We start from the raw sequence: 576,716 nt of genomic DNA, 5'->3' as shown, positions 1-576,716 counted from the left end.
GGCACTCAAGAAAATCTAACAGTGTTCCTGGGTTTTATAAGACCAATAAAACTTCTTGTTGTGCACTACAAATAGCTTATTCAGGTTACTCTTTGCACCAGCTCTAAACCTGGACAACATTTCAAACATTAATATTCTAATCTTCCTTTGGATTATAAAATATCAAACATGCAACAAAACAACACAGTGAAATCCTGCCTTGGATTTCTGATGGCAGACTCTTCAAACTTCCCTCCTGTGCTTAATTTCAGTACCAGATCTCTTCTGTTAGTAATTGATATCCTCATGGTCTCCCACTGGTTATTACTCATTGCTATATTTATTAGAGGTGGTTTTAAAAAAAAAAAAAAAAATTACATTTGGAGGTCTTTTTAACCAAAAGAGAAAGCTGGGAATTGGCAACAGGATGGATCACTTGATGATTATCTGTTCTGTTCATTTCCTCTGACGCACCTGGCATTGGCCACTGTTGGAAGACAGGATACTGGGATAGATGGACAGTTGGTCTGACCAGTATGGCCATTCTTATGTTCTTATGTAGGTGGGGTGGGCAGGAGGAGGGAATTGTGAACATGCTTGCAAAAAAAAAAAAAAAAAAATTCAATCATGCTGTTTTTTGATCAGCTATAGATCTTGTCCAAAAAAAATGAAATTTGAAAATTTTCAGAACAGAAAACTATTTCTCAAAAATTTTCCACAAATATGTTCTCATTTTCCAACCAGTATTTATTAAGTGCAACTAAAATCTAATCCAAATATCAATTTTTCAGAAGGCCCATATCTGAGTTAGGGTCACGTTCCCCAACCCTGTCTCAGATAACAGAGATGCCTGGATAATGAATGTGGTTTACCCAAGTCCAATTAGCAAGATTCAGCATGATGGACTGGAGGAGTAGGGCAGATGGGCAGTGTGCAGTGGGAATGGAGCAGCTGAAAGCCTTATGCACTTACAGATTTGAATTGGCTCCACTTCCCTTTCTTCTGCATAAAGTTTTATGCAGTGAAATCTTTAAGTACTTAGGGGCTTTAGAGGATTCCACTGCCTTCTATGGCATCTTTTGCTGAATCTGCCCTGCTGTCTCTCTGTAAAACATCTGCAAAGCCCACATCCCAGATTATCTGACCATTCTGTGTCCTGAGGGTTTCAGGTGCCTCCTACTAACGAAAGGTGTACTGTATGTGCATGCATGTATGCATTTGTGTCCTCATTCTACTTAGTGACCTGTAAAGCTATGGGTGCCTGTATTTCTGCAAATGCGCTTTTTCATCTTCTGTTTGAAACACTTGACTTTCTTTTTAAAGGCAAAACTTGTAATGCCATATGCCAAGTGGGTCATTAGGTTCATACACAAGAGCAAAGTTTGTGAAAATATGGGGCCAGATCCTTGCTGGTGTAACTCAATGCAATTTTATTTGAGTTAAGTGGATTTACACCAGCTGAGAATCTGGCCCTATGAACTTTTGGGCTCACAAACTTTCATGGAAAGGTCTGCATTTGACAAAAACACAGGGGTGCACCATTGTACATGCAGATTTAGTGGCCTGGCCAAGAACCCTTTGAAGATTTGCTCCTTTGGGTTTCCATTATATTAGAAAGTTTACTGACAACTAATACATAGTATGTGCATATGGACAGAGCCTTAAATGAATAGATGGGCCCAAGTTTTCCCAAATTACAGAGTGGAGGTTCTGATACAGGATTTCGGTTCAACCCATTCACATCTACATTTATTTTATGGGAACCAAAACTTCACTTAAGGTGACAATATGGGCTTTATTCTGCTGAATATGAAAACATTTAATGCAGGATGTCCTCTGTTTAGGAAGATTTCAGCAATGAACTTACTGGAGCATTAAAGAACTTATGTAGGTGGCAAAAATATATATCCTGGATAAATCATATAAAAATCATAAATAAAAATTAACTCCCTCTACTGCAGGGCAAAAAGTAGCACTTAATGGGAATCTAACATTCACAACTTCTCTGTCTTGTGTTTCCCTTTAAATGCCTAAAGTGTAGCAGCTTGAGTCTTGGCACAAGTTAAAGAAGCAGCTGAGATGAAGGCGCAGTCCTTGCATGGTGTTATACTACCATCTACTGATAAAAGAATGCTACTTCTCTGATATATCTCCTGTCTTAGTCACATTGGTACAGAGAGCAATATTTCAAGTCAATCAGGGCTAGAGAATAAGCTTTAACTGCTGCTTTAAGCATCATCACCTCAAAGCTCTTCAGGTCAATGTGTCTATGTATTCATAGAGTAATCAACAGCATTCCAGATCATTGGTGGATCGTAAGGTATTATTCTCTCTCTCTCTCTCAAGGCAAGAAAACCAAGGAAAAGTCAGTTATCAAAAGCTTTTTCTGAGGTGTGGTGCCTTAATATAAAGGATAAAATATTAAATCATCAGTTGAAAAGAAACTCTTCAGTCAACTGCTATGTGAGCCAAATTATTTGTTAAATAAAAAAGTTAGAGGTGAGTATTGCGCACTCAGTTATGAATGGAATGAAAGATAGTTGAGGGCTCTCAACCGTGTGCAATACTGCCACTGTCCTGAAGGAGGAGCTCAGCATCGCCAGGAGTCAGGGCCTGCCATCAGTTAAATAAAAACCCAATCAGTGGAGATGATTGTTCTGCCTGAATAAGGAATCTACCCGCTTTATATGTAAAGAGGAAAACCAGGGAACTGTCACTGATTCATGCTTCAGCAATGTTTTCGAAAGGCAACAAATGCGTCATTTGGCTTGTATCCTGCACCCTTCTGGTATGTACTGAAGTAGAAAGAGTGGCAAGCACCTTTTCTTTTAATCAGCATTCCATAATGATTTGGGGGATAATTAGATTCTGGTAAAGAAGGAAGAAGAAATGAAGACGACTTTGAAGTTTTTACAGGTTGCATTGTTGATCCAAGACAGACAACCATTCACTTTTACGTATGGTCAACCAGATTAGTTTAGTCTCAGAGAAATTAAATGTCAGTTTTCTGTTGATTCAGCACAGCTCTTTAATCAAGTCAATGCATCAAATCCCCCTATCATTCCTCCATCAAACTGACCTGGAAATCTAACATTAAGACCTGGCCTACACTAGGAAATTAGTTCAATACAACTACATTGCTCAGGGTGTAAAATATCCACACCCCTGAGTGACGCAGTTAAACCGACCTAATCCCTGGTGTAAACAACACTAGGTCGATGGGAATTCTCCCATCGTTACTTAGTTACCACCTCTTGGGGAGGTGGATTATTTACGCTGACAGGAGAACTTTATTTCACCTTCCATCTTTTAACAAAAGAAAGAAAAAGTGCTGAAGACACCTGCCTTTTTCATGTAGAAAAACAGCAGCAGGAGCGTAATAATGATTATTAAGATAACTGACAGACTGGGCTATGTTACGGTTACAGCCCAGTCCTGCAACACTTCACTTGCAGAAGTATAAAGGCTAGCGATCCAGGCCCTTACTCTTATAAAGTGGTGATGAGATTTTATATTAGGGAAGAAAATAGCTTCCAGTTGTCAGATTATAGGAACAAAACAATTGTATTGTTGTGCTGAAACGTAATGGTTGTCATGGGGGGGTGGGGGATTATCTTGGATCCAAAGACAATAACACACCTCATTAAAGCTGCTGGATGTGCCCTGCACTCTTAGGCTCATCCAAAGGAGCAGTCAAACCCATTTATGTAATAGAAAGCAGCTGCAAACTGTGGGCTACTGTACAAGGAACTAAACCCAGTGTCCAGGACTGAGGTAACCCAGATGGATTAACAGGGGTATCTCAGGCTGCAATCACAGGGGCTAGCAGATTGACTTCAGCCTGTGTGGGTTGGCACTTGGTAGAAAACCAACAGAAGGAGTTGTGAGTAGTTCTGGGTGGAAGATTTTGACCAAAACTTTTCTTCGGTGAAAAATGCAGATTCAGCAACACCCAACAGTTTTGTGAATTTGAGATGGATTTACCTTTGGGCAACACCCGCCACCCCCAAAAAAAATCCAAAAAAAGTCAAGCCATTTTGACGTTTTCAAAATGAAATGTTTTGATTTTTTTTTAATCCAAATGACTTTTTGGTTCAAAATCGCCTTCAATTTAATTTAAATAAAAAAGATAAAACCCATTTGAAATCCAAACAAAACATCTGGGGGAATCAAATAAAATGTTTTGTTTGCCACAAAATGAATTTTTTAAAATTATTTTTTGATTCACAAAAAAAAAAAAAAAAAAAAGTTTTAGTTGTTTTCAGGTTGACCTGAAATAATTTTTCTTCAAAATTCTCAGCAAATAAAACATCAAGTTCGGCCCGTCCTATTTTCTGCCTGTGTCACGTAATAGTCTAGTCTCCTGCGGGTTACAACTTTGGCCTCATTTTAGTTATTGGGTTAGTATTCAAGTGCTGGTTGCTGTTCGTGGCCTGTGTGACGGAGGAAGTCAGATTAGAAATCGAGTGGTTCTTTCTGGCTTTAAACTTTAAATTACTTGTACTGCTCTAGTTATGAGTGGCACCCTAACAGGAAGCAAAGAGACAGAGCTTCTTGGGCACAGAGTTCACTGGAATAGCAGACTCGGGGATTTCCGAGCAAGGAACCTGCCTGCTGTTGCTTGTTTCTGTTGTGTTCAGAGAAGCAGGCCTGCATGGACTGTCTTTGTAAAGAAACAAGACTGTACCTGACGCCTACCACTAGATTCTCATTCTAATGGAACCAACCCTGCAAAGCCCAACCTTCCGCTAACTGCTCAGGTCAAAGGGCCATCAGTAGAACCTATGAGCGAATGAGGACACCTTCTGTTCAGAGCCAATGCCGTTCCTGCACACACACGTACTAATCAATGTAAGCAGAGTCTGTTCACTTAAACAGGATTACTCATATGCTAGAGGCTCAGGGCCCCTGCACGCAGAGTCAGCGCTCTATTGAAAAAGAGTGGACAGGGCAAGGATACTTTTATCCTAATTTTTTTTTCATTTCAATTATTTTTTTCCAAAAAACAAAAGCTTTCCCTGAAAACACAAGAATTTTTTTCAGCAAAAATGAGGATTTTTTGAAGAAACCTCATCCCCTGGGGGGGGCGTGTTCACCTGAGGGCAGTGCAATGCCTTACTGCACCCAACATGAGTCAATGCCTAACAGGCACAGCCTGGCCCTAGGTGGTTACACTGAGGACGCACAGTTTGTATTTCACAGCAACTGAACCGTCGTGCCTTCCCCCTACCCTGGCCATGATGGGGAAGGTGTATGGCCTTTGTGCTTAAGGCACTGGATTGGGACTCAGGAAACTGGGTTCAGTTTCGATCTTTGCCATAGACTCTGTGTGTGACCGAGAGAAAAAAAAAATCACAGTCTCTCTGCCTCATTCCCTCACTCTTTAAATCAGAGATATAATTCCTTAGCTCACAGGGGCTTTGTCAGGGGCTGCATGGCAATGGAGGCGATATCAGACTGCAGATAATGTTCATATTTCTTTCGTGTTACTTTATCTAGTGCATATGTCTTCTGGAGTACCCTGTGGCCTTGATTCAACAAGTCACTTAAGCACAGCAGTAGTCTCACTGAAGAGGGAGTATTCACATGCTTAGAGTTAAGCTCAAGCTTAAATACCTTGCAGACTTCAGCCTTGGTGCCCAGCAAGTTATAGTCATGCCCATAGCAGATGAAATAGAAATCTTCCTACTGTATGTATTTTCATCCTGTGTTTTGGGGCCAGCTCATAAAGGCGCTTGTGCGCAGAAATGCCTAAGCAAATTGGGCTGATTTAAAGGGATTGGAGACACACTTAGCTCAGAAGTTCCTAGCTTGGGTTACTAGCACTCACGGCCTGCACAGTCTATTTCAATCTCAGTGTATTGTTTTTATTCCCTTTATCAAATTTGCTTTAACTTGAGTTGATGTTTTTGTCCCCTTCCTACCCAATCTCCCTAGTGTAAAGATTCCATTTGCTGAATTGTTTTGCTGTTTGGTTCAAAAGTAGCTACTAATGCAATCATTATCCATCTTTTAAAGATCTTTGTCAACTTGCAGTGAAATCAGGCCGGAGACTCAGAAGCTACCATCTCATTTACCATCTTTGGGTTGAGGAAACCTATCAAGACTCTTCGACTTCACAGACTTCGACTTCACTTAAACAGAATGATTCAGGACTTGTTCTCCAAAGGAAGCCACCAAGTTTCTGAAAGTGACAGCCACTAGTTTCCACAAGAGCCCTGTCTACACTAGCACTCACACAGGAGCAGCAGCACCAGTGGGGAATTTTAGTGATTAAAGCTAGTGTAGATAAGGGTATATATACAGCCAAATTTTCTAAGGATGGTTTCCACTTGCGTGCACAGAGTTTTGCACACACATGCATTTTTGCGGGTTGATACTGACATAAAGGTGATAAGTTTTCAGTATGTAAGTTCTATTTGTCAAAGTGGGCCATCTGTAAATTGCACACTGATTACTTTCTGCCTTTGGCAGCCATGTTTCACTGCAGTACTTCCACTTTGTTCAGAAACAAGTTATTGCCATTTAGACTTCATATTAAGAAGTGTCTGAATGGATTAGGTACAGAATGTGGGTTTTCAAAAACTGTGTTTGGAAAAATCCAACCTAACTAAAGCCAGCTGGGATCCAGATTCCATTATATCCAAAGCACCAAGGTTTAAAGCAGCAGGTGGTGGGAAGAGAATGTCAAAATAAAATATATCTTTGTATCTATCTTAGCGTTTTCTATGGTGCCAATCACCACAGTATCTAAGAGCTGTACACGAAGTCCATAGTGGAATTTATGGAGTATTTTGATCTCGCCCTACCCAGCTTCTAAGAGGAAAGATTCTGGCTTGGGCCTCTCTCTATGATATTTCATACCAATTACACAAAAGCACAGACTCACTAGTGACCCAGGAGGTGAATGAGACAGCCTGGATAATGTTATGCATCACTTTAGTAGCGCCGTGCAAAATAAAAGAGGAATCAAAGCTCACCAGTTAGGGTTCAAGGGGCATACCTACAGAAGTCAGATGGGCATTACCCCCAAACCACCCTCCTCATATACAGCACCGCAAAATTGACCAGATGTACTTATAGTTTTCTTATCTCCTTATGACACATCACATTTTGATCCCTGCCAAAAGCATAATATTATTCATGGTTTACAGCAGTGCTTATGGACCAACTAGGAATGGATCTCATTGTGCCAGGCACTGTTCAAACACAGAGGAGAAGACAGGCCCTACCTGGTATCTTACTAAAGGGACAAATGCTCTGATCCCATATTAGAAGGTCAAGGTGGATGAGGTAATATCTTTTATTGGACCAACCTCTGTTGGTGAAAGAGACAAACTTTTCGTGGAAAACATTATCTCCCCCACATCATCTCTCTAATATCCTGGAACCAGCATGGCTATAACACCACTGCAAACAACTGATTCCCATATTGGTATTTTTCTAAGCCTTATTGTACACACAAACAACAGAAGCTGAAACAAGCAAATTCTGAGGGAACCATCAATATTTCACTGTTTTCAGTGGGCTCAGGTACTGCTGAATTCCCAACAATTTTTGCTCTTACACACTACTGATGCCTCAGTGCAATCTTTAGGCACAAGAGGGTGAGTTAGGAACAGGCAGCAGCTGTCACTCAGAGATTCTTGGCATTCCCTGGTTTACAGTAAATTAGGCCTGTCACTTTATTCTTGCATGCATAGTTTTGGTTTGTTTGGTTGGTGCTTTTTGTTTTTGTTGGTTTTTTTTTTTTTTTTTTTTGGGGGGGGGGGGAAGAGAGGGCGTGTTTTTGGTTTATTGGGAAGCCCAACCGCTAAAATGCTCTTCATGTTAGTCTAGGTGAGCAACAATAACCGCCACAGGAAATGGTAGATGACCCATGCCGAATTCAAAAGCTTCTGAGAACCACAGTCCCTGGCCCTGAAGGAAGATAGAGATTCATGAAAGTTATTTACTCCCCCTCCCGCAAAGTTAAGTTACAAGAAAACCAACCCCATGACCTTTCACTGGCACTGACCACCACCCTTGAACTTGTGTCACAGCGTGGACGTATTGCCTTTAATCCACTGTACCTATGCCAGGATTTGGTGCTCATCTGGAACTCATCTGTCAGGATCATGCCCAGAGTGACAACCAGTCTCAGCCCATCCCACTATGAACAGGATTTCCAACCCCACGCATTCGCAAGTCGTGAGACAGGCCCCAAGAAAATCACGAGACTGGCTTAAAAAGCATGAGATTATTTTCAATGCATACGTGTTGTGTTCTTCTCATTCGCTTTCTTGTTCCTGAGCCTTCGGGGTGCACTGGCTTTCCAGTTTTAAGTTTTTCTCTACAGTCACGAGGCTAGAAACGTTTTTTTTTAAATGAGATTCCCATTCATTCTCTTGATTCCAGCAGCTTTAGCTTTAAGAAAAAGACTCAGCCCTGGTCTACACTTACCTGGCGATTCGGTGGTAGTCGATGGGAGTTACGCAAACTACACAGAGTAGCTTGCCTAACTCCCATCGACTGCTGTGCTTGCCTTCTGAGCGGTGTCTTCACTGCACTGCGCCGATGGGAACCGCATTCCCGTCAACGCAGCACTATGCCACTTGAGGGGATGGTTTTACTGCGTCAACTTCTGGATTGATTGAGCAGGTCTTTACTGACAGCTCAATCAATCAAGATACGTCAATCTGACGGCGGCAACTTTGCCACCATCAGTGTAGACGTACCCTCAGTGTTACAAGATTCTTGATTAAATTGCCAGAGTCAGCAGTACTGTATGAAATGACCTATGACAGTTGCCCTAGTCTAAGGCTGTCTGGACATTTGCCATTGGACAACCCCAGGCTGGCTTTGGCAGTGAACAAAGCTTACTCTGGGATCCCTCCATGGCCTGCACCTGTGAAAGTAGAATTCTCTTCGGCCTGCAGTAGAGGCTGTACGAGTCTGCAAACTTGGAATCTTTTAGCAAGGCTTTGTTTTGATGCTGCCCTGTAATATGGGGCCTTGATCTGTTCATGCCCTTGTGGCTGTATGGGGTGCTACACCACCTGACTCCATCCCCCTTAGAATCATAGAAGATGAGGGTTTGAAGGGACCTCAGGAGGTATCTAGTCCAACCGCTGCTCAAAGCAGGACCAACACCAACTAAACCTTCCCAGCCAGGGCTTTGTCAAGCCACACCTTAAAAACCAATAAGGATGGAGATTCCACAACCTTCCTAGGTAACCCATTCCAGTGCTTCACCACCCTCCTAGTGAAAAAGTTTTTCCTAATATCCAACCTAGACCTCCTCTACTGCAACTTGAGACCATTGCTCCTAGTTCTGTCATCTACTACCACTGAGAACAGCCTAGTCCCATCCTTGCTGGAACCCCCTTTCAGGTAGTTAAAGGCTGCTATCAAATCCCCCCTCATTCTTCTCTTCTACAAATAAACAAGCCCAGTTCCCTCAGCCTCTCCTCATAAGTCATGTTCTCCAGCCCCCTAATAATTTTCATTGCCCTCCTCTGGACTCTTTCCAATTTGTCCACATCCTTTCTGTAGTGGGGGGCCCAAAACTGGACACAGTACCTTATGCCACTGCACCCAGTTCCATGTTCATCAAGTCCTTGTTATGACCCAGCCTTCTGGCAGGTCCCCTTCAGGATAATGAGGAATCAGAAGTTCCGTGATTCTAGTGTGGTCTAGACAGCCCTACGTTTAGAACCTTCATCTCCAAAGTCCTTGGCCGGGGTATGTAGGGGAACCAGCCCCACACTCTCCACTAGGTTCCAGCTCAGGGACTTTAATTGGAACAGCCAGAACCAATCCTTCTCAGTCCCATGCTGCTCCCTGAGCTACCTCCTGCCTCTCCTCTTCTATCAGCTTCCCGGGCCTCTTGCCTTACTTATCCCTCTCTGGAGTGTTGGCGTCGTAGGCAGCTCCTCACCAGTCTACGGGAGGGATCCTCTTTGTAATCTCTCTCTCTCTTTCTCCTCAGGAGTCCTCCCTCTAACTGAGGGTCTGAACCTTTTGTCATGCCCAGCTGCTTCCCTGCCTCATTGACGGCCACCCAGTTGCTCAGTGAGTTAACAACTCCCAGGTGAACGTGATCAGCCTCATTCCCCCTTGTGCAGCCCGTCAGAGGTAGGCTAGGCCTTGCCCCCTTCAGTGCGCCAGCTTCCCTCTGGCATGCCTCTGTGAGTGTGTGGTGTATTTGGAAATCCTCTTGGCTGGTAACAGCTTCCTGGAAACAACCCCCTGCTCTTTTTGTCATTAACCAGGCCTAAAGCATTGCTTTAATTTGTACTCCCTGTGGCACAATTCCCCCTAGGAAAGGGCTCATGCCCTGATTTCAAGAGAGACAGTGAAGACCTATTGGTGAAGTGGGACCCAAGCATAAGGGCAGGGAAGGTTTGTGCTCCACCTTTTCCTTGGGGCTGACTGGAGGAGGAGGAGGAAGTCTCCGGCTGGTTCTTCCCTTCATGGAGGTGAAGCTAGAGAAAGGAGTTGTCAGGAGTGGTGAAGCAGAGGCAGATGAGCTCGGTTCTGCTCTCTGGTGGAGATGAGAGCATGGGTCCGGTTTTGTGCTGTCCCTCCCTAGAGTCCCAGCCCAGAAGGCAAAAGTGACTTGAACAGTCTGGCTGCCTCAGGGACCAAAGCACCCCTGCTGCTCTAACCTAGAGGAATTTCCCCACAGCTGCCAATGGGCTGACCATTCCAGTGACTCTCTCGTCCCACTAACCATTCTCCCAGCATGGTGGAGCAGCGTAGAGGGAGGGAGGATGGCTCTGGGCTGCTTCGTAAGATGCCCCTTCACCACCCTTGTATTGGGAGTAATCTCTGGGTATTGTTTCCAACCCCTTTAAGGCTCCTTTCTACCCAAAGTGACAAAGGGTGGCAGAACTGGTCGCCCCACTGGCTAGCACACTGGAGATTGGAGCCTTGACTCTGCTTACCTCTCACTCTCTTACGCTGGCCATGCCGGGAGGGCAGCAGCCAAATCAAGATCCAGGTAACTCTAACACAGACTCTCAGTGGGGCATAGATTCATAGATTATAAGGCCCGAAAGGACCATTCGGTCATCTAGTCCTACATAATGAAGGCTACAAAATTTCACCCAATTACCCCTCTATTGAGCCCAGTAACTTCTGCATGTGGGATGGTTTCCTCCTCCCCAGCCCTACCAGGGCTACTTACAATCTAGCCCAATGTTGTCACTGCAGTGCTTGGTGTCGTCACTGTAAAACAATGTCGCTTTGTTGTTTTAAAGAGGTTAAGGTATATGAAAGCTCTTAAAACAGGAGGTATGCTGATCTGAACCCCAGAAACTTTGGTGTCCCCCACCACCACCACTGGCCAGCAATATTCTTCCAACTGGCCTACATTTCTTTCCTCAACTATCACAGAAATTGCTGATCCTCTAACAAAAAGAGCAAATCTGGAATGTGTGTTAAATGACTGGCTCAGATTAATCTACCCTTGATCTACCACAGAGCTCTAGACGGGACGAATATGACATTTTGATTTTGCTATCCTTAATAAACCTGCTAGAGCAGGTGAAGGTCCAGTAAATATGAAAGCCACCAGAGCAGAACACCCTTTGATTCTTTGTTTATCACAGCCTAATTAAAACAAAAACCACACCATAATTCCCGTAAAACACCGTAGTTACCAGATGTCATTACTTGACCATACTTGTTGGGAAATCCATATATAATAACTATAATATTATTAAGCAAAGCCGTTTTGCCAGAGGTAAGGGTGTGTCACCTCTTTAATAACACAGTCTGTATCTTAAGGTGTTTTAACAACTAAGGCAATGTTCTCTCTAATTAAGCTATGCATTCATGTTATCATCCCAGGAGCGCAACTTTGCACATATGATACATTTGCACAATACATGACTATACACCATTAGTACTAAACTACAGGCAAGTCCCCAAAGGAAAATTTTAATTCTTGAATTAGATAAAGTGTCCCAAATAAGCCAAACAGGTTCAAAATGCCAAACGGGTCCAAATAAAATGAGAACCAACTAAACCTTCACCCAGACCTCAAACTGACCCCAATCTTTGTGGAAGTTTAAAATAATTAAGATGTATGTGTGGGTGTTTATTTTCAAACACTTCTTGGTTTCAGACGGGCCATGAAAGAGAAGTGCAATGACATCATAAGAAAGGCTATTCTGAGAATTTGTTGCATATTTCTAAACTAGAGAACATTAGTTCTGTTTGAAACCAAACAACTAAACATTTTAACATTCTCCTGTCATTAATTTCATCCCATTGTCAATCAATTTTTCAATCCACATGACAAAAGTTTTCCAGGCTAGTCTTCAATGTCACTGAAAGTTGCTATATTTCTACGGAAAAAAAAAAAAAAATTCAAAAAACAGACTTCAAAGAGAAACTTCTGAGTTCGAAATTATCTGCAAACTTGACACATTCAAACTTGGTTTAAACAGGGATTTGGAATGGCTCTCTCATTACAAGAAACACAACGAGAATTCTGTGGCACTTTAAAAACTAACAAATTTAATATTTGCAGGCATTTAAAGTGCCACAGAACTCTCGTTGTTTTTGCTGTATGCAGACAAACAGGGCTCCCCCTCTGGAATTACTCATTACAAGAAGTAATTTGCTCTGATCACCCATTCTCACCTCCTACTCAATTGTTGTCATTAGGCCTCAAGTACCCAGCTTTCATCCACCTACCCCATTGTTGTCTATGCCTTTGGATATGTATATGTTGCCTCCTATATATGTTGCCAAAATTTGCTGTATTATTTCTACCAACTGCATCTAAGGAAGTGGGCTGAAGTCCACGAAAGCTTATGCCTACTGAAATTAAATGTGTTAGTCTTTAAAGTGCAACAGAACTCTCGTTGTTGTTAATGTCACTACAGTAGCTCTGATGTGGGTGCAATTTGAGAAAGTGTTCAGTGCTGGTTTAACTGTGCTCGCACTGAAGTCACCATTGACATCAGAGGGAGCAGAGTTCAGCCAATGCTGACTGTTTTTGAAAACCCCACTTTGTTGCACTGTGTGAACACACATTGTAAATAGTAGACCTCCTTTAATCAGCACTCATTTAAGGGGAGACCATGACAGACTACCCTGTTTTTAGGTTAGCTAGTATATTTAGAAGAGCAAAGTAGATATATATACTGAAAATAGTTGTAGATTTGGTGTAGATAGAGAAACAGAACACATCAGTGTGTCCCACACAAACGGACCATTCTTACAATGTAGACATTACCTTTGGCTAAAAAGACAGCTCAGCCCAGCATGTACAAAGGATTGAAGGGCTGGGTTTTCTACCTCAGATGCAATTAACACTTTTGCAATATTTCCTCTGAGTTCACCAAGGCCAGCCAATGAATCTGACTAATAGGAGGAGAAGCTTTTAACTCCAAGGCTGCCAGACACCTAGATATAGCCTCAACGATATTTATTTGGCCGTCAGATTGAAAGAAAGGCAGCAGATTCAGGGTTAAACTTTGTTCCTGTCATGACTGCCCTGAACTTGCCCAGTTAAATTGCAACAGCATGGGTCTCCATAATTATCTAATTGTTAGTGTTGTTCCTTTACGTAATTTATGATGTAGCATTAAAGTCTGACCTCTGGTTTGAAATGAAGTGCAGTATTGCTGACATCCAAGCTCAAATTAGTAGGTAAGTAAGCACCCAATTAACGATTATGCTACTGAGCTTTCATTTCAATCTGACCACACTGCTACACTAATCAGTTTTCTAAGCCTTTCACCTTCCCCATAACTAATAAGCATTTCTCCAGCTTTTTATGTCTGCAAATGTCTTGTTATCTTCATAAAATGCCGCCTCCAGTGATTCTGCATTAAGCTGCTGGCCCAGTGATGTTCCACCAGCTCTCTAGTCGTTAGTGCCAGCAAAATCCAAGGCAAGTTGGATGGGCAACCACTGCCAGACTGGCTCCCTTCCCTCTGTAACTCTAATTAATCTTATAATCAAGAATCAGTAATCTGGGAACTGTGAAGATGTAGTTCTGATCCCAATTATGCCAACATAAACCTGGCATAAGTCCAATGGAGTTGCTTTGGATTCAAGATAGTGTAACTGAGAATAGCATTTGGCCCAAGGAGCTCAGATAATTCCATTTGGGAGCATTAAAATCTAGGACAAAGGGATTGAATTTGAAACCATACTGTGTAGCTAACTAAATTCTGTCATATTAAGAAAGATGGAGAAATGAGCACAGGCTTGGGCATCAGAAGGTCCTGAGTTCTAATCCCAGTGTAGTCACTGAGCCACTGCCTGACTTTGGGAAAGTCACTTTACTCTTCTGTCTCAGTTTCCCCAACCTCTGAAATGGGGATAACACCACTTATCCACTTAATTCCCAGAAGTGTCTGAGGATTAGTTAGCTAATGTTTGTACAGGGCTATGAATATGTAAAGCACTATAAAAATGTAAAGTAGTAGTATTTGCTTCATCATGCTCATGGCAGTCACTGTATTACGTGATGAATGTGGGAGATATCTGTAATATTTTTATGACTATTGCATGACCCTTTGTTGGTCATTGGTTGCTTCCTAATGGATAAGTGAAGGTTAAGTCTGCTGGAATCAAAATCAACAGGTTTAGATAGCCCAGTCACCAGTGCTTAGCTGACAATTCAGATGTCAAGGCCTTTGAAGATTTCTCTTTCCAAGCGGGGCACAACACCCCATTGGCTTGTGACAAGTGGGAGGCACGGGGTGGGCGGTGTGTGGATGCCGAGAAAAACACTCCATGAAGATCAGGGGAGATGAAGAGTCAGGACCCGCAGAGAAGCAGACTGTAACACAGTCCCCAGAAGAGCAGGGGTACCCAGGAAAAGAGCTAAGGTACCTGAAGGAAAGTATCTGGATAGACTTTTTGTTATGTTAACCTTTTTCTCATTGATGGTGACATTCCTATGGAAAAATAAATGATATTTTGTTTTAAAGAATTTCTTTAGTGTTACTGTGTTTTCGTATTGTTCACAGCTCTCGAAGGAAAATCTAGAGTAGGAGCTAACCCCAGTTGAATCTGCTGTAGAAACACAATTGGTAAATTGGGCTACTGTAGCTTGGAGACCCAGACTAAAAGTGGGGTGACTTGCGATATTCCACTCAGACGGAAGTGCAGACATTGGCCTGACAACAGAAAGTGGTGCCCACAGACAGACCGAGAAAAAGAGGAGAGGGAAAATAGGCCAGATCAATGCCGCTGCATAACAACAACAAGCTTCACCAGTTAGTGAAGAGATGATTCAGCAGGGACTCAGGAGGATTGGTTCCCTCTCCACATCACCTTCACCCTAACTAATGCTATATCTAACAGAACTAATGCTATATCTGACTTATTCTTTCTAGAGATGGGCACCAGCTGCAAAGTTTGTATTCAGAGGCAAAGTTTGGAGATGCAAACCAAAGTCTGGGGTTAGACCTCATTACCAGGCTGAGGAGAGGGGGTGGACAGGAGGGACAACAGTAGCGGGACCCCAAGCTCCAGGGAACAACCAAAATGTATGTAACACCTGCATAAATAAAGAGAAATGGGAAAGGGTGGGGGCCCAGTGAACATGATGTACCAGAGCCCCAAATTTATCTTGATGGGCCTGCCTCAGGAATGAATAGAAAATCCCAGTTGAGGTCTGAACTTCCCCATACTTTGGATTTTCCTCAGATCTGAGCTTAAGTTTGGGACATCTCCCTAATGCTTTCCTAAAAGAAGGTAATATTTACATGGCCAGGGTGGGCATTAGTGTGTGGATTTTTGAAAGGCATGGGGTATGTGCATAGATTCGGAGTAATGAAGAGTCCAGACGGGATTTGTAACACAATAAGAAATTATTCTAATAAGAGCTGCATATGCTGGGGAGAAAATTCCATACTTTTCCTCAGAACTCCATATACATAGGACTCACCTGCAAGATATCTAATGGGTACACATTCAAACAATGAAACACCAGTTCAGAAACCTTCTCTCAATCGAATCAAACTCTCATTGGCTGATAATGCCTTGAGGGCATGGCAGTTTGTAGCCAATTCTGAAAACTGCTAGCCTTCCATGGGTGGCAGTCACACACACACCCAGTGATACTGAGGATTCAACCCATTCTCTGACAGTTATACCAGTCACCATATGTTTTTCAGTGACACTAATGAGTACCCAGGTGGATGAGGGGCTGGGCCGCCCACTCATTTCTTACAGAATTACCACAAATTTTTTTTAAAAATTAAGGAATCCATAAGGATTTAAGTCTGGGTTTCATAGCCACCCTTGCCCTGGCTGAGTCAACACAAAAGCTCTCTCCCTGACTAATTGGGAGCCACTGTGCCTACTGCCAATTGTGCCTTCAGCTTTCATTCTGAGCTTGTCAGAGGGGATTTGGGAAGGTTTTAAATTATTGATGAAGAAAGGAAACCCGTCTCTGAGATGCCTTTAGCAAACTCTTAATATGCTGGAGTTTGATTTTGCAAAGACAAATGCGCAGGCTGTCACACTCTCACCCATTTGCTCTCGTTATCAAGCTGCAGCTTCCGATTAAGCCTATTCAGTACTAGGCAAACGGAAAGTGCATCATTTAACAGCTCAGAAATCTTGGGTAAGCCAGAACCTGCAAGCTCTCTCCACTCACAGACCTTCCACTGAGGTCAAGAGCATGAGGGCTTTCAGGATTGGGCACAAAGTGATTCACTTTTATGGTCCAAGAAGAACTGAATAGCTATGTAAGATTCCTTGGGTCTCAGGGCCAGGGCACCCACTTCAGCAGTGGCAGAGAAATCAGTGCTCATGCTGGGTGGGTCCATCAGGCATCCTGCTTCACAGCTGAGCCACTGGGAAACTGGTAGTCCTGGCCTTCGGGATGGGCGCTAAGCAAGTAAGCAGTCTGTGGCTCAGGCCTCCTGGCCTAGCAATTAGCACTAATCCAGCCCCACATGTCAGGCCAGGGGCCAGGGGAACCCAGGTCTGCCCTGCTCCACTGGGTCCCAACTCAGGACTCTAGAAGCAACGGGTGTGCCCACCATAAGGTGGGCGGGGAAGTATGGGGTTGCTGCCTTGTCCCCCAGTAACAGAGCCGGGTCAATGTCTCACTTCCCTGGGCTACTTCCTACCAGCATCTGGTGGGGCTGCTTCGCAGCTGCTGGGGTCTGGTTCTTGGTCTCTGCATTAAGCAGCTCACTCTCTTCTTCCCCTCTGGGTCTCTCCATCTCCCGGGGCAGCAGCTAGCCTTTCCAGGGAGTCATCATCTGCCAAAGCTGGTCAAGGGCTCTGTTAGTACTTCAGCTCCCTGGAAGACATCTAGCTCCTTCCCTGGCTTGCCTCCAACTGAGCTGCAGGGCCCTGCTCTTATACTTCCTGCCCCGCCCCCGTACTTTTTGCAAGGGGGATGGGGCGGGGTTAAATGAGCCCAGTAAGGTAAGTTAACCCCCTCTGTCCCAGAATGAGGCCACTCTGCCTCAGGACAATAACATGTTAGGTTCTATACAGAAGAGAATGCAAACAGGGTCCTGCCCTGAAGATCTTAAATGAACAAAATATGCAAGAGGGAGGGTAGGAATGAGATGAAAAGCAGTCAAGTGAGTGCCATGCGTTAGGTTTGAATTTCAGAGAAGAATTCTGGTTGTCAGTAAAGGGATAATTAGAGTCTCAGGCCCCTTTGGAATGAGAACGGAGAAAGACTGTTCACTGCATAGCAATCTGACATTCCTTCCTCTCTCCCTTTGCCATTCATAAGTAGAGGTTTAGCCAATATTCAAACCATACAAAGCTCTGGATAAAACTCCTAATTACCACCGCCACTGATCAAATCCCCAAATCAGCTCAAACTCAACTGGGTTAAGGTTATAAACACTTCAGTTCAGGCCAGTTAACTGAGAGTTTGTCAAAATTGGGAAACCACTCAGCAAAGTCAAGGTGAATTTCATATGAGTCTGGGCTAAGTTTGACATGAAATTAACAAATCTAGGAGAATTTAGAGTTTGTGGAGGAAACCAAGCAAAACACAGTGGTTACAGCTGTTTTAATTTTGCGTGTCATGAGAGCTTGAGCCACCAGAGCAAAGTTCTGGAGATGAAAACTCCTGCTGAATGAAACTAACAAACAATAAATGTTTCTCACAAACCCCTGAGAACTGACGCTGCTAAATTACTCACAGATATCCTGCTAGCTCTTCCTGACTGTTGTCCTCTCAGCATCTGCAAATCTACCTAGGTTCATATATGACCCGCATCACTGTAACATGTTAGCACCTCACAATTACTAAAGGACTTTATTCTCACAGTATCCCTGTGAGGGAGGGAAGGAAGGATTAATCCCATTATATAAACTGAGGAATTGAGACAAAGGGTAGATTAAGTGACTGGCTCAGGGTCAGACAGGAAGTTAGTAGGTGAACCAGGAATTGAACCCAGGGCACTTGAATCCCACTCTGGTGCCCTCTCTCCTAGACTTTGTTTAATAATTGTCTCTGCCATACATTCAAATCCTTACATGCAAAGGATCCAAACACTTTCATTCACAATCCGTGAAAAGAATAGATCAAGATATGTACAGCCCACCTTGCTTCACGTAGATACATTTACCTGGACAAGGACACACTCCCATAGTTCTAGACAGAGAGTGATGTAGTCTGAATTACTCTCTAACCTGTAGATTTTGTGAGTGTCGATGCCAAATAAAGTGTTTTTCATCTGGTTGGCGTTCTGGCCATTCATTAATCTCCCATCTTTTAATATCCATTAGTGCACATTAAGCTAAAAAGATAGATTTAGAGTAGGGATCCCATTCTTCTTGTCCTTTCTAATTTTCTGTTCTCAGAGGAAGTTTATATTTTTCAGCCTGAAGGGGATAAAGTTTGTCCAAAAGTGGCTGTCTGCATTGACAGATCAGCTATTTTCTCTTTTCCACCAGCTGGGTTATTATTAGAACTGGCAGAATAATTCATATTGAATAATTTGACACCTCTTTTTCTGTTCACATATCACAAGTTTCTCAAGTTTATTTGTTACTCAGAATTATTTGCCACAGAATTTCTGCCAATAACTCCCAAAGGAACATTATCAGTACAATCAAAACACATTCCTTTTTCTCCTATCAGAAAATCCTTTCACTGAAGTACAAGTTGGATGTGTGAATTATTCCTGACCTACAGGAGATAACTCATTATCCACAGCCTTTTCCTATGTGTACCTTTAAGAGACATGACCTCAGCTACTCCAAAGTTTGTATCCAGAATTGGATCTGAATCTGAATTTACTTAGAGATTGAGAAACATCCGTTTCAGTTTTCTGGTTCATGTGTGTATAAGAAAAATATCTTGTTGGATTTTGGTCTTCTTAATCATGATCATGTCCATAAAAGTAAATTCCTCGCAATGTAAAAAATTCACACGGGAACCAAATATGTTATTTAAGCCACTGGGATTTCTTTTCCCCTGCCCTTCCATTATTTAGTAGAGTTGATTGGGATCTTTCCAAGAACACTATTCATCCATACTGAGACTTTTCACAGAAATGTTTCAGTTTTGATGCCGCTTTCTAAAGGAAGGTTTCTCAGCTCTAGGATGCAATTTATAGTCAAAACAAGACATCTCAAGAGATCCAAAATATCTAATAGACTTGTGGTTAGGGTAATCATGTGGGAGATCCTGTTAAAAATCTTGCAGACCAGAAACTTGAACCATGGTCCCCTACAAACTAAATAATAGGGGTGACTTGAATTTTTTACGCAAAAAAAGAGACTAGTAGTCCAGTGATTAGGATATTCAAAATTTTTCACAAAATAGCATTCTTGTTTTCCAAAGGTCTTGGTTTCGTTCTACCTCAGAACAAAAACAATTACCAAAAACTCGTGTGTGTGTGAGAATGAGAGAGAGAAACAGAATTTTTATTTTCTAGCCACTCGTTATTTAGTTTGGTTACCTTTGGTGAAATTCACATCTGGGGAGAGGGTGATCACTAGGCTAATGTACCACATAAGCCTTATTTTCAAGCATTAAATATGACTTAAGAAGTGCATCGACCTTGTTTTGGATCTCTGATCAAGGATGCATTTTTTCCTATGTGCATTTGCATCATATTATGTGTGGTCAGTTTCACTTTATTTTGTGGTCAGTTAGTCAGTTTCCAATCTTGCAGGTACAAGCTTTCACAAAGCTTCAGAGAGAAAAATATTTAAAAAAAACAGTAAAATGTGATACCTAAAATGGGCAAATGGATAAAATAGTAGAATGGATACTTAGCCCACAGGTTAAAACAAACAACATTACAAAAAGTTGGCCTATGAATACAACCATCCAACCCTCATAAGAACGGCCATACGGGGTCAGACCAATGGTCCATCTAGCCCCGTATCCTGTCTTCCGACAGTGGCCAAAGCCAGGTGCTTCAGAGGGAATGAACAGAACAGATAATCATCAAGTGATCACTATCGATCCATGCCTATTCCCAGCTTCTGGCAAACAGCAGCTAGGGACACTTCAGAGCATGGTTTTGCATCCGTGCCCATCCTGGCTAATAGCCATTGATGGACCTATCCTCCATCAATTTATCTAGTTCTTTTTTGAACCCTGTTATAGTCCTGGCCTTTACAACAATGTGAAAGCTTGTACCTGCAAGATATGCCACTTGAGGGGGTGGTTTACCAGCGTCAACTTCTTGATCGAGTGAGTGGGTCTTCACTGACCGCTCAATCCATCCAGATAGGTTGATCTGACGGCGGCGACTTTGCCGCCATCAGTGTAGACATACTCTGAGTCACCTTTGTCCACATGCTTTGTTGATGAACTCAAAGAATTCTGGTAGCTTGCTGAGGCATGATTTCCATCTACAAAATCCATGTTGACTCTTCCAAAACAAATTGTGTTCATCTAGGGGTCTAATAATTGTGTTCTTTACTATAGTTTCAACCAATTTGCCTGGTACTGAAGTAAGGCTTACCAGCCTGTAATTGTTGGGTTTGCCTTTGGAGCCTTTTTTTAAAATTGGCATTACATTAGCTATCCTCCAATCATCTGGTACAGAAGCTTATTTAAATGATAGGTTTCATACCATAGTTAGTAGTTCTGCAATTTCGCATTTGAGTTCCTTCAGAGTTTTTGGGTGAATTCCATCTGGTCCTGGTGACTTATTACTATTTAATTTACCATTTATTCCAAATGACATCTTCTAATGACGCCTCAGTCTGGGACAGTTCCTCAGATTTGTCACCTAAAAAGAATCGCTTATGTTTGGGAATCTCCCTCACATCCTCAGCCATGAAGACCGATGCAAAGAATTCATTTAGTTTCTCTGCAGTGGCCTTATCTTCCTTGAGTGCTCCTTTAGCATCTCAATCGTCCAATGGCCCCAATGGTTGTTTAGCAGGCTTCCTGCTTCTGATGTACTTTTAAAAAAATTTCCTGTTGTTTTTTGAGTCTTTGGCTAGTTGTTCTTCAAATTTTTTTGCGGCCTTCCTAATTTTGGCCATTCCTTCCTCAGCTGAAGGACAAATGGACACTTTTCATTTCTGTTAAAGATCAAGTGCCCTCAAACCCCCCATTTGTGATGCATTTGAAATGAATCTGCACTTGAAAATCAGAGATTGGATCCAGATACAAACTATGCAGCTTGATGCTGACTTCCCTAAAGTTGGCATCTGTTGAGAACCAGAGTTTTGATTTGTGCCCCTCTCCAGGGTAAACCAGCACTTATGCAAATCAGCCTCTTAATGGGGAGGACTACTTTCACAATTCCCTCATCCCTTGCTGAAATATTGACCACTTTACTGGGCAGCACAAGAATGTATGCCATTGACAAAAATCAACATTCCCCGGCCATTTTACATATTGGCATCTCACCTATCTCAATTTATTAATGTGATATCTCAGCATGTAACTCAGAAAATTAATGTGATATCTCCGCAGAGTACCTCAGCTGGCAAATGTCAACTTTTCAATGATAGACTATTAACTCTGTTACTTTGTTCTTAGCTAATGTTGCACCCTTTTCAAGACACCTAAACCTACATGCAAAATCACAGCATTGCCACAGTTAAATCTTTAATCACAACAGTGGTTAAAAGCCAAAAGTAAGTTAAATATATTGGCATAATATGCTGAAGAATATGTAAAGTGCTGCAGAACATAAATATATGTTCTTGGTCCAACATAACTTTAAACTTAATGTAAAACTTTAAGAACCAGCAGGGATGTATATCCCCGATATTAACCTGCTGGTGCAAAGTCAGAACATCTCTTTATATCTATAATCTATAGCTTGTACCCATCTATTCAAAGTTATGATGCAACATACGCATATTACAAAGACATAGTAAACAAACTCATCATGAGATCCCGGCATTTTACATAGGATATTTAGGTAGTAACCTGGACTCAGCTATCCCTCAGACACAATACATGACATTCACACTGAGAGAAATGCTTAAAGAGTGTTTCTTCTTCAGAACAAATTGCTCCTTTTTTTGGCAAGGGCAAAGATGACAAAAATATAGAATCTTCATATACAGTGGGCCACATTCCGATCTCATTTCCACGGTTATAAATTAGATTTAACTCCATTGTAGCCGGTATAGTCACACATCTGAGATCAGAATACACACACACACACACATGCACAAAACCAGGAAACCTTTTGGCATATCTATGAAGGATAGGCCTTCCAAAAACATCCACTATACAGATGAGCCCTCAAATTAGTACAGGAAGCATGACGACTCTAGTAGTGGTAGCTGATGAAGAGACACACACATATACACCTCTGCCACCAATTGTGCTGCTAGGGCATTCATCAAATTAAGTACCAAGAGGAACAACACCTCTGATATCTCTTCATTTGGGGCTCCAGTAAATGAGGCACTAGATTAGGCCTGACAGAGGCCTAATGCAGCCTGAGCTTTTCCTGGTGTAATTAATTGGAACTTCGCCAGCTTGACAAATTGGAATGATGAATCTATCTTGTATGAATAGAAAAAAAAATGCATAATCAGTCAAAGATTTAGTTAAGACAGCTTCTCGCTGACTCCCTGCCATAGCTAAATCCATTAAGGCGAGGAAACATCACTTTAAGAAAAGGCACTGTTCTCCGTATGTTCAATTTATAACTTTTTGTTCTTGAATTTAATGGAGCAGTCAACCTGGATAGATTTGACTTTGGACAGGGTGGGGAAGAGGGAGGTGGGAAAGGTTGTTTTATTTTTATCATTCTAATCTCCCATGTTCCTAGATGCAGTATGGAAGAAATCTCCATTTTGCTTTTAATGGGTACTTGTTTTTTGAAAAAAAAAAATCTTTGGGGTTCGAGGAAGGAATCTAATAAGATTGCCTCACATACTTTGCCACTTAGATGATTCTGTGATAAAACTTGCTTGTCAAGTTTTTCCCCCACTAACTTATTTAATTGCTGGTAACATTTAGACTTTGCAGTATGTGATGGATTGACTGCTATGCGGAGCTCGGCTTTTTCCTCTCCAATTACCAGCCAGTTTTAAAGGCACTTTCCTGATACGTTGAATGGAGAGGCAGAGGGAAAACAGGTTTGCTTACTTTTAAAATATACTTTTACCATTCAGCAGTTATTTTCCATACGTATGTAACTTTGAACCATATTCTTTCACTCCCTCTTCTAGATGGAATAGCCATAAACCTAAATGCTGGAGAATCAATTCAATCACCAATATTCCTATTTGCAATGAGTGTTTAGAGGAAGTCTACATTTCCTATTAAAGGCAGGTGATTGTGGTTTTGCACAATAAAAGTTACTTACATAAAACAGGAGAAATGCTGATTCCTTAACTGAGAGTTGATGATAGTTTTCATTTCAAACTCTCCCTAACTCCTCTTCATCCGTTATGCTGGAAAGTGCTAGAAACATGTTTAGTTTTACCTGACGCAAATGATGGGCCCTCAGAATCTGTCTTATAAACAGTTTAATACAAAGAGCCAAATTTTGCACCCAAACAGCCCACTGGGAGCCAATAGGATTGTGCTAGTGGGATTGAGAGCAGAATGAGACCCAAACACTGTAATTCATGCAGTAAGCCATTCACTCTTGGCTACTAGCCAATCTGACAGCCACATTTAAACAAGCCACCTGCTGAGTAGGGAGTTTATAGAGCTAAGTGCTCCAGAGAGCATTATCCGAAAAGTATATTGAACTTACGCAATATGGCATAAAGTGAAAGGGTTTCAGTGACAGGGAGTACAAGAGGCTATATTATGGTCCTGACCTGTTGTACTAGGGCAGTTACTGTGCATTTTTACGACTATCAGCTTTTTCCCTCTATGCTCCAAACAAAAGTCCATACAAAAGATCTCTCTGAAATGGCATTAAATACCACCCTGGAAAGAGATAGCCCTATCCTGTACCGTATCTCATGCATAAGTTGCAGTGACATTCCTTCTCACTATCATCTATAAGGATGTTAAAGTTCAGGAACATTAAAACAGGACACAGTTAAGCTTTCCCCCCCCCCCTTTCTAAATAATTTTGTGTGTGCATTTACTGCTTACTAAAGATGTTGGATTGACCATGCTGGAGACAGAAGTTCTCTGTTTAGCCACAGCCAGAAGTAACAGTATAAGCTTTTCCTGCACAACTCTGCCAGTGGGCCACAAATCTACTGTGAGTAACACCCCAAGATCTGTTCACCATTCAATTCTTGGCCTCTGGGTTGACTTCCAACAAGGTTGCCCTTAAGTGCCAATGATGGCAGTGTTTTCTTAATGATGTGGGCATTGCTCATTAGAAACTAAATTGAGATCACACGTATTTTCACCTGGGCTGCTAGCCAGTGGTAAATGATAACAATTTTCTGTAGCTGTGAAATTAGGGCCTAAAATTTGGCCCATGGTCATGAACTGAATAAGGTAACCTAGAGGTGAAGGACTCCAAACATATTCATCTTGCAGTTTCATTGGTGTACATCAGTGGAGTTAATCTGAGGGTAACATTTGGCCCTACATCATGCATTACTGATCCCTAGAGCTGTCCAAGTCAAGTCCCTGATTCAAGTCTAGTCTACAGTTGCCAACCCTCCAGGATTGTCCTGCAGTCTCCAGGAATGAAAGATTAATGTTTAAAGATTATCTCATGTAATGAATCCTCCAGGAATATGGCCAACCAAAATTGGCAACCCTGTTCTAGTCCCTAGTTTCCATTTCTGTGCCCATGGGCAAGTCACTTTGTGCCTCAGTGCCTCATCTGTGAAATGGGATTAATAATACTTCCCTACCTCAGAGGGATGTTGTGAGACTAAATCCATTAAAGAGTGAGAGAGAGAGAGAGACTGTAAAATACTTTGAGATCTAATGATGAAAAGTGGAATATAAGAGCCAGGTAATTAGTAGTAGTAGTAAATTACCATAAAATCCCCTGAAGTAAACAGAGCTAAATGACACCTGCTGGGAATCTGATCCATTGTCTTATTATGCTTTACTTCTGTCAAAATGGATTTATAAAATGGACTTCTTGGACTATATTCTTGGCCACAGTTTGTGAAGACTGGGTTATTTAATCTGAAGTTCAAAAGCAGCCATTGACCTTGAGTAGGTATGTGTATACGTGGGTGTATTTTATTTGAATTTGGATTCTCTCTTTCACACCTTCAACCTAGAATGTTATTATCCTTTATATGGGACTTCACATAAATACAGATGCTGCATCATTTCACCAGGTCTCTTCGCAATACTGCTCAACACCCTTGCCTCATTTCATTATTATTGTTATGGTCTGTTTTTGTTTGCTGCTTCCCAGTCCCCATACAAAAAATTGATAAACCCATCTTCATCTACCAGGAGACACTACCAGTATGATGAGCTTTAAAGCACATTTATATTTTTTACCCTAAAACTGTCAGACTAGTGCCTTCTGACTCCGTGGCAGATAGAGATTCTGATGTAAAGATCAGCAGCTGACTCACAGCCCATTATTCACACCGTTGCCAGTCTCCTTTTAACCCCACTAACCTGTGTTGAAAACCCATCGGCCCCATTGCTGTAGAGCTATAAAATCTTGTTAAAAATGGACTCAAAATTCAAATGTGGAGAGTAAAGGGCATATTGTCAGTGTGAAACACTTCAAGGTGCTGCAGAGTTCTGGCTTAGTAATTGGAGACGTTATAGCACAGTATTTAAAACCATCAGCCTGGTGAATATGTACATTGCACTACTTCTATATAATGGACACGCGAGGATTAATAATTAGCAATGCCAGAGGTGTAATCAAAGAAGCTGTGGAAATACTGCAGAAATACTTTGTGTCAAATAGTATGTGGAAGACAACAGCGGGTTCAAATAATCCAAGTCCCACCCTCGAAAGGTGATCCTCAATGCTGAGAATGGTAGCCATGTCTGATCTGGACCTCAGCCTCTTAGGTCTTTCTGATCCCACCTCAACTCCTCCTCTGATGGAGGAAAAGATGCATAACTAGGGCTTTCTATACCCTGTGGATCATCAGCTACATTTTTGGCCCTTTGGTTAACAAACAGCATGCTTCAGAGCAACAGTTAGGATGCATGAGGCAACCTGGCACGGGGGACGGCCATGCACAGAGCTGCAGCAGGATCAGGAGAGTGCAAATATAAAAATCTAAGCTACCTGTGTGCCCAAACTCCTAACCTGAATTCTGCAGATCAGCCACGTCCCAAAATCTGCCCCAGTAAGGAGGTAATAGTGACTGGAAAGAAATGCTAAATGATGAGAGCTATAAAATTTGGATTTGGGTTCAAATACTCACAGAAGGACTGTGTGGCTCTGAGGTTTTGTATAGAAATTTAGAAATATATTTGTATAGAAAATTGTATAGAAAAAATTTGTATAGAAAGATAGAAATTTGGATGCAAGTTCTGATCTTAAATACCATCTGGGGTTCAGAATTCAGAACTGAGGCCTGCATCTATGGGCCCATCTCAGAATTGAACCTATCTGTATCACCTACACATCTGTCCCTCTATTGCAGAGGAGAGATTTTTTTTTTTTTTTGGCTTTTTAATCATCCCTTTTATGCAAGGATAATCAATTGTGTCTCTCCATAGCCATATTCCTATTACAAAAGATCCTGCTCCAATAAAGGATTAGTATGTGCAGAATGTATTAAAATGAATGATAATGGCAACCTGATCCACGATGCCTCGGCAGAAACTTTCCATCATGGGTGACAGTCTGGTTCCCTTGGGTTTAGTACTAAAGAAAGAGACAGAGACCTCAAAAACTTGATCCAACAGCTTCCTATGAAGCTAATGGAGTACACAGAATGTGCAGTCCTTCTGTTGTCCCTGAATTAGTTACAACAGAGCTGAAAGGAAACTCAACAAGCTAGTATCACACAGCCTTCTATCAAATACACTTAAATGCATTTTTCCATATATTATGTGATTACAGCCTCTAACAGCCTATGGTGCTATGTTTTATTGCAGGCCACCAAAAATAATTAGTTGGTGACCCAGAAAACTGATATATAAAATCCTTTTAATCACCAATATGGCTTTCAATTATATAGTGTAAACTTATTAACCTTTTTACAGCTGAGATTTGATTTATGGAATTCCAGCTGCATTAATGTTACAGGGGGAGATAAAAAGTGTATTGGATGACGTGTTAGGATTAACAACTGAGATCTGGCTGGCCTGTTGAGAAGGCTTAAAAAGCAATGGCGACATCCAGTGTATCCCCAGGGACTCATTTGCACTGGAGCTGTGTGAAAAGTTTGGTCTGTGGATCGAGCCGGGTAATTTCTCTTGCTCCGTATATAAACTAGAACATATAGCCAGTTATAGCTTTCAGAATGAACATGGATTGAGTGGGCTCTGCATATGGTAAGATGCATGAAAAGAAAGACAGGGAAGCACTCAGGTCCTTCTCAATTTGAATGGTCTGAAATATCAGTACAATGGATGACGAGTAGCTAATGATCTGTGCTAGGTGGAAATATATCATGTTGACCTTCTTTGTACAAAGGTGGAATTGAGGGGTAAAAACTTATTTGCTGATTTGGGTGTGTTCATTTTTGCCCTGCCTGGAAAGCAATTTTTACAGATGTTTCCTGCTATCTGCTTGGGCAGATGAAAACTCTATGGGTGAAATCCTGGCCCTGTTGAATTCAAGGGCAGTTTTGCCCCTGACTTCTATGAAGCCAGGGTTTCACCTTGTGACTTGGTGGAAAAGAAGGACGGTCTTTTAAAAAAGGATGCTGAGCCTAATACTCATTGATTAGAGCAGGACTAACTACTCTCAGCACACACTTGAATACAACTAGACGGAAGTTAAGGAGGGTGCCAGGAAAGGAAAGAGGAACAAAAGTAATATGGTGAGAGAGCTGTTTCATTCACATGAGTTTCACCCAGTTTACTCAGTGCTTGTTTACATTAGTCAAAATAGAACAGACTAATTTACATTCGAAGTGAAAAAGACTCCTATAGATGTAAAGCCTATGGCAGAAGGTCTAGAGGGGAAGAGCTCCTTCTATTGGTGAGAGGGAAAAGTGCTGATACAGGAAGCTTCATTTGCATAGTTTACCTGCCCACAAATAGAACTGGGCAAATAACTGATTTTTCCGTTCGCTAAAAACTGTAAAGAAATTTCAGCAAACCAAACAGTCAAAAAAATTAATTTCAGATTCAACAACATTTTGTTTCATTTGAGCTTTTTATAAAGCTTTTCAATAAAATTGAAGTGAGCGTCAAAATGAAAATGTTTTGTTCAGAAAATATTGAAACAAAATGTTTCAATTTTTCTGACTTTTCAAAAGGTTTTTTTAGACTGAAACAATTCAGTGAATTCGACACAAATTTTCAAGAATAGGTTAAAAAAAAGGATAAAAATGTGCGTCCAGCTCTTTGAACAATTCATCTAGTGACACTTACGACACCACCATCACTACCCTGGAACTTGGAATTGTGGGGCTGGTGGGCTCCCAGAGAGAGGAAGGAGATCTTCTTACCTCATGCCAGAGAGCTCATTTCCAAGCAGCCACAACACTGTCCAAGGGTCCTAAGTTCTCATCCCCTCCGGTGAGGCTTTGCTGTGAGAGATAATTCAGACAGAGGACTTCTCTGCAAGAGATGATGCAAAGAACAGTAGCAGTGATGAGTGGAGTCCTGCATACCCGGGACCTTAATAAAGCTGGATCTCATAAGAACAGCCATGCTGAGTCAGACCAATGGTCCATCTAACCCAATATCTTGTCTTCTGACAGTGGCCAATGCCAGGTGCTTCAGAGAGAATGAAAAGAACAGATAATCATCAAATGATCCATCCCCTGTCACCCATTCCCAGCTTGTGGCAAACAGATGCTAGGGACACTTCAGAGCATGGTTTTGCATCCCTGACCATCCTGGCTGGGTTAGGTGCTGGTGCCTTTAGATGCAATCAGGCATCTCGGGTCTGGCAACAGACCTGCAAAGAGACAATGGGACTATTTCTACTCACTGAGCCATCCAGGACTGAGGTTTGGTGGATGGGTGAGATGGTGTGGCCAAGGGGATATTCTCACTGGTGGGTGGGAAGAGAGGGTGTTTTACTTTTCATTTCCATATATATGCTGTTGTGTTTCCCCAAGTTTACGTCTGTGTTCCCTTCCCCTAATAAAGATTCCATTGTCTGTACACAGTCTCAGAGTGCTTGAGAGTGGGAAAGCTCTGCCTGTTAAGAACATCCAGAGAGGCTGCATTTAGTTTTCCCAGGTCTCTTGGGGGACGGGGACAGCTTAAGCCAGTTTAGTTATTGGTCAAGAGGGACCCTAAATATATTGAACTTTTTGCTGCTATTAACCACATGGTAGAAGGGTTACATATATCCCTATGTTTATTCAAGGGCCAGAGAGAAATTTCTGCTCTCCATGTCCAATGTTGTTTCATTGTTTCATTCACTATGGCAGATTTTGCCTTTTCATGAAGCATCAAGCCACTGATGGAGTCAACAAACCAGAGTTGATGAGCCGATGGTTCAGTCAGCTTTGACAGATCTTGTGTTTCTAGCCATGAGAATAATCCTTTAATGGAAATGCAAAGTATCCACACAAAAAAAAAAGGCCAAAGCCTTAATTGGTAGGTTCTTAGTGTTTCAGGTTGATTTCCCTATTTATTGTTAAGTGGCAATAACATAGAACGATAATGTTTCAGAAGATCATTTTTGTAGTGAATAATACTACTAATAAAATAAATACTTTCAGTTTCCCCATCCTGTGTATATTAGGCAGTCCTCAACATTTTACTCATCTTTGAATCAAGCAATACTTAGTCCTGTCCAATGCAATTAATGTTTCCCAATCTTGATAAGCAACAAAAGAGCCAATGCAGTGGGGGCTGAGCTGGTAGTTGTCATGGCGTACCATGATCAAACCAACACCTTTTTACAAGGGAAATTTGCAGTTCTTATTCTCTTTACTCATTTTTTGCTACTAAGTACTAACATCCTTTACTTCCAGGAATTGTGTGGGATTTATTTAGAGGCAATCTGCTTGGGGCTCACAGCTAGTATCCTGTGACTGGCATCTCATCATTAATCTGAACAAAGAGGTTATGAACAGATTACACCAATCTCAAGATGTTGTTTCACTAGTAGGCACTGCCCTGAAAATATGGCTAGTCTCATCCTTCTCAAAACAAAACTCAGCAAGTTACTGTTAGTTCAGTGCCTGACTGTTCCCGGTATCTCTTTGCACATTTGCATAACACATCACATTCCTTTTACTTTTCTCTCCCTGGTCCTGTTCCCCTCCTCTGTTGCTGGCCTCCTTTATTGTAGAGCGAGTTGGTTGAGAGTGCCCTCTGCTGACCAGATTTAATGACTGTTCATAGGCTTGAAGGCTGAAAAGGATTTAAGAGTGGTTTTCTAGGGTCCCTCTCTTCCATTATTACTTGTACTAAACCAGTGCCTAGGAACTACAGTCATGGACGAGGACCTCACTGTGCTAGGTGCTGTACAAACACAGAACAAAACCACCCTGCCTCAAAGAGCTGACAGTCTAATTACAATCTTCCTTGAGACCAGAGTTTCCTCCTCCTTACCCTCCTGAGAAGCAGGAATCCCAAGGTCAACTCTCAAGCCACCTTCTGGATGTCTAGCATAGCAGAACAACATGCACTATCATCATCCAGACCCACCTCAGCTCTTCAGAGTGCTGTTAATGTCCATAACATAGCATGAGCAGTAGGATTTTTATACATATTCTGTGAAACAAGAGAAATCAAATCAGTGGCACTAGATAATCCAGTCTTTGTTCACAAATCTTCATTTGGTCAGTTGAGAAAATTATGAACTGTCTCAAAATAATACAGTAAAGACAGTCAATGACAATTATAGCATAAAGACTCTCGTATAGACTGTGGTATGAAATTGGTATATTCTGTTCTGTTGAAGCCCATTTTTAATTTTTAACAAAAACAGTAACACTTTACAAGAAGTGGACAGCATTTAATGCTCTATAATGATGACATTCTTTGGGAAATATATATTAAATGCAGAAGCTCTGTATTAATGCCAGGAGGGTTCCTTGAGATTGATGTTATCTCAGTGAATACTAGGGGAATGTCAAGTACAACAGTGGTGCATTCAATATCCCTGCCCTCTAGGTCAGGTACCCTTTCCTCCCCCGCTCTGACATTTCAGATGAGCCCTTATCTAAGTAAAGGAGAGCCACATGAATTATATAAACGGTGCATTTTTAAAGGAATTTGCAGTGTAGGCTGGGGAGGCTTTTTACAATGATTAACTAAGTGAGACATTTTAAATAACAATATGAAAGTTACAGATTCTAAACAGACTGTCTTCTCCTAAAGGCCAATAGATTTCTAAGACCATAAAACAGGCTATATTTCAGATCAAGCGCTAAACATTTATACCAGTACTAATTTCCTTTCAATTTGCTTGACAAAGAGATCTCAGTAATTTAGCAACTGAAATATCTCATGCCTTTGCCTTCTAAGTAGCTTCAAATCTTTTTATTTGATAACATACCTGGGTACTTCTTCACTACAGAGTTAACCCCGCCAGTTGGCATTCAGATCCGAGCACCCAGGTTCACCTAGCCTAGGTGTGAGTAGTCACATTGCAAAGCCATAGTGATCAGGTTCAGACTGGTGCTGGACTCACCCACGTGCATCGCTACAACTTCTAGGGGCATATCCCACAGTTCTTAGCGCTGCAGTAAAGTGAGCGCTCTGTGATTCTTTCCCAGTGAAATCTGGGAGAACTTGTCAGCCCTTCTGGGCACACAGGGGAAACGGCGTGAAGGCATTAGAGGGCTATCCCCACTTAAGTGGTTTAGCCTGCACCCTCACTACAAACTGGGTAGTTACCAGCCTGAGGTAAAGTAACACGGGAAACCCTGAGGTTCTGGGGCAGTCCTCAAGGCATGGCTACCCAGGAGCCAGGGACTCTGAAACCCCAGGCTCCCCAGCAGACTGCTAGGTGAGTTGTCTGGGAACACCAGGCAAGGTTTCACAGGAACTTGCCTCGTCTTCATTGGAAGTTCATCCAGACCAGCTGTACATAACAGGCAGCAGTGTCAGCACACCAGCTGCGTAACAGTTGTCAAGTTTTTTTGTAGGTCTCGCAGCAAAGGAGAGCAAAGGATTTGGAGGAGGACAATGAGGTTGCTTTGTGGATGTTTACAGGCAGCATCGGAGAAAGCACAGAGGTGCTTGTTTGCCAATTTAACAAGTGGGTAATGAAGGTTGGCATCACTGGCAGAGTGTCAACACCTCAGTGGCATAACAGAGATGATTGGTAATGTGGGGATAGGCTGCAAAAGGCCTTGAAAGAATGACTCCAGCTTCTTCACATGCTAGGGTCCACATGTGAGGGTTTTAAAAACAAAACAAAAAACCAAACCTCCAGGTCAAAAGTATCACAAGTTGCTTAGCAGCTTCGGAAGCAGAAATAGGCTATCTAACAGTGATTCTTTCAAAACAGATATGTGCCCTGCCAGGACTGATGGTACTTCATTTCTACTCTAAATCATACCTTAGCGTTTCATCCTATATGTACTACCAGAACCCTGGCGGTCCATTCTGTGTCATACACGCACCTGATGGAGCCTCTTCATCACATAGTACAAGAGTCCACTGATAAGTGTAGCGTGGGGGAAGTCTCTTAATATCTTTCCCTTAGGTACTCCTATGGCCCGCGTCACTGGTGCATCTTTAAATGTATTTATCCCAATAACACCCCTGTGAAGTAGGGCAGTGCCCGTTTCATACTTCCTATCTGTGATTTCCACTTCATGCATCTGACGAAGTGGGTTGCAGCCCACGAAAGCTTATGCCCACAGAAATTTGTTAGTCTTCAAGGTGCTACAGGACTCTCGTTGTTGAGGCTAAATGATTTGTCCACACAGACAGTATGTGGAAGAGCAGGGAATTAAACCAGGACCTTCCACTTGCCAGGCAAATGTCCTAGCCTCTGGACCATCCTTCACCTCTTAAGCCTCCCCAAAGCTTCTATAGTCTGAACTGAATAAATACCACCCATCATCTCTCAGTGGTATGTGGGAATGGGGCTTATATCTTTTTTCTGGCCTACAGCCACTGACTCACTGTAGAACCTGGGGAAGTTATTTAAAATTCTCTATGCCACACTTTGACCTATCCAAGGGGATGACACCACCAACTTTGTACAATGCTTTGACATCCTAGGATGAAAGGTGTTTATTTAAATACAAAGTATATTGGTACCAAGTCAGATATTTCAGCAAGCACCCCTGTTAAACAATTCCCATAAAAAATGGAAGCTATGTGAAAGCAAGCTGTATTCTAATTGGATACAGTGAAAAACAGTAAGGCTAATATATATCTATATATACAGCTAGATAAATATATATGTATCCCTCTTGCCAAAAAGAGACGCTCGTTATATGAAGGACACATTATCCTTTTCTCTTCCTATGATTCAGCATGGTAAGTAGTCATTCCTAATTGGCTTAAAATTTAGTATGAAATATTAGAATACCAAGTGATGTAATGACATAGCTGTATTCCTGTGGGAGACCAAACACTGATCTGAGATCAGAAAAGGGACAAGAGCAGATGTAGGTCTGAGAAAAGAATAGTGTAACTTACAAAATAGTGTTTGATTCTTTACTTTCCTCCACCCATATATAAACTTTTTATGCACTATGCCACATTTATGATGAAAATACAGGGTAGATATAAAAGTTGGGTGTCACTTTTAATTTCCTTTTTTCCAAAATGAAATGTCAAAACTTGTTTGTTGGGAGTAACATAGCAGGAAAAGGGCAATGTTCTGAAAAATCCAAGCCAGGTGAGTAATTTGTAGTGAATACTGTATCCCACAAATTTCTCCTCTTTCAACCCATTGGATTATGATTTTCTCAAATTTATTTGGGATTTGAAATTATTTGCAAAATTATTTAACCAAACAATCTGTAACTCATTCGCAAGAGTTTAGCATTTGAAATCTGAACTATTTGGCTGGGCACAAAGGTCACGTGTTATATTTTTTGTTCCCGGATCAGGGCCTCAATTGAGACAGGTAATTAAGGTAAATTACCTTAATTAAGACAGGTAAATGTGCCTCAGGTCAATGGGGCTACTCACAGGTTTAAATTTAGGCACCTAAGTATTTTGCTGAATCTGGGTCTAGATGAACATGATTCTCAGAATTAGGTTTCCACTACAAATTCTCATGTTTATTCATTCAAAATTCACTTTTCCACAAGTATTTTTCAATAGTCACTTGAAATTAGCTATTTCTACCAACCTTCCTGCCAGGAATTGTGATAGACTATGTGTTCAAAGTGAACATAAAGGAGCCTTGAACACATGTGAAATTAAACGCACACATTCAAAGCCATATATTGTGGAAGAAATTGTAAATTTCACCCAGCTATAATGCAAATAGTTTTGAACTAAAACCCCAGGGGTGAGTACATATCTCTTTGTACATTTCCATTTTACTACATTAATAATAACTGGTTTTGCTATCACCAAGACAGCTAATGATGTAGTAGTAAAATCAAATTGATGCCCAATTTGTCCAGAAAAGGTGGGACAATTTTTCAACCACTCTCAAACCAAGCTCAATTTTCCACACCCTTTTTGGCTTGTGAAACTGATTGTTCAACAGCTTTTGCTTGCACTCCTGTTTTAAATACAGAAATCACGTAGTTGGCTTTCTAGGCAAAAACGATGCATACCACCCGCTTATGCTGCACAAAGACGTATGCCAGGCTGAAAGAACCTCAAGACCAAGCAGAAACAAAACACTTGACACTAATGGGCTGATTTTGGTGGCATTTCCAATTGTGTTGCAACAATGTAAATCCACTGACTTCAGTGGACTCACACTTGAGTTATATGAATCAGTGAGAACAGAATCAGATCCTTTGGGTCTACATGCATGATCAGAATTTGGCCCTTGGCCCTGGATCGGACAACAATGCACTCAGCATAGAATCCATTTGCAAATAGGCCCAAAGCAAAAATCAACATTTTCATGCATCTCTAATATATAGCGTTGGCCAGGTTCTCCGGTATGCTAAGGCTGCTTTGTGCCACTCCTGCAGCGCAAAGCAGCCTGGGACCAATTTGAGCAGGTTTAGAGGAGGTTTAGATCCCCCATCTGCTATGCCACCATTCCTGGCTCCCAGACTAAAGGGGCAAATGAGGGAAAAGGGGAATGGGGGTGCATCCCAATCCAAGGTTGAACCCCAGCAATCTTCCCCTCCATCGGTGTCTTTGGCAGCCAGTGTAAAACAGAGCAGCCTTCAGACTGCTTTAGTTTATGCTGGAGACAGAGCTGCTACCTGGTGCCCAGTGACTTTGGGAATCAGAAATGTGGTATAAAGCCACCTTTGCTTCCCATGGGAGCGCATGCCCCACGCTTGCCCCAGCCAAGTGAAAATGGGCTGGTACATTTTAATTAAAATGCCTCACTTATGCCTTTTATAGATGGGGCCGTACATGCCCTCAAATCCCTTTTATTTAAGCCGCAGAGCAAGGTAGAGGAAGACGCACAAAATATATCCCGTGTGCTCTGCACAATTCTTTACATCCTCTAGCTACCCAAGGAACAGTCTGTCCTCTTCAAAGATTTTGAAATACTGAAAGAATATTTTATTTCTACATATCCACAGGGTACAACTAATGACTCCCATTCATTGGTATCATAATTTTTCCCCTGCTTCAGGAACCTACAGTGCTGCTAGAGGAAAGTCATATACAGTCGATGTTTAATGTAGTAGATGTGTCATACGCAATCGAGGTCTTTGCTTTAAAGAACTTCCACAGTTTCTTATTCTAAGGGTAATCTTGCATGGAATAAGCAGACTTTCTTCAGGACTAACAGAGCTTTGAGTTTATAGCTGTGGAGAATGGGATGAAATAGGATAAAATTAATTATGTAACAAAAAAGAAAAGACTTTTCTATCCATCTAATGAAGTCAGGCAAATGAGAATCCTAAACACTACTGAGACTTCACTTAATGTTGGTGGCCCCTAGAAGGCAGGTCCACTGACTATGACAGTGTCTTTATTATCTGCTGGCAGGGCTCGCAGTGGCCACTTGTAATAATGATCATCTTTCTACATCATATTTGTGTGAGCAGAAGCCATTGAAGTGTGACTGACAATTTATCATCCCTTACAGATGCAGCGATCATAGGGTTTTGTTAGCTCTTAAATCTATTGACTTCATTGTCTATTACTGATGCAGATGGCATTTTTAGAGGTGCTGCTGTTAAGGAAAGCAAATCAAATATTGACTTGATTGACAGCTGCCATTGGCAAGTTTTCCCATGCACCTACAAAGCTAAATAATGCAGCCTACATGCAATTCAAGTTTCCAGGCAAAGAAATGATTTTGGCTTGTGGATTACCAGTGTGAGAAAAGAGGATTTCCTTTGTTTTGAAACTTCTTGTCATGTGTCATGGAAATTGGTTAAATGCTCATCTGGCCCAAGGGTGGCAGGATTTTTAGGGAAACCAGATTCCTAATATGACAAATCAACTAGTGCTCAGCAGAGTGAATAGCAAATTACTAAGTAGCATGTCACACCTCCCTTTAGATTTAAAAATAATAAAATAAGCACTAGAGAAAGGCTGGAATCACCAACTCACCTACAAACAACCCCAATACTCTGGGGACATTCATAGTCCACTCAGCTCCAATCTGTCTCCCCATACTTCTCACTTCATGTGCAAAGAGCTTCACAACATCTAATCAACTTTCACAACATCCCTGGGTGGCCCTGTAAAAGTATGGTATTCAGATATCATGGAGATGGTACCTATAAATGCTTAGACAGATAGAAATAGATTTTGCAGTAGGAGACACAGACAGATATATTAAAGGTCTGTGATGTAAAAGATGTGCATTTTTGTACCTCTTGATTATGCAATAGGACTGTGCTGGCATGAACAAATCAGGGAACTCTGCATTCAAGCAACCACTTGGATGCACAGCTGGCTCTTTGTATGGGCAACTACCAATTTTGTATGAACAGTTGTGATACCTGTGTAATCAAACGAGTTATGTGATCACACAATTGTATTTGAAAATGGTTTATTAAAAACCATGCCTAAAATGCCCAAGGCCACTGCCAAAATTAGAATTAATAGTTCCTGATTCTCAGGCTGTGGTCAAGCCACTAGAACCTCCTTCTCTGTCTGTCTCACACACACTCTGTCCTTTTCAGTGGCACAAAGCACCGTACCTTCCAAATCCACAGTTCATTCTGAAGAGCAAAAACGTCCCATCTTAAAGAAAACAAGTAAAATACAAGCTGTCGTTATTTTTTTCCTCCAACAATATATCTTTTAGAATGATTGTTTCATTTTTATGCCTTGGTTTCCAAAGCAGGAAATACATATTTAAAATTTCTAAATCCTCAGGCAATATTGTGAGCCGGTGGATTATTGTTTGAGTGCTCAAGCCTGGTCCGATCAATGAAAATACCAACGGTAACAATACATTTAAACCAAACACAGTAATAGTGTAAAAACTCAGATCATTCTACAAGAAAAATCCTTTTCATTAGCAAGTGAAGGAAAAAAAAAAAATCCCACAAAGCAAGCAAGAGGATTCAGCACAAATCCCTTCCCATATCGTAACGTGGGTATTCAGAGAGATCACTGGGTATAATTCCCTCCAGTTTAATACATTTGTTTTTCATACACAAAACACTGAAATGGTTTAAATCAGAACTGAGAGGTCACATAGCCCATTGTGCAGGACACTGGATCAATCAGAAGCCAGGGTTCTATTCTTAGTTTGGCCACTGACTTTGTGTGACCTTGGACAAACCACTTCACTTCCTAACCCTTTATCTGTCTTCTCCATTTAAACTGTAAATTTTCTGGGGCAGGACTCTCACTCACTCATCAGATACAATGGTGCCCCAATTACATTTGGGGCTTCCGGGGGCTTATTATAATATATACCACAACAAAACTTGGCTGGAGGAAGACTTATTTTTAGTGTAACACCCTCTGCCCCCGAATAATCTCGGATAATTATACACCACCCCCAGGCGTGTCTAAGAGTCAATACTTCCTCACTCGCCAACATTGAGTCTGTGTATAAGAAAATTAAAGTTTTATTCAAAAGGAAAGAGAACCCGGCATTCATTTGGGAAAACACAAATAACCACAATTCAAAAGCATGTCATCGTAAGCAAAACACCCACCCCACAGTGCATTGGGCAGTATCCTTTGCCTCAGTTTCCCACCTGGCCATGTGAAAGTCTGATGAACGAATGTCCCTTTTACATGCCACTCCCCTTTCCCTCTGCTGCACCCCACTGAGTTGATTGTCATTGGTCAACGAAGACCCAGAGTTTCATTCACATGGGTTCACCTCCCTCCTCTGAAGGCAGGGAGCATCGAGCACTGCTGGCTTACTGCTGCCGCTGTTATCTCTGCCACCGCTTCTGTCGTGGCGGCTGAACTCTGCTGCCACTTTCCATTGCTCTCTCTGCTGCTGTTGGCTTCCACTATTACCCCTGCTACTGCCTGACGCACCCTGCCACTGTGATCTCTGTCACCACTCAGCTCTGATGCTATTACTGCTGCTGCTCACTGCCCCTTCTGCAGTGTCACATTGTGAGGTTCCACCACTCAGTGATTTCAGCTCCTAGTGATTTCACTGGGTGGCGGGGAACCTCACTGCTAGTGCATTCTTTGCATTGTCTTCCACAGCAATACTGTCCCTGCCCAAGGTTTAAGGCTTAGCCCCTAGACCTGTTCATCAGTGATACTGGCTCCAGTAATCACTGAACCGAAACCAGCCAAAGCGGATCACTCTGGCAAAGCAGCTCAGTCTGAACACCTAGGCAGAGTGGGTGTCTCTATGCAAATACGGTCTGCTCCTGAAGTCTTTTTCCCCCATCGTCACTAGATGTCAGAGGAAAGCTCATTCAGACCCTGCTTACCTCAGCTCAGCACGTGTGTTTCAGCAAATGATAAAGGAACTTCAAGAAATATGGCTATGGCTTTGGTTAAGCACCCTCGTGTTTGCGTGCTTCTTTGACGCTTCCTTCCAACTATCCAAAATAGAGTCTTCTGAAGCTGATCTGGAAATCCAAAGAGAACTGTCTTGTTCATGAGATTTCTGGCACTTCCATTCCCAACGCTAGCTGGAGAATATCACAAAAACAGATTTTCTTGGAAGGTTTTCTGATATTTCTCATTCCAAAAGCCCCATTTCTGGCTGGAGATGGGTACCACAAAGGCAGGTGGAAATGAAACTATTATGTTGCCCGAAGATCTCAGAACCTAAAACAAGGTTCTGTTCTAAATATGAAAAAAAACCCTCATTTCTTCCAAATCTGTTAGTCCACTCTTAATCCAAGCGCCTCTTTGCCTTTAAATCCATTCCTCATATTCCTATTCGGGGGACTAGATTCAGCCTATATTTACAGTGCTGGAAGCGGGTTTAAGAATGGGCCTAGAGCTTCAGCCGTGGAAATTCCACTCTCTGAGAGTTTATGACAGTCCACAGGAACCACAAGCTTCTGTCTGCCAGGGTGAGATCCCAAATAGGATCACAAGTAAGCTGTACTAGCCAGAAAGGAGCTATAGTTAACGTTGCCGTAGGACTTTATTCATGGCAGTTTCTGCTGGTGAGGGGGGTCCATACTATAACAGAGCTGTTCTTCCAAAGGAATACAAGATACAAGTGGGATACCACTGTGTGCCCTTCCTCAAGGTGAACGCGCCCTAACTCCTTGGGACTCAGGCTGACACAGAGTTGTGTAATCCCCTTTCAATGACTGTGGCAAAACTAGAACATCATCTACCCAGGAGAGCATGCTTTCCTTGTCTTCATTAAGTTCCCCTTGTAGATCCGTCCCAAAGAAAACCATGTAGTCAAACCATCATGGCCAACTTGATTTTCTATTTTCTCCATGGCTTTACAATCATTTTCACAGTCCATTTGTCACCTAAATGCAGTCTCAAATTTGCAGGTAGGGTGTAATTGTACTGAACGACTCCTAAGTTATCTTTCTTGGACAGGATACCGTAGCATTCATAAGCAAGTAAACAGAATGAAGAAATATCGCAGAATAGGGTTCCTTGGGTTTCTCATTCTTAATCCTGTTACTTGAATAGCTATACATTTCTTTTCTCCTTCCTCCCTTCTGGCGAACATTTTCATGACCAGAATTCAATTCAGCATCACCACAACAATCAAATGTATTCAGCAAAGTTACTAGGACATTTACAGCTGAGCAGGCTCTATTGTACCACCAAAAAACCCCAAATATTCTTGACAATTGCTGACCCAAAAGGATGATTTGATCAAATACATCCTTCTATGACAGAAAGACTAAGGCTACAATCAGTGTTACCACTTTAAGGGAAATATATTCTAATCCTTTACCCGTCTGTGGTGTTCCTCTAATTGCTGTTTCCTTACATGTTCTAACATCTACAGTTTAGTACTGTTGTTTGATGTCACTTGAAATCAAATCACTGTTGTGGGTACAACATCGTTGAACCTTTTAGTCCAGCTGTGAACTTTAGGCTTAATCCTTGAGGGCACTCTTGTCTGGTAAACTTTAATTTATATTAAATTTTCTAAAAGGGGAGCAAGAGTGGTCAAAGCAAGATAGCGCAAGATTCTGTGTTTCATAAATTAATAAGCATCACCAATTGCATTGCTTGACCCTTTAAACTCTGTGAAATTAATACAAGGAGACAACCAAAGTGCACTTAGCCCCAGAAGAGCCCTGGAAGTTCACTTAAGCGATCCAAGTTTCCTGAAAGTTTTATAAGCCAGCTTTTAAAGCAAGTCCTTTGTACTTATTAGTGGTGACAGTGAGCATTACAGCAGCCAATGAACCTTCGCTGACTTCCGACCCCAATATGGTAGAGCACAGATATCAAGGGAAATATCAGAATCAAAGCTTATATATTACACTGAGGTCCTGACTCCTGAAAGAGCCCCCCGTAGACTCTTCAGAGTATGTCAGCGAAATAAACAGCTAATATTGTGAGACATCTACTTATGATGGTCTGATATTATTGTTTATTTAACCACTTTCGGCGCAGTAACCCCCACTTAAAAGCCCATGCCTCTTAAGGAGAAAGCTTTGGTGCACTCGGTTATATTGCAATCAGACAATATTTTTAGGCTGGAAAAATACACTCCCTGCCTGTGGTGAATCAAGCAATACTAAGTCTTCATCTTCACCGATTAATGGATTTAAATTATTAAACAGCAGTGCTTAGGCATGGCTTGGAATACAGGGTCTTACCTTAGTCACCAGCACTGGGTGAGACTGCCTCTAACGATGAGGAACACGTAATCCACACCAACCAGCTTTCAACATTAATCAGGTAGTGACGTGTAACACGTGAGTTAACGGCCTTTAAAAATGAGATCTCACCCTTGCCAGCTGATTATATTTTTCATAATGTAAAAGGCTCTTGCTGAATTATTCAGGTGTTGTTTCCACTGTTTAAAAAAAATGCCATGGCAGGCTTTTCACGGGTACACTAGGAATGGCCAGGCTAGCATACAGTGGAGCCCAGAATTATTAATTACTACACTGTGTACAATGCAATTAATGCTGAAGTTCAAGAGGTAGCCAGCATACTACCTCAGAGCAGGCACTATACTACTCTAGCTACTATATCACAATCAGGACAGCTGATGAGGAATCAGAGTGACCACCAGTTGAACGACATTGAAGCTCCTTCTGAGTGTGTTCCACAATAGCGGAAAAGTTTATCATCTGTTCTAACCAGCTGTTTGGCAAGTTCAGGCAAGGCCGTTTGGGATATCTAATATCACTGGTCCCCATTTGCTTAGCTCATCTCTCAGACTTGATCTGGACTCTCAAAGACAAAACCATTCTGGCACGGACAAAGATGGATATAAACGAAAAGTTAGAGGGGAAAAAATCCTCCATGTAGATAGAAAACACTCTTGAAATGTAACTGATGAGGTTGCATAATGTAAATACAATTAACAGGGAGGGGTAGGACAAACCAGACACTATCTAGGAACATGGTTCACTCTCTTACCCCATGGAGTCCATACAAAACAAATGTCAACAGGCACAGCCAATGACAGGAATGTGATCCCTGCTAGCCAGACGTCTCTCCTAAGAGCAGTGAAGTTTATCTAGAGATTCTCTTTTTATTAAATATAAATTGGACCATAAATGAATCTTGAAAGGTTTGGGACTATTCCGGGCTGTTTCTGTCTGATTTAGCTTTATTATGAGTATAATCAAGCAATAATTTTTGAAGGGGAAACAGCACAGCTTGATACTAATTGATAACATAACTAATTTGAATTGGTTTATATTTATATCCATATCCATCCACTGTGTGATTATCTGGTTAATTGCATGGGGCAAGCATAAAAGAAGTGTCAGCATGTGATCTCATTGGTTAAATATTCTAAGGGGGCTTTTTGAAGCTATGTAAATAAATTAATACGAAAAAATATTGTGATAATGGAAGGGAATTTTACATCGTTCTTTGTATTCAAAACTATTTCACTTTGGGAACCACTCACTCAAGGGCCTGCTGTATGTCATCTCCCAATGCTATCAGTCTTCATGCTTCAGGATGAAAGCAGATAACCACCTGGAGTCAGGACAAAATGTCTATCAAGGTATAGACTTAGGTGCATATGGGGAGGAAAATATGAGGGGAGGGCGGTTGTGTCACCTTCTGAAGAAGCCAGCATTGGCCACTGTCAAAGAGAGGGTGCAAGAATAGATGGAATATTGGTCTCTTTTCATATGGCAAGTCATTGGTTTTTGTTCTTCCTAATAAACACAGAGGGCCAGTCTGCCAGACTGCAGAAAAAATCCCTGTAGGAGACAGGACAAAGGTTACTCGAAATCCCACTCCACCCCATCTCCACCCGCCTATACTCATACGAAGAACGTGTCAAACTCATCGTTCTGTTAGTAAGGGATCAAAGCTCAGATATTTTTCCCTCATACCCAAGGAATGGGCAGAGTAGGCTTTGCCCCTTGAATCCACAGCTCTCCACTATTCATGAAGGCTTCAGGGACCTTTGGCGGTCAGGTCTATCAGTGCAGTCACCAATGTTTCCTGTTTTCCCTTACGCAGCTTCCATGTCAGCATGATTCCTACAGGAAATGGGCCCCCCTACTGGCCACTCTGCCCCAAACAGACCCAGGGAGTGTGAGATGACTCACACCATGGGGGAGTAGGGGGAGAGAAAGGAAAAATGAGAAAATGCTGCCTGGAGTAGCATAGTTTGTCCTGTTTATTTCCCACTGGTTACTTGGAGGCAGGGCTAGGGCGGGGGGGACGGGGGAGGGACACACACAAGGTCACAGAGAGCAGGCATCCCCGTGCTTTTGTTCTTTCCTCCCCACAGGGCTTACTTCCTGCTGTTCACTCATGGGGGACTTTGAGAGCTGCGAGGATAATGATAGAAAGGAATGGTCTGGCCCAGAGTTAATGCCAAAAGGATTGTGCAAATATGGGAAGAATTTAGCACAGGCCCCACTGGTGCTCTGCACTGGTAAATGGAGCTGTTCCGATGCAGAGAGGGTAAGGAGAGAATGCACACCGGCCCCTGTAGAAGGATGGAGGACTGAGACCTCCTATTTCTTCTAGAGGCACTTCTAGGAGTGTGCCTCTAGGAGTGTCCTCCATCGGAGCTTAGGCCCTCCTCACTCCCTTGGACAGTGGATTAAAGCAGCTCTCTTGCCCTGATATTTTGCACAGTTCTACATATAACTATAAGGGTGACACTGTCAGGTCTAAATTCCCATCTCTGTTACGCCATGGCAAATCCCAAGTAACATGCTTGAATTCAGTGAAATTACTCTGGATTTACAGTGGTATAGTTCAGAGCAGAAGCTGCCACAAAAAGAAAGAAGGAAGGTAGATACACATCCTGGAACATAACTCCTACCTCGCGCTCTCCTTGAGAAAAAATTTTGTGTAACCATCCAGGTGGGAGAAAGGTAGATTTGTCTGTACTTACCTTCCTCCCTTTGAATGGTTCAGTGCTAAAGAGCCTACAAGAACTTGGAGAAAGTTAATTTGTTTTCCTTCTTTCCCTGGGAGAATTCTAAGCCTACAGAACTGATGAATGAGCGCTGTCTACTGGAATCCCATACTCTTCAGGCCAGTGACATATCTTTGCTTTTGGTTCCTCAGATGAGAAAAGCTTGTTGAGTCTGGGGAAGGCTCAGAACTGCTATGCCAATCAGTAAGATCTTCTGCAGACTACCTTTCATTAGCCAGCTGGAAAAGAAAGAGCCCCTTTTACCAGGTTCCCTCATGTTGAAAATCATTTGTTCCTCACCACTTTTAGATACAGGGTTTCAAATGATGAATGAAGAATATCATCCTTGGGGGTTTGGTTTAGGGGGAGTTATTTTATTATGATTATTTTAAGTGAGTTCATAGTGAGTTTGTTATCTTTGAAACTCCAGGACTAGGTTAACTGTTACTTTCGTTGCACTTTCCCTAATGCACGGGACGCAATGCACATTGCAGAAGTAAAATACACACTACTTTGTAGTAATGAAAGTGAAGATTTAGAACACTTGTGTAATTAAAGTAACAAACTAGCAAGATCTTTGGGGCAGGGGCTGTCTTTTTATTCTGTGTTTGTACAATGCCAAGCATAATGGGGTCTTGGTCCATGACTAGGGCAAAACAAACAATAAATAATAATAATATGAACTATCCAAAATTTATCTGATGTTCAAGGATGTTTCTTTGGGAAGGGGAGGGGGAGCTTGTTTGTTTGAACTAGAAGAGCAGTAGTTTTCAACCTTTTTTCATTTGTGAACCCCTAAAAACTTTCAAATGGAGGTGCAGATCCCTTTGCAAATCTTAGACAGTCTATGGATCCCCCAGGGGTCTGTGGACCACAGATTGAAAACCACTGTAGTAGAGCACCCTTGAAGGTCCTGTGAAATATTTGGGGTGGAGGGTTAGTGCTGGTCAGAAAATGTTCATATAAGAATTCATTCAAAAATATTTGCTCTTTTGAGTTGAAATGTTAGTAAACTTTAGATCAGTTCTAGTTATTTCTCAGCCAGACTTGAATCAGGATGAGTAAAAATTAGAGCTGCTTGAAATGTCCAGCTTTTTGAGTTTTCAACTACTTTTCATTGTTGTTGTTGTTGATAAAAATGTGATTTTCAATTAATAATTTCTTTTAAAAATTGGGGTTGACCAGTCAGTCAAAATGTTTCAACTGCCAAAAAATATTGATTAAATGTTGACATTTTTTAGAACATCTCTCTAAAAAATTCCCACCCACATTTAATTTACTGTTTTTTCAACCAGCTCTAGTTAAAAGTAGGATTTCACTGCTAATATGTTAGACAAATTTTCAAGTTAAGGGGCAGATTTTAGCATCTTACAACACAAATACTGCACTTTGTTAAGACAATTCAATTTCCCCCATAGGTTTTTGTATTCGATTTTAGAAGTACAAATAAACTTAGTAACTATGACTGGGTTTTGTTTAGTGGTTTTTAGAAATATAATTGGGTTCTGAAAAGCATTAGATAGGTTCATGGGGGATAGGTCCTTCAATGGGTACTAGCTAAGATGCTTAGGAATGCAACCCCATGCTCCGGGTGTCCCTAAACGTTCAATTGCCAGAAGCTGGGACTGGATGACAGGAGATGGATCACTTGAAATTGCCCTATTCTGTTCGTTCCCTCTGAAGCACCTGGCACTAGCCACTGTCAGAAGACAGGATACTGGTCTAGATGAACTATTGGTCTGATCCAGTATGGCCGTTCTTATAACAAAGCTTGGTAAATATATTGCCTGTTGTATGATATGCACACACACACATTCCAGTGAGACACAGAAGAGAATTCTGTGATCATTAGTGGTTTGCATTTTAATCATTTTAGCGTTCATTCAGAAGCAACCAATGTCATGCTGTTTGTTACATGGTGCTGTCAAATGTTATGAAAAGCAGAAGAGAGTACACACATTATTTCATGTAATATTTAAAATAAAAAAATAGGCCTTGATCATGAGGTCTGGCCCTGGAGGGGAATAGGGTCTGCTCATGCCAATATCTCCCCAGCCATTTCATGAGGGAAGGAAGCAGGATTTGCATGCCCTTCCCTGTTTCCTCTTTCCCCTTTTTATAGTTTATGGAGGTCACTGACAAATCATGTAGATCCCAAGGGCCAGAGCCTTCCACACTCAAGTTCTGGTCTTCCACAGCAGCTCTGGCCCTTCAGGTTCTGACTCCACTCCCTAGCAACATGGCTCCCGTAGAGCCGCACTGCCAGGTCTCTTATAGCCCACATCTGCCTCCAGGACCCTCCTTAAAGGCAGATCTGTATAGGGACACGGAAAGAAGTACTGATAGCATGTTGTGGCAATGGCACTGACAAGCCTGGCCTACCTACAAGAGAGAGATTGCAATTGGTTTAAGGAGTATAAAGTAAGGAAAAGTTATCCTCTGACACTGGGCAAAAATCCCTACAATTACTTAACCAAAGTCATGCTATGGAGGACGCAGTGCATGCTGGGAACCTCGAAGAAGTGAACATCTGTGGAACTCTCTTGAGACTGTTTTGCATTGGTTATCAATCCCTGGGGGTCTTGAGTAGACGTGGCCACTGGAAGAACAGCTATAAAGGTTTGGATAGATTTCCGTGGAACCTGTTCATATAAAAATCTAATGGTCTCTAAAAGATAGTGTGCTTTTTGTTGGCATTGTAAAGTCTGGACTTTTCCTTTGCTTTCTACTGTAAGTTACAGGTGTAATGGTGTAAAGCCTACAGGATGTTCAGGCCATAGGGTTTCTCAGGGTTAACAACACACTCTAAAGAATCCTGGATTTTGACCCTCATCTTTTTGCCTGAAATGTGGAAAGAGAAGGGCTCCGTCTCACCCAAGAACTAAAGGAGATTGTCCTCATTTCCATCCTTTTGACCTCAGAGGGACCAAAAGACGACATCCTGCCTAATCAGCTGTGGCCTGAACTGACAATAATTGTCATCTTCCACTCCTAACCATGAGGGAAGTCCTTTCTTTTCATTTTTCCCTCTTCATGTGTCTTTCTGCGTTTGTCTGCCTAGAGAAATTAATATGACAAAACTAGCATCTCTGAGAGTGAGGTGAAAATGTCTTGGTTGTAACCCAGTTAATATTTCCACTGTTTAAGAGGAGGGTTAAAAAGGAAAATCAGATATTTTCCTAACTATCTAAGTAAATACTAGACCTACATCATGAAGATGATAATTTAGGGGCGAAGCCTTCAACCATGGAACTCCTTCCACCCCAACTTTAGCACTAGTTGTGGATTGGACTAAGGAACAATTAATTAATCCATTATCCCAGTGCAAACATTGACCCCAGCTCATTCCTTTGGCTTCTGCCTAGGCAGTAAACTCAAATATTAAGTTAACTACCAAAAGAATCTCCCCACTAAAAAAGAGAAAAAGAAAACTTTACATCCCCCACAAAGCAACCGAGACGTTTCCACAACTTCAAAAATATTCCTGACAACTTTTATTTCCTCGGCTAAAGCTATGGTAATTGATCTGCTCTATTATTTTTTCCCCTTTCTTCCTCTCTTGTATTTAAATACGTCCTTCATATTTCTGGGTGGGGGTTTCCCAACCTGTATCTCTAGTATTACATTATTTTTTATCATCTCCCTATTCTTCAAGTGTGAAAAGGGTGCTCTGTTCTCTAATATTCATTTCTCTTTTTTTATTCTCCAAGTGCTTTCTTTCCCATCTGTAACAGCCCCTAATATGCACCTTCATTCGATTTTCCTTACCCAGCTTGAAACCCTCTCATTCTAATTACCTTTTCAGTTTTCTTCTATTTCTCCCTTGAGATGACTCAATTAGTGTACTTTTTCTTACTGCCTGTCACCTCTGTGCTATGAGGTAGGTCTAACTCCAACTTAAACCATGCAGAAAATAAATGAGGAGCCATTCTTGGCGGCCCTGCTGAAGGTGGTGTTACTTTACAAAGTAGTGCCCCTTTAATAGATGATAAATGGACAGAAAAGTGGCCTTGTTAATGCAGCAGCTCTTGATTTGGTTGACGTGCTGTGTCCTTTCATTACTCAAAGATACAGAAAAGCCAAGCTATGCTAAGTCCTGGGTGATGTACTTCCATACAAAGAGAGTGAGAAGAGGCTAATTAACATAGCTGTGGTCAAAGCCTGAAATTAAGTCCTGTCTTTAAAGACCAGAGCTAAAAATGTCATTTGTCTTGCCTGTAATTACATTTATAGGTAATTATGCTAGCAGAATAACTGCCAACAAAATGAATCTAGTTGTGGGTTTTCCCCCCCACACCTTTCCTTTCTATAGAATAACTCTAAGTTCTATTTCTGTCATAGAGGTCTGAGTAAAATACAGGGGACAGGCATAATACATTTCTTTGATTAAAATAGGCACATTCATATTGAACTTCACACAGAGCTTTCAGAACCTGAGGAGTAAATTCTCCCTGTACATGTTTGCACACTGGAAAGAAGCATATCCCACCCTCCCCTTAAGACTTGTCCCGAGCATTTAAGGAACGGTACCTGTTCTCTGAAGAACAGTCTTGTGATTAAAAGCACTAGTCTGGCACTCAGGAACTGTGGGGTCAGTAATAGGTAGAGCTGCTGCTCGAAAGTTCCCCACTTTTGAGTTTTTGAACAAATTTTTTATTGAAAATTTGATTTTCAGTTAAAAGAAAGCCACCCTGAAAATGTTCACACCATTTCTTAAATAAAAATATGTCCAGCTATGGGACTGGCCATCATTGCTGACAATTTAAAAATATACATATTATTTTTAATCTCTGCAAATTTGTTTCTCCCTTTTTGACCATCTGTAGTTTTGGGCTCTGTTTCTCAGAGGCACTTAATATGGCCCTTGTCTCCATGGCACCAGAGCACCTCACAAACTTTAATAGATTTATCCTTACACAACTCCTGTAAGGTAAGGAAGCACTATTACAGGAATTATTTTAGGGAAGTCCTGTGCAGGTGCTCAGACTAGTCCCACAGTGGGCCCTTCTGGTTTTAGAATCTATGAAATTATCCCCATTGTACAGCTTTGGAATTGAGGCACAGGGATGCTACCCAACATCACACAGGAAGTTTGTGTCAGAGTGGGAAAATGAACCCCACTCTCCCAAATCCTAGACTAGCCCCCAAACCACTGGAGCAATCTTCCTTATAGCCCCACCATAGACTTCTTATGTGACTTTGGGCAACTCACAAACTACCCTGCACCTCAGTTCCCATCTGTGAAATGGCCATAATAATACTTATTTTTTCACCCTTTGTCTGGTTTGTCAATTTAGATTGCAAGCAGGGACTGGATCTTACTACGTGCCTAGCATAATAGAACCTCAGTCTCAGTTGCATCCTTTAAATGTCCCCAAAATACATATAAATTATATCGGCAAACAATCATATTAACGTTACAAAAAGGCATTTTGGTAAAATTAAAGTTGAGGCACCAATTTATTTAAGCCAAGGAAATGCAAAGTTAAAACTGGTATTCACTGTCCTTAACTCTTCCCTTTGTGCCTAAACAAGATATATCATGCATTAGATGGAGATCCCTCCTAAGAATAAATGAGCCAGACTATGGGTGGAATATTAACCAGTCTTAACTTTGAGTCACCTAAATTTTGTTAGTCTAATTTTCTTGCTAATGAAACAGATTGTATTTCTGTTCATTTTCTTTTTTAATTTAACAATAAATGGAAGTGTTCTTCAAGGGTCTGTACAACTTGCCCTAGAGGAATTCTATTTAATCCGCTGTACAGGTGAATCTGAGCCATGAATTTTGGATCTAGATCCAAATTTTCCTTAAGTTTGGGAATATTTGGATCCAATATTTAGTATGACACTTGGAGACGGAGCAGAAACCAGACTTTTCCCAAAGCATTTAAAGAACATTGGAACTGGGGTTTTAGTTCAAGACCATCTGTTGTGATAGGATTGATTTAACAAGCAGAGAAAAAGTTATTATTTACCCAGTATCCATCACCTTCATCTATGATCTTATCAAAACTCATAGGGTCCAGTTCTGCTCTTACTTAAACCAGTATAAATCCAGAGTGAGTCTGCACACTTCACTGAAATTACTGCAGATTTACATTACGGTGACTGAGAGCAGAATTTGGCCCTGTCACAGGGTGCAGACTGGCACCTCTTCTTGGTCACACCGGGGATTAGCTCGAGGCTGACACCCCCTCCGCAGTCTGCACACCATCACTCTGTCACTGCTCCCAACTCAGCTTCCAGAACCGCAGTGGTCCCCTTCCCACTACTCTGGGTCGCAGCCCAGGGACGCTGTAAATGGCAGACTCATTCTGCATCTCTTTAAATTCCCTCGATACTGCTATGTTTCTCAGGGCCACTTCCCCTCCCCAACCCCAACACCCTTACCTCAGGGCCTCACCTTGTCAGTCCTAACAACCAGCCAGGAGCTCGCTCTCCCAGTCCCTGCCAGCAACTGCTTTGTCCATGGTGCTAGCTTCCAGCCACCTGTTCAGAACCCAGTCCTCCTCCTTGAGATTCTGGCAGCAACAGACTACCTTTGCCCCTGCAGCCCTTTTTATGTGAGCCTGTTGGACCCTGATTGGCTGCTCCTTGCAGCCTCTCTCCTATTGGCTGCTTCCCACACAGCTTCTCTAGGGCCCTATTAACCCCTTTTATGCCAGTGTGAGGTAAACACTCCATCACAAGCCCACACATAGATGGATGCGAACTGGTAATGCATGAAGTTGTTCTACTGAGTCAATCAGAGTCTCTTCCATCAGAATTAGTACTGAAACAATACCCCAGAATGGTGCTTGGGGTCATTGTATTGCTGGTATCTTATACATTAGATGTGAAATCAAAGTTTAGCTATTTGAATGCCACAACTGGTTAGCCCTGTGCCCTGGCTAAATTCTAGCACTTATGTACCTGTAGTTAAGTTGTTATCCCACCAAGAAATAAATCTGTCAGTACATTCTAAGTATCCTGGAGCAAAATGGCTGCCACAGCTGTATCACAGAGGTGGCTGCATTTCACTGGAGAAAGAAGCAATCCCGTACTAGACATTCTGAAAAGCACTTGGAGATCTTTTGAGATAAAAGACTCCGTAGGGACTGTTATTAATAAAAATTTCCAATTTTGTGCATGAAAAATTAAAGTAACACATTTCTGTAGGGACCAACACTTTGTACAAATGCCTTATATTATAGTTAGTTAGTTAGTTAGCTAGTTAGCTAGTTCATTTATCTAAATAATGTTTACACTTTGGTTTTCTACTACTCTGCAGCCAGGGATTTCCAAGTGATGTGTAGCATTCACCTACGGTAGGCATCTTGAATTTTTCATGAATTATTGGATCTGTCCCCAAAAAAGTCATAAAACTATAGTGTAAATGCACATGAAAGAGCTTCCTTTTGTTCAAATAGACAGCAGTGCCTTCTCTGAAACTCTTACTATTACAATTGATCATGTAAATCCTGCTTAATTTGTGAAGTATTGACCCAAGAACCAGAAGAAACCATTACAGTCTACTGTGTGACATGCCTGCTCCGCATAAACACTAAGGGGCATATTCTTCCTTCAAGCCATAATCTTATTGAAGGACAACTATACTGTGTAATCCACATTCTAATTGCTCTTTTGACCTACTGTCAGAAGCAATGGTACTCCACATAGATAGCCACCACTTATCAAAGAGAAACATCTCTGCCATTAAAAACAGCATTCCAAGGTTTTAGTGCCAATTATGGAGTGACAACTCATAGCAGCACTAGATGAATAGCTGGACATAGATGAGAGTCACCCTTCTTCTGAAAGGACCACAGAGAAGTTTCAGTCTCCATGGCTCACAGAAAAATCAAAATATAGAAAAATCAAAATTTTTCTTTCAAAAAAAAAATTGACATTGTTGGAACTTGGTTTGTCCCGTTTTCTTTCAAAATTAAATTCTAGCAAAATCTACCCTATTTCATTAGCATTTCTATTTAGACAAAAATGCATATTCCAGCAAAATTTGATTTGGCTGAAATTTCACCAACCAGCTTTAGTGCCAGTCGGGGCTACGTATAGCCATGTTTTTTGTAATGTCCACTGGAAATTGAGCAGACACCCCCTAAAAACATTTCACATAAGCCATCAGATTCTAGCAACTTTCAGTCATTACCAGGCCTGGATAGAATGTGAACTGATGCCATAGATGTGGGACCTAAGTTTAAAAACGCAGGGTCAAGGAGGTTATGCCAGAGGTGAATTTGCTTCATTAAATAATTGATGTCACAGGAAGGGAAAAAACACGTGTACATTTTGCATATTGCGGGTCAAAGCCTTTCACACTGACAATCGCTAAATAACTGGGCTTTGCCCTTGGAGTTTATCAGAGTCCAGGGAAATATAATCATTCTGCAGCTTCTGGAGAACTTATACAGCACTTCAGCTGTCACTGCTAGTACCCATGGACTATGGTAGTATCAGCATAAAACCCTATAGAGACCAGACTTAGACTATCTTCAGCCATTACATCCTCCCCACTCCACTAAGCCGGTGGATCTGTGTATAGACCCGGGAGCCAGATACGCCCCTGAAGTCACAAATGCTGACAGTGACATAAATCTCACCCTTATAAAATGCAGAAATGTCAACTTCACTGAAACAAAAGCAACAGCAGATTTCACAGGAAGGACATAACTGCGAACACCCATCCAGTCATGCAATTAAGTCCAGTAAAATTATCCAGTTCTTTATAACTTTGACTACAAAGGTCCCTATTAAGTGAACACACTGCAAAGAGGTTGAGGCCGTGCATTATCCTGACATCAGTTCTATCCAGTATATTTTCTGAGTCCTTGTGGTTGAACATCTTCAGTAAGCAACGGTTGTTATAAGCCACGGTTGCATTCCAAAGGCGTGGGTCTTGCAGTTTTGCAGCTTAAGGGGCCTCGTAGGTAGCACTCTCTGCACAGGTGGTAGGGATAACAAGTTTCAATTCATATGGGCCAAAATACTCTTCTGTAGTTTTCAAGGCATACGTTGAACTCCCTCTGGAAGCCAATGGATGGGCCACCTGTGCCATGCATGCAGAGCATGCAACAGGAAGCCATGCTGGGGCTAAGTGATCTGCAGTGAACAGACATTAACTCTGACACTGTGGCTTGCCCGGTGAGTTATGTGCTCAGCAGAAAACCTGAGGGACCAGCTGAAACCCAAGGTAGAAGTATTCCGCCTCAGTTCTGTCTCTCATCCCCCCAAACGTCCACCTACAAAGAGGCTTCTCTGCAGCCCTGGAGGATTTCCTGGGTGGGGTCCATGGACTGAGTCATTGTTTGCATGGTTGTGCACAGACTCCCTATATTCTAGCAATATCATCTATGTCTCTCCATCCCGGGCAGATGATTCCTGGCAGAAATGGGAATAATACGCAGGAGGGGGTTGTGTTTAAGGCTACCGTTAGCCAGAATGTGGCAGAGTAAAAGGGGTAATCATCATACTTCTTAGTGCCTTCAATATCCATTGAAACCAAAAGGGATAAAGGATGCTCCCAACAGGTGCTCAGCACCTCATGGGATCAAGCCCATTCAATTCTGCTGTGATTTCAGTGGCAAGCTCGAGTGTGAAAGGAATGCACGAGTGGGCCACGAGAGGAGACTATTTGCCCCCCATTATGCCAGCCCATTCTGTCACTTTCACTCTCCTGCTAACAAGGGAGAAACATGTTTTGAAACTCTCTGATCAAAAAATAAAAATGCTTCGTGTCATTAAACCATGAGGGTTCCCAGCCCCTGTGGAGAGCGGCTGGCAGCTGGCACCTATTCCTCAGTATCACAGTGATTGGCTTCTGACCTGACGTGTTTCCACAAACATCGCAGTGTAAAAGTGTCGCCATCTCACCGAATGTTCGTTAGTGTTTGTTCGTCACCGCCATGTCACCGAACATGTTAGTGTTCGCCATGTCACCGAATGTTCGTTCGTCAGTGCACATGGCACATCTAATCTCTCACTGAGCCTGTAGTCTTTATTAAGGATATTTTGCGCCTATATAATCAGTTTCTTCCTAGGATCTCACACTGATCTGGATACACTAAACAACCAGCATTGCATCTCTTGTTGCACCCGCTATTGCACAGGTATAAGCTGAGCCAGATCACACAGCACGTGAGCGTCAGTGCTGGGAACAGAACGTAGGAGATCCGATTCCCACTTTTAGTCATGGAATCGCATTCCCTCACTGGACTGCTGTTAACATGCCCGCAAATTACCTGCATTGCTCCCCTGTCTACGCGAGGGAGAATAGGCTCCAGAGTGTTTGAGCAGATGTGGAAATGGGATCCAGAGGACTCGTGTGTGCAATCACTCAGGGAACACATACAGTGAAATCAGAGGGACTACTCAAGTGAGTAAGAGTACAGCAGCATTAGTACAGCGGCACCAGCCAGACCTTATTGACAGGAACTCATGAGGTCAGGCTAGATAATCCCAAGCATCCCTACTGACCTTAAATCTATGAAATATCAAGAAAAATGAGATTTTTCTGAGTGCCTTCAACTCCCGTTTGAAGTCAAAGGTGGAGGATGCTCCCAGCTGGTGTTCAGAATTAAAGCCCATTTAAGACAACTAATGCTGCTTTGGTTTCAGCGGCAGCTTTGAGTGAAGATTCTCTTCTCCCATATGGAAACACTCTTAATTCAGCCCCCCGAAATTTCAGCGCGAGCTGATTTATCCGAACCACCTTGCTATTTTTGCTTCTTTCCGACAGCACCTCAGTCTTTGTAAAGCTGCGCAAACCAACGCAGCTGGCCCTAAAATGCGGCGTGTGGCAGCTCCAAATGCTTACAGTTTGTGTAAAGCATGGAGCCAGCATGATAAGATCTAATTACCCAGCGAATTAGTAAAAAAACAGCTGCAAGGTTTGCAGAAATGTCTGCAAGTGCGGATAAATGGCCACAATTGATAGAGTTATTGCGCAGGCCTCCTGAGGGCCCATGCTGCATCAGCGAGTCCTACCCAAAAATCACTAGCAACAGTTGCTGTTTCCCCCATTCCATTAAATGAAAAGAGCATGAAAATGATCCTGCAAACAGCCATTTAATATTCTCATGCACATGAACTGCAATTATCAGCAGCAGCAACAACAAACCCTGCTGTAATGTGTTCATGGTTAATCAATTCAATTCATCACTGTTTATTAAATAAAAACCTTCTTTCCAAACAGTTCCTTCCCTAAATGGGCCTTTAAATGAAAACAAAAAAAGATACTGCTAGAAAAATCAGGAGACTAATTAGCACTTTTAATTTAAATGCAAGCCAAGGAAAATGCTTGGACCACATAGTGCATTTAAAAACGCATTAGCTCAGAGGTGGCTTTGGAAAGATTAGCCCCTCCCTGGAAAGTCTGCATTGAATCTGATTGGTTCCTATTTTAAGGGCTTTCATCCCATGTTAGCAACAGCCAGCTTATTTATCTGAGTCAGAGGCAGTCGTGACCAGGTCAGCCCAGGATATCAGGAAGCGCCGGGCCGTTGATAATGCAGATTATGGGGCATGCTTTAGTCACATCACTGCTGTTAAATTGATCAGCCGCATTGTGCACCTTTAGAGACTGAGCTGTAAATCAATGGATCTGAGGCTGGTGAGGTGCTGGAGATAACTGACCATAGATGATGTTTTGTTATCTCCCTACACGGAATAATGATCTTGCACAGGCTTGACTGCTTTCAATATAAGCAGAATACATGCTGCAAGTTCAATAAAAGATTGATGCCACCCTGTCCGGGGTTTAGGCAAACTCCCCAAACCCAGTCTTACCAATGGATTTCAACCCTGCACCAGCTGTGCACTCACGCCATGCAGGAGCTCGCCTTGCCCCATAGCTGCTCCAACGCGTGTGCTGGCATTTTTGATGCACTCTTGGGATTTAATTGAGACCACTGAACTCATGTCACTTGTAATTTATTATACATTTGAGCCCAGGCTTCTGGAGGGGAAAACCAGGCTATTTCCAGTAGATTAGCTGACTTCAATAGGAAGTTCAAATCTGATGTCCTGTGACCCTGCGACTGAATGAAAACTAATGATTCCCAGTTATTCCAATTATTTCTGTCTAGCTTCATGCAATGCCTACACTACTCTGGCATCCAGTCTCACTGCCGGTACCTGCCTTAACAGGAGGAGAAAGGTGAAGTGCTCTCAGTGCTGAAAAACCCATCTCACAGAATATTAGAACCCCCCAGCAAAACCGAGTCGCTAATGACATGATTCCATAGAGAATAAGTCCCAGGCTGGGTGATGGGCATATTCCAACCCTGCACCAGAAAGCGTGAGGCTTCCACAGAGATCAATAAAAGTCTCATAAAAGCCAAATGGAATTTACAGGGAATTTTAAAAATAAGGACTCTACAAATCCTTTGTGAGATGCTAGTTCTGAGTAGTTTGATAATATATTATTAAGGGAAGAGTTGCATCTGAAGATTGAGCTGTCTGGCTGAACAATTCTGAAGCCAACAACATCAGAATGAGTAGGCTGAAAGCAGCAGCAGCAACCCTCTCTAGTTTGATCTGTTCGAGAGACAAGGGATGATTACAGAATGAAATCAAATCCTTTCCATACAGGTTCCATAGCCAGTGAGTTTAGCACGCAGATGTCTAGTGACTGTGTTAAATCCTTCTTTACCCATGGGCTCATCAAACAGCATCAACTTAATTAATTCCTGACCGTTCTGATAACATAACTGACAGGTGCTTACAGGAAAGACAAAGAGAGATGCAGAGGGAGCTGCGAAGCGGGATACTGTCTAGAACTAGGCTCTGTCGGTTTGCTAAGAGTTACAGGGTTTGTGTCTGGCACATTTGGCTTGAGTTGCATAATTTATGAGTCACAACATCTAATTTTTGGGGGAAGAAATTGGCACTGTGAAGTTTTGATAAGAGCGATACTGCATCAAAGAGGTTAATAATTAGGTACAAATTCTGCATGTAGTTCAGCAATTTATATGGATTAGCGGCAGCTGACCTTCCCAAGGCCCCTAAATGACAATCTCCCATCCCTTGTCATAGAGTGACCTCTAGTGTTAAAAAGAATGATACAATCCATCTGCCGTCCTGGAGAACAGACTCAAGTGTCATTATCCTTCATATTGAGTGCTTCAAAATCCTCTCTTGTTGCTTTTTTACTTGACAAGAAAAATCCTCCAGCCTGAAGATCATTATCAAAGCTCTGAGGCTGGTGAAAGAGCTAAGCTGCAGAGACAGACTTCTTTCAGGTCTGGAGTTTGCAGGAGTTCTCATTGGCACAGAGAATATTTCCACTTCTATTTATGCAGAGAAGTTCTAACAAGAAGTTCTTTCATGCTACCCAGGATGAGAGAGTGCTCTAGTGGTTACAGCAAAGGCAGGCCAGCTCCTCAGCCGACATGAATAGGCACAGCTCCATTGACTTCAAGTGAGCCCTGTTTGCTTAGATCAGTCGAGGCTCTGGCCCTTAGGCTCCACCTGCAGCTCCATCAATGATGCGCACTGATTGCTGAACATCATACCACAGGCAGCAAAAGTGAGGCAAGCAAAATGCAGCTGGCGCTTTTGAACAAATGGCTCTCACCCTCTCTGTGCCTCCATGCCCCCCATATGTAAAGTGAGAACAACAGTTCTGAACCTGCCCTCACAGCTTGTTGGAAGAGTTAATGGATGACTATTTGCAGAGCCCTTTGAGAGTCTCTGATGAAAGCTACCTCGTGCAAAGTACACCGGAGGAAGAGCGGAGCCGGGCTCTGTGGTTCTAAAGACTCTTAACGTTCCTAAGGAAATACAGAGATAGCGATCGTTTTAACCCATTCAGTGCCATTCTCTAAAGCCCGCTTCTTTGAGCGTTCCATGCCCATTCCTGCAGATGGATGAAGTTCAGTTTAGCTTTGGAGAAGCACAAGTCGTTCCAGTCAAAACAACCCCTCCTCCCCTCCTTCACCCTGCGTCACTACTGTCTGCTGTATGGCAGCACACACTGAAGGTCAACGTCAATCATCGGGCAACTCTGACAATCGTATCTGAGGCCAGAAATACTTCCTTCTCCCTGCCGTCCGCTTGTCCTTGGGACTCACAGCAGCAGTGCAGATTAGGAGAGCGGGAGGAAGAGTTCAAAGTCCAAAACTGTGCGTATTCCCGGCACCACCTCTGGCGTTGATCACTCTTTAGTGATGATGTCAATGGCCCTCCAGAAAGGACACCCGCAGGGAAGGAGATGGATTCTGTAGTACAAACGGTTCCGTTGACCAGCCCTGCACCTCCACAACTTTGAGTTTCAGGTTACAGACATGTGAAAAGGAGTTCAGGGATCTCATCTCTGCATATCACACATGCCCAGCCATACATTTTTTTGACATTTCACATGACATGCACTCAAATTAGCCAATCCTAACTGATCAGAAACCTGTCAACCCAAAAGGGGTCATGCCCCCAAGTCATTTTAGTAAGGTGCAGATAAATGAGTTCCGCCAGGTCTTATTGCGCTGACCAGCAATTGGTGGTGAAATAGGCCTAGATTTTTAAAAGACATTTGGCGTTGCTGTGCTCAGCGTTGCAACACTTAACTAAGTTGGGAAGATAAATCTCATTTTCGAAATGGATTGAGGCACTTATGAGCCAAAATTACATTGACAGTGTTGTTGTGGCCATGTTGGTCCCAGGATACAAGACACAAGCTGGGTGAGGTAATATCTTTTATCAGCTTCTGCTAGTGGGAGAGACAAGCTTTCGAGCTTACAGAGAGCTCTTCCTCAGGTGTGAGGAGAAGAAGAGCTCTATGTTAAATGCAAAAGCTTGTCTCTTTCACCAACAGAAGCTGGTGCAATAAAAGATATTACCTCACCACCCTCGTCTCTGTAGCTCACAGCTGGTGGCATGTAGGCTCCTAAATCCCTTTTGAAAATGAGGTTAAGGCTCCTAAATCCATTAGGCATTGTAACACTGAGCGCAGCAAGTACCTTTAAACAGCTGGGTTGAAGTCCATATGTACCTACAGACTTCACATCTATCCAAAAGTGCGGGTGTCAGTGCCGCGTGCTTTGCAGGCTGTGTTCAGGGGCCATCCTGCAGAGCTGGACCCCGATTATCCAATGTCTGGAGGTGCACCACAAGACCCTCACATACGATTCTGTGCTGTTTCGTTACCACAGCTAAACCCCCTTGCGTTTGCATGAACGGTTGTCCGTCGTCACGAGAGGCGCAGGACTGGAGTCACAAGGCGGCAAGTCTAGAGCGAGGTGCATTGGCCCTGTTTTGTGGGATGAGCTCGTGAAGGACCTGCCTAGACAATGCCTGCCTCAGGTCAATGCTACTGGGTCCCTCAATGTCAGGAGAATTAAAATAGAGTCATAATGACTTTAAAACCAATAAAGGGTGGGAACAACTGTCTGGAAGAGGAAGGATCAGGGAGGTCAGGCAAGGCAAAGGGGAGCGGAGGCAAAAGAGTAAGAAGGGAGAGGAAAAGAAAGAGAGAAATTCTGGGGGGGGACAGGAAAGGATCAGGGAGAGGATGGGAACATCGACAGGACTTCTGTAGATTTAAAAAGTGTGGTTTATGATGAATTGTGATAAGCCGTGTGTTTCTAAATTGCGCCTTCCCCGAGTGCCTGGGCAGCACATGTACCTCTTTGCAATGATGGTTTAATTAGACCTCCTCCCCTTCTCTACTCTCAAGGCTTCTCCTAGTCTCCATCCACACCCTTCCCTCTCTGTTCCTGCTCTCAGAGCTCCTCTGCTACTTCAGAATTGCACCTCCCTCATGCCAGTTCGTCTCACATGTGGTTGTTCCACTTACAGTGCCTCTAACTGCACGCCTCTGCTGCTGTGCATACAACACTCCTACTGCCACCAGTGCAGCCCATCTACCAATATTTTTCTCTCTCTACCACCACCACCACTCGGTGGTACCATCATAAACTGGTTGGCTGACTGAGGATTTGAGAGGCTGCTCCCTCAGCCACATCATCATCAGCTAACCTTAGATGAGCAGCAAGATGATGTGAAGTTGGTCTTCAGAGTGTTCTGATTCCTAAGGAAATAGGTCAGCTAAATTAAAAATTGCCTTGGCTTAATTCCTTCCATCCAAAATCAAATAGGTGCTTGCTCCATGGTTCTTTTCCCCCCGCCCTCCTCCCCCATTCCCGAGCCAACAAGTAAATCTGATCATAACAATGCTAGCTTCATAATAAATATTCAGCATGGAGAATCCATCTAAGCAACTCAAAGCACTTTACGAACATAAAGGATCGTGGCCTCTCCACACGACAGAAAATCATTGGTTTTTGAACCAAATCACAGAAGGTTTTTCCATCAGAGAACGCCAATTTGTTGGAATTGAGATGTTTCATGGAGACAGGAAAATGATATCGCCAGCTCCCGAGCTTGTGGCTCATCAGCGGCCCGGGCTTCCAGGGTCCATGGCTTCAGGGCCACCCTCCAAGCAGACAGCTCCAGACCTTTCCCTGAAGAATTCTGAAATTTGGAGGGTTTGTTCCAAATCAGAACAAAACCAAATTTCAGAATCTTCCACTGAACAGAATCACTTTTCTTCTGCACAGCTTTAGTTCTATTCCCAGCTCGGCAGCTAGCCTGCTGGGTGACCTTGAGCAAGTCACTTCTCCTTCTCTGTCTCAGTTTCCCCAATGGAGGTTATGATACCGATCTCCACTGTAAAACACTCTGAGATCTACTGATGAAAAAATCTATATGAGAGCTAGGTATTAATTATTATGATGACGATCACCCCCAGCTTACAGCTGGGGAAGGAGCAGCCCAGAAAAGATATCTGCTGGAATGCTTTTCTCATCTCTCCAAAGCAAAGGATGAAGTTAATCCCAGAAAAAGACAACATTCCAGCTGCAACAAACGTGACAACCAATTGCTCTTCATTTAGGTTCTTTTACTAATTCTTCATCTCACACAACCCAAGGTTAACGATCAGAGGTTTGCTTGTCTGAAAATAAATCCCTTTTAAATTTTCGCTGAAATGTCTGATTAATTTTCCATATCAATAAAATATAACAATTCCATTGATGCTGGAGGATGGACTGTATGCTTCTCTTATTGCTGGAGATTTTACTACAACTTTACTGCAACTTCATTGCAAATAATATTGTTCATAAGGAGGAAACTGTTCATAGGACCAGACTACCCATTAGTGTTTACTGTCATGAATTACATATAGGAACTGTTCCCTCCTTCAGCTTAGAGTTAAAGTTGCCTTTGACTTTGTCTAAAGTTGAATGTAGGCCTATTAACTTTGACCCTAATTCAGAAACATACTTATGCACACGGTTAACTTTACGCACAGACTATAGGACTACTTCCAAGCTCAAAGTTAGGCATGTATTTAAATACCTTGCTGAACCGGGCCCTGTATGATGATTGTGTTGTTCTACACCTGATTTTTTTCTTCTTCATCAAACTTAATGAAAAAGCTTTGGGCCAAATTTATATGGGTGGGGTGTAGTCTGGGAGGAATTTGACCTCTTACCTAATTCAGGGCTAATGCAGAGTTTCACTATTACAATGGGTTAAGTGCTTCACAGAATGCTGCTTCTTCTTTAGCATTTCTAGATTCTTCATTTTTGGTTACTGTCTCTTCTCTGTCGCTCACCCTTATTGTAAAGAGAGTTAAGAAACATCATAAATTCTGAGTGACATTGCACTTCAATCCACTGTTAGGCTTTTGTTTTCCCCAAAGCAATTATAGGCCATGTTATGTATTCCTTCATGTGAGCTAAGGGAATTTTGCATAAGTCCTGATTAATTAAATTCAAATTTTTTTAAATGATAAAGTGTTAATTCCCCACTGAAGAGTTGATGAGACAGGTGCCTATTTTCAGCCAGGAAAAATAGGAAATCCACCAGTAGCTGACATACCGGCTTTTCCAGCCGAAATGAAGACATGCGCTAGTATGGCATGGACTGCAGTGTTGGCAATCTTGTATGCCACGTTTATCACTTATTGAGTTACCAATGTACCAAGCCAGCCAAGTGGTGCAACGCATCATACGGACACAGGTCTGCGGGAAGCTTTGGAACTCTTATTCCCCAGCCCGGGTGGACGGGATGCCTTTGGTTGGAGAAGAAAGACGGACCTTTGCTGTTCAAATCCCATCTACTTGCTGGTCTCTGGATCACATACGCCTCAAAAGGAACCCCTGTCCACTGGCTAAAGACAAGATGATGCTTTAACAGACATCAGTGTGGAATGGGGGATCCAATATAAGCAGTGTTAAGGAAATGGCTGCTCAGAATACAATATATTTTTGTTTGGCACAGTGTTTTTAGAGCTGGGATCCAATGCCGGTGGAAATCACTGAGTATTTCCATTTAGTTCAGCGGGCACTGGACTGGACACTTAAAACACAGTGAGCCAGATAAACTGGGGATGAATCTATGTCCAGTGGCGTTACGCCAGGAATGAATTTGGCTTACTATCATCTGACTTTTTAGAGAGAATCGACTGGACATTCAAAAGAGAAGGCAAGGTTGGTAGCAGTTGAAATTCAGTACTGAAAAGGGAAAGATAATGCACATAGGGAGGAATAACTTAAAGTACTCAGATGTACTGGGTCCTACCTGAGGTGCAACCACTTCAGGAAAGACACTGAGGTGTCATTATGGAAAGCTTCCGTGGAAGAAAATGAGAGGGTTCAAGAAAAGCCCACAAGCAAAAATCAGACACCAAATAACTAGACAGCTATTAATGGCCCCTGCAACAGTTAGAAGTTCAGCCAACTATGAAAGTTACAAAAGGCCAGTCGCAAGAAAAACCAGATGGTGGTTTTGTGAACAACACACTCCACAGATTGCAAGGCACTTCACTTATTCATGATTACTTGAGAAAGAAAAGACTGTTATAGTGACAAAACCTCCACATTTTGGGCCATATTCATCCGTCACCTAAGCAGGTGTATATCACTACTGAAGTCACTTACGTTAGTGGTTAATTTGGCCCTTTGTCTCCCATGATCTTTGCCAAGGGCAGCCCCATAGAAAATACTAGGACTGGTTCAAAAACAGAAAACATTTCTGGAGATATTTTAAAATATTGTTTTCCCTCTTTTTTGCTGAAATTTCGTTTCAGCTGAAATGTTCTGACCAGCCTAGGATAGTAGAAACAATTGCAACAGAATGTAACATAGACAGAATTGTAACATAGGCAGTTAAACAATTGAAACCGAATGAGTGACCGGTAAGGAGAACTCACATCAGGTGTGGACAAAAACACAATGCATTTATCCACACTCCTTTTCTAAACTTCCTGGGTGTGGATAAAATGGGACTGAAAACTAGAACCACGGTTTTTCAGACAAAACTTTTTTCAATCAAAAAATGCAGATTCAGGGCAAACGAAACATTTTGTGAATTCACATCAAAATCACATTAAAAAAAAAGTTTTGTTTTGCCATTTCTAAGCAAAAAGTTTCAATTTTTCAATTTAAGACAACTTTTCATTCCAAAGTTTAGTTCAATTTTTTTTTAAACAAACCTGAAATGTTTAGTTTTGGGTCAAACAAAATATTCTTTCCAATCCCAGACTTTATTATTATTATCGTACAGTTTTTCAGTTTTCCAAATAATTCAAAACATTTTTGCTTCAAATTGACATGAAATGAATTATTTCATTTTTCAGTTCAACCATCAAACCAAACAAATCAGTTATTCATGCAGCTCTCCTCAGAACTGCACCATACTTGGTTTGGGGTTCGATTTTCGATACAATTTGAGGCTTTGCAACACTAAAACCCCTAGTGTGGACAATGCTGTTTCTAATTCTTAAAGCAACATGGGGAAGTGGATAAAGAGATGCTGGGAAAGGTCCACATCAGTGAAGACATTTTTAAAATGTTCCTTTTACTAATAGGAATGGGCTGGTCCAATACTCAAGATTTTATGTCTTCTAATAATTGATTGGAGAAAGGGAGTTCAAAGCTATTCAGAATCAAAACCAAGATTTGGAAGGTAGCCCCTTCTCTTAAACCAGAACCCCAGATCTGAGCAGCCCCAAACTTGGAGGTGTTTAAAATCTGAATCTGATTTTTGCAGCTTGAGACACTTTCTAATTAGTCTTGTAGCTGAAATATTTCTGATTTTTTCTTGAATATGCAAAATTCTGAATAGGTTAGGATATTTGCATTCACATTTGTCATGGATGCTGGCCTGGAATATTTTGTCACATTGTTTTATATCATATCAAAGTAGCCACATATGATTTTGTTGGAAGACAGACGTGCTGGAGAAATCGACAGGTCCGTGGTTACCGACCACAGTTCATGCTCAGATAAATTTAAAACAACAACAACAAACTGGTTCTACTGCAATTAGGTAAAGTAGTATGCATTGTATTGCTTGAATATTACATATGCTAGCAGGACAGAAGTGCAGCAGTGTCAGGAACACCTCCCCTCTTTGTCTTCATTAACTTGTACTTTGGGCTGCATGATCCCAGAGGTGTGCTGTGAAGAGGAATGTGCAAGCTTGAAAGAGCTCAGCTGGAGCTGCAACCCAGTTCTGCCATAACATGGCTCAATTTACTTTAAATAAAAGAAACCCTTCCTCGCCGCAAGGACTGAGTGTCTTGCCATTTTTCCCTGCCTCCCGATGAGGACGTATTGAATTCAGACTGGTCTTCCTACCTCATGCGGTAGCCTGCCTTTTGGTTAGTGGAAGAGGGTCTTAGAACATAGACAGCAAAACTATAGAAACCTCACACTAAAGCCCTTTACACAGACGTCTTAGAGAAAGCAGAGGGCCGACAACCTCAGAAATGTCTATTGATTGGAGAGGGCCCCAAACCACAAACTTCAGATCAGGACCCGGATTTCGAAGGCTCTGAACATTTGGCAGTATTCAGTTCTGGAGTCAGTTCATTATTGAATTAGGGTCCAGCTGCAAAACACTGATCCAGAGGTGGTTATGACTCCAAAGCCACCTAAAGTTTAGGGTTGTTGAGATGGTGTCTGTTTCTAGTATGAATTTCTATGATGCAAAACACACAGGTGTAAGAAGATTTCAGAGGTGCAAACAAGACTCAACATATCAAAGTAGATCCCTTGCTATACTTAATTAGTAGCACCGGGTGAATGAATCCTAGAGAATAATTTAATTGATTAATTTCACCTCTGTGAATTGTCTGTGAACGGCTCATGATTTTCATAATTTATTTTAAAATTTTGCTGAATAATTCCAACAAATGATTCTTGTGCCTGAGCCATTAGTATGAGTTGTGAGTATTTGACATTCAGAGTCTGAGCTGTCTTGGATGGTTTTTACTGAGCTCCTGGGTCACCTCTTTGACTGGATGAATGTAACTCTTAGAATCAGGTTTTTGGCACGAAGACTCATGACAATGACCTCAGAATTCACTTCCTGTGAACATGCTCCGATATTTGGTGTTTCCCCAAGCCAATAAACCTGTTCATTAGAACATTCGCAGCAACCTAACCCAAGGGGGCATGTACACAGGTATAGCATATTTGCTTTGCATTTCAAAGTAATGCTTGCAGAAACATTTTTGAAGCCTCATATTCATCCAGCCCTAGTCACTAGTTTAATACGTTGCAAGAAGAGCATACCTGCACCAGCTCATATTCTACACCTCCTGATTCTGGGCTGCTCCAGAGGCTGAACTGTCCTCCTGCATAACTCAGAGAGCCCACAGGGCTGCTCTAATTTATGGCCTTCTCCCCAGTGCTGCATATGACTATACCTGCACCCTCCCACTTACCACCCTTATGCTATAGCTGGCCCAGTGCATTTCCTGTGCCAGGGGAAATTCTTCCCCAGCCCCTTACAAGCCTGTTTACAGCATCTGTACACCACTTAGGGAGCAGACAGGAGCCGGAGCAGGCAATGGAACCCTTTTACTGCTTAAAATCCTTTCTTGGGTTTGACTTTCTTAAATTGAAATGATAAATATCACCACAACAAACTTTATCTTACACTTTCTCCCTAAGCATGGCTACTCCTAAAGTTTCCCTGCAAGATCTCTCTGTCCCAGACCTTGGTTCCAAACCTTCTTATACCTTCATTGGACCTAACCGACCCCACCTGCTAATAAGACTCTGCAGTAACTGTTCATCTTCATGTAGAGTTCAGGCACCTGCTAACAGGATGATCCAGCCAGAGAAGTCTGCATCCCTAGGCAGGATCCTTGAGTCTACAGCCCTGTAATGTATGCACAGGGAAATGACAGTGAAGGGAATGTTTCCTCTTTCCAACGTTTGCCGTTTTAGTCTGGATGTGATGAGTGAATCTGGGTCTTAGATGCCCCCCACTGTCCTTGATATCAGCTGGTTCAGCATCTTGTAGTAGTGCTGTGAGCAGAGCACTGGAGCACTTTGGGGAATTAAATATGCCAATACCTGAGCAGACACAGGGACATCCCTTTGAAAGGGAAAATGAGGCAAATAGGGCACAGGAGGGGAGCTGGATTAGCATCTTTGAAAATGAAAAAATAATGGGGAGCTCAGAGTCTGAGCTCTAAGAATGGCTCCATAAAAGTTCTGTGCAATATTTTGGGTCGGTCGTTTTTTTTAAAATCAAAACTCACTCACTCATCCCGCCTGGCAACCCTCTTCCTGCCCCCTCTCTTCCCCTCCTCTCTCCCTCCCTCCCCCCATCTTTCAATTCACTTATAAAGACCTAACCTAAAAAGGGGATGGGTAGGCGGATAAAAGTGAATGCATTTGCTCAATTGAGAGAGGGGAGAAAGGTATCATCAGTCACTCTTACTACTGCAGGGAGGGGTAAGCCACACCTCCCTGCACCAGCCTGTCCACCATGCCCCCCCATCTTCTGCATTTAGGGGCCATTCACCCCATAAGGAGCTGACACCACCTTGCCCTTTCTTGGAGTTCCAACCTTGGTGCCCCAGCCATACTGCTCCTGGGTTATACGTACACACAGGCCCCTGGGGGTATGACGGCCTCTTTAGGACCCTCTGCAGAGAGAAGGTTGCAGCTGCTTTGCTGGCTGATATTTCATTTTGGGGCCTTGTACCTGTGGTGATGCCACCAGGAGCTACTCTAGCCCCGAGTGAATCTAGCCCATAGTTTGGCGGTTTGAGGACAGGACGGAGAACATAGAACTGAAGAATTGCAATCAGGCATCCTTCCTGTTCTATGGTTTGGATATGACATTTAAGAGCCCTGTGCCTCAGTTTCTCCATCTGTACAATGGGAATAATTTTACTTGCCTACCTCTCTGGGGGGGAAGAAGAGGGGCTCTGAGATTAATTATTTAAAGTTTGTGCGATAATTTAAAAATTAAAAGCATTAAGCAACAGTAATAGAAGCAAATATTTCAGCAACAGAAAAAGGGTAGCTGCTGGATCTAAACACCATCTCTTTTTATTGCACAACCGTTTCAGTTCTCTCTGTTTATCCATATAAGGGGTTTTTAGTATAAGAGCATACAACTGGCAGGGTAATTCAGAGAACGAATTATACCACATCCCCATAGAGACAGAAGACATCCCTAGGAGGCATTTGGGTTACATAATCAATTCATACAGAGTGTATATACACACACAAATAATGCTGCTATAGAAGCCTACAGCCATTATTAATATGAAGGCAAGCATTCTGTATGCATTATTTCTGAAATTTCTCAAGTCCTCCTGCACTAGAATGTTGAATTATTTAATACCAGCACAAGGAAGGAGGTTGTGGTTTAAAGGGGAAAAAAGAAACATTACCTGTATCTGAGCAAATCAGATTTTGTTTCATACTCAATTGCTCACAAAGAAAGTTTATAACCCTGGTTTGACCTTACCCAGAGCTGCAATTTTCCATCTCACAGGGTGACAAAACTAAGTTGAAACATACATCTGAATACACTGACAGCAGTTTGACCCTGGCTTTAGTTAAACTGATTTTTATATCTAAAGACAACAATCATTTTTTATGTCGTCAGTGGTAATGCAGGGGGACAACTGTGAGAGAAATGTCACAACATGGGGTGCTATGGACTGGAAAGAGCAGTTCTTCTGTGGGGTCCTCTGGTCTCTGTTGTGCCCCTGGTAAAATGATCTAAGTGATTCTGGCCCATTGCTACAAGCTGCCTTCTCTGCTCTAATGTGCAGAGAAATGTGTTCCAGGATTATGATCATGTCACTGGCATTGTTAACAGCACAGAGCGAAAACCTCACACATCTTAAATGCAGTGGATAGGAGAGTGTGTAATTCCTTTCATTATCAAACATAAGTGAGCCAGCTTTGGTTTCCCAAAGCCATTTTAAACTGGACTGTGCCTTTCCCATTGTCATTTGCCATTTGTTGCTGTGTGTACTTTTGTCTTTCCCTTCTCTCTCTCTTTCCCTTTCTTTCCCTTTTCTGGATTTCTAAGCCATCCAACTGTGGTGACGGCAAATAGCGAGAGTGCAATCTGACCGGAACTGACAGCTATCCTCCCTGTTTACTCTTCAATCAACATTGAGCCCTGACTCCCATAACGCCTAGTCATCCTACTGTACTCAAGCTCATGGAAGAGATCAGCTTGTTAAGTCTTTTGCACCTTAGATCAGAGCTGAATGCCTGCAACGCTCAATACAAGGTAGGAAGAACAAGCAGACGGTGGTGAGCTGCGTGCAGTAGGTGGACAAGAAACAGAGGGGGTAATTTTTCCAGTAGCTAGGAATGTATTAGGTCATCCACGAAACAAATACTGTGGATCAATTGAAGTACAATTATTCCCGTAACACAACACACAGACACATACGGGACATTTGCTTCTACAGCACATGTATTAAGCCTGGAATGATACAGAACAGATTGCATAAGAAAAAGACTAGATTTAAATGTTCAGACGATAGCTGAAAACTCTCTTTTACAAATCTGATCAGGTTTTATGATGAAACAACAGACATTTTATAGAGCAGGGCTAACTTTGCAAGGAAGCTGAAATTAAACTAGCAATGGACTTAAGTCTTGACATTCAGAGAGAGAATTAGATTCATACCTGAAATTTACCCTCAGTTCAGGAGTATTTGGCAGACTGGGCTTGAGTCCAGAATTAGGCCTGAAATGGAGTTGGGCGAAATATTTTCGCTGAAACTCTTTCCAGTGAAAAAAATACAGATTCAGGGATGCGTGAATTCGTGCTGACTTCACTGACCTGAAACAATTCAGAACAGTTCATTTTGACATTTTCTAAATGAAATGTATCAATTGTTTGGGGTCAAAACGACCTTTCTTTTCAAATTGTCCTTTAATTTCTATTTTAAAAAAATAATGCAAAGAGTTGTTCTTGAAATCAAAACAAACTGTTTAGTGGTGGGTCGAACAAATTCAGCCAAAAGGAGGGTGTGTGTTACTTTTCGGTTTGCTGAACATTTCGAAAATCTTAATTTTCAGTTCGACCCAAGACACTTTTCTTTTTAATTTTTATTTTTATTTTATTTTTCAGACTTACCAACATGGACAATGGGTCAAAATATTGTTTGTGGGGGGGGAAATCATACATGGAGATCTCTAGGCAAAAGGGAGGCTCTGAGGGGTGAGGAGGTTGTAGATGTGGATGTGGAGAAGGAACCCACCCTGCACTCACCGCACACTGGTGGTTCCTGTTCCCCATCCTCCAGCCTGCGGCAGCATCACATGACATGCTCATCCACATGTGGAGGGGCCCCACCCATCCCTACTCCTGGCCCTGACCACCACAGCATCATAATGTGATGTGCACCTCTGTGTGCAGCCCTCCACCTTCCCCCTTCCTGGCCCTGGCATTGCCAGGCGTGGGGATTCTCCTGCCGCCAAAAGAGGCACACACACAGGATGGATCAGCCAAAACTGGTGAGCTGGTAGATAGATTGCAGGGTCTGGGGCCCCTCCCGCCCTATATATCCAGCCTATGATTGCCAGCAAATCCAAAATTTAATTATTTGGCCAGCTATAGCCTGAAAGGCTGAGTTACATCGATTATTATTGCTTGTTTTATCGTAGCACCGAGGAATTCCAGTCATGGACCTGGATGCCCAGGAAAGGAATAGACACTGAACTGATAAACAAGGTTTACATCTTTGGGCCATTCCAAAGGGGACACGCACCACAGGGAAAGTGGGTACTTTACTGCAGTCCTTCCCTCAGCGGCCTAAAGTAATTGCATCTGCGCTGACTGGAAGAGTAGTAACAGTAAGAGCAGCTAGTACCTATGGTCAGAATCCAATCACATTTCAATTAAAAGTACCCAGATAATAGCAACCGCGTTTCCTTTCCTCTGGGCAAATACAGATGATGGGTAAATGTCAGATCCAGCGGTTCGGATCCATCCCATCACCCACAAACTCCGGCCCTTCACCAAGCCCTTTGCCTGTGGGCCTGGCTGCAAATGGAGATCTGACAAGAATAGGTTCCACCCCACTCAACTGTCCCCCTCATGGCTCATTGTAGCCGTGGAGTTCCCGGTGTTCCACACCGATTTGGGGCCTCTCCCCTCCATTTTGTTGTTGGCAATCGGTTCACAATTTTCTATGACGATTCCGAAGACGTGGCGGCAGCACGGCATATCCTCACCAGGCCTGCAGTCGACACCAGGCCCCACAAGATGCCTGAGCAGGGAAAGTTCACACTAGGCAAGCTCTCCACCAGTTATATCCTTCCCCGTCCGACTCCCAGACCACTCTTCCCTCCTTTCTTTCTCAGTCCCATCTTCCCTCATTTTTCTGTCCCAATCCTTCCACCCCCTCTTGCTCTGTGTCCACCCTACTGCCAGCCTACGCCAGTGGCCATTTCCTGTGGGTAACGGGTCATCTTTCTGCCCTTCTGAGCCACGAGGTGGAACTAGAACAACAGTCATTAGCTCCCATTAGTTCTGTTTGGAACAGCCTGCGCCATCACCAGTGCAAGACCTGTCGCCGCGCGTTGCATTCTTCGCAGGCTTCTTGTACACGTGCCTGCCCTTTAGAAGCCTACGCCCTGGGTTCGAACCTGCTCTCTTTTACCTCCTTTATTTCAGCCCTTTCACCAAGGCCTGACAGGTATCAGGGCAAAGAGGCTCAGCGGATGCTGCCAGAGAAGTCTGGAGATGTGAGAGGATAAGCTGCTGACATAAAGGACATGGAAGGCCAAGTTTAGAACAGAACTAAGGAGAGGTTTCATCTGTTACCATCACTCAGCTGGATGTTGCCCCAGGCAGTCGAGGGTTGTAGGGGCACAGGAATGCCGTGGGTTGGTTTTTGCTGTTCATCTCACTTTGGGTCAGTCACTGGGGTAGCTCAGCTGTGCCTGAAAACAATTGTTTTTAATATACACGTCCCATTTCTTGGAGAGCCGACAGTGCATAACTCTCCGGTACCAGCTGCCAGTTGTGGGGAGTCCGTTTATATTTACCAACGAAATACACAGGCGGGTGCTGGAAGCCAGCTTGCTAGTTCCTGGCATATTTGCTATTCTGTCGTTTCCGTTAGGGTTAAGGGCCTGATCTTGAATGCTTGGTGCATTCGCTTTTTGTGGCACATACACTAAATTAGAGCAAAGGAGAGAAAATTAACATGGCCCTGCCCGAGATTCCCATCAATTTACATAGGTAATAAGGGCACTTAGCACCTAGCAGGATCAGCCCCTTTGATCATAATTTTGCAGAGTTCTCTTCTTAGGATAGCTCCTGGACTCCTGCTTAGCTCAAAGGAGAGGGGAGGGACTGGGGCAAAGGTGACACCATTTTTATATTCCTGGGCCAGCGGGGGCCCAGACTGATCTCTGGCATGATTCAGAGCAGTGGTAAGGTTGCTGTAAATTATGCCCTGCTCCGTTCACAGGTCAAGAGATGATTTTCCTAACTGGTGGTAATTGTGGAAGTTGTACTGTGGCAAGGGCTCTGGGCTCAGGCATTTGTATCGTGATGCAGCCCCGTGAGATGATAAAAGAGCAGAGCACTGTCTACAATACGGTGTCCACTTGGAGAGGTGTCTTGCTGGACACCAACAGTGAATGGCAGGTTTTCTAGTGTAGGATGCAAAGTGAAAGTAAAGCCAAAGCAAAGCGTTCTTTGCTTCCCATATTTCATCACTGCTAATAAAGTTTTTGCAAGGCAAATTATGCCCTCACTTAAATCTATGGGCTCCCATTGTCTCCTCAATCATGCTCACAGCTACATCTATGCAGCTCAATTGTCTTCTGATTACATCCTGAGATACACCTGTTCAGCCTTCCTGAAGGCTAGCGGGGTTGCCCCGGGACGCGTGTGGAAAGCATCTCACACATTGCGGATGCTACTTTAAACCAAATAGTAAATCATAATAGTGGTGACAACTGTGGGCCTGAATCAACCTGCAGAATTTCAATCAGTGCATGAAAAAGAAGCAGCCCAGATAACTTTCAGACCGCACAAGGGCTTGCAAGACTGTCGATTGTCTTTTTACTAAATTTAACACACGGTTATTAAGAGACAAGAATAATGGGGCTCAATAATTTTTACAGCCTTCTTTGAGATCAGGACTGCACTTAAAGATATTCCTTTGTATTTCTGATCCCAGGCACACCTGCCTTTTATTGATCCACTGCATGGCTGGAATGAAGCTGGCATACCTGCCGTGCAATCCCATAAGTGTAGCGTGATGCTCCATCAGACATTGGCCACCTACCCATTGTCATGTACCCTGTATTTGTCACTCACCAAATCAATCCCATGCTGTTCAGCACATTTAGGAACCCAGGCTAATAAATCATTTAAGTGCCTCTCACTTCCCAGATGGTAAGTGCAGTTCAATGCAGGTAATTATAAAAAAAATTACTTTTGGAGCAAAAAAATCAAAACATGGGAATATCCATCTAATAGAAAAGCCCTGCAAAGAGATTTGGGAGTTCTAATAATTCTGAGGAGTAGGTTAAAGGTCTGAGTGCCTGACAGTGGATTTTCCTTCTGATTGACTCAATCGATCCTCTCCTCGCATAACAGCTCTGGGCCCCTGTATCTAGTGATTTCAGGACTCGAATGCTGCACCATGGGGAAGCAGTGCACTGATCATACTTTTCTTGCTGTAATGTGTTTGCAGGAAAACAACGTCCGTTACCAAGAGCATCAGGAGAGGGAAATGTGCAGGGGTAACAGCAGGGTTAGGTAAAAGTCAAAGTGAGAGCTGGGCTCTGACAAAAATGGCTGGTTCGATGTGGATCCCCCACTAACCTTGTTCTTTCATACACATTTTCTGTTTTTGCTCTGAGATTTTAACAGAGTGTTTGGTTAATTCCACAAAGAAATATCATTAAAATGCCCTGAAGCTCTATCCCACTCAAGAACGGTGAATTCATATGGAAGCAGGTGCAGCGAAGGGATACTAGGATGATCGGGGGAATGTCAAGTATACCCTATGAGAGGAGACAAAATAAGAACTGGGCTTGTTTAGCTTGCCCAAATGAAGGCTAAGGAGGGATCCGATTGCTCTCGGTAAATACATCCGGGGGGGTAAACACCAGGGAGTGAGATGGACAATGATGGCAGAAGAACAACCAGGTATAAACTGGCCATGAATATATATTTAGGCTGGAAATTAGAAGAAGGTTTCTAACCATCAGGGGAAGGAGGTTCTGGACCAGCCTTCCAGTAGGAGTAATGGGGGCAAACAACCTCACCAATTTGACGATGGCCTTTCAGAAGTTTATGAACAGGATTATATGACGGGGTTACCTCCGCCAGCAGGGAACTGGACTCAGTGACCCAGGAGATCCCTTCCAGTCCTATATCCCTGTCCATCCACTTGTATTTTACATCGATCTTCCAGAATCTCTCACTGCCCACATGCCAAGTACTTAACTCGTTAGTTATTGGATTTTATGCTACAACAAAAAGGGTGCATCTCCCAGGCAATGTCAATGGAAGATGCATGTGCATAGGGCCAAACTTTCTGCCCTTCTCAGGTGTACAAGGCACTAAACACGGTGAAACCTCCACAGTGCTGCTTCACAAGAGAAGGCTGAGAGGAGAACGCACAATCCCTGCACGCTGTGGAATTCTGATCCAGGAACTAGCAAGCCAAAAGTAGTAGGGAGCACACAGGGGCCACAATTGCTACTGCATCCCATGTGCATAACAGAGGCAGAAAAACAAGAGTTCCCAGCCACTCTGCACTCAGCCACCAGCCCCCCATATATAAAGTGTACAAGGCCATTTGTTTGGTCTTTGCATGGGGAAGGGGCATCCTTTACCAAATCTGGAGGAAAAGGAACATATTCCTTTCCCCTCCCCAACCAAGTACTCTAGTACTTCTACATGCAGGTAACAATATAAACACTGCCCACTTAACCAGATGTACTAGACAATCTTTAGAGATCATTCCTTCATGCATAAGGAAGCTTTTCCAAAGAGCATTTTTAGCCACGGTTTTCAAACTCTCATCTTTGCCCCTTTCACAAGTCATTCATATGATGCCACATAGTTAGCTTTATCTATATGTTGATTGTTACCAAGAAACAAAAAAAGTTCTTTTTCAATTATCCAAATGCTATTGAAATGTAACGCTAAATCCTGAGATACTTACTTTTCACCTAACATACTAATATTATATGATGGATTTGTATGAAATAAGAATTGACTTGAAAATTCATCCAGAACTCAAACGAAATCCAGATCAAAGGTCTGAAGACATTTGATTACCATTCTTCTTCATTAAATATTTTTCATCTAACCGGACTAGAAGCAGAAGCTGGTGCAATTTATTAAGTTGATACCAAATGTTAGTCTCCAAAGCCTGCCTGTTTTCATGTTGAGATTAACATCCCACAAGTTTAACAGACTCAAGAGTTTTACATGATTCATGTAAGGCTTGCATAAGCATTCAGTATTTTTCATGCTTATCTGAACCAGATCTCTGACCCTTCACAAGATCATCATCATCTTAACCCAGAGACATCATTTTAACTATCAGAGTGTTATTAATTTGTTTGTGGGAGCTGTTAGGTAAATACCAGGGCCTATGTCTCATCATAAAAGCTTTGAGAGTAAAGAAAACATTGTTGAATGGAAATACAAGTCAAACAAGACATCAGTGCATTCCTAGGGAAGTTTAAGTTGTAATGTAAGGCACAAATACGAAGACCTAGTGAAAAATCCACAGCTTGGAAAATCTTAGGAAACGAACTATTGGGGCAAAATAAAGAAATAGTTGAACTAGGACAACTGTCGGCCATTAGAGTTTCAGGAGGATTTCACTGAGAGCCAATCAAGAAAGCTTCCTTATAGTGAAGAGTTCTGATGTCAGCTTAGCCATATTGGAGGCTCAGTAAGACAGAAAGAGAGAAGGGCTGTTCTTCTGAAGTGTCTGACCGGGCTAGAAGCAGGAAACACTGACTCTCTCACACAGGGCCTTGTAATGTCAAGTTTTTCAGCACACTCACAGATTCAAGAGATTTTGTGCAAGTCATTCCAGCTTTTGAGTAAGCATCCAAACCAAATGACTCAGCTTCTGGAAGGCCATCTGCCATGGTTGAGCACAATGGTTCTCAAGCCGGGGGTCACGATGCCCAGTCTGGGGGGTCGCGAGCTGCCGACTGGGTGGGAGGGGGCTGTAAATTAGCAGCCCCAACTCCCAGCTGGGCGGGGGTGCTGCGAGAGCCCCTGACGGGCGGCAGGGTGGCCAGCAGCCTTGAATGGGCAGCGGAGCTGTCAGCAGCAGCCCTGACCCCCAGCCAGGTGGTGGGTTCTCACCAGCCCTGACCCCCGACTGGACAGTGAGGCTGTGAGAGCCCCTGTTAGCAGCAGCCCTGACCTCCAGCCGGGTGACGGAGTTGGCAGCAGCAGTCCTGACCCCCGGCCGGTTAAGGGGCTGTCTGCTGTCCTGCCTCCTCTCCGGGCACTGGGGCTGCCAGCAATAGCCCTGACCCCAAGCGGGTGGGGCTGTGAGAGCTCCAACTCCCGGCTGGGCGGGGAGGCTGTCAGCAGCAGCCCTGACCCCATCTGGGTCAGAAGCCCAGACCCGGCCAGGAGACGGGTCCTTAGAACACCCGACCCCAGGTAGCCCTGACCCTGGCTGCTGGTACCACCCCAGTTTGTGACCGGTATCGGTTTCTGCAGCCCAGACTGCCACCAGTGAGGCTGTGATTGAGCCAGTAGCCCAGCCAGGTGCGGGACTGGGAATGACCTCCCCGCCAGCCCTGCTCCACCTTCAAAGAAAGGGCACCAAATAGAAGTTTGCACAAGGCACCACTTTTCCTATGGCCAGCCCTGGGAGTCCTGGACTGAGACAACAACTATACAACATTAGAAGGCTTGATTTGAAGAAGTACTTCATTATTTAACAGTCAGAGACACTGGCGCATACTTTGTCCTGAAAATAATGACCACTTCTACTGTTAAAACAGCTAAAAGCCGAAAGCATACGGAGTCTTACATAAGGAGTTTTACCAGCATCATTACCTCTGGTGCTGAAAAACCACAATGTGTCATTCGCTGCGAAGTTTTGTCTGCTGAATCAATGAAACCATGCAAACTGCAGCCACGTCTTGAAACTAGACACCCCGAGCGTAAAAATCAAAACGTGGATTTTTTTCAAACAGAGAGAAGAAGCAACAAAGAAAGCCAAGCTTGATGCAGACTGGACATTTCCGACAGCAAACGTCCTCAGCTGTGGAGGCCTCTTATGCTGTGTCGCTACGAATCGCCTGTACCAAAACACCGCCTACACTAGGTAAGGAGCTTATTCTGCCAGCGTGCAAAGACACTGCATCACTTATGCTTGGCAATGATGCTGCCAAAAAGCTTAATATTTTTTCCATGTCGAATGAGACTGTGAAACGCAGAATATGTGAGATGTCTGAAGACATCAAAAAACAAGTTGTGCACGAAATTAAACATTCTGCTTTCAGCATGTTCAGCCTGCAGTTGATGGAACTACTGATGTTAGTAACTGTGCACAACTGATAGCGTTCGCACGGTGTGTTAATGCTGGGGATGTTAAGGATGAGTTCTTATTCTGTGAACAACTTGAAACAACCACAACAGCACAGGCCATTTTCAATGAGGTGAATGCCTTTTTAGAAAGCAATGGCATTGAGTAGAAAAATCTTTGTGGTATCTGTACTGACAGTGCTCCAGCTATGATGGGTGCACGGTCTGGCTTCCAGCAGAAGGTAAAGTGCGTCTCACCTAATGTGATTGTCACTCATTGTGGAATCCATCATCAAGTCCTAGTTGCAAAAGACATTGCCAATGTTCCTGAATGCTGTGATGGATGTTGTTATACAAGCAATGAACTACACTAAAGTACATGCTCTGAATAGTCGTCTCTTTAGAGAGCTCTGCAACAAAATGGGTGGTGAATACGAAGCTGTGCTTTTCCACACTCAAATCTGATGGCTTTCTAGAGGAGGTGCATTAAAGCGTGTTTTTATACTTTGTGAAGAGATGGCAGAGTTTTTCCTGTGAAAGGACAAACGAGCTGAACAAAACGTTCGGTGACAAGAAATGGCTTCTCTGTTTGGCATACCTAGTTGATATCTTTGATAGCCTTAATGACCTCAATCCGTCACTTCAGGGAAAACATTCAACATTAATAGACCTGACTAATAAGTTGGATCTGTGGTGCAGGAAGTTGGACAAAGACAGATATGGCATGTTTCTGATACTTTCCTCATTCAGCGAAGAGGAGGAAGACACCATTGATAGTGCTCTCAAGTCAGCTATCAATGAACATCTGAGAGCCCTTCACGAAGAGTTCTCACACTACTTCCCAGCACTACCAGAAGCACTTCATTCCTTGGTGAAGAACCCTTTTAGTGTGACAGCAGAGCAGTTACCTACTGAGGATATTCATGCACAGGAACAGTTTATCGACATGATCAGTGATGATGAAGGGAAAGCAAAATTCACACAGCTTCCTCCAAACCAGTTCTGGTGCTGTTGCAAGTGAATACCCACTGGTGTCTGAAATGGCCCTGAGAGTCTTTCTGCCATTTCCCACCACCTACAAATGCGAGAGTGGATTCTCCAGCCTTCTCACAATAAAGACGAAATCTCAACACCGGCTTGATGTGAAGGATACCATCAGAATCGCCCTTTCTAAAACAACGCCAAGAATAAAATTTCTTGTGTCAAACAAACAGCATCATCCATCTCACTGATTTTTGTCTGCTTCTGGTGATTAATTCCTGTCAAGTATTAAAATAAAATTCTACTTAAAAATAACTTATGCTTATAACAATAATTTGATAAATATGTGTTTTAGTCTTAATTTAAAAGCAGTGAGAAAAGGTACATTCATTTTAAGCAACAGCGTTTAAATTTGGTATTGAACATAGTGTTAAATATTTAAAATGTCTTTTAATTTCTAAGGGAGGGGACACACTCAGAGGTTTGCTCTGTGAAAGGGGTCACCAATACAAAAAGTTTGAGAACCACTGGTTTAGCATAAGTTTTGTGATTTCATAAGTGCCTAAAGGTCTCCCATTTAGTTTCACTAAAGTCATCAAATAAACTAGTGTGTCAGCTAGCTAACCCTGAACTCTCACTTCCTCTCCTCCTTTGACAGCAACTTCAATTTAATTAGCCCCTTATCATGCTGAGACATCTCAAGGCACTTTATGAAAGATGTACAGTCATACCGTCTGCAGTGCCAAGGTAACAAATGAAATCAGGCAAGGTAAAATAAGAAAACCCTCAATTTAGATTTATAGAGCAAAAGAGTAGAAAAGGACAAAATGGACCAAACCCTTAGCTGGTGCAAATCAAGGGCTGGCTTCAGTGAAGCTCTTGGATTTCCACCAGATGAGGATCTGCCCCCATAACTTTGGAACGATTTTAGGTTTCTCTATCACAAGTGACATTATTCATTCATAGTTTCACTAGTTAGAAATTCAAATACACAGCTAAAGAAGAAAATCTGAAAACAGAGTCTTTATATCATTGTTTTAGAAATCATGGCTTCCTGCCCTCCATTTAAACTCAGATCAGGGACTCTCAGTAAGGGAATACTGTACATGTGCAGTAAAAATAATTACAAATCCATTTAATTACTCTTATTGAATGTCTCACCTGTGGGTCAAAAAGTTGCACAGTTCAAGCCCCACCGTAGGAAGTGGGATTGCTGCAACCAATGCTGCAACCATAGCATCATACTAGTGGGGCTGTCATCAGAGGTACCGTCCTTCAAATGAGTATTAAACTGCGGTCCGATCTACATCTCTCATGGCTGTCCAGGTGGACGTTAAAGATCCCATGACACTCTTCAAAAAGTGCAAGGGATAACCCCAGTGTATTGGCCAACATTCCCCTTCTCAATAAAACATGTCCCAGGCTGGGAACAGTTGCCAAGCACAAAATAGCTGCTGAGTTTCTCAAAAGCATTATTATTAAGCTGCACTGTGGGATAAATCCTGAAGTCCGTACTCAGCTTTTAACCCAGGCAAAATTCCCATTCAAGTCAAGGGTAAAGGCCTCTCTTTACCAAAACCTGATTATAAAAGCCCCATTTCAGGAAAATATCCCTATTCAAGATAGCGGTTAAGAGCATGCTTTACCTTACACGTTGACATCCATTGGAAGTAAATGTAGTTAATAAAATGGGACTTAAGCACAGAAATTTAAAGTTAAGAATGTGCAAAAGTGCATTTCTAAACTGGAGCTTTGCAATACCTTTGATAGACAGACAGACAGCTAGGTATGCACTCTATTTTCTTTTCTAAACTACACTGCAAATACCTTCTCAACACTTTTCTAGATGTTGATTAAGTTTAAACTTACCTTATTGCATTTTATTATTTATATTATATCCATTGGCTAAATTAATAAATTGAGTTTTCAGTTCTCAGACAATACATGTTGAATTCTTTTTTTTTTTTTTTTTTAACTTTTTATAGGGGAAATTAACTCAATTATTGTGACAATCAGAAGAAATTTGAAAGGATCAGGTTTCCTGCTGCTTGATTTAAAAAAGAAATCAAGAGCCCAGACATCTTCCTGATGCACAACAATGAATCAGATAAATTATGTTTGCAGTGCTCTTGTAGCTGTGTTGGTCCCAGGATATAAGACAGACAAGGTAGGTGAAGATCACCTTCTGTTGGTGGAAGGTAAAATCTTTCAAGTCTGGGGAAGGGAATTTCAGACACTTTGATATCCTGCCCTAAGCCTGTAGAAGAGTTCTGTATAGCCCAAAAGCTTGTATCTTCCACCAATAGAAGTTGGTCCAATAAAAGATATTACCTCACCTACTTTGTTTGCCTCAAATAAATTATACATTTGAAAAATCTTACAAGAAAAAAGGACTGTTCAGCTTAGAAAAGTGATGATTAAGAGGGGATATGAAATCATGAGTGGTACGGAGAAAGTAAATAGGAAAGTGTTATTTACCCCTTCACATATCACAAAAACTAGGTGTCACTTGATAAAATGAATAGACAGCAGTTTTAAAACAAATAAAAGGAAGCACTTCTTCACTCAGTGCACAGACAACCTGTGAAAGTCGTTGCCATGGGCTGTTGTGAAGGTCAAAAGTATAACTGGATTTAAAAAAGAATTAGATAAGTTCATGGCAAATAGGATCATCAATGGCTATTAGTCAAACTGGTCAGGGACGCAACTCCATGCTGGGGTGTCCCTAAACCTCCAACTGCCAGAAGCTGGGACAGGACAACAGGAGATGGATCACTTGAAATTGTCCTGTTCATTCCCTCTGAAATATCTGGCACTGGCCTCTATTAGAAGACAGGATACTGATGGACCATTGGGGGGGGTGTGTGTGTGTGTGTGTGTGTGTGTGTGTGTGTGTGTGAGTGTGTAAGTGAGAGAGAGAGAGAGAGAGAGAAAGCTTAATCTGATTTCTTGTGCGCAGTGAGGGTTGAGTGAGCACATAGTATTGGATAGCTTCAAGGATAACAGGCAAACAGCAGCTGAAAAGATGTAAACAAGAATTTCTCTCTATATATATATTTGTGATAATAATAAAACTGAAATGTACAATTGGTCCAAAGCAAGTTGTATTTTTGCCTGAAGTCACTGGTCAGGTTCACAGGTCTGCTTTGAAGCCCAGATTTCTCACTCTAAAATGCATTCACAGCCTCTGATAGGATGCAAAACGTCTTTGTATGTTGATGTACAGAAATATAACTCCTGGACACGATTTCACATTATTTTCTTATCTCCAAGTTGGCTTCTGTTCCCATGATGCAATATATCCCTAAACCTAAAGTGTATTTTAGACCAGAAAGATCTACTGACCTGTCAACTTTCAAAATATCAAATCAAGCTATTATTGTAATATGGTGGGGCGAGAGTGGGGGGAACCAAATTTGAAGGATGTGTCAAAACTCACGATAAATCATGAAGTGAACAGAAAGTGCCTTTGACAATAAGATAGAAATTTCTTGCCATGTGTCATGAATAAAGACTATAAACCAAGTAGAAACTCTAAAGTTCCTCACAGCATCTTATCTAGGGATCCTTGAGCAATTCACCATGCCCCTCTACACTTAATTTGCCTCATCTATAAAATGGAATTACTGATACTTACCCCACCTTTGTGATCTGTGGACGAAACAGTCTGAACCACTGTTAATTATCACCATCACTTTTATCCTCTACCGACGATACGTTATGCCAACCATTAAAATTATTTATGTATTAATGCAGCACATAAGAGTACCAGCCATGATTGGGGCCACATTGTGGTAGACACATAATAAGAGACAAGAGTTTGCAGAGCCTTCAAGTGACTACAGTCAAAATGGACAATGGATTCATTATTATCCCCATTTTACAGATAAGGAACTGAAAGCACTGCAAGTGTGTGGCAGAGCCAAGCGCTGAACCCTGATCACCTGAGTCACAGCCCAGTGCCTTACCATCCCCCCATCACCCAAGGATTAAAATAGCACCCCCAACAGAGTAACGCGAATGGGCAGGTTTAACTGTCTCACAGAAACTGGCAAAAGATTAGGCTGGTTGAAATTTCTGTTGAATGTTTTTGACAGAACATTGGGTTTTCAACTAACTGACAGTTTTCACACAATGTGTCCTTTCAGCTGAACATTTCAAATCATTTTGAAAAATGATTTTTTTTTTTCATTTTCTGACCAAAATATTTCAAGTTTGGATCACTCAAGGAAAAGTCAGAATTTTCCATGCAAAATTTCAATGCAAAGGGGAAAAAATGGTTTTGGTCAAACTTTTCCACAGGACCAAAACCCCATTTTCTGACCAGCTCTATAAAATATCTAATGGGAAAGCTAGTCCACTCTGGGGAGATCACTACAAGATTATTTTCAACAATTCAATGCCCATAGCTTTGTCCAGTCAAGTCTTAAATGAACAAAGTGGTAGATCTTCCCCTACCAGCCAGTAAGAGATCACATCACATTCTAAAATATCTGTTCAAAAAATGCCCTCTGATTAATTTTATCAAATTACCCCTGGTTATATTCCATCACTACATTTCCTATTCTTGTTAAATCTTTCCCACTGATGGAAACAAAGTGGTAAGAATAGGAGCATCTGCCAAGTTGCTCTTCAGTTGCAAATTTCCTTACAATTCAGTAATTAAAGATCAAATTGCCTGTCTTGATGGGGGGAGACGTCAGGAGTCTCTATCCTGAAGAGCTTACAGTCTAAATAGACTAGACAGGGAAGAGGTGAGGTGAAGGAAAAGAGAGGTGAAGTAACTTGCCCAAGTTCACACAGCAATGATGGAACCCAGATTTTACAAATCCCTATCCAGGGCCCTATCCATTTTGTGTCTAAGCTGATTACACCTTAGCTCCATGTTAATAGCGACACAGAATAGGTGATCACCATTACCGTGGAACGGAGGGCTCAACAAGTCAGACAAGAAATGGGGTGAGTGTCGGAAACTGAGACCTAGAGGGTCTGGCCTAGTGATTGAGCAGTGGCAGTCAGGCCTTCTAGTTGGTGCATTGGCAGCTAGGCCAGGAACCAGACCCAGAAGTCAGAGCTGGAGTCAGGAGTCAAGGTGGGATTCACAACAAAGCGAGAGTAGAGCTGGGAGCTAGGCTGGAGGAGGTGAAGGCCCGTAGAGTCTGTCAGCACGATCAGGCAGGGGAGAGTTCCAAGCCATGACGTGACATTGGGCAGACTGAGCTGCTGCTTCTCCTATGAGACTTGAATATCTGCTCTGAGTCTCACCAGACCAGCTCCTGGCATGTGGATTGGCTGGAGCCTAGCACAGGAATGGCTCATCACTGTGTGTGGCTTAATCAAGGTCTAGTTCAGCGATGACTCATCACCTCACCCTGATTCTATATTAAAGGTAAATAGTTTATTGGTAAAGGGTGTTCTTGTAGCCTGGCCACTTGTCCCATCCTGTAGCAATAGGGAAGAAACGGTTCTCTATCTATCGAGCCTGCTTCCCAACTCCATTGCACCATGTGTATTCATTTCCACCTGCATACAGTGAGTGCAAATGTGTTTAAAATTATACCATTCTGTGCTAGTATGGCAGTCCTTTACTACAAAATCCCAGGATTGCTGGGGAAGAGCAGGTTTAAGTGGATGTGAAATATCAGATAGATTGAATGCAAGACTGTGAGCCCATAGCCAGGTGATGAAACTTCAGAAGAGGCGGCAATGTGTGGAAGCATGTAGAGAGAAAGCATCACAAACCAACATATGAGTAATGAATAAGAAATGGCTAGCATTAGCCTGGCCAGATTCTTGAGAGGGCATGGGTGCCAAATTAAAGGAGCAAATAATCACTCATTTGGGCAGTCTTATGCAATGGAGACTGTAGAATACAGTACTTCATAGTTATGCTTCGCATAGATTATTATGACAAGAGGTGTCCAGTTTTAGCACCTTGAGTACAGTTTTCAGAAAGAGCAAGACACCCAGTGCATTTTCCACTTCTGTGCCGTGATGGAACAGTGTTCGAGGAAGATAAAACATGTCCACACACTTGAAGTGGAATAACCATTTGCAAGTGGCTGTTGAGATGCCAGTATCACCTAGATAGCACTGAAAAGAATTAAGAGTCAAGCTTAAGTGGCACATGGAACAGCTTAATTCAGTGGTTTATGGATTGTTTTCCAGACAGAGCTGAACATGAAAAACTTAGATTTGGGGAAGGAGTTAGAGTTTCTCTTCATAAGACCAATGGTATGCAGCTGATTACAATTCCCCCTCCTCTTCTTTTTTTTCCCCCTTTAGAAGAAGGGGCAAGGTGCTATACAGTAGCTAGAATGGATGGCACTTTTATGTATGACATCTCCATCTACAGTAAGGTTCTGCAATTATGAAGACCCTGAAGTAACACTGATTCATCCTCTCTCTCATTCAGCAAGTGAAGTTTATTACTGTATTGACAGCTTGATGTATTTGGTCCCTAATGCCATCCTTGATCAGTTAAGCTGGTCAAAGAAATGCCAGGATAAATGTCTTCTTGTTCAGTCCATCACCTCTGAATCTATCTTTCAGCTACTACTAGTAAAGCTAAGTGATTTTATTACTTATACAAACTTTGGGGGTTTTGGATCAGTTTGAATTTATCAACACTACTCAGGGCTGCTCCACTATTTGCACAGTTTTCAAAATTCAGCACTTTTTTTTTTTCTTTTAAATGTTTCAAGGTTCAACATTTAAATAGAGTTTGTATCATTTTTTGGATGGTTTCTTGTGTTTGTCAGCCCAAGGTCAGAGTTTGGATGAATGCCTTATTAGCTTAAGGGTTTCTAACAAGTAGCAGCGGGGCTGGGGATTCCATTAACAGCAGGCAAGCTGCAGAGTTCTCTAATGGTTAGGACGTTACTTGGGATTAAATTGTATTTGGTTGCCACGGAATGCGTGCTCCCACAGGAAACTTAAACTAGGGCACTTCAGCCACGTTCTGGGGCTGCACTGGCAGCAAAGAATGACCTTGTGCCAGTCACGGGCTTTGCACTTGTACCACATTTTACATGCAAAAAGCTGGAACCGAGAGAAATGTTTGAAAATGGCTTTTTAAATGTTACACCTAGACTTCGAAAGCTAAGATTAGTGCATCACCTTGTACACTACACTGTGGATGTTTTGTTAGCAGGGTGAAGGCTGTCAACGCATCCAATTCAAACAACTGTTCTCAGTACTACAGAGACAAGGTGGGTGAGGTAATATCTTTTACTGGAGCAACTTCTGTTGGTGAGAGAGACAAATAAAAGATATTACCGCACGTACCTTGTCTCTCTCTAATATCCTGGGACTGACACGGCTACAACAATACTGTTCACCCAAGCTCCTCTCAAGGACTTACTCTGAGGATGTAATTGCAGCTTTTTCCTGCATCTTTCTTCCCATTGCCTCTATGTGGTTTATGATACAGATGGAGGAAAATCCAATTTGGGGAGGGTCAGGTTTACATCATTGACACAGCACACTCTTGAGAAGAATGGTTTTTCTATGTAGTGATTGATGGGGAGCCTGGAGCTATTAAGATGTCCTTATGGTTAAAGTCCAGGACCAGAAGATACAGGTTCTGTTCCCACCTTTGCCATAGGTTTAGTTTAACCATAAAAATAAAACAAAGAAAGATCCCTTCAAATTATGATCATCTAGTCTGATATCAATAAGGTATTTCTTTAGGGTAAGGAATTTTGGCATAACCCATACATTTTTTTTATTTACGCAGTGCACTGGACAGCTGCCTAGCTTTGATGAAGCATGGTGGTGTATGGCCAACTGGCTCACTTTTTGGCGCAGATGTAATATTATTTGACTGTTACTTTGATCCTCCTATTCTTGCAGGTAGGACCCACCCTTTAGAAAAGGACAGATTCACTCACCTTGCTCACCCCTCGCTCCCTGCTTAATCCGTTCGAGTTCACTGGGTCTTTCTAAGGTACTGCTCATGATGAGCATAGGAATCTGAATCCGACCCTTAATGAATGTATTGCTTTCATTCAAATAAGAGTACAGATCAGGTGCATTTTTAAGGGCATAAATCACTTTCCCAGTTCAGATTCATTAGACTAACAGTAGTGATGTGCGCAGGTGCTCTGCCTAGTTTACAGTCACCTTTGTGAATATCAACTTTCTCCCCAGTCAAAGACTCTTTCTTTATGGCGCAGATGTAATATTATTTGACTGTTACATATATAAATCACTGGACTCAGAGCTGAACTGTGCAAGGCACTTTCTCCTCCAGAGACCCTGCTTCAGGTGTTATATGTTCCTCCATCATCCCTCCAACTAGGAGGAGTTTGAAAGGTTCAGAGGTCTGGGGCAGCTAAGTTCCAAACACTCAGATCTTAGCTGACCAGATACAATCCTTTACCACTTGTCCTGTCATGCCAGAGATTTCCACTGAATAACCTTGGAGTTCCTGTAAAAACAATACTATTTTCCTCAAAACAAGGGGGAAATTTAAAGGATGAGGACATGAGAAACTTTTTGAGATCTCTCAGAGAGTTACCACCTGTAATTATTTGCCCTGTCCATTGTTCTGCCATGACGTGATAATGCTCTATGGACCCTGAAAATAATTTTGAGACTAAAGGTTTGCAAGCTAATGGGACTGCCCCATTTGCATTGGGATGCTCTAATAAAAAAACGGAATGAGAAAATCTTACTCTTCTTTATTATTCCTCTCCTCCTCCTCTGTTCCATCTGAATTTTCCTACCTCTTCCCTTGACCCTTAACTCTCTCCAACATACTGTCCTCCACAGTCCCCCTATTCCAAATAGATTTCCTGATGCCCCACCCCCAAGAGGTCACTCAGTCTCCCCAGCACCCTAGAGACCCTTATTATTTAATGGTATTTCATCAGGACTTCTCAGAGTCCAGAGTCACAAAGTAGAAGGATCACACAAACTTTTCCTCCCAAAGAAACAAGGCACTTGTAATACTTGTCAAGATCACACCACAGAGCAGATCTCCCAAGACCCCAACATGGATTTTAGTAAACCAAGGAGGGCTGTTGGGTGTTCGGGAAAGAGAAAGGGAGACTAATCCAAACTGGGCTAACAGTGGGAGAAGAGTCTAACAACTTGTGTTGTACGTTTCTTGTGAGTTGACTGCAAACTATTACAAGCCCCACAGAAATGCTAGCAGATGAGGTGAATGATGTGCACCCATCAGACAATTAAAATGCATAGACAGAGGAGAAAGGAAGTTAGAAGTCCTATTAGCTCCCAGTCCACCCACTCCTCCCAAAAAGTTCCCACTCAGTATCCACATTCAGGAAGATAATTCAATTAAAGTAATGAGTAGGTGAAATTTTCTGTAGAAATTGGTCATTTTCTCCCTATAGGTACAAAAGACAGCAACTGCAGTTCAGGCTTATCTGTCTGCCCCCCCCCCCCCCCTCTCTCTCTCTCTCTCTCTCTCTCACACACACACACACACACACACACGGTATTTTCATGTAAGAAAGAAGAGCATTCATGATTAAAATAGTAGGACACAGCATAGTACTGTACATCGCTAGTAGAGTCAACTCAGGTTATCCAAGGCTTTCTATGATTAGTTAAAGAACAGAGACCATACTGAGCCTGGAGCAAAACCATCTTTAGGTCATGGGAGGACAACTTGCAGCCTGTATCACAATAGTTTAGTGAAATTTTTTTTAAAAATCACATTAGCTGCAGAGATGTGCTAAATTATTTTAAGATTTTACTGGTTCCTGAATATGATAAATATTTGAAGATTCCAAATATTCATGTTCTAAGCCCATTGCGGTAGATTTTCATTGTGAAATGTGGGGAATGAGTTTATTATTCACATGACTCCCATTCATGACAACAGCAAAATGATGTGTGCCTTTGAGCTGACAGTTGCATACTCCACTGCATAGTAACACAGTGATATGCAACAGGGTGTGTTTTGTGTAGATCATGGTGGGGGAAACCTATGGGAACAACACAGAACACTAGTAAGAATGACTTTGTGGACCAGAACACAGGATTTTCCCTATTGGTCCCAAACTTTCAGTCCATGAAGTCTGCCTCAAGCTTCAGAACAAGACCAAAAAAAAAAACCCAACCTATAACACATCTAGTCAGTTATGCAATGCCATATGGAGACACATGGGGAAATTCTCTCCTGCTCCCCGCAGGGATCAGTTTAGAGATAGACCCAAAAAGCAAAGTGCAAACATTGTCAAAGTTCAAGAGTCTTTGGATCTGGGGTTTTGGTTTAGCCCAGTATAGAGGAGTGGGCCAGCTGCAAAATCTGAATCCTGATCCAGATCCAAATTTCCACAAGGATTGGAGGAAGGGCGAGATTAAGGCTTAGACACTATTGGCCCATGAGTAGGTCTCTAACTCCTGGAGTCATGCATCATCTTCAGAAATTCTGCTTTCATTTAAAAAAAAAAAAAAGGAATTATGTCTCCAGTTCTCAAGGTTATGAACAAATAATTGAAAACATGACACCAGTGTAACCAATACAGTGTTTTCTGCCTGAGTCTGAAGAAAGCCTGAAATAATAGTTCTAATAAGTGTGATCTACCCCAGTCATCATAATGACTCGTTAACTCGAACACCCACTACTACTCTGGACAGGCCTCCATTGATGTTGCCCTAGTGTGTAAGATTCACTGCTATCACCCTGCCATGGCACTGATAAAGCAGTGTGAATAGGGGCCTAGACACAGAGTCATCAGGTTGGTGGGGGCTCCTTCTCCTGGCTAGACCCCCAAACACCTAAAGGCAGAGTGGTATTCAGGAAGGCGGAAGAGCTAGGATGTCATCTTAGACTATTATAATTGTCCCTTTTTTGCCTGAAAATCTATGACTTTAGGCTGCCCAAAGAGGCTCGTGTGCGGTGACTCTTGCAGGTGTGGAATAGGTTCTCAGCACTGAACTAAGGGTATGGGGGACCTAAACAGTGGTGTTCCCAAAGCCCTGGATTGCCTTATTCTGGCTCTGATTTGAGATGTGTGGATCCCAGTGCTTGATACAGGCCCACTTCCACTCATCTTAAGCCTGGCCATTGGCTACCCCTTAACCTTGAATAGCATGAATAACTAACGACACATATTATTAGTCACCATTACATGATTCAGCCCTTAAATTTGACTCTGAGACAGTGAGTTCCACAGGCTGACTGAACCTTTGAAATGGAACAGAGTAATAGATAAATAAAGTCTGATGTGTTTCCAGAGACATGTAACTTGACATAACATAGAGTAATGTAAAAAGCTGGGGAAGTCTGAAGGAGAAGCTGTTTCCATTTGGATTAGATACTAAAACTGAATTAAGGCAATCGTGAGCCCTTGGTACACACCCCATGGGGTTCCCAAAGGCTCCTTCTCCATGCTGTGATCTGGCCCCACCTGTAAAATGTGGCTCCCACCCTGTCCCCTCACCTCCCCATCACGGCCCCACTCTTTCTCAGAAAGGGGGTAGATTTCAGGGTTAAGATGCGTTAAGCAGTTCACATTTCTCAGACTCACTATTAGCTCAAAGTCAGAGGTTTGTGCTGAAGGTCCCAGGTTCTCATGCCATGGTACGGAAGTTATAGCAGCACAAGGTTTATACTTGCTTTCCTGCCTGTGACATTCTCAATGACCATATCAAATGGACAGGGAAAGTTAACTAAGCAGGCACAATGTGAAATCCTGTTCCTGTTAAATCAGAACCACTGGTTTGGGCTGATGTTTTAGCAAGTTTTGCAGCTAAATCAGGATCTTAGCAGCCTTCAGGGAACGGACAAAGTGTTCTCAGATCAGATAGGCCATCCCTACCATATTTCAGTAATACCGTTATGAAGCCGGCAATCATTTACTGCCAAGACTCAGCATGCTTTGTGATTGCATGCACACAGGTGGCACCATTTTCTGATACGAAGAGTGGATCCAGGGATGCAGAGATCAGAGACTTAGGGGCGAGACACACTGCAAATTTGGTGTCACAGCAGGAGTCTGAAAATGTCTAAGAAGTGTGATGCTCCTCACTGTGACATCCCTGGAGTGTAATATTCTTTTCAGAAGGTTCTCAGAGCAAGGTGAGTCCATAAGCTTTTGCATCCAAATCCAGAGGGGAGGAAGTAGTCCTGCAGCCAGGAATATAGTCCATAACAACTGTTACACTATTTTTATTTATTTTAAAGGTGATCTGAGGGAGTATAGAAAAGGAACTTCCTGAGGAACAAAGAACCAAGGAGCTCTAGAGTAGTCTTTATGTCCTACTATTTGAAATCACAATGGACTATAAGTGACATGGACATGTGGGTGGGAAAAAAAGGAGTCAGAAAAAGCAAGAATTGCATGAGGGTTGCCACCCACTAGGTTTTGCAGCCTGACAATAAAATGTGCAGGCATTGCATTCTGTGTCAGGGTGAAAACAACATTTTGGAAGTTTTTAGCTGAGGGCAGTGCTGGGCAGGGGATCAGAGAGCAAACTTTTGAAAACACATAACAGTTTGATTGCTTAGTCTTATTTTATCTACACATGTTCAACAAATCCCGAAAGGTGCTCAAACGTCATGGTGATGAGCATGGTGTAAAAACATTAGGAAAGAGACAGAGAGAAAGATAATCGTACTGCAGTGCAGAAGATGGATTAGGTGGGCATTTTTGAAAGCCACACCCCCTTTCAGGAAAATTAAACCAATCACAAATAAACCTCCTTGGACCCTGTCATGTTAGGAAGGCAGCATGGGGGAAATTTGCACTGCTCCATTCTGTGTCTGGCCTCCACCATTAGTACTTAATGCCCAACCCCGACAATGAGCACATTTTGCAAAACACTGTATTAGGTGAACCCTAATTGAACTTCCATTCCAATTGTTTCTTGTCCTGAAATTAACACAGACATATTTCCACTTAATAATTAGCAATTAAAACAGCAACAACAGCTAGTTTGTAACAAGTTTTAACAATGAAGCAAAAGCCAATAAAAACCCAACCAACTCCACACCCTCGTTTATCACATCCATATGAAAATCTGCCCCAAGTTTCACATCATTCATGCTGCAACTGGAGATTAGTTCCCAAAGTTTATAAAGAGGAGATGAACACAAGGTGTTACATTTGCCCTGCAGGTGCCCAGCTGAGCTGGAATCTGTTCCTGTCCATCTGCCCAGTGCATTTGCTATATTTGCATTTGATAGATGAGGTTGAAAGATTAAGGATCAGCTTGTCTCCTTTATAGTAGGTAACGCTGGTTGATATCTTCTGGAGTGAACGGTATCAGGATTTTAGAAACCTGTACCGAACACACAAACCTATAGGCATGGCACCCCCCACGAGGCTTCATAAGGAGAACAGCAAGATGACAAAAGAACTCTGCCACTGGCTAACTGGCTTCATGATTTATGACTCAGAATGAGTCTTGGATAGTGTGGTTAATTCTGCTTGAAGTGTCAAAGAAGTATTAGAATTAATGATGGGTTAAGCCTAAATGTTCAGAGGCGCGTTTCTCTTCGGATGGTATCAAAATGGTGGACTATTAGCTAAACTTTTGGCGTTCTCCTCTGCTGCTCCCCAGTTCTCTCTTTCCCTATGATAAATAGATCACTCACCTAAATAGATCCCAGTTCTCCCCTGCCTTTGATGATCTGCTGGCGATAGGTTTGTCAGGAGACGCACAGCTCTGTCTACTCCATCCAGCAACTTCTTTTTTGTGGGCAGGCTATGTAACTACAGCCTACATCCGGTGAAACGCCTGTTGAGAGGACGTTCCATGCCCCATTGGTTCATTTCAAGCTAGTTCGTCTATTGGAGACAAAGTCTAGAAGCAGCAGTTGGGCCTGGTCATAGGATCGAGCAGACCCTTTCCTAAGACCACCTCCTATGTGGACATAAGTCATTACGTTTTAACAGCTATGTTTTGTGTTCGGTGACTAGAAGTCTTACATCAGTAAATCTTGCCTTTTTTTCCTCTGTGGTTAAGGGCACTGCCAAGTATAACATATGCAAGGGAAACTTTAATTTGAGAAAAACCCAGCCCCTTCCAGTTGGCTCACAAGGAGATCATCTTGCAGCTCACTGGGTATAGCTGCTATGGACCATGGGAGACTTTGTTTTAGCTCTTGTGACATGACTTTCTCTCTCTCTCCTACACACAGAACAAGAGAAGCCATCAGATGGGAACTCCTCTAAGCTAATGAGTGTGCTCTCTGAGTACCTGGCTGCTTGTTGGCAGCCTCAATACTGAAGGTACCACGAGCTTAATCAATAGTCAGCCAAGTTGTATAACAGCACAGGTTGGAGAATGTGGTTGCTTCTTCTATGTAGTTCAAGAGAAAATAAATGGATGATTTAATGAACTGAAGGTCAAATTTTCAAAACAGCACAAGCAAAATTGCAAGCCCAAATATTGGTCAAGAAATTTTGGGTGCCCAAATTATTTAACCATATTTACCATAATCTTGAATAGAGCCATAATGTGGTAACTAATGCAGAAATATTGACGATCAGCAGCCAAACGACATCTCTCTCTACTGCCCCCTTAACTTATGATTAAATAAACAGACTGGGTTGTACATTTCGATAATGATCATCTCACACAGTCACAATAGCACAGACCAGTTTTCTATAAACACCTTTGTGTATAAAGGTGCTGGACTAGGAATTTAAAGGTAGAAACCAGATACTGAGATGGGTTAATCAAGACAATCCTTCAAAGTATATTTAGTGAAAATTTACAAAAGGAAACAGTCACAGTAAAACTAGGATCTATTTCTATGTGCTGTCCACATATATAACCTCTGGCTTTTTTTACTTACTGCTTGAAGAGACAGTACACGCCAAGTTTACCTTAATCTGACTGCCTTATATTCATCCATCTTTGCACAATATTTATTCTAAAACATCCTCCATCTTAGAATAAACAAACTTTGAAGATTTTATTTCTCCCTGCTTTAGTTGCGATCTCCTTTTAAAACTTTGTCAGGCCCTTCTTTATAGTGACACAAAAGACCCATGCTCAAGGGACAGGGCAATTGACAGAATAACAACAACAAAACAGAGATGCAAAACTTTTATGCCCCAGTCTCCAAACTAATATGCCCCAATAATGTATATGAAAGGGGTAGGGAGAAAATCATTGTCTGAGCTAACACATCCGCCTTCGCCATTATTTATCTAACTAGCTCCATCCCCAGGCATATCAAATGGAATGCTATGCCAATTGAAAATATTATCTAGCCTTCAGTGATGTGAAACACATAAGCTCTAAGGCATATAGTTTGGCTGAAGACGCCAGCTGGCACCGGTAGTTTTATTGTACTGTGAAAAGCATTAAAGTCCTCAGATGCCCTGCTGATTATGGAATCTAAGAAACTTTCCTGTACCTATTTGACAAATACTTCAGTTGGAAAATTAACACCCCTGCCTCCCCAAAGCCTAATGAGAAAAATATTTGGGGTTCTTTTGTCAAATTGCTAAAAAATCTGATGCCAAGTACCTCAACTTTCACTTGAAGGTGGCTGCAGCTCACGCAGAGCCCCTTAATGGCAATGTTTGTCTTCCTAACTTTGCACAATTTTTGGTCCCTTTATGACATGTTTATTGGTCTTGAAGGATGAGGAGGGATAACATAGGAAACTGAGCTTCTGCATGTAGGGCTCACTCACCTATTGTGCAATGAGGCCTTATTTAAGGGCACACTGCACTCTGTATGGTGGCTGGATGGTATGAGCAACTGAAACCATTAATCCCCACTTACATCAGATTCTCTGTAAGACCTGGATCGGTGGATCCGGGGCAGCTAAACATATCTCTTGGGCAATTAAAAAGGTTACCAATTAATATTATTTGATCTGGGTAAAAAAACTGCACAGGGTTTTGGAGAACAGTACCTGGAGGATTGCAACTTATTTGTGGAACTGGTGGAAGAAATTGTTAATGATGACACTTGCACAACGCTCTTTGAATTGGACCCTTGGGATTTGCTGCCTTGTCTGTAGAAGTTAGCCAAAGCCTGTGGCTCTTAAGCCACAGCCATGGTCATAAGTGAGAACAGAACAACCAACCAGGAGGCATTTGAAACCTGGCTTAAGAAATAGTAGTGTATAGTTTAAACATGGCTGTTTATCTCCAAGTTGAAAACAATCTCAGTGCAGAGGACAGTCCTTTAAAGGAGTCTTTACCCTTCAAGTTCAAACTGCTGTGAAATCATCATTCATGAGCTGACCCATTTCGATGGGGCTTCCATTCCATGGTGGATATGTATGCAGCATCCGTTAAGTAATAAGGAAACCAGATGCAGGTTGATCTCACAATGTTATATAAATCAATTCAAGCAGTCTCCTCTTCCGCTTTGCATGCTGGGTGAAATTCACTCCAATGCACAGGGCCTACCTATGCACCAGTTAAGTCTAATTTTGAGGGTCATAGTGGGCATGAAGTGGTGCATCAGCTTTGTATTGCTCCTCTGCAAAGGGTACATTTCAACCCATATGCCTTAAGGGCCACATTTTTAGAGGTGGCTTCCAGTACCTGTGTTATTCCATGTTTTTCAGCACAAAACTCCAGCTTTTTGCCCAGACAAAAGCTAAGATTTTGCCCAAGCAAACTGCATTTCTGTGCGCATCTCAAGCAGATGTTTACTCAACATGCACTCACAAAAACAGAGGGTTTTGTACGCACAAAAACCCTAGGTATGAAAAAATGGATGCACTAATAGGCGTGTGTTCGCGCAAAACTGAACCCACAGCGTGAGAGGTCAGAGCGAGGCTCCTGTGACAACTAGCTGCTGAGTGTCATCTTGTAAGTGGTATAAGTGGGCCAACCACAAAGCAAAGCCAGGAAGCTGTCTCACCTGCACCACTTATGAAACACTACTCACAATACAAAAGCTATCCTGAAGAAAAGTACTAGTCCATTACAAATTTTTCTTTTTAAAACGTTTATGCAGATTCAGGACCCTAGGAAAATGGCCAATACCCCTGATAATGTCAACATCCCTTTGAATGCAACAGCTCTTCTCCTAGCCTCAGGAATTAAGCTCTTCTTCTGTTGACAAAGTGCCGCTGCTGGCTTCCATGTTCAAGACTTTTTGGAAATTCTGGGTGATGAGAAGTTAATAATCAATCAGAATCCCAAACTTTTATATGATGCGTTTCATCTGCAGATCTCAAAGTGCTTTGGAAATGAGTTCAGTATCATTACCCCCAGTTTAAAGATGGACCACTAGTAAAGTGGTCACCCAGCAGCAGAGCCAAGAAGTAAACCCAGATCTTTTGAATGCCTGCCCAGCATCCTTAGCCACTAGGCTACTCCAAACTTCCCCCTGTACTACCATAATTATAATACCATTCTACCTGGCGTGGTGCAGGTCATCTGCAACCCTGCCTTGCTCTTCCTGACAGAATGATGCCCAATAAATATGAAATGTAAACACTTCTTGTCATTAGGACAGTGGGGGTTGACAGGAAAGCACTTTTATCAAGCTGTCATACAGCTTAGCTGTCAAGTGGGGGAGGGATACTCCAAGAGGGGGAGTTTTGAACAATAACACATTTTTTCAAGTCTAAAAGATTGCAAAGATACCGTATTTTGTCACAACAAGGGCTTCTGCGTCCTGGATAAAATATACCTAGAAACATATGTTTGTAGAACCAGTAGCATTTACTTTATTCCTAAAAAAAATCTTAATTTTCCCCTCATTATTATTTGTACTGCTGTAGCTGCTAGGAGCCCCAGCCAGGGGACATTGTGTTAGGTGCTGTACAAATAAGAACACAAAGATGATCCCAGCCCCACAGAGTTTACAATCCAAGCTCTCTCCCATCCTCACCCTGAATTTCTCTGACCAGATGTCCCAGTATTATTGGGACAATCCCAATATTAGGGGCTTTGTCTTGTATATGAAACCCCTCCCTGAAAAAAAGTGGCCCGATTTTTCACACTTGCTATCTGGACATCCTATTTTCTACACACTCCAGCCCCCTTCTCCTTCCCAATACATACACACACACACAAAAAGGAACATTAACCTCCTACATCAGTCAATCCCATTACTTTCTCTCTCTCTTCTTGCTCAAATGAGATTGAAATGGGCTTCTGCTACACAGTCATGTACTAGGTGCATGGAAAGAAAGAAGGGAAGGTGGGGGGAAGGCACACACCAAATCCCACATTCGCCTCACAAAGTAGCAATGGTAAGGGAGAGAATGGTGCACGCCGCAATACAAAAAGTAGTTTTTGTGCCAGGCTCATCAGTGTGGCAGGGTAATAAGGTCAATGTGAAAACAACTGGAAGGCACATTCCCCAGTAAACATGTGCTGAGTGAAAACGGCCCGACCTTATGTTGTAGAATCCAAACCCATTGAGTCAATTGCCAGAAAACATGACATGACCTTTCAAATTCAGTGAGCATCAGTTCCAAGAGCAGGCTGCCGTGCTCTTTTCCATTTCACTGCTGCCCCCTGAGGGCCTCAAGTCACCGGAAATAATAGCTCAGGCTCAAAATCTGCACTCCTTTAATGAAAAAAAAATACACATGGCATCCAGTTTGACCCTGGTGGCAGATTTTTTATATGCTTAGCTCAATTTCGTTAAACTTAACAACCTTGCTTTTTATATTGTTTATCTTATTTTTTTACTTTTTTTTTTTAAATCTTCCTAGCGCTCCGATTTTTTCCTCCTGAAACCATTTTTGGTTAAGCTCTGGCAAAAACAGAAGCCTCTTGTGTTTGTGAATGAGGGAAAAATTAATAACTAATGAGACTCTTCAACAAATCTGCAAACCAAGCAAAGCTCCGCTGATCAGTATTTCTACATATTTACTATCCCTTCCTAGCCTGAGAAACACAGATGGGAACATTTTAGGCCCTGATCCAGCAAACATTCAAATGACTAGCTACGGAGTGCTCAATGTGGCTATTGCTATGACTAGACTTATGTACATGCTTAAGTGTTTGCGGGATCGGCCCTTAGACATTACCTGTAATTCACAATTTATTTTCTCTTCTATTGAATTCCCCTCCCCCCTTTATATCCTCTTTAAAAAGTTCTCTTTCTTTTATTACCTCCGTAACATATTTACGGCTTTGATTTGTAGTCAGTGTAGTCTGGATAGTGTCATGCAAGCAAAACGTTTATTTTGGGGTTGACCTTGCGGGTGACTTTTTTACACTGTACAGATTTCCCCCACTCCAGTTGAAAACTAAAGAGAAGAGGCAAGGAGCTGAGCAGTCTGGAAACTATTTATTTTGACTAGAGCTGTGCCAACCTGCAGTATACAAATACTCAGTCAAAACTGTCTGCCATCTGTGTTTATTGTGGAAGAACAGCAACATCCAATGGCCAGTTAAATGCAGGTTAATTGCAGGCATGTATTGAATTCCCTGGATAGCCAAGTACATAGTTTGCTCCCCTAGTGTAATCTGTTTCTGTTACATGGAGGAAATCAGAAAGAAAAAGAACAACAACACCAACTCACAGAAGAGTTGGATGCCTCTAAGCATGGAGGAGGTATGTGTCGGGAACAATAGGAGTCTCTCACTGGCACTGGAGAAGTAAAGTGAACATGAAACAATCCAATACAAAAGATGGGTCAAGTTCAGCTCTTCTTTGGGGCAAGTCTATTGAAATCTATGGCGTTGCAGGAGGGATGCATTTGACCCAAACATCTTTAAATGTCTGCATGTTTGAAAGCAGCTTGTTGAAAAACTGTGCTTTCTTAAAAAGAAAGAGAGCCATTACCTAGGAAATGGCATACTTTTACTATCCCTGGGCAGACATTTTCTCATGATATTGATGTTTAGTATTTTAATTCTTCAAATCCATAAATATATCGGATTTTCAAAAGCAACCAAGGATTTGAGGTGTCTCAATTTTCAGTGCCCAATTGGAGACGCTTTAAGAAGACCTGACTGACAGAGGGCAGGTGCCCAGAACTTTCTGAACACTCTGAGGTGCCTCAGGCTAGGCACCCAAAGACTTTGGTGACTTTGGATAAATCTTGGTTTCTTTCCATCCCTGCCCATCCTATCCCATCTGTTAAAGCGCACAAAATGGCGGGCTGCCCATAAATATTCACTCAACCCTGCCCCTTCCCCTCATCCAAAACCTGAGAAAAACCAGGGGCTTTGTCTTGCACCTGGAAGATGAGCAAACCTGGGCTCGGGCAGAGTCAGTAGAGCTGGGGAGAGGAGCAAGTTCCAAAGCAGAAATCTCCTAAGGAGACTGCTCGCCCGGCATTCCTATCGAGCGGGGCTCGCTGACTGCATGGCCTGGGAAGAGAGGCCACCTCTCAGGGAACCAAATCCCAAACCGTGTTGAGCTCTCAAACTAACCGCTTGCTGAAATACAGACACGCAGCCCTTACTAACCGAGGACTAGATTGAGCCTTTCGGCACAGCCCCAGCTAAGGGCCATTGGATCAGCTGCAGTGCCCCAGGTCCATTCCATGGCAGAAGGGTGACTCCGGCAGCCATTATGCCTCCCAGGGCATCCATTTTGATTCTGACAAAGAAGCAGCTTACACCTCCCCCAACCTATCCAGCTGGCTCCACAGACTGGCCCATAGGGGAGGTGGAAACATGGCTCACATCCACTTCCTACCACTTGTTCAGGGACTGCAGTGGCTGTGCAGAACCTGTACTCTGCACCAGGCCCAAACTCAAGATCTAGGCAGATGTAGCATAGATACAAGCAGGGCAGGGTCAATCCTTACCTCCCCGACCCCCCGCTCCTTTGTACAGATGTATTAGGGCAATTGGCATGTTCAGGAGTCACTCCAGATCCAAGGGGCTTGAAAGAGATCCTCTCTACTCAGTGACACAGTTCCCAAGTGCCTCTGCACACCAGAACATGGGCTTCTGCAGTGCGCACCCCTAGATTTCCTGTCTGGGATGCCAAGCCATGTAAAAGCTCTGTCCCCAATATCTCATCTTCCTTTCCTAGCCAAAACTTAACAAAAGCACTTAAACAACATTTATATAACACAGAATTATACATGCAAATACCTATAACCAACCTACTGGCAAAACTTACTGACAATGTTCGACTAACCTGTGAAGCGCCTTGCACTGTCGCTTGGACTTGTGGGTCTCCCTTGAAAGAGCAGTACTCTTGTCATCAGGAGGTTGTGAGTCCATTTGTTCTGGCAGGGTTATATCAGGAGGCTCGGTTGTCTTGACCTGTTGTGGCTGTTGCCTAACTCAGACATCCTTGGGCAAAACAGCAAACTGGACACCCCTTATCCCCCTCCTTTCTAAAAGTTGGAGAAGGTGTCACCAATTCTTTCTTGGCATACGTCCATCTGGGGTGATGACCTCACCAGTTGGATTGGGGAGAATGAAGACTAGCAGTTAAACTCAAAAGCCACATTTCACTGCAAATCGTTTAAACTCATGCTCACTAGACTGAGGCCCATTGTCAGACATGACTAAGTAAGGTACACCATGTCTAGCAAAAATAGATTTGACATGCACAAATCCCCGTTTCCCTGTAGCACCTTATAGAAAAGCAATCTCAGGCTAGTGAAAATAATAGTCTAGAACGAGTACATAGCTTTTCCCAGTCAACGTAAATAAATATGTGCCTACTTTGCTCTAGGGGGTCAATTTTCCCTATGCCACCAACATGGGATCCTTCGCTTGACTTGGCCTGTATTTTTGGCATATGCAACAAGCCTTAACAATATCTTCAATGTCTCTGTTCACTTGAGAATATAAAATATCTCCCATCCTTCGCTTAGATTTTTCAGTCCCTAAATGACCCTCATTTTTTTTTTCAGTATATTTTTCTGTAATACTGTAGGGATCAGAAGCCTGGTGCCTTTAAACAAAATCCCAGTTGTCTACACAACACTTGTCTACACAAACACTTAGTTCATGGCAAGCTGGGGTGTAATCTAGCCTGCCACAGACTACCTGTCTATGTGGAGCCTACTGATGCACATTAACAATTTGTTAATTAATGAACTGTTAGTGTGCCCCAGCATGGTCCATGCGGACTGTAGTCCGCAGCAGGTTACTGCGTGGGAGATTCACACTGCAGCTTGCCACAAATTAACTGTTCATGTAGACAAGCCCCTAGTCTCTTGCCAGGGACTTGGTTGGCTTCTGAAATTGTAAGGCTGGCTCTTCAGCCTTAGATCAGTCCCAGACTCTTTTATAGTTTCACTTTATTTTTTGTACCCCCACGTTAAAAGCATCTCTCTCAAATGCTTCATTTGTACATGGAGTGCCAGGTGTGGCACTGGGAATTGCACCTGTAATAGCTTTACCTTTCCAGACAACAAGTCTGCAGAAGGGAAAAGCCCATGGAAACTTGCAGATATAGGAAGAAGTGCTGTTTAAATCTCTTCCAGGTGTTTTCCATATTTCCAGAGAGTTTCAGCTCTTGTGGAGCATTTAGCTACTCCATCCTTCCACTCAGGTGGTTTTCTTGATTGTCGGCTTACTGCTGGTACCGCGAGGTTTCAATAATCATCACTTGGGGCTCCAGGTCCTTGAAAAAGATCCTCTTTTTCAGTGACCCAGTTCCCAACTGCCCCTGAATAATGCAGTGTCCCTCCCCCCAACTTCCTGTCTGGGAAGTGAAACTGCTTAAAGATTCAGTCCCCTATACCACGACCATCTAGCCCTTTGAACTTGTAGCTTCTTTTAGCAAATTTTCCTCTTCCTTTCTTTATCACCCTTGGCAGTTCCACTGTTCTCCCTGCCGCACAGACTACATCAAAACTGTCTCTACATCTCCCTGTCCACCTCTATTCCCAACACTAAAGCCCTTTGGCCAAGCCCTGGCCACCTCACACCTCCTGTACTGCAGCATCCTCCTGTCCCATCTCCTGCCCTGGCCTCCATCAGTCCATTCACCCCAAGGGCTGCTTCAGAAATCATCTACCTTGCCTGCCACTGTGACCATACCAGACCCCTCTCCAGATCCTTTCCGCCGCTGGCTTCTTTTCCCCTCACTCACCAAATCCAAGCTCCATCGCTTCACATTCAGTGCCCTGTATAATTTAGCATTTGCCTATCTCTCCGCTGCCCTCTCTCTCCACTCTCATTTTGCCCTCTTCAGTCCTCTCATTAGCCAGTCTGTGTGTCTTTCTTCTTGCCACCCTCCTGACTCAGTTTGCTGTGGGCCATCATCTCTTCAAATCCATTCTGCAAAAAGTGGGACTACTATCAACCCTAGTCCCCCATCACTGTGAAGCACTAAATATAGCAATCACCATCATCCATGGAGCTAACATGACTCATGCGGCACGTCTCCATTCCATCACCTAGGTTAGTTACTTCCCATCCCCCACTTGCTCACATTCTGTTCAGTTCGCAAGCTCTTCCAATGAGGTGCCATGTCTCCTTTTTGTCCGGTAAGCACCCAGCAGAGCTTTGGTGCTGGATGGCACATAAATGATAATAATTTTGAAAGAGCAGGATCAAGGACTTTCAGTAGTGGCTCCATCTCCCTGAAACCTCCTTCCTCTTATGCTTTGCTCTTTTGCCCTCCAACTCTCCCTTTACAAATCACATCTTAAAACGTCTCTCTCTGCTACAACCTTTACAGTGGCATATTTGCTGTTTATCAGACAGATCCTTAATTTATACACACCAGAGTAGCTTTGTAGATATCAATGGAGCACAGTTGGCGCTATTAACTTCTCTAGTGCTACACCAATTTATACCAGAGGACCTGGTCCTAGAACTTAATAAATTCCTTTACATTTTCAGCACCTTCCTTTAATCTATTTTTTTAAGTGGTAACAAGTGGATAATACAGAGTTTAATGCAAAAGACCCACCTTGTTCTTGGGATTTCCAGTGACATTATCTATTGTAGAAACACAAGTTGAAAAATAAGGTTTTCTTCAGTACAAGGGTTTGGCAGAAGCTACATACTACACTGCTGCTTAAACAGCTATGCCAATGAGCAGAGTATTTTATCCCAAGGCTGATCCCAATTGGCGTGATGCACAGTGCCCTAGTTAACATGATGAATTAAAATACAGCTTATCATCAACATGTTTCCCCTTGTACTCTTCATATGGTCTCCCACACATGGCTGCAGATTGCAGAAACTCATCATTAATGAAACTATCCCTCAGCAGCAAGTTCCACAAACGCAGAGCAAGGTGCTAAAAGTCTAAGCTCCCACCGCGGATGACATTACAATATGCAAAGGACTTTCAAACAAGCTTACCCCAGGCAAATGATAAAAGCTAGCAGGCATGCTCAGCATGTGTAAAGTTAAAAAAAAAAAAAAAAAAACCTGCAGTAGGTGCAGGCCATGCATATTTTGAAACAGTCCCCTTCAACCGCCCTCCCCCCCATCATCAACAAGAAGTCAGCAAAAGCTTATTTTAGCACCACAAAAAAAGACGGAGTTCAATCATTTGGCTGAACAGTGTGCCACTTCGGGACAAGCTTATTAAAAACACCAGACTAGTTTCTGAAGGCAAAATGCAGACATGCACTTCCCCATGTAAACCAAGAGCTTATTGAATTAGAAGAACTGATTGTAATGGGGCATTCAAGCTGAATTATACTAAATGGATAGAACTCTCCAGGAGCAGGTAACAACTGGGGGCAGAAGGGAATGCTCAGACAGATCAAGAGACCACTGACTCCTGTGGAGTTACTCCTGGCTGTGAATGACCAGACTGATTCCACAGGCCCGATTCCGATCTAAGGGCACTATAGAAATGTACAGCGTTTTCTCAAAAAAATAAAACAAAACAACCCAGACTTCTAATAAGCATAGGAAGGCCCATAGCTATGAATTCCCTCCTTGTAGATAAGGAAATAATGCCTGTTCACATGCCTAATAGGTTTGGCACACTATGTCCCCCTCTCCCTTCCCCTCATAAAAATATCAGATCCCTCCCCTGCAGCCCAAAATACCACCTGATCAGTTCAAAAAAACCTGTTATACCTCATCCCCTACAAAGAGAGAGAGAGTGTGTATGCACGTACATGCATGCAGTGAGTAAGTGAGAGAGTGTGTGAGTGTTGAAGGTCAGTGGGCGCGTTAACAAAAGACAGTTTACATTTTTAAACTGATGACACATTAATAGGCCTGATTTCCCACAGCCCTGAACCTTACATGGTAATTCACAGCTGTTCCAGGTCAGCACAGACCACTACCAGATCAGAATGGTAACTTTTTCCACTCACTCGGCACAGGGGCAAATACTCACACAAGCACTGGAGAGCTGGTTCACCGTGGCTGCTTTGCAGGGGTCACATTTTCACAGGGATGAACCATGAGCAAATCTCACTGACGCGCTCAGCCCAAAGATGCTCTTCCTCAACATCGGGCATCATTGGGTCTCTCTTCCCAGCTGACTGTTTTCTTTCCTTCCCCGGAATGGGCACTGTGGCCCAGTGCAGGAGAAATCTGGGGAAATCCCATGCTGCATTGCCGACAGGGGTTCCCCATTTCCTTATGTCACAGTGTCCTGGGGTTTTACCGCTAGCGAATGCTCTGCTCACAGAGCTGAATGAGTTCATTAGAATGGTTAGTTCTTGGAACAACAAGCTGCTAACCTTGAATATAAAGGTATCTGTTTATCAGGCTTGTGTCCTCAGTACCCTCCTTTACAGCTGTGAAAGCAGGGTCACATACTCCAAGCAGGGGCAGAGATTGAACATCTTCCACCTTCACTGTCTCAGAAAAATCCTTAGAGTCACTTTATCACTAACAACGAGATCCTCGAGAGAACCAGTGTCCAGGCTACGCAGACTATGCTGGATGCTCGCAGGCTTCGCTGGCTGGGATACGTGGAGCACAAGCCTCAAGATCCTCCACCAAAGGTTGTGCTCTATGGCCAACTCAAGAACTACATGCGACGCAGAGGAAGGCCAAAGCTCCAATACATCAACAAGGTTAAGCAGGGTCTCAAGAAATTCAGCATTCCCACTGAAAACTGGGAGAGCCCGACCCACAACTGGAGAAGCCAGGTCAAGGCTGGTGCAGTCATTGCAGATAGTCATCAGGTTGAGGCCCATAGGCAAGCCAGGAAGCGGACTGTGGTCCAGCCTCCATCTGGCGGGTGGAGCTGCAGCCACCGTGGGAAGGTCTGCCGCTTGCACTCTGGGCTCCTCTCCCACACTATTGCCAACCACCATTGACTGACTGACTTTGTTGTGTTTCCTTTCATCTGTCAATATTGGCCATAGAATTGTTCTGAGGGGCTTTGGGTCACCGCTCTCCACACAAAGATGGCCTCCCTACACCCTGATCAGATATTGTCTCCTGAGCACAAGTCCACTAAAGCTTCAGCCTGTCAGGAAGTGCAGGGAGAAGCTGTGATTCCACCATCAGGTGCGAAGGGTGCACCTGTGTAGATCCTACCACCGAGAATTATGTGGAAGGCTTTGGCACACTTTACTCTACAGACATTCGGTTCAATAGAATTTATCTTCTAAAGTAAGTTATGGCTATCTGCCAAGGCAGCTGCAATAGCAGAGTACCTGGAGCTTTCCTGGGATCAGGAAAATTGTCATAATAGTGTGGTTGGTCCCTTTAAAGGCTCAAACAGTTGGAACCTGAGGACCTCAGCTCTGCTGGCACTTGGTTTGGTTCAACTGCTGTTGGAGCATGCACCAGGCTTGCTGGAGCTTTATAAGATTTTATTTATTTACTATTTTTCAATTACTATCCCCAAGTGGTGAAAATGAGACACAAAAAGGTCAAGTGACTTGACTAAAGTCACAGGTGAGGCAGTAGCAGGGCTGGACGTAGACACCAGAACCTCCTGTTTCCCCATTTGTGCTCTAAACACTAGATAAAGTTCCTTTCCATGCTTTGTTGATGATCAGTTTCTTGGATATGCCATACTAACCCATGACTACTAAGCCTTGATCCCATTAATGTGGTCCTATGCTGTAGATTCAGCCACAAAAATTAACAAGAAGGCATTCAGCACAGTTCATGTAGAAATGCATTCCCCTACTGTATTATTTACTAAAGTGAAACTACATTATCCTTATCTGAACTCTGTAAGATTCAGAGAGGAGATATTTTAAAAAGAAAGACAGAATCAGATACAAGTTCTACCTCCATGTTAAAAGAAGGGAGCGGAGCACTGAACAAGCAAGGCAAAGCATGTGCAGAACTGAAGCTGCCTACTAGATTATTTATTGTGGCCAAAAATTCATGCTCTATCCTGACTTGAACTGCAAGGTCTTTGAGAAGCAGATATTTAGAAAGAAAGAACTTGAAGCTCTTGCACACTCAGGCACATTGAAAAGGGGAGACTCAGAGAACACTGTGTGAGATGGCAGGGAGGCACAAAAGGCTACCCAAATAGTAGAAATCTGTTCTAGAGGCTCTATTCATCTGAAAAGTTAAGCAGGTTCCCACACTGCAATAATAATAATTATTTATTAAGTGCCTATCCATCAAGCACTGCCTTAGGTCCTTCCTGCAGTTAGAATAGAAAACAAATCAGGTTGCCATGCTCCATAAAAAAGGTTTTTTAGTCTGATTTTTAAAAGCAGCTATCGCAACATCGAGATCATTCTAAGGCTAAGTGGGAAGAAAGGTCCATAGAACTGAGGCCACAATAGAGACGAAGATACAAACTGTACCCTGTTTGACTCCAACTACTTTAAGAGTAAAGTCTGCAAGTCACAGAGGGCAAGATGGTATGTCAAGAGTGAGAAGCTCAGGAAGATATCTTGGACCCTGTCCTTTAAATATCAAGACCAACATTTTAAACTGTACTTTTATCAGCATCATGTCTGGTATAGAATGGTATTTATCCTATTCTCTTGTCAGCTGGGGGCTAAATATTCATTGGAGTGGGATGAGCCGTGCATTATATTGTATTTTGTGCTTTGATGATGAAAGATCATTTCCATAACAGCATCGAGAGCATAGGCATTTCTGGATGGTTTTTAACACATCCAAAGATTGTATATCTGGCTTTTGCATCTAGCTGAAGCATTCTCCAAGAGTTTTGAATTTGGGGGTTGGGGATTATTCAATTTTGCTTTTTCCCCCTCCTTATATCTATCACTTTATTTTACTTTTTTTTACGGTGAGGAAAAAAGAGGGAGTAATGTGAAAGTAAGTGGTGGGGGAGGGGAGGTGAGAACAACTTTCACTTTTCCCCCACCCCCACATTCCCCCCCCCCCCCCCAACTATTTCCTATGGGGAAACGTAATTAAGAGAAAGTGGGAATTTTACTACGATTTTGAAATGAAAATTTATTTGAAATCTCAAAGCATTTAATTTTATAAAAAGTTGTAATTCAAAAACAATTACTATTAAAAGTATAGTCAAATAATTACATTTTTTCACAAGGACATTCATTTTTCATTAAACATATAGTTCAACAAATAAATGTTGATATTAACATTTTGACCAGCCCTACCAGAGAATATTCATCGAGTCCTCCAGCACTGTTCATGTCACCAATATCCTTTTTAATCAGTGGTTTTCAAAGTACGGGTTGCGACCCAGTACTGGATTGTGGAATGTTAGGCACTGGGTCATTTGCAAATTTAAAAGTCATGATCTCTTAAAATGTCTTTCATTACAGTTTTCAAACAACAATCATTTAAATGTTGGACGTTTTACTTATTTCCAGTAAGCCTTATTTGTTTACAAAGAGTTTTTGACGCACTGCACACATACTCGATTTAGCCATTTTGAATGTAATCACCTAATAAGACTGCTTTCCTTTTTGTTAATGCTGTGGAGACACAAGTTGCGAGGCTTAATCAACAAACCTTCATCTTAAAAAAATGGATCATTTTGTAATAAGAAAAAGAAGTTAGGAAATAGAGTCGTCAAATCCATCTACATCTGAAAATGAATACACAAGTGTAAGAACATTGTCTTCAACAGAAAGTTCTAGTAATAACGGACAGATTTATGCCATGTCAACCTCATCGGAACCACCTATTAAAAAAGAAAACCAAAGTGTGGCAGTGTAGTGATGGCTTTTTTTAAATGTGGTTTCATGAATTGTGCTAACGCAAACCAAAATCCAAAGCCCCGGTGTGTTTTTTGTAGCGAGGTGTTTGCAAATAAGAGTTTAAAACTGTTAACATTAAAAAGACATTTAGAAATAAAACGTGAGGAACTCGTTGATAAGCCTCTTGAATATTTTCAAAGGAAACAGTGGAAATTAAAGTTATCAGCACAAGTTGTTAGTCAGTCAACTACTTTGAATGATAAGGCACAACTGGCATCATATTTGGTTGTATACAGTATGACACAAGAAAATGGCCCATACAGTTGCCTCTCTGGACATGGTGCATATAATTTTTCGGCCAGAAGTCTGCTGAAGAATTGAGAAGTATTCCTCTCAGTGATAAAACAATGTCTCAGCAAATAGATGATATTGCAGAGTATTTGGAAGCCCAGTTTATTACTCAGGTACAGTCAGCTGGGGATTTTGCTATCCAACTTGACGAAAGTACGGATACTTAAAATTGTGCAACACTGTTAGTATATGTGAAGTATGTATGGCAAGATGACTTTATGGAAGATTTGCTATGTTGTCTGACTTTACCAACAAATACAACAGGAGCACAGATATTCGAAGCACTGCATGATTGCATATTTGGAAAATACAGATTGGACTGAGCTAATTGCAAAGGAATTACAAGTGATGGTGCAGCAAATATGACAGATAGAAATAGCAGAGTTGTGAACAAAATATCTGAGGCAGCTGGCAATGAAATCACTGTTTCATTCACCACAAAGCTTTAACATCCAAGGCTATTTCCCCTGATTTTATGGCAGTAGTGAAAATTGTTAATTTCATGAAAGGAAGCGCACTGAACAGCAGGCTTTTTGAAATGTTATGCTAAAAAACAGGAGTGAAGTATACCCATTTCCTGCTTCACACTGAAGTACGACGGCTGTCCTGGGGAAGGATGCTTACAAGTGGGTACAGTCTCAGAAAGGAGAGTCACATTCTTTTGGTAGAGAAACAATCTAACTTGGCAAAATCTGTTTGACGATGACAGCTGGTTAATAATGTTGTCATATCAGCTAACATTTTCTCAATTTTAAGTGAACCAAATTTGCAGTTACAAGAAAGAGGCAATGATTTATTTCAACACTGTGAACAGATACAAACATTCCCAATGTCATTAGCACTGTGGCAAGCATGAATGAAGAGTAATCGTCATGTTCCCAACAGTGTTTGTTACAACACACTGAGGAGAACAGAATCAGTGAAGAAAAAGTGAATGAAATGAAAAGTGTCATACAGTTACACCTCGCTGCTCTGTCTGACAATTTTTGTCACTACTTCTCTGCAGAGGGGTTTGAAAATTGGAAGGAAAAGCTTTGCGTGAAAGATCCTTTTGCTTTTTGAAAATCCTGAGTCACTAATGGAGCTAAACTTGATGACTGAGCAAGAAAAAGAACTGCTGCAACTCATTGTGATTCCACATTCAAAACATACCACAAGTCATTAAATTTGTTATCATTTTGGATAAGCGTTTCAAAGAATATCCACTGTTAAGTAAAATTAGTGTTCTTTTGTTGCTACGGTTCACAACAACCTACATGTGCGAACTGGGATTTTCAACTTTGGCAAGGTTAAAAACAAAAGAAAGAAACCGACTCAACAGCGCACCTGATATGCGAGTAGCACTTACATCTTGTGATCCAGATTGGAATGAGATCATGAACAGCAAACAGGCCCACTCATCACATTAACTAAGTGAAACTCAACCTGATTGTCTTTTGTACTGTATTTTAAAATGTTTTACAAGTAACGTCGATGTCTGATTTTAGTTATTACTGAACGTGAAATGGTTAAAGCTAGCATGCACTGTCTTTTATTGTGATTTTATGAAAACTCTTGTCAAAAGATAGTATTGTTTTGGGTCATGGAGATAAGTGTTTCTCTTCGGGTTACGAGAAAAAAGTTTAAAAACCACTGCTTTATATACCCACACGATCTGCTGCTACAACATCCACTGAGTCTAAATATTGACTACCAGGCACCATTTTTGCATATAAAATGATGATGCTGAGTGAAGCCATCCTTCACTCACTTTTTCATCTTGTGAAAATCATCCTCTATTTTAATCCAATATTTCTGCAGATCCCTAGATAAAATTGCTCTCAAGAGTCTATATTAGAGAGGCACATTGTGGGCAATCAGAAGGGCAAGCCAAAAGCAGCAGCTCTGGAAGAAAAGTCTTCTCTCTCTTTCCTATTAAATCTAAAGGAACCTGTCATCCAGTAGGTTTGGGTAATAAAGAGTCTTGACATCTGCGGAGAACAAGGCAACATTATCCACAGGGAGTTAATTCACCGCTATAAGTGGGGAAGCACAATAGCTTAGCAGGAAAGCCAGAGGAAATGCGAATTGTTAGCCCCTGACGTGCAATGCCCACCATTATGTATTTCTGCTAAATGCGTATCCAATTCTGGAAGCAATGTTCTTGCTGACCAAAAAGTGAAACAGACCAACTAACTCATGTGCCTGCATATCGTCTCAAAGATAGACAGAGCAGCTTTCAGTGTCTCTCTCCGCTGCTGTTCACAGGACCATTCGTTTGCCCTAGCAGTGCTCTCTTGTGCTGGGAACCACCACCAGATCTTCTGTTGTACCTTATATCCCTTCGGTTGAAGAACGCCAAGGGAGATAGTGAGCTGGTTTAGAATGTGATCCCCGTCATCTGCTGCCAACACCTGGTTTTATGTCTCTTTTGCATCAGGTACCAATCAGGAAAACCCTTTGCTTTCCCAATGTCTAGGTGGGAATCAGTGCAGATAAGCCAGAGGCGGTGCTTGTTGCTTAGGGAAGCATCTGGAAAGTGTAGCAGAGTTAATATCTGCTCTCATGACAGATAGGGGGTGGAGAATGTACCCAGCGAACCTCCGCGGTGACGGTGGAGCACATGGAGAGAGGTTCCTGATTTATCACCGTCTCCGATGGTCTGCGGACCAGCAAGGCCCAGGTTGCACAGCACCTTGCAAGAACTAAAAAGCCTGTGTGTCACGCTGTGCTTTTCTGTTCCCGCTATTGATTGAGCAGTGAATGCACTCATTATCACCTGCTTTTCAGAGCCCAGGAGACGTGCAGCTCCCATTGTCTGGAGGGCATCCTTGCTTTCAGGCTGTAGTCTAAGAACAGTTCTGAGACTAGCATTTAGAAGAGCACTGTGGGTGTGTCTGGCTTCCCACTTGGTTTCACCTCCTATTCCAAGGATGCTGTCTGTACATGACAGAGTTACTTTCCTATATTGTTGGCGAAGATACATGTACTGCGTATAATTGAAACACTGGCTCTTCATGAACCTTTTCTATTATATACCCGGGAGTCCGTTATTTTCAAATCAAGGCTTAATAAACCTTGTCTATTATTCTGCTCGTCCCCTGCCATTAGCACGCTGATCTTCTGTGTACAGCAGCACTTATTTACAACTGAGTCATGAATCAAACAACTTAAAAGCTGTTTTTCAGCTTATCCTTCAGTTCCCTGCTGACAACCTTGGCAAAGGAGAATTTAGCCATTGCTTCAGTTGTTCCCAGTGTTCAGCTACACTGACTGCTGGATGGAGGGATGTGGTTCAGGAGCAATAAAATGTGTCCTCCTGGTCTGAGACAGAATAGTAGTGCCAGGAGCTGTCTGGCTCTTGGGGCAACCAGAGGGGAATTATTAAGCTATATGACAGACTCTCTCCACATTTTTCCATTTGTGTGTGAAGTGTCTCTGGCCTTAATTTCACAGAAGACCCCTTTGTCCACGGCTTTCACTCTCCCAGCTATCACAAGAGTGTCACAGGGCTGTTTAGGCGGAAGGGAGCGTTAGTATTTCTAGAGATAAAACGAAAAGGAAAAAAAATCACATTTCTCTACACCGAAAGCACTGAAAATTTGCAGATCCTCTCTGGACCAGCCTTTAGTTCCAGCCAAATCAGTTGATGGAGAATCTAGATTTGCAGCCTGTTGTGTAAACTCATTTTTTACGAACCTCGTTCTGTAAGGTTTTATGTGGTTTGAGGCCTGCCTCTCGCCTTATGCAACATCCCTGCAGCTAAGATCCATTGAGGCATTTCTGCTTCCAGTCCCTAGATCCAATAGTCTAGGTGCTGTGGACATGCACCTGGGCCCTGGAATTTGTTTCACCTCAGCAGTTTGTTAAAGTCCAATCTGCTGACCTTCAGTCTATGGTCATAGACCTCTGTTTTCAACGGCTTTTGCCTAAGTGAGCAAAGATATTTCAGCTCAGATCTGGGGGCCCCATCTTGGTCCTCAGTACAGCCCCTTTCCACCACTCCATTGGCACAAAAGGGATATAAAACTGCCGGAAGTTGGCAGCTGGTGATTTCCTCAGCCTGGAAGAAACTCCAAGTAGAGTAAAGCCAGGGGGAGCCAGCCGTACATCTGCTTTCCTTAGATCCCCTCAGAGGTGGTGTGTCAGGAGTATGCCCTGGGGAGCAACTGTGGGCAATATACCACTTCACTCTTGCAATCCCCAGCTAAATTAAGGCCCCCTTCAGTATCATTATAGTTGGTATAAGTCAGAGCAGTTCTGAGGAGCCAAGCTGTCCCAGAAATCAGGGGAGGACACAAATGGCAGGCAGTCACCTTTGCCCCCTCCTCAGGTACTGTGCTGAGCAGAGCTGAGCCAGACCAAAAGGTTGGGCCCTGAATATGGCGCAGGGGCAGAGTCTTCTTTGTTAGCATTGTTTTTCATTGACATGCTTTCTGTTGTGATTTGAAGTTCTTGTAGCTGGGCTCAGAGAGGCTTCCCTCCCATGGGTGCCTTCCAACTCCTCAAAACAAACAAATGAGTCTGAGTTATTTGGGTTTCTTAGTGCGTAATCAAAACAGAGTCCGTGTGCATTTCCTGATGCCGTTACCATAGGTTTACTGTCACCCAAAACGTATGAATAAGGTACATCTGGATGATATAAAACGTGTTAATTTGTTGCACTACGGTAAATCCTGAACACACTAATCTGCTCACAAAGACAAAGAACAAATTACAGTTTTGATATGATAAGTCTCTTCTTCTACGGTACCCCCAAGGCGGGTCAGCGACACTGCTCGGTCCTCCTCTCCTTTGAATGATACTAACGCCAGAATAAGCATAAATGCCCTCTGGCATTGGATACAGTGTGTCATTCTGGAGAATGAAGCAAGAGCCCTACACTGTAAGATGGACCTAGCCTGACCAATGATCATTCACCACCTAGGTTAATATCAGCAGAGAAGGCAGCTGCAACACATTCCTAACTGTGTTTAATATTCTGAATAGCTCTACGGTGGCAGACTGGAATGAAGCAAAAAGAAAGGAACTAAAACACAACAAAGGAGATCAGTAAATAATTGAACAGGTAAGAAAGCCCAAGACTCCTACCTTAGCCCCAGAAATTTTCATGGAAGCCTCAGGAATATGATTTTAATGTTTGCAAAGGAGTCGGACATTTTCCTCCCTGGTTTGACAAAGGGATTGAATTGTTAGCCTTGTGCAACTGGAAGAGAAATGCAGCACAGGCCATATATAATTTTAATATCTTCTACAGTGATGCCCGACTGCATCTGGTATACGGGCACATTAGTTAGTTACTTCCAGAAAACTGAGATGTAAGGTTTGCTGTGGTGGTTGGAAGTGAAGTAGACTGGAGTAGCAAGTTCAAAAGAGACGGGGGGAAAAAATCCAAGAATTCAACCGAGAAGCTGTCTGGAAAAGTCGGAGTGAAGATCTAAGTACAGTAGGTGGACGATTCACTAATGAATGGAAGGCTCATTTTGACAGCTTGGGCTGCCGTCCAAGCTAATTTGTTTCCAAGCCTTCAGTCTGCCAACTGAAGTGGCTGAGAAATAATAGGCCCCAAAAATATTTCTAAGGAAGAACAATGCCCGTTATCACTGAAGGAGAAGGTATCTGCACATTTCAAAGAGGAAAAAGAAATCTGAGAGCTGCCAGTTTGACCAGTTCCAAACGACACAGCGAGGAGCTGTTACAATTCAGTAACGGAAAAGAACCAGAGTATTGCTCAAGAAATTCAAATTAGAAGCCATTATAAATAAATAAAAAAACAATAAAATAGAAGTAATAAGTGAAGGAGGTTTCTTTCACAGAGAGCTGATTCAGTGGTTGAGTCTGTTACAGACTCAGGCTATGTCTACACTGACGGCGGCAAAGTCGCTGCCGTCAGATCGACTTATCTGGATCGACTGAGCGGTCAGTGAAGACCCGCTCAGTCGATCCAGAAGTCGACGTACTAAAACCACCTCCTCAAGTGGCGTAGCGCTGCATCGACGGGAACACGGTTCCCGTCGGCGCAGTGCAGTGAAGACGGCGTGCAGAAGCGAAGCACAGAAGGCGACAGGAGTTAAGTGAGTTCTTTGCGTACTTTGCGTAACTCCTGTCGACTGCCGCCGAATCGTTGAGGTAAGTGTAGACCAGGCCTCAGCCTCTAATATGAAAAGAGCTTTGGGTGGTGGGAAAACGCAAAAAGCAAGTGGGATAATAAGAAGCAATGCGTAATAAAGCAAACAAAGATAAACAAAATGAACAGCTGATATCTCATTGACTTCATCATATTTACAAACCCATCAGCTAAACTAGTCCAAGTATATACAACATTTTGGACCCTAATTGTCTCCCCCTCTCCCCTCCACAACCCCACGCTTTACACCCGTCCAACTTCATTGCACTCAAGCACAGCAAGAAAGGTCTTGTGACTGAGATCCTGGACTGGGACTTGGGAGACCTGGGTTCAATTTTCCATCTTTGCTACAGACTACCTGTGCAACCTTGAGTGAGTCACTAAGAACCACATCCACAAAGTTATTTAAGAGTTAAGTGCCTAAATACCTTTGAGGATCTAACTGGGCCTTGGTCTCTCTGTGCTTCTGTTCCCCACCTTCTGCTTGTATGTTGTATTTCTCTCTCCTAAACTCTTCTCGTTCAATTGTAAGCTCTTCAGGGCAGTAACTGCCTCTTGCTATCTATATCACTTCTGTGCCTAGCGCTACAGCATCTTGCTGTTGGTTGGGGTTTCCAGGTGCTGCTGTGATGCAAATTAATAAGGAATAAAGGGTGCGTGAACAGTTGTAAGGCAGGGTAGAATTTTTCCCTCCAGTTTTGAAGGATATTTGGGGTCATGGTTTTTAATTTATAGGAATACACATACAAAAAGGTGACTGTGATTTGTAGGGATGGTTCCTTGTTATAAATCCTTTCTCCAGAAGATAGAACGATGAGTTGTTTCACCAGTAAATCCCAGCTTGCTTTTGTCAATATCTTATCGAGCTTGGAGTCCTATTCAGCAAAATATTGGAGTTCCATGTCTCTAGTCACCTTGGGTTTCATTCAGGAGCTGGATGTTGTCCTTCCTCACACCCATTGCAAGGATACCCTCTCTTTTTGCCAGCACTGAGCACAAAAGCATGACTTCTCTTTCATTCCTTCCAGTGCCTACATAATGAACACTACTGTCTAGTCCGAAATCAATGTGCAGTGCTACAGTAGTATGCAGCATAGGGTGCTATTGGCTCTCGGGCCAACGTACACCAGCAGCAAAGAGAGTGTTTCCGGCTCTGCGGCTGCACAAGAATAAACTGCCCACTCCCAAATGATGCCAGGACAGGATTTGGGAAGGAGGCATAAAATGGGCCACCTGGCCACCTCCAAAGAGCTGGGATGGGGAATCAGCTACCCCCCTCCCACACACACTCTAAAGAAGCAGAAGGGGAGATTATAGGAGGCTACCTAGAAGAGAAATACTTAATAGAGAATCTAGACACTTCGAAGGAAAAGAGTCATGAGAGAGGGTGGGAGGGTCTCACAGTGACCCTGGTCATCTTTGAGGTCGTTAAGGTTTAAATTCTCATTCACTTATCAATATTGGATGCATTTATCAATGGATGACGACAAACGAAATGCAGCTGCAGTGCTTGGCGTGCAGCTGAGAGAAGACCACAGTGATTGGGGGAGCTGCTCTCGACATGCTGAATCAATATGCTTTACAATCATGGGCTTAGTTTGGGGGGGGGGGGGGTTGGAGGAGGCATCATCCCCCAAACTGCAAGCCTCAGGCAGGTGTGGAAATTGCCCCCCCACTCAGCCCTGTTGGCCTGACTGGAGCTGCCCCGCCAAATGTAGAAGACAGGCTATGCCTGGGTTTACAATACACATTTCAATGCCTTCCTCAGACACTTAGCGATTAAAATATGAAGATGCACTTAAATATTATTTGCTTTGCAGTATAGTAATGCTTTGTGCTTCGATAGCACCTTCCACCCAAGGATCTCAAAGTGCTCTACAAATATTAATGAATTAAGCTTCCTTTGGAGATAAGCTGGTACGATCGCCTCATTTTAAAGACAGGGGCACGACTGTTCAGCCCGTACTCACACTGGTGAACATTTACATTAGTAGTATTGCTGACCCCACCAGGACTGCTTATGTGAGGAATGATTGGATCTTAATGCATGAGCCTCTACTGCCTGAGCTAAAACACCCAGCTCTCTGAACCCAAACTGTGGCAGGCTAATCTATAAGTAGCCTAGCCATGACCAGAGGGGGACAGAGAGCCAAACCACGTGGGTATGGCTTACAGTTAAGTGACTTGCCCAAGTTCACACAGGAAGTCGGTAGCAGAGGTGTCACAGAAAAATAGAGTCCAGGACTCCTCTCTCCCAAGGTTATGGCTCAGTCATCCTTCCTCCATAAGCTCTAATTTTTCAAGCTAAATTCATTAGGGCCAGAGATGTAAGGTGGGAGAAAGACTAGACCATGATTTGCATATCGCACCTAGGAAATCATCGTTTAACTTGAGCACATGTATTTCAGCTGGAATCTCTGAGGGAGAATAAATAGGGACCTGACCCAATGACTTGTTTGCAGTCACTTTTCTGACTCCGCTGGGGCCATAAAGAGTCAGGCGGGCTCAGAGTGAAAAGTAAGCCTAAAAAAACCATTGGCTGAAGATGGTCGAACTGAGCTGCCAGCAGACATCGGTGCTGAAAAGCTGCGATGCCATTTAAAACAACATGGCGGTGCTGTGCTCTTACAAAGAACTGGATTTCTTTTTGGAGTGGCGAAGCTGGAACCAAGACAGACTGCAGATGATTCCAGCAGAGTGACAACATGAGGAGAAAGCCTTCCAACCACTCTCGATGAAGAGGACACACTACCTTCTTCTCGCTCCAACAAATGGCAGATATTGGCATGTCTTTAATACCCCTACTAGAAATGCTACGGCCAACAGCAACATTTCTTGAAAGAGGTAAAGGCATTAGGACAGTAGCTGTGCCAGCAACAAGCATTTTCCTTAGAAGACTTGCCAGTTTCTCAGGAAGTGCTGTTTTCGTAAAGGTGGCTGAATTTAGGAAGGGCTATTCCACTATAGAAAGAGTTGTTTCTTAGTCTCTTTTGTGCATCTCCTGCTTTATCATCTCCTTTTCCTGTTATTTTATAGTTGGCCTTCAGCCTTTAAGTGACATAAACAAGAACAAACTTATCTTCAAATTACAGGCACCTGACAGCTAGAACCATTTGAAAATCTGAAGTAGTTTTAAGCGCTTGTATCAAGTTAAATCAAGAACCCTACATTAATGGATTTATGCAGATCCATGATGCCTACATTTCCAATGACTAGAGAATTGAGCAACAAAGGTTATATTTTCTGTGTAATCATTTTATACACACAGACACAAACTTTGTGTCCATATATAAAAATAATACTCCTAGGCAACTTGAATGGGCATTGTCTCAAAGCCAATGCATTCCAGTGGAGAATCCAGTCCCCTTAGTGATGTATATTTGATTGTACTCTGATCCCCTATGCATGTTTGGATATCACTTTTCACCTTGGATTATAAACTCTTCAAGGCAGGGACTATGTGTTTGTACAGCACCAACATAATTTTGCCCCAACCAGGATGCTATTGCAATAGAAATATTAATAATGTTTCTGGGAACAAGGCTTTTCTTATGAATTTCACAGGCTGCATCGTTCACGATGTTCCGTTACTTAAAAACCAAAAAGTATTTTAAGAAATTGACATGTCTGAAGAACACTGATAAGGCAAGCGGTTTAGCTGATAGATGAGCATTAACTCGACTCACTTAAACAGCTTAATGTTTGTGAATTTTGACATAATTACTGATTTCCTCAACAGATTTAAAGTCTAAATTTATCTTCATGTTAATCCAATTTCATGCCTACAACAGAGCAATCACAACAGAACGCCTTTCGTAACCCTCTGATATCATTAATTATTGCTACATTGGGAGTAACCGCATGGAACAAACAGGTTTTTAAATAGAAATCATTTGTCTCTCAGCAGGGAGACGCAACGGTTTTATTTCCTTCAACTCAAAACTGTATTCGAATAATCTTGTTTCACGGTAATCCTCCCTCGATGACCCCCAAGTCAATGGTGAAATCCCATCTATTTTGTCCCTGGATTGGTCCAATTTGCCACCTGTAGTGGGAGTGTCTATTTCCTCTCCTAATGGCGGAGGAAGGGTTTTCAACATGTTAAGGCCATTCTTTCCTCAAGCTCTGGGCATTTGGTCAGGCTTCCTGGTGTTTTTCTGCAAAAGGAAATCCCCAAACTCATTAAAAAAAATAGATTAATTGACCAGTTCAGAAACAAGCTGCCCCAGGACCCAATAAACTTTACGAAGGATACATTCCAATTACGACTGGGCTCAGCATGAACCCCATAAGTAAACTAGCATTCCCCAGCATTAAGGAATTTTTTTTTTTAAACTTTTCCCCCATTAACTTAACTCTTTCCCATCAGCTGTGGATTGACTAGCAGATGGCATTTTCCATTCCCACACACCCTTGTGCAGCTGAACAACCCATGTTAAATGAAGCCTACTGATGCTCCATGGACCCTTTCCTACCTCTGGCCTGCCTCTGGGTCAGCCACATTTCCCCTTCTATAACACTCTGTCCGGGGTCATAAAAAGAAGCCAGATCTCAGGCTGGGAGATGGAAGAGGGAAAGTGATCTGCTCACAGTAGAAACATCTGTTGGAGCAGTTTGCTGGCAGAGCGCAGCTGCAGGTCCCTTCACTGTGTGAGAGGGTTGGAGGGACACAGGAGTCCTTGGGTAACAAGCATAATTGCAAAAGCAGGAGAAGAAAATAAGAGGCAAGTGTCAACCCAGGGAGACAAAGAGAGAGGCTTTTGGCCACCACCAAGACTAATATTATTTATTATTTGCATTGCTCCGGGGCTCTGTTGTGGTAGGCACTGTACAAACAGCTAACAAAGAGACAGTTGCTGCTCTAAAGAGTTTGCAATCTAAGAGCAATTGGGCCTAGCACTATACCATATAAATCATGGTCTTGAAAGGAGACTTATGGACTGTCATAACATATTGCATAAAAATTACGGTTTGCTTTTATTCTACCCAAACTGCCATGGCATTACCCTATAAAGCCTTACACATGCAAAATAGTCTTTACTCAGTCAAGTTTGTTCTTCTGAAAATGTTAAATGCATGACTAAATATTTACACTTGGTACAGGATTCCTTGTCTGCAATCCTAGCAATGGCACAGTTGAGTCATCAGACTGGTCCTTCAATGGCGTTTTCACACCCACCGTGTAACTGTTGCAACTGTACATGCACCTGCCTTGGTAGGGAGTATATTCCTGAAAAGGTACACACAGGCCTACTCCTGCCATGATCTAGAATATTGTTTGGATGCATTTATTACACCCAACCTATGCTACATTTCTTAAAGGGACAGGGGACAAGAATAGCTGTAATTCTTGTTTTCAATCAAAGCGTCTCTAAGGTCTTCGGCTTTACTGTTCCAATAACTCATTTTTACCAGTGCCAAATGTCTTCAACAAACACCAGAGCCTAATTTGTAGTTTGGTTCCTTTGTCATTTTCTGAATCATCTTGGTAGAACGCTGTGAGGCAAAAGATTACTTGGTGGGGGAGTAGGAGGGGTCATCTTCACTTTGTTTACATCTGAGGGTTGTTAAGAAGTTTGGTGTGACATTTAGTTTCAATAATAAAAGATATTACCTTCCCAACCTTGTCTCATTTAGTTTCAATAGCACAGATGTATCCAAGGCACATTGCAGGTACCCGCGGTGCAATGAAATACAAGATTTTCGATATAAAGCGAATATATGATATATTGTTCCAATTCAGCCCAGTGCAAGCAGGTGCAACTGTTATTGGTGTCATTGGAATTGCAATGGCTTACACCTGTGCTGTATTTAGCCCAGGAAGAGTACATTTTTCACCAGCAACCGGGGCTTGATTCGGATTACACATATGCTGGTGTAAATCAGAAGCAACTCCACTGACAACACTGCAAAACCAAAGATAAGAGTCAGCCCTTAAAGGGCAGTCACCCCTCTCCTAAAACAAACATGCTGCAATGTTGATAAATTATCCAGATGTATAGATAATTGGCGGGTTTTTCGTGAGATTCTTAATCAGCTGTCCTCAAAAGGTGCTAGCATAATCAGGGATGAGATATGGATTAAGAGGAGGAAAATATCACAACCCCACTCTTATAATAAGACAGGCCTTACTCTGGAGTCGCCAGCAAACAGCTCCACTCTTTGGATCGCATGACATTTGCTAAAGCAAAAGTCTCTTCCTAACTCTCTGTAGTACTATATAGCACACTGCCATGTCTGCTCTTCAAAAGGCCATATTTATCCCCTGGGAAATATAGCTGTAGTAATATGACATTTTGTCACAAATTAATCTTAAATGGGGGTAATATTTTTGACACAGAGCTGCAACTGGTATTAAAGGTGGTTAAACTGGCGATATCCTGTAGCACCCTAGATTCCCCCAAGATAATACTGTGCTGTGGTTGAATTATCAACGTCCCAGGACTCTGTGTAGGGGAAGGACCACACAAAAATATTTGACTCATTTAAACTACAGATATACAGGTTTCCTTGGTCTCCTAGTCATATATTGTTATTCATTATATTAGGATAGCGCCTAGGGACCCGAACTGAAATTGGGATCCCATCGTGTGAGATGCTGTAGAAACAAAGAATAAAAGGACAGTCCTGCTTTGAAAAGTTTATAAATTAAATGAACAAGACAGACAATTCACACCTCAGGCCCTGTGATGATAGGCTTCAGTACAGAAACCTAGATACATCCTTTCAAATCTGTTGAAAAACTGATTTTTCATACAGCACTATGAAAAAGTGCTCTATTTTTTTATTAAAGTATCACTGGACAAATCTAATGGTGACATAAGCAATTCCTATTCCTTCCTCCTCTGCTGTGGACATTACACTGGCTTTGCACATTCACTGACGCCACACCAAATAAGACAACACTATCTTCCCACTTACACCCATTTCCCAGCCCATTTGTACCAACTGTGCAACTTACACTGTCATTTAAGTCTCTGGTGAATTTACACCAGGGGTGAATTTAACTTATCTGTTTCATCCTGGCATAGATCTGATACTCTCCTGACAGGACTGGCAGTAATGCACAAGTAATGTGTTATTGGCACCTCCATGCAAGCCTCAGCTCTTTTTCATCATTTGCATACGTCCTCATTGTTTTGCTCTCCTCTCTTACTTGGCTCAGTCACTAATACAAATTCCTCCTCCCCCTCTGCTGGACAATATTAAATTCCCTTCTGAATCCAGAATTTAAGCTGCAACACCTACCATCAGTCATAAGGCAACATATGTATGCAAGAATGAAATATGCACTCTAGTGATCCGATTAATATCCATCTTCCGGATGTGACATATAACCATGATCCAACCACTCGTGGTCATTAAAGATCTCATGGCACTTTTTGCAAGAGTAGTGGGTATTATGAACTCCAGGATCCTGGACAAATTCCAGTTTGGGTAATTACATTCTACCTCACTAAAATTCCCCCTGCAGTTTCAGTCGGAGAACTTATATTCTTCACTTCCTCTACTAACAACTGGGGTGTAGAGTCGCTGGTGCTGAACTGCCAACACATTGCATCCCAGAGGTGACTGTATGTCAGGGGTGGGTGAGCTGATCCCGTACGTATACATTCTGTAAAATGCCTTGGGACCCATCAGACAGAGGTGCACAACATGTGACCCACAAAGCCATAAAATGGCCCCACACTCAATATAAAAACTGCAGGCCAAGAGCAATGCTGATCAGCTGTAGGATTTTATTTCTGGTGAATGCAGCCAAGATGAAATTTCTATTAATCTGTCAAGGAAGAATTAAATATTGCTGCGGCATCCAACCCCCATACACTGGACAAATGGGTTTTTGCGGGTGAAAATTGTATCCCCTGCTCAAGTGGGAGTTAGAATCCATCAGCTGTGAGCATGAAAATATTAATGGTGGAAAATTGCATATGTACTCAGTTAAATGTTTGTTTACCCTGCTGAGACGGCTGCTCCTGATACCCACTGAGAATTTTGTCTAGGCTAAGAAAGCAGCTAGGAATGAAATGCATCTGTAGACAAATCACAAGAAAGTTATATAATAATGGCTGTCAGCCTGGAGTTCGAACCAGTGCTTTGCATTCACAGGCATTATGCTATTGGCATACTAGGGCCGGTGTTATTTTAGCCTGCTGGACAGGGAAGAAGCAGAGACACACAACGTTGGGTGGGAGATGGCTGTGTAACTTGGTCCAGATGGGAGAACAGCTTCCCTGTGTTGTCTCTCCTCTCTGGTTTAAAGGAAGCTCTGACTGATTTTTTGTAACAGGAAAGCCATTTGAAAAATCTGAGTATTGAGCTCTGAAACTCTGATGGATGGACAGGCGCCTGCTATAGTAGCTTTACTTTTGAAGCCCCACCGCCACCACCGTCTTGGACTTTAATTTGAGAGTTACTGGACTAAGTAGCCCAAAACCCCCTGTCTGAATTTCCCCCAGTTTCGGGTAATACTGTAAGTTCTATTACTCCAGGCAATTCCTGAGGATCCTATTTAACCTCAGTTGATTAGACCTACCGTTCTTTGATTCAATGATCTTTGGTTCAAATCCCATTAAGGGAAAATTCCTCACAACCACTGGGCATAACTTTTAAAGTGCACTGCTCAGAAAAGCCTTATGCTTGTGTTTTAGGAGTTACTATAAACGAATGCCAAATTAGAGACCTGTCGCTTTGCTGCCAATGTATTATTCGCTTCTCTTTAAGCCTACCATCACGTCAACTGAATTGGACACAAGACATCAATATCTTATATTCATGTATCACTTGCCATCTCAAAGTCTCCTGCTGCGTTTTATGACTGTAGATGCCTCCAGCTACCAATCACCTGACCAATCACAGAAACACAGCCACCTCTGCTGTTAGATGTGGCCACCGCAAATCAGTGCAGTAGTGTCTGACAGGAAGTGAAAAAGATCACTATCTGCATCTGAGGCTGCAGTGGGGAATTTCGACAGACAGAACACCTGGAATTGGATCAAGACTCTGAAGCAAACATCTCTACTGTTTTGCAGAAGGTGCTATCAGGGCACTGAGCTTGTTAGCCTGGAAGTTCAGGATACATCATACCAGACCAGTCTACTGATCTATTTAGCCTGGTGTCCACTTAATGGTGCAAAAAAACATGGAGTCAGCCATCTGGGAGAGTGAAAGAAACTATCTTAAACAGGAACATCAGGTATCCATTCATGAGACAGAAGTCCTGAAGTCCTCATTCCAGCAAAACTCCTGAACTGAGTCTACCAGTAGAAAAGTAACAGGAGCTGTGCAAAACCAATATATTCCGAAAAAAATCAGTGCAGCTAGTCATCCAGATGCTTTACTAGAATAAGCCAATAGCATTTAATGCCCCTCTCTCTCATTAATATCAATATGCACTTTTAATTGTCTATTAATATTGGTTTAAGATAAGATTTTTTTTTTATTTATTTTATTTAGAAATCTGAATTCCCTTGTGCCGTGCTTTGATAGCTTAAAGCATGTGGGAGGTCAGAAAATATATAGGTCAATGAAAATAATATTGCAACAAAAAATTAATTGCAAAGAATGTTTAATATGACAGGGGACTACATAAAACCCTATTATATTTCTTCACTGCTCTACTCAGTAAGTCTGTACTATTGCTATATTCAAAGGCCAGGGCAATCTCCCAGGGTAAATTGCTACATTAGTTTGACATTTCTGGCTCCAATTAACCTTACATTTGAGCGATTTTAGGAGGTTTTTTTTTTCTTTTTAATTGTGATAAGATTACGTTTTTCTATTAGAGTTTCAATTGCTTATACACACTGGCCAGTTCTAGATGCAGATCCTTGTTTAAACACATCCCAGGTAAGAGAATTGGGCTTACCTAGAAGCAACTGGAAGGCATAGGGAGGATTCTGACAAGCTCTTTAAAGGATTTACACCAGGGTAGAAGACACTGAGCTATCGGCAGAGGCCCAGATCTTCATTTGGTGTAAACTGGCACAGCTCTGCTGAAGTCAACAGAGCCCAACTGAAGACATGGCCCAGTTACCCGTATACAGGAATAGGGTCTTTTGAGCCCAAACACGTTGGCACTGCGGTAATGGAGGCCAGATAGGAGGACAAGATAACGGTGAGCAGGATTTGGCTCTCGCAGGCTGGTAGTCACACTATGACATTTTAGGGGTTCTCCCAGGCCAGTAAGGGGTTGTGTCACTGCCTGCCCTGTAACCCTGGGTGCCTTTAGGCTCTGACCCTGACACCGACAGCCTGTTTGTTCACAGCACAGTGCTCTTTCACCCTGAGCATCCACCAGCCCCCTTACTCCTTGCACTGTAACCCCCAAGTCCCCCAAAGCTGTTTCCCCGCGGGGCTTCTCTTATCTTACGCTCACAAAAGTAACACCAACATCGCTGCCTCCAAAGCGTCAGTGCATACAACATCTTGTTAGCAAATCTGGGGTATGTATAGGGTTGCCAACCCTACAGGATTCACCTGGAGTCTCCGGGAATTAAAGATTAATCTTTCATTCAAGGTTATGTCATGAAATGAAACCTCCAGGCATCTGTCCAACCAAAAACAGCAACCCTAGGCATGTGCTCCACTTCGATACATGGCACTGAGGCAGTTCGTCATAAAACTACCATCGAGTTTATTAACGAAGAACTTAGACGTAAGTAATTTCAAGCAGGTGTGATAGAGCTATGAAAGGGTAACAAACCAGACAAACACAGCAGGCTTTCTAGGGTCTAAAACTTAAGTCTAGCGGCATATAGAGTCACCTGCCATCGTTTCTGACTCACACCAAGTTGGCAGCCTGTTTCGCAGATTCAGAGCCCTGGCTTCTTTTCTTTCAGGTGAGGCTCCCGCCAAGTCTGTCAGCAATAGCCTCAAAGTTCCCTTTTGCCTTCCAGGTCAGAAAGCCCTCCTTGCAGCTCAACATTCTGTGTCCACCAGGGAACCAACACCATGTTAATTCTGCCATCTCCTGTGATTTGCAATACAAGTGATCTTCCTGAAATCTCCATTGCAAATAAATAGCCCAAAGAGGTGTTTGCCTTTCTCTTTGGTCTGGAAAAAAAATGTTTTGCCTCCTTTGCCTCCAAAGCATAATATCGGAGAACAGCTATAATTTCTCATTCAGCACCGTTACATAAATTTTACAGAGAGAGTAATGATCAGCGTGTTATTAGCTTTCAGGTGATCCCTTACAATACACCTTTGAAATAAATATCCAGACAACAGTGTGCAAGCTGCATTGAACTGGTCAGATCAGCTAAGATTTACTCTTCCATACAAGGGAGCCCCTTGCCATCTGGCATTGGAGTGCTTTTAGGGTCACACACACACACACACACTACCCACAAGGTGAGGAGGATTTATCTCCCACTTTGTGACACACTAGGCCTAGACATGACATCAGACAATGCCCACAGTTGCCCTGACTGGGAGAGAACAGGACAGCAGGCAGGGGGCGTGCTCACCCTAACACCAGCCAAACATGAACAGGTTGGATGCCTGAGTCAGAGACACCCAGAGCGGAAGAAGTCTACAACTGGTGTGAGTTCCAGTAAACCGCGTCCACAGCTGCTCAGCTGACCAGGTCCATGTCAACCCAAAGCCGTGGAGAGGGCTTCATAACTTCATTCAGGAAAGTCTTCTCCATGTTAATACGCTGTATAACTTGTAATGAACAATGTTATCAATGAAATTTACCTTTTTTCCTCTCTATAAATTGTCTGTTGGTAGCCTGTGTTTCTCTTTAATATATCCATGATTTGAACTTATTCACCAAGTCATTTCTGTGAATAATTCTGAGCCTATAATTTGCCTCTGAGCCATTCATCACAAGTATGAAATAGTCAGAACAGGAACTTCAAGGTACAGTCACCTTTGTTTGGCCAGAGAGATCAAATTGTGTGTTTCTGTTCCCCTCTTAGCAGAGTATAACTTTTTATCAGGTTCCCAGGATAAATGCTAACATTCATTTTCTATGAATATTTGCTAAAAAACAAATCTGCTTCCCAAAACATTCCTGCCACCCAGCCTTTTCAGTAGAATATTCACAGAAAGCAAACACAGCTAGAGTGATTTATCTTAAATGTATTTATTTAGTAATTTTTAAATGCAAATGAATATTTGCAGTATTCACCCAGCTCTCATATTAAGGGATTGAAATTAACACCTCATAAAACAATACAAAACGCTGTGTAAATACAAGGGGGCAAGTTAAGGTTGGCATGAAAACCACACCTTAGGATACCCTGGACTTTTCTACCTATAAAATCTCCACTATACATTCCATTGACTTCAATGAGAGCAGAATCAGGCAAATGCTTAAGGACCTAAAAAAAAAAAAAAATTAGCCCAAGTTCTTCTTTGAAATAATAAAAATTCCCTGCTGTATCCAATTTAAATCAATGGTAAAATGCCCAGTGTCTTCAGGCCCACTGCCAGCAATTCCAGGCCCCAGGGCAGAACAGTCGATGGCCCCTCCAGAAAGGGATGGCTGAAATCCAAGTAGGCTTCTGCTGGAAATTTTTACTTATTTATTATGTGCCATGCAGGTTCCCGGGCAGCTGAGGAAACGGTATCTGCTACTCAGCTTCCTAGGTCCCATGGACTCCCCAGGGAGATCACGGATGAAACCGGGAAGCTGAGTAGCTGATACCACCTCCTCAACTGCCTGGGAACCTGCATGGTACATAATAAATAAACTTGGCTCAAAGGAAGGGCGGAGAGCGCGAGCGGCGGGAGGCCTGGGGGGAGGGGATGTGTGGAGGAGAGGAGGATACGTATCTATCCTCCCATCTGCCTGGATCCTTTTAAAGCACCACGCCCCTGGGCAATTGCTCCCCTTGTCTCCCCTGTCGGCAGGCCTGAGTGTCTTCAATGGGAACAGAATGTGGCACTTGATCCTTTTGACGGCCATTGTGCTTTTTATCAGCACATGAGGGAGTGATGAAATATGCTTGGTCGGCAACTCACCCTACTCATTATTTAAATGAAATGGTTTTGGAAATCTACAGTGGGAGAAGAGAACATTGTAGCCATGCTTTTAAAAAATGGGTCTTTAAAGTCAGCTCATTTAAACAAGCGGCCTGGTTTTCAAAAGTGATAAACACCAAGTAGCACCCATTGAAATAAGTGGGAGCTGTTGGGTGCTCAGCCCTTTTGTATATCAGGCTACTTCTTTAGGTGCCTAAATGAAGCAGGCTAACTTTAGGTTGCCACTTTAAAAAAAAATCTTGACATTACAGTGTTACGTACATACTACAAAAATCCCTGAACGTGAATGTTTCATCCCCATGCTGAGATCCCGCTTAGCACCCGACTGTAGAAGAAAGTAACATAAAGAGATTACTGAACCAGAGAAAAACCTGATGTTTGAAACCTGGTGTCTGCACAAGACTGACAAAGTGCCTTTGAAGAGATATGAAGACGTACAGCCGAATTAAAGGAATTTCAGCTGAATTACTTAGCGCTCTTAGACTCTTGCTCACTTCCTCATCTCAAAACGACAGGATCAAAGAATTCAACTTCAAAATAGGTGTGCTGTTTTGGAAAAGCTTTCCCAGAACTCAACTCCAAAGCTGATTGTATCTGGTGCCTTTTGGCCCCACCTGGCCAAGTATATTACAGTGAAGAGACTCCTAATTTCAAACCTAAGTAGACAAGGTTGGGACTGAGATCCTTCACTCTGCATAACCTTCTGTGCACTCTAACTAACCTCTTACCACACATCTTCACACCTACTAAGATATGGATGAATTTTACGGGAGGTTAAACTAAGAATTAGCTCCAACACACTCTGTATCCCTGTTCACCACCATCCAATAGATATGGCTGTTATGTAACCTTGGGCCAATTTGCATTGTCTGAGCTTCTCCTCATCCACCTGGAGGTTACCAGCATATCATTTATTTATCAAGCTGTCTAAAAATTATCTTTAGAAATATAAATGCTAATTTGACTGTAAAAAGGTTGCATCGATGCAGAGATTTAGATGTGGGGTTTTCTACATTCATTAATGCAAAATAAACTGTTCTATTTTTCAGTAGCTAAGGATCAAGGATTGCCTTTTCCATAATTAAAACTCTGAAATTTTAATATTATCTTCCCTGCACAGGATTCAGAAATCAGGAAACACCTCTCTTTGAGCATTAATTGCCCACAATAATATAGCTGTCTGTCTGTATGATCTATGAAACCTTTGATGTTTAAATTGATCCCAGTATACTGGAGAGACCTTCTGCAGAACTGATTTCCTTGCCTTTATTTTAGCTCAGTTCATTCAAAGGGCAAAATATCTAAGCGCTCAGCTTTTGACCCTACTAGCAAATATTTAAAGTGTGAATTAAACTGGACAGGGCTTTGCCAGAAGCTCTCTTCATGTTTTATTTCTGAAGCTATTTTTACCAACATTTAATCGCTTAAATGTAAGGAGATAAAGACATCTCTGACAAACTGTGTTTATTGAGCTAAATGCCATCAAGGAAAGTCCCTTTTTTTATATACATATAATGGGTTCAGTGCACTCGGCATCTCTAGCTTTATTCTGAAAAGCAACCTTGCAATCCGAGGGGATGATACAGTGGCTAATGTTATCACTAAATAAAATGCACAAGTGGATGGGCACAGGAGGCAAATCGACAAAGATAGATGGATAAGCTGGAAACAGCCTTTAATAGGCTCACAGGAAATAAAACAGCAATGAGCAGCTACATTTGAGTCCCGGCCCTTTCTGTATACATTTACAAGGGACAAGCCCATGAAAACTAGCACCAGGTGAGCAACAGCCAAGCGCCTCCTTCTAGGTCAAAGAAGCGGCAACAAAGCAAAAATGAAAAGGGGAGCACTGATTTTCACGGCCTCACTCCACCCAGAGGAGATACTAGTGAGGGGATGGAGGGAGACAGCTGCCTTAAACATTTTGGAAGATAATGAGGGCAGGACAGCAGGGGAAGAATAGGAGCAAACAGTCAAGAAGTAGAGAAGGCAGCAACAGAAGGAAAAATAACAAGAGCCGGCCATGGGCAGGTGGAAAGGGCATTAGAAGCAGACGCGACCATGTAATTACCCAGGGGAAAGTAAAGCCGAAGGTCAGTATCATGCTGGTGGAAGGGCAGTAGGAATGTATTGACCCCCTGTTAACCCAAGGGAGGCATGCTGCTCAGAGTCAATTCTGCAGCGCAAACTGCTGGATCCTGCAGAACCTTTACCTCCACTCTGCAAACTGCTGCGTCCTCTTTCGCAATGGACCCACACCGCTTTCTTACAGGTTCCACTATGTTCACTTCCTTTTGAAGGAGCAAGTAGGACTTCTTAAGTCCTAGGACAGCAACTGAGAGGAAAGGTGCTCTTCACATTGCTCAGTAGTGCTAACCCGACATACGGACAACGGGCAGACAGCTCACCCTGATACATGCGCTAAGGGCAGCTAGACATTCCCAGTGTTATTTGCAACCTATTTGCAAACATTTCATCTAAACACACCCCCCTGACTGGTCATATTGGACCAAAACATCTACACTTACTCCGATTATACTCATGGAAGAAGGTATTACCCACTGGGAATAACACAGGTAGATCAGACTCAAAGATAGGTGGATACGCTGGAAGGAGAAGGGAATTTGTATACTATTTCTGAAAGGTGCCAGTTTGACGGTTCCAGTGATTGGAGAACGCAGTCTCTAGAATGGCAACAGCATGGACGGTGGCAGTCCAAACTCCCCCATTGCATTTTCCAAAATGTTGCATCGGCCATGATGACAAAGTCCCAGTCAGCCATCCAAGAAAGGCCACCTGGTTGGGAGATGGGGCCTGTCACCAGAGTCCAATCAACCTTTGATATCACCGCTGAGGCTGCCAACAGGATGTCTGCCTGCTACAGTGGTAATTTTTGTCACGGAAACAGTTGTGCCACTGCAATCTGAATGGAGGCTACGAATTCATCATGCAGAGGTTACAACCAACCAAATTGCTTGATGACAACTTTGGGGTTTTAGTACCCACGGGACTGAACTCAAAGCAGTAAGCTAGAGGTGAAAGACTTCGTAGCACTGTGCCTTTTCCCCCATGGTTTAATTGACTGGCTGAGATTTCAAATGATAGTCCTTTCGAGATGATCCAAAGGGATCTAGCATCTCAAAGGGAAGAGCAAAAATGCTGACAGTCTACAAGGTCATCACTGGTGACCCAGTGTGGCTGGGATCACTATGACGGGACAAAAATTGATCTGTGAGATACTGAGGATCAAATTCACGTATTGGTCCAACTCCATTGACTGCGTCCAGCCTAGTATATCAGCCTCAGCAAACTGGTCAGCTTCCTTCCACCTGCTTATCTTATTAAAGACTTTGCACCCAGTTATTAATATTCTAACAGCAACTGAAAGAGTCTCAGGTGCCTCTCACAGCAGATAAAAGACAAGATTCCTTTCCCCAGGGAGCTTCCAAGCTAATTTCAGACATGACCCAATAAGGAGGCCACACGACAGACAGTCAACAGGTTTATGAGGTCATTCAGTGAGGTCAGTGCACGGCATGGTGGAGATAAGTGGACAGAATGAAGTTTTACTGATGAGATGACCTGGCCCCTTATAGCTGCCTAGTTAAATACTATGCAATCAACTACCTGATGGACAAACTCTGTCCATCACTTCCTCCTTGCCGACAGTGACAACCACACTATTATCCAATCCAAGTTCCTGTCAGGCGTCTATTACCAGGATCTAGCTATCAAACTGACACGACAAAAGTCATGGTCTGGAGGCATGAAGCTGAAAAGAAGGACATTCAGGTATGTCCAATGGCTGAGAAAGATTTATATTTGCAGCTTGAAATGGAAATGGCACTGCAGTGCAGTTACTATAAAACCATGCTTTATTTTGAAGGCTTTCACATCAGGAGATTGAGATGCCAAATCTACACCACATTCGAGAGGCAGCACGATCTAACGGCTAAAGCACAGGACTCTTGTGTTTTAATCCTGGTACTGTCACTGCATAAGCATGGGCAAATCACTAAATCTCTTGGTACCTCAGCTGCCTTTGTCTGTAAAGTGAGGCCAGAAATACTTCTCTGTGTCTCAAGGGCTTTGTGAGGTTTGACTAACATTTGCAAAGCGGATTGGGATCATTGGATGGAGGATTCTGTAGATGTGTGAAGATTATTGCATGATGAGGAAAGTAGGAAAAATTGTATCAACTGGAAGTTGAAGGCCTTCTGCCTATTAATTTGGGTTTCCAGACATGGCAGCAGCTGAACCTTTGGGACCCATTTAATTTAACTCAGCTCCATAATACACTGCCAAAGACTCATCCGACCCGCAGCCAGTCCCCTGGAGCAGCACGTTCTGAACAATCATACTTTATAGCCACCTCTTTTCATATACATTGCAAAAGGTGAGCAATATTTATTGGTTTAGCCGGGATCAACGGCTGACATTAAACAAATTTCAAGGGTTATTTGAAGTTAATTGAGTTTAATCATGTAATGGTTGTATAATTAGTCATAGTGTTCCCCGTCTTGGACTGATAAAATCACACTTGGAATTTAAAAAAAAATATATAAGGGGAATTCACCAGCCAGTTTGTATTAAACAGGAACAAACTACACGAGTGGTTGGGGGAGGGAGCGTCAGGAAGGAGTAGTAGATAGTATGCTGGCTAAATGCACTAACTGTTTTAGTGCACTGATCTTCTGCCTTTCAGCGCAGTGAACTAGAGTTCCAGGTGGGGACATGAACTACGAGTAAAGACAGCAGTAAATTTCTGAATTTTAGTCATGCTGACTTGGTGGTATTTCTCACAGGCAAATGAGATGGATGGTTACCCCCGGGGGGAAAGGAAACTTCAGAGTTTTTCCATATCAGTGGAGCCAGGTGCACTTAGCTGATTCAAAAGTGAGCAAAGGCCAACAAATATATATATTCCAACCTACAGGACTTTCCCAGTGCTAGAGGCTACTGGAGCCATGGCTTTTACCAGGGAATGTAACTCCTGGTAGCTAAAAGACGGCACTTGGAACTTTATTCTGATACCTAGTTTTAAAAAAAAAAAAGTCTCCCGAGAAATAAATGGGACCCAGACAGAGAAAGGCAGACAGATTGAGATCAGGTGTAAGCAGATGGAATCCCTTTGACTTCAATGAAGTTACAGCATTGATGCCTCTGGCCCACAAAGTCTCCCACGCCAGAGTTTGGTGCCGTGCCAAATACCACAAGGGTCACACACCACCTAAGACGGTGCAAATGCATTTGTGCAAAGGGGTAGTGAGGGGTCAAATGAACTGACACATCATAGATACACTTGCCTGGCTGAGATTATGTATCACTATCGTCTACTTCCTGTTGCCCTGGGACATCCTTGGAATAGAGATGTACTATCTCAATGGACAGCGGACCAGCTGGTGAAATGAATGCAATGTGCAGTGGAATCAGTTTGCAGCGTGCTTTGATACAGGGGAATTCTCTTTATAGTGAAGTAGAATGAAAGTCAGTCCCACATTTTTTTACTGCATTGTAATGTGTCTGTGTCAATGAATCTCAGCTTACAGGGAAAAATCCTGGCCCCCAGCGCACAGCCAGAGTATCCACAGACAGGGGGAAGAGAGAAATGGAATTGACACCCTCCCTCCACCACTGGGAATCTACGCAATTTTAGCCCATAGGTCTTGTCCCTTCCTCCAGTCTGTCTCCAAAAGGCTCTGTACTCTGGTATAGAGGGATCTCCCACCATAGAGCTGCACTCTGGAGTATGCGGTAGATGCAAACACGGTCACATGCTCCTAGGGTCTTGCCCACCCGCTTCACACCAACTCCACTGCATCTAGGGCATTCCATGCTCATAGGGACTGGATTTTCCCCAAAGAGAAGTTGATCTGTGTGGGTAGGTGGGGAGAGAATTACCCTTGTTTTAAGAAGTCCCATAGTGAAGCAGTTTAGCATTTATACCTAAATGGCCTCTGAAGGCAAAGAGTGATCAAAGGGCTGTGGGAATGGATAACACCACCACTTGGCCCTTATACATCACCTTGTATGATCTGCGTACACACAGGCCCTGTATATGAGGCGTATTGTATTGTATTCTGTTGTGCGAGAGAGTTGTCCAAGGTCACCCAGCAAGTCAATGCAGAGCCACGATCAGAACTCAGGACTTCCTTCCACACTCCCATCCTGCCCTAGCTCCTCCTCAGACTGTGCTGCCTCCTCCCAGTCCCGTGGAGTGGGTGAGGGGACTGTTCCTAGAGGTAGATAAACAGAATGGGAAGTCAGAATGTTTTAAATGCTCCATCTTTTCCCCCCATGAATTATTTCAGGGGGAGTTTCTTCCTTTTGCTCTTGGAACTTAGTTAAAATCCAGTTCCCGCAGTTCTGAACACATCTCAGCCCTCTGAACTCCAGGGAAGTTCAGATCCTGGCCTTTACAGCTGCCTGAATAGCTGAATATTTGGCCCTGGATCTTTATTATGTGGCTTGAGCCCTTCCTTCGAAATGAGCAGTAGGGAGCAAAGACGCTGGAGGCAATGGGGGTGAATGCTTCTTCACGCGGATGGCGATACACCTCAGCGCAGGGGGCAGCTCGGGCTTCCCTAAAAGTAGCTTTCTGCACAAAACAGAAAAACAAACAAACAATGGTCCTGGCCTTAAAAAGGGTATGGACGAGAGACCCAAAACTATCCAAAGCAACAGCTGAGGGGAGTTGGGAGGGACCCCTTGGCTCTGGTGACTGAAATTTACCCCTAACATATTGTGATGACTGATGTGTCCTTTGCCTTCCTCCTTTCTGCTCAATGTTACAAGAGACACAAAGAGATTTCCAACCCAGACTAGGACTGATATCCAACACTCTGTGCTTTCTTAACCTGTATGAGAGGGCACATTTCCCCTCTGGTATGTCTCCTGGAACCATACCCCACGCTGCCGCCTCAGCTGAGAACTGCTGGGACACCTCTGCCAAGAGCCCCTCAGCCTAGTGGGCTGCAGACATGAGGGGATCAGAGGAGAGCCCTCCATGCTGGGAATTCTCTCCACCAGCTGGTCTGACAGAGCCCAGAGTCTCTTGACCTTTGCTTATGTATCTACTGTCATGGGGTGGCCTCCGTGCTCCCCTGGAGCGAGCGCTTTTCACTGTGGTGGGACACAAAATGGCCACCCGGGACTCCCACCAGTCTCAAGATGGCGGCCGTCTCTCTTCGGACCAGTCTTCCCGCAGGTCTTCGCAGGCCGAGTAGTGCCCTTGGGACCTTGGGTTCTAGGGTTTGGGGTAGGGGGTGTCCGAGCCCGCCCTCTCCTTCGGACACCAGCCCAGAGGCCCTGGCTGACAGCAGTGGCTGGCTGCTGCTCTAAGGAAATGCGCAAGTCTTTTCTCTGGGCTGCTTCCCTACCCTGGACCCCGTCGGGGCTAAGTGGCCACTCCATCGGGGAAACCCCCCTGCTTTCCTCTGGCTTCTGCCACTCTGCTCCTGCTCCTGCTCCAAGAGCACACTGCCTGGCTGGCAGGGAGCTCATATCTGCTCCCAGGCAGTACTTAATGGGTCTCAGCTGGCTCTGGCCTCAGCTGACCCTAATTGGTCCCAGCTGGCTTTGGCCTCAGCTGACCCTGATTAGCCTGGAGGGAGCCTTGGGCAGCTGCTAGGGGAACAGGGCCTTGATCATTCTTGGGCTAACGTAGCGCCCTTCTACCACCCTCCGGTAGCCCCTGTCACACTACTTAGACCTTTGCTTGAGGGCTGTGAATCAGGGGGTACCTTAACAGCTTAGACATCAATCCCTCAAAGACACACACATGCTTAACTGTAAGCACATCCATAGCCCTATTGAAAACAATGGGAGTCTTCACGTGTGCGTAAGTCTTTGGAAGAACTGAGCCCTTCATTGGTGGAGCAGGAGCCTCTGTGTGTTCACACTGGCCAGTGACAACCCTGTGGCCACTTGTCACTGTGCTGCATGCTGCAGCCATTCACAACTTCATGATTGCTGTGAGCCTCCTCCTGCAAAACTACAGGCCTCTTTACAGGAGAATCTCCTTAATGGTTAGCAATAAAGGGCTTATGAGACATAGCTGAGTTCCAGTTCCTTCCACTAGGTGGCAATAGCGTGCATATTACATATGCACTAACCTGTATTAGAATATTAAGAGGGGTGTGTGTGTGTGTGTGTGATCTCAGCAAGTCTTCCTAAAGCTAAGGCCCTGGACTTGTGAAAGTCACTCTTAAATGATGAGGCCACTCATGTAGGCAACCTTTGGAGTTTTTTTCATTGTTAAGCACAGTGGTATCTACAGTATTCTTGCCGTATCCCTGCAGCTATAAATAATACCAGCTCAATACTTAATGATGACTTATTTATTATTTATTTGATGATTTATGAAGAGCCTATGGCCTTCACAACTATAATGATAACGATTCTAAAAGCAGACACAACATGAAAAGGAAGTGAATAAATAATTAAAAGCATCCCTCCCTTCCTGAAAGAGAGTCGAGGAGCAGTGTGTTTTTCTTTCTTTAGTTCTCCTGGAAGTGAAAGGGCAAAACGATACTGTTTAAATCCAGGCTTAGCAAGGGAATGATAAATAATAATAATAATAACCAGAGCTATAAGAGCTCATATCTAGCATTTTTAAACAGTGCATCTCAAAGAAGGGGAAAGATCACAAGTCCCATTTTACAGATGGGTAAACTGAGGCACAGAGGGGCCAGTGACTTGCCCAAGGTTGCCTAGCAGAGTAGTGGCTAAGCCAGGAATAGAAACCAGACCTCCTGACTCCCAGTCCTGTGCTTGTTCCAGTAGGCCACACTGCCTCCCTTTACCATCCAAGGTGCAATACCCAGCCTGGAGAGAGAAGACAGAGCTGGACTGTAATTTCCCTCCTGGCAGCAGCAGAGGACGCAGTCTGACTTTTTTTCCCCCTCTTTGGTAGCTGATGGGGCAAAAGCGCCAGCTGGGGGGTAGGATCGAGCACCCCGTAGGCAGGAGGGGACAGTTCACATCTACAATTAGCCCTCTCCAAAATACCCAGCGGGCAAGCAAAGGTGTGAGCTTCCATGATCCCTCCTCAGAGACAGGCAAGCAACGTGCCCCGAAGAGCTGGCTGTCGGAGCGGTGCTGATTAACAACATGTGACACAGCTGGGGAGAGGGGCAGGAAAGTGATTTTTGCTGGCCATGCAGAGAGGCCCGTCAGATGCCAAAGGGCCTGTGTTTGTCCGGTAGCAGCTTGGCCCAGCCTGAGCTCCAGTGTCATACCACAAGTAGGTCCCTCCTGAAACCAGCCCCTCTTTTCTCTGGTCCTGTTCATCATACTGCAAGCTAAGGGAGCTCCCAAGGATGAGCACCCACAGCCAATTAGGTGCCAGAAGAGAGATTCAGAGCCTGCAGGAACTGCCCATTTGGGCCCTGATCTGCCAGCTCCATCCCATTGCAAGCCACACTCCCACCAGCCCCTCAGCTTCCTCCCAGGGCCAGTCTTCCAGTAGTTGAAGAAATGGGGACAGGGACCAGCCCTGCTCTCTCCCCCTTTCTGAATGTGTGGGGCTGAATCCCTCACTGGGTGGGCCAGAGAGCTCAGTGGGATTTGGGCATGTGGGAGCAGAGCACAGGGCTCGCCTGATGTGCTATGGTTCCCTACTTCAGCAAAAAGGAGGTTGGAGTCTGAAACTCAGTCAGGGCCAGATTCCAGGAAGGGATTTACCCCTTCCTGTTTGTAGGCTGGGAACACAGGCAGGGTTTCTGTGACTGGACACAGCCAAACCAGAATTAAATTATACGGATCCAGACACTGAATAAAAATGACTTCCTAGGACTCAGTCAGTTTCCTCTTTTTTCTTTCCTTAGTCTCTTCCCATCTTTTTACTTAAATCTTAGCACATCTTTCAGTCACTTTCAGCAACTGACTTTTCCTCTCAGCTTCATTTCATGCCCTTTCCCTTCCCCTTCAGATTTTTCCTTTCAAGATTTCCTCTCTTCCTTTTCCCTCACCACCAGTGCCTCTTATTCCCCTCTCCTTTCCAGCACCCCTCACACCTGCCCTCAACTCCCACTGTTCTGGTCCCTCCTTCCTTGGTCCCGTCCCTCATAGTCCCAAATTCCTGTCTCCAGCCCCCACCTGGCCCCTCCCGGTTTTCCCACCTCATCCAATTAATTAGCAATTTTCCAAACCGGTTCTGCAACTAGGCAAATACTTGGCAGTTGAAGTTTCTCACAGTACCAGCAAGTAATTGAACACAGTTGTAAGTGGGTTATTGCTAAACTAACTGATGTTTATGCAATATGGAAATCTCATGAGAAGCAGAGCAGCATTTTCCCAGGGTGCCTTACGATTCAAACACAATAAAGACAGTGTGAAACATATTCAGATTTTGATTTTAAAAACTGAAACAGATGCAAACTTTCTAAATGTAAAGCGGAAGCAGATTCCCCAGTGACAGCACATAAACACATGCTAAAATCTCAGTCTCCAAATGTTTCCACTGGCATATTAAGGGGGAAACAAATAAATCAACAGACCTAGACTAGTTTAAAGAATAGCTGGGGCAGTAAAAAAAAACAAAAAAACATAAAGATGATCTGGACCGTTACTAAGAACCATAAAAGCAAACAGAAGTGCTTCAAAATCAATACCGCTAAGCAATGAAGGAATTACCAAACTGGACTGACATGATGGAGACAACTACATCCAGCGAGCACTCTGACAGCTGCATTTCTGAACGCTCAGGTTGCAAACACATATTGCAGAGCTTTCACAGAAAGGCAGTTCAGAACGCATGATCTTGGGTGGGAATCTCTAAAACTTTCCTAAGAATTGCGGTACTGGATCAGACCCAACACCCATCTAGTCGAATACCCTATCTCTGGCAGCAACTTAGAGTTGTCCTAACTCTTCTCCCACTGAAGTCACTGAGAGTTTTTCCTTTGACTTCAATGGAAGCAGAGACAGTCCAGTGCTGAAAACATTTGAAAAGCTCACCCTATGTATGCAAGGCACCAGACAGGCTTGGAAGATCTAGGTTCAATTTCCAGCTCTACCACAGACTCTCTGCGGCCTTGGGCAAATCATTTAGCCTCCACGGACTCAGATTCACATCTGCAGAAATGGGGATATAACCATGTTCCCCTGCTCCCACCCTTTGTCTATTTTCTCCTTTTTAGGTTGTAAGATCTTCGGGGCAGGGACTGCCTCTCAGTACGGGTTTGTGTACTGGGTAGCACAATGGTCCCCTGAAAATTGCCAGCAGATTGAGGGAAGTGATTATTCCCCTCTATTCGGCACTGGTGAGGCCACATTTGGAGTATTGTGTCCAGTTTTGGACCCCCCACTACAGAAAGGATGTGGACAAATTGGAAAGAGTCCAGCGGAGGGCAATAAAAATGATGAGGGGGCTGGAGCACATGACTTATGAGGAGAGGCTGGGGGAACTGGGCTTGTTTAGTCTGCAGAAAAGAAGAATGAGGGGGGATTTGATTGCAGCCTTTAACTCCCTGAAAGGGGGATCCAGGGAGGATGGGGCTAGTCTGTTCTTAGTGGTGGCAGATGACAGAACAAGGAGCAATGGTCTCAAGTTGCAGGGTGAGAGGTCTAGGTTGGACATTAGGGAAAACGTTTTCACTAGAAGGGTGGTGAAGCACTGGAATGGGTTACCTAGGGAGATAAAAATCTCTAAGGATGGAGATTACACTAAGGTCCATCTTGACAAAGCCCTGGCTGGGATGATTTAGTTGGGGTTGGTACTGCTTTGAGCAGGGGTTGGACTAGATGGCCTCCTGAGGTCCCTTCCAACCCTAACCGTCTGTTTCTAACAGCTACAATAATACAAAGCAGCAGCAGCAGCCAGATTACAAATTGTTAAATTCAACCAATCTGGAAGGATAAACATACCATGTGATTTATGCATCCAATCAAAACAGCTTGAATATCAAAGATCAAATTCTTAAATAACTACTCACAAAAAAATCTGCAAACCAAGAATTATTGACATAAACAGGTAGGGAATGACTCTGAATAGGTGATCAATGTAAGAAAGCCTGTTTGGAGACATACTTAGAATGCAAAAAGATGTGAACTTCGGTTGACATAATTCCTGACAAAGGCACCTCTTTACTCACACAAATACCGAATAAATGGAATGACTCATGGCTAAGGATTACTCCACTGTGGGAGCAGGTGGGGGGGGAGGGGGAGAAGGAAAATGCAGCCTCTCTTGCTGGAGAGGGTCAGTTGCAATGATTCCCAGTATTAAACCAAAATCTGGCACCTGATTAAATATTAATAAGCTGTCAGGGTCAAAATCTTTGGCTCTTCCAGACTCAATCGCTATTTCAGCTCCACTTCTCGAGAGCTATTCATTTGGAATTACTCTTTTCTGTCTCCCTCCCACCTTGAAGGGGAGATCAAATCATTAAGCATTGTAAATGACACCCTCCCCCAGCCAAATGACATTTTTCTCTCCTTCGCCCTAACTTGTATAAATATTGTTATTTTCAGTGATCAACAAGACTTGCATGCAAGAAACAGAATGACTGGGAAAGCGTGGTGGCTTAGCAAATCTCAGCCATGTTTTCTGTAGGTTAGTATTATTGATTACTGACACCTAAGGGCCCGACACATAATCAATAGACCTCATGACCCACATATGTGACATGGCCTGTAGGGGCTTTAGAAACAAGAACGAAACATGGCAGCTCCAGCTGAAGCTTTTCAAACAACTTTTTTTTTTTTTTTTTGTAGTCAAAGCCATTTCTACTCAAATTACTGTCAGGGCGCAAACTGGTAAGAGAGGAGTTTGTTCATTTTTTCTTCCCTGCAACTGAAGACCAAAGCATCAATAATAACGGTCAGTGAAAAGCTTTGGGAGGGAAAAAATCTAGCTAGGCATTACCATTCTAGGAGCTGTGAAACCCATGGGCCAGCGACTCAAAATGACATCGTAACCAGCCAAAGCAGAAAGAATTTTGGAATGGGATTCTAATTAGAGGAGGCTAGTAGGTATCTCCCCAAGTTACTATCAGTTGTCTGAGGCCATCTGTAGGTTAAACTGGCCTGTCCCCTGAGCTCAGAAAGGTGTGAAACACAGCCAGAGGCTCAGATAGGCCCTTTTCTCAGGGCTTCAACTTTATTTCTTCCACATCAAATTAGTACAACACATCCATCATGCCTTCCGCCTGACTTGGGGTCTTCTGCAGGGGCTGTCTGTTCTCTACAGGTTTCCCCTCTACAGGATGTTTGCCTGAGAGTCCTCCTACTTCCTGCACTTCTCCCCCTTGGCCCAGAGACTTCTTGCTCCTGGTAGTTCCCTACCTCAAGTGAGTCTCCTACTGGCTTTTTATTACCACCTGAGCAGTCTCAGCTGAGACGGAGCTGAACCATCACAGGTGAAGCTGGGTCCAGCCACCCTGTGACTCCTCGTCTTTCCGTAATATGACAGCATGGAAGGTATCACTCCCTAAAAGCAGAAATTTGGCCTTAGCACGGTGGAGTGGCCTCTGCACTAGTAAGTGATTATCCACTGAACCGCACTTTCTCAAGTGTTTGAGCAGGTGTCTCATGGATACCAGGGCATGCTACAACATTACTTTATTGGCTGAGAAAAGCCTCACTGTTAACTTCTTGAACACAGAATTGCTTTCACTCTGCAGTGTGTGGGTTACCAGTGTCTCAGGCTTCTCCAAAGATCAGAATTCATTGCTTCACCATTGTCTAGCTCCCGTATATGTTGATAACTAGGTAGAATTAACTGATCTCAAGGGCAATTTTCAAGAGTGCTGATTTCCTGGTCTGTAGCATCCATTTTCACTTGCATCACTGCCACCTTACAGCCCGGAACCTTTTCTCCTTCTTGCAGTTCACCATCTTGTCTTCTCCACGGGTATATTTTTTCCCTCAGCTTTCTTCATTTCTAAGTTTGCCAGTAGAGAGGAATTTCTAAGTTTTTCTAAGTTTGCGGAATCTCAGACCTTCCCTCTCTGGTATCACAAGTGGTCTCCAGTTCAAGACCAAACTCCAAGGTTCTCGCTCAATTTTCACCTGCTGCTGCGTTTCTGCTCCCATTCCTTCCAGTTTACCTTCAAGGATGTAACTGTTTGTTAATTGCCTCTCTAGTGCACTAGTGGGACACTTACCGGCATCTATTCTATTTCTATAAACCATAGATACTGCATTGTTTTAAAATTAATTTCTCAATTTTCAGGCAGGACTTTACAAGAAGTATCTTCATCTCTCTCTCATTCTCCCTCATACACTAGGGAGACCAGATGCCCTGATTTTATAGGAACAGTCCCAATCTTCGGGGCTTTGTCTTATGTAGGTGCCCATAACACCCTCCCTCCCCTCCCAATTTTTCACATTTGCTATCTGGTCACCCTACCGTACGCACATGCTGTGCGACAGTCTCAGCACAGAGGTCAAAGATCAAATGAGCACAGATCTTGGACAAGCCTCACATGCCAAGATTTGCTTTGCTGGGTCAGGGTTAGGGTCTTCATCACCTTGGAAGATCAGACCCCTCAGGAAGGGGAATGCAAACACCATGCCCAATTGGAGGGAGTGAATCCTCTAGTCAGGGAGCGAATGCTGGCTGGAGCAGCACTGACCTCTGTGGATCTCAGCAACACATTTTGTGCAGCAGAAGCTCACTGTTGTTGCTCCCTTCCAGCTAGCCACGCACCCTGATTTCAAAGCCCCAAGAATGCATTGCTCACATGGTGGGGCTTTCTTAGGTTCTGGGGGAACATGCATCCCACCTACCATTCCTCTCTACTGGCACTTTTTTTACCCCCTGTCCATACATGTTGCTTCCCTGACCATGTCAGGCAGGAGAGGTTCTCACCCCAAACTTCTCCAGGCTTTTGTAGATCATTCCAAATCACAAAGAGCAAACCATGAATTGAATGTGGAACCAAAGAAATACCAGCGATAGCAGATACCCAACATATAAACTATCTACTGACGCTAAGACTTCCCAGCAATTCCTTGTTAAATTAAATACCCTATGATGGCTCCTAATCTTGCGCGATCAGTCAGTGGAAGGCAATTGAGGGGCTGTTGACAAGTCCCTCCATAGCCCTACTCTCAATGCCAGCTTTTGTGCAATGCAATAAAATCTTGGCCGCCATGAGGGAAGTGGCTATTAGGTCAGTGAAGCATGCCGTCTCTAATGCATGCAATGCACTGCAGTGTGTATTGTAGTGGGGTGAAAGCAGTTGAAGACGGAGCTGGAAATTAAGCATCGACTCTGAAAAACCTGACCTGGTGACCCTTGGGCTATACAGTATGTAGCCACCATAACTCCTGCATTGGTGGTTGAGGAACTCGTGGCACTTTTCAGAAGAGGAGGGATGCTAAAGCCCTGCGTCCTGGCCAAAAGAAGGGTCATTTCACTCCATCCATCTAAAATTTTCCCTGAACTTTTAACTGGATACCATATTTTACAACACTGCCTGTCTTAAATTCTTGTATAGTGCGGTTATGTATACTGCACAGCTGCTGTTTCACCTCAGAGGTGGGTGTATTTTAATGATGGAGTCAAGTTATTCTTGGTCTATAAAACACTTGGAATCCTTCAGAATGCGCGCGCACACACACACCTGTCAAAGGGCAGCCTCCTTTGGAGTGCCCTCCTGCCGCAGACACCTGCCTGCCTGCTGAGGTCACCAATAATTCCATTTCAGGCTTTCTTGTCTCAGGACCACCCCTCCTTGGGGCTGGCTTATTACAGCAACATAGTCCAAACAGTCCATAACAAAAGCCCCACGCATTCGTCCATTTCTCAGTCCATGCAAGCAGGCATTAAAACTCAAGACACCCGTCCCTTGATGCCCCAGATATCACACCCTGGGACCTTTGACCATGCTGGGACTCTCCTCTCCTGTCCTTTTACCAGGACAGCCACCCTGGCCCTTCCAGCTGGAGTGCAAGCCTGCTCTTCGCAGTGAGAACCCTACCCAATCTCTCTGCTGGGAGCACCCTTGCCTGGGGACCCTCCCTCACTCATGCTGGCCCTCTCACATCTCCTCTCAGTCCAGCTCTCCAGCCCTGAAGCAGTCAGTCAATAAGCTCCTCTACAGATCCCCTGCCTTCCGCCCTCTCCGGCCCTCGGCTCTGGCTTCCCAGCATGGAGCCAACAGGCACCCCTTTGCTGCTCCCCTACCTTCAGCGCTCTGACTTGGGGACACGAGCCAGCAAACCCCTCTTGCTGCTCTCCTACCTTCAGCCTTCTCCCAGGGACCATCACCTGCTTCCTTTCTCATCTGGTAGTTCCAGGGGCTCAACAGGGGGAGGGAATTAGCCCCTGACGGGATGACAGAGGGCTACTCGGGCCAAATTTAAGTGAGTGAGGTCATTACTCCGTGTGCCAGGAGGCAATGCCAATCACTCAGATTTCGCTGACATTTGAGTGGCATTGTGACCTGGCGCACAGGGTCGCAACGTCACTCAAGTTTGGGGTGGCCAAGCAGGTAACCTGGGCAACCTCGTTAGCAAAATTCTGGTTGTGCCCCTGGGCAGTTCTCACCTGCTCTTCCCGACTGAACCAACCTGCTCAGACTCACTGGGGCTCCCTCTCACTGGGTCATTCCCTGCTCCTTCATAGTCCCCAGGTGCTGCTTTGGCCAAGTTGAAGCATCTGCTCTGGCACATGGGACCTGCACCTACTTCATTTGCTGGGGCCAGCCACTCTGTGACAACGTTATACATAGGTATAGTTATTATACACATGCCTGCATTCAGGCATACAGCCCCCTCTCAACAGCTGCTTACTTTTCTGTCTGCCCTTAGAATGCGAGTTCCTGGGGAGAGACCATCCCTCCCTAAATGGCTAGAAAATATCTAGCGCATTGCAGGTACCGCCGTAAACAAACAATTAAAAAAGAATAATGCTTTAGGACATTGCTGTACATCGTAGAAAGATTTTCTTCTTTCAGAGGTATCCAGCAATGCAAGCCTTCTGCACCAGATCTGGCCTGCTGCTGTCATTTCAGTGCTAGAACAGCTGTTCTCCCCTCCTCCAGCTGGAGAAAATTCTGCATTATCTTACAGGCTGTTTTCTGCTTCACCAAGTTATGCCACTTGGGGCAGCACAAGCTGGGCAGAGTGAAGGGGAATAATCTTCCTGCTATCTATTTAATGCCCCCAGGAACTTTCCTTCAGCCAGTGAAGCTTTTAAAAAATCACCGTGGCCCTTTCTATGAACAATCACAGAGTCTGAATAGACAGTAGTTATTTATAGATAAGTCAGCAGCATTTGTGGCCTAACACCAGTCTACGGTCTCTCCTGTTCTCCAGAACTCACTGTTTAAACTATTTCATTGTGTAGGGTGGAGTTTTGAGACAGTACCTTGGTGCCAAACAAATATTTGGAGATATATAGCATATACCCACACGGGCAGCTATGTGCCATCCATTTTGTTTGGATGACACAGTCTCCTACCACAGCATATTTCATTTTCAGAAATCACTGACCTTAGATGTCACTTTAATCTGAAATCCTTGTCCACCTACTCAGCCTTATAGTGCGTAACACCATAATTATAACCACATAATTAAGTTTAGCTATTTGTATAGCACTCCTTGCCATACTGTGTAGCCACCACTACAGTATCTGTCTGAATGCAGCAGTCTGAAGGAAGAGGACATGCTAACTGTGAACTCTATGGAGAGCACCATTCAGAGCTTTTTCAATCATGTTAGGAATCAAACTGATGGACGGAGCTGGTCAGAAAACAGATTTTCTGTCCTGTGAAACATTTTCAAGATTTCAAAGAATAAAAGCATCCCAAATTGGGATAAAAAACCAAAATTTCAAAAATGTTCACAAAATGAAATTCCAGATCAGTCAAAACATTTCATCTTGAGTTCAACCCTTTTTAATTTTTTTAATTGTAAACTGAAGTAAAATTTAAAACAAGAAAAAAAATCAAAACTTTTCATTCAGAAAATGTTAAAATAGGATGTTTTGACATTTTCTCATTTTTTTCCAATTTTTTTTCTGTTCAATATGTAAGTTTTCACCCCTTTGGTGACACAATCAAGAGTAGAATACACTGAGAGAGATCACAATTGAATCCAAACTGGTGATTTTGCTTCCAGGACTCATGTGCTACCTGGCTTGATGCTACAGAAGTTACACCGGAGTCACTCTGTAACCCCGAGTGCTACAAAATTACCAAACCGGCAAATGCTCCTTTTACAGGCCTTGGTGCAGGATTAGGTCCTGCAGTTTGGGTTCCCAGGTTTACATACAGGGCTCCTTGTGCCAGTCGTCCAAGCAGCTTTGGATTCAAAATGTAATTTCAAATTATTTTTGCTTCTGGAATTTTTAATACACCATGTAAGTGAAAAATACTTTTGGAAGCTGAGGGGAAAAGTTCACGGCCCCTTTTTCTAAGGTGAAGATTCACAGCAGCAGGAACACTGGAGCAAAGTGCAATAATGCCATCTACTGTACATCCCAGAAAACGCTGGCTCTTCATCTAACATTTAACTGCTGATGAGATCAATGTTTCAGGACAAGGAATCTTTTAATCATAATGAAAATGTGACCTTGACTGATCTGAGGTCACCTTACATTAATACAGTCTTCACAGCTTTTTTAATAATACAATTAATGATTGCCACCATACCATTAAAAGAATTAAAAACCAAAAAGTTTACAGAGTATTGACCTATTCAGTTGCAGTTTTAAATATAACCTCAGTGCAACATAGACGTTTCCCTCCTCCCCTCAGTTCTTAAACTCCAAGATACATAATTTCTTAGATGCCTTGTTCTGCTTGTGCTCATGGATATTACAGTTTTATGGAAGATTTGGATAAAGAGGGTATCTCCTTTCTGATTGGCCTCCCCTTTTTATCTTGGGAACTTACGTTGTGGAGCTCAGACTAGGACAGCTTACACTTCAGTAAAGAGAACATAACATTAATTAGGAAGGCCCAGAAGCACATGGGCCACCTGGATTCCCCAAATCCCAGGGTCTCACTCTTTTCCTTAATCTACTAGCTATTTAAATCTTTGCAGCCTCTTTGCAAACAACTGGAAATCTGAAAGGACTTTACAAAAAAAAGTCTGGGATATTTCCAGACGTACGTTTGTCTTCAGAGATCTCTTTCTTCCAGCACAAGTGACCCAGCCATTGACCCTACATGGCATTCCTTAATTGCGGGGGCAGGGCAAGGTGGCACGACACGTTACTGCACTAGCCTTTCACCCCTGCAAAACTAGGTTCAAGCCAGTTCTTCATCCGGAGCGTGGTGGTTGCTCCCTTGAAGTTCCCTTCCCCCCTTTGTCTCTCTACAATCTGGCACAGTTCACAACCAGACGCAGTTTGAGGTCAAAAGCTGGTATTTCAGGCCTGATGCACGTCGGCAAGGCCATGGGGAAGGGGGCATGGCACGGCACGGCACGGCACCTGCCTGCACTGTAGCCGGTGTGAGCCCCAACGTTCATTAAAATGTTTAATTTTTAGGAGGACTGGCATTTTTCCATGAAGTTTTATGTCAACAGAGCTGCTTTCAAGGCTTTTGATACACTGTGTATACAGACTGGCAGGACAGGTCAGTCCAGGGTAAGGAATTTGGAATGGACGGCAGACATTGGCCGGAAAAGTATGGAAAAGCAGAGATGGCGCAGGCTCACTGCTGTGCCGGGATGCGATTCGGAATGCACTACAAGCAAGTGGAAGCAGAAGCATGCGTGAGAAAGGCAGATGAAACCAAGGGACTATGAAACATCTGTAACAATGAAAACAAGACTAAATTCATGTCCTCCCCCAATCAGCTACTGTCCTGGGTTTGGGTTCATCTTTGGGCTTCGGCAAAGTTGCTTGTTTCTGATCTGAGTCACACAGATCCACAGCTCTGCATATATACTCTTGTATCAAACCTCCAGAACAAGGGGGTGTTTTACACTGGCACTGCGGGGCCCTAAGCGACTGAGCGCTGGCTTCCTCCATGCATTTCCAGTGACTGTGCCTTTTTTGTTTGCCCAAGGTTGGACTAACCGATTGCCCCAATTGTCCAGTGGGGTGAGGACAAGAAGTGAGATATCAGGTCATCCACTTAGATTGTACATTCCTTGGGGCAGGTGTCTTTTTGTTCTGTGTTTGTACAGTGCCTAGCACAATGGGGGTCCCAGTATATAAGTAGGGCTCCGAGTTGCTTTAATAAAACAAAAAACCAGCAACAGTTACATCCCCTTCAGACCCCATTGCTGAGAAGGAAGAGGAAAAATTACCTCCCTCTCTAGTCCCACTGAGTGAGAGATTGGCCCAGCTTCTGAGTTGCTAAATCAGCATAAGCCTGTGGACAGGCAAAATCATGGAGGCCCAAGAGACCATTGCATTTGCTTCTGTCTAGTACTAGCTCTGTTTTTGGTACGACTCCATCTTCCCGTACATCAGCACTCTCCTCCAAGACTGCAATATCACTCCACGAACCCAGGGCCACACCTGGAAAGAGCATAGCCTCATCCTTCTACTAGAGACCAAAGCACTTGGCTCCGGCCACCCCAAACGTTCATCCCTCCCTCCCGTCTCCAGCCTGGCAGCAGTGTACAATGAAATACATTCGACTTCCCCCAAGAGTATTTCTTACCTGTAGGTGCTGGTGTCTCTGACAACTTAACTGCGTAGGCAGGACATGCTCAATATCTCTTACAGAAGCTTCTGATGTCTACAGGGAGCAGGATCCCTTCCTGACCTTTTCTCCTGCTATTCTGATAGTTTTGTTCAGTATTTCGCAGAGCTACTCCTCACCATTCCATACACACAAAGGAGGTCAAACTAGCAGAAGTGACTTGTGCCAAAGGCTTTGGCCTCCTCCAAGCAAAGGATGAAAATGAAGATATTTGTGCTTGTGACATGCAGCTAAAAGAGAGACAATATAAGCCTTTCACTCCAATTGATTTACCCACCAGCCATCTACACAAAGTAGGATAAAAGCAGCATTTCAGCCTGCATTACAGCAGATGGGCTCTGCAGACAGCACCAGAGAAAGAGCTTTAAAAGCGATTGAACCAGCCCCAGAATCTGGAGGTGGGGGGGAAGCGTGGAATCGGGATGTTATTTAATATTGTGCAGTTTGGAGATGTTTTAGATGCATCTTAGTTAAGATAGTCACCAAAAGAGCCGACCAAGACAAAAAAAATTAAACAAAATAACTTGGAAAATTAGCCAGTCTAAACAATTGTTAGGAAAATGTATTTCTCCCTCTGCCTCCCCAGGTCGCACAAAGCTGGGAGAGGGATTATTATTTCCATGCAGTGAGGTTTATGGACATGCCGGGCATCGGTGTTCTCCAAAGGCAACCAATTCAGTTAAGTGGAAGTCAGTCCAGCTGACCAGAGGCTGCATATACTGACAAGGCGTGCTCATTCTCTCCAGGTCACCGAACTTTAACATACCTTGGGACTGAGTTATTAACTTTCAAATCAAATAGCAATGGCAGGATATTTATTTACCTTCAAATATATTTACAGCATCAAATGTTATGATCACGACAAATGAAACATTTCTCAGCCAGGATGATCCTCTCAGACAGAAAAAAGTTCAACTTCATCTATGCACCAGGAGGATGGGAGAAAAGAATCTTTCTGGATGGAGATTATTGATCTTCAAGAAACTATACCTTCATGTCAAATTAAAACTTGAAATAAGCTCACAATGGAAAAGCTCAATAGAACAATGATAAAGGCTAAGGCAAACAGAGGTAATTAAAGTGGGACTTTAGCATCAAGTCAGAAAACAAGTGAAAACTAACAAAGAGGTTTGTAATGAAATTGTAGTTTTGTCTTCAGTGCATTTAAATTATGTTGGATGGTTGTAACAGCAGAAGTATAAGGGAAAAAATGAGCTGAAAAGGATTTTCTCCTTGGAAATATTGATTCCTTCTTGGTCTGCAGCATCATCAATACGTAAATCTTGTCAGCGATCCTGTTAGGCAGACAAAACTTCAAACTCTCCCCTTCCCTTCTTCATCCATAGCAAAGGACACCAAAGATGTGATTTAATGGATTAATATTTTCATATTTAAACCATCCCAATTTGGTTATTGAGCTAAATGATCTATCTGGATCACCCCTTACTTAAGAAAATGGGTCAACACAAATCAATCACAATTAAGGTGGACACTCTGTTCTGAGCACAACATTGTACCTTTTATTTGGGCAGTAGCACAAGCTGAAGGTGCGATGTTAGTCTAGTTCAAGTTCACCACTGACTCACCATGTGACCTTGGGTATCTCACCGCGCTGAGTCAACTGACCCATATGAAAAATGGGTAGAATACTTGCTGAATTCATAGGAGCTCAATTTATGCTTCTAAATCGCTGAAGATCCTTACGTTAAAAAGTGTAATAAGAGTGCAAAGAATTATTCACTTTGAAATATCTGCCTTAAATATCTGAAGATGGTTGGGAAGGAGGGTGCAAGAATCACCAGTCAGTGCATCCACCATAACACTCGAATTTAACTATTCATTTAACTATATCATTCTGGTTACATAACATGTTTTCTCCTAATGGAATGGACACAAAAGAGGTTTAGTTGCTAAGGAAAAAAATTGTCCTGAAAAGGCCCTGGCGCCCCATCTTTGCTTTCTCATACAGAGTTCGGAGTCATAGCACGTTAGGTGAGGGTAGTTACTATATTCAAGCAAATCAAACATTTTCATGACTTCTGAAGCAAAGGCTGAGGTAGGCAGGGAAGGATCAGAAACAGATACAACATTTCGGGCATTTGTCAACCATAATAGGCTATTGATCAGGTGATAACTTTAGAGAAAGTAGCCAGAAGGCTCCAAAGTATATTTTGCATCTCTCGATATCATTCACTGATAGGCCTGAGAAAACTATGAAGGGCATGGAAAACTTCAAGTCAAGCTTCTTTCTACAGGGCACAGTCCGTGTATATTGAGTATTCAATCTGACTCCGTGACTTTATCTTAGACAGCCTCTTTTGTACCCTATTCATTCCTTCCGTGTTCCAGTAATGCTGCTAAAAGCTCAGGTAAAACAAGATCATGTTTGAATTCCTGGCACCATCACGTGCAGAGCATGCTAGGGCACTGTGGAGTTTTTAAGCTGTACTATGGTGCCACCTTGTGGTAATACTAAATAAAATACTGGCACCAACTCAGGATTAACGTGTACTAACCGTGACAATTCTGGCTGTAGGAGGAATGCATGGAGAATGATCTATAGCTCCAAATTTCTTGGCATCCTGTTCAAACTTTACAGTGCATGCTCATTGTTAGGACACTTAGGGATCTGTGGTATAAAGATACGACTGGTATCACATCTTAGCTCACGCTCCCCCTGCTAGGATGCAGGACTGTATCCTGGAAAGCAGTGACCCAGAAACAAATTTAGGGGTTCTGGTGAGTAACCAACTGAACATGATCTTCCAGGGCAATAGCATAGCTAAGAGGGATAAAGTAATCCTTGGACGTATAAAGAACGGCATATCAAGGAATGGTGTGATCTCCGTGTATGGCATTAGGGAAAGCATTTCTGGACTAGTATGTCCATTTCTAGTGCCCACACTTCGACAAGGATATTGAAAAACTGGAAAGGGTTCAGAAAAGAGCTACAGGATTGAGTCAAGGTCTGGGAAAAGCTGCCTTCCGGTGATGGACCAAAGAGGCTCCATTTATTTCAGTTAAGAGGTGACGATGACAGTCTGTGAGTGCCTACATGGAGAGAAGATTTCTGATCGTACAGGATGCTAATCTAGCCAAAAAGGCATAATATGATCCATCACTGGAAGCTGATGCTAGATAATTCACACTGGAAATAAGGGGCACATTTTAAAAAGTGAAGGTACTTAACCATTAGAACAATTTACCTTGGATGTGGTGCATCCTTCATTACTTTAAGACTTTAAATAAAAGACATGCTCTATTTCAACCAGAAGTTATGGGCTCAATGCAGAAATCAATTGGTGGAAGTCTCTGGCTTGTGTTATGCAGGAGGTCAGTCTAGATAATCATAGTAGAATCTATGAATCTACATTTCAGACCCTTGATTTTGTTGGCATCCACCATGGGTATCTACCTATATGACTCTGCTAGTGCTTACTTCAGAGGTGAACTGTTTTATTTCTGGGTGAATTTTTAGCCCTGATGTTCCTAAGGACTAGCAGGAGGCAAATTCAGGGCAAATTTCACCTCAGATCTGCCAACAGTCCTGTCCTCACACACACAACTCTTCCTCTCCACTCTCCCCTAAGCAGAAGCACTAATTGTGTTGTGATGATGGAGATGTGGACACCACTAGGGGGTAGCTTAGGGGCCAAGATGAACATCAAAGAGCTTGGATGCTTAATCCAAACTTTTGAATCTTTATTCAAACTTCCAAGCACTACCAAAGTGTTCTCTTTCTAAACAATTCAGGTCTCCATCCTGCAAAATGTTTTAGTCCTGAGTGAAAGGCAAATTTTGTGCTGGATGTTCTGTTATGAGAGGACAGTTACTTTGGTTTAAGGCCCTGAGATGGGACTCAAGAGATGCATATTCTGTTTCTGCCACAGAAATCATGTGACTTCATTTCACCTCTCTGTGCTGCAGTTCAGTAGCTGCAAACGAGATATTTCCCTACCTTACTGAACTGTTGCGAGGATAAATCCATTCCCGCATGTGATGTGCTCATTGACACCCACCATACAAAAACCTATCAATGAACAAAAATTAGTTCAGTCCCATCCCTAGTTGAGATTACCAAACTACATGGACTACAGAGCTGAACAAATGGTTCTCAAAAATGGAAGACTGGCGCATTACCCTAATGCATCACGTAAGACTCTAATACACAAACAGTTAAGGCTAGCCAAGAATCAATTGCAGGTCTTAACTCCTAAATGCATCAGAAACCTTAATGCACACAAAGGAGGTTAGTACTCAGACTGGGACATCCTTTAAGTCAGATGTGCTAAAGAGACCCTTTTGTAGTAGTTCTATATCTCCGATAATATACAGATTACAAAGAGAGAGACAGAAAGCACACGCATGCTGTGAGGGGGAGAAGAATGGGTAGCAAGCCTACTTTCTTATGTAGCATTTATCATTGAGACAGATGCAGCCTGCAGCATGGCACCCTTGGTTTGCTAGCTCAGAACCCCCAGCTGTGATGCTCTATTGGGTGTAAATAATGGGTTAGTTTCTGTCTTCCTTTGTTTTCAATGCTTGTGTTTGGTCTCCTTCATTTGATGGGAAGGGCAGATGAACCAAACATGGGACCTCCTTAAATCACACAATCTGGAAGAGAATTGTTACCTGTGGTTAGCTGGCATTTTGTCTGTGGTAAGAGAAAGTGCAGTGAGTTTACTAGTTTCGGGGCTGTTGCTAATTACAAGCCAGCCTGCAGTCTGTCAACACACAGAGAACTTCGTCCCATCAGAGTTGAACCTTGGCTCACCTTTAGGATATGCCCATTACCTTGTTATCCATTTCTCCTGAAAGGTGTGTTACTTGGAAAATAAAGAGCTCAATCAGCAAAAGCAGAGGAAGAGAATCCTTTCACGCTTGGAAAAATCATCCAGGAACAACTAGGAAACCAGCATGTGGCTCATTGGGCCCCAGAGGGGGAGAACAGAAATTCAACTTCAATACACTGACCACTTGATGTTTCGTGTTTTACTGCAAGAGTTTCTAGGTATGGAATTAATTTCACCAATTAGATGTCTCCCCACTCCACATATACTATATTGTCCATCCCTTTTATTCCAACTTAACAAGTTCAAACAGTGCACTGGGGTGAATTTCACCCACAGGGAACATTAGATCCATGACAAATGTTGAAAACCTTTAAGTGTCCAACCATTAATGTAACATCCACTGTAGCGACACATCCAACCGGTGCAGCAGCAGAGGCTGGTTGTAGGGATAGAATTAAGCACTGCCTTGCATTGACTTATGTATTAGTAAATAAAGCATTGCTGATACATCAGTAAGTCAAGCTAGTACAACACCACACCCACTACCTTGCAAGGCCACTGAAAGGTGGAGGGTTTTTTTTTTAACCACATCATAACTTGTGCAAGCTGGTGAGACGCATTATCACTATATTTTCTTTTATTGCAAAGCATTAGGAGCTTGTCTACATGAAATACAATATATGAGATAAGCAGTGCACACAAAGTTCCTGCATTTGTGACTTAAATTATATATACAATTTGATCTCAGTGTCTAAACTTAAAGGCAATTTATGCACTGTAGCTTTCTCTCTGTGTCTCCGTAGCAAACTTCCACATTGAGGTAGACCATGGGGTTTTTGTCCCTCCTCCCCATCCACTTTATAGCTTAAGGCACATTTTTCTGCTGGAAAAGCTCAGCTGAAAGAATTTCCAGATCAATTGTTCTTTTTGAAAGGGAGGTTACACAGCTGTCATTCTGATACCAACCTGTGTTGCGGTATCTCCCTCGCATAATACAGGCTGTTGTTTCCATAGAAATATCTTCTTACATCAGTATCTACAAGCTTCCTAATTACTCCTTTCTAGACATCTCACGCGATCCATTAAAATCTTTTCAGAGTAAGGAAATAACTAGGCTCGACTACTATTTAATTTCTTGGAAGGAAGGAAAAGAAAAGGACAATTAGAAGAACAATAGGGTTATTTAAAAAAGCACCCAAGATTCAGAATATTTGCCTTGCAAAACACTCCTAATTAATCCGGAGAAATCTTAGTGTGTTTAAAGATTATGATTATTTTAGTCTTTTATGACTGCACAGTGAATCTTGTTCCTTGAGTGAAGCAATTAGGGCAACATTCGGAGATGCTTAGCACCCTTCTCTTCAAGCAGGCCCACTGTGCTTGCTCTTTTCCTGGATCCCTTACATTGCTGCATATCAGCTGCATCTTGACTAAAGTCCTCTTCCCTGGGAATTTGCAGGTGTAATGTCCCTGCTTCTCCTGCTGTGTTATCTTTATTGTCTTTGGCTTCTTGTGCCACTTTCCTAATATTGGGAATGCATTCACCTCCCTGAAATTAGAACCAAAACACAAGGATCATCCTGGTGTTATGAAAGCTATATACGGACAGTGTAAAAGCAATGATGGGCTCCTAATCCGAGATGCCCTTATAAACAGAAGGGACTTCAAAACATAGCCATTTGGTTTGTATATAACAGATCCCTGCTGTTCTGCACACATATTCAGAGCTGTCAGTATTAAGAAAACAACAAATTGATTTAGTTTAAGTAATTGTTGGGTGGCAACCTAAAGGAGAGAAGTAAGCACAATAACCATGGCTCTTAAATTTTACTCTTTGCTTTGTTTCTGACTCGCTCCTTATTTATTATTTGAAGAGCTTCATTATTTTGACTTGTTTCCTTGAGTAAATTTTATTGTGTTTATGGAGAACTGGTCCATTCAAATTGCCAAGATCATTTTAGGGCATGCTCCTGCAATGAGCTCTGTGTAGGCAGACCCCCTATATACGCAATTAAAAAGAGGGAGTTATAATTGCAAAGTGCTAAGCAACCTCAGTACAGGCGTTGTTACCACTCCACCTACTGTGTAGGAGTGCATGTATGCAGGTCAGTTCAGAAAGCCACTGCAGAGCTCATAATTTGGGTTTTGTGTGTTCCAGCTGTTATAGCTCATATACCTCAGTAAGAAGCAAAGTAAAAAACTTTAAATTATGATGGTTCTTTCATCACCTAGTCCTGAGAGCGATTACTGATTAGCCACATAAATCAACGGCCCAATGACAGAAGATCATCCATGGTTGTGTGTGTCAATCTCTCCTGTTTAGCCCTCCCTCCCCCCTGGTTCACTAAGCAGGGACAACATGATTATCAAAAGTGTATCATAAAATAACAAATTAATCACTGCACCTCATCCATCTGGCCTGCATCTAAATGTCTGAGTTCCGCACCCTGAGGTCTCTCTTCATGACAGCCCCCTTCTTCCTCTGACGCAGTTTGAGGAACTCTGTTTTCTGAGGGAAAGATCATAATGAAAGAATGTTGGTACAACTTCCATGGCAACAGTTTATCAAAAAAATACTTACAAGAGTCCTAGAACAATTTCAGTCCCTCTCCCCCCAATTTTGACAATTAACCCAGCCCAGTAACAAAAAAGAACCTTGTGCAATGGGTGACAATGTCACAAAAGATAAATGCATAGGTTTGGTCACAAGAGCTCCATTTTCTGACAGCCTCCCATACCCAAAATATTTATAGGTCCATCCATTTGAATGTGCAAAAATCCCATACCTGGCACTTCCACACGTAAAATTTTCTACATGTAAATATCGCATCGTCCACCTGCAAACATATACATCTGCTAGTGCCTTAGATGCATTTGAACATTTAGCCCTCATTTTCCACACCCGCACTTCTTCCCAGGTATAAATTACATCTGAAAATGTTTTTAATTATACTTGGCATTTCTGAGCCTCCACTATCTTGACATAAAGGGTCCTTATATGAAACAACAGCATGTGAGGCTAATTTTTGGGTGACTGTCCACCTCCATCCTTTCTGATTATTTTAGAAGAATTGTAATGGTTGAGACTGAAGCACGGCGTCTAATGTTTCCAGTGCCCAACAAATTAGCTCTGACTGAATCTGATTTTCTGACTATTAATTGGAGTAAAATGAGAACAGCGAGACCAGAAAAATAAATCATTAACACTGCCCTTAAGCTGTCACTATCCTATTCCCAGAAAGTGCTAAAATCTCAGAACATTCCTTGTGAACAGCTGCACTAAAATGTCATTGAAAACCTTTCTACCCTTAGGTTGAAAGTTTGTTCCGCTAAATGTAATCCATTTCTCAGAGAGTTCACTGGTCTGTAAGTTCCCTTTTAGACAATAAAAGTACTTTTTGTGATTCCCATAAAGCCTGGACAGCAATTATTTCCCATTTAATTTAGTCCAAATATAGTCTGCTTATCTTTTCACATGCAGCGGTGGTGTAGCCATGTTGGTCCCAGGATATTAGAGACAAGGTTGGGGAGGTTATATCTTTTAGTGGAACAACTTCTGTTGATAAGAGACACAAGCTTTGGCACTTACACAGAACTCTTCTTCAGCACATGGACCTGAAGAAAAGCTCTCTGTAAGCTCCAAAGTTTGTCTCTCTCGCCAACAGAAGTTGTTCCACTAAAAGATAACACCTCCCGCACTTTATCTTTCCACATTCATTTTATATTTGTAGACCTTCCATTCCTTCACTCAGTTACGCTAGAATTGCTGATTTCAGAGCCTGATTGGTTCAGCACCTAGGAGTCTTGCTACATATTCATTTTAAATTACTTTCACAGTCTCAGTCATCCTCTGTAGGCAAGTGCTGCTGCTCCTCTGTCACTGGAACTATTTGATATAAATGAACTTTGGCTGATTTTTCAAACAAAAATAAATGTATAGTGACTACTTCCAGTTCCGTGTACTGATGCACCAAAGAGCTTTTGTTTTTTATAGCTATATATTGATAAAAATTCAATAAACATGTTGAAAAGAACATATCAATCTAGGTTTCTCCTCTCACACATATCTACAAATGCGTGCATACCCAAACCTATGTACCATTCCTGGTGTACAGAGTGCTGTAGTTCAGTTGTGCTGCCACTAGATGAAGCTCTATATCCTTGCAAAATTACAATTCTGGTCTCTCCTTTGTGGGAACCTTTTGGGAACACATATTGCTGTAAAAGCCCTACAACATTATATGACAAGAATTTATTCCCCAACTCTCTGAAAAACAACATAGCATGCAACAGACGAGCTGCACACTTACAGTTATTAAGTAGCTTTCTTCTGCAGTGGAAAGGGATAGAGAAATTCAAGATCAGAACAGGATGGGAAGCTCATTAATTTTGGTGGCTGTTGTCACATGTCCCAACATTACTTGGTGATGATGATGAGCAACACTGCCTTGTGCTGACAGGATGCAGCACGGGGGAAGGGGAAACGGGAAGAAATAGATCCAAAAGACATTTATGTCCTTAAATAAGCCAAGCAAACATCTCTGTAGAGTTGGGTAAGGGCACCTCAAGTGCTCCATTCCACAATGTATCATTCACCTCTCTTTTCGCCTGCAAAAGCATGGTGCTGGTAACATAGGCTCCAATTCCGGTTTCCCTTAGCAGGGATGGGGAACCACTGGGGGGACAGATCTTTCTGTAGAGGAGATGGATAATGTGCACCCGAGCTGAGAGGAGCTTCTGCCTTTCCAACTACTAGCAGAAAGCGTGGTGCCGCATAAAGTTCTGCTGCTGCTCCCTCACCAGCCAAGAGGATCAGCACTTCCTCCACGCTCAGCGAGAGTTGAGGAAGCTGTCCCTCTCCTGGTAGTATGTACTATTTGTCCCATGCTCCCCTTTACATTAACTTCTGTATATGTAATATACCATGCTCTGGGAGATACACATACATGCTCATGCTATATACATACATATATACACACACACTCACAGATTTTATATATATGTATATCTAATAATACAGATATCACACACACTTTATTGTTTTAAACACACGATTTCTATGGTAGTGTGCGGTTCCACCGAAGATGGCAAAGTTAAAGCCAACTCAGCACATTCACACACTAGGAAAGGAATCGCTAATGAACTGAGAGCCAAAACCTGAGAATTTTTTTTTAAAAGCATATTTTACTAACTATTTATTGCCAAGCTAACTTGCTTCTACCATTTTCCGCTGCAGAGATCACATGACAGCTCAGAGTCTAGAGAAAAAGGGACTCATATGTTATACACTTTTCCTCTCCTCCCTCCACAAATACAGGTATCTCCATGCACTTACAAAACTGCCCAAGGCAGCTCTTGGGTCTTATTTGGAATTTTAATGACTCCCTTTTGGGTGGAGTCTCATTGAATAGCTCTGTAAAAAGTTTGTGAAGGCCAAGAAAATAAGAGGAAGTGATCCTCCTCCCAGCACCCGGTGTCCGTCTGCTGACCTGAATTTAGCCCCACTCAGTTGCCATAAGCAAACTGAACTGAGTATGACTAATTACAGGAAATAGCAACACCCGTTCTTCTTAGCTTAAATTTAAAACAAAAGAGGAACTTGGAAGACCACGTAACTGTGATGGTATTGGAGCCAGCGTGGGGCAAAATCCTGGCCTCTCTCTCCGATGGGGTCTGGTGAGGAGAGGAAATGCAGTGGCTAAACTGAGGGTCCCCAAGCCATCCTGCTTGTATGGGGCAGAATAGATCAGGGAAGGCATGGGGGCAATTTGCTCGGCAGCACTCTCTTCTGCTCACCCTGAAAGGTACAAGTCCTTCCTTAGGACTTGCTGCTGACTGTAGTAAGTATGAAGGCAGACTAGGGGCCTGCTGTACCACTAAGCCATCTGAACGGACGACCTTAGGTCTGTGGAACACAGGAGGCGCATTAGCAAGGTCCTCCTATGAGCTCTTAAGAAAACATGATGCGTGTTTCCTAGTCTGCTGCTGCCTGGATATTATTGTGGGGAGTGGAAGGGAAGAGGCTCTGACAAAGCAGGACTTTGCCCTTTATGAGGAACTTTGAATCCTGCAACTGCACCCCATCGAGTGGATGTCTACATTCTCCATGGATTGGATTAGTATCAGAGAGTGGCACTGCCAGCAGGTTTTAAGGAAGCTAGACATATTGTCCTTAAGTCATACTGGTTCCTTTTCTGATTATACAAACCAACCCATTTCTGTGACCCAAATATGGTGCTCTGCAATCTAAATGCAGTGGGCTGATTGTCGCCCTGGTGTAATGCACTGCAATGGAAGTTCCATCCACTTATGCCAGCCCTGCACTTTCTCAGTAGCCCTCGGAGTCTCTATAATTTGATTTCATTATCTCCGAATCTCTAATCCTAGCCCTGTTTACTAGATATTTGGGTCCTCTTTTGAGGATTACCAAGTAATGGGCTGTACGGTGAGGAACACAGATTATTTTTCCCCAATTGAACACAAAAGAAGAAGGAACCTTAAAGTTTATGTAATGGAATGGCATGAAAATTGCCTCTGAACAGTGAATTCGGTAACTCATATCCCCACAGCTCTAGAAATGCTTTCTATTTGCTTTTAAATGCACCTGTGCATTTTTTACATACTAGAGCTTTGGGGCCTAACCATAGACTTTTTGCACATATGCCACCCACCCTGAGAGTTGAGAGGTATCTGTCATCTCTGAGTCAAATAAAAAGACAATGTGCTGAACTGCATGCTTAGCGCTTTCTCCACAAATGGCCTGCAAACGAGAAGCAGCAGAATTTTATCATCAGTAAGTAAACTTAGCTTTTAACTGTGAAGTTTAAATAACTGACCGTGACAAGGAGAAGTCCGCACTATTTGTAACTCACTTTCTGAAAGGGCCGGTTCCAGCTGAATCTTTAACCAGACACTAACACGCTGGCTCCAGTCCCCTGGTGCCTCCACCTCCCACAATCGCTCCTGCTCCTCTGGGTGGGTCTGCAAGAATTTCTGGCAAACTGAATAGGAAATTCAAGCAGGGGATGGGGGTAAGAGAAGGGGAAGCATTAGTGAGTTCAGTATCAGTATCACCAAGCTTCAGCCATTGGGATGTTCTTACAGGTGTTGTATTTGGGTGTGTTCTCTCTCTTCCCACACTTCATTCTCTCTTACACAGCGCCCAACATTGTGGGATTTGAGTACCTATACCTGACTGGAGGTACCCTGCATGGTGAACATCTATTCAAGGCAACTGAAGTTTCTTCAGCAACAACGGAATAATATTAAGAATCTGCCTGGAGCTAACAAACAAAAAAAAGACAAAGGCTGAATTAAGTCTCCCACTCTGCTCTTTTCTTACCCTATTGAGCCTAGGTATGGCAGGAGCCTTTTAAAAACACGGGCTAAAGGGTCACTGCATGGGGGTTTGTAATGGGAATCGATGTTGTTATATTAGCAACCATTCTGCATCTTCTCACTGAGGATGAATAAAGAACATACTTTAAGAGGCAGGAGAAGACAGATGTTTATTAGGCATGAAATTCCATCCTTTTGTCCTTTAAAGTCCCTCTTTGAAATGCATTCCTTCACAGAGTCATAATAAATCTTATCTCTCCCTACAGCAAATTGTTATCAAATCAGACCACTGTAAATAAAAACTCATGCAACCAACAAAATTAGCACTTGAGCCTCACGGGTCATATTGCATATTGTATCTGTGTGATGTCAAGATCACAGTCTTTTTTGGGACCATATCTCTAGAATACTCAGCACACAACTGGAGGTATACAAATAATAGCATGTACACCAAGTGGGGTCTGCAGAATCACAGTGAGCATTAATTAGCAGGACACTCCTGGGAAGAAATTAATGATAACTCTGTCCTACTGTCTAATGTGAGACTGCTTTCTGGTGGACATTCAGGGGTCTTTTACTTACTGGGGTGAGTGAGAAAAGCCTGAAACAGGAGGAACTGACAGAGAGAACAGATGTAGCTGAGGTAAAAGTATAACTTCCTTGTGAAACCTTGGTCCTATTCATATTCCAGCCGCATTCTGTAGACTCAGAACATTCATATAATTTGGATAAGTATCCAAATTTAGGGCTGTTTATTCATATCAAACCCAAACCTGTCTTCTTTGGAGGTTTTCCCCATTGCAAGTTGCAGAGCCGAAGTGAGGAAACTGCCAACAGAATTTATGCTGTTAGTGTATCCTGTTAGGAGTGATGAAGTGTTGCATTTCTAAATTAAACAGGTATTTTTAAACCCCTCTCAATCACCTTTCCATCAGCTCCTGCTCATGTCTCCTGAGTCAAGTTAAGTTGTTTAAGATAATAATGCGTGATCACTTCATGATACACTTTGTCCCTGCACTCTAGCTAGTTCATCAAACCATGGAGAGAGTTCGAAAAGCTCATTTATCTTTAATGTTTAACTGGATTTTGTAGTTTTCTTTTTTTAAATCCCATCATCTTGTAAGTAAACATCTGCCTCATAATCAGGAGTGATCATTGTCATCAGTTCTACTCCAGGATAAAAGCCAAATCAATTTCTTCAGCAAGAAATTCCAGGAGTGATAAGTACAGTGACAACAAAATGCTCAGTCATGGCTTTATTGCTCCTTTTTAGACCTGTACAGCCCAGAGTGGGATTATTATATAAGAAATGTTAATGAGAAGTGCTCACATTTAGTAAAAGGATATTTAGGGGGCACCAGGTTGCAGTCCTCAGCCCAATGCAACAGAACTTCCACTTATTTCAATAAGACCAGGATTTCACCCTTAGTATTTAATATTTATGTTTACAGAGAGACCTAGAGATCCCAAGCAGGATCAGAGCCCAACTCTGCTAGGCACTCTACAAACACAGGCAGACACGCAGTCCTAGCCCTTAACCTTAGCCCCAAACCTACCAGAGATGAAAAACTAACTCTTAGGATGCACCATGAGTGCTTACAAACAAATCTCAAAATGCAGCATGTATAAACCATACAATGCATGCCATCGGAAACCCTGTTTTGTTGGATGAAGAAAAATAATGGAGTCTGTAATCTGTATTATTTCTTCCTCTGCATTAAGAGGACACAGTACCCTAGAGAAAGCTGGGTGAGGAGGGAGAGATGTGAATGTGTAATATGCTCAATTATCTATGTGTTAGCTGTGCATGGTGTATACAGATATATACATTTCAGACAAACAGAGCAGCGTACAACTGCATGTACTGAGGGACTGAGAAAGACTAGAGTGAATAAAAGTTTTATTGGCATTAATTAGGGCTGACTAAAAACATGAGTGGGTAACAAAGACATCCCAAACAAGTTGCAGTAAGACCCACCCTTATGCCACACCATATGATCAGGTATATGCTTTATGCCACATATTTAACAAAGGGATATTTTATAAATGTTTTGGAGATTTTTAAAATCATTTTATTATTACAGCTATTTTATGTAAGCTTCCACCTGAAACTCCAGGCTTTGCTTGTGTAACCAACTGGACAGGAGTGAAAATTATAACTAATATTTTAAAAAAGTATTTCAGCTGTTACAAAAGTTGCTCGGAGATTTGGAATGAAAGAAATAGTATCTGCAAGGGGGATTAGTGGGCACAGTTCAGGTATGGTGTCCGATAAATGCAATTTATCACAAAAGTATCGAGACCACAAATGTAACACGAGTATGGTGTGTGCATACTGGCACGCACACAATTTCTTCATTTTCTTTCCTGTCAAACAGCCAGTTGATAATTCATTGTTTGACTCCAATGCTGTTATTCCATTTCTTGGATATAATTACGTAAGAGTGTAAATACCAAACTACCATTCTAAATTTCAATATCTTATAAAAATAGTGGATTTCCTCCCCACAGGAAAATAAAAAATGTGTGTTCACTCCAATGCATTGAACTCTCCTGCAGCCAAGAAGCCTCCTCCAATATTTTTATGAAATGCATAAATTATGCATGACCTTTTACCTAATGTTTCCGCATCAAGTGTTTTACCTCGGTACATGTCAGCAGAAATAGGGCAGCTGATCCCCAAGGCATCTTCGGTCACAAAAGATTGACAGAAATCATGCAGTATTTTCATCCCTAGGCCACACCTTCTGAACTTTCTTCGGACAAATGCAGTATCCAGAACAGGGAGCAGGTAGCACTGACTGGTGTTAACATCACACAGGCTTCCTGGGAGTACACAGTAAAATAGCTCACTCTTACAACCGATAAATGAAAAGATAAACCACTATTCAAGCCAATAAACAGTAATACACTGTATAGTTAGAATCACAGAACCTTCATTGGGAACGTTTCCATTGAATTCACAAGACCTGAATACTTTTATTGATAAATACAATTACAACTACTAATAAAAATCTGCATGGCTAGTTAGTCACAAACACAGCAGTAAGTCTCACTACCCTCCCCGTAGTCCACAAGCACAGCTTATAACTGACTGACAAATATACTTGTACTGAGACGAAAATGATGTCAAAGAAAGGGAAGACAACTTCCCAAGAGCAAGACCTTTTCTGTTAACACCTGCTAGGGTTCTAAATATAGCCGTTTCTACGCTCTAGCTCTTCATATCACACTAGTTGCTGCCATCAGTTTTGAAAATGCAGGAAATTCAGCCCAAAAGATTTACCAGGTCTGTAGCTAGGAGGCTGGGGTAAACATTCTGAGAAGCAATCTGAGCATGTTCTTTTAGCTTTGGCTACCCTGGCAAATCCCTTTTTTTTTTTTTTTTTAAATTGAACTCAAAATATTTCTAGGACCATAGGATTTTTCCGTACTTCATCAGAGCATATTGTAGGTCCATTTAGTCTGATATTCCGCCTCTACAAGTGGCCACTGTCAGTTTCAGAAGAAAGTGACCGCACACCCTGTATAGCTTGCCAATCCAACTGTCCAATATTGGTCATGGGGAAGATACTAAATCACTTCTTGGCTCCCAACACAACAATACCTCCCATGCGATACCTAACGATACCCCCCATGTGCTAAAATGATGCCTTGAAGTGTGAGGTTTGATAGGTCATATCATCTTAACTTCCATAGCTACAAAACAGTGTTAATGGTCAGAAAGTTATCCAGCCCTTTTTTTAAATCCAGACTAGAGCCCTATGTGGGACTATTTTTTTAATCCCGCTTCTGTCCCACCTGCCCCGCAATACCCACTTCCACCTGCTCGCGCACTGTTTCTTGCATTTTTATCCCAATCCCACCTGTAAAAACCTTAAATCCCACAAATCACACGAGAGAGACTCTCCCCATCCTACCAAATTTTTACCACTACAAGAATAAAACAAATCTTGCTTAAACCATGTAAAAAAATACTTTAACTCCTGTTATAACAGACATCAAACTCCTTCTATCCCTAGCTTAAATTTAAGCACTAAAACCTTTATTTAAAAAAAGAAAAAAGTTGCTTTACATTGCTGAAATTCTGTTTATGACAAACTGACGAGACATTTAGTGTTTTCCTGCAAATTATCACAGTCTGGTATTTTTGCCCATCCAATCCCGCCTGCAACAAAGTACATTTTATCTGTTCCCGCTATTATGGCAGCGGTTCCTATGGGACCCACGGGATCCCAGTCCCGCTTCAGGGTTCTAATCCAGACACTCCTGAATCCCCAAGAAAGTGAATTCCATATGGGTTGACTATAGGAGGCATAAAATAGTACTATTTTCTTTTATTTGTTCTAGACTACTGGACAACTACCAGTAATCTTCAGACTGCCACATACTATATTGATTAGAATTCACTCATGAACTGTAGCAGGTTTGAAGGGAAACTGTTGAGGTTAAAATCTAAAATCAGAAAAATTCTTAAAAGCGCAAAGCCTTAATGACTCCGCCCCCAGGGGGCAGGGCTCTTCTGTCGACTGACCCCCTTAGCTAGTGCTAGAGTGTCAAATTAATTTGTGCTGACTAACTGTGGCAGGTGGAGCTCATTAACTCCACCCTGCATGGAAGGGACATGGGTGTGGTATTCGACAGAGAAAGAAGTTTGAACTAGGACCAAGGAGGTGCTTGGTAGAAGCCAAGGGACTGCCAAACTCAGGGAGAGAGACTCAGGTTAATGTTGCATTACCAACAAAGCAAAGGCCCAGTACAAAATGGAGACAGATACTAACTAAGGGTCTGTGTGCTGCTGAGGCTTAAACAGTGACTCAAGCCTAACGTCCTATCTACTGGACCAAACTACTTCTCAGTAAAACTGTCAGAAAGTATTAGAGCTTGCCCCAGCACTTCAAGCCCTTACTCTGAAGTCATCACCCAGGCTAAACTCCCACTGAAGTCAAGAGGAGATATGGTTAAGTACAGACCCCAGAGTCCAAAATTACAACGTTCGGATCAATTAAGTAAGGGCCTCACTCTGCACGAGTTACACCAGTCACTCTTTGTATATTATGAATGTAAGTTCAAAATGACAAAAAATTGAACCCAAAGATTAAGAATACACAAGCATTCAATCATGGAATAACTTGTCTTGAGATCAATCTGTTATCTAGCTTCTTTGCAGAATAAAAAGCCTACAAAAGACTCCTCCTGATTGATTTGTATTTAATCATTTATAAAATGCCCACTGCTGTAGTACTTGGGCACATGACAGATTAAATGCTATTGAAAAATCCATAGAATCATACAAAATAGAGGTCTTTCAGTAGGGCTGCTTGCCAATTTTCCATCAAATCTCCCCCTCCTCCTCCCCCCAAAGAAAAAGCAGAGTTTTTTACAAAATCAAAAATTTTCACAACAGCATCTGCTTTCTCTATTTTTTTCTTTATCGGAAAACTGAAGTTTTTAGTTTTTGTTTTTCATGAAATGTCAAAATATTTTGTTGAAAACGTCTATGAAAACAAAACACTTTCATTTAAATTTTGCATCAAAGGGAAAAACAAACATTTTCTGACCAGCTTTACGTCTGAAGGTTCCATCAAGTCCCTCTCACAGTTAGTTTGTTCTCTACTATACATTTACCAGCATAACAGCCAACCTCATTTTAAATGTCTCAAATCATGAATTTCTGCCCCTTCTCTTGGGAGTCTATTTCACAGCAGAATAGAACTAATTGTCAGGAGGCTTTTCCTGATATTCAAATTAAGTTTCCTTTCTTTCAGTGTGACCCTTGTTTTCTAGTCAGATCTTGCTGGTTATCCTAAGTGAGGGCTGCTTCTGCTGATTTCAGCAGGAGGTTTGCCACTGACTTCAATTGAATTAGGATCTGACTTTAATTCTTCTCTTTCCTTGGTCTCCAAATTCAGCAAGACACACATACATACATGTGCTTAAATCACATTAAAGTCAATGAGATTTCAACATGTGCTTAACTTTAAGCACATCCTCAAGTGCTTTATTGAATACAGACAGTTTGTCTTGGTGTTTACAAATATTTGTTAACACATCCCTGGTAGTTGTCCTTTCTTCACAGGCCAATTCATCTCCCTAATCACTTTTGTTGCTGTTCTCTGAAGTTTAGTCAGTTTGTTCCATTGAGTTCATCAAAATTTTTCTAGGAATGAAGTGCCCAGAAATTAAAGCAATTATTCACATGCAGTTGTACATTAAATCAAACTGACCACAATACAGTAGATTGTATAAACAACCCTCCTCTCTGTACCACCACAACCAGCCATAAATAATCCAGCAATGGTCTATAATCAAGTCAAAGCCTGGCCAAAAATATACATCCTAGATCACACTCTGAACACTGGCAGCTTCAGCATGACAAAGTGACTTTAACACTTCTATAGTGACACTTTTGTTTTTAATGGTGAACGTGCCCTAGCTAATGTACATACATCTATTGACCAGAATGTCAGACTTGCTCAAGAATACGTGATTGTATCAGTTTACGCTGGCTGCCCTGCAAAAAATATATTACTAATTCCCAGTAGAAGCAGCTGCAGAAGCAGTCAAAGCACAGACTGCTGCACTGTAGGGAGTGGGTAAAATGGGGTCCAGCCGGGGCCACCCCTCTATCCAGCAGCTCCCTGGAGCCAGAACTGTGCAGGGGAAACACACAAACACATGGGGAAATGAGGACTCCAATGGTGTCTCTCTCCCCACCGTATGGCCTAGGGGGAAGCTGCAGAGGAACTAGCAGTCACTCCAGCCAGTAGGTGCTGCTGCAGAAGCAACCGAAGCAGGGACCTTGCAACATTCAGAGAACTCTCTACGATTTTGACTTGACTTTCTCTCTCCTGTGCTGATCAGCTGTTTGCTCCAACCTTTCCCCTCCCTCACAATCTCTTCACCTCCACTTCACTCCATACCTGCCTCCCAATATGCTCTTCTCTCCTGCCTTGTCCCCCTCGTCCCACTTTCCTTACTTTTCTTTCCACGTGGCTCATCCCCTTAAATCCATTCCCAAAGAATCGTGGCACTGATATGAGATTTGCTGCCTCTTTGTTCTACCCCACCCATCTTGCATCTGCCTTGTCTATTTAGATAGTCTCTGCTCTGAAAGGTTAACAGTCTAACACTCTGTGTCTGTACAGTGCCTAGCACAGTGGGGCCCACTCTTGGTTGGTCCTTAAGCACCACCATAATAACCACTAAGGAAAATCTCGTTTAGCTGGGAGACATCTGTGATTTTGGAACAGAATGTCCTTGGTTCTTGCCTAACTTTACCCGTACATGCGGTTTAACTGGCAATCATGCAGTCACTACATGTGCATCTACATATTGCAGTACTCCCCTCTTCTCTCCTCCATTCACAAGGGCAGCTCACGCATTCCAGAATCCTGGTCTCTGAAGCACTACAATGGCAGCCGTTTTAGGTGGTTTCAGTTCCCCCTTTCTACTCACAAGAACAGAGCAGATGGGCAGAGCTATGCATTGTATGATGCACCTATGTGAGCCAAGAACTTGAGCACATCCTGGCAGCCCAACAGAGATGTTAGACTCTGGCAATGTCACACCATTCGTTCCGGGGAGCTGACGAACTTTTCATCACAAAGTCTACAGCTTCTTAAAGTACTGTAGGATCAGTTTCAGGCCCATCAATCCTGATATTGTCCCAGAGATTCTTAGCATCTCACATTCTCTCTCTCTCACAACCCCTGAAATCAGATCGAGAGACTGATTTCCGACACTGACATCCAACCATTCTGTTGTGCAGCAGCCCTAATGGGGGGCAGACAGCTCATCAATTTCTGCGCTCTTCATTTTGTGCCTAAGGAAGACAGACATTTGTAAAGTCTAAGGCTATCATAAATAGACTAATCATGAAGCTACTCTCTCCCTTGCCTCTTAGCAAATACATCAGAAAATGCCACCCTATTTTGCCCCTAATTTTGCCCCTAGGCTCCTTTCTAATAGTGGAGAAGGTTCCTAGTAAGCTATTGGTGGCCTCAGTTGACCATTAGGCTCTTGTGCATCCTTGGCTTGGACCCTTTTTTCATTGCTCAGCCATATAAAAAGACTGAGATTTGGAGTGAGGGAAGAGACAAAGGAAATTAGGGCCCTGGCGGGGGAGATGGAAGTATTTATGCAGTCTGCCCTTTCAGTGCCTTTGATCTATTTGGTTAGGTCATGAGTGCCAGCACAATGGTAAACAGCAATTACAGGGGCAGGAAAGCAGACAGCCATTAGCATTCCCAAACATCCACAAACCAGGGTAAACCCAGCCCTGTACCCACATCTAAAAGGCTCCAACAAAACAAGATTGCGCATACTGACTGCATCCCTGCTGAACAAGTCGGCTTTGCACACACGAGTTCAGACAGGCCTTCTGCGGGGCAGATGCTTTGTGAAAAGGGTGGGGAATATTTCTGCTGAACAGAATCCAATGTCAACCCATTGTGCGATGTGAAAAGGGAAGCAAAGGTTCTGGCTTCAATAAAATTAAATGAACACATGTCTTGGCTGGTATGCGTTCATTAAATTTATTAAAGCCAGAAACTTCAAACTGGTTAAAAAATGCACATTAAAAATGCTGTTGCTAGAAAAGAGGGGGGAAGGGGAACAATTATCCAAAACACAAACTTTTTGCTAGGTATCAGGCAGTTAAATTTCTGTTCTGATCTCATTTTATGTACAGTAAACATATGTGATCAAGGGAAAAAACACATATAATATCCCTTTAGGGATCTAATTCAAGGGGGAAATATCTAAAAGACCATGGTACTACAACAAGTCTACAAAGGCTTGTGTGACAAAAGTCTGAAATGGACTTCATCCCCCTATGTGGACAAGCACTTCTGGTGTCTCATTCAAATTAAATGAAGCCTATTATCCTTTCTGAAGCACTTCGGTAAAACTGCTACTACATAGCACTTTTACCAATTCTACAAACAACACCCCATGAAGTTGCCATTAGGTCATTTTAGCTAATGGGAAAACAAGGGCAGACACAGAACATACATCTCCAATTTTATCTATGGTCAGTAGTTCCCTAAATGTGGTTCACAGAGCTTTTGCTGGAGTTCTGTGGGGAGCCAGAGGGAAATACTGCTGGTTCGGCTCTGTGTTTCAAAGCTCTCTCTCAGCCTCAATATATTTTTTTTCCAATTGGTTTGATGGCTGAATTGCTAATGCTGCCCTCCTCAAACCTTGTACTACAGGGGTCATAGAGGAAGAGAAAGGTAATTTAAGATTGTAAGCTCTTTAGTGCATCTTTTTGTTCTGTGTTTGTACAGCACCTAGCACAATGGAGTCCTTGGTTCATGATTGGGGTTCTGAGGTGTTACCACTATACAAATACTAGTTGCAAAATAATAATTGCAAAACCATGCTCTGAAGTGTCCGCTGTTTGCCAGAAGGGCGACAGATCACTGTTCTGTTCTTTCCCTCTGAAAAACCTGGCTTTGGCCTCTGTCAGAAGACACAATACTGGGCTAAATGGTCTGACCCAGTAGGGCTGTTCTCACGTTCTTAATAAACAACAACAAAAACAAAAGCTAAATTTCTTCTCTACTTGTAGCTAACCCTAACACTAAGACATTTTGTTTAATAGCATCCTGGGGCTCTCTGCATCAACTGTTATTTGCATTATATAATAATAAAAACAACAGTAATATATTATATAGTTCTTTCATTAGTAGACCTGAAAGCACTTTACAAATGAGGTTAGTATCGATATTCCCATTTTACATATGGGGAAACTGAGGCACAGAGAAGTGACATGACTTGCCCAAAGTTACACAGCAAGCCAGTAGCAGATCCATAAATAGAACCCAGATCTCCTGAGTCCCAGTTCAGTGCTCTATCCAATAGTCTGCATTGCCTCCTCATGCATCTTTTATATTCTCCCAACTCTTTTGCACTCAAGTGAAGGCAGTAAGGTACATCTTCAATAATTACTAAGTCTAAGCAAACTGAAAAAATGTCATGGAATTATATGATATAATGGACTAATAGTAGGGCCAAGCACTGTAATAATTAATCCACAAAAAACAGATTTTTAACAGGTGTACACAAGTCTAGAACACATCCTCAAAATCCTGAAAGAAAAATTACAAAGAAACAAAAAGCAGTTCTCAGCACCAAAGCGGCTCCATGGGAAGATCTTTTGTCTCCCGCAAAATATTCCAACTGTTACAGGTTGCCATCTGCAAAATAGGGTGTGTAGACTAAAGCACAGCAGTTTCAGTGACAGAACTGAGAGGACAGGAAATTATGTTCTTTTCTATCTTTTGTTTTTTTAAAGTAGGGTTTAAGTTCCTTAACTGCCAGGATAGAAACCAGAGTCTGGAAGCCACTGACGTAGATCAAATTGGGGGTGTGTGTCCTGGCACACAGCCAAGTGTCTCATCAACATACAGTAGTCCCATTAATCGTCAGAGAACCCAGTGGTAATTGCCACATGCCTCTCACTAAATAGAGATAGGCACATACCATAGAGGTTAGGTTGGTGAGTTGTGCCGTTGTGAATATAATAAGTGTAATGCTCATAAAAGGTGATAGGTTCAAGGTCTTGGAGAATGAAGGTTTGTGTTTATCCACTCAACAGGTGCAGCATGCTCTGTATCAGTAGACATTTCCCCACATTGCCTTGCCAACGCGTCTCAAACCTAACCCAAAGGAACGGTCTCTAGGAGCAACACTGGTGTTCAAGTCTCCCTTCCCTCTCTCATGAAGCTATCAAAAGAGATTCCAATTAGTGTTAGCTGTGACGGGCATGAACATCTGTTAAAAACAGGACTACCAACTCAGGCCACCTAGGAGTTGATGGATGGGGATGACTTTCAGACATCGCCAACCAAAGCTAAACTTGAATTAGTGACTGCCATATGAAAACTGGACTTGGACAAAGGCATGCTGTAAGTCTGTCACAAAGACAGGAAAAGATTCCTCCCATCCATATATCCAGTCAGCCAGACCTGTGCTTTTAACTATCCGTGCCCTACAAATGTAGTTCTGCCTTATTTAGCTCCACTGAACCATGGTTTCTGATCTTGTCATATTGTAGCTAATGGAAGGTTCACAGATGAGACACAGAGAGATGAGTACAGAATGAGCAGGAGAGTCTAAATTACTTAGTGGAGGCCAGAGAGCAATGGGTAAGGGCCAGGTTGTTGTACAGAGTGGAAATGCAGTTTGGGATCACCTGGCAGGACACTGAAACAAGTTGCCAATTCTTCATGAGGCCCGGAGCTATGGAAAGAGATCTGGTACTATGGAATTTTTTACATGGAGAATACTAGTTATATAAAGTACACTATTCTGGGCAGCAACATAAAAAACTAGCACTATGTAAATAGTATCAAAAAGGAATTCAAACTTTTTGAGGAATACAACTTCTAAAGAAGTGGGCAGAACTAGCTGGGCTTACTTTGGGCCTAATAAATTCAGAGTTCCTTCCAACATGGTTTATTGTAAGAGACAGAGTATCAGATCAACAGCAGCATGTTTAGTGTGACACAATTACATAACCTCAGAGAGTGAGAGTATTTTCACAATACATACAACAAACGAGCTTTACATGATAAGCAAAGAGAGGAGTGAACAATCACAGTTTCAAGCTTCCCCAAAAGATCTTGAAAAATGATTGTAGTAATTTATGACATGGGCCAAAAACAAACAAATGCAGCTGTCCAGAGAAGAAAACACGGGAACAAGACCCAGATGCTGATAAGTCTGGACTTGAAGCATTTGTATTTAACGTGAACCTGGTTTAAAACCAAAATCTGACTCCCAGTTTACCCAGAAACAGATTCAGATTGTCTAATATTCCACCCACAGCAGACTACTGTGGAAGCTTATTTTACTGAAGCATGAATCATTACAAACCAAATGTCTCTCTCCAAAAGCTTTGCTCAGAAATATTTATGGACTTAAAAAGGGAAATGTACAGTTGTAACTGAAGTGTTTGCAAATTACAAAACAGCTCCTCAGTGTATTCATAGACATATCTGGGATTCCTTAATCATAGCCAGAGACGTGATTCACCACTGATAGCATACAGGAGTGCAAACTACACCTCAGTGTGGGGAGGGAATTCGCCCCTGCAGAGGGCAGAACTTCTCCTACTGTTTCATTCTTTCAAAGGTCTACAAGGGGAAGGCAACTTTAATCTATTGTCTGGAATCCACAGCAAACCTGATTCTGCCTCCTCCCCAGCCTTCGCCTCCCGCTTTTGGGACCGTGCTGATAGATGGCCTTGAGGCAACACAATTCCCCTCCAGAAAGAGGTCCCGTCACCAATTTCTCTGCACCTATCTTGCAACTTCATTTGAGTACCAAAGCCCAACAAACTACTGAGGTAGACTTTATGAATTTTAGTGTAGGTGCATTTTAGCTTGGGGCCAGTAACTGACCCAGAAATGCATTCCAGTGCAAATCTGGAATCATTTCAGTGAGATGTTCTCCATACTGTTTTTTTCTAGCACCAATTTAGCCACTGTTGTGGCTTACCCTGGTACAAATATCCACAGTGTAGATATCTTTACATCAATGCAATGGGTCTGGACTTACACCAGATCCATCAATTCATCAATTCTTTTAAGACCAGAAGGGACTATATGATCATCCAGTCTGACATCTTGTCTACCAGAGGCAACTGATTTTCACCCAGTTACCCCTATACTGAGCCCAATAACTTGTGTTTGACTAAAGAATATCTTCCAGAAAGGCATCCAGTCTTGATCTGAAGACATTCAGAGTTGGAGAATCAACCACTTCCCTTGGTAGTTTGTTCCAATGATTAAACACCCCCCGTTTAAAATTTGTGCTTAATATGAATTTGCCTAGCTTTAACTTCCAGCTATTGGCTCTTGTTATACCTTTCTCTCCAAGACTAAAGTGTCATTTAACCATCAATACCCTGGTATTTTCTCCCTATGAAGGTACTTCTAAACAGTGATAAAGTCCAATCTTGATCTTCTTTTTGTTAAATTAAACAGACTGAACTTTTAAGTCTCTCACTGTATGGCATTTTTTCTAGTCCTTGAATCATTTTTGTGGCTTTTTTCCTCACCCACTTCCAGGGAGGGTTAGGTAGAGGTAGGTTACATATTAGGAAAAACGTTCTAACAATAGGATTAGTTAAATGGCTTTCAAGGGAGGTTGTGGAATCCCTTGAGGTTTTTAAGGACAGGTTAGACAAACACCTGTCAGGCATAATCTAGGTTTACTTGGTCCTGCCTCAGAGCAGAGGGCTGGACTTGATGACTTCTTGAAGTCCCTTCCAGCCCTACATTTCTCTGATTCTGTTTCCAACTACCTTTTTAGAATATGGACACCAGAACTGGCTACAATATTCCAGTATCAGTCTCACCAATGCCACAGAGGTAAAATCACCTCCATACTTCTAATGACTACTTTCCTCTTTACACATCTAAGGTTCGCCTTAGCACTTTTTTCCACACCATCACACTAGGAACTCATGTTGAGTTGTTTATCCATGAAGCCAGGTCAGCGTCTGCAGCGCCTTCTTTTGGCCTGCCATGGCAATACTTACCCTGCCTCAATTTCCTCCTGTGCTTCAGTGATCTGCAGCTGCCTTCAGCGTGGTCTGGCACTGCGACTAGGCCTTCCAGCTAAATCACACCAATGTCCCACACTTTACGAGGTATTCAAGTTCCAAAATAAATAAAATAAAATCAAAAGGAGGGCTCTCTGTCCTGGTCCTTGGCTGGACCCAGCCCTTCCACTCAGGGGCTGTCTTTTCTAGTTAATACTCCTCGGAGGCCCGAAGTAGGGAGCTCATTCTCCTCACAGAGGCTCTGACAGGCAACAGCCTCTCTCAGCACTATAACAGGGTGAAGCCCCTTAAGGACTTGGACGGCCTGGGGCTAGCCAACCCTGATTATTAAAGAGGCACACCTGGGTTGGATCAGGTAATTCTCTAAAAAGTGCAGCCGGGGGATGCAGTAAAAGGGGAAGCTCATGAAATACAGGAAATAGGAAAGGCCACCGCAGGGAAGACTCTAATAGAAGGGGTTTGGCAGCCAAAGTGAGAAACCTGAGGCTCCAGTCAGGTAGAGCTTGGGAGTGGCCTGCCAAAGCAGGAAAGCCTGGAAGAAGGATGAATTGGAGACTGTTGGAATTTGAATGGGCACAGCTTTCTAAATAGTCCAGATCATGCAACCAAGAATAGAATTTGGATCCATTGTGTTTCAATGGAAGTAACGTGGATGGCTTATAAATTCTATGAGGATTAGTTTCTCTGATTCATTCTCTACAATGGTATGAAGGTGATTTCCACCTAAAAATTTAAAAGGGGGTAAATGATTATCTACATTAAACGGGGGGCGGGGGAGGGGGGGATTTACATTTTTGGCAATATGGAACTGATGAGAATGTTTCTCCAAAATGACCTTACCTTTCATTTTGACTGTGTAAAAGGCAACAGCATCTCCATTCCTCCAGAATATTTTGGCACACTCCTTGGCGGAATGAGATACAAAGAATGTATCATTAGCTGAACTCCTTTCTAACATTCCAAAAATAATGCAGTTGAGAACAAAGAGGACAATCCTTTCTCCAAAGGTTTGGACCTTAGAGAATAAAAACAGACAAAAGAAAAATGAAGTGACTCAAGGGATTTTGCCTTCCAAGAAAGATTTCTTTTCTAAAAGAGGGTGGTGAATGTGTCCCACTCATTTGGGGGCAAAAATGCCTCATAAATCAGTTCAAATCATAGAAACGTAGAACTGGAAGGGACTTCAAGTAGTCATCAAGTCCAGCCTCCTGCTGAGGCAGGACCAAGTAAACCTAGACCATCTCTGACAGGTGTTTGTCCAACCAGTTCTTAAAAGCCTCCAATGACAGAGATTCCACAACCTCCTTTAGAAATGTATTTCATAGCTTAACTACCTTTATAGTTTAAAAGTTTTTCCTAATATCTAACGTAGCCCACCCTTGCTTCAGATTAAGTTCATTACTTCTTGTCCCACCTTCAGTTGCCATGGAGAAGAACTGATCACCACCCTTTTCAGAACAGCCCTTAACATATCTGTTATTAGATATGTTAGTCTTCTTCTCTCAAGGCTATACATAATAGGAAATAATAACTGCCCTTAAATAGCACCCTCCATCTAAAGGGCTCACAGTAGGTTACAAATGTTAATAATTTATAAAGCCTGCCAATGCCCCGCGGAGTACACTTTCACAGATGGGGAAACTGAGGCACAGGGAGGTGAAGTCATTTCCCCATGGTCACAGTGGCCCAATGGCTTAGCTGGACATAGAACTGGGGTGTCCTCTGGCTCCTGAATTCCAGACTGTGGCTAGATGGCATCTTGCAGTGCACCAGAGGTAAGAGTGTGGGTGCAAGGTGCTGTACCTGAATTAGTCCAGTCAACTGCCGGCCAGCTGGCTAGCCACCCACACAACTACCTTCCTGCTCTGACCACTCGACTGTTAGCCCCTGCTGCTGGCAAAGTGCCCTACAAAATGTGCGACTACTACCTTTTATGTCTTCCTCGGCTGTCCTCTTTTCTTTCGTACTGGGTGTAAAGTAAGGTTAGTGTGATGCTAAAGATGGGATCAATGGGTGACGTCACTTTTAATAAAGAAACTTGATTTTAAAAAAAAAAGGTACTAAAAGGAGAATATTTATGCCACCCTGTTCCTATTGACAGGAACGTGTCGGTATTGCATGTCACAGTGAACAACATATACCTGAGACAAAATGACCCAAAACGTATTAAAAGGAACCGAGGAGCCAAAATACTTTGCACTGCCAGATGCTTTTTATCATCCTCCATTGCTATAGAAGAAGCTTGAGAAACTGTTGCATAGAGCCACTGCTGCTGTCCAAAAGCCTACCTGCAGGCTGGGGGATGGGTTTGCTCCCCCAAAGCCCTCATTTAGTTCCCTATGCAAAGCCTATTAAATCAGACTGCCTATGAGAAGGCTGAATTAAACACTGCATGATTAAAAATGTCATAGAAGCAGAAAAGGAATGGCAAAGGAAAGGAGCCAGGAAGCACCCAACTGGGAGAGAGAGGAGTGGGTGGGAAACAAACAAAGAAAGGCAACCTGGCTTGCTTCATGGCAATGCAAATCCTATATACAGACAGCTGACTTCTTAGCAGTTTTGAATATATTAAATTAAAAGTCAGTAATATCTCTCCATCCCAAAACAAGATTGTTGCATCAGACCAAGAGTATTTATTTGAAGAAAGAATGAAATAAATAAACCACCATTAAATAAGAACAGCTCAATAAAATAAATACAATCTAAAAAACAATCCAAGGCAGAAAGCTTTGTAAATGGCTAGATAAGATACTGTGCCAAAGGGTAAGAAGACCAATTTCCACAACAGATGGTCAATCAAGCAGCACTAATGTGTAGGGTTATTGCAAATGCAATAATTCCGTTTACCGGATTCCTTCTTTACCTGGCTAGAGGGGGCAACCACGAAATAAATGGAGAGAGAGAGACACACCCACAGATGAATCGTAAATGGGACATGGAAAATTAATATTTATTCAGGAGGTAGGAGTGGGAGACCAGGCCCATGTCGAAAGAGTGTACAGTATAAAGCATAAACAAAAGCTATATAGTATATGAATGACAAACCCAAATACAGAGCACTATATGATCATCACAGCTGGACCGCTTCACAATAAAGAAAATTATCATTACCTGTATAAGCCCTTCTCTAGAGGAATCAGCAGTCTTCACTATGTCTTCAATGGGCCACCAAGACTGATTAAGGTAAATTGCCAAAACTAAAAGAAGAAATGGGGACACATCAACTCAAAATAGCTGTTGCAAAGACCACTAACAAGCAGATTCACTGATGAGAGTAAAAGAAAAATCAGAATTAAGATCAACATTTGGAAAGCTGGTTGCCTGAAATTAGGTACCTAAATAAAAGTGGCCTGATTTTTCAAAGGTGCTGAAGTGCCAACAACTCCAATGTCCTCTTTAGGCAACCAGGACTGAAAACTGTGGCCTAAATTTGCAGCAGTAATCATCCAACTTTAGTGTAAATGCAAGAAAGGGTAAATTACTACCAGTATTCCTAGCCTTCCTTAGGGAACAAAAAGCATGTCATCCCCCCCCCCCCTTCCTCCATTATTGCCCATTTTAAAAAGAAAATTATAATCAGAAATATAGGAATAGAAGGGACCTCGAGAAGTCATCAAATCCAGCCCCTTAAGACAGGATTAAGTAAACCTAGACCATTCTGACAGGTGTCCTTAAAACCTCCAGTTATGGGGATTCCACAACCTCCCTTGGAAGCCTATTCCAGAGCTGAGCTACCCTTATAGTTGGAAAGTATTTCCTAATATCTAACGTAAATCTCCCTTGCTGCAGATTAAGTCCATTGCCTTTTGCCTTACCTTCAGTGGATATGGAGAACAATTGATCACTGTCCTCTTATAACAACCTTTGACATATTTGAAGACTTACCAGGTTCTCCCTCAGGCCTCTCTTTTCAAGACTAAATATGCCCAGGGGTTTTTTTAACATTACCTCATAGGTCAAATTTCCTAAACCTTTTATCATTTTTGTTGCTCTCCTCTAGACTCTCTCCTATATTAAGTGCTACCTAAAATATTTGATGACCTGGGCAGCAACATCTCCAGCTAAATAGACTTTGTAATGTCCAAAGCATTGTGTGATGCTAAAAAATTGACCACATTGGACTACCCAGTCATTACAGAATCAGCAGCTTGACTGTATACATTGGATGGGGATCCTTCCGAGTATGAAAGTACTATAGAAATCCAAATCTATTCTATATCTTTGCCACTGAGCCAGCCACCAGTATGTCTCTTCCTTCAACTGGCTTGAGTATTCATCAGTAGTTTGACCAGCAGCAGGAACCTAGAATGGAGCCTTTCCCACTTCGTGTCCAATTTTCCTGATTCCCAAAAATGAAAAGCAGGGCAGTAACTTTCCTTATAAGCTCAGCATTGAATGGAGCAGTGAGTGAAGGTAATTCTCCCTCCAGATTGGGGCTATTTTGCACTGACCAAGTAGTTGCTATGTGAATGAAGTGATTCCCTTTGTTAAATTTGCAAAGCGCTCTGAGATTAATTATGCTAAATAGAAATGTAAGATTATTAGACCAACGGCTACATTTCTCTGGAGGCTTGTGAAATTGTACCTACACATCCATGCAGGGAAAACGCCTGCAAATCCGCTCTGTAAATTAAATCACCACTTGACATGTACATGTGTTAGCATTTCCACCCATTGACCCAAACAGATTTTGAAGGTAGAAGTTCTAGCACCTCTATTTGCACAGGTGACTAGGATAGTTCAAGTGCATGTGCAGGGGTTTCTTCTAACTGTAAAGGGCAGGAACATAGTCACACAAACTGGGTGAAATTTACTCCTGGGCAGAGAGCCACCTTAAACCTATGTACCACTTTAGATCCCTCCATAAGTGGCATATAGGCTTGCTTCTAGCCCTCTACATGGAACTGTGCTGGTGAAACTCAAAGGTAGCAGGTCAAATATTCATCCCTTAATATTTGTCTACACAAATCTGTTTCACTGATTTCAGTCAGCTTTACTCAGAAATGGGTCTAAATAGCAAAAGTGGGATTCAAATTGCCCCAAAGTGCAGGTGCTTTCAGAGCCAGGCTTTTGTTCAGGCTCATTTCAAGGTGTATAACAGAGTATTTTTAGGGATATATGTAAGACTTTCACTTCATAATATGGAATAAAGAGAAATGCTCTATTTACTTGGACCATTTTCACTTCAGACAATAAGTATTTCAGCAAAAAGAACTTAACCTCATGCATACTGGTAACATCTTTCTATTTAGGCACTTATATGGCCCCCCTATTACCTGTAGCATCTGAACATGTTATAATCTTTAATGTACGTGTTCTCACAATATCCCTGTGAAGCATAGCAGTGCTATTATCCCAATATGACAGATGGGGAATCGAGGCACAGAGAAGCTAAGTGACTTGGCCAAGGTCACACAGGAAGTCTGTGACATAGCAGGAAATTGAATGCAGGTTTCAAATCCTAGGCTAGTGGCCTAACCACTGGATCATTGCTCCTCTCTAAACTATCCTATTGGGGACAAACACCAGGGAGTGAAGAACCATCCACGCAATCAAGGACAAGTTTACAGACAAGCAAGTGAAAAGGCTTTAATACGTCACCATTTACCTATCTTAGCCCCAGGTTATACAAATGTTTCTAATGTGCATAGGTTAGTTTCTCTTTTTGTTTCAAGCTTTACTAGCTCCCAGTGGGCTTTGGGTCCAGGGTTATTGCTTAGTTAACTTATATTTTGAATAAATTATTAAGGTACATGCCAAAGCCTGTTACACTTTTTGCCTTGAGTTTAACAAGAAAAGAATGTAGCAAGAGCAACTGCAGATGCCTGTTTATAATACCAGATCCAATTAATTAAATATTATGCACTTAACTGGCATAGGGGTTTCATACACTTTCTATGATGGATTCAAGCTGTTTCTTCAATCCCTTCACCCCACTTTCCAGTGCAAGCAGTCACAGCTCCATTACATATCAATGAAGCATGTAGATACCACAGAGAGCAGAGTCAGACAAAGGGACATAATGGGTTAGACACTGACTTCACTGGGAGCTGCATGAGATTAACCCCAACCTGGATTTGGCATTAAATCTGCACCTCTCCCGCCCTCTCTCTCTCCTCTCCCACACAAAGATATGGAATATTTACTGTGCTATTCAATAATTTAAGGAGTTAGGGGGAAAATACACTATTTGACATAGCAACTGTCACATCACATTATTTGGGCTACCTCATCTGTACAGATGCTTCCTTAAGAGAAACACTTCCCTGAATTCCATGCGAACATACGTACTTTACTTTTAAAATGATAATTTTAGAAGAAACATCCAGTTCACAGTCAAATCTATGGATGTTTCCCCATACTCTCATTCTCACCTTATAACTAATTTTGTGGCAACCCATTTTGAACACAGGTAAGTTTCATTAGATCAAGTTCTCCTTCATCGCATCCTTTTCCTGTTTTCTTGCGCTCCCAGAAACAGAAACTATTTGATGAGTAGAGAGCGAAAGGGATGATCAAATACGCCGCTGCTGGATCTATGATTCATGGAAAGTGAAGAGTGTGTGAAATTTCAGATCCAATGCATTTTTTTCTTTTGTTGCTATTGTGGATATTCAGCAGGAATGTGCTTAACAATATTGAACTGAACAAGACTTAAAGAAAGCTGTGACTGTAATTATGAACTCTCTTCTATTGATAGGAAAAGAGAAGCATTCCCCTCTTACCCCCCACAGGCCTGTATTTATTTTTCACCTCCTACTGTATGCTGGCCAAATGTTATTACATTCATATGCAAGCCTTACCATTTTCTCTCTTTGAATCAGATGCCCAATCAGCACCCAAATACAGAGAAAAGTGAGAAAATTCAAGCAACGTCAAAGTATGGGGTTTCTTTTTCTCCACTCTTCCTTTGAAACAGACCTTAAACATAGATTTTTGACATCCCAGAGAAACATGGGTTTCAATTTAAATTGAAGCCAATGCTATTTTCCTTTTTTTTTAAAGAGGTGTATTTGCACTATTTTTTATAATAGCAGATCTGGACCTTCCACAGATCTTGCTGTTGTTATTCTATTTATTTCTGAAAATATTTTGGTGTTTTATAGTATACACAGGAATTAAGATATCTGCCATTCATTTTTGCCATAGTGCCACTTTGGACAGGATGGATGACTCAGGGGTGCTAGGCTGGGATGTGGGAGAGTAGGGTTCAGTTCCTGTAGACTTCCCATGTGAGCTTTGGCAAGTCTTTTAGTCTCTCTGTGCCTTCGTTCTCCGGAAGCTGAGGCTAATAGTACTTCCCTGCCTCACAGGGGAGTTGTCAGGCTAAATATATTCAAGACAGTAAGGTGCTGAGATACTAGTAATGCGGGCCAGATAAGTACCTAAAATAGATTCCCTGCAACCAGATTATGTTTTCCCATTAAAATTTAATTTTTTTCCCTGTGATTTGTTGTGAATATTGTATGATAAATATTCTATAGCATCTAGAAATCATGTTCACTGAAAAATATTTCCAGCAGGAACAGCAAATTCAGTATTTAGAAACATACACAACAGCGTATGTTTGTTAATTTAGGGATGTAAAGATATTAATCACCCATACTATGCTCTAGAAGCCCTTGCAACACATTGTACATGCTCATAAAATGCTCATGGTAACAGATCAAAACACTCAGCCCATCATGAATAAACAAACGCCTCCAACACAGATAAAGACCAAGAGTGACGTTCTCTGGAAGAGCAACCCAAATATTTCTCTCTACTGCAAACCGTCTACTTCAGATCTTGTTTAGACATAGACTGGAATCTAAATTCCTGCACCCTATCACATACCATTATCATACTGTAATAATATTAAGGGAAACTTCAGAGTGATGTCAAATGTATGGTATTTAGCGAAGCTGACTGTGAAGTACAATGAAGAGCTAACTATTTAGGCTGACTGTTACAAAATAGGCATGGCTCATTGAAATCAAACCATTCATATGATCATATAAATATAAAACACAATAATGAAATAAGCACTAAACTTTGCATTTGTTAAAACCCCAATTTAAAAAAATGGATGGAGTTAAAACATGAGGATTTTTATACCCAGAGAAATGTTACCTGGAAAAGAATTTGGAAAATAACAATTAAAATGCTTATATATACAAGAAAGGATCTACAGCAAGACTTCACAGAGCTTATGAATATTTATTATAGTGCATTTTTATAAGGAAAAAAATACCTATTTGATATAAATAGGAAACATTTTTAAAATACGCATAGATTTGCCATATGTTTTCAGTATGTAAACCGCAGAGAGAGAATGTCCAGTAAAGTTCTATTAAATGAATGTTTAAAGGGTACTAATTAAACCAGATTATGTAGTCCTTACTTAAATGAGCAGTCTTGTTGATCTCAGTGGAATTACAGGATCAAACCCAAGGTTTGCAAGTATCTTACAGAATCATCTCCCACATGAGATTTAAATCCTTCTGCTGTTTACTACACAGTGAAGTCCCTATTCTGCTAAGTGTAAGCGTTATTGTAGATAACTATTATGAAGTTTAGTCTCCAGAACTCATTTGTTTGACTCAGTGATATACCTTGTTTCTTCATGTACACAGATTTCATTAATTCATAGTATTTCTATTATTACTTGCCTATGTTGCTAAGTATTCATGCTGAATGCACTGCTATTTCTTCCACCTGTATATACTCAACGATTCTTCATGAACCCTTTTCAGGTATCGTTATGCATTATTATATCTATGCATCCCCATTCTTCTCGAGCAACCCAATCTGTCTCAATACTGTTCTCAGTTACTCCCATTTGAAGTCAAGTTGACAGAGATACACAACTGCAATTACAGTCAGAATTTGGCCTGCAGTATATAGAGCTCTTTTTTTCCCTAAATGGTATCAGTGCTGATGTTCCTTTCATGCAAATGTTAATACTGATGTGTAAACCAATGTCAGGAAAGGAGCTGTAGTTTTAAAAGGAACCATAAAGATCTTTGACTGTATCTGTTTGCCGGGAAGTTTCTCTTCTTCTGCTGACTGAATTACAGCCCGCGAGCAAATTATCTGTCCAACACGGGAGAATACATGGAATGGGAGGCTGTTCTGAAATACTCTGCAGAACCTACCACACATGAGTTTAATCTATTTTTTTGTTCATGTGAGAAGACTTCCAGATTCCAGTTGTTTATCTGTGATGGGGTCTGAATCGGCCAGCTGAACCAGTGCACGATAATAGAGCACAGTATAAAGTTCACATTTCAGCATAGCTTAGGAGGACAGTTATCTGACACATTAAGGCCTGGACTCAGAACACTAGCTTGCCTTGGCTCTGTTTGCAATATTTCTTTAATAATATTGGCTGCAAGTCTTTTCTATTGATAATTTCTAGCTTATACTTTCAGAAATAAAATACTCAGAGACACTTTCAATGGCAGTGAAGTTTTTAGCTTATTGCTATACTGTGGGAGAAGAGGGACGAAGAGATAGAGTCAAAAGCACAGATGTTTGGAGCTCACAACACTCTACGAGTTTGGAGTGAACAAAGACACCTTGGTTTAACATTTTCCGACTGCCTGATACATATTATACAAAATATATCCTTATACATATATATTAAAGAAGGGTTAAAAAAGTTTGCCTCCCCACACTGGACTTGAATGCTTATGGATCTTAGACAGTTGGGATGAGCTTATCTAACTGGGGGAGTATTTAATACATTGGTATGGTGTGCATGACCATTTCTTTCTAGTAGCTTCCCCTGAAATTATACAGCCTCCTGTTTCCCAGCAGCTCAAAGAGCGCTCTCTTTTAGTTCAAGCAGTAGAAGCTTGTGCTTTTGGTGCTAAATGACTTGGATTCAATCCATGCTGAAGGCGGTGGCATCATAGCTTGCTATTTATTTTCACTGTTGTAAGTCCCAGACATGGTAATGGCCACACAGTCTACTGACTGACAGAGCTAAATAGGTAGAAACCCAGGATGTGTGTAGGAACACCCACATTGTATAGAGCAGTGATCCTTGATAGATGGATGAAACACCTAAAATGTAATCATAACTCAAATCTCTAGGATCTGGCGCTAACCTAGCCAATGACTTGTGGAGTAGAAATACCAGTAAGCATACACCCATTTCTACAATTGCAATAATGTGTCCATTTAAGGTCACCATATGGCTATAACAAGAAAAACTCCAGCATTACTAGTAGTACATACGCTGGCACAGAGAATAAAGCAGACTGTTGGAGATCTGCCAACAAAATGAATTCAATTCTGTTTCTGAATACACGTCAGGATTTACCTTTCACAAGGCAGTCCAGAAATATGGGGCAATTAAACCTAGAATTGAGGAGGTGGATACCACAAAGGAATAATACAATATACAGGAATGTTAGTAAAATACAATCTATCATAACATATCACAATAATTGTTTTGCACTTCTATATTGCCTGTCTTTCAAGAATCCCAAAACTCAAGTCAAACATTAAGTAAGTTTCACAACATCCCTGTGAGGTAGAAAAGTATGATTATCCCCATTATACAAATGCAGAGAGAGGAAGAGAGATTTAGTCAAGGTTAGTCTTCAGGCAGCAGCATAACTGGGGACAGAACCCATAGTCCTGGCTGCCAATCTCCCACTAGCCATTAGTGCCTTTTAAAACATTTTCTTTATGTATTAGCTAGATGTATTTCACATGTTGTTCTAGATACTTGGTTGCACCCATTGGGAATCGTTAAAGTAAAACAAAGTATAATCAATCCATCTTCAAAATACAGTGACACAAATCTAACCTGTTTTATTATCCTGTGGATCTCTTAACACCAAAATTTTATATTTTGGGTCTTCTCGGTACACAGGAAGGAAACACACAGAGGAATCTTCAAGTTTAACCTAAAAAACAGGCACTTAGCTCTTTTATGCTGTAGAGTTGGTAAAAAGCATTTCAAGTATCAGAAGCACATACAGTACATCTTACTACATGTAAGCAAGACAGACTATTCAAGGTAACAACTTGCATCTGAAACCAACGTTCAACAGTTCATTAATATAAGAACACTAGGGACAAGTTATCTGTTCATGCACTCAGCTACTGAGGAAATGTAACTTTGCACAGTCCATGTGACCTTCCTGGAAAAATCTTAGTATCTTCTGTGGATTTGATCTCTTTCTTTGCATGCTGCAAATACATCATCGCAGACATCACACTGGTACCTTTCAGCACCACAATGAAAAGTCAGGCATTCTTTATCACAAATCCCACTGTAATGATTTTGATTTGCGAGTTAATTTAGTGCTCATGAAAGTGAAACAGCACTAGCATAAACCTGGCATAGTTGGACCAGTTGCACAGAACTCTGCCAATGCACTTTCACCCCTGACCTGCAATAATCCTCTTGAGCAGAGACTGCCAACCTAGATACGCTGTACAGTGGTTTGAGTAAATGGGGTGATAATCTAATATGCACTAAAGAACTAGGTGGCCTGTTGCTCCCATCACCTGAGACAGGATTTAACCTAGGTCTACAGAAGTGAAAAGCTCAGGGACTAGCCAATGGCAGCAATCTTCACCCCTAAATTCTTTGGTGTATATTATCCCAGATTAGGGGTAGCAGGTTGTTAGCTCAAGATATCTACTGTCTTCTTTGAGGGAGATAAATTCAGTTTATTTTTTATTTACAAATTATCAGAATTATGAAAGTGTTTATTACAGTGTATAGGACAGAAAGAAACATCCAGAAAACTCTTGTTATTTAGGTCCTTTATTAATTGTCTTGTTCTGTGTGGGCAGATTAGATGAGAACAATATTAAATACAAAAATGAAGGCTGAAAGAATATTTAAGATCTCACTACAAGCCACAAAATCAAGGTACTTCAGACTCGAAGTCAAAACTCCATTCTTTAGTTCACCCTATTGTGTCTAGCTATTGTAGAGATGCAGCACTGCTCAGGGTTGTAAGCCCCTGCCCCACCCCACTAACTAAACACCAGATAGGCTGGTAACACTGCATCCCCACATGACGAGTTGAGCTAAGGACAGAGTAACAGACTTAAAATCTGTGGGTCTTTGTATTTAACCTTACAGACCATTATGTTCTTGGTCCACTAGAGGGCATTAAAAGAATACTGTAAGACTAGTCACCCTTACTTTTCAGACAATATGAAAATTGCTCCACATGAACTGTCTTCTTCTGGAAATCACTATAAAATATTTTTCAAAGCTATTTAGAAGCCACCATATTCCACACAAACTATTATTTCAACTAAGTGGTATTGCTTCAGCACTGTGTAATGATATAAACACAGGTGGTCCAACAGAAACTTTCACTGCATAGAAAAGGGCCCACATACTGAAAAGTTTCATACGATGACTGAAGTTAGAAATGAAAAAGACCTACCCAGTCATATCCTGCCCATCTCTCAACCAATGCAGGACTGGTCCCTGCAGCGTTATCACTTAAGAGTTTTTATTCAGTCTGTCAACCCTTTCTGATCAGAACTTCCATGAGAAGGTGCACATTAGAAAATTTCACTGCTGACTCAAAATAGAAAGAAAAAATCTCTACAATAGTAAGGAAATTCACTACATCATTTAAACGAGCCTGAACAGCACAAGATGGGCCAAGAGCGGCAGATTTTGGATCCAGTCCTAGACACCCTCCAAGTTCAATTTTGGTTCAATTCCTATATGAAGGTAGGGTCCAGAGACAAAATTTCAGATTTGGACTTCAAACCCATCTCCCAATTTTGGAGGTTTTCAGATCCAGTGTTTTGGTTTGAGCTTATCGCTATCCTATAAGGGTAAAATATTTACAATCTGATTGATTGAATCTGAAACTTTAAGTGATTTCTATCCTTACCACACTAGCCTAGCTATAGTCACAAATAGATTCTGGCCACTAGCATCTGAAATTGTCTTTTACCAATATCTAAATACACTTTCTACTTGGGAAATGTAATTATATTACCTTCTCTCCACCAGGAATGGAAAAAAACTCAGGAGTAGATGAAGTTTGCTGCAAAAGTTTTTCATAGTAGGCCTCAGATGCTTCTTGGAGAACCTCAGGATTACCTGCTAAAAAATCTACTGGATAAAGGTGTCCTATGGATAAAATAATACACAAGGTCATTTCTTTTGTAATGAAAGTAGCTAAATACATTGTAAAACCCTGAACCCGCAAAAGGCTCTGTGTGGATGGACCTTTATGCACCCATATAGCCTTTTGTAGAATCATGACCTAAAACAGTAAGAAAGTAAAATTTGTATCTACTTTTTGATGTTATTTAAGCTCATTTTTGCAGAATAGAACCATGCCAGTATCAACCCCCATTTGTAGCCTTCCAATTCAACATGGGTTTTGTTAGATGTCTGCAGATAATTCAGCATCCTGCTCAATTTAGAGTGGGAGAGCACAGACCAAAGTGATTTTCTTAAAAATACAGCCCCCTATAGTTAATGCTTAACTAAAAATAAAATGGGGGGGAATATCTCCCCAGTGCTTTTGCCATTTTTGGAAGGCCTTTTACAGGTCAGTTTGTGGTCTGCTATATACCATTACAGCACCACTCTCTCTTTCTGTAGAGTCATTTCTACTGGTCATATTCATGAGAATGAATACAATCCAGAGAAATAGTAAAATACTTACTCACAGAGGAATTCCCATAATAATAATTACTATCTTTTTATGCATTATATTTTAACCTCATTGCTGCAGGATATTACAGAAAGATATAGGTTAGTAGCATGCAATAGAGATATACAAATAAGAATATTAACTTTCACACCATCTTAGATGCCAATTACTACATAGGCTTTGAAATTCCATGAATCAAGGTGTTAACCCCTTACCTCCAGGGAATCAAGAAATAATGGTCTCCTCCCCCCCCCCCCCTTTATAATATAGTATAATTAGCTAGCTCCATTGGCAGAGCATGGGCCATTCTTGGAGACTAAATATCCTGTGAGATGGATCAACAGTCTTATGAAGTCTCCAACCATGAGAGGGCAATATTCCCAATTTAATGAGCTCACCATTGCTAACACGATCTACTACTGCTGTAACCCCAAAATGAAGACAAAAAACTTCACTATGACGCTAAGTTTATGAGAAGCAGGTCTATGCTATATATGGCAGTTCCCATGATATGAGGATAAAGTGAAATAACAAGTACATAGCCAGTAAAGAAGCATACAATAAAAGATGAACGAAAGGATTACTAGCCTGAGATTAGGGAAACCTGGGATCAACTTCCTGCTCTGCTACAGACTTCCTATGTGACCTTGGACAAGGCCATGAGCTCGTCTTCACCACGAGAGCAAATGAGGGTTTTCATTCACCTTTTTTTTTTTTTTTTTTTTAAGTAAAATGCCTTGCAACCAATTCTTCTTTCAAATTAACTGGCCATTCGTTGTAAATTGGATAATACTCTTTGAAAGTGGATTAGTTCACTTCAGGATGAGTTAGTGCAGAAAAAGGTTTGTGTGGACACATCTATATGTCAGAGTAACTTATGCCTCCCACTGCTATCCCACACTACATTGCTTCGCACTTGGATCTACTTGTCTATCTGCCACTATTCCTGGGGTCACATGTTGATTGGATGTCACCTTTCTGTCTAAATACTGACATGCAGCCAGAAGTGACCCATTTGCAATTGCACATCTGGGGTCTTGTACCCTTCTCAGCATTACAGCAGCCATGCCTCATGCATCCACATGGACCCATGGATTCCCTTAAGATCTGGAGAGAGGAGCTGATCCAGTCCTACCTTAACAGCAGCCACCGGAGTGCCAAGCTCACATGCATATAGCAAAGCAAATGATGGAGAAGGATCACTTCCAAGATAAGTTTCAATGCCACAACAAAGAAAAGGAGCTTTAGTGGAGTTCTTAAAAACACCTGTGTGGACACACTGATTCAGAGGGAAGTAGATTGTGACCACCCAGCTGGCTTTAATTATTTTGGATAAATTAATCCACAAAAGTGTATATGCAAAAATATAGGCTGCAAAAGAACCCCAGTGTAGACAAGCCCATAGTTTCTCTGGACCTCATGTCCCCCTCTGCAAACATGAGGATAGTCCTGTCCTATCTGACAGGATGATGTGCAGATAAATATATTAACGATTGTTAGATTAACTCTAATGAAGACTATAAAAGTATGATAGAGAAAGCATTATTTCTGTCTATGAAAATAAGAACATGGGATCTGATGTCCCAGATCAAACCATTAGTCCATCAAGCCCAGTGTCCTGATTCTGGCAGTGGTCAATACCCAATTCCATAAGAAGGATGTAAGAAAGCAACAACCCATAATTCATCACTGTTCACTGCTATGTAAGGGGGTTTAAAAACTCACTCCTGGTCTTTACAAGTGATCAGCTTACATCCTGAAGCTTGATAGCAATGCTATGTAGTTAGAATGCTGAACAGTAAATCTCTAAATGCTGATGTGTAAATGTTTTTGTCATGTTTGTATCTGAGAAAATGAGAAAGGAGCATTGCAACATTGTCAAATCAATTCACATTATAAAATCCTAACCAGCACTTTGCAGAAAGAAAGTTTGCTGTAGGGGGCTCCCCCATATGTACTGTACAATAACAATCCATATAAGGAAAACAGGACATGTAGTATGTTAGAAACAAAATGAAGGATTATTATAAAATGCTCTGGTAAGTTATTTTTGAGTACAGGAATGTCCTGTATGGTTGTTTTCCTTTTTTTTTTTAATCTGTACATAAGGATTTAATTTAACCGGATGTATGCTAACCTATCAAGAGAGATACTGGGCCTTCCAAAATATGCAACTGATGAGCACAGCACTCACAATGCTATATCCTGCCACTTACTGAATAAATGTGATTTTACCTTTTTCCTCTTAAAGAAAACACCTAGTACCTTTGAGTTACACTATCTTTTCCAGTACCTAGTAGGGCTATATTGTAAGTTAACAGTGATCCATTTGGAGAGTTATGTGATCAAATAAAGATGTTAATGACACTAGCCAATAATTGAAGCATTAAGTACCAATGTTGGTCAACGTTGTATCAGTACAGCCCTTTGGATGAGTCACTTTCCCTCCCCCTCAAATAAATGATATGTTCAGTTATTCTGTTCAACTCTATTCGCTTTAGGTTGCGATTTTCAAAAGCACCTACGGGAATCAGGAGCACACATTCCTTTGAAAGTCAACAGGACTTGTGCTCCTAACTCCCTTAGGCACTTTTGAAAATCCCATCTTTAAAGGTTTGGAAGTCCCACTGCCAAATGCAAGTATAGGACAGGCCATCGGGTTAGTTTGGGTTTTCACTTTAACCTCTGTTCGCCTTGATCTTCCCATGTGCATGGGAGGGGGGGAGGGGAGGGAATTATACTTCCCCCTCCTTTATAAAGTACTTTCAAATGCACAAATATAAAAGAGCTGCATCAATCCTAAGTATTATTATTATTATTATTATTATGCATTTTATTAACAGCAAATAATTACTGTTGGCTAAAGTAAGAGGAAGCGATAAAGGTCTTAAAAATCTAGTCGTCAGGTTCAGAAGAGTTTAACTTTGCTGCTTTCCTTTTAAAGCCATGTTTTCCTGCCGATGCCTTGGGCTTGAGGCCCCTTTCGGCATCTCAGGACACTGAGATCTGTAAGTTCCAAGGACAGTTTTTTAAAACCAATTTAAATTACAGGATTTCATTACAGAGTTTGATCCTATGCAGCAGCAAAGTACAAAAGAGTACATTGTACCAGCTGAAGCGGAATGTTTTTTAAATGGGCAATGCACACAAAGGGTTACCAGCCAAAGGGGGAAAAAAAGAGTCATAAAAAGGGGGCCTCTCGCTGCAGCCACAGAGGAGGTACCATATAACCATAAGGAGAGTAAATTTAGAACGGGAGGCCTACTGCGTTAGAGGGATTCCAGACATTCCTGCCTTCGCATTGCTGCAGAGCTGAAAGGCGCTGCCATCTTAAATAGCCAAAGCTGGTAAACAAGGTCATGACATCACATAGACAGATCCTACAGCTACACTATCAACAAGAGCTTACAGGTGGGTATCAGCCTTGACCTTTTACGTGGCAATTGTGCTTTGTTTTTTTTGGTTTTTTTTTTTAAAGGGGGCAAATAAAAAAAAATCACATATTTTGATCTCTTTTTATTATAGCTCTATAAAGCTACATTGGCATTCAGATTTCTGGTTTGAGCATACACGGCCACTTTGGAAACAAACAGACAAAGCCCCATTTTAAACTAAAAACAAATGTGGTCATTTCATTTTGTTGCAATTTTTGTTCTCATAGAAAAGTCTGAGCTGGATCCTTAGCTGGTGTAAACTGGTCTCTCCCTGTTCCCGTCAATGAAGCTCCACTGATCCACACCAGCTGAGGATTTGATCCTTAAAAAGGAAAACAATAGTTACAGATGACTGTAAAGCAAGCAGGCACTGCATACGCTTCTCACATACAGCTCTGACAACGCTCCTTAAAACCTGACGTGCAGCACCCCTTGTTACTCCTGCCTGGAATCCCATATAGCTCTGTAAATAACCTAAGCTATCCTGTTTCAGTCTTGAACCTCAAATACACTTCAGTTCTTTCCTGCAGCACCCCTCCTCCCAATACATACCCCTGCTATTCCAGTCCCGGCTTTTTCCAGATCAGAACAGTTAACTGTGCTGAATTATATGGTGGTTTTGTGACGTGAACATATACCAATCTCTCAGAGGTAAAATTGCATCCAAACTCACTTCACCTGCGATCTTAGGCAGATCATAATATAGGTGTCTGGATGGGAAAGACTAGCATGCATAAATTCAATTTTTCAAGCCATGGCTCTAATTAATTGTAGGATGGGGGATTATTTTTCATCTTGAACTAAAATTGTGATGTTTTGTACATTAGACACAGATCTCGTCACTACTGAACAAGCAAGAAATTCACTGTATGAGTTGAAGTAGGCAGGAAATAGCTTTCCATAGCCAAAATAGTTTATTCTACTCAGTACAACAGAAAACATATGGTACACACCCTTGTATGAGAAATTCCACAAATGAAACTACAAGTTGTTATAATACTAAAGGTAAACCAAATCCCCCAATCAGGACAAATATTTTAAGGGTTCAATCTAACCTGCACAATCCGAGAGAAAAGTGATGGTAACGTTATGCAGTTAAATCCTGGTTCCTACCACAGATAATTTAAATAGTAATTTTGTATTATTTATAATCCCATCATATGAAGATAATGTTGCAGCAGTATTAAACTATCACCACACTTTTTAAGAGTTCTTTAATTACTCTAGTTTATTCAGTTTACTGGATCTCATGTTTTTATACATTTATTTTGTCACCACATACTGAGACAGTTACTAATTACCTCTGCAGATTAGCTGGATCTTTTTGTTAGAAAAACCGAAGTGTTTTAAAACTGGTGCTGGTTTAATTTAGAAGTTAGTACATATTGTCAGTATCACCCTTTTCCACTTGAATATTAATCCAATATAATACCATACAACTATCACACAAAATACTGTCTTATCTTCAGTTAGAATAATCTATTATTGTATCAACATATAGCTACAGCCATGTGGTTTCCTTAACAAGTTGATAATAGAACTGTTTCAACTTCAGTCATATCAAAGAGTTCATTATGATACCTTAAATAAAGATACCTTAAATATTTATCATACTCCTAAGAAAGCTTTATTTGTTGAACGGAACATTTCGAGGATTATGGCTGTTCGATGCAGTAGTGTTGCAGAAGGCTGTTTGATGTAGGATTGCAAAGCAAAAAACACCAGCCTTATTGTAGATAAAGCATTAAAAAATCAGTGTACTGTACTAATTAATCCTATCCCCTGTGATTGCTCTTACTTGTTCTGCAAACAGGTTGTGGAGAACTATACTATATGCAATTATTAAGAACCGCACAATTAAAAAGGGCCCTTAGTCACCAAAGAATATGTTCACATTACTGAGAGTAAGAACTATTGATATGCATGTGTGTGAATGTATAGAAACACACAACCACATCACTCATTTTCACTCATTCACTCACACACACACGACGAAAAAAAAACTTAAGCATGTCAATCCTAAAGACTCAGAAACAAAAAACAAATAAAAAGAATCCAATATTTATTATTTTTTAAAACAAATTATTTTTAAGCCAATATAATTTGGGGGGGGGGGCCCCGATTCATAATTTTTGAACAATTGGGGATTGCAATATTGCTTTCAAAAAAAGAAAACAACGTTTTATTTTTGTACTAATATGATAAGCAATAAACAAACAGGGTGAGAGAGATGCAGAAATCCATGATATACAGGAGATTTATTTTAAATTTTCCTGTCAGTATTAGGAATCTTTCTATCCAAGTCTTGGGCATAGCAGTATTTTACACTTTTCACTCTTAACACAAATCACTTTGTAGCTTTCGTCTCTTTTCTTGTGAAAGAATCATTTGTTCAAATATCTATGGTGATCAAATATGCACATACATTTTGGTGAAGTGACACAGAAAAGATTATGTTAATAATATATTAAAATTTAGGAGGGAGTGGTGCTGTTAGTGCAGGGGTCTAGGAATCAGGACATCAGGATTCTATTCTTGACACTGGCTGGATGTCTGACCTCAGCCAATCATTTAAATACCTATAACCTATCATTTAAATGCATGCGATACCTACTTCATTACAGGCTTAATCTATTAATGTCTGTAGAATACTTGCAGATCTTTGGATGAAAGGTGCTATATATAAAGGCATAGAAGTAATATAATATTTACTATATGGAGCCGTCTTCCCTTCCCCTCAACATACTGTCATATCCCCACTATATGCAGCGTTGTTGTAGCCACCCGTCATCACTCTCTAATATCCATACTTTGCTGCAATAATGTGACAATTTCTAGGTTCCAGACTCTAAAGAGTGTGACTTTTTGTTCTTCTAAATGATGCACACATGAATACAGTGCCTTGCCATTAACTTCTCATAGGAGCAGAAGCTCTGTTTAAACAGCAGCGCTCAGTACCAAGTACCAATCTTATCCATTGCTTTAATTGAGTTTGAACGGTTCTAAGCATGTGGTTATCATTAGACGACCATATTTGTTTAACCTTTCAAAGGAAGGAAGAGGTCTTTGGCACTTTACCGGGAATACATGCAGAACCTGACTCTCATATCCTGAATTTAATTGAGCAAGTACATGTCAAAAAACCAAGTTCTAGTGTAAGTGAAAGCTCCAGTAACACCATAACAATGTGTGGTGGCAATAGAGCTGGTGGGTAAATAATGTGGTGTGATATCTGTCCAACATGGCACGGCAGCCCTTAACCACATGTTGTACATCATTAACAGGAATAGTGTTCTTTCTGACTACATTACTTTTCACCCATTTGTCACTGTATAACCTGGGAATTTACAGAAAAAATGTTTATTGGTTTTAATGGATTTTTATTTAACACCATCCCTGTTCTAATTTCCATTAGCATTTTGACAACTAAGAGTACTCCAGGAAGGCAAACAAAATACGAGTTTCTATCCAAAAGGCACTGCTCTGCAAAAATCAGTTTGAAAGTGAAACTGCTCTGGCAGTAAATAATTATAATCCAATTTCTGATTAAGTGGCAGGACAGTTTAAATGGATGAGTGCTATTTAAGCAACAGTCTCTGTTCTATCGCTTAAACAAATGGACTACAAACAAGGGTTATGCATCCCAAATACAGGAGGCTATGGTATTAGGCAGCTCATTCATGGTCACATGATATTGCTACTGCCTAAAAAAGTTAAGCCTAGCAGGGATGCGAATGGACACAGGCAAGGATAGATCGACCAGATCTCGTGAGGTGCTGAGCACCTTCAACTCTTATTGATTTCTGTTGAATTTGGGTGCACTCAGCACCTCAGAGAATTGGGCCCTACATGTCAAGTATTTTATTTATTTCCTAGAATTTAGAAGAATGATCTGAAGCTTGTGAAATAGAATTAATATTTAATCAATTTTAATTCAAACTAGCTTTTTCCTCCTTTGTAAGAAGAATTGCATCTATACCAACACATTTACTGGAGTTTCATACTATTTTAAATTTAAATATTAAACTCTGGGAATCTGGGCATAAAATGATAGGACTCAGACAGGAGCTTATTCGATCTTAAAGTTAGCTTGCACTGTCCCTACCTCCTGTAGGTTTTACCATGAAGATTCCAGCTGGGTCTATTTTTCCTCAAACTGTTCATCGCAGCAGTGCTACATTTCAAAAAGAAAACCACAAAAACCACACCCAACTCACTGCACGTACGAATAGAAATCCATCTGCACAAACATGCTACCTCCTGTCATATCAGATAGAACACAACATCTGGACTGACAAGCTTTGTACAAAGTTCCAATCTGAAGTAATTGAAAAAAGCTGAGGTATTATGCCTCGGAAAGCAGGATTTATAAATAAAAATATTGACACACCCTTAAACTATGGAAGTGCTACCAGATACAGCTGTAGTGTAGCAGCAAAAGAGTGATTCTTTTCAAAAAGTGTAGAGACGTAAGAGGGGTGCAGGAGAGATATCACAGAGTGGAATTAAAGGAGATGGAGCCCTGAAAAGTACTGTACCATTCAAGTTTATAATTAACAAGTACTTTTTCTCCCTCACATCACACTTACATCAGTGAAACTCCATTGACATCAGTGGGACTACCCCCTGTGATGCTGGCAAACTTGGTGCCGGCTCTTGCCAAGGCGTTAGGCCTCAGCTGAGCACTGACAAATTCATTTCTGGAAACTAGTCTGTTTCACCTGTGTGTTAGTATGGTTAAGATGGGGATTGGACTTATAACAATGTGTTTAAACTTCATGAAATGTTTGTAAATTGGTGCATGCATTAATCTCACTTATAATATCTATATCACATGCTATAAGGTAATATTTAAGTTTTTGCTTTATAACTGTAAAAAAAATGTTTGCCCTGAAACTGTCAACCTGTCAGAAGGGATCATCTCATTAAGAAGGCTATCAAAACTAACTGAGCCACTGTGGGACATCACAACATAAAAACTTTGCTAATTTGTCCCTTCACACCCATGAAGAGGCTCGTCCCATCAGCTCGAATTCTGGAAGAAGAAAATCAAGATAGTGAACAAGAAAATGTTTCATCTCTTCTGCTGTTGAGACTATCACAGGGCCGGAACCACTAAACAGAAGCAGAGATCCCCACGGTCAACGTGGGTTAGCCCTAAACAGTGCCAGCACTAGGCATAAGCAGATGAAATAATTGCTGAGGGCCCTGAGTAGCTCAAGAAGGCCACCTATTTGCTTATTATTAATTAATTTATTATTATTGTTATTATTAAGGCTACGAGTCAGTTACAGAGGTCACGGATTCTGTGATTGAAGTGACCGCCACAACTTCAGCCCCAAGTGGCAGGGCTCTGACTGTCCATGTTGGGGAGAAGGGGGAAATATTCCTGCTTAGGGTCTCTAAGAGGCTAGCACCATCTCTGGCCCTAAAAGACATTCAGTGCTGACAGATTGCTACAACTCTCACCTTTTGCAACCATACAGACTGTAACTCATTTGTGTATATGTTTGCCTGCTTTAACCTGTAAATAACTCTCTCGTTTCTTTTTCCTAGTTAATAACTCCTTAGTAGTTTACTATAGAATTGGCTACAAGTGTTGTCTTTGGTATGAGATCTGAGATATACATTGACCTGGGGTAAGTGACTGGTCTCTTGGGACTGGAAGCAACCTGAGTCTTTTGTGATCTTTGGTTTATAGCAACCAACTATCACTAGGTTCAGCTTGCCTAGATGGCAAGATAGACTCAAATGCCCAAGGTGACTGTGACTCCATGGTAAGACTGATATAGTTCTTCAGGAGTTCACATTTGTTACTGGGTTGGTGAAATCTTATTATGGAACATACAACCAATAAAGGATGTCAGCCCTGCTTTTTGACAGTCTGCCCTGAGGTTGGCACTCACGGTTGTGAACCACTCCAGATAGCGTGACACCCCTAATATACCCCTGTATAAGTGAGGTGAGAATTGGGTCCTTAATATCTACTGCCTCCCACAGAGAAAATTCTCAGGAATGTGTGGAAAATTCTCAGGGCCATACTCTAATCTCAGTTACATCACTGAAGTAAATGGTGGTATTCCAAATGTACAATGGTGTTACTGCTGTCTGTGCCTCAAAGTATAAACTAAAAAAGGAATGGGGGGGCTAAGAAATAATGGAATGTATAGCTCAAGGATTTTCTGCACAGAGAGACAGAGGATGATTTGAGAGTAAAAGGACACAGTGTATAACAATGGAGCCTTTAGGAACCAGAGGTCCAAATCCAGACAGCGTTGGTTCATCCCTTTACCATCACAGATAGAGAAGATAGATATAAGAGAGAGAGGAGGGAGAAGGTCAGAACCACAAGTCCCCCTACAGCTGAAGGGACAAGGGGAAGAAAAAGCCTCCCCTAATGATAAAGGAGGAAAAAGCAGGGAGACAGAAGTTGACATCTGAATTTGGAAAGCAGTCCAGTTTGGAGATGCTTTTGTCCAGAGAGGAGATGCCAGAAAGATCACCAGCTAGAAATAGTTGAAAAAACAATCCATATTTTAAAGCCATGGAGCATTTAAAAATATTGCAGAGCCACCCTTTCCTGCTTGCTAGCTGAGACCATACATTCAATGTAGTTCCTTATTACTATCATTCTTTGAACACTGCATGGAGCAATACAGATAAGACAAAGTCTCTTAGCCAGATTTTCAGTGGTACCAAGTAGTCTCAACTCCCCAGTAATTTCAGCTGGGAGTTGTGGATGCTCAGCACCTCTGAAAAATCAGGCTTAACACACCCCTGGTCCAAAGAACTTACAACCTAATGCCTTGATCCCATAAGGTACAAGGTACCTCCTATGAGGTGGTGAATACCCGGCACTCCAAGTTACTTGCAAGGATCAATCTTTAAACTAGGTTCCTTTCAAAATTAAAATACATTTAATTTGAGCAAGAGATGGAAGGAAAAGACGCATTCTTCCCCCAATGCTTTTCCATGCCTTACAGTCATCCAGACAAACATTTTGATACTGCCAATTTTATTATATGAAAATGAATACCTGTGCTACCTATCATAGCTCTCTGAGCCTGTCCTGAATTTCTTGCTTCAGTAAACAGCTGCATGTAGTGGGAGGAAATGTGTAAACATCTCTGTTGTTTTTCTGTGCCTGTATGTCAGCTATTCTACATGTCTTTGAAACTGCTCCAAACCCACCATAACTACTTTTTATTTTTAAGGGACTGGTGGGAGTGGTTTAACTCTGTACTGTCTGTGCACTTGACATCAAATATGAGGTTCTTTAAATTTGGTTTCCACAGACTAATCTATAAGGACCACTGCTGGTGATTAAAAATGCAAAAGGTTTTGATTGTACTTGACAAACAGCCAAAGATCTGACATAAGGAAAAAACACAGCAAGATAGTTATGACCAGAATGGAAAAAAACAAGGAAAAACACATGGCTTGATTTCAGAGCAGAAAATTGACTTAGGCTTTGCATAAATGACAGCATACCTCCAAGCTTGGTAATCCACGGTCTTACTTGAAAAACAGAACATACAGTCTAAAAGCAGGGCCTATAAAAAGGCATAACGTTTATAAACAGCATCTGTTACATACTAATAAGCATTACTTAAAAGGACACAGGCTTTAAATTGCTACCAAACGTGCACTTATCTGAAATTGCTGCAAGGCAATCTTTACAAAAACATCACATGACACCTGGGGAATCTGAATGATACCAAAATGGAATTGTTATTTAATTTGGCTTGATGTTGTACCACAGCAAAAAACATGGAGGCGGTCTCTGAGATTTTGTGAAGCTGTTTGTGGAACTTCACAGGAATGAATTACAAGTCAGAATTACATCAGTGGAGCCGTTTGCCATCTGTTGTCAGTAATACTGCAAAGACCAGTCACCAGACTGCTGTTCAAAGGTTAAAAATGCAACATTTTAAAGCATCCGTTGACCTCTCGGTAACTGAGCAGGAGACTGTGTACTTTGGATATGTGTGACCCAAGGGGCTGCCAGTCATTCTGCAGAGGCAACATAAAGCACTGTGTGTTGCCACAGAAAAAGCTCAGGAACCTCTTAGTTTTGCCACTGTTACCTGATGTGGAAAATTCACACTGACCTGGTTTGCATCACATATGATGTTGCAAATACAGACCTGGAGCATTAAAATTCCACCTGTCCTGCAGCAGATCCCCTGCCCAAGAGGGTCAACTCTATTGATTAACACTGATTTAAGAGGGAAAAAAATCTTCCTGCAGGACAGATGTAATTTTAAGGCTCCTTTAATGTAATTGTTAAGCTAGATGCACAGATTAGTCATTCGATAACTATCACTAAAGCCCCAGGACCATATATTGCATTACCCACAAAAGTGCCCTTCCTAGCTTTAATGCCAGATGACAGCCTCTGGGTACACGCAAACATGAGGGCGACTTGGGAAAAAGAGACAAAATAACATGAGAGCAGACTGTATTTAAAAGAAATAGCTGAAGTTCCAGGTGAGCAGCTGGCCCATTTTTCAATGTTATGGTTGGCACAGGATCTGCACAAAGGGCAAATAGGTTTAATTTTAGAGTGAAAGGCCTGCGAGCTTTATTCACATGAGCAACCTTTACTGTCACAAAGTCAATGGGATTATTTTGGGAGTGAGAGTTGCAAGATCAGACTGCAAGAACACTTAAAGTTGTAGCATCTCAGTCGCAAAGCAATATAAGAAAAAAGCACAGTATAAGCAAACAAAGCTAAACACCCGGTATATTCACTCCAGTATATTCAGAGATTTCATTTTTTTTCTTGGACCAATTGCTGTTTTTAAGATCAAGGATGTGCAATCAAAGAAATATGGCAGAACTGTGGCAATAGCTAGAAACACTAAAAACTGTTCCAAAAGAGAGAGGGCACCGGTGTGAGGGAAGAACCATTCAAACACATGATTTTGGAGCAATACAAAATCAAGGGGAAATTTTTTTTACAAAATCTAAAGTACTAGGCAGCACAAGGTTTGTCTGGACAAGGAACACCAAGTTGCAATCATCTGGAGATATTTCATTTAAAAGCCTCAGCAGAATAGAGAGTCGTCCAAAAAAGCCAATATCATTATTACAAATGTTTGACTTTCATAAGTGGCTGATAGCAGGAAAAAAATAGGGCAATCTGACTTCAGCACATTTAGCCCTAGCAGCTAGAGGAACTAATGATCATCATTATTTTACTGAAGGGGATGAAGTAGGTGCTTTAGATAAACGGCAGCAACTTAAAATGTTGCTCAGAAGATAAATTCACTTTCTCTCCATTTACCTGTTAGTTTGACAAATTAAGAAAGCACAGTGCAAAGACAGCGCATGAGAGAAAGCAGTGCAAAAGTTAACCGAGGTGATGCAATCGGCCCTTGTCCAAGAAAGTGCATGAACAGAGATTCTTGGAAATGCTCCTAGTCAAACATAAACCAAGAACACTATTCATTCAAGACGCTCTTGGAGATCCACTAGTGAGCGTGCACAAAGGCCTACCAGTCTCAAAATCAAATCCATTACCAAGCATCAAATGCTAGATTGATTATGGTTTAGCTTACTGCTACAGATTTAAATTAGCATCTATTATAAGGCAAAATAAACTTGCCACATGGTGGCATTATTTTTTTCATTCTTTCTGTCAGCCTTTGCTATGGAGAGATACTTTTTGCCTGCTGCTAGAAAATATCTGTAATTAATTTTTGCTGATTTTTTTTCAAATTTCCAAAAATTACTTTACAACAAATATTTCTAATTTCTACAGTTATTTGTCATTCCATCCACCACAGGTTAACAAAGCAAGGGTAAATTCTGCAATAATATGCAGAAAAGGCTCCCTATATATCCATTCCATACTAATCCAATTAGCTACTTTCTGATGGCCGAAACACAACATAGTTACTGCTCTCTTCTCCATTGCTTTTGATTCCTTTACTTCCTCTTAAACCAAAAGCAAACTTTGGACTGGAGGATTACTGGCCTGTTTTTAGCATAAAACTCGAGTACTGGATTTATGACTTGAAGATGTTTGTTTTATATACTGTGTTCCCTCTCTTCCTCTTTACTGTCTCTCTTGTGCACATCTACTAACCCCAGTATTATATTCATTGATAGGGCTCTAAACACACAAAAGGAACAGGTGTTTGCAGGAAGCGGTGTAATTTTGATGGTGTCATTTTTCTGACTGTAACTGCTTTCTAATCCAAACCTCATGGCAGTAAAGGGGAGGCTTCCCGTTTACTTCCAGGGGTTTTGGATCAGGCTATAAGACCAGAAAAAATGACCACCTCTGGACCTGGAAAAAAGTCTCATGGGAACCTGGCAATAAAAGCCAGGGACAGCCGGAGACAGACTGCGACTGCGCAGGAACTGGGCGACATTTCCCAAGAACGCACCCACGTGTTGCTGTGTGTTGTGGTAATTTATAGGAAACCTGAAATCAGGTCTTTAAATCTAGCTAGATGTTGCCAATCAAGTAGTCCCTCACAGTAAAACAGTATGAAATACACACACTGTTGAAAGAGGGCATCCTTCATAAGCAGCACGGCTGGTGTGATAACGTATGCAGAGAGCCACAGTGCTGGTTAACCTGCTGCTGGGAACTAATGCTGGTCCTTCTCCAGCCAGCTCAGCCCAGCCCAGGGCGGATGGTGAAGGCCAGTCACAAAGCCGCTCCAAAGGGTTTTGTCGGGGCCGGGGGGGTGCCCACGGACCAGAGGTTTGAGGGTTTCAGGGCCAGCCTGGCAGCAGCGTTAACGCTCAGACTAGGAGCAGTCAGCCTGGGAACAGGACAAGGGACAGCAGGGGCAGTGGCAAGGTGTGTGGGGGGGGGGGGATTAGGGCAGCAGGAGGGGGAAGTGAAAGGGGGCAGCCGGGATTGGGCAAAGTGGCCAGGGCGAGGTGTGAGGGGAGGGGTCGGTCAGCTGGGAGGGGGGGGACGACTAAGGGGGCAGCCGGGTTTGGGCACAGTGGCCAGTGGCAGGGGCGAGGTGTGGGGGGGTTGGGCAGCGGGGGGGGGACTGAGGGGACAGCCGGGTTTGGGCACAGTGGCCAGTGGCAGGGGCGAGGTGGGGGCACCAGAGGAAGCGGGGTGAAGCCGAGGACATACATGGGCAGTGGAAAGCGGGGCGGCGGCGGACACGGGGAGCGACAGGCCACCACGCCCGCGGGAGGGGAGGGGGGCAGTGCCGTGCAGGGGGGGGGGGGGCAGCGTCGGCTCCCGCCTCCCCACTTCTTACCGGCCGCGGCTCTTCCGGTTTCCTCAGCCTCCATCACTTCCTCCGAGCCGGGCTTCTCCGCCCCCTGCCGGCCCGGGCTCGAGCCAGCGAGCCTGCCCTATTGCTCGCGGCACTGCCCTGCCCCGCCCCCACAACGCTCCTCCCCCACAACAGCCTTGGACCCCCCCGCCCCTCCCCCCACTTGCCGTGCTGGCCCTTGCCCCACCCAGGGCTAGGGGCACCCCACAGCAAGTGTGAAAAATAAGGACGGGGGGGGGGGGCCGCCTGTTGGGAGTAACAGGGGCCTATAAGACAAAGCCCCCAAGAGTGGGATTGTCGCTATAAAATGGGGGCCTCGGGTCATCCCACCCACCCACGCACACACACACCCCCCTCCATGGCGTGGGCACTCAGTCCCTGCCTGCCTTAGCGCTTGCCCCCTTTCCCCCGCAGCCAGGCCCTCGTATTACTGCTCTTGCGCCCATGGGCGATCCTGGTAGGACTCCACCGACTTCAGCGGACGCAGCCCAACCTCCGAGGGCGAGTGGCGGTGGGAATATTTCAGTTTCTTCTAGCAGCCCTGCAGCACTTCGGGCATCACCTTCTCGGAGAAACGGAAGGGGAGCAGCCAAGTTATTTATGTCGTCCCAGGCCCAAGCAAGTAGTACGTCAATAGACAGTTATAGTTAGTGGAGTTTGAGAAATAAAGCATTTCCTAGAACGCAAGTGGTTTCTGGTGACTCCGCAAGATGTTATGAGACAAAGCATCATAAGAAATGCATATAACTGTTCTTTTGTGGGCTTGGGAATCTATTGGATGACATAATTCTTGAAATATTAGCATGATGCCTGGACCCGTCTACACTAGGACTCCTCGCTGTCATTACTATTGGCAGAGCTGAACTAGTGGTACCAACAGCGGGAAGTTTTCATAAAAACATCCTAATATAAAAGACCAGGCCAAGAAAGGGGTGGGCGTGGGTGAGTTCATGCAAAGGTTTAGAAAACCATTCTGCCCACTCGAGGAAAATCATAGCACTTTCCCCTTTCTGTGAGGTTTAGCCATACGAAAGGCATTGGGCCCATGGGAATCACCATGATTTCTGTTCAAAACAGGCTCATCCTTGGAGTGACTATATGCTGGTTCTGTGACATTGTATTTCATCTGCCTAAAGACCATCTTCAACATTTCCTGAGAATCAGTTATTTTTTTATTGGAATGGAAAATCAAGATGCAAATGTCAGATCTTGCCATGCTCATTTAATACCTTGTAATAGTTTAATGCATTGCAGCATTAAATGGTTGATTTTTCCCTCTCACGTCAGATATGGGAAATAATAGTACAGCTATGCAAATAACTGATTTTTCCATGTGCTGGCAGTTTTAAAACATTTTAAAATGAAACCAATTTTTTTTTAAATTTTTGGCAAAACAAAAATTAGGAAAAAATCGTTTTAGGTCACAGTAAAAGTTTCAGGTTAGATTCACAAAGGGACTTAAATGCCATCAGCAAACACGATGAGAAAGTGGTGGTGGAATGCCCACCTTCTTTTACCCAATAGGCCAATGAAGGGCACTCACCTGGGATTTGGAGGACAGGTTCAAATCCCCAGTCTGAGCAAGGACTTGAACACACAGGTCTCCCATATCCCATGTGAATGCCTTACCTTCCAGTTTCTATTGGGCTATTCTGGGGTGGATCAGTGTTGACGCGGTTCCATTTAGTATAAATAATTAAATATTCATGGGGCCACAGAGTGAGAATGACTCTATAACCCTGGTAGTTAGGGCAATCACCTGAGTGTGGGGACACCCAAGTTCCAGTCCCTGCTCCGATGAATATTTATACAAAGGGGGACAGCTTCAACAGTAGAGATTGAGAGAGATCCATCACAGACAAGCCTATAACCTGATGGGTCGGATAGTCACCTGGGATATGGGCTATTGGGTATAAGGCCACCACTGATCCATGAATGTCACCTAAATTTCCATGTGAATATAGCCTGAAAAATTGAAATGTTTAATTTTTAAAGTATCAGAATGAACATTGACATATCTGAATTTTTCTTCAATTTTCCCCAGTTGAAATGTTTCAAATTCAACATGAATTCATTAAATGTGGCAATCAATCCAAATCTGCATTTTTAAACAAAAAAAGATTTTCCCAAAAATTTCACCCAGCTCTACATTTTAGGTAAACGGAAATGTTTAATTTATTCCAATTATTTACAGTTTTTAAAGTTGGACATAGCACCTGCCAAGAGCAAGAAATAAAAAAAAAATAGTTGAGTATACATGAGTATACAACTTATATACATACATATAACACCAGATGGTATGAGCAGTTAATAAAAATTGAATTTTAATAACCATTATAGGATTATCAATTTAATGAAACCTTTAACATTCTTTTAACTTGCATAAATACATGAAATCATGAGCCTCAACAATTGTATTAATTTATTCTCAGAAATCAGCAGCCTCTTATCAGAGTCATCAAAAGAGACTAATTTGTGAAACTGGTGAAGACAATTCTGAGCTGAAGTGTCATGGGTTTTAGTGCACATATCCACTGAACTGTCCATGAAAGATTACAAATCAGTGAAAATACACATAGATGACCTGCTCTCTGCTATATGTATTGCAGATATCCATTACCTATATCATAAACATTATAAAAATAGCATGTAAATCTCAAGTATGCCCATTCAGATGTTATTCCAGCGTGCATGGATGTTATACTGAACAAAGTTGAATTACATTATAATATCTGTAATAGTAATCAATAATTTCATGGCTTCAAAGCACAGTACAAACAGTTAGTACTCAGTGCACACCTACAAGATATATAGAACAGTTATGTGACTTACCAAAGAAAAAGTTAAGTAGACTATATTGCCCTGTAGAACATTTTTGCTGGAATTTTAAGAGAGGTTTCGGTGATAATCTTTATTAAGCTTAGGGAACTGATGAAAAACTTAAACTGCATAACTTTTGTGTTTCTAAGATAACTGAATAGAAGACAACAACTGGTACGTTGTGGTTACATGCGGAATATGATAGGGAAAAGTTTTATTAACTGGTTACACTGAGAAATCAACCAGTAAAGAACTAGTAGATAGGACACAGACAGCTAAAAGATGACATATAACATCAGGGTCAGTTCACTGAAGTCAATGGGAAATTTTACCTTATTTAGGACTGCAAGGGCTCAGCTCCACATCAGCTATCTTATTCTTCAGATCCATAACTTTCTGAGTGAATACTGTGCAGCATGTTGAATATTCAGGATTACTACTAAGTAAATGTTTAACTTTGGCACATAGATTAATTGATCTATTCCACGGCCAGGAGGAACCATTCTGATCATCTAACCAGCTCTCCTGTATAACACAGGCCATAGAACTTCCTCAAAAATAATTCCTAGAGCAGATCTTTTAGAAAAACATCCAATCTTGATTTAAAAATTGTCAGTGATGGAGAATCTGCCACAACCCTTAGTAAGCTGTTCCAATGGTTAATTACTCTCATTGTTAAAAATGTACGTCTTATTTCCAGTCTGAATTTGCTTAGTTTCAACTTCCAGCCATTGGATCATATTATATCTTTTTCTGCTAGACTGAAGAGCCCATTATTAAATATTTGATCCCCATGTAGCTAAATCACCCCTTAAGAAAGAGAAGGTTAAGCTAAATAAATTGAGCTTCTTGAGTTTATCACTATAATCCTTTAATCATTCTCTTGGCTGTTCTCTGAATCCTTGCCAGTTTATCAACACCTTCCTGAATAGTGGACACCAGAACTGGACACGGTATTCCAGCAGCGGTCACACCAGTGCCAAATACAGAGGTAAAATAACCTCTCTGCACCTATTCAAGATTCTCCTGTTTATGCTTCCCTTTTGGCCACAGTGTCACAGAGAACTCATGTTCAGCTGATTATCCACCATCCTCCCCAAATCTTTTTCAGTCACTGTTTCCCAGAATAAATTCCCCCATACTGAGAGTATGGCTTCTATTCTTTGTTCCTAGATGTATACATTTACATTTAGCCAGACTAAAACTCATATTGTTTGCTTGTGTCCAGCTTACCATACATAGCATTCATCTATTCCATGTTTATTTTAAAATGTGTAAGGAATCAGAGAATCATAGGACTGGAAGGGAACTCAAGAGGTTATCTAGTCCAGTCCCCTGCACTTATGGCAGGACTAAGCATTATCTAGACCTCAGACACTACGGTGATGAGCACAGTATCAAAATCAAGTCAGATTAGCTAGATAGATAATTACTCTGATACTATGCTGAGAAGTGGGCATCTATAAATACTTGTGGGTTTTTACAAACAAAAAATTTAAGAATGAGAAAAAGAAAATTTAAGTGGGGTGGAAATGGATATATATGTATTTGTAGTTAGTCATTCTGCTTAATTAAGGGGAGAAAAACTCAGTGGATTGCAACTGCGCTATAAATAGCTTACAACAAGTATACAGATGCAACAATTTAGTCCAATTAGTTTTCTGTTAGTATTGTGTATGAGCATTTTTCTGATCTACAGCGTAGTTGAACTTTCTGTCAAATGTTTTTCAGACCCTTCTTTGTTTCTTAAACACAGTATTAAGACTTCTAAAAAAAGAAAGAGAAAAGATAAAGCAAACTTCACAGTGATAGTACTGGTCAGACCTCTTTCAAAAACAGAGACATAATAAGTTTACACTTTGAAAAAGTTATGTGATTCCCAAATCATCTCTGTCACATGAATCCAAACTTGTCTCTGTCTGATGAAGTCTTTTTCACCATCCAATAGGAACCCGCATGTTTCAGAACAGATTGGGAAAAAAGGGCGTCCCACATCAGGCAGATTACCACAGATGCATGAATTACGATACTGTTCTTTAGAACTGAAAGACGACCAGTATTCACATTCTGGAGCAAAGATTCATGGATTCAAATTCCAACACTGTGGTTGTGACTGGTAAGGTTTTTTTTTTTTTGTTTTTGTTTATTAAATTTGCTTCCTTTTTTAGCCAGACATGGAATGCACACATGCCTGATCTTTGTCATAAACAGTTCCCGGGAGGGAAATACAGTAGCAACTGGTCATAGTAACAATTCCAAATGGAAAATAACTCACTGCTGTGCCTTCCTAAGAAAATCAGATGTACATCTGACCCTTTATTGTCATCCAGTTTGCTTAATTGCTCCCCGTCTCTCTCTTTTTAAAAAGAAATCTTGGTTGACATCCTCTCCTGTCCAAGTTTTGAAGCTATAAGCAATACAAACTAATGTTAGATATAGCTGACCCAAAAGGAGCTCTGAAGTGGTAAAACTAAGTCGCATCATGATGCCACATAGTCAGAGTCCAGAATTAGAACACCACATGGCAAATTTCAGGGTCTCAGTTTCATAGCAAGGTAAGGGGAAAAAAATCACAAAAAGAACAGCAGCCTCATCATTGCTAAACTAGCCCATTAAAATTAAATATACCAAATAAGCATGCCTGAGCATGCAGCTCAAGACACCAGATTTGAAGATTTATTTGCTAGCTACAGGTAATGCTGAATAACAACGACAGACCCACCAACTAGAGAGGATTTTGAGCTTTAAAAGGTTAAAACTCTTAAGGAATGCTGCTACTCACTGTAGCTCTTGATTGCCTTTAGATGAACCAGTGACAACATTACATGTTTCTTGCCATGTGAGTTGGTGGATAATTTTCCACTATAGGTCATCTGAGGACGTAGGGAATGAGGCTGAAGCTACATCAACATATTTGCCCATGATGAGCACCTTGTTAGCTTTTTCCCTTACATGGTTGTTTAGGCACAGACACCACTTGTTCAAAGAGCTTTAGAATGATATGTCTGTTAGATGCACCTTAAAGGTATTACAGAGAATTATCATAGCATGCCTCAATCACATTTTCACCTGCTTGTAATATAAACTTGCTGATCCTGCTCACAGTTTTATTATCAAGTACCTAATAATATTTCAGCCAATTTGATTTCCATGTTGGTGTAACTATTTCAATATAGTAAGATCCTCTTACAGTGATTTCTTTTCATAAAGCAGCTTTACCTTAAGCAATAGTTATTTCTGACCGCAGCTGTAATTTACATATTGCATTGTGAGCCCACTCAGAACTAACATTTTATTATAAATAGAGTTTCACTCTGACTTGGTCCCACTATATTCTTCACTGAAAGTGAAGTGGAACAAGCATGGAATGATCTGTATTTCCTTTTTGGGAAGAAAGGGGGGGCCTTTACTTTACTTACTTCAACACATGACAGTGAAGCCTGTGAAATTCATTGCCACAAGTTATCATTGAGACCAAAAGCTTAATATGATTAAAAAAAAAGGATTTGATATTTGTAGGAAGAAAACAAAGAAAAGGAAAGTATTGTCAAGCAATTGAAGGTAGGTATAACATGTAGGTGGCGTAAAAACCTTATGAGCTTTTTTCACTGCAGCCTTTATAACTATACCTAAGGCTGTATTGTTTCCATAGAAATAACATACTTTTTCCAGGGACTTCTGCAGATATTTTATTACATTTTTGGTACTCTTTTTTTCACTGGGGTTTGTTTCTTTAAAAAATAATGCACGTACAAAAAATGGGAATTAAAATAGCTTTACAGGTTCATCTGTATTAGTTGTTCCACTGACCAGGATATAAGAAATTGCCAACAGTCCACAAAGCACATACTATCTGATGTGATTTGAGATGAGGATGCAGAGGATGTGATGAGTAGAGCTCGTTGGAAATTTTCCAAATACATTTTTTTCCCCCAACAAAATGCCTTTTCAACCAAAATGAAAAGTGCTACATTTTTCATTTTTTGATGAAAAATTACTAAACAAGAAATTGATTTTTGTTTTCAAAACTGTCCATTCATCTCAAAGGGAAACCGCCTTTACTTCTGATTCCCCCCCCACCTTTTCCAAGTGGAAAAAGGATAAGTGAGAGAAAGTGGGTGGAGTCTTGCCTACCAAACAAAGCAATTTTTTTCAAAACATTAAAAAAATTTGGAAAATTTCAAATGAAATCAAGCATTTTTATTTCTTTCAGAAATGATCATGAAATATACTTTACCTTTTTCAACGAACTCTAGTGATGTGAATTCTGTAGCTATAGTGCATGGAATAGAACACAAGTTGATTTCAACATCTTTTCCAATAAAAACTAATCACTTGACACTGATTTAGTAGGTAGTGAATCCTATTCTACAACTCTTACTCATGTGAGTAACCCTATTGGCTCCAACATACCCACTGACTTCAATTACACTAGCCACCTAAGAAAGAATTACTATGCAAGTAAGCATTGCAGAATCAGGCCCTAAGTATGCACGTGTATTCTCTGTTAAAAGGGAGACAATAGAATTCCCTTAAGTATTATAAAGGCTGTATCTATCCAGTTGACTCAGTCCACAACCAAGAACATCAAGGTTAAAAAGAACAAGTACATGAGTGCATATAGGTCAGTCATATAATCCAACCCATGGCAATTGGAGTTCAAACACAGTTTAATAGCGCTCTTCTTTGGTTTCAGGTTTTGGTCCTTTTCGACAACACCTTGTTAACTCTAGCTGGGAAGCAGTGAAGGTAAGAACTGAAGAGGTTTTTCATGCAGGTCCAAGTATAAAACAAGAAAGGGGGATGCTTTGACTATAACTTCGTAATTTCCATTGTTCTATATGGGGAAGCCATTTCTCATCATCTGTAGCCCAAAGTTGGTTCTTCTGTAATACGCTCCAAAAAGAGAGGAAAGAGGAAAAAAAGCAGAAACTGCTGAATGAGTAAAAGATGAAAATGCACATATTATTTTTAAGGCTTAATTTTGCTTTGAGGTTTTTAAATCTGCCTTTCAAGTAATAGCCTTGCCCTGAAGAATTTAAAAAAGTGGACATGTTTTTGCTGTAGCGCCAGAACACCATCTTCCTGCATCAAAGAAAATGCAAAGGCAATATGTTATATTTCAGTGACATCTTCTAAATGAACTGAAGTAAAAAGGGATATTTTATATTTACACACATGCATGTATATCCACACATAAATACACATGACAATTAATTATAGAAATTGGAAAATAATCACTTTACTACAACAATCCCTAAGTATCTGTGGAGGATCCTCATTACCTACCGTCGTGTTAGATAGCTATGAGCAAAGATCATGCGGTGTCACTTTGCTCTGAGTGCACTTTTGTGGCTCCACTTTGCCTCCCACTTTCTGATGTTACCAGCCTCTGTTGTTAATACTGAAAAATAAGATCATTCAGATATGGGTTTTCCCATTGCTGGACTCTATCCATAACAAAAACATCCCTGAATTCCACCCTTGCTACAGCCAAGGAGGCTGAGCTTTGGAAACTGCCTTTTGCTCCCCAACCACGTGGGAGATCTGAACACATATCCAGAAGACCCAGATTTGATCATTTCATCAATCTAATATAGGTGTTTTAAAAATGGTGGTTTTCAATTAATATTTGGAGGAGGCCACATTTCCTGGACAGCACCATTTCCACAAATAAGTTCAGGTAAATTTCTGATTATATTTCAGAAGCATAATTTAAAAAGCTCATCTGGTGATAAACCAAGCAAAATCCAGCTAAGGGCTTACCTCACTTCCTCTGGGCCGATTTAAGGCTGTTGCACTGAGACATAAGAGGAGGCTGAACGTGACAAATTTCAGCAGCAGGCGTGTGGCTAACTGTAAAATAATAGCCCATTCCATTATATTTGGAAACTGCACTTACTGGAGCAGCAGGTTTTATCGGATTTCTTAGTTTGATATTTTAGTACTATAACGCTCTCAAAAAGGTGAAATGTATGTAAATGCCATATGTATTTCTGAACAGCAGGAGCAGCCATAGAGTTCTGCTGAGTGTGTCTACACATTATCTCTGTTCATTACAATTTCCAGCAATTTCTAACACACAAAATGGCTACTGCAGGCTTCCACACACAGACCCACCCCAATCCCGGTCTCTCCTCTTAGATATTTATTTGTACAGTTAATCTAAGATAAAGTCTTTCACACAAGCTGTATCAATATACTTTGCTGAGTCGCATAGACAGACAGGATTGTAAGGTAGAAAAGAAATTATGAAGACGAGATTTGAAGCGAGATGGAGGATGAATGAGGTGGAGATATTGAGGGGGGGGAAACAGATTCCAGATGACACTAGAAAAGATGAAGATGCAAAGAATAATGGTGAGAGTGCACAGCAGGGCTGAGAGGAGCCCAGGGAAAGATGAAGGGAGGTGGTGGTCATGGTCTGTGAAGTTGGCTAGAACATGTTCATAAAAAAAGCAAGAGAAAAAGATATAAAATTCATCTGGACCATGGAATAGATGAGGAGCCAATAGAGTAATGGCAGAAGTAAGACATTAGTGCACCATAGTAACTGTACTTGGTGATGATGCAGAGTCCACTGCTACAAGATTACAGCTTTTATGCAAGCTGTAATGATAGCTATTGAAGATCTGACTTTAATTAAATTGAAACGCAGTAAAGCCAAGATTATTGAGACACTAGGGGTTGGTTTCTGGTTTGATCCTGGGGAAAATTTGCCAACTCCTCTAGGAATACAGTTTTGTCTTCAATGAAAGTGTACAGGACAGGGCAGGGGACTGGGACACGGACCAGCACTGGAGGGAGATCATAATGTTTGGAAGAAGAAATTCATTAGGCACTCAGTGAAGTGATGAGGAGATAGGTAACCTAATCCCCATAGGCTACTAAAAAACAAACACTTCTATTGTACCTTTCAGTACTCCAAGCATATCAGGAGGCCAGCTTGACATATGCCCCAAACCACAAATATTTATCAGTTGACAATGCGCTTGCTCATCATCTCCTGATTTCCACTGGTCCTAATTTTAGACACAGTATCATCTTTTCCTGGTTGGAAATAAAATATGTTCTTTATCTGCAAGCAGAACAGCTTAAGGCCAGAACGCGCTGATGAAACAAGTTTTTGTAACATCATGTCATGTGCCTTCTGTGCCAGGAAGTTATGTAATGATAGCTAAAACATTCTATAATTAAAAATACCTAAGTCACGGTGCACAGAGGAGATCAAATCCCTTCCCTCAGCTGCAACACCCCATATGTGGGATTAGTTTCTGCTTGTATTGGAGATGCTGCTTTGGATTCTGATTCCATTGTGGTGCAAGGAAGAAAAATCCAGATGATGGAGAGAACTATGCAGCAAAACAGGAAGAGTCTGACACTTTGATAGGCCAGTGGGTTGTTCTGGCTGGCTTAGTAATCTGGGGCCAAATCCCACTGGCCTGGTTCAGACAAGCAGTCCTGGGGTCTTCAGAGGCTTACACACAAGCTAAAGTCAGCAGAATTTGGCATGGACATTTGATTGGTCTGAACTCCTGCTACTCCTTACACAATCCTCCGCATTCCCACCAACTTCAAGGACTGACATTAAAGGCACCTTCCTTCTCATTGAGGAGAACTGGGCCAAATCCTGCTCCCCTTATTTACACTGAAAACCCAGTGAAGACCATGGGAATTTGACTCGAATAAGGCAGGATTTGGCCCTCACTGTGGAGCTTATCAGCAGTGATCCGAAGGTGACGGGGGGTCTGCATGTGGATCACTAAGTGATGCAAGGCAATACTGGCACCCTGGAGGACCAGCCATTAATACACCTAGGTTCAACATAAAAAGGACTGTATAGTAGCAGCAGCTTTACTGACCACATCCATTCAAGCTGGCTGACTATCTACCATTAGTTGGATCTCCCCTAAGCGTTGCCTCACCATGAACTAGGGCTTGTGTAAGAACTCTAAATAACACGGCACTTCCAGCAGAGTTGCTAGGGTTCAGACAGTGCCACTTGCCACCATTTGTAGGTCAGAGTTTAGCTTAATCCTCGGTTCCTGCAGGAGCATGGCAGCAATCACAGAACCAAAAGGCATCGATGTACAGTTTCACCTTCAACACTCTTCAGCATGGAGCATTATAGGCAGGTTCCCCTCAGCATAGGAGCAAAGACTTCTCTCCCATGGGCTATACCTTTCCTCTTAAAGCCCTGCTTCCTTAAGAAGGCCCAGCTGCCAGGCCTTCCATCGCAGGCTGGCAGATTCAAACCTCTCTTCAGGGTGTGGCAGGCACTTTGCTCTTCCAGATATGATTACTGAGCCCTTCTCCTTGCTATGAGTAGGATACACTCTCCCATCACAGCCACATGGATCCATTGAAAGCAGTCTACTTCTGTTGTTTCCAAGCAGTAATCAGGCACACAACGATGGGGAGTGTCATCTGCAGGACAGTGCCTATCTATTTTCGGTGGCTACACTGAATTCCCCTTTTTTCCCATCCTGAGGAGCCAGAACACAAGAATGACCAAGCCAGTCTAGATCCAGGACTACCACCAGGCTCTGACCTCATTCATACTGTCCTGGAAAGAGACACTGTAATGGGATGTACCGAGGGTGACCACTTGTTTCAAATTGGGCAGGACAGTCCCAAAATGCAGAGTTCAAGTCCTGGGCTGAATGACTCTGGGACAGCATTTGTCCTGCATTCCCTGCAGCGCCACTGCCTGAGGCTCAGGGGCGACACCAGCCTCTTCCCGGTGGGTGCGGGGAGAAAGTGGCAAGGTGGGCCTTAGCCTCCCACCACCACAAGCCTTTGCCCCCTGCTCCATCTCTCCCTCCCGAGGCCCCTCCTCTGACCAGACCAAAAGATGGAGCCAGGCAATAGTAAGAGCTTCTCAGGGAGCCCAGGCTGCTGTGGGGAGCCCGGGACACTCCCCACCATGCCCTGGGTGGTGTTCCCTGGGGGTCAGGGACACAGACCAGGGGCTGCTCTTGCACCCTCCGCCCTCCCCCCCCCCATGGCAAGGGGAGGGTCCCGGGCTCCCCACAGTGGCCTGGGCTTCCTGGTCAGCTCTCACCACGGCCAGGCCAGGGGGTGGGGCTCAGGGCAAGAGGAGCAAGGGGCAGGGCCATGAATGGGGCGAGGCTCCTGCATGTCTTGCTTTTGCCTTTTGAAAAGGTGGTCACCCTGGGTTTAACCAGCCCCTTTGAGGCCCCCCCACTGAAGGCCTTGCAGTCCTACCACACCCCACCCCATGAAAGGAGCAGTGAAGGCGAGTCCTCCAGGCCTACCTAGAAAGGCTACAGCCACAGCAGGCTCAGTTAAAAGGAGCTGCAGGGCTTGAGCCAGTCAGTTCCTGGCTGGGAGCAGAGGAGTAAGGAAGGGTGCTACTTGCTGGACTCAAGGGAGAACCTGACGTTGGATTCTGGTGGCATTGGCATTTGGTGAGGGAGAAGAGGAGTTGAGAACTTCAGCCCTGAAGTAAGGGTGAAGAGGAAGGTGCTACATGGGAAGCAGGCCAGGGAATGCAGCAGCAGCAGCAACTATTAAAGAAAGCAGGATGTGGTTACTATTTGTATGGTCCCTGGGTTGGGACCTGGAGTACTGGGTGAGGCCTGAGTCCCCCCCACAAGCTGCTGAGAAAGGGCTAAGACTCAATACTAAAGGGGCTAGAATTTAAAACAGGACAACAGAGAACCTCTGAGGACAAGTCTCCAGGGAGAGAGCCCTGGGGCACTGCTCTATACCAGGGCAGGCACGGACTTACAGCTAACCCAGAAGGGGCTGAGGACTGAGCCCAGAGACAGGGTTAAAGATATGAACAAGAGCACAGGGACAGGCCCTCTTGGACCTTTTATACCCTGGCAGGGGTTCCCTCATGTGTTGAGCACCACTGATGACCCACCTGGTGAGGGTGACAGCCAATGGGAGCACTGCAAGCAGAGAGCGCGCAGGTTCACACCCAGATGACAGGAGGTGCTCACGAGAGGTGACATATAAAAGCGTCACAGACATATAAAAGGGTTTTGCTTTCCTTGTTGGTAAAACACTGCATTTGATTGCCTTATTTGTCATATAAAACACAATACACAAAGCATGTGACGAATACCTGCCATGTTTGTATTCACATGAGTTCTCATCTCAACTCGAGAAGATTCACACGCCAGGCATCCATACATGTCCCATTCATCGCACCGCTTGAGTATTTAGGAGAAAGGACAAATCAAAAGGAAGTGAAGATATCCGTGATTCTGTCAATTCAGGGTCACTGGGAAATGCATCAACATTTTTACTAAAAACATGGCCTGGCACTGGTTGAATAGTGCTGGAAAAACTGAGCTTCCCTTTTAGAAACCTGCCTTTGTAAAGTCTTTCATGGTTCTTTTAACTCCAGTCACCTGAAATACCCTCTTAAAATATACATGGAAGTGCAGCAGCAACTTTTAACTCTCGAAACGCAGAGCATAACTCTCACATAACACACAATATATTTACCCCCCATCAGTTGGCAAATTACAGCCAGCGATTGTCAAGAGACAAGGTAGGTGAAGTACTCTCTTTTATTGGACCGACCTGAAGAGTACCTCTGTGGAAGCTTAGAAAGCTTGTCTTTTTCACCAACCGAAGTTGGTCCAACAAAAGATATTACCTCACCCAACTTCTCTCTCTCATACCCTGGGACCAACATGACTAAAACACTGCAAACAGGCAGTGATTCTGACAGGTTGGCTGCTCAGTATCACTCGCAGTTCCCTCGGAATCAAATCCCCTCAACCCGAACCTGTTTCTAAATCTCCTCCAAATAAGGTCAGGTGTCTGCCACGTGACAACACCCAATTACCAAATCAGAGCAGGGCACTATCAAGATCAGGGTCCCAACTAGATAACAGGACTCAAGCCAAAACAAGGTGGCAAAACTCAGCATAATTAGTCTATGATGACTGCATTAAAAGGGAAATGGTCAACTCCTTCTAGGAGCCAGTTTTTCTAGTTGGGACTAGGAGTCAGGCCTCAAGCTCTGTTCTTACTCTGATTTTAGGAAATTTGTCACTTAACCTCTCTATGCCTCACTTTAACCATCTGTATAGTGAAGAGACTGCTATTTTATCTACCTCCGAGGGTTTTCATGGAGCTTAATTAATATCCATAAAGTGCTTTGAAATCCTTCAGTGAATGGGTACAGAGAACTGAAAGCTATTTTTAAGGAGTTTTCATTTCAATTTTTAATGTTTCCTTTTTGGTAAAACATTCTGAGGAGCTGAAAGTATATCTGCAGACCTTTAAAAATACCCTCTTTTTATATTTATTGACAAGTTTGGTAAATATATATTTTAATTCCCTTTTTCTTACAACATGTTATCCTAGCACAACGTCATTTATAACACAGCATGTGCAAAAATGCTAACATGTTTCTGTGCCGAGTCTGCATGCACAGTTATTTTAAATGTGTGTGAAATCATGGTAACTGCTTGCATGAATATGCAGTTGTGTCTACCTAGATATTGTTACCCCCTTTTGGAAATTGACAATGGAGTCCTGTTTCCTTAAACACAGTAGGACTCAAAGAGGAGGCAGTTTCTTTGCTCAGACTTGCAAACCTCTTTCCATCCAGTATTCTAACCAAAAATCTCCCTTCTCTTCAGGCTACATTTTCTAGTGAGTCTCTTGCTGTCTGCTTGAAATTTTTGGCTGCCTCTTTCTGCATGTTCCCTGGCTGCTGCTGCTACTGCTGCTCAGACTAAGGTGACCAGATAGCAAATGTGAAAAATTGGGACATGGGGGTAGGGGTAATTGGTGCCTATATAAGAAAAAGCCCCAAATATCAGGACTGTCTATATAAAAATCGGCTCATCTGGTTACCCTAGCTCAGACACACACATGATCAAACAATACCCAGCAAAACCACTCCATCCACATAGCTCACTTTCTGACCAGCCTTGCATGTGGCTTGTGTTTTGGGGGGTAGCGCCTATTGTTTCAACTATCTTACTTCAAAAAAGGACCTTAACTGGTTCTTACATTTACCCTGAATAAAGAGTGTATATTTCACCTGCCAGTTTCACCAACTTCACACCCAACCTCCATCATAACAGTATGTTTTTGGTCCTAATCACTATAATATTCAAGTGCCCCATAATATTTAACTGATTTTATCTTCATAGGAACCCTGTAGAGTAAGGAAGTATTATTCCCATTTTACAGGAAGGGAACTGAGGCAGAGGATAGATTAAGTGACTTGTCCAGTGTTATATAGGTAGTTTGTGGCAGAATCAAGAATTGAACCTAGTAACAACTTCCAGACTGTCAGGCCCTCCCTCTTTGACTATGTGATTGCTTATATTGCTGCCGATTTTCTGTGTAGAAATGCGCACATGCTATTGAGAAAATCTAGTCCATGTCACCAGAAATTGGCACACTTCCGGGAACCATATTGTACAGGGCTTACAATGTCTCTTTTGGCCTTATCTGCACATAAATTTGTACTGATTTTAATTAAACTTTTTTAGTTAAACTGGTGCAAACCCTTGTGTAGGTGCTTGTATTCCAGACTAAAAATGCCTTATTTTGGTTCATGTTAAGCCTGTTTCTAGTCGATTTATGGTAAACTATGCCTTTTTAAACCAAAATAAAAGTGTCTGTATCACCCTTTTACTAAATCAGTTTAAAAAAAAAACACAATTTCAATTAAATTGCTGCAACTTTTCATATAGATAAGCCCTTAGTAAATAGGAAGCCCTACAAATTGGTTTCTTTTTTGCTCTATGACTAGTGTACTCTAAAAAAAAAAGTCAATATCAGGAGGATAACACCTCAGCAGGTGCTTTTCCATTTGAAGACAGCTTGAGTTTGAGGAATAAACTGGTAGGGGAGCATCCTGTGAATATTTAATTATGCAAGAACTTCCTGGTGGTCCAAATTATGGTCCCTAATAGTATCAGGAGGTTTCTAAAGCACAAGATACCTGCTAACACAGAAGCTGACCCATTTTAGAATTTCTACACCTGAACTCACATGTTCTTTTAGATTACTATTGTCTCCATTCTTGTAGCAGCTAGAACTCTGGCAAGTTTGGACCGTGATCACGATTCACTAACCATACAGCACCCTACTTAACAGATTTCTGTGTTCAATTGGCCAATGATGCCATTTTCCACTGTCCACTTTTAAAATTTTCAAACAAGTACCTTTGTGCTTTCTCCCATGCTGAGGAGCTCCCCATAAACATCCACAAATCTCATATTCTCCTTCTAATCCCTCTTTAAAATTCTCCTGTATGGTAATGTCTACAAAAACTTGATAACGGTTAGGCCATTGGTGTGTGGATAGCACAGGATCATGCTGACCAATAGTGTCTCATTGTTTCCTTATACTCCCTGTCATTCTGTCTATATCCATCTGTTCTTTTGTCTTATACCAAGATACAAGCTCTTTGAGGCAGGGCGATCTTTTTATTGTGTTTGTGTACAATGCCTAGCACAATGGAGGTCTAGATCCACGAATAGGGCTATAAGGAACTATAGTCCAGTAACACAGAAATAGGACATGTCTACAAACTTTGGTCAACACAAGTTATATTGGCATACAGCTGTATCAGTGCAAAGTGCAGTGCACTACGGATAGCTATCCGAGCATGCCACGTGCTGCCATCTGGCACAATGCCTTTTGAGAAATTTTCACCATATGTTGTGGGATAGAAATGACTCACTCAGGGATCTCTGGGAGCTTGGGGTCAAATTCCCAGCATGCAACTTGTCCAACCCCATATATTATCCTTTTCCCATCATTTCCACATTTAAAAAAAAATTCCCATAAACCCATGAGATACATTTCCGTGTCCGCCATCTCTGACAGAAGCACGGCTCTGCACTATTCTCATGAACAATGCAAGCACAGGACACAATTCTCCTGTATTTGCAGACCTGCAGGAAGTACCACATCAACGGGGGACAGGGGAATTTATTCAAGGAAAATTTGTGACAGAGTGAAAAAACAATTCAAGATTGTTGGTGGTGTTCGCAGAGCAGCTGCAGACAATGGCACTTCCGGGCCATTGCAATGAGCACTGACTGGTTGGATTGCATTGTTATGCAGGTACGAGATGACGAGCAGTGGCTGCAGAATTTTTGGATGCACATCACCACATTCCTGGATCTGTGTGCTAAGCTCACACCAGCCCTCTAGTGCAGCGACACCAGACAGAGTTGTACTGACAGTGGAGAATTGCATTGTGAAGCTTGCAATGCCGGATTGTTTCTGGCCAGTAAGAAATCCAAAGTTGGGGCCATTGCCATGCAAGTGTATAGGGCCATTAATTGTCTCCTGCTACGCAGGACTGACTCTCTGCAAAGTGCTGGATGTTGTGGATAGATTTGCACCTACGGGGATCCCAGTTGCGGTGGGGTGATAGAACACATATCCCTATATTGGCATGTGCCCACCTTGCCACCGAGTACATCAGCAGAAAGGGTTATTTTTCTAGGGTTATGCAAGCATTGGTGGATCACCAGGGATGCTTCACTGATATCAGTGTGGGCTGGTCAGAGAAGGTGAATGATGCATGCAACTTTAACAACACAGGACTTTTCAGACATCTGCAAATAGACATTCTTTCCTGACCGGTGGATTACCTTTGGCAATATTGAAATGCCAATAGCGATTCTGGGATCCCAGCCTACCCTTTGCTCATGAAGCCATACACTGGCCACCTCAACAACACAAGGAAAGATTCAGCTAATGGCTCAGCATGCACAGAATGATAGTTGAATGTGCTTTTGGTAGATTGAAGGGACGCTGGTGGTGTTCACTCAGATTGGATTTCAGTGACAACAAAATATCCCAGTGGTTATGGCTGCTTGTTGGGTCCTGCATAATATCTGTGAGGCAAAGACTGGCTAGAGTGAATATGGCCCACTAGAGATTGGGGGAGAATTCTCTGTTGCATGAAGCAATAAAATTTCAGTCCTGATTCCATGGGTATGAGCATAGGACACTGAATACTGGCACTATTTTCCACAAGCAGTAGTGGTTTTAGCTGATCTCACTCATGAGGATAACAAGCACAAAGCACACAGCGGGTACCAGTGTGCCGAAACTGCTGGGTCCATGAGTCGCTAACCTGTTTACTGCAATGGTGACAGCTGAACTCATCGCACAGTGGCATGGAAAAGTGTCCTACCATGGAGGAAGAAATAAGGCAGCCGTCCTTATTAGAAACCTTACAAACCTTTGGGAGAGCACTGCGGAGTATCTCTATGGAAGTTTAATTTAGATCTCTCAGGAAGGTGAAAGGGACATCCCTACGTACATAAACAAACTGCTCCACATGCCCCTCCCCCACACCCTACAGGAGAATGAAAAGCAAACGCCAACCCTACCTCTCTGTTGTAACTCTACCTCTTCTAATGTAAGTAAAACAATTAAAAGTCAGTACAGTACACCTCTGTCTTATGATGGCCCAGGCACCATCCTTACATTTACCTATTGTAAGGAAAAATGCATGCATACACTTACCTGAGGTCTCTTCCCCTTCATCAGGCTCATCTGTGCTCGCCTGAGACACTGGCTAGCTTGACTGGCAGAGCCTCCAACAGATCCTGGCTCATGACATGGCTGGAGCCCTCTGCCATATCTCTTCCTCCTCCTCCTCACTGTTCATGGCAGGGGTCTCTGTCTTGGGCTCCTTCAACATATCCATGGTACTGTGCTGGGTGTTGGTGGTGTCTCCTCCAAGTATGACATGAAATTATGGCTCAGCACTAGATCTCTTGGTCTCCCTGGCCTAGTGGTACACCTGGCCAAGTTCCTTTGCTTTCACACAGCACTGCTGCTGATCCCCATCGTACCACTTTGCCTGCATCCCCCATGCAACCGGCTCATAGATGTCCATGTTACTATGGCTGGCCCATAGCTGGGCCTGCACAGCCTCTTCTCACCATAGGCCCAGGAAATCCAGTACCTCCTGTCTACTCCTGGCAGGATTGTGTGGAGCCAGCATGGTTGGTTGGGCAGTTGCACACAAAAAGGATGAGCTGCTGGGCAATCAGGAAGAGGCATTTTAAAAACAGGCAGGATGTCTGAAAGGGGGCAGAGGGGTCGTTTCCAGTCTCCACGACCCCTGGACAGCGGCGTTTACAACGGAGACCAGAGCGGTCACTCTCGCAGGGAATGTGGCATTCTGAGATGGCTGCTGGAGAACTGTTGGAGTCGACACAGGTCATGCAGCGTCTACACTAGCTCCGCCCTGACTTCAGCAGCTTGCCCATGGCTCCACACTGTTTGAGAAGGTCGTTTTGCTGCATTGCCATAACAGGGTGTGTGTGTCAGCCAGAGACAAATTAGTGTAGATACATGCACAGACCGGTTGACACAAGGTGACTTAAATCAACCTAAATCTGTAGCGTAGACCAGCCTAATTAATAATAAAGCACTTAAATTATTTTGGATCTAACAGAGATTATATTTTCCTCTCGGCCTCTGATACAATCTTCAGCATTTTGCTGCTGATTTGAGTTCCTTCTGCATGAGCTATGGGCCAAATTCACCCGCTGTTGTGTCGCCATTGATATAGATGGAACAGCACCAGTCAGTACTTAGTCAGTTACAATTCAACTAAGAGTGCAGAGGTGAATGACAGCAGCAGCTTTACCATTTATTTTTGGTCCCCACGTCTTACAGGGAGGTTGCAATCAGTCACATTACCAAGGCTTTGCAGTAAAAGAGGAAGAATCTCATTAAATGTTCAAATTAAATGTGCATTAAATAAAATGCTAATCGTAAATGGGCTTGGGTTTTATTTTTTTGGAAGCAGACACATAGCACTGCATTCTTAAGCAAGATGATGCAATGGCCTCTCAAAGACTGTCAGTGCCCAGAGGAAAAAAGGCTGGCAGTGTTCTCTAAATGTGTTTACTTCCCCGCAGGCATTGTTTCCTTGCTCGTGTCAGATAGTTTATTGAGCACAGCTAATCAATGTTTCCGCTGACAAGAAAATTGGAACAGTTGATTTAGGAAGCAAGTGTTCAAGGGCAAATTTCCCAGTCCACACAGTTTAGAATTGGGACCCATCCACAAAAGCATCCCTAGTGAGAAACAGGTCCGCTTTCCCTTAAAGACACTGGACTATTCTCTCCCCCCGACCCCATGCCCCTTCCTCAGTACACACTTGAGCAAGGAGAACAACTAACATGTGACTAGTCATCTCTATGGATCATTTGGGAACTACTAGGGTAGCTATGCTGCATTGTAATGTACTCTCTGAATCGGGCCAAAGTCCGATTTCCACATCACCCTTTGAGACAATTTGATGTTTTTACAAGTCTGTGCTGCTTCTTTCTACGTACAGGAGATGTCCAAGCTAGGCCTTGGTGAAAACGTAGATCTCCACATCATGCAACTGCCAGTGGCTTATCAAAAAGCAAAGGAACTGGTCTGCAAGATATGGACGACTCTTCAACCACTAGTGAGTGATTATATAGTTGAATTTTTTTTTGCTTAAATTAAAATTGAACCAAATGATACGGTATCTGTTCAGAAGGTGGACACAGTTTGTTCATTAAATATAGTCAGGAAAAAAGTGGATAGAAAAGTAGGGTGGGACTCCTGAGTGAGTGCCATGAGCTAGGTTTCTTTGGTTCATCCACCCTATTTGAGCTTTAAAAACCTCCCCCTCCCACGAAACAAGGGGTAATATCTTTCAACCACCTGAAGTGATGGTGAGCAATGGAATATAATTTTGTCCCTCTGAGAGGAGCAAAATGGACAATCAGGTCTTTGAGGGACATTGAGAGCAATTAGATCATGACCCAAAAGTGAACCTTCGCCAGACCACAGATAGACTCAGTGCCTGTTAGGAGTGTGAGCTGTAGCAGGGATACATGAACGTGTGAACAAAGCTTTCAGCAAGCAGCAGAAGGGGCGCAGTGTTGGCTTCTATGGCAGTAACTAAATTCAGCTCAGAAAAACAAACATGGAAAATATGTGGGGAGATGGGAATGCACATCTAAGAAAGCATGGGTGTTGGAGGAATATTTCTCTCCTGTGTCTAGTTTAGAGAGGGTAGTGGTGGTGCAAAAATACAGAACTCCTTTGGTGACTTCACAGCAATCAAATGACAGCTGAAGAGAGCCCTTTACATCTCCTACAGTACCTAATCATCTAGCTAGGTTCCTACATGATGCTCATCACCATGGTATTTGAGTGTGTTGCCCCCTTGGACGGGATGACCGCTAGCCATTGTTCACTACATATCAATGTAAGAAATTTCCCACGTTAATGTTTGAGAAGTTTAAAGGAACAGCGATTGTTCAAGAGGTGAATGTATTCAACTTAGATCCATTTTGAGCAACTGTTCAATTTGGTTTTTACTGGATCCCCATAAAAAAATCTTCCTCTTAAAAAAGGAAACTAGATACACACAGAATGTCAGGCTTTTTAACAGTGTTCTTGTGGAATAAATTTCAATCAGATGCATGCATATCACCGTTAGGAAAAAATGTTTACACACTTTTAAAAACGTATATTTTACACACTAAAGTACATTCCTTTCAGTATGCAAATGCTTAAATCAGGAACACCATATTTACAGGGGGGTGTCTCTGTGAACCAGTTTAACCTAATGAGAATCAGGAACATAAATTACATAACTTCTGCATAATAGCAATGCATTTATCTGGGTCAAGTGATGAAATGGCACTTAGATATAGTGATGAGCATGGTATAAAATATATATGGTGCTGAACTATGCATAGAATAGTCCTTTCCTACAAACACTGATAAATACAGATTTGGGGCCAAATCTCGTAATCCTTGTGCTCCTAAAACTTCCATTTAATGAAGTTTTCGGTGTGCAAGAAATTCAGGATTTATATTCTAAAAGTAGTAATAAAGCTGAAGTACAGCAAGTCTCTCTTATTCCAGCATCATCATCCAATACAGTATTTGTCATTTTAAAATGAGGCTTTTAAAAAAATCCTTCTTTGCTTAACTGGGAAAGCCACCTATTTGGAATAAGAAGCTGCTAACCTTGATGGCTTGATTAAAAGGATTCTATGTCCTGAGGGTAATATAATCTGGAGTGGGTCTTTAAAAAATCCCAGAATGTTGCACAATGTGTGTGTCAGACAAGATTGTGTAGGTGGTTTAAAGTGTCAGCTAAAGATTTAGGATGAAAATTGATGCAATTTGATGCACATACTAATGAGGAAATAGTTTAGCTTTTACCAATGATGCTGTATGCAGAACAGCAAAGATCCTCCATAAATTGCAAAAAGAAAACTATGTATCTTTGTGCTAAAACACATTCTGGAGTCTGAACTGCTTAGATAAAACAAACAGCTCAAGTCCAGTTTTGTTCTACATTACAAAGGTTATCTAAGTTTTCAGTAAAGAGGGGCTATAAGCAACACACTCCACCTTGGAGCGGCTATTTCACAGATTGCTTGGCACTGTTCCATTAGATGTTTTTGAAAACAGGTCTGTCGTTTTAATTTCCTGTTATTCACTCTGGTGGGGATAAAAACAGCTTACTGTTCACATTGGACTCGCTTCATCCTCCAAAGCAATCATCATCTTTGAACAGTGTGGGAAGAACAAAGGCTACAAAGAGATGGATGTTTGTGGTTTTTGCCCAGAAGGTGGCTGTTGTCTGTTAGATGGCCCAGAAAGGATTGAGTCTACAATTAATATGAAAACTCTCTGGAAAAACATTTCAGTGGAAGGAATTGATGTCGTCTTTTCCAGAGATGCAGGAAGGTAAACACATTATTAGTGGGAGAGGTAATTAAATCAGCTCATTTCACCTTCAAGAATCATTACAATGACATGCTCCCCGCACCAATACAAATGTCTACTTAAAGCAAACAGTCACAGGAGTGAACAGGACATGAGGGACTGAAAATTTGGACTGAAATGTAAATTTTTTTAGAAACTTTTGCACAAAAGTAAGGCCAATCAAAATCTTTCCTTGAATTTGTAAATTACAGGAGAAACAATTTTTAACACAAAACATCCTAGGCCAGTGACCCAAATTTTTCAGCATTGTGCCAGATAATGAGTTATACTGACTAGCCACTGATTTTAATGCACTTTCATTGTCCTGAGCAAGAGGAGTAGACAAAGTGAACAAGCAGGTTTAAAAGAGTAAACAAATTCATTTTAAAACTTTTTCTTTAAAAAAAGTGTCCATGGCAGCTAACGATTTTCTTGAATGGGGTTCTTTAACCTGCCTTTAAAAAAAAAAAAAAAAAAAAAAAAAAAACTAGGATTCTTGAAGGTCAAAATTAGCTAGTTTTTATTTTCACTGTGTTTAGGTCTCAGAGTAATGTGATGTGAACAAGGGGGAAGAATTTATCCAGCAAATGAAGTATGTTACACGTACACAAAAAGTTCTGAAGTAGTGCTACTTTTTTTTTGTTAGTGGGTGGGGGGTATGATTCTAGTTGCGGTGGGTGTGTGGGAGGGACAATTGGATGATTTTCCAATCTAATTTGTTTGTGAGCCCACAAAACTGCCTGCATAATTTTTATTTTGCAGTATCTATTAAGTGTGTGTCCATCAAATCAAGCCAACACTCAAGGAATGTTTGTTTCTCAAACTGGTTTGAGTTCTTTTTGTTTTCCATTTTTCCTGATACAAAGCACATAAGTTAAAATCTGGTTTAAACTATGTTTAATTAAACCGAAATTTAGCTTTCCTTAATTCAGCTTTTTTTTTTTCTTTTTAAATGTTGTAGGTACATCTGTGATTATACCTATTATACTTCTCTGTATTATGGTAATAGAAGAGCAGCTTTTATCCATGTGCCTCCATTATCCAAACTGATAACAGCAGACTTTCTAGGAAGAGCACTACAAATAATTATCTTAGAGATGTTAAAGCAGTGTGGGGAAAAGACAGAATAAAAGGATGGTTTACAAAAGATGCTCATGTTTCTCAAAACACAGTAGAACTGTTTTACCTTCCTCTGAGGCAACCCTAAGATTTAAAAAAACAACAACAAATTATGTAGCATTTGGGGGGAATATAAAATATGTTCTAAAATCCTACAGTGACTTTATTCTGGCAAATTTTTCACTACATAAAAAGCTTGAAAGCAAAACAAATTAAAAAGATGAAAACAATCTTTAGAGTAACATAAATGACTGGTGATTTATCTGGCTAATGGTAACAAATTTACTTCTGATTTAGGAAACGAGGAAAATTCTCAAGAAAATGGTATTAAAAAGGTTACATTGCCTAACCCTTATAGACTTGTTAAAAAAAAAAGTGAAATGAAATGTCAAGATACAAATTGCTTTAAAAAGCCTTTTGAAAGTTTGTTCCTGGTGTCCAATATGCGGGTAGGCTTTGTACAGCTTATATAAAACGTTGCATGGATGTGCATGTTTCTGGCCATGCAAAATTTTAACTTCATATACACAAAAGGGGGAATTCCCCTCCTCCCCCCCCCAGGCCAGCAGAAAAGATCAGCCACACGAAACGTACATATAAAAAGCTCTTATTTGTGGATGACAAAGTCCATGCAGTGCTCCCATCTTGTGGGCCTTTAAAATCACCCCCGCAAACTTAAAAAGTTTCCCTTTTATGTGCCAAACTGCCATCCTCTCCTCAAATAAAACACAAAGCTTTTCAGTGGTGACCCTTGCATTTGCTTTCAGGAACCACCTTTGAAAGGTTTAGTCGGTGGGTTTTTAGGGAGAGCGCTGTTGTTTGGCAGAAAGAAGAAGACTGTTTCACTTCCTGCTGGTATTGTGCACCTGCGCATCCAAAGCAGACCTACAACTTCCTCTGATGAATTAGGGATTACAACAGAAAATGGATTTTTCCAATTTGGCAACAAGACGGCAGTTATTAATCTGGATTTTAACCACCCTAAAAGAACATTTATTCTAGACTAAGTGTCCATGCCGTCAATGACAAAGGCAATCCCTAGACAGCATAGCACAGGGAAGAGCCTGTCTCTCAGGTTGGATGTTCTCAGGCCATTCAGGGCTTTATAGATCAAAAAACAACAGCTTAAATTCCCCCAGTGCTGCATGCTTTGTCATGGTGACAGCAGATTATCCCACTTAGGAAGTAGGCTGCTGCATTCTACTCTAGTTTCAACTTCTGAATGGATTTAAACGAGTCACTTCTCAAGACTAATATTGCTGGAATCCAATCTCACTCCAGTAAAGGCATGGATCATGGTAAGAAGGCTGGTATGTGAGAGGAAAGAACGACTTCCTAGCCACACTGGTGGAAAAACGTGTCTTGGTCACTGCTGCCATTAGATCATCAAAAACAGCTGGGAATCAAACCAGACTCCTTAACAGTGACATGCCTTCAGCCAAATCCCTTCACTGCTCTCATCCATGTCTCATTCACAGCCAAACACATTAAAATACACTACCATGCTATAGTCTCTGGACTGGATAAGACAGGGGCATGAAGTAGGGGGTCATTGTTGCACTGAAAGCACCTCAACACACATTTTCCTTGGTAACCTCACTAATGGCTTCACGTACAAGCTGAGTAAAAGGGGAGACAGAACAGCCATGATATACCCTTCAGGAAACAGCCATTGGGGCAGGAAAGGAATTATCCAGCTGAACTCTGAGATTTCTCCAAATGAAAGATACAAAAACAACCTAAAGGCAGCCCAGTGCTCTCATCAGGTATCATATCAACACCACCTCAGCAACAAAGACAGCAGACAGATGGATCAGCACAGAAGCCTGATCTTTATCCAACTCCAAGCTATGATCATCATGCCAAAAGTGCAGTCTGTGTTGTAAACCCTGAATGACAAGGGTCAAATGAATCAAAAGCATGACTCTACCAATCCAACAGCGGTCTTGCCACAACCTTTTCCATCATCTTAGCAGAAAATGCATTTAAGGTATTGGTTGATCATTAAACTGCCAGCATCTAGAGATGAGTTTGAGCAGAGGCTGAATACAGGCTTCCTTCAAAGAAATCAGCACCTTGCCTTCTTCAAAGGAGTCTATAACCTCCACATGTAAAGGACTCAAGTCTCCCAGGAGCTTCAGCAGTGACACTGTCTGGAACTAAAACAGGGAAGGCCTGGCACTTATATACCAAATAGATAAGATACCTTAAAACTGACCCTGAACCGTCCTACCTTAAAGGAGTACTTTTATTAGATTTATTTATTTATTTTAAACGGAAACCCAGGGTTATTTTACAGAAACCCTGTAGGGGGCAGGGGATCAACTAGAGGAGAGATGGAAATTTTAGTTTTCTGGGACTATACTTTCTTTGCTTACGTTTGGATTAGTAATAACAAAATCAGAAGACAGACAAATGCATACAGAATTCTTTTATTTAACTTAAATCATGTAGTACTGTAACTACTAGAAAAAAGCAGAGTAAGAGAAACTAAAGGAGCCTTAGCTTCAGCCATTCAAAATAGACAAAGTTTCTTTTTTTCATAATGTAAAGAATCCAGAGTATATCGCAATAACAGGAATAAATTCTTACAACAGAATATACAAAACCATTTTGAAATTTTTTCATCATCTACTGATTCATTTTAATATAAACACAGGAATTTCTTTAGGAATAATTTATACACAGCAAGTCTTTTTTAATGTAATAAATTGGCCATGTTATTACTGTTTTAATTTTTTTTTTTAAAAAAGCTTTTTTTTAAACAAGAAAACTTGGTAAATGTATTTGCAAATGCATCAGTTCCATAGCGCTTTCTAGTTTTGTTTTTGTCCCAGAGGTAGACAAACTCTGGCCAATCCTTTCAACTCAAACCTCACTGGTTCAGAAAACAGAAAGATGATTCTCAAAGGCATCTAAACCATACATAACCTTCAAAACGTAGGGGAGGGAAAAAGTTCAATCTAATTTGGAAAAAAAATCTTCAGTATTCTTATTTAAATAAAAATAAATAGGGACCCTTCCTTGTTCATCTCAACAAAGCTCTACTGGTGCTAGATATCTACAGAAATCATATAGGCTGCATACAAAACCATCATATTTGAAGTGATAAGAAATCTGTAAACAGTTTTCTTTAACCAACTGGTAACTGTGAAAACTGCCTTTCCTCATGCTGTCTATTGTGCAGTCATATCCTTCAACCCGCCTGTCAACAAGAAAAAAACCCCCAACTGCATCACAACAGCTAAGACTGCTTAGCAGCAATACCTATTCTGTATCCACAACCAATGAGGTTCTTTCAATCCATTAAGTAAACTGCACTATACAGTAAAGTGAAATGACCAGTTAAGATGATCCCATCCCAACCAGAGGGTTCTGGAAGACCAGGATACTGAAGATACAGAACATTTTCCCAACCTCTTTACTTACTTTTACTGTACACTGGGACACAAAGCTTGGGAGGAAAGGGGTGAACCATGAGTTGGACAATTAATGATCCTTTTTGGCATATTGTAAAGCTAACTAGTAAACTGGTACCATCAAAAAAAACCTGATCATATACAGACACACCCACACACAGACACAGGAAAGTGCCTTTAAATTATTTTATAGGCATTTATAAACTACAAACATTTTATAAAATTATTCTATGTATTATTATTCTACGTACTTACAAAATGCAATGAAACATTTAATTAGTTCTTGTAAACCAGATCTTCGTCAACTGACTACCCGTAATCTACTGGACTTAAAAGCCCTGTTGAAAATGCTAATGGATTACTAATCACCATAATGCATATGAAAAAGATGAACACACGCGCTCATGCACACGTACTATTGATAGTCATATGGTACTTGCAAAACAGATTGACTGAGAGCTGATGCACTTCAATTCATATTGACCAATGACATCTGTAAACCTCCTGGTAATGCATTTACCTCCACAGCTGAGACATTAAGAGGTTTATTTACAAGTAACAAATGATTAGAGTTATGATGCCTGAGGCTTGATGCTGTCTCACATATCAAGCTCTGGACTACTGCAAACTTCAGCCAAGTCCTGTGTCTTTGTGAATACGTATTTCCATTCTTTGTTCTTTTCTCACCTCTCTCTACGCTACCATTCTGAATTCCAAGTGACCTGGTTCTTAAATGAACAAAAAGTAACTTAAATGCTATTACTGACAATAACCAGTCTTCTCAATCGAGGCACTGCCTGAACCCCTCCTGGCTACCCACAGTTCTGTATCTTCAGCACCTCTGGCAATTAATGTTTAATCTGCAGGTCATCCTTTATTTGTAATTCTTGTTTGCACCAACTACTTAGAGTGCAGCTGCAATATCTGGCTTTCACTGGTTAATAAGGAGTGAATCTCTTGCACTTACCCCCATTGTTGCTTAGCCCAGTGAATAAACACACTGTTGACAAACAAAGTAAGAGTAACAGAAGAAAGTGTTACTTGTACTACTGGAATGAAAAGGTTTTGGTTTTTTTTTTAAATCTACATATGTATACCAACAAAAGGAGTGTCATTCATTTAGACTTGGATTGTATTCAACAACCCTCAGCAGTTCCCAGAGGATCTAATAGCAGTTCCATCTGGTGACCAGTCATCCTGGGCAAACTGGGCTTTTTATTGACACCAACAGGAGTATCAGTGCGAACAAATCTAGAGTCATACATCACTTAGAACCAGCTTTAAAGAACAGAGGCATCACATTGAAAAAGAGGCTTGGTGGAATATGTGTTGGCCTCAAGTTTTGCATCATACTTGGCTTCTGTCTAGTCTATTACCCCAACAAAAAGAATATCTTATTTAGTACCAAGCATGTGATGCTTCTGTATTTATATAATTGTCACCTTCCTTTGCAACCAAACCACCTTTTGTACCTCTGAAAGATTTAACAATGACAAAGTCAGGTGAGAAGAATGTCTCCAAAACTTAATTAAAAGTTTCTTGCTCCCTTAGTGATGCCAATTTGTTACCACTTTGTGTTCTGATATCTTGGTAGCCTCTGTCTGAATGCTTGTTTTGTGGGTTGCGTTAGGTAGTTTTTTTTGTTAATTATGCTCAGAAATGGGATCACTACAATTTTATTCAAACACAGCTGAAACGCTAAATTCTGCATACCAGGCAAGCCAGTGGTCTCTCAGGAAAAGGCAGCATTACAAACCATTTTATGCCAATATCAAGCCAACATAAATTCTCAGTTGTTCACATGCATAAACAATGTTATTTACTATCAAGGGAGGTCTGCATGAAAAGCCCATGTGGATAAAGCTATTGATGTGCTATTTAATGCACATAAAACATCAACAAAATGCTGTGGAAACCAATATGGAATTAGACTAGAACTGTGAGCAGAGAATACAATGGTATCATTAAGGTGGTTTGGTCCAAGAGAGCTGACTTTGTCATCACCGGTGCATACTGTGTTTAGTCACATGACTGCCTTTCATTTAAGTGCTTTCGAAATGTTTATCATAATGGGTATTATATTGTTAGTGTTTTTTCCTAATATTTTCTTTACCACCTACATAACAATTTAAAAAAAACCCATGAACTTGGACAGTTTTAACAAAGCCCTCATGGCCAGCTGAAAGATCTGAGGATCTCTAGTTGGGGAAATCAACATGTGCATGAGAGAGGAGTAGTCACTACACCAAAAGGTCACTCGCAAACTGGGGAAGTTAAAAAACAAAAGGAAACCCAGTAAATCTGAGATTTTGTTGGTTTTTCTGGTGTTGGAAAGAAACGCTGCCTCCAAAGACAAACTCGGAAGTTCCTAACTGCAGCACTGTATATTCAAGAGGCCAAGCACCACATTATTCAGATACCACAACTAACACCTGCATGAACAGCTGCCAGAATCAGAAGAAGAGAAACATTACATATCATGTTAATGGCAGGCTTGTGTTATGTTAGTTCTGTATTGCTTGTAAACCAGTTAAGCACGGTCAGAAGGAAGTCAGAATTTGATGGCCAGGATTGGGCCCCTGGAAGTCCAATTTTGTTCCCCCCCGTCTCCCCATGGAGGATTCGGGAAGGGGGTTCCGTATGGCTAAGGGAGCTTTTGTTCCCAACCTCTGGGCCATGGCCAGCCCCCGAACCGTAAGAGGAAAAAAGGATCAGGCCCACTGAGACAGGGACCCAGCCAAGCGGCAAGTCACGCCAGGCTCACCATTCCTGATCACAGAGGGGCACGCTCCCATCAGAATTCACAGTTATGAACTAGGTGTAGAGGGGGTTGGGAGGGACTGAAGATTTCCACTGGCACATTCAAAATTCCCATTTAACGTTTAGTTTTGAGAAATCCGTGCTCTCGCCAAACAGGTGCAGCAAATGTAAAGATCCCAAGTTGTAAACTCAATGTAGTGTTATTAGCAGGTAGCCTGTGATATTTTTGCCCTGTTTGATTGGGTCAGGAAAGCCATGTTACTGTTGTATTTTCCAATTCATTTTTAGGTATTGATTCAGTCAAATGTCCTTTGGGTGGTTGTGGCATCTGAGAAAAGTTGTCAAGAATAACTTAGCTCACTCTTAAGGATTAACAGAAAGGCCATTTGCTTCATTCTAACAACCCTCTACCTTCAAACATTGTAAACAATTGGCTTCCGTAATGAATTTGCTGGATATAAAGCACTCTGCTGAACTATGACTGTAAGGACAGTGCATTTCACAGCTTCCAAGACTCCTTAAAGAATGGTGGTCTTAAGTCAAATGATTCTCAGGTGTGTCTCCTCCCCGCCCCAAAATAAATCTTAAAAATGCTATGAAAAAAGGCCAAATTGCTATAAAATAAGATGAGAACATCCCTCTGAAGTGACCCTTTGAGAAAAGTAGCAACCGCTTCTCTCCAAAACCTAGAGTATGTGGTTTGTAGAGTGAGTGAGGGGTTACCAGTACCAATGGCATCTCTATCAGCTGCTGAGAAATGTGAGATGTATTTTTTTTTTATATATACACATATAAAAAAATAAGAGTGAGGTAGATAAATGTTTGAAAAAAATCAAAAACTGTCCCCGTCATACTTGAAAACCCTCATCTCAGTATTTAATTTTATTATGGGGCATCTCTACAGTGATTTAAACTGATATCACAAAAATAAATAAAAAAAAATCCTACATAGAATACCTTCTTAATTAACTTTTTTTTGTCTTTTCTTTAAAGGGAAAAAAATAACTATGGGACAGAGGCAAGAGAAAGTGGGACCCTAAAACTACACAAGCAAAAAGCACTACAAACATTTTTTTTTTAAATCTCCAGTCACAACTAGCAATCAGTATATTTTAATTCTTTGTTCTTACTCAAAAAATTTAACTTTTCCATCCCAGAACCACCTCTTTACTGCCATCACTTGGTTAGATCAGTGCTAAACAAGGGGTTACATGCTTTAACTAACTTAAGATGAGCAACTGTTATGGCTCCTTTGTTTTAGACTTACAGCAGGGCCCGCAACCTCCTGCCCCCTCTCCTCCCACATTCATAAGGCTTCCTCAGCCCAACAAGCAAGCTAATATTTCTCTTTTGTGCTGAAGTTTGGTCTATGGTCAGAGCAACAAGCTTGTACTTGTACAGGTTTCCATAGCTGCCACATTTAACTATTTGCTAGCAAATCTGGTGGCCCCCACCCACGTGAGAGCACTCAGATCCTCCCTGACTTATCTCAACAGCATGCCAGTGTCGGGGCCGCTGGCAAATCGGGGGATCTTGAACAAGGTTCAGCGCAGAAGGTGGTCTTTGAACATTTTCCAGGGAGAAAGCCTAGTAGCTGGGATCTGCTAGATCAGAGTGTTAATGACCATAAACATAAAAATGCCTGGCACTGACAGCTCAACAAACTGAGACTAAACACAGCTGTCGCTCATGGGATGGAAGGGTTAAAATATTCATTTTAAAAAATAGAGACCCAAAAGCCTGGTGTCCGCTGTTGTACCCAACAATTAAAAAAATATATATATATGCGTGTGTCACAACCAAAACAAGAGGCAAGGGAAGGGGCTCTGACTCTTGTACAACGATGAATATGAACACTGAACAAGAATGTACTCAACATGGAACCTTTTTTCCCTGACCTGAGTTTGTATCGTGCCTTGCACTGTAACAGACTCGAGTGTTGCACGGGCAGAGGTTAGCAGAGGGAGGGAGGATAGGGTTAAAACCACCACCACACAGCACCACTGAAATGCTACTGGTTGTGTACCCCTTTTCCCTGAATCCCCTCAAGAGCCCTGTAACCCATACAGCCAAGATGTTGTAAAACAACTAATGGAAAAAAAAAGGAGGAAATGTATTTATAAAAACGCATTAAACAGTTCATGGCATATCATGTTACAGGGATCAGTTACTGGGAAGAAGGAAGTAAAGTTACACACTATAGTACAAAGCATAAGAAATTTGTTGGAGGGGGGCGGAAGGGAAGGAGGGCAGACCTGAAGGTTTTCATAGATTAAATCCACAAAGATAAAGAACAAAAAAAAAAATAGCAGCTTTTTTCTGTACAGACATATAGATGAGTATCTGAACTGTAAAAAAGTTATAAAAGTGACACAAAAGACAATGTGTATGCAAATGATCCATGGTCTAACATAGAACTGCAAGACCCTTTGAGAAGTCTTAATAACAGAGAGAAAAGGTCAACAAAGCGTCGTATGCTTGAATCCGATACCGCTTTTTGTCTTCTCCAATATTTGTTTCAATGCGTTTTCCTGCAAGCCTGAGGAGGAGGGCAGGCTGCAATGATGGAGATCCCTTCCGGTTCATTTCAAGCTGGTTTGTTGTTTTTGGCGTGCGGTCAACTTTTTGCACGAAATATATAGAAGAGTGTATGTGTGTGTGTGTGTGTGTGATATTTGGCTCACCACTGCCAGTTTTGTCCAGAATTCTTGGTGGGGGAGGGCAGGTGGAGGGAGGATTGTTTCTAAACCCCACCCCCCCTTCTCTCCACCATGAGAAAAAAATCATGTTTTGTCCAGTTTAAAAAAAGACCTAGACAATCTGATTTTTTTAAAATACCAGTGTATGATTGAATGGAGTGTATTGGTCAGCATTTCTTTTCAATGGAGCAGTTGATTACTGCACTCCTTTCCAAGCCTACAAAAACAAAAAAACCCAAAAAACAAAACAGCCCTCCCCCTCACCCCCCAAAGTTTTTTTTTTTTTGGCAAAATTTGGCAGCGTTGAAAATGGTAACAACCTTGGACGAATGATGGCCCTTTTTAAATTCTTTTACGTGTTCCTAAAAAGGTTAGAGTAACATTAAAAATCCAGTCTTTTCTTTTTCTTAAGTTCAGTTTTTATAAAGACCTACAGTGTTAGGCAGGTGCTTGCAAGGGCTACGGAGAGCCACCTGGCCTGCAATTTCTTTGATCTGATAAAAGTGCAGTAAGGTTGAACTTGCACGCAGATATGTTTCCCATTATGAATCAGAAAGAAAGAAAGAGAAAAAGAGAGAGAGACATCAGATCTCAAGTTTTCTGTTGCTATTAAGTGTTAACATTACAGTTTTAAAAGGCTGACTGTGTGCCCCACTGAATGGATCCTTTACTGAAATAAACATCTGCTCGTATATTGAACAAAGAAAAAAACTAACATGTTTACTGAAAAGAGGATTCTCCCATGTGCAGCTATGGCAGTTCTGAAGATCCACTGAGGTACAGTAGGCTTTTGAATATATTTTCTTTTCTTTCTTTCTTCCACCCATGCGTGTGTGTTTGTGAAATTCTGGTTTAAGGATCAGCAGGCCGAAGACTGGGGCAAAGGTAAGGCCCGTTCGTTCTTGCGCCCCCCGTTCATGTGCGCATACGGCTGTCTCTCCTCAAAATTGGCTCGCAGGACCACCACGCCTGGGCCATTCTCAGCTTTGTGTCCTGAGTGCTTGTCAGTGGGTTGGAGGGTGGAGGAGGGATCTAAAGGAATGCTCTCCATATTTTCAGTCTCCAGATCAAGTTCCTCAGTGTCTGGAGGCTTGTTTTCTTCACTGTAGAAGAAGGAGACCTCTTTGAATGCTGGATCCAGCTCATCCTTAATGCTACCAATTATTTCCAGGAAGGAGGGCCTCATCTTGGGGTTGTATTGCCAACACATCCGCATCAACTCAAACCTGGAATGAAAAAAAAATTGAAAAAAACCCTAGCAAAATACATACATATATATATTTACATCAGTAAGTGCTTTTAGAACCCTGAAAGATAGTCCATTGACTTTTCACACTGCAGTCACTCAATGCCTGCCATTGCACAACTCCCATCGCTTAATTGCCCTGAACAAAAGTAGTAAAATATGAAATACAACACTAAGAGTACAAGTCTCCTAACAGCAGAAATAGCCTATGTGGAATTACAACCTGACATTTTTTTTCCAGTTTCGAATTGGCAAGTTTGAATATGCTACAGGAGATGGGAGATATTCAGAAAGATAATTTCCACCAAAGTTATGGAGAAGAAAGATTAACAGATTTTAAAGGCCAGAGGGGAGACCATTGTAATTGTCTAGTTTGTCCTCCTGAAACCACAGACAGCTGACATTACGTCCAGTAATACATGCATACAGCCCAATAAATTATGAGAGAATTAAAGCATGTATGTTAGAGAAACATTCAATCTTGATTAAAGATTTACAATGAATTACATAAAATGGTTGGAGAGACTAAATAGATTGAGCTCTTTATCTCTCTCATTGCAAGGTGTTTTCCCAAACAATTCTTCAAAACGTTTTGTACGGTGTGGACACCAGAACTGGACACTATTCCAGTAGCACTCTCATCAATGGCATGTGTCACCTCTTTACTCAACATTCTCCTCGTTTTATTCAAAAACTATTAGCCTTCTTTGTCACAACATCACACAGAGATGATGTTCAGTTGGTTGACTACTCTGACTTGTTGGTACTTTTCAGAGTCAGTGCTTGCTCGAATATAGTCCCCTATCTGGCCTTAAGAAAAGAAAAATCACACCACATCAAGCTCCTGGAAAGCAAAACAGTGATACAATGTTTTCTCAGAGAGACAACCACCACCCTGAATGCCTTGTACCTTTGAACGCCGCTGCCCAGTTTTTTTTTAAAGCTCTCAATTGATTTTCATTTTTAGCCAGCGATACAGTAATATTTTAAGATCACCTGTTTTAATACATCTATGGTTATATCTGACAACATCCCAGACTGGCAGAACAAAACCACAAGATGAGACACCACCACACACAAAATGAACACTGTTTTTCATGACACTGCAAGACTGGATATTTCTCATGGATCAGTCTGTACTTTGAATGAAACACAACTAAGCATTTCATCCGCTGTTGGGTTAAGGGGCAGGGATGCCTCTTGTTCTTATGGCCTAAGCAGGCTAAGGGTAACACTAGGAGAAAAGGAAAATTAATATAAAATCTTCAAGCCAATGCACATAGCAACACAACCCAGAAAAAGAAACGTGCAACCTGGTCAAAGCAGTAACTTTTTACCATACTGAAATAAGGCTAGATTGCAATGTATGAAGCAAATCAGAGTCCTTCAATCAAGACTGGACAGAGTAGCAGAACAAACACTAGAAAGTACATGGTAGAGAACAATCCTAGAGCAGCTCTCAGAGGAATGGCCTGGTGACCCAGTAAGATTTCTTTTTTTCTTTCCAAGTGATTAAGGCACTACACTGGGACCCAGGCAACCTGAGTTCAACTCCCAGCTCTGCTAGGACTTCTTGCCAGATTACTTAATCGCTATGCCTCCATTCTGTAAAATAGGGATAATGTTCCCCTAGCTCACAGGGGTGCGGAGAGAATAAATCCATGAATTTCTGAGGTGTTCAGAGGGCTGTCCATAAATTTATCATCACTTTCAAGATCCACCCATCTCCTTGCAATACTCAAACACACTCGGACGCAAAATTAAGGATCCACCCCATGCCCTGATGAGTTATATAATTTACAGGTAGCCCCCAATGGGTTACTCATCTGACTACCAACAAAGATTGATTTCAATTATGCTAACTAAACAGCGTAAGCCTCTGAAAACAAGACTATTCTCAGAGGTCTGACTTATTTAAATAAAACTTTAGAATCGCAACTTGAATTTCCTAGATCATAGCCCTGGTCTATACTTACCTGGAGATTCGGTGGCAGTCGACGGGAGTTACGCAAAGTATGCAGAGTAGCTTGCCTAACTCCCGTCAACTGCTGTGCTTCTGTTCTGCGTGGCGTCTTCACGGCACTGCGCCGACGGCGACGCAGCGCTATGCCACTTGCTGGGGTGGTTTACCAGCGTCGACTTCCTGCTCGATTGAGCGGGTCTCTATTGACAGCTCAATCGATCCAGAAAGATCGATCTGACAATGGCGACTTTACCACCGTCCGTGTAGACACATGCCCATACAGTCAGCATCCTATTCCCCTATTATAATGTCTACAGGCATCTATCAATATGTAAATTTTCCCCAAGGTAATGAACGATTAAAAAGAAATAAATCAGATGTCCAAGAAACCATTTAACTCTCTGAAAGCTTGTCTCACACCTACTCCTGACAAAAGCAATTCAAATCAAATTGAAATGCCTATAAAAGTATTCCCTATTATGTAGGGTCAATATCCTTTGTCATCTGGGCTGAGTAAAATCCACTTTTGAAAATACATTACCCAAGTAACTATTTCACAGGAAATACAAGACTTTGATTTTTAAAGAGATGAATTCTGTCAGGTTAAAAATCAGGGGTATGTGCCTCACCCCAGCTCTGGCCCCTTCGTGCCAGGGCAGCGTAAATGGGCTCTGAGAACTCCAGATCTGGGCAAGCACTACTTCCCAGCTCGGACATCACGGAAGACAGCCACAGAATGCTCTCTGAAGATCCCTTCACAAGCCCAAGCATAAGGGGCATGCTGGAGGTTGGAGAGTATCTTTTGAGGTGTGACCACAGCACATGGTACTGCGGTGATTCCAGACAGTGCTGCATCCCAGAAGAAAGCCCAGGGAGGCTCCATAATTTAGAAAGACCCTTAGGTTTGTGTCAGGATATTCTCCAGTCTCCAAAGCAGCCCAGGATTGGTACAATACAAAGGGGACTTAAAGCCACTTTAATCCTGACTACCTCAGTAACTCCAATTAACAGCAATGGACGAATTTTCAACATCCAGTTTACTTTTCACTATTGACTCTATTTTTTGCACTCTATTCCACAAGGAAAACAGACTAGCTAGTTTCACTTTCTAGTTTTCACACGTTCACCCATCTCTTCACCGATGATTTTTTGCAATATTACCCTCAGTCATAGGTTTGTACATTCAAAAAGAAAAAGTCAGCTCCCAATAAATCTGCTTCTTGTCAGCAAGAGAGACAGACAGAATTGTTATTTTTACTTGTGGGAGGCACTGATACTATGGAGACAAGGAACAGATAAGAATGCTGCAATGTTTGGGTTGCAAACAGCTTGGAGGAATGTTTAAATCCAGAGAAAAATGACATGAACTGAAACATCGTTTCTTTTAGCCACAAACACATTTCTATTAATACTACATTGGGTACCACTTGATAGTCTTAAGAACAGAATCAGCTACCTGATGCCCTGCTACCCTTTAAAATATGCAAAGACCAAAAGCAATCCAGCAAAACAATCAGCAGTGCAAAAAGATCACCTAAATTACCAGCGGCTGTACCATAATAGATATGTACGCATATAAAAACATTTAATTTTTAAAATCTTTTTATATTTAGATTGAAGTCAACCTATAAAAATGTGTCTTCCCCACCCCTTCAAAAGAGGAGAAAGTCTATGACACATTTTATATTTATATTTATATAAAATCCATTTCTGTTACTTCATTGCTGTTTCCTCTGCAGCTGACTGCTATGTCCCTGAATAGAAGCATCAGCTGGGGCCAAGAACACTGGATATTCACTGGCTCACAGCCCTGCGGCCTAGGGGCAATGCTAAGGAGATACCACAAGCAGTGGAGTAATGCATGTGACATCAGCACAAACAAGAACATGTGATGTTTCTTTTAAGTCATTCCAGAGTCAAAAACCTTACAGTGCTTCCCATAAAAGGACATTTTTTTTTAAAAAAAAAAACTCTGTGGGATTGGAGGCCTTGTTTACACCATCCCACCAAAAAAAAAAAAAAAAAAAAAAACTTTCCAGGAGACAACTGGAAGAATTTACGAGCTGATAAAACTCTCTTTTTATTTTAAATTCATATGATTCTGAGGAATCGTAAGTCAGGCCTGGGAAGTTATTGCCCTTGTCAAGCAGCAAAATATTCAGGGTCCCTGAAATGAATTTTCACTTTCTGCATTGAGGCATTACATAGAGACATTGCTAGACAAGTTATATTCCTTTTTCATATTTTGAGCACCTAACATACACCATAATTAATCAATATATATTTGTGATATGCATCAGACTTGATACCTTATGACAAAGTCCGATGACAGCTAGGAACTTAGAAGGAAGAGTTATTATCCTGTTGCCTACTACGTCCTCTAAAAAGCACATATGACCTCTGTATTGGTGCAAGTGGTAGATGCTGGCTTTAAAATGAGCCCTAATCACAGACAAGGCAAGAATAAGAACTGTTTAAACTGGCTGGTAATGTAAGCTTCGTATGACGGAAGCCAGTCAAAGCATTCTTGCTTCAAACACAGAATTCTCCCTCCCACCCAACTAAACTAACTTTTTAAAATCCCAGCAGGAACACACTATCTATGAGCTTTAACAGTAACAAAACTCCTTGATATACAGTCGCAGTCTGATGCGCAGTTTACAGACAATTGCAGTATATAAAATGCTACTTACTTGGCAAGAGTAGGAAAAGCAGCAACACATCTCCTAGTTTATTACTAATGTCTGGCACCCATGTCCTATTGTATGGTCAAATTTGTGACATTATGCAAAATATTCCTTCCCCTTGATACCCAAACAAGTAAAACCACCTAAAAATGTCACTTCTTTGGCACTTAGTTCCTTTTCAAATACTTTCCACATCTCTGAATGCCAACGCAACTGCCTAATAATACTCAACGAGGTCTGTCTTTTAATGAGCACCAGGGAAAATCCCACTGCAAAATAAAATCTCTCACATTCTTCAAGTGTCCTTTGTTTCTGATCCATCTAGAAGTTACCGACTCTCTGTTACTAGAGGTTAGCAAAGCATAGCAACAAATAAGCGTGACTAACACGACATCCACACAGGCTAGAACGTCAGAGCTTCTTGCATTGTGTAGTGTGTGGGTGGGGGTGGAGGGAGAAAGGGAGGCCCTAAGAGAAATTAATGCATTCGGCAATAGCCCTGAGCATTACAATAACAACTGTCCATGTCAGTAGTCTGGATAGTTAAAGTAATAGATTATTAAGCGAAGGTTGTGGTGGGTTTTCCTGTGTAGCATTTTACCCCCTCCACCCTTTCTGAGGGAGCCCTTGTACTACACTGGACTCCCATCTACCACAAAAGAGTAAGCATGCAGGCTGCCTTCTCAGACATCAACTGCCCACAATTTTATTGTAGCTGCTTTCAGGATAGACAAATTTGGAGGAGGCGGCCCCACGGCTACAAGGGTGCTTTCTGCGGTGTTATTTATAATGCCTGATTCCTAGCGGCCTTTCGGGGCTTGCCACGTACACTCTACTGAGCACAAGCAGCGTACTGCCTTTCCTGAAGCAGGCTGACTTAGCTTCCTGGGCACCTTGAACTGAATATTAAAATACCCTCCATCTACAGGCAGATGACATTAGGATTGATGTATCTACATGGTGGCTGCACTCTACAACAATTCTCAATGGCTGACATGCCAGGTAATTAGATGCTTTAAAAGAAAAACTTTACAGTATTAAGGGCCAAAACCAGAGAGGGGGTGAACAAACCCAACATCCATCCTCCTCCACTGAAAAAGGAATTTCCCACATCTGACACAAGTCTCCATAAAACACTTGCCAAAAATTGCTTTGCACAAACTGAGGGTGTGCAGTGAGACTGGTACGCAATTTCAAGGCCATCTGCGCCCTAGTACAATGCACATAAATGTACTTCCAAGGATTTTCTTCTTCCTGACATACCTGCTGCTGACCAGAAACAGAATAAAGGTGGGGGAGAGAAATCTCTGTGCACTGACTGCTTCTCTATATGCACCCATGGTTATATAGAAGGAAGAGCTCACTAACTGGAGTGGCTGAGGTCAGGCCTGTGGAGACAAATTTGGGGCCTCAGTACATCATATTCTCTGGGACCCCCCCTCCCATTTCACTCTATTTACACAGATGTTAGAGACATTTTGGGGTACAATTGTCCCCCCTTTGCTCCCTGCTCATCAGCCCTAGCTGTGGTCACACGACTGGACATGGTTTGGTGATGCTGCTTTACATCATCGCATGCTGATGGTATGCATCATGGGCCATGGGGGACTTGCGAAGAAATGGCTCAGTGAGGAGTTAACAACTCCAAATAGACTCACTGACAGCCAAGCAAATGTCTGTGTGTGGAGCTGGGTTGAGGCGCATGCCTGGGGCTTCCCACACCCACAGCTATAAATGCTTTCACTTGGATTTGACCAGACTGGGGACTCTGTTGAATGTAAAAACAAGGTAGGCTGCGAGGGGGGTGGGGCAAAAACCCTGAAGTTTCAAAAGTTCAAAGTGCTTTTTATTTTCTGCACTTGAGAAGATGCGGAGGCATTTTACGCACAATCCAACCTGCAATGCCTCACTCACCTGTCTATCTCTGCCAGTGGAAGGAAGGGGAGAACTGGCAGGATAGATTCTACTTTCCTTCTGCCCTTGGAGGAAAGGGAGGTGGCAGCGGGGGGGGGGGGGCAGATTCAGAAACCATAAACAGGTGCATTCAGATTCTGAATCTGGGTTTAGCTGGTTATAGATCCAGAGGCAAGCAGCTGAAATTCAGAAGTGAATTTCTAATGGCCCTCATTAGGGTGTCGTGATCTGGCTTTCACTCTAGCCTGAAAATGACAGCCCCTCTGTTTATCTCAGGTCAATATGAATTAGCCCTGCACTGCAATACACTGATTCAGAAGCTAACTTTACTACACAGTATCTGAAGAATGGGAGAATTTAAGCTTGTGACCCTGACAGTTGATTCATCCAGTAATTACACCAAACAAACAAAGCACTGATTTCAGGGGTAGGATTATGAAGGATGGCCTTGATGTATTTAAGCCTGCCTCACTGTGTGTGTGGGAGGGGCAGGGGGGAGGGAAGAAGGGGGGGATAGAATAGAGGTCCTCTCTTACGGTCTTCTTCCAGCCCCATGTTTCTATCATTTCTATCTATATGCCAGGTTAACGAGGAATTTCTAAAGCTAAATCCCGTGCCAAGTTCATTCACATTGTACCACTTGCTTCCCTAGTGCTGCCTGAAACAAGATCATCTTACCTAAGTCCCTACACATGCCCAGCCCCTGCTGTGCAATTCCCATTATGTCAAGCATAACTTCAAAGCCATCTGACTGCCAGAAATTCTCCGCAGAATCATGGGAGGAAAAGAATGAGAGTGGGGGCATCAAATGGCAGTCAGATCTCCTCCTCCTCCTCTCACCGCCCACTGCCCACCCGCCTCCAACAACAAAACACTGAATGTCATCTGAAACCAAAGCAAGTCCTCCAGCCAGAGGCTCTTTTCCTAAGAATCCTAAGCAGCTGAGGCCCTTAAGTGATTGTATCCCTTCTGTGGGCCTCCAACAAATTTCAATAACTGCAAGATGGAGCATTTCCTTCCAGAAAGCTTGTTTGGGAAGCATATCAAAGTAGTAAAAGACTGAACAACTGAAACTACTGTACACAAAACCCAGCAGAAGTATTTTAATAATGTAAAGCTAAAGGCTGAGGCCTATTGTGGCTGTAGGCCCTCCGCTGCAATGAGTCTTTATTAAACGCTGATGATAGGAATGGATAAAGCTTTTTAGATGCATCTTTCTTTTGACGCTTACAGGAAAGGCAATTGGGACGGGAGAAGAAAATGCTGATCTCGATGCCATGAGTGCCATCAACTGTGGTAATGGTGCAGAGCTGCTCTGGGCAGAAGAATGAATGTATTATTTAATCAGCATGCTGAATTAGAAAGCTTCGATTCCAAAGAGTTAATTCACAATCTATTTCAGCTGCCCCACACTCTTGCTTTTCTCTTTTGCTATCCAACGGCATTATTTTAAATCAAGTAGAAAAGTTTAAGACAGACTTCTCTGATAAACTCCCTAAACAGTCACATGTATTTTAGACCATCTATATTTCCTTGGTAATAGAAAACAAGCGTTTTAGCTGCTTATTAGAGAACCTAAGTTTAGCTAATGTGCAATTCTTGCTGCTAGGAAAGGTTTTTTGTTTTTTTTAAAGGCGTCTATTTAACACACATTAGGCTCATATGGATAGTTCCAATAGAACCTAGCATTCCTTGAGCATTTTAACAGTCTCTCATATTGCCTTTTTAGGTGCTTATTTGAATTTAGATGAGGGAAGAGAGAGGAGATGGGAGAGGAGAAGGGAGGTGGCATAGAACGGACACATTAAAAATACTTAGCTCCAAACAGATGTAGCACTGCAGCATCAATGAACAGTGGAGGTCAGAACGAGGCCGATCCGATGAGTCAGATGGAGCCCATGCTCCGAGAGAGAATGTTGATGCTTTCAATAGTTGTACCACAACATCAATGAATTAAAAACAGTCCCGTCAGTTCAAGAGAGCATAACTATGCCTCCCTACCGCCACCAGACTCAAGCCCATAATTATTTCATCTAACATTCTCATCACAACATTACCTAGATGTCAATGTTCCACTCTAGCAGTAGCTGGATTTACCTTTACAGATGAAAGAGGACATCAGACAGGAGTACACCACAATCAAGCTCAAAGTGAAGAATAAAGAGGACAAGCGATACTTACAGCATATCAGGACAATTGTCTGGTTTCTCCAATAAGCCCCCCTCCATCACGAAGCGGAGAACTTGCTCATTGGACATGCCTTGGTACGGCTGCTCTGCTAACGTTGCGATTTCCCAAAGTACAACACCAAAGGACCTGGAATACAATACAATGAAGTGTTCAGCAAACAAACAAGATTTTGGTTAGAATACGGTGGTGTGTCTCCTTAAACCCCTCTCCCCCCTAGCAACCTGGCTGCTCAAGGGATTGGTAACAGGGTAAGAAAACTTTCATCGCTAAGCCACCAACTCGGAGTTGGTGTTGACCAAGAGCTGCTGCTATCGGATAGCTACTTGGTAGCCTGATGGTTATGATTTTAGGGAGCTCCATCTAGGTTCTGTATCACACAAGCCATCACTGTCCTTGACTCTAATTGGCAGCCTGGCCTATTTTGTCACCTCAGCACGAGTGCCAAGTGAGGAAATGGCAAGGAGAATGAATTCCACTCGTCTCTGTAGTCGCGTCCTCCGAGTTGAGGTTTGAGGCACATTTGTGAGAAAAGGAGAGATCAGCGAAGGGACTTGCACTACTGCTGCTCGTGTCCCTTTTCTATGTCTAGAGGACGTCTGCGGTCAGGGGCTTTTCATCCAACAACCCTTCACTGAACTCACATAATTCTATAAGAAAACTTAAGAGTGCAGCTCTTTAAGTGTAACAGTGAAACTTGAATACAGAACTGCTGCTGTGACAGGGGAAGTTGAGCCTGAAAGGCCCCTGAAATGATTAGTATAACCCTAACACGTTAAAAAAAAATGAAAACAACTCATGTTCAGGTACTTCTGGCATATGGGAGAAGAAAGGTACCTCAGGAAGACAAGGGTGCAGAAGCATAGCCCTCATCCCCAGGTAGCTGCTTTTTTCCTTTCATTTTGTCTGAAATGCTTGAACAACAGAAACGTTGAATCATAAAAAAATCGGTGAGTTTTCCCCACATTATCCAAGACATGGCTACCCATTAAAATGGATGCTGCTAAGCCCGCAAATGCCATAGGATTCTTTTTCCATATAAAAACCTGCTTGTGGCACAGGAATGCTTTTTGGTTAATACTGGTTTCCCCATTTGTCACTCTGCTTTAGGTTCTCCCACCTACCAACTTTTTTTTTGCACACAATGCAAAAAACATCTAGCCATATCTGAGACAGGACAGCAATCAATGAAACTCGCTTGCTTTAGAGTAGATGTGGGGGAGGTGCCTGTGAACATTTAATCATACAGGATGCAAAAATTGACATCTTCCTTGGCCTATTGCACCAAGAGCCAACTCTGGAATACGGAAATCGGTTTAGAACATTTAAACCATTTTGGGAAGCTCAACTGTCATTTTCCAACATACAGGGTTCCATGTTCTTGAATCATCTACCTACCTACCTACACATTTGCAAAAGGGCAGTAGTAGAAAGATGTTGCTCCTGTAGCCTGAGCTATTAGCTGGGTAATAGAGACTAGTATAGTTATGATTTACAAGCTCTTACTTAAAATTTCATGCTTCTTCTCCATGATGTTCTTACACAGAACTAGGCAGCTCCTTTATGTAAGTAAAGATAAACACTTAACATTTTGTCAATGACTGATGTACCTATTGACATTTTCTTAAAATGTCTGTTTGCTAAACTAGTTTCTAAACTCAGATTAGATCGAGATGGACAACATCATCATCAGCTATGGCTACAGGATTGAAGAGTCATCTCATTTACATACTGTTGAGCAGCAAAGAAGAACAATTCTATGCTTTCAAAACCAGATCCTACTTTTCACTGCTACTGCACCCAGGCCAACTTACTTACTCCAGGGAAGCAGGAATATGTGCTGTAATAGTAGTAAGGTTTTTGTTGTGAAAACAGGAGTTCAGTATTATTAGGCGGTTATGGTCGAGTGGTTTTACATCTCAGGTTATCCACTGTATCTAAAATGGATTCTTGTTAAAACCAGAAATGACAAAAGTGTTTTGAAACTATCCAGTTACACTTGAAACAAAAAATATCTTTGCTCAACTTTAGTGCCTTACAGCTATTCTGATGACTACAGGAAAGAGGCAACTGAGTTTATTTCCTGAGTACTATCTACAACACTAGAGATTACATTGCAAGGAACAAACCTGCATTGCTCCTTTAAGATAGATTAGCAGATCTAACCGAAATGGTAAATGGCAAAGATCTAGCATATAGAAAGACACCTTGTAGCCCTGGTTCCCAAAAGGTACTGCATTAGTTTTAAATTTTTGGCTTCCTCTTTGCCCCCCCACTACAAAAAGTTTTCCCTGGTTACCTTATACCTCAATCTTTAAGAATAAAAAAGCAAATTACCAATATAAATCCTGACCCTTCAAATCCTCCAGATACACTTTTACAGTTTTCCATTTCACTTTACAACTCATAAATCCTGATGTCTGACCGTTTGCAGTTTTCTTAGTTTGACATTTGGCTTCCTAAAATGGCACCTAAGATATGGGGAACCTGATGTCACAACATACTACCAGAAAGGCAGAAAACCAGTCTCAGTATTTTTGTTTTTTGAAGCAAGGGAAATACCCACCAAAAAATAGCCAAACACTGTCTGCATGAAGCAACTTCAAAGCCTGAACACTGAAAAGGAGAGTCAGGTGATTTTCCTGGCATCAGTAGGTTTTCAATGTATAGCATCTGGTGTGCTCTGTAAGTTATTTAAAACAGACTGGAAAGGCTATTTTATCCACAAGCATATCAAATCACAAGACACTGAGTGTTTCAGGACAGTGATAAACTGGACTTCAGTACTTTTGAGGTGTGGGTTCAAATCTTTTGAATTTAGGGATTTTGATTATATGTGGTTGAATGTGAGGGTGTGAAATATACTCAGTCTATTGGTACATGTGTACACAGACACACACTATAGTCTCCATATTTAACCAGTCCTTCATACCTTTACTATTACACCTGCAAAGTAAGATTTAGAAGAACATTTAAGTTGTTTCTAGCACTAGATGTTAAATAATCCACAAGGAAATATTTTAGAAGGGTCGTAAGTATTCCCTCAAAGGGATTACTTTCTCTGGGTCAGTGCTATAATTTTTACACTGCATAAGGAGTTGTAGAAAAGTAGATATAGTCAGCTCCCAAAATTTCTTTCCAAGGAAGCAAAGATTTGTTTCTCAGTGCTTCTGGATTGGGAAGCTATGCATTCTGAAATACACTCATTCACATAAGCGGCATGCTTGAATATTTGTAAGATTTAAAGTTCCTCTTGTAAGAGCCGAAGCATGCCAAAGAAATAATAGTTTTTAAGGTTTGTGTTTTCCTGTCTTGTCTTTGGTGATTTGCTTCCCCCTCCCCTTCTTTTACAGCTGCTGCTAAGGTACCAAATGTTTTGGGATTATAGGGTTGTGCCAGTGCTGAAGTGCAGTAGTGATGGTTTAGCCTTGATTTGGTTTGAATAGTGGATTATGTAGCTCTACCGTGATGTGTCAGCAGCAAGAAAGGATTCTCCCTCCGCCCCTCAACTCTGACGTGGTAAAGCACCACACACTTGTTTTGTGCCACTGATGTTTTAAATGGCAGAAGCAGCTGCATTTTAAGCACTCATAAGCCACCCTCAGTGTGTCAAAGTCATTGCGCATTAAGGAGCTTGGTCGGAACACCATAAAACTTTCTGCAGTGGGTATTTCTAAGGATACTGATATATGGCAGAGTCAGATAACACACACGAGCGCACACCTCAGAGTAACCAGAGTTTGCATGTATTGGAGCACTGATTTAGTTCTGAGGATTAAATTCATGCCTTGTCTGGAATTTTTGTGTCTGTCAGTCATTTGGGTTTTGTGCAAGTAATATGCAGCTTCACTGGTCGTGTTAGAGACCAAAGCTAAGCAAGTGGAATGAGCTGGATCATTTACCAAGGTGTAAGAACTGATGAACTATAATGAGTCCTTGATGTAAGTGACAACTGGGGAGCATTGATGGATTGACAAATTATTGGTTGGCAATAAGAATGGGTCTAAGTCATGTTGCTCTGCTCTTCAATCTAGACCAGTTCAGTTCCGGATGGTTCAGTGTGTGTAAGTTTTATGGATATATTCAACTGAAGTTCTGTCTGCTCTGTGAGGCCATCACTGGTCCCAAAATACCATTTTATTTTTTGTAATAAGAGTAAGATTGCTGGCAATGTGCCCCTTTGCCATGTTAGCTGGTTGCCATCCTCTGCCCCAGAGGAAGCTGTTTTCAGTGGTCCTGTTTATGTATCTAAGTCGGAATGAAAAGTGCGATAGGAATCGAAGTATTTCTAAGCAAGATGCTATTTTCATAGGTTGAAGGGTTAACTGGCTTTATAAAAAAAGTTATCAACTATGCCAAAAAACTCTTGCTTTGCTTTGTCATAACTTCAATTATAAAACTTTCACTCAAAGCTGATGCTGTGTAGAACTACAATCCACTGTCTGCAAAATGTCCAAGCTGTTCAAAAATCATATCGTTTACTATTTTAATAAGTTTTCTACGGACTTCCAGACATTTGGAGGCAATCAGCTGCCAATTCTGTAACACACCAGCAATAAAACCTTTTTTTTTTTTTTTCTTTTTCATTTCCAGTTCCATCTTTATTAGCAGTGTTCTCATCTGGCTTTCTGTTTGCTACAGTGACTGTGTGTGCGTGCAAACGACAAAGCTTCAAGAGTCCACAGACACAAAACGGTTCAACACACACACACACACACACACACACGCAAATTCCAAGGGACCCAGACTTTCTGCTGTGCCAAGCCAAACAACTTTTGGCCCTGGTTTAATAGTCCGTTTGGTTCCCACTGAGGGACGGACGCGGCAGTCATTGAAATGGACAAGCCTTGATACAATAATATATACACCTAGCTACACACACACTTGCTTTTAGGAAGGCAGAGAAACCAAGAGAGACTGAGAAGTGTAGGTTTGCCAGTACATATTAACTTCTTGCCAAGCCTTCCATTTACTTTCAGAAGCTGGACACCTATCCTCAAGCCTTTGAAAAGAGAAAAAAAGAATTGTTCCCAGAGTATTTTTTCTAAAAGGCATATGTTGATATTTCCTGTACAGCTCTATTAACAACTTCCCGGGAATAGCTATTATGCAGTAATTTTTTCTTTAAAGGCTCTTGTAGCACTGGAGTCAAACAATATGCAAAACTAAGGGGAAAACCACAAGGGATGATTCCAAGGAAGAAAAGGCAGTGCATTCTAGTTCTCTATACTTCCCATGGAAGAAAACAGAGTTAACGCTCAAAGAAGGGTTTGATAAGAATCAGGTCAAAGGTATGAATCCTGATGTATATTTGACACCTTCCAATGCTTTTCTTGGTGGAGAAGGATTGGAAATAACCAGTTGCTTTTCTCGCTAAGTGTAGCTAACAGGCCATAGATTTTTGCTGTGAGGGGCTGATTCTCTGTCCCTGAAGGAAGCACATAATCCTCTCCAAACACAGACTATAACCTCAGGCAGACTCCTTCAGCTCCCAAGGATTTTAATAGGAGCCATACATGCATCTGAGTACAGAATATGGCATAAAGGGTTTCTGATGGAGAATTTGCAATGGGAACAGCTTAAAGCGGAGAGACTCATGGTCAGTAAAATGGGAAAAAAACAAAAGCAGAGCCTTTGAAGACACTAGGTGTTTGTTTTTACCCATAAAAATCTAATGGAGGCTAGAAGAAGTGCATCTAAACCAGCTGTTCCCAAACTGTGGGTCGTGACCCCAAGTGGGGTCATTTCATCAGCAGATGGGGTCACGGCAACCTCGAACGTGCAGAGGACACCATTTTACAAAACAGTCTCCTCCACACAGTGTGACCTCACGTGCACCATACGCACGAGGCCACATCTCACAGGGGAAGCAATTTTGCGCTACAAAACGGGGCCTCCATGCAGCATGACCTCGCACGCACCATCTGTGTGTGAGATTATGCGCTCCAGAGCAAACCGTTTTGTAAAGCAAAATGGCAGCCTCCTTGCAGCGTGACCTTGCATGTACAGTGTATGAGGTCACACTACATGGAGGACGCCATTTTTTAAATGGCTACTTCAGTGCTGTCTGGGGTAATGGGAAACAACACCTCTGAAAATGGGGTCGTACAGGGAAAATGTTTGGGAATCGCTTTTCTAAACTGTTTTTAAAAGCCTCTGTTTTATTACCAGACGTCTGAATGTGTTGTGAAGACGCCATCCTTCAGTGACTCCGGGGACATCCAGCGCACAGGAAGCAAACCTTTCCCGCCTTTCCGATAGTAATCTGTCTCGTAGATATCTCTGGTCATGCCAAAGTCTGGAGGGTTGGGGAATAAAACACATGTATTTAAATGGCAAGATAAGCAACATGTCCCAAAGAACCTGCCCAAATGGGAATCACTGCTTCAGCGCAAAGTACTTGTGATTTGTCAGCATAATGGTTTGTTTCATCGGAGATATACTGCATATATATGTAGCTTCTCTCTCAGGGCTTGGTCTCTCTCTCTCCCTGAAACCAAAAGGAACCTTCCCATTTACTTCTCTGGGAACAGAACTGGGTCACGAGTAGGTTTGAATGGCTGCGGATTTGAGATTTCCAGAGCTGGTCTCGCAGCAGTACTGTAGGGTGAGGGCTGGCACTGCATAGCTCCGTGGAGGAGCAAGAACAGTTCCTGCCCACTCCAAGGATAGCTGTGGCCAGTGCCTTCAGTTTCTCCTGTTCAGCACAAATTCACACTCAAGTTAAAATAAGCAAAATTATTTTTTTTAAATAGTTCACATTATCAACTGATCTACACAGTGACAAGCTGAGCTCTTTGTACACTGAACTCTGATTCTTTGCCTCTAAAATTCTAAGAAAAAACTTGCATTTTTTACCAGAGCACTTTGCACTGGGTACCTTTTATCTCATGGTCTCAAATGGGTTTTATTTTTTGGAGATAAACCACCCCCCTTCCCTCTCCAAAGCTAATTCAATTTCCTTAAACATCTTCTATTTCAGATCTCAGGAAAGACTACGCTGTTCCTTCCCAGAAGGCACGAGTAAGTAAGCACTGAACTTGGACCATATTCCTGATAGCGAAAACTCAAAGGGGCTTAACTATAAGCACATCTAAGTGTTTGCACATCTCGGGCGTAAGATTGTCCATCTGCTTCATGCGCAACTCTGCCAAACTAATTCCAGAAAATATTTTGTCTTTAAAGTGGTACTTTAATAATCACCCCATCCAAAACGTTGGGCTCTGGATAATCAGGTTTAACCCAATAATTTTTATATCTATTTAGTTTGTAGGCTAATCCAAAATAAAGTGATTTGATGGTACTTGAGTTATCTTTGTTAAATAACAGCTCTTTCTGCTGAAACGGTACGGTTAGGGTGCAATTCACTTCATCAGCATAAACTCAAAATATCAGGGCTTTGTCAGATGGCAGTGCAGTGACGGGAGAGAATTTCTCAACAATGGGCCATCCCCAGGGCTGTTATGTCAATCTCTGGCTAGGAAGAGTGGCTGCTGCTCCTTCATGCTCCTTGGATAGTCCACTATGGGCACAGATGAGATTGTTTCAATTCAGTGTTGAGCGCTCACTGGGAAGGAAACTGTAGTGGGTCTTCAGATGGAACATATTCAGCCCCCAGAAGTAAATACTCTACTTACTAACACTTTAAGGAAATTAAGATGCCTTTTTCAATGCTGACTGTAGAATTATACTCCCATTTCATCTGGATCTTAAAGAAGAAAAAGAAAACAAAACGCACCTCCAATTTTCACAGTGAAGTCTTCAGCCACCATGCAATTCCTTGCAGCAAGATCCCGGTGTACAAATTTGTTGGCATTGAGATATGCCATGCCGTCAGCAATCTCTCCTGCCATCTGAATCATCTTCTTCAGAGTTGGAGGAGACTGGCCTGGGTTATTCTGAGCAAGATTAAGGAGGTAGAAGTGTGAGGGCAGGAGGGAAGCAACTGTTTCCATGTAAAAACCTGCAACATGCTTTTCTTAATCAGATCATCAGAAGTCGGTTTGACACAACACCAGGACCAATCTGAACAAAAACTTCTGATTATGAAGACCATAGCATCTGCTTAGTGGGAAAATCATGTCTTTTCCTCCACCCACATCAAGCTTGGTTACAAACAGAACAAATTAGCTCCTGTATAGCAGCATATCTATTTTGGGGAATACAAACAAGTTTTGCTTTAAACCGGTAATTTTTGCTATTAAAATTCTCTTTTCTCCTAAAAGTTTTAAGAAAGAACCTGCTCGCTTTGCTTCAGAATTTTATACTGCATGCCCTACTATCAGCATAAACAAAACAGAAAATATAAGATACTCTTAAATTATTTCCCAACACTCAGTGACATGATGCCTCTTGAATTACTTATCTATTCTTGCAAAAGGGAAAAGCCCTTGAGAGATAATTTTCATGAAGTAGATTCACTCATGATCATCAACTAAAGGTATATGCAGCTTTTACTACCATAGCTATTAGTTGTACTGTGACGAAGGGCAATGTTTGAGATGGTTACATATACCTCAGCACATCACACTGCCTTAACCTCCACCAGTGCAAATTTGACTAAGACTTTTACCTCTGGCTACAAGATAAGCAGCGTTGTTCAACATGAGAGGAGAAGCCAGAACTCCTGACTGGATCAAATCACTAAACTTTCACTGGAGGGGGGAGGGAGGGGCGCAATGATCTTTATCTGCCTCACAATTAATGGTGTTAGGGTTTATTATTATTGTTCAGCACTTTCAGAAAAAATGTAAGTGTCACATATTTATTATTATAAGTCTCTCCCCTCCTATTGTGGGAACCCTTCCAAGTTCCCCAATTCCTGAATGCAATGGATGACATAGCAAAGGACCCATAGGGATGCATCTAAGGAAACCTGGAGGCATGCAATTATTACACCCTGCTGACAATAAGGACCAATGTAATCTGGGATCCTTCATGGAGGGGCCATGACTATGTGGGGAAATCAGTGGCTCAAGAACTGGTGGCAGTCAGGAAGGAGGGACCCAACCCACTGCATCGATCCAGAATGAAGAGTTATGTCTGCGAAGCACTGTAAGATACGAGTCTTTAGTAACTCTCACACAAAGCTTCACATACCAAGACTGAAAGGGAAGGACAACTAGCTCACAGCTTGACACATTTTATAAACCAGTTTTTAAGTGGGAGGCAGGAAGCAACAGGTCAGCAGGCAGAAGAAAAAACCAGACTGAGCAGTACTCTTTTTTTTTTTTTTTTTTTTTTTTTTTTGGGGGGGGGGGGGTGTAATTCTCTTGTTTATATCATCACTGCACCCTGTCTCCAAAGTCTACTCAATTCCGTTACTTTAACACTTGATAAGCTCCTCAATATGACCCAGGATCTGCACCTTCATAAAGAAGACTTGGGCTCAGTGGTGTGATGCCAGTTCAGTGTATTCCATTCTCCCATTAAATGATGGGGCACAGAACAGTGTTTTTAAACAGCCTGCCTTTTTTTCCTGAAATGCCCCTCATTTTAAACCTAATTTGCATTCACACAAACCAGGTGTTTGCTCTCTGTTGCCGTAAATTATTTACATCGCAGATGCTGCATTGTGAAGCTGAGGGTCACAGAAAAGTGCAGAGCACATTTTATACAAGGCCAACCTTAATTTCAGTAGTAAGTGAGCCGTAACATTCTTTCCTAACCTTTCGGACCCTGTAATGTACGTGAGTGATTTTATCTGTTAGACTGACAGGCTGAATATTAAACACCACGTGTTCAACTCAATATTAGTGCTTCTTGCAAAGTGCTCATTCATAATTTATGTCAAAAACAAAGAGGCTGCAGGTAGAGTTTCATCCATGAGACATGACCCTACTCATGCATCTTTTAGATGATTATACTGTTTTGCAGCGTTATCAGGAATCAGATTAGGCAAAGATGGTTTAATTCAAACCTGAAAAACAGGCACTTAGTGACACGGGGTGGGACATACGTGTGCTACTGCACATGTTATTGCACTGTGCCTGTGAAAACCGCTCTTTTAGCATAAGGGGCAGCAGATCGCAAACCGCTGGAGTTTCATTAACAGCTCAAAGACGAAAAAATAGTAATTGCAAGAGATCATATAAATTTCATTCTGTGTAAATGTTTTACTCCTTAAATGCACGGGTCAGACACAAGGGCATGAGCAAAGAACTCGGAGAAGATTCTGAAGAGCCCTGAGCAAGGACTTCCCAGAAAGGAGAGCAATGAAGTGAGGAAGCGGACTGCTCAAGAACTGGGCTCCTATTATTATATTTAGGAATGAAGCTTAGCCGTCAGCAGGGCAAGTAAATGATGCCCAATGCTTAGTTCACAAATTAAAAAAGAATTAAAGAGTGAGGGAAATAACGGAACACAATAAGGATGGATACCTGTTGGCTTTAACACATGAGAAGCAAACTAGAGCTAAACCTGCATTTCTGCAATGGGCTCTTTTTAGATAATATGTAATTTAACGAAGACAGGGCCACAACAAGGGCAGCTGCTCCAAACAAGGCAGGAAATTGACACCCTGGGCAAGTTTGGTGTGTCCAACTCACTACCTTTTCTTGCAAGTGGGTAAAAAATAAAACCCACACGCTCACCTCTGTGTCTGGCCGCAGAGATCTCAGATAACTCTTGAGGTCCCCACGTGTCATGAGTTCCATGATAACCAGTGTTGGTTGGCCTTGCGAGACAACTCCAAGCAGCCGCACCTGAAAGGGAAAAGTTAAGATTACCCAGCAGATATGGCTAATTATCACCCAGTTAAAAGCCCTGTTATTAACTAGGAGTGGCCCCAGTCTGGAGCTAACACCCACAAACCTTGGGAAGAGTTTGGAAGTAGATTGGGATACAAACTCTGTGGCAGCAGCCATCCCAATTAATGCATGATCATGATGCTCGTTGTGAGATCCGTGTGATGAAGAAGCATGTTCCTTTAGCGTGCTGTTTTAGGAGGTCTTGACTCCTGGTATCATGGAGTCAATCTAGCCAGGCAATTGAAACCATCATGCCAGCAACTATGGTTAGGTTAAGGGAAGCCGTGCTCAATTTCAAGCAACTTACCACATGATGACAATTGAACTCCTTCATGACTGAGGCCTCATTTAAGAACTCAATCCTTTCACGCATGCTTGCAGACTCGTTGACAGTTTTGATGGCCACCCTAGTTTCTGGCTCGTCCTTCACCACTCCCTTAGCTACGCCCTCGTAAACCATTCCAAAGGAGCCCTGCCCAAGCTCACGGCACATGGTGATCTTCTCACGGGGCACTTCCCATTCATCCGGAACATACACTAGAGTTAAAGAGGACAGCCAATGACATTCCACACAGCTATGCAAATGGGGAGAAGACTTGTGGGCTTCAAGATGAAAAAACAACCATGAATTACAAGCAGCAAAATGCACTAAGCATCAAGCTACATATGCAATTGTTAAACAGTCTACCTCCTTTGGGTTTTTACATAGCACACTAGAGACTCAAGATGTTTTCCTTCCTCTCTGCAGCGACCCCAGCCTTAGCAGTCAACGGAACAAGCTACAATCCCAAACAACGTCAGGGCTTTGCGTTGCTAACATGAATATCAAGCTAGCTCCTCTGAGATGACCTTTGGCAGAGGCCCTCAACGTTTCATGCCAGTTTCAGTTCTACCTAGGATTGTGATTACTTGATTGCTACACCCACCTAAGGCATACACAAATCTTAAAGGATGGCGATTGTGGTAGAGACAGGGAAGCATAACTATGGCATTGCATAAGGGAAAATGACTAGGGAACAACTACGTACATACTCCGTATACAAAACATGAGTTGTAAAGCCAGCTGCGGTGGATAGAAGCATGGTGCAGCAGGCTTTTTTTGGCTTCTTTTGTTTTCAGATTCTCTCCATGCAGCATCAAACAATGCACATACTTTCAATTCAGTATCTGGGGATGCATCCTCTCTCAGGGGATTGATTTTATAATCACAGGGGAATGGACTCTATAACTAGCAAGCTGTTGGCATCATTAACTCTTCTGATCACTCACACCGAAAGCCTATTGCTCCCGTAATGAGAGGACTTGTGCGGTAGGGACCCTTTGATTAAAGGCAGACAGGAGACCTCACTCCTGGCAGGGATTATTGCCGCAGGCAAGACGACATCTGAGCTAGGAGTGGTCACTGCTGCCTGTCCGTCACCGAGGTAAGATGCAGCACAGCCACCAGCTCTGGATTGGTGCAAATAGCATCCTTTAACTAACACCTTGAATTAAAATGGTGCTACTGTAACAAGCAGCAGAGACAGGGAAGAGAGGCAGCTGCCGCTCTTGCAGAAACTGTTAGCTTTTGGGAACTTTCAGCTCTTGTAGCCAGACTAATGCATATTGTCTGGCTTGACCCTAAAGAGGGGACTTAACGTCTCAAGCAGACGCCTTGAATCCTGCTCTCCTCCTTCACTGCTAAGAAAAACTTTGCAAATATTTAATCTATGCAGCATGCACACACTGATTACTTGGGCTGTAAAAGTATCTAGAGTAAGATTTTTCTAACAGATTAATTCTGGGTCACTGGATAATCGTTAAAGGCTCTCCAATATGTTTAATATCTATGCAGATGCTAAGGGTGTCATAGTCTAGCCCCACACACCTGAGGACTTATTTGAAATTAAATCCTGAGTTGAGATCTGCTATACATTTATTGTATAACGTGCAGTAAAAATCTGGGTCTAAACTCCTTTCATATGCCATTCCCAAAGCCCTTTCATTTTCTACTCTTTGCTTGTTGATTGTTCTGAATTCAGAAGTGAATGTGCACTAGTTACTCTAAATTAAAGCTCTAGCTAGCGACAAGCTTTAATCACTCAACAGTCAGTTTTAATTCTCACTAGCAACCTCATCAGCATTTCCCTGCTAGGGATTTTCAGGCTACTCCAAAGTATGGTGAAACACCAGGAAATTTTCTCAATCGCGGTCTCAGCTGAAGCAGCTCATCATCCCTCCTTAAACGTGAAATCAAACAATCAGCAGTAAATCTCGTTCCTGCAGGAGGGCTTGCCCAAAACATGCTTAAAACATAACAGCCTAGGGCTACTGAAATCTTTTTTTTTCCCCGTCTCCCTCAACTTCTCTCTGAAAATCTTGGTGTGGTTTCTTTTTTGAGGGGTGGATTTGTCGCTACTTAAAGCTGCAAATATTTCACTTTGAAGCAAGTGGAACTTGAATCCCAAGCAGGGCTTCCCAATTTATTTTATTTTTTTAAACGAAGTCAGGAAGGGCTGTCACTATGGTGCCCCTTCTGCTAGCCTCTCCCTATATTCAAAAGGCGAGATCTTCAGCCTACTACCTCCAGGCCATATCCATTGCATACAAGGCCCGGAGTGGCATAAAGGGGCCCAATATCTGACTTTGGCAGGGACCGTATCTCACTTTGTGCTGGCACAGGGCTTTAGCACAATGGGGTCCTGACCTCTACTACTGGATATGAACACGAAGGGATATAGATGACGTTAAACATTTGTGCTTGTTTTCACATAACATTTCCACCTGTGAGGTGTTTGATGGCTCACGGCACTGTCTGCCTGCATCTTCAAATGTGAAATATCATAACGGTCTTATTGTTCTACATATTAGAAGGGCCCGTAATTTAATAAAGGGACAATAGCAACTAGTTTTAGTATTTAGGTTTGTTTTAAAACGTTAGAAGCTTATACAGCCTACGGTTTTGATTAATTATTTTTTCATTTCAGTTAAAACAATGGAACAGCAACACTAGATGACTGGTAAGGATTCTAGCTTGACTGACTGAACTGAGCAAATTGCAAGAAGATATAAAACTTTTAAAATGTATAATGCCAACACAGTTGTTAACCTGAAATATATTTCCACTGACAGACTATTGATAGGTGAGTGATATAGGTAAAGCAGTTTCAGGTTGATTGTGCTCTTTTATAGTTCTGCATCTTTCAAAATGGGGCTTGATCGAATCTCACACTACAGAATATACTAAAGTAACAGCATCAAAAGCTTAAGGCCACACTTACCATCAGAAGCACTGAAGTACTCAGGGTTCACAGAAGCATAAAGCACTCCATTGCCTAGTCTGTCGCTGTTCCTGTTAAAACACAAGTTGTACATTTTTTTCATCCTTAAAACACAACTAACATTTCAATCCACCTCCTTCCTTAGTTTTTCCACTGTTTGCTCCACCACGTATCCTGTTGCTTCCTACATGTGGCGCGTAGAGGGGCTTTAGGACAAGAGGAGAGAGGAACTGACTTTGTTGATCGAACAGAGTTCTTGTTCTGCCTGCTTACACCAAACACTGGCCACACCACCCACTGAGAAAATGGCCTGAACCATGCATTGGAGACCCCTTCGCCCCCCTTCCACCAGTTTTGTTTCAGTTCTTTTTACACCATATCTGCACCAGAGAAGAATGAATATGAAACATTTTAATGGGCTAAGTTCCCAAGTTTCTTTTTTTTTTTTATTGTATTTTATTTTATTTTTTTCTAAATGGAAGAATGCATCGATTCCAAGGCCAAACAGTACTGATCATCTAGAAACTGTGATAATCTAGTCTGAGCCCCTGTACAATACAGGCTGCGCCACTTCTCCAAAATAATTCCTAGAGTGTATCTTTTAGAAAAATATCCAAAAGCTCTTCCCCAAGGACTGAGTAGGTGGTGATGTGCCATGAAGGTGATCTGTGCTCAGGATCAGCCTTGGAACTCCACGCTTTCCTATCTGGAGGAGATTAGATGGTTCGGGGTTATTTCTGGCTTTAGGAAATATGCTACATGCAACCTATTTTATGATCCAGTGCTGGCAGCTTAATAAACTGCTATCAAGGTGCGGCAAAGTGACCAAGCATTTCATCCCCAGGGCTGCAGCGGAGCAGCAAGAAGGATGAGCTGGCAGGGTTTGTATAGGATAGAGGTTGGGGTGTCAATCAGTCAACCTATAAAGCTGGAGTAAGCAATGCCAGTAAAAACAATCTACCCACTGCACATACAGAGACTTGGTTAACGTTATGTGTAAAGTGAATTTAAACAGTAGTTAATGTGAGCTTTTTCAGTATGTATATCTGACGTGGGAGGAGGGATAATGTAAATCTCTACATGAAAAAAACAGCCCAGGTTTATTTAAATATTGGTGCAAATTCTAAATTTTCCTTTTTATCTTAATTTTAAAAAGAGTTCAGCAATTGTGAAGAGGCTACTGAGATGCGAAATACCAAGTATGTTCCCTTGGACTGACTACACTCTGTCCAGCCAATAAGCATCAAATGGGGACCTTCAGAGTAGATTCAGAAAACCTTGGGAATTTGCCAGTATGAATCTGCGAGACACTTGAACTGAAGGAGGTTTTGTGGTTTCCAAAGTGATTCAAATTGTTGGTTAAACCTATGGTCTATAAGATCCTAGTTTTGCTATCACTGTCCAAATAGATATATTCCCAAAGGAACCTCCGAAGCACGGCCTGGTAATGAAAAGCTTCTCCACCACTCCCTCAGCAGTCAGATGCTCACTAAGTAACTTGAAAAGTTCTCTCCCTACAAGAGAAAATCTGCTTTATGCCTAATCTGTATGGCCCCCCAAACGCCACTTTGCTTTCAAATTCAAACTTGACCTATGGGCACAGAATTCAAAATGAACATTTCTTCCCCCAGTTTAGTTTCCCTCGAGAGTGTATGCAAGATCTCACCTCTTTTTGTTAAAGACATACAGCATTATCAACAACCCTCCAATGATCAGCAGGACTGCAATAGGAAGCACAATCATCAAGTGCAGGAAATTCTCATAGTCTGCCGCTGAAATAGAAAATAAAACAAAATTCTGATGTTACAACAGAATTTCTACCAACACATGAGAGTTTTCAGCCTACACATTATGTTTCCATACTGCAAAATCACAGTCTTCAGTTTTTTTGTTGTCTGAAGTGGAGAAATTTCTTCAGAAGACTCCCTAACAATAAATGATGAGAGAACCAGAAATCTGAGAAAGAGAACAGCATTAATATTGTAAAAGAACAGTGTTCTGCTTAATGGAGTTTCGGTGTGACTATGTATGTTTAAGTTCTTTAAATGATTAATACATGCTTATCCTTTTAAATTTTCTATATCTATATATTGAGACTGCATGCATACAAACATTTTGTTGCTCTAATTTCACTTTAAAAATGGTATCAACATTTGTTTTTGCTTTTTTAAAAATTACAAATGGGAAAAGACGATACATCAGTATTTTGCCTAGAGGATATATACTGAGGGTAATAAATGTATCTGCTCTGCAAATAAGCAGAAACAAAAATTAGACACGCAGATGTAGAAGAACAAGGTGAGATCTCTACAGCAGCCATAAAAGCACTGGAGGAAACTTGTGTATGTAATTCATTGTTTACCAATGTGTTTATCTGTGTAAAACAACTCCATCATTTCCAGTATCACTACACCTATCACATCAACACGTTGATCTTCTGTCAAAGTGCCACTCGAGTTACACAGTAGGAAAAGACAGCTAAAAATGAAATTGTAACGAAGCTCCTGGCAGCTAAACTTTGCTTCTTGTGTCACATTAATGTATACAGTAGGTGTTCCATGTTACAATATGAGTTCCAGATTCTGATTAATAATGCTGCTGCATGGTTATTCCTAGCAGTGCATTTCCACCCAAGATTAGTAAACCACAGACAAAATTTACTGTTCTGACTGTTTCTAGAGACACACTAACCTATATATATATATATACACACACACACACACACACACACACACACACACACACACACACACACACACACAGGCGCGCGCGCAAGCAAAACAGAACGGGACCTAGCCTCAAGAGGTACTTTTTATTTATAGGTGCTTTCCAATGAAGAGAATGCGTAACAATTCCCAAAGAAACATCTACAACTCAGGAAGCATACAGAGAACTTAAGAAGGATGTTCAGAATCCCAATTATGCATGCAAACAATAGGAATAAGTGAGATAATTGAGGAAGTAACTAGTAACCATATATAGTTTGACACAACCTATAAAATTCCTCTTACGTTTGGGGTGTACGTAGAAAGACACTGGCTCAGTCCATGATCCATTTCCAGCTAGAGAGGTTGCCTGAACTCTGGCAGAATAGTTTCCAGCATTTAGATGAGTTAGTTTGGCTCCTCCAAACTTCCTGTATTCCTCTCTAGAAACACATTCCCGTTTCTCCTGAAAGAAGAACAGCTGGTGTTACATGTAAATATTTTTATAGTTGTAATTCTCAGGAACCCAAGAAGGTCACAGATTTTGCTGGGCTTTGCATTGCATTTATGATTTAAACTGGTTTCTTCAACTAAAATCAGAACAGTTCTCCCTTTGTGCAATTTAAGGATACTGGAATCCAACAATAGTAAAACTAAGTAAAACAAGGGAGGGATTATAGCATACTGGCTAGAAATAGAGACAGTCGGGATTCCTTGTTTCTATTTCAAGTACCAACATAGCATGCTGGACAAATCACTGAAATCTTCCCGTCTGTAAATTAGGCATAATAATTAGAAATTGTCTCACAGGTATGTTGCAAGAATTAATATCTACAAATTCTTGGATGAAAGCTACTGCTAAAAGCACTATTAAAAATAAAGGGAAAACTTGTTGCTATAAAATGACTACCTTTACAAATTTGCTTATTTTCCTTTAGCAAATAGCTACATTAGTATTTGCAGTTCTAGTGATTCTTCCTTAAAGAGAATAGCGCCAATACTGACCACTGTGCTGTATTTGTACTATTCAGTATTAAAGTCGGTTCATCACTATATCAAAGTCTACCTTAAAAAGCAAAGTAACTTTATTTCTTTAAAGAACATTCATGTTTAGAGGGAGAATTAAAAGGGGGAAGTTTGGGAAAGCTTGGGAGGAATACAAAATTTAGTTGTATTTTAAGTATTAAATCCTAAAAGTCCTTTTTATTTTCTTTTAAGTGAATGATCTCATTAATAAAGCGTCTCCTAGGCACATGGGTCCCAAAGCACTCTACAGACTTCATAGACAAAAATCACCCTCCCACCTAGAAAACGTGGGCTCATCCAGCATGAAATCAAGTAGATTTTTTTAGCAATGCACACCAACACTTAATTTAGGAGATTAATTTAGTATGGGTACTGGAGAATAATGCTCTGATTCTTGTGAAAAGTAGCACATAAGTTTTGAATAGCCACACGTGTCCAGGACCTCAGCTTTAAGTCACTGTGTTAAGACATTCAATAAATACTTACTCAAAAAAAAAAAAAATTATTGTATTCACACTTCAATAGGACTTCCATCCAAGCACTGACTCAGTCTGACCCCACTATACAGGTTGTTGGGGCTGACCACACCACAGGCAGGAAGGCCAAACTACATGTGATCTTACTTCTAATAGAAAAAAAACAAACATTTCTTTGGTCAATCCTCACCTCTCCATGTTGCCCATATTTGATTTCATACATCAGTATCAATCCATTAGGGTTTACAGGTTCTGCCCACTTCAGGTAGACTGTATTATCTTCTTTGCCTTCCGATGTTACTGTTCCTGGAATGTTATCTGCTCCTTCTACAAAATAAAAGTTCAGGGACATGCATGAATGCATGAGAAGCACTGCAGCCTGTCTGAATCTGAGACCATTGCTGGGCCAAGCTATGTGAAGATATTAAAAACAAAATTCCTAACTCTTCCATAGGAGCTAAAACAGCACAATATATATTGTTCAAATCCCCACAGAGCAAGGCGTGTTTGCAGGAAGGCTTGCTGGAAAGATTAGTATTGCCTGAACAATACTGCTCCAGCTGATATCAGGACATAGTAAGTAATTTAATACAAAGTACAGGTTGAAGAATGTGATATATTAGTGACTGGTTCTTTCTCCACAGTACTCCCCATGGCAGCGAGTGAAAATCATTCTAATCTAATGAATGAAGAAAGCCCAAAGTAGCAGCAGCAGGAGTCCTCGTCACAAGATGCAGAGACAGAGGCTTGGCAGAAAACCAGACACAAGTTGGGGTGATGCACGGAGGTCCAAACTGGCTACGTTGACACTCCTTCTGGATGGTCAGTGTAGGGACAATATCTACAGTATGTCCAGTCACAGCTCATGATGGAGAGACATCAGTGCTCTCTGCCTTATCCCGAGCGCTTTTGTTTTTGGAAATTATTCAGCAGGCTGCCTGGGTTATGAATACTGCTCCAGTCAAACAAAAAGGGCGACAGTTTCAACAATACATGCACCAGGTTCGAAAGCCCACAAGATCATAAAGGCTTTCAATTCAGAGAATTATAGGCTAAGAATTTAGGAATATTTGTTTCCTTTCACCTGATCTCATGGATTTCCCTACTTACTTGAAATAAATAGTACCTCTGCATTGTATAGACAATGGCTGGATCTGGATTATGACAGTGTTTCCTTCCAGAAACAAAGCAAAACCACTACCATTTTGCATCAAAAAAGAAACCAGACATCTGCTTGAGTTATGAGCGTTTTCACTACATATGGGTTTATACTGAAATCAACTCTGTTCTTCTCAGTAGATGAGCAATCTGTACAAGACCAAGCCTTACTACAGTGATTGCAAACAGTTGTTAGAGTATCCATATTCCCTGTTTGAGATATGCTAGTTATTTGAGATTGGTTGGGAAAAGTGACAATATTGTGTCCATTCCCAGACTGGAGGAGTACACAAGCATTTCGTGGCAGAGGAAACATTTTGCTTTCATAGCAAACACTCACAGTAGTAAAACTCAAATATTTGCAAACAGGCCAAAGTGAATTGATTAGAAAATGCAAAGCATGTCAGGAAAGGCATACTCAATCCTCCTGCAACAGAGTGTCTGAGGGGTTCAGGGAACAATTTCCACTCCCTCCCTGCACCTGTCCACAGATTCGCAGAGCTGTCTGGGCAGATAATGGGGGTTGTTTGCCTTCCTCTGGAGCACTGAACAGTGCCATAGGCTGAAAGGCTGGACCCTGGATTTTATGGACCAACAGAAGATGCTGATCCAGTATGACAATATTTTACAACTCATATAAAAACTTTTTTTTTTGGGGGGGGGGGGGGGGGGAAGGAGAGCCATAAACAGAGGATGGAGATTTCACCACCTCCTTAGTTAACCCATTCCAGTGCTTTACCAACCTCCTAGTGAAATTTTTGTCCTAATATCCAACCTAATTCCATTAAAAAAAAAACCCCTACTGTTTTATATTTGGTTTTCAAAGCTCTGTCTTCCTGTGAGTATCTAAGATACATGTGTCACCCTGAAAATAAAATGTAAAGTTTGAAACTCTGGAGATCATACCTGCAGGCATGGTTCTCGCAAAGACAAAGTTTGAAGCACTGCAGCCAAGTGTCTCTGCTTCATGGTTGCAGCTGTGAATATCAATGCGGTAAAGGGTAAAAGGCTGGAGATGGGAGATCAGCGTCCTCTCCCGGCCTTCCACTTTCTCCTCGTGGAATAAATATTCCATCTCACTCTCCTCCACATCAGACACGTTGGCGAAGTGATCTGGCACCGTTGTGTTCCTGTGCCTACTGGCAAGAGTGGTGTTTGCAATTCGGAACACATCCCTGCGCTTCCGGTCAGGTCTGCAGAGAACAAAGGGGAGTATGTGGAAACAGGTCGTTTTTATGTATTAAACTTCTCAACTGCCCATCAGAAAAGGCAAGAGAAAATGGCAAGTCAGGAAATATGAATCTAATCAACTTATAGATAGACTATAAAAATGAAAGAATAAGGAAACTGCAAGGAAGCCACTAGCTGGACTTCATTCTTTATCTGAATCTGCTCTATGTTCAAGCACATCCCATTTCTGACTCTTTTGGAAATAGACCACAGCAATCTTTGAGACCTAAATTCTGCCCCAAGATAAGCATTCACAACTTTCACTGTGCAAGCCTCACTGAGGTCAATGTATTGAATGGCAAAAATGGGCCCAAGGTTGTTAAATAAGCAAACTGGATCCCTATTTAACGATGGTGATGCTGCAACCTGCTTTAGAGGCTCAAAATAAAATTAGATGGTGACAGATTTAAAAGCCAAAAACATCCAAAAGCCTATTGGATAAGAATTGTAGTGCTCCAAGGTCCATTTTTTAATTTTCTGGTTACGATGAAATTATAGTAATTAAAAGATGCTTAATTTACTGTGTTGAGGAAGCAAACCAGGATGTAAACTAAAATCTGTGGAAATTAACAGCCATGCCCTTATGAAAATCAGCACACTATCTAGTGCAGGTGTGTACTGAAATGAGGCCACTAGGCAGCTTTGCAAATCAGCAGCCCAATGAGCACTTCTCAACACAGAATGAGCTAAATGTCAACCTGTGTGAACTAGAGGCTTGATTTTCTTGCACTGTTTTGTGCTTTACTAGCAATAATCTGTCACTGGACATGTCTGGCTTTTAAGATAGGTTTGTTTGTTAACAGCTTCTTCGTTCTGTAAGGGAAGTGGTAAGCAAAGGAGCAAGAACCTCCTGCTCACACAATAGACAACATATAAAAAAAATACAGAAAATAGTATGTTCATGACTCAGAAAAGAGCTTTTTAATTTCGTCCGTAACGTTGCATGAGCACCTACGGAACCATGGAAATAAAACAAACATTTGTAATAGCCTATGTACTGAATTAAAAAATACGTGATCTACAACAACGATACCACAGTTTCTGTTGTTTCATGTTTTAGGATTGACAGTGCAGACAGCCCTGTGTGTCAGTATAGTCGCTAACATGGAGACAAAGCGTAAATGATAGAATGAATCCAGCCACCACACATCACTACTGCACATCAGAGGTATCACGTATTCTTCAGTTTGGGATCAGAGTCTTTGTTCTGCACAGGAATGCGGACCACGTAAGCAGGCTGACAATTTCCAGATCCTCCAATCCTAATCAATAAAGTGGTCTTGGTTTTGATCTGAAGTACCAGATCACCCAGAGAGTGAGGCAGGGAGAGAAATCACAGAAGAATCCACACCAGAGAGATTTCTTTTGTTGTACCTCATCTTACATTATACCACTTATACAATGATGGTCTCTTACTAGACCAGTGCTGAGTCTATCCAATTACTACAGTGAGGTAATGATTTCAACACATTCCTGATCAAGGAGTGGGCATGATGACTAGAATAAGTGCCCCATCAACTAGGAAACGTATTAGATGAGAGAAGTAGCTCACTGTGAAATAAAGAGTCTCAGAACATTCAGCCACATCAAAGAGTTCACCAGAGCTGCGTGCCAAACAACTATGGGCATGTTTGGTTTGGAAATCTAGTGGCAGAGGCTGGATGAAATTTTTAAGGCATTCACTAAGATTCCCCCGAATCCTAATGAGTCTCAGGTAGCACAAGCGTGACTCACACAAGGCAGGCAAACCACAGCACAGGTATCAACCAATGAATACGAAGACAAGGGAAGGACTACCCTGTGTTATCAAGCAACAGATGTAAGCAACATACCCACCCATGCCATCAACTCAACGCAGGGCTTGTCTATACGAATAGAGGCAAGCCGGGGTACAAATCTACTTCACATCCGCCATGTGCTAAATTGCTACTTGGATCCTGCTGCTGCGCTCCACAAGTTCCCCTAACGTGCTTGGCCTACCTCCCATTTCAAAAGCTGGGTAGATCATAGCACACTAGGGAGCTCTTAGTGCGAGGTGGCAACAAGTGATATCATACATGGCAGGCTGCAGCAAGGTATATTTACACCCCAGCTCGCTGTGAACTAACTGTTCGCAGAGTCAAGTTCTTAGTAACTCTACAGCAGGAAATGGGAGAATTTCATAGTGAAGGCAAGCACACACCTTCTCTTTGACGATTAGTATCACTGGAGAAGTCACTAGGCCTGTTTACTGTGCTTTGGTAGAATCATCGTTTATCCCCTTACTCCACTGCAGAGAATAAACCTTTGGCCAAGGATGGCCACTCCTGAATTAGAGAACATTTGTGCAGATGTGTGACAAAAAGCAGTGAGTTTGAAAATAAAAGTCAACCACAAAGTCACCTGTTGATGCAAGAGCACAGCCTGGTGACCAAAGAGCCAGATGGCATGACTTTACCTACTACCACCTTTAGAGGACGGGTTAAGATTCACTCTTTGACAGTCTCTGAAAAATTTACAACAAGGTCCTACATTTACTGTGGAAAAAAATTAAAACAAAACAAAAACACAAAAGCATAGGCAAAAAAATACAGTCACGTTACGGAAAGACAGACTCACAGATTAACCACAAGGCAAACATAACTAAAAACTGAGAGATTTGACATCAATGACTTTCTGTCAAGCAGCTGCCGACTTTGCTGGAATACACAAAACGAGGAAAATAGTACCCAAAAAACTAGACAGACAAAAATAAAGGAAGGTCCTTGCGGAAAAGACATGAAAATCCATCTATTCATAGGGAGGAGGGGATAAGCAAACAATGAGAAAATAAAATCACTGAAAAGAAAAAAGGAGAGCCTTAAAATTAATGGATATGTCAGTGCAAAATCTAATTATTCTTCTTAAGGTGTGTCTACACTACATACATTACAGCAGCTGTGTCGCTGTAGTGCTGTAACATAGGCACATCCTAAATTGATGGAAGGGGTTTTTTCCAATCCATGTAGTTAAATCACCTCCCCTAGGGTAGCTATGTCAATGGAAGAATTCTTCTGTCAACCTAGCCCCATCTACCCTGGGATTATGTTGATCTAATGACGGTGCTAAGGGTGTGAAATTTTTTTCAGCCCTGAGCATTGTAGGGAGGTATTTAATTTTTAAATGTAGACCAGGCCTCTGACTATGTCCTGATTTTAAAGTTAAAGCTTCTCAGATGTTGAGTGTTAACTCGGTGCTCGCTAGAGAACAAAAGGAAAGATGCCCAGTAATGGTTCTTACAGTTCTGTGAACGCAGCTCCAACAGTAATAAAAATGATCTTGTCCCAGCCCTACCCTTCCTGCTGCAATCTTGTACACTGGGCCCTTTAGAAATCACAAACAGGCCAGGGCAGGATGATGTAACGACACACATATATTGGTTTTTAGGCAGCCTGAAAACCGCATGGTCAGATCATTTTCTTTATGTGCTGTGCTTCTTTCATAACATCCCAAAGACAGGCAAGACCCAGGTAGAATGCTGGAAACATAATACACTTCTAATGAGGCTTGTGTTGGTACATGAATTAACTTCCCCTTCAGGGAAAGGAAAGAAAAAAAAAACCAGACATCTGCAAGTAACAAGTTGCTCAGATTTGTCCCATGGAGAAATCTCACCAGGTCATAATCTCACATTTCCCTGACATTCAGACTTCTTAAAAGTCACTTAACTAACTCAGCTATTTACAGGTCTCATATCTTATCTGATCCTGCTGTTAAATCACTGAAAAGAAAAATATTCCCATTATGAAAGCAAGCTGAGATTTGTGTGTGTGTGGGGGGTGGGGGGGGGGGGAAGAGGAATATGGTGTTTGTGTGTAAGGGGAGGGGAATAGTAAAGCATGCAAGGCTTTCTTATTAATTGCTCCCATTTAAATTTCAAAACGGTGCAAAAATACAGCATGTAAAGATTGCTAGTAATTTGTTACTGCCTGTGTTCAAGGTTTATTTCTCTCTCTCTCTCTCTTTTTTTTTTATTTAATTAGTCCAAGAAATTTTAACACCAGATAAATTGAATGTCATGTTTCAAATGCCTGAAAGCTTTGGTTAAATAGAAAAATATTTTTCCTCTATAAAACTAATACGTCACTTCAGGCAATTTTTAACTTGCATGCGGTTTCCAAAGCTGTTGTGCACTATCCACACAGTGGGCCAAAATGCAAATTTGTTTACATCATAAGGTGCTGGCTCAGGATTGACATAACCACTGGTGAGTTCAGGATCTGGTCTGCTAATTTATCAGTACCGCAGGCAAAATTGGAGTGAATCTACAACAGCTCAGGACAAAGACTAGATGCTTCCACCAAGAAGCAATATTATTTGTATTGTAGTAGTGCACAGAGGTCTCAGTCAAGGCCAGTGACCCATTGTGATAGCTGCTGTACAAACCCTCGGGTAAGCATGATCCCTGCACCCTGAAGACCTTACATCAGCAATACTCAGACCGAGGCTCGGGAACCGCAAGTGGCTCTTCAATGCGTCTTTGCGGCACATGATATTAAAAACTGTGTGATTTAATTATTAATCAATCAGGATGCTTTTACTATGTTATAACCAACTGTCGAATACTTGGCCGGTCATCTTGCTGAGAGACTTATGTAGAATATTTACAGCATATACATACATATATATATAAATACATATATGAGAGAGAGAGAGAGAGAGAACAATGAATTCACACCACAGTGGCTCTCTTGGGTAACGCTGATCACTAATTTGGCTCCTGAACCACTGAGGTCTGAGTATCACTGCCTTACAGTCTAAGAGAGTCTTAAATAAGATTGTTACAAGTTAAGTTTGAGAACAGAACAATTTTCTTTATGATTCAGTCTTATTCTGTCATGAAGACCACACCTTAATATACTCCCAAATCTTGTTTAACACCAACTCCACCATATTCCTCACCAGCCAAAAGAGACAATGAGACTACATGCACGATCTAAAACAGACTGCTTACATAGTAGCATTACAGCTACGCAGAATATGCTGGCCCTGTGATCCAATTATCTTAAGTAAAAACAGCTTTCATGAGAGGTAAATTAGAAACTCAAGTATCAAAACCACTGATGAATTCAATAATTCCTGCTCCATGATGCCATATAAAATGGAGCTTAATGGCTATGTTTCCACTTAACATGTAAGCAGCAACCTTTATCATGAAAGAGTAGGTACATTTAATTCTTGGTTACAGTCAAAGCCCAGGAAACCAATTCACTCTCCTTAATTAGTGCAGAGATATGAATTACAAAGGACAACCCTTTCAAATTCTGCAAGGTCTCAATATTCCCTTAATTTCTAAACCAGATATATCTTCTAGTTTTGTTACCTAAGCATTTAAAAGGCCAGTTAGAGAAAAATCATGTTTGAAGCCAGTTCTCTGCCACAGGCTGATCATCCTTGAAACCCTTACAGGTGGCGAGCACCTTAAATGGCCCTTGAACTGACAAAGGAACAACCACAAAAAGGTCCTTGAGCAACGTAGGTAAGGACTATTATCATTAGCTAAAACGGGGAGAGATGGGGAAAAAAATCAGTGAAGAAGAGAAGCTGTGAAGTAGAAAGACTGCAAATGGCCCCCTCCCTTTGTGAGGCCACATTTCGGCACTTAAGGTTCCATTCAAAAACGCTTCCATGTGTCAATACTGAGGGCCCCAGGTGGCTCGCTCCCACCCGTGAAGAGAGCAAAGATCCAACTTCTATTACCTGGGCACGAAGATGGAGTTATGGAGGAAGTTCTCAAAGACTTTGCGGTACTCTGCTTCCTCTTTCTCAGCTTGCTTCTCGGCCTCTGTCTTGGGACAAGCACAGCAGGGTCCTCTCTCCCCCCCACTCCCGTCTGGCTTGGTGGGTTCAGTTGCTTCTTCTGTATCAATGGTCCCATCTGCGTATCTCTGAATTGGGACTTTATCTTTAAAAGAAAAGACCAGATGTTGAGGCTTCCCCTTACCACCAGTGGGTGCAATTCACGATCCAGGTTCTACCCTTCCCCCTAGAATGGCTGTTATTCACAGAAACATCCCAGAGCAAGTAGCTACAGCTGCATGTGCTGGCCATGTGAATAATGAGGTCTGACAGATATGAATCTCAGGCATGTTAACACATAGCTGCTTTCAGCTCCCTTACCTTTGGAGCAGTAGTTATGCCGGTAAAGATAACTGTCCTGAGGCTGCTGCTGCCACCGTACAATATAGTAAGACAGGTTGCCATTGGGGAGAGAGGGTGGATTCCATTTCACTATTAGCTGAGAGGAGGCATTAGATGCTGAAATAACATCCAGTGGGATAGATGGTACTAGGGGGAAAAGGAACAGGTAAAAAAAAAAGGCATTTATACACAACTCATGTTGAGAGATAAAAAGCTGAGAAACAAAGCCTCAATTAACTGTTTTGTGCAACACTGTGAAAAACAGCTCACCCCACCTCTTGGGAACCAATAATCCTGCTGACTCCCCCCGGCTAACAGATGGAAAAGTTTTAAAAGCCACCACCCTACAGCAGCGATCTGATGTTGTATTCAACAACTTTCCTTAATGTCTAAGGGCCAAGTTTTGCAATCCTTAAGCCAGCAAAGCTCCCATTACTTTCCAAAGGGAATATTGCTTGAATAATGACCATGAAACTTGGCCTGAAGTCTGAAACTGTGCACTGGTAGGTGAGTTAATGACATTCTGATTTCTTTACTCCATATAATCCAATTTCTGTAGAGTTCTAACAATATTTTTTAGTTGCCGCTTTCTGAATGTTGTGCAAGAGTCTCTTTCACCAATGCAGCCTCATCATCTTTGGCATCTCTACAGCTTAAGGTCTCCAATGCGTGCGCCAAGGCAAATTTATATTGCATTCACTAGAAAACCAACAGCTTTAGAATAAGAGCAAAACCTTGATTGCTTTGGAAGATATAGGGCAAAAAAAGTGACTTCAAATCCCCATAACAGTTTTTTAAAATGCACATAGGGTTGCACACGCTCATATTTCACCTATCACACACAGCAATTTGGAACATAGCTGAAACTAATATTAGCTTTTTTCAAGGTAAACAGGATGATCTGATGTTCAGTGCCTTCTGTGATAAAGTCAGGCCAGAGGGCCTCAAAAGGGCATACCAGGGCCAGTATGTTAGCCCAAGAATGCCAAAAGCCCTTTTTCCTGCGAGGAGAGATGATTGCAGGGCAATTAGAGACACCTGGACCCAATGAAGGGCTAGTCTAGGTGTACTTAAACCCTGCCTTCCTAAAGGGAGGGGGGAAGCACAGGAGAAGGAAGCTGCCAGAAGGTGTGTGGCAGCTGGAGGAGAAACTTCCCCCAGGCTAGGAGATGGTGCTTCTCTGCAGCCAGAGGGGCAGAGAAGGAGACAACCCTTGGCCACAGCCAGCAAGAGGGAGCCACAGTAAGGTACCTCCCCTGGCCCCGGGGGCACGCTGAAGGGAAAGGACAAGAGACTTGTTCAGCCTGGGGAGACGGGGAACCGGTGACTCCCTGGCCCACTACAAGGGGTGGGAACTGGCTGGCTGCCACACTTCCAAAAGTCAATTTAAAAGCAAGCAACATGCTTGTAAATCTCACAATTGTGGTTTATTCAAAAGGCAGCAGACACTTAAAGGTAGCAGCCAGCTTTTATCTATATCTAAGTAGGTGTTTATACCATGCACCTCACTGTACTTTCTGGATACCTGAACTTCTCCCACTTCTCGTGTCAGAAATTACCAGATCAGGCTATTTGGTTTTTTAATAATTCATCTTTGATGCCAGATTAGTTAAAAGTCCCACTAATTTTGGAAGCTTTTTGTAGTCAAAAGGTGGAGCTGAAGGGAACATGTTCACCCAGTGTTGTGTTGTACTGGTCCAAGTTAAAGGCAAGTACACAAGTGTGAAACAACAAACACCCTGTGTTCCTCTCTGTATAGCTGACAAACAGACCCTTGTCCACCCTCATTGCAATGTTTTCTGGGAAGAATATTACAAATGACCTTAACTGAGACTGCAATGTTTTTAAAATGCACGGGGGCCCCTCTAATGGATTTCCTGAGTAACAAGAATTTAAAGTTGTTCATGTTTTCCAGTGCACTTAGTTTCTTCCACAATCCAGGGCTAATAAATTACAGATGCAGCTTTAAAACTCCATCTGAGTGGGTGAAAGCCCCGCCTGCTGACACCTTTACAGTGCCACGCATCACAGACATTACCTGCAGCATTGGTGCGTATATAGACTATTTCACTCTTTGCTCCATGGATGTGGTGGTTCTCCATCATTGTGAGAGTAACAGCCTTGACATAAATGGCATACTGAGTCCAAGGTTTCAGTCCCTGCAATAAAATCCCAGGGTTGTTCTCCTTGTTGGGGGGCAGATCAACATCCACCATGTTCCAGCTATTCGATCCGCAAGCATCTTGTCCATCATATTCTGTCACATTCTTGAATGGTCTGAAATATGAAAAGAAAATGGCACCAACTGTATTTCTACTTCCTCTTAAAACACCCAAACATTGACAAGGGAATCTCACATCAGCCGCAGGCCAATGAAACTAATTTTAAAAAAAAGTTTGTTTGCTTTTTATAAAAGAATAAAAAATTCCCAGAGCCTAGATTTGTCTTTTATTTCTAATGGCAATAAAACTAGGCGTTCAGTTTTAACTGCAGGATTTAGCCTCTGTAAACTGTCAAGCATCACGAAGAAGACAGGTACTCATCGCTTACTTCCCCTTCCCACATAAGGAGAGCTGGTGGATAATTTATCAGCATGAACAACTATCTTCAGTTCAACCACTCCCTTCTAAAGGAGAGAGGATCTATAACTGTTGTCAGCAGAGAAAAAACAGAAACAAAAAGAGTCAGTGATAGGCCAATAAGCATGGGAGAGAAGAAACCTGCTGGGGAATCAACTTATTATTTATAAACTCCATAAGGGTACCTAGCATTATACAATGGGTAGATTAGCCAAATAAATATTCCCTTCCCCATATAATGGATTAATAAAAAGTCCTTATTTCTCCTTCTCTAAATACAACTAGCCACAAAACAATAAAAAATTGCTAGTTGGCTAGTATCTTGTGGTAGAGGTGATAAACCATAAGATCGAATCATATTCACATGTAGGTACAGAAGAAAATGTCATGCACTCAATATAAATGTGCTTAGACAGACAGCTGTAGATTACTGTGTCAACTAAAATGTAAACAAGACTTGTTCTAAGAACACTGATTCTCAGTTGCCCTAGCTTACTTTCAAAAGCAGACAGTGAACTGATTCTGACTTTATATTCGCAGGTTAGCTGGGCACAAACTAAACAGGCATGACTCAGAATAATTACTGACAGTGGTCGAACTTTAGCCGCAAAAATCCAGATCTCGCTACTGCTTTGACTGGTAGCTCTGAAGCCTACTGGCTACTTTCGTTCTTGACATTAGGAAAACACCCAATTGAAATTTGTACATTTGATTCATTTTAAATTGTATTATTGGTACAACTCTATACAAAGGTATGACTTTTATTTAATGACTATTTAGCATGGACATGTCAAAACTGAAGGCAAACCATGTTACAGCCTCATGGTGACGGGGCAATAAACTTGTTTAGACAATATTGTGGTATTAATAAAAATCCAGCTTCGTTTGCTCACAACTTAGCTCCAGGACATTGAGGCAATGAGCATGTTCACTGTGATTCGTCTCAGTTACTTCTCTCTCTTCTCAAAGCAGATTCTCAATGCAGCTGACTGATTTAATAGATTTCTCGTTGGAAGTGTTTCTTTGCTCTCCCTTACTATTACTTCCACAGAGACTGTGAAACAGCTCTGGACAACAGAGAGAAAATCTGGTCTGAAATAGAGACAGAATGGAGTAGGGAAAGGACCACAAAAAGGCAGATTTAGTCCCTTCATGGGTGGTTGATGTACTAAGAATTGCTGGTCAGTGTGGACACAGGCAATAGGTCCTCTCTAGAAAAGTTGCTTAAGTGGCAGATGAAATGGGAACATGGGTCAGAAAAAAATCTTCATTATGGAGGAGAAAGAGAAATGAGCCTAAGTCATAGTTTGGATCCAATCATTTCCGAAAGCACTTGAGTGCAGGGGACAGAGAACATGTGTTCATTAGGATTTCAGCTCTGATTCAGGACCATCCCCGATACCAAGGGATCTGTATGCGTGCATGTTGGGGGGTTGGAGGGAGGCTCTACCAGATCTCAACAGGGAGTTGGCTGAGGTGATTTCAGAGCCATTGGCTATTATCTTTGAAAGCTCGTGGCAACAGGGGGAGGTCCCTGAGGACTGGAAAAAAGCAAATATAGTGCCCATCTTCAAAAAAGGGAGGAAAGAAGATCCGGGGAACTACAGACCGGTCAGCCTCACCTCAATCCCTGGAAAGATCATGGAGCACGTCCTTAAGGAATCCATTTTAAGGCACTTGGAAGAGAGGAAGGTGATCAGGAACAGTCAACACGGATTCACCAAGGGAAAGTCATGCCTGACCAACCTGATTGCTTTCTATGATGAGGTGACTGGCTCTGTGGATGTGGGGAAGGCGGTGGATGTGATATACCTTGACTTTAGCAAAGCTTTTGATACGGTTTCTCACAGTATTCTTATCAGCAAGTTAAAGAAGTATGGGTTGGATGAATGGACTATAAAATGGATAGTGAACTGGCTAGAGCATAGGGCTCAACGAGTAGTGATCAATGGCTCCATGTCTAGCTGGCAACCGGTCACAAGCGGAGTTCCCCAGGGGTCGGTCCTGGGGCCGGTTTTGTTCAACATCTTTATTAATGATCTGGAGGATGGGGTAGATTGCACCCTCAGCAAGTTTGCGGACGACACTAAGCTGGGGGGAGTGGTAGATACCCTGCAAGGTAGGGATAGGATACAGAGTGACCTAAACAAACTGGAGGATTGGGCCAAAAGAAATCTAATGAGGTTCAACAAGGACAAGTGCAGAGTCCTCCACTTAGGAAGGAAGAATCCCATGCACAGCTATAGACTGGGGACCGACGAGCTGGGCAGCAGCTCTGCAGAAAAGGACCTGGGGGTAACGGTGGATAAAAAGCTGGATATGAGTCAGCAGTGTGCCCTGGTTGTCAAGAAGGCTAATGGAATATTGGGCTGCATTAGGAGGGGCATTGCCAGCAGGTCACGGGAAGTGATTATTCCCCTCTATTCGGCATTGGTGAGGCCGCATTTAGAATACTGTGTCCAGTTTTGGGCCCCCCACTACAAAAAAGATGTGGACAATTTGGAGAGAGTGCAGCGGAGGGCAACCAAAATGATTAGGGGGCTGGAGCACAGGACTTATGAGGAGAGGCTGAGGGAACTGGGCTTGTTTAGTCTGCAAAAGAGAAGAGTGAGGGGGGATTTGATAGCGGCTTTTAACTACCTGAAAGGGGGTTCTAGGGAGGATGGGGCTAGGCTGTTCTCGGTGGTGGCAGATGACAGAACAAGGAGCAACGGTCTCAAGTTGCAGGGGGGAGGTCTAGGTTGGACATTAGGAAAAAGTTTTTTACTAGGAGGGTGGTGAAGCATTGGAATGGGTTACCTAGGGAGGTGGTGGAATCTCCATCCTTAGAGGTTTTTAAGCTGCGGCTTGACAAAGCCCTGGTTGGGATGATATAGCTGAGGTTAGTCCTGCTTTGAGCAGGGGGTTGGACTAGATGACCTCCTGAGGTCCCTTCCAACTCTAATATTCTATGATTCTATGATTCTATAAAGTCAGTTCTCCCCTGCACCTTACCCCAATCCACCATCAGCAGCAGCTATCAATGCAACAGCCTGTCCAGCCTAGATGATGTAAATAACCCTGAACTCAATTAGTTACAACTCAGGCCTCAAACCAGAACTCCAAACTGTGTCTCCAATCCCGCCAACATCATGGCTGGGAGAAGAAACGGCTAACTGGCATATAAGCACACGTATTATTGAGAGATTCCAATAAATGCAGAAAAGCACCCAGAAAATGGGCAAGCTTTTCCTATCACTTGGGATTTTTTTAATTTGAAAGTTCCTCCCTGAATTTTTTTGGGGAAAAGCCAGAAAACAGGCCCTAAACACCTCTATGTTAAGAGGTACTTTGGTATAGTACGTAGTATCCAAACAGAACCTTGAAAGGAAGGAGCACATGAGGATAAAGTGAGTACACTGCACAGAATAAAAATTGCTCAAGGGACTTTGCTGACTCACTTTATTCTTTATTCAGCCAATAAACACAATGGTCAAGAGAGAAACCCTACCCACTGTGCCTGTTATCTCCCGAATGACATCACTAGTCTCTGAACACGCATACTCACGCCTCTTTGTAGTAAACAGTGAAGCTAATAAGATCTCTATAATCTGGAGGGCGATACCGCTCCCAGGTGAGCTTAATCCGGTTCTTCAGGGTCGTGTTGGAGACAAAATTCAGAATGTGGCTTTCACCTACCGCATAAACAAATGACAGTTGGTAACCGTGGCCAGGTAAGTTCAATTCACATCTTAGTTATTGGGTTTTGTTGCGTTTCTTAATACTGTGTGCTTCAGTGTTATCTAGTTTAGGGGTCTTGATAGCATCCACCACCATAGTACTGCAGGAACCTACTATTTGCTACTTTTGTTCTATTTATTCCAAAATCCTTAGAGAGCGCGTTCGGTAACTTTAGGATACATGGAAACATGTACTTTTTTTTTTTTTTTTTTTAATGTAACATTTTTACGTGTGTGGTTAGAATGCTGGCAAAAGGTGACCAAGATTCTCTCTGGGAATGGAAGTCCTGTTTATCTACAGGACCAGTACAGCAACGCTACAAACTTCCTTCTACTATTCTGTTTATGAGTTTAAATGCTGAGTTTAAGCAAGCAGACTCCGGGTTAAAAGGAAAGACCAGCTTCTACGGCCCATGCAATCTCTGGCAACTGCAATAGTGTTTTTTGCATTCCTATTTTTTAGGCACTGGGCTGAGAACTATTAAACTCATTTCATATAATAGCACAGCCATTTGATGGCAGCAGCTTCCAGTCGCTATACTACACGGGGCTGGATTTGAGCCAGCAATTTAGAGATGAATAGCCATCCAGTCCTGAAACAAAACAGCGCTTTAAAAACGTAATTCTTGGACTGAGAACTTGTGTGTGAAGTGTCAACTGTGACTGAGTTTTAACATCTTAGTAGAGCGCACTGAAAAATAAAGAGGTTTTCACCCTCATGTACGCTGGCACTGATGGTGCTTCTATCTTTTCAAACGCAATTTAGCTTTTGTTAATTCTCTCCTTTTTTCCCTTTTGAGAGTCAGAAAGCTTTTTGTAATAGTTTTAAGAAACAGGCAGTGGCTGGCACTGGGCTCGTGGTGGTAGGGACTGGCTGTGCATCTGTAACTCCTCCAGGGCTGTGAGCACTCCGTCTATTGAATGTAAGCACACTCCTTCCTTTGCACAACAACGATCTGCACCATCTGCATTTATGCATCATGCCGAAAGAGACATTCAGCCACGTACGTGTCCTAGTTTTGTAAACACCGTCCAGCACAAGGGGGTTTTACTTATAAACATGATATGCTTTAATTTACTCATTTCCAAGAACACCACAAACAACCTAACAGACAAAACATATCATCAGCTGTAGGAGTCTTGGGGCAAAGCCAGGCCTGCAAGCCCTATTTTCTTTGCAATCTTGACAGATGGATTTTAGATTTGTTTGTAAATCAAAAGACCTGATCCAAAGACCACCAAAAGCAACAGGAGTCTTTCCACTGACTTGAATGGGTTTTGGATCATGCCCTTTATGACTATGCTTCTGCAGAGCCCCAGAACAGACACAAAAGGCAGTGTAACTCTGAAATACTGTAGAACTAACAGGAAATATTTCTCTCAGGTTATTCTCTATTTGACATGGAAACAAATCACAGCAGATTTATTCTAATGAATATTTCTAGAAACTGACAAGCAGGAGTACTCACCAGCAGAGGCCAGCCAGAAGTATGAAAATAGAGCAACCTATTTTGCATTAAAATAAATAGGCACCAACAAAATTCTGCAGTTTCCTCAACATCAGGAAACTAAATAGATATTTCCCCTCTCCCACTAATATTTATGATGTCGTGGATCTGTCTTGTAAAAAAAGTGGTGGAAGCTCCATCATTGAAGACATTTAAAACTAGATTATACCACAAATAAAGGGGGAAAAGATTACTTTGTGAACGACTGTGGTGTGGTAAAGCGATAGAATTGGGCGCTCTCGAACCCTTTTGTAATATGGATTTTTTTAAATTGTGTTCCCATAGCTACAGCAATCACGGTCAAAATTGGTATTAGGAAAGCAATGCATTTTCTTCATTAATTTAATTTAGCACCTCAAAACAGTCATCTATATGTGACCAGCCAGCTCTGCAGATCATGGGACCACAGTCTGGGAACCGCTGAACTAAAACGGACACTGTCTTTTTTTAATCGCTAACTTCTACATTCTGTTTTCTTCAGTGGAGTTGTTTTTATTTTTAAAGCTTGTACAAGGCCTCACTCCTAGTTAATTCGCCTTCTGATCTTTGACTTACAAGAGGCTCTCTCCCCATTGTTTCTTGGATTTATATCTCCTTTGCTCTGCCGTCCCTTGGTTCCTGACACATCCTCCATGCGGTAAATCTCAGACACACACAGTTTGGGATTAAATGCAAAGTACATTTTCCCCTCTTTGATCGTCAGGTTGTGGTGGTTCCAGTCCCACAGCTGTTGCAGATTCTGGTTGTCAAGCACATAGAAAGAATAATTCCTACAAAGAGATTTTAAAAGACAAAGTTAGTTTTACCATCAGCTCATGGGTAATTCCTGTCCAAACTACCTGAACACAAGGGTAATTCCTTTTTTAAATGAAACATCATCCTGCTGACATGAACCAATCACAACTGCCCAGTCTCTCTGTCTCCTACAAGAAAAGCAAATGATTCTTCCCTCTAGGAAAAGAGCTTCCCTGGAATTTTTCAACAGGTACAAGGGAAATGGTTGCAACGTGGGACTTCCAGATTGCCATTCATTGGTCGTAGGCTTCCCTTACTCCAGCATGCGTTTGACAATGAAGTTTGTATGGAAGATGCTATACAAAATACAGTTGTACTGTATTTTATTTCTGTCCCACTACTTGACATACAACATTCAATACATGTCCCTTCAAAAAGATCTCTACAATGTATTTTCCATGTTAACAGCTAATAAGATTTGACAGCCTTGCATACTGCACAGTAGAAAACGTGAGAGTACTTTAGGTCATCAAGATACAATGGAAAGGTAGAAAATGCCGCACCCTTTCTTGTGTTGCTAAATTGTGTTACATGAGTTGAATGAGGCATTTTCTTCTCCCGAAAGACAGTGTGTTGGTCCAATAAAAAGTATCATATGTTCTACCAAGTACTGTGCCTCTCGTACACTAGTGCCTGGTAATAAATAGCCACACTAAAGTGACTCTTGCCGTGCACTGCACAAACCTTCACTGCTTTAAAGCTCTGAACCATCATGTCCAATCACCTGCTGCAGCCACTTTCTAACACACGATGGGATCTGTTCTCTCACTGTACAAGCGGAGTTACATGCACACCTTAACTTCAATGAATACCAATGCAAGCTGCAATTCCACACGGGGCTGAAATGGCAAGATGGGTGCAGACCAGAGCATCTTCAAGTGTCCATGGCAGAAAAGAGCCTGCAGAAGCATTTTCATTTTGAGGTTGGGAAAGGAAGGAATTGGAGAGGGAATTAAGGGCATGTTTAAATAATTGTTGTAATATTAGGGAAATCTGCACCCATGTTAACTACACTGGTGAAAACCCCAAATATAAATGCACTGCACCTTGTGATTTGTGCAAGCTCTGCTTTGCACTGGTGTGTCCCTATCAATGCAGTCACATTGGTGTAAATTTCTTGTTTCTCAATATACTATGTAACACCAACAAGGATTTCTGCAGGACAGTAACAACAGACTGACCAGGGTTGATAGCAAATCAACACAATTTATAGCTTTCCTTCAGTATTGTTTCCTCCCACATTACACAACTATGACACCTCAATACCCAACCAGTCAGCCAACAGAATGGAATCGTTTGTTTATTTGGGCTGCAAGGTCTTTGGGACGGAGTTGCCGTTCTCTCTTGTGCGTGTCCTGCTTAGGGCAAAGTGCTGAGTGCACTTAAACAGCTATATAAAAACAGCAACCGCCTGCTCCTCCTACTTCCAAGCGTCCCCAAGTACCTGGAACTTTATTTCTAACAAAACAAATACACCTGACTGAGGTTCAGGATTGAGCAAAGTGAATACAACTGCTTTTTGTTGACTAATACAACTGAAGACCAAGCATACGTGTAGGTTACAGTAATACTAAATATATTTCACTAAGAGAACATCTTTTAAAACAAGCATTACGCAAAACTGCAGTCTGACTTCACCATGTGTACTGAAAGACTGTGGATGTCAGATTCTATTATTTCTTTGCAGTCGATGAGCAAAAACTAAGCGTGCAACTTCCTGAACATCTTTAATGAGATGAAACGTGCATTATCAATAATCATGTGAACAAATGATGGCAGATGAGGTTTTTTTTTTTTTGTTTTTTTTTTTAAGGAAGACAAAGCAGGACTCAAAATTAGATGCAATTAGTACAAAAAAAGCACCTCTAGGGTTATTACACCTGGTTTAATTTAACGCCTTCTATCCGGTCTCCTACGCACAACAATGTAATTTTGCGTTTGAGATACTAGAGCTAAATGTGGTACGTCTTATTTAAAAGAGACATGACTAAGTTTTCAAGACAATCAAGTGACTGGAGTAAGTCAAGCATCCTTGTTGGTACTCTGGACTACAGCGAACAGGTCAAGAAAGAGTTGGGAGTAACTGTGGATAGTAGGTTAAAACCATATGCACAAGTCTGAGTAGCAGTTTAAGGCAAACAAGTTCTACAGGCGTATATATACCCTGCAAGTATAAATTAGTGGAAGCTACTCTGGCACCAGTCGAGGAATCAATGAAACCACTGCAGGAATATTGTATACAATTCCAATCATACGATAGGTAAACCAAGGCAGAAACTGAAAAGGTGCTGCAGAAGACAAAAAGCATGCTCAGGGTTCTGGAGGTACAAGCAATGATTGTATCAGACTTTGGCCTTTACAGCTGAGGGGGGGGGGGGGGTGAGTTAGGATGTCAAGGAAGATAGCAAGGAAAGAATAAAAGAATAGTCTGCCAATCAGCTATTAAGGCAGAAACGAACTGACAGAGGATGTTGGAGCCTGAAGGAGGGCAGTTTAAACCTATGAACAGGAGTCTGTGGACAATCAAGGCCCAGTTTTTGCAGCAGGACTAAAAGAACTTGAACAGATGTTCACATCCTCTGAAGCACCCACATGGTAGTGTCATCACACAGCTGATGTACAACCTTAAATCACAGGACACACTGATAACTGGGCACTACTGGCGGAGATTTTGAAATGCACCACACATTTTACATTTTCATGTAGCTCCTGCAGCCATAATGGGACTTTCATAGAGCTACATATATGCACTCTGAAATGTATAATAATTCAGATAACAAAAATACTGCGGTTAATCTTCTCATCATCATTGGGCAGCCCCCACCTTCTTTTTTAGGGTAACCTGGAAGGAAAGGATAGAGCCACAGTTCATTCTGGGACAGGCAAGGACCCAGATCAGTCTATTGCTAGGAGAGGGCAATGTGCAATCCAGAATGTCCAGGAAAGGGAAGTGACCTCCATGGAATTAGGAACAGGGACTGGCAGAAAAGGGCCAGTACAGTGACTGTGAGCAGCAGGCTCGAGCCAGCAGTCTGGCAGTTGACTGCAGAGGAAAGCCCAGAAAAGAGGCTGACAGGCAGCCACCGAAAAATGAGACCAGAAGAGAAGCCTCCTGGGAAGTCAGAGAGAAAATACTGCAACTACTAGGCTGGGGAGAAAGCTCTTTAGCCTGCTAATCAAGCCCATCTATCAGCCAATGAGGGAGAAAAGGAAACAAAGGGTGGGAGGAGCTTCACTCCATATCTCATCCGTGTCACAGCTGCCCCCTGTAGAGTGCACCAATCACTTTATCCCTTGTGGGAAAAAGTTGCTTATAAACATTAGCAAGAGAAACGAAAAATCCTTAGAATGTTTTTGTTTTGCTTTTTAAAAAAAAGACTACAGCATTTTGAGGAGAGGAATGTATTTTAATGTGACAAGAGGACTCAGTGTGTGTGTGTCCATACAGTGCCTGCCACATTGGGGCCCAATCCCTGATAAGGGGATTTAGGCACCACTGCAATACAAATATTGTAGAACAACAAAAAATTGTGGAATAGCGTAAAAAAGGCACCGTCAGCAGACAGACATTTTAAAAACTAGTTTAGAGACCATTCAAGCTTAAATCACCCTCTCCCATTATTTTAGACTATTTCCTCCAACAAGCCACAGCATAATAAAACTTCTGAAATTGGCAAATAACTAAGATTGTAACAATTCTGGTACATTCTCCTTTATTTCTATATCATCTGCCTGTTGGGACTTTGAAACAGAAAAATGGGGTTTATAGTGAAAGCACCAACAGACCCTTCAATATGCTGCATGGCTGTAAATTTGTATCCTGTCGATGGGCTGGAAGCAGTTCTTTGACCAACAACTGAGCCTCTGTTAGGAAATACGTAAGGGAAGAAACTAGAGATACTGTTTTATTGTGTTTAATTTCAAGTGTGGGTTTAGATGCAATGTGCCATGACACCACTTTACCCAATGCTGGTCTTTGGGGTTTTTTGCTCTCCCCTAACTAGCAGGGGAATCAGTGGGGCACTTGAACTCGTATGTAAATTCAACCTGTCATGCCCCATTGCACAAGTTCTCTACCTCCCTTTTGAAGGGTCACTTATTGGTAGAAGTCTCTGAGAAAGCATCAGTTTCTTCACAACATCCCCTTAAACAAAAACAAAGAGGAGATACAACCCCAACGGGAGCTGTAACTTTTTTCTGTCACGGCTTTACCACTGACCTGTAAATAGGAATGAATTCTAGGAATACCACTTCTTTCAGGGCATGAAGGTATTTTTGTTGCAATGCGAAGACCAGGAGGTTTCATTTTGAAGTTTAACATAATGTTAATTGGTAAATGCAACTTTCACCCCTAGATGAAAGCTAACCCAGCACTGATTGAAAGTTACTCAACTGGTGTTCAGTGGCCTAAGGAAAATGAACTGGGAAGGTCTCAGTGTCCATTCCTAGGCTGACAGGAGTCTACAATACACAAGTCATCACAACTGGCACCCTTGCTAGCAGTTTTAGGGGGAAAAAGGCCAGAGTCAACAACAAAAGGAGACTGCACGGCTCTCCCCCTTCATCCCTATGGAAGAAAGATCTACTTTCTCCCAACGTAGTTTACCAGGCTGGACTCCCAACAAAACCACCCGGGAGCCAGTGAACCCAGGCCACAAATAATTGTGGGGGACAACAAACGGGGATGGGTGTGAAAGTCTCAAGTTGAAGATCAGGCGACCAGACGGGGACTCTGAGCAGAGAACCCCCAACAGCGCCCAGTCTCCTCAAAGGCATCTATCGAGTCAGTGGACACCGCCCAGAGGAACTCTGCCCTAAGCTGAATACTTCTGAAAATTTATTTTTTAGATTGTGATAGTGCCCAAAACGGTGTAGGTAATTTCTAAACACACAAAAAGACGGTTCCTGACCCAAGAAGCATGCAATCGCAATAATTCCTGAGCATGGATCAATTCTGCTTCCTTCACGCACCCCTATTTTCCTCTCTTCTAAGTTCCACTGTTTGTTTTTCCACTGTGAAACCAGGCCGACAGAATTAATAAAACTTGATTCATAGCACTACTGTTTCTTTCCTATCAGTTTTGCTTGCTGACATACGAGATTCCATAAACATAATTACTACTGAACATACTTACCAAAAAAAAAAAAAAAAAGCAAAAACAAATTTATAATTGGAGTATCTGCTTGAGTATGCCACATCATAAGTAGCTGAAAGAGCCTTGTTCTAGGCAAAGTGACAAGCCTCTTGGATTTGCAATTAGAAACATGTTTTTCCAAAGAGCCCATGTTCTTATTGAAAAAGACAGTGTGCTTTTCTAGTGGAGAATGAAGAGCTGCCCTTAAACTTGCTCTGTCAGATGGTGGAATTTTAAGAATTTCAGACTGACCAAGGAGTAGCCTGAGAAAAAGAGGGAGGTTGTGAAGAATCCCTTATGCTGTAACTTTATCCTGTCAGGGCAGATAAATCAGAGACATGCAACCTTTCCCATGACCTTCCCATCACCTTTTCCTAAATGATTTCCCAAAATTCTTATTTTACTGGCTCTCATTAGCGAGGAAGGCTCATTTCTCCTCCAGAGTGTTGTTTTGAACTTGGGAAGTTATTTAATTTGAGGAGAGAAAGGGAGTGCAGCAATTTCCCAAAGGAACATCATCCTATCTATGCATCTCAAACTTGAGTTTTGCAGGAGCTAAACCTACCTTTGCTCTTTCAGCCACCAACCTTCAGGGGTGAGGATGGTAGGTGGTGTTTTATATAGCAATAGCATGACGGGATATTCAAAGCATATTACAAAGAATATTATAGAATTAAGAAAAATCCACAGTGTTTTTCAGCAAACATTTCAGTGGATCATGATTACTTCACAGGCTCATATCCTGCTTCTCTGTCTCTAGATAAGGAGAATTAGTTTCACGTTAGTATTTTGAGGCTGGCTCGTTTAAGTGCTGTTTCCTGCCACACAAGCTAGTTTCAGTTGCACTCCCTAATCTTGTAGTTAGTGACCTGTAATCTTCTTCCAATTGACATTCCATAGACCTCTGTTAAGGATACAACACTAACAAACTGCAATCCAAAAGAGCAACCACTTCTGAAGATGTTCATTTCTGAATGCACTAGAGCATCAAAACCAGAACATATCTAATACAACAGAAAATGAAGCTTAACAAATGTACAACTTCCTAAGAAAAAATCTCTCTATAAGAGAAAGCAGCAACAGGATTGCCATAAATATATCTTTAAAATCTTCATCCAACTACTTGCATACTAGAGGATCAAATGAATGATGATTGTACAATGGTTGTTTGGTAGGACACAAATACTGCTTATTAGTGGAGATAAAGACTACATAAATGATACAAAATATTCATTATAAGACTTATTTTCCGTAGCTTTCTGTTAAAGCAAAGCTGCCTCTACAAGTATTAGTTCATTGTGTTTCAACACTTACCCGTCCAACTGTTCCTCTCCCAAAATATATCGCAGATTCTTCAAGAAAGACAGGGAGACTAGTGCATGGGAATGGCGGATCTTCACATACCCAGTTACTGTTTCAATCAGACCCATAAAATTCTCCAGCTCAGAAGCAATATTGTCTACATTAAAGGAAAAGAAATTCTAATTCATACAAGTTTAACTCAGCATTTTGCTCAGTACAGGGCTAGCATATCAAAATAAATATATCCACTGCTTTTACAAACAAAAATACAGATTCATCTTGCTGCAGACCAGCCAGCAAGTATCATTATTTACCTATGCAGGCAGATAGGTGGAGTACAAAACAAGGCACTATCGGAACTCTATTTATAACTTTCTTACTGATATGCTTTCCTTTGCATGAATATTCCATGCTAGTGCCAGTACCAAATGCTGAGCTTTCAACAGCCCACCTTTTGGCAAGGCTGAAAAGATTCACATGTAGTTGTTGATTTAGGCATCTGTAAATCTGCAACTGCTGTTACTCTCCGTGACAGAGGTAAAGCTCATTAAATAGCTCAAACTGAAATGATCAATTGAAGAGCACAACATCAAACTAGAGGTTAAGAAAAACCCCACCGAGTCATGCCATCATTCTCAGCAAACAAAACGGATACTAGTCTCCAAAGCAGAGGGCTTCCTCCTGGCCATTTAAAAAATAGTGTAGGTCTAGCTACATCATTTAAGCAGCCATTGCTCCTAGGACGCTGAAACAATGGAGGTAAAGTCGTAACAGCTTCACGGCATTAAGCTGGCTCAGTCTAGATTTTCTACAGCTTGTGTACTAGTTACACTGTAGCTGTGTAGGAGGCACTACCAAAATAGGTAAGGACCTTGGAAGTGGTGTGTATAGCCTGGATATCATGTGGCCAGTTATCACCTGAAAGGAGTAGGGAGGGAGTACATTAGGAATACTCTTCAATTCCTTGAGATAACATCTAAGCATTACACTGGACACAATTTATGTTACTGTACAGTACTCAGAAATAAAATCAATTACTCCAAAGGGTGAGTGAGCTGAATGGGTTAACTTAAATAAAAGTTCTTCAGACCATCTCCCTGCAGAAGTTAAAGGTCTACTTAAAAATGTGAAACACAGAATTAAAACAATCCACATGCAGCTGTTTCCAACCCCCTTGGTTATTAGGAGAAAACTTGGTGTTCCACAGGCAACTCAATCCATCTAGCACAGGCACAAAAATTCAAAGCACTCCACCCCACACACTCCTTTGAATGCACAGGGAGGTACATTTCAAACAAAGTTTGCAATGGTTTTTAAAGCTCAGCGCCCATTGGAATTTTCCCAGCGGATGAATCACTTCTCTGACAAATCGTACCTAGAGTTCATTTATGTTAGGACACATACCCGATATGACCAACACAGTAATGAGGAGTGTCGGGCAGAGCAGCGTTAGAATTTAAACCGGGGTTTGCATTACCTCATGTACAGAGAGGAAAGCTTTGCCACTGGCTAAATACCTGGTCTATAGACGTGCCAGAGAACGGCGTCATGTCGAGGTTCTGGAAGAAATCCTTAACGCAGCTGGAGCGCCATTAAAAAACAAACGATCCTCTGGAGGATCCTGCTTAGGTTTGGGGTTTTGGGGTTTTTTTTTATTTGTATTGACACACAGAGAAAATAGAAAGTTAAAGGACCCTCATCAAAGGCTCCATTTAGGAGGAATGTTACTTACTCCCACGGCGGATGTTAATAAGCAGATTTCCCTTGAGGACGGTGCATCCCTGCAACGTTTGTGCTGATGTAACAGAATCAACGGTCTTTGTTTTCTCTTCCTCACAGATTTTTGGGCAAGGCCCTTCGCAAGGGCTGCAGAACATGCTATTGGGAAGGAAGGGAGACCAGAAATAAACAAAAACATATGGCTTTCAATCCACAACGACTGCTGTTGCATTGTTTGGAAAGCAAGAACTTCTCTATCTGCAACCTAAAAAATATAAATCCCTCAAACTGGGAGGAAAATTACCATTTTTCAGAAGAGGCCCAGCAGAAAAGCAAATATCTCATGCACCCAGGACTGCACGGGTTCTAAGAAGAGAAGTGACCCCCATAATAAGTGTCCTAGGGAAAACAGTTTTAGAGAAATCATCTCTGGTTCCTACACTTAATGCAGTATAATTGAATGACAAATTATCAAGAATATAGAACAGAACAGGAGTGGCCAAACTGTGGCTCGGGAGCCGCATTCGGCTTTTTTTACAGTTAAAGTGTGGCTCGAGGGTCTCCCAATGCACCTCCCCCACCATTCTCCACCTAACAGATTGGAGTGGGGAGTTCAGGGCTTCTGCCATGCAGTGCGGTGGTGGGGGCTAGAGGTTTCTGCTCAGCACAGAAGACGGGCCTCAGGGCTTCAGCTCCATAGTGGAGTGAGGGGGCTAAAGGCTTCTGCCCCATGAGAGGCACTTGCCGGGCTTTTGTCCTGTGGCAGGGTGTTGGTGGAGCTTGGGGCTTCTGCCCCATGGGGCTGCCTGCCTGCCATGCCCCGAGCCCCATCACCACCACACAAGGCTTAAGCCTGGAGGCCCGGCAGGTGCGCCCCAGCTCTCTAACTTCTGAAAATTGTTGTATGCGGCTCAAAGGGTGAGTAAGTTTGGTCACCACTGGTATAGAAAAAGCTATTGCCCTCTCTGACATAGGTGGCCCTCTAGGAAGTGCTCTAGTGAACATCTCTGCTACCAAAATTGGGCTGGAGTTTTCAAAGGAGCTTAAGAAGGTAAGCCTTCAGTACCTCACTTCCTTCAGCACCTTTGGAAAACCCCAGCCTTAGTGTGCATATGTAAGAGCTAGAGGGAGAGCAACAGAATTCCACAGTAACCTTCGAATCCAGCCCAGACCTGCTGAAACAATCCAATACTAAAACCAGGGTGAGGAGCCAGAATGTGAACACTGACAGGAATTCTCCCCCACCCCTTCTCATCCAAGTTTTAAGTTCAGGTCTAGCAAATATGAACCAAACTAAGAAGCATTCTAGCGCTTAGCACTGCCCATATACTTAATTTGTACACCTAACAAACAGGCCACCACCACTGTGACAATATGGGATTGGTCTTCCTTGCAGGTACAATGTAATCCTATCATTCCTTGCTTTAATCTCACCACTTTTCCATCTTTCACTATGACCAGTATTACTTTTACTTATATTCACATTATATATATATATATATATTTTTGGGGGGGGGGGGGGGGGGGGAGGAGGAGGAAGGGAAGCAAAAGGAAAGAAAAAAAGGGAGGCCACTGATAGCACACTGGTAAACATGGACTTACTATTTGTTACCTAAAGAGTAACTGAACCCACTTTCTTCTACAACTAGGAGCAGTATGTACACTGATACAATAGAAGAAAAGAGCGTCCATTTCTTAGTCATGAGCTCCTATTTCAAATGCTACAGCATCATGCCCCACAAACCCTAACAGCTGAAGACATGCAAGAGGCATTCAACTAAGTGTACAAAGAATGCTAGAAACTCATTTGTAACTGCTGATTAACAGCATCTCTGGGAAAACATGCACTGACCTTGAGTTACAACGCCTTTCCGCCTTTGCCACTGAACACAAAACAGTGATAAGGTAAGCTGTGCCTATACTGTTTTATGAGAGTGTTTTTAAACAGCCAATACTAGCAGCTCAGGCCAGACAGCAGGGAAACAGTTTCTCAGGTAAACATCTGGCTTCAAACTAGCACAAAACAACACTGTTTGCCTCTAAATGTAAACTGGAAATTTTCCTAGGAAGATGTTTGTTCGGATGATATTCTCTTGTTCTTTCTAGCTTTATAATGTAAAGGATGGAGATTTCCACACTGTGAACACAACTAACCAGCACAAATAAAGGTGAAACTATAATACAGATCATTCGCAAGGAGAATTTTTTTCAGTGCAGTCCTACAGTACTGAGAATTCCTCTATAGTAGCAATTGGTAGGAAATAACAGTTAGTGCCATTGGGTTAATGGGTGGGCAACAAAGGTTGTTCCCTTGGCCTCTGGCAAAATGAGCGACCCAACTACACATCTGTCACTCCAAGTACTGTAAATTCTAGAAATATGACTGACAAAAATCTCAGTAATATTCCTGTAAAAACTGTTCCCTACAACAGTTAGTCATAAAATTGCATGGAGGCTACTGGCATTATTGCACTGTACTAAAGTAGTGTTTGCATTTTCCAGGAAAAACATGATGAACCAGAAAATGCACAATCCCAAAGGCTGCAATGAATGCGAGTGTGCATCAGAGACCCGCGCACTGAAGAATCGGAATGCCAATGCGTGTAAGCAAGCAACCAATTAACATGAGGAACAAAACTACTTTTACAATCTGCTCCGTGTGTGGCAATGCTCTGCAAGAGCAGAATCTCCTTCGCATTATTTACTGACCCCTCTCCTTCATCTCCACCTTTACTCCATTGTCATTTTCACTGTGCTGTTGTCTAGTTTAAAGGCCCCATCCTCACAGTGTTGACCATACTCTATCTCCACTGATGTCAGCGGGAGATGAAGATGCTCACCACCACATGAGATCAGCCCCTTAGATGGTTAGTTCCATGGAACTGGGGGATTATCTTTTTAAAAATCATGCAGGGATCTATATGAATAATAATGTGAGCTTCTGTATTTCCCAAATCTAGGTCCTCAATATTCAACAACACAATCTGCATCACAGGCGTTTGCCACGAAATAGAAAAGAGAAGACACCAGAAACGTGCTGGACTTCCAGGGCTGGATTACCTTTGGCTCCCGTTGCGTATGAATCCAGAAGGGCACTCTGCCATGCACTCATCATTGTGGATGACAAACCTCTCGTAGTCACTTATCTCCGTAGCAGCGACTTTGGAACAGAAGTCTCTAGTAACGCAGCGCCAGCCCTCAAACTTGTAGGTGTTGGGTGGGCAGGTGGGCATACAGATCCCTTCGTAGTAGTAATTGCGGCAGGCCACACAAGCAGTGTTGTTGTCAGGTGCAGTGCAGCTCCCCAAGCATTCGGGATGGCAACATTCGTTTTGGTCTGTGCAAGCCCGTTTGCCACAAGCACTGGGGCACACTGCAAAGATAGAGCAAGGGAAGAGTGAACAGCGGGCCTTTTAAAAATACAAAGATTAAAAGCAGCAATGCAAACATTCTCTGAGCTCATATTCTCTTGGGTCTAAACTAACCCTCGAAAACTTTTGACACCTGGGAGGCTGGCAAACTAAATTGCATTTTCTCAGAGTTTTCAAGTTGCCTGGAGAGTTCCTTCTCCCAGACTTAAATTAAAATACAAGCCAGTGAAGTAATGAGAAAAACTATGGAAAGCAAGGTCAATGTAAGGGTAACAGGAATGACTGAGGACTGGAACCCATTTGATAGCCCTGGTTACATTTTTGAGTGCTGACTTATTGTCTTTGATAGTTTGTCTTTCCAATATGTATTTTAAATTAGTCTTTTACTGGCAACAAAAGAAGCTCCTTTTAAACAACTTAATTACATTCATACAGTAATGTATAGCTATACTGCAGCACACATGGCTAGGTTGACCCTATTGTAACATCCCCATGTTGCTTATGTATGCAAAATTGGATTTAATAAAGTATAGATGCTATACATCAAACACAACAGAATCATAGACTTACTATTTCCCCCCTGAAGAGAGTAGTATATTTCCACCCAAGCCTCAAATATTGGACTACTAGGACATAATTTGTAAAAAGCGTATTTACTTAAAAACTCATTACTCTGTAGGTGTGGGCACTGGGTTTGGAAAAAATGAGCAAAAAGCAGCATCTTCAAAAAACAGTCTTACTATTGTTACATCAAAAGAAGCAGCAACATTTATATTTATGTAACAACAACATTTTGATTACAATGTTTTATGGCCTTTTAGCCATGCTAGCTATATGCCAAAGGCTCTGTAAATAAACACAGATAGGAAATCTGGTTTTCATTAAGTAACTGTTTTCCACTTTCTAACTTAGCTAGAAAATAGTATCAACAACAAAGGCATAAAACAAAAGTTTCAGTAATAGGACTACAACAGATCCCAAGCATATCCATACAAGAAACTTTAACCAAGCTACATGCCTAGAAAGCGTACAACCAGAAATACAGATAAGGATGCAGCATCCACCCAACAATAGATACGGAGAAATTCCCAAGATGATACAGCAGATTCTTTTTCATTCTGTACATTTCTCTTCTTCTCTCAAGTCTACTGCACATTCTGCCAGACTATAAACTAAACTAGTTTATTTAGAAACAGAAAACTACACTCAACCAGTGCAAGATAGTTCAGAACTGTATTTTTTTCTAGAGCTTTGCACACAACATGGTCTGCGAAACTATCCGCAAATTTTCAGTTTTAAAATGAAGTTGTTTTACTATACTGAAAAACATCTGAACCCAAGAGGTGATCTCATTCTTCGATTCCATGTACTTTGGGAGAAGAGTTTCCAGCGTGTTTGTACAGAACTACAACTGAGCCCCAATCACAAGAGGAGCCCCTGGGCATGACCGCAAGACAAATATCAACTAACAACAATACAAAGTAAAAATTTGTTTTACAGCCCCTCACACACTTCTTCAGGATTTAGACATTGTCTACAAAGCCTTGGTTGTGATATGTAATATGTACTGTCAGCTTTAATGTACGGTTCTATTCCGAAAAACCTATCAATAATACTGGCATTGTGGGATCCCATGTTTCTTCTCACAATGGTCTCTGCATTAAGTATGCTCAAGTTTACAGGAACTTCTCCGCCCCCCCTAATTGCCAGACCTAAAAATTTAGCCCGGGATCTGAGGGCCAAGCGGAGTTCTTTCTATTTCATGAATTGTCAGCAGTTCTAATGATTCTTCAGGAGAAATCCTATCCTCACTTATCACCAATGCAACTTCAGTCTTCAAGTTATGTCCTCCGTGATACCCACCGTTTTCAATGGGTTTCCAAAGGAGAAACTAACGTGAATTTAGCAAACAATCCTGCTGCTGATGCTCAGCATCAGACAGAGCTCTCTCTTGCACAATGACTCTGCAGCATTAACAGGAATAAAACATAGTAAGAATGTATTTTACTCACTATATAGTCAGGTAGGACTATATATATATATATATATATATATATATATATAGAGAGAGAGAGAGAGAGAGAGAGAGAGAGAGAGAGAGAGAGAGAGAGAGAGAGAGAGAGTGAGAGAGAGAGAGAGAGAGAGAGAGAGAGAGAGAGAGAGAGAGAGAAGATGCCTTAAGCAAACAGATGCCATTTTTACACAGTCACTTTTCAAAAGTAAAAAAAGACTTCAATATGTACTTCATGACAAAATGATATTTATAATAAAATTGCTGATGGGCCCTCAAAAGTATCAGAGCTTGTGGACACCACTATAATTAGCATAAGAAAGCTGTCTATGTATGTCTCAATTGAAGGTACTCCTTAAGATGGTGTTTCAATTCTGCCTACATTACACTGTGAAAGAACTATGATTCCATACATGTAATATTTCTGACTCCAGACCAAAATATATCCCACAGTAGATTCCTCTTAAAAGAAAGGAGGACACCGATGGAGAGATGATTATTGATAAATGATGCAAAACCTTTTAATACACCAAAATATGTATCTTCTGCTGGAAAGATAGATTAAATAATTACCTCGTACTAAAGGTAACAATCAACAAATGAAAAAAATTATTACTTATGCACCTGATTACAGACAAATGATATGACTTGAACAAGGACAAAAGACTGCAGTTTCTGGAGTGGTGTAAATGCAACAGCATTGGGGCACCTGGGTGCCTGCCTTGTTTACATGCCTGCAAACTGCACCTCATTCTAATGTATGTAAATATTAGGAATGTTCAGGACTCTGGAGTGATTTCTGGAAAATCCCCAGGCAGTGTGTTTCACCAGTGGATGGGACTGCTGTTCCCACATGGGTGCCAAAAATGTAAACTGGATTTCCAGTTCACAATCCCGCTAAGAAAAAACACCTCCATGAATAAAGTTCATCACTAGATTTATGAAAGCAGTGTCACATGATTCTTGTTTTTAATTGGACAGACATTTACAAAAAACAAAGGCTGTTGCATAAACTGGACAGATAAATATAATACAAAGTGATTAATTATTTCACTCCAAGGGAAAGACCTTTTTCATTTCCTCAATGCTTCTGCCATTCGTGGATAAGCAATTATATGAACAGAATTCCCCCACATCTCATAACTTGATCCTCCCTCCCATACCTATGAAGAAGATAGCCGAAGCATGGAAAAAATCTCACAAATTTACACAACAAAGACATAAACAGGTAAATAAATCCGTATTATTTTTTGACAGTTTTTGTTGATTTTTAAAAAGCAACCAGTTTTTCAAACTTAACCTGACTGGGAAGAAAAACAGACAGAAAAATGTTAATTACAACTGGGAGTTCTTTAAGAAGAATTTGTCAGATGGCCAGAAAGCCACTATTTCATAACCAAGGGGACAACTTTGGCGAAAAGCCCCTTCTAATTCAGTGGTCAAGAGAAGGCAAGCAATTAGAAATAAAAAAATACAACATATGGAGAAAAGAAGGAAAGAGAGAGCATTCAATATTAATTGCTGAAAGACTCTAAAGACATCAGGGACAAAAATGCATGACTGGCAGGATGAAGGACAATAAGAAAAGAGGCTTTTTAAGTATATTAGGAACAAAAATTGTAGCAGTGGTATAGGCCCAGTACTAGATGGATGTGGCAAATTTGTTAATGATACATAAAAAGGTGGAAATGTTCTATAAGTGGAAAGAAAGAGGAGGAAATACTTGTCTCACATGAGGATGAAGTACTTTCCACTCCATCAGTAACTAAGGGGGATGTTAAACAACATCTGCTAAAGATAAACACTGTTAAATCAGCAGTCCCGAATACTTGCACACAAGATTATTAAAAGACTTGGCTAAGGACAATTCTGGACATCTGATGTTAATTTATAATAAATATTGGGATACCAGGGAAATTAAAGACAATGGAAAGAGAGGGCTAATCTTGTGCCGATATTTAAAAAGGCCAACAGGATGACCCAAGTAACTGCAGGCTGGTTGAAATATATAGCCTGAAATCAACGATGGGCAAAATAATGAAAAACCAGATACAGGACTGAATTAATAAAGAATAAAGAATACAAGTATAATATCAGTTAACACGATTTTATGGAAAACAGGCCTTGCCAAAAATCAAACCTGATTTCACTCTTTGATGAGACTACAAGTTTGGTTGAAGAAAGTAATTGTTTATATGTAATATATTCAGAAAAATTTAGCTGTCACAAGTAGACGAACAAATGAACATGAGGTCCAAGTGTGGTGCTATGGCAAAACAAGCTAATGCAATCCTTGAATGTAGAAACAAGAATAGTGAGTAGAATAAGGAGGTGATTTCACCCCTGCATATGGCATTGGAGAGACTAATACTGGAATACTGTTTACAGTTCTGGTCCCCATATATTAAAAGGGATGTGGAAAAATTCAAGAGGGCACAGAAAAGAGTCTAAAAAATTATCTGCGGTCTGGAGAAAATGTCTCAATGACCAACAAAGAACTCAATCGCTTAGTTTATCAAAAAGAAGATTGAGAGATCTTTTGATTACAGTGTATAACTACCTTCGCAGGGAGGAAAATACTGGGCACTAAACAGTTCTTTAATCTAGCAGAGAAAGGCATAACACGAACCACTGGGTGCAAGCTTAGCGGGGGAAATTCAAATTAGAAATAAGGCACTAATTTTGAACAGTGACTAGTCACTGGAACCAACTACCAAGGGAAGTGGTGGATTCTCCATCTCTTGATGTCTTCAGATCAAAACCGGATGCCTTTCTGGAAGACATACTGTAGCCAAACATAAGTTAATAAGCTCAATACAGAGATAACTGGGTGAAATTTAATGGTCTGTGATATACCAGGAGGTCAGATTAGATGTTCTAATGGTCCCTTCCGGCCTCTGAAGTACTTAAGTGTTGCATTAATTTACTGTCAGCTACTTAATTGAGGTGCATAGTGTCCATCCTCTTGTAATAGGTTTTTGACACCCATTAACAGCCAGCAGCCCTGGTCCTCCCCGACTCCAAAAAGAATTCAGCAATCAATATACTGGCTATGTCAGTGGTCCCCAAGCTTTTTACCCCGTGCTTCCCTGCACCCCATCTGCACCCCTCCCATACACTCTCAGCTGGGGCTTGGAGCAGGGCAATGGATGGGTTTGGGGGTTGCGGCTGGGAACGGGCCCATGGTCAGGGGGCTGAGGTCGGGGCCAGGGTCCAAAGCTAGGAACAGGGCCATGGCCAGGGGCCCCGGAAGGCTGGGTGCCGCAGCTAGGAGGGTAAGGCTAGAGCAGAGCTCAGGGCAGAGTGGGGCTGGGTGGTGCTCCCTCCCCACACCCCGAGGGGGCTGGCCCGGGCCCTACCATACTCCCTGATCATTCTTCCGTGGCCCTCTAGGGTGCACGCCCCACAGATTGGGGAACTCTGTCCTATGTCAACTGCTAAGCACCCAGCACACTTCTCAAAGTTGGAAAGCTTTGAGAGAGTGCACCAATCTTCGCCCAAAAAAGCCACCGAGTACAAAACTTCGGTACAGGTTGAAATGGAAAGAATCACAGTAAATGTTTGCTTCTTGTAGCCTTTTCCTTTCACCCAAAGAAATCAGAGAAAAAAGGCATTTCCTGGTTAACAAAACACATGACGCTTTTTAAAATACTGTCTAAATATTCTGATTACTGTGCATACAACATGCAAGTGATACCACTCAATGTACACTTCTATTTATACCTGGTGAAGGGTTCTTTTAAGTCAGAAAAGTAATAAAACATTCTTATTTGAGGCTTCATCACTGCCAATTAAGAAACCCACCCAAAAAAAATGAAAAAACAAGATGGATACAAGGGTGGAAAACCTCAGGACACAGCTTAGCACACTACTTACTCTTCCAAAAAAAAAAAAAAAAATCTTTCAGGCAGCTCCTTTTTGGATTGTTTAAGCTTTTTAAAATTAACAGTAAGTTCTCTGACATCAATATCTCATGCTTTTTGAAGTGTACACTAAGGTAAAGCGCTCAGAGATCACTTTTCTGAGAGTTCTGACATCATGGCTGTTTTACAGTTTGAACAGACTAAGTGTTCTTATCATTTCCAAGACGCCATGACTTCAGCACTGCTGAAATAGAGCAATCGGGTGAACAAACAGTAACAGGGAGTGAAAACGCAGCAAGTGGAGGAAGACTGCTTGGCAAATGCAGCCACTAGCCTCTGCCAAGGCTGGCATCATGCCACCTGAACACGGGACAGCAAAAGGTTGCCAAGTGTAGGATAAGTATTTTTTAAAGATCCTTTGTCTCCTTGTAAAATGATATTCAATCCTTCCTTTCTCTTCTTGCTTGCTTTCTCTCTCTCTCTCTTTTTTTTTTTTTTTTAAACATACATTTAAGTACTGGTGCATAAAGAACAAGAATGTAGTTTTGAACAGGAACTGAGGAAGGAAGAACATTTTCTCCCAGCCAATAATTGTAAAAAGTAGCTGTCAAAATTTATCAATCAAGACAGAAAGGCAGGTAGTTTTTGAATGTTAATTCCTATAAATGACAGGTTTTTTTTATGTTTAAAAAAAAAAAAAAAAAAAAAAAAGAACACCAGCGTTCACTTTATACAGTTTCAAAGAGAAACTAGCTTTTAAATGTAGCAGAGAGAGCACACAGGAGACATTCTTGCCTTTTACCTGGTGTGTTGATAGGTAACAGGAGATGCCAGAGAGACATTACCCAGAAAACCCACTTCCAGTGATTCACAGCCAGGGCTGATGCTCAAATCTAGCATATAAATAAGTAATATATTCATTATATACATACAACACTAACACCACCACCATCTTCTGACACAAAACACTGGTACAGCACTTCCAGAAAAGGCAATACTGTTGTTTTAAATAGTTACGCAAGATTATCATCTGGTTACAGCAACATACTTCCACATTTTTTGCCTTGTAATTTTTTTTCTTCACCAAAGTAAATAACCAGACACTTGTCTCAGGAAAAGTCAAGTGTCACAACACCAGGCTGAATGGTTTCCTTTCCTTTCTGGTAAGTAAAGCACACTGACACTTTCTGAAATCACCTGCCAAGGTCTATTTAAAGATTTGATTCTCAAAACTATGCTGGTGCTATGAATTATGAGTGATTACCTCCTCCCTCTTCACATCCCCAGTTCACATACAACACTTGCAAAATATTTGGAAAGGTCCATACAATCTCTAGGCCAAGAAGTAAGATGAGGGCATTCAGTCTACAGCCTGTGAGTTATATTTGACCCAACTTCATTCCATGAAGAGCCATGTGTTTCCATGTTTATGTTCTGGCTGTTACCAGTCTGATTTTATCCTACAAACCCTTCTAAGGATTTTCAAACTATTCTGAAGTTGTCCCAGGCAACACCTTCCTCTTCCTGTACCAACTTCATTTCCGTGCAACTACATCCATTTGGCTTCTGTGCAAGGCTGTTTTTTATTTTGTTTTTGTCAGAGGTGTAATATGCCCCATAACTCGAATAAATTGTGCATATGCATGGAAGCTTCCAGAATCCACACAAATGAGTAACTTGTGAGCGGAAGCAGTCTGAAATAAGCACATTTAGATTCCCTTTTAAAGCTATTTTAAAAATCAAATATGCAACAACAGTAAACATGACGGAAAGTCTAACACCCCTCACGTCTTTATGACCAACAGCAAAACCATGTTAAAAACTGAGTTGCCCCCGTCGCCGGATGGAAGTGCTCAGATTCAATTATAGATCCCAGTCTCTCTTTCCCTACATGAAGGAAGTGGATATAGTGGAAAGGAAGAAAAAAAAAGTCTAGCATCACTCGTCAGTAAAATTTTTTTAGTTCTTCCTTTGACTACAGGCATGGCAGTCGTGAATTGAGGCCAATAGCATGGAGGGGAAATGTGCATTACCTGGAATTCCATTCATTAGCATCAACGTGTTGCTGGAACTGCTGCAGAAATACCGGCATCACCCTGCACAATGTCACCAATTTCACAATTATCCTAAAAGCTATTATCTTCCTTTCCCCCTCTTCCTCCTCTCAGAGTGGTTTTTTTTGTAATAAGATCACTTTCAAGGGGGTGCAGTCATCAGATACTTATGCCTTTGAGTAATCGGAGGCCATCTGCTATGGCTAATAATCCCACAAAAGTACAAATGTCTCACAAAAACGATATCCATCATGCCTAAACATAAAGGACAGTTGGGGCTGTAAAAAACACCAAGATACTCTCAAACAGATTTCCACCAGAAAAATGAATGTGATGACTTTTTGCTAGCTTGCTCTTCAAGCAGAGTCTATGGTTCCTCACCACAAACCCACATCAAACCTGCTACATGGGAAATGCATCAGGCTTCCAAGCTACATTAAGAATTGAAATGTGCCTGCTGAGCCCATATCATTTTGTCTGAATGGCCAAAGTATTCAGGCACACTAGCTGGCATAATAAACCTACTAAGCCCCTTGGGAATTCTGCAAGTGAGGCCTTCAGTGTTGTTACAAAAGTTCCAGGAGCAGTATGGCAACTCAGCCTCATATTTACAAATTGAAACAAACTGGAAATTAAGTGATGAAAACAACTGTGACACAACAGCCAGAAAAAAAGAGTTGCTCAATTTCCCCCAGAATATGTTATACCCACTGGCCACCTTGGTACAAACAAGACTTTCTAAAGAGAACAGGCAGCATGAATTGCATCCTCTTTCAAAACAATTTGTGTTGCCCAGTAAGGCTCACAGTGGCATTGCTGCAGCCAGCACTTGAGAGATGGAAAAAAAAACTAGTCCATTTTGTGCATCCCACGCCAGGACCAATCAGTACCTAAACAAAACAGAACCAACGCACATAGGGAAGCCTATATTGGGTTTCTTGCCAATTCTGCTCTATATACAGTACAGGGAAACAAGTAGGTTGGGAAAGTTTTATGTTGACTGCTACATTGCTCCATTTCCTCCATGAGGAAGAGTGAAATTTCCTACTGAAAAGGTGAGCCAGCACAAGAACCAAGACATCAATATGGATGAAAGCAGAACTTTGTACAAAGGAAAAAAATACAATTAACTGCATGGGAAAGCTGATCACAATTCCATTATTTAAATTATTTAAAGACTAATAACCCTAAAGAAACATCTGAAATTCCAGAACTGACTCAGGAACTGTGGACCCAGAGGCTCACTTTATCTGCAAACATGCCCCAACAGCACAAAGGAAAAAAAGACTAACAAAACAGCTCTAAACTACACAAGTTGAAGGGTTAATGAAGAAAAAAGGATATCTAGTGGGATCCAAACTGCAAGCAATATATATTTGTGGGTTTCTGCTATTTTAAGTAAAGATTTGTCTGACTTTCTTTCAAATGTTGCAGGTGGCAAGGCAGGCAAGACGCACACGCCTTCATGAATATATAGCAAGCAAACAGAATATAAATCAGTCACCAGTTGGCAAAATCCCAGCTGGAGGAAGGATACCACTCACATTCCAGATTTATTTTAAAGGAGGAAGAGGGCTTTGATAGCATTATCAAACTGGCCTAAATTATGTAGTTCTTTTGATGCCCAGGAAGAAAGACAAAACAAAATTTTATTTTGTAGAGAAAAGGTCATGAATTCTGAAGCATTCTCTACTGCTTTCATTTCAGAGCATTCACGAACAGGAGTATGATACACTAATGGACTTAATCTTTATGGAACTAAGTGATATAAATGAAGTTTGATACCATTTAGAAAGTGAGAGACTTCCTTGGGGGAAGAAGGAAACCACGAATAAAGCCAACTACTGTATAAATGAGAGAAACTTCAATAAAACCGTAAGTGTATATACACCATGAGGGTGCAAGTGTTGCAAAGATTTTATTGTCATGTAACCGAGATAGCCACATTGATGACAAGTGATGAAGGCAGACCTGTTCATTTGGTAGGTGAAGAGGAGTAGGGACAATACAGAGCAGCAGAAAATAATAGTAGTCAAAATTGTTTTAGGTCCCACCAACAGCAACTTTTTACCAGGACATTAGTTTTACTAGTGGAATGGCTGGGTAAAAGCAGACTTGATATCTCAACTTTACCAAATAAGCAGTCTTCAAAATGAGATGCAAGATGTATAAGACACAGAGAGACTATCGGGGGGGGGGGGGGGGGGGGGATATGTTTGTTTTTTAAATTTATTTATAAATTGCTACTGGTCCATAAGGAAAGAAGGACATCTTCAGCTATAAATCATTCAGGTGATGCAGATGTAACTGATGTGAAAGCTCACATCAGTTTCTAGGACACTTAAGGAGAAAAGAATTACCAAATGACATGGACATATATAGACATTTCCACTTCACTGCAAGAAATGGGAAGAACGGTGACCATATCATATGGGTAATGTAAAGTTGTATTCTTAATATTCATGAATAAGAATGTAAGAACAGCCATACGGGGTCAGACCAATGGACCATTTAGCCCAGTATCCTGTCTTCTAACAGGAGCCAGTGCCAGATGCTTCAGAGGGAATGAACAGAACTGAGCAATTATCAATTGATCCATCCTCTGTTGTCCAATCCCAGATTTTCACAGTCCAGAAAGAAAGGGAGAACTATTTCTTGAATGAATCAGGGAATAATTTTCTGTTCTGAATCTTCCTTCCATTATAAATATAGACAAAGAAGAAAATCGCTCTGTGTTCACAAGACCTTCAAGCAATCTGAATACAATGTACTGATAGTTTCTTTACTCTTTTTAAATAAAAATTCACTGACAGATGACGGACGGAAGAGGAGGAAGAAAACTGAAATTCTATCATCAAAATGAGTATATTCTCACATACTAAATTGATGTGGTTTGAACTGATCCGGAATGAGAAAGGACAATATTGAATTACCCCTCAGACTTAATGCAAATTTTCTAGCTTTATAGTCCTTAAATGTAGGGTCTGTCTCTTCCATCCTATAAAACGGGAAACACACATCCCTGGTCCAGTCACACTGTCTGGAGTGGCTCACTACCAGGAGTACCTACCTCAGCACAGACACCCCAAACTGATGGTATGTTCTATAATTAGATTTCACCAACCCAGTAACAAATATGAACTTCTGAATCACTATGTGGAGAGTCACAGACAGTTCCCTGAGGCTCTCCAGTCTATCCTGTCATCCAGGAAAGCTGGACTTTGTGATAAAAGGTCACTTATACCAAAAATCACAAAATATTCAGGCTGCTTGAAGTCCTAAGAGACTCGTCATTTACCCCAGATCAGTTGGTGCCCTAGATGTCACACCAAAGAGAACACCAGTAGCCAATCCTGTAATAAACTAGCTAAAGGTTTATTAAGTAGGAGGAAAAAATGAGAGTTATTTACAGGTTAAAGCACGCAAACATATACACACAAATGAGCTGCAATCTAAATCCTAAGAGTGACAGAGTTGCAGTGAACTGTCAATTTGACATGTCTTTCGGTGCAAACCCAAGGTTAACCCTGGGGGATCTCTTGCTTCAGTTTGAGAGTCTCTGGCCCTGTGAGAATTCAAACAGCAAAGATGAAAAATTCTCTTGTAACTCTGTTTTATCTTTTATATTTAGTCGTCCAGTCTATGAGATGAGCTCCCTTGCACATAGCATTTCCAAGGTGTGTTAGGGGAATTCACCAATTCTGTGTGTCAAGGTGTCCCTTAATGGCCCCTTTAATGTTGACAGGCCTCTGGTAGGGAGGGAGGTGGGAGAGGAGAGAGAAGAAAGAGGATGAGTCCCATGCCTGTGTTTACAATTACAGAACAAACATTTTCAAAGTTATAAAGCAAAACTTACGTATTTCCTTACAGCATGGAATACTGACATTGCAAGTGAGATTAATACATGCAGCGACTTGCAAGCATTTCATAGAGTCTAAACACTAAATACATTCTTATAAGACTAATGCCTATTTTGAACAAAACTAACATACAGGTGAGCTGGTTTGGTTTCCAGTTATGAGTTTGTCAGTTTTTTAGCTGACATCTATGGCCATGGCCAGAGCAGGCACTTGGTTTACCAGTGTCACAGCACTATAAGAACAAGATGGCCAGACGGCCTATCATGTGGAGCAGGAGCCCATTTGCATGTTCTGAACAAAGTTTTCATCCCTGATAAAAGACGCTGGACTAAGAGAACAAGTCTTTCAATCTGCATGCATCCTTGAGAGGTTTCTCGGATATATTCTCACCCACTCCCAATAATTCTGACTGAAAAGAGCATTAATGATGTGGTGTTTGTTCAGATCTTTAATTTCTCTCAAGTATTCTCTTATGTACATGCCCTTTGGACCCAAGAAAAGGTAGTTTTGAGTAAGATTATTCAGTATGTTATCATTTGCGGCCAATTTGGCCACTAAATGAAAGCTATTAAAATAAAGCAGCTCAAATTGGATTGTAAACTTTTATTTAAATTTTTCCAAAGATATTGACAGCACATGTACATATGCTAGAATTAAAATCTTTTGGGAGTGATGTAGACTAAGGTAAGGACAGATCCCTTGAAAACAGAAGAAAATTTCCACTATCTGAACTAATTCATTCCAAATACTGAAAAACTCCATCTTCACTCATATCTGATTTTTTTTTTTTTTTTTTTTTTTTTTAAAGACAACGTGGAAAATAATGTAGCAGTAAAAACAAGACCATAAGAAAATATTCTTCTCCTTTTGGTTAGAAGACCTCTTAAAGAATGCGGATTCTAGAGTTAAGGTGTTAGCTTGGATTCCGGCATCTCGGCTTGAACATTTCCCACAAAAGATTTCTGATTCTAGATCTGAGTGTCATATGAAATCTGCAAGCAATACTGACTTATCCCACCCCAAGGGTGCAAAATACTGCAAGGGAAAAATAAGTAGTCATTTGGGACTCCATTTGGAATACCTAATTCCAAATAGGTGTTATACTAGGGCTGGTAAAAATTTTCTGCCCAACTCTTGAGACGGAAAATTGGGTTTTTGACAAAATTAAGTTTTTCACAAAAGACGAAATTATCTGTGGAAAACTTCAATGTTTTGTCAAAATACTGAAGTGTTGTTATTCAAAATAATGTTTCACTGACTCATGGGAGTTGTAATTGGGGTGCCTTATGTGCCAAGTCTCCTTTCTGGAATGAGAATTCTGGCTGGACTACATCTCTCATAACGTACCATGGCCAGCGATCTTACAGCATATTTCTCCCCTCATATAAGGGGAGAAATTGGTGTATCATGAGGGATTTATCCTGGCCAGAGAGCCCAGTCCAAAGAGGAGAATGGGCATATAAACTGAACTACAACTCCCATGAAGCACTGCAGTGTTTTTGTGAATCAAAATATTTCAGTTTATGATATTTCACCAAAACGTAAACCTTCTCTGTGGAATTTTTTTTCTGTGACAAAAATGAAAACAGTTCAAAATCTTTCATGGTAAGAAGCTTACTTTTCAACTAGCTCAAATTACCACCTCAAACCTGGAGCACTTCATCTTATTGCTGCTGACCCAGTCTATGACCTCGCTGCTGAAATAGAGGCTGAAATCATGGAAGACTAGAGAAGCGAGGCGGGAGCTTTGGTGGGAATACAAGATAGGCCTCAACTTGTCCCCTGACCTAACCACTAGATAATATTGCCTCATTCGGGCTATATAGACAGCTGTATCTCTAGATATATCCTCCCTATATAGAATCCTAGGACTGGAACGGATCTCGATTAGTCATTAGTCCAGTCCACTGCACTTCTGTCAGGAGGACCAAGCATTATCTAGACCATCCCTGACAGGTGTTTGTCTAACCCACTCTTTAAAATCTCCAATGACGGAGATTCCAAAATCTTCCTAGGCAATTTATTCCAATGCTTAAATACTCTGACAGTTAGGAAGCTTTTCCCCTAATGTCCAGCTTAAACCACCCTTGCTGCAATTTAAGCCCATTGCCTCTTAACCTATCCTTAGAGGATAAGGAGAACAATTTTTCTCCCTCCTCCGTGTAACAATCTTTTATGTACTTGAAAACTGTTGTCTTCTCTTGATCTTCTCTTCTTCAGACTAAACAAACCCAGTTTTTTCAATGTTCCCTCATAGGTCATATTTTCTAGACCTTTCATCATTTTTGTTGCTCTTCTCTGGACTTCATCCAATTTGTTCACATCTTTCCTGAAATGTGGTGCCCAGAACTGGACACAATACTCCAGTTGAGGCCTAATCAGTACAGAGTAGAGTGGAAGAATAACTTCTCATGTCTTGCTTACAACATTACTGCTAATACATCCCAGAATGATGTTTGCTTTTTTCTTTTTTTTTTTTTGCAATTGTTACACACCGGTGACTCATATTTAGCTTGTGATTCACTATGACCCCTCAGATCCCTTTCTGCAGTACTCTTTTCTAGAAAGTCACTTCCCATTTTTGTACAACTAATTATTCATTTCTAAGTGGAATACTTTGCATTTGTCCTTATTAAATGTCATCCTATTTACTTCAGACCACTTCTCCAATTTGTCCAGATCATTCTGAATTTTAATCCTAACCTCCAAAGCACTTCCAACCCCTCCCAGCTTGGTATTGTCCTCAAACTTTATTAGCGTACTCTCTATGCCATTATTTAAATCATTGATGAAGATATCGAACAGAACTGGACCCAGAACTAGGGAGACCAGATGTCCTGATTTTAGAGAGACAGTCCTGATATTTGGGGCTTTTTCTTATATAGGTGCCTTATACTCGCCACCCCATCCCAATTTTTCACACTTGCTCTCTGGTCACCCTATCCAGAACTGATCACTGTGGGACCCCACTCAATATGCCTGTCCAACTTAACTGTGAATCACTGATAATTATTCTCTGGGAACAGTTTTCCAACCAGTTATGCAGACACCTTATAGTAGCTCCATCAGAGTTGTATTCCCCTAGTTTACGAGAACGTCATGCAAGACAGTATCAAAAGCCTCACTAAAATCAAGATATATCATGGGATATACAGGGAAAAAGCACTGCAGCTCCGCTGCAATACTGACTACACAATGAAAGAATGACAGAGGATACTAGCCTTTCCTATTGTCATCACCCAGAAGATGCAAGTGTGTATAATATATTCACACTAAATATATAATACACAAACTGCATGCACACACAGAGCTTGGGTATATACTGTATCTCACTAAGTATACCCACATATATATGCTTTTGAGAAAAGGAAGAGGAAAAAATTATTTCTACTGTGATTTTAAAAACATACCACTGGTTTTGGATTTCTAAATCCCTGCCTGTATTGAAGATTCGTCACCAGATTAGGGAGAGTCAGACAGAATTTCTGATGGAAAATGAAGGACAGTTGAGGTGTATCTGACAGGAAATCAACTCCGCAGTACAGTCAACACAGCAATGCTGACGTGCTGCTGTGTGGCCAGCACAGGCATCAGATGATGTTTATAAAAGAAAAGAAAAAGGCATTTGTATTTTGAAAGTCCATACTTACATTTAAAAAAAAAAACCCATTTTCCCCTGTGTTTTCAAGCTAGAGCTTCATGCCTGTCTTTTCCCCTCCCGTACCTTTTCTGTAATCTCAAATCATACTGACATGAACGTACAAAAATACAAATCCTTATACCATCCATGACAGATACTTACATGGATGGTCTCAAAAAAGAATATTCTTTTCACATACTAAAAAAATTATACAGAGTTATTTTAAATTCAGAACTGTTTGTATATTCCTTATAAGTTTATAAAACTCTCACTGTCCTTCCATGACTAACGAAAGTGGAATTGAGAGAGTATTCTATATTTATAACTCGTCTGGTTGCTCATGCTTATGGCCCTATTTCCACTCTCTGTTACTGTACACAGAGCTATGTGAGGTATTGTGGGTTCCCAAACTTCATTGATTTCCTAACAAGGCAGGCCTGTGTCCCGGAGGAACAAACTGGGGGCTGTTTCGTCCAAGTGGAGTTCAAATTCAGAGGGAGAGGCCCTGAGCTTTGTGGTTTTGGCAGCTCCTCTTAAAACTGGTATTAGAGACCGTTTCTGGGCAATTACATGCCTAACTGGTGTTGGACTGTCTATCAATGCGACTGATACATCATCTACAGTACAGACACATTTACAACCCTACACTGTACAGCTGTTGCTACACACTTCACCTTTTCATATTTATTTTAGCAGAACTTGCAAGTAGAAAAGCAGCTTCAATGCTTAATCAAGCAGATTTCTCAGCGAGTGAAACAACACACACACACCCCCAAAGCACTGGATAAAACCAAATGTCACAAAGAGGATGAAAGATTCACAGGCCTTTCAAAACACAGAGGACAAAACAGAATGGATCTTTAGCAATCTCTCTTGTGGCTTTCAAGACAACAATGAATTCCATGTTGTTGGTGTATTACAGACTTAGGAAAAACCTGGGATATAATTTTCCTCTCTCCGAGTCTGCTCTAAAGCCCACTGAGATAAATGGAAAGACTCTTATTGACTTAACTGGCTTTGGGTCAGGGACCATGTGTCAAAATTACACTTGTAAGCCACGTGAATACTAGAGGACAAAGAACTCGGTAAATTGGCAAGCAGCTGTTTCAAGGAGTAGGTCATAATGCACAACGGGAACTTTTAGTGTGGAGTAGCAGGTCCACACAGCCAGTTAACACACAGCAAGATAGCACATTGTACGGTCACACCCCAGCTTGCCACGCACCAAGTTGCTGAATAGACAAACTCTTAGCTACCTAAATCCCTGGGTAGGCTTCTAATTACATAGTTGATTTCCAGATACAACAAGGAATCCTTCTGCAATTCCTACCCAAATCAAAGAGAGCTGTGGGTACTCAGCACCATTGACAGTGAGGCCACTTATTTTAGGAGCCTAACTACGGATTCAGACATTCATCTGTAGGCATCCACATTTGAAAATTTTGACCCAAGTATTTAGGCTTAATGTTATTTTTATATTACTGTACAAATTTAGTGAGATTATATAAAATAATGTGCTTAATCCCAGAGAGAGAGAGAGAGAGAGAGAGAAATAAATCAAACTTGGTTACTTCTTCTCTCTCTTACCCCTTCTATCTTGGAACTTATGTAGCCCTCCTCATTGTAGCATCTGAGCTCCTCATAGTTTATAGAGCTTTAACCCTCACCATACTTCTGTAAAGTAAGGAAGTATTATCCTCATTTTCCAGATGAGACACTAAGGCATAGGGTAGATTAAGTGACTTGCCCAAAGTCACTCAAGAAGTCTGTGGCTGAGCTGGGAATTGAATTCACATCTTGAATCCAGCACTTTGCTCTATACTAGTGGTCCCCAAACTGCAGGATGCCCCCTCCATCCCCCCAGGGGGCACAGAGGCACATCCAGGGAAGCCCAGCCCAGTGCCCCCAAGTGGGCGGGGAGGGAGCACCACCTGGCCCCGCTCTGGCTCAGACAAGACTCCACTCCCGGCTGCCAGCTCCTGCCCCAGGCCTGGGGCTGGGATGCAGAAACCTTCTATTATTGTTGGTGGGGGTGGGGGAGCACGAGAGGAAATGTTTGGGGACCACTGTTCTATACATTCAAATTAAACCATGTTTCCTACTAGTTGAAAACTAATGGGGTTACGTAGTTATCAATATTACTTGGTTTTGAGTCTACTGTATCTGTCTTATCAATATTACTTTTGAGTTTAATAATCCCTTCCCTCTTTTCTGCTGGTGCATTTTAAGATGCAGATACAAAGGAATTCCACTGCTGCTTCTTCTATCCACAGGTGACATTACATAACTCCTTACAATGGTGTAATCTCACAGGAGGATCCTAATACCGACACCAGAATGAAATAAAAGATCATCATTTACACCAAGGACTAGCATTCCCATTCTGGTGCAGTCAATTACAAAACAAGAACAACTTTTTCCACCTGGCTTCCAAGGCCCAGATAAAGTCACCTTGAAATAGTGTGACAACTAGGTGGTACTGTTATATTGGAATTAAATGACCATTCAGTGGAGAACATGACTCCAACACCCAATGGATGAGGAAGCTTGGCAAACATTTTTCTTTTTCTAAACCGCAGCCTGGCACTCCAGCCTTGGCATGAAAACTAAGGCAACTTCCACAAAAAGCCCACAATGTGAAGTAGTCAATTTGCACTCCAGTTCAAATGATTTTATCTAGGAGTCAACATGTTTTACATGCCATGAGAATGGTAAATTTTGGATACATAAAACAAGGGATAGAGAGAGTCTAAAAACCCCTCTCCAGTAATAGAAATTATGATCAGCAAAGTAACAAAGATGTCAAAACAAAAAGTGCACTGTCTACACAAATCATGGCCCAAGATTCCCTTTAGTAAACAGTCTTCCTGCAGAGGCCTTATCCCAAAGTCGTAAAACATACATACTGAATGTTTTAGAACTCCTTTGTAAAAATAAAAAAAATTTAAAGATGTAGAACAGTGGTTCCCAACCTGTGGCCCGCAGGGGCTTTCAAAGTGGCCCACAGCTCTCCTCCTGCTGGCTGCAGAAGGGAGCCCTTCAGGGTTGTAAAAATGATATCTGTGACCCTCAAGCCAAAAAGGTTGGCAACCACTGATGTAGAGCAGTATAGGTGGATTTGGATACTAAGCCAAAACAACGACTGCCTTCAAAGTTCAGTAGAGCATCCTAAAGCATTGCCTTTAAAAACACAAGCTGTTGTTAGAAGAGGTGTTACTGTGAATTGACATAAAGCATAGCACTTGGTTTGTTTGTGTTTTACATGTACTCAGAACAAGTACTGGCAAGTGGCAGAAAACCAGAACATGTTTTGCAAACAATTATAACATCCTGAAACAAAGGGCAAGGAGTGAAGTCATCATTTGTTAATTGCTGCCATAGTCATACTCGTTCTATATTGCTTGTAAATTCGGTTCTCATCATGAAGAGACAGAATGGAAACACCCAGCTCATCTTCCCTTTCATCCTAGAATTAGGGTTATTGCTCCAGGTAAACAGTAATACTGCAGATTTTCTTTGTACACAGAAGCAGGATGTTTTACCAGTTTTTTCCAGTGTTTGTGATTTTTTTAAATCATGTTTTACTTAACAACAACAAAGCTGCCAAGGTAACAAGTATCTCAAAGGTGTCATGTGCTCTTAGGAAAAATTAGTCCTTTCCACCATTTACACAGTAAAGTTACTGGCTTAATTCTGTTTTCCATTACTTTGCACTGTCTGTATACAAGACAAACTTTTTAAAGCTATTAAGGAAGTCCTCTCCCATTCAGCATGAAGAAAACATCCTAAAATTATTCCAGGCAGCTCGAGTGCCATTCAGAGAACTAATAAAATGTATTTGGAAACATTTTCCCTCTACCCAAACAAGGGAGGAAGGAACTGTTAAAAAGTCTCTTTGACAAGTTGAGCACAGCAAGGTGTAGCATATCTTTTTTAAACTGTGAAGGAATAGATTCCAGAGGGAAAAAACACACACACTGTATAATATTTTTGAACAATCTGTGTTGTAAAACTCAAAGCTTTGGGACTCTTCTCCAGACAAGGTTTCCAATTTAACCTACACACTTCCAGGCTTTTGTTTTTTTAAATTAACATTTTAGTGAGCACTTCACACATTTAGCAGAGGTAAGCAATGTCAGGGATGAGGAGAAAGGTGATATCCACCTTCCGTCTCAACTACACAGAAAAATATCACCCAGTTATGTAACCAGTAGTTACAATCAGCGCAGGCTGCATGCAAGGTTTGAATGTTGCTTCATTTGCCCTAGAAATTGATAAACATACAGGAAACCTACAAACATCTACACAGCTGCAACTTGGCCAGGAAATACAAACCTCATGCATTATCATTTTAGTTCACAACAATACTGCAGTAAACATTATGACAATTCTAATCTGTCCCAATTATGGTTCACATGCAGCCAATGGATTACAGATGTCCTTGGTTACAGAGGTCAAGTTGTTAAAGGCATGCTCCTCAATCTATGCTGTGTTCTTCCCACTAAAATATTCAGCCTCTTCCATCATCTGTCAATATATTCAGAGAACATATCAAGTATGCAAACAGTGACAAATAAAGCAGATCCAAATTAAGTTGATCAGATCCAAGCTCTTGGCTATTAAGGCTCTACAAGTGTTGTCCCTTATTCTCTATATAGTCCTGGAGAGAAGCATGAAGACATACAGATGAGACCTTTGAGTTTTGAAAGAGAGCATCTGTCACCTTGGCCCATAGGTCCATCTGTCTGGAACAGGGGACATTTTTTTGGAAGCAAGTAGGTCTAGTCCAGGCCTAGGTATTTCACAAGACAGTGTAATACCACCATGCAGCACAGGAGGCCTGTGGGGAACAATTTCTATTTTCACCATTACATTCCCTTTTTCCCTTCCAATGCTCATAACACAGGTAAGATGCTGCTTACTGTAACAAACTGAACAGTGAGTTCCTGGATTGACAGAGGTCTTGCATCCACACACCACACAGGTCACACATATTTAAGTAAAATCAGTTTAAAACCCAACTTAGCTAAAGCAGTGCAAATATCTGAGTGGACAAACTGGTTTAAAAATCATACCTCTACTTAAGTAAACTGTGTGTAAACCAGGTATGAACTTCGGTAGAAGAGTAATGAAGGGAAAGGGGATAAATTCTTTGCAGACCCTCAAAAAACAAAGAAGTCAGGAAAAAAGTAAATATTCCAAGATCATCTCCTCTTTGGAACGACAACACACACCCGAAGCTAAAAGCATTAAATTGGATGGGAATATAGCTGATTTTGCCTGTAGTCAAAAATAGTAAAGTATCATTTAAATTGCAAATTACATAGCAACAGATTTCTGCACAAAGTTCAAGGGCTTTCTTTTTAAGCAGTTTGTTTTTATAAATTAGAGATGACATTTCAGGGAAGGAGGGGTGATAGCTGCTATTCTTAATTCATATCATCTTAAATATCTCAGATTAGTCTGATGCATTTTGTCTACACAGCAGAGAAAAAAATTGGTTTGTTAAATGATGACAAAAAAATAAATCAGCTTTTATGAGAAGGTCCCCAAAGAAGTAAGGTCCATTCATGCCACGTCACTGCAGGAGATTAACTGTTCCAAAAGGATCTCAGAACTGGCTTATTGTCTCCCACTTCTGCTCCCCCTCGCCCCAGCTCCAATCTTCCCCCTGCACAATGAAAACTTTTAATCCATTGACAGTTTTATTGTGAAGCTCTTTTAAAAATATTTTAAATCAATGTCTCCCCCTTCAAAACGTCTGCTGTTCCTGTCTTTTTATTTTTAAGAACGCGCTCCCGCTAGCATCAGCCTCTTCTTGGCCCCAACTCCTCCAAATTGAACTTCAAGAAGGCTTAATGACAGAAAAATATATACTTTGCATTTATACCATGCCTTTAAATCAGCAGTTCTCAAAATGCTTTGTAAAGCATTAAATCTAAACAAGTGGGTATTTTTATGGTCATTTTAAAAGAAGGGAAATGAAGGCAAAAAGAAAGAGGATCAGTTATCCAAGGTTACTCTGAATCAATGACAGAGCTGGGAATAGATATCCAATTCCCTGTTATCATTACCTGACACTGCTGCTGCCCCCCAAAAACATTTTATATAAAACTGAAGACACACGTTCTCCACCCTTTTAGGAACCAAATTACAGCCTACTGTATAGTGTTACTAAATACTACTCAGGGACCCTGAGGTTCTGAACACTTACTTACCCAGCGGGCAGTACATACATGACAAAAGAGGGCAAAGCAAAAGCCAGATTTTTTTTTAAAGAGTTTAAAAACTAGCCGGGATGGGGATGTATATATGAGTGTCAGTGGCTCTTACCAACCACTGCAGATGAACAGACTCATTAAGACTTTAGGAACGTATAAAATCAATCCCCTGAAATTTAAAATCAACCAGATCCGATCTCAGAAAGGCAGCTGTGATAAAAAACAGATTCTGTTAAAACCCCATTGTGATGAAGATTATTCCCATTTTAAAAGAGCAAAACAGATGCTTGCTGCCTTTGAGGCAGAAGAGATACATCTTCACGACTGAACAAAGTGATGAGTCTCATCTGACCAGATATAACAGGCCCTGAACCAGTAACCTTACTGTGATACATCATGACGAATGTATGCAAGTCAGAGCTGGATTAATTTAATGTAAGAGTTAGCTTGAAAAGAGGACTAAGAAATGCATCAGTGAAAAGGAAATACAATTTAGTTCAATACACTAGAGAACTTCAGGCTTCTCAGTATAAGGAAGTACATATCTAATTGTCTTATCTTTCAACAAAGTCCTCAGTAATGCGTTTTGAAAAGCCAGAGTCCACTAGAATCAATCTCTCTCTCTCTTTTTTTTTTTAATAAAAGTAATTTGACATATAAACCATTGGCTACTTTCTAAATGCTGTATAGAAATGTAAACATGATTTTGTTTCCTATCCTTTACCACAGATCCACACAAACTATCCATCATGCAAATGTCAATGCTTAAAATTTTGTTTAATATTTAGAACTCAGTGATAGGCCAATAATTATTTTTCAACAAAGAACGATACCATTAATATGCTTCTTTATTAATGGTTGCATGTGAGAGAAACATGTTCATCTGCCCTTTTTTTTGCTTCTTACATACTTGCCAGCATGAGCAAATGGTTTGTGGTTGTTTCTTTCTGGGGTGGGAAGGATTTAGTCACTTTGGGACACATGGGATTTCCATTCTGTCTTTCTGACCTTCATATCCTCTCCCCCCCCTCATACATCCTCCAAGGTATACATTGCTTCAACTATACCATCATCCTATTTATTCATTTGCAGGCTTTTCTTTGGCATTCATCATCACAGTACTTGAGTCACTCTCAAACACTGGTGAATTAATCTTCATCATTCCCATGAAGTAGGGAAGTAGTAATATTTTCCTGATCGGGGTAACAGACACACAAATGTAAAGTGACTTGCCCAAGGTCACATAGAAGAGCTGTGGCAGAACTGGGAACAGAATCTAGCTCAGGGTCATCTTCTCAAAACCATCCCTTTCTCCCAGAAGCCAGCAAAAAAGGACAACATTCATGGAATAGAAATTGATGCTTGGAGAACAAGCAAGTCACTGTGTTCTTCAGCAGTGAAGTGCTTCTGAGGCAGAGAAAATATTTTAAAAAGCACCAGAGGCTCTTGGTGCAGTAGATAACAAAAAAATGTCAAAAGGCTCAACACAAGAAAAACCCAGTAGTGACAACTCAAGATTAAATTTATTTTAAATGTAGTAATTCCAGATAGCATGTTTGGTGGTAGATGATCCTAAGTTTCAAAAATCACCTTCTACCTCTTTCCCCTTTTCTATAGACCCTAGATTGGTCCTCATCCGCACATCACATCGAATTCAAACTCACTAATTTCCAGGACTCTCCTTTTCATACACTACATGTTGCCAGTTCTACCACCTTCCACATCCCTTAATTCCTGCCTCTCACAAGCACCCCAGCCCTCTCCCGGGCTTCCCTATTGGCCTGGGTTATCTCCCACTGCTACTTCAAACCCTTCCTTTCCAGGAACCTTCAAAACAAAGGTCTTCTAAATTATTCCTTATAAACCATGAACAAATAAAGGAATTAACATGAGCATTCTATCTTTGCAAGCAGTCCTATAATCTTTCAACCCAAACATTCTCTATTTGCTTCTACCCCCGCCCCATTCCTTTGACTGTACATAATAGTCTCCGTTTACATAGCAAGAACTGGGGACAAGGAATTATCTTATTCTCTTCCTGTGAAGTGCTCAGCACAATTTCGGTTCTATACATGTATAAACAATAAATAAGAGCAAAGCATCATTAAATTATTATTAATAGTAGTATGGATAAACATCATGAGATGCAGAGTCCAGACAAGCAAGATCTCATCTGGCTTCTGTACTTTCAGACTGTAGTTAATTTGATAAAATAACACTACTGACATTCAACAACAGCTTTAAAAAAAAAACTACAAAACTGTCAGATTCCAACGGCTGAAGTTGAGTCAAAGATAAAGGCTACAAGTGAAATTTATTTAGGAGAAAAGTATGATCTCACGACCCATGGCATGTCTCCTCGTCGAGGAATTATGAAATATAGTCTCACAGATGGTAATGCATTCAAATTTACAATGTGCACATAAGTAAATCGACAGGCTCAACACACACGAAATCTAGTAGTGATTAAACTTGAAACAAAATGCTTTTGAAACCTAATAATTTAAAAATCAAAGGTAAACTGAACATTACGATGAACAACCTACTATCCAGTGTGCGGGACTTTCACTGGTTACATAGTGTGAGAAACCAAACACTTTCTAACATCAAAAGTCAGTTTTCTTAAAATATCTATATTTTAAATCTGAAGAATTTCCAAAATGAATGCTTTGAAATCCGAAGTATGTACACCGCCCATGTGTATAAAAAAAAAATTCTTTCACATCATTCTCAGGACTAACGCTACCGACATGCTTACTAGTTTATTTCATCCCAAACTGAAAATCAGATCCATTTTAGTCAGCTCTGCCTGCTTGCACAAACATCTGTACAGAGTCAACAACCCTTGTCTCTTCCAGGCCAAATAACTTAATGGTGCATCCTCTGCCCCCCCTTTTTATAGTAGGAACAAGTCATAGGACATGTTTAAGGCTAGACCAAACGGAAAAACTTCAGTATGGAAATATAGTAAGTGATGATTGTTCCAGTCACTGTTCACTCCTAAATACTAATACCAACATCAACTGATGGCAACTGACAGACGAGTGCCAAAGGGATAATGTTGCTGCTTTCCTACTCCTGCGGACAGAGCCCTGAAGGTCTGAGAGACCACATGACAGTTGTTTATGAGTCTGGAGTGAAGTCACATGATGTCTCCTCCTCCTCCTCCTCCTCCCTCTATACATACACAGGCTCACTGCCTCACCAACACAAACAGCACTGACCTGCTTCTGACCGACCGGGCAGGAATCGAAGGAGACACACTGTCTTGGCACATCCTTCAAGGTGCCTTGATCGGATTTCGAGGGACCAAACTAATGCAGTGTATCTGATCTTAAGAGAAATCTCTTCTTTAGAACTCTACACACATTACATTCTAGTAAACATGTATAATCATAATTCTTAAAGTTCAGTTCAGTATTTGGAATTTTAAAACATGGCTATCAATTTGAGATTTAATTTTTTTCCACCTAGAAGAATAAGAGTAAAATGTTTTTGTCTACACAAAGTCACTCATTTAAGATAAAGCAGAGATATGGCAGATAGATCATTAAAAAAAACATACAACAGTTAAACCAATTTGAAGAAGACCCCTAACATATCTTTAGTTATACTGCTTATGTACAGATTTCTATTTATAAAAATCCATAAGGGATTATTTCAAGCTATTTAATTGCGTCACATATCCATGTTCCCCCTTACATATGGAACCTTTCCCTGAACTATAAAGCCACTAATTTAATTTATTGCATTATTGTAGGCTCACCCTTCTTGCTACATTGTTTATCATTTTAGATTTTAGATTAGCTTTTGGGGAAGGTGATGTGACTTCCTGTGGACCTGCACAAATCTTAGTATGTGGGGGCACTACTTGGACACAACAACAACTACAAATACTGGTAAAGTGATCTCATTTCTTGACACACTGGTTCTTTACACTGACATTTCAGAAACACAAATTCAATGGAACAACTATAGCAGGTAGCGATATGTCTACAGTAGAGACTATACCGACAAAGCAACGCTGGCATAAACCATTAGTATAGATAGAGTCTGAACTGACTAAAGAGTTTTTTACATCAGTGTAGGAACACCGCTTCCTTAAACCAAGGTAGCTACGTTGACGAAGCATTCCTCCGTCAAGGTAGCTGTGTCTACACTGGGGTTAGGTTGGTGTAGCTACACTGGTCAGGGGTGTTATTTTTTTCACATCCTAACCAATGAGAATATACCAATATAACTTTCAAGTGTAGCCCAAGCCTACAGGGTCAATTCTAAACCACTGTTTTCACTTCGCTGTCAGTAAAGTCTTATACCGAGTCACAGGTATCTTTGGTAGAAGGAGTAGATGCTTTGTGTTTTTCTCTGGAAGCTACAAAATTATAGTGTCTGAAGGTTGTGTAGTATGCCATTACCACAATAAAAGCTCTCAGCTCTGTGTGCATGTACTACTACAGTAACCGAAGAATAAAAATGTCCTATTTCTGTTACGGAAAAAGGAAAACATGCTGAATTAAACAAAGACAGATGTACAATTGTACACTACATTCACTGAGGCAAGGATTTTACCATAAGGGGTATACACTCGATCTCATCCTTCCATTTTGTGTATCTAATAAAAAAAGGTGGTGTAATGGATTTCTGTTCAGAGTAATCTAAATGAGAATCTGAGACACTCTTATTAAAAACTGTTCTGACCTGTAAAAACAATTAAATGCTAAACTGCTGCTGTTTTTGGTGTCTGTTTTTATCAATATTCTACAAAACAAAACAAACCCCTGAAGTATTCCATGCTAAAATAAATGCTTTCCATTAATTAAATCCTTTTAGACTTTCACCTTCATAATCCATTCAACATACACCATGTTCCAATTCCAAAATGTCACACTCTAGCCAACTTTGTTTCATATTTATAAAATTCTCGATAAGGGCATATAGCAGCAAGCCCCATAAGCAACCTTGAACTGTCTGATAACACAGGAGTCAACCAGAACAGAAGAATTCAATGGTATTCTCTGTATTTTAAACTATGCTATTGTTACAGGCAGTTATCACAGTGCTTTCTTAATTCATCTGATTTCCTTGCCTTGTTTGTTGTCAACACTGATTTTAAAGTCTAGATAGAGCAAAAAGATCCATTTGTTTGCTTCTGTCATCCACAACAGCACATTCGTGCTATAATGTTTGGTAGAAGCAAGCCTAGGGGAGGAGATGAGGGGAAAACACAAAAAGGTAAAGATCTGCAGTCATCTAGATAAATGCTGCATTGGCCATAAGGCTGGATTCATAAAAATAGCTGTTGGTTATTCATGCTAACACTTCCTGTGTTTTAACACAGCTGCTTAAGTTTAATGATATCCGAGAATTTTTGTAGTTAGCAATGTGCTGTATATCATTAGCAAGTGTTCTAAACCATATACTAGCACATGTATTTATTTAGGGGTTTAGGGTCTGGATTTTGGATGCGAGTTTTCTGTTTTTTGATGTTTGTGTATATGTGCGTGCATGCATTCAGAATATAAGCAACAGAAAACTAATCTAAAACTCCTACTTTTATTGACAGCAAGATCTGCATTTCCAGCCGTTCTACTGACTGGTCTAGCTACTGTAGCTGGTAGAAGTCAGAAATAAAACAAAACAAACAAAAAATCACACAAAGGCACTTTCAAAGGATAACACTTCATAAAAATCAGAGCTGCAATAGAGATTCTAGTACAGACACATGAAAAATCCTTTGTCCTCATAAGTTATCCTCAGTCCTCACAAAGGTTTTACCTTTGCTTTATTCCCTGCACTGAATGCCACCTATCAACCAGTCACCACCAAACCACCGTTTCTCACCCTGTCGTTTGTTATGAAGGACTCTGAACTACAAATACAAAGGTCTATTGTCCTGAGCTATGATTTTTTTGTTGTTGTTGCAGTCAGTGGAGATCAAATAAATTCAGAGGGATGTTTTAGCACGTTGAGATCTTATTCTCTTTACAATTAATATCTATAAACACATCTACCTCCAAAACAAAAACTAACGTTAACTGAAAATCTTGTATTAATGATCTGAACAGCACAACAAACTATCCAGGATTCTGGGCATGCTAGACTAGGAATGCAGATGTACAAGACACAGTGCCCCACTGCTCCCGCAGTCTTCTTTGTGCTAGAAAACCAGAAGGAAACTGAGAAGGAAGAGAATTCAATGCTCTGAGAAGCCTGAATTTGTTTTCTTTGGGTTGGCTCAGCTCATCTACTGGAATTTGATATCTTGTCTGGGATACCTAGTACTTTTTCCTTTATGACTGTAGGGAAAAGGTGAGCACATGTAAAAAAATATTTAAGGATGTAGGTTGTATTTTGGACCCTCATTAAGAGGGTCTCCGTAGATGAAAGGAATATTTACATTTCCGAAATGAAAGCATCCGGTTAGTGTAACCTATAATCTTAATTTCTGTTTCTGAAATCCCAATCCATTACCTACCAGAAAGAAACGGGAATCCTATTTGCAAGCAGTGCCAAATGGTGCTATGCAGCACCACAGAAAAAGGAGAATGTTTCCAAAGTACAGTGCCTTTAGTGGTCTGTAGGAAATGGCTGAAGAGAAAATTCAGGCACTATGTAACAGAGTACAAAATTTGGCAGGGAAAAAATGTTTAGGTATATTTTCATACCAATGTTGAAAGAATGTACTACAGGGCACTCAACTTTGTTGCAGAGCAGAATCTAGGTTTCAAAAGAGAAAGTTATAAAATATATGTCTTTGTTATTTAAAAACCTTCATTTGTTTTGTTTTTTAACGTAAACATCCCCCTGGTATTTTGTGAATACAAACAGAATCATGCTAGCACATGAGAAGCAGGAGGTAAAACTCATTATAAAAGGCAAGTCATCGGTTTGTTTCATTTGTCTAAACTAAGAGAAATGTTGGGGGGAAAAGTAAAAACCAAGCATGAATAATGAAAAATAAATTACACAATAATATATTATTAAACTGGTAAAATTAGTGTTACAAGTAAGGATTACAAATATGGATTTTTAAAATTTCAGTACTGACTGTTTAATGGTCTTTCAAAAGCAATATTAAAGCCCTGACTTGGATTCATGATATTTATCAGTTGTTTCATTCTCCACTGTATACTCTGTCCCTTTCCATAAACAATATGTCTCCTTCCACAATCAATAGAAAGCTATCTCAAACGTACAAAGCACCATCAATATATGCACTGCACAGCACATGACCACACTTGTGATTAAAAAAAGAAGGAATGTCTATTTCTCTCCTTTAGCTCACACAGCTTTGCAGAGACACAAAAATTTGATCCTCATGGAAAGTTAACAGAGTTTGCAAAAATTAAGAAATGAAAATACTAATTTTTACCTTACTGATTTTCTACAACTTTAAGCTCTTCTCTTGGTTACACATTTAACTGCATGACTTCAACTGTTTTTTAAAAACATTGTTAAAATCACCATAGGACGGGTTAATCCATTGTTGGTCACGCTGTATACAAACAATTTTCCATTCGTTTTAAAAAGAGCTTTTCAACATACACTAGAGTATAATTATTCCAAGGTGCAAACCCTAACATAGCTCTTCGGCCTCTTCTTTGTAAAGGCTTGTCTGTTTTGCTTCTTGTTACTTCACATATCAGAAACTTCTTATTGCACTAGCTCATAATCAAGCCAGTACAAATTCATTTGACAGAAAAAGCATTTCAGAGTCACTAGTCAACTGGCAGCATGCACTATTCAAAGGTATCATTTTGCACTTTAATTCAGAAAATTAGCTAAGTACATCTCGTCCCAGAAATAAGTGTGTTCGTGACGAGGTAAATTTTTTTTCCTCACACTCTTTCCAACCAGAGCATTTTTTTTCCCTTGAAGTGTGATTTTGCTGCATATCATTTAGATAAGCTGTTATTCCAAAAGAAACAGGAGGTGCACTGAAGCGGCCACAGCGGACAAATGAGTTTGGGTATGACCAATAAGTGACATTTGGTAGTGTTCCCTCTTGCCTATTAAAAGACCAATCACACATTCATGGCTGGAATTAAGAAAGATCCCTAGGCTAGATCTTATCAGTAACCCCTTTTTCTGCCTTTCCACATTGGAACAGGATAGAAGTATCTACATATACAAGGGATTTCAAGTAACTCTGGCTTTCACTGCTCTTTTCATTTAGCCAAAAATGTGCCCTATCATTTTGGAACAATGGAGTAGTCTTCAGTTAATATATTTTGAAAAGTCTAACAAAATAGCAACAATGCCTTACAACAGCATTTGTTTAAGCAACATATTTAAACAAAATAGGGGTAAACCCAGTCAACCACCTAACTGGAGCGGTAGGGTGCCCCGAAACAAAGTATTAGTGAGTCCAATTATTTCCATCTCAAGTAATTTTAAACGTCTAATAGCTAGAGTCAACAAAATGAATAAATTTCACAACTAATTCAATTTTGTTCCTTTCCTAGGAGTTTCTAATTTTAAGCCTAGTTCCCAAAGCTCTTGGTACATTACATGCCCTTGCTTTTATCACAATATCCTGCTGGGCTTTCAGGGTCTCTCTACATTTTGCTTTATTTCCAATTCCTTAGCTGCCTGAACTTATCAGGGACATATTTGAAAAGCTATAACCATCTACCTTTGTCAGTGGCTTGCTCAGGGGCTGCTAAAAGATCCACACTGATTGCTCCTAAATCGCTGCACCAGCAAGTCTATGTCCTCAAATCATCCGTCTGCCAGGTACACAAGTCTCTGCCAGTCATTAAATCAAATCTGGATACATACAATGGCCATAAAGGCCATTAGAAAAATACTGGTGGATTACACAGCCCTGCCCTACAGCATTCATCACCAAACATTCAAACCATTGGCTTCTAATTAGGAACCTGACCTACTAATCAGTGACTCTTCACCCTGTCATGAAAGGCAGCAAATTTGTAAATTAGCCAATCTGGCATGCAAGATAAATATATCCAAGCACAGAAATAGGGATCAACCACAGCACAAAAAGCGCCACCTAAAATACCCATTCATATCTGTGCAATGCACCATGTCATGTCAGTTCTGCTTCCTACTTTGAGCCTCAGTTCAAACACAGAAATCTCCGATCCTGCAGGGATTCCGCTCCATGTAAAACTCCACTCCACGTGTTCCAGGCAGCCTTGTCACAAATAATTCATGTCCACTACTCCTCTAGCACACTGAATACAAGCACATTGTGCTACTGGAAATGGGAAACCTGATTCAGGTCACAGCAAAAGGTAGAAAAACCACTTATTTTAACACAAAGCTGCCCTATTTTCTCCCCATGCTCCCCAGTCTCAAACCTACAACTTTCAAGGCGACAAACAAAAGGCTTTGCCTCTAAAGAGAAGAAAACAATATAACACTTCCCCCTCCCACAAAAAGAAAAAGACTTTATGCACATTTTAGCAGCCATGCCTGTCCTAGCTCCCTTATTAGTATCAATTGAGTAACATCCTACTCAAGTACTTCCTTGTTAGTATAATTAGAGATGAAGAATGAAGGCACCCCCAAAGTGTGTACCTTTACTGGTGAACTAGCAGAGCCACACAACGGACAACAAAAACAAGACCCTCCTCACCCTCCACCCAGTTCTTCGCCTTTAAGGAAAGGCGCATTCACCCTGGTGGTTGTGCCTTAAAAGGCGATTAAGACAGCTTCTGTATTAATGAGGGTAAATCAGATTTAGAAAACCTGCAGTGTAACAAAAATATGATTAAAAACACCATGCTCTTGAAAGGGTTTCAGCTGTTTAGTCCTCTTAAAATTAAATGCTGACACAGAACTCTTGATTTAATGGAGCCTGCATTTCTCTCCCTGCCTTTATATATTTATTTATTTAACAGGATATGCCATCCTCCTGTTTATGGGAAAAGATTACCTCTCTGCAGCCCAGTTAACAACTGTGTTCTTAATATCACTTCTGCATCTTGGTGGGATGCCCATTTGACTGACAAGCCCACAGGCCAGTCATGTAGCAAAGCCCAGCATAAAGGTGGAATTTCAAGAGGAACCAATTGGGTGGCATGAAGGGAGGTTCCAGATGATTGGCATGTTATTCAGAGTAGAAAGTAGTAAACAACCTCTGTGTCGGCTGAAGAAAGAGATAAATCCGAAGATGCCATGTCCCTTTACCTTGCTCAGGCTGGAGTTTTACAAGACAAAAGCAATAAGAAGCTTTCGCAGCAGGGTAAAAAAATACAAACGAGTCTATATTTTAGAAATGCTGCTTCTAAAGCAAAGGTTTAAAAAATATCAAAATCATATGTTCCTCCAGAAGTCTTTTATAAAGCATTTTCTGGACTGAAAATGTTTAATCTATTTTCTATGCATTTAGGTTTATATTAAACCAGGTGTCCCCCCTTCTCCTTTCAATGGAGATTTTTTTCTCCCAATATCAATTTAAAAAGAGGGAAATCATTGTTACGACTAGGGAAGAAATTTAAGTGTTGAAACTGGCATTATTTCCACATGTATAGAAACTATCCAGCAAAAAAGAGCAAGTTTTGGTATTTTATTGTGATAACAGACAAAAGAAAACGGGAACAAATTAGCAGTTCAGCTGTCAATATTAGAAGATTAAAATGTTCTTTAAAATGGTGTTTCTGATCACATTATGTTGCTACTTGTGTATGTCACATTAGCTGACACAGAAAACATAGTGCTTAGCTAAGATGTAAGGGAATCCTAACCAGGATGGGAGCATTAGTTTGGCTGCTTTCTGGAGGATAAATTATTGCTGAAGATGTTTACACAATGTAGCTTCATGAGTCTGAAAGGTTGCTTTCAAGAGGCCCTGCCCCACATTTAAGGGCATGTAAGCAAAGACTGTGTGGGGAGACAGTTAGGCAGGATATACTGAAACAGCACCTCAATTTCATTTTCTTCTATGTTTCAAATTCAGGTGACTATTTTTCGCAAGTACAATGCTGTGTGTGTTTCTGCTGTAACTAGCTAGCTTTGAAAGCATTCAGATTATTCTAGGTTCGATGGACACCAGATCATGTTTTAAAAGTGATTCATATTCTATGAGAAATGTAAAAATAAAAAAGGGCAGCTGCCAGGATCCATGGGAGAAATTCTGAAAAAGCAAATCCATGCGTTAAAAATCCCACTGCCCCTCTGCTATTGCCACCTATGGAACTTTTGCATCAGGCAGTGAAAGTTTTCCACAAATACACACAGGAACAAACCCTGGCTGCTCTGAAGTCAATAGGTTTGTTTAACACAGGCTTCAACAGGACCAGGATTCAGCCCTCGAATTATTAATTCAAGTACCTCTTTTCAATGGATTTAGCACTTCTTAATTTTTATCAGATTTATAAAAACTTGGCTATTACCAATGTCACTAGGCATCATACATTTAAAAAAAATCTATATTAAATTAATGAGTACTAACAATAAAAGCCAAATCTAAACCAAACATACCCCCAATACCGTCTTCATCCACCCTCTCAAACAAAAACCTGAGTAAACAGATAGGTTTTATACCAGTGGTTCCCAACCTATTTGGCTCAAGGGCCACAAATATAATTTTTACAACCCTGAATGGCCACCAGTCTATCAACCAATAAAAAAAATGTATTGACGTATACAACATTAAGGACTATTTAAAGTAAACATTCTGATGCCTACTGTGCTCATTTTTACATTCACTATTTTACACCTATGAATTACTCATAGTATGTCACACACTCACAGACAAAGCACTAGTGTAGATGAGTGACTGTCATTACACACTGAAGCACATGGCCTGGCAGCTAAGTCCTGATGGGTGACAAACCGGAAGGCACTGATTTTTAGAATCCTGCCCCTCTTTAAGTATGGGGGGTCCTGGCTGGGAAAAGTAAAGGAGGAGTGGTTTGGTCCCTTTTTATGCTTCTTTAGAATGAAGAAAGAAGGTCTGAATGATGTTTGCTTTTTAAAAGATTTTCTGGCTGGTTTTTACTTAAGAACCACTACAAACATGGTCGGGTCTTTCCTGGTTTTACTGAGGGGGGGTCCTTGAGTTGAGGACCGGGAGTAATTAAAAGAATGGAGATACTGACTCTTTCCTCCCAAATGTCACTGTGGCAGGAGGGCTCTGCTGGGTAAGGGGGCTGACTGGAAGTGGAGCCAGAGCAGGTTGATCCCTAAAGACAACACAGAGAGCCCCATCTAAACAATGAGTGGATGTGAAGCACCCTATACATAGTTTTTAACTTGCATTTCTGCTTCTCCACCATTGCAGGTGCCACATCCAGGGCCTCTGGCCAGATAAGAGTTGAGAAGTGCAGGGAAGAAGAAAATAAATCTTGTGCATCTCCTCTCTTGACTAGTATGCTGCAAAAAAGATTGCCCTGAAAAGAGATTAGAAGGTGGGGCTTTGTTTGTTTGGTTTGGTTTTTTTTTAAATACAACTGCTCTGTGCAGGAGGCCTGGTGGAACCTGCCTGCAGCTACTAGAAGCAAAACAGAATTGACAGAACAAACAAGAAGGTGGCTTCTCCCATCCTACCATGATTGACTGGTCTGGTTCTGCTGCTCAGCAAGCTGCAACAAGAAAAGATTCACTACAAGGGATCTATGCACCCTTCTCTTGAACAGAAGAAAATCAGATTCCAAAGTATTTTTTTTAAAAAAGCCATGAAACCACCCCATCAAAATAAGACTCAGAAGATTTTAGATATTTTTGGTCTGGTTGGTGACCCTGAGTAAGTCATTTCACTCTCTGTGCCTCATTTTCCCAATCTGCAATATGGGGATAAGATATTGATCTCCTTTATAAAGTGCTTTGCGATCTACAGATGAAAAGGTAAGTGCTAGGTATTATTATTATATACCCAAGTGGCAAAAAAGGAGGCAAATACCCATTTTTTTCCCCTCTAAAGGTACATTTTTGAGGGTCTATGAAAGGAATCACCGCCTGTGTCACGTAAGCTAGAAAGGTAGTGGCCACAGTATAGGGAACAAAGCAAAGAATGGTACACAAGAAATATATTGGGTACTTTTGTTTTTATAATTACAAGAGAGGGGTTAAACAGGTGGAGAGTAAAAGAAATGAAAAAGTGACAAAAAATATTTTTAATTCCAATACAGAGATGGCTTGTGGAACTTACTACCCCAATGCATCATTAAAGCATTAGAGGAGGACTGGACATTGATATGGATGAGAACATACAGGATTTACATTAAGAATTTTAAAAAGTTCGGAAGTCATGCTGCAAACTTCTAGAGTCCAACCGCTAACTAACATCTGGTGTCAGCCACTCTACCAGATAAGGACGCTAGCCGACGGGAGTCTGGTCTGATTTAGTATACAATTCCTGTGATCCACAATGTCAGGCCGCAGAGGTGAAACTCAAAAAGAGGGAGAACCTCAGAAAACAGCTACAGATATGGACCACCACTGCAGGCATAAACCCCTTTCTTCTTTGCCTCCAGGGAGAAGAAAATTCAGTCATTGCTATTTTAGCCACTACAATGTAAGCTGTACTTTGAAAACCCAATTTACTACCAACCTCACTGGAAGAAATTATTGTACATTGAGTCAAATGCCAGTCCTTACACCAGGAAACCTTCTATTGGTCTCAATGGAAGTACCTGCAGGACATGGCCCAATAGCTATAAAGATGCTGTAGTTTGATTCAATCCTCTTCCAACTCCCCCAGTAGCAGATACAAACAAAATGACGAACTAAAAAGTCTAATGTGAGAAAAATCCTCCTATGCAATACAAAATCATCAGTGCAAAATGGATGATACAGTAACCACACCCATTTAAACTGAGTGCCCTGGGGCCTGAATTCACCCAGATAGATGCCTGTGTGTTATTTCTGCCACATCTATAACCAATGCAAGAATAAAGAGGCTGCCCTGCACACAAACTCAAATAGATGGCCTCATAAAATTCACACACTTCAAATGCAATGCTATAGGATATGGACAGTTCTGTAAACAGTTTCAAGGAAAGCTGACACCTTTGCTGTGAAATGATGCAACACACACCACACACACAAAGGTAAGTTTATCAGCTGTGTACAGACAGCTATGTTGGTGCATAATAGAGGTACACTGACTTATTTCCGGGATTTGGGTGGGGGTTGGGAGAAAGGGTGCCAACTTGTACCATGTTGTTGACATTATGCTGCTTTCACCATAGTTAGATGATGCCACTTTAAACAAAAGTCACATTCAAGGTTTGTTTGTATTCTGAAGAAACTGTGTTTATAGCATCTTCTTGTAGAGGACATCCTGTTCTGTATTTCTGAGAGAAAAAAAGATTGTTTTTGTTTTGTTTAAGAGATTATATTTGATTCAAATTTAAATCCTTAGAGAACTGAATAAATATCAAGTATGGTACCCATAAAGTTTATAGATCGTCTTGTACCCACAGTCTTTTGCATTAAACAGGGTACTATAACTCGGTACCTACATATCCAGAAGTATTAAAGTTGTTATCTAGTAATAAAAAAAATCTACAGGCACATGATAAACTGATTCAGAAGTTTGAATTTTATGACTTTTATCCAAATGGTTTAACCTTAAAACATTGTATTTTTGCATTTAAATTCAGTAACAGAAATAAGGGTACAGCCCTCACACAGACTGCTGAAGATCGAATTTCTACACTGCTAGAAGGATCTTCTCTTGTTACTAAATTACTAATGTGTAGATATACAGTTGTCATAAAGACAAAAGATTATTGACTTCAGTCACAGATTACTCCAAATGAGAGAACAGAGGAGTGTTGGCTGTTGCATTCAAGGGAGTGCTCATTTCTAGTTTAGCAGAACTGAGTAAAGGTGCCGGAATAGTCAGAATACCAAGGCAAAATCCTGCCACCAACAATAGTTAAATTTTTTACCTCATGGAAAAGGGTTTTGTTTATTTTGTTGTTTTAGAGCCTCTGGGACTCCAACTATGTCTGGGTTTCTGAAGTTTTAAAGTTTAAAATAAAAATTTATTTGACAATGTCTTTATATCCCTTTAACGTCTGACATTTACCAGATATAAAGAATGACCAATATGGCCACTTGGACACTTCATTCTTCCCTTTCCCTTTACAAAAATATGTATTTATATATGAAAAAAGAACAAGTCAGGGCCAATTCCTGGCTAGTTTGTCTTCAAACTAGCTAGCTTTTAAAGAAGATATACAATACTTAACAACAAAGACACCATTTCTGCATCTCTTGTTTCCTGATGGCATCTGGAGCAAAGCTCTAGGTAACCAAGGGGAATGACTTCTGAGCAAAATATACTGAAATAAAGCAACCATCTTAACTCCATATCAACCCATTAAGGCAGTGTATCTACTCTGAATCTCAAGTTCAGGTAACTTATTTCTAATTTAACATAACTTTGTTATTTTGCATTGAATAAATTGAAGGTGACATCTTTGAAGATAACCTACCTTAAAAATAGCTAGCTACGTAAAAGAGCTACAACAAAGAAGCAATCTCAAGGGAGCGCTGGTGTTGGGCCACTCTCAACTATGTCTTCACCTTTGTTTCTCTCTGCTAACTTAAGGACTTTCAGATTCTGTATGACCAACAAATGATTACCTTGTTTTGAAAAGCTGCCTAAGATTACTGCAGATACTGTCTGAGAGCACTGCCCCCTGAAGGCATAGGAACAAGCCTCCCACAGGAGTCTGGCTTAGCAAAATTCACTGCAGGGCCACAGCAATAGACAGGGATGGCTGGCACCTGAAAGCCCAGTTTTGGAGGCCATGGGCTTGCCCCTGTGGAGCTGTGTGGCTCCTTGGGGGTCTGGCATGCTAAATGGGGTCACTCCCAAGGGACTGGTTACAAGCTGGGGCATAGACCAGACCACATGAATCTGTGATTACCACCCTAGACCAAATTCTGCCTTCAGTACCTGTGCAACTTGACTGACTTCCAGAGGGCTGGTAGGGGTGTATGAAGGTAGATTTGATTCACAGGACTGAATGTAACTGAGCAAGAACATTTCTTCCTGCAGTAATGCCTCAGGGTGTGCCGTCAGTGTAGAATTAGTCTCAGCTCCTACATGGGCGCTGCTCCTAATCCCCCTTCTGTCTACACAGAAGACATTCTGCCTCAAGTTCAGTGACGCTTTCAAGCAAGGTTAGCTGGCACAGCTGGGGCGTGGCTCTGAGCTCAGGTGCCGGTTTCACTGAGGATGGTAACCCCACTTTGTAACGAGGACAAGTGCTGATAGTCCTCCAGTGCCTTCCCACCAATCACTAGGAAAGAATCAGAGCAGCTCATCTTGCTTCAGCATGAACGAATCCTGAGATATACCTCCACCCCCCAAAGCCCTAGCAACTCACATGGGGGAGTGCACCATCAGTATGCCTTTGCAATGTGGCTGCTCTCACCCAGGCAAACTCTGCAGTGAAGACTTATCCTCAATTCCTCCTCCTGCCCCTGCCTCACTCAGCACAGAAGCTACCCATGGTAGTATGGTTCTCCATCATTTTAGTGCAATGACGCTACCTTGCTCCCAACCACTTCCTACCACTACCAACACAAAATTGGAGCAAGCACCTGACGTGAAAAAGAAAAAAAAAAAATCTCAGCACGGAGATCATTTATTCCTGAGACTCAAGTGTTGCATTTTAGCCCCTACACATACCTCTTCCACAGGTTCTTGGGGTTAGGCATTAACTGTCTGTGTGAGAATTTGCATACTCCCACAGTGATTAAATTGAAATGGCTTCAACTCTGACTTTTTCCAAACAGCAGGCTACATTAATTGATATCTAGTCCCAATCTAGGAAATGCCAAAAATCCAGATCCCAAGAGCAAAAGGCTAGAATATAAATTTCCTAGAAAGCTCAGTCACTGTCAGTTACGCACCTCTCCATATTCTGTGACTCCGAATGAAATTACACTTCTGCATCCTAACTTTGCAGTAAGAATATAAAATTGGTTGCTTTGCAATGGTTACACTTATCTTACTGCTCTGTATTCTAACCTCAAGAGATCCTTTCTGTTGCCATTACATATCCAAAAACAGTACTTCTATAATTTGCACCCATACCCTGAGTGGTTTGTTAATCCTGTCTAAAAGTGGAAAATATCAGCATGAAAGTTGTGATGGCATCGCCTCAGTTATCTCCAAAATAACATCTGTAGTCAAAACAAACTTGTTTGCTAGAGCAGTCAGGCTAGATGTAAAAATCCCTGAACCAAATAAGATTATTCAGTGCCCAATACGCTGTGCTGATTTTCCATAATCTTAAAAGTTACGCATTATGTCTATTCAGGAATCCCAACCTTACTCATAAAATAGGATGATTTATGCTACAGAAAGATTTCACAGAATCATATTTTCTTGATCTTTCTCAGATTAGAGTTTTAATTCCTCTGGAATTCCCTCCCTTGCACAGTTTAACTATTACATCGCCTTTCTGTGTATCAAGAAAGCATCACATTATCATACCTCCAAATACTCTTTTAGTCTATTTTTAAACTCAATCCCAGCCAATACCGCTCCTGGTTCATGTTTGATAAATGTTTTTATTTACCATGAATAAAAAGAGAATTATCTAATGACACTTACAAAGAGTCAAATTGATTTTTGATTAATGTTTAATCAAAAACAAACATACCCATCTGTGCAAAAAAAAAAAAAAAGATATGAGGGAGGGAGGGGCAGCAAGGGAATTTCTTCAGTGTTAGCTTTGTCTAGTTCTTGATTATGGGTCTTTCCTTTCCTGTTATTATGACAATGCAGTACTGTTGACAGAGCACTTCACTATACACAAAGATAATTTCCTCTGGGAACCACTATTTTAAAACACGATTATTTACCTTAAAATAATTAAGATTCCACCGTGGAAGAAAGGGAGTAAGCATTTTAAATTTCAAATGCCCACAAAAATTAGAAGCACCAATAAAAGTATTTCCTTTTCTCATTAAGACAGGTACCACTACAATATTAGTATGACTAGGAGTAAATAACTTACATATTGCTGATTCCTCTTCATTGACTTCACTCTTCTGGTGAGTTATGGTAACATTAAAAAATAGGATTGCATGTTGATGCAAAAGTTACAGTTCATGAAAAAAAAAAAAAGAGTACAGCTCAAGTTCACATTAGTAAGATATATCACATTTTTTACCTTGAGAGATAAATTGGGGAGAGCTGAATAGGGAAGAACCAAAGACACTGAAAGCAAATATTCAACAACAGAGATTAATGCATCATAACAAAGATTGAAAACCATGAAAAAAAACCAATGCTCCTACTTCTATTAACAATAATTAATATTCAGGACTCCATGTAACTATAGCTCTGAGTAAAATCTAGATTATTCTTTTCCTGGGCAGATATTTTGTGCATCAATCAGTTGCCATCCTGGTTGGCTAGTACTGCTCAGCCCATGCACAGCAAGTGCAAAAATGAAAAAATATTAAGGATATTTTGAGTACTCTAGAATTACTTGATATGCTAAGAAGCGTTTAAGAAACTAATGGGCAAAGTGACTGCTTTACCTTAAAGGCTGAGCTGTGTATAACACTTGACGTGAGACATAGAAATGACAGGGGGACGGAAGAAGGCTTCAACCTTTTCTACATTTCTCCTTTTATTTGCGTAACTCGGAAACAGCAGAACTGAGCTGCTTCTTTTAAAAAAAAAAAAAAAAAAGCTCTCAGTAATTTTTATGACAATTAAAACCCCCTGAATAACAAATATATATGAAGAAATGGGCAAAACAATTTTAATGATAGTTCTGTTAACACATGGCTGTAATGAATGCTTTTTTTAAAAAAATCAGCGAGAGTATTTAAAATTATTATTATTGTTCTGGAACAGACAAAAACTGGCCTAAAGAACAAGGATCTTTGTCTCTTGCTGCCAGAAAAAATAGCATTTCCTGAGGCCTGTTTCTGCCTTCAACTGACAGTTTTGATTTTAGCTTTAGAAAAATAACTCCATGTCCTATAAGCTGGAAAAAAGCACCCCACAAACGCTGTTAAAACATAAATGACATCATCCTTTTATAATTGTAACATTGCAGTTCATTGTCCTTCTGGGGAAAAAAGCACCTTCAACTGCAGAAGTTCAGGTAAACAAAAGAAGACTGTTACAACATCGGGTAAAGTTTGTTTTTGTACATATTCCTTTTCCTCTTCCTCCAAATCCCCCAACCGGAATTACAACCAACTAATGGCCCATTTGCTGCCCAAGGCCTTGCCTCCATTAAACAATAGATTCTTCCCCATTCCCTTCTCTCCACCCAAAGTAAATTATTAACGGAAAAAATTTCGTCTGATTACAGCGCAAAGAAAAACATTTAAAGATGGAAGACAGAGACCTGGGTGTATGTCATCAAATTCTGAGCCTCCTTTGTACACAAGAATTTTCGTTTGGTTTCCCAGACTACTTTGCACCCAACTGCTCCTCTTATGCAGGAGCAAAGATCAGCAGGAAGGTATGTGCTCCCGCATGTATGGCATTTCCTAAAAAGATCGTTTTAGGCACTACACTGGGGCACTTCCTATTTAAGAAGTCTCACCTACTCCTCTGAATATTAGAGATGGGGAGGGGGACCAAAGCCCTCTTATTCAGGCACTAAAATGACCTAAAAGTGAGAGCATCCACTTTGTGAAAGAGGCCATGTACCGACACACACTCTGAGCACAAAGTCAGCTCAAGTTAATAAACCAAACATGTGGAGGGAAGCGTGTGTGTTTACATGTGGTGGTAAGTATGTTTTATTTCCACTTCCAAGATGGGAGAGTAGTTTTATTATTATTTACATGCCCTGTGATCACTGACACCATATGCCAAAGACAAGACGGAACTCATCTTTGCCCTTTGAGGGGAAAAAAACGACTATAGCTATGACCACAAAGTACTAGCTCAATATTAGAAGCTGTACATTTGGCTTCATTAACATTGCTCTCATTTGTTTGCACCTACATGTTAAAGAGCCCAAAACACCAACCATTTGCTAAACAAAATGAAAAAGCTGCTTTACAAAAAAAAATTTCTAAGTATTTCAAGAATTTTCTTATGAGCTGCCAAATCTCAATCTGCCCCTTGCATGGCTCCACCATCGCAAGCAGGGCAACATCTGTTGGCTGTGGGGTGAACAAGAACAGGAAATGCATATTTTGTTTCTTTGAAAGAACTGCAAAAGCAGTTCAACATAAAAATTCACATTTGTCCTAACCTCAGCATATGTCTGGTTTATAACTTTCGAGTACAGGGTCAGGAATTACTGTCCCTGGTAAGTCTATGGCAACCAAATAGAAACTCCTCCTTGCTATTTCACAGCAAAATCAGAAATCCGTGCTTCCTAATCAAGTCTTACCGCATACTTTCCCTTTCATCATAAAGGTTGGTACTTCCTAATTCACTGTTCTTATATTCTTTCTGTTTCTTGTGACATTATATGAACATAAGAATGGTCATACCGAGTCAGATCAATGGTCCATCTAGCCCAGTATTCTGACAGTGGACAATGCCAGATGCTTCAGAGGGAGTGAACAGAGCCCCAGCTTCTAGCAGTCAGATTTAGGGACACCCAGAGCATAGGGTTGCATTCCTAACCATCCGAGCTAATAGCCACTGATGGACCTATCCTCCATTAATTTATTTAATTCTTTTTTTTAACCAAGTAATACTTTTGGCCTTCACAACATCCCCTGGCAACGAATACCACAGGTTGACTGTGCGTTGTGTGAAGTAGTTACTTCCTTATATTTGTTTTAAGCATGCCGACTACTAATTTCATTGGGTGACTCCTGGTTCCTGTGTTATGTTTAGGAGGTCAATAACACTTCCTTATTCACTTTCCTCACACCATTCATGGTTGTACAGACCTCTATCGTATCCCAGCTTGTTCATCTCTTTACCAAGCTGAACAGTCTCAGGCTTGTCAATCTCCCCTCACATGGAAACTGTTCCATATCCTTAATCATTTTTGTTGCCCTTCTCTCTCTCTTTTCCAATTCTAAAATCCATGTATTTTTGAGGTCGGGTGACCAGAACTGCATGCAGTACTCAAGGTGTGAGCATATCATGGATTTATATAGTGGCATTATATTTTCTGTTTTATCATCTTTGCCTTTCCTAATGGTTCCTAATATTGTTAGCTTTTTGACTGCTGCTGCTGCACATTGAGCAGATGTTTTCGAAGAACTATCCTGGACCACTAAGATCTCTTTCTTGACTGGTAACAGCCAATTAGATCCCATCATTTTGCATCTATGGGTGGGATTATGTTTTCCAATGTCCATTATTTGGCATTTATCAACACTGAATTTAATTTGCCATTTTCTTTCCCAGTCACACAGTTTTGTGAGATCCCTTTGTAAATCTTCGCAGTCTGCTTTGAATTTTGCAAACTGTCCCTTTTTCCAGATCACTTAGGAATATGTTGAACAGTACAGATCCTTCAGAGACCTTGCAATTTACCTCTCTGCACTGTGAAAACTGACCATTATTCCTACTTTTTGTTTGCTATCTTTTAACCAGTTACTGATCCGAGGACTTTCCCTCTTATCCCATACCTCCTTACTTGGCTTAAGAGCCTTTGGTGAGGGACCTTGTCAAAGGCTTTCTCCAAGTTCAAGAACATTGTATCCACTGGGTCACCTTTTTTACACGTTTGTTGACCCCCTCAAAGAAACCTAATAGATTGTAGAGGCATGTTTTCCCTTTAGAACAGTAGTGTTGACTCTTCACTAACATATCATGTTCATCTATGTACGATGATTCTTTTCTTCACTATAGTTTCAACCAGTTTGCCAGGTACTGAAGTTAGACTTACCAGCCTGCAATTGCCAGCATCACCTCCAGAACCTTTTTTTTAAATCAGTATTACATTAGCTATTTGCCAGTTGTCTGATACAGAGGCGGATTTAAGTGATAATACCTCAGTTAGTAGCTCTGCAATTTCATATTCGAGTTCCTTCAGAACTTTTGGGTGAATTCCATCTGTACCTGGTGACTTAATTTATCAATTTGTTCCCAAACTACTTCTACTGACATCTCAATCTGGGACAGTTCCTCAGCTTTGTCACCTAAAGAGAATAGTTCAGGTGTGGGAATCTCACTCATCCTCTGCAGTGAAGATCAATGCAAAGAATTCATTTAGCTTGTCTGCAATACCCTTGTCTTCCTTGGGTACTTCTTTAGCACCTCAATAATCCAGTGGCCCCACTGATTGCTTGGCAGGCTTCCTGCTTCTGATGTAAAGAGATAAGATTCCTGTCATCTTGTCATTCTGTTACAATTGGCAGGATTTAGGTAACCAGGTTAGAGCTTAGTAAATGTATTTATATGCATGTGGTTTCTTCACCGTAAAGCAGCACTAGATCTTTACTGATTGTGTGTGTAGGGATTGCTTCACAATCACAGAGATGCAGCCACCTCTAAGGTGCAGTGCTGCAGTAACACTACACAAGCAATACCACACAACAGTTCTCAGTTAGCGGAAGTAACTCATCCTTTTTATTTTACCTTTAGGTAGGCAGAATGTAATTACTAGCTCAGGATTTGAATAGCAATATGTGCCTAACACACTTATTTCTTGAATAGGTGCCATACAATCTTCAGTAGCCAGAAGTGGTCAAGGCCTCGGTTATAGGTCTCACTTGAGGACATCACAATGCCCCATCAGCACAAAACTTGGACACTGGAGTCATTCAATTCTCAGACAGCAGTATTTAAACTAATCCATAACCACTCTGCACAGCACCTGAGATTGCAGAGGAGAATTCTCATCCCCCCAGCAGTTAGGCCTCAGGTTTTGGATATCCAATAAGAACCACAGCTTAAATTATGATGAGAGAAAGGTCATTTCTTTCTGGATAACAAATGCAATTGATCTCTGTAAGTAGATGTAAAATTTCTGATGCAAAAAAATCTGCCATCTTTTGTTGTCCAATAGCTTTCAGGACATTAACACTACTGCAGTCATGTGGGTATTGAAATGTATCAGAAAACTGTGAGAGTCCTGGGACACCTTAAAGACTAACCAATTTATTTGGGCATAAACTTTCATGGGCAGAAACCCATTTTGTCAGATGCAAGGAAAACTGCTTTCCTGGTACTAAGTAAAAAACTTTTAACACTTCACTACTTACAGCAGTGATTCCAAATGTCTGAGGAGCTAAGCTCTCAAGATCAGATGCCATCTCTACAAGCACTCCAGGCAAGGCAATCCCTTCCTCCACCCTGAGTAATGCCAGGAAATTCAATGAGGAAACAAACCTTTTATAAAGAAGCATGACGTTTCCTGAGCTAAGGCACAGTGAATAGAGGGCAATTCCAGTCAGAGACAAAGAGGTGACTGCAAGGAAGGATGAAGTCACTTGACCACTGACTTGTCTTTGCTGTCTGTCACTTCAAGAAAGAGGTGCTATCAGTCCAAAATGGTGGGCTTTGAAGATACAGCTAACATTTCCAGCAAATGAAGCCTCTCACAGAGTCACTGGTGTCTCCCAGGGGAAGAGCAAACATAGCTCTTTCTTCTGCCACCTCCAGCTCTCTCTCAACCTGCTCTGTCAAAGCAATATTTTCTCCAGCAATGCTGAAACACTGAAACTAGCAGTTCTTGACTACGGAATTCCGGAAAAGTGGTTCCAGCTAAAAAAAAAGTACAACAGCAAAGCAACAAGCCTGGACAGGCAGCAGGTTTGTTTAACCCAAGTGCATTCCAAATGTATGGATTAGTTTTTAAACATGCAGAAAAAAAAGATAGAAGTGTTTCAAAAAATAGACACCAGTGTTGTTTAATCCTCACTTTAAAGAAGACTGTTAATATGTCTTCTCACTAAACCTCTGGGGTTTATGTTTAAAGACAAATATTTTGTTTATATTTTCTTTAACTGAATGCACGGCCAGCTGATCTGTCTCACAATGCTTCCTGGGAGTTCACTCAGTGGGCAGATCCTTACCCTGGAGTAACCCATATAAGGCCAAAGTTAGATAACCGAGGTACATCCATGGGAGTCTTAGTATTACTAAATAAAAGGTCCAGCAATTCCTCTCTCCTCAATGAGGCATTTATGAGGTGGAACTGCCATGGAGAAGTCCAGTATTTAAAACAGCCTATAAAGAAACTGCAGTTCAACACTTACTTTTTCACCACATTCATTTAAAAGGATCTTAAGGTTGGCAGATTTAAACTTAGCCCCCTAAACTGTTTACTTTTGTGGGTGTGAACAACCCTCAGCTCCACCCACCCCTTCATTCATGTGGGTATTGAAATGTATAAGAAAACTGCCTTCCTGATACTTCCTAGAGCTGCTTGTTTTCGGTGTCCTCTATTGCTGACAAGAAGAGAGCCGGCAAAGTAGTGAGATACTTCGGCTATGTCTACACTATCACTTAAGTCAGTATAACTTGTGTCACTCCTGGGGTGTGAATAAGAGCTTCTCCCACTGACATAGTTAATCCACCCCCAATAAGTGGTGGTAGCTAAGTGAATGGGAGAGCTTATAGCGGCCACACTAGAGACCTTACAGCTGTAAATTCTATTTGCTTTATTTGCTTTACTGCCTTTGGGTCAGTTATTTGCTTTACTGCCTTTGGGTCAGTTACCCAGTTGAAACTGGGTTTTTGTTTTATTACAGACCCCCTCACCTCAGGAACTGATGGGGATGATTTCCTGCATCAGAACAATAGAATGAAGGAAAAAAACAGGCTAAAGTGAAATTTTGGAATGGTCAACTTGGATTCTGCCTCATCACAATTCAAAATTATGAGGCATTTTTCACAAGCCCAACGTACGTTAGTGCATGACGGACAAACCGACACACACACTCCCAGCTGCTTTTGCACGGTTTCAAATATATGCAACTTTATGTGCAAGAAAGATATAAACACATATGTATCTCACCTGTAGATCTGAAAGCACATCATATGAGATAGGTATTTTGCAGCAGGGAAACTGAGGGACAGGACGACAAAGTGACTTGACTGCCACTGACTTTCTGCGGGACCTTATGCAAAAACGAAACCCAGTTCTCCTAACCCTCAATCCTGTTCCATCAGACACAGCTGCCCCCCTGCTACTCCAGCAAAAAGGCTCTATATAAAAAACCAACAGATGTAACTCAGCTTCACAGCATCATCCTAGAAATACAGATGGTAACAGCTGAAAGGACCAAAGCATTGTCTCTTACATTTAGGAACAGTTTACCTAAAATGCACTCCCTTCCTCTACTTCCGAAAGGATGGCCTCATGGTGAATGTCCTAGATTGGGACTTGGGAGAAGTGGGCTTACTTGCCACCTCTGCCACTTCCTCTGTGACCCTGAGCAAATCATTTAATTTATGTGTCTGTTTTACCATCTATAAAATGGGTATCATAATGCTTCCTTTTCCTGGCCTTAAACTACAAGATTTTTGGAGAGCAAGGACCATTTCTCAGTATGGGTGCGTTCAGTACCTAGAATATAAGGTACTGATCTCCACTGGGATCTTTAGAGGCTACTGTAACACAAACAATAAGTAAAGTAATAAATACATCACTCAGTTGGGAGCAGAATATATGGCTGCTGGTTCTGCTCAATATCCTTCTTCTCGGCTACATGACAATTTTTAACACACAAAACAAAACCGCAACTGAAAACTTCCCAGCATACATTATTCTGGAGAACAATTTATTTTCACCATTCAAGAAAAAAAAAAAAAAAAAAGTCCTGCCCATGATCATCAATAGGATGTTAATGGGAGCTTTGTTTTCTGCACCTACTCCTCTATGCAAGAATGCAGTGGCAGCAGCTGCATCAACAAGAAAACCTCTCTCTTGCCTTAACTTTAATAGAACGCAAACTGGAAAATCTTACCATCTCTTGTGGTAATCTGAAAATCCGACTAATTGCCAGTTAGGGAAGGATAAAGCCAACATCTCATCCTCTTGGTCCTCCCACTTTAAGAGCAGACCCATAATGAAAAGGCAACACCGGTTTACAAGAGTTGAATCCTACACTACACAGCAACCTGGTATGCTGGCAGTCTACCGGACGTCATGTCAAAACTGTGGTCACGGCTAGTTTCCAGGTGTCAGCACGCCAGGTGAAGAGGTTGTTCGCTGGATTAAATAATTTGCCCTCTTAGCAGAAGGAACACTTATAAGAAATCTGTAGCCCTGTTTTGCTCGACACAGCAATCTAGACATTCACCTGACTAAATGAACAACCCCCACAGAAAATACACATTTCAACATGTTCTTCCATGTGAAAAAAAGTTTTAATCAAGTGCTGATATTTCTAAACCTGCAAATGGCAGCGTCTTGGTTTAAAAGGATATCATCCATTCTGCAACCCAAGTTGTAAGCAGCCCAAGCTCACCAGTTCTCTTCTTACTTTAGTATTTATTTCAACACCAGTAGAAAACCAAGGAGTACGTTTTCATCACAATGTGTGTACAATACAAGCCCACAAACTGCTTCACACCCTGAAATGCAACCACCGCTGGGTGAAGCAGAACAGTTTAATGGTGCAGGAAAAGAATAAGCATCAGTTTAGACTGGGAAATGAAGAACATCGCCTGTCTGAACTGGGTCAGAATCTGGACAGGACATTCAAGATTAAACCCCTAATTCTTTGAATAAATTGCGCTAAAGCTTTAGTGATTTAACATAGCAGGATTCTAAGTCAATTTTCATCCAAAACAGAATTCAAGCATGGAATATATGAGGTATTACATGAGGGTGGGGTTAAGAGGAAGTCAGGTTTTTGTCAAAGCTGCAGAAACTCACCCAGATTCTTGCAACAGAGAAGAAAAGTTATACCGCTCTATGGGGCAATATAAGTAATACACGGGAGGGAAAGATAGGAGGATTACTGTTAAAACCTCATGAAAACAACATTCTGATTATAGTTTGTGGCCAAGCACTGATTTCCGACAAACTGGCTGACACACAACTCTCCCAAAACCTCCAGTGTTGATAATGCTTTAATATATGTGGTCTGCAATATTTTGGAAAGTAATTAAAGTAAAATATCTCAGACAGAATGAAAAACACTCATGTCCAACAACGTGTTTATTTATGCCTGGGTAGACAGACTCACGCTCGCAGGGCTTGAGCTAGCATGTGCTAATAGCGGCACGGAAATTGTGGCTCAGGTGGGCTTGAGCGTCTGAGCTGCAGCCTGAGTCGCAATGTCCATACCGCTGTTTTAGCGCACGAGCGCTGCTAGCATGAATCTCCTCCTGGGCTAGGAGGCTTGCTCCCCGTCACAGTATAGATGCACTCAAAGGTGAGCTGATCCACAACCCTTTGAAGTCAATGGGCATCTTTCCAGTAAGTTCAATGAGCTTTAGATCAAGTCCGAAGTGGGCAGACCGATGCTAGAACAAGAACAGGCATGAAAATCAGAAGCACAGAAGGCAAGATCAGCTACCAGAAGAGAGGAATTGACAAAAATGTCTATTACTTTGTGTTCCTGACCTTTGTATGAACATCCAGTCAATACTGGCCCCCCTTCTCACTTCTGTAAGATGAATAACTGACCTTAGTTTCTATGCTATATCATCTCCATAGGATACTTATGTCAAATCTTGCTTCTAAAGCACCCTCCTTGTACACCTCCATGAAAAGAAATGCTGAGGACAGACAAAAGCCTCCTAAGCCACATGGATCCTGCTCTTTGACTTCTAGTTTTCAGAATCATACTTAACTACAGTTCTAATTTTAAGCGGTCTGCTTCAGTAACTGTGATTCCTCACTTAGGTTCATTTAAGGACCCTAATTGTTTGTTTTGGCTGCAACTAGCCACCATGTTTATGAAAAACAGGTTAAGCTTTTGGCACCAAATTGTTTTAAAAAAGAACCTCAGCCTTTGAAATAGTGCCTTTTTAAAATATGTTTTTCTACCTTTAGGCTCTGCATCTTCTCTTCTGAGGGGCAATTCATTTCTGCCTCTCATTATACCATCATTATGGGTCTGTGTTCCCATTAATAACCTAAGTCTTGCAGCAGTTTATAACGTGCCCTAAAAGATGGTGTCTTGGCTGACAACTGGCATATAGAAGATCCGTAAAAGAAATATTCGTTTTAATGAAATTTCAAGAAAAAACCTGATTCATCATTTGTGGGTTCCCAGAGAGGAAAAAAATGAATTTAAGATGTGTTCCTGTAACTCGCAATTGACTTTATGGGTTTCTTCTTTACGCAAAAGGAGAACCACTCCCCGTGTTTCTCTCTTAAATCCCCAGCAACTATCTAGATGCCTCTCCATGATGGCATCTTTCTAGCAGAACACCATACAAGATTTTCTCTGGATCCAGTCAAAACCAATCCTTACTTGGCTAGAAGGATAGCAGTTGACAAGTCCCGTCACAAGTCTGAGCACAGCTCCTGAGTAACATGCGCAACTCTCATCTGACTTAGAAACAAGAAGCCACGTCCAAGAGTAAGTATCAGGACTTCATTCACAACACCACACATTTTGTGTACAGCTAATTCAAAACCTGAACTATCTGCTTCTGGTATTTGGAGAGAGGAAAAACCTTAACGTTTATTGATTAACATGAAAGGAGAGTTTTCTGCATGCTCAATAGCTTTCAGCACAATTAGAATGTAGGGCTTTTTTTTAATCACATAATATTCACCATCTTTTATGGAGAGTTGGAGACTGGAACTTGTTTTAGGAGCAGATGAAGAAAGCATTATGAAGACAATTTCAAGCCCAACCTACAAATTTTGCAATGTTGATCTCAACACCTGAGCACTCTTAGCCCATTACAAGACCTGATGGCAGCACCTCTGCAACATCCAACTGACAGATTTCAACAGTTGCCAACTGCTGCAACCATAGAGAAACACAAGAGACCTAAACTTAAAAGCAGCACACATTTATCTACAACTGTTTTCAGCTGTGGCACTTGCAGACAGGGCAACAGATCCAAAACTGGTCTTTGGTCTCATCTCAGGACCCCTGATAGGTGACTATAGCTCATCCATTGAACTCGAGAGTAGACTCCTTCATTCACTAAACAATTCCTAATTTGAGAAGGCCCATTACATACAACCAGAAGTATCTTAACAGTCTTTTGATCCAAGTAACAATTGAAGTTACTAATATTAAGAATATTAATATTAAGAATCTACATTTTAAAAACTTGCATCAAGAATTTACATGGCTCATGGACATGTTTTTTATATCAAACGATATAAAATCCAACTACTTATTTACCTAACCATCTGCAGCATGGCCTAGTGGTTCAAGTCAGGATTCCCGGGTCTCTCAATGACTTCCTGTAACACATTGGTCAAGTCATAACTTATGTGTCTATGTTTCTCCTAATGTGAAATAGAAATAAAGCCTTATCTAACACACACTGTTGATCTAACACACACTGTTGAGAAACTAACAGAAGATGAAATAAAAACAGGCTCCCTGTCTGGATTACATTTCCCAGGATGCATCAGTCTTCTCACTTGCTGAGTTGCCATGGTGCACCATGGGAGACCCAAAGTAATCAAATATAAATTGTGCTACCCCCAGCTATAGAGGAGAATGCAAGTTATTACACATCTCATGAACATGATTAGTTAGTCAAACCAAAATCTTTACCATTTTCAGGTGTTGAGTTTTTCAGTGAAAAGTTGATATTTTCTGCGGAAAGCAGACATTTTGTGAAAAGTTTAATTTAGCTGAAAACCCAATTTTGCATTGAAAAACAATTCTGATAGAAAAAAGTCTTCCGCTGCAAAAGAAGGGATGATTGTTGCATAGGTAGGCACATTCATGCTAGCATTAAACTAGCTAGCATGGGTAATAATAATAGCGTAGATGTGGCAGCACACAATATGGACTAGCAACCAGCAATTTGAGATTTTGAGTTCATTCAGAATCAAAATGCAAAAGCGAACTACACCCAAGTAAGTAGGGCCTTCAACTCTCAAAATACTGGTTAATAAATTCCAATGTCTGTCTGCTGCATGTGTGCATTTTAACTAGTGACCATAATGGGTATTTGTGAGCAGCCCATTGCTCAACGACCACCATTATAGATTGAATTCTGGTGCTGAACTCTGCAGCACCAGTTCTCAAATCCATTATACTATGTCACAGGTAACCTCACAAGAGACAGAAATGGGCAAAGGTCTCTTATTTTAAAATCAAAATGATGCACACTGAACACTTAGAGAAGGTGAAAAGGGTCTGCAAACAATTTGTTAACATGCTAAATTGACTTCACAATGGATTGCCTACCTTGGAACATTTGTCAAGGTAACTTACAGTTGGGCAGTTCTCATTCTGTTGAGTTGATTCCCATTTTAAGCAGGCTATGCAAGTCAGTGCATTAGTATTACAGTTATACACGTTTACCTACATCTATCCAGATATACATACACACAGAGCCATACATGTGTGAGGTGCTTTACAAAACCAATAAGGAATCCCCCAGTTAATTAAAACCTGCCTGACAACGTTACCAATTCACACATCCCTCTTCTACAGGGCAATCTTCCTCGCTACAAAACTTTAGCATCATATCATACTCAGAGGGCTAGGTGGCTTAGTGGCACCAAGGATTAAATGTCTTTTAATGATATGATTATCTTAAAAACAATTATGAAAAACATTAACAACTTCAATATTCTGAATGTTAATAGTTTGGGGAAAAATCAGGTTCCACATGCTCTTGTAACTGAGTGTACAATTTGCCGATTTTAATTGTAGTTCTACTATGAAGTTTCCCATCTGTATTGATACATATTGACAAATAACTTCCTTTTGCTTTTTCTTTCTTTATTTTAAGTATAATTCACAAATAAGGTATAAGTGAAGAAGCAGCTCTGAGTTTCACTGAGCCATGATGAGCTCATAACAGGGCAGTTGTCATCTCTGGTCCATTTGAAATGGTTTTGGTTTCTGGCACATTCACATCCAGGAAGAAATTTCCAGTGGGTTAATGTCAATATAGCTGCCCTCTTTTAAGGTCATAATCGGTACATGTTAAAAGATGTAAATGCCACAGAATGTTCCAAAACAGCAGGGAGTCATCAGAGCTATGATTTCTTGGGGTCAAACAATATTTTTTAGATTCTACATAGCAAAACACAAGTGCTAAACAAAAATTTAAAAAAACATGAAGTCAATTAAAGCAATCATCATCCTTCTGCAAGCAAACACCGTCAAGTGCCCCACCATGCTATATGGTGGCTTGCAAAACATGTATTTAAAATAACTGACTCCCAGTTTACCATCTGCTTTGAAGAATACACTTTAATTATCTATTTGCATAACACCTGGAGAACAGAAAGAGAAAAACAAAGTTCTTTTCTGGAAACAGCTCTCACTAAGGGAAAGCAAAAGGCGATTCTGTCAAACAGAGTACTGAATGTCACTGAGAAACATGGAACTGCAGTCGGGAACCTTCAAACAGGTGGCAAACATGGGACTGAAATGTGGACAATATGATCAGCATACGTAGTTTTTATACATTGTTCATTGTTTTCATAGTGGGAGCTGAAGCAACCAGAACTTAACCGGATACCATGGGGTCCTTCCAGAGAACAGTTATGCCCTAAGGTAAGGCAAAGTTTAGAAGAGAGAAAGCATTTGAGCAATCTCGTGGCACTCAGCCAGTTCACCAAGTGACTGGATAATTGTCAGCTGTGCCACTCTTCTGTGGAAATGTCTGCAAGTGGTGTCACAGCAGCTGCCAATAAGAGAAAGAAGTGAAAGAAAAGCACAGGAAAGGGGGATAGTCAAAACATATTGCAAGCCATTTGGGCTGCTCTGTCCATGAGCTTCACATTAGTAAGGACTAGCCAGAAATGAAGTTTGACTTCAGAATTCAGCTTCGGTTGAATTCCTAGCACTTAAAACTAAAGTCTATGCAACATGTTAAACATACAGGGTGGCCAAAACTTCCATATCACCTTAAGCCAATGTTTCCCAACCTGAATGCCTAACGTTAGACTCCTAAACCTGCAGTTAGGCACCTAAATAAAAGTGGCCCAATTTTCACATAAGTTGAGTCTCACCACCTCTCCCCACACTCACTGCCGCTAAAATCCTATTGGGGATCACTTCCCTGTTAACTGTAAGAATAACTGAAGAGGAGGCACAAGTTAGTATGATGATCTGACAAAAGAAACACTGAGCAATTCCAACAGCCCAAGTTGATGCTAGTGCTACTGCAGGACAAACCATTGCTTCTCTAGTCAATGGGTTTAACTATAAAAACTACACTAGGCCATGCAATAAGTCAGCATTAGGAAAAGCAGCATTAGTAACAGCTCAGAATTGCTGATGCATGAACCAAAAAAATCCCAGATCTATTATCTCAATGTTGATTTTCAGTGTTCTTGTCATGTTCCCCAATTCACACTGTTCACGTAAGCAACAAAGGAACATAAAACAACTGTTTAAATAAGCCTTAACAGGTTTATGCCACAGATGTATATTGTTTTGGCAGTTTCTCTTTACAGATAAACCACTGGCTATGTAAGATTATTATTTGGCAATTTGCAAATGATCCTATCATGGCCTAATTGGAGCTGCAAATGCAAAACACAACCAAAAAAGTAATGATGCATTTTATTAAGTTTCCCTAGTCAGGAAACACAGGTTGTGCATTTTAATAAAGCATTTCTCTAAACTCCTGCAACTACTCCCTTTGCAAGTTTGGAAACATGACATTCAGGTAACTGATAATGTACCGACTCAGTTTGGTAGCTTTCTACGTGTCAAGAGAACAGGCCAACACTGAAAGCGTTAACACTGCTTTTTATTTTTAAATTCTTATTGATCACAGAATCTTTTTTCCAATACTCACTAAATGATGGCTCAACATTTAACTCCCATGCATGACTTCAGCATTCCTTGATTTTAACTTCAACACCTCCCAAAACAATCTTTTTTATAACTAAGTGGGAAGTTTTACAACACAGTCAAAAGTGACTGACTCCACATTAACCAACCCAGGTTTGATATTTGCAGATTCTAGAAAAGTTTAGGCATAAACTCAAGACATTAAGATGTCTAGTTTTTAGCTGTTCCCCTTAAATCTGTAACTTTTCCGTATTGTTAAAGAAACAGATAACCTTCAACATTCATACATAACACTTGAGACAGTCTCCAATTGTTTTAAACTTAATATGGGATTTTCTTTGGGTTTTTTTATTTTATGGACAATAAAATCCTTTGGGACACACTATATGCATGATGCCATATAAAGAAAGTTTACAGTAATCTTCGTTTATTTCTTCATTCACATATTCCAATAGCAATTTGAAAGGAGTACGTTTGCCACAGCATGTTCAAGTTACCACTTCTGTTATCCACACACATATGAGTTGTCGTGTGAGGGAGCTCAAATCTGATTTGGCTTCTTGTTGCTTCTTTGTTCAAGGAAGTAAATCAACATTGGGGTAGTCAACTGCTACTGCTTAGAGTACAAAATACCATTAACATTTTAAAGCCAATGATTGCATTCTGGTGGATGTCTCCTCTCCAATTCTCATCACCTCACATGACTAGTTCCATATGGTGCATGTTCATTTAACTTTTATCCTCATTTTGAAAGGGAAATCTGTGTTGCGTGTATTTACACACACACACACACACACACACACACACACACACACACACACCCCCTCTGCATACATACATACATCACCTACAACCATCTCTCAGCTGCAGTGCTGAATGTTTTATCATCTCTTCAGGTGTTTTAAGCACTTCAGATATCCTGTCAGCTGTAAAATATGGTACTACTTTCTACCTTTAGCACAGTGGTTGTCGAACAACCAAGAGGAGATGAAGAGTTTACAATAACATTACCCACTTTCCTAAAACATTTCATTTTTATATTTATATATGTCATTGACAAACAATGGCAAAATTAAAAAAATTACTATAAATGTACTACTGAAATCTTAAATCTTCCCACAGCACAGTTAAAGACTCTGGAGATCTCCAAACACCTGGCAGCAAAAAACAGAAAAAATGCAAAGGATGCCTCCTGATTTATAGCTCCAGTGTGACTTCTTAATACAGTTAGCTTTAGTTGTTCCAAACATTTTAAAAATTCTCAGTCCTTCAGAGATGAATTACAGTTGTTGCATCTTTCTCTGAACCTCGCATAAATATATTTTTGCTTTCAAGAAAATAATTACTGAACATTAAATCATTTTTATATTGCATTATGAAAACAAAAACCTTTGAGTCGCAACACGGATGGCTCCTAGAGTTACCAATAGAACAAGCAAGCTGTTCCACCACTGAGCTTTCTGTGTGCAGCAAATCAAATTTATGTTCCAACTGTAACATGTCAACAGGGACATGGACTTTCAGCCTGTGACTTCTGGGTTTTAAAAAAATATCTTATTTTAAGGAAGTGAACTAACATGCAAACTTCAGTGAAACCTTTCAACGAATTAAATATTGACAGTGTTGTACCTGACTCCTACCCCAATGGTAACTAAGAATCTCAGAATGTAAAAACTTTTTACACCACAAAGAGAAAATAACCAAGACTATTTTGTGCTACAAGGACTAAAATGTGATCCGTCTGCTCTTCATGACAAATTCCACTAAAGCCAGTCCAATAGTTTAAAATGGTCTGGACTGAAGCATCCAACCTCTCTCTCTCTCTCTCTCTCAAAAGCAATATGGTCTAAATTTGAAGCCACTTGACATTTCTTCTTCCTCAGAGACCCAAATGAGGGCAAACACGACGAGACAGTTTAAATGAGTCAGTTAAAGCCTTGAAACTGGGCTACAACTACAAGAAATCATCTTTCCTTGAATACTGTCAGATGCTTCACTGTGATAGAAGCAACTCTGTGGACCACTCTGTGCCCTCAAAAAGTACCAATAAATTACTTTCTGTAACTATGGGTTTTCGCCACCTATTTATCAGATTTCTCCTTCTTATTCTTAGTCTGGATATGAAAAAAGAACTCCATAGACCACACGCTCAGCAACTGCTTCTCAGTAAGTGATGGCTGTTTTTAACTCCTGAGAACAGAAAGCAAATGAACTATGCACTCAAGCCACCTTCACAGGGGAAGTTAACTCCTCAAAAGGTTTGTCCTTTATCCCTTTGTCCCTTCTATAATAGGATGACAAAACAAGCCCACTTGCCCATGTCACAATAAGAAAGGGGCGACTAAATACCTCTTTTTTAAAAAACAAAGTGATACCCCATGAAGGGAAAGGGTTCTGATGAAGATTAACTTAAGTGCTACTCCTTAAAGATCCATTCTGGACAGGTACCTCTTGCCTTCCGACAGTCAGCCACACCATCTCAGAGGAGGCTTCCCATCAGCATGTATTTTTCTTTGAACCTCCTCAAATAATTCAGTATAGCATTATGCATAATTTCATCCTGTCTGTGCAGCATCCTGGTTTTGGACATCAGTCAGAATCCCATAATTCTTCTGGCCTGACATGTCATTTCATCTGATCCATCAACAGTTCATTCAGCCTCCACTAGGTTGAACTGCTGTGGCTACTACAACCAACCTGGTTAGATGCAGAGTTTAAATGTCATCAGCTGAGAAGTAAGGACACAAGTGGTGGGAACAAATGCACATCTAAACGGGGGGCCTGTCTGCTATGGCTGACAAGCTAAGCAGTCTGCTAAACAAGAGTTCTTTCAGGAAGCACCGGTGGAAAACAAATCTCAAATTAAGAATTTAACAGACTAACTGCCTCATGGGCATAGAAAGAATAAATAAGAAAATAAAAGATTAGATTCTCATACATGTCACAAAGGAAACCAATATACAGACTGACACCCCACTCAGGGCACCGAGCTGTACAGCATGTGCTGCAGAAAAATCTATTAGTCTGCTCTTAATATGTTAGAAAAGCAACATTCACAAGTAGCTGTAAAGGCTGCCACATAATGTTCTCCAAGAGGTTAACAGCTCATTAACAGAAAAATGCATCATCCCTTTTTTGTATTGTGCATCAAAGTCTCATATAATAAACTTCAAAAAGACCGATTCCCTAGCAGCTGCCAGCTGATTGGTAGTGGGGAGAGACAATTTAGGCCCTTACTCTTGTTCTGTGGACATATGAAGTGGCTGCCAGGCATGGGACATCAACTCTGCTGATTGGCTAGCAGTGACATCATTTTATTATTCAGCTTAGTGCTTGCATTTGAGCTTCCCCCTTTCAGGGACCCCCAGACCGCACACAGTTCAGCTAAGGCAGTTCAGAGGAGCAAGAAAGCATGTCTCAGGCAGCAACATCACAAATGTGGGAGCTGCATTCCCTTACCTTGGGATTTTTATTATACTAAAGAATGAATAAATGGAAGGGCCTGATGTTTCCCTTTTGAAATGGTATTTGTGACATGGGGAAAGATGATACTGCTGGTCAGGTAAACCAAACAAAGTCAACACTTCTCGCTACAACTCAGCAAGGGTTAAAAGTTTAAAAAAAAAACAACCTAGAAAGTTTCTTTAAAAAAAGACCTGACGACTGGAAAATGGAAACCATATGCAATATAACAATGGAGACACAGTTAACAAAACACACACACACACACACACACAAATATATATGTATATACACATACACGAAATACAACACATATACAGAAGTGCACCAGCATAGCAAATTCCGTCAACAAGTACTTCATTCTGAGTAACTCAATACCCATGCTTTTGCTAATAGTAGGAACATATCTAACATGATCTTACATCCTCTATTTTCTCCTTAATGACCATGTGGCTGCTTTTGTTCTAACTTGAGTGAGTGTTTTTCTTTACACCAAGACACACAGTTTGTAAATCTATAATTTGAAACAAAAAAAGTTTTTTTGTTAGTTTCCTCAGCAATTTCCTAGGGAAGCCACAAAATGGAGATAGCTCAATATTCATCTCCCCAGGGAAAAAAAAGTCACCTTGCATTTCGGCTCATATTTATATGCAAGAAAATTTCTGAATATATACACTCTATTGAAAACTGCTTCTCCTCTCACTCCATATCTATACTATATGTATTTTGTTTAGCATTCCTACACATATCAAAATATATATGAGAGAGTGGGAGTGTGTGTGAGAGAGAGATTCATTTATACAAAAACATAGATGAATAGGACAGAGGACCACAGGCTCAAATAAGTACTAAATATGAACCCAAGACCAGCAGGAACTGTCTAACAAAACTCTAGCATGGCATCAGAAGGAACTTGTCTTCGGCAGGCATTGTACTGTAATATATCCAACTGCAGATACCAAGGATAAAATCTCAAAATGTTGCGTGAATGATTCAAACAAAACCAATTAAGCACATACACACCGTGCATCCAAAACCAGTTCCTGTAATTACACAATCGATTTCCTCCACACATCTCCTGCACAATGCATTGAAAAAAACGTATCCTACATAAACCATACAATCTAAGCACTATGAAACAGTGAAACACTAAAGGATGACAACTTCAGTAGTCTTGCGCAAACATTCTCCTGTCTCATTTCCATGTATAAAGGGAGCCTGACATCTTGTTATGCAAGTACACAACTCCCAGACAGACAGCATTGCTATCTTAACGTATGCCTCAAGAAAAGCATTCTGATAGGTGCTTTTGTACTCTACGCCATCACAAACCCAAACCTTTATAAATTCGAGCAGTCACCTAACTTCCTATGGTAACACCAAAGTGATTGTCCATTTGCAAGGTGTGACACCGTTTTACTGTCTTCTCTACTAGTAGATCAAAAGCATTTAAAAACCAGGATCTCATTCTTTTGTAAAGCAGTACATCAGTCATACAACATCACAGTTCCAATGATACCTTGCTCTTATATAACTGCTTTTTAGCCTACGGCTTCTCTACGTTTTACTAAGATGGGTAATAGGATAACTGTCTTTTTAAACATAGGAAAATTGAAGTGGGATACTGGGAGGAAGCATAAGGAGGAGGGTGCAATAGGAGAGGCCCCCTGGTTCATACTGAGAAGGTAGGGCAATCAGCTAGTTATCTTAAGTGCCTATACACGAACGCAAGAATCCTGGGAAACAAGCAGGAAGAATTGGAAATCCTGGCACAGTCAAGAAACTATGATGTGATTAGAATAACAGAGACTCAGTGGGGTAACTCACATGACTGGAGCACTGTAATGGATGGGTATAAACTGTTCAGGAAGGACAAGAAGAGGAAAAAAAGGAGGAAGAGCTGCACTGTATGTAAGAGAGCAATATGACTGCTCAGAGCTCCAATATGCAACTGGAGAAAAAGCCTGTTGAGGCTCTCTGAGTTAAGTTTAAAGGCAAGAGCAACAAGGGTGATGTCACGGTAGGCATCTGCTATAGACACCAGACAAGGAGAATGAAGTAGCTGAGGCTTTCTTCAGACAACTAACAGACATTTCCAGATCACAGGCCCTGGTTCTCATGGGGGACTTCCATCACCCTGACATCTGCTGGGAGAGCAGCACAGCAGGGCACAGACAATCCAGGAAGTTTTTGGAGAGTGTCGGGGATAACTTCCTGGTGCAAGTACTGGAGGAACTAACTAGGGCTGAGCTTCTCTTGACCTGCTGCTCACAAACAGGGAAGATTTAGTAGGGGAAGTAGAAGTGTGTGGCAACCTGGGCAGCAGTGACCATGAGAGGGTAGAGTTCAGGATCCAGACAAAAGGAAGGAAGGAGAACAGCAGAATACAAACTCTGGACTTCAGAAAAGCAGACATCGACTCCCTCAGAGAACTGATAGGCAGGACCCCTTGGGAGGCTAATATGAGAGACTGAGCAGGAAAGGAGTCCAAGAGAGCTGGCTGTATTTTAAAGACACCTTGTTGAGGGCACAGGAAGAAGCCATCCCAATATGCAGAAAGAATAGCAAATATGGCACGTGACCAACTTGGCTTAACAGAGAAATCTTCAGTGAGCTTAAACACAAAAAGGAAGCTTACAAGAAATGGAAACTTGGACAGATGATTAGGGAGGAGTATAAAAATATTGCTTGAGCACACGGGGTGAAATCAGGAAGGCCAAAGCACAACTGGAGTTGCAGCTAGCAAAGGACAAGAAGGTATGTTAGCAACAAGGTGGTGGTCCAGGAAAGTGTGGGCCCCTTACAGAATGGGGGAGGCAACCCAGTGACAGATGATGTGGAAAAGCCTGAAGTACTCAATGCTTTTTTTGCCTCTATCTTCACAGACCAGGTCAGCTCCCAGACTACTGCACTGGGCAGCACAGTATGGGGAGGAGGTGAGCAGCCCTCAGTGTTGAAAGAGCAGGTTCAGGTCTACTTTAGAAAAGCTGGACATGCACAAGTTCATGGGGCAAGATGCAATGCACTCGAGAGAGCTGAGGGAGTTGGCTGATGTGATTGCAGAGCCATTGGCCATTATCTCTGAAAACTCATGGTGATCCAGGATGATTGGGAAAAGGCAAATATAGTGCCCATCTTTAAAATAAGGGAGGAGGAGAATCCGGGGAGCTACAGACCAATCAGCCTCACCTCAGTCCCCAGAAAAATCATGGAGCAGGTCCTCAAGGAATCCATTTTGAAGCACTTGGAAAAGAGGAAGGTGATCAAGAACAGTCAGCATGGATTCATCAAGGGCAAGTCATGCCTCACCAACCTGATTGTCTTCTATGATGAGGTGTCTGGCTCTGTCAATGTGGGGAAAGCGGTGGACGTGATATACCTTGACTTTAGCAAAGCTTTTGATACAGTCTCCTACAGTATTCTTGCCAGCAAATTAAAAAAGTATGGGCTGGATGAATAGACTAAGGCGGATAGAAAATTGGCTAGATCACAGGGCTCAACGGATAGTGATCAACAGCTCGATGTCTAGTTGGCAGCCAGTAATCAAGTAGAGTGCCCCAGGGCTTGGTTTTGTTCTACATCTTCATTCATGATCTGGAGAATGGAGTGGATTGCATCCTCAGCAATTTCACGGATGACACTAAGATGGGGGGAGTGGAAGATATGCTGAGATTGGGATAGGATACAGAGTGACCTAAACAAAATGGAGGATTGGACCAAAAGAAATCTGATGCGGTTCAACAAGGGCAAGTGCAGAGTCCTGCACTTAGGACGGAAGAATTCCATGCACTGCTACAGACTGGGGACCGACTGGCTAGGCAGCAGTTCTGCAGAAAATAAATTGGAGGTTATAGTGGACAAGAAGCTGGATCTGAGTCAACAGTGTGCCCTTGTCTCCAAGAAGGTTAACAGCATATTGGGCTGCATTAATAAGAGCATTGCCAGCAGATCGAGGGAACTGATCATTCCCTTCTATTCGGCACTGGTAAGGCCACATCTAGGAGTATTGTGTCCAGTTTTTGGTTCCCCACTACAGAAAGGATATGGACAAATTGGAGAGAGTCCAGCGGAGGGCAACAAAAATGATATTGGGGAGGGGGGAAGCCTGGGGCACACGACTTCTGAGGAGAGGCAAAGGGAACTGGGCTTATTTAGGCTTTGTCTACATTAAAAAAAACAAGTCATCGTATTTATGTCGACTTTCAGCCACCGCTTGTCCCACAGCTCTCCTTGGGTCAGTGGAGTGCATCCTCACGCGGAGCACTTCCACTGACCGAAGGGGCAGGCACCCTGTGGGCTTCCCTTCCCCACTCCCACTCCTGGTCCCAGGAGTCCGGGCAACTGTACGCAATGGGCTGCAACCTCCTGCGCTGACTGCGAGCCGGGCGGCAGCCTCCTGCACCCCTGGAAGCAGGGCAGCAGCCTCCTGCATCCCACCCGATCCCAGCTGGAAAGCAAGAGGCAGCCGCCCACATCCCAGCTCACAGCCTCCCGCACCCCAGCTGGGAGCCCAACAACAGCTGTCCCGTTTCCCAGGCTCGCTGTCTTGCCCAAGTCCCAGGCTCTCGCCCTGGCTTGCAGACGGTAGCCGGGGGCAGCTTCCCACACCCAGCACGGAGCCCCCGTGTCCCAGGCTCACCCCACAAGCCAGGCGGCAGCCTAGCACAACCCCGCAGCCGGGAGCCCAGTGCCTTGCGGAACCAGGCTCCAGGCCTTCCCCTTACTCTAGCGGAGCAGTGACATTGACAAGCATGACAGCCCTTCCACCGCTCTAAGGGGACACAGTGTCTACACAACTGTCGCCCTAGCTCTGACGACAAAAGCCCTACGCCTCTGGTCGAGGTGATTTTATTTTGTTGGCAAAACAGGGCAGTTTTGTCAGCGGGGAGGTGACTGTAGTGTGTACACTAGCACTGCTGACACTAACTCTCTAGTGTAGACCAAGCCACAGTCTGCCAAAGAGAAGAGCAAGGGGGGGGATTTGATAGCAGCCTTCAACTACCTGAAAGGGGGTTCCAAAGATGGGGCTAGGCTGTTCTCAGTGGTGGCAAATGACAGAACAAGGAGCAATGGTCTCAAGTTGCAGCGGGGGAGGTCTAGGTTGGATATTAGAAAAAGCTTTTTCACCAGGAGGGTGGTGAAGCACTGGAATGGGTTACCTAGGGAGGTTGTGGAATCTCCCTCCTTAGAGGCTTTTAAGGCCTGGCTTGACAAAGCCCTGGCTGGGATGATTTAGTTGGGGTTGGTCCTGCTTTGAGCAGGGGGTTGGACCAGATGACCTCCTGAGGTCTCTTCCAACCCTCATCTTCTATAAATGTGATCGTGTAGTAGATGGAATGAACCCTCCTGCTGATCCCCAGTGCAACCACTAGACCAATGATGTGCAAAAGAAAAGCTACTGAAAGTATCATAAGCAAAATTTGAAATGTGGTTTTATTTTGGTTAGTTTGTGTGGTTTGGGACACACTAGCTAACAATGGACATTTTCTGCCAAACATGCACTCTGTAACTAAAGTTTCTCCACTGTTATGCAAGAAGTTGATTTAGAAAGCAGAGCCTGCTCTCATCACTGCATGCTAATGGAAGTTACTAGTGTAAACCCCACATACATTAGCAATAGCACAGACCTCAAAGTTTAAACAATTTAGTCTCCTACATCAGGTACAAGACAGATGATTGAAAACGTACGTGCTCTCCTTCATTATCACAACGGATAGTACACATCCTTATAGCACAGTAGCTAACTTTCTGCTTTACTGAACTTTTTCCTGACCTCAGCAGACAGGGCTGGCATTCTTTAAACAGGATATGAAATGTTACATTTTCCTTCACCCTTTGCATATTCACCAGCACCTCATTAACTTAGTACAAAAGGCTGAAGCGCAAGGTATAATCCAGCCCCTAAACATAAATCATTCCTCACTCAGCTATGCATCTGCTCTACTTTCTTCCCCCTCCACCGAACTACCAGGAATGACTCCAACACCGTCCAACACCATAACAGGCCTCCTTGCACTGGGAGTACACCCAGCACTGCTAGAGAAGCCTGGACCACCTCCTCTGGATGCAATCACATCCTTACTCCTAAACAGCCATTTGAATTACATCGACTCTCATGAGGGGGCAGCTCACAGCTCCTTCCATCCGTTTAGGATGATGGTACCTCCAACAGTGCTATGCCTTATTCTCTCTGGAGGTAAGAATTGTACAGCAAGCACCATTTAACCAGCACCATGGCTTCCAATGAGAAATCTGGAACCCGCTTTAGTTCAATAGGCCCAACGAGCAGAAGTCTTAAAAGATATTTCCAAATCCACCGCAAACCCTCAACAGCTGTGCAAAAAGCTGCCACTAAGGTACAGGGGAGAGCCCAAAACTTGTTTGCCTTCCCTCTGGCATCATCCTTTTTTGCTGCTAAACTTCAAGTCCGAACCTGGCCTTATATAATGACAAAAACAAACAATATCCACCAAAGGCTTATGAAATGCTGCGTATCCGAGTATTGTTAGCATAAAACCAACCCGCTGGGGTGGGCAGGAGAGGCTAGCCAGGTTAATCCAATCGCAGAAACACACATATAGCTGGGAATCACAGTAAGGTCCTGCAAACACAAAGGCCACTGTCTTATCCAGAGTCATTCTCACAGATTAGAGGTGACAACTAAGTGCCTTGGAGAAATGTCCAGAGCCACATGCCAAACATAAATGTCCTAAGAGGTTGTATAGTGAGAGCAGGGGGGGGAATTGAGGATTATATAGGAAAAACCTTTCTACAATTTAACTAGTGAACTACCTTGAACGGTAGAGAACAATCCTGAGCAGGTTTCCGCTGTAAACCAAGCTATGGTAACCTGCTGGTAGCACACAGTAATAGATCAATCATGCTGGAATCTACCGTGAGGCTTATAAGGAAGGCTGGAATAAGAGTTAAAATTTTCAAAAGCTAACACTAGTTTAAAAAAAAAAAAAATGCACCGTACAAATCTCACAGAAGTCAGAGGCAGCTCATGAAGCCCCTTTGTTAATAGTAACATGAGGGTTTAACTACTATTTTTCATTGCATAAATATTAATGGAGCACAAATTAAGGCGCGGGGAAGGGGGGTTTTTAAAAGGAGACTGGGTTCCCTGCATCATCAACAAAAGGAAAGTGTTTAAAAAGAACAGGAGAGGTTAAATCCAGCTTCCCCACCCCGTTCCCACCTCCTTAAAAAAATCAAATATTTTCTTCCATAAATAATTGCAATAGGATGCTGTAGTTTTCCCCAAACAAACAATAGCCGGATTGTGTAATGTTTTGCCATAGGCACAGCCCAAGAGGGGTGGAGGACACAAAGACTTGCTTTCAGAGCTTGGGGCCTCTCACTGCTGAGCTGTGGGCATTCCCCCCCCCGCCCGCCCTCCAGTCCCTCAACAGTTTTCCCCGCCATCTCTTTCAGCTGTAACTTTAAAGCTGCAGGAATTGGAGGTTCCTGCTCCTCCCAGCGCCTCCCCTCCCCCTCAAAAAAATTTAAATTAGCCTTTGTTGCAGACCTCACACAGTTCACAATTTATTAATCCACCAAGGGAGCCGTGGCTCAAAAACAAACAGTCATGGGTTTTATTTTCATTTTCTGTTGGTGATTTTTAATTGTAATTAACTTTTAAATATGTTCCTGCTTTTACAATCTGCTATCTTCATACTAGGTTCTGAATTAAACAATTACCATCAGAATTAGTACAGTGTCTCTTAGCAAAACTGATTTCTTTTTAAAGATAAAAGCTGTTTCAAGACAAATCACCATAGGCTATAAAATTGTTCACTTTACAGAAGGGTTTTAAAGAACAATGAATAAAGGTCTTCCTTCTCACGATAAAGTGTTTCGAAATAATCCCCCGTCTGAGTTGGGAAATTTGAAAGTTGTAATTCACGCCTACTCACTCATTCACCTTCCTCCATGTCAGGAATCAGAAAACAACCTGCCTGAGCAAAATCAAAGACATCTTAGTGTTCACAAGTAACTAAACAGCCACTGAAGGCATTCCAACCAGCTTTGCTGACATCTTATTAGTGACTATCTCAAGTCAAACTATTGCTCTATCCATTTTGGGGCCAAGGGTAAAACATTTATTCCACCCAGGCCATTCACCTGTTTACAACTCCTTGTAAATTACTAAAAAAAAATACTGTGTTAGAGAAGGTTAGGGTTGCAGCAGTGAACACTCAAACCAGAAAATGATCAAGTAACACATGTAACCTTAACTCTGCCCAGTTTGGAGGGTAAGCATTTTAAACTGTTTTTAAATACATAATTAACCACCACCCTCATACACACCTTCGTATCATACAATGTCTTTTCTACAATCTGACATGCACAGTTAGCATATGATAGTACTGTGTATACTCTGTAAACCAAACATAATGCATACACGTCATCTGTGTAAAAACTATACAGTAAAATTGTTCTTCTACAACACACATATATAGCCACAGAGTACCAGCAAAAATTTACTAGTATATATTCCTCACCCAACTGTACAGCTATGCTAGCTTTGTGATTAATTGCTTCATCCCCTGGAAATCACCAAAGATGGCTGGTGGGTGGGTGGGTGTGTGTAAATTATCTCAAACTGACTCAGCTTCTGGGAATCACACCTAAGGAAAAACCCACCATGATGGTTAAAGAGAAGATGCATAATAGACAAGTTATCAGAAGTATTAAAGTTGAGAGATTTTCTCTCAAAATGTCTAAGTCAATAAAGATACCTAGGACCATTATGATACTGAAAAACTATATAAAGCATGAAAAAATATGCGAAGATGCTATATGTTTATATCTATGGTTGTAAGAAAAAATGGAGAATGTTATATCGAATGTGAAAAATAGTGTGTGATCATGTGATTAAAGACTATTGAAATCATGCACATGCATAATGGGAATGCAAAACAACCACCGCATTACTACCTGGATTGGAGTGTCTAAAGGTACAGTATAATGCCCTCAAAGCACTTCTGGCTTTAAAAATTTCTTTATAAAAAGAAAATTCCTTAGTATGGAACTACTTTGTTTGACATTACCAGCATGCTGTATGTAGAACACCTGACGAGGTTCAAAAGAAGTATCTTCCTCTCCTAAAACCTTAGGACTTGTCCAGCTTTTACCTCACAGCATATACACAGCAAAGAGGATGTTATCTCCTGCAAATCCATGACTCGATCACTGGAATATGCAAGTACACTAGACAGAGATGCGTTTCTCCTCATGGCCTACTGCTCACTTTGCATTTAGTGTTGCCATTTGCTACAAGTTCACAGAGTACACATTAAGCACATCCAGAGCCTTAACCAATTTTCATCAGAATTTTTTTTTAAAAAAAAGTCTTCTCCATGACTGCTATTTTCATATCAAATTCCAACTTTCTACCCTTTAGATGTTTCTAGGGTAGACCAGCTTTAAAAAACTTTTTTTTTTTAAATAAAGAGGAACTGGATAAACTGCAAGCCAATTATCCATAATTTTGGGTTACTGAAACCAGAACTTATACATCTTAGGGTTTTCTATAGCACCCATCAACGTAGCATCTAAGCACTAACCAGACATGCTAGATCCACAATTGGGTACTCTGTGCATCTAACTGACTGTGCTGCTCTTCTCTCTTCCTGGGTTATAGGAGGTTCTGCTTGGGTCTGTTTTCGGTTTGAGTTTTTTGGGTCTGTCAGTCTAGTGATAGAGAAAAAGCTTTATGAAAAGCGCTCAAAGGTAGCCTAAACTCCTCCAGTTCATTCCCCAATCAAATAACTTCAGCCAGGAACACCATCTACTGTTACAGATTACGCCCTGGGCTTTGTAAACTATATAGTCCTAGAGAAGCAAAGTTGGTCTTGAGAGAAACCTGAGTGTGATCACTGAAGTAGCTGAGTTTTGATCTAATAAAAGCTTGAAGATCACGACCTAGAGCCTTGAACTGTCAACAGAAAAACTGGGAGTCAAAGGGACTGTACCTCAAGGGTGATATGTCGCTGGCAGAACATCTTACTATAACTAAGGGTGGCCATGTTATGCACAAGATGGAGTCTTTGCACTGGTGCCAGATCATTCTGAATTACAGTAATTCAGACTGGAGTGGACAAATGCATGGGTCACTCTGCCCAGCTATGAGGCAAGGGCATAATTCTCTTGAGACTTGGAGATAGAATATTTTTCTGTTGATGCTACCTCATCATCTAGGATTGGTAATGAGCCAGCTGTTAAATATTAAAGCCCCATAAATTTAGCAAGACTGCATTCTGTTTAAATACTGTAAATTAAAGTGGCTTTACTAAAACATACAATGATCTCAATTGTGTGTGAAGTCATTATTAAATAATAGGACAAACTGTTGCAAATAAGCCTATATATCACAATGTCTTCACAGGTGATGGAAGTATTAATAGAAATTGGCTTCATACAGTACTTTCTATACCTCCAGTATCTCTAAGCAATTTAGAGAAGTATTGGACACATTGCACAAAGTCCTTTGGTCACTGGAGCCTTTTGAATGATCAAGAATTTCAACTGTGCATGGTTATGACCTCATCATTGAAAAAAATATGCAAATGAACTGGAAACCACTATGCTTTGGTCAAAACTCCAGTAATATAATCCCCATTGCTGTGCCCATAGGAGTAGTTTGTAGTACTGTAGTGAGAGAGATTTAGGTCAGTCATTTACCATGGAGGAGTGCAAAGTTAGATCATTCTGTAGCTTGCATGTATTACCTACAATGTAACTGCAAATGCAAACTTTGTGTGCTCTGTACAAGCTTGGACATAACAGCAGGAATCTGGGGTTAACTGCTGTTCACAGGACAAGACACTATATCTTTGAACTTCCTGCTGAATACCATCCAGTGAATGGCGGGTGGGACTTTTGTTGAGTACTGCAGCTAAAGAATGGCAGCAATGACAGTGTAATACCACTTAAGTACTGCAATATTAGAACCAGACTGAAATCCAAATTCCAATTTGAGGTTTAAACAAAAGGACCTTCCTGTGATAACTCTAAGCAGATCTCTCATTTGCACTAATAGTTGAATTAATTGATTCTTAGTTTTTCTGCAACTTTTCTTGTTGCATTTTGGAAAAAAATTATTTTCATTAAGAATGCATTTATCACAAAGCACAATAGAAATGGCCAAATGACAAACAGTTAACTACCCTATACATTATTCAAATTCTTCTACAGGTCGCAAGTAAAACCACATTTAATATTGTTTTTTGGGTGTACGTGCAATTCTGCGCTCCCTATTTTTAGTATAACGAATCAATCAACCTCATGAGAACTCCTGATTTCCACCAGAATTTTCAAGAAATTTTATCATGAGAACAAGATCTTTCAATATCCCCAATCCAATTTCTAAACCTAAAAAACTCGGATAAGAATCTAAACATTTGCAATGCTTATCTATTAGCTTGCTGCTTTTCTGTTAATTCTTCTTTGATGTTTTGTATGACTCCGACGACATGCATATTTGTCTAAATTTCGGAGTGGTTACAATTCCTTGCACAGACATTCAGGATGGAATCTCCTTTTGTCCAAATTATTATTATTTGTGCGAAGATTTTAAGCACGATCATTGTTGTTTTACCTCTGCAACTTCATTCTGAATTTGATGACTTAAGAGCTAATTTGTTGGCATGCTCCAACTCTTAACAGCTTGTGCAGTGAGCTGGATATGTGCCATGTCAAGATATTTCTCACCGTTTTCTGTTAAGCACAATACCTTATGGTTGCATTCTTTAATCTGATAACTTTATCTTTCTTCAAGGTGTTGACATTCCAACTACTCACCACATTTTTCTTTATTAGTTTCCTTCCAGCTTACTCAAAGGTTTCCAATCACAAGATATGATATTTAGAAAGAAAATGCTTAGGATCATGTATTTTGGCTTAACGGAATTTGCAAATCCTGCTTTGTATTACAAGTTGTTATTTCCTCACAAGAATGAGGTGCCCTTCTCAAAGCCAGATACGCAACTAATATAAAAAAAGGCTTAGCCTGCAAGTCCAGCAATTCTAATCAAGCTGCAAAGCAAGCTACATATTATGCAAGCTTGACAACCTAAGGTTTTAGATCAATTTAAGGCCCAAATACAGAGCACAATCTGATAAAGTGCAGAAAGTTGTATGTTCAGTGTTCATAATAAGGTAAAAAAGATTCAGGAGCTTCTGCAAACCACCTCCTAATGGCAGCCCACACAGCAGTTACGTAGGCCAAACATATTGGCATTCCACTCACAGAAAACCTGCCAGATAGGAACAGAAAGCAAAATTGTTATGATCGGAACACACAGTACTGTATTCAACTATCCTGATATAATCACCTTCATTTTGAGGATGCATATATAATAGGAAATCCTCACTGATCAGAACTGTGGAAGGAAGTATATCGCATTTCATACACACGAGTGTGCACGCACACACACAAATCTCTTTTCAAAGCTCTCATAAAACAGGTGAGCACTCTGACATGACAATTCAATTTGAAACATCACAGCTCCACAGCCATAAGCATTTATAAATTTTGAGAAGAATTTCTTATCCTAAAATGAATTGAAGTGCTCAAAAGAGATGGGATTGACACTCTTAAAAATGCTCTTTAACCCATACTCTGGGTCTGGTTAACAAGGTCCTATTACACATCCTCCTCTGAACGTCAGAGGCAGAGAATTTTACAACCCCAAAAAAAAAAATGTACAGACATTACAAAACAAGAGGAAAACATACCCACACCCATTTCAAGTTAATACACTGCGGGGGTCCCAGGATGACGGTCCATGATTGGAATTCTCTGTCTTTTCACATCCTTGCAGAATCTATCTTACAGAATTCCACAAAATAAAATATTGACCGTTAGTAGGACAAATAAAATAGTCTCCATGCATAAATGGAACTAAATGCTAAACTACTGAGATTGCCATTCACTTGCGGAGACGGTCAAATTTGGGGTGAGGGTAGAATGTGTATTTTGGCAGGAGGCCTTGCTTCTTGCCACATCATCATATCTGGGGCACCCAGCAAGTACTAGGAGAGTTGAATTAAGTGGGCATATCCCACATGATCAGTAGTCTGCTTTTGAAGAGGCAGAGCACTGGTGGATACCAGTGCTTCCTTTGTTCCTCTTCCTGTCTCTATGGCCTGGGGGTCACTAGCAAACCAAATCACACCAGCCGTATATTCAAACATGGGATTACAAGAGAGAGCCTTATATAAAATAAAAAGGGTGGAGGGTACAATGAAGGCTTCCCAGAAAAAAAGTGTCCCTATGAGTCAACATATTACCCTATGCAACTAGCTCTCCCCCTTTGCTATTTTCAAGAAGAAAATTCTAAGAGGACTTGCAGAGTAAAAGATAAGGACCGGAGGAAAGACAACAGATGGTGGGGGAAGGAAAACACCACGTAGTACTTGATGCAGTACGTTCACTACTGTAGTGCAGTCAAAAAAAAAAAAAAAAAAACCCAACCCAACTTCTACATTCACATTGCTTGGTTTCCAATGGATATCCGAACATATCCCTGAAAGGGATCATTCCTTAAAACCTATTATGTCTTCTATCCATGGGCTTTTATTGGAGCACCCATGATCATATTACCTAGTCACTGGTATCTCTACTACAGAAAGCTCGCCATGAACACACTGTAGGGGGCACAACCTTAAACAGGCCTTGAGGAAACAAGTTACTAAGATGAAAACAGGAGATAAAGATTTGCATCAGGCTGATGTTACATGCTGACTCTGCCGCAGTATAAGCTTGTCCCTCCTCTTCCCCTCCTCTCTCACAGTTGCCTATTCTTTTTCCAGATGAAGCTGCAAAATCCCTCCTGTTCTCACCTGGGTGCTTTATCATTTCCTGGAATGCTCATCCATTTGGAAACAAAACAGCTGGGAAGCCAGTGCCCTTGTGAGAGCATTTCCCCAAACCAGGCCTCTCTGACTGGCAGGGCCATATGAAGACTGAACATTTAGCACCTCTTCCTACCGCCCAGTTGGGCTTCACAGCATGCACGGCACATTTATTGTGCTGGGAAAGAGTCGGGTTTTACCCAAATACTCTCAAATAAAAGGTAAAGGAATATCTTTTAAAAAAAATCAGTTTAAGACCCCAAAATCAGTAGCATAAAACAGGTAAACTTCCCGTATTTGCAAGTCTTTTCATTTAGCTGCTCCTACCAGACTTTAGAGCTCTGCATTTCCTATGAGACAGCAGATGATCTCTATAACCTTTTCTACATTAGCATATCCTGTTGCACTAACATCAGTGCAGATCCACTGGTGGGAGCGCTAGTGTAGACCAGATGCTGACATTTTTACTAACCATACTCAGAGAAGGGCTAAACAATGGGAGCAACAGTGGATGTCTTCCCCAAACAGTGATCAGTAGCCACAGCCTAACAGTGGCAGCAGTGCAAGGGCTGCGGCTCTAGTACTGATTTAGGCGCCAGCACTACGACAGTTGCAGAACACCCACAAGAACCCCAAGTATTGGCCTGGGGCAGTTAAAATCCTTTTGCTGTTCAGCTCTGAATTGTCAGCACTGCCAGAAAAAACAAAGACACACAAACATACGGGCATGCACACGAAGGATAGGGGAAATATACAACTAACATTACTTGTTTCAGCAAGAATCTATTCCCATTTTAAGATTTTTACAGGGAGGACTCTCCTTGGAGGTCACACACTAGCAAGGATGTAAGTACCCTATAATCCGAGGCTGTCAAAGCACTTCACAAGCATCTCCCTTCCTAGCACACTTATGAGCCTGGAAAATCCCTCTACTCCACCTCCATCCCCCATTTTACAGGGGGAAACCAGAGCAGAGTGACATATCAGCAGAGTGAGGAATACACACCTTTTTCCTGACTCCCAGCTTTGACCTCTACAACGTGCTCACTCCTAAAAACACTCCTCCACCCTTATGAACCAGGCAGCCTGTTACTATCCTTGGGGTGGGTTTCAGGTACGCACAGAGGGCAAAGGCAACCCCCCCTCCCCTCCGTGCCCCCACAAGAGGAGTACAGGATCATGTAAATACCAGGAAATATTTCAGTGCATTGGGAAACCTAGAGAGAGACCGATATTGAGAAGTGTCTTTTTCAATCTTAATTACAAAGATGCATATTTTTCCCTTTGGCTTCATTTTCACTAGCATATATGAAAATTGCCAACATTTCGACATTTAGACAAGGGTCATCTGTCTCCTCTCTCCTACCCTTTCCCATTTAATCCTGCAGTGAAGTCGAATGGCAGCGAACTGTGAAGTCATCAGCACAGGATTAGATTGACTTCAACAAACTGATGGGAAAGAGGGAAGGAAACTCAAATTAATCACAACAGATTGTTTCAAATGGCAAGCAAGGAGATCTCCAGAAGAGTGGCCAAGATTTTATTTATTTAAATGCTCCCCTGTCTCATTCACACATTCTCCCTAGTGTCAAACATATGGGTGGGAAAACGTTCAGAAACACCAATTGCTCAATGTCCAAAAACACACTGTAATATGACCTGTTTATCTCTATGACTAAGCAGAGAACATGAAAACTTATATTGACTGGACCAGCTCCTCCAATTTTCTACCATTGTGAATATCGTGTTCAAGGCCATTTCAAAAAGCAATCTCGGCTACCTGGTGAAAGTATGGTCCAGGTGGCTCTGATGGATCAACTTCTCAAATAAAAAAAAAAAAAATATCCAGCGTTCCTACTGCTATTTATATGTCAATATTATTCTGTTTTGACCAGCTGCATCCATACTTGCAGTGCTAGCGTAAACTATAGCTGTATTAACTGCAGCCCATTGCTGAAAGCAGTATATTTTTAATTACCTCCAAGCCAGATTCCAGCATGCACAGAAAATAAGGGGGGTAGCCAGCAGGAGACCACTTTCTCACAGTGTTCCAGCCAGTGCCAATTAAAAACTTCCTGCAGTCACTCAGTACCAACTAAAAACTAGATCAATAAAATATATCATCACACAGTATTATCCTTTTATTTAGCATTCCTTTACTGCTCAGCTGTAGTTACAGAATCCCTGCACCGAGATACAAACAAGTGAGGGCAATTCCCATGTCAACCTAAAAGCTTTTAAGTAAAAGAACACAGATTCAGATAAGTGTTTATGATCAAAACACAAAATCAACTAACCTTGAAGCACTGGAAAAAAGCCCTGTACATCATGACAGGAACAATGTCTCAGAGCATGGAGCTAGGAGTCTAGATATCTGAAGTTTTATATCCAGCTCTTCCACTAACATACTGACCCTTGGTCAAGATCCTTAAGCCCAAATTTTCAGAAGTCTGTGCACACGCACGTGCACACATGGACCCCCATAAATAGAGAGCATACAGAAAACCTTGTGCGCGCAAGCCAAGGGTTTGCATGCCTTTGCACACATACAACTTTAACCTGCGCAAGGACAGTGCTTGCGTGCTTAACGGGTGCATACAAAAATTGTACATACAGGCTTTAAAAATGTTGGCCTTCACCTCTCTGCACCTGTCTTCCCATCTGTAAAAGGAAGATAATCAGTTAGGCCGATTTACTTCACAGGGATGCTGTGAAGTTTAATTCATTTTTGTAATAGTATTACGATTATTAATATTAGTATTAATTATGCAATATATTTGTAATATTAATTTTTGTAATATACTGTGAGAGCTACTCAGATGAAAAGTGCCCAACAAGCGCAAGGATTTATTATAACATGGGCCTAGCTCATGCTGATACAAAGATTAAAGAGGGTCATGTTTTTCCTTTTAATGTTCACATAAATATGGTCAGACACACATTCGGGGGGAGCGGAGAAAGCAGAATAACCACAACACAAAGTAGTATTTCTGTTCTTAACATAATGCCATTTACAAAGGTGAAGGGTTAACTCCTGTTTTAGGTCTGCGGAGGGAGGGGGGTGTTTTCGAATAAATAGAGGAAACTAAAAGCAATGACTTTCCCTTCTCTTCATTTCAGTTCAGTTTAATTAAAGAGCTTCCAAAACCTCCAAAGAACATGTTTGAAACAGCGAAGGCATGGAAGCATCCCCATGCACAGCTAGATAATCCCCAGAGGTTGAGAGAGAAGTTTTATTAGTCAAGAGCTCAGCATTAGAATGCAACCACTGAGCATCGCCTCGAGCTACACCTTGAAACATACTGGTCGGTTAAGTGTGTGTGGCTTTGATTCATGTAGAGTTTAGAGCCAACTTATTTAACCTCCATGGTAAGAGCTACCTAGTAACCGGCTAAAAGGAGAGTTCTTTTTCATATATTTACTTATTGTTTCATGTAGATTTATAAGGTTGCCACTTAGCCTACTTTTGCATTTGTACAAAAATTAACAGTGAAGCACGAGTTTACAAATAGACACGATGCCAAAGACGACTCGCAAGCCATCTACTCCTCAAACACTAACCCAAAAACACACATACCCAAATTCGGACCAATGAGAGACCAAGAATTCCAGAATCAAGGACACCGCCACTAAGCTTGCTGAGTCAGCAAACCCAGAATATTTAAACCCTGCTAGCTCAAGGGACTCCAATGATTACTTCTACTGTGGAACACACAAAGGAGAGGACAGTGTCTAAAGTAGGCAAGATCCAAACCATTCATAGATTGACAGGTCACAGCCAACACTTTAAACTTCACCCAGAAATCTGGGAAATGCATTCAGACATGTAGTGCAATACCTGTATGCACACACCACTTCAAGTCACAGGAAGACCCTCCATTCTACATTTATATGGTGGCAAGCAAGAATTTATCTGCGACTCCCACAAAAGACATAGAAACAACATCTCTCAAAAATTATGCTGGAAAGTCAAAGGCCTGACCTGTTCTGATGCTCAAAAGTCAAGGACGGGCTTACTGTCAGCTCCTATCCCAAAACACTAGTTATGGCAGTCACAACTGGGTATAAATACTCCAAATGCATTTCTTCCATGAAAAACTGGTTTCTGTGACTGGCTAGTTTATCTGGACATTCATCCTCTATCAGGAAACACCAATGCAATCTGCAGAGTATTTGTGTATCAACCTGATGTTTCATTTCAGTCCCTATTAGCCAGCCTTTCATAGCCCACAAACCTCTCAAAAATCATCTCAACTTATTCAACCTAAGGCTTTACTACACCGACTAGAAGTTATGTCTACATTAGTGGATGAGTCACAAAGAAGCCCTTAACTCCGACTGCAGGGAGAATATGGAGCTATGTTAGGGAACTAGACCACTTAGTTGTATATTGTAAGAGGTTATTAGTTTTTAACCTTTGTACATGTGATTAGAGTTTATTTATTAATGGCATTTGAGAGTCTGAAAAATAAGACGTTAATTCCAGAGCTCTGAAGAAGGTAATAAAACAAGAAGGTAATGTCCAATGGCAAAATCCAGTGCATCTAACACCAATTCTCTTGAAAGAGCTACAGGATAACTTTACACATGTTTGAAGAAATGCCAGAAAAGGTTACAAAAATGATTTGGCGAGTTTTTTCCCCTAAAGCTTGGGAAATTGTCATTTTCAGTGGCGGAAAATGAAGACTTCACCCGCCCAGCAAAATTCTCATGCAATTTTTTTTTTCCCTGTTCAAAGCAGACTGCCGTAAACAACTGGCATAAACTCACCAACTGACACCACTGACCACTATCTAAACTACTACCACTAAACTATCTGACACCACTGACCACTCAGTGTACAACTTAGTTCCAGAGAGCAAATATCCATGGAATACAAGATACCCTATACCCTAGTCAACTCACTGTCACTGGATCAAACTCTCAAAACATACATGAATCAGCAAATCTGTGGGGAAAATCCTTCCCAGTTCTCTACCCATATATCCCGTACCTCATGCACTCAAGTAATACTCCAGGGTTTGCCTCAGGCCACGTTCAGTAGTTTTCATCCAACTCTCAACATCTGCTAGCTGGAGACTGACTAGATGTTCACTGCTAACAGGTCTTTCCCATTTCTAGATTCCACGTATACTACGTCATAATAATGCTTTACTATCCGTTCAGAATTGTGCCATCTCCTGGTCAACCTGACACCAAACTGCATATGCAAATACCTGATCTCTCAGATGACCACAATCCCAACCCCTGCCCAAGTGACCAGACTGAGATCATTCATTCAGCCTTGTTTTAAACAGTATCAGTCACCACTGACCTCTAGGTTGTTTAAAATAGGAAATGTAATTATTTGTTTTAAATTAAAAAAAGATAACCCCCAAGAATCAGTTGACAAATTTAGGCCTATATTCCCCAGACCACAAAATATATACGTAAGTGACTGAAGGTGGACACATTTTTAGTCACATCTATGCTGGGAAAACGTGCCTAAATATACTTTTTCTGTACTATATTCTCCATTTCATATTGGCTCTTCCAAGTGTGCATACACACTGTTTTATACAGAGCAGATAGAAAATGATGCTCCTCACTGAGACACACCTAGAGACAAGAAAGACAGTAGTAGATAACCTGGTACTTTTTACTGGATCAGAGAAAGAATTTACTCTCCTTCCGCACAGGCAGCACCAGACTACAAGGATTGTAACATGTACTCCTACATCCGGATTTTCCTGCTTTGCAAACATGAGTCTGGATAGTGTTCAAACACACAGACATAAAACGTGTTAATTTAAAAAAAAAAAAATCAGTGATCCTGCATGTCCTTATCTAAAAAGAGGATGTCGTGCTGGCTTTAAAGAACTCTCTGTTAGTCATTAGGTTTCTAGTCGTGATGCAGTCACCACTGTTAGAGCTCAAACAAGCAGCTTGAACTAGGCTGTCCATCTCTGTGTGTGTTTATTTTGATAGAGGCTCAATTATGCTCAGGACAATGGCTTGTCTCTTCATTTTGCTGTGAATAGGAAGCTAGGGTGCAACTGTCGCATGGCTTCAATTCAGTTACAACAACAAAGGGGTCTGAAGTGCCACAAATAATGGGCTATCTAAAGTATCTGGAAAGGGGAAGGATGGGGACGCTGAAGGAGCCACAGTCCTCCCTCCCTCTCCTCAAATTAGGAGGTTTGCTCTAAAAAGAACCATGTCAGAGGCTTGAGAGGCAAGGCAAACGTAAGGCACAGATAACTCTACTGTTGACAGTGCAATCGGGGACAAGGAGGGGAGCTGTGTTGCGAAATCCATAATTTTAGCTCCATTTCGTAACTGGGGAAGGAGGGGAGAGAAGCGGAGCGGTCTGAAAAGCAGGGGTTCCGTCAGGTCTCCCCTCTCCCTGACGGCACACATTTTAATCGGGAGGGTGGAGGCAAGGCAAGGCTGCAGCAATGGCACTCGGAAGAGAGCACAGAACGCAGTTTGATTCGAAAAGTAAAAGAATGTGGCCATGCTTTAAAATAAAGCATCAATTATACTCCGATTAAAACCAGTGAATGAAATCTAGTACCAGACTGTTATTGTAACCGAAATCCGCTCCTCCCCTTTCTGGTGCCTCATTCATAAATGGCTGCTCAGGAACTCAGCGGCAGAAATGAGAGACACAAAGTGTGTGGTGGGTTTGTTTGTTTTAAAAGGGGTGGGGGTAAGATGGAATCAGGGTGAAAAAAACCCATTTAATTCCTTTTCCACAGTCAGCTCCTCCTCCTCTACCTCCCCTCTTCTGAACTTATTGCTCAATCTCATGATGTTTCAGGAAAAAAAAAGTCTTTTGCAAGCTTGTTTACCAAGAGGGGGTTTAATTCTGATGCCCAGCCATCTGAGGTGCCAGCATGTCATTCAAGAGGAATTCTGGACGGCTGGGTTTCACTCAGTATCTCTCCCATCTGCCTGATTTTTCACAGATCACCTCTGTCCTTCCTCTGGGGTCATACATTTATGGGTTAGAGAAGCAGAAAAATCACATCAGATTTAAAGAACTGCAACAGTCTCAAATTATGTTTGCTTAAGAGCAATAAAATAAGTCTGCATCCCCTAACTTGTCATATACATAACTCTGTACGTAAATCTGTTGGTATATAAGTTTTGCTGTTGTTTACACCTCAGATTTCCTTCAGAAGGCATTGTTTGACTTCTAAATAGGCAGAACAAGGCTCAAACTTGCTATGACAGTATTTGTACTAACACGTCATGGGCACAGCCTTGCATTTTGTTCAGAGTTACAAACGGGAACTAACTTTTCCAAAATCTATTATTTAAAGAAAGCATGCGTGTCAGTCAGTCAGGGAAGAGGAGGAAATATGGAACAACCCACTTGCGTTACCAGTGCCTATCTACAAGAATTCAATACACACATTAGCAACATTTAATCCACAAAAGTCTTAAAAACTAACTATGGAAATTAAATCAGGAGCCAAAGGCTGACGACTAGTTGACAAAATATCTCCTTTCATTATAAACCAAAAACTATTAGAATTATAACTTTATTCCCAACATTACAAGTTACTCAAATTTCTAACTATATCCCCAACTAAGAACAAACAGATAGGAAGCTCCTTTTCTAAAAAATCATAAAGCGTAATCCTTTGTGAAACCATTTAACGATTAAGTCACTTTTAATCAATTTTTCTCCCTACCTGCTTAACTCAGTAATCTTCACCTTAAGGAGGAGGCTTCTTTCCCAGAAGCTGAAATAGTTTGAAATTTTAAGCAGATATTCCAGTATCACTTTCCCGTCTTCCTAAATATCAATTTTTCCAAAGAAGCTCCGAGAATTAAGACTATGCAGACGAGAAAGGTCATTTGACCCTTTCAAAAGCATGGAAAGGAAACTCATCCTCACTTGCTGAACCCATTCATTTTACACCATTAAACTAACTAGTGGAAAGATCATCTGGACACACTACTTAAAACCCAATTGTCTCTTTATAATGCAAACAATTGTTTCCCAAGTCCAAAAGATACAGCTTTTGAACTGACTAGCCTATCACACTAACAGCCAATAGGTATTTTATGGGCAATGTTTCATTCAAGTCATATTTAAAAGACTGCTACCTATCAACGTGTCTGTTTAACACTACCATTCTTTCCAGATTAAAGAATGGCTGGCTAGAAAACTCACTGCCTGAGTTCCATTGCTAGCTCTCACAAAGCTGCTGTGTGACCATGAACAAATCACAACATTCGTACCTCATCCCTCTCTCTGAAAAATGGGCATAATACTACTTGACTCAAAGAGGTGATTGCAACTTAAAGCTCTCTTCATCCATTTAGAGTACCGTAACAATATTAGCTATGTCAATTTAAATTCATAACAATAGTCATACATCCCTCTTTACGTAATCTATCTTAGACCGGGATCAAACTCATCTAGTACATTTTGGTGAGGAAAACTATTTGTGTGCATCACCCCCCCCCCCCACCTGACAGATAATTTAATATACACATCTACCATACATGCATACATATCCAAGGGGACAACATTATCACTTAAGCATGGAAAAGTTGGGCTTCCAACCTCAGCAGCTTTTCTCTGAACCAGACGCCATGTTTCTGGGGGCAATTTTTCATGAGCAGCTTACAATTTCACAGCGCCCATGCGATGACAAATGCCTTTCTTAGCTTTTGTTCTTCAGTAGGTTTGATCACCCGAAAATTCTACACTCCAAATCACACGTGGTCAATCAGGACTTTTGACTACAAGTCTTGCAACAGAGCTTCAGAAAACAGGCAATTTATTAAAAAGCACTTGTTTCTATTTTCCATCAAAAATGGTGTTTCCATCCATATTTTCTAGCCAGCTCTAACAAACAAAAACAGTGCCAGGAAACACAGAAACTTATTGGGGCAGGGATTATCTATTTAAGATCTAGGTTATTATCTATGTTCTGTACAGTGCTGAGTACTTAAGTAACCATGATTCAAAGGGTATGTAACCAAAGGACAAACCTAATACAGTTAAATACAATCATCCCCATTAAGTTGCTATGAGGAGAGTGGGAGATGGCGATTGCTTCAAAATTTACTTAGCTATTTGCTTTCTTTCCTCCCCAATATATTACCTGGTTACTTCACGAGAAACAGGAAACTGAGTTGTCTAGACTGCATTTTCAGTTTGGTTAAGAGATACTGAACAGTTAAACTGCCTGAATGCAAAAGCAACATGCCTTAAAAGCCAAGCTTTTGTTAACACACTGTACAATATACAAACCTCAAAGAACAAAGATCTTACCAATAAACAGACAAAGCAGTGCCACTCTTCATAATCAAAACAACTATTTTTATTGCGAACAGTGAAACCAGTCTGAACAGCCTTCTTTGTGGTAGTTCGAAGTACATTGGTTTTGCATTACTTGGTAATATAAAGGCAGACGACTGTTAAACCTCTGGTTATCTTATATGGCCCTACATAGGGCCTTGTATTTTAAATGAAGTCTTCAATAACTTGGGCCCAACCTACTACGGAAAAGCAGGCAATTTCTTTTCTGACTCTTAAATTGATGTTCAAAATTAATTCCTAGACTGAGGGATTACATTAGAAGGAGAGGAGAAATTAATCTTTGGCAAGCAGATCCAAAGAACAATGAAAAATTTTACAAATCTAGTATTTTGTTCAAATCACAAAAACTTTGGATCACTAAACCATTAGACAAAAACTAAGGTACCTGTAGTATTTTCTGGTTGTAACTGTCCAAAAACAGATCCCATGCTTCAACAAATGCACTAACAATTTAACATATTGCTAATTAAACATGAAGCTTTTGCTCTAAGTTCCAAGATTAGTAGGGACCGACATTGTTCTATGATACCTATACAATACCTATGTAAAATGATTCAATAATTGCACTCCAGGTCCCATGGAAACTCATCCTCTTCAGGAAATATTGTCTCTTTCCATGGGAAGCCCAGAACAATTTGAGGATGGACACCAAAATAACCCTCTCACCTTGAACCAGTGACTTTAAAAAAGGGTAGAGGATTCATATTCTGTCCATCCCTTTCTTTCCCTGATATATGGAGAAAGATAGTCTATCCAGTTCCTTCTAGAAACACTAAATCATCTATTTTTAAAAAGCTCATAGCCAATATTTTCCATTAGGTGCTCAGCATCTGACGTGCCCACTGAAACCCAAGGACAGCAGCAGATGCTCAGCACCTTTGAAGCAATATCACTTATTTGGATCTCTCAAACATACTGGCAGAGCTTTAAGATGTTCACATTTGAAAGTTCTAACCACAATTTAATAGCAAGAATTACCACCCACCCACCGGGAAAGTACCTTCTATTCCTAACATATTTTACACTTTGATTTTCATTTTTAAGTGACATTCTGTAAAGTCTACTTCAGTGCGATAGGGGAAAAAATAATGTGTCTCACTATGAAACCCACATATTTTTCTTAATGTCTTTCAGTTCTAAGTCTATTATGTAGTTTGAAAACAGGCTTTTTACCTGTAGACAGCAAATGTTATATTACTTCCACCCAGTTAACACTGCTTAATAAATACCTTGAAACTTTATCATGATCAAGATCTCATATGATGCCAGCAGGATGAAACAATACATACTACATATGCATAAGTCTGCCTGGTCAACACAATCTGAGTTTTCAGGCATGCTGGGTTTCATCTCAGGTCAGCTTGTCCAAAAGGAACGAACGCAAAGCATGTACCTGGATTTTGAGAAAAGACTCAAACCCAACACGAAGCATGGAGAGAGAGAAAGAGAGAGAGAGAGAACACATATGCACACTCTGGGGCAAGGTGTTTTCTATCTTAATATGATTAGAAGGCCTTAAAACAAGTGAGTCCTCTTCCATTTAGATTAAGGTGTAAATTACTGGCTGAAGTCAGGATTACAGATCAGTTTTGAAGCAGAGGATGGTTTGCTCACACAAGAACTGCGCATCATAACAATTTCATTTGTAAATATTGAACAATGAAGAAAGCAAGTGACGTATCTATTAATGTTCCCTGTCAAAGAAACAACATATTAGCTTAAAATGGTCTGCATTCAGAGGACTAGACCTTGTCTAGAGAGTGCTCTGTGGTATAATTTTACAAGATCAGCTACTGTGCTTCTAAGAACAGCCAGTAAATCAGCTACTACAGAGCTATACACAAGCCAAAAGAGAGCCCTTAAACGGTAAAACTATAATAATATAAACAAGGTCCTACAACACAAGAGCAGCTCATCTGTATAAGAGTTGAATACAGACGACTAGAATTTACTTCTTGTACATCTCACTCTCAACTAACATCCCTAATTTAGAGGAAGGGCAGTGCAAGCTAGAGAGTTCTAGCGTAGGAAAAAAGCACAAACCTTGCCAGCAAATTATGTGTGTCTGAACCTGGGGAAGGACAGGAGATGGATTGCTGGACCCAGGTGATTGGTTGAAAGCTCAAAAATGTGCAACGTCATTACTGTTCAAAAACTAAGTACAATATCTCATTAGGCAAGTACTAACCTAATCTGGACTTTAAAAATATTTTCTTCAACTCAAATTTCAATTTTACAGTGAGATGAAAATTAGTACTGCAACTGTTCCTCAGATACCTCTCATTTATGATATACTCAGACCTATTATCCATTACCTTAAGTTACAAAAATGTAATCTATTAAAACCACGCTCACTGTTCATTCATCTGTTCTCTGTACAGCAAACAGAAAAATTTTGGCAACCTAGACAAGAGGAAATTCTACTCATGATGAACTTACAAAGGAAGAGATGCACCACTCTGTCAGTAAATCTTATGTCTGAGCTACATTTAGCAACAGAAAAACACAAGACCTCAATCCTCCATTCTGAAAAGCTCACCTCGTCACTATTTTCCTCTGCACTTATTTAGATTTGCATGAGAATGATAATTTTATTTAGGTTTCATCATGTTTTGCTGACAGTATTTTGTAGATGTCTAAATATATTTTAAAATACAAAGCAGAAACTGAAGCCTTGACATTTCAAAGATGAATCAAGGCAAAGGTTTTATAATAAACAAAAAATGAGTAAAAAAAAACTTTGTTGCTCCAACAAACAGTATGACAAATTAGCAAGACAAATTTCCGTGATTTAATGCACTAATCTTTCCCTCACCTACCAATCAATCTGATTTTTTTCTATAGCGCATACCACCATTATGTTTCATCACTTCACAGGTAAAGCAGATCTAAAGCCCTCTCATTTGTCAAATGAAAAGGATTCCGAATGCGTCATGATTGGCCCCTGTCAGTCTCACTTCATCATCCTGCAACCTGTGGATGCCCACTTCATACAGGGCAGGAGTCACGAAGAGGTATGCATGCATTTACATACAAGAAGCAGCTTTCAGAACTGCCTGTACACTATGTTTGATTCTAGTCAGCCACTCACTTTTCAGGGATCCAATGCCATGACTGACTTCAGTGGAACTATTCATAAGCTTAAAGTTAAGCATGTGCTTAAGTGATCTGCTGGACACAAGCCCAAATTCACATGCACTTTATTAAACCAGCTTTATTTAAAAGAAGGTTTTTACATTTTAATGGTATGATGATGCGGGTAATGAGACTTCAGCCCTAACACCAGTAGATTTAAGTTTCTGAACATAAAGATATTCTCTAATGTCATTATGAGCTATCCCTTTGATATCATTACATTCCCCTGCCAACTTTACAGAGTAATTCTACATACATTTTAACTACAGCAGAAGTTTCTATGGCATCCCTTTTCTTCTATGCCGCCCTTATGGAAAGCCCTCAACAGTGCCCCCCGCCTCCAAGCCATTATCTTCTCATTTTACAAATTCCTTAGACTCGCTTCTTGCATGCTGACCACAATAGGTCACTTAACAATACACATTTACATTGTGTGTGTACACATTTAACGTACAGGCGTTTCTGCAGAGCCACCAAGTTTTACACATGCCTACACTGGCTACCCAGGCTGGTGTAATTTCCTCCTCTTACCTCACCCCTTCTCCTCAATACCATTTTGTTACCCCAACTTGCCGGGCTGCTATCAAACTGAAAGCTCCTCAGGGTAGGGATTCTGTTTTTCTATTCGACCTGGGAAGTGCCGAGCAATCTGGCTGTCCTACAAACAAACAATCCTTGTTTTGCCCCATCCTGACATCTCCAGCAAGGGTAAGTATATCCAGGGGGCATGCACTCAACCTAAGGAACTGAGTGTAACTGGGATCCCTCCCTTTCATTCCGAGTAACGTTTCCCACCAAAAACCCTGCTCAGACCTACTCAGCTACCACAATTGCAACCCTCTCTACAACCAAGGAAGAGGGCAGGCTCCTCGGTTTCCTCTTCCCATCAATAGGGGGATGGGCGTGGTGAGAAAGCACAACATACGCTGCCCCTACTCCTGCTCATCGCAGCCAGCACAAAGGGCAACACAGACATACATGGACAGAGCTGGGAACCAATCTCCCTCCAGGAGACAGTCAGCAAAAAAACAGAACCACTGGCCTAGTGGTTAATACGCATTGCATTTAAATGAAGTATTGGGAGAGGGAGGCTTTCTGCTTCCCATACAGCTTTAAACCAAGTGCTCCGTGTCCCTCCCCTTCCCACACATTCAAAGGGTTGAAACAGACCACTCCTCTCCTCCCCCTTGCGAGGTGCCTCACTGACATGCTCGCTGAGACTAGGTTACAGCGCCTGGAGCAGCTTGAACAGACGCAGGGCCTCATCAAGGCAGGAGAAAAGAGGCACCAAGTTACCCTCTCTAATCTCCACTTTTAAAAGCATATATACCCTGTACCTCCCCCTGGCTTCGCTTATTAGTTTGCTACAAATACTGCCTTATTTTTTTTGCCTCTCATTTTTTATGCCTCTGTCGCGTAACTACAAGGAAACCACTTGGCTATAAAACACACCCTGGAATTAAAAAGAAACACACCAATTATTTTTTTTAAGTACAGGGCATGCAAACATTCGGTGTGTTCTGATACAAGTACATAACACCCTCCCTCGGAGATGTACAGTGAGAGAGAGATTCTTCATCAGCCACCTAGAGCAGAACTTGCACCTTCGGCTTTCAAGATTAAACAAGCACCCTATTCAAATCTTCACAAAAATGGTAATTCTGAGACGACATGACAACCATTTTACTAATGCTTTCTAATAGATTCTTGCATAAAAAGATAGCCCTTGCAGCTTCAAAAAACAGGAGCAAACCAGAGGGCTGTACAATAAACAGCTCAACAAAACCTCTTCTCCTAAGAATGTAACCAATTGTATTGTAAACAGCATATTAAATTTCTTTTAAAGAAACTATGGTTGATCACCAAATGCATCTCTACAGCACTTTCCAGAGGATATCAAAGCATTTTCTAAATATTAGACCACAGAATACCTCTCTGAGGCAGGAATTCTCAGTTTTACAGATGGGGAAACAGATGTGACATGCTGTGTAACCTCAAGCAATTCAAGTGTCGGGGAGTTCAGAATAGAATCCACAGGCCTTCCCCTCCTTCTAGCCCTGTGCATTAACCATCATGTCTGCAAGGAGGGTGGACATAACAAAAATCTTCAGAGTGGGTGGGAGACAGCAGAATCCTCCTCAACTCTGGAAGAGAAGATTAAAGGGGAAACCCAACATTTCCATGTCATTCTTTAAACTGTGACTGAAGAACCAACTTACAAAGATTTCGGCCCTACAGCATAAAAATCTCCCCTTGATTTGTAGAAATGTTCTCTGCTACACAGAATTTTATGGAATCATGTTGAACCCATGTCCTGGACACAACTGAACTTTAAACTTGACCATGTAGTAATTGGACCAGTTTACAAGAGTGACAGTTTACTTCCAAACCCAGCAGGTTGGGTTTTTTTTTTGTTTTTTTTTAAATAAATGTAAATTTTTGGGACACTTATTTCTTTTGTTTGTACAGCATCTAGCACATTAAGGGAGTTGCTGGAAACAGAATATTTTATTGCATTTTCTTTTTGTTTTGGGGTCCCATCAATCCTTATTCTCTCTCATCCACTGAAACATAGCCCAAGGTACACTATTCCTTTTACATTGTTTAACCTGTCTGGGTATCTACACCTCAACTTTCTACCACCCAGCCAGCCTACTAAAGACATGGCAGGTTGTGGCAGCTGTTGGAGAACACACTGCCACTACTCAGAGGCAGACTCAGATCTGTTTATGGAAGGGGCCAGCAACCAAGCAGGATGCAACAGGCTGCTGCACTAGGGTCACTCAAGGAAGGTTTGTGCTAGGTAGTCATTTTGACTTTGCGAGACAAGGAGACACTATGTCAGGCTGCAATAAGAGACCTCCATTTGGCCAGATATACTCAGCTGCTTAGCCATATAAAATACCTAATTTTAGCAGCCCAAGTTTTGTTAGATGCCACTAATTCAAAGCTGTAAGGAATCCCTCCTCCTTCCTTAATTGTGGTTAACCATTTCCCTCGGGCAAAACGATACTGGCGGGCAATTGATTAAAAAAAAGAATCTCTTACCCAACTAATCTATTAGTATGAACACGAGTATTTTCCAAAACCATATTCGAACTTAACAAGCACCACTAATGCTGCTATAGTTAAGAATTTCCATTATGAACCCTATTTTAAGATATTTATTGCTCAGTCGCATAAGGACTTGCTTTGGGTTGGAAGTTGTTCTGCAAAGACTTGGCCCAGCCACATTTTTCCACCCAAAATCTTTGGTTTAAATCACATTTGCCATTTGGAAGTTAGAAAAGTGCGAACACCGGAGACAGGCTTTTTTTTTTTTTTTTGTTTGTTTAAATGGTGTAATGTGTTCTCTGCTTAAAACTGCTGTGAGGTTTTTGTTTTAATGCATGCTGCAGATCATTAACTCAACGTAGAATAGTATCCACTCATAACTTAAAAATAAATTTTAAAAGAGTGGCTCTTTTAAAGCAATTACTATACAGTATATAGTAAAGACACTGATTATAAATCACTTGTAGTACTTGGGCACCAATGAGTGAGTGATGGATGCAGAATGAGCCACATGTGCCAACTATCATGCCTCTACAAAACAATCTTTCTTCTTTATCCTCTTCCCAAAACTTTCAATAGCTTTAAAAGGATGTCCATATTTTTCCTCTCCCAAAGTGACTTTCAGGAGATAGCTGTATGGAAACGTGCACTCCATTTTATCCTATGGTGCGAGCTCGGTATGCACATGGGGAGGTGTAAACTGTTAACTTTGCACTTGTTAAAAGTGACAATGACAAGATATTTTTGAACCAAGGAAGGTAGTGAAGGGTATTCACTTCCGCCTCGATACAGTACATGGTATTACAGTTCCTCTACACAGGATTTCAACTATTTATTCCACTCTCCCTTTAAGATTTCTCTTAACTTGCACTCAAACACCTCCCTTTGAATCAAATTAAGTCAACTTTGCCACAGGTGTTTGCTAACACTGTCCTTTTATATGAAATGTTTTATTATTTACATTTTCATTTTTAAAGTTACAACAGTACCGTATTACATATCTCAGGACAAATATACAAAATTTAACGAACATGCAAGCTTTACTTCTTTCATCCAAGAAGCAACAAAAGATGCTTCCCATGCACCTATTATATACTGAATAAGACTCTTGGATGTCATGCAAACACAATTGCATCCATGGAAAAGGGTCAAACTGATCATAGGAGGCATTTTATTCCTCTTAATTCTAATTGCCACAGAAACATTACACCCTGCTTATCAGTAGGATGAAAAACAGATATGGCAAAACCATGAATTTTATACCTTCTTGCCTTATTATTTGTATTACAGTAGCACCTAGTCACGGACCAGTACCCCATTGCTGCTGCACCGATACAGAATTATCTCTGCCCCAAAAGAAGTTACAAACTAAGTAGAAGACAAGGGACAGCAGATGGATACAGACAGATAGAAGGGGGAATACAAGCAAACAGTGAGACTACATCCATCAGCATGATAAGCAGTGGTCTCAGAACACCCTTAGCCCAGCAGCTGTCAAGTTTTTTGTAGGCATCAAGAAAAAAGGACAGTTTTAGCATGAAGGTGCTTGTTGAAAAACTGAACACATGAAACACTGAGCACATGAAAGTATGCGTCCTTAAGATGGAGGGCAGCATACCAGTCTCCTGGATCCAGGGAAGGGATTATGGAGGCTAGGGAGACCATGAGAAACCTGAGTCGTCTGACATATTTGTTGAGACGACGGAGATCTAATATGGGTCTCAGACCCCCCTTCGCCTTGGGGATGAGGAAGTACCTCGAATAGAACCCCTTCCCTCTTCTGCCTTGAGGGACCATTTCCACCACTCTCAGGTTGAGGAAAAGGAGTTGCTCGTGAGAGGGGTCCCTGAAGAGGGATGGAGGGGGAGGGTTGTTTGGGGAGGGAGGGGGGTAGATGTAAACTATAGGGCATAGCTCCCTGAGACTATCCCAAGGACCCAACGATCCAAAGTGATCTTTGCCCATTCGGGATAGAAGGGCCTTAGCCTGTTTAGGAAGGGGCGGGGCGGATCCAGGAGAGCAGTTGGGGAACCACCTTGGGCACACCATCAAAATTGCCTCCTCTGGTTGCCCGTCTGGGGGCCCCTACTGGGGAGCTGAGGATGAGTTAGGGGGCTGATTTCTTCTTCTAAACCCCCTATTCCTATAGGGTTGAAAAGGCCTGGATGGAGGCCGTGGCTATTGCTACATCTGGGACCATGACGGATGCCTAGAAAACTGGGGCATGTAAATGCCCAGGGAGCAAAGCGTGGCCCTGGAGTCCTTCAGACCGTGCAGCTCCGACCAGACTGATGCGAAGAATAGGGCCCATCGATCGAAGGGGAGGTCCTGAATACACCACTGCAACTCCTGGGACAGGCTCAAGGATTGCAGCCACGAACACCTTCTCATACAGATGGCGGAGGCTATGGCCCTGCCTGCCGAGTCAGCAGCGTCACAGGACGTCTGGAGCGCTGCCCTAGCTACCACAGTTCCTTCCTCCACGATAGTGCTAAAGTCTGCCGCCTGGTCCTGGAGCAGGGTCTCAGTGAACCACCTGAGGGAGTCCCACAGGTTGAAATTATATCTGCCCAGAAGGGCCTGATGGTTGGCAATCCTGAACGGCAGGCTTGCCGTGGAATAAACCTTTCTCCCAAACAAATCCAGCTTTTTATTATCTTTGTTCTTGGGAGTGGACCCTGGCTGACCCTGCCTGTCTCTTTGGTTAGCCGCATCTACTACCAGGGGTGATGGCAGCGTGAGAACAGATACTCAAACCCTTCGGCCGGGACATAATACTTTCTCTCGGCCACCTTTGATGTAGGGGCGACCAAGGAAGGGGTTTGCCACAGGGCCTTTACAATTTTAAGGACCCTTTCATGGACTGGGAGGGCCACTCTCGCTGGGGCAGCCGCCGCCAGCACATTAAAGAAGCTATCTTCAGCCTCTTCTACCTCCAGCCCCAAGTTGGAGGCCACTCTCCTGAGCAGCTCCTGGTGCGCCCTGAAATCCTCCAGTGGCGCCGAGTGGTCCCGGGAGACTGCCTCGTCCGGTGAGGAGGAAGAGGACTGCCGATGCACGTCCTGCGGGTGTGCCCCCTCCTGGCGAAGGGTTGCACCCGCTGAGGGTCCCTCCATGGGGTCCGACTCCTCGTCCGAGGAGCGGTATCTAAGGGGCCTTCTCCTGTGCCGGAGGCATGGACTGCACCCCCAATGACATAATGGATTGGGGCCTCAGCCCCACCTGGATACCCCATGGGGCCCAATAAGGCCATTGTTGTGGCTGTTGTCCCTGGGGCCAACCCGGGGCTGACTGCGCCACAGGATGTGATGCTTTGTGGGGGTGTTGGCTCGCCCAACGCTGCCTCCAGTGCCGTCGATCGACGTCTGTGCTGAGAGAGAGACACCACGTCCTGTGCCAGAGCAGGTCTGCTCGATGACGCCGACCTGGAGCGACTACTGGGGGAGCAGCTCTGCTCTACCTTTGGAGACCGTCCGGCGGGAGATCTTCCTCCCTAAACTGGGGATCTCCACTGCCATTCAGGTGGACCCATCGCAGGTTTCCCCCGTGACACCAGCCCCTTCTCCCTCAGAGGAGGGAGGCGGAGGTGGCGTAGGCAAAGCCAACAAGGCTCTTGGCGCCTGAAAAGCCTCCGGTGTTGACGGTGTCAGCAGGGGCACTCTCCCACTCCCACGAGTCGGGGGAGACTCCCTGACCGGAGATACAGGCACTGGAGAAGTATCAACGGGCCGGGTCCAGTGCATTTCCGTACTCGACCCTGCCTGTACTGATGGCACAGGGAGTGCCCGTACTCCACACGCTGCTTTTTCCTCTTCAATGCAGGCAGTGTTGCGCGGTGCCGAGTCGTGGCCAGTGCCGGCGATGCACTCTGTACTTAGGTCACACTCAGTACCGAGGTAGAACAGGTCGGCTCGGACGCCGGGCGGAGCGCTGCCTCCATCAACAGGGCTTTCAACCAGATTTTTCGGTCCTTTTGAGTCCTCGGTTTGAAAGGCCTGCAGATCTTGAGCTTCTCTTTTCTGCGGGCTTCCCCCAAGCATTTAAGGCAGCGGTCGTGGAGGTCGCTGAGCGGGAAGGTCTTCCCGCAGGAGGCACATGGCTTGAATCCTGGCAACCGGGGCATGGCCCGGATGCTTGAAGTCCCCGTAGGAACTTGCCTTATCTCTAACTACTTAACTAACTAAAACTAACTTAGAATATCAAACAAGTCCAAAAAGGGGAATAGAACTTGCTGAGAGCAAGGCTAGTTCCAGCAACCGTCACGGGCAAAAAGAAGGAACTGAGGGGACATAGGGTCGGCAGCACCTCATACACTGCTGCATGTGTGCGGAACTCCAGGGGCACCAGAGCCGGCCTTACGGGATCTGCTACAGGGAAAAAAGTTCTGGGTAACCGTGCATGGAGGCATGCACACACCTATAGTGGAATGGACATGAGCAAGCACTCGAAGAACAAAAACTTTTAGAGTAAAATAATTTCCAGTAGTCTGTTACCGTAACAGTAGGCACTATTTGTCACAATAGCAAGTAAAACATTTTCAGATAAGCGTGCAGTTTTCTAAGCTGATGGTGTCTGTAAATCTCCACAACTGCTCCAAGTGAAATTCAAGTCTGTGGCTTAGGGTCAGCAGTTGGCAACCTATGGTCCACGGACCCCTGGTGTTCCGCGAGGCTACTAAAGAAGGTCCGTGGAAAAGAAAAACAACATCCTTACCAAGGAAATGTTCAATGTAAAAAACAACTAATAGCATGTGGTGATCTGCAAAGTGTTTGGAAGTTGAAAAGGGGTCCGCACACTCAAAAAGGTTGGGAACTGCTGGCTTAGGTTATTTTGTGGCTCATTTGCCATCTGCGGTATCTGTTTGCTCCTCCGCAGAGCTCCAGCACCAGAGCCAAAAATACAAAATTCAGATGAGGCTTGTGATTAAAGTCATCAGGTATGCTTCCAAGCCCCAGCAACTGTTGGCTCCCGCTCTGACAAATGTGTCAAAATGGCATCCTGACACATTTAGGAAAAGCACTGCAGCCATTCCCACGCTCAGAAAAAGCGCTCGGCCACCAGAAGGGTGAAGTGACCACTCAGAACGTTTTCACACGCATGCACACCCAAATGTAACCAGGTGATTACATTTACTCAGGACAGGACGAGGTGAGGAGCATTATCCGGGCAGCTCCTTGCAGGACATTAGGAAGAACCAATGGAGCAACTGAACTTTTAAAACCTGAGAAAATCTGATGAAGTAAAAGTTTGATAAGCACCTTTATTCAGTGTTAAGAGTGATCCATCTTTGCACAATTTGATATTGTTCATATACATACATTAGCCAACTATTGAAAAGGCCAGTCAGTTCAGAACTACGTCAGGCTATTTGTTTTTAAAGAGGACATTATTGACAGATTTCTGTTCAAAATCAACCCCTAGACACAAACATGACATTTGTTTAGCAAACGTACTTTTCAACCCACTGGATACTATCTGGTTCTCCCCAAGGTTGACTTACAGGGCGTGGGTCCTGGGAGGGGATTCACTTCAGATTTGTGTCTATGAAGATAAACTTAAAGTGACATTTTGGAGAGACAAGGAGACCCTATGATTCACATACTATCTGAGTGGTTTAAAAGGCTCTTAAAAATAAATAATTAAAAATGCACAGGAGCTGATGAACAGGGATGTGGAATATAATCCACCCAGCTCATCATGCAAAATGAACACACACTCTCCTTTCATTCCCCTTTTCAAGAGCTTAAGTAAAATCATCACAATAACAAACCCAATATGAGTCAAGAGTGTGTTCAAGAGAGGTATAATTAGCCATAATTGAACAAAAAGTTTGGGCCTGATAAAGGCTAGAAGAAGAGCCAGATCCTTGCAATGTTTTAAAGTGAACAACCTTTATAAAAATCACCCATTCATAAAGACCTCAGGAAGAGCTCTGTATAGCTTAAAAGCGTCTCTCTCACCAACACAAGTTAGTCCAATAATAGATATTACTTCACCCACTTTGTTGTTCTTAAATCTGAGAAGTAGAAGTGTTAGTTTTCAGCAACTTTTAATCCTACTCTGGGTTTGCCTAGACCCAGATAATAAGGAAATATGACTTAATGCATTACTTGCAGATGATTAATTTATATTTTGGAAGTTACCTAAACCACCAACTTAAAATAATTGGTATGTTTCTGAAATCAGAAAAAACTAAACTTACAAACTAAGAGAACAGCATAGCTTTAAGTTCAGTCAGGTGAAAATAGAAGACATCAAGGATATGCACGTTGGTCACCCATATACTGAACTTATGTTGCTGAATACACACATATACATACACATAGCCTGGGAGAGATGGGAAAGGGTCTTATTTTTAGCATGCCCATAAATCAAACTAGAATACTTGCAGAGATGGCCAAATCTTACAAGTCAGCTGGAGCTACTGAGCCAACTAGACTACAAGCAGGAAGTAGTCATTCTAGAAATCAGATTCTGTAAAGCAGAAAAACTTAACAAAATAAAAGCAATATGCAAGCCACCTGCCATGCACATAATCGTAAAACAAGAAAATGTTTAAAAAAACCTAAAAAAGGCTTACAAAAGAATATATTTTACCATTAATGAATTATCAAAATTATAGCAGGAATAACTGTGACCACTGTAGTTAAAAGTGATGTAAGAATTACAGGGGAGATTTTCTAAGGCATGAGCATTCAACTTCCACTGAAAAGCCAACGTGCACCTAACTCCCATTTCTGCCATTGAAAGCCTTCTCCACTCTCTAACTGCTCCTTCCAGTTCTTCCTAACTTTCCAAAAGTTAGGAACATAACCATTTTTTAAAATTCCTAGTATCCTATGACACAAAACACCGATCAAGAAATTTATCTGGGTAGGGGAACTGGAAAAAAAACCAGGTTAATGTTGTGTGTTAAACAGAGTTTCTTAATTCTGTTAGCATCAAATGATGCTACAGATGTTAAAAGAAAATGCAAACATCACAAGATCAAATGCAAACATCACATGTTATTAGTCAAACAAATTAGTGGGCTCAATACAGAGGTAACTGGATGAAATTTAATGGCCTATGATATACAAGAGGTCAGACTAGATGATCTAATGATCCCTTCTGGCCTTAAACTCTATGATTCTATGAAATATTAAACCAGTTATTTCATTTCAGTTAAAATGTTTACAGTTTTAAATCCTATCTCCAGTTCTGCACACCGGTGTAATCTATGTGCAAGAATGAGAGTGGAGTAAGTGGCATCAACACCTTTCAGCTATAAAAAGCAAAATTTACAACCCCCCATTTTGTTACAAAATAAACTCTTGCTGCCCAAAGTCATGGGCATTTTGATGAACCTGGCAGGAGCTGAGTAAGCCTGTTTTTCACAGGTGAAGACCAGGAGGAACTCAATGGCTTGCACAAAACCCCTGTGAATCAAAAGAAGTTTTCTGTCCATCCCATCTACCCACCAGTGCGTTACAGAACTATTCTACCTGGCAAGAAGATGAATGCTAATCCTAGACAGTTACTCAGATTTTGCAGACAGCAACTGTGGTACTCCTGTAGCTTCCGATGATTGTCTTAAAAGCCAGTGAGCAAAGTAGAGGCAGCACTTTCGTGTTATAAGATCAAGTCGATTCAGTTTCATTTTCTCCATTTAACACACACACACACACACACACACACACACACACACACACACGTACGTTAAAGCTGCTGTAACTGGTTTTAGCCATCCAGAAAATAAAAGGGTAAGCATTATATTATCTACAACAGATACAGATGCTAGCAGGCACAGTTCAATGGTCAGTTCCCAGTAAAGATCTTTGACATGCTCTGAATTTGTTCAGTAACTCATCACAGAGAAAAAGATTTGAAAAACCCCAGCTTGATAACCCAGAATTCTCTAAGCATGGTGCTGCTGAGACAAATGATATAGGTCTATTACTGCTTATGCTTTTATTTATTTTTTTACACTGATGCATTACAATATGTAACAAGTTTCTCTCCAGAACACCGCCACCCCCCACCACTACTCAACTCCCTGATTTTGAACCATTTCCTCATACAAACCATTCATCCTATAACTCCTGCCTCTATCATCTCACCACAACTGTACTCTAATACTTCATATACTATGGGGGCTCCTTGAAAGTACACAATGTATGTTAAACGTAAACTAAGGTGGAAATTCTATCATCCCCCAGGATTCCCACGTATTGCCAAGTTATACTAGTCATCACCACTGTAGCAAGTGCTTAGGAAAAGCAAAGAGTTAGCAAAAAACAGGGAGTCGAGTCAGGAATCTGGGTTCTGTTTCAATCTTTGCCAGTGACTGTGTGACCATGAACTAGTCACTTAATATATCTCCACCTTTATGTTCTCTAGCTGGATTTCATGAGGCTTAAAAAGTTTTAAGATCCCCACTGATGTGCAAAGTATTATTTTGTCAAGAGATAAAGTACATTGTTTTACAATGTGATAGATACAAATGATTAAATGTTAACTAAAAATTAAATTAAATATTAACTAAAATTCTCAGTATGTTGTATATTTTTTTTCCTGTTAGATTAAGCTGATTTGTCATCCACCCTCTCTCTACAAGATTCAAATATGCAAAGGACACCAAAATAAGGTGTTAAATTCTTGTATGAAATTATTGTGACAAGAACTGCTATTTGTAATAAATTCCTGTTACCGATGTTACTTGTAGCAGCAGATCATTACAACTAAAACTTGAAATGCATTTGTGCTTTTTCATTGCTTATACTTTTAGTTGGCCTTTCACTTTCCAATTGTAATGCTCTAGCACCTTGCTTCTCAGATTGGGGTCACTACCCCTCAAGGGAGTCGCAACATGGTTTTGTTGGGGTCACAAGCTGTGAGTCTCAACCCCGGATGCTGGCCAGGCACAGGGCTCTAAGCCCCCCTGCTTCCACCTGGTGGTGACCGGTGACACACAAAGACTGCTCACTCCCACCCAACATTCCTCTGTGCTCCCGTAGTGGACTGTGAGGGGGGGAGTGAGGAGCAATGCCAGGGCTCCAAGCATCCAGGTCACTTTTCCCACCTGGGCTGCACTACGAGGCGAGCATCAGGAGCTGCTGCTTTCTGCCCTCCTCTTAAGTTTTCACTTTAAAAAAAAAAATAATGAAAAACGTTTCTATTCATATCAGGGGGTTACGACCATTGCGGTGGGACGGTATTTTTGTTTGTTTTGTTTTCTGTTGTTTTTCAACCTCACTCATCCCTGCCAGAAATACAAGGCAAGCGCCAACAGTACTTTTCCACAATAAGAATATCCATCATTTCAAAAGCAAACCTCAGAGGTTTCAATAATGGAAAAAGATTATTCACAAATCAAGTTAACTATGGGAAAATATTAAGCACAGGCCCCCTGCCACTTAAATTCTATCTTTTCAGAATTTGGGTTGATAAAAGTACTAAAGTAATATGAAAAAAGGAATTTGCTGGTATTGAAATGTGCTAATTAGAACTAAATTAAGTGTAACTAATTTCATCACAGGGCATGATAGTCAAAGAAGAAACAGAATTAACAAAATTTAAACATCTTTGTTGAACAGAGTTTTTTTGTTTCATTTTTGAACAAGCATCCCCAGTTCTCATTTGTTTTAAAGCTTTTTGATCTCAGAACTGCAAAAAAAAAAAAAAATACAGGAATTCTACAAGTAGGATCTTGAGCAGAAGCCCATGATCATCTATGGAAGGCAAAGGTTGCTTTGTACTTTTCCTAGGTTCATCTGACCTTTCAGACAAGGTTCCTTTATTTACTGAATTTGCATGGCGAGACACAGCTTCACTCCTGGATTATTTTCTATTTCCAGGTAGCAAAGCTGTTCCTGAACCAACTGCACTATTCCACAGCTATCTATAGCACATACCAGGCATCAATTAATTTTAATCTCAAATCCTCTTCCCCCTTCGTTATCCCCAAACAAACATTAACAAAAAGCACAACTGCCTAAAAAGACCTAGATGCTACAACAGGGCCCTCTTCCCTGCAAATATCAAACACTAGGGCACAGCCTGAATTTGCACAATGGTCATACATGATACTGTAGTTACATCTCCACCTCCCTCTCCCTTCATAGCTAGAAGAGTTTCAGCCTCAAGCAGCAATGCCTTTTGTTTATGCAGGACTTTAAAAAGCAGACATGAGCCCATATCTGACAGATCAGTTAACAGAATTATCGCAGAATTCTGTTTTTAAAAAATAGGCCTGCTCATTTGAAAGCAGCAAGCCACCTGTATTATCCTCAGAGGATATTCATCTCCTTTGCAGCTTTTTTTTTTTTTAAATTAATATTATTATAGCAACAAATACCAATGGAAGCCCAATGACAATTGGCTGTTTTACTGGTATCAGATTACAAAGTTTGTAACTGATCTCACAAGAAACAAAAGCTTCTTCCACCACCACCACTACCCTCCTCCTCCCCACTCTGAACAATTTTCCCCAAAGGAAAATAAAAGGCAGAAAGATGGATTTATCAAGTTAATTGCCAATGTTTACCACTATATACAGAATACCTGGCTCCACGTTCCTAAGCCCTGGTCACAAAACATGGCCTTCATAAACACAGACAGGATCAAATGTGCACAAAAAACTAAAGCAATGTAAGATCAGGCCTCTATCTTCCTCATTTAGATATGCAGTACGTACTGAAAACGAAAACTATAAACTTAGTAAAAGAACACTTGATTTCGGCTACTCTTAAACGAATGTTTTCACAGACAAGGTATTTTAATTCTAGTGCCAAAGCTTGCTTCAACGAGATTTCTTTTAAAATGTACTATATAGAATATTTCCTTCTCTGCAGTTAAGTGGTGCAAGAGAAATAAGACAGAGTGAAGAAAACAATCTTGTTTATGGAAGGTTTTATTGTGAAGCAAGTTCAGTAGCTGAGCATGTTATTGACTAGCAATGGAATGTCAATCCTCCTGCATTTCAACAGTGTTCCGATTTACAGCATTGATTACAAAGGAGTTCTGAAGTGAGACATCAGCTTGCATCTCAGGTCTCACACTCCCATCAAGGTGCAATTTAAACTTAAAGCTTCAGAAACTTTACTTGGTATTAGAAACTAAACAAGGGGGAAACAGGTAAGACTATACGCAGCAAAAATTGCTGAACTCAGTGTCACACTAACTTAAAACCTGACCCATGGTAGACGTACCCTGGGACACTAAAAAGTATACCTTATTGAAAAAACGGGAGACAACTCAAACATTTCAAGTTTTCTCCTTTCTCCCCCCTTCCCCCGACTTAAGAAAAATTCAGAATATTTTGATCAGGTTTGATAAGCTTTTATATTTATAGTTTCATAAAAACAGATCCTCAACTGTGTACACATACTACTGAAATGCAGCTACCATTTAGGGTGGAAAGATACATCATCTAGCTGGCTCACAGCATGCAGCAATACAGCAGGAGAAACAAAAGTCACTAAGAAAAAAAACTATTTGTTTTTTAAAAAAATTCAATGGGACTTGACTTAGCCACACTGAATAGACAGGTCCCTGGCTTTCAAGGTTTTACCCAAAAGAGAGTACCATCAATTTACCTACTTCGGAAAGAGAAGCCTCTGGCTTCCAAGAGTCTAGGTATTGCAGCCTGATTCTTGTAACCTATAACAAAAATCCTAATCACATCTGCTCATCTCAGCTTAAATATATTCTTGATTTAAAAAGATTAGGAAAAATAAAAAAATAAAAATAAGGTGGGTGAGGAATATCTTATTGGACCAACTTCTGTTGGTGAGATAAGCTTTCAAGTCACACGGGTCTTGTTTTTCAGCTTGTTTTTGTGCCATGGTAGCAACAGCAGAAAATTTTAGAAAAAGAAATTCTAGTGTAGACACTGCGCTGCCCTAGTCAAAAGCTAGATATTACTACTACTATACTTACAGATCAGGCTGTGGATATAACTTCACTGGAGTTCCAAACAAATTTTTAGACCAAGTGATCTGATAGGTAGATAGGTGAGTAGATATTCAAACCAAAGCTTTTGGGAGGCTTAGTTAGTAGACATCTACACTGTGAATCTATCTACTGGCAAGTTCACTCAATCTCTGTTGGCAAAACAGATGGTTGTGGAACAGTGACAGTGAAATTTCTCCCCTAATTTTTAATTTCAGTTTTCCTTCCTACAGTTTACAACCATTACCAGATTGGCTATCAACCCCACATCAGATAAAGTTAAGGTAACTGGGGATTTAAGAGCTCAATTTCAGGAATTCCTGGAATTTCTATTCTGACAACATTCTTCTAGAAGGATTAACTCCCTTTCTCTCCACCCCACCCCACCCACACACAAACAATGTTAAGGATCTGACTTCAGAGCTAAACGCAAAACTCGTTTTTATTCTACCCCCTATTGTGTTAAAGCACTATAGCACAAATGACTTGTAAGACCACCACCACATTTCAAAAACCTCCAGTATCTATCTAGAGTAGAAGATAGAGATAAAAAGGAAAGACCCACTTTGAATTCAAGGCTGTTAAGAATTAAGGCTAAAACTCTAACTACTTTTTGTGTTTTAGTTTCTTGTGGTTCTGTTTTTTGTTTGCTTGGTTTTTTTAAATAGAACCTAACATGAATTTTGTATGGGATCTTGTACTTAGAAAAAAACTCGGTTCAGATGCCCTCAGTTATTGACAAAGGTGCTGGTTTTTTTTTTTTACAACACAACTGGAAAGTAAGATTTTTAGAGAGTCAAATATATAGCTTTCTGGTAAAAAAATAATTTTGTCTCACCTGGTGAACGAGCAGGAGAGTGACATTTTCACTCCAAAGAGGTAACTAAAACCAGACTTGATGGGAGACTCAGATCACCATTTTCCTCTTTATGTGAGGTACAAATATGGGCCAGGACGGGAGCTGCTGCAGCCTGACAAGGAACCTGTCTGCACATAGGAGGCAGCCTTGGCTGAGAAAGAGCTGACATGGGTTACTGACCTGGTGCCTCCCCTGCCCTGCAGTGAACAGTCTTTTGGTGTACGACCAGTACATCTGACCAGACGTTGCCAGGTCCCCTTTTTGACTGGACTTTCTGGTCAAAACCGGACACCTGGCAACCCTACCTGGCAATCATGGGTTTTGCTGCTCAAAGCAAAATGGAAAATGTATGCAGTCACTCGTGTAAAGTCATTAAACATTTTGCTGCCCAAGGCAACTGCCTGTCCCACCCATGAGAGTAAGGCTGGCCTAGTTCTCAAGGAAAAGGAGTAGTTCCCCTTAGCTTTCAGCATACGCTATTTCTTAACCACGGAAGAGTATATTGAGTAGCAACAGAAAGGGAGTTCAAGGATTTCAAAATGAAATGTTTTCATTAACTTCTCCTGCTTACTGAATGAATCCAGAGGCGAAGTCTCTCTAACATTCCCACTTGTTTGCTCATTTGTCAGCTTTGCATACAATAACCTCAAACCCGCTTTCTCTTCCTTCTATATTTGGTTTGACTTCCCAGCTCATCTGCAAGTGCCCTGTCCTCTTCGTATGGCCCAGTTGTGCCATACTGCCTATAGTGAATCTAGGTGATTTGTATAAAATGTTTCTACTATTTCTTTTCATCTGCCTCCACTTGCCTGATAGTACCACTTTAGCTGTACTGATAGAGTTGAAGCAGGGCAACTTGTTCTAAGTCTCACTGAAAGTCAATAAGTGCTTCAGAACACAAGTCCCACGTCATTTTTGAAGATGGGACTTGGGTGCTTCTGAAAATTTCTCCCAAAGCCTTATATGTAAAAAGCATGCACTCAACTCTCTCACCCAAGCAGCCCAGGTACATGGAACACCACAATAAAAAAGGAAAACACCATTAAAGGAGGGCTTTTCCCCCCAAGTCAGAGCTGACAGCCCACCTAACCCTATTTTCCCTACCACTCATTTTTTTATAAAAGATATTTCTGTAAAATGTCGAACTTTTAGGGAGTAGAGGAGAGGAGTTCATCTCTCAGATCTTGCTTATAACAAACTCAGAGGTAACTTTTAGTATCAGACCAATTTTCCATTGATAGTTAACCCTCACGACTACATTGTCTGGAGGGAAACAATATCCCTACTGGATGGCAAGTATTTCAGAGAGGTAATTCAATCTGCATGCGCTACCCATCTCTGTAAGAACTCTGTTCAGAACTTGAAACTGACAACTCGAATTTCTTCCTGCTCAAATGCAATTATACAACTCTGTTCCTAACAAGCGCACATGCAATGAAAATGTATGTTAGCAATATTCACAATTCTATATGCAGTCTTTATATTACAATTTCATGTAGGGTATTACTCTTTACCTGGATGCTTTATATTCTCGTGGATAATGGTCTAGTATTTTTAAATCAAGCTGAATAAGTTTGATGATTTTTTCCCCAGTGCTTTGGTATTTTGGATACTTCCAAAATTGGGGTGCCTATTATCACTCAATCAGTTAAAACCAAATTAATATTCCCTTTCTTACACTGATGTGCTTGGCAAGTGTTTTACCAATAAGGAAAGTGCAGACCACATGGTGTTTTAGTAATGGTAGTATTTTTAAAGTACTTCTCATCTCCTAAGTGCTGTACAAACCCTAACTAATCCTAACACACCTGTAAGGTATCTTAAGCAAATATCACTCCCATTTTACAGATAGGGAAACAGACTGCATAGTAAAACAATAAGGTTAAATGTCTCACGTATGGTAAGAGAAAAATCAATGGTCTAGCTGAAACTGAAGCTCGGGATTTCCTAGCTTCTTAATATGTAATGTACTTGAACCACTAGACTATACTGCCTCTACAAACAATACTTGCAGTAGCTAAACCTGCTTTCATATGTTTTTCTCCCTTTTCAATCTTACAAATAGTTTGTTGCACTTGCCTCTGCACAACTGTTCTATGTCATGCATTTCAGTTTTTACCAACATCAGCAACCAATTCTACAGTCAGCAGCCAATGATCTTGATGAATTTATTTCCATGTCTTCTTTAGAAAAAGTTTATCTTCAGTCTTATAGTCTTGAGCCCAAGATTTCTCCAACAGAGAGAGATACATAATACAGGACTATTCATGAGGAAATTGTATCTTGATTTTTCCTGTGATTTCTTCCATTTAACAGGAAAGGAACTCCCCAGTTATAAAGAAATAAAAGCATCATGTAATCCAAAGCCTCACCAAGTAATTAAAAGCTAATCACATTGTAGGAAAAAGGTATAGTTTGATGGCAGAAAGGGTGTGTTAAATATGCATATTCAATATCTACTTAATTCTAACACAGAAGCAACGAAACACATATACACAACGTCAAGTGTTCACATCAACACAGTTCATTTTTCCAGAAGACTATCACAAACAAAAAATACTTGGAGAACTGGGAACGGAAACATCCTCAGGTCCCTTTAGAAAATGTTTCATACAGAACATATTCAAAAGAACACATTCCTGAGAGTCAGGAAATATGTCTGTCACGGCAAAATTATTGTTTGCATAGGGGCATCTCTACTGGACTGCGAAGAAGTGGATGGTTGAGATCCTGATATAGTTGATAACCAGCCTATTCCCTTTAAACTGTAAACACTTTGCCCTTAGAAAAACTCTTCAAGGGAACATTATCCCTATTTTTAAAAGGGGAAAAACAAGAGCACAGAAAAGTGAAGCACTCCCCAAGAACACAATTAGAATTTCAAGTCAGAAGGGACCAGTATATTATCTAGTCTGTCCTTTTGTAAATCCTGGGCCACCAACCCTACCCAGCACCTGCACACTAAACCCAACAGCCAAATTGATATCAAAGTATTACAGCCCATAGGAGACTAGACTATTATGAGAATAGAAGGGACCAAGCTGCACCAGTGATTGAGACTCCGCAGTGGCAGGGAAATAATCGTAATATACACAGATAATCCTGGCAAGTGACCCACACCCATAGGCTACAGAGGATGGTGAGAAAACTCCAAGGTCCCTGCCATTCTGACCTGGGGGAAAATTCCTTCCTGATCGCACATATCCCTGAGTATGTAAACAAGAACCAGCCAGCCAAACACCTGAGAATACCTGGTGCCACCTCAGGTCCCTGGCCTGCCCCACCTATATAGATCTCCAGCCATGACCATCCCTGATGCTTCAAAGCAAGGAGATAAAAAATACCCTCCCAGGATACTCAGGAAAGAGGGAGAATCCCTTCCTGACCCTTGCCCGAGACCAGCTAAAACTCTGAAGCTTGAGATTTAGGGACACAGCCCATGTCACTCAAGTCCAAGACTCCAGTCCTGCACTCTAACCATGAATAAACCTTCTGGGGGAAAGTCTAGGAAAGCTGAAATTCACCTAAAACGGAGAGAAAATTAAAATCAATCAAACTCACCTGTGGTGGCGAGGAAGTGAAAGACAGGTCACACAATGCACAAAATATTCTCAAAGAGGATGCACAAAATAGTCTCAAAGAGGTGTATTTTTCCTATAATTTTTTTACTTTATCTACAATATGGAATCTTTCTGATGCTTACTAGTGCCACTCCTAGTGCATAAAAGTGGCGCTCCTGGCACTTTTATTGCACAAACCCTTAAGTCACAACTTTAGAGTCCTTCTACAAGTCAGTAAGATCAAATACATTCACATTTATGTAAGCACTGACCCACAATAAAGAAAGGGCATGCACAAGTGTAAAGTGTGATTTCGAAGAGCTTTAAATCACCTTTCAGAACGAGAACTACTCCCGAAGACTGAAAATACACCACCATTTAACACTGTTCGAAGGAATTAATCAGAGTTGCCACCAGGCAAAACTGAAAATGATTTTTCAGTCCAAATTTGGAAAAGTAGCATAAAGACGGATCTTGCCAGCACTGTGCTGGGCTCCAACTTCCAGTGAAAAAACAAAATCATGCATTTTAAGAAGGAAAGGAGAAAGGAGAACGAGCCAGCACTGCAGTGCTCAGCACCACATGATGATATATTCAATTCATTTTTCCTGGTGTCTTCCTGTAGCAAAGAAGCCAGACATCCCTGGCAGAGTGTGTCTGAAAATGCCAAAACACTGCTACCACATGAAATCTGGCCTCCTTATGTTGACTAGCGGCATCTTTAACTCTAGAAATACAGTATAAGTAACACTTAAAAAGAATTCCAGAGGGGTAGCCCTGTTAGTCTGTATACAGCAAAAACAACTGGAGTTCTGTGGCACTTTAAAGACTAACAAATTTAATTTCAGCGGGTAGAAGCTTTCGTGAGCCTCAGCTCACTTCCTCAGATGCAGTAGGTAGAAATGATACAGCAAATGGGTATATGATGCCTCCTATATGTTACCCATTTGCTGTATCATTTCTACCTACTGCATCTGCGGAAGTGAGCTGAGGCTCACGAAAGCTTCTACCCGCTGAAATTAAATTTGTTAGTCTTTAAAGTGCCACAGAACTCTCGTTTTAGTTAAAAAGAATACCTTTAGTTATGGATAATGTCTGTTCATCGCTTTGAATCACTTAGCTCCATATATTAGTAGGGATTTTTTTGGGCGAGGGAAGGAGGTGGGAGAGAACACCACCAAAAAAAATTTAATATATTTGTAATTGAAAAAGAACAATGGAAGTGTTTCTCTGGATTAACCACATTAACACATAACAAAGCGTTATTAATAAACATGAGCAATATGTGGAAGCATTTGTTTGCTATTGTGCATTTATTTTTCTTTCTAAAAACCTTAAATGAGCATGCATAGACCCACACATGCAAATATAGTACATTATATCTGAAGAAAAACAAGAAAAGTGTTATTTGTAGGCAGAAACATGGCAAATGCCTCATCAGAAATGTCTCAAGGGATGTACAAATTCTTCACACTTAATAGGCTATTTTGGACCTAATCTCTGAGAAAGACACACTGCATTTAGGGATGGATATATAAATATATATATATTTAAGTGCCCATCTTTTAAAAAAGGAAGGAGGAGCATCCAGGGAACTACAAGCCAGTAAGCCTCATCTCAGTCCCCAGAAAAATCATGGAGCAGGTCCTCAAGGAATCCATTTTGAAGTACTTGGAGGAGAGGAAGGTGATCAGGAACCATCAGTATGAATTCACCAAGGGCAAATCATGCCTGACCAACCTGATTGCCTTCTGTGATGAGATAACTGGCTGTCAATGTGTGAAAAGCAGTGGATGTGATATACCTTGACTTTAGCAAAGCTTTTGATATGGTCTCCCACAGTATTCTTGCCAGCAAGTTAAACAAGTATGGGCTGGATGAATGGACTATCAGGTAGCTAGAAGGCTGATCTTCAGGCTCAACAAGTAGTGATCAACAGCTCAATGTCTAGTTGGCAGCCTGTATCAAGCGGAGTCCCCCAGCGGGTCAGTCCTGGGGCCAGTTTTGTTCAACATCTTGATTAATGATCTGGAGGATGGAGTGGATTGCACCCTCAGCAAGTTCATGGATGACACTAAGATGGGGGGGAGTGGCCGATACGCTGGAGGTAGGGATAGGATACAGAGTGACCTAGACAAATTGAGGGATTGGGCCAAAAAAAAATCTGATGAGGTTCAACAAGGACAAGTGCAGAGTCCTGCACTTAGGATGGAAGAATCCCATGCAGTACTACAGACGGGGGACCAACTGACTAAGCAGCAGTTCTGCAGAAAAGAAACTGGGGGATACAGTGGACAAGAAGCTGGATCCGAGTCATCAGTGTGCCCTTGTCTCCAAGAAGGTAAACAGCATATTGGGCTGCATTAGTAGGAGCATTGCCAGCAGATCGAAGGAAGTAATTATTCCCCTCTATATGGCACTGGTCAGGCCACATCTACACTACTGTGTCCAGTTTTGGGCCCCCCACTACAGAAAGGATGTGGACAAATTGGAGTGATTCCAGCAGAAGGCAACGAAAATGATTAGGGGGCTGAGGCACATGCCTTATGAGAGGCTGTGGGAACTGGGCTTATTTAGTCTGCCGAAGAGAAGAGTGAGGAAGGATTTGATAGCAGCCTTCAACTGCCTGAAGCGGGGGTTCCAGGGAGGATGCAACTAGGCTGTTCTCAGTGGTAGCAGATGACAGAACAAGGGACAATGATCTCAAGTTGCAGTGGTCTAGATCAGATATTAGGAAAAACTCTTTCACTAGGAGCGTGGTGAAGCACTGGAATGGGTTACCTAGGGAGGTGGTGGAATCTCCATCCTCGGAGGCTTTTAAGGCCCGGCATGACAAAGCCCTGGCTGGGATGATTTAGTTGGGGTTGGGTCCTGCTTTGAGCAAGGGGTTGGACTGGATGACTTCCTGAGGTCCCTTCCAACCCTAACCTTCTATGATTCTATGATACAGACAATTCTTGCTTCACAACTGACGTTTTAATACTTTTTTCTTTGGGAGAAACAGAAAGGTGTCAAGGTTAAATACTGTTCAATATTGTGCAATAAGAGGTGTATATAGGGGAGGTGTCTTGAAGCCCTTTCTCAGAAAAAAAGAAGAATTGAAGATATATAAAGGTAAAAATATTACCAAAAGAAGCTGGTGATTCATGCACTGAACTAAAGTGGCTGTGGAAAATTCAGTAGGCCAAAGGAACTTTCAGGGGCGCTAGGAAGGAGTTGTTACTAAAAATACAGTCAGACTTAAAACGTCCCTGCTACTACTTTTTGAACGTGCAAGAAAGGGATGGTAATTCATAAGCCTTCTATGTTACACACAGACAAAGCACTATGGCATCTAAAAAGCTTTTACATTCTAGAATCTCACTCATTTTCATACTCTGATCCCATTAACTGACCTCCCACCCCAGAAAAGAAAGATTCCAGAATGAAGGAAAAGACAACACTTGGTGAAAGGCTAGTGCAGATCCCTCATGGACAAGTTTATCATTTTCAAAACGAATGACATGGCAAATGCTTTGGACAAAAGTGCAGATTTTGCTTGTATAATTTATAATCCAAATTAAAAATTGGTTAAACAACACAGGGAGGAGGGAGAGATGCTGTTTGCAGGAGTTCTGAGTAGTGTACTTTTTTTTTTTTTTTTTTTTCCTTTTGATTCTATAAAACAGCCCAACAGCTGTTGCTGGGGATGTGTGGTTTTTTATTCTGTTTTATTTAGCTAATGTGAGGATGGGTATCATTTCTTATTTGGGTCACATCCGAAGAGATGTGGGGCCATTAGAGTCCACTCCCCCAAGTTCAATGGGAGCAGAGGGTGCTCGGCACCTCTTGGGACCACACAAGATTGAGCTTAATTTTGTGGTATCTAAGAGATCATCTGTAATTTATAGAGATTTCTTTTATGCAAGGCCTTTCTTGCTTGTTAAATTTTTTAACCCCCGAAAACTCATCTTTAAATAACATTTCAATCAATTCACCAGCAGTTCAATAACCTTCCTCAAGTCCAACTTTTGAAGCTGCACACCTTCCCCCCCCCCCCCACACACACACACACACAGAGCCAGCCTCTCTCTTGCTTGTTGAATCTTGGTCCAGGCAACATCCTGCTTATTACTGTGGTTAAATGTTTGACCCTGCCAGGAGTGGGGTTCACAGTAAACAAAATCATAGTTTGTCAAGTGGAGCAGAATCCACAAACAAGCATCTCACACTGGCAGGAGATTTTCCCCCTTGGGAGGTTTAGCAGGAGAAGGGAAGGAAATCATGCTGTGGCAAGTCTGTGTATTATTGTGAAATGGATTATTTACAAAACAGAAGTTAAAGCACATAATGATACCAAGTGAGGAGAGAGCCAAGTTATCAGTTCTATTCCCCATAGCCCAGAAAATGCTTTTTATTCTGTTCCACCCCTGCCCCCCGGCCCTGCAAAAAAACTCTAATGTAATCACAAACTTTAAACAAGTTATCTGCTAATGCTTTTCCACAAGGCAACACTGTCTAAGTGAAGAAAGTTCCCATAAAAAACATTTAGTTTCTCAGGAGATGAAAGATGAGTTGTTTCATTTTTTGTATGTATACAAACTGTCAAGTGGTACAAGTTCATTGGTAAATAATGTGTATTATTTTTATTACAGATAACAGGAGGAAATCTGTAGCACTTATAAAGACCATTATGATGCCATTAAAAAGATATCGCATTCAGTTTTCAAGGGGACTTGGGCACGGAGCCATAGCTACAATAATTATTATATTTATCACTATGTAAACTAACCTTAATGCTTCATTATCATAGAAAAAAATGATACTGTTGAGGTTTTTGCAACAGCCAACAGCATTACACAGCTACATGTGGATTCCCAACTTACAGCTAGTTTTTGCAGGCATTAGCATCTTAACATACTGAGTGGACAAATAAGATTTTATCTTCCATTTAAGTTTATTGTTTATACAGTTTGTATTAAGTTACTATACAAAGGAGTTGTATAAGAATTTTACTTTTTTTAATCAAATGTTGGACAAATAAATTTTCAGAGAAACTTCAGACAAATCCCATTATCTAAAACATGATGGCAGTCTTATGAATGTATTACTCCAGTACCTACAATGTACACTGTACTTCATGCCATCTAGCCCTGAATCTACCATAAAAGTGTTTAAAAACTAGTATGATAAACATGGAAAGACACAGCTTCCTGGTATTTATTGGGCTTGCAATTTTAGAGGGGCATGCAACTGCTTCTACAAGTTAAACTGCAGCATCTAACAGTAGAATGTCAGAGTTATGAACACCTCAGGAATGGAGGTTGATAACTGAAAAAAGTTATGTTGTTCTTTCAAAAGTTTACAACAGAACATTGACTTAACACAGCTTTGAAACGTTGCTGAGCAGAAGAAAAACGCTGCTTTTAACCACCTTAATTTAAATGAAACAAGCACAGAAACAGTTTCCTTATCTTGTCAAGTCTTTTTTTTTTTTTTTTTTTTTTTTTTTTTTTAAGTAGTTTACATTTAACATAACACTGTACTGTATTTGCTTTATTTTTGGCCTCTGCTGCTGCCCGATAGTGTACTTCCAGTTCCAAATGAGGCATGTGGTTGACAGGTCAGTTCATAACTCTGGTTTTTGTAACTCTGAGGTTCTACGGTATATGATCTGAGTCAAATGGACCACTTCTAACACAAAAGTCCATTTCAACTGTTTTCCACATGAACTAAGGGCCTATGAAATACCTCCAACTTGTATCATCGGGATGCATCTGAAAAGCAGACAGTGATCGTTCAAAACCACAACATTTACAGAAAAAGTTGTAGGTCCAAACCTTTCTCCTCACATATGCAAGTGCAATTAGAGCTGTTCAAATTAGATTGAACATTTTTCACAAAAGTTTTTAACACACTCTATTGCAACTCCTTTTGCCTTCAATGGGAGGTGCCTGCGTACGTCAAAGAGTAGAATCGACCCTCTACAGATGGGATTTTCTTAAGTGCTCAGCATTGGCCTCACACTGCTGCTCTCAATGGCTGGCTCGATGGATAGTGCTTTTCAAAATCTGCCTTCCAAGTTAAATACTTGTCTGCATTTTCTGAGCACAGACTATATGCACAAGCAGATTTTATTAACTGACAGAAAAAAACTAGACTCCTAAGAATTAATCAGATCTGAATTTCTTTATCAGACTCATATGATTAAAGAGAAATGGAGGAGAGGGATAGCTCCAGCATTAACTATTTTCTATGTATTTGTTAGTATGTTCTCATGCCACCACCACAAAAGGCATCATCCTACAAAAAGCTGTGGACCCTCCATTGACACTGACATTAATGGAAGTTAGATGTTCAGCACCCCTTAGAATCAGGCTCCAGAAAATCATGCAAGTTGAAAGGCCAAAAATTTATTTCCCCCCACAATAATATAAAATGTTAATTTTGCACAATTATCTGGTGATCGCTATCAGCCCTTCCAAAAATGAGTTAGAACATGGAAAATTCTAGATATGGGAGTCCAGTCGCAGCCAAAAATACCGGTGACCACTGCTGTGATTTTAATTATTTGTATCCAACATGAGTGTCAACTATATATGGTCTTTTTGTCAGTCTACATAAAAATAAGTTAGATGAATGAGCTTTATTTACAGTTATAGTATTGAAAGAGAGTGGACTGTACTCAGGGTACTGAGTAACTGGTTCCTACAGGTTTAGTAAATGCAAGCGAAGAACAAAAGGACACCTTTTGGAGTCTCAGTACTGTCAGAAATTCCTGAGGCTTTCAATCAACCTTGACCAGTTCTAAAATTCCAACGGAAGGAAAGCGGCAATGGGGGTGATAAGCATTCCAACCCAGCCACCCCCTGCAGAAGTTACACAGTAACCACTTACCAGCTGAGTACCAGACATTATCTGCTCTATCAGAAGGAGATAGCAGGAAATCTCCCATCTCACAAGGACCACCCTCATTATCAGAGAATGGAAAGTAAGTGTAAACTTCAACAGAGGCTCTTCAGAAAGGGAGCTATGCTGCAAAACACCAAATGTCCATCCAGCTGATAAGAAGAGACCAGAGGGCTTTTTTTGTTTGTTTGTTTTTTTGAAGGGGGGTGTGGAGATGTGGAGAACAAAGATGGGTTTTTTCCTTGGGAAAGAAAAGCAATAGCAAAGGTTAAAGTAACCCTCCTGCAACACTCAACAAATAAGCTAAAACCAAGGCTCTGAAACAAACCTAACAGCTTGTGCTGTTAGCAGAGTTTATGGTGACCTGGCTCAATGTTGGAACAGCAGAGTGCTGCTCGTCCAGGGCAAGGGGCATAAATAAAGCCACATGGTGCGACTGTGTTGGGATTGAGAAGATGTACAAACCCTACCCAGTCAGGAAAGGGCTAATGGATGGGACTCAGCCCTGCCCTGTCTTGCCATACCTGGAGCAGGTGTCAGGCTTCAAGGGAAGAACTAAAAGGAGAGCCCAGCTCAGATGCTGGCTGGCTGGGAGGGAGTGACAGCAGACCCTGAGCTCTCACTGTGGGAGGGAAGGGTGCCTGGGGCCAGGAACAGGAGAAGACAGATGCCTAATCAGGACTTCCCTGGAGGGAAGGGAAAAGTTACCATTTCTTTTCTGTTTATTTTGGATGTTGAGTACTTCAGGGAATGGGGCTGAATAAGCCAGAGGACTAAATCACCTCAACCCAGAAGGTGTTGGAGTCAGGGTGGGGCAATTTAAGATCCAAACAAAGGCAGAGCCATTGCCATACATATCCATGGCATAAACAGTCTGTCATCCACAGACCGGAGGCCTCTATATCCATATTATGCCAGTCTTTAGCAAGTGTTATGCGATCCTTACTTTCACAAAACATTAAGTTCAATGGAGTTTTACATTTACGAAGAAAAACAGCCAAAAAGCAGGGGGGAAATATAACATTTAATTAAAGGAGAGAAAACATTTAATTAAGGAGGCATAGCAGCCAGCCCCAATTTCTAACCCATCTGGCAAAATGGGCAAAGGCATTTTACAATAAAACTGTAAAAGAGAACAGAAGCAGGAAAGAAATGCTGGGAAACGGGGCCAGATCTAAATTAACTGACTCAACACAAACTGACAGAGCAATGTGTTGCACAGACACCCACCGCTGCTGGCTGCATGAAAGGAATACATTTCAACTCTCAGTACAACAAATTGCTGCTGCAATGCTAATCAATTTGGAAAATCTGGGCTGTCCTACTGTTATCAGGGGTTTTCTTGGAATCCCCACGTCTCACTGACCGGGAATTACGTTATCCCACTTTCACACAGGCATGACATTTCTACAATGAAAATACCCGGATTTACTTTGCTTAACAGATGAACATTTTACACTTCAGTGTAATATGTCTATATGTTTTATTTTCCTACTAGGCCCAATTGTAATTGACTGTGACATTATGAAGTCTTCTCTTGTGATGGGTGCTTGTTAAATTGTCATTTAAGGTTCACAAGCCTTAAAACATTTAGTGACAAACAGGACCACAGGAGGAAGAAAGGTTGTACAAGGCACTACTGATGATTAACAAAGAAATCCATGCTAAGATGATTTGGGATATTTGTTTAAAAGAATAGGGCTGAGATCCCCTATGCATCATTGATTTCAGGAGGTGATACACGAGGTGGGAGAGGTAATATCTTTTACTGGACCAACTTCTGTCGGTGAGAGATCCAACAGCAACAATAATATGGGTATTTCTATAGCACCTCATCCTGACGGTTCCAAAAGCTCTTCATACCTATGCACACAGATCACTACTAAGGACTTGTCTACACTACCGGGTAGATCGGCATCACTTATGTCGCTCTGGGGTATGAATAAGCCACCCTCGAGTGACCTAAGTTACACCAACCTAAGCGCCAGTATGGACAGCAGCTATGTCAGCGGCAGAGCTTCTCCCACTGATATGTCCACTGCCTCTCATGGAGGTGATTTTATTATGTTAATGAGAGAGCTCCCTCTTCCGTTGGCATAGTGTGTCTTTCACCAGACATGCTACAGACAGCTGCACCACTGTTGCACTTCTAGCGTAGACTAGCCCGAAAATACAGTTAGTATTGGGGCATGCAACATGCTGAGCAATGGAGGTAGTTTTTCGTTTCGTTTTGTTTTTTTCAACCAAATATACCAGGGGCCCAAAGTTATAGAAAATGCCATTGAACAATGCCAACATTTAAAAAGGGTAATAAGAAGATAACCTGGGTAATTGTAGTCCAGTCAGTCTGACATTGATCCTGGGCAAGATAATAGAGCGGCCGGACTCAATTAATAAAGAATTAAAGGAGGGTAATATAATTAATGCCAAACCATAGGGATTCACAGAAAATAGATCCTGTCAAACAACTTGGCATCTTTTTTGAGGAGATTACAAGTTTGGCTGATAAAGGTAGAAGTGTGTGGATGTAATATACTTAGAATTCTGTAAGGTGTTTTACTTGGTACCACAACATTTTGATTACCAACTAAAATGATACAAAATTAACAGGGCACACATTAAATGGATTAAAAGCTAGCTGATAGGTCTCAAAATGCAACTGTAAACAGGAAAATCATCAAGCAGATTAGCCTCTAGTGGGGTCCCTCAAGGAGCACCTCTTGGTGCTATGCTATTTAACATGTTTATTAATGACCTGGAAGAAAACATGACATCGTGGATAAAATTTGCAGATGACAAAAATTGGTGGACTGGTAAATAATGAAGGGGACAGGTCAATGATATAGAGCCATCACTTGGTCAACTAGGCTCAAGCAAACAAAACGCATTTCAGTATGGCTAAGTGTAAAAGTTATACATCTAGAAATGTATGCCATACTTACAGGACGGGAGACCATCCTGGGAAGCAGCAACTCTGAAAAAGATATCAGAGTCATGGCGGATACTCGGCTGAACATAAGATCCTAGTGTGACACGGCAGCCAAAAGGGCTAGGCAATCATTGGATAAATAAACAGGATTCTCAAAGAGAACTAAAGAGGTTATTTTACCTCCATTGAGCACTGGTGTGATCACTGCTGGAATACTGTGTCCGGATCTGGTGCCTTTATAGTGATTTTGAGCTTTTTGAGTCTATTTAACTTAACAAGGAGTGACTTGATTATAAATACCTACAAAGGGGAACAAATATTTAGTCATCTTCAATCTATCAGAGAAAGGTATAACATGATCCAATAGCTGAAAGCTGATACTAGACAAATTCAGACTGGAAATGAGGTGTAGATTGTTATCAGAAAGTAGTTAGCCATTGGAACAACTTACCAAGAACATGGTGCATTCTCCATCAATGGTCATTTTAAATCAAATTGGACATTTTTCTAAAAGATATTCTCTAGGAATTGCTTTGGGAAAGTTCTCTGGCCTGGTTTTTTACTAGATGATCACACGGGTCCCTTCTGGTCTTGGAATCTATGAACTGTACAATGCAGACAGGATCTCACACAAGTCAAGCAAAATGAATGGCACAACATATTTTGGAAGGACAAAGTGTTACATCAACCCTGCCAGTATGTCCACTTGTGGTACTAAGGATTCTATGCATTTCAAAGCTGATCATTAATGTGATAAGGAAATTGGTACACAGATGTTGCTAAGGGTAAAAGTTTCAGGCTAGGTGAATTTTTTAAACCCACAACATCCTTGAGGCAGGGGAGAAATTAATGTCTTTGGTAAGAATGCGGCTGTCCAGGTAAACTGTAATAATCATCTCTTGTGTCTGACCAACGTAAAAAACCAGTCACATCCATCTCTCCCTCCCTCATTTTATGTTAGTACCAAGTAGCAGAACGTAAGTATCACAGTTACGAGAAAGCCTATTTCATTGAAGTTTTTTCCAGAACTATTGATATTGAACATCATCTACCTTAGCACTGCTGGAAAACGTAGCTTAAATATTCTTGACAGAGAACACTTCAACTGCATTGTTTTCTGAAGGTAAAAATGTCACAGTGACCTAAGTTTACCATAGCTCTGATGCACAACACATGTGCACTAAAAATACCTTTACATTTACCACTGTTTGGCAGGCTAGAACTGCGCCCCACTGAGTGTCTCGCTGCTGGTGATGATGCAGCTTTACTGACATATACAAAACACGCCCTCTGATTCTCCCTACCCCCATGCACACACCATATCGCAGAGAAGCAGGGAAACAATCTTTAACTTTGTATTCTACAGAAGTGCAGGATCTGAGATGGCAAGGAAGTCCAAAGTAACCAATTAGAGAAATTCTGTTGCAAAACTGCTCCTACATCTATAAACATGGGAGAATGAGGGAAGGGGAAGATGCTTGGTTAAATTCATCCTAAAAATGTATCAATAGATGAACCTGACTGGTTCATAATCTACCCTTGTAAATCTGGGGCAGGGGAAAGCATGGTTCTTCAGAAAAAGTAGTAAGGGAATTGCGCATTTCCTGTCCAGGCTGATGGCAAGCAGCACAGATTACAGCCATACAGCACATCCAGATTTGGCAATGACTTTGCGTCTCACTACTTGTGATGTGGGGAGCTCAGGCGGATTCACAGGAGTGCTTTTCAATGTCTTCAAGGAGAGCACGAGGAAAATAAGAAATAGCAAGAACGGCTGACGGCCAGTGGAAGCACCAGCCAGCCTTGACAGCAGATTCAGGGAGCCAACTGCTCATCCATCAGTCAAAGTGGCTCTAGACTTACAAAAAGAGAGAAAAAACTGCACGTCCAGAAAGAAAAAAAAAGGATGAGCAGATTTATCCTCACAACTGGTGCAGAAAACTGAATGGGACAAGCCACCATCACAAACCAAAATATGCTTTCTAAAGACTGCTATGTCCTTAAAAAGCCCTAAAAATCAGGAGATACAGACCTACCCCATCATGTGGATGAACGTAAAAAACAGAGCTCACATCTCTGCCTACAGTCACCTCTATTTAAACCCTGAGCTTGTCCTACAGCAGCATAACTATTTATCTTAGAGACAACACTGCAAAAATATATTTGTTTTAGGCAGGTTAAGTATTAATCCCATACTGGAAGACAAGTTGAGGGTGACGTATCCAGTAGAGAACACCAGTAGAAATGTCCCTAGGAGTCCTTAACACTTACTGTCTTAGTTTTAGACTCTCCCTTTTAATTCAAGTATGGATCAAGCAGGAAGAATGAGAAATGCAACAGCAGCCTTCGGGCTACACAGGATAGTCCCATTACCTACTCCGGGCCTGAGTTCAAAGTGCTCCTTGCAGGCAGAAGCAGCACACTGGCCACTTGTGGACTCTGAAAACTGCAAAACAGGATCTGTATTCAGAGTGGAGCACGGGATCCATTATTTTCACTGACCAATATTTGAGTCTATTGCATTGTCAAATATTTTGGAGGTTCTCCTGCACTAAGACAAATGCAGTTTGCCTAATGAAACATGCCCTTACAATCACGCGTTTCCCCTCCTCTGACTAATGCATTGCACTCCCACTGTTTAAAAAAAAGTCTTGATAAAAGTTAAAATAAAAAATTAACATGTGACCTGGCAGAACTCTCTTTTGCTTCAAAGCGAAGAAACTGAAGTTTACCTGTATAAGGGCAAGTGTTGTTGGAGCTGTGCTGTATGGCCAAAGGAATGGGTGTGTCCTGTGATGAAAGAGTTGCTATGGTTAATTCCCAGCGTTAATGACTGGAGTAAGACTAATCCCCAAGTGAACAACTAACTGAGAAGGTGGGCAAACTCATCTAAACAAGACAGCTTTCCAGCTTATACACCCTTGTTGTTTTGCCCACATTAGTTACATAGCACTTAGCGCATGGAACAGCAACACCCAGTGATAAACCACTCACTATTACAAAAGAGTTCATTCATGCAAATGAACTATGTAACCCATGACCCCAATGGGGGGCCTAGACCAGAGCCCTAGCTCTTCAGTGATGGCACACCACGGGCAGAAAGCAGTCCAAACACCTACTGTTGCACTTGGGGAAGGAGGTAAAATGGGGCCTATTCAGGGTCCTCCCCATCTCCTCCCCAGACCCAGAACTATGTAGGGGAGATCCCCCTCTATCTATGGTTGGTAAGTATTTTTATAATCTTAGACACATTTCAGGCTTCAAAATAAATTTTTTTTAAAAACTTACATTTCAGTAACTGCCATCCAAAAAAAAAAAATGGCTTGAATTTTTATTCATACCCAAGGAATAGAGGGGAGGGTTGCCTGTTTGTTATAACTGAAGTCTACCAGGCAAAAGATAATCAACGGTTGTAACACTGATTACCTTACCATACATTCATAATACCTTGCTTATGCCAACAATACAGATACTTCTTGACTTTAACATAGAGGGATGGGACAACGTGCCATGCAAAGGAAAAGAAAAATGCACAAGTAACAGAAAGGAGTCAGTTATCTAAACAAATTAAAGCCTCAAATATACTCAGCGAGTGGATGCATCAAGGAACAGAGCATGTGGAATTTCTCTCCTCTTTTCTCTTATCTCCCGGGAAGCGTTCTACCCCAGCTATCACTGCTGATAGTCATTTGTAAAGAGACCTTTCTCACATTTCACTCTGAAGGTGGTAAGAACAGTCCCATATCTCTCAGAATGGAGTTCCATAGCTAAGGTATGCCAAGAAATTCCTTTCACCCACAGACAGCTTTGCCCTAGGCTCTGTCCTCTTCAGAGTCCCTGAACATAGCTGTTTTGAAATGGTCTCCAAGATAACCAGGACCCAAGCCCACTGAGTGCTTTACAGATTACAACTAGGACCTTGAAAAGAATCTGACAGCACATAGGAAGCAGGATTAGTATGTGGGTTTATAATAGGACATGCGGTCTTTCATTTCTAGGTCACCAGTGCAATTCTGACCCAAGATGGTAGCGGCTGGATGTCACCATCTGACATCTGTTCTGTAGACTGCAAAAATGGAGTTAGTGGGTTTCAATCTCATTCATATCCAGAAGTCGCTATATACTCTATCTGGCCGAAGCTTACACCACGAAGAACATTAAATGGCCCTTCTGTCTGTCACAGAGAAGCCTAAGACAGAATGGGTCATGGACACTGCATGATCTTCTCAACCCTAGAGAGGGCCCTCCAGTTCAGAATTCAAGCACAGGTAGGTCAAGCATCAGAAGTACACCCTGAAATAAGTTAAGCAATAGGAGAAACGAGACTGTTCAAAATACAGAACAACATATTGGCAGCAGTCTGTACCTCCCAAATCAGTGGCTAAACTGCACCTAGAGGACAGTGTCAGTATCCCTTGCATTACACCTCTTCCTCAAAGTCTAATTGGAACAGCGATGGAAAGAGGAAAGCAACATGCAACACCCGTAATCACAGCTGGCGCTAGGCATAAGCAGACTAAGCAATTACTTAGGGCCCCGAGCAGCAAAAGGGGATCCTCTATTATTAGTATGTGTTTGGGGAGGGGAAGGGGAATATTCCTGCTTAGGGCCCCCAATGGGCTACCACTGGCACTGCCCAAAATGGAGGTCTCAATGACCTGGAAGAACTGGAACTAGGGTGAGCTGGAATTAGTGATCACCTGGCTTTGCATTTACCTCAAGGTGGCCCACACATTCCTTACAGATCAAAAAAATTAAGACCCTTCAAGAAATCTCGTCACCTTCAGATAGTTTTGGTGTCTCTTGCAGTAGCCAGTTTCCATAGACTTCTCAGAATCCAGCCTCTTAAAAAACAAAAACAAAAGAAAACCAAAACCCATACCATGGGGACTAAACCTACGCCCTGAACTTGAAGTACACGGTTCTTCCTGGACTAAATGGGTTCTTTTTTCTGACACACAAAGAAGGAAACAAACCATAAATTGAGAACTTAAAATTACCTCTGCGGACTCTACAACCGAGAGAAGCCTGGATTTAGGACCCAATAATTTCCTAAGGTTGGAGAACTCTAAGGCTGAATATACAACCTAAAAAAACCTCTTGCCACTCTTCTTAGCGACTACCAAGGACCATAAAGAGATGAAGGCGCACACGGATCTTTCCCCGCTGGAGATGGAACTCGGCTGAAAACAGGCAGCAAGAAACAGGAGAGTGTTCTGGTCCAAAAAGATTTTAGTCTCCACCTGCTGGATGTAAAGGGTAAAATCCAACAGAGCGAAATTATACTTATTTTCTGCAATGTCCTCTATAATTCTTAATGCCAATAGGTGACCCTGTATGGTTTAGGGAATGGAAGACATACAGAAAGAGAAAAGCACCTCAGGTGACAGGAGAGAACCATTGATGTGGAAAATCCAAGCGGCTAGCATGTGCACCAACGCTCTCCAATATATGACGCACTAAAATCAGTCGCAGTCATTTGACATCTGTAAAAGGTATGATATTCTGTCCCCAGTTGATAAGCTCTTAACAAAGGCATCCCACCTTTTCCTACAATGATCCACCAGAAAAGAATGCACTACACAACCCTCTGAGACTGTTAGGGAAGGTGCTGACGACTCCATGAGATTCAAGATTATGCTGTCTGATCGAAAAAGTCCTCCCCTTTACTATGAACTAGACAATCCCCAGATCACGCCACTAAAACATTCAGCATTGAAGACATGGAGAACAATGAGAAAGCTGATTTATATATCTAATGTTGCATGATATTAAAAACATTCAAGTAGAAAATGTGACAACAGAAACCTAGTTAGGATTAGAAGGCACAATCTATTTGTAATCAGATAACTAACCCAAAATATTGGGTAAAAATACTTTCAAGGGCTAAACCTGCCTCACACATCACCCTGATGATGTTTGTAACCTTGCATTTTTTTTTCCTATTTTGTATTTCTTTCTCTCCTGTTGGCTGTTATGTTAAAAACCCACAAACTCAGGAGAACTATCTGACTATAAAGGGGAAACAGTGAAACTGACTGCAAACGGAATGCTATAAAACCAAAGTAAACAAATTTGAAAAAGAGAAATCATTTTTCATTCTCTCCATTTTATTAACCCTCCCAATTAACTGTGACGACAGTAGCCAAAGATACTCAGAAGAGCAAGTAAGTTGATGTTGTTCCTTTAAACTCTGGTTATAAACTCACAAACCATATTAAATATAAGGCTTAGGACTAAGGAAGAAATCTAAAGTAGGTTGCTGGCTCTCGCCCTACACTTCACACAAGTACTGTATTTAGACAGCCTTTCTTAAACCTAGTCAGTTTACAGAACTCCACAAAATGATTTAACAGTGACCTGAGATTTTAAACACTATTAAAGATCGCTTTTTCAAAATCTTGGCTTTGGAAGCCTTTTTGGACTAAAAAGGGTCTCATTTGAGCTCTGCTGGAAAGGATATTCTCATAATACCATTACACAAAACTCTAAATGGGGGCTTCCCAGTTTACTGAACAAGGCACTCTCACTCCTGTCCTGTAAAATGAAAACCTGGCTCTCACCAGAGAGGGAAGGGGAAAGGAGGAGGCCTTTCCTAAATCTGTCCCTTTGCCCACAATTAGAAAACGGTGCAAGGCTGATACGTTTTCATGTCTGCCTGCCAAGCCTACTGTGTATGGGATATCCCAGATATCACACTACTCTGACAGAAGCTAAATTACCTGGAGTGTAACTTACTCTAATAAGGCTACCTTCTCTTGGCTTCCTGGTGTGCCAAGACTCATTATACCCATACAGTTTTATAATCCTTAAAAATGGTCAACACCGATGATTGTGTTTTGTAAAGCGTTAAATGTGATCTCAGCGCTGGAGGAGACAAAGGAAGATATGGTCCCAGCCACAAAAAACTTACCACTGTAACTAAACAAAAGTCAGATATGAAACAGACTCCCAAAGGATATTGCTCATAATTTTTAAATCTAAAAAGATTACAGAACAGTTTGCTATTTCTGCACTAGCATGTGGATACCTTCTTTATGCATCTCTCATCAAACCCTATGCAAAATCAACTGCTTCATTAAATTCTTAGCCTATATCAGTGGTTCCTAAACTTTTGAAAGCTGAGCACTTTCTCATCAAAGTGAAACCACACAGCCCACACAGATATTATTTACACATCTTCCTCACCCCACTGGGTAGTCCTTTTATGCCCTCTCAAGGGACCTACATTTTGGGACATGCTCAAGTGGAGCTCCACAATCTGACACTTCCATCTCCTGTCTCTCACACAGTGATGAACAGCGACGAAGGGATTGTCTACGCAAATAGTTTGCAGCAAACTGGGACGTAAATCTACCCCGCACCAACCTGCCGCAAACTAAGCGCCCAGGTCCTTGCTTTCCTGAGTGCGCTTTGATCTACTCCCATTTCTAAATGTCTGTGTCGGTACTTAACAATAATGACATTTCAGGTGTCATCATTCACATTTGAAGGTTTTCTTCACATCCATGACAACTAAACAAGGTCCAGAGGGGTAGCCGTGTTAGTCTGTATACAGCAAAAACAACTTGAGTTCTGTAGCACTTTAAAGACTAACTATTTTAATTTCAGTAGTCATAAGCTTTCGTGAGCCTCAGCTCACTCCCTCAGACGCAGTTGGCTCACAAAAGCTTATGCCAACTGAAATTAAAATGGTTAATAACTAAAAAAGAAATGCTTAGACTCTGGAGAACAAGTGAGAGATCGGTCTGTGCCTCACACTTGGGAAAACACTCGCCTATCCCACAGGTCCACACTGCAGCTGGGAGCGAGCCGAGCACAAGTAGATAAACTCACGCCGCTAGCATGCTAGAAATAGCAGCACCAACACTGTGGCTCAGGTGGGAGCTCGAGCTCTCAAGCCTAGGAGGGTTGGGTCCACCCAGACTGCAACATCCATACTGTCTGAGCCTCATTAACACAAGTCTGTCTACCCTGGCTGGGAGGCTCACTCCCAGCTGCAGTGTAGTCATCCCTTATGACTTATCAGCACAGCTGCAGCAGTGCACATCAGATGCAACTGATAAGTGCAATTATGGATTGTGCACATCTGCTCTTTATATGTATGCTTAAAGGCATGAATATACTTCCTTTGTAAGTAACCTAGGATTCCATGGAACATTCTAGTTTATTTATCCCTCACCCCGGGGCACCAGTGAAACTGTTACTCAGCTATTACTGGTCCAAATGCAAGGTCGTCAGAGATGTCACTCTAGGTTCCGCACTCTGCTGCCTCTTCATGTAGCTTTACAAAGAAGCACAGATGCTTATCACAAAGGCATAACAGTTAAAACTGTGAAAGATGCTGTCCATTGTTAGCATGAGATGAAATCTAAGACTGAACCAAGGATCAACAATCAAACCCAATAATTCAAGTTTACACTTATAAGGACATCATATTGAAGTGAATGTTAGGGTTCCCATTACTGTCATAAAGTAGGAGAGAACAGAATGAGTTTATTTACCAAGTGACTGAGGTGTCCCCTTCAGAGCTTTTACAACTTCTTAGGTAAACTGCTATGTAAGGACTCCCACAAATGTATATTGTGGAATTCTGAAAGGCATCTTTAACCCATTAACTATGGACTGTACTGTAAGGCAAATAAGCATTCGGGGTAATAATGTGCTTTCACAAATACTTCAGTATTGCTCCTTTAAAAGAGATATGCTGGCATAAACACATGCTCACAGTTCAACTCACTAATAAAACTCAGCATTTTTGATGAAATTATCTTGAGAAATTAATTCTGAAGAAGCACTCAATATGTGATTTCTTCTCAGGCATTCGCAAAGTAGATGGAGAAAAACAAGTGCTATTTCAGTGCATCAGAAGAGATTAAACCATTTTTCCTTCTTATCTTCGCCTAATAAAATTGCAGAATCAGGACCTAAGCTAACAAGCATGTAACTTTATGCATGTGGATATCCCCACTGAATTCAGTGTGTAAGTGTTAGCAGAATTAGAAATGTATTTGTAACCAATAGTGCATAAACGTTCATGATTTGTGTTCTTGGATTCAGGTGATTTTTCAGTCTCTGCTCTACTTATGGATGACACATGTGGAGAGACTAGATTACGTAACAAGTTTGAGTTGCCTACGAGAAAAAGTTAGTTTTCGAAAAAGATTTTTAAAACATCTTTGTCCAGTTGATGAAGCTGGCCTACTTGGAGTGCTATCCCTATACTCAGACTTAACACTGACTTTTATAGGTGTGGTCACTAAAAATACAACTGAATGCATACAGCTGCTGGCACATGCTTGTCTGTGATTATGCTGCAACAGCACAGAATTATGGAATTTATCTTATGGTGGGTGTGGCAAAGCTGAAGGGGGAAAAATGTGACTCCACATTGTTTTTTTAATAGCTCACCAACTAAAGAAATTAACTTTTTCTTGTATTTTATTTGTGCAATTGGAGGAATTTTCGTATACATTGTAGTTAGGTGAATCCAGAAAGAACCACTTACGTGCATTCCAGATCAAGCTGCACAAGAAAGATTCTTTTAACTCATAAGAAATGTTTTAGGACCACTTCCATTTCTTCTAACCAAAAATTGCCAGATGAAGTAAATCCAATTCCTAAAATATTTAATTGTCTGAAGCAATCAATTTTCTTTTCTTATAGGTTTAAAATTCAACTAGTTCGTGGCATTTTTGCATGCAAGCTACAATATGCTCACTTATTTTTGAAAAAATGTATTAAAGCCTGTGATTTCCACCATTTTAAGAGTTCAGCTACATAAGTTCATGAGAGATTCAAAGCAACACTCTGTGAAGGCAGAGTTTTAACATGATCCCACATGTAACTATCCTCTCTCCTTTAAATTATAAATTATAATATTTTCTGTAATGTAGGTAATATTTTCTTCTCGCAAAGCTACCATTATTCTCAGACTAATTTCTAGTTTCAGAACAGCAGCACTGTAGTGTAGGGCCCCACAAATACTTAACAACAGACTGCCTGATCAGAGGAATAATCTTACATTTATAAAGTGCTTTTCCTCTCAAAAGATCCCAATCAGTTTTATGAATTATATCGCTGCCCTTTTCCTTCACCCAATTCTGTCTGGGGTGGAACATAGAAGCTGTTTAATGCTGATGAACACTGCACTACAATTTAGGCTAGGAAGGGAAGACAAATATTATATTAAACTGAAAATGCAGGGAGATTAGATTGGGTAATTACATACTTGATCTGAATTTACCTAGAATTTACCCCCTACTCTTGCAGTCAGTAAAAGTCCCAAGTCGTTCTTTGCCAGTGGTGAAGATGTCAATCTTTATAGCTCGGTCAAAAGAGATTCTAATATCTTTACACCCCCTAATACTATGCTGGAGCACTCACAACTCATGAAAGACTGTAAATTTTAAATCAGATGCATTTCCTTGACAATTTAAGTTTCCTCTGGAGTTCTCCCTTCCAGTACTAGGCCAGATCCAGCAAGATCTGACAAGATTGCAGCCCCAGGTAGTATGCCTGCAGACCAGAAGCACCAATTTGCCTATGGCGTAACTAAAACGTTAACGTGAACTTCATTGCCTAACGTCTCAGAATGTGAGTCTTGCAACACTATGCAAATTTTTAAAAGGTTTTTTTTTTTTGGGCAGACAGAAGGGGAATTTAGTAGTTTCATGCACAATTCTGTAAGTGTTACCCAAAGCAGAAATTTGCAATGTTAGGTGTTGCTCACACATTAATTTTAACACTATGCTACCCAATTTAGGTATGGGAAAAACAGTTTTAAAAACAGGGGGGGTTCCTGATGAAATTTAGGCACTCTTTTCCCAGTGATACCAAAGACTTAATTATACCTGAAAACAGAACACACCTATGAAAAGAAGACCTCTGCTGGTTTGTGCCAAGAACAGTTTCTCAAGTTGGCCCGATTTTGCTGAGGTATAATTGCCTTGCTCCACTCTGCCAATCAACCCTGAAAACTAAACATTATAATGGTACTTTCAAAGCGTATGGGGTAAATTCTCCCATAGCCAAGCTTTACTTGGCACAACACAAATGAAAGAGCCATCGGGGACTAGCTGCAGATCCTGCGCCATCTAGCCCTTGATAAGCCCAGACACAGGTAACCAGAGATTTCAGCACATATGGGTTAGTCAACACAGGAACGTCAAATAACATGGGAACAGCAACACAATTACCTCTTCCTTGCTAGATGCACCAAATCAGTTCTGTTTGCCTCCCAGCAGCTGTTGTGTGAAAACACTTAGAATCATAGAATATTAGAGTTGGAAGGGACCTCAGGAAGTCATCTAGTCCAACCCCCTGCTCAAAGCAGGACTAACCTCAGCTATATCATCCCACCCAGGGCTTTGTCAAGCCTCATCTTAAAAACCTCTAAAGATGGAGATTCCACCACCTCTCTAGGTAACCCATTCCAGTGCTTCACCACCCTCCTAGTGAAAAACTTTTTCCTAATGTCCAGCCTAGACCTCCACAACTGCAACTTGAGACCGTTGCTCCTTGTTCTGTCATCTGCCACCACCGAGGACAGCCTAGCCCCATCCTCCCTGGAACCCCCTTTCAGGGAGTTAAAGGCTGCTATCAAATCCCTCTTCATTCTTCTCTTTTGCAGACTAAACAAGCCCAGTTTCCTTAGCCTCTCCTCATAAGTCCTGTGCTCCAGCCCCCTAATCATTTTTGTTGCCCTCCGCTGGACTCTCTCTAACTTGTCCACATCCTTTTTGTAGTGGGGGGCACAAAACCGGACACAATACTCTAAATGCAGCCTTACCAATGCCGAATAGAGGGGAATAATCACTTCCCGCGACCTGCTGGCAAAGCTCCTCCTAATGCAGCCCAATATGCTATTAGCCTTCTTGACAACCAGGGCACATTGCTGACTCATATCCAGCTTTTTATCCACTGTTACCCCCAGGTCCCTTTCTGCAGAACTGCTGCCTAGCTCGTCGGTCCCCAGTCTATAGCTTGTTCAGATTTGTCTTCACCACACTAATCAGAATTCTGCTGGTCACATGGATTTGTTGCATGGTCTAAGTCAGGCTTTCTCTGAAAGTAAATGGAGATGAGGCTCAGACAGAGGACCATGCAAACCCAGAAATGGAGACAGAGGAAAGACTGCTTAGTGATCCATCCAGTTCACCCAGAAAAAGGATCTTTACAAACAAGGCATTACGAATTATTATTTGGATCTCTGGAAATAATCTTGTTTCTACAAAGGTAACCCATCCTGACTGAGTCAATCTCTTCCTGTCGGTGCAGTACACACGCAAAACTCCCAGCAAGATTTATCTAAAATGCATAATCTTTAGAATTAAAAGGTTATTGCACCCTTTTTTCCATCTTCTAGTTTCAACAAGTGACATGCTTACTCTACACAAACTTTGGCCAATTACTAACTACGTCAAGTGAGCAAATGAGTAAAAAAAAAAATCCTGCCAGTTTGTCTATGTTCTGGCCTCCTCTTGGGAAAAAAGATTACTTGATCTCAAAATCGACAGTCACTGCACTTCACCTGAGAAAGAGAAAGCCAACAAATTTCAGGAAAGCCAACGTCCCTGTGGTATCAAGTTGACAAAGCATGCTCTGCTGGCTAGATCAGGAGACAGGCAGTCTTTAGATTCCTGGATTCTCCTCCAAGCTCTATCACAGACTTGTGTGTGTAACCTTAAACAAGTCATTTAATAATTCTGTGCCTCAATTTCCCATTATACCTAAGAGAATGTACTGTTTTCTGAGACTTAAAGTAACCGTCTATGAAGTTAAATGTTGAAAAACCTAATTGGTCACCTAATCCAGTGCAAGACTGTACTATACACTACCTTTATTGGTGTTAGCCAGCCTACTTTTAAAAATGCACTGAGCATTTACATTTTCCCCTCTTTTCCAGGGATATTATTCCATAGCCAAATGCATCTCAGAACCTGGAAGATTTTCCTGATATTCAGCCTAAACTCACTCAATCGGTTTCATTTTATTTTAGATTACATTTTCCTTTTCCAGTTTCTGACCTTAATACTTGTAAAATCCTTTGATATTCTCTGAACAATAGCCCTCTAAAAAGTATCTAATATTATTCTCAGCAACACACAAAAATTCTTCCATTCTTCCATTTTCTTCTGCCAAGACACTCAATCTTGTAAATTTACAATCAGCAAACCTGTTATTCCCAGTCTCACAATATCAAGGAAGAATATCCTAATCTGAAGAACTCTTCCATTCACCAGTAACCAAAGGTTTGATTTATTATACCAAAATAACTTTAGTATTCTCTACAGCCTAGAAGAATTCTAGCTTAAAGTATCTCCTCACTGGGATTTCATAACTTCCTTAACACCCAGAGTTCCCAATTACAAATTAAGAGCTTCCTATGCCTGGATGCAGAGATCTAAACTCCTGAGTAGAAAAGGTTAAACAAAAGCAATGTTTCTTTTTCCTCTTATTGAAAATATAAACAGGTACTGCAGTAAGGAAGTTAATACTGAGCCATACATGATAATTAACTGCCCTACCTAATGCACCAGCCCAGCTGATTTCATTTAAATCAATTAATGTCTTTCCTGGGCCATCTGTCTGAAGTGGCATCTCTGGATCCACATCAGAACAGTCACAGACAGCGAGTCGGATCCTGTAGGACGAAGACAGGTCTGACAGCATATTTAACTCTCAAGGAGCATCACTAAATGAATCAAACCAGACAGCACACGATGCAGTATAAACAAGCTACTCTTAGCTTTCGTCAATATAGAACCTGGTCACTTGCTCCCACTCCCAGAAATATGCTCTCTCCTATACGACTTGCCAGCTTGTACACTCAATACGAATGCATCTTTGCCCAGTCTAGGTCACTTAACAGGAGATTCATGGTTTTTAGGCCACTCTATACAATATATTGGGAATTCAGACCAGGTTTATTTTAAAGTGGGACATCTCAGCTACAATTTCAAGAGTGATGTCTTTTTAACATGTCTATTCCATTTCAGGGGGAGGGTATAAATATTTCAGAGAGCCAAGAGAAACCTGAAGGCAATTCACTTTCCCAAAAAACCCTGACCTTTTAAAAAAAAAAAAAAAAAAAACCAGAATTTTCTCTATTCTACACAGCATTCAATTCCAAATTCACTTCACTTGTGTGGTAGAGGGGTTCTACAGATTGCATCAAACAAGTCAATTTCCAATTCATAATCAATTCATGAATGAATTACAGAAACCCCAGAGGCTTCCCTTATATTACCAACCTTTTAGGACAGTCAGAGTTCAGTTCCTACAATGTTTCATTCATGCTGCTAAATTGACAATATTAACCTCTCTTGCTGAGATGCATTTAAATAAATCTGGCTGCCCAGAGCAAATGTAATTAGTTTACATTAGTTACTTCACCAGCAGCAGTGACCGAGCAATGCGAAATAATAGGATATGGAATAATGTAATCAGAATATTATCTAAATGGAGTACTTTCCTTCCATCGTGCCAGACTCCATGCACCCTGTCTTTCTATATCTATCTGCTCATCCACCTGAAACACTGAAAACCAAGGATCCAAATATTCTTTCATTCATCTTCTTTCCACCCTGCTCCTCCACCCCAGCCAATAAACCATCTCAAAACTGGGAGGGGAGAGAATCAGTATTTTCCTGAGGGGTCTAAGTACACAACTGAGAGATTTAAACCTCTTTTGCTTCCTGTGATGCATTTACTCCCTAAGCCACATATTCTAAGACACCAACAAGCGGGTACTACCCCTTTATACAGGGGTATTTCCCACATGAACCGCACCAAGTGAGTGAGTCTAGCACAGCAGAGTACCACCTCCCATGCCATCCGTCTGCTGTATTAAAGCATCATAAGGATGCATATTAATACAAATATGCACATAAATCTGAAATTCAAAATTAAGGCACAGTTCATCTTTTTGCCTCTAAGTATTTATAATGTCTTTATGAGCTCCTCAGACATGAATGGTTTCATTGCCACAACACTCACACTTCTCAAGAGTATAAGCCCTACTGTACGGAGGAGGAACTGAGGCACAGAGATTGACTGTTCCATAAATGAAGCGTGGAAGAGAGCCATAAACTGAGCCCAATCCAGTGCTTTCAACAAGACCATTTTATCACCTGCCAACAGTAGGTACTGAAACATAGCAGACCAGCCTGTGTACACCAATATCACAGCCCCTCAAAAATCTAAGCACAAGAGAAAAATTCAGGACAGATGCACTGTATCACCACCTTAACATTAAACAGCCTGTATATATATATTTTTAATGCTACTGAAGAAAAGGACAGTATCTGTTTTAGAATTATTTGAAGAACAGAAGACTGTTACAAACTACAATAACTATTTTACCAGTGGATAATCAGTTTAATTCTAAATCGAGTACATAAAATCTAAGCACATACAGAAACATTTAATCCCATGAAATATTGAAAACAGAGTGTTTCAATCACCAGTGTTTATCATACAAATGAATACAGATATAAAAATGTCTACGTATATATATTTAAAGCTGTTAGGTATGATTAATTTCTTCACATTAGTATTGTGCTTCCCTCACCTGAAGAAAAATACCAGAACCACATACTGAAGAAAACACTGAGTAAGGTCTTGCCAAAAAACTGAATGTATATCCAACTTGTTTCGATAGAGGACGTCTCCAGGGCCACCAGTCATGGACCTTTCATAAGCACAAAATCACTTTTCAAAGTTTAAAAAAATAAAAATCCAACTGTTCTTTGGAGCAGACCATGTAAATATCTTTCAAAGCTAATGACTTTCTCATTGGTGAACTGGGTTTGTGCACTTGTTTTTTTTTTTTGCTCTTAGACAAAACCGTTGTTATTGCTATTTTTTCTTATGCACAAAGATTGCAGGACAAGATCTAGTAAAGCAAGGATAGTCCAGAGCAAACTTACATAACAAAGTACAACAAACCTTGAGGTTTGCTGTGCCAGTGCATCCCTTTATAAGGATCAATATCATCAAGAATGCTGCCAGTAAAATTTAAACTAAAATCAAGCTACCAAAAATTAAATCCACATTATTCTCCCTCCATAGCACCTCCAAAAATTATTCACACCCAGACTAATCCATACCATATGAGAGGCATTAGAAAATTACATTTATTGTTGGCTTTTTTTTGTACTTGAAGGAAAAATGCCTCTAAGCCATCAGCAGCAAGAGATTTTCACTTGGCATTAAACGAATGCTCTCTTTCAGTGCTTATTGTTAGTGGGAGAGCAAAAGATGACACAGCCTGGGGTTACACAAGGCCGTTCTTCTGCCTCCACAAAACAATCAGAAATCTATGGACATTTTCCCCACCCAAACAATAACCGTCAAGAACACTATTCAGACATTGTCAAAGCTTGTGGAGACCAGGAAAAAGGAATGGAGGGTAAAATCAGGTCTCGCAACAACATAAAAAATACATGCCTAGTGACCATAAAGAGGAGGTATATTCCTTACAGCCAACTTCATGTTGCTTGTGAAGAAGTTAAGGTAGTCTTCGATGTACAAAATTATCTTCACCAGTAGGGGGAAATTTACCCACATGGAGAGAGTCTGAACAAAGCTCTCTGTACCCCAATGGGCAGGAACACGGACCACAGGGTTTAAGTTCAGCTGACACATCCATGCTGGCTCTAAATACATAAGCAGGAAGAGCACAAAATGAAAAAGAAAGAGCAGAGGACTCATGGATGCTTATTCCAGCCCATAAGAAGCAGGAGAGGGGCTTTACTGCCTGCTCACAGATAGGATAGGGAATCCATTGTCATGCAGTAACCATACAAAGCTTAAATTATTCAGGGTGATGGGGAGTGAGCTATTCAGAACAGGAACATTCCTGAAGACTTCTCCTTACTTGAATGTGATCTCTCAATGCTTCGAAGACAGACCAACAACACACTGCTTAAAGGGCTTGTATCACGTTCCACTGGGAAGTCAACAACATACATCCACTGGCTCCAATGGACACTCAATGAGGCCCAACTTGGTAATCCACAAGCTGTTTTTAAAAATAGACAGCTACAATAATTTAAGACTCCTGCCTCAGCTTTAAACTGGTACATTAGGCCCAGTCCAACTCGCACTGAAGTCAACTTAAGCAAGATCAGGTTTAAGTACCTGGATTCACTGAAGAGGTACAATCAGTAGCTCCACTATAACAGGCAACGTTGGAGATACTCAAACAAAAGCCCTATTTTAGGTGGGTACCTCTAAGCCAAGTTCAGATTTCATCATGTGGAAGCTGGGTATATAAAATGTCAATATAAATGCACATTTTTTTTGTCCTCTTCACAATAGTTTTAAAGGAGTAAAAATGACTCACACACAAATTTGGCTCAGGTGTTTTTGTCTTTGCATTATCACCCAATGTTTGCACTTAAAGGTGACTGAAGAAAATGTTCTGGCCTAGGTTTCCAAATATAAGTAGTGATTTTGGGCAACTAACTCTAGATTTTCAGCTGATAGGTGCTCCACACATTCTGAAAACCCATATCTCACAGACAGACATATAAAAATCACAAGTCACTGAAAATCCAGGCCTTGGTCTTTTTTTTTTTAAACCACCACCTACATTCAGGAAGAACTGAGCCTACAGCCTATGGCAAATTTGTACCTCATTGTCATCATGCCATAAGCCACCACAGTGTTAGAACATGAAGATCCTACAATGATGTTAGATTACAGTGACCAAATGGCTCCAGGGAAAGCAATATTATTATGGCAACAGGATGAGGAAAACCACTGCAAGTCAAGGTTAATGGCACGAAAGTTTCAAAATGAAATAGTTGTGCAATTAATCTTCACTAATTCAACATTCGTGTCTAAGCATTACGTCAGATAGTTCCCAAAGACACTGAGCAATGTTATGAAGTACTTCAGATAAACTGTTTATTTCACCAGTGCTGGCCTAGCATGTGGCTGGATACCATTTTACAATGTGTTTGTAAAGGAACACCCTGTGTGGGTAGCATCACCTAGCGTTACTCTATGTTACAGGACCAGATACACTACAATTTCTAGGCACTATAGACAGTGACATGAACATCATCTGCTTTGGAAGCTTAAATTCAATCATCTAAACAGGACCATGAGGAGTTATGTCTCCGTCTGAGCTTTATTTCAAGAAGGGGGAGAGAGTTTGTGTACCATTCTAGTTCAACTGGCTATCAAATATTTTGCTGCTTGAAGCATCCTCCATTATGGTAGAGGACTGTGTGCATGCATTCATACAGGAGCATAAAGACACCTATTAAATATAGCTGAAGAGAGTCATTTCAGGGTAGTTTCTTCTATTGTAATTTTTGGTCAGCTAGTGGTCAGTAGTTGCAAGGATTCCACAGCTATCTGCATCTTTCACGGTACATTAGCACCATCAAGCAAAAGCCGTGCATACAAACTATATATATACAAACTATATATCAACATTTCCATCTTTGGGCCAAAATTCTAAGTAAAATCATGGAAGTATACCCGAATGACAAATTTAAAAGTTAGCCACACTTCATGAGTGAAGCATTCTGAACTATTCCTCACCCAGCCTGGATGAGTCCAAAAGCTCTGAGCACACAGCAGTTGCAAATAAACCAAATGTACATGTTCTACAACGCATGTTATAAAACAGACCATCTGCTCCAGTGACTCATGCATATTTTCTATATGATTGCTATTCTTTTTCACATTACTATATTAAAAATATTGAAGAAACATGCCAGTACAGGTCTTCCAAAGGAAATGGACACAGAACACAAGCCTTGAAAATGCTTGTGAATGAAGGGTTGCCACAGACACAAGTCCATGTAAACTCTTCTAAAAGCCACCTTTAAACAGATGTTCCCTTATACAATTAAAAGCAACTTGATCCAAGAATCATGGAGAGAAGACAGTGTCAGACAAACAGATTTGCAGTCACTACGGATTGGACTTGTATCCGTTCCTTAGTACTGTAAGATTACACCAGTGGCATTCAAAATGGCTTGCTGAACTAGAGAGCTTGGTCCTTGAGTAACTGGTTAGTTACTTGCCTCTGGGGTGCCTCACTAACAGTCACATCTGCAGAGGCAGAAACAAAAGACACCTTATGAATATTAACATCATATGTATCACTTGCTACATATATAGCATTTTACAATGTGCAACATTGAAGCAGGTAAAGGAAGCACTAGCATCCCTATTTTACTAAGGGGGAACAATATATACCAAGTAGCAGTGGCAAAGTCTAAACTACAACGCTTGCGTTTCTTGTTCAGGCCTACAAACCTGTATCAACACACTCTCTTTGCTAACTCTACAGAGACGCCCCTCATTTCTGAAACGGGAAGACAGTACTAGTCCAATAAGACACTTATGGGGGAAAACGCCCACTTCCAGATGCAGGACCATGGCGATGGTAGATTTTTGGAGCGCTTCAGAAACGAGTCGGATGGACTATCACTACTCTCGCGCACACCACCAAACACATGGAAACTAAAAAGCTATTAGAAACAAATCTAAGAGACAACTTTTCAGATTGAGATGCCAATAGCCTTTAAATGATTTGAAAAAAACCAGGGAGGGAGGGAAATTCGTATAAACTTTGACTGCCACAAAAACAATTTCAAACCACAGGACAAGGAACTGATTTTTCTTCTTTGTACCTCAACACCCTTTCACCACACTCGTATCCTGACCTATTTGAATTATACTTAAAAGCTCAATCTGAGTGCTCAGTGATACATAACTTCCATTTTAGTGAAACAATCCATCTGCTCCATGTGACTCAGAGCCTGCTTTAAGAATGCAATACTGTTTAGGCCAACGGTTGCACCGCACAAAGTGTTTTGTTCACATGCATTCCTTTGGGATGACAGAGCCTATCCACGGGGCCCGTAACGGTTGGGGCCTGTGGTTTTTTTTTTCCCCCCTCATCCGCTCAGTGCTGCAATGACTAAGCTGACAAAAATTCCTACCCAATTATAAACCCACTTAAAGAGACAGGCAATCCTCTGCAAACTTCTCTTGCCATCCTATACAAGAAGTTTCTATGCACAGAAAAACATCTCTTCCTCTTAAGATGTGCACTTATATAAAAGAGGTTTTCTGCACATTCAATACTTCAACATGCTTATTATGCTCCATCATTTTCCAAAAACCATAGCCTTTAGTCATTATAGAGTTTATGTCTGGTCACCCAACTGGTGGGAGGTGGGGATAGGTAGTTTCTCATCTCAGTTATATCCATGAAAAACTGGAATAAGTCCCTAATTGATTGGAAATTAGAGGAATCTTGGAAACAGAACACAATAGCTATAATGGCATTTAATAAGAAGGAAAACATCTATGTCTGCCCTTGAAAGACTCTGCAAACTGAATATTCTGTACTGAGAAAAAACTGGAAAGGTCATTTGCTTGGAAAACAGGATGAAGATTTGCTCAGCTTTGTGAAAAGATGACAATGCCAGCTGAGCCACCTGAAAGCATGTTTCAGCTGAACTTTAAATGGAGACAAAGCAAACTACTAAGAAGTCTCCTGAATCACAATCAAATTTTTACGAAGGGTCAAAGACCTGTATTACTCCAAATTTTGAAAAACACAAAGCTCTTGATTAGGAATCAAAAAGCCATGTTCCTGGATGCATCATAATTACTTTGTCAATGACTATACAAATCTAGTTAATCATTAGTTAGGGGCACACAGAATTAAGCTTTCGGAGATAACTGTAAATTCATTCTGCCCAATAAAAAAAAATAAAAGGAAGAAATAGAAAGACGACCACGCAGCTTTGGGAATTTAAAGATTTGAATCCACTAACCTAAAACATGACCTCGAGCCACCTCGCATGCTTATAACTACAAGCTGGACAAACTACTTTAAAAGCCCCTTTGATAAAACTTATAAAATTTTGTTCCATTATTTTTAAAACTAAAAGGGGGGAGTGGAAAGATTATTTTACTAGTGCGCTGGGTTCTGGATTTGCTTCAGCACGACATACAACCTCAACAAACTGTGCTAATGGACTATTACCAGACCATCTATCCATTACAAGTTAATTCTCAGAGCCCTACTCAAAGACTTAACAAGAGGGAAATGCCACCATTAGTTGGAAGGAAGATTAACCAAAAGTTGTTTTTTCACTCATCAACAACAAAAGCTGTTGCTCCCCACAAGAAGAACAGTTCATGAAAATGCACAAACCCAAGGACATCTCATGTCTAAACAACTGTGGGGGGGAAGGAGGTGAGTGAAACAAAGAAGAAAGGAAAGTAGTCCCTGTTATTCAAGACCCTGAAACCTTAAATTTTATCCATGGCTTAATGTATCAAAGTTTGCCGGGGGTTTTTTGGGTTTTTTTTGGTTTTTTTTTTTTTTTAATTTGGAGAGTCACAAATGTTTTAAGAGTATCACAGCAAATTGTATTCCAGAGCAGTCTCTGTGCTGTCCCTGCGACATTTGCAAAACGCAGCTTTCCTCTGGTTTTACACTTGACATTTCCCTGACATTTTCCCTGTAACCCCCTTGGCCATTCTTCATTCCCAGTTCTTTTGCAAATTTACCATAAAATTAAAGACTTACACTGTATGTTGCTAGCTTTCTAGTGCAATATTCATTTCTAATTATCAAACACTTGTCTGATATAAGTCAATGAAGCCTGAAGTCCACATTAGGCAGATTAAATATCTATATACTTGAATATCTGACCGTCAGCTAATTCCACAGATTTAAAATTTCACTGACCTACACAAGAGGTAAGAAACATTTCCAACTACTCAAAGTATCCTCCCCACGCTCCTAGCATGAAAGAAAGCCCTTAAGAACAAGAACTCAACCAGTACCACAAGAAAAATCAAGCATTAATCTTTTGGAATTTAACTGATGCTAGCTAGTCGCACATAATTAAGCAAATTTCTGAAGCATCCATCACAAATCTCGTTGGAAACATTTTGGGGGTGTTTTAAAATTATTTGTTTTATGTATTAAACTTGGAAAAAGTCAGATTGGCATCATTTCTAGTTATTTATGTGGTGTCATTTTTGTTTGTTTTACTCTTCAATAATTCTTTTATATTATCTGGTGAAAACACAGTAACCGCCTTTGTTGCCCTTTCATCAGCAAGTGTCAGGAGAACATGTACTGGCAATTAACATATGTACAAATGGAAAAATCGGGGATGAAAACCTGCCGCAAAAACATGTGTGGTCTGCAATTATATTTTTATAGTAGCTTTTTGCAGAGGAGTGGTGGTTGCTTGGCGTGGGAGATGCTCAGAGTAAATTTGTGTTCCAGTGGCAATAAAAATATATATATCAAAATTTCCTGAGGAAAAGGCTTGAAATAATGAAGCACAGACATAGTATTGATCTGGAGGTTCCTGCTGTGGAACGGCTGGCCTGCTGGGACGGGGCTTCTATCACAGTGTGTTCTTTTTCGCTGCATGTACAATCTGTTTTTACATAAAGCAAGGAAAATCCCATTTACACTTTCCAGCCAGAGCATGTTCCTTGCAAGGTAAATTAACTATAGAGCTGTCAATCCCAATTCTTCCTAATCAGAACTGTAATTTCTTTGCCTCTCCAGATGCCAAACAGAATCTACACCTCTCTACACTGGGAACAAACAGGCAAATACATTTAGCTGCAATGTTTATAATTTGCACTACACTAGACTCACTCAAATCAGAGCTTATACAATACAGTATATGTACATCAATGTATTAATCTATTCTTCTCAAAAAAGGGGAGGGGGTGTCTCATTCTAGTTTTAACAGAGGATATCAAAAGGGACTAGAAGCAAGAACTTTAGCATTCCATTCCCAGCTCTGTCACCTGCTTGCTATATGGCCTTGGAAAAGTGACTTAACCTCTTTGTGCTTCAGTGTATCTATCCATAAGATGAGGATAAAGATGAGTAAAGATAAAGGTACTCAATCTTCCTGTATAGTGCATTCTTTGAAGAATTTTTATTTTAAAAAATAACAGAATAAACTAATTTTTACAGCGGGGCAGGGTGTTGATTTATTTCCTAACTCATCTCTTCCCCTTTGAGTTTTATCTTTTATTCTAATTACAACAAAAGGGCTAATAGTCCAAATTAAAAATGCTTTTCTACTGAATTATATACCTGTGTCACATACTAACCTCCCCTGAAAAGCACTAATAATTATCCCAAGGACTAGAAATTTCATAGAATGAAACTCCAACAAAATAACTATCTTCTCTAACACAGCCATTATCCCTGTGCCAAAACAAAGTAGCAAGCCAAGAAGGACCTCACACCGCCTACTGCTCACTAGGTGATGCAAATAACATTTTTGGGAAGTTACAATATGCTGAATATTCTTATCAGATTATGGCATCTTGTTACAGCACAAAGAAAAAAAAGTAAATAAATTTATTTAATTTGACCCATTTTCTCAGACTATAAATCACCACCACAGTAATTAACTACAGATTGGCCTGAATGGCTCTGCAGCCATTCCAACCTACTAATTAAATATGCTCTCTCAGCCTTATAATAAAAATTCTGGGAAACCTTTGGCTAAAAAGAATATGCTTTTCAGAACGGGTGGGTAAATCAGGAAGAAAATTCATTCAGAATGATCTAATCAACAACAAATGCTAACAAAATGCCTAAATACACAGCTCCTTATGGTTCAGATTTTGCAAGGCTTCCCCTATTTGCTGAAAAAGTGACCCTGTGACAGGGACACACCAACTGGGCCTTTTGGCAATTGGTTTTCTACCACCCTGCTCATTCATTTCACATTTTCTAACAGAAAGTCAGCATTCTAATCAATACAGAATTCAGGTCCTCTGAAAAGGATGCTAATTTTCAGGTTCAGAAAACAATCCCAGTAAGGCAGGCCTGAATCTACATGAGCCAGATTCAAATTACTTTAAACTAGTGAAAAACCAAGGCTTTTTAAACCTGTTCTGCTGTTGCCCACATGACTGGTTTCTACTGCATTTCAGGGTCCCTAAAAGCAGAAATTTTGAAAGAAAACACGTCCAGATTCCATTTATAATAAAAACAAAGTGATCTGATTCAGCATCTTCAGTTCCAAACAAGTTCCTCTCTCTCTGTTCAAGGCCGCATAGTTCACATACATTCAATATTTGTAAAGGACAAAGAATACACTGAATATTCCTTGGCGAGACGGGAGGCAGAAACAAGAGTGGCACAGGAGATCCAGGCGTCTGGTTCAACTCCGCCATCCTGCTGCACCAACAGAGCTGGATCCCCAACTAGTGTCAACCAGTGAAGTGCCCCTGAACTCGAGGAAGCTACGTCGAACAATACCTGCAGACAATCAAGCCCTTAAAGAGTATTTAATTTTTTGGGGGCTCTGTGTTAACAGGAGCAGATTCTGAATATTTGCAAAAATACATCATGTTATTTTCTTGATATGTTTAGTGATTTTAGTAAAAGTTATCTCCAGGCCACTTCTCCCACCCACACCCCTCAACCGAGTCAGGCTGATACAAAAAGGTCCATTTTCATTAAAAAACATTTTGTCCTCAGCCACTATCTGCTTACGCATCAGCCTCACATGCCTCAATTGCTGCCTTCTTCACTTTCGACAGCATTCCATCTCACACACACTAGGGCAGGAAGTTTTCAGTATTTGTCTTGTGAAGCGTTGTACATATACAGATATGCCTATATAAGCACATCTCACATCAAGTCAGTCTTCTACCCCAAACGACATTACTATGCATAAAGATTTGGGGAGAGAGCATACATCAAAGTCAAGCCAGTAGATCCGCACCTGTTTATGCCAATGGTGAAATTAGCGTTAAGGTTTCATTTACCATGCAAGCCTCAACAGAAGTTCTGTAATGTTGTTTGCAGAGGCAGGGCTCCTTTTTAATTTTATAAATCAGAAACAGCACAACCTCTACCTACTACCATGTTCATACAAGGTCTTCAATAGCAGTTCAGACACTCAGCTTTCATAGCCTTCCCATTCTGCATAGACAGCGCATGCAATGGTTTTCAGCGAAGCCATTTCCCTTTAATGACAAATTGAATGCTACTAGCCAACTACTCCTATAATAAAAGCAGGCTAGAAAATTCAGACTTGAGCTTGCTCTATTTGTGGTAGCCAGACCCAAAGTTCCCCAACCCCACCAAAATCCTACTAGTTTTATTGGTGAGGGAGGGTCTAAGGTTGAGTTGTTGAATCTTAACCGTGGAAAACTCCCAATATTTATGGGCTAAATTCTGCCCAAAGAATGCATGTGCACAACTCCCATTGGTTTCAATGGGAATTCCACATACTTATTAGAGGGCAGAATTTAGCCGTAAGTTAGCAAATAGCTCTCTCCAAATAAGGAGTTCTGCAAACCACATGGAAAGATCACATACTAACTGTGCGACCTGGTGACTGAAGGGCATACCATTAGCTGCCTCCCTTAAAGAGGCTCTGCCATTGCAAGCTGCGACATACAATACCTAGATTAGTCGCGAATGATTTTGGTACTTCCTTCCCATTGCATAGGAATTCCCATTCGCTGCTTCATTTCTTATAGCCCCAACAGAAAATACCTTAGATGTACTAGCTGAGTTTCCTTCAGCAAACCACATACAGGAAGGAGACAGTGACCAAGGCGCACTAACCTTTCAGGCAGCTTTAAGAGTTGCATATTCTCCATTTATGCAAACACAAAGGTCATGCAGTTGAGACCAAGGACCTCCATGCTAACTCCTCAAATAAAGTAACAAGGCCAAAGCATAAGGATTTTTTGACACATCTTAAACTGGATGTTGGAATTGTGCCTTGGAATTGAGATTTGCGAGAGAACTGATTAATTCACAATGCTGGATTCCTGAGCTAATATGCAGCTATCAAGTTTATTTAGAACTGGAGTTTCACAATTCATGATTATCCGAGAGTCAGTATTTCTTGGGATTAAACAGCAGAAGAAAGAAAAAAGTATACCATTTAATTTAGTGAGCATAAAAGAGTTCTAAAAGACTAGAACAGACACCTCATAAAACTTCCATACACCTAAGGGGCATGTGAAATGCTGCTACCTAAAGCTCATACTAACATAGGTTAACTAAACAGATAGAAACCCAAAGGAGAACAAACCCAGTTCTCCTCCCAAAAAGCCCCCGTCACTTGTGCAGAATATCTGTTTTTCATTGCGTTGGAGTTCACAGAATTTTGATCATTTCTGCTGTAATAGCGAGGTCCTTGGTGACACGCACCGCTGCTCCCAATACACGTCTCATCTCACAGGGTTGTAAAATACCCCATGCATTAGCCTGGATACTTCCAAAGACGAGGCCTGTTGGTGGGCATAAATGGAAATGAGCAAACTGAACAAAGTCCAGGAATGACGCCTTGAATACCACTATTACCAGTGCTATGTTGCTGCTTCTCTTCAAGGAAGACGGTTTTGTGCTAAAAGAAATCCAGCAGGGTTCCTTTGTGCGCTAGGGCAAGTCAAACACCCGGAGTCTCCGTTCTCAGTGTAAAATTGGGCTGACAACCTACTTCTCAGGGATGCCGTGAGGCTAAATTAATTACTGCTCGTAATTCACATTTAGATCCACAAATGAAAGACACTATAAAAGTGAAAAGCATGATCACCAGTGGTCTCCTAGAAAGCTATCAGCTGCTGTTTCATCTGGAAACAAAATGTTCAGATAGTTGAATGAAGGTGGAACGACTCCCCCAACCCCCCATCCAAAGGGTCTCTGCTGAGAAGGGGAAAAAAGTAAGGTTTTATACTGAAATCACTCTCCCCCCATTGACAAAGTACTGCATCCTTCACCATTCTTCTGAGCAAGGAAAGGAACAGCCATCTGATTCTCTAAGTTGATATGATACATTAAGCTCTCAGCTGCAGTTTACCAAGGCCAGCCATTCTCTCTCACTGAACTGTTTAATGAAGCAAGTGTAGCAGGAAGTTTCTCTTAAATGACACTTTGAAGTCTCTCGAATTAAGCAAGACCCGCTGCATTAGAAAAGCAATGTCTCCTGACAACGCCTGCTTTCCCTGAGATCCCCTACAGGGAAGGATAGCGGCAGGAGCCAAGCTCTGGATCCCTCAAAGCCTTTTAACACCTTATCCACCTTGACAGTTGGTGACAAAATGCCATGACATGGCAGGGGTGAGGAGTCATTTCAAAGGATGGTACAAAGGCAAGCATTGTCCTGGCTGACTCATATGCCAATCTCAGAGCTGTCTACAATGATCGTGCAGAGAAAAATATCTTTAGAACAAAGAACATGCTCAAAAGACGTTGCCCCAAGTGCTTCTACCTCTGCACTTTGGCAGACAAAACCAGGTGATAAGGGAGCCAACAGCCTCCATATCCTCACCTAGACATTTCCTACTTCTGCTTTAGCTAGTTTCCTCAAAAAAAGTTGCTGAAGAATGTTGAAGAAATGAGACCACTTCAGACACACAAGGAATTTTGTCTCAGAGGCCAAGGGCTCACCATCAAGGGGTTGTTGCTTGCTGGAGACAGAAAATAAATCCTTACCCAGGGCTTTCAGTACAACTGTCCATTTGCAGCCTTGGGCCAAAAAGGAGGAGTCACCTGAAATTTTAGCCCATGGGCTGTTGTCTGATAGATTGAAGGAGATACAACAAACATCTGGACTAGTAAAGAAGGTTCAAAGGTTTGCTTTGAACAAAACAGTCAAAATTATTTTAACAGATCTGAGCACTAAGCTTTAACAATGCTCAATCGGCATTCAGCGTTGGACAAATCACAAACGAACGTGGCGCTCCCTCGAAAATGTCACCATTGCATTTACCTGACGCTACCCTTCCCCACAAACTCCTGTAAGTTTGCCTTTATTTAATCCATCCCTCAGAACAGCTGCTGGCAACAATCCAAACACCCCTATGCAGAAAGGCAACACCACTCTGTGATTCTGCTGCCAGAAGATGCGCAGCACCTTTCAGCTCTGACTAAAACTAGGTACACATACCAAAGACAACAGTAGGCCCAACACTGCAACAGCGTGTGTAGACTCTAAGCTAGGGCTCCCCTGCCTCAGACAATTAAAAGTAGAGGAACGTACACTGGCTAGACCAGCCAAGGGCTATAAAACAGAGAAAGAAGTCAAACTTTGCCCTGAAACTTTTAAAAGTTCGACTTTTCTGCAGCTGACATGTCATCATCAAAACATCAGGGTGTTACTCTGCCTCTTTAAAACACTGAACTGTACCCATTCTCCTCCCCCCTCCACTATTGTTTCCATGCAAGTTATATCAAAGGAAGCAAAGGCTTGTTCCTTTGTTTGTGAGCAAGAAAGGAGAGGAAACAAACTGACTTCTGCTCAATGACACAATTAAACAGAAGCCAGCCTGCTGAAAGAACTAAATGTTCCCACACCACATTTGCCCACTGATTTGATATCCTTTAACCGAAGCTCTAAATAAGGACAGAAGTACTTAATACATGCTCCCTACTATACAACTAGAACCAACATAAAATAGAAGGGTAACCAGTTAAATGGAGGCAAGACTCTGTACAGCATTTCCATAGTCCAATTTAGGACCTTTACGGCTTGCAGTTGGAATATCAATGTTGTCATCTTCAACTACAAAAAATTACATACAAAGAAGAATACAAACTCACCAGAAAATATTGTAGAACTCATGCCTTTATTGGGAGGAAAAACACAGGTTAAAGACACTGAGATACTTCAACTCCCAGGTTAAAAGGTATTTAGGAGCCTGGGTCTCATTTTTAAAGATGACAGGCACGTCAGAGCTCACTTCTGAAAATGAGTATCAGGCTCCTAAGTCACTTAGGCTTTGCAGTGCTGAGCAGAGAAACATCTGAATACCTTTAAAAACCTGGACACTCATCTCCAGTCTTTTTTACTTCCTTGTGTAATTATGTACAGATGATTTCTCTCCAGATGAGAGTTCATTGCCAGTGTGTTCAAACAATCAAGTAGGATAAACAGGAAGCTTCCCTTTAAACAATTGAGCGTGTATACTTCCTTTGTTTTTCCTTCAGAAAGGGTAGTGGTTCTCTTCTAGATAGACAGCTGGCAAATTTAGAGTCCTCTTCCTTGCAGCCCCTGCCTCGTTACAATTAACAAAAACTATTCCAAGTTTCTTGCTCTTTATTAATTACTAGAACCTTTGTTTGCGTACTTAGCTGTGGCATTTTCTTTTCTGCTCTCCACCCTATGCTATCCTAAGCCTACCATCATTTCTCCCACTTCCACATGGGGATTTGAGCTTCAACAGTTAGTTATTCTTAAGATTCCTTTATACTATCTCTTCACTGATTTGTTCTCCTTGAGCCTTATGGTGGTATCGTAAGTGATTAAAAAAATAGGGTGCCATATTTACATTAACAGATCTACTTCCAATGTGGATTCAGAATCAGAACTGCTAACTTCAGGGAAAATAAAAAACAGGCTTTCATGCTCTATACTCCTCCTGATTGCAGTAAGGAGCTAACACAGGCAAAAGGGAATGAAATTAAAGAGATGGAGAGGAACTCACTAAACTGGGTAACTTGGTGACAAAATGGCAGATTAAATTCAATGTTGATAAAGGCAAAGTAACGCACATTGGGAAAACACAATCCCAACTGTACTTACAAAATGATGGGGTCTAAATTATCTGTTACAACTCCAAAAAGATCTTGGAGGTACTATGTATGTATAGTTCTCTGAAAACATCCACTCTATGTGCAGTGGCAGTCAAAGAGCCAACAGAAAGTTAGAAACCATTAGGAAAGGGATAGATAAAACTGAAAATATCATACTACCACTATGTATATAAACACATGGTACACCCAAACCTTGAATACTGAGTGCAGCTCTGCCCCAATTCAAGAACTGTCCCAGTTCAAAAAAGATGTATAGAAATAGAAAAGGTGCAGAGGAGCGCAGCAAAAGTTATTAGGGGAATGGAACAGCTTCCATGTGTGGAGAGATTAAAGAGACTGAAACTGTTCAACTAAGAAAAGAGATGATTAAGGAGGGATATGATAGGTCTATACAATCATGAATGATGTGCAAAAAGTGAATGAAGAAATGTTATTTACCCCTTCACATTACACAAGAACTAGGGATCACTCAAAATTTAAACAAACTGCCTATTAAACAAAACAAACCAAAAGAAGAATTTCTTCACACAAGACACAATCAAGCTGTGGAATTTGTTGCCACACGATGTTGTGAAGGCCAAAAGTATAACTGTGTTCAAAAAAGAATTTGGTAAGTTCATGGAGGATAGGTGCATCAATGGCTATTAGCCAAGACGCAGGGATGCAACCACATGCTCCAGATGTCCCTAAACCTCCAAACAGCCAAAAGCTGGGACTGGATGACAGGGAAATGGATCACCTGAAATTGCCCTGTTCTGTTCATTCCCTCTCAAGTATCTGGCACCAGCCACTGTCAGAAGACAGGATACTGAGCTAGATGGACCATTGATCTGACCCACCATGGCCGTTCTTATATTCTTATGAGAGCTTTTATTAAAAACAAAACAAAAAACAAAAAAATCCCAATCAATTCCAAAGCCAATGAAGGCAATGAGGTTGCACAAGAACCCCAGAGGACATAAGTTGAAAATAATTAAGTTGTTTCACTGAAAGGATAATTTGACCTAAAGAACCATTATTACTTGTGCTAATACATGAGAAGAAACAAACCCAGCCTGACTTCCTGATTGGGAGTATGTCTTCACTTGTGCTGGCAAGTTTGCTGCCGTCAGATCGATCTATCCGAATCAACTGAGCAGTCAGCGAAGACCCGCTCAATCGATCCGGAAGTCGATGCATTAAAACCACCCCTCAAAGTGGCGTAGCGCTGTGTCTACAGGAACGTGTTTCCTGTCAGCACAGCGAAGATGCCATGTAGAAGAGGCGTTACGAAGTCAACGGGAGTTACGCATGCTACTCTGCATCGACTGCCACCGAATTTCAAGGTAAGTGTAGACCAGGTCTCAGACTGATTAATGTAGACCAGACACTGGGGATTTTTGTTTTATTTATTTAAATTAATTACTATTTCCTACAAAAGTTACTGAGAGAAACAGAGCCCTGCAAAATCATTTGTGAAGCTTTTGGCTTTTTGTTTTTTTGAGGGGGAGGGAGGAAGGCGTAGTAGAAATGTATGGCAAGATGTCTAAATTTCACATCTGATTGGACATCAAGGTTTGATGAGTTCTTGGTGGATTAGTCAAGATATTCAAAATAATGAGGGATTTGAAAAGAGGCAGCTGCCTCTGGAGATCCCAACTTCAGTGCCCTACAGGTTTTTCCAACCCTTTTACACATTTGTACAGAAACGTCTCTCACACTCTGGTATTGTTCATCATTACTTTAACTCAAGCCAAGATTGCAGGTAAAATTTGGGGACGTCTCCTCCCAGTGATTATTGCCTGTAATTAAGTCCTTCCGATATGGCTTGGCTCATAGCCTTCTTAAGTTTACAGGATAAACTCAAAAAGCCTACAAAGCAATCACGGTGATTTGAGTAAACTATGAGCTTGTTTGCCCTGTTTTTAAAAGTGAAAAGAGACCAAGTTTTGCAGTTTGTTTTTGTCTATACCTGCTATCAGAAGAGATAAACGCTGCCATAGCAGATAAGAACGAGACTGCAAACAGAGACACAAGTACAACTTCTCTGCGAGCCAACGTATCAACTCTTTCACTGACTATTAAAAACTTCAGCCCATATTGCAAACACTGACTTATTTATAGAAAATATTCCTTAACCTATATTAGCTACACGTGGTGGAACATAATACCAAAAGAGATTCCAGTTGATAGCCTGAGTCCTGCAAACACTTACAGGTATGTATAATTTTATTCACATGAGCAGTTCGGGAGTACTCATGCAAGTCAAGTTCGGCATACGTCTAAGGACATGTCTACACTGTAGCTGGAAATGAGCCTGCCCATCTGGGCAGGCAGACTGGTGCTACCAGGGCTTATGCTGGCACACTAATAGCTGTGTGGCCACTGTGGTACTGGTGGACACCTGGGCTAGACACCTGAGCTCAAGCCCACCCTACCCCTGGGCCCAACACCAGTGGCTAGCACATGCCTCCGCTGGTGCTGCAATAAACAAAGCCATTTTTAGTGCACTAGCATGAGTCCTGCAAACACATCTCTCTATCAAGGCTGGGAGGCTTGCTACCAGCAGCAGTATCAATATGTACCATGTGTTTGCAGGATAGGAACTTTGTTAACCAACCCTCTAAAGGCCTCGCACAGAGTCATTGCGGGCTTCAAATAGCTTAAAATGGAACTTTTCTTTGTCCACTAGTATCTACAGCTGTAAAACTGACCAGCTGGACCCCAACCTTCCATGAGCTCAGAGTCTTGCATCTTTTCAAAGCCAGCGCAATGCATTCCACATACGTCACTCCACCTGCAAGGATGATAAAGTCCCAAGACTACAAAAAAAGGGTCTGCAGTTAGTCAATTTTACCATTACACCACGGGGAGAAGTGTGAAAGGAGGGGGGGAAAAGCTTCCAGACTTTAAAAATGACTGTGGATTATAGCTCCTTTAATAGTCAGGATTTAAAAAAAAAAAACAAAAAAAAAAACACCACACTTGACGTGACTTCCCATTGTTGTTGTACATTCAGCAACAACTGTACAGCTGTTTCACTAAAGATTTGTCTCTCCTTGGGAGTATTTAGAATATTTCTCATACGCCTGACTTCTCTATGACTAATTTTTAACTCAACTATGCACATAACTATTTAAAAGTAGATAATCACATAAAAAATAAGCGAGCACCCAATGAAATAAATAGAGACCTGGTTTAAAGCAAACCAAAGGAAGGACTTCTTCACACAATGTACAGTCAACCTGCAGAATTCAGATTGTTGTAGGATGTAAACTCCCTTATTGGCTGTCACTGAAGATTTTAATCAGCACAACTAGCAACCAGTCAATGTGGCTATTGTGATGTTGCAAGTATGGAAATAGTCCATAGTATCATGATTTCCATTTCTGGCTCATCTTCAGGTTGTTCTGTCAATACAGCACTACAGGGAAAGAGATGCAACTTATTTTTTCCCTTCCCAGAGGAGTTCGTTAAAATGAGGTTTTGTTCTAAATGTTTGTTTAGTTACACATTTACAGACCAAAAATCTTTAAAAGATAACCAAACTAATTATTAATACCGTACACCAGCCCTCTGACAATGACCGCACCTCTTAATAATAATAAAAAAATCGGAGGCTCTCTCTCTTTAAAAGTAGCCAAGGTTTTCCAACATTCCCATCAAGTGGATTTTACCAAACAGAATAAGCATTCTACATTATTTAAAGTAGTGAAAATTTTAGACAGTCACATAAAGTCTTAATGAAGAACTTCAGTGGTGAAACTTATTGATACAGGGCACTGGAGGCTATCAAAATGCAAATTCTGATGGAAAATTTAGGGCCCTGTCCAAAGCTCTTTGAAAGCAATGGAGTGCTTCAATCCTCAGCGCAAGTAGCTTCCCACAGCCACCACCTGCAAACTGAACATTTTAAGAAGTGAACATCCAGACAGATTTGTTACAGAACAGTTCTCATTAAGTGTTTGAGGAATGCACTTGCATTCAGGAACCCAACAAAACTACTGGTTCAGGATGGATTTGAACTAGTTATCCTGCCAAAGCCAGCTACTATTGCCTCCCATTTTACTGAACCACTTATCACCCCTGAATCACGGTTTTTCTTTCAAAAGGAAAAAATTAAATATTCAGTATGGAAACAGCTAAAGAGATGGCCACAGAGTTAGATGAAATATTACTGACACTAACTTCACTGGTACCCAGCAGCATATTCAATATAAAGAGCACATGATACTAAAACAGAGGCACACACAAAAAAGTTGTATTTGAGTTTGGCAATCTATTTGACCCTTACTTTTCTGGCAGTGGTTGGTGGTCCAGCAGCGGTAGTTGTACTCATTGTTAATGGAGGTCTTCTCACACAATGGCTTCTCTTCCATCGTCCCTGGACACAAGTCCCCACACTCCTTTGGAGGTTTATTCCCAACTATGTAGTTGTTGGACACTGCATCTAGGATCAGAGACCAGTCCACCGTGGAGAGGTAACACAGGTCAGAGTTTTTCTCGATCCGGATGGCCCCTCGGGTAATGTTCCTCAAATTGTAAAGCCCGATTTCTTTGAGGTTAGTCATCTCAAAGATAACCAGGGCATAGTTGTAGAAGAGGTTCCTTCCGCGGATGACCGTAAGATTGGGAAAGAGATCGCTGAGGCTCTCTAAGCCTGCCACGCGGAACAGCAGCAAGTAGTCGGTGATAACCGTGAGCTTTGGGAAGCGGAAGTTGCGGTAGTCCTCTGCCTTGGAGATCAGCAGAATCTGAAGGAACCCCTCAATTACCGTGCAGTTCTCTAAGCGCTTCAGCTCATGGATATCATTGCGAATGTCAACATTTGGCCCACAAACTGAAAACACAAGAAAGAAAAAAAAAATCCTTAGTAAATTTAAACAAGTTTCTAAACTTTAACACAAAATTAAGGCAAATTAAGTTGAAACAGCTCTGATTGAACATTTTGTCTGCCATAAAATTTTAGCTCCACAATTAAGATGTAATTTTAAAGTAAGAATAAGCACATAATTTGAGCCTATTATTGAGTATGCCATTTTCATTTTGCCTCACTTAACTGATAAATGTTAATACTACGTGCAAAAGAAGAGCACTACAAGCACACAGGTTCTGCAGTGGGTACATAGCTGATGTTTTCTTACTACTGCGGCAAGCAAGCCTGAATTTTACCATCGAATAAGAACAGGATGCACAGTGCTTCAATTACTTCAACAAAATAGGTCATAACTTTTAAAGGATCTTTTCAATGGTGATGGGCTGGGATTTCAGTCACATGATTCCCAGTGCATGTAACGAGAGGACTACACACAAAAAATAAAGCTTTAACCCTTAGTTTACCAATTTAAAGTGGAGGGAAAAAATAAAGCATTGGAGAACACAGCATACTTGGCTTCAATCCTCTGAATCCCCAAACCACTCACTCAACACCAAAAACTACTCTACTTTCCCAGGTTCTCAAGCCAACTTGGCCTCCATACCAGAACGCAGGAGCTTACAAAAGATCAGTAACATTACAAATATACCGAATGCTACTCAGCACTTCCTGTTCTGCAAGCATTAGGAAAAAGAAAGTGTTCCGACTTGTTTCTAATTCATGGAGTTCCTGTTTGCATGCACTCCAGTGAACAAGTTTCACTAATTCTGGCACAAACCCACAGTGGAGTTCCTAAGAAACACAGGATAAACAATAGACTTATTTACAAGAATACTTTTTTTGAGACATAATGAGGAATTTCGCTTGAAAACATTAGACTGAACCCACTATATTCTCATGAAGTTAGCTGGCAATAGGACATAAAAATCCAATATATGGGGAAACAGCTTCATAACCAACTTAAATTGTCTGACTTCTCATATCTGGAAAGAAAATGCATACACAAGGAAAAAGAAGCTTAACAAAAAAAGCCCTCTATTATGTCCATGCCACAATAATCACTTAAAACAGAGGCTGGAACATACTTTTTTGAAAGATTTAATAAATACAGTAGTTAGCTACATAAGCAATTCTGCATAAATATAAAGTAAAGATGAATAGTCTTCTCTAGGGAACAAGAAACCAAGTAAAAACCACAAAGCGCAAGGATGAAAGCCCAAGAGTTAGTTGTTCTTGAACTCACAGACAACACTGATCTTTGAGGTATTTGGCAGAAGAAATGGAAGAAGGACGCCCTAACACAGACAATACAAATAAGGCATCGTGAGCAAACAGAAGAGGAGGAAGTAAAATGGCAATTTATTTAAAGCAAGTTTACCCTGGGATCTAGTTTGATGAAGACACTATTGGTTTGGTTTTATGCATATTAAACTTAATTACTTTCCTACCAACTTTTTCTGACGCAAGAGTTTGGTCTAAACAAAAGCACAGGAGCCAGTAACTCAAATTCTAATCCCAGAAAAAACTGTTCAGAGCTTCACAAATTGCTTTAGCAACAGAAAGCAGTCCTGCTGTCCCACAACATCTAGTTAAGACAATTACCACAAGTTAACAAAGGATCTAAAACATGAACATGCTTAAACCATGGCAACCCTAATCATCCAACAAGGACTTAAAAGTAGTTAACATCCCAAGGCATTATCTTCAGTTAGTGTATACATTGCAGACAAAGAGGAAAAATATATATTTTCCTCTTTTGGGGAGTATGGGAAGATAGCAGGAAAGGAGAGTCTGTTCAGAAACTAATGATTCCTGGGCAAAACATCATCTGCTATTGCTTCTGTACTACTCTGAAACACAAATACATTACAAATTGAAGGCTGCAATTATTTTAAAGTGAATTACCACATTGGAAGCGTACATAGGCAAGAAAACTTGTTCCATAAGCCAGTAAAAAAAAAAAAAAAAAAAAAATCTAGTGTACCAGTAAGATGCACTTCGACTTCTGAAGAAGCAGCCTGAGAAAGGCACTTTCTATCTCAGCACACACTACTGTCGGACAAAAGCATAGCTACTATCCTGCCTAGAGCAAGTGCCATGGTATTAGCTGATGGAAGAAAAAGGTGGGGAAGAAGAGAAGCAAAGGTTGATGAGGCTGACATGGCCCACATTCAGAAGCCAGGCTCAAAGATTTAAAGAAATCCAATCCATAAAAGCTGTGATAAAAGCTGCAAAGGGTGGGGAGAAATTTCTCAGAGGAATTCTAGAATGTATTAGCGTGCAAATTAATCAAGATTTCTAGCACTGGATGTCATTCAGGATTTGGATGAGCAGACAGACCGGCACCTACAATTGCCAGCTTAGGAAGGTCTCTTCAGGCAAACATTCATTTCTCATGATTTTAAACAACTGCAATTAGAGCAATAGAGAAAGACTTTGCTTTGGGTCCGACCCTTAGAAACTGAAATTAAAGTCCAGGCTAGCGGGAGGAGGAAGGGGAGAAATGAACTCAATTGAGTCTTAAATTCTTTGCTCCTTCGCAAACCTTTTTTAAAATCATACATCTCAATGATCAGGCTATCATGCTTACTGGTCATTCTTCTCCAAGTCTCTTTTCCTACCCCCATCCCTCAGTTTTTCCTTTCACTGACATTCCAGTCTCTGAGATCTGCTCTTCATCCATCGTGTCTCTGCTTAGTTAAGACCCATCAAGTCTGACAAGCCTCTATGGATGAAGCTGAAACACCATTCCTCTCCTCTTGAACTTGTGAGGGACAGCCACAACAGAGCCCAGACGTTTCTTGAATAACTATATAATCAACAGCATGGTCTTACAATGTAGTTTATGAAAGATCCTTTTAAAGAAAACCAAAATAAAGAAACAGGGTAGTTCTGATCCAAGAGAACCTGGGAATAACTTATAAAACAAACAAAGGCTATTCCTTTTCTAGAAGGAGGCAAAAAGAGGGGAGAGGTACAAATGCAATGTTTTCCCAACCAAATCAGTTTGTTTTTTGTCTCCACCTGCTGGCAGGAGAAAGTACCTTATAGTTCCTTTTACGGTACAGGAAAAGGCAGAATTTATTTTTACTGTGATGAAATTTTAGAAATCTTAGCTGCTCCAAGACCTTCATTTTGTTAAAGAAATAAAATTTGCACTTCGGTTGACATTTTGTAGGCCAAGTTTCAGAGTGATGGGGTTTAAAACAACAGCTGAATTATAAGAAAAGTGACAGCAAAACTTAACGAAAGCATTTTAAGATCTGTATATGTGTGCCTGTTTCAAGACTGGGCTTAAAGATTCATGGGTTTTAGTTTTATGTTTGTATCTGCTTGAAAATTACTCTTTTATAAAAGCATTAGTATGTAAAATAAAGTAAAAGGGTCAGGACTTTATGGCAACAATATAAAAACTCATTTGCCTCAATGATGCCATCTTCCTAATAAGAAAAAGTAACGTTAGAGATATTGCTTACATATGTGTCACGACATTTTTGATTTAAGAATTGGCTTTTATTATTTTATAAAAGTTATGTTTCGTAGAAACTAAATATAGATAATGAAAACCTTGTTTCATGTTTACACCTGAAAAATTCTACCTTTCCTAGGTAAAGAGAAAAGTCTCCACATTAAGGGGATGAATGAAAAGAGACCTCTATTTAAGTTAGGCCATTTTTTTGTTTTGCGGTCTCATTTCCCTTAAAAGTTCACATTGTCCATGGAAGTTAGTTACTCCATAATGCATCATCTTTTCCTCACTTTCGTTCACTGTCCTGAAAGGGATATGAAAAACAAATTAATCTGAGATGAAAGCCTACTACAGTTTCAATTTGGCCATGTTGTGTTTTCTTTGGAACATATTTTAGGGACTGTGTGTTTAGACTTACAGTATAAACTGGTCTCTCAAATGGACAGAAATACACTACAATGTCCTTTATAAAGTTTATATGCAGGGCATGGTTTCTTTATGCACCCGCTAGTAGATATTTTTAAATTGCCTGCAGTAACGTAACTGTACTGGACACAAAGCGAGTTAAGAGTATTTCCTCAAATTCAGAATGAAAGTTTGCCACAATGCATGTAGCTAACCCACTGTACTGCTGCAAAACAGTTAGTATGCATGGCCTATTAATATTGCCTCATTAAAAATATTGCTATTCCTTTGAGTAGACCAGTGTTTCTCAATTTTCTTTCCCCCCAGAACTCTTGCGCGCCCATGCCATACCCTCCGCCGAAAAGTCGAGGAAATCTTCCTCTTTTCGGTGGCGCGGTGTAGACTTGTTTCAGCGGCGCGCTCTCTGAGCTGTTTTTTGGCGGCGCACGAACAGCTGTTCGGCGGCACCCAATTTTTCTTACTTTCGGCAGCACGGTTCCGCTTCTTCACGGAACCCTTCAACTCAGCCCACGGAACCCTGGGGTTCCGCGGAACACCATTTGAGAAACACTGGAGTAGACTATTATAACAACCAGTGTAGTTACTGATAAGGGGACACGCATTTTCGTCCAGTTGCTTCCAACTTTCCAAACTTGTGTCCTCTATTGCTGCTTATTTCTCATGCTTATTCTCAACACAGAGGTCAATTCTGAAAAGGCACTTTCTTAAATTAAACAGTGAGGGTGATTAACCATGGAAACCAACTACCAAGGGAAGTTTCTCCATCTCTTGCTATCTCCATGTCAAGACTGGATGTCTTTCTGGAAGAGATGCTTTCACCAAACTCACGTTACTGGACTCAATACAGGGGTAAGCAGGTGAAATGTAATGTCCTGTAACATACAGGTTGTCAGACTAAATCATTTAATGGTACTTCTGGCCTTAAAAATCTATTAGTAAATTTGATAAAATCCATTTGGTAGTTTTGTAAGATATTTGAGTGTGAAAATAAGGTAGGGTTTTGTTTTGGTTTTTTACAAATTACATTTCTGCCTCTTTATGGTGGGGTGGCGATGAGAGGGGAAGGAATCAAGTAACTCAGTATCTACTCATTCATAGAACTTCAAAACTTTCCATGGTCTTAGAACATCAGCAAGGCAACAAATCTAATCACATTCCTAGTAGTCATCTTTCCCAGTAGTAATCACCTGTTAGATTTAAAAAAAAAAAAAAATCTTGAACAGGTAAGCCATCTAAAATGAACACAGTCAAAATCTACAAATCGTATACATTTAGACCTATTTGTTTTTTTAAATATATTTTTAGCAATCATGGAGTCTATCATTCCATGTCGGCTATTTTGTGAAGTGAGTTTTTGGTTGGTCTTTGCATCATTTCTTGCCTTCCATGAAACAAGAGACTTTGAAGTCTTATTATAATCCCTCTTCATTACACATCTGCCAAACAGTTATTTAAGTCAACAAACCAATTATGGTTTAATGGCTTTGCCTCCTGGTGAAGGGCACAAAACAAGGGTCTGTGCAAAAAAGCAATCTTCATAGAGCAAATGAGCATGAACCTTGCTGTTTAATACTTGGGTCTACACTGCCATCACATTTCTGGTAACTAATTTATTCATGCTTAAGAGTTAAAGGACATGGTCTACACCTCAAACGCATTCACTGTTATGTAAGAAATTGTTACCTCAAAGCAACCTGAAATCAGTTCATCACTGTCTGGGCTTTTACTTCCAAATTTTGTATTTCTTCCAGTTACTCCATTTAGAGAATGTTTAAAGGAACACAGAGTTTTTCAAACATACAATTCCTTTCATTTTAAATCCCATTTGTCACTGGCTTTTATTTTAATGTTATGAAATCAAAGATGTATTACACACACACACACACACACACACACACACACACACAGGTCTCTGTGTTCCCCCAGAAGACATGAATAGTCACCGCACCTTTACGAGGTAACCCTGTGCTTCTCCTGTTCCCCTGCTGAGTGGGAAGAGAGGTTCTTCGAGGCTGCAGAACCCTGGGCGCAAAGCTCCTTTATCAAGCCAGAGGCCTGCTTGAACCCAAAAGGCTCCATGGTGAGCAGGCTCTCTAGCCATACCACGTGAGCATTCATGTATTAGAGCTGAATTGGAGGACAGAGGCTCATTTATGTCCATTGAACTAAGTAGTAATCTGGAAATCAATTCCCCATTTATATTTTCCGTTTTGTGTACCAACAGATCAATGCAGAGGGAGGCAAGACGCTCTCATTCTCAAAGGCCCAAAAATTCCCCATTCTTCCCCTTTAACTTCTCTCTTGCCAAGGCCCTGCATTACATCTGCGTCCTGCACTTCTTACAGAGGACTTCAACAACCTATTAAAAACATTTCATTTTGGTCACGTCAGATCATCCCTGGGTTCCTTAGATACAATTTTAAGGGGTACTTTGGATTGGATGCTGGAAAACGTGCTGGGCAGAAAAATATCCAAGCCTCATAAGGTTTACCTCCCTGGGAGTCAGTGTTGTCACCGTTCTTTGAGGATGAGAAAGGGAGAGCTTGTGTCCCAGAGGGCTCAGGTATTTTGCAGGCATAAGAAAGGCACAAGGCATGCAACCTCTCACCCCCACTGAAACCTAGCACACACTAGTAGCAAGCAGAGTAAATCCTCCAGCTAGTAACCTACTGGGTGACTTTTACAGAATAAACTTTATCCTGTTTCAGTGAAACTCAGGAAGAGAGAGAATGGGTCAAAGAAAACCAAGGTCCATTTGTTCAATTGTTAAGTAAGATAACCTACCCACCACACAACAGCAGCCACAACAAAGTCTCACTCTGCCGATCACGGCTTTTTCTGACCACATTCAGAAGGAGAGTCTTTCTATGCAGCTATTGTTACTCCCGCTCAGCTCGCAGTTGATGCTTCTGAATGTGGAGATGTTGATCTCCTCCCAAATTCCACTAATAAAGATGATTAGATACGATCATCCTTCAAGTAAGGTCGACACAGAGCCATACGTCCATCTGGGAGATCAGCACATCTTCTAAACAGTGCTTTGTTGTTCATTCCCTATGAAGCCACTTCCTTCTCATCATTTTCAGCTTAAATCCATGGGAGGTGGTCCTTATTAAAGCATCTGGTCTAGAGCACCACAGTTGCTGTCCAGCTGTGCCTGGATCTCAGAGCTACAGCACTGATAAAGTCAGTCATTTCCAAAACGCCCATCTCTCTTTCACAGCAACAAAAGAAATGTTTACCCTGTGAGACAGATTTGGAGCTGACCTGTCATAAATTAAAATACTGTATGTTGGCCTTGTGATTTGGGAAGTTTATTGTATGACTGCATTGGGTAAACTTAAGAGATGGCTGTCTGGAAAAATAGGCAAAAAGAAAAGGAATGGCTCAAGATTGCCATCTCTCTGCAAACAGTTAAGAGTTGTGAAGAGATGATGTCAGAACCATTAGCACTGATGATTTTGCCTCAGTCTCCAGCCAACCTACACAACTGTTTTCCAGCTAACAGAAAAAATGCCCACATAACGTAAGAACTCCGGCAGGATTAAAAGGGACACATTCCAGAGAGGCAGTAGTTGTTGCAGGGAACCAGACTTAGGTTACATCTACCCTAGAGCCACGACAGTGACACAGCTATGGCATTGTGGCTGTGTCACTGTTGCACCATAGTGTAGACACTTCCTAGATCAACAGAAGGGGTTTTTCCATCTTTGTAGTTAATCCACCTCTCCAAGAGGGGGCAGCTAGGTCAACTGAAGAATTATTTCGTCAACCAATTGTGTCTACATTACCTCTGATCACCCATTCTCACTTCCTACTCAATGGTTGTAATTAAGCCTCAAGTACCCTGCTTTCATCCACCTCCCCCATTGTTGTCACTTCCCTTGGACATGTATATGTTGCCTCCTGTATGATTTCTATTACTTGCATCTGAGGAAGTGGGTTGGAGCGCACGAAAGCTTATGCCTGCTGAAATTAAATGTGTTAGTCTTTAAAGTGCTATAGAACTCTCATTGTTTTTGAGGTATACAGACTAACACGGCTACCCCTCTGGAACAGGGGGTTAGATTGACCTAACTATGGCACTCAGGGAGCAGAATTTTTCACAGCCATGAGTTGACATAGCTAGGTCAAATTTAAGTGTAGACCAGGCCTGAGACACAGGACCCCATTAGGGGGTGTCTGAAGAAGCTACACTGGTTTTAAGAAGACTGTCTGGTCACTGTATACCACTTATCACAGCCTCCCAAAGACAAGAACTGTAAGTTCCTGAACTACATGGTAAGAATAGTCGATGTAGCCCAGAATCTGGTCTACAGTACCCTGTGTAAGAGTGGGAGAATTGCAGAATTCCACCCAAGCAGAGGTAAAGGCCCAAAGCTTAACACCTGAGGGGATGCTCACGGGATCCCAGATAAGAAGAAAGAGGGGTGGCTAGCCTTGAAACGGCGACACCTTTTAAAACGATCAAAAAGCTACCTGCCTGGTCATACCACCTACGGCAGCTAATGGAAATGGTAACTAAAGCATCCCTTTGTAAGGTCACTCAGGAAGTCTGACAGGGCACGCAACAGAACTCGGGCCTCATAAGTCCCAATCTAGTGCCCTAACCACTGGACCGCCCGTCCCTCGTCTTTGGCCCTATCTGCAGTTTATAACATGCAAGTTTTACTATTCTAATAATTTTTGCAAAAAGACCACCACCCTCTCAGTCTGGGGAAAAAATGAATCACTTTCTACTTTTTTTTAAGTTTTTTGTTTTGGTTTTTACTTAATTTAAACTTCAGGTTCTCGGACAAACAACAATGCTGCCATGTTTGGTTTGCAAACACTGCAGGGGAACATTTAAATTAAAAAAACCTGTTTTCCTTTTAATTTAAATCATGAAAATATTCCTGTTTATATTTAAGGGTTTGTTTTGTGCTTAACAATTCAATACCTGGGGACAAAGCTCACCACCGATAACCTTTTAAATGACTTTAGAGACCAGCGACTATTGTGCAATCTAACATCTCACTGCTAGGAAATACTGCCTGATACATTTGTTTGTTTTATTACACTCTATTTCTAGTAGCATCTTATACTATTCTTCCTCTGCTCCAATGGGAAAGGGAAGTGTAATAAAAAGAACCATCCACAGAGTTAACGGGAACAGGGTTCACCTATCTGCTGTGTATTTACTGATGATTGACACATTCTCCCTACATCAGCCATTTGCCAAAACTCTACATATTTTGGTTTAGCTTTTCAGCACTTCTATATGCTTCCTACACAAGGTCCATCCTGTTACTCAGGTGCCCAGAGTCATGCATAACACTCAGCAAAGCCTCATGGAGAAGGGCTATCACAGTACTTTGACACAAAGCCTCTGCAGATGTACCTTTAAACTGGTTTGGCTTTATTGCTGTAACTCACTGTAAATGCAATTGTGTATCGTGTCCATGGACCAATCAAAGATTTATGTTGGTATTGCTGCTTTCTTTATTTCTTCTTCCATTCAACCCCCCAAATGTAGGTGCAGCCCTTTTTCAGGTTAACTATCCGTCTGTCCTACTGGGTGCACAAGGGGAACTGCAGGAAGGGACTGGTACACAATTGGCATTTGAGTGGCTCACCTGTGTCCTCACTGCAGAGTTGGTGGGTTATCAACCCAAGTGAAAGCAACACCCAAGCTTTCAGCCTATTCCACTGTACCCAGCTAGCTTGGGTTTAAAACTCCCAATTCAGGTGAGATGCTTGAGTGTGAACAGCAAGAGGGTCTTAGGCAAGACTAAAGTAACTCTACAGGAAAGACCTGCTCTGTGCTGCATCACTTCTGAAGTTGCAGACAACTTAAATAAGATCATAAAAACGGTGCAGAATCCAAACATACAAAGAAAATTTCTGTACAAGAAAGCAAATAAAAGCTTGACTCCTGGAGGGGTAAATCCAATTCTCTTTTTGCAGGAAAGAAGGAAAATGCTTATGCCTTTGTGCGGTTTCTGAACCCACAGGATCACTTGCCTGACAGCTCAAAAAACAAAAAGAACAAAGAAAAGGCACTCTATGGAAGACAATACACAAGTGAGTAGGTGGCATATTATGATCAGTAACTATGAGAGCAAAACATTTTAAACTGTGATAATGATGTTTAAGCTTTATGCTAGTAGTTGCAATCTAATGCCTGCTAAAGCAGAAGTGTAAGACTGAAAATTACAAGCTGTTTATAACAGAATTTATGTTTCACAATCTGTGATGACAATAGATTGTAACAGAAATTGTCTCTCTAGGGGACCTCTCTTCACCTTCAAAAAGGTTGTGTGTACAATTTTTGTTTTAAACAGTTGTCTATACAACCAAGTGACTCAGCAATTGGCTGACAGCAACCTATAGCATGTACAATTAGGATGCACGGGTAAGGCAGCCAACTCTTACAGGATGAAAATCACCGGCATGTGTCTGTGCTCAGCAACACACATTTATGGCCACTATATTATGCTTTTATAGCTGCCTATTACTCTCTTTCGAAGTTTCTTAAACCTAGCTCTGCCACCTAGCCCAGACCATTTGGACTTCATTAGAAGAAAACTGCCACCACAGTACCATCATGCACAGCTGCACTAACAGCCAGAAACAGGACTCAAAAAGTCAATGGGAAGTCATATTTAGACCCCCCAGTAATCTATAAGAATCTTGGGGTCCCAATGTGATTTACCTTAATATATAGGACTTGACCACTAACCTTCGCTGTGTGCCCCTCACCTAAGGGCACATACAGATTGACTTTCCCTAGCCTTGTATGGTAATGTTTAACCAAAACAATTTAACTAAAACTTCCATTAATCCCAACTTTCAAGGCCAGAGTTTTAAAAGAAAAGTTAAACAAAGTGTCTGACTAAACGCGAGAACAAGGTGCTAATTTGAGATCAAGCTAGCTTAACAGGACTGGAAAGCCCTCTTAACACTCCTGTAGACGCACTGGAACACCTTTAAAGCCCCATGAGTTGGTCATATTGTAGCCTTTGCTCCCACATACAGCTACAACATGACCAATTCATGCAACTGAAAAGGTGTTTAACTTATTAAACCATACCTACACAAGTGTTCAAGGGGCTTTCCGAGCATGTTTAACTTGACTGAGCTAATCAGATTTAAAACAAACCATCATCTTCTCTCTGTGTAGACAGAGCAAAACTGTGAATGGGTACAAGAAGAGAGACTGTGACTGATCATTCAGGCCTTACCCACATAGGAGTTATTCCGAGCAATAAGGTAGGGTGTGAATTTAAACCAATGAAGTCACACCAATATAACTTCCCATGTGATCACTTTTTCCAGTGTAAGAATGCTTTTTCAGTTTAGCTTATGTCACCTTGTCTTTTTTTGGCTTTGATTAAACCCCTTCCACTCATAAAAAGAGTACATATGGGAAGTTATACCCACATTATTATTTCACTATAACTGGTCAAACCTTCGTGTGTAGACAAACCCTTACTGTCTCCTACACCAGTTAAAATGAATTGGGCTCCAAAGAGACATCACCTACGCAGGCAGAGAGCAACAGGCTGCAAGCACTTCTGCAAGAGCACTCATTTTTTTCAGATATGCGGTAAAGAGGAAAGGCAAACACAAACATCCTGGTGTCTCATCAACTACAAAAACTCTGAGTTTTACTATCCACGAGACAGCTCTCAATCAGCAACTCAGAACTCTGTGTACATCTCTACAAATCATCTTAAATCATGATACTCCGTATCTCTTTTCCCCTTAAGTTAGAATTTGTAGGAAAGTAACTGTTCATATGAAAGCTAGGGCACGTACCTCATTTAAGTAGTAAAATTTCTTCCCCAAGTCACTTAAGTATACTTGGTTTCTACATTTTAACTTCTAAGGTCTTCAGCTCAGGGACTGTCTTCTACTCTGTTTATACCCTACCTAACACAGTGAAGCCTCGACCCCTCTCCCTCCTCCCCCCCACCCCCAAGCCCCTGAATGTAACTTTTAGACACTTGCAGAACATACAATGAATAGGCGCATCTTTGCATTTCTGATTAGCAAAATGATTAGCTTATAATTAAAAAAAAAGGTATGATCTATATTGTTTGGCAGCTGCAAAAGCCATCACCAGAAGCATGTCGGAATATTTTATTAGTCAACAATCACTCTTCTGCGACTAACTTGATGTGGTAAGGGCAGTGTCAAGGAGAGAGATACATAGTCTCCTCTGCAACCTAAGCTGATTTCTCTGAAGAGAACAGGTTGCCAAACGCGGTCACAGATGCACTCCCAACAGATCACAGGGACTACACCTATTTGACAGAGGAGACTTTGCAGCCAATGCGTCAGACTGCCTGCAGAGCAGTGTGGCTGTGATAGAGACAACTCAGGAGCACATGACGGCCAAGATTTTATCCATCCTGCTCCCCTTCTTCAGGCACAGCACAGGGGAGGCTCCAGCCACCCACGTAGCACAGTCAAGCTACCCGGATTATCTGGGAAACTCCCGGGTTCAGGAACCTCTTCTAAGCTCCCAGCACCTGATTCTATCTCCCATCTTCACTAGGAAAGCAGGAGAGTCATTCTAGGGCATGCCTCTGTTTGGATACCGGAGGACTGCAGCCCAGGAAAGACCACATTAGGAATCTATCCTCGCCTACCGCCGTTCCAGCTGCTCCAATTAATGGAGGTCGAGAACAACAGAAACATACGGGAAGCATTTTTTAAAACAAGTAACGGCTAGGAGTACGGATGAGGGGAACTCCATTTGCATCACCGGGTAATTGTGCTTTAATTTTAGGCATTTGATCTGGAAAAAGGACAGCTTAACACAAACGGAATCCAACTTCTGTACATTGAACCCGAATTTATCTGCGGCACAGAGGCTTGCCAGACAAATCGAGAGGCTTTCCAAGCAAATCATATTGTCGTCGCAGACTAAACTGAGAAGGCTAGCACTGAAAGGAGTGTATGCTTCTTTTGAAGACCAGGTAACATACATTTACACTACAATTCATGGTCCCACCTAACAAAATGCTGCAGGTGCAATTTTTGCCAAGCACCAATGACATGCTTGACATTGTACAAACAGTGAAGGCAGGTTCTGCCCTAAAAAACTTACATGAGAGAGAGAAAGCAAAATGTCCTTGAGAAACTCAGGGGAAACATTAAGAGTTTGTTCCTGGGATCCGGTGTGTTGTGGTTGTGGTGGTGGGGGGGGGGGGGGGGGGGAGTTTCTGGGTTTTGTTGGGGGGGGGGGATAGGGGGGAGAGTAATAATAGGAGGGCAATAGCATTTTGACCAGCATGGTTTGCCATTTGGGGGCTTGTGTCAATAAGAAGTTCCAAGAAGGATTTGAATGAAGAGAGGGAGGTTACCTGGTGCAGGTTATCCAAGCATATGAGCCAGCATGAAAGGAGGCAAAAATGCAAGACAATGGGACAAGTGTGAAGGGAATAGCAAAGCAGGCTTCCTGCAGAGCAAAGGTGGGGTTATGAAATGTGTGAACAAAGATGCAGGAAGGGATGTAACAATGTAGAATCTTGAGGTGAAAACGAGAGGCATGAATTTGATACCCGAAGTATAAAAGGAGTTCATTTACCAGATGGCCATCAATATTCCAATTTTTATTCCATCCTCTATTTGAAATCAGCAGTAGAAAGGGACACACTTTCTCACACTAATTTACATTCTTCAAACAGCCACATAAAAAACATCAAAATAAATCAGAGTATAATTCACAGAGTCTCCTCTTCAAAGTATCCAAATTGTTGTAAAAGAAACAGTTCAGAATGGATTTATATGCTACCCCAGCTCCTCAAATTCCTGGCACCTGGTAATTCTCAAGCTAAATAAGAAAAATTCAAGACGAGGGAAAGGAGTTTAGTTCATGCAATAATCCCAATATCATTTTAAGAATTCCCCTGAAAGGCCTTAACTAATGCCTCAACTTCCAAGATCTATTCCCCAAACCTCAAGCTACAGCAACAGGAAGTACATCTTTTTTCTCTTCAACGGATGCTTTTAAATAAGGGGGAAAAGTCAATCAGCATTAGAGCCATTACAAATCCTGAAAAAGCTGCAGATCCAGGAAATGGGGGTGGGGAAGGGTTTGAGCCTTCCATGGTCAGCTTGAAAATCCTGCCTCCTTTATTCAGTGAATTGATAGGGTCAGGAATTTCAGAAATGCTAAGTATTTTGCATTATTTTCTGAAACTTAACTAAGCGGGAGGGCGGGTTCTAATTAACTCATGCTTCAGAGTATTTTCAGGAGGAAATGCACTGTCTGACCATGCAAGAGAGCTTTTCATTCTTTTACATACTGATAGTATCCATGGCCAATGTTAACAGAAACCATTAGCAGGTTATTTTTGAGAGGCAGAAATACAGGGCTGCAGATTTTCCATGGCTATACAAGATATTTTAAAATCTTTCATTCCTCTAACATTGTTTTTTCCTCCACCCGACCTCCACCCCAGATACCAAACAGCAAAACAGAGCTGAGATATTTGCCTCATTGAAGAGCATCCTGCTGGTTATAAAAAACACACTACTCTAGAACTGATGAAAGCACCACTATCCAACATACATCCTGCTCTACTTCAGACTATGAAAGGTCCCTTGGACTAATGGAAAACTGGCTGTGCTGCAGTTTTTAAAAAGGGTTTGAAAAAAAATGTACACGTCATTGTTTTAACCAAGTGTCATTCTGTTTCGACTTAGCAATGTAGGTCTCAAGCGTCCAGATACCAATGCTCTTCACATCTGTGTGGATTCCGCAAGGAGGCAGCTTGGAGCACCTCAATAGCCAAGTGTAAATCTCTTTCTTGATGCCCATAGGATGCTCCTTACAGTCGAGGCCTGGCAACTAAATTCCCAACTCACACCAGCTCAAAGAAACTCATGTCTCGGGTATTTTAGGCCTCTCTAGGAACTAGTACCCTTCCATAAAATTCCATCAGATTTCAGCGACGTGACTGAGTATGTTCTGTTTGGTCAACTTTTTCTTGAGCCCAGGAAAGTCCTTTACACCATGTCAGAGTAATTGATTTGAATGTAGAGCTAGGTGAACAGCTGATTTTTCAGTTTTCAGGCAGTTCCAAAGAAATTGAACAAAAAAATTGGCTCAAACCAAAACCTAGAAATACTAGTGAATCAAAAACGTCGACCCAAAAAATCAATTCTGGGCCCAATGAAGCAATTGTGTTTCCAGACACTTATTAAAATAAAAGCAAAGAAAACGAGGTGCTAGAGTCACAAAATGGGTGGAGGAGGAGGGGGTGCCTCTCTTACAGTGGCTAGGGCACTCCCCCGGTTCAATTCCGTCTTCTGCCTGATGTGGAGAAGGGGTCTGAATTTGGGTCTCCCACATCACAGGAGTGTGTCCGAACCACTGGGTTATGGGGCAATTTGAGGCAGGTCCCTCATTCTCTCTTGCTGAAGCAGCTACACTATGTATAAAGTACCTGAATAATCACTGGGCTAGAGGAAGACAGTGAGAAGGAATCTATAAGCCCAGTGGCTAGGGCACACACCTGCAATTGGAAGACAAATTCAACCCCTTCTCCGTATCAGGGAGAGGGGGGAACTGAACCCAGTGATCTCAAATCTCCAGTGAGTGCCCTGACCACTGGACTGAAGATTACAAGGCAGGCACCACCACCACCACCTTCTCCTCTGGCCATGCTGTGAAAGGTGCCTGTGTCCCAAAAAAATAAAAACTTTCAGCCAAAACCATTCACGTTATTCTCAGCACTGCATTTTTTGGTGAATAAACTGTTTATCCAAAAATAGTAACTAAGCACTACTTGAACGTCACACAGAACTCAATCCCATCACTGCCCCTGACACCGAGTTCCTGTGTGTTGCCGGGCAAGTCACTTGAACCGAACTTTTCACAGGTGGTCACTAATTGTGTGTTGCTCATTTCCTGGGTTCCCAACTTGAGATACGTGAAGTCTGATTTGCAGAAGTGCTGAGCAGTCCCCGTTGCAAACTGACATTAATGAGAGCTGTGCTCTGAAGATACAAAATGCTATAAAATTATAAGCACTCTTAAAGTCAGGTCCTAAGTGTTGCAAATTAGGCATAAAGAATTAGCAGACACTTGATAATTTTAGCTCTGTCCCTTAGTTCCCCATCTGTAAAATAGGTTGTTGCAAAGAAACTCAGTATTTGTGAATCACTTAGATTAGCAGTTCCCAAACATTTTCCCTTCATGACCCCATTTTTAGATATATTGTGTCCTGTGACCCCAGACAGCATGGAGGATGCCATTTTGCTTTACAAAATGGCCTTTTGGATACTACAGTGATGAGTGTCAAAAAGCCCACGAGGAGATGAATTCTGTATTCAGGATTTGGATGTTGTGCAGTAAATAAGATGTCAGGCCGCACAACGAACGATGAGCATAAAAAATATTTAATAGTTATACCTTCGGTGAGAATCATCATTTTTGCACAACAAATGAGACAGGGATCCTACTGGAAAAAACCAATGTGTGGTGATGTAATTAAAAATTGTCGTAATACGTAAACACAAAGAGACCACTTTAAGGTTGCAAGAGTGACCTTAAAACTAGCATTTTCTAACTTGTGTGCTTGACTTAGCAACCTTAACATTCTTTTCGTGTAGGGTTGAAGTTTTTTGGGGGGTTTTCACAATAATTTTAGGCTGCCTCTTCATCAGTCAAGACTCCCCAACACCAAGTCTCAGTTGTGCTCAGAACAAAATTTTGCACACATCTTGGAATGATTGGTAATAACCTTGCTTCATTCTGAAAAAATCTTTTTCCTGAAGGTAAAAAAAGCCATTCGATGATCTCAACACGTTTTAAAAACATTTATGAAATTAAGTCACTTAGCCCCAAAAAGTCATCAATTATTCCTGTTTTAGAAATAGTTACAATGCAAATACATGCAGGGAAATACATTTCTTCCCTGCATGCTGTCAGTCTCTGAAGCATGATATTTGACCACCCCCCTATTTTAGCATGCACGATCACCAATATTGTTGCTCATAACATTATCCAGTCCCCTTTTTTAAATCCAGCTGCAATATTTAAACTTGAGACTTTTCCATCCCACTAGTGGACAGACAAAGGCTAATATACTGATGATGACAACATCTTGCTGTGTTTTATTTGCTGTTCAAAAAAAAAAACCAAACCCAAACAACAAGCCCACAATGTATAACTGTCAAAGCAATATTAAAACAGGAACAAATCTGGAGAGGGGAAAAAAAAGTGAATGCAACTGTGCAGCACTGCAGCATAACATCCAATTCAAACATTCCACGTCTGTCTCTCTCTCTCTCACACACTCACACACGCTGCACTGTGCTGTGGACAATTTCAAAACACCACCACCGCCTCAGACGCTGTTGGCCTGCCCACTGAAATGAGTATTCTTGTGTTGCTGGGTTGGGGGGAGGGGGGGAGGAGAGGGGTGTTGTTAAAATGTTGGCATCATTTTTGCCAGGTTAACCAATCCTGACTTCAGTCTATTTGGCATTTCTAAAGCATGGCTAATAAAATATAAACTCCATTCAAACCTGTACAAAAACTACTAGTAGCTACAGACACTTATGCCTAGTCTACACTTAAAACTTACAGCAGCATAGCTGTATTAGTACAGCTGTGCCACTGTAAGAGCACTTGTGTAGCTGTGTTGCGTGGACTGGAGAGAGCTCTCCCGCTGACATAATGAAACCACCTAAACGAGCACTGGTAGCTATGTCGGCAGGAGAGCATCTCCTACCACTATAGCGCTCAGCTGAACTTATGTCACTCAGGAGGGTGTTTTTTTCACATCCCTGAGCGACAAAAGTTTTGCTGGAGCAAATGCTACTGTAGACAAGGCCTTACATATGATCTTACCAGACTCCTCCTTAGAGGTCAGCATTTAGTCTCTCTAACTGCAAAACAGACTGAAGTAAAACGGGCATCTAACGCAGGAAGTCATCCAAAACTGACTGCCCCAACAATGCAGTGAAGGTACATTTTCAGTCTTGATGCTTTCTGGTCGGTGATTTTTAAAAAATATTGTTTAGAGAGATGAAAGAATTGAGAACAGAGATTGCATCTGTTGCCATCACAATTTAACCATAGTCCACATATTTATACAGCGAAACCTCCAAAACAACACTGCATCTGTTAAGATGACCGGGTTTTTCCACAGGAGTTCTGCTGTGTTGCAGAATAAGTCTGACACTGTTGCTTTTGAAGTGCTGATTGTGATTCACCCCAAATTCCTTTGTAATCTTCCTCAAAATGTATTGAATTGTAAAGCTGTTCTTCTCTTAGTATGGCTGGGAAACAAAATGCTAATACATCTCATCACTGGGCAGTTGGCACTAAACCTCTTCTACTGCAAATGCAACATGTTTATTTAAACAATGAGCCACCAGGAAACCAAAATTTGATTTCTTAATCCATTCAAAATAAAAAGCGTACAAAAACAGAACTCTCGTGCATAGCTTTACATCTGATACTTTCACAAACCCATCTTCATTGAAACGCTGCAATTCCCCCATTGTCAGGACATTTCTCTGCATTTCTGTTGCTGCTGAATGATAATTCTAGCAATTTAGTTTAGGCCTAAAACATGGGGGAGGGGTGTGTTTTATAAGCCTTCTTTTTCAGAATCAGTATGAACAACAAGGTTTGTGCATTTATTAAATGTTCCTTGCCATGGTGAAAACTTGAACAGCATTTTGCTAGCACATGAAAAACAGACAATGAAACTGACAGACAGAATCAAATGAGTTTTTAAATCTAGTTTCTGTCCAAAATCTTACTCCCAGATTTGCAATTCATGTCGGCTCAAAACCTGGCCCTGGTCCTCAAACAAACCTAGGCCAAGTCTCAGGTTTGCAACACCACAAAGCCAGATGAGTTTCTCCCAATTTTGGCATTTCATACACCAATAACCTTCACCCTGAGTCTAGCCAAGAGAAGGACTAAAGGAAAAGATGACCAGCCCGTTAATAGAAAATTCCCCTCTGCTGGGTTGTCCAGGGCATACCAAAGGTAGGCTTAAGCTCTAGCTACCAGGGATAGGACTGGCAGTCCACTTTGCCTTCGGCATTTTTCTCTGCACTGGCTTACAGGGCTTCCCCCTGTCCAACTCACGTAAGGGGAAGAAAGTGAAAGAAGAGCACAATCACACTTGCTAACAACAAATGACATCTGCTGCTGACACGACTGGGAGGTCCCTTCCCTCAGCTCCTCCTGGGAGACCGGATATTCGCAGGGAACCAATAAAAAATACACAGCTATGTCAGAAAAAAATTCTCAAACAACCAGAAACTGGGGGGAAGAAGGGGGAAGGGGGTTAACTGCAAACTAATGCACAACCACAAGCTGCTTCCACCTGCTGGAAACAGGAAACAACTGGAGAACAGCCAAAAATTCTCCTGGTACTGAGGAGGGATATCACCAAAATTCTGGAAGACTCCCATCTGCTGGAAGGGAGAAATACACCAATGCATCTGACTGGGTAGGAGTGCATTGAAAAATGTCCTACTCCTATATTGGGTTTCTCCTAAAATCAAAAGTCTCTCTCTACATCCTCCTAACTGCAGTGGCATTTTGGGAATGGATCTAATCCCAATGGAAACTCGTGAAATTTGGGTACACTGGGCAATGATGTTTTAACTATGGGTCAATGCTTGAGGAAAAAACAGCAAAGGGGAAATGCCATGTCCAGTGATCAAAAGACAAAGCAGGATATTCCACTGATTTCAAACAAGGTATTTCCCATCTAATTTAACTCAGCTGAGTGTTTCACTGTGGCCCACTGTTGCTCTCTGATCACTTGCATGCTACATATATTTGCTTCTCCGCCCAATGTGATGCCAGCATTCACACCTCCTTCAGGTTGCTTCATAGAGTTTAAGGTCAGAAGGCAAGGAACCACCAGATGATCTAGTCTTACCTCCTATACAACAGATGCTTTTAAGAGTGCCTTTTCCCTCTGCACAGAGCAAGCTAGGGGATAAACCTATCATTTGTATTAGGGCAGCATTTGAAAGATGAGACAGCCCCTAAGCAAAAGCCAATACAAAAGATGAAAGGGAGCCTCACCAAGGAGATCCAAGGACAAGGCCCTGTTGAGAAGTCCAAACCATCCCTCTTTCAACAGCGTAATGGAGATGATTCTGAGATTCCTACCAAGCTCCTGTCCCTGGAACCTGTTTGGGGATGCCAAGTTTCTTCCATGAGTGGTGGTTCTCAACTGGAACCACCTAACCCCAGCATCACATCCTTCTGACAAATTGACGACAGCCCTCCCATTTCCCATAACACCTCTTGGCTATTTTGGGGTCGAGGCTGCTCCACCACCACACTCCATTTCAGTGGTCTTCCTCCCCATGTACAGCTTCAGCACCTGCCTAGGCTCATAGCTTTCCCAGAGTGAAAGCTATTTAATTCTTGCCAGTTTCATCCCTGCCCACTGGTTTCTGAATAGCTAAAGTGAAACAGATTAGAATAGTGTTAACTTCAAAGTATCTCTGTTAAAGAAATAATGAGGCGCCTGTCGGCACGCTCCAGAAAAACAGCACTGAATCAAATCATGTTCAGGAAAGTTGTTTTTGTAACCACAAGCGCTGGAAACAAGCCCTCTGCCCTATTTCTTTCTTTTTAATCAAAAGTTTAAGTTCTGTAGACACATCCATCATAGTTTCCTATGGTTGGTCACTCACAAGGAGACTTCTTAAGCCCCATATCAGGGTCCATCCAGTTTCAGCAGGGTCTAAAAACTAACTGGATGTGGCAATCTACCAGACATATGGGGAAAGAGATGTTTTACCAACAAGATGAAGTTATCACAAAAAACACCACCACAAATTAACCACACACACACACCCACCCACCCCCAACCCATTAAGGTAATATGAAGTTACCTCCACAATACCTTATCACAACACAGAACAACTGAGATATCCCGCTGTTCCTTCACATAGTTGTATGTATAGAACACCCATCCTCTCCCTCCCCCCCCCGCCCCCCCCCCCACACACAAAATTAACATTTTTCCAATATGGTTTGTGTATGACTAATTTTAATCACGGATTGAGTCTGAGCCCATTACCCCGTCGGACACTTTACTTGTAAAGGGCAAACTGCACAAAGTGTCAAAGTAGAACAAATCTTGAATATAACAATGAAAACGTACTTTGTACTCTCGACTAATTCAGACCTGCACACTCACCAGTTATACCTGGTATATTACAACATCATCTGAAACTAAAACAATACTTAGAAAAATGCATTATATTTGCTCTAATTTATGGATGTTCTCTCTGACCATAAAGCCATTTGTTTTAAAACTGTTAGATATATTTGTAATACAGTATCATGAATAATTTAAAAAGTCATTTGTATAAATCCAGCTTATAAATATAACAGCACGTACAGTACATCTGATTCAAACAGATTGTGCTCTGATAAAGTTTATCTATCAAGGGACAAAGGAATACTTGGACTCTTTCAGATCATGCTCTGAAACCTTCCAGCACCCTGAACTTCAAAAATCCTTCCCTTGTTTCTGAAAACACTGGAGTATTTGCTTCAACATGAAAAGATCACAAGTTACACAAACTTCCACTGAATAACTAAATTATTCAAATAATGGAAGGTGTGACTGGAGAAAATAAGGAAGGTCAGCGCACCACGAATTAAAGAAAAAACCCAACAGCACAGTCACACAAGTTTATCTCTAGAATTAGATCATGTAAGGGGTCTTCTATATGCTCCCACATTTTGACACACCTTTTTTCCTCCTTTCCAAAATAAAAATAGTTTTTTAAAAATTCATAGGATGCTGTACTAACTCCTCAGAGTGAGGACTCTGATCAGAGCTGATGTTCCCACTTCTAAGTAAACAGAGCTATCTTTATAGCATGTAATGGCACCAATAACAGGTTTCCAGATAACACTCTCCCTGACGGGTCACAGTGCTACTTCAATAAAAAATGTTCTCTTTGCTAGCATCAGGTGGGAGATGAACTCATCCAAAAACAAGTGTCTTTACAAACTAAACCATTACCACCAACATTAACTCCTGCAGTAGCAAAAAAATTAAACATCTTAAGTAATACTTATTTCATCTACTGTTACAGTACAGGAATACAGTAACAGCTTACGTTAATTCCCTGATGGAAAGAAGCTTCTCCCTCTTTTGCCTAAGACATGCACCTTTATTCAAAGAAGTCTGAACAAAACAGTGTCTGTAGATGTGATACTTAAAACACAAACTTGTCATCAAAGAAAAATATTAACCAGTTAATTCCTCTAATTAGAGGAATAAGTTATATTAAAATTTGTAGTAAAATTATACCATGTTCCTACAAGGGAGTATTCTCGCAGCATTTTCAAGGCTTATTTATCCCTGCATTCCTGTTCAAGTATGATCAGACTGCATCAATTAGGAGTAAGGGGCTTACTGGGCAGATGCGTGAAAAATTCATAGATATTAAACATGCTGAAAGGCTGGAAGTCATCAACAAAACTAGCCTGAAAGTCACTGAGAGACAACGATGCATACTGATGTACCTAATGTCTGAGCCAAACAACAAAAGCACAATCTCTTAACAGGAGAGTTTGATCTTTTTGGAAAAATCAAAACAGTGACTATTTAGATTAGATGAATATCAAGGCTTTAACATCAGGGCTTAACAGTTTTGCCAAAAGCAAACCAGTATGTTCTCTTTTGTAAACTTATCTATAAAATACATATAATGCATATTTTAAGTCAATTTTTGCTTTCAGCAGACTAACAAATCTTTACGTAGTCTTGTATTTGTACTCTAGAAGTCGCTTGTACCTTGAAGCTTAAGAAACTAATCAGTGATTTAACGAACAGATCTAGAAGGATCACTTAGATTTAGTATTTGTGAAGGTTAATTAAACCACCTGCAAAAGACTATTTGAGCAAAATCTAAAAGACACCCAACCAGCACCAGGTTTTGGTAAGAGATTTATTTCCCTAATAAATTAAAGTGTTATCAAACTGTCCTTTCAAATACCTTTAAATAAATATAGCAGCCCTGCCTTGAACAACTTGTTAACCTGTTTATGATTTTGAGGAGTTGGTAAAGTTCTAGCCCATTTACAAAGCACATAGAACATTAATTCATATTATACACCTATACTGTTATTCATTTGCCTGTCTTCAAAGTCTGTCCCAGACAGTTTGGATATACAGAATATATAGTACTATGAAATCTGTTCCGATCTTGAACTCAAATAGCACACGCTGCAACCTGGCTAAGAAAACACTATCAAAGCAAGTTGGCTAAAAACCACCAATGTGCTTTCTTATGAACTATTGGTTGATTTCTGCTTTTGTGCAATAAAAGGTTTTGGAAACTTCCTTTTTTAAAATGGTTTTCATAGTTCATAAAAACCAATTCAACTAACATACAGAAAGCCTGTCTACACAACTTACAGTGTTAGGAAAATTATACATGTAAAACACATTAAAAAAGCAAACACACTTCCACCTTTCAAAATTATCATTATATTCCAAGTGTTTTTTGGAATCTGGAATTGTAGCAGAAAATCTAAGAAACCTTAGAAAAAGTCCAGTCTTTGTTAGAAAGACCTGCAATAAACTGATATCACACATGCTTGCACACAACTTTAACCATCACTCAAAACATTTGAGATACAATGTTCTACAATACAGCTCAAGTCCTTTTTTAAATTTAGGAACATACAGTCAGCAGGTTTTTCTATACCTAATTGCATTTGCCACTGCTGAAGTTTGCATTAAGGCAGCTGCTATCAGGTAAGACCATGAAGTGTTTCCAAATAGGAAGATCTATACTAAAATTAAAGTAGGAAATTATTTATTAAGGTCAGAAACCAAAGTTTAAGGGATGGTTTCAAAGGTTTGCAGTGTTTCCTCAGTTTAGGTGACATCTTAATATTACAAGAGAGGAAGAGATAAATAAGCCTTTAATGTCTTTAACACCTTATTGATGAAATTCAACATTTTGTGACAAAGTACAGAGAGAATACATACAAACTATTTTCTATTTTTTGCTTAGCAAATTCATTACAGATTTTGGGGGGAATATTTGTATTGCTTGAAACAACCTTACTCTATTTAGTTTGTAAACAACCCTGCTGCATACATCATACATGACTATCTAAACAGAAAGTTGCTTTCCTTGAAAGATCATGAAGTGATCAAAAAGTGTAAAGAACAGTTTGTTTTTACACAGTATTTGTACCTTCTAAACTTTAAGAGCAGCAGGCATGTTTATTACCATGAAGTTTCTGTTCACAAAATTAAATAAACTCTCTGCAATACCACTGATCATTTTAATCCAATCAATCATCTTCTCTCAATTCACCAAATGAAAACTTTCAATGGTCACCAGTAAATTTGGAATCTACTGCAGAAGCATGAAAAACTGATTAGTAAAAGTTCCTAATCAATGCTACTGTAGTTTTAAATGCACAATCACAGTCCAATAATATATATCCCTAAAAACATGGTACAGTATTTTAATCAAATTAAAATAATGCATACTGAAGAGACGTTTTATTAAGCAGAAGAGAAATGACTATGTTCTTAAATGTAAATTTAGTAAAGCCAAAAAACATTGAAACAATTTAACTCCATCCTAAGTAAAGTACATTGATCTAAACTTGCTATTTAACAGTGTAAAGAGACTTAAAAAACAGCAGGTTTTTCTTCTTGTGGAAACTTTAAACCTATATGCTTTAAAGAACCAAATCTAGTGTGCAGAAAATTCAAGGTAGAAACAAATGATTAGACTCGCATTTTAGAGTCATTCTGACTTTAGTTTTAACAATGAAGATTGAATGTTACCAGAAATACATGTGAGACTTTCACTTGGTTGTTTATAGAATCCATACTATTCCTCTGTTAACAGCAAAAAAACTATTTTTTTCTCTTCCACTAAAGCTAAAACCAGTTGATTTTATTCTTCACTCTTTTCAGCCTTTTTTCCTCCTCCACTTCTACTAATAATATTTTTTTCATTAGTTATTTAGTCAAACTCTTTAGTTGGATTTCCTTTACTTTACAAGAAGAAAAACATTTTTCTCCCTTGAAATACTGGTTCTACAATTAAGCCAGCCATTACGCATCCTCATTCCATAACAGTTCCTATGTTCACATTTTAACACATTCTGCTTCATATTAACACCATCACTACCATCTCCTAACCCTAAGCTAATGATTCATACAACCCTTTGTCCTGATTCTGGTACTAAAATGACGTAATATGTGACTTTACACTTTTTGTTGGTGTTAGCATTGATTAGCTCACTGTTTCTTCCTATGGACACTAATCATAATCATCTATTAATAACCTGTAAAATATTCCTTCTCTCTTATTTCCAGTGTACCGGATTAACATTAATTCCTTGAACACTGAAACATTTCATATTCAGTACCTAAACTGCCCAAAGAATTATGTAACTCACTTAACTAATCATCTATTCTTATCACAAAGCATATTAGGAGAGATTGAGGTTCATGCTACACATGTACAATGAGTACATTCATCAGGATTTTTTACAATGCCTCCTGAAATATGGATCCAAAGACTCCAGCACGTACTATTGTTAATAAACATTTGAAATGTAAAATGTAGGCTGTATGAATGGAATAATGCTCAAAGCCAAGATAAACAGATTCATTTACATAGTTATGGGTTCAAAGCAGCATTACACCAGGTATCATACAAATGGTATTTTTATTTTGGGTGTCTAATTTTTAAGGCACCCCTTTCAGCTTTTTTTCTCCATTAAAACTCTAATGTAAGGAAACTACAGACAAATTTCAATATGCTCAATATTGGTGATTTTACACAGAAAAACAAGGACATTCTGAGTTTAGGGTCCATCTTAAATCTGCCTCAAGGTTTGAAGGGTCTCCCCCAACACCTGGCCATCTTACATACCACGAGCTACTACACCTGCGCACAAAGTTTCTCTTAGTAATGGATTTCTTCGCTCTTCTGATAAAACATTGGTATACTGTGAATATCTTTTCTCTGTGTTTTGCTGATCAGAACTTTTCCTTTTAGAGTACTTGCATTATAAAGATTTTTTTTGGTCATTAAGTCTCATCTCTGATTTATTATTAATTATTAAAGAATTTGTTTTTCTTCCTGTTGTAACTCCTGTGTATTCCTATTTAGGAATGCCTTGCTTGTTTGACCAGAAATGGAAGTGCCTTTTAGCTATGACATTATATATGAAAAAGAAATAAAAATAAGATTAATCTTCCTTCCACTATTGTGGGTAGAGGAAAGAATATGAAGTGAGACAAACCATCTGTCTGGGGGTCATTTTTCCCTAACAGCAAAATTCTTTCAGTAGTAACTAGTGAAAACAAAGGCTATAAAACTGCAAACTACAAAGCCAACAAAATTAGAGGTAATATTCAGCTAAGACAAGCATCTCAGCTTATTTTGTCATACTGAAATGCCTGGATCTTCCTCAAAATAAAATATTTAATGCAAGATGTTAACTGAATCATTTTAGCTAGATGGCTCAAACAAACATTTCAAAGAAGTGAAAAATAAAATCAAATGTGTTGCTACTGCCTGTATTCAGAGAATGTTTCTCCTCTCAACCACTTTTATTTGAAAATTTTCTGGACTTGGTAATAGAAAATTTAAGAACACAAGTCCAGTGTATTTTCTTAAACTGATAGAATAAAAGTTTAATTTTTTACACCTATCATTAATCATTGTTTACCTTTATACCTATCATTAATCATTGTTTACCTTGATTCTTCTAGCCACCACACCATCTCACAGAAAAAAGCAAGCACTGACTGTTTTGTTTTCAATCCTAAGGATCAATCTCCTCTCTTAAAAGCAGTTCTAGCTAAAAGGTCCAACTTATTCAAGAAAGAAAACTCTCCCAACCTCCCAGGATTTACAACGTTAAAGGCAAAGCTGTGCCCTAACTTTTAAAGAGTTAATTGGCATTCACAGTCTAACGAAATACAATATTTCTCAACATGCCTTACAGATTCCATCTACCCTATCCTTGTCCAAAACATTTCTACAACTGGTTTAATTTCTGGTCCATCCAAATAAGTTATTTTCATACCTAAAACTACTACTTAAAGGTTTGTACGTATGTTTTTGTTTTTTTAAGTCTCGGGAATTCTTTCCTCCTACTGGAATGGATGAAATGCACTCTCTCCTCTGCACACCTTTTCAAAAACAACTGGTTCTGTTGATCAGTGGTTAGAAATTTTTTTAAAAAAAGTTAAACTATTCAGCTAGTAGGAACAGATCTAGCAATAAGGAAACCTCCTGTCTGCACAAACACTGCAAGACAAACAGAGGGAGATCGAGCACAATGTTAAAATGGTTGAACTAAAAAGGCCCATTTAACGACATCTCCCCACCGCCAAAAACTGGAGGGGGAGGTTAAACGTAATTTTAGGGGACTCAGCCATCCAATCTAAACAACGAAACAAAAGAAAAAGGATCTTCAGTACCCGGTTCCTATGTTGCTGATTGCAATCTAGTCCATTTCAGCTGGCACCCCCACGCCTTCTATTTTCCCCTGCAACCAAAGGGGGCGGGAAAGATATCATCATCCTAGGTTTGAAATGCACAAAAACAAAATCGGGGCTTTTGCAAGTCCCAAACAACACGGACAGACACTGCGATTCCACAAAGATAAGCAGCAGCAAGAATCCAGACCAGACATCTTTGTGCACTGGAAACTTAACCATTTGCAGAGCGCGCACACGCAAGGATCCACGTTTTCCCACAACGCGGAGTTTAAACACACACAGAGAAGAAAACAACTCATGCTCTTTTAAGGAAGCAACCGCAGAACCTCGGCTCTAGGTATAATAGCTTCTAGTTTACTGATGGCTTCATTTTTAAATCGCTAATTCTTCCAATTCGCCCCCCCTGCTACAAGGTGTCTCTCTCTCTCTAAAACATGAGCATTAGATGAGCGATGTCTGTGTGTGGACATATAACCCTTTTACACCGGTGTAGCCCAAGCAGGGAAAGCCACGCTTTGCACCACACACACAAAATGCAACCTGCTTATTTACAGAAACTCTTCCCTTACTAAAAGCGGATGAAAAGCCGCCCCACGGTTCAAGTCACCGTGTTCCCTTGCAAACAAGGACTCCCTGCGCCTTTGCACGGTCATTACGCACTTTACACTCTTGGGTGCTTGCAAACAGAGTACTGGGGGGGGGAAATCTGGGGAGGCGTTAAGAAATGAACAGTTATGGGGAAAGCAGCCATGGCTATTGATCCTCTGGAAATGGGAAAGCGTCTCAACTCCGGCTAAGTTACAGCGACAGAGAAGCATCCCCCCACTCCAAGGGAGGCGAGAGAAAAGAGCAAGCCTGAGCCCAGGGCACTGCCTGGGTTGGCGGGGCGGGTTCCCCGCCCGGCTGCACGCGAGCGGCCCCCGGATCACCCCCCAAGTCCCCGCCGTGCAGAGAGCAGCAGCGCGGCCGCGCAGGGGAGGCGGCATACTCACTTTCTCCATTTGTTGGCCACAGGCACAGCGTGGCAAAGCAGAGCAGAGCCCCCCAGAACAAGGTCAGCGACCCTCCTCCGGCGCCAGACTTCATTCCTTTTCTCGTTGTGTTAAAGGATGGACAAAAATCCCCCGTGTCTTCCCCCCCACCCCAAAAAAAAAGAAGAAAAGTCTGAAGTTCTGCCCCTCCACTCCACACACACGGGGAACAGAAATGGGGGGAGAGAGGGGAGGAAATAACGCCACACCTCCCACACACACACACACACAACCCCTGGGGGTTTGAAACTCAAAAAGGTTTTCCTCCCCTCGCTGATGCCGTGCCGCAGGGACGAGGCTGGAGCTCCCCGAGGAAGGGCGCTCCCTGGAGAATGGGGGGCGGGGGTGAAGTGGGGGGGTTGTGAAGCCACACACTCCCCTCAGCGCTGCCCGCCGTGATACCGCGCGCCCAGGAGTCGCCAGCACGAAGCACGTTGGGGCTGGCAGTCGGTATCTTCAGCCTCCATTTTCAAACACCACACACACAGGCGCAGCAAAAACACAAACACACACACAAACACACACAGGGTGGGAAAAGGGGGGGGGAAAGAGAGCCAAAAAGCAATCGTGTCAGGGGAGGGAATAAAAGCTTCCCAAAACTGCAGAGGATTCCCCTCAGCGGGGCCGCTCCGGAGGGATTCCCCCCTTCAATCTTCGCCCCAATAAAACACACACACACAAACACACACACACACCAGACTCCAGGGGAAGCGAAGACCCTAAAAATGCGCAGTAAAAATGAACTGAAGGGGCTTCCCCCCTCCCCCACGCGCCTTCTTCTCGGTGCTGCTGCCACAGACTCCTTCCCTCCCCACACACACACACACACACACAAAGCGGCAGCAGAGAGAGCGGAGCAGCTCAGCACTTCGCCGCCGCCTCCTCTGGCTGCTGCTGCTCGCCTCCTCGCATCCCTCCTCGCGGCGGCTTTGCCGTGGCACACACACACACACAACAACAAAAAAAACCCAAACAAAACTGAACCCTGGGGTGTGTGTGTGCGCGCGCTGCAAACCTTCCCCCTTCTTGTCCAACCCCAGACAGGGGGAGCACGCGGGCGGGGGGAGGAGTGGTGCTGGAAGAGGGGGGGGGATCCGCTTGGCTGAAGGTCAAAGCCCAGGAGCGCCTCGCAAAGGGTCCGTAATTCCGTCCAAGGGGAGGCCCCTGCTCCTCCTGCCTCTATGTGTTTAATCCCGTGGCTGGTCGTTGCAGCAGGGCTTGCACCGCGGCGGCGGCGGCTGCTGCTAGGTTTCCCCCTCTGGCCGCCGCGCCTCCTCCTCCGCCTCCTCGCACGGTGCAGAGCTAATGCTGGTAAACAAGAGGCGCCCGCTGCTGCCGCTGCTGCACTGGGATTGGGGAGGGGGGCGGCGCGGGCGAGAGAGGCGCGCGCGCACGCGCTCCCGGGCTCCTCGCGCTCAGCAGCGGAGGAGGGGGGCCAGGCCGGCAGCTGCCGGGCGTGGGGAGGGGGGAGCGGAGGAGCGAGCGCGAGGCAAAAAGAGGAGAGCGGAATGGCCGGCGCCGTCCGGAACGGAGCCCATTCCCGGCGGCACGCGGCCCCTGCTGCATCCCTCAGCCAGTCATGTCCCCGCGCGCGCTGCTGCTGCTGCAGCCGCCGCCGCCGCCTGGCTGCCGTGCCGGGGGCTGTGCGCTCCTCCCAGCCCCTCTAGGTCTGCGCCGTGCCACATGATGGGCGTGCACGGCTGCAGGCAGCCCCCCCCCCGTGCCATGCCTTGGTCTCCTGCTGCATCCCAATGTCAGGCTAGGAGGAATAGCATGGGGCCCGATTTGCCCGGTGTTTTTGTTTTTCAGAGGCTGCCAGCTTGTTGTGCTCTGGAATCTGCTGGGGGAGGGAGAATGGAGGGAAGTCCCTTACGGTTGCAAAGAAAACCTTCAAAACGTGAACGGAGTGGAAACCACTGCACGGACGTCTTTGTGTCTGCCAGGCAGCCCTGCAGGCTCAGTCACTGCTGCACCCACTCACGAGTTAGTCTCCTGCATCCCAAAGCAATACCGAGCCCTCTCGCATGCACAACATGCATCCGTACAAGGCTGTCTCAGTTTGAATGAGGGAGATTTGTAAAAATACGCTAAAGTGAAATGTCAAATGTCTTAGTAGATTGCAAAAACAAAACAAAAAAACCCAAATCTTTCATCAAAATCAGGAAAATGCTTTAAAATTTATTCTAAATTAAGGTATCCATCCCCCCATGCAGCACAACCCTGTAGATTCTTACTCCTCTACTCCCCTTTGCTTTGCCCTCAGTGCCATACCACCTAAATGCCTCCATCTCTTACTGGCACAGAATTCTAGTAAACTTGAAAAAAATTCCATTGTAAATGCAAAGACTATCCCCAGTTTCTGGATGGATCTCCTCTCAAAAGCTCCCTTTCTTGCAGCGGTTGCAAAAAATGTGCATGCAAACTTTTATTTTAAGCTGCTAAAAAACTCAACATAAAAGCCAAAAAATCATCCTGCATAGATTTGATCTTTACATGCTTTATTTACTTATTTATTACATTTATATGCTTTTAAATGATTTGCTCAATTTTTGTGCATTGAAGATGGCAGCTAATAAGCACAGCTTGAAGTTCTTGGCTTGTGCAGGTAAGGGAGAAGACAAGAGAAGAGTAAGGGAAGTGAGGGTTCAAGTTGTTGGGCTCACCTGAGACAAGAAACCAAGGAAGAATTTGTCCCCAAAGTAGTACAGCACATTTATACACTGACAATTTCAATACAATTAATTAAAGTACTGTAATGAATTGATGAGTCCCAGGCAAGGGTTTCTATCACTTCTCAGTATTAGAATTAGAACTAAATTGTATGCCATCTGCCCTCCATTGATAATAGTTAATGGATTGTCTCCTTTAGCACCAAGGTTAAGACTTTGTGCTTTTTGGAATAAGAGAGTGTGGGTTCTATCCCCACTGTTGCAGTGATGCTCCCAGCAGCTATGCTGCGAGGCACACTGTTGTCCCAGATTTCTTGCAATACTTTGACATACTGAGCTATAAAATGTGGCTGAAGTATAAAATGGCAGAAACCTGAGACATTTTTTAGCATTAGATGTAATATTATACAATAAAGCTACATTTTAAAAAGTGATATTTTTGCATGGTTAATGCAAATGGCAAAGTTAAGGCTGCACATTTAACATTAACTCTGCCCCTTGTTAGAATGTTATATTATGATACAGTCTTTAATTATGTTATCATGCCATTTTTTCTACAGCCTTAGATACACACAGTCTTCTTGTAATCTGATTTTGTTCTTGTATGGTTGCACTATTTTCATTGTATAATGGTCCAGTTTATCGTTGACTTCAACAGAGAGACTCCAACATCCAAATCCCCTAGGCAACTTTGAAAATCTCCATCTTAGACTTGAGGTTTGATCCTGTACCACCGAAGTCCATGGGAGCTTTGCCATTAAGTTCAATGGCAGCAGGGTCAGGCTCTCTGTATGATAAACTCTCTTCTCTTTAAGGTCTGTATTTTAATATGTAGTCAGCACTCATGAGCTATATATTTTCCTTCAAACACAGCTCTCCATCAGGGAAATTCAGGAGATAAGCCAGTTAACTATGAAACTATCATCGCTGCACACATGTGCAGCACAGACTTTCTTAGGTGCAATTCAATCGTTAGGCAGTTAACTTTGAAACTCATTCAGATACAAGTTTAGTAGCATATATATCAGCAAATGTTCAATATTTCTCAGTGTAGTCATGCTTACTACCCAGTACAGTGTGTTGTACAGTATTGTACAGTGTGCCTACCACTGACTGTCTGGTATACATAGTGAAGTACCCAACTCTTTTGCTGTGTGTGGGATATCTAAGATTATAAAATAGTCTATATATTATTATGTTTTATTTGGGAACTAATGTGTGATCATGTAATTTAAGACTGTATTGAAATTGCACATAGATATAAAAGGTTGGTTATGTATCCAACATTCATTAATTGTTATTATTTATTTGAATTACTATAGTGCCTAGAGTAGGACCCCATTGTGCTAGGTGATGTACAAACACAGAACAAAAAGACGATCCCTGCCCCAGACAGTTTACAGTCTCAGTAATGTTAACTCTGTTATTTCCTGACTCTAGAGTTCTTCACAGTACAGCCTGAAGGCTCTCTTAATATAGCTTTTTATGGAATTTCCAATCGCCTTATAAAAGAAAAAAAGAAGAAGCTCTCCACTCTGCTGACTTGCAACAAATTAGATGCAGTGTAGCTGTAGCAGGGTCAGTCCCAGGATATTAGTGAGACAAGGTGGGTGAGGCAATATCTTTATTGGACCAACTTCTGTTGGTGAGAGAGACAAAGACATGAAGAAGAGCTCTGTGTGGCTCGAAAGCTTCTCTCTCTTACCAACAGAAATTGATCCAATAAAAGATATTACCTCACCCGCCTTGTCTCTTTGCAACAAATTGGCAATAGTGCATATAAATTCCATTATTTGGAACTATTTGTCTAGATGCCACCAGAACATCCTTGTCTTGTGCACTTTGAGGTCCAGCGGAGGAGGCCCAGAACTTTAAAGAACCTTCCCCGAGTTCTCTCTAGCTCCTAAGCTGTGGCAGGAAGGGCTCCCTCCTGCAAGCTTCACAAAACATTCAACTGCCGTCACTACTCCTTCACCTCTTGCATTATGTCCCTAGGTTAACTGGGCACTCGTACACATTGAAGCCTTCCTTAAATTCACACTTTGGACCAGAATCTGCCACCCTTCGGTTAACATCTTACTCTTAAGAGTAGTCCTATTCATTACAATGGGAATTCTTGCAAAATAAAGTGCTACTCAGCATGCATAAGAGTGGCAGAATTGGACCCGTAGTAAGCTTGGTGAAAATTTCCATGCAAACTGTGTTGCACAGGTGTCATATTAAATTTTCAGGGGTTATAACTTAGCCATATCAAAGGCAATTTATGTTGGAACATTCAAAGGCACTTTTCCACGTTGAGGTCTATTTCCTAGTCTGTCAATTTTCTGCTCCCCATCGTTTTTGTCTGTAGAGCTATTCAAAATAGATAGATAGAGAGAGAGATAGATGGGTGGATGGATAGAAAGAAAAAAAGAAAGAAAGAAAGAAAAGTGGATTTTACTGACTGTGAGTCAAACTCTGTCATTCTGACCCATGCTGAGTGGCACTTTACCCTGTAAAGAGTCCCACTGGTCTGACCTTCTTCTTGTACTCAAACTTCATTTAAAAACCCCACAACCTTATGGGCAGAAAAATTCAGCCCCAAAGGTCAAAGTTTCAGAAATGGATGAGCAACTAAAAACAGGTGGTTGGAATGGAGAATGTTATACAATCTTAATTATAGTAATTTCCACTGTCCTCTACAATACATCAAGTATCTGCTCAGAAGAGGGCTTCCTCGTACAGTTTGTTTTATCCTCTGTGCCTATTTGTAATTGTTGTCTAGCCTTGATTTGGTCTAATGATGCTTCCTATTTTCTTCTAAACTCTGTTCATTTTGTTACCTTGTACACCCTAACTCTCCTCCATCGGATTTGTCCCCCTGGCATATCTTCTCTGACACATGGACTGTAAATCCCCTGGCACAGGGACTATCTTTGTTATTTTATCTGCACAAGTTCTAGTCCAATGGGCTCTGATACTTGATTGGGGTTCCTAGGTGTTACCATAAATAAATTATAAAAATAATTAATGCCACATAGGCATATGTATAGATGTACAAATCCCCTAGGCGTATACACAGTTTTTCTACATAACTTTTTAATGGAAAGTCTATATTATAATTTCTGATGGTGTGAGAAAGTATTTTTCTTGTGAATCTACGGATTTTGGATGTTGGGGATAGAAAATTACTCTTGGTTTCAATCTTTTCTCTATCACGTTGGTTGTATAGTCACTCCTCCCCTTGTTTACACTGAGTTTTATACCTTCTTTCTTTCCACCTGTGGTTTATTGTCCCTGAGATACACTGACCCGATAGAAAGACACACCTAAACAGACCCACAAAAGCAGATCTGATCCTCTAAAGTGTGCTGCAAAATAACACCAGCATACTTGCATCCTCTTTAAAATGCCACTCAGGTGGAAACTAATCAAGGGATTGTGCAGTAGGGATGAAACAAGACAGTTAAAACAGTCACAGACCCTGGTCTCCATGTATATCTACCCTTGGCTAATACCCTAATACTCAGCCATATTTTAATTTTAACAGCAGCCTTGCCACTGCTTAGTGGGGCCATGAATGAAGTGGAGAGAGACAAGTATTTTCATTGCCTGCACTCTAATTCTCCACATAGGACTCACTAGACTTTATTTTGGCTTCCGTAGCACTTTCAGGGCAGACTGACCTCTTTACCAAACTCTAGCTAGTAGTAACCTCTCAAAGTATGAACAATCTATATTACTAGCATAGGAGAAGAGGGAATAAATTTCACTGACTTTCTTCCTATCTCCTTCAGAATTTATCAGCTTCTCAGGACACTGGGCCAGAGTCAGGCAGCAGTGTATGATTTCTCCATACCAGCTTGAGATGCTCTCACTGCAAGTGTCTCCCTGCAGCTCACACACACATGCACACAAAGGACCAATAACCCCTAACTTTCTTCTATACTCTAGCAGACACAGGTAGTGCACACTATAACTAATTAGATTCAACTTCCATTCTAAGCCATCATCTTTTCCAGTTGCTCAGAAATTAGCAGGCAGGCTGACATTTTTCAGGCTTCATCTCAGGTTAAAGGTATAGAAAGTGTAAGCAAAATCAGTTCCGCTACTTATGAGGTACACGAGTGAGAAATATATCCCCTGTGTGTGTATGGGTGAGATCATGTCCCGTGTACATGTAGGATAGACAAAAATACTATGTTATAAAAAACATTACTTAAGTTGGACAGTCAAGAACATGAAAGTTAGGTCCAGGTCCTCAAAGATATTTGAAATCATTTTGAGTTAGACACCTACATACCTTTGAGGATCTGGCCCTAGACCAGGGATGAAGTTCTGGCCCCTGAGCTTTCTCTTCTCCACTCTACAGTTTGCTCAAACATTAGGGCCAAGGGAAAAATTCTGCTGTTGCTTAGATGGATGAAAATTCAGAGTAACTCCCCTAAAGCAGTCACTGGGGCATCTGCTCTTTGAAGTCAATGGAGTTACCCCAAATTCAAACCAGTGTAAAAGAGAATAGAAGGTTCCCCAAATCCTACCCGCCTCATTCACACATTGCCTCTTACAACTCTGTGTGTGTGTGCGTGTGTGTGTGTGCATATCACAAAATTTAAAACCCTCTGTGTACCAGGTAAATATTGTTGTTTGATGTCAGCAAGAAGAGATGTTTCTGACAACAGTCATAGTTCTCGAGCTGCCAAGCAGTAAAATGTGTGACACTAGCCTTTTAAATGTGTGAGGAACAAACAGCAAGGGAGGAAGCTTGAAACAATATGGGATTTTATTTCTTTAAGTCGTCTATAACTTTCTGACGTGTTCTGATTCAGCATTGCTGGAGTCAGCAATGCAGCAGAATGAACAGTGAGAAGGCTGCGGTTTGTGTAGGAGGTGAGTATATTTGGGTCTAAAATGTGTGTCATGCTTCATCAGTAATCAGAGCTACCGGGCCAAACTTCCCTTTCTTGGACAAAGTTTTGCACAAGAGTTCCCTGCAGGAATCAGCCAAACTCTAACCACAGACCTCTGGTGAAGATGCTTCTGGTCTGCTCCTTTTTTCTGCATGGAAATTGGGGCAGGCAGTGGATCAACTCTCTGCCAAACTTTCTTGGTGCTATTGCGAAGGGAGGCCTTCCAGAGCACAGTAGCATAGGGATGTGGAGCACACTGCACGGCTTTTTTAATGGCCTGCCCCATCTCTTCATCGGAACCAAGCCAGTTCCACTGTCTTTTCAGCCCAAAGCACCAGCAGTGGTACCATAGGCCAGGATTCAGACCTGTAACCTCCAAGGACTGCACTGGGCTCCCATGTAGCTATCTGACTGCTGGCAGCTCACTCCTCATCTCCGCCATCTGTTACGGGCCATACAGACTGGCATCGTGTGTCAACCAACTGGCTATAACTCTATGGCCGGGTGCAGGCCCACTCCCCATCCCTTTTACCTTCTCTTGAGGAGACCTGTGGACAGATTCTGAAGTACACCTCTGGAAAACTCAGCATCAGAGGGTGCAGGCCAGTGGGAGACTTTAAGTCACCTTTGTGTTGCCTGGATTCTGGGCCGGCTGGGGCCTTGAGCAACCAGAAATCTTGTTAGCACTCACTGCTACGAAGCCAGCCCCTCCCCTCCTCTCTCCACCAGCATACCCCCTACACCAGGAACTGCAAGAAAGGGGCTGTGTAGGGCCACTTATGGTGTCATTCTTCCCTGACTATGTGAGGCACCTTGACAGCCCCTCTACATTACCTGAGTGGCATATAGGACCTGGAGCGAGGGACAGAATCAGCCCCCTGGTGTATATATACTACATGGAGAAGTGCTTTATAAACACTGGCAGACAGGTCCCACTCTCTGTGCATGGGAGGGAGGGAAACCCTCTGGATGGCTTCTCGCATGCTTTTCCTGTCAATGCAACAGTAATGCAGCATTTCCATTCCTTCTGGCCTTAATATGCCCACAAAAGGGTGGCTCCGGATTGGGCCCTGTGCTATAAAATAAACAGTAACAAGCCCCTGTGAAAGGAGAACAGGGGAAATAGTAGTGTTTATAGCCCTCTCATCCTCCACCATCCAAACAAGAAATATTCCATTAAATGGACTATTTAGGGAGCAGGAATGACTATAAAATCCATGGTTCAATACTACTACTAATAATAATGCAACAGCTTTTATAAACCTAGTTACAGGCCTCCACTATCATATCCATAGCAACTGCAGCAAGTGGCACATGGAATATATTTAGAGATCCTCTGCACCTGGCTAAAATAGACACGGCTAAATTATGTCCATGTTTGTACCTTTTGGCAGTGTTTTAAGATGCACAGTGTAGTCACAGCTGGCGTTTGCAGAGCTGTACAACAAGAATGTAGCTTTTGTACCAAACACCCATTTCCTCTTGTTTATCTTCCCTTTCATCTTTTTGACTCTGGCATACTTGTCAAAAAGAAAACTCCAAGGTGAATCATGTACTTGGGGGAACAAGGTGAGTGATAGGTGCATGGGAACAGCTGCAGTTCACTTAAAGCAACTCCCATCTTTTCTGCTCCAGCAGTGGGTCACATGAATGCATTGAATTAATAAACTGTTGCAATAATTAGAACTGTAGTCTGCTCCCACTGACGACAATAGCAAAATGGTCACACTTTATATACAGGTGCATTTATAAACAGTTAATAAAGGGTTACTAAACTACTGAGAGATGCTTTAATACTCAAATTGCTGTAGATTGTTATAGAATCCAACAGGTCAATAGGTTGCTTATAACCATCTATAACACCACCCGTTGGTATGCTTATTACCATTTCTAACACATAATGTCTGCATGTCTGCAACAGGCTTGTAACAGCAATTAATCCTGTATTATTAAACCTAATTTACCCTTTATAAACTATGTATAAATCACCTTTAATATAGAGTGTGACCAGCAAGATTCTCATTGACTTCAATGGGAGAAGGCTCAAACCTTCACCTTGTGTAATGGAGAAAAAGGGATCGTTGTATTCTGTTGTTATAGTATTCTCATCTTATAAACCTGAGCTATATATCACTTTCATTGATCATCAGCCTCACGTGATCATCTAGTCTGACCTCCTGCACATTGCAGACCACAGAACCTCACCTACCCACTCCTGTAACAGACCCATAAACTCTGGGTGAGTTACTGAAGTCCTCAAATCATGATTTAAAAAGACTTCAAGTTACAGAGAATCCACCACTTACTCTAGTTTAAACCTGCCAGCTACCTGTGCCCCATGGTGCAGCGGAAGGCAAAAAAACCCCTCAGAGTCTCTGCCAATATAACCCGATGGGAAAATTCCATCCCAACCCCAATTTGGTGATCAGTTAGACCTGAGCATGTGGGCAAGACACCTGGGAACGAATGCCCTGTAGTTACTCAAGAATTCTCCCCATCTAGCGTCCCATCACTGGCCATTGGAGATATATATCCATTTATAAATTGCCCAAAACAAATTTGTTGAGGAGCTGGAGCTGGGGAAGTTAAGGCTATTGATTCTAATCCTGCAGTCTAGGCGAAAATAAGGATTTTGTCAGAGAACAGGCTAAAGATGTGGACTCCTTATTTGAACTGTATCTTATGCAGATTTCTTGATACAAGAAAGCATTAAATTCCAATCAGATTTTTTTAACATTTGTGTTTTTCAGATCAAGCCCTCAGTGCTATGATACCTTGACACGGTATAAAAATATTTCTTTAAGCCAAATTAAATCCAAATTAACTGACATTTGGAAAAAAGAGCATTATGTCCAGCAGAAATAAACTTCTAAGAATGATTAGACAACAATTTCACACACTGGACTGGAGCAGGCAGTTTCTCTCATTGACACAAACACTCATTGATACAAAGGGCCTGGATTTGCTTCTCATTTGAGCAAGTGCAAACAGGGATAGGTCCATTGAAGTCAAATTAATTACACCATTTTAAAACCAGTTTAAGAGGGGAATCAGGTGAAATCCTTCCTTTGGTTACACCAATGTAAATCCAGAAGGACTGCTGAAATCCAGAGTAACTCTGAAAACACATTGGAGTAATTGAGAACAGAATCTGGTGTAATGGAAGTTTTGACTGCGTGTATAGTGCAAGACTAGAACATAATTTTTCAAGAATATTGAGGGGAAATATGATCATTCAATTATAAAAAATGGGCTGACCAGCATGGGGAATGAGAATGTTTCCAGGCATTATTAAAGGCAAATAAAAGCCTGATTCCCCCGTGACTTCAATGAGGGAATTTTGCCTCCTTTGGATCTACAGGATTGGGCCCTACATGTTTTCAAAGTAGATTGATTGATCTTCAGGTTTTAGACAAAATTAACTTACACCTCTGAAACCCTCATGGATGATTGGATATACATTTAAAATAATATTGACAATACTTGAAAGCAATGGGAATTTATTTCCAGTTGGTGTGGGAATGTGCAATTATTAGCATGTTCTGAAGGCTGGTTTTGAAAGGCCCTTCAAACTTGATAGAAGTTGACATCAATTTTCTCCCCCTAGTGCCGTGCATATATGTGTGTACGTGCGGTATGTACTGTATGACTACATCTTTTAAAAATGGATTACTCATACAGGTGTAATGGCAGCCCAAAGAATATTGGTCTAAATAGGGAAGAGATGTAAAGAAGGCTGGTAGTCACAAGTGGGTTAGAAAATAAATTAAAGGCCACCAAGAAAAGAACATGATTAAACATATGTGGAATTTTGTTACATCCATAAATCAGATTGTTGGAGGGAAGCTATCGAGTCTAAACAGTAGTTCTCACAGCATGCTGTGGGTAAAAAGTCCTTACATGCCATTAGCAGACAGCCTTCTGTTAAAGCTTCAGGGAGATATGACGCTCTATTCACTTTCTTTGTGTCACCCCCTATGTCCAGGTGAACGGTCAGTGCATGGGGCAGCTATTGGGGGTTATGAAGGGAATATGTGCTGGCTTTAGAACTAATTTATTCTAACTCCTGGTCTCCTGGCAATTTATTCTGTGGGATTCCACACATGATTCAGTGATATTTAAAGCTCTCTTTTTAAAAAAAAAATTAGATGGGCTTGAAGTACCATGACGCTGAAGACAAATATGAAATTAAATGTTGGGATCTGGATCCAAAATTGTTATTGTGTGAGTCAATCTTTAAGATTTGGGGTGAATTTTGTTTTCTGCGTGCGCGAAGGGTGTGTGCTGCATGCGTACACACCATTATTTATCTCATTTTTTTACTCCATGCCTATATTCTTGACAAGCTATTTGTACACTATCAACAAACAGCTTGTCAGGAATACAGGTGATATTTTATTGTATGAACAAATGGCTCCAGAGGAGAGAAATGACCCCTCAGAACTGGACCATGTACCTTAGCTTTTAGAGTCCTAATTACTGGGAGGTTATAACCCTGATTGAGAAAATCTCTCTCGTTTACATATGGATTTTGTGCTTTTGCTAAGCACTGAGAATCAGTTCAGGCCATTGAAGCGTCCTCTGTTTTCCATGTGTGTTTTATCCTATCCATGGAGACATTTGCAGTTAAAAATCAGTGCAACATGGGAATCCAGAGCATAAGCGCTGGTGGGGCCATCCATCAGATAGATGATATGCAAGGCAGTCAACACTTACACTTTGACTTTTATCCCCTACTTCTATAATTCAAACAAACATTTTGGACAATTCAAATATTTGTCCAATTATTTTGGATAAACCAACAAAAGCATTTCCCCTAATATCCATCCATACGTGCTTCCTGTTTTCTTCCGTAGGTGCTCTCTACCAAACATTCCTCAGCTAGAACTGGTGTTCGAGTGGGGAGGGTGGGATAAGAACGTATCTTTAGACACAGTGCGTGCTTCCGAATTTGTTTTGGGAGGTACATACTCCTTTGCCTTCTCATATTGAATATACTGGTCTTTCTGACACTGCTGGCAACAGGTCTATATTCCTGTAAAACAAGTCAAAAGAAACTTTGGAAACAGAACCTTTGTGTTATCTGCATAGATAGGGCCAAATGCAGTTCAAGGGACAGCAGGTGCAACTCCCATTGACTGCAGTGTGAATTCTTCAGTTTATGCTGGGGTTATATTTGGACCACAGAATCTGTGATTCTTTCCCATTCATTATATCCAGTGAATCCAGGGAACAACCACAGCTTAGTGAAATTCCCTGAAGTCTCTAAGCAAGGTATACTTCTGTCTTTTCAAGAGACTTTGGGGAAAATACATTAGCCCGCCAAAACTGCTTTTGCTATTGTACCGAAGTGGGAATACCAAAAAAGTTCCTATTATCACACATTCTGCTCCTGTTTAAAGGAATATTATCCACCTAAAAATTACTCATCTAAACATGTGTTTTTCTAGGTGTGCAGTGAAGGGGTCTCTTGACACTCTCCTTCCCTTAACTAATCAGTGCAGCAAGAAATGAATTTGATAATTACAAAATTACTTCTGATGCAAATCAGCTCTGACAGTTTCTCCTGTAGAGGTGGGTGATTTTTCCTGGAGAATTGCTCCATTTAAAATCTCTTTAATTGCCTTAGATAACATTATATCTAATAAAGACCCCGATGCAAGAAAACACTTAGGCATGTGCTTATGAACATCCCTATTTAGGATAGTACTTAAGCACATGCTGAAGTACCACTAACCTTAAATCCATGCTTAAGTGCTGTCCTAAGTAGCAGTGCTTTCCCAGACTCAAGCCTAAATATCTTTATTTCAGTATTTGCCTTGTTTATGGTATTCACTGTAGAGAATGTTAGATAAAAAACATCTATTTATCTAACAGCAAATTTAAGTCCAGACGAGGACACAAGGCTTTGGTTCAGATTTGACTGACTGCTGTTTGCAGGAGATTTCCACCACCTTGGGTCAAATTCTCATCATAACAGCTGTTCTCAACATAGCTTTTAATAGATTAAATTCTGCAAATTCTGATTAAACTGATGGATGGGTGGGGATGGTTGACTACTTCCTCTGCCTTCTAATCTAGACCCACCAAGAAAGACAGATGGACAAGACAGACAGATCTGGCTACTATTTAAGGGACAAAAATTAATTGTCTAAAAAATACAAATAAATGCATTTTCTAATAAAGGTGAAGCAGATGCGTTGGGTCTTCCAGTGTGAAAGGTCTTATTTGTCCATCTTTCAGAGTGTAAACTCTCAGGACCAGTGACCGTCTCTTTTTGTGCCTTTTACAGGGCACATCTCCAGAACTTCAGAAAGAATTAATAATAACGGACTACATCCTTCAGTGGTAGAAATACTCGCTGCTCCATTGAACTCTATGGACCCATGCCAGTTTATCTCAGGTCAGGTTTGGCCCACAATGGTGGGATTTTCAAAATGTGCCCATTGACTTTCAATGGAAAATGTGTTTCTAAGTTGTTTAGGTGCTTTTGAAAATTCTGTGCTATTTCTCTAATAGGCACACATATATATATTTCAAACTGTAACTCAGAATGGCTGAAGATATGTCCCTGAAACTTCTCCTCTGGGCTGAGACCAAGTTTCAATCCCAAAAGAGCAATTCTGAGTAAAATCAGGGACTTATAGCAGGAGTACTATTGAAAGCCAAACTAGTTTCTCCTGCTCTCCCTTTCTTGGTTGTAACTTTTCTTTTGCCTCATCCCAAAAGATCAATAGCCTAGTGCAGCAGGATCTTTAATTGAAGCTCAAACAAAATTGTACGGGAAACCTTGGGAAGATTTTTAAGTGGTTGCTTGAACCAGATGACTCTCTATTTACATGTGGGATCTGTAGAGCAGGTTTCTGCTGTGGCATACCAGCTTTACAACTCTGAAAACAGAAATCTGTAGTTTAAGCAGATCAGGATAGTCTTTCCTTCTACCCTGCTCCAGAGAGACTGTTTCAAAGGATTCAGTGGTGGTTTTGTGATGTAGGCACCATTAGGAACTAGACTGAAGCCAGTCAACTCTTTTTCTCAGATGATAGAACAGACAGATGGTAATGATGTTTAGTCCCAGACAGCCTGGCTTGCATTCAGAGCAGTGACACAAAGGGAAGAGGCTCAATAAAAGATTCTTCATCAACCTCTGGGACACCCAATCTCCGGCAAACACATTTTTGATTGATTAAAACATGCTTAAAGATCAGCAGCTTCTCATGCCGAGAGGACAGAAGAGACATTCCGTGCTCAGTGAAAAGGTTTAAATGCTAATACTCTCCTGAACCTAGGACACAACAAGATGCTGCTAGACGATATGGTCTTTGGAGAAGACTTGTTTTAGTTAGTTTGATGTAAAACTGCTTTTTCTCTGTTGTCCCAATCACAATGCATCACTGCAGAACTAAAAGACTTTCTCATTAAAAACATCCTTAGAGGGTCAGTCACGAGGGACAAATAGTGTAATAAAGCACATTCAGGAATCTGACGATTTTACTTGGTCACGAGTAGAGAAGGAAAAGGACCCGAGGAATTTCAGCATTCTACAGAATGTCATCATTCTTGAGGACGAAGAGAAGGGGATCTTCACGTCTGCACTACTCCATAATCTGGGACTTCCTCTGAAGTTATGGTGACCGAGGAACCTCACATCAGCCCTTGTTTTTAAAGATTTCTATTGTTTCCACTGGGACAGCAACCACACCACAAAAATGGCATGGAGAATATTCTCCAGAAACAGGCTTCTGAGCAAACCCAAAGTATAGTGAAATATGTGTTCATATGCTGCATAAATTAGGACACCACTGAAAAGTATTTTAGTCTCAGATTTTGATACCCTTGAAATATACTTTCACTTTGAGATTGAGGCACATGCGTAATATATTCTCCCAGAAAAAATGCAGAGCTTTTTTGTCTTCTATCCCATAGATGTAAAACTATCTTTGCTAATCAAGCATTTGGCAACTGTATGCCACCGGAGGCTTGCAACAAAGATGTCATCGCATTGTGAACCTTTGAAGAGGGAAAGAACTGGCTGCCTTCAAGAGACCTATAAATGATGATTTGCAGCTGACATGTGATGTATTGAAACTGTACTTTTGCAGCCTGGATTTTGAGTCATCCTGATATGTATCGTTAATGATTCTATCACAATCTGTATAATAAAAAGTGCAGGTACCATAACTCTGAGCAGGCATGGCATTTCTGACTGCATGTGTAATCTATACAGTAAATAAGCAAGTGTGTGTGCCTGTGCATATCTGGACAGAGTTTAAGGGCCATCTCTCGCCTGGGCTGATATATGTGGGTGGGTCCCAAATGCAGTAGAAAGACTGCTTTTCCCTTCCATAGAAAGGCTATGCCCTGGAAAACCCACACAAGGAGAATCCACCCTTATCCAGTGTGGATGGGTGGGTGAGACTTCCATGGGGCTCTCCACAATACAGTGTAGAGGGGTGAGGAATATGCTTGTTGAGGGTATGGTCAGATGTCTGTGAAGGTTTCACAAAAAATACAGCAATAAATGAATTACATATAATTGTTTTTTTTCCCCATGCTCACATACAGGACAGCGTGCTTAGCTTGAACTGCTCATGCCATTTTTATGGAGTACTACTATTTATGAAAAATGGATTTTATGTGTCTTTTCTTGTTTTGGAAGGACTACTGAGCAACTGCAGTTCATTCCTTATTTGCCTCCAATAAGCCACATGTGTATGGCCATGAAATATCTGAATGAATGATCAAGAGTAGCGTTTATACAATGCTGGATCACTCCAGGAAACATGGATCCTTGTAATAAATGGTTACACAAGCATGGATAAAATGCAGACGAAGTCTGTGATATACCAACTCTCATCCTTTTTTAAAACTGAGAGCTTCTCATTTTCTTCTGAAGATCACTCTACTTCTGGTTTTCCAGTGCCTTTAAACAACTCACATTCTGTATAGGTGTTCAGATCTTGTGGTGCTAGGCACAGTATAAAAACTTGAATAGAATAGAAAGTAGCACCAATTTTTCCCCAGCTAGAGAGATTCCCTTCCTTCCCCAAAGTAATTAGTGCACAGATAATGCTAATGTTCTCATTCCTATGTTAAAATTAATAGTAGACCACTGGTGTTTCACAGCGATATTAATTGTATAACATTCATATGACAAATTATATTAGTTTAGAAATCTTCCAGATAAACTTACATGGATTTGTCACTACAAACCCATGAAAACTCTCATCTGTATTGTTTAAGGTTTTTATGTTAGTGCCCCAAATAACTGGATGAGAGCTAGTCTGTTTTTAAAGAAAATGGGTCTATTTAACTACATCAATCTGTTCAATTAAACTTTTAATTCTAAATTATTTTTAATCCTGTTTCTCACGTAAGTCTATACTTTTACTTCAGTACAGACTGGTACTTTCTTTCTTAGGGAATATGGAGTGGGCTTAAAATTTTAGCCGTGCTTTCTGAATATTATTTGCATTTGGATAATTAAGAAAGAAACAATAATACATATACAATCCACTCCCCAGAGAAAGTGGAAAATAGTAGCCTTATCAACACTAGAAAACTTTGTAGTCATAGTTTGCTACTGATGCAGCTTTGCTGATGGTATCAAAGGTGGAGGCTAGTGGAAGTCTTTACATTGGGCAGATCTTTAGTTGTGCCAATTGTAAACTCAGCACAACTAGGGTGACCAGGTGGGCAAAGACCACTTTTCTATTTCCCCAATCCTGGTCCAGCTAGGGGACAAAATTGCTCCCAACCTAACTAATGTGTTGCTTTGATTATGCCTGCTGTAGCAGGTCCATGCACACTGCCCCGGCCACTCTCTGTCTCTTCTGCCATACAAGCTTTACAGATGCATTGCAAAGCAGCAGGAGCCAGAGCTGAGATTCTGGCCCAGTGGCTTAAATGGGAGCTGGATCAGGCCTTTGACTGGGGTTTTTGAGATTGGTATTGGCTCACTACATCAAATGCCTTCCCAGGTCCAGTGGCCAAATCCTAAGTGGCTTAGCAATAAGTGTTACAGGTGCTTAGCCTTTCTCAGGCTTTGGACCCAGACAGATAACATCTATTGTGTTCCCTTCATCTACTCCTCATACAATGTTCTCTACCTACCTACCAGGTTGGTTTGCCATAGCTTGTTCTTCATAAACCCCTGCTGCTTATTGCTTATCTCACAGTACTCAAGAGGCTGATCCTCAGCTGGTATAAATGATCACAGCTTCCTTGAAGTCAATTGTGTTTTATTGGGAACAATTGACCTCTATGGAGCTATGACCATTTACATCAGCTGAGAATCTCCCCCAAGATATTTTATTTAACAAACTTAATAATTTGTTCTGTTAATTCACTAGGAATTGAAGTTAGTCTTAACAACCAGTAGTTGCCAGAATCACTCTTCTTTTATTCCTTGATGATTGTACAAAAGATGCTTTTCTCTAGTCTTCCAGTATCTCTCCAGTTCTTCCATGATTTTTAAAAAATATTTGTCAATATCCTGTAAAAAGGAACATTTGTATGTTTTTAAAATAATTTTCAAACATGATGGGTCTTTAATCAAATACATCCTTCCTGCAAGAGACGGTCTTATTGGAGACTAACATTCATCCTATATGATGAAAAATACTCCAAAATAAAACTTATTCAGTACGTGTGTGAGGACTCACATCTCTTCTTCTATGGTGAAGAGGCATGGTCAAATATTTTAATAACTTGAATGGCAGGCTACTGGGAAAAATATGTTCCTAGAACCATACAGAAACCCTGATAGGAAAAGAAAGACACACACACACCGACACCACTAAAAGGTCAGCACTGGAGCCCTGAATCACTATAGCCATAATGTTATTTTCACAACAGCCTTCTGCACTGCCTTACGCAATAGTAGCTTTCTTTACTCTCCTTTAATTCTATTTTGTTCTGCAACTGAGATTTGTAATTCAACCCAGGAAACCTTTTATTAATTTGCAGGAACCCAGGGAGACAATATCCTATAACCTCCACTGATCTGAGTTATATCCAGCCATACCCGCTCAGAAATACCAATGAACTTTTCACATTGCAACTTTTCACGGTGCGGAGGGGCATATAAGGGTGGCCTCTGAAAGTGCTGTTTGACCCAGCCTGATTGAGTCCAGGGGCAAATAAGGGGAGCAGCTGAAAAGTGCTGTTTGGACCCAGCCTACTCAAGAAGTGTGCTCTATTCTGGTGCGTGGCAAAGGGGCATATAAGGGTGGCCGCTGAAAGTGCTGTGTCACCCAGCCTGCTGAGTTCAGGGATATATAAGGGGTCAGCTGAGAGTGCTGATAGCCCTGGTCCACTCAGATGCACTCGGTTAATCTGGAATGTGTGTGTGTATCTGTGGGGGGTTTATTTGAATTTGGGGCTGGAGGAACCCAGCCCTGAAAACCTTAGGTCCTGCAGGATAGCTCATTGGGAGGGGACTTGTAGCCATATGAACACACAAGTAACACAAGCAGTACATTAATAGAATCACCCTCCTCCCCCTTCCAGGAAGGTAACCCTAATAAATGAGCATTCCCAAGGTGACAGGCAAATCTGGTAACATTGGAGTGTGCATTTAATGAAGAAAAGGAAGTTTTCTTATTCCTCAAACAAAGATCTATTACAATAGACTTCAATGGAAGTTTTGTCCTATATAAAAGTACAGGATCAGGCCCTATTTCAAGAAATCTGTTTACACAGTACAGTTATTTATTTTATATGTTAGTCACTGGTTTGATGTAATTATTAATTGATTATTCAATGGATTTAGAGTCTATGCTCTATTATTTAATATGCCTCTTATATTTGATTTAGTGTAACAATTTCAAGTGAATTAAATTTAACTTGGTTTAATATTGATATTTTTAAAAGTACAAAAGAACATTGTTTAAAGAGAGATATATGAACAATCTTGGGGGTTTATGAGATTTTGCAAAGTCTGTTTGCTTATTTATGAAACATGTGCATTCCCAAAATTCTGAACACTAAGTACACAGTGACAAAAATGTTTGGAACTTTCCTTAAAAAAAAAGAAGAAAAATATGCTGCTGATAATCATCTTTGTGAAAACTACTGGATGATATGTAGTTCAGACAACATGAGATCTTAATCTGACATGGTTTTTCTATGTTCTCAATATTGACAATTGAACTGTTACTAGATATATTTAAATTAATACAAATATGATTTTTAAAAATAATTAAAAATCAGAATGCAGATTAATCCAAGATGGCTTGAATAGGTCTGATTCTAATCTCACTTGATAGGATGCTGTCCATTTGAAATGTAGTCAGTTCCAAAAATTAGTTGCCCTTCATAAATGGGTACATGAGTAGATTCAGGTACTACAACTTCTCATGAGTGAATCCTCTTGCCAAGTTTCTGTGGCTTTAACAATCATATTTTAAAATAATTTTCTCTTCATTGTGGCTGTATGAAAGATCCACAAAAACAACAAAGGGAAATGGTGGAACTATTTGGTGGAAACAGATAAACTGACTATAAATATACAAACATTAGCACATGCACAAAGTAAACTGAAAAATCAGAGGAAAGTATTTTTTCTAATCTCTTTCAGTTTTTGTAAAGTTAGGTGTTGCTTTTAACAATAGCAAAAAATCACACAGAAGTGTAATGTTTAAATAGACAGCATCACTTTTAAACCAGCACAACTATTGACTTCGGTGGAATTACTCTTGCTTTACACCAGTGATAGAAAAATCAGAATCAGGCTCAACTATGTGAGAAATTTTCCTTTGTTGTCTGGATCTTTAGACAGCAAAATCAGTATTTTCTATTTGCCTAGTCTGAGATGATTTCTTTATATTTGAGTTTGATGAGTCGGTAGCTAGGAACTTTGTATCATGTGAATTGTGTACAGGAAGCTGTGAAGAACTGACTCATAGATGTAGAATTGGGTCTTTTAAAAGAATCGTTAAATTTACTAAAACTATTATTTCAAAGGAGTTTTTACTTTAGCATGGGTGGTAAAGCTCCCCATTTAAATTTAGGGACATTTATTTTGGAAGAAATCAAATGGGGTAAAGCTCCCCATTTAAATTTAGGGACATTTATTTTGGAAGAAATCAATGTCTTCTGTAAGTTCTTGATTACAGGCTCACTCAGTCGATTGTCTGCAAAATAAAAATTAATAGAGGTCTCCAACTTTGTTTAACTTGAGAGGCAGCTAGATAATACTTGAGCTTTATCATGCACATTCCTTTTGGAGGGACCACCCACATCCCATAGACACATTAAAGGCATGGAAATCATTTTCACTGTAGCTTGAATGTGCCTGTCTTAAACACTGAGCTCATAGCTAGAGGAGCTAATCAAAATTTTCAAGCACTGAAAAAATAAAACCCAAACAACCAATCCTGGCATTTCTTAGTGATTGAGTTCTTGCAAATATTATTATTTCTCTGTCAGTTTTGTCTGTCTCAAGGATAAAGAACGAGGTCAGCCAGGTGCCAGCCTGTTCCAGCTACTGTATTTACTGTTTGACAACTGATCAACAAGAAAGAATGAGTCAGATGTGTCTTTCTCTCAGCCACTTACTGTACATCTGTACTTGCTGTTTAGATCCTATATACTTTAATTAAGCGTTAAAGATCCTGATCCAACAAAAATAAAATTCCATTCCAGATTTTAGAGCTGCACATATTTTGCTCATGACATATGGACTGTCTCAGAGTTCAGTAAAAAACTTGGGGTGGATTTCTTTTAAAAAAACCCTGGATCTTGATAGAAAACCCCCATTCATCCAGAGCAAAGAGAGGAAAAAAACAGCTACAAAGCCTGCAGGCAGACTGTGCTAGGCTATAAATAGCCCCTGTTTATTTTACACCAATTTACTGCACTATACCATTGAGTCATGAAACAGATTTTTTGGGTGTGTACGCTATTACTTTTTGCTATCTATATTAATGATAGTGTAGTATACATTATTCCATACGTTTTGCTTTCATAAATACCATTATTATCTGATAAAAATCATTCAAACTTGTATTTTAAGCTACAAGGAAATGAAAGCTGTATTCCAATAACAATGGTGCATAAAATTTTTAATGCTAAATATAGCAATATGTTTACAACGAAAGGGAATTCCAGTAAAGAACTGTAAATTTCACAGAATGCTTTTCACACACCACATTGGTGTTTCTGTCAATAAAGCAAATGACCACAACTGTCAACTAGAGCCCCTTTGGAACAAAGTATAATCCTAATGGGTGTTTTAAATTTAACAAACAAATAAGGGAACCAAGTCTAAAAAAAACCAAAAAGTATTTCATACCTTCATTTCTTGCTTTTGAGAACTGGTTTTACAGGGTTGTTATAGGGCTCACCTTAAGCTCCCACTTACTATAGGCAGTGGAAATTTTGCATCAGAGTATGATTTAGCCCTTGATGTTTCAAATGCTGTCAGAACCTGTACGGGGTATGCCTGAGGCTGGACTGCTGCCTGTAAACAGCAGGTGACTTTATATAGCTATTCTGTTTTAATATTATTGTCATGGGAAAACATGGTTATCAAATGTATGCTATGAATTACAAAGCTGAGTAGGAATCTGTCCATAAAATGGACTAAGCACAGGGACCCTTAGTCTCCATTACTCTGTTCCTGTGATGTAGACAGGGACAAGGGTGGGTGGCTCTAACTTTTGCTCTGGTTCCCATGACCCACCTACAGGCTCAGGGAAGCAGAGAATAGCCTCTGCACAATGCAGCACTCTGGCTAAGGCCCCTGATCTGGCCCTTGTGGCAGGGAAACTATGTGCAGGGGGTATATCCAGGGGATATAAATGCAGCCAGAGCAGTGTAAAGAGACATTAGTGCAGGATTAAGAATCAGGCCCACAGTACCTGGCCCAAAGGACCTCGCAAGAGTCTACAACCATCACACCGGCTCCGATAACCATCTGCCTAACACCCTCCAGCATTGTCACCACTCTTGGAGCTGCACCCACTGCAAGTCATGGGTCCCATTTTTTCAGTGCAGACAAAAATCTTTGTGTTGCAGAGCATCTGGGCAAAAAGGAGGATCAGCAGCCAGGCCTCACCTTAACAGCTGTGTGCTCAGTATGGAGAACAATGAGGTCCATGTGACTTTAGGCTGATTGTACTCTCAGCTGGGAAGCCAAAGGGTAAGTAGGTATGGGAGGAGACAATGTGCTGAGGACCAGGCAGAGAGAAGAAGGGTCAGAGCTGGAGCTGGCTTCTAGCTACAGGTTTGGGCACAGTGATGTCTTAGCTGAGATTTATTTGCAAGTCCCTGCTTGTATACAGTATTGCGGTTGATTTTGCCATCTCTGATCATGATAAATAAATTAGGCTGAGAAATAGCGTGAGTCAATAGGGCTCTGCCCACACACAGCTCACTGCGTAGGCCCTGATCCAACATAGGCTTAAGTGCTTTGCAGAGCTTGGACAAAAGCCTTTTGCTCTAACCCTAAAGACTACTCTGCCTCGGAGTAGGCCCTTGCGTCACGTCATCATGGGAGCTTCTAAAGCCATTATTTAAATGTTTAAAAAATAAGCAACAGGAAGCGTGTTAAGAATAATTGTATTAACACAGCTAGAAAGCAGGGTGGCATGACGCTCAGATTTTATCTCACTGTGTCTGCACCATTTCAGGGATCCTTTATGTATTACTTTTTGCTTGCTGCACAAGGGTAATTTAACATAGTTTGCTTTTCACATTGGTTCATATAGATATAATCGGTTAGAATCCATATTTTGTTATAGCATAGATCTTCCCTCTTTCTCTAGAGTCATTTCTCAATGATAATAATGTGATGGAAGGTGGCTTTTTAAGACTGGGGCATTAGCCCGATGAAATTGAAATCAGTCTTTTTGTGAGTGTGGCCACATCACTTTTTAAATCCCTTTTATGACAGCAGCACTCAAACTCGGTGACACCAAGAGGCATGCTGGCAACTTTCCAGGAGCCTGAGGGCTGCAGTGTATTTTTAAGAGCAACCATGTCTGTCTTTCCCTATGAATTAATTTTATTTTAGATGAAAGAAACAAACAAAAGTTCCTCTGTGAGAGAGCACTGGGGGTGGGGAGTGGGGGGTGCACCTCTGCTGCAACATGCTGCATTAACTCTTCCTCTCACAACAGCAGCTGCCCCTGTAGACTAGGATGCTCGGAAATTTAAAGGTGCAGTATTGAAACAACAAACTTCAGCAGTAACATAGCAACCTCCACTGAAATCACGTTTAGATGCCTGAAATCGGTTTGTTGCAATCTTCTCTTGCCCCTTCCCAAAAGACAGTCTCCCCTCTAGTTAAGACACGGTGAACTATGGGATTATCCAGATGCCTTCACCAGTCTGGCTCTTTGGAGGACAGCAGTTATCAGGTACATCGTCTTTTACACTGAATCCTTTTTAAAATTTCACTAATTGGCAATAATCAGGGCATTCTTTCCTCACATCCTGGAAGGATAACAGTGGTGGCTTGATCTCACTAAGGACTGTAAGCCCCTTGGTGTGTGGGTCATGGAGAGCACCACAGATGCTATATAGACAAGTAACAGAACACTTGTGAGGGCTTCCCAAGATGCAAAAGTAACTACCCTGTAGACTCAGTAGCCAGACTGTGTGTGATGGGACACTGTACAGTGTCTTCCTTTCCAGGAGTCTTTTTAAGGGTGGAGCTGAGTGCCACTGGGACTAGTTTGCCCCTCCTGAAATAGTCTAAGTCCCTTTTGGAGCCCTGAGGTCTTCTAATTTGCACCTGCCTTACACACCTTACTGTTCAGGATTGGTATTTTGCCCATTGCTCTTCATACAAAGGAGGACTGGACAATGCTCCGTTTAGAGCTCATCAGTTCTGCTTCTTAACTAGCTAGATCCTTAGTGCTCAGACAGCATGATGATGCGCACACTGGAAAATACCAAGACAGAGACAGAGAGCAAGAGAGCAGAATGAAATCCATCTCTCTCAAATGGTATCATAAAGCACTATACTCTGCTGTTAGAATGCTCTGTCTTATTTAAAACTGTAGAGTTTATTAAGAGCTAAGCATTTTCTGTTGGATATCGGAGGTATAGTTACAAAGGGAGATTACAATGAGGATTCATGATGGTGGGAGGAAGTGTGCAGTAGCTTCACATCAGAGTGTTAGAACACAGACCCTTCTAAAGGGCTGGGAGTGTCACCGATATACAAGAAGCACATGGGAAACCTGAAGCCTTGTTACCATAGCAGTCGCAGTCTAAATGAAAACATAACAGGCAAATCCTAGCCCCAATGAAGACAAAGTGAATTTTGCCATTGACTTAATGAAGCCAGGATTTCACGGATTTTTTAAAAATAGAATTTTAACAGAAGTGGCTATTTAAAGACTATGAAATTCCACACCCAGCTATGATCTTACTAAAAATGCTTTCAAACCTTTGAATAAGTCTTTTCTTTCTCTCTTTTAAAGTAATGATACAGAATGTGCCTCTGCTCACTTGGGAAACGTCCCTGCAATGGTATTTATTTATTTTTAAAATATGAATTCTATGGTGGGGAGATTCAAACTATTTAAATAGTTTGATCACAATGTTTTGTGGGTTTCAAAATGCATCTCTTAATATTCAGCATTTTTGTAGCTATAAAGAGACTGCAATTCCTGCCTAATCTAAAATATCTATCATTTATTTTACTAACCAGACAAACAAGGGTATGAACAATTTTTCATTGGAGGATTAAAAAATAAAACAAAATACTAGATATATAGTCTTTTTATAACAGAACATGAATTGATCTCTAATTTATCTACCAGGAGAATATAACTTAATTCATTTTTAAATTCAATGCTCTAATCCTAAAAAGCATTACAAAATACTAATCAACATAAACTACTGTAAGGATATCCACCAGGCAATTTACCTCTTCTTCTACTATGTAGTTCTTTAGACGTCTATTGGATTATTTAGATTATCTCGTTTATTTCCTGTTTGCAAAAAATGAAAAGACAGTTTTATTCAGTCATTTTTTAAACACAGAAACTTGCCTGCCTGCTATATTAGACATTTGTTGTACTTTGGCCAAGTATTTTCAATAAATATGTAAGTTAATCAATAGTTATTGCTGTCCAAAAAGAAAGGTGTGTGAAGGAATGGAAACTCCTAAAGAAGTAGAATGGGAAAAATGTTCAAAGAAGAAATTGAATATTGCAATTAGAAGAACAATTTTGCCATTACCCAATGGAATTTTTTTTCTGTTTGTCTGTACATATTGTGAAGTGTAAAACAATTCCCAAGTAATTCCATGGTATCCATTATAGTCTCTGCCTTCAGCTGAAGCTATTTTTATAAAAGGAACAGTTGTTTTAAAAACATCTAAAACCAATACATTTTCAGTAAACTGTACTGCTTTCAACATTTTTCAGTCAAACAATAGATATGAAGTTCCCTTTATTACTAGGAAAGAAACCAAATGTATCTTTAAATGTTAATGGTTTTTTTTTTTTTGTGAAGATCCACTAACAAAACAAATTAATTTCACTAATACTTTCCTTCCAAGTCTCTGGAAGCCTGTGTATTCCTCACATAGGCAAATGTTTCCATCAGGTATAATGGGAGTTTTACCTGAATACAAAACAGCAGGACTCTATCTAAGAATGGGCCTGATTCCCATGGGTACCCATTCCTGTTGCATTTTCAATCCCCATAGCTGTGTCTCCAAAATGTATCGTCATACTTTCTTACCTATCAAGGGAGTGGGTGAGAAGAGGAGTTTAAATCTCAATTTTGGGAATTCACTGACTCAAGATGCAATTACTCGGATTTTTTTTTTTCTTGGGGTTGGATTCATAACTCAGACTCTGGATCCTAGATTGTAATTTACAGGAACAATATCCTTGCTATGTGCTCCCAGTTAAGTCTGTGCAACCTCAGTGAACTTCGTGAGGCTACATAAAGCAAAATCTGGCCCTCTGTACAATGCAGTTGTATCTAGCAGCAGTTTATAGTAGGAAAGTCTGACATACTATAAACACACGTTTTCCATTTCAAGGTCTAGTCAATGGTCAACAGCTAACACGTATATTCATGGTTCACCTCTACTTTTGTATTGCTCTGGAGCTGATCTTATCATTGAATCTGCTGGATCCGTGGTACTCAAGGATGTGCCCCTGCTAGTGGATCCAGTGTTTGCACCAAGACCCTGTTTTGTACATATTTGTCCCATTTCTTTCAGTGCACATTGACTTATTTGTTTAAGTGAGAAATTTTTATCTAAGTAAAACGCTACCTCGTTTAGGACCAAATTCTGCAAGCACTTATTCTGTAGAATGTATTAATTAACAATTAATATTTCTATTATTTTGCACTGCAATAGCACTGAGGGGCCCCAGTCATAGACCAGGACTCCGCTGTGCTGGGTGCAGTACAAACACAGAACAGAAAAATGGTTCCTGCTCCAGAGAGTAATCTAAGGCCTTGTCTACACTAGCATTATGTTGGCAAAAGTTTTGTAGCTCAGGGGTGTGGAAAAAAAAAAAAAAAACCCACCCCAGAGCGACATAAGTTTTGCTGGCATATGCGCTTGTGTGTGCAGCGCTATGTCTGTGGGAAATGCTCTGCCACAAACATAGCTACCGTCACTGGTTGAGCTGGTTTTATTATGTTGATGAGAGAGCTCTCTCCCATCACCATAATGCGGCTACACAAGCATTTATCCCAGCAAAACTTATGTCACTCAGGCATGTGGTTTTTTCACACCCCTGCGCAACAAAACTTTTGCCAACGTAAGTGATAGTGTAGACAAGGCCTAAGTAAGTCACACTGAATTCACATTGATTCCAGTGAGGTGCTTGCAGGGCTGGCTCCTGTATACTGCCACATTCACTTTGGCTAAGAATTTGAGATGGCAAAGCTACTGGTTCAGATCAAATAAAAGCCAAAAACAAACTTCTGCCCAAAACTCAAATCAATCCTTTTTTTAAGACTCAAAAAATGTTCAGAAAACTTTAAAAAATAGTTTTCAGTTAAAGCTGGTCTAAAACTTCCTATCATATTTTTAAATTGAAAATGGCTTTTTGATTAAACTGAAATTTTTGCACAAAAAAAAAAAAATTGGGTTTGTGTGAAACTAGAAAACCAAAATTTTTCAATTTGAAACCAAATATTTTCAGTTTGAGCAATTTTGTTTTTTTGATGAAAACAGGGAAAAAATCATTTTCATCAACATTTTTCTTTAGGAGAAAAATAATATCCTGATCTAATTTTCATGTTCACAAATGGCTTCTGTCTCTCCCTGCTGTCACCAGGACCAAAAGCAGAAACACTGCCAGTTAGTAAGAAAAGATGATCTCTAGAGTTTTCCCACGCAATATTGTTTGCCTCCAGGATTTGGGTCATTCATATAAAGGCCAGAGAAGTATCAGAACTTTTTGGTTCTTTATCCAAAGATTGGAGTCTTTTTCGGTCGGTTGACCCGGCACTACTCAATGAACGTATGGGAGTTATATTTGTTGTGCTCATTCATATTTCACAGGCTATTATAAACACAGCAAAAATTAGATGAGATCCCATTTCAAGTCAAATATTTCCATGAGATAATTTCTGTTTATAAAAGAAAAAAAAGGAACTGTGCTTTCTAAAGCCTAATTTAGATTCTGTATCCAAAATATCAGATCATAACAAAGTTGGGAGATAGACTTTTGCTTTGCCATGTTCTACATATTTTTAATTCTAAATGAAGGTATCTGAACAAATTCTGCCTTGGTGACACCAGTACAACTCCATTGATTTAATCAAAGAAAAATTCAAGTCTTCATATATCTCAGGGATTGTTCACTGAACAATAGATTTCCTTCCCCCTCCCTGCATACCAGGTCTTTTTTTATAGTTGTCACACATGTGAAAAGATCATTCTTCTGTCTTGCTCACAAAATTCAGAATTGTCCCACAGAAAAAAACATGGTTTCCTTTCCTCCCTTCAGCCCCACTCTTGTGTTTTTTGCAATTTTGCTTCAGTAAGTTTCTATGATCAGTTTGGGACTTCATTATTTGGAATGTAGGAGCTAAGCAGCATAGCACATGATTCTGTTCGTTAGTATAAGAAAAACAGAGAAAGGCAAAAAGCAACCCTCATCTGGGATGGAGTCACCACAGTTAAACAGCAAGTGTATAAAGTAGCAACCACACCCAAGAATAAGGCATTTTTTCATACATACTATACTGCAGAATGTGTGACTCCTGTGACTGCACGCAGAGCAGGCAGGAGAAAAGAAAATGCGAAAACATCTGCTGAGCAGCAAAGATGTGAAATCCAGCACTTTCCAGTTACACTGATGGAGTCACAAGCTGAGACATTGCAGTGTCTGTCTGTCTGCAGCCACTAAGTATGCACTCAGTAACAAGTCCCAGATTCCATTAATTATAATCAAGGCTGGCTGAAATGTAAAGCTGCTTCAGCCAACAGTAAATAGGAACCTAGTGGGGAAAATAACACTGACATATAGTTAATTAATAGAGCTGCAGAAATATCATTGTGATTTGATAGTGACAAAGGGTTCAGCTGAGATTGGGGTTGTATTGTGCTAGATGTTGTACAAACACAGGAATGGACAATTCCTGCACTGAAGAGCTTAGATTTAGTTAGATAAAATAGACAAAGGGTGGGAGAAAAGAAATATTCACCCATTTTACATACAGGGAATTGTGGCACAAATTGATTTGCATGTGACTTTCCTGACATCACATAGAAAGTATGTGGGGAAGCTAGGAATTACACCCAGATTTCCAAGTCAAAGTCCAGGGCCTTAATCAAAGGGCCATCCTTCTACTTCAAATCTGAGCCTGCATTTCCTGCCCTCCTATTGATCTCAGTAAAGTTTTCCTTGTGCACAAGGAATGGAACTTACAGAATAATTGCAAAAACTGACATTTTAAATAGTCTTAAAATGCTTTGCTCCAGTTTTACCAGACAAGTCCCCATGTCTTGACTGGAGCAAGGAGACATATTTTCTCCTCAATTAAATCAGGCAATTTAGGATTATTTAAGATTTCTGCTAATGGGCTATAGCTCCGTTTTCTAATGCAATGACATTTATTTGTCATTCGCTGATGTCAATGAGAAAAGTGTAGCATGTCAAGGGATAAAATGATTCACATTTGTGATTTGTATTTCTTAATGACACGTTGGATATTAGAGGGACAAGCTCTTCTCTGTGGAGCGTGGAACTTTGTCTCTCTCACGCACATAAGTTGGTCCAATAAAAGATATTACCTCACCCATCTTTGCCTCACCCATATCCTGGGACTGATATGGCTACAATAACACTGAAAACAACTTTGGATATTATGCAGGGTTGTTTTTTTTAAAGTGCGTTTTAGGAAATTTAGCCTTGCTTGTGGAAAATAGCTATTACTCCAATGAATATAACTAGTTATGCCATTAACCCACTGTGTCATTATCTAATAGCAAAATAAGTAAGAGCTCTAATGGGATGTTCAGTAAATTATTTTGCTTACTAAAGAACACTTCATTTAATCTACCTGCTTCTGCCAAATAAGTAAGTATAAGACAGGATCTGATCTTGCTCCCATTGAAGTCAGTCTTGGACTTCAGTGGAAACAGGACTGGACCCATAATGAAAAATAAATACTAGCTATGCCATACCCTCTTGTAGAAAAGAAAGCCAGTGAATGAGAGTCATTGAGCGGAGGTTGCACAAATGTGTAAACTCCCTCCCCACCTTTGAAGGGAGTGCAAGCAGGCCACCTAAATTAATGCTGCTACAAGCAATGTTAAATGACTGCAGGCAGGACCCATCATGCCAACTCAGAAGCAGAAAATACTCCAGACAGCCGGCTACCCCACAGAGCTCCAACCCTGTACAGCTCCAATGGAGGGATTCTACAGGCTCCAAAGAGGAGGGGAGGGAACAGGATTGCCAGCTCTCAGGATTTTGTCACAAATCTCATTATCTTTTTCATAAAGCTCCAGCTCCTGGAGTCACGTGATGACACAAGACTTTCAGCTTCTGCTTAAAAAACAAAAAGATAATTCTCTAGCCCTGGTGGGTGTTAAGAAAAGCTTGGAAATATAAATCCCACAGGCTCAAACCCCGGAAGGTGAATAAAAAAAAATGCCAGATTTGTCATTTTGAAGACAAACTCATGATCTTTGAAAACTTACAGCTGCAACTTTCCATACACCCAGGGGGAAGGTGCTCCTAGACGAGAGCCCCCTTTCCTGATATTAAAAAGCTGAGGAATCACCGGAGTTCAAGGCTTCTCAGCACCAGTGAAAGATTTTGGGCTGCTTCAAGCTCTTTTGGGGAACACAGAGGGCTGAGAAGCGCCTGCAAGACAGGGGCACTCTGCCAATTTAAGCATGTGGCAGGCTGCCAGGAGCAGAAAAACATTCTGCCCAGCTAGGTGGTATGTAAACCCCATTGAAATGGGCTGTATTGTAATGCAGAAAGGTAAATGGAAAGACCGATCTGTCTCTTCAGGGGTCAGAAACAAGGCCTCCGCCAAAGGATCACAGAAAGGAAGCAGGCACATCTCACTTCAGCACTGTTTAGAGCAGAGGCCCAAAGTGGGACCAAATCTAGCCAAGTTCTCGACAGGAGCCACCTCTCACCACTTAGCTCCAGTCTTCTTCCTATAAACCCTTTCCCTGTTTTGAGTGAGTTCCTAGTAAAGTCCTCTTCTCGTGGGATAAGGGGGAAAAATTAATTTCGCAGAGCTGGTCCAGACTTGCTGAACTACCTCCTCCAAATCCCTGTACTCAGGGACTGGCATCTTCTGTCCTCCCATTAGCCACGTTAACTACTTCCCTGCCCACCTTTGGGCAGATTCAGTAAATCCCTTCCCATCAGTCCCTGGGATAAATTGTCTAAGCCATTGCTGCGCGGCAATGAGAGTTTCACGATCTGGCCCATCCAGCTTATTTAACAACTGGAGCATCTAGCACAAAGCTGTCTTTATTATTATTTATTTGTATTGTGGTAGCACCTAAGAACCCTAATTGTGAACTAAGTGCCCATTGAGCTAGGCATACAAACATAGAACAAAAAGAGAGTCCCTTCCCCAAACAGTTTAAATTAAACAAAAAATTCAGATCAGGAGATTTAAAATGTTTTGAGTCAGGAGATTATTGGAAAAACACAAACATTTTATGTAGGGGTATTTCACCCTGAAGGAATCTAAAGATTTTCAACTCTAATGAGATTTTTTTCCTGTTAGTCATTAAAACCTGTTCGGACTGTGGAGACAATGTGAAAACATGAATGAAGGCTTTTACGTTTTTTTTTTTTTGTCCGTATCAAAACCTTAAAAAGAATTGACAGAGTATTTGAAAATATTTTAATACTTTTTGAAGAAATAAATTTAGCTCAGTTTCAGATTGGCCTGTCCCTTTATTACAGCTAGAGTTGCCATGGCAATGCGATACAATTATTTATCGCCATGACAATCTGGTGTCGATTTTTTAAATGCATTTTCTATTTTTATTTGCATTGTCGTTTCTGCCAAGGGAGGGTAGACACCAGTTTGGTGTGCTGAGGGAAAGTCATAATGTAATGAAAAGCTTATGCCCAAATAAATTTGTTAGTCTTTAAGATACCACAGGACTCTCGTTTTTTTAGCAGACTAACACGGCTACCCCTCTGGAACTCATACTTTAATGTAGGTGATGGGAGGGTGTGAAATCATTGTGCAGCAGTGAAATCATTGTGACCAAGCCCTCCCATTTTTTTCAGTGATGTATGTTCCATTTCCACACAGTGAGAAAATAGGAACTATGTGTTTTTTTCCCTTTTCCCTCCTGCAGCACGTGCCATGCAATAATTTTAAAGGTCTTTATCAGACACGAATGAGTTCAACTTCACGACTGTGAAGTATTTATTATCCCCACAATAAAGAGAGGGAAGCTGAGGCATGGATACATTAAGTGACTTACCTCAGGTCACACAAAGATTCAGAGCAGAGATGAGACCAGAACCCAATTCTCCCCCTGCCTAGTCCTAGGCTCAGGTCACTATGCCATGCTTCCTCTGAATCCTTTGAGAACAACAGCGTTGAAGGAACTTGTATGATCCTTTGTCATGACCACTAACATTCTCTTCCTTCAAATTAAAAAATGCCGTGTATATTGGCTAGCTGGATACCCCAGGCCAGGGTCAATAGGACCTTTTTGCCCATGGATTGGGGAAGGACGAAAGGGCTAGATGCTGCATATTATACCCTAACCTGTGTTATTTAATGACACTGCCATGAACCATATGGAAAATCCTATGGGTAAAATCCTGACTCAGTGAAATCAACAGGACTTTTGCTATTTACTTCTCCGGAGCCAGGCTTTCACCCGATGTGTCTTAGTCACCTCATAACTAGTAGCTAAATTGACAGCAATGACCCAAAGATACAGCTGTTGGGAGATCTGTGTTTGGTTTATTCTGTCTCGAGCTTTTTCAGCCTGTGCCCTGATTCCTAATGGGAAATTATTAGTGTTGTGCTCAGTGCTACACTATGAGCAAGCAGGCACATTGCAACAGTCTGGGATAAAGCAGAGGCAGATGTTGCTGGTGAAGGGCTCATTACTTTATTGGTATACAGGCTGGGTGTTATGTGACAGACCTCCAGCCCAGCCTGCCTACCTACCGGTCTGTGTCAGCATTTCTAAAGCACGTGAGACTGCAGAACCTGGTCTCAGCCAAAGCCTGCCTGGCATAGCACGTGCATGGTATGCCTGCAGTCATATACCACAGATACAGTGTGGGGACACAGGTCATGTAAGTGACAGGGCATGTCAGGATATCTGTTTATCCATAACAGGTCCAGATGAAAATAGAGCATGCTTATTTTCAAATGTATACCACCCCTATAATAAGGCATACATCCAGGGCTTAATTTGTGCCAGATCCCAGCACCATTAGGCGTGGCAGTTCAAAGCCGCAGCACCTCTGGGCTTGCTGGATCTGTTCTGAAGATAAAAATAATTGCTTGAGCCCCGGCACCTTTTTCATTACAAATTAACCACTGCTTACATCACATAAACTTCCACATACCACACTGAGTGGGAATGAGATGGCTGAAATTAGTTAGCGCTCTGTGTGTGGCACAGGAGCAGAGAAGGGGATGGACATTGTGTGACACTGATGCGCCGAAATAATCCTCTGCTGGACTTGTAAGGAAACATGGTTGACAAATCCTAAAGAGGACGAGAAAAGTGCTCCCTTTGTGGCACTCTGACTAATGAGAAGACCTTTTCATAATACTGCAATCAACTTCCTGGGGCTGCTGGAGCAGTCTAATTGGGCTACAAATGGATTCCACTTAGTCGTGATTATATAACTCACCATTCAGACCTAGTCCCCTACCACGACTGTGGTTCAAGGATCACATCTTTCTCCAAGGTTATTCTTATTCCCACTGATACCATTAATGATCAGAAAACCAGTTTTGTTGTTTTGGTTTTGGTTCTTTTTTTTACATTTCAGATCATGAAGAGGGTCTTTCCAGATGTGACTAATCTGAAATAAACAGGTTCCCCAGTGGACATAATAAAGACCAGGCAGAGGCATTTTGTGGTGGGGGTTCCAGAATATTGCTTCTTTTAATTCTTATAGATGGTGCCTACATAATACAGTACTTTAGAAATTCATAGACAGACTGGATAAAGAAACACATGGCTCATTTCTGGCTAGGAATGTATTCCAGCTTCTTATAAAGGGATACAGTCTGTTTGATCTGTACTACAGGCAAATTCTGAAAAGTTTTTTTAAATAAATGAAAGAACAACTGGATAAAATATTTCATACTGTGCAGATGTGGAAAATGCTAGGTTACACATCCAAATGCTATCTACAGGCAGCTCAGGCTGAGAGAGGAATCAAAGTATTACATGAGAAACCTAGAAATTCATTTTTGAGAAGAGAGAAAATTGTTATTTTTACTAACAACTCTTTGACCTTTTAAAGTCCTCGAGTTCTGGACTGGAGACTTGTGATTAACTGTCCACAAACAAATGACAACAACAACTGGTAAGATAAGATGAGGGGGAAGGGAAGCTCACTCAGGTCAGTAGAAGGTTATATATAGAGACAGGTTCAATGTTGGATCAAGAACCATTTGATGGACTTCCACCCAATACTCACAGCTGAACCAAACCCAAATAATGTTGAAGCTTGAATATGTTTTTTACGTTATTATATATAGTAGCTTTGAAATAATAAATAAACCAAAATAAACACCCTGCCCCAAAGACAGCTGCCCACACATAATCCCAAGATCAGCAGAGTCTAACCGTGCAGGGCAACCACTTCTGCTTCGATCCATTTTCTCACCCCCTTACTGACGTAAGTGGCATGTTACACTGCAGAGTAATGCAGCGCTCTGCGTAAGGATGTCAGCATCTGGCTGTGATGGGGCCTGCTTCCATGGTACCCGCTTATCACCCAGTAGGGCTCTACTCATCCAGTCGTAGGGTCTTCTATGGTCAACTGCCACCTACTACGGGTTCAATGTCATGGTGCCTTAGCCCTCTGGCTAAGGCACACTTGAGTCCCACCCCTTCCAGGATATTAAAGTCTCAAAATAAAGGAATACAAAAAACTCAAAACCAGGGTCCTCTGAGGGGGTCTTTTGCAGGACCCCACCCTTCTGCTTGGGGCTTGTCTGAATGCAGACAGTCCTCTTAATCAGTCTTTCTGGGCCTGTTTGTTCCATCCACCTGGAGGCTCATCTGGGCAGCAAGCTGTCTCACACACAGCTGAAACCAGGCTTCCCTCACCAAGAGAAAAGTAGTGCTCTGCTCTCCTTCCTAGGGAACCCCAACCTGAGCTGGGCTTTTTCCTTAACTCCCATCTCCACCCCCTGGCCATCTGATGCAGGTGTAGCAGGGTGGGGCAAATTGGGGTCATAGGCCCTTGTTAACTCCCTCCTTGCCTGGATGCCTCATCATCACACTGACCCTTACTCATTAGTAGAAAAGTGAGAAAATGTATTTCCAGCTTCTGTACTTCAAGGACATCTTGGAAAGGGAAGAGCCAAACATCTGCCTACAGAAAAGGAAAATGTTCAGTAGTAAATAAACCAAGAATAACTTTTGAAGATAACTGCCTGAGTGCGTTTCTAGACATGTTAGGAGATCTTCTTATCAGGACAGGGTTGTTTTTTGTTTTTTTTTCAAAGAAACTGCATGCTCTTCTTTACTTCTACGTTTTCAACAATTAACCTTATTTTTTTATTTATTTATTGACATTAGAGCTGTGCCTAGCGACCTCAGTCAGGTCAGTGCTCCATTGTGCTAGGCATTGTACAATAGCGACATAAACTACACCGACATAAGCGCTCGTGTGCACAGCACTATGTTGGCGGGAGATCTTCTCCCGCTGACAAAGCTTCTGCTGCTCACAGAGGTGGTTTTTTTATGCCAACGGGAGAGCTCTCTCCCGTCAGCATAGAGCATATTCACCAGACACACTGCAGAAGTGCCGCTGTATTGGTACAGACCTCATTGTGCTAGGTATTGGTGCAGATCTCATTGTGCTGTATGTACACAGAATAAGAAAAAGTCCCTGTACTGAATTGCTTTTGAGTCTAATAAACAAGAAAGGAAAAAGGTGGGAGAAAAAGAAGCAACAACCAACAAGACTGAGAACTGAGCACAGGAAAATCAAATGATTTGCCCAAGATCACCTAGACAGTCTGACTGAGAGCTGAACTTAGATCTCATGAGTCCCAGGATTTTCTAAATTATAAATTTCTTCTCCCTTTTAACATTTTTGTTGTTTTGGACAGACCATTCACTGATGTGAAAAGGCAAAGTCCAGCTCATAAGGTCAGAAACATTATGGCGTGGGAAATACCGACTGTAATAAAGTTCTGAGACATTCTTTGCAGAGACTAATTCACCAGATGCAATGGGCGAGGGTTAGTTTTAGTACCAGTCAGTGAGATTGCAGCAAACCTGATGATGTTTCCAAATTGTAAATCACTTCAAGGAGCAACCTGGGAGATAGAAAGCTGCATATTATTGTGTGGGGGATAAAACACTTTTAAATGCTAATTAATAGGGAGAAGATCCATCCTGCGCATTGACCACAAAGGTCTCCAGTGACTGCAGGAGGTAAAGGAGAGCAACACAGCATTTTACTTGTAATGCACTTTTTTATTTCACCTTGGAGATCAGCTCATTGATGGAGCTGGCACACTGGCAGTGAGACTGCTTTCCTGCAGTAGCTCCTGACTGCAAGGTGTTTCAGCTCAGACCGAAGCCCAAAGGACACGTTCTGGGTGAATGTGATGGAGAATTTCCCATGGTGTGGCATAGATTATGGGTCCAAACTGCACAGCAGATTTAAACTGATCAGAAAATGGGTGAGTGAGGAAGCAGTATAACTTGGATTAGCATCCACAAAGGGGGCAGAATGAGCATCAGGGGGGCAGTAAGGGGAAGCAAGGAAAACAACTAACGTTGCAGGAATAAGATAAAGTGTGTCTGTATGTGAGTTGTGGGACGGGGACTGCTTTATCTTATGCACTCCTTATTAGTGGCTTTTTCTGCTGCAGCTATTCCCTCATCTGTCTCTCTGGCAGGTAAACCACATGCAGTGCCTCCTATTTGACACCAGAACTTCTCCTGGCCCTCCCATTTTGCACTTTCACCAAACAGGTGAAGGTTTCATGACATTACCTGGCTGACCTAACCTGGTGCGTCTTGGGCATGATCCCCCAGTGCCCTGCACCATTTACACCAGGTGGGTGTAAAAATGTGGGTGTAAAATGCTACCGGCTCAGGATGGTTATGTCTTACACATTCACTGGTGTAAATGATCGCATGAGCCACAGGGCACTGGAGACTCAAGGTCCCAGTGTGTAATTGACACCACTGTTTATGTTGCTGCTGCGCTGGATATGTCACTCTCTATCTATAAAGTGCCTGTCACTGTGTGGTCTAAGTGTTACCGAATCCGTTTGCACCAGGTCTGGCTCTGGCCCCATGTGTTTGCACCCGGAGCATGATTTCAAAGGGGTGCAACTGGGGAGAGCTTTGGTTGGGAACCAGCTCTGCTCTTCAAATGAAGGAGAGTTCTCAAATTGCCCAGTGGACCAATATGGAAAAGCGGAATGGATTTCCAGCGTGTGCCGTACGTTACCGCTCAGCCATTTGCTTTGTAGATTACGCCACCGCCTCCAGTTTTTCCTGGATTTGCTCTCTTTGGGGTCAAATCCTGCAGCTGTGCCTGGATTACAGAATGTCTCCATGGTCCTATGCAGAATGCATACTGAGATACGGATGGCAGCGTGGAGATAGCTGTCACCTTCCACCTCTGAACCAGAGCGCAGATTTCTGCCTGAGGCACCTATCATAAGTGAATTCGGTAGGTCAGACTATATCTCACTGAAGGGATTTTCTTACCCTATTTCCAGACAAGCCTATGTGCTTATGCTGAGTGTCACACTGTCTGAATGAGGGGGGCCCTTGGGGTGTATTCAGGAGCTCCAATTGCTCCCTTCTACACCAGTCTCGCATTGGGGGTGTCACGCTGTCTGGATAAAGGGGGGCATTTAGTATATTGTGTGACATCAATCAGTATGTCAGAATCATCATAATTCATGTGAGGTATGCCATGTCAGGTACTGTTAGAATGGCTATAAAGTGCTAAGTAAGATGATGATGTTTATACTCATGTGTTATGTGTGTAGTAGAAGTTTATGAATATATTCGATGTATCTGTGTTTCAAATTGTGCTGGCTGGGACACACCAGGATGGCGGCAGGACAATAGCCTGCTTAATGGCCCATTAAGACATTCACGGATGCAAGGGGCCCAGGAAGAAACTAAAGGCACACCTGAAGAGTTACCAGGATTGGCCCATGTGTCTCTGGACTCCATTTTAGTTCTTGTATATTCCACAAGACTGCATGGCCAGGGCCAGAGGGTATATAAGGCCAAGCCATGGAATCCATTTTGTCTTTGTTCTTGTTCAGCTACAGACACATTCCTACCCCTGGATTAATTCATTTGCAACTGAACCAAAGGACTTAGACCCATCCAGGTACAAGCCTGCAACTCCACAATTCTCCCAGAAACTTGATGTATATGGACTTTCAATCACTTGTATGTATCTGATTTACTTTGACCCTTTAACATTTCTCTCATGGTTTGTTTTACAATAAACCTTTAGTTTTAGTTACTAAAGGATTGGCTGGCAGCGTGGTATTTTGAGTAAGATCCAAACTTATATTGATCTGGTGCTATGGCTGACCCTTTGGGGTCAGAGGGAACCTTTTTAGTAAAGAGCAGAGAGTTTAAACAACTGGTCTCTTTACTGGACCCAGTGGCTAATTGGGAGCCAGAAGCTGAAATACAGTAAAGGGGGCTGTGTGTATTCGTATACTGGCTTCTGTGGGGATTCAAAAGCGCAGTTTGTGGCTGGTTGGGAAGTCTGGCTTCAGTGCCACCCACCAGTGCTGGGAGAATCTGCTCTCTGTTTGCAGGCTGCCCTGACCGTGGCATTTTCAGGTGGCTACCCGGGGCATGGGACAGGTCACACTGAGCTCCTCCAGATCTTCTCCCCTTCCAAAGAAGATCAGGTCCCCTAGATACATGGCTGCATGTGCATCAGCCAACTTGGAGCCACATAGCATGACTCCCCCACTCCCACAATCCCTCAGGTCTTGTAACTACCTGACCTGAGGAGTCAAGTGAGTAACATCATGAATCGAGAGTGTATCTCCCCCTTCCTGGGTCATGATGCAGCAGCCAGTGGGCTGTCAGCTTCAGTCTGCCCTGTATCACATTGTCCGTGCAATGCTGGGGCCCCTGGAGTCCAAGTTCCAAATGACCTGATTCTTCTCTCTTTTAGACCAATGTAGGTCAAAAGTGACTCCACTGAAGTCAATGGGCTTGCACCAGGTGTTAGAGCAGAATCAGGTCCCAGGATTTTGCCCAAATCCCGCCCTTTACTTGAATTAAATAAAAATGGGCACACTAGTTGGCTGGTGCTGAGTGCTGGGTTGGCACATTCTGCCCTGGGGAGGCTGCCTTCAGTGGTTGCACATTGGCTCAGTTGCACAGGGTTTGCAAAGTGCTTTTTGATCTCAGGATGAAAAGTGCTGTATAAATGTATCACTTTCATTCATTCATACATGGGGCCGTTCGTCAGCCCCGAGTGTACAGGCTGCCGTTTGGTTATTTTCTGTGGTTAAGGGGAACCGCACCATGTTTAACACCATCTCAAAGTCCCTGTTGACTTTCCTCTTCATTCTTTTTCAGAGCTATGTTTAGACTGTGATTTCCAATCTTTTTGACTAAGATTATTTTAAAATGCAGCAGTGTCTAGTAATGCTCCATGCATTTCAGCCATAACAAACTACTGAAGACAAACATGGGGGGAGGAGTGTTGTGCAGGTCAATATAATATTTTTTAAGCCTATACAAGTTTGCTTTGTTTTCACATTTTGAAGAACATTCCTAGCTGAAATATACAAATGTGGTGGCAGGAGGGAGGGAAAACCTACAGAAACAAATGAAAGGGCTACAGATTAATCAGATAATTGCAATAAATTCACAGAGCATCTGTAAATGCCGCCTCTGTTTTTAACACTTTGAACTAAATATCTGATCATGAAACAAACTTAGATGAATAGAAATCACACACACGCTGCGGGGGAAATCTGATGATTATTAGGTCAGTTAAATGAACAAACCAATTAAATTAATTAGTCTGCCGTGCACCAATTTGTCAGTGCGATAATATCATGAAACCCTCCAAACAAACACCTGTTAGGGGAACAATGCAAAGACATAGATGCACTGTGCACTGAAGGATTAAGATGTCTCTGTTCAATTGCAGGGGGAACTATTAGCAGGGAAGATAAGGAGGTTGATCTTGCACAGAACAGGTGCAGTGTGTTGCACCTGTAAATGACGAACAGGGCAAGGAATTTAAGGAGAGTGCTGCTATAGGGCTATAGAGCTACTCCTGCTTAGAACGGACAGCCAGGTCATGCCTCCCAAGTGTCATACATCCTGAAGCAGCTCTTGCTATTATCATCATCAGGAGTCCTATTATTGTAGTGCCAGGAGGCACAGTCATGGACCAGGACCTCACCATGCTAGGTGCTGTACAGAACAAAAGGACAGTCCCTGCCCCAAAGAGCTTACAAACTGAGTGTAAGACAACAGACAACGTCTGGATACAGACAGATGGGGGAGTATAAAAATGGGACTAAGTGGTCAGCATAATCTCAGCACACCAGCAGCCTAACCATTGTCAAGTTTTTGTAAGCCTCCTGGCAGAGGAGAGTTTTAAGGAGGATTTTGAAGGAGAATGAGTTAGTTTTGCAGATCTTTATGGGGAGTTTCTCCCAAGTGTGCTCTCCTTGTGTGTGGGTTAGTTGTCTTCTTTCCCTGGCCCCCATGGACAGCCCTTGCTGTCGGTCAGGATGTAGCACGTCTTGAAAAACACTACATACTTCCCCCGAAAAACACTGAATGTAGTGAACATTTTTCCTCTTGTTAGAAATTACTTTGGATTCCATGTTGAATGAAACATCATTTGATTAGGGGGCTGCAAAATCCCAAACATTTCCCCATTTCATTCCCTTTCTTTTCTTTCCCCCACTGCGGAAGAGAGGAAAAAAGGCAGAGAAAGGGACCAAAAATGACAAAGCAATAATCATTGTAATTTTGCATTGAGAAACCAGAAAATTTTGATCAAGAATTAAATTTTTCTGTAAAACTGTTGGTGTTGTATGAAAAGCCATTTTTGGTCGGATGACAAATTGCTGACCATCTGTAGTAAGAATACACACGGGAAAGGGCTGGGTGAGGGACAGAAGGTGCTTCTAAGCCCTCCCTCCCATCCCTCAACAAATCCTGCAACAGATCCTGAGGTTTTATCACCTTTCCATGGAACAACTGGTGCTCTGCTCTGGGTTAGTGGCAAGGAGCCCCACATCTGGGGCCAAGGCACAGGGTCACCCCTGCAATACCTCTGCTATGCCCCCTGCAGCAAGGGGAGCACAGAGTTTCTGGAGGAAAGGCCCCCTGCATCAATGCTATTCACTGAGAGGAGAGGGCTTCCGTCTGCCCTTCACCCCTTTTGTGCTGCTGTAGCAGGCTCAGTTGAGCCAATTATTCTTATTCGCACTGTAGTTGTCAATAGTGGCTCCAAATGGGATTGCGACTCCACTGTGCTAGGTGCTGTACAAACACAAACACATAGCAAGAGGCACTTTCCTGCCTCAAAGACCTTACAGTCTAAACATACAAGACAAAGGGGGAAAGGAAAACAAAGTGCAGCAACTTGCCTGAGATCACACAGTGGGTCAGTGGTAGAGCCAGCAGCCTGAGTCTGAGGCCAGTGTCCTAACCACTAGTCCATGTTGCCTCTTCAACAATGAATCAGTATCATCTTGTGGTGTGGAGACTTAGACCCTGGGAGTGTGAATCAATCAGTCTCTTCCAGAGGGCTGTTCAGAAAGTCTGTGATCCAACCCACACCTAGTGTTGTGAGTGCAAATCCAGACACTTCATATGCATTAAACGCTAAGCAGTTGCAAAACATACACTGTTTGTTTTTCAGGTCAGTCTTCCTTCTGCACTTTCCCTTCATCATGGAGGATGCATTTTGTTCTACGTCTCTAATAACAGTCATCAGTTTTGACTGATGGGCATAAAATAAGAAGTGAGTGGGTGAAAAAGACACAGCGAGAGAGGTTACTAAAGCACAGTTTGTGTTATGCCAGTAACTGATGAGTGGAAAGTTCCCCGCAAGAACTAAATACATATTTTATCATGGGCTAATCTGGCTCAGCTCAGGAGTTTTGCAGCAGAATGATAGCTGATGGACTGTTGTCTTGTTGGCTAAAGGGGAACCTATCTGGTACAGAAGGGTTCAGCAGTATTTCCCCAGGAGATTGCAATATAAACTTACTGATGTTTATATAACAGATGCCCTTCAAGTAGGATTATAGGATACACACTGAATTTATTGGGGGTCTTCTAATTTGCACACATGACTCGTCATATGACTGTCTACTAAGTTTACAGCAGCTACTTCACAGTAATGTCAGATGCACTTAATCAGATTCGCTCTTAGTCATCTCTCTGTGACATCTGAGAGGACTAACTGTTTAGTGCTAGTAAATAGCAGCATCAACAATAATGAGGAATAGTAAATGATAGTTACATCTTGGGTATCTGATGTCAGCCCAAATTCAGGCATTGCAGTGTCAGGCAAACAAGCAGCAGAAATGCCAGTCTGGCAATGTCACCTTGGGAAAATAAAAAGTTAAAATAAAAAAGCCTTCCTGAGGCAAGGAGGAGTCAGAAGAGGATTTTGGGGCCCATCTGGCAGTGATACAGAAGTGCAATGTCTCCTAGCCTCCTCTCCAGGAATTAGAAGGTTGGAGGGTTTTAAGAACAGGTTAGACAAACACCTGTCAGGGATGATCTAGGTATACGTGGTCCTGCCTCAGTGCAGGGGGCTGGACTAGATGACCTCGCGAGGTCCTTTCCAGTGTGACAGATCTCTGATTCTATGATGGAGAGTTAGAGTCATTACCCTGTGCGCCAACCATGCTCAGAATAAGAGATGTGCAAAGCGCTCCACAGTCAGTCAAAGCTAATACGTGTTGACAGTGAAGGGCGGGGGGGGGGGGAGAGGGAAAAAAAAAGGAAAATCAGTAACTTAACTTTCTATTAAGCATCAAGATTCCTCTGTGAAGCAGGAGGGAAAAGGACAGGCTATGCCTCAATAACCTAGTCCTGTGCATAGAGTCTTGCAAATGATGGGACATATAAGACACTCGCCAGTGCAAGGCGAGGGAAGAGGGAAGTGACACAGTTGGGTGTTTGGGCTAAGGATGAAGAGGGTGACTGAGGTTCTCCCCTCTGTTAAGAATGGCTGTGTTCCACTACCATTTCATCCTGAACGTGCATAGGAATTATCAGACTGGATCAGACCAGTGGGTTCATTTAGCCCTGTCTCTGACTTTGACCAGTACTACCTGCTTCAGAAGAAGGTGCAAGAATCCCTGCAGTAGGCAGATATGGAACAGCTGTCCACCAGGGAAAGTTTCTTCCTAACTCCCTTTAGTTGACGGCTGGCTTAAGCCCTGATGGTTGAGGTTTATATCCCAAACTCTTGGTTTATTTTTAATCATCACTATTATAACCCGGAATATTCTTAATTTCTGTAGAAGTCCTTTTTTGAATCCTGCTAAATTTGTTACCCTAAATGATATCACGTGGTAAAGAGTTCCACAGACCAAGTGTGCCTTATATAAGAAAGGGCTTTCTGTGACCAGTTTTAAATTTGCCACCTTTCGGTTTCACTGAGTGCCTTTTGTTCTTGTATCATGAGAAGGAGTGAACAGCTGCTCCCTTGCTTCAGATTAGTGGAACCCTGTGACACAAACCCCCAGCCAGAAAGAGAAGAGCACCCCAGGAGGAAAGTGCAGCTTTTGAGACGAGATTCCATAGCAATGCTCTTCTGAATGCTGCATTTTTGTAAACTTCCTACAAACCACAATACGCAATGTTAATTGACAGATTCATTAGTTTAAGATAAATTATTCTATATAATACCAGGTGAGATGATAACCAACATATAATAATAACTCTTGGCTCTTCAATTGTCCCTCCCAAGTAAAGTGCTCAACAATAATGAATTTACCCTCGAGAACCACCCCTCCACCCCCACACAGAGTGCAGTGACATGACTTGTGCAGAATAGAAGTGGAACCAGGAATAGAAGCCAGGTCTCCTGTCTCCCAGTGCTATGCTCTAACCATTCTATGATGACCCCTCTAGACTATCCATATTTGGTGCACACAGTTTCCTTGATGAGCTGAATATGCGTTTTTCTTCCGGTTTTATCCCAGGATGGACTTGGGACAGAGCTCTACAGGCTCCCAACATGACGATGGATCTGTACTTTCCCTGGAGCAGGCTCTCAGTACAGTGCTTGGCTAGGTCCCATGGAGTTTTATCTCTTGCCATTCTGCTATCCTTGCTCTTACGTTCCCATTGCTATGACTTGAAAAGTATCTGGAGGCATGAAACACTCAAACTCTCCTGCTCTACTACCTGGTTGTTGGAAGGAGGATATTGAGGAAGGGGTGACCAAAGAGTAATGATCTCTGTGCCTTGGAGACAGAGAGAATTACCTTTGGAAGGCAACCTGTCTCTGCCCATCTGGGAAGGGCATCTCTTCCTGACATCACTCTCTCTAACTGGTTTGACAGTAACGCATGGTAGGAGGCTTATTTGTGTGACACCATAGCTTAAGCCGTGTGTCCAGCTAATGGTGAAATATGTAATAAATGCACAAAACATGAGCATTCTGCAGCTGTTTTCTGCACTAAGGCAGTAAGAGCACCAACTATGATTACAGACTACAATCAAGAGCCATTGTTTCTGGGATCTATCATGTGTGATGACATGGAGCCCGCCTGGAGAATGAAACTGAATAATGATGGAAAAGACTATTGACTTTAAAAGTAACTCAGGACCAAATGGGATCATCATCTCAGAAGGGATTTATGACCACATTACCCACAAGCAAATGGAGAGGCTGAGAGAGCAGTACAGGTAGCCAAAAGAATCCTATAACAGGAATATCCATTCCTTGCTTTTCTGTTTTACAGATCAACATAAACAGCAGCTACTGAATATAGTCCAGCACAACTCCTGATGGGAAGACAAATCAGAACTACTGTTCTGACTTCGGAAAAGAAGCTATCTCCAGAGTGGCCAGACATGAAAAGAGTAGCCAGATCAGATAAAAAGGCAAAAAGAGCTTACACACACTTTTATAGCAGATGTCACTCAAAGAACGGCTGAGTCTAGAAACTGACGACTGTGGTTGTGTCAAACTAGATGGAGAAAAAGGATGGACAGCTCCAACTGTTGTGTAAAAAAAAGAAAAAAAAAAAGAATTTAGCGCCCAGATTATATGTAGTTGAGACCAACAATGGAGAGTTCAACAGAAACCATCAACATCTACAGTTTGTTCCTCAGAATGAACAAACAACAGAGCAAACTCTACAAAAGCAGAACAAGAGGACAGAACAAGACGACGACCCAAAGATTCCAAACTGACCACAGCCAGTTATTGCAACTAATGGACTGCCAGATGACCAAGTTGTTACACATTCGAGTCATGTAATTAGAAAAACCAGTACAATACAGAAAACCAGTACAATACAATACAGTAGCAGACTGATACATATTGAACTTCAAAGATAGCGTGAGCTAGTGTAAATTTTGTCAATAGTCGGAAAGTGGAACTTAAAGGGGGAGAGGTAATGGTATGCTAAACTATGTTATACAGTTCAGCCACGAGCTGGCGATGTGTGTAACAGACCTTATGTAAGCTAACCTCAGCCATACCTGTGTCATAACAGAAACACATCTCTGGAAGCTCTGTAGCTAATCCATACCTGGTACTGAAGCCTGACTTGCTAGTTACAGACCCGAAGCGTACTGCGTACAAAGTGTGCATGCCAGTCCCCGTTCGTTTGCCTGGAGCTGAGCAGGAGGGCCAGAAGGTGTCAATGAACTACTGCCCCACGTCGAGGAGGTGCGGATCTGCAATGCCCTAGTGTGAGCATCGGGGCACAGGGCCTCAAGATACACAATGCCTCCCGGAGCTTGCCAGCCAACACCCAGTGCACCTGCTGTCAGAAGGGGAGAACATCCACTCCCTTCTGCTGCTGGCTTGCTCTACCATTTCCCTGATTCCCCCTGGCCTTCCTTCTGCATCACCCGTTTAACATGGAGCTATCCCTCCACTTAGGACAGCCCTGGGACTGTGCAAGTTGTGCAAGGAGGGGGTCATGACATGCACAACCACTTTGGAGCCCATCATAATCCAGTCCTGAGAGAACAAGAGGCCTAGGCCCCGATTCTGATCTAACCTGCAGCAGTTTTCACCCTGCTGATTCCAGTGCATTTGCACCTGATTCAGACAGGTGTAACTGAGAGCAAAATTTGACCCTCAGCAAGTGATTTTAATATCAAGTCACTGGGACACGCTGACCCAAATTCATCCTCCATCGCACTGGTGTAAATCCAGAGGAACTCCACCAAAGCCCATGAGTTGCTCCAGATTTACACCTTTGTAATGGAGGGCAGAATCTGACTATCCAACCTAAATCTCACAATGCTGCTTTCACCAAGTTGTTACTCACAGCAAAACTGCCCCTAAGATGTTGTTCTGTAGCCAGTAATCACTTTGACTGTAGAAACGTCATCAAATTAATCTGGCTGTGAGCTCCCATTTGTAAAGAATTCGATCGCAACTGGCCTGAATCCTGCCTCTAGAGTTTTTTAAACGTTCCCAAGTGACCCTCCTTCTCAGAGAATTTGGTCTCCCTCAGTATAATCCCCATCCGGCCACCTGTTTTCCAGATAATCTTTGTCACGCAGAAATTCTTGTTGGGAGTGGTCAACCTGAATGGTTACAGGCTGCCTGCCAAGGAATGAGTCGCGTATAATTTAGGGCAAGGACCTACAAGCCCACCGGAGCCCAGAACAGGTGTTTTGATGCTTCCACTTGTGGAGGTGTTGCAAAGCGTGGGATGGTGCAGAAGACACTGTAATTATCACTTGAAAATTTAAATCCCACAACTTTCAGGAGCGCTGGGATTTTTCACACTGATTCTTGTTTTCCTTGTTGTGGGGCTGGCAGACCAGCTCAGGATCCCTACTGGAAACGTGCAGAACAACAACACTTCGCTATGCTGTACATTTCCACAGCAATGTGCTGCCTTTAATCCTCCAAACACCTCTGCATAGCTCTTATCCCCCTCATGACTGATGGGAAAACTAAGAGACTAAAAGAGACAAAGGGAGGTGAAGAAACTTGCCTGAGGCCACGCACAGTGAATCAGTGGCAGAGTTGGGATTAGAATTCAGTAGTTCTAGCAGCCCACACTTGGGTTTATTCCTCTAAGACACAGGGCCTCTAAAAGGCATGGAAGTAAATAAGACAAAACTGTTCAGATATTCTTCAGTGCCTTCACCTTGACAAAACAACAGACGGGGAATCTGGAGATGTAGGTCCCTGGTTTTGCCATTTGGCTCCCGTTTTCCAGTGTCCACTATGTTTGAGTGCCTCAGATCAGGCACCCAAAGCCAGAGAGCTTTTTTGAAAACATGGACTCGTGTGGGCCTATCTCCCAAGCTGTACAATGAGGGTAATATACAAAAGAGACTCAAATGAATGATACTTTAGACGTGTAACTACGTCTAATATATACATATTATCTTAATATTCTAATAATATACAATATGTATGTCACTTCCCTGTATTTGTGTCTATATGTATGTGTGCAGTGTTCAGTGCACTGCCTGTTTGCTGCCCTCCATCCCTGAGGTGGCTGCATTTCCATGCTGCTGATATATGGAGGCTCATAGCCTTATTTATTCAAGCATGTGACTGGGAGGGAAGTGGAGTTGTACACAAAAACACCGGTCTGCAAATACTGAAGGTGCCTTTGCTTAGTCCAATGAAAATTGGGTCCAAGGTGATACACCCAAATTCTGAAGCGAATCAGCAGTTGAGCTGAAAAAAGAACCCAAGAGCCAAGATCCTGCTCTAACCACTACACAAACTCTCCTGAGTTGTCAATAGCTATAAATGTTTCGAAGTTGGTTTGGGATTTTTCTTTTTAAAGGGAAAATATAGAACATTTCCACCCACTACAGCACGTGCTTTAAACAGCATGAACAGGATGACTAAAGGCCATTTCCCTCCAAGGAAGACTAGTAAGAGACCTGGAAGAAGTAGGCCACTGCAAAATGACTGCTGCAGCCTCTGAGTGAACATCCAGCTTGGTTCACGCAGTGCGCTCCCCCACGAAGAATGGGACCGTTGCAGGAGTTAGTTCCTACAGACTGTGCGACAACATTACTTAGCTGAATTATACTTTGGCTATCTCCATTTTCCTCACTGGAATCTTTAATAGGCTGCCCTGGATTTGAAAGTCTGGTGTTCACCCTCTTATCAATACATTTGACGCCTGTGGGCTGTTTCATGTGGAATAATTAATACACCTTCTTCAATGGAGGTTAAAGAAGGACCACAGAGAGCGAATACCACGGGGAGAGGCCTCTCCCTTTGTTGACATTCAAATTTTTGCTTATCTGAAACATTCTCTCCACCCACCTTCAGTTGCCCTGACCCTCCTATGAGTCCAGATGTTGGATGTGCTGCCTGGTGTTTGGTGGTTCAGTGGCATTAAATCTGTCAAACAATATGGCCGAGCCTAAGGTGCTGTCCGGGAGGCAGTGGATTCAACTGTCTGGTTGTGGTTCTCAGCAGCGGAAAGGATGTCATGCTTTTCACAGCCTGTACTGATCTGGCCTGGCAAGGATCTGAGCAGGCTCTTTAGGGGTATGGTACAAGAAGGAGGAAGCGCTGAAGTCAATCGGAGTTTTGCCACCCACCTCACTGGTATCAGGATTGGGCTTTAAGTTGGGATCTTCAGGATCAGGACCTCGTCGTTAGTAGGGGACTCCACTGACTGTGCAGCAGAAGGTTCCCGACCGTTGCCAGCTGGCTGGTTGGGCCTCCTCACAAGGGAAGAAGACAAGATCTCACCTGGTGGAGCTGGAAGGGGGGAGTCCATTGGCAGAGGATGGGGAGCTGGAGCAGGAGGGGGAATCTGTCTGGGGAGGTGCCCCAAAGCTGTGGAGGGTCCAGAATGTTGGTGGAAATTCATTTAACCTTAATGTCACCCTGCATCACTGACCGGTGCTGTGCGGGAGGCTGAGAGCACCCAGACCTGGGAAGAATCCTGCAAAACCCCCTTTGGGAGGCTTGTGTGTGTGTTGGACAGCACATTCCTTAGCGGTGAATGAATTCAGTCACAACGGGCTCCAGAGCAAGCCATTAAGGACTGACAGGGATAGATAAGTACCTCAGGCTAAGCTTTAGGCAGCTTTAGCACCAGCATCTCAGAGGTTACAGTAAAGAAACTGAAGAAATAAATTGCTGCTGAGTAATGCTGTCACACAAAGCTTTGCCTCCGGCACCTTACGATCCCTCCTGGTCCTTTCTCCTGCTGACACGATGTCCACTCGGGCAGAGCTTTTCCCCTGAGCTAAAACTACTTCCAACAGAGTTTTGTTTAGGAAACAGTCAGGTTTTTAAGTTCCAAAATGTAATCAGTCAATGTCGCCCATGAACAAGGCACCTAAGAAACCCACATTAACTATTTTTTAACAGAACTAAACAGCAAGCAGCCAGGCAGGTTACGACACAGGATGTCAGACGCCAGGGATACTGTCAGGTTGAGAGGCTGAACTATTCAAAGGGATCTAAAGGAGCCAACTTACTTTGAAATTCAATGGGAGGTGGGCGGTCAGTTCCCTTAGGTGCCTTTGGAAATCCCACAAGCATTCACCTACTTAGGAGGGCCAACACAGCCCTAGGTCTGATCACTGGATTAAGTTGTAGCTGACTGTACAGGTAAAAAGTATCCAAGGGGTGATAAACATACATATATGTGCGCCTCTGAGTGTCTCTAATCTCTCTCTCTCTCTCTATAGATGGAAAAGTTAAAGATCTGGTTTCAGACTTCCACGGGATTCAAGAGCCAACGTTTTGGCTTGGCCTAGTTACAGAGATAAGAGCCATTTGGGAAGTTTGGATGTGATTTGAATTTACTAAGAGTGTTTGTGTCCACATCCAATCATGGGCAGATAGATAGATAGATAGGATCAACTGTACTTGGCTCTGGACTCCACTGCGGCTGTGAGATCAGCACACTGGGTCTGAGCCTCCTCTCACTGCAGTAATGCCACTGACTTCAGTGGAGTTTTTCCTGAGTCGCACTGGTGTGGGTGAGAGCAGAATCAGGCCTTCGCTCTGAGGAGTCCTTGTTCTAGCAGGTTTATCCTCCCTGTCAAACTCGTGCTTTGAAAGAGAGGAAGGAGCACAGATTCACAGGCTCCTCTTCCCTGACGGCAAGCCTATTCCCAGTTGTCCTTTTTTTTTCTTTTTTTTTTTTTTTTTTAGCTCCAGTGATTAAACATTTGGGGCCCCTTTCTGCTTTCAGCACTCTTTGCTTTGCAGTATCCCAGTGTTACTAATGCAAGGATCATTTTAAAAACAAAAATCACATGTCAAGTGGGTTTAGCTGGTCTTGAACCTGGCATCAGATTTCATTGTGCAAAACTTAATTATTCATTAAGTAAGTGCGGGGAGGGGGAGAAGGGTTAGGAGCAAATGCTGGAGAGAGTAAAGCTACATATCATTAAATAAAAATGTGACCACCCATGATTACAAGTGTTGTAGTCCTCCTTTTAACAAGCACACACCGTACTTTCATTAACCCGGGCTTGCTTGAACAGAAGACTGTCTCACCGAGTTCACAGTGATTTTCTAAAAAGCCGTCCCTAATGAAAAAAGGCAGGGCCACCTACCAGGAACTTTTCTCTATGACTTTATTCTTCAGCAGTGCTCAAGTGTAAATAAGCTTGTTTACCCCCATCAGAATGGTAACGAAAATGAAGCCTTATTTGTTTCTCCACAATGACAAAGTAATTTGCGTGTTGCTGAACTGGAGACAGGGAGAGAGAGAGAGAATGCAGTTATGCTTTTTAGTTCTTGTATAGCCAAAGTTGCTGCAGTCAGTATTTTCCTTTGCTTTTGATTGTACGCTATTGCTCAGTACAGAATAATCTTGCAGACGCTGGCCCTGACTGTGGCCCTGTTTCCAGCCCTAGCCGGGGTTGGGGGCACAGACAGGAGTAAGGGGAGGGACCCGGGGTAAGAAGTTTGGGGATCACTGTTGTAGACAATGGATTAGAAACGTTAATTGCAAAAAAAAGAGTAAGAATAGTCATCAAAGACCTTACCAAGGAGTTAAACTAACCTATCTGGGTAGGGAGGGGTGACGGACTAAGTGAGAAAGGCATGGAGTCATTCTGAGGGACTCATGAGTCAGTGAAGAAATTGTACGGTACAGCACAACTTTATGTTTGTTTTACATCATCCATAGGAACTTGTATCCCGTAACGTTCGGGTTGACAGCAGAGAGGAAAAGAGAATTCACAAGAAATGGGCATGGGAGGAATTTGAAAAGAGGAAGAGAGTAGATGAGGTGGAGGGATACAGGAAGGCTATTTTAGGCTGCAGGCGTTACAGGGGAGACAGCTCTTGTACCATGAGTGGTAAGATTGTGCAAGGGGGTTGCCGGTGCTGGGTAAGAGGAGGGAGTGGAGAGAGATGAGGCCTGTAAAATGAGTTGAGATAAAACCAGCGTGAATTTTAAAAATAATCTGAATCTGATTCTTGAAATAAGTGGGTAACCAGCATTGTTTGAAAGTGGAGAGGAGGGGAAGTAATCCTGTTTCACTGTACCAGTAAGAAGCAGGCAATGGAGATTTAGCCTGTGTTTGTTATCAGGTACACCATGGGGATCTGGGGTAATCTCAGAAATTAATAATGTCCAAAAATGAGAGCTGGAGCTAATGAAAATAGCCAGCTCTGGACAAAAGACCCTGCCTGCAGGCTCTAAGAGGAACCCTGGAAGCAGCTGCAGATTCTTTCTCCAAAGGGGATCAGATGCAAAGGCATTCAAGTCCCCATTATGTCTCTGCAGGATGGCCATCCTGGGAGACCACACAGACACTGGTGCAGATGGAGGAGGGTGGGAATGGGAGCACATTCCACACCTCCAGAAGCCTCTGTCGAGCACTGCAGTGATATGCAAGTGTCCACTGGCTTAGCTGTTTTGATAGAGCTGGACAGCTCGATAAATTTTAAAGATATGGAGCAGATGTATCTAACAGAACTGTAGGGGTTCCTCAGACTGCAGCATGTTACTTGAGGGAACAAAAGATAATTGAATCATAGAAAAGTGAGTGGGTATTTTATGCTGAAAAGATCCTGGGCTGACTCCTGTTCTTGGATACACCAGTAATCAGTGGAGCACATCTGGATTGATGCCAATTAAATGGGGAGCAGGATTTGGCCCACTAAATATAATGATTGTTTTAATCAAAATCTCTCAGCCCAGTAACTGGATATTTTAATGGCACTAAATGATCAATTTCAACAGAGACAAGCTCAGCACTGCTGTTTCTGGCTCAGCCCAGAAGGGGGCAGGCTGGCTCAGCTAGTAATACAGCGGTGTCTGTGGGTTACACAGGATCCAATTCTAATCCCAACTGCTGTGCACCATGCACACAACAGGTCAGATTCACAACTGATGGAAGTGGGTGTAACTGTGTTGAACTCAACAGAGTTGCACCTGCTGTTTCTAGTGCTGAATTTGTCCCAGCAAATCTGGATTTCCCCCAATCTGGAAAGCAGTTGGTAGCAAGAGAGGTTTGGAAGTGAAGCATGTTCTTTCATTCCTGACTGAGCGGAGCTCAAGCATAGAGAAATACTGGGCTCAGTTTTCAGCTCTGACGTCCATGTGCATCTGTGCATTGATTTTGCATGCATGTGTCCTCCTTCAGGTGTACACCTGGCTAGATGTGCAGCTGGGCTGGCATGTGTACATGCAAATGTGAAATCCAAGTATACGCAAAGTAGATGCAGATGCACTTGGACCTCAGGGTTGATAATCTGGACCACAGCTTTAGAGCTGACAATTGGTCTTCAGTTCACCCTCTTATGCCAAGTACTTCAAGGATTCAAAGAAGCATGAGCCATTATTACCTGTGTGCTGCTCTGTCTATGTACACACTAATGTGGGTTAAGGACGTAGTACTGTCCTTTGCTCTGAATTCTCTGGATTTTGTCAGTATAAATCAGACTCTTGAGCTTGCCTGAACATGCTCTTTGTCTGGCACTTGTTTCCGAAATTGTGATCAAACTTCTCTCCAAGTGTCAAGCTGACTTTCTGGAGTCTCAGATACATTTGCAGAGGGTCAGTAACTCTGGAATCCCACTACTTTCCACCAGGCATCACAAGCAAATGGCGCTGTGTGAACACAGGGCAAAAAGGAATTAGTTAATTAGAGGTAATAACACTTTGCTCTTCACTAGCATCTTCTTCCAGGACCTCAATGTGCTTTATAAACATTAGTGAACTGAGTCTCACAACCATCCTGGGCACAGGGAAATGAAATGCAATGTTTTAAACAGCATAGCAATGCTACACAAGCAGGAAGCTTCCTTGAAATTGTTTCCATGGGGACTGAGCAGCAGCCCATCTTGCTGAACATGACAGATGTAAGATTAGCCTAGCCAAAGATATTGGGAAAGGTACAATATTGCAGAACACCTGTGCAGGCATAGAAAACACCAGGAAATGGGGGATACGGGGATCTATGCGGGGGGGACAGGGCTATGTGTTGAGGGATGCATTTGTACCACAGTCTGCTTTCATTCTGAGACCAGCATGTTTCACCAGGTTCCCTTGAATTTTCACAGTTCATATGACCCAGAAACCCTGAAACAAACTAAGGAGTCGTGAATGCATTCCGCTGGTTTAGCTTGACAACACCTTTGTGAACCAAAACCCACAGCCCTGCTCTTACACACAAGGACATGGCAGCATTGAAGACCTTACTTAAAGACAACACATCATTCCCAGGAGTTGTGACTCAGAGATAACAGTGTCACCAACCAAATCACTGACACCATTCCAGGCATTCCTTCTAAGACTCCCATCCCAGGACTGACCACTCTTAACCCTGCTAGGCTGAAAAGAACTGGCTTGATTTAAATCATGAGCAAGCATGGGAACCATCTGCAGCAGATTTCTGTGTTTCATGACTGAGGGTGGCTGTGTTCTTACCCCATTAGAGCAGCTGCATTTATGTCAAAGAAATCTTAATGTCCACATGGCACCTGAGCCTCCAGTCTGCCGGTCTGGCCAGAGACACCTGATTTTCATGCACACCCATCATTTGAAGGTGGGGATCAGCGCTCTTTTCTTTTGTTGGTGCGGCATCCTGTGCAGCTCAGCAGGACTGCAATCTGCGTCAGCAAGGCTGGCTGATCTCCAAGGTCCTGAGCAGGAGAATCAGGCTCAGACAGCATCAGAAGAAGAGCGTAGATACCATCCAAAAAACAATCCGGTGGTCACACTTTGACTTCTAATGTGAAAAACCCTGGCTCCCGCCCCCACACACATACCCATAATAGTTTCAGAGACAACTATAGGGAAAAACTGAAGATCACTGGTGATTTTACACTTTTATGATGATCTTAACATGGGAGCCACTGGTTCTGGGCCATTAAACTAAAAACAGGACTTGAATACTGGAAAATGAGAAGGCAAAATAGTGATCAGTTTCTTACTTGCTGTGAGAAGAGTCTTAGAGCATATGCCTATGGGCCAAACCTTGAGCTCTTTATTCGGGTTTTGGGTGACTCAGTCATCGTTAATTAAATTGTATTTAAAATGACAAACCCAGTCTTGCATCATAAAATTACTGAACGAGGGCTACACATGATGAGTGCTATTAAAGAAAAACAGGGCAGACACATTATTAGGAGTGAATGTAAAGCACGTCATGAGAACTGAATGAGATCAACTGAAACAGCATAATGCCATTTAATTTGGGGGCTTTGTTTTAGATTATTGAGTTACTTGTGCTTTGGAGTCGATTGCAGTTAATAAAACAATAATGAAAAAGTAGCTATCTGGAAGATGTTCCCATTGCTAATTTTCCACTGAAGGCTTCTAGCAAGATAAGTGCCTTATACCCCTAATTCAGGTAAACATCCCTATTCAGGGAATACTTAAGCATATTGTTAAACTTAAGCACAAACATAAATACTATCCTGAATCAGGGCCTTAGTATTCAAAGAACAAAAATTGTTTGGATAATAGATTAAATTCACTTATCTCAATCCATTAATAAAAATATGTTGGAGGGGGAGAGGAAGGAACATTTATCTTTACCCTTTGAAGCTCTGTTGTTTGGGCTTTTTATAATGAGTGAAAATAAGTTTTAACTCGACATCCCTGAGGTAAACCTGAGACAGTCACTCCAGTCACCACTCTTTAAAAAGTTGGCAATAATTGTGTGGCTTGGAAAATTCATTTCTTTCCAGATGAAGAAACTTGACATACATCCACCATGAGAAAAGGACTGATTCGCTCCCAGTGAGCAGACAGAACAATATGGGGCGTTGTGGGAAGAGACAGGGGAGGATGCTGTGTCAATGAAAGGGATGGAAAAATCCCACAAGAGGGCTGCCTTACACACACACACAGAAGAGAAGGCTTGATCCCTCCACCCCCGTAGTCGCTATGAAGTCAATGGGGTTTCTATCCCGGTGCTCATCAGTAAGTGAAAACCACGTCTTTTTATGATGCAAAGTTGTTATAAACGTCAGTGGGGCTACTATTCAAAGGAAGGTTGCAGGATCATTAGTTATTAGTTATCATTACAGTTATTATTTTTAGTTATTAGTTATGGCGCATTAGCTGTGAGGCCTTTTTCAGGATTGATCTACTGAAACAACAGGTCAGAAAGCCTCTGCATGTCACTCATTTGGGCTATGTCAGGGGTGTCAAACATCTGGCCTGTGGGCCAGATACGGCCCGCCAACCTTTTTGGTTTGGTCCCTGGCGGCAGCGCGCGCTGCCACGACATCACGTGGTGTTGTACTCTCTGGAGACGGCGTGCGCTGCCGCCAGAGGGTACGACGCCATGAGATCTCGTGCCAGCGCGCACCGCCATGAGATCTGTGTACTCTGGTGGCAGTGCGTGGAGCGCTGTGTGCACGAGACATAGCGCTTGGTAAGCGGTTGCTAGATATTTAAACCTGTTTAACATTTTACTCACTGTTCTATAAATCTGTTTGATGCCTTCACAAGATTAAAAACAAACAATCCCAGTGGGGACGGTAAAGTTGATAAAAGTAGGGGGAGAGAAAAAGAGAGATCTTTGAAATTCCAAAAAAGGAACAAATAACTTGCTGTAATTGGTCATTTATATTCCTATAGGTCATGAAAAATAGGACCTGCTTCCTGATTTCCCTAGTAAAATGAGTGACCTCACACATACTGTAAACAAATGTTCAATGTAATGGTTCTTCAAATTCCTGTTCTAATTTCTTTTCTTCAGAAGGGTTGTGTTATTGCTCATTCTTGGCAGAAATGCCAAGAAGCAAATTAGGTTTGATTATATATAATGAAATTTGTCAAACTTTATTATAATACAGTAATACGGTGCAATATAATACAATAATTTTAATTAAAAAAATTCGATTTATGGTATGTATGGCCCACTTGAAGTACATTTAATTCAAATCTGGACCGCCATAGGAAATGAGTTTGACATCCCTGGGCTATGCAAAGGCTGGTTCTAGTGCTGGTGGCATGGAATACGCCCCTCTTTGTGTTCCTCCTTAGTATGCCCTCGTAGGTGCGTAATTCCAATAACCAACTATACCCCTTCTTGAGATAATCAAGGCCTGTTAGCTCTTCAATCCTTCTTCTGTTCCAGGGCTGGAATGATCTCTCTCTCTCTACCCTTGCCCCTAAATAACTCTTCATCCTGGCCGAAAGATCTCGTGGACAGAGGCAAACAAGACATGAAACCTACCATCAAGAGGAGATGCATGTGCAAGTGAGCAAGCCCTTTCCTTATCACTTCAGACGAGGGAGAACTAGGATTAACAGAAAAGACAAGCAAACCCTGAAATGTTGACCAAGTCTCTGGGCGCATTAGAATATCCAGAACCCTGTTACAAAATCGGGCCCTGGTCATCAAGGTTCTTAGGCCACAGGCTTTAAAAATTGTTTTTCAGACTCAGTCTCGCTGCTGAGAAAATGTGATTAGCAGCAACTCGGGTGGGTATGTTTTCAGTCACTTCCCATAACTCAGATCACTTGTTTACTCTTCATTTGTGCTGTACTAAACAGGTGTCGTTCTCCTGAGCTCTGAACAGCCACTGCCACCTATTGGGTTAAACCTGAGTTGGTTGAGTGCTGAGGCTTTCTCCAGTAAACACTTTGGCTGTGCTTTCTTTGACTGAGTGCCATGGGCATCGGAGAGCAAACGCTCTGCCTTCCTCCTGGCCCCAACCAGCAGACTCTCGCCGCACTCCTGGGATGCAGTGAGCCTGAGGGGAGGTCTTGTCATCGGGCTGCTGCCTGTGGCACCCCATGTAAAGTCAAGGAGCAACTTTTCCTTGTAGCAACCATATGATCCTCTGGTGCAGCAACATCCACAGAGAGGAACATCAGATCTCACAATCCTAACAATGAGGATCCTTCAGATTTGGCAATGAGGGAGCAAAGCACATCAGGCAACTCTAGGGCAAGGTAGGGCAGCTTGACATGGAGGCTGCGGCATTCTAGGGGTTCCATCGCCAGCACTGCACAGGTACCCGAGTTGATCCAGACCAAGAGCCACATGGGCAGCTTGTTAGTAACCTGAAGGCTGCACAAAGAGCAGGCTTGAGCCAGTCTAATTTTTAACATGCAGGTCCAGTACAGGCTGCCTAGATCAAGGAGCACTGCAAGCTAGGACCAGTCATGTCCACCCATCAGGCAGAGCCTGAACATTGTAGAGAAGCTTCCATGGGAAGAAGGGAAGGTACGTAGTCCTGCCATAAGTGCAGAGGACTGGACTAGATGACCTCTCAAGGTCCCTTCCAGTCCAAAGAGTCTATGATTCGACATGCCCCTGCCCCAATCCACCAGAATTGAGTACTCTCTGAACCTTCCTACTGGCTTCTCACCTTATACCCTCCTGCTGCATGAAACATCCAGTAGTGCTGGACTGGAGCTATGCACTGACCTTTTAGAGTTGCAGAAAATCTTAGCTAGCTGTAAGCCCTGTTTGGGAAGGGCAGGGCTGTGGATGGTATCTTTGATCAGCACAGACACATGTCTGCAAATCATGCTAGGGAACATGTAGGACAGAATCTACAACACAGTTTAAGTAGTGCAGGTCTGCAGACTAGTATCACATCCTACTAATCAAGGAAAAGATCACAGTATATGAGACACCTCCTACTGTGCAACTACTGTGCTTAACCGTGGTTACAACTATCATGATTCTAAACATATACAGCAAGGGTCTTAGCTGGAAAGATACCTGTATTTCTGAAAGGCAGGCTTTAATGGGCCCCTTCATCTTTATAGCTCTTTGCAGTCAAGAAGAAGACGAAAAAAATCTAATACTAGAAGGCTAAATAAAAACCGCTAGCAACACTCTGAGAAAGCCATATGAAAGACTAAATTACAGTGGACACCCTTTTGTACTGAACCTGGGACAGGAGTGTGAAATTTTACACGCTTCAGTGAAACATTCCACATTGCAATCACTTTCCTTTTTTTAAAGCTGCTGCCAGAGAAACCAAAATATTTAAGTACATGTAACAAGGCTGTTTATATCTTAAAGTGTTACCATTGGGAATTGCGATGGTAGCCAATAGAGTTAAAGATAACTTCATGATAACCTTTTAGTGGAAATAACCCTTATTTGCATACAAGTTCCACTGCTAGCATTTGAGTTAAGATATAAAATAAAAGGGGTAGACAATGTTTATAATATACTAGAAATGCTGCTTTCATATAAGGTCATTTTTACGTTTTAAAAGCTGCAATCTCAGGTTAAAAATCATTGGGGAAATCTTGGCCCCATTGAAGTCAATACAAGTAATTTCCTTACCTATATTGCTAACAATATCTTAGGTTATTAAAAACCAGTGGGCTTTTTTTAATCTAATTTATTTTTCACTGTTTAATCTATTTGATTACTTTTTTATTATGTTCAATGAGGACAGAGGAAATAAATTGGTGAGTTTCACTTCTGTTTCTAGTCAATTTAACTGTATGGTTATCATGCACTAAAACAATGATGAATGCTATTCGCTTTCTTTCAATTTTCAAAAAGGAAAAATATAACTGTTAATTTGAGATGCTGCAAATTTTCTTATTTCCTTTTACAGTAATCAAAATGTTGGGTTTTAAATTATCTGATATTATCCTTTTAATGCAAAAGAAATATTGATATTAAAGAGGAAGGTGGTATATATGTACATTTGGATTTCTTAAACAAAAATGTACCTTTTATTTGAACACAAAGTTTCCAGAAGATTAGAGAATCAAAACAACAGTATAACCCGCTTCCAGCCAGCTCAGAAACTACTCTTTTCCTCAAACCACACTTTTGCACAACTCTGCCTCCAAACTAATTAAATTGAAGGAGATGCAGAATAAAATATTAGTTGCAACAATATTTTGACTCTTTCTAGGCATTTCTAGCTAATCTGGCTATATCAGCTCAAACAGACTCAGTTTATCCCCACATGCATTAATTGTGAGCTAATTAACTCTCAGTTACTCAATTAACACATTCTGAATCCAATGGCACTTATTGTGAGAGTATGGGTGCCTATTCTGAGGTCTAAATTCCAATTTGGAGAAATTACAATCTATATGTCAAAATAATTCCTCCTGAATCAGATATTGTATTTTTCTTCACTTCCTCCTCTAAACTGTTGTGCAGTAAAGCAGCTGTCATCCCTATAGGATGGTGAATTTGAATAGGTCATGAAGTGATCCCTGCGTATCTTTTACCCACCTCACAGAGCTGTACTGAGTCTTAATAGATTAATATTTGGAAAGAGTTTTTTAGATTCTTGGGTGAAATGCCCTATGGAAATGATCTAATGACAGTCAGCAAACAACCACCTATAGCTAAGCAGACAGGGGAGTTCTTTCTTTCTGGTTCATTCAAAACAATTAGTTGGTCAGTAAACTTCTTGTTTTGGGGAAAGTTACACACTTACAAAACTAAAAACCCTCTAACAGTTTTTCCTCCAGATCTCCACAGCTACATCGGTTGCTAGACACAGAACATTAGTATATAAACAGAAAGAGGATAAATACTGTGCTAGTGGTTAGTCACCACAATAGCACTAACCATTTCTGGGCTATAATGTTACTGATCTTTCCCTCCTCCCCTCAAGTCTGCTTCACCCTCCCCAACTTAAATTCAAGTAGAGTAGCAGAGGATAAGATTGTTACTTTAGACAATAAATGGATTTTGTTTAGTCTAATGTACTAATGCTGAGACAAGCACAGGAAGGAACAGATACATTATACTTTCATTTGCATGCTAACAACCCTACTTCCAACCACATGTAGCTTATAACATGTTTAGGCTCGGAAGAATTGGATTTTTTTTAAATATATAATTTAGATGGATAATATCAATCTTTCTTTCTAAGCATTTTCCCCCAATTTTTATCTAATTACATTTTCACAGTTGCACAAAATCATGGGTTTTAAGCTTTTTTAAAAAACTTTTATTGATTTAAATTTTCACAGTTGCAGGAAATTATGGAAAGGTCAGTCAATAGAGGAGGCCTGACAATAATTATTTAATGACAGTAGCTGCTGAGATTCAAAAAGTTCAAGGTTTATAACCATGAAAAACACAAAGACCACATGTCAAAGTACACAAAGGAAATATCCTTAAATCAAAATCAAAGTTCTGCAGCAGTTTTTTTCTTTTTTTTTTTTTTACTTTGCCTCTCTGTAAAATTTTATCATCAATGGAAATATTTTTTCATCAGTTTGTGTGTGTATGGTGACACTGATGTTTATTAACATTTACTAGTAAAACAATCCTTCCAAGCCTAAATACACGTCTGTGAAGTAATAAATATTCATAATTTTTGCACTGTGTTAATCTCAGAACCCTCTATTACAAATAGGAGAAATACAAAATCTGTCTTGTCCAGTTTTAGTGTTTCAAGTCTGCCTCTGTGGCTTGCACTCCAAAAATGTTTATATAATGCCCCAAAAGTAATGTTCTCATGAGTAAAATGCACCATCTAGAGATGGATATAGGACTTGCAAGTACCTCTTTAAATGGAGGAAAAGTTGTATTGGCAGAAGTAGTAAGTAACTCATGGAGAAACTAAATGAAGTATCTCTAATGGGGAAAAATAACTTTAGCCACAATTTTAGGCTTCGGTTCTTTGGAATAACTATTTTATAGAGATTTGTTAAAGAGGGTTTTTCTGTATCAAGACATATGAGACTCACTTATTTTATAGTCCTCTTTAAGGGAAAGCAGTGTTACTGCTTACGCTGTAGTAGTACATCCAAAGGCCACAATCAGTTACAAAATTACCAGTTTAATCTCATGGTTTTAGTACATCTATGGAAAACACAAATACCCTCCGCAGGAAGACAATTTTGTGTAGAGAGGAAAGATCGATCTGTAATTCAGGCAGAAGACTGAGTCAAGTTAGCTGCAGTTCTATTCCAAGCTCTGTTGCAGATTCACTATATGCCTCTGGCCAAGTCACTTAAGCTACATTTTTCAAAAGCGGCCTCTAATTTTGGGTGTCTCAAATTTTAGGTGCCTGGCTTTAAACACCTATGACCTGATGTTCAGAAACATTGAGCCTTCAAAACTTCAGCTGAAGTCAATGGAGGCTCAGCATATTTGAAAATGGTTGTTTACAGATGGGCACCTGAAATCAAAATGCTCTAAATTAAGAGGCCACTTAGAAAATCTGTGCCTTAATCTCTTTGTTTCTTTAAAATGGGAATATCTGATGAGGCTAACTTCACTGATATTTGCAAAGTGCATTGAGAGCATTGATTAAATTCCCTCACTGGAATAATACCAATTTCTGAAGAGCATTTTGAAATGCTTAGGAAGAAGCCCCTGAAGAAGCAGAGTCTATACCCACCCCATGACATATGAAAAACAGTTCCTCCAGTGGTCTAAGGCTAAGCCACACTTGTACAACCTGGCTCATTTCCTACAACAGACAGAATTGTGCTTGTTAATTAAGCCATAAACTAGTCTGTCGCCCACTTGTTCAGTCGTGCATTAAAAAAAACCAACAACAACTAAGGAAATCTCACAGTTTGAACTAAAAAATGGTTTGCTGACTGTGATCAGCATTTGACTTGGGGAAAAAAAAAGGGGGGGGGGTGACGTGGATCTGTGCTCTCTCCCCCGCCCACAGAAAGGGGAGCAGCTGCTGCACAAGCCAAGAAATTTCCTTATTAGAATAAAGGTTTGCAGTGACTGCTGGCTAGTGTGCAGGGTACAAGGGAGATCCCTCCACACAGCGCTGAGGTCAGGGAGCTGCTCCTTAAAAACAAACAACTCACTCCTTGCCTTTCCTCACCCAACCTCCCCCCCCCCCACGTCCCCACCCCAGGCAGCCTGCTCCCTCCTGGCCCCACACAGCACACCTGCTGCTCTTGCCACTATGCCATGCCAGGCCATGCCCTCTCTCCCCTCCAGGCCCCTTTTTCCCTACCCCACACTCCTCCCCTCCAGGCCCCCCCTTTTCCCTACTCCAGGCCCCCTCTCCCCCCCATGCCCCACACCCCTTCTCTCCTGCAGGCCCCCCAACGGGACTCACAGGGTGAAGGCCACAGTGCTTCCCCACAGGCCTCTCAGGCTAACCCTTCCCGCCCGCCCCTTCCCAGCGGCCCCCGCTCCACCCCCTCCACAGCTGCTGCTGAAGCTGCCGCCCGAGCCGCTGCGTGGTTGCCCCCGGTGGCCGCCGGGAGAACAGTCCCAAGGCCTCTCCCTTCAGAAGGGCCGGGCACAGCAGCTACGTGAGAGGGTTTCCGTAGTGTAGTGGTTATCACGTTCGCCTCACACGCGAAAGGTCCCCGGTTCGACCCCGGGCGGAAACAGGTTCAGGGTTTTGTTGCTTTTCTGGCGTTAGTTTTATAAAGTGAAAGGCTGGGAGCTGGGAGGTGGTTTGCTTGGAGAGGGCTATTGCCACTGCACTTCACAGCCCTCCAGCCGCACCGGCCTCTTTCTCTTATTATCTTTTTTATTAGTGTCTTTGTTTCCTTTTTCTTGCCTTTCTTTTCTGGCCCTTGCGTGTTGTGGGGGGACGTTGGTGGACCCTGGCTTCCAGATCTATCCCCGGGGCCAGGCTGCAAACCACACGGCTGGAGTCCAGTCGAAGGGGAATGTATTGAGGTGACAAACAATACATTCAAAACCGCGGAAGTTAAGAACACACCCAATGGGGATAAACCCCAGGTCCCACAACCAGTAACACAACCCCTGGATCCCCCAAATCTCCCATATTTACAGTTGGGCTTCACTCCTCCCCAGGAGCGCTGGTCACCAACCCGCTCTCCGGCTGCTTCGGCTCCAGGTCCGCAGTCGGCGGCTTCTCGTCCTCGCTCTGTCACTCCCCCGCAAACCAATGGCGTCCCTACCACGCTGCCACTCGGATGGACAGTCCCCTTCTGTGGCAGTGAGTTTCTTAAACCAACTTGGTTCACCTTCCCCTCAGCCAGTCACTGGCCAGGATCATTTCCCGCTCTTCTGGGGTGTGCAGGCGGCACTCTGTTGTGCCCACGGCTTGCAAGTTCAGTGCACCCAGCACTTAACCCCAGGCTTCCCGCCTTTCTGCTCCGTATCCGGGTAGACTTGCCTTTGCTGGCATCCTGCCAAACATCCTTGCCCGATCCCAAGCATGTCTGACTCCATCTTGGATCTGCCATTCAATATGGAGTCTGGCCTGGTCGGCTCCCCTCTCTTAACTGGGGACTCTCTGAACCTATTTACAAACATATAATCATACCCCAACACGCTCACTAAATAAACCTGCACCAGAGAGCGATTGGTAACTGCAGGATGGAGGACATAGGCCTAGTCTACACTGTCTGGTGGAATTTGGCAGTAGTCGACGGGAGTTACGTAAGCTACACAAAGTTGACTTTGTAACTTCCATTTAGCACACCGTCTCCACAGCACTGCGCCGACAAGAAATGTGTACCTGTTGACACAGCGCTACACTTTTTGGGGAGGTGGTTTTATTAGATCTATTTCCGGATTGTTTGAGCGTGTCTTCATTGCCACTCAGTTGAAGTGGAAAACAGGCGAATTTGCCGCCGTCAGTGTAGACATACCCCTAGGCTGAAATCCTGGTGCAAAACTGCCACTGATTTCAGTGGCCCCAGGGTTTGCACCCCTAATATTCCTGCTTGGGTGGCTGGGGGCAGAATTTTTTTAAAGATAGAATTTAAAAATCTCTAATAAAAAGCCAAAAAATGCTAAAAAATCAGAAAGAAATGCACCATTCGTCTGATTTTGTGGGCAACAAACTTTCTCTGTTGCGTTTCCCCCAAATGAAGAAAAATTAGAAGTTGATCATTTAATACAATTGGTGGGTGCTCAGCAGCACGGCCTGGACAGTGTGGGCTTGATTAAGCAGCTGATATTTATTAAAAGAATTGCAATTCATATGTGCTTTATTTTAATTGTTATGCAGATAGGATAAGGCCACCACAGCCCCAGGGTGAACGGCTGAAAATGAAAGTGCCAGTCTTGCAAACTGCTCCAGGACCTTTGTGCCCACATGAGACCCCATTTTCCGGGTTGGGGTGTGACTGCTAAGATCTCATTTTAGTATTGGGACCTTTGAGACAGAATTGCAGATAGATAGCCCCTCTCATCCCCCAAAAGAAAAGAGAAGTCTGACATCTACATTATTTCAATAAACAGTGCATGTTCTGTCTATGTTAAAAATGGCAAGATCCAAACATTTCCCCAGTATTAGAGGTTTATCCATTCAATTTAAACTTAACAAAGGAGGTAATAAGAACAATCTATGCTGAAACAGAACTAAGGTGTAGCAGGGATGTGAGTTTACAGTTTGTGGGATCCCCCCACATGGAAACTACAATTGAGACCTAAAAAGCACGTGGCCTTTCCTATTGCAGTAGAGGCTGACAGGGACATACATGAGTTGCTTCTTACCGAAGTGGTAGATGGAGTTGCGAGTTGCCTCCCATATTGCTGCTGGATCTGCTGATTGATTGATTGATTTCATTTAAGTTTACAACTGACTTCAGTGGAGGCAGGATTGGGCCCCAGGACCAAAGGGAGCCATGGATTTCTAAGGGTGAGGCTCCAAGCAGTTGCTTATCTCACTTGTGCTTAATCTCCTTACCTTCTTTGCTGTCATATTCTGCATGTGCCTCTGCAGCCATGTTAAATGTCAGGAGCTAGCACAAAAGTCTGTCTGCACCAAAGAACTTCCAAGCAAAGGGTTTATTCTTATTCCATTAAAAAGTTGCTAAAAACTTTATCCCAGAAAGGAAGAGGAATAACTGGGACATCATAAAGATATGGGTAGCCTTCATTTGCAATTTATGGTTATGTCCAATCACAGCTAGAGGGAGATGGGAGTACTTTTTCTGTGGTTAAATTATTTCACTACAGCCGCTAGCGAGTACAGTTCTGATTGTGTTTGGTGGTTTGTGGTATTGTGTTGTTGCTTTGCAATTCAGATACTTAGGTAGTTGGACTGGCTCAGGGGATACTTAGTGGGATACAGACCTTTTCAAGGTCACTGGTTTTGAAATCAACCCATGACTGACACTACTGCATTTCAGCTATTGCCTTTGAAATGAACCTCTGATATTTTAAGAGTGCTCTGCCCCCATTTTAATTCCTCATTGTTATAGACAATGATTTATTTGCAAAATTCCTAGAAGAGGAGAAGTCACCAGAAAAGTCTTGCAGCTAGAGACCAAGTAGCATGTCATAATCTATTTAGCAAATGAAAATACAAAATATAGAAAATTCAAGAGAGGAGAGGTGGAAAAATACATTCACTGGGTCTGGAAAGTTACTTAACATTCAGAGCCAGGGAACCAATAGTTTTGTGATGTGGGGACAAGCAAGACAGAAAGTTTCTGTAGCTACCTAATTTCCCACAGCATAATAATATTAAGAATAAGAATAATAAGAAAGTATTAATATGGATACAGTAAATCGTTAGTAATGCTGTCAATAAGAAAAGAAACTGAGAAATTGCTGGCATTGCATCTCACATCATCATTAAAGTAAAATCCAGAAAGCTCATCTAGTTCATTCTCCAATCTCCATCCTCCTGGCCAGTACAGGATTACTCTCTGCAGTATATTTGCTATATTTTGTATTAAATGTTTCAGGTGATTTGCATAATAGAAATTAGAGATGGGAAAAGTTAGACCACTGAAATCCATCCCTTTGTAAATGAAGGATGGTTTCCCTGATAGAGGAGTAGCAGATATTAAATTGCTACTACTTGATTTTTAGAAAAAAGGCCATGAAGAAGCAGCTACCATTAGGTTTGCTTGATCCTGTCACAGCGCAGAGGGCTGGATTGATACTTCTCGAGGTTCCTGTCAGTCCTACATTTCTAGGATTACTACATCCCAATGTCATTTTTACTTCTGACAAAACAAATCTGCAAAGCCTTAATGTACTGAGCTATCTATTTTGGCCAGGGCCAAATCCTGACATCCTTACTCTCTGATGTTATTTAGTCTTTACTCTGACAAAAATTTATTGAGAGAGAACTAAGAACCGAGTGGGGACTGTAAGTAAGAGGGCAAGACTTGGCCCTGCTTGTTGGCGGGAGATGTGTTGCTGACTCAGCTCTTAGGGCTGCCAGGAGCAGGCCACAGAGAAGTATCTCTACCATATTGGAAGAGGGCAGTCAGTTCTTGCTTGCTTGTCTTTTTCTGGTGGTTGTGTACAGTCTGTCATAGTTCAGGGCAACTGCAACTATATTCCCCCTCTATGCAAGGGCATCCACTTTAGGCTCCCAGTTCCTCAGCCATCACAGCTGTTTCCCTCCTGCCCAGGGATTTTCCCGACTGCACAGTTTCCTGCCCAGGCTGTGATATTCCCAGCAAGCCAGACTTCCCAAACAGGTCAGCATCCATGCTTTGCTTTCTCTCCAGGGGTTATGATCAGCATAATTACCTGCAGTTATAAGTTACCACACCGCTCTCCATAACCAATCATATTTATTCTTGAGGTGAAAGCATTCCAGAGAAAACTTCAAAAATAATAAAAGAATTTACACACATGCTAAAAAGCTTACCAGATGTAACCCCAACTCCAACCTCAGTCCTTCAAAACCCATAACTGGGTTTTCCCAGTTTCAATAGTTTCTCAGATTCAGAACCACCAGTTCAGTCTTTCCTTTACGCATTTGGACCTTTGATCTTGGTCTCATGTAGCAGGTGACCAGCTGACAATGGCAGGGCATAGTTCAAAAGGCTGGGTTTTTTCAGAACCAGACACTATGAATTTGCATACACCATCCCTAGATATTTCCCAAGAAAACAATTTAACTCTTTTTGGTCCAAAAGTCCATTCTTTTCTGGCACAATGTTCAATACAATCCTTTGAACCCCCAGGTCTCACATCCGTCACATCTCCCCACTCCAGAAATTACATACAATCCCAGCCCACAGTAATACATAGGTCATTGATTTAATACAATGGACCCCAAAAATACTTAAATTGAATTCAGTAAGGTCTCCCAAGGATATGGTAGGAAATTGCCATATCTGTCACATGGTCCTAAAGATGCCTGAGTAGTTTGCTGTAGCAATGCAAGGTCAGATGGAGTTTGTTGTAAATGTGTGTATAGTGATGTACACAGTGCATGTAAAGAAGAATAAAAATGGTTCAGGAAGGTCACTCTTCAGTTTTTTCTCAAGTTGGTGTAGAAAAATAATGGGTCTGAGCCTTCACTGCCTGCACTTTAAGTAGTCGCTTTGGAGCCTGATTCAATGCATCTCGAGGTCAATGGAAGGGCTCCTGTTGACTTCAGCAAACACCGGACCAAGTCCATGCATCTGTGCAAAGTGCTGCAGCAGGCAGAGGAGAATCAGTGGTTCCAGGTTAATTAAGGAGATAGGGACAGTCGTTCGGGTGCCCTTCGCTGTGCATTTCCGCACTTTCTAAACTTACAAGCGTTATTTGAAGGGCTAGTTGTTATTTACATTATTATTTATGTTGACGATTTAAATAAATTAAACCCAGTCCGGAGGCAAGAACCGTCGCAGATCACAAACTAACAAAATATCCAGGGGCAGGACACAACTAGAGGCCTCTGGAGAAGCAGAAGAAAGCTGAGTTTGTTTGTTTTTAACAACAGGCCGGGGAAGGGTGTCCTGGCGTCTCATGGACAGCCTGCCGCTTGCATGCCAGTTTATTACTTTTCCAGCTGCCCCCCTGTATTTTGAGATCAGCGTTTTTGCCTGCTCGGCTCTTAACTCCACTTTACCCGGCTTTAAAAAACAAAACGGGGGAGCGGGGGAGGAAATCCCCCCCCCGACTCTCTCTCTAACAGATGGTAACCAAAGTGGGCCGGCGCGGGGGCGGGCAGCTCCGGCAGGGGGCGTTGTTTTGCTGCCGCTCGGAAGAGCCCAGCCCCTGCCCACCCCAGCCCAGTGGGTGTGTGAGCGGCAGCCGCCGTCCTGCCATGAGTCCTGCACGGTCCCAGGCAGGGGGAACAGCCGGGGCTGGGAGCGAGAGCCGCCGCCGCCGCCCGGAGCCCGCCGCCCAGTGACACCGCTGCAAGGGGCGAGCGCAGCCCGGACTCCGGGCACCATGCGGCGCTCCCGGGAGGAGGCGTGGGACGAGAAGAGCCAGCTGCGGGAGCTCAACTCCCGGCTGCGGCTCTACGTCTGCCGGGTGCGGCAGCTGGAGCAGGAGAACCGGCTGCTGGCGCAGGAGCTGGCCGGGCTGCAGGAGCAGGAGCTGGCGCTGGAGCTGGCCGGGCGGCGGGGCGCCCAGCAGGAGCTGGCCGGGCTGCGGGTCCGCCTGGGGGAGCTGAGCCGGGCCCAGCGAGCGGCGGAGCTGGAGCGGGACGGGCTGCGGCAGGAGCTGGGGCGGCTGCAGCGCCTGGGCGCCGAGGTGCTGGAGCTGCGGCGCCGCCTGGCGCCCGATCTGGCCGGGCAGCGGCAGCTGCTGGAGCGGCGCTGGGGCGAGTGCGCCGCCCTGGAGGAGCTGCTGGCCGGGCTGCGGGCCGAGCAGGGCCGGCTGCTGGAGCGGCAGCGGCGGGAGGCGGGCGAGGCGCGGGCGCTGCGGCTGCAGCTGGTCGCCCTGCCAGCGCCGCCGCCGGCCGGGGCCAGCCTGGAGCAGCTGGAGGAGACCTACGAGCTGGTGCTGGGGCGGGCCTGCCGGGAGAGCCTGCTCCGCTACCAGAGCCAGCTGGGCGCGCTGCGGGAACGGGAGGCGCGGCTGGGCGGCGAGAGCCTGGAGCAGCGGCGGGCCGAGGCGGAGCGCTGCCGCCGGCAGCTGGACGAGCTGCGCCGCCGGGGCGAGGAGCTGGGCGGCCTGGGCCAGCGGCTGGAGCAGGAGCTGCTGGCGCTGCGGGAGCGGCACGGGGCCGAGGCGGACGAGTACCAGGTGGGTGGCGCCGCGTGGGGCTCCCCCAGCCTCACCTTCGATGATGGACCCCCTCGGCTTCTCTTCCCCTCCCCACTTCCTCACTTTCCCTGTCTCCTGGGGGGCCCCCCCACCCCCCAACTCTCCCCCTTTCCTAGAGCATCTCTCCCTGCCGCCTCTCTTCCCCACTGTCCCCCCTTTTCTAGAGTCTCCCCCCCCCCCAATACCCTCAGCTCCCCCGTCTCACTGGGTCCCAGTTTTTGTGCCTTTCCCCTCTGCGGGGTGTTTCCTCTCCCCTGCGTCTGTCTAGCGACCCTTCAGCCTCTTTTTTTTGCACCCTTCCCTGCGATCCCCGCTCCTCCAGTCTTTCCTCTTGACTCTGTGCCTCCCCCCCGTGCTTTCCTGCCCTCAGCAACTGTGTTCTCAGCCTGCGGGCCCACGCTGTAACCCTACTCCACAAGCTGCCTCCCCTCCCTGTCACCGCCCATGCATCCTTCCCTGCCTCCGACCCTGCACCTGTGCACCTGCTCCTGTCCCCCTTCCCACCCTCTGCCTTTTCTGGCACTACTCCGTCCTCCCCCCATTCCCATGCACCAGCTGCCTGCACCCGACTCCTGGGCTCCCTCCTATGGGCACCTTGTCACACTTTCCCCAGCAGCACCACCTCTTCTGGCTCTGCTCTGCTGCTGTGCTCTGGCCGGGTGAGGAGGCAGCCAGCAAGGAGAGGAGCCTGCTGCATTAAAGGGAAGGTCTCAGGATTGCCCCTTCTGGTGGGGGGGGGACACATGCTCAAAGGTTCCTTTTCAAAACCTTGGTGGGTGCTGGAAGCTCTGGCCGGGGAGGCTGCGAGGTGTGAACAGGGAGATAGTGACCCTTACCCCATCATCTTAGTGAGGGGTGTGCCGCTTCCACCTTGCTCTGAACAGGCACAGGGCTGCGGAGTAGGCGCTGCGTGAGCCCAAACCCAGCCAACTCGCCATAGGCACTCTGGGGCAGGGAGCAAGCCTTGGGAATGGGTGAGCTGAGCTGCAGCATCATGGGACATGCGGTTAGTTCTGCGGACATGCACACTGAGCCCTCTTTCCAGCTCTGGCAGGCAGTGCTTAAAATGGTCTGAAAACGTGTGTGTGTGGGGGGGGGGGGGGGTGTATCTATCACTTCTACCTGCCCCCCTCCGGCAACTCACACCATCAGTTCTGGCCTCTCTCGCTTCCCAGTCCCACCTCTGCTCTTCCTGCAGCTCCTGGGGTTCTTCATCCCTCACCCCTAGGCCTGGTCAGGGTGGGGGACGGACGGACGGACAGGTGCAGGAGGATCCCTTCCTCCACTGGCATTGCAGGGAGGGATAGGGGATCGGAGCTGTCATCTTCCATCCATCGAGGATGGTGCAGGATCCTGTGAGGAGGGGAGAGAGTGCTGTCTACTGCCTTGAATGGAAAGCAGCCTGGTAGAGGGGGCTTTTCACTAGGCAGGGCTGAAACGTGCACCCCTTGGTAACGAAAGGCTCGAGTTGTAGGTGTTTTATTTGGTGGGTTTCTGACCTGGCCCACTTTAAGCACTGACACCATGTATTTGGTGATGAGTTGGCGCTAGGGACAGACGACATGAGCCCTACTCCATGGACCCATTTCCCAGCCCACCAGAGGCTTTCAGGATTCAGACCCCAGCATGACTGACTGAGCCCTTCATTTTTCTAAGGCAGAGCGCCTGATTACCATGGTGTTGACTGGGGCTGGGGAGGGATGAGGCCTTAAACAGATGGCTTGTGTCTGCTCTGTGTGGATATTAAAATGCCATGGTGTTTTCCAATAGCAAATTGCCCCAGTATTTCTGGCCAAGAGTTCTGAATACCACTGTTATGCAGTATGCCAGTTATAAGCACCTCGTGTGCATGGGTAGATCACCATATGCTGGGAGAGCAAAATTTCAAAGTTCATCCAGGTTAGAGGTGGAGAAGACATTAGATCATCCAGGCCATCAATCCACTATGCACATCAGAAAACAATTTTGCCTTCCATTTCCTCAGGGCAGCGTTTTCTTTTGTTCTTCTAGCAGAGTGTTAATAAAAGGTCTGATGATCTCTTTGTCTGTCTGCAGCCCTCGTGTTAATGATCACATTGTATTTAACGGCATGTCTGCCATGGGAGATTATGGAGATACTGCACATTGTGAAGGGACTAGAGATCGGTTGCTCTGTGTCTGGATTTTAAATTGCTAGCTTGTTTGCAAGTTGCTATGACCTGACTGCTCAATTAAAAACAAAACTGAACAAAACCAGCAAAGCTTTAAAACTTAACTTGAAATATTCTGGTCTTTGAGAAGTTAATTCATTCTCCTTGTAATCAAGCATTTAAATATTTTTCAAAGCAGTGGATGGAGATTTTATCTGTGAATCTCCCATTGATTTTAATAATAGTCCCGCAACTAAAACTAGGTGACGGTGTAGAGAATAACAATGCTTTCCGTGGGAGTTTCCAGTGGCTTGGGTTTTTATTTTGATAGGAGTAAAAATGATATAAGCTTATATTTCCTCCACCAGAATTTAAAAATTACTTCATTCCTAAAGATACATTATCTTTACAACCATGTTATAAACTGTTGACATGAGAAATCCATAATGGGAAAACGGATTGATCCTTAACAATAGTGGCTCAAAGTGTTTTACTAAAGCAGTACCATATTTCAAGAATTGTCGTCCCCCCGCTTTTTAATCATTAAAGCTCAATACCAAAAGTTTTCCCCTTACAGCTACAAGAATAACTATTTTTTCCCCTAACAACCAGAAGAGATGTTTTTGTACCAGTGTCATCTCCGTAAGTGTTTACATTTCACTGATGATTAGTAGAGAAAGGGGACTGCAGGTATTTTGGAGAGTGAGTCAGCTTTAAAAATCTTACAGGATTGGCAGTACCGATATGAGAAACAACAGGTTAAAAATGCCAGTTAATAGAAAAAACAAAATTACCATGTGGCTGCTAGTTGTTCTGTTGCTCTACTCAGGAATGAAATCTTATTTTCTAAATTAAGATCATACTGTAAACCATTTGTTTCAAGAGTATATGGCGCAGTTTGAGATGTTTTAAAAACAGTATCTTACCAATACCTTAAAATGAGTTATGATAAACAACCCAAACTGCTTTAACACCCAAAATGAAAACACATCCGCTGCCATTTTTGCACACACATCTAGATTATATTGAAGTGTCTGTGAAAGTGCATCATGAGGGTCCATGTGTATTGCCTCTCCGTGACTCTGTGGGAGGGTGGACTCACCAGTTGCATGCCACCTCATGGCTGGGCATGGTGAGACAGACTTTCCTTTCCCGCCAAAGCAGGTCTAACCCTGCAGTGGTCGGTCTCTTCTCACAACTCAGCCCTCCATCCGGGAAACTTAGAGCCCCCAACCCACCTCTTCTGGGTACCGGGGGGTCCAACAAATAAAAGTCCACTGTCCTTACATCAGGTCTCCAGCTTTGGGCCCTGTGGTCCTGAAACCCTCTTGTCTCTGGACTTTAAAGAGTCCTTATCGCCTTATAACATAAGGGGCTTCGTTCCACTTTTTCCCTGATGGCTGGCAGGGGAACCCAGGCCTTTCCTGTCCTCCCAATTCCAGTTCAGGGACACCGTAGTGAGCAGGCAAGCGCTGGCTATTCAGACCTGCCCCCTGCTACCTCCCTACCTCAACCCGTCAGCAGGCATTTCCTACAGCCCCTTGCCAGGACCAGTGTATACCTGAATTCTTATCGGCCTTCACAACTTCTCAGCCTTCACCCTTCTTTCGGAGCAGGAGCTTGCAGGGCTCCCTCCGGCGTCCCCCAACAAAACCCAAATGAAAATGTAAACAAACCATTTTTGCCCTCCTCCTAATTGAACTTTAATCCTTCTTAGCTTTCCCTATGCCCTGCTCCTCAGTTGAACACCTCCCAGGGGCTTTCTCCTTGAAGGGCCAGATCCTGCCATTGATCAAGGACCGCCACTAGAGTTTTCTCCACCTCACTGGCTTCTCCCTGCCTCTCCTGGCCAGTTGCCCAAGTTCTCTGCTCAGGAGGAGAATCCTAGGGCCAACTCTTTCCTTGGGCTTCTGCCCTCTATTCCCCTGGAATCCTTCCCTGGCTCTGCCGGTGTCTCTCTGCTTTCTATAGGTCTCTGTACTATTGAGAGGGGGACTGCAGAGTTATTTCCCTCTCTCTCCCTTGGCTTATCAGGGCTTCTTCCCAGCTAAACTTAATCTTTATTGGGGATGCCATGCCCTGTAGGTGCCACCAGGTGCTCTAATTTTAACTCGCCAGCTTCCCTTAACCCTTTCAGTGCCAGTGTGGGGTCTACACCCTACCATTGGTATCCCATTAAAATTGCTCAGTTTACAACTAAACAAGGTTTTTCTAATGACCAGCTATTCAAGCTCAACCTGGTTTTTCAGGCAGTACGTGGGAAAGAAGTGATCTCTCGTTCATATCTGTCATGAAAAAATGTAAAATGGAGAAAAGCAAGTATTTTAGGTTTTCTATTCCTTGCTCAATTTTTTCTCTGACATAATTTCTTTTATGGAAGAGAAGATATTTAGTAAGGCTTTTGAAGTCATGTCTAAAAACTAGTTATTAGATGTTTGTTTATTTTAAAATGATGTCACTTACAGATATGTTTTTTTTTAAAAAACCAAACATATGAGTGATTATGGTTGGAATTTCCTTTACAGCTGCAGCAGCAAAGGGATTTATGAATATTTTCCGTATATTATCCATTCTTTCTGTATGGCCATCCTTGTCTCCTCCAGTGCTCCCTATCTCAATTAAGCTTTCAGTGCTAATAGGTAATAAAATGTATCTGCAGTGTAGTCTAACTGGACTGGACAAGCACTAGCACACAGCCTGTAGGAAAAAATCCTGCGTTTGTCCAATGGATGGGCTCAGTAGAACTCTTTTGTCTCAGGTTTCTATAACCCTGGTAGCATGCTGTGACGATATTTATGCAGAAACTCCCATTGACTTCAATGCCAGAATCACATATGGTGCGATAGCAGGAGAGGGCCCTATATTTTTAGAATGCAGAAAAGACCCTGGCTTTCATCCTGCTCCACTGAAGCCAACAGGACCTTTGCCACTGACTTCAATAGACTTAGGATTGGCTCCTGTACCTGTTCAATGGTGCTGTGAACTCCAAAGGAGAAGAAAACAGCATCTTGTTGAATTAACATTTAACACAAATCTGTCACATTGAATTCTTCAACTGATTTCCAGCCAGCCAAGTGCTGGGTGTCATTTCTCCCATTAAGCTGCTAAGTGACCATGGAGTTGGTAAAAGGTGCCAGACCAAGAGTGCTGGAGACTGAAGCCCTCTCTTTATTCACAGAACAAGTACATCTTGAGCAGCACGAGTGCAGTCTTTCTCCCACTGCCGGGCTAATGTTTCTCATCCCTGACTGGAAGGAACCACCGTAAGGGGCGTGAGAATTAGTGCCATTCGATGCTTGAGTGGACTCCAGTGATTTTTCCTCTTCGATTTGGTTTATATAACTAAGCAGTGAACCTTTCCAAGTTAATGCCTTTGCTCAGACCTCTGAAAGGAGCAAGCATAGTTCAAGAACACATCATCTTCTGAGACGTGGATGCTGCTGCTTTAGCAACGATACCAGAAAAGACCTATGAGGTTGCTAGTGTGAACCAAGTTAGCTTAGCATGTATAAAAACCAAGAAAACATGAGGCAATTTAAGGATTATTTTTTGGGCCGAATGTAACGACTGCCCTTACTTAAGGCTTGGTCTACACGAGAGGTTACTTCGGTATAATTTACATCACTCTGGAGTGTGAATAATCCACACCCCGAGCGACATACATTGCGCCGGCATGGACGGCACTGTGTTGGTGGGACAGCTTCTCCCGCCGACATAGCCTCCGCCTCTCACAAAAGTGGATTTCTTATGCCGATGTGAGAGCTCTCTCTGCTGTCGGCATAGACCTGAGCATCTTCACCAGATGTGTTACAGTGGCGCCTCTGCAGCACTTCTAGTGTAGACTAGCCCTCGGTTTAACATGCAGATGTTCCAGCTGTCACAGGCTCTGCAGTCTTAGGTGGCCATGCATTATCATCATCATAACGGATAGGGAAGGATATAATTCCATCAAGGGATTCCAGTGACAGAAACCCCAAGATCTCTTTTTCTCCAGAACATGTAATTATGTCCTTGGCTATTTGCTTTAGTTACAGTTCATGGCTAGCTGTTCCTCTGACCCCCTCTGTGGCTTTAGACCTCTAATCTTCCTCTCCTTGGGGTGGAATCTTGTGATTCTCCCACTCTGAGACCTTGGCCCAAGGCGAGAGGCCCTTGTATATCAACTGTGATTCCGCAGCAGGCCTGGCTGCATACGAGCCCTGCAATTCTGCCCTTCGGGAGCTGTGACCAGTGTATGAATACAGTGGGATAAAACAGCCTTTTCAAAACCAAATATTGTTTAATTTCCACAGAAGGAACACCACATCACAAGAGGAGAGGGGTATTAACACAACAGACTCTACTATTTTACCGAAGATTTCTCCAGACTGGTATCCCCACTTCTGGATCCAGTGGGACAGTTTGCACCACTTAGGGTTACCATATTTCAGCTTCCCAAAAAGAGGACACTGTTGGGAGGTGGGTGGGAATTGGGGTAGCTGTGGTGGGGGTACTCACTGGAGGTGGGGGGCAGTGCTGCTCACTGTCACAGTGGCCGGTGCAAGCCCAGGATGCAGCAACAGCTGTCAGTCAGTGTCTCGCTGGGAGTCAGGGCCTGGGTGGACAGAATCTGTGGTTGTAAGGGAATGGACCAGGGGAGGGACCAGTTGGGAAGCGGACCAGTCAGGGCTCTTTCTCAGCTGCAATGCCTACTCTGCAAAAATCCCGGATATTGCCTGTTGTTTGAAAAATCTGACCTGACAGAGGATGGAGCCTCAAAAAAAGAGCATCTTTGCCTTCCTCCATCTGTCCCCTGCTCTTCAAGTGTTCCCCTTTTTATCTGCCTCAAAGTGCCTTATCTGTTCTGGGCCCCCTGAACCTGGCCCAACTAGTTTATGCGCTCTACCCTGGTGGGTCAAGGATAGACTTCACATCAGTTCTCTTAAATTGTCTCTCTTAAATTCAGCTATTGTTGAATCTGGCTTTTAATGTGCCACATACCAATTTATAAAAGGGTTCTTTTTGCTTGCCTGCATAAATGGTAACCTTTGATGGGGGGCAGCTGGGTGGGATTTTGTTTAAATATCTGAAAACAATTTAGCAAGGTGTAACACACACATCCTAGCATGAACAAACTATTCCAGTAATAGTATCTCATGAACCACATGCCAGTGAAATCCAAGAGATGGATTTAAATTTTTGTTTTCTCTTTTCCCCTGAAATGCTGAGCTGCTAGTGCATGTTGCTTTAATTCTCTTTTAAGATTGTTATCATGGTGTTTGTAGTAAAACTGGAAAGTTTTAGGAAAGAGTAAAGTCGGATTCTTCAAAACTAATAGGAAGTGTTTCTGTTTCTGTTTAGAGGATCATTGACACCCTAGAAGAAGAAAAGCAATTCCTGACTATGTCAATCACGGATTACCTAAAGGACTATCATGAACTAATGCAGGTGAAAGCAGGACTCAGCCTTGAAGTGGCAACCTACAGGTAAGGATGATAACAGCAATGGGTAGTACCATCAGGAAATGTTTTAAGTTACTCATTACAAGGCAGACAGGTGAACCACACTGAGCCTTTTCCATCTTTAGGGTGTAATGTTGCATCAGATTTTTAAAAGGAAGACACTTGCCCTTAAACTCTTCAGATTTAGTCTCCTCCCAGTGCACATCCATAATTCCCATTAGAGCAGGGTCTCTGGACTTCTGGGTTCAGTTCCCACCTTGCTTATTGGTTTGCCATGTGACCTGGGTCAAGTCACTTAATCTCCATATGCCTGAGTTCTGTCATATGTAAAGGAAAAATCACACCTATGTTGCAGAGGTGTTGAGGCTTAACATTTGTAAAGTCCTTTAATATCTTCAGATAGAAGATCATGTAAAGTTATTATAACTATTATTATTGTTGAGGTATTAACCATGTGCAGAGGGAGATTAGAACCTCTGATGTAGCACTTCAGTACGGCCATTTTAACTAACAAGTAATTATGTCTACAGTCGATGGCACAGCTTGTTACCGAAGCCATACAATCCTTTGAATCCTGGAATTCAAAAAAGCTTACTACTTATTTTGCAGTAAAGCGATGGGTGCCAAAGACGTATGCTTGATTACTATGATGCTAAAAGCCAAGTGAGCTGTAATTGTTCTTCCCATATTTGAATATATATGCAAGTACTAGCTGAAGGCTCATCATCTATCAGATTATAATTGATAAGTCATGAAGCAGTGTGGATCTTCCACCTGCCAAGCCATAGTGCCAGTGTTCGATGTTACAGGGTTTGGGTATGCTGTCTGCTGTACCTTGTCTCTGCCACGCTGATTTAAGTGGGATGTTCTTAGCGCAAAGGCATTGGTTCAGTTACAAGTTCTGTTTCTGCCAAAGAAGGAAATGGAATAAAGAAGTTAACAGAAAATTCCATTTTCTAAATCTGTGATACTCAGACTGTGGCTTGGGAGCCGCAAGTGGCTCTTTTAATGTGTCTCCTGCAGCTCTTGGCAGCATATGATATTAAAACACTGTGTGATTTAATTATTAAACAATCAGAATGCTTTTACTATGTTATTAACCAATTGTAGAATACTTGGTCAGTAATTTTGCTGTAAGTAAAAAAATATTTATATAATGAAACAATGAATTCACACTACTGTGGCTCTTTTGGGTTTTTGGGTAAGGTGGATCGCTAATTTGGCTCCTGAACCACTGAGGTCTGAGTATCTCTGTTCTAAACCTTCCTTTGCACTACCCTTGTTTTACTAAGGAAACACATGGTTAGGCTAGGTGTGAGAAGTAAACAACAATTCTGCTAATAAATCCTCATTATCTGTGAATCCTTCTCATCAGTCACTAGTTGAGCAATTGGAAAGCCAGAGCAATTCTGACATCCTAAATTGTCAATTGATACATAGCACATACTGGTTCAGAAGGAAAAACAGTTGATGGATAGCAGATAGATACAATGTTTATTGTAAAGGTTCTGAGTTTTTCCACTACTAACACTTTATTTTCAATAAAATTGGCAGATGAAATTTATTCTTTACAGTCTGTATTGATTTTTAAATTCATAAGAAAACAATTCTTATTGAGTGAACCAAATAACCTGCAAAAGTTTAATATGTCTGGCTGCTATCTTATTCCTTATGAATCCATTGATTTGTTTACATTCTGCAAGAATGTTTGGCAAGAGTGTATAGTTAATAATAAGTACTGCAACTAATATATTATGTAATGTTGCTGTGAGCTATTAAGCAGCTGAGTTTGTCCAGAAAATGGTGGATGAAATGATTCCTACATGTTAGTTAATTCAGAGAAAGTTATTTAGTAGAAAGAGCACAGAAGTTACTGTTACTAAAAACACCTGGAATTCCTGAGTTCTAATCCCAGCTCTGACACCGACTTCATCTGTTGCCTCAGGCTCATGATCTAATCTTTCTGCCTCAATTTATGCATCTGCAAAATGGGGCAATGATACTTTCATCTCGGTACAAAAGGCTCAGAGGTGCGGTGACTATTAATATTCACACAGCACTGTGCACGATGCTACCCAGATATCTAGCTGCTTTGACACAAGCTTAGTTAGTAAGTGAACAGGCAGTGTTGCAACTCTGTAAAAGTCAGCTGTGAGCCCATTAAATCTTGGCGCTTCTCCAGAGGTGGTATCACGATTATATCTAGCGCTGTTGGTTTGTATACAGATTCGCAGTCCTCATTAATGAGTGGGAAATAACTTGGCATTGCCTGAAATGTTTGTTTGTCATCCACTGAGGGTGCCGCCTTCGCCTGTAGAGACTTGTAAAATGTTCTTTAATAGCTTGGGATTCTCTGTGCTTCTGTCCATCACTATCTCGGGACAGACTTCAGCAAATAAACTTACCATTTCCTGTTGAAAGAAGCTTTGTTTGGTTGAGGCCAGAGATGGGTCCTACAGTTGATCAAAAAGCAGTTCTGTTTTATGTCTGTAAAGAAAGTTCCTTTAAAATCTCAGGAGGGGAAAAATTACTGTTTTGGCTACTCTGTTTCACACTTCAACAAAAACACGACTACACCCTTCATTGGGGATTTAATCCCCTCTCCTAGTCGATGATCTTTATTCACACCATTGTGGAGGGAAGATAACAGCTTGGCTCCACTGAATCAACTATTGAATAAGACAGCTCTGGATTCCTGGTCTTCTATTAGTAATCATTTATATCTGTGATAACCAGGGTATGTGTTGACAGCTTCTTCTCGTTCTCACTGAGGAAATCAGCTCCTGTCCTTTATTATGTACATCAAGCACCAAAGGCCTCTATAAATAGCCATGCTCAGAATTCTGAGGTTACTATTGTGAAGTTTTAGTGGCTGCCATAGGACATCCTGTCCTCTTGGCATCATGCGCTAAGAACATGGTGTTTGGTTTACTTCCCTCTCCTTTGTGCCATACAGCCCGGAGTGTCTCTCTGCGTCTCCCACCCTGTATTTCTTGCTTTGTTTTACAACTCCTAGAGCTAGTGTCGCTAAATAAGGGTGAGAGAGTATTTCCACTGGAGCTAGTCATTGCCACTCCTGAATTAGCTGGCCAAAAGAGTCAGGTTGCAAGGAACTCCCTTCTCCAAGGACCAAGCATGCTTCCTTCCCAACACTGCCAACCCTTCCTGCTCCGATGAATGAGATCGGGTTCTGGAAATGGAACTTTTCTTGCATGGCAGTGTGAAGTTCTATACCTGGCTGTTTCCATTCTCATTCTTTATCTGCAAAGGCTGAAATAAACATTTTCCTAGTATGCACAACCTGATTCAGTGCTGCTGAGATCCGACAAAGCCAGAATAGATTAGATTGTGTAATAGTCTTCAAAGGGAAATGATGGAAGACCCATTGCTTGAGAGACTTAAAACTAGACTGAACAAAATACTAGAAGGTCCACTGAAGGGAACAGTCGTGCAGTGGGGCAGCATCATCTTGTCTGGATCCTCATCAGGTGCATTGTGTCTCAGTTTCACTTCACAGTCTGCCTTGGGTTGGTAGGATGTTTTGACTTAGGTGCATTGGGCCTTCAGCTGAAGTAAAAGTCCTCCTCTTCCAGGGCAAATGGAAGGACAACTAAACAGTAAACAAGCCTTTTACCAGCATGGGTCACAACCCTCTGCCTAGGGTATGCACTACCATCACATGACCCCCTTCAGTTGCCAGCAGCTCCATCTCCTCTTCCAGCAGGGGCTGACCACCATCTCTATTTCAGGGCTCATTAGCCCTTCTGCCTTCCACCAGCTTAGTTCCTGCATGACGGCCTTTCACCTCCACTCTGCTCCAGGCTCAGGCCCAGAGACACTGTACACTGAAACAGCTACTTGCTACAAAGTCCAATCCACCCTGCTTTCTTGTTTCCAGGGCCACTTCCTACTTCATCTAGACCTTCTTCCTGGTCCCATCTCAGGCAACCCTCCACCAAGCCCCATCCAGATTCGTTCCCTGGTTCCTCTTCTGCAGGGAACCACTGCTGGTTATTTTGGGGCCTTCTCTGCTAGCTGCCATCTTTCCTCAGGTCTGCTCTAAACAGAAAGCCCCCACCACTCCTCAGTTTCTTCTATTACCACCAAACACATGGCTTCTGCCAGCTCCCTCATTTACTGAGGATATTCTACCTCTTACATATCAAAGCAGGCCTGGTGTGCAATCAGTCACCTGCTCTTCTTTGCATGATCCCTGTCCTCCAATCCCATGACTTTGGATGAAAACCTGGCTCACTGGAGCTGGGCCTGAGCGCTCTTTTCAAGGGCCTCCTCAACTTGTGACAGACTTGCAGTACGTCAGTGGTTCTCAACCATATCCAGATCATTACCCTTTGTTACAACAGAAAAATGTCCCCTCTCCCCCCCATCCTCCGCCACCTGGTAGTTTCAGGACCCCCTTCCATCTACCACTGAAGAAAGGGAGAGAAAGACAGTGGTCATGACCTGTTTGCAACCCATCCCTCTCTGGGGTTCTTCATCCCCTGGTTGAGAACCCATGGAAGAAATGACTTAAGAGGTCTTATTTGTACATCATTGATTTTGTGATAAGGTTTGTGATGTAGATCATCACCACAAATTGCGCATATTATGTTGTTTTTGGTACCTTCTCCCTTTTACCCCATCCCACTTGTTTGTCTCATTCAGCTGTCATCTCTTGTCTTTTAGACTGTAAGATCTTTGGGGCAGAAACTGTCACGTTTTATATGTTGGTGCACCACCTAGTACAATGGAACCCCCGCCTTTTTGGCCCCTACGTGCTAACACAAGATAAATGTTAAATAATTACAACAATAATCCGGGGGCGGGGAGAGAGTTAAAGATTCAGTATTAATTTCCTGACTCTCTTGGTAATAATTTATCTTAGATGTACTGTTGTGTTAGTGGTGTGTGTGTGTGTGTGTGTGTGTGTGTGTGTGTGTGTGTGTGTGTGTGTGTGTGTGTGTGTGTGTGTGTGTGTGTGTGTGTGTGTGTGTGTGTGTGTGTGGTGGGGGGGGGTGTCTCTGCATTTAGGGTATGACTTCCAGGAAGTATCTGCACAGTTACTTTATAAGGGAGGATTTCTTGGAGGAGCATTTTTTCCTTATTTATATTATGGTAATGTGTTAAGGCCCCAGCTGAAATTGGGTCCCCGCTATTATAGGAACTATACAAACACATAGTAAGAGAAGGTCCCTATCCCAAAAAGCTTACAGTCTAAATAGATAAGACAGACAAAAGGTAGGTAGAAGAAACTGAGGAATTGAGGTGAAGTTATTTGTTCAAGATTACACAGCAAATCATTAACAGAGCCAGGAATAGAAGCCAGATTTCCTGATTCTCAGGCTTGTACTTTATCCACTAGACTAGTGATTCTCAACCTATTTACCATTGTGGGCTGCAGATACAGTTCTCTATGTGTTATGTGGGCCGTGTCCACACACTATATTCACTACTTGTATTGCCCTGAGGATGTCACATGGGCCACAGATGTGTGCTGATTGGGCTGGAAGCGGGCCATGGGTTGAGAACCACTACACAGCTATGCTATTCCTTACTCATTTACTATCTTAAAGTGTAAAAGCAATTTTAATATTTGTTTTGCATTAAAGTTAGTGGAAATACATCATGAGCCAAGTCCCATAGAAATACTGAGTCACAGTCCAGTTTTGCTGGGGTTTTCTCTTTATTTTCATGTATAGCATGCTTTTAGTAATAATGTTTTCAGATCCAGCTTGTCTCTGTGTGCTGTTGCCCTTTGCCATATACAGTGTACTTCTTGGATCTTATTTTTAGTGACTTCATACGTTGCTCCAGCAACTGAACAACTGTTGTTTTAACAGCAGCCAAAAATCTCTAGACATGGTATCCACATTCCTAGTTTCCATCGTCACAATTAATACTTTCAAGTGCCTGCACTGTCGGATCTTTCAGACTTTTCCGTAGCATCGGCAGCACCATCCACAATGCCAGATGAGGGGCGATTTTTTTTTTCCACTTGCAGGCTAGAAGAGATCAGATGTTTGGTCTTTGGAGGAGTCTCTAAATTAGGAAAAGCTAGCCAGACATTTTCCTTAGTGTAGATGCAGGCTAATATCTTTTATTTTGATTTAATTGGTTGAGCTTGACCCTGGGGCTCATCCCTAGAGTTGAATTTGACTAGCTTAAATATAGGGACAAGGCTGTGATTAGCAACCACATGTTAACAAACCCTTACCTAACCTGTCCTCTTCTTAATCTAAACAAGTACAAAGTTACAAAGAAAACCTTACAAATGTGAACTGAATGTCAACTGATGCAGTGTTGTGCTCCTGACATTTGCAGCCAGGCAGTGGTGTAAAATGTTCCATTCATCTCAGTTGGTTAAGTCTGAAAACTAAAGATATTTTAAATGTAAACATTATCTATTTCACTGCTGACCATTTTAGCAGAAACACCCAGCTAATGTGTTTATCCCACAGTCTCAAACTTTCTTCCACTCCCTCCAAGAGTTCAAAGCCTCAGTTATCAAGAACCTCAAGTTTCACCCCAGAGAAATTCTGTGAAACAGTTACAGCTTATCAGAGCAAAACATTTGGCATTTCCAATGCGGAAGAAGGGGACAGTATAGCATTAGTAAAAGGGAATATAAGAAACAGAAGGGCTGCTGTACTGATTACATTATTCAATTTGATATTTAAATAAAGCTGCCACAGAATTTCCAGTCTGCTGCACCAGAGTGCTGCAGAATTTAGGCCTAACTTTTGGGGAGGCATTTAACTGGGAAAAAGGCATCAGTTAATAAAAAACAGACAGAGGTACTTATTTCACAGCAGCCAGTATAAGAGTGTGTGTGGGCGGGGCTGGGGAAGAAACAGCAGCCATGAAATGATACAGGAAAAACCTGCATAAAGATGTTTGTAGGATTTACCAGAAATTCTCCTGTCCATATCTATTTGGCCAACATTTCTAAAAATTCCAGCAGCAGACAAGATGCGGCTCTACTGCATGCGTTTTGTAGATGATATAGAGAAGGCAACAGTCTTACATTGGCAAGTAGAGAAGTTCTTTTTTCCGTATGCAATTTCTATGAGGTATGATGCCAGAGAGCAATTTTAGGGCTCTGTGGGCATCCTTGCTCAGGAAAAAAGTTTTGATAACACAATCGTGTGTACCCCAGTATTCCTAAGGGAAGATAATTGTTCCTTAAAAAATGTATTCCATCTCAGCTATGTTAATTTCAGTGGGACTTGTTCCCTAGGGAGCTTGTGCCACAGGTGCATAAGGGGAAAAATCCAGGGTAGCACAACATGCAGGCATAGGACGCGCTTGTGCCTGATTGTCAGATTGTTGGCTGGAATGAGCAAAATCTTGGAATGAGCAGTGGTCTGCCTGTCTCTATATGGTGCATACTAGATGTACCGTACAGCCTGTATGTAGGCATGGTAGCCAGCTGAAAAAATCCTATGCTTTTATTCTCTAAGAGTATGTCTACACTGCCGGGGCTGCATGGATCAATGCAGCGGGATCGATTGAGTGGGCTGTGGAGACCCGCTCAGTCGATCCCAGAAGCGCTCTTCGGTCGATGCAATAAATCCACCTCCCAAAAAAGAGTAAGGCTGTGGCGACCGGAGGGTGTCTCCCGTCGGTGTAATGCAGTGGAGAGGCCGTGGTAAGGGACCATAAGTAAGTCGACGGGAGATACGTAAGCTGCAGTGCGTCTCTCCCATTGATGGCCGCCAGCAGTGTAGACCAGGCCTAAGACAATGTTGTAAGTTCAGTCTCGTATTCTCAATGAAGCCGGCTGAAGGCTTAATCCCTAAGGGCAGCTGTGTTTGTCACTAACGTAGAGGATGTAGTTTGACAGACTCAGCAATGTACTGGTGTCCTGAGGACAGGCTACCAACAGAAGTGATAGATGCAGATGTTCAACTGGTAATTGTGGTGACTTGTTTTTTTCCTCCTGTTTCTTTGTTTTTAGTATAATCGCTTTATTGAGAAGCCAAAGAAAATTTGTATTTCGTTCATTTCTGGTAAACTGCTGTTGAGCTAACACAGAGAGTTGGGCTGAGGAGTCTTTACAGGGATAAAGCCTGCGGCAGCCCTGGTTTCTTAAAACCATGGAAGTTATTTTAGACACTGGGGAGGGATTACCTTTAGAAAGAGCGAGAACAGAATGCTGAGATATGGAGGGGAAAGATGAATTGGCCTAAAAATCCGGCAAGATAACTATCACCATAAAGTACTTTCCCAAACCTTTGTTGCAAAATACATTGTGCTGATTTCAACTGGGATGATTTTACTTCATTATCTGTGCATTACTGAGAATAATTACCTTCTCTGGTCTGTTTAGAACTCTCTTTTCCCCGGTATTGGTCAGTATGTTTGAAAGTAGAAGTAATCCTCTTCTCTCCTGTGATAGTGCCTTGCTCCTTAAGGATCCTGGATGCAACTAGATTAGCAAGGCAAGAGTAAGGGTCTCTGACTGTCCCATCATTAATGCTTCTTCCTCTTTGCCTTTCCTTGCTAACACATCTCAATATTACATTTTATATAAGAAATTTTTTCTGAATATTCTGTGGCTTCAGCTGGGAATTCTTTTTTTAAAGTTGCTCTGAATTTGCCATTCTCTTCTGGCTCAGGTAAGAGGGCTTGATCCTGCAAATATTTACTACTGTGAGTGCCTATATTGAAGTCCTAGTATTAAGTGGTACACAAGGTAGTGTTGAAGGATTGGGCCCCAAGATTGTACTTTTACTATGAGAGAGATGTTGCTATTAATTAAACAAAGCTTAGTAACTGAATTCATGTTGCAATACCTTCCCAAAAAGTTTTCTCAAGCATTAGACTTAGAAGAGTATGAACCTAACTCTCAGAGATGCTTCCATTTCCACTGATGTGGACAGGAGTTGAGAATGCCCAGCACCAGTCAGGATGAGGCCCTATTACCAAATGTGACAAGTACCAAAGCTTCTAAAGCATATTATAACTATTTCCCTCTTTCTTTTAATCAAATGCAATTGCGTGTGTGTGTTACAGAGCTTTATTAGAAGAGGAGAGCAGCCAATGGATCATTACATGGGTTGATCAGCAGGGGAGAAAAATACCACAAGGTAAAAAAGTGAACATTAAACTTAGAACTCTTTAGTCACTGTTTTATATTTTTTTGCAATGTCAGTTTCTTTCCATATATCTTTAACAGTCTAACAGAAAATGAACTCTGTGAGCTGTTTTCTGAGAATCAGTATTTTTAAACGAATTAAGTGCTGTGAGTTAGCTCTGATGTCCTCCACTAGCAGGATAGGTGCAGCTCAGACAGCAACAAGATGAGCTTGTGCATACTGCTTACTAATATATCTCAACTCAGTCATGTAAAGCCTATCTCTTATAGGTGAGGGGAGAGTTCATTCTCCAGGTCCATTCTGTCTGGGGTGTGTCTGTTGAGATGTGAGCTTTACTGGTGTATTGTTGTAATGGAGACATTGGTCTGCTTACACCTGTCTGGAAAGCATCAGACATCTTTCACATGAACTACCAGAGAGTCATCTGGTGGTAACAACTTTCGTCATTCATGGACACTTTAAAAAGTTAATCCCTGATGATACACCTGTTTTTAACCTGGTGCATGATTTTGCTGATCTGGAGTGGATTGCGTTTATATTTTCATTTTTTAGCACATCAATGCCAGGATCTATTCACGATAGGTTAAACTCTCACCCTGCAGGAGCTGTGAATTCTGATTCCTCAACCAGTGTGGCCTGAGCGTGTTAGTGAAGCAGGAAACTAAGTCTAGGATTAGTAGCATTTTAATGGCAATGCTTCAGAGTACGCAAACATCAATAAATACTAAATAACATAATTACTCAGAAATTACATATCTCATGCACACTAATACCTAATAGCTCATCATGATTAAGGTAATAAGTACAGGGAAATTAGCAACAATTTGCCACTTACTGAAAAGCATTACCCTTAATTTTAATTAATTCTACATCTAAGTAATGCTATCATTCAAAACCTATAAGAATACTTTTGTGCAGATGTCCAATACTGGTATTCTTGAAAGTGAATTGACATTATTTCTTAATAAATATTTTAACATTATATTAAATTGATATCTAGATCATTGCATGCCACTGTCATTGTAAGTTATTTTACATAGATTATTTTTATATTTTACACACAAGACAGTATCTTAATTTTTGCTTGTCTACACTCTTCTTGCAGGTGTCAGAAATACATCTTATGACTACATTAACAGTCACTCAGCATATAGAGAAGAAAATAAAAAGAAAAGCTTTCCAATTATCAAGAGTGCTGACACTAGATATAAAACACCAGTAACAAATATTTGCAGCTCTGCACTTTATTCAGCTCAAACAACACGTGGTGGACCACACACAACAGATAGTGGAAAAGTTTTAAGAAAAAATATTCTTAGTTCAGGATATCATCCTTCAACCATTGAAAAGGATGCCACTTATCAAAGAACTATGAAGGACCACAGAGAGTTCAAAACCTTTACTCCAACATATGGTCTTTGGGAAGACACTGAAATTCAACGAAAAACATTTCCTGAAAGAAAAAGAACAGAAGCTACAAGTACTTCAGCTGTTTCTCTTTCAAAAGAATTGACAAGTGTTCAAAGTTCAAACAAGGACCACAAAGTTGACGTAAAGTCAGGTGTTTCTGAAAGTACAAGAACAAAACCAGATAATTTTACTAAATTTCCATCTAATGAGCTGAATTCCAATTTTAAACAAATCAAATATGAACAAACTCTGGATGACACTTTTACTACATCAAAAGAAAAACCAAAAAGATACAAACCAGTTAAAGAGGGAGAAAATGGCTTGTTAGAAGAAAAAGATAAGAAGCAACCAGTCAATGAGGAGAGATATAGTGTACTGGAGAAAAAGGAAATGGATGCTAAACTCACTACAGCAGAAAGAAGTGTTCATTTTGGAAAGAAGACTGAGATTAAACCAGAACAGAAAACTCACATAATGGAAGAAGTGATTATTAATGATAACAAAAATATTTTTTCAGGAGTTAGAAGTAAGGAAGATAGTACTGCCGAAGAGGAAAGAAATGCTACATGGGAAGAACAAACCAAAGTACATAAATCAGCCAGAGAAGGAGAATTTTTTCTCCCTGATGTAAAGATTACAGAAAATGAATTAACCAAAAGGAATACAAATGTGTTCTTGGAATCAAGAAGCAAAGAGGCTGTTGAGATACCCATCAGTGTTGAAATGTATACTCCAGACAAAGTATTGCAGAACAGTAACACAGAAATAACATTTCAAGGCTTTAAAACATCAGTAGGAAGAGAAACAGATGAACATAATATTAAACCTGTTGAAATTCTCAGTGTGAATGTTGCAGAAAGAGAACCCAAATTGAAAGATGAACATGGAATTCATGACAAAAGTAGCCCTAGAATGGGTACTTCATCGACAGAAAATATAGCAGAAACTATTGTTGCTGATATTCTTAAGAGTTTTGTTCAATCTTCTGGTTCCGAAACAACCCCAGATACGAAAGTAAATTACCTTGAAAAGAAAGAACATGATGATAAGCAAGAGATGACTGAGATCACAGCACAGTGCCAAGTTCAAGAAGACACAGAAATTTCTGATGAAATTGACCTAGGAAGTCTATTAAACAAGGATGTTAAAGTGGTCCTGGAAGGTGCTAAGGGAATTCCATCCAAAGAAGTGATAGAAGATATAATAAAGGTTGGCTTGAAAGGAAGGGACAGTATGGGCAAAGTGTCTGTTAATGTTGAGATTGTTGAGGAGCCACTAGAATCTGCAACTGATGAAAGGAGTGAATTTTCCACACCATTTGAAGTAGAGGAAGTAGAAGATACATCACCTGGTATACAGGGTCATTATGGTGATGAGGAGGAGCAGAAAATAACAGTTACAGCCGAAGATTTTAAAAAGAAAAAACCCAGTGAGATCCTCACCCATGTGGAAGAAGTAACTGAGGCAGACGATTCAGTTGATGAACAAAAATATTTTGTATCTACTCCAGATGATTACCCTTTGGCTCATGGAAAAGATGATGATTCAGTATGTGGGCAAATTCACATAGAAGAAGAATCAACTATTAAATATTCTTGGCAAGATGAATTTTTGCAGGGCACACAAAGAAGGAAAGATGTTGGCATGAGCTCACCAGAACAGACATATCAGGTGGTGGGAGAAGAAGCAAGTGCCTATGTTTTAAATGAGGAACATCCAAAAGGCGAAGCATCACATGCAGAATCCACTGTTATTGAGAAAGAGATTAAAATACCACATGAATTTCAGACCTCAATAAAGGGGCTTTTGTTGAAGGAAACCCAGGACCCTAAACAGCAGTTGAAAGAGGCATTAGAACAGCTGGAGGGGAGTCTTCCAGAAAGTGTGAAAGAGGAACTAGCTGTGTTGACTAAAGAAGGTCAAGGTGAATCCAGTAGCCTGGCAGTTGACATTAAAAAAGTTGAGCAAACTAACAAAGGCGGTTTGGTGACAATTGTTGCTGAAGTCAATCTGTCCCAGACCCTCGACGCTGACCAGTTTGATATTGCGCAGCTTGGTGGAGTTATCCCAAGTGAGATGGAGAAGATATCACTGCAGTCTCTAAAACAAGAAGGCTTTGATGAACGTAACGACCAACAGTTGGACAGTTGCACTGATGGCAAAAGCAGCATAGAAATAGACATTTCTCCATCCAGTAATAAATCCACTCCTTGGGCTAGCCGAGAGGTTTACAGCTCATCCAGAGTGAGAAACAATGATGGCATGGAATATCATTCCACTGAACAAGTTATTTGTGAAGGTCCGGTGTCAGAAGCAGTAGAATTTGGTAATGCAGAAGAAGTCTCTCAGTCACATGTATCGACTGATATTAACAAATCTATAAGGCATATTAAAATAGGTCCAACAGAAATTCGGAGAACTGAGCAGGTCATATATGAAGGGCCCATTTCTGAAACTCTGGAACTTGTTGGTAGGGAAGACCTTGTTCAGACAGAAGGGTCATCAGATATTGGTAGGTTTATGAAACATTTTAAACTGGGTCCTCAGGAAATTCAAACCACTGAAGAAATCATTCATAAAGGGCCAATTACTAAAACTCTCGAGGTAGGTGAACCTGAAAACTTTGCACAGCCACGGTTTTCAACTGACATTAATAGGTCCATGAGGAATGTCACATTAGGTTCAAAGCAAATTACTGAGGAAATCATTTTCAAAGGGCCTATTGCAGGCTCAGAGCTCAGTAGCTCAGGTGATCTTTCTCATGCAGAAGAATCAACGGATACCAACAGATCAGTAAGGCACATTAGATTAAGTCCAAAAGAATTTCATACAGAACAAGTAATATTTGAAGGGCCCATTTCTGGAAATGTGGAGCTCAGTGGCACAGGAGATCTTTCTCAGACAGGAAGTTCAATAAGGCACATTAAATTAGGACAAAACGAGATTCATTCAGTTGACAAAATCGTATACGAAGGGCCTCTTTCTGAAACAGTGGAGCTTGTCAGTACGGGGGACAGCTCTCACATGGAGCATAGGTTAGATACTAATGCATCTATCAGGCATATCAGATTAGGTCCCAAAGAATTCATGACAACTGAGCAAATCATCTACAAAGGGCCCATTTCTGGACATCTGGAGTTAAGTGAATCAGGAGACAATTTTGATTCAGAAGAGTCAATAAAGCACATTACATTAGGTCAAAAGGAAATTAAAACTGCTGAACAAGTCATATATCAAGGCTCCATTTCTGAATCTGCAGAGCTCAGTAGTGCAGGAGGAAGCCTTTTGGAGAGTGAAGAAAACTCAGATATCAATAGATCGATCAGGCTCATTAAATTGAGTCCCACAGAAACTCATACAGAGCAAATCATCTTCAAAGGGCCCATTTCTGAAACAAAGGGAGATCATTTTCAGACAGAAGAGTTATCAGAGTCCAGCAGATCTATAAGACATATTAAATTGGGACCCAAGGAAACGTCTTTTACTTTTCAAATGGATGTAACTAATGTGGCAGGAGCGCCTGTGGTGGAAGGGGGAACACAAGAAGCTATAATCACTGTATCAAACAGGGAGGACTCTGATGTCAGTCACTCACAGGTTATAGTTGAAAGTGACCAGAAGGACACTGATAATGAAAGTAATAAAGAAGCAAGTGTTTTTCCTGATTCTTCCCAGGCCTATGGTGAACAAATAACAGAGAAGTCAGTATTTGAAAAAAGTGTACAACTGCAAAGAATGGTAGATCAAAGGTCAATGATTTCTGATGAAAAGAAAATTGCCCTTGTGTATCTGGACAAAGAAGAAGAGGAGGGGGAAGATAATGATGGACATTGGTTCTGAAAGGATAATTTAATATAACCTTGCTTATTGGCTTGTTCGTTACAGAGATTTTTGACTGTCTTCTTTTAAAAAGGGACCGTCCCACTACTACACCAACATTGGACTGACACATTTTAAATCCAAGCCTCAATATACCCACCATCCTTTCCCCTAATTTGCAAAAGTTCATCAAGGGAGGCTCTCTCTATTGTAAATTCTTTTCCTCACTGACTTGTTTTCAGTTGCTTCAGATTTCTTCAGTCCCCAGAGTAGGAATTTTCTGTTGGGGAATTTTCAATTTTTTATATTGAGCTAATCCACAAGTGAGAGTCTGAACTGGATTTTTCTATCAACTTTTGAACACTGTGTTGTACTTGGGTACGAAAAGAATTCAGCACTTCTGTTTAGATTTCAAAGTATTAATCCACAGGCAAAAGGAGTCACAATAATTCAATTAGAAAAATATTAGAGTAACCCATGCAGGCGATTGTCTTTAAGTTCCATTTCCATGTGCTCATATGCAATAAATAATAGTAAAATGTTAGGAAAAATTAAATCATTATGATTACAAAGTAAAACTATTTCTAAACAACCCATTCATAGCAAAAATTTCTGGTAAGTGTTGTCACCTTTACAGTTAGAACCAGATACAAAAAAGGCAAGAAGTAAGACTATATCAATCATATTGTTTTCAGGAAAATGTTTGGTTTGCCTTTACAAAGCGTAATGTGTTTATTTTAAAAGAAACTCAGTGGGCAAATGGATGAAAACCATAGGTCAAAACCTCGTTACACTGAAGTCAGTGGTAAAATCTCTCCAACTTCAATGACTCTACACAGTGATAAGTGAAATGACTATTCTCAGCATATAGTACTGTTCTGATGTTAGGTATTTATTGCAAGTACCTAAGATCATGTGGTATAATGCGTTGGCACAATGGGATTAGCTAAAGTGTGGTTCTTCTCTGACAAGTGTAAAAATGGCATTGATTAGTTCCATGTTCACTGTGTCTCAATCATTTCTAGATCGTTTCTCTGTTTACAAGTAAAAAGATGCTTTTTCTAACTGTATACTCAGCTTAGGATCCAAAAGTTCCCCCATCTGGGTTCTTTCTGGCTTCTTATCATCACCAGTAATAGATTTTCTCAGGCTATACTCTCCCTTCAGTTACATCACTTGAAATGCCATTGTTTTCATTGGGTTTGCACAGCTGTGTAACTGAGGAGCATAATTCAGCTCTGCAGAATTGAGTTAATTTTATTGGTGCCCAATCAAGAATAGAATCCAGCTCATTCTCTGGTAGCTGTACAGTGCAAACAGGAGCAAAAATAGTAACAAATGTATTGCTGATACGAAAATAAGAAGATATGACCATGGGTATGCCTACTCAGCAAAAACTGTGCAAGGGCTACCCTACTTGAGCGAGCTTGAATCCTGGTAGCACATTAATATAACAATAGTAGTGAAGACTGTGCAGCATGGACTAGCAAGCTGAGTATCTATTCAGGGTCTGTGCTGGGCTTGTACTACCTGTGCTTGAAGTCCATGCTGTGCTCTCTTCATGTCTGTTGTTACCTGTGGTAACTGGATTCAAGCAAGATCGGTAGGCTAGTACAGCTTTTGTTGTACACATACTTCTGAATATACACAGTGAGTTAGATACACAGAGTAAGAAGATTCCATTTTTATACTCAGATGCTCTGAAAGTAGAACCACACATTAAACCCAGACAGCCATAATGTTCCAGACTCTTAGCTTATAACTTGGAATTTGTTTCTTGTGGATTGGTTTTGGTCACAGCACAGTGTTACTTAAACATAGTTTGCCTGTGCTTAACTCCAATTACAATTATCCAACTCAATTGATCTTATTGGGGTGTGTCCCTTAACTTCTCAGTTTTTTTCGTATCAATAGAAGCTAGATTTTATAATACTGACTTGCAGTACAGACTTAAATGTGAAGTGGAGATAGATGACTTGTAGTTTAACATCTTAACCTACTTTTGATGTGAGACAAACTAGTGAATTAGGATCTTCCTTCATTACCACAATTGAGACTATACCAGGTCTCTTTAAATAATGATCAGCGTTACAAGGTTTAAGTATAGGGCCTTGTCTGCACTACAAAACTTTGTATCAGTTTTCCAGCACGGATGCAGTTACTATGTTGTAAGTGCAGTGTTTTCAGCACTATATCCTGAAATTGTTCTTGAGCTGGGAAAAGGGAAGCAGTGACCCAAGTGCTGGCAATAAATATGAAGTTGAGTAGTGTAGATGCATCCAAGGTGTGCATGCTACATTTATTTTATGTTCTTAATCATGTAACGGATATTAATATTTGTCAGAATTATTCATATAGGCTTATGTAAAACATACTTTTGCTACCATTTATAGATAAGGGGCTCATGAATGATTACAGCTCAAAGAACAGCTTAAAATTCCATGGCCTTAGTCCATCCTCTATGTGGAATTGGGTTTAAAAAAAAACAACCTAACCAAATAATGCGTTTTTAAATTAAAAAAAAATCCTATATGGGACTTAGGCAAAAATTTTCAAGCGTGGTTGCTTAGTTAGACATGCAAGTTCATACTTCGATAGAATTGTATTAAAATATTTACTTAAACATAATTTAGGTACCTGATTTTAGGCATGCAGGTTTGAAAAAAGTCAACTTTAGTTTTTTGCAAATTTGGTTTGAAGTTGAAACTTAAAGCTCTTTTAAATAGGCATAAGGAAGTCTCTTGCAACAAATAAGAAGGCCAATAATATCAACCCCATTTATTGATGCCTCATGGAAAACTTTGAGACATATTCTCTTTAGAAACAATTATACTGATGCTAAATTGTATTGATCTTCCATTGTTCAGAGAATTAGGACATCAGGTGAAGGAAAAAGCAGCAAGAAGTAAGTGAATCATAAGTTCGTTTTAGACAGAGGTCCATGGTATTGAAGAAGAAAAAAGAGACGATATCAGTATTTTTTCTAAATAAAATATTTCCAAGGAGGCACCAGCTGCTCTTTAAAATATATTTTAACAGCATTAACTTATCAGACATAGTAGGTCACATTGAAATGCATTTCTGTTATTGGTTGCTTTATTTGCTTGGAGAGGAAAAGGTTTGTTCCATGAATTTAAGTGCTTTAATTATAGATTGGATCAGAATTTTAATCTGCTACTTGAAAAGTGTGTTTGTCACAATGAATTGGAAAACAGCAGTAACATGAAGTCAAAAAACTTATTCCAATGGATGAGTTTCCCTCAAACCATGAAAACTAGGAGATTTAATGAAGAAAGAAAGATGTAAGTGTAAGCAGCATGTTCTCCATCTGAATCCATTAACATGAGCCTTATGTCATTACCTTCAATGTTATTGAAAACAGGGAAAGAGCCACAGATCTAATTTTTTTTTTTTTTTTTTTTTTTTTTTTTTTTTGCATGACATCCGCCTTTGGGTAATGACTCTTCCAGCAAGAAAGGGGTAGTGACTTGGGCCCTGATGGTGCAATTTGTTCTGTGGAGATGTTGGTCTCTCCTCCCTCTCACTCACCATCTGGATGTGTTATCACAGTGGTTTTCAACCTGTGGTCTATGGACCCCAGTGGGGCTGCAAAATAGGTGTTTAAGATTTCCAAAGGTGTCTTCCTTTGAAAATTTTAAGGGTCCTCAAATGTTGAAAACCATGGTATTAGCAGAATCCAGGCCTTAGTTCATGTTTATGTTCCCAGCCAGAGCTCATATAACCTACTATTCTGAGAGTTGTCTTTTTTTGAAGAAAAAAAAAAAATTTGACATATGCCCTATTTAACAGCTTTGTGTGTAACTAGTTTGATAGCGTGGAGCTGGAAGGATTGGTAAGGTGGCCTCAATCAGCACACAACACTGAAGTTTACTCATAGAAACTTTGCTGTTTTTTTCATTAAATACAAATAAGATAAACTTAATTGCTGAGTTTGAATTCAACAAATAGAATCTCTTTAAAATGTAACTACTAGTTTTATTCAGTAGAACTTTGTATTTATATACTTGAGGTAGTTTACCTCAGAAGTGGGGCACTATAATCTTTAAACATGTAAACTTTTGGATTTGAAAGCAAATAAAATGGAGTATATACGTGTAAGAAGAGAGATGTATGAGAGAGAGCGACAGCTCTGTACAGATTGATGTTTGTTATAGCAGGTGTTTTAAACAGGGTTTGTTGATGTCAGCTGCGAGACTTTGCAGGCAGCTTGTGTTAAGGTCATTTACAATGCGTCTGCATTTCTGTTGTGGTTTTGTGATTTTTGCACTTTTTTCACATTCAGTATTAAACAATGAAAAGGAACGTCTATCTGCTTCTTTCTCCCCCTCCCCTGTTGGTATTTATAAGGCTCCATTAGCAAAGGAAAAAGAAATCCAAGTTTTCATGTGTCATGCATTGAGGTCTCTGCATGTTCAGATCCATGAGTCCTTTTTAGTTCAAAGAACTAATATATTCTTTCATTTCAGAGTATGAAGTGCCTGCATCACAGTGGTGGCGGGGATGGAGCAAAAATACAGCAACCAGTTATCCCTTAAGTCACCTAATTAGCATGGGTGGACTGACAAGAGATACCTTCTTAGCAGCAGACTGCAGAATGGGCAGGGCATATATAAAACCCAAAGTTGTTGGAGTTGACAGGAGAATAGTTTTCCTGCTGCTCTACGATTTGGCTGAATTATGTCACTGTCATGGGGTCTGCTCACCGCTAGTGCACCTCTTCTGGTCACTCTGGGGAATAGCTGATTCCAGGTCCTCCACCTATTCTGCCTCTTGCCACATGCCCTGGCTTCTCTTCATGGCTCTCAACGAGGCAAAATGCCCTGTGCTTGTGGCTTAGTCCTCTGGCAAAGTCACATGTGTGCTCCCCTTCTGGAGTATCTAAGTCCCTTCTTCTGAATGGGCTCAGGCAGTCTTCCCATTCACTACCCAATTTGTGTCACTCTTCCAGTGACTGGTAGGAGAACCCACACCCACCCTCTACTCTGGGTTCTAGCTCAAGGACCCTCTAATCAGCAGTCGAGGTTTGTTCCATTCTGGATCTTACTACCTTTTGCCTAAACCTTTCCTAACCTTCTGGCTACCCCCATTCTCTGGATTTGCTAGCCCCAAAACTTCCTCTTTCCAGGGAATAACTATAGCCTACATTAACTCCGTAGCCCTTAAACACACCTTCCTTCTCCTAGGGAGTGACTGCAACGTCCTCCTTGCTGCCAACTTCCTGTCTTTATAAACACAGCCCAGATGTTCCTCCTCAGATGAGCTCCCTCATTGAGTGAGGGGATTACTTAAGTCACCTGATTCCCCTCAGCTGTGGCCTGCCTGGGTGGTTGGTCCCCTTCTGAGCCTACATTAACCCCTAAAGGGCAAGTGTGGGGTTAAGGTCCCATCCCACATTCCTTAACTTTTATCCTTTGGCTGTGGTAAAGAAAGCCATATTGCATTTGCTTGGACCTTAGAGGCAGGACATTCACCATACCTCAAATTCACAGTGCGTGCGCACACAGGTAAAATGTCAGACCTTCACCTCACATGTAAATGTTTCTAGAGTTTCCTACTTGCTAAAGAAAATATATAGTGGTCACTTACTACATTAAGGAAGAAATCTTTATCTAGAGACAGCAGCCAGCTTCACTGAGTCTAAGGTAAGAACAACGTAAGACTCTTCAGTTCTTGCAAACCAATAGGAGTGGTCGGTTTCTAGTAAATGGTCACATGTGTAAGTGGTTGAATGGTCTCATTGAAGCCAAAGACTCAGACCAGAAGTGTGTTTTCTGCCTTCATTTTACAATTCAGAAACATTATTCCCTAAACTGCTGTGAGGTTTTATTCTCCCCTTCGGAGTGACTCTAAAGACACTGTAAATCACAGAGCTGAAACTCCAGGCATCTCTCTGAATAGCAAGGAGATCGCATCACTTTGGGTTGTTTGTTTTTTCAGCACATTCTTTAAGATCATCTTAATTCCTAGATTTAACATGGTTATCAGTCATGCTAACATCAAAAGATTCCATGGAAACACCTCTTTATGCTAAGTACTGAACTTTTGAAAGTAACATTTTACCAGAAATACTCGCATCATTATATCCGAAACTCCTTTTAAATGGTCCCAAAGCTATCAGGTGTGAACCTGCATTTTTCCTGCAGCATAAAAATATCTCCAACCAAATATGAGAACAAATATAAATTCTAAGCCTCAGAAACTACTGGTAGATTAGAAAGTGAAATAGCCTAATCTTTAAATGGTGTGATCTTCAGTTATTCATGCATGTTCATCGTGTAGTTGACCCTATTTTTCCCTTCCAAACTGTGCTGTGGGGTAGCAGCAGTTGGTACCTTGCAGCCTGAAATCAAGCATACTTCAGCTATGGCATACCCTTTTGCCAACAGGGGAGGAAGAGTACTGAGATCAAATGAACTCCGATGTTCTGCACGTGGCACAACTTCCTTAAAATTAATTATATCTGATAAGACTTCTTTCTTTAAAAACAGAAGAATACCCCACTCTACTCTCAACTTTTTGTGTGTGTGGTTATTTTCTTAACTCATATCCTATAGTGTGTTTAAAAAAAAAAAAAACTTGTGTAAGGCAAATTCATTTGACGTAAGCCACCAAATAGGGAGTTATTAACAGTTCAGGCCAGATTTAAACCAGTAACCTACATCTGAAAAGTTCCACAACCAAACTCAGGTTATGTATTTTTTCTACTTTGGATTCTTTAGTAATTAGTAAAAACAGTTCCATGAAAGCATTAAGGGCTGGGTTTTCCTAAAATTGAAGCCCAAGGTCCATGTGCATTTGCATATCTACTTTGTCTTACACAACATAGTACACTCAAGCCATTTGTGTACATAAAGGAGCAAATAACTCATTAGTGCATGTAATTGTGCATAGAGTAGATGCACAAATGGGCACATACTGTCAGCCTCAACTTTTTGAAAATTAGATTGAAAAGGTGGAAATCTGTTAAATTCCTTTCAAGAAACAAGAACTAGAGGCTGGTTTTAGATAATACTTTGCACTTATGAAGTGACTTTCATCAGAGGATCTCAGAGCAACTTACAAAGGTAGGTAGGTACTTTTTCCTCCATTTTACAGATGGAAAAACTGACAAAGAGCTGAACGATTTGCCCAAAAGTCTCCTTACACTTAGTTCTCTGCTTTAGCTACTAGACTATGCCAACTCCCTTATAATTTATTCTGCATTCCTTTTGTGTACTTCTACTTTTTAAATCTTTAATAAAAAAATGTTCCATTCAGGAGAGCTGGCAGACAACATGCAGGGTAGATAGCTCGTTCCTCTAAAATAGTTGTGATCCCATTCTGGTATAGTGGCAACTCACAACAAAAATAATCTACAGTTAAGTTTGAGTCTTTGCAATTTCCCAGTTTAGTATTCAGAATGTGTGAGGCCAGTAGCCTCTTAACAGAGCCTGTTATTGCAGGATACTTTACCTGTCCATTCTGTGTTCTGCTGTTTGTATCACAACAGCAGCTGCAACAGCAGAGCTTCCACAGACATGTTGTATGTCTCTGGTCATTATGGCCTTGATTCAGCATATAATTTAAGCACATGCTTAAATATTTTACTGAATCAAGACTTAAAATGACCTCATAAAATAGCCACAGGAAAAAAAAAACCACACTGGGAACAAAGGAGATAATCTAGGAGGGGGAAATCATTTGTTTTCTATACTCTTGTGCAGTCATAACAATCTTAGCTAGTACTTGTAACAGGAGAGTAAGGAAATAGAGTTCAGGCAGAAGTGTGATTTTTTTTAACTTGACAAGTTCCGTTTAAGTCCAAACCTTTGACAACATATACTAACTTCACTGAGTGAAATACCAGCTTTAGGCTGCTGACTCCAAAAAGAGTTATGTCAATGGCTTCAAACAATCTGTTGGTATCATGTGTGTCTTTTACCATGATGTTCGTCAGTGTCAAAACCGTTCAACATCTTGAAGGTTATTACGTCACCCCTATTTTTAAAAACCTTACTACATTATTTGTTCTGTGCTCATAGCTAATGTCACAGCTTTGGGTGGGGAGGAAAAGTTCTAAGTGTCTGTTTCAGTCTTTCCTATCTGACATCGTGAGGTCATCAACTTTTAAAAACATCTCACTCTAGCTGTGTTTCAGCTAGTTTTATTAGTGAAGGAAGGAGCATTCTTCCTATGTTACCCAGATGCATGTTCCCGGATTTTCTCTGTGCCATTTATTTTTATTGTACTGATTTTTTTTTCTTACTCTAGTCCACACTGTTTCACAAACATTAATTAGATTATTTAATTCACTCCCAAGGGATGATTAAAATGAAAATAATACCTTAGTGCTACAGCTATTCAGTTAACATAAATTCATGCTTGCAATGTTCTCTCTGTGATTTCCACTTGAAGTTTAGGGGCTTGTAAACACATTTAAAAAAAAAAACCCTCTGCATTTAAAATTAAACCTTGACCTTTAGCGCTGACTGAAAGCATTCTGATTTCCTCCCACCTAAGGGACAAGACCTATTCTTGTATGAAGTATCATTAGACTCTAAAACACAGCTATCTGAAGACCCACCTCAGCTTGTAACTAGTTATCTGACAATAGCAAAGTTTAAGGGTAATTTTGGACAGTGTCTCATTAAAACACAAAACCGTTGTGTTATTACAAGAGTGATACTCATACCTCAGTTGTTCAGGAGCCAAATTAGCAATCAACATTACCCAAAAGAGCCACAGTAGTGTGAATTCATTGTTTCATTTACTATTTATTTATATATAAATCTCACAGCAAAATGACTGACCAAGTATTATTATTTTATTAACTACACTTGGTTAATAATATGATAAAAGTATCTTGATTGGTTAATAACAGATTATTAATTAGATAATTAATAACTTGGTTAATAATTAAAGCACACAGTGTTTTAGTATCATGTGCTGCAAAGAGTTCAAGAGACTCACTAAAGAACCACTTGTGGCTCCGGAGCCTCAGTCTGATTATCACTCTATTGAAGCTTGCCATTATCAAGAAATACCTGTTCCTCTGATCCTGTCTTCCGCTTAAAAGGACAAAACAAAAATGGTAAGCTCTTCAGCATAGGGCCCATGTTGTCTTTTGTGTTTGTACAGCACCTAGCAGGTACCACCAGAAAAAAAAAATGTATCATATTTTTGTGAGAAAGTTGTTTTTCTCGTTCTCCCAGGAAACAGCTATTTGTCTGAATTGCCAATGCACATTTTTTAACATTTAATTTTTTAATATTTTCCAGTACTAATCCAATGACTGCGTGAGTTCAGATTACTGTACACAGGTTAGGGATGCACAAAATAAACAGGATAAATAAGAACCAGCCAGAAACTTCCCTCCACAATGCAAACTGAACTCACTTTTTTTTGTTTTAAGGTTCAAAACAGTTTGATTAAGGTTACGTTTAAAATTTTAGTCAGTTGTTCCTGATTTTGGCTAGAAACTAACTCTTTAGGGTTTGAGTAATTTCTGTAGATCCCTATTGATTTCATCCCTGTTAAATTATGTAAGACTTTGCCAAAAAAGTAATTCACTGTGCCAGGAAAAGAATGAAACATAAACCCTAAGCTAAATTCTCCACTCAACCATATGCAAGTGGTTTCCATTAAGGTGAATGTGGACTGTATTTTCATTGTTAGCTAAATAAATACTCCTATAGTGACACACACATCACTATACAATCACAGCTATTCAGCATAAAAATAATTTGATACCTAGTAATCCAATAGCAAATATAAATAGTTATCTTCACCACTTTCCCACTTCAATTCACAGCTCCCGTGGGAGTGGCTTTATGAAACTCAGGGACGTGACCAAATTAGTCTTGTTTTTATTTAGTTTGACTATTAGATGGCTAATTCTTTTCTAATAGAATTAAAGTTTTCTTTAGATATCCGTAAGATCATGCATTGGATGGGTGCAGAGAGTGAGCTAACTTTTAGGTTTGAGCTGGGACATGGGAGAATGGTGCGGGAAGCTGTTATTTCTACTGCCTGTATCAGCTTGTGAATGAGGAGGTGATAATTTTCCATTGTTTTAAAACTTCAGAACCTTTCACAAGCACAATATTTACTTACAATAAACAAACCTTTTGAAATGGCCCATTGGATTTGAGAAATCTGTCTCTAAAAGTTGTAATTTTTAATACGGTTTTTCAATCACACCAATAACAGCAAATCGTTATCCAAGAGAACTCAGGACTCAGGTTATTCTATTGTAAAGTTGTATAGTACTCTTTAAAATTAGAGTCAGCCTTAACCACAGGATATTACAGTTCCAATTTCTGTAAGCCGCTAGAGGTTTCTATAAAGAAATAAAATAATTTAATATGCTTTCACAAAGTCATATGCTATTTCTTTTAATTTCTGTGAAAGGTATTTTTAAGGTCTTGTCTTAAGGATAGAATTTACCATTAAAGCAGAACAAAGACACTAATTCCTTACCCTTCTCCCTAAAAAAATGAAAATTCATGATATGTAAATCAACGTATTTCTGAAAGTTACATGCAATAAAACATATATTATATGTTTTTAATGATCCTTCACTTGGTCTCCTATTTTTGTGCCCGCACTTTAACTGCTGCAAATAACTACAGATGAAACTGGTGTCACAAAATCTATCTAATTTGGGAACACTATTAGATTTTTTGATGCTTTATGGGATATTAATTGCATGTGCAATTATTTGTGCCTGGAAATGGCAGGGCTAAAATTGCAATTGCAAAATAAGAGGTCACTTGTTATAAGTATGCATCAAGTATAGGGAAAACGTTAAAAAAACCTGCTTTGCTAGCATACATCACAATGCATGTTCATATTGTATTTGGTTTCCCTTACGTTTGAAACGTTGTTTTGTGGGGCAGAAAATACTAGTTTTTCCAATGTCTATGTAATTTTCCTGGGTAACATGTTAAAATCATCCTATTAATTTTCTAATTCCAAACAGAACTGTTTCATAGAGGACTGTTTTGGGGACATTTGGCTAAATTTGAGGAGACAATGTCTCAGATATCAACCCGTTTTCTTAGCATTGATTTTAATGCAGTGTGGATGCTTTTTAAAAAATTTGTAAAGAATGAGTGATTTTAATGCATTTAGGCCCTGATCCTGCAGCATTAAAGTCAATGAGAGCTTTGCCATTGACTTTAACAAGCATATGATCAAGCCCTTAAAAATGCAATCTGTTTTTCTCCTTTTTATGATGTGCTTCTATTTTTCAAAATCTGATTTTTCATTAACATTTTCAGTCAAAATTTCAATTCAATAAAGCCAACATTTTCATAAATAATTTCACCAAAAATATTCAATTTTTTTTAACCTGCTCTACTAGAAATCTAAATGAAATACGATGCAGATGTTTATAAGAGTAAAATATGAAGCAACTGCCTGGATTAAGAACTGTAAATGTCTGTTCTATATTAATTGTACAAAAAAGAGGCTTTTTCACTTATAACAATAATAATGAGTATTAATAGCAGAGGTAAGGAACTCTTCATTTTCAGTAAATGATTTTTAAGTATTGCTTTAATTTCCTAACTTTTGTTAGTTTATATTATAACTTCTTTAACAATTCAAGCACAATTTCTTGTACAAAGACAAATATTCTTAAAGGTGCTCATGTTCCTTTTGGATTTCCACTAGAAAAATACTTTTGCTGCTCATTTATTATTTCTGCCGAAGAACATTACTTTAAAAGGGACTATGGGCAAGAAAGAAGAGAGGTAGTGATTTATTTGTCGGGGGGGGAAGGAAGCCAGAGAAAATTTCCCTCAAAACTATGTGTTCCTTGGCTCTAAATGCTCCATAATTGTCCAGTTAGAGAATGTATTTGTATTTTTTCACTTCTGCTTTCTATGAGCCTGATCCCTTGTGCCACTGGGTCCTCTGCTTTTATGTGATATGTTACAACATGTGCTTCAATAAGCACATATGTCTTTTCCCTCCCCTGTCTAGGAATTTCACAAAAGTAATTAGAAATACAAGGACAGATTTTGGAAGGATGAGTGAAGAAAGGGCGCTATGTATGTCTTTCTTTTGCACATAAAGTACCATAGTATCGCAAATCAGGAATTTATGCATGTGTATCTGACAGCTTGCACCTATTTTCTTACTAAGAATATAAGGCCAATCAATAAGGAATTTGGTGTAAATTCACCAGTGAACAAGTAAATTGTGGTGAATGCCAAATGTCCTGTTATTAACATGAAAATCTGTTCTTGATTCATCAGTTATCTGATACTCAGGCTATGTCTACACTGACGGCGGCGGCAAAGTCGCCATCGTCAGATCAACTTCTCTGGATCGACTGAGCAGTCAGTGAAGACCCACTCAGTCGATCCAGAAATCGATGTATTAAGACCACCTTCTTAAGTGGCGTAGCACCGTGTCAACGGGAATGTGGTTCCCATCGGCGCAGTGCAGTGAAGACGGCGCACAGAACAGAAGCAGAGAAGTTGATGGGAGTTAAGCAAATTTTTTCGTCGCTTGTGTAACTCCGGTCGACTGCTGCTGAATCTCCAAGGTATGTGTAGACAAGCCCCTAGTCTTTCACAGGGCACTGGCTCACTTTCTTAACCTCTGGCATTTGGACCAGTCTGTAACTGGCATCCTGAGTAGCAGCTATTTTAATATCATTCTTATAGTCATTAGTTATTACAAGGTTAATTTAAGGAGCTCAACCCCTCCACCCTCATCCCATTTTGTTCAGGAGGTATGCAAAAACGCAACTCATGCACTGTCACTACCACTGCAATGCAGTGTAATTGCAACACATTGTAAACAGCAACACAGTTCAATAAGTTAGTTTATACATGGTTATGGGGCTTAGGGCTTATCTACATTGTGCCACAGTTCAAACTATGGGTGTATGAACTGCATAGAGCCCCAAGAAGTTGCAATCTAACAGCCTCATGTGGACACTGTTGGCGCAAACGAAAAGATATCCAGTTCATGTTAACATAGTCCTGTTTGAAAGAGGACTACATTTAGTTTAGGGTTGGAACATGGCACAATCACCACATTCAGGTCTGTTTCCCAAGGGTGTTTCATTCAGGACTCTGTATCTGTTGTGTATTCCCACAGCTGTTCTAAAGGTTACATATGTTAACCTACCACAGAGTAAATTCACAAACAAAAGGCAATTAACACTTCATGAATAAAGTATGTGCAGGCTATTCCACTTTAGTTGGGAGTTGTTTATCAACACATGATAAAATAGAGAAGGTCTCCTCTCACTGATGTCATTTGACTACAGGGTCAGATACAAACTGGGGAAAGTCTAAATATATGTTAAATTTTACACAGCATGTAATCTGGGGCTGTAAAATTAAATGGGTAGAGTAGAGCACATTGAGTCAAGACTCCTGGGGTCTAATCCCATCTCTGTCATTGACTCACTATGTAACAATGGGGAAGTAACTGAACTCCTCTGCCTTCTGTTTCACTAACAGAGGTAGGAATATTAATATTTAACATCCCAGGGTTCTTGTGGGGCTTGCTTAATTAGCATTTGTAAAATGCTTTAAGATACTTCAATAAAAAGCACTATCCAAGTGTTTATAGAAATTCAGAATCCACCTCATGCTTCCAGGTCACACATTGGAACCTATCAACACTAATGGAAAATCATTAGGAAAACAGAATTTTTTTTAAATTGCATTTTAGCACATGATACTATCTGTGGCATAATGTTAATCTAACAGTGCTAAAATAAGGTGGGCAATAGGAATTTTTTTGTAGTATATTATTACACCCCATCTGATACCAAGTTTAGGCCCTTAGCTGCAAACTGAGTGATCCTTAATTCAAAGTTCTTGCCAGAAATAAGTATTTTCTAGTGATCATTTTGACAGGCAATATCTGCAAAATATCGAGAACCAAAACAAAATAAAAAATTCCATGTGTAGTATATGTGCTAATTAAAAGGTACTTTAGGCAGGGATTTTCAAATGAGCCTAAGGGAACTGAGTACCCAAATTCCATTACAATTCAATGGGAGTTGTGCACTTAACTCCTTTAAGCTTTTGGAAAATCCCAGCTGTAGTCAATAAATCATTAAAGCTAAAATGGCATCAGCATCTCTTCACTGTGCAAATAACTTTAAAGCTACTGTTTTCATCTGTTTTTATCAAGATGGGCACATAACTGTGAATTACGAATGGCAAAAGTAAGAAAGTCACTATATTAAATAGACCTGGCAGGTTTCCCATACATTTATAACATACTAAAATGTGAAAATTAATTTGAAATTGCAATGAGTGCTGATGTTTGGTTGAGCCAAAACCATATGTACCTTACTGGGTGTCAGTCACCTACTTCAAAATAGCTAGTGCCATCACAGAAATGAATTCGCCTTACCACATTTGGTCTTTGACGAAAGGCTGAAAACCAACAATGTTGAATAAGAACATGTCCTATACTAAATCTATACTAAATCTCAAAAAGTTGTCTCAAAATTAGTATTATACATATATACTTTTGGGAGGAAATACGGTCTAGTGGGACTGGAGTTAAGAATCTTGAATTCTATTCCCAATTCTCCCACTTATTTGTGGGAACATCTTGAGCAAATCACTTAAGTGGTATGAATCTCAGTTTAATCATCTCTAAGGTGGGTAAAATAAATAACAAGGTTAAGGCATAAATAATTAGTGTTTATAAGTGCTTTGAGATCCTTGGAGGAAAAGTGCTATCTAAGTGCAATGTATCAGCATTAGATTAATTATAAATGTGTATAAACGTTATTTTGTTAAAGTCATAATTTATACCATAAACTATGTAGAAAGTACTGATGTATCTAAGCAGATCACAATTGATACATACATACATTTAAAATCTCAAAGTGTACAATAAATACAACCCATCCTGAAGTAATACGTAGTGTGACTCAAATCTGCAGCTAACTTTTTGTGATGTTAGCCTTTTACTAAACTGTGGCAACTGCATGCTTGAAAGGAATGGCATAGTTAAAGAAAGTTCTCTCTGCCTCATGTCTGCTGTGATATGCAGACTCTATATTCAAATATTCTTTAAAGAATACAGCCTGGAAGAGGCTCAAGCATTGCAAAGCAAAGAGGGAAACAATTCCAAACAAGGCTGCCTGTGTGCAGCTCTGTTTTTGATATCAGCCTTTGAAGGTTTACATTGAAGTACACTTTGTCCCAAAAGCTATTTTATTTGAATATCATTTATGGAAAAAGCTATAAACAAAAGGCAAATGTCTTGAATGCCTTTCAGTGCTGGGGAGACGTGTTAGTATAAAGTTTGACATAGGTTGTGCTAGCAGGTTAGTATAATTGTGCAAGCCAATGTAGTGGAAATGAATTGAAGTGGGCACTGAGCAATTTTTCCCCTCCGTAGACTGTACATAGACTGAGTGCTCTGAGGAAACGGGCTCAAAATTTCTAGTATGTAGCTGTTCCTGTGACAGGTTCTTCTTATAAGAAGTGGGTGCCTTCAAAAAGCATTTACTTAGTAGAGGATTTAAATGAAATGGTATTTTATCTGTCATGGAATTGTAAAAATAAACTATAGTCCAGCTGCTCAGGCAAGTTTTCTACCTCTGAATTTTATATTCTTGAAGTCTTTTAGAACAACTATATAAAGTGTCATAGTGATGTAGGTGAGGACTGAGGTAAATGATCTCACAATGGGCATCCATGCCTTTGTCACATCCAGGCTAGACAACCACAATATGCAATAGTTAGAGCTATTCTTGAAAAACAGCTGGAAGCTTCAGCTAAGAAAGATGCCACCTTCTGAGTGAGAGGAGTTATTAGTTCACCTATGCTCAAGTATGCACTAGCAACTCAGTTGCTTTTGGGTGCAATTCAGAAGTTTGATCACAATCTTGACAGTCCTAAATGGTCTGGGGCCTGGTTACTTGTGAGATCTCATCTCACACATTTCATCACATTAGTTAGGATCAGTCAGGACACTCTGGCTGCTATATCCTACAACTGACTTTTCTATGACTGACAGCAAAACCCTCTCAGCACAGGGCTCTCACCTTTGGAATTGGTTGTTGGTCAGAGCTCAGAACCTGTGAGCGTCAAGGCATGATCTAAAGCATATTTATCTGTTCAATATTTGGTTATTTTCTCTCCCTGTTCTCACTCTGCCTAACAGTAAAAGGACAATCTGGTTGTAGCAAGAGCAGTAGCTTTTGTTAGTGTTTTTTATGGCAGTTCTCTATATGTTCATTAATATTTGTAAACAGCTCCAAGAAGTTAAGGCACTTAAGAAATCTTTACATGGATAATTTCATAATTATATTTTGCTCAGAGAAGGGCTGGCTAATAATCAGTAGCTAGAATCTGCATGGCATTTTAGTCATAAAATGTTGGTAGCCTAACCAACTTTTGGATTCCATGCCCACATTCCAAGTAGCAAGTTGGGCATGTTAGGCACTGTCCCTCCTCCATTGACTAAAGGGCCACAATTAAAAAGCAGCTGGTAAGTCCACCTGAGAAATAACCCCAATATAGGGAGCCTCCTCAGAGCTGGAGGCATGGTGGAGCAGAATGAAGGTAGGAGGGAGCATGTCCCAGATAACGTGGCACAAGTTAGGCCAGCCTTCAGGGATGTTTGAACTTGCCTTGGGGACAGAACCTGCCCTGGCAATCCTAGGAGAGAAGTACTGCTGCCCCAATAATTCTGGCAGTAGGCTTAGCCCTGATGCAAGGATGAATCAAGGCCATAGGGTCTGAAAGAGATCAAAGCTCTTTTCTTTGCTCTGTATTATTAGGGGAGATTTTGTCAGCCCAGCAAAATGCCTAGGCCACAGCTAGTAACTGGAATATCAATTGCTACACATATTGCCAAAAGCAGCTAAGCTAGCAGGCCTTTGCAGCAACCTTAGTATAACTAGGCAGGCTGGAGGGAGGGAGGGAGGGTGTGTGACCATGAGAAGTGAGCATGATCCTGTGCCATTCTGTTTTAGTTCTTTTAAACTGCTGATGTATGTAGCTTTGAAAAACCGGAAGTCTATCATGTTTGACTTCTGGTGTGTGTGTTTGTCAGGGCTCATGAGACTGTGGACTCTGCAAAAACACAGCTGCACATATTAACGGCTTGAACCTTCTTGTTTAACACTTGAAACGGCTTACTTAATGGTTTTGTTGATTGACGAGCTATGTAACACTTGCAAACATAAAAAGAGGTAAAGGTCTGAGTTAGGTGGACACATTGTAGACATCTTAAAATCCGCAGCAGCAGTCGGAAGGCTGGCCACCAGAAGCCTGTTGGTGAACCACTTGAAGACCACTCCAGACTTTGGTAATTATTGATTTGGAGTGCTCTACTAATATGTTGCGTACATGTGTAAGTGCCTGAGAATAAATAAAGTAAAATCTTTAAGTGAAGGCACTCATGTTTGCACCAATCATGTATCAGACGGATGTGCTGTGTCCCCATTGATTTATTTCCTGACATCACCTCACAAAGAGTACAGTTACCAAGAGCTCTGGGTTCAGAAAACTCCAGGTAACAGTATAATGAAAAATATTTCACCTTTTACTGACAACACTGGCATGGTTTCTTACTCAGTTTCACAAGCAAGAAAGTAAAACTCATTATAATCCAAGGTACAAATTAAAAATTGAAAGAGAAATGTGCAGAAAAAACACAAATTAAAGGAAATGTCTCCAAGACTGCAAATATTCAAATTTGGTTGCCTCTTTAATTTCTTTGTGACTTAAAATAATATCTGCACCTATGAGGGATAATTGTTATCTTCACTAAGGGCTCAAGAAGCTCATTCCAAAAGAATTAAAAAATAAATTAAATCCTGTTAATTCAGGGTCATGGGGAAACACTGAACATATTTCTAATGCCAATTATGTGGACTGGGATTTGCTGACTATTGCTGGAAAGAGTTTTCTATTCCTCCATTTGTTTTCCTTTTATAAACCTACCATCCCTAAGTATTGCATGGCTTTCCTCACTCTGGTCACCTGAAATAGCCTTTTAAAATATGTATGAGAGTACTTACCAACAGCACTTTATAAACTATTAAAATACTGATAAGTAATTTTATTTCAAAATATCTTCTCCCCATATATTGTATGTAACTGATCTGCTTGAAATGGATAGTCAGTGTGTGGCTTAGAGTTGGTGGCCTATCTGTTACTCTGAGCTACTCCTAGTAATTCA

The 576,716-nt window shown here is 41.5% G+C and overlaps 4 protein-coding genes, 2 long non-coding RNA genes and 1 other non-coding gene across 15 annotated transcripts; 3 read left to right on the top strand and 4 right to left on the bottom strand.

The window, feature by feature from the left end:
• Nucleotides 1-36,005: 36,005 nt before the first annotated feature.
• LOC137158317 (uncharacterized) lies at nt 36,006-50,933 on the bottom strand. Its single transcript, XR_010921365.1, has 3 exons — nt 50,827-50,933; nt 37,031-37,161; nt 36,006-36,276 (listed from the first exon to the last, which is right to left on the bottom strand). It is a non-coding gene; the product is annotated as an uncharacterized lncRNA (long non-coding RNA).
• A 101,505-nt stretch (nt 50,934-152,438) lies between these two features.
• Nucleotides 152,439-201,282, bottom strand: LOC137158067 (protein FAM169B-like). Of its 6 annotated transcripts, XM_067555619.1 has the most exons (9): nt 201,190-201,282; nt 185,850-185,983; nt 183,674-183,773; nt 175,984-176,069; nt 173,713-173,887; nt 161,940-162,122; nt 158,831-158,959; nt 154,364-154,467; nt 152,439-153,507 (listed from the first exon to the last, which is right to left on the bottom strand). In XM_067555619.1, the coding sequence occupies exons 1-9, from the start codon at nt 201,221-201,223 to the stop codon at nt 153,283-153,285; spliced, it is 1,170 nt and encodes a 389-aa protein (XP_067411720.1). In that variant the 5' UTR covers nt 201,224-201,282; the 3' UTR covers nt 152,439-153,282. The 6 variants fall into 6 exon arrangements, with proteins under 6 accessions (XP_067411720.1, XP_067411718.1, XP_067411721.1 ...); XM_067555617.1 differs by lacking the exon at nt 201,190-201,282 and having other exon boundaries at nt 185,850-186,336; XM_067555620.1 differs by lacking the exon at nt 201,190-201,282 and having other exon boundaries at nt 173,713-173,776; nt 185,850-186,336.
• A 4,802-nt stretch (nt 201,283-206,084) lies between these two features.
• Nucleotides 206,085-225,079, top strand: PGPEP1L (pyroglutamyl-peptidase I like). 2 transcript variants are annotated; one of them, XM_067555615.1, is made up of 5 exons: nt 206,085-206,143; nt 208,724-208,776; nt 221,357-221,473; nt 223,535-223,764; nt 224,744-225,079. In XM_067555615.1, exons 1-5 carry the CDS (start codon nt 206,110-206,112, stop codon nt 224,910-224,912), a joined length of 603 nt encoding a protein of 200 aa, XP_067411716.1. In that variant the 5' UTR covers nt 206,085-206,109; the 3' UTR covers nt 224,913-225,079. The 2 variants fall into 2 exon arrangements, with proteins under 2 accessions (XP_067411716.1, XP_067411717.1); XM_067555616.1 differs by lacking the exon at nt 206,085-206,143 and adding an exon at nt 207,494-207,588.
• Nucleotides 225,080-227,317: 2,238 nt separating this feature from the next.
• Nucleotides 227,318-467,049, bottom strand: IGF1R (insulin like growth factor 1 receptor). Its single transcript, XM_067555614.1, has 21 exons — nt 466,909-467,049; nt 437,939-438,484; nt 290,356-290,668; nt 287,309-287,454; nt 285,589-285,733; nt 278,900-279,114; nt 276,665-276,791; nt 272,577-272,815; nt 270,518-270,685; nt 270,098-270,302; nt 264,056-264,342; nt 262,182-262,318; nt 260,796-260,955; nt 259,451-259,556; nt 257,785-257,855; nt 254,832-255,061; nt 254,369-254,479; nt 251,515-251,674; nt 249,945-250,074; nt 243,771-243,905; nt 227,318-235,005 (listed from the first exon to the last, which is right to left on the bottom strand). Exons 1-21 carry the CDS (start codon nt 467,000-467,002, stop codon nt 234,639-234,641), a joined length of 4,092 nt encoding a protein of 1,363 aa, XP_067411715.1. The 5' UTR covers nt 467,003-467,049; the 3' UTR covers nt 227,318-234,638.
• A 17,796-nt stretch (nt 467,050-484,845) lies between these two features.
• LOC137158316 (uncharacterized) lies at nt 484,846-495,811 on the bottom strand. Of its 3 annotated transcripts, XR_010921364.1 has the most exons (4): nt 495,682-495,811; nt 492,390-492,453; nt 486,768-487,641; nt 484,846-485,000 (listed from the first exon to the last, which is right to left on the bottom strand). It is a non-coding gene; the product is annotated as an uncharacterized lncRNA (long non-coding RNA). The 3 variants fall into 3 exon arrangements; XR_010921363.1 differs by lacking the exon at nt 486,768-487,641; XR_010921362.1 differs by lacking the exon at nt 484,846-485,000 and having other exon boundaries at nt 486,724-487,641.
• A 34,202-nt stretch (nt 495,812-530,013) lies between these two features.
• TRNAV-CAC (transfer RNA valine (anticodon CAC)) lies at nt 530,014-530,086 on the top strand. Its single transcript has one exon. It is a non-coding gene; the product is annotated as a tRNA-Val (tRNA).
• A 5,581-nt stretch (nt 530,087-535,667) lies between these two features.
• SYNM (synemin) lies at nt 535,668-562,857 on the top strand. Its single transcript, XM_067555606.1, has 4 exons — nt 535,668-536,612; nt 544,103-544,227; nt 553,219-553,292; nt 554,407-562,857. Exons 1-4 carry the CDS (start codon nt 535,812-535,814, stop codon nt 558,549-558,551), a joined length of 5,145 nt encoding a protein of 1,714 aa, XP_067411707.1. The 5' UTR covers nt 535,668-535,811; the 3' UTR covers nt 558,552-562,857.
• Nucleotides 562,858-576,716: the final 13,859 nt, after the last annotated feature.

The sequence above is a fragment of the Emydura macquarii genome, unplaced genomic scaffold (assembly GCF_026122565.2).
Source record: "Emydura macquarii macquarii isolate MOO-44397 ecotype Brisbane River unplaced genomic scaffold, CSIRO-AGI_Emac_v2 contig_1644, whole genome shotgun sequence".
NCBI classification, from domain to species: Eukaryota; Metazoa; Chordata; order Testudines; family Chelidae; genus Emydura; species Emydura macquarii.
Note: the sequence above shows the minus strand (reverse complement) of the source record. Positions and strands in the feature narration are given on the sequence as shown.

Coding starts and splice junctions, on each gene's coding strand:
- IGF1R (XM_067555614.1), bottom strand. CDS start 467,002: ATGAAGTCTGGCGCCGGAGGAGGGTCGCTGACCTTGTTCTGGGGGGCT. Junction 270,686..272,576: donor TATACGCACCAATGCTGCAG/GTAATGTCTGTG, acceptor TTTTCCCCCTAG/TACCATCTATCCCACTGGAT. Junction 257,856..259,450: donor TATGTCTTTAACAAAAAGAG/GTGAGATCTTGC, acceptor GTGTTTTAACAG/GAACAGCGACAGACTAGGCA.
- PGPEP1L (XM_067555615.1), top strand. CDS start 206,110: ATGGATTCAAATTCCAACACTGTGGTTGTGACTG. Junction 208,777..221,356: donor CTAGCTGGGAAGCAGTGAAG/GTAAGAACTGAA, acceptor TTCTACGTACAG/GAGATGTCCAAGCTAGGCCT. Junction 223,765..224,743: donor TTTTCCAGAGATGCAGGAAG/GTAAACACATTA, acceptor TAAATGTTGTAG/GTACATCTGTGATTATACCT.
- SYNM (XM_067555606.1), top strand. CDS start 535,812: ATGCGGCGCTCCCGGGAGGAGGCGTGGGACGAGAAGAGCCAGCTGCGG. Junction 544,228..553,218: donor CTTGAAGTGGCAACCTACAG/GTAAGGATGATA, acceptor TGTGTGTTACAG/AGCTTTATTAGAAGAGGAGA. Junction 553,293..554,406: donor GGGGAGAAAAATACCACAAG/GTAAAAAAGTGA, acceptor CTCTTCTTGCAG/GTGTCAGAAATACATCTTAT.
- LOC137158067 (XM_067555617.1), bottom strand. CDS start 186,116: ATGATTCTACAAAAGGCTATATGGGTGCATAAAGGTCCATCCACACAG. Junction 162,123..173,712: donor TTACACAGTCAAAATGAAAG/GTAAGGTCATTT, acceptor GTGTACTCCCAG/GAAGCCTGTGTGATGTTAAC. Junction 153,508..154,363: donor ATGCAGGCCAGATGGATGAG/GTGCAGTGATTA, acceptor TTCTAATTTCAG/GGAGGTGAATGCATTCCCAA.